The 487,587-nt window shown below is 42.7% G+C and overlaps 1 protein-coding gene and 2 long non-coding RNA genes across 11 annotated transcripts; 2 read left to right on the top strand and 1 right to left on the bottom strand.

Annotated features, from left to right (window-relative positions):
• Positions 1-9,874: 9,874 nt before the first annotated feature.
• Positions 9,875-452,771, bottom strand: STARD13 (StAR related lipid transfer domain containing 13). Of its 8 annotated transcripts, none has more exons than XM_054015313.1 (20): positions 452,740-452,757; positions 435,376-435,467; positions 398,852-399,022; positions 361,999-362,912; positions 321,814-321,960; positions 311,754-311,891; positions 258,993-259,026; positions 58,926-58,997; positions 56,983-57,064; positions 46,678-46,741; positions 38,150-39,531; positions 36,144-36,317; positions 32,523-32,682; positions 28,297-28,495; positions 23,986-24,193; positions 22,722-22,836; positions 21,732-21,953; positions 17,224-17,441; positions 14,184-14,360; positions 9,875-12,572 (listed from the first exon to the last, which is right to left on the bottom strand). In XM_054015313.1, the coding sequence occupies exons 4-20, from the start codon at positions 362,749-362,751 to the stop codon at positions 12,455-12,457; spliced, it is 4,263 nt and encodes a 1,420-aa protein (XP_053871288.1). In that variant the 5' UTR covers positions 362,752-362,912; positions 398,852-399,022; positions 435,376-435,467; positions 452,740-452,757; the 3' UTR covers positions 9,875-12,454. The 8 variants fall into 8 exon arrangements, with proteins under 8 accessions (XP_053871288.1, XP_053871287.1, XP_053871289.1 ...); XM_054015312.1 differs by lacking the exon at positions 452,740-452,757 and adding an exon at positions 450,161-450,178; XM_054015314.1 differs by lacking the exon at positions 435,376-435,467 and having other exon boundaries at positions 452,740-452,771.
• Positions 161,348-198,426, top strand: LOC128829876 (uncharacterized). Its single transcript, XR_008443498.1, has 3 exons — positions 161,348-161,436; positions 175,796-175,951; positions 197,652-198,426. It is a non-coding gene; the product is annotated as an uncharacterized LOC128829876 (long non-coding RNA).
• Positions 332,666-424,280, top strand: LOC128829877 (uncharacterized). 2 transcript variants are annotated; one of them, XR_008443500.1, is made up of 4 exons: positions 332,666-332,740; positions 349,336-349,385; positions 397,037-397,160; positions 424,196-424,280. It is a non-coding gene; the product is annotated as an uncharacterized LOC128829877 (long non-coding RNA). The 2 variants fall into 2 exon arrangements; XR_008443499.1 differs by lacking the exon at positions 424,196-424,280 and having other exon boundaries at positions 397,037-397,306.
• Positions 452,772-487,587: the final 34,816 nt, after the last annotated feature.

Raw genomic sequence — 487,587 nt, 5'->3', positions numbered from 1 at the left:
TAGAAGTTAAAGTGCTAGCTACAGAAAGTGTGAGTAGTTGTTGATAGTTAATCTCTCAGGGTATCCTCTCTCCCTTTCTCCTCCCTCCCCCACAATAATTCTCCCAGTTGGGAGTGAATGTTTCTTATTTCTGAACGCTAAGAAACTAAATATCCATGAAGTAAGCTGCCAGTGTTGTGATCCCCTACAGGACTAACTGAGCCTTTAAATCTATTCCTAATGGAGGTTTGTGAATTTTTTACACACTTGTAACTCATTTATCGGTCACATTGCTGCAGGATATGTGACCGGATATTGCCTTCCCTTGATTTTAATACAGTAAGCTAGATGGATCTTGCACTGCTCAGCATACATTTGATTCTGTTTGCTATTCACATGCACATTCCTCTGTCGACATATTATTATGGGATAGGAAGAAAAAATACAACCTAGCTTTTATTATTTTCTCCTTGTATCTGCTTGCTCATATTAATGTTGCATAATCATTATATAAATGCACAGGTGACACTGTCAAGGACACGCTTAGTTTAAAAGTACTACAGTGCTCCTGCACCTCTGCTATTCATCTCCTATCTCTAATTACATGGACCGATTTATGAGGCATTGAAAAGATTAAATTGCATTTGTTTTTCAAAAAATTGAGTAATTTGTATTTCTATTCTGATCAATGGAGCAATTGCTGAAAAAGATTCAGGCAAAACTTACAGTGATGGCAGGGGGAGGTATTTTAAAGTTTGTTTATTTTATCCCAGTGTTGTCTGTTTAATTTTCTTTTAGTTATAAGAATGGCCATACGGAGTCAGACCAATAGTCCATCTAACCCAATGTCTTCTGATAGTGGCCGGTGCCGGAAGCTTCAGAGGGAATGAATAGAACAGGGCAATTATTGAGTGATTCCTCCCCTATTGTCTAGTCCCAGCTTCTGGTAGTCAGAGGTTTAAGGTTTCACCCCTCACTATCTTGGCTAATAGCCCTTGGTGGACCTATCCTCCATGAACTTATCTAATACTTTTTTGAACTCAGTAATACTTTTGGCCTTCACAACATCCCCTGGCACCAAGTTCCACGGTTGACTGTGCACTGTGTGAAGAAATACTTCCTCATCTTTGTTTTAAACCTGCTGCCTATTTGCAATCATTATTTACATTGGTAACAGCAGCGAACACTTGCAATAGCGCTTTTCAGCTGTTAGAAATGATCTAACAAGTAGGACGTGTCATTTATCCAACCTGTTACGGATGGGATAAATACAGTGCAGAAAGTCTGTGACTTGTCCAAGGGTACATGGAGAACCAAGGATGGAGCTGAAAACAGCACCTATGGCTGCTGACTGCTCTCCCTGTTCCCTAGCCATGGCATAATCTTGTCCCCAGACAGCCCAAAGTGCTCAGGGAGCCATACACTACACTAGAATAACATGAATCCCAAAACATAAAATCATTACAAACGAATATAGGCCCACAAGCTGTGCAATTCCTCAGGCACGAAAGTGGCCATGGAAAAAACTCTTTGCAGCTTTCCTGTTCAGGGAGATGGGGAGGGACTGATTAAAACAAAACACCGGTGGTGGCTCATTCCACCCTCTTGTGGCCACCACTGTAAATACAGGCTTGTCCAAGGGAAGCTGATTGTATCTCCAAGGAGTACCAGCAGATCCATCCAGAACAGGCCCCTGTGGTAGCTAGGTCTCCGTCTGTTTAAGGCTCAGGGACCACATTTTCAAAAGGGGCCTCTACACTTGTGCTCTTGTTGTTTTCATAAGAATCTAAAAGCTTTTTCTGGTCTCCGTGGAAATACTGCACTGGCAGAGGGAATCTGGCCTTATTTCTTTAGAAACTACTGCAGAGGAAGCAGATCCCAGTTCTGTCGTCTGACTGAAGAGCTAGCACCTTTGTGACTATACGCTGAGATTTAGCGCTGCTGTGGATTAACCTTGGCGGCAATTGTGTAGTTTGTGTAGAGCTTTCTGTGAGGATTTGTTCCATGTGCCATGAATTGATAGAAATTCTGTTGCAGCGGATGCTGCTGGAGGCAATAATCTACCTCAGTTATCTCAGGCAGCAGCAATCTCTTCTGAAGTCTTTGAGTAGCTGTTTTCCAAACAGTAAACCTGGTCATTATATGAGCGACCTTTTCCATCGGGCTATGTTATTGTTTCTCTGTCTTCTGATGCCTTAACATTCCAGACATTTAGCAAACAAGATTCTTCATTCTGTTTCATGGTGATGGGGTTTCCATACTAGACAAATTTAGCTGTTATCATTCTCTAGGAACAGCTCTGATTCAGTTATATTTGTGTGCCCGGGACGCTACGCGGGAAGAAAGTATCATACACATTTCTTCATTTTCCTAGATAGCCAGTCTGCTGCTTTCAGCCACTTCAAGCTAGGGCTTTTTGTGAGTGAAGCTCATGTTCCTGAAACAAAAGGGTAAACCTCCTACTGCTAACAGCAATCATGCCAACCATACTTAGCCTTCTGGCTACAGCTAGATTATTAATAAAACAAACACACTCTCCTGAGCAGGCTTTGTCTCCCTATCTCAGAGAGAATGGTGAGCATGCAGCTCCACCCCAGCAGCTATTGCTAACAGGAAATTGCTCTGGGTTCCATGACAGTTTTTCCTAGTCACTGTTGCTAAGCAAGCTGCCTGCTTCCTGGGATGTGATTTGGAAACACAGGGAGGTGGCTCACAGTGAGAGCAAACCAGGGAAAGGGAGGGCAGGTGGGGACTCACTTTGGCTGTGAACCACAATGGCTATGCTGTGGGCATTGCATGTGGTGTAGAGACACTCGGGTACCACCAGTGTGCGCGTGAGATAAGGGCCAGCGTAGATGAGTGGCTCACTCCCTGCTGAGCTGGGAAGCTGCGGTGCAGTCAGAGCAGCAGAATAAGGTCCCGGTTGCTGGTCCATGGGTAGGGTTGCCAACTTCCTAATCACAGAAAACCAAACACCCTTGTCCTGCTCCCCACTCACTCCATTTCCCCCCTCCCTCCATCGCTGGCTCGCCCCCACCATCACTCACTTTCACCAGGCTGGGGCAGAGGGTTGGGGTGTGGGAGGGGGTGAGGGCTCCAGCTAGGGGTGGGGCCAGGAAGGAGGGGTTCAGGCTGTGGGAGGGGGTTGGGGTGTGGGCTGGGGCTCAGGGCTGGGGCAGGGGGGTTGAAGGGTGTGGAAGGGGATGAGGGCTGCAGGCTCTGGGCGGCGCTTACCTCAGGCGGCTACCAGGAAGTGGTGACACATCCCTCTGGCTACAAGGCAGAGGGGCGGCCAGGGAGCTCTGTGTGCTGCCCCCGCCCACAGGCACCGCCCCCGCAGCTCCCATAGGCCTCCACGTGGCTTGCCAAAGGGCAGTGTGGCTACTGGAGAAAAGGAAGGAGCTATTGGAACTGCAAATTGTCCTCTTCTCTGCCCAAGTTTGGCTCCCACCTGGAGCAGCAGCTTAGGTGTAATGAGCAGAATGATTTCGGTTCAGTTCCTGGGCCAGGGACCAGTTGTGCTGTTGGTGGGCAGTGGCCCAGGGAAGGGGTCTGACCAAACTGTTCTATTTCCCTGTACCTGGGAAGCTGATCCTTAAGGAGTCAGGGAAGCCGGAAAGCCAAGCTAAAGGGACAAAAAAACCTTCTACTTTGGTTATGGACCAATGCTGCAGTGATATTGCAGGTGGAGCAGCTGCGGAACTGGGGTCCTTAACGAGTAAGAGGATAGTGCAGCAAGCAATACAGGTAGGGTGGCCAGACAACAAGTGTGAAAAATTGGGACAGGGGGTGGGGGGTAATAGGAGCCTATATAAGAAAAAGCCCCAAAAATCGGGACTGTCCCTATAAAATCAGGACATCTGGTCACCCTAAATACAGGGCAGAGAGGGTCCGGGGGCCCAGACTTGTGCATTGTTCCAGTGGGCTGGCTGGCTTTGCATATTCATACTGTTACGGTGACATGCTAACAGTGTAAGATGGACATATTCTATTTTATATAAAAACTGACTTTCAGCTGCTCCCCATTGGCAAAAGAAAGTCCCTTCAGGCCCTGATTTTTAGTTTTTGGCAAGCCAGCCAAACTTTGGTGTGTATGTTTCTGAGTCACACTAGTGCAATAATGAAGCATAGCTGAAGGCTGGGGAAGGGCAGCTAATCAGAGCTGCTCCAAGTTCTGCATGCTATCCTGGTCCCTTAGCACAAGGAGCAGCTCATGCACTCTCCACGGCCCCCTGATCATGAGCTGGAAGCTCTTCTTGGTGGTGCAGCTGGCTGAGGTGCAGCTGTTTTTGCTGGGTCTGAAGCTCCTGGTTTGGCTCCCAGCAGGGCCCTCTCTCCCAGCCTGAGGGGTGAAGGAAGAGGCTGCCCCGGCTGGCTCGCTGCTTCTCTCAAATCTGAAGAGTGCAGTGAAGATTTTGGCACTGGACTGGGGAAGAAAAGCCATTACCAGAAACCCCCCAGCCATGCAAGGAGTCAAGTAGGAGCCTTCTAAGTGTGTGTGAGTCTGAGAATTAACGCAAGGGGCATGAGGTGGCAAATTAAATGCTGGGGAAGGGTCAGGATGAGAAATGGTGGCTGAGGACGGGAACATGGAAGAGGATGAGAAAGGGGAAGGTTTGGAAGAAGAGCGAGCTGAAAACTAAATTGTCTGAGCTGGAATGGGGTGAGGGGCAAGAACTGTTGAAGTGGCGGGGCAGGAGAGGAAGGCAGAAAATTAATATGCAGATGCTATAGGCTTGTGCCTTGCATTCCAGCCCCTGCAGTAATGTGATAAGCACAGTAGCTCAGTTTCCATTTTTAAAAAGTTAGTTTCTAGCCCCCCAGGGTTGCAGCGAGAAGCTTGGGAATGTAAAGCAATGTAAAGCACGGCTTTGATGTCTGCCTGAGCCTGTAGAGAGCCTGAAACACTAGTGCGGGCAGGTGTGAGCTGCCCCATGCATCGCAATGGTGTGTTAACATCTAGCCCCATCGTGCAGGGTGAGGAAACCCCACTAACCCTACCCAAACAGAGAGCTGTGTGGTGGCGGGAGGGAGTGCAGTGGGCTCAGCCCAACTACCTAAACAGCGACCCTCCAGCTGTGGGCTGCCCCTGCCTCGCTTGGAAGGGAGGCAAGCCATCGGCCATCACCACGTCAGGTAGGGTTGCCAACTTTCTAATCACCCAAAACTGAACACCCTAGCCTGCCCCCTTCCCCAAGGCCCAGTCCCCTTCCCTGCCCCCACTCAGTACATTCCCTCTCCCCCACCATCATTCACTTTCACTGGGCTGGGGCAGAGGGATGGGATGTGGGAGGGGGGTGAGAGCTGTAACTGGGTGTGTGGGCTCTGGGGTGGGGCCAGCAATGAGGGCTTCAGGGGGCAGGAGCAGTACTCTGGGCTGGGGAAGGGAGTTGAGGTTCAGGAGGGGGCCACAGGCTCTGGGGATGAGGGGTTTGGGGTGCAGGAGGGGGCTCCAGGCTGGTGGGGTGGAGCCAAGGGATTCGGATTGCGGGCAGGGGATGAAGTGTGGGGGGGTACAGGCTCTGGGGTGAAGCCAGAGATGAGGAGTATGGGGTGCCGGGGGGAGGGGGGGGCTCCAGGTTAGGGCTTGTGGTTGGGGGATGGACTTACCTCAGGCGGCTCCCAGTCTGTGGCACAGCGGGTCTAAAGCAGGCTCCCTGCCTGTCCTGGCTCTGCGCTGCGCCCTGGAAGCGGCCAGCAGGTCTGGCTTCTAGGGGTGGGGGGGGCTAGGAGGCTTTGCGCTGTGCTCTTGCCCACAGGCATCGCGCCTTCCCCCCCCCCCCCCCGTTCCCATTGGCCACGGTTTCTGGTGCTCGGGGAGGGGGACAGTGCGTGGAGCCCCGTGTCCCCCCCCCCCTCCAGCCTAGGAGCCAGAGCTGCTGGCTGCTTCTGGGCGCAGCGTAGTGTCAGGACAGGCAGGGACTAGCCTGCCTTAGACCTGCAGCGCCGCCGACTGGGCTTTTAACGGCCCGGTAGGCGGTGCTGACTGGAGCCGCCAGGGTCCCTTTTCATCGGGGGGTTCCGGTCGAAAACCGGACGCCTGACAACCATAACGTCAGGCAGGGTTGAGGCAAGGGGTTGAGAGGGACCACGTGGAGGCCCATGTCCTGGTGGGTCTGTGGCCCTATTTTGCCTTACTTTGGCCCTGAATGAGGAGCATTACCATATGTCCGGGTTTTCCCAGACACAGCCTCTTTTTCTGAGCTGCCTTTCTCTGTCCGAGTGGCTTTTTCAAATAACAGGCAATATCCAGGATTTTTGTAGACCAGACAAGCTGCAGCTCAGAAAGAGCCCGGATTGGTCTGCTTCCTGATTGGTCCCGACCCTGCATCCACAACTGATTGGTCCATTCCTCTGCAAGACACAGCTGCGGGATCCTGCCCACCCAGGCCCAGGCTCTCAGCCCTGCGGAGGGGGATTCCATAGGGAAGCGCTGACCAACAGCTGGTGCTGTGTCCTGGGCTTGTGCCATCTGCCCTGCCACTGTGACGGGGAGTGACAGTGCCCCCCCCACCTCGAGTGAGTAACCCCTGCCACAGGTACCCACTCTAGCACTCCCAACTTTACCCCCTCCCCAGCTCTTCTCCTCCCCTTTTGGGGAATCTGAAATATAGTAACTCTATGAATGGGTGGCGGGGGGAAGCTGAGACTTTTTTTTTTACCCCTCCAACACCTTAACCACAGGGTGCTGTCTGCTTTGTACTCGCCTCCCCTCCCATTCCGTTCCCATTTCATGTAGCGAGAGCTCACTCCCTGCTGATCCTGCTTGCTTCTGACATCTTTGCTGTGCCTCCCTCTCCCTGGTCATTGTAGCTTGGTCTTGCTGTCTAGGTCAGTAGCAGGGGAGCTATGTAGAGCGTCTCTCTCTCCCCACTCCCCTCCTCCCCCCCCGCCCGGCAACAACAGTTCAGATCTGTCCAAGAAGCTGTGCAAATGTGTTTAAAAACACTCTGCCTGTCTGGAGTCACTTTATTTGCCAAGTCAAAGGTTGTGGTCGGGTTTTCAGAAGTGTTCAGCTGTTGCCTAATTCTACCCCCGCTGCAGTCACTGGTCAAACTCCCATCTGCTCACTGGGAACTTTCTTTCAGAATAGCAAAGTGGGTATAAAATTAGGTTCATTGCCTGCGACAGTCTACTCCACCTATACTACACAAGCGATATAGGGAAAAGGCCCAATTTTGTATCAGTATGATTGTTTAGGCTTGTTCGGTGTAAAGTTGTAAGCAAGCACCTAGCCAGTTCTTGTTCTGCATGCCCAGTGGGATGAGCAGATGCTGCTGATAGGGTGACTGGTCTATGGTTCCCCCTTTTAAAATTGATAACACTGATTTGGCATGCAGCCTCTTAAGGAAAGGGAGTCATTCTTACCATGCTCGAGGAAAGAGAAGGAATTGCTTGAGGAGGGATAGATGGCCATTCAGCCACTTTACTCCCATAACTTGCAAGGGGTCAGGCAAGTGATAGCAAATTGTCACTTGTGACTATTGTGTGAGCTGTATTTTAGCGTTTGGCTTTGAGAGGCTGTGAAGAAGATGCAAAAGGCACCGCAGTGTCTGCAATTGCAGGGTTTTCTGATTGTCGTCGTTGTGCTTCTGCAGAACCTCATGTTTTGTTTAAAAAAATGAACACTGGCTGGCGTCTGCTGCTGTGAAGATAACATGGTGAGGCTTTACATATTGTGGCGCCGAGGAAGGAGATTTTGGGGGCTTGTTAGATTGGTTCCCTGCTTGGAGCAGAAATTGGTAATACAGAATCAGGTATATTCTTAATGACATTTGTTATTTACAAATTGTACACAAGGCCTGTTTTCTTAAATAGAGGTGGCAACAAACCACACAGGCAACGTCCTTTAGCAAAAATCTCAGGTACGTCACTGTTTCTGTGTTCCAAGCTGCAGCTGTCTTTGGCATCTGACCCCTCCAGGACTCACCCAAAACTCAGGAAGATCAAAGACCAGCTCCTCAAATGTATTTAAGTGCCTAAGTACCTTGGAGGAGCTGTGCCAAAGTGCTTAAGCACATCCTAAGCCTCTTTTCCTCCCTCAGCCCCTGAACTTTATACCTGGGAAATCTCTAGACTACATCGTCTGAGAATGTGTCCTGGCCATCAACCTGCCTTGTGTGGAGCAGCTCTAAAATAAAAAGGAAGCTGAGGGCAGGTCTACACTAGAAAAGCTACATTGGTGCTGCTGCTTGCACCAATGCAGCTGCACCGCTGTAGCAGGTCTGGTGAAGACGCTCTAGGCCGACGGGAGAGTGCTCTCCCATCGGCGTAATTACTCCACCTCCGTAAGAGGCGGAAGCTATGTTGGCGGGAGAGCGTCTCATGCTGACATAGCATTGGTGTGGACAGTGCTTAGGTCGTGTCGCTCAGGGGGGTGGCCTTTTCACATCCCTGAGCGACATAAGTTAGATCAACTTAAGCGGTAGTGTAGCCCTGCCATGAGAAATCTCTAAAGGTTGAGACAGGACAGTTTTAACTCCTACAAATCCTTAATGACTCCCTGCATGACATTTTAAATTGTTCCCATGGAGTGTTTAATCCTGGATGCTTCTACATCAGTCACCTCATTAGCACCTTTGCTATACCAGTCTCCTGTGAAAACAAGGGCATTTGTGAGGGAGGAAGCAGGTGTGAGCACAACAATTAGTAGCAACATTAACTAATCCCACATGTTTCTTGGTGAAGTCAAAGAGTGCAGCCAACAACCTGCAGCCCGGGCAAGCAGGGGCTGTGCTGCCCTCATGCATGGGGTGGTGAAAAAAGGGAAGCCAGAGTGGGGCCCTAATCCAGCATCTTAAGCAGGAGAGGTGAGACGTCTGTGTCAGGCCAACCTCTGTGGGGCTTGGAACTTTGTTTCTATGCAGCCCTGTCTTTCCAGTGCTTTCCTTGGCTCCATTCCTGCCCTCCCTAGGTCTTTGACAGCCCTGCTGGGTGGAGGGAGCACATCTTAGCAAGAGGAGCTATTTCATTACTTGCAAGGTTGGAGTATTGTATTTTAAAGAACAGATGCAGCCTAAGATTCCTCGGACTGGATCCACAAGGGGGACTTAGCCTCATTGTTGCAACACTTAACATGTAGGTGCCCTGCCACATAGTGGAATATGGAGCCCCAAGTGTAGGCACCCAGGCTCCTGCTACATTGCAGGGGAGAGTTACACGCCTAAGAATGGGATCCACAAAAGCCAGCATGCTGCGCAGAAGGCTGCCTAAACTGGCCAACAGGAAACGTGGAGGTGAGGGGATGAGGCAAAAACCCTGCCCCTTAAAGGGATTTATGCTCCACCAGCGCTGTGTACCCTGCCACTTAGTGAAATCTAGAGCCCTGCGGTAGGCTGGAGGGAAGCGCTTCCCTCTGGTTGGGATTCACACCCGTCAGCCTTCTGCTGGAGTTACGGGCCTGTGTGCTTTCTCACAATAAAATGAGAAGGAGGTGGTGGTGGTTGGGTCCTCCTTATAACCTTTAGCCCAGCAGTTAGCGCTTTGACTGCTAGGGCTCCCACATCCTGGGCGAATCTCACCTGTTGGAGCTGTGCAACTTTGTATAAGTAATTACATACTCATGGTCCCACAGTGAGAGTAAGAATGATGCTGTAGCCCAGTGGGTTAGGGCACTCATCCTCCACATCAGGGAAGGTGGGGACTCTAACCACTGGGTTAATAGTTAAGGAGAGGAGAGGAGGGGGCGGGACAACCACTATAATTTTGTGTAAGGGCTGAGAAACCTGGAAACCTAAGAAGTTAGACTCACTGGTATTGAAGCCCTCTGGGCATTCCACTAGCAAAACTCACATCACTGTAGCCTTCATGGTATGTGAGCACTGGCAGGGAGGGAGCCGCTCCACACTCCAGGTTTGTTTCCAGTTCCAGCATAGAAGAAATGAACACATAGAGGTAAAGGAACTCTGAAGCTTTAATGTATGCACATTTATTCACCTCTGCCATTACTTATCTACAATTGATGACTGATACTAAAAAATGAGGTAAAAATATGAGGTATTAATATGAGTATAACATTTCAAAATGTGGTTGTCATATTGTATTCCAAATGGCAGCATAACACTTAATACAAAATACTGTAGTGTCTGACTGGTAGATATGTGCCTTAATACACATTTTAAAAGAAAATGTATTTAATCGATACATGGCTTTGTACAGCTACAAAGCTTCTGTCCCCCTGCTAACCATGAGGGGTCCTCTGCCATTTTTGTAATTATAATAGGGGGCTTTTGGCAACTCCTCCAACTGATTATCTCAGGATAAGACAACCCGTCCTGGTTTGCTACATTTTTCTTCTAGAAATTGTTTGCAGTGCCTGGATAATTCTGGGTTGATTAGTACACAGGCAGTGTTGTATTCACTTATGTAAGCTCATGTACGATAAGGGCATTGAACTCTCATGCTTCAGGGAATAGGCTGTGCCAGAGGTTGGGGGCAGCAAAAATGTCCTTCTCCATGTAAAATACTGCTCAGGTGGCTATGTGCCTTATGAAAGGGCATGCCCTCTTACAGTAGTGATAACGGCTGACAGTAGGAAACTGATCTTGATTCACCAGTGATCTACTCCAGGATGGAAAATCATATGTTCTTGAACCACCATCACTGGAAAATGACAAGCCAGAATGGCAAGATTGGTTACTGTGGCATATAGCTGTCTTATGATATTTGGAGGCATATGAAGGTATCTCAGTCCTCATCTCTCTCTAATACTTCTTAATATAATTGCACATTGCTGACAACAAACACAACACAAAAGATGTAATCTAAGCACATTCAAAGTACAGAGGCAGAGTCACTCTGTGAAGCCATTACTCCAGCACCACTGAATCATGATATAAATCTCAGTAGCTACTAGTAGGATGATAAATCTCATAGATTAAAACTCACAATAAATGTAGGTAGAATTCATTTAAAGAAGTGAACTAAAACACTGGTTATGAATGACCAAACTGGCTAATGCAGCAATAAATAAAGTCAAGGTGAACAAATATCTGAGTAATGAAGGAGTGTTGTATTAATAGACCTGTGTTTTTTTTTAAACTGATTCATGTATATAATTACATTTTTGATCTTATGTTAGTTTAAAAAAACAACAACAAACAAAAACCCTGTCTCATAGCTAACAAACATTTTTAAAGCATTCTTCCATTTAGCAAAATGTTAAGTCCCTGAAAATGAAATGGTCCAGTAGATTTGATCCTGCTCCCATTGTTGTTAACAGAAGCAGAATGGGTGCCATAGCTAAGATCAGTGCAGTGCATAAAATGAAAATGTTCGCTCTTACCCAAAAAGCTCTTTTCCCAAGATTTGTTACTTTTTATAGTGAAATATATAAAAAGGTATATTTAGCTGCACATCTGGGTCCATCTAGGGTGGAAACACTGCTTTGGACTTTGGTTAACAATTAAATATCTTGACAGAAGAAGGAAAGAACAGTTCCCTAAGTACATACTTAGCCAGAAATCTAAAAGAAAGGCTTCAGAGTGGAGCCCTTAATAACTTGCCAATTTGACTCCAGATGAACAGTTACGGTTACCTCAGTATCTGCAACATTCCTTTGAACTGCTCTAGACTTAATATAGGAAGGAGCTTTACAACTGTAGATGGTGAGGTCCTCTAACTGCAACTACTTAGTTGTTTAAGGCAACAGGCAAGTTTTCAAGAGCTATCATGGAATAGTCATAAACTTCCTACAGCTCATTGTAAAGGGTCTTCAAAATGTGCATACCAGTTACAATGTCCATGTTAGCGTTTTTTGGTGACTGTGAACTGCTGTTCATTATTTTTAAACATACAAATTATCCCCTCTAAACTCCCTACATCTATTTCTATGTACCTTCTTGTAGTTTACACCCCAAACACATGTAACAAAAATGAGAACAGCCAGTCATCCATTTTTCTGTTAGATATCACATAGATTATGTCACGTAGCCTTGCGATAATAACAAACACAGCTTATGTAGCTGTGAAACACTGAGAAACAAGCAACAAGAATAGGTCCATATAAGGTCAAAAATGATGCAGATGATTTCTCCTAGAAAGCACTAAATTATATACAAAATAATTACTTTACATATACATATATAGATATATATATAATATACATAGATAAGTATATACATACTGTACATGGTTTATTTACAATTAAAATATGCTTCTTAGAAGCTTTTAAATATCAGAATTATGCAACACACAAGTAATGGTAATAGTCTCATTTTAAAGTAACAATGATAAAAGCTTTTAAAAAAAGGTTTACTTCAGTAATCGAAATTAACATACAAGGGATGGGGCAATAGGTGGGCGAAGTCTCTGGATTGAGCAGGCCTTCCTGTGAAATCCCTGTTTCGCCACTGTACAGACATCAGGTCATACTTCTATGGCAGATAATGCTAAAACCTTACTCAAACCTTTGCGCTGGGTCTTTCTGCTGTCTACCATACACTGCTTTAGGCTCACACATTCCTGGAATATTTCCTCAGATTTTGGTTTCTGGTCCCTCAGCGAGGAGAGGTTGAAATGAGTTTCTGATCCTGGCAACTTCTGCTGCACACAAATGTCCAAAGACTTTGTTGTACCACTCTGGGGAATGGCCTCTGAGGAAATGAAAGAAAACAAAATTACTGAAAAACTGCTTCACAGGAGTGGGATTGCCATGTAATACCCCACAGTGCTGTCGAAGAACCTGATATGCTTTATCATCATCACCACCATCACCGCCACCATAACGAGTGTACTTTGAAGACTCTTCTGTGCTATATTCAAATTTACATTTCACTCTTACGGTAATGTCAGCTGTACAGTGGTGTCCATGGGGTGGAGAGCTGAGCTTGGCAGCTACCATTTCTTCCCCTCAGCAGTGCTGGCTGCTATGAATACATCAAGCCTGTCCTCTGCTCTTTACACTGGCTTCCCATGGATTATCGAATTAAGGTCTCAGGCCTTATCTTCAAGATGCACAATGGCCCAGGGTATCTAAGAGATCACCTAAAACTCCATAATGGAGAGTGTCATTGACAGCTTTGCTCCTCTGGGAATATGGAACTCTCCACAATAAGGGTAAAGCTTGACTGTATGGTAGACAGAACTTTCTTAGGGACAGGTCCAAGAAATGGAATGAATACCTCCAGGAATTAAGGACCATCACAAACCTCACCCCCTTACACTCCAAGTGCAACATTTCTTTTTCTTTGCCTTTGCCTTATCTAAAAATATATTGCGATATATTAAAAATAATCCAAAACCATAAACATGCCACTGCGCACAATTCGTGAGGGAACAAATAGATGACAGATGTTAGTCACGTTGCTTAATGCACTACTGGAATGTGCTCAGATACTATGGTGATAAGCCCATTATAAGAACCTATATAGAATACAATTTGTGCTCCATTATTACCATACCTGCAGTAAATAAACCCTGCATTGAACACTGAACTATGATGGAGCTACCATAGACTTTTCTGGTATGTTAAAAGAGCAATTCTGCATAAAATGTGATTCTGCAGAAATGCATACTGGAATTCTCTGTTTGCCTCTCAATTATTTCTATTGTGTTGGGCTTAGAAATTTTTTTTCTTGTAACGGCCATCCTTGCAAATTCAACCTGGTTCTTTCATTTTTATACATCATAACCAATAACAGTTCTCCAGGCCAAGTTAGGCCCCCATTTGCTCGTGGGCAGCCCCATGATCTTCAAACTAAGTCCTCAGTGCAAACCCACATGTCCTTCAGTAGTTTTGCATAAACATAACTGAGTAGAACTTAGTAAACAATGCTGCTAATGAACCATACTAAGAAACAGAATCTGTCTCTCACTGTCTTAGCTGTGTTGGCGTTACAGGTCTAACAGGAGTAAACAGAAGTAAAGCCATATTTTTGTCACTAATCTGAGCAGCTCTGACCCTGAATATGCAACGAGAGCAGACCAGTTCAGGAAGAAGGTGCCATTTTCAGTCATTTTTTGGACGAGAACAGCACTTTAGTTCTTATCTTGCTTCATTCATCTTTTAAAAGTAACATTATTTCAGAAAATGCATTAAATCCCTATAAACTACTGACACTGACTGCATACAGGAAATAGTGCAGCTCTTGTATTACTACTAGGAACACACAACTGCCCTTTCTTGGCTAACGCTGCTGATCTAAGCTTAGAGATTTTTGGTTTACTGAGGGGATGTCACTGATCTGCTCTCTGCAGGTACTTACTTCAGATCAATTCTACAGACATGCGTCAGCCTGGATTTTCCTGAGCCACAAGGCTCTATTAAATACTGAGAATCCATCACAATTGCTCGTACACCTCCTATCAGAGGAGCTTCTTCATGTTCCACAGAGACGGCCACTAGTGTGCACACTCCCTTTGGCAAATCTGTCCTCCATGTCCTGTCACAAGACATTTAAGAAAGGAAGTATCACGTTTAGAGAAAGAACGAAAGCTCTGAGCAGTGCAGAAAGCAAGAGCTAGACTCCGAAAGTTTGGTTGATTCACAGATTCATGGTTTTAAGTAGGACTGTCAAACAATTAAAAAAAATAATTGCAATTTATCGTGGGATTAAAAATAGTCGCGATTAATCAATAATAGAATACCCATTTAAATTTATTATAAATATTTTTGGATGTTTTTCTACACATTCAAATATATTAATTTCAATTACATCACAGAATACAAAGTGTGCACTGCTCACTTATTATTTTTTATTACAAATATTTGCACTGTAAATAAGATAAACAAAAGAAATATTATTTTTCAGTTCACATCATACAAGTACTGTAGTGCAATCTCTTCATTGTGAAAGTGCACCATACAAATGTAGAATTTTTTGTGTGTTACATAACTGCACTCAAAACCAAAACAATGTAAAACTCTAACGCCTGCAAATTGAAGCATGAAGGGACATACGAATGTTTAGCATATCTGGCATGTAAATACCTTGCAATGCCGGCTACAACAGTGCCATGCAAATGCCTGTTCTCATTTTCAGGTGACATTGTAAATAAGATGCAGGCAGCATGATTTCCCCTAAATGTAAACAAACTTGTTTGTCTTAGCGATTGGCTGAACAAGAAGTAGGACTGAGTGGACTTGTAGGCTCTAAAGTTTTAAATTGTTTTGGTATTGAGTGCACTTATGTAAAAAAAATTCTGCACTCCCACAATAAAGAGATTGCACTACAGCACGTGTGAGGATCAATTAATGTTGAGCCTTTTGAGATCCTCTGATGAAAGGTATTATACAAGTGCAAAGTACTGTATATCAATATTTCCCCCCCTCTAAGGCTCACATTCATTCCAAAATGTAAAGTCAGACATATGCATTCTTCCACAGATCCCAATTATCATTTTTAGAAACATTTTGATACCTTTCAATAATAGCCCTGAATTTAAAAAGTATAAAACGAACATTTGAAGGCGAGATGGAAGTTAGCGGTCCTGTAAAGTGAATAACTCACTTCTCTAGAGGTTAATAATTTCACTGAACTCAGTTGCTGCCAATCAAGGTGCATTCATTAGGACAGGCAATCTGATTGGTTAACATAGCTCCAGCCTCAACACAAATCAAAGGATGTAAACAACAAGCCTACTGCTTGGTCTCTCCTACCTGTTTTCAGCGCATCATAAACCAGCCAGGATTCCCTTTTATGATATATATATTTCATTCAGTGATATACAGTGGTGTTGCTGAGCCATCCTGGCTAGGTTAATGATGAGAATGAAAACTTGTTCTCAAGATTTTGTTTGATGAATGTGACTGCACTGTGGGTTTTTCAGGAACATAAAACACTGTGACGTATGGTGAACTGAAAGGAAAATAATATGACCCAGAATAAAGGTGGTTAAAAACCTCACTGACTGCTGCTACACAATCTTCTTGGGGAAAGGAGGGAATGCCACAGTGGACCAAATTAATCTCTGGTGTAAATGAAATGAGGTTCATAGAGTTATACCAGGGAGGAATTTAGCCCAGTCAGTAAATCTTGGACAGGCAAAGGAAAATGTGTAATGTAAGGTCTAATATTTTCTGATCAGAAAGAAATTACAGAAAGTATTTTTAAACTTCTCTTAGGAATTCCAGTAGTGCTTTCCTTTATACCAATAATGTCTGCAAGTTGTTATTCTCTGACAGAATACAAAAGTTAACAATAAAAGGGATATAGTGATATAATTATATTTCATTGGGCTCTTCTATTACCTTACATCATTTTTCTCCCTAATGCAATTCTGATTTGCTGGATCATTTCCTTTGTCAAAACTGCATATCATTTCAGTGGCATATCATTCCAATAAGAGAAAGCAGAGGCCCAGAACAATAATGCACACAATCAATCAGAAGGAAACATTCAACAGCTGATGGCTGAGTTAGGGACAGCTCTTCTGTAGCTAAAATCTTTCTACACACCATTCCAGTTTTTTGCCCTGATGGGTGGGCCAAGAACCAACCATTAAGGTTTCAAAGGGGCAGGTGCATTTAAGAGGGTTTCTTGTTTATAGGTTGTGTGTGAGCAGAGTTAAGGCTGTTTTTGGGATGTCCAATGAGCTAATTTACACATACACATTTATTTGAGTATCAGAGGGGTAGCCATGTTAGTCTGAATCTGTAAAAAGCAACAGTACTTCTGTTAGTCTCAAAGGTGCCACAGGACCCTCTGTTGCTTTTTACATTTATTTGAGACACTGCATGAACATAGAGGATATATGAATACGGATCTACCTTCCACTGATAGTTCATTTCCATACTTTTAAATATTTAGCTTTTTAAAAAAATGGTAGCATTTCTTGGTCTACAAATGTTCCAACTTTAAATGTTATCTAGTAACCTTAACTTAAATGTATTAGCATTTTTTTCTACTAAACAGCTGGCTCGTCAAACTCAAGCAAAATGAGAGATCCACCATTCTCCAAACAGCATGGCAAAAGCAGGAGAAAAAACAGTTGGGTTATATCTGCATTATTTTGAGAGCAGCTATTATCAGGCATCTGTCCTAAGGAATGAATAATATTTATGTTCTGATACATGGGTTTTGCAAGACTGTTGCTCAAATGTCATTGAGGAAAAGATCAGTATGCTCTAAGTGCATAGTTTTAAATTCACTTTGAGAAATAAAATATTACAGCCTATATGTAGATGACATAGTATATTTAGTGTATAAATGTTAAGGAGAAAGCTATATAAGACCAGTTCTTTCTAATAACAGAAACTCCTGGTGGAGAAGTAAGAGGCTAGAAGGTTGCCTTTAGAAAGTTTACCTTAGAACTACAAAGTCTCTGCCAGGATGGGGTGCCATGCTGTTCAATACATACTGGTAGATTTCTGTTTGCTTATCCAGAGTTTCTACGACCTTCCATTGCAAGAAGTCCTCATCCCAAAGGTGACGTTCTCTTACAACTCGATTCAATACAACTGATGGGGGTGCTTCAACTTCCACTGAAGCTTTCCAAAGCCTGAGTGGGTTGCCATCCCCAACCTTGAGTAAACAATAAAGAAAAAATGGAAATGCTGGAACTATGAATATGTTCTCGGTGTGGAATGATTAAAGAATTTCTGGCGAGGACTCAGAGCTCAAGTTTAAGATGAAGTTTCACAGCATTTATATTTACAGGCATGTTCAATATTATTTGTTTATATAGAAATATACATGTGCTGACACTTAGAAAAATGAGACAGTAGGTTAAATTCTGTTCTCGCACCAATGTAAATCTGGATTAGATCCTTCAATGGCACTGGCATTGCTCTATTTATATTGGTGGGACTGAGATGCCAATTTGGCCCAAAGTTCCTACCTCAAAAACAACAAGGAGTCCGGTTGTCTGTAAGCGAGGACTGGCCTGCCTCCCAAGGGCTCACAAAGAGACAGGCAGGCCAGTCCTCGCTTACAGACACCATCAGAGGACCCAACCACATCAGCCACACCGTCAAGGGCTCATTCGCCTGCATGTCTAGTAATGTTATATATGCCATCATGTGCCAGCTATGCCCCTCTGCCACGTACTTTGGCCAAACTGGACAGTCCCTACGTAAAAGAATAAATGGACACAAATCAGACCTCAGGAATGGTAACATACAAAAGCCAGTAGGTGAACACTTCAATCTCCCTGGACATTCTATAACAGATTTAAAAGTCACTATTCTTGAACAAAAAACTTCAGAAACAGACTTCAAAGAGAAACAGCAGAACTAAAATTAATTTGCAAATTTAACACCATTAATTTGGGCTTGAATAGGGACTGGGAGTGGCTGGCTCATTGCAAAAGCAGCTTTGCCTCTCCTGGAATTGACACCTCCTCATCTATTATTGGGAGTGGACTACATCCACCCTGATCAAATTGGCCCTGTCAACACTGGTTCTTCACTTGTGAGGTACTCCCTTCTCTTCATGTGTCATCATGGCCGGCTCTAGGCACCAGCGCTCCAAGCATGTAGTTGGGGTGGCACTTTCCAAGGAGCGGCACTCTGGCTCCTTTTTTTTTGATTATTTTTTTTGCTTGGGGCGCAAAAAGCCAGGAGCCGGCCCTGAGCGGAGGTGAGCTACAGCGGTGGGTGGCGCGGGGAGGGCCTCAGGAATAATCCTCAGTGGGGGGGGGGGGGCAGAGGAACCACTCCCCCACAGCTCACCTCCGCTCCACTGCCGCCTGCTCCCCTGAGTGCACTGCCGCTCCAATTCTCCCCCCTTCCTCCCAGGCTTGCCGCACGAATCAGCTGTTTTGCGGCAAGCCGGGAGGGAGGGGGAGAAGCAGAGCGGTGGTGGCGGTCTCAGGGGAGCAGGTGGAGTGGAAGAGAGCTGCAGCAGTGGGGGGCGCGGGGAAGGCTGCAGGAAGTAACCCTGGGGGGGCAGAGGAACCACTCCCCCCCAGCTCATCTCCATCTCCTCCCCCGAGCGCGCCGCCACTCCACTTCTGCGTTGCGCTTGGGGGAGGAGGCGGGGCCAGGGATTTGGGGAAGGGATTGGAATGGGGTGGGGAAGGGGCGGAGTTGGGGCAGGGCCGGGGGGGCGTAGGAAAATTTTGTTGCTTGGTGTGGCAAAAAACTTGGAGCCGGCCCTGTGTGTCATTATATAATGCCTGCATTTGTAACTTTCACTCCATGCATCTGAAGAAATGAGTTTTTTTTACCCACGAAAGCTTATGCCCAAATAAATTGGTTAGTCTTTAAGGTGCCACAGGACTTCTTGTTGTTTTTGTGGATACAGACTAACACAGCTACCCCCTGATACCTCAAAGATATTAAGTAGAACGTGGGATTCTCCCTGAAGAGGTCATAGAATGTTTGAAAAATAGCTGGTAAGAGGGACTGAAGAAAGGGTAGGTGATATACATTATGATTAGAATAAGACTGATTTCTTGGCCCAGCACCCAAAAATCTGATTGCCCTGAAAGCATCCCATGTTCAATCTGAAACACTTGGGCAATCTGAGGTGATGCTGTGTACAGAGGATTAACCCTTTTGGCTAATCAGTGGAGTTGCATTAACCACAGTTTTCAAGAGTAATTGACGTGGTGACTCATTCTAGTGTCTGGATGGATAAAGGTTCCTCTTTCTAGGGCCCCAAAAGTAGGAAAATAGCTTTTATAGCAAAAATTCTGCTCACTAGCCCTTGGGTTCTGTTACTTGATACAGCACCATAGTGGGGAGAAAACCACAGAGAGTCCAAGATCATAGAAAGGTAGGGATGGAAAGGATAGCCCCCATGCTGTGGCAGGATCAAATAAACCTAGACCATCCCTGACAGGTGTTTATCCAACCTGTTTTAAAAATCTCCAGTGATGCGGATTCCACAATTTGCCTTGGAAGCCTATTCCAAAGCTTAACTACCCTTATATTTAGAAAGGTTTTCCTAATATCTAACTTAAATCTCTCTTACTGCAGATTAAGCCCATTACTTTTTTTTCTACCTTCAGTGAAATGGAGAACAATTGATCACAGTCCTTTTTATAACAGCCCTTAGCACAGCTAAACATGCACTCTTTTAACTTTTCCTCATAGGTCAGGTTTTTTCAACTATTTATCATTTTGGTTGCTCTCCTCAGGATTCTCTCCAATTTGTTGACATACTTCCTAAAGTGTGGTACCCAGTATTGGACACACTACTCCAGATAAGGCCTCACCAGTGCCAAGTAAAGTGGGACAATTACCTTCCGTATCTTACATACAACACTCATTTTAATATAGCTCAGAATGATATTAACCTTTTTTGAAGCTGCATCATATTGTTGATTTATATTGAATTTGTGATCTTCTATAACCCCAGGCCCTTTTCAGCAGTACTACCACCTAGTCAGTCATTCCCCATTTTGTAGTTGTGCATTTGTCTTTACTGAATTTCATTTTGTTGATTTCAGACCAATTCTCCTATTTGTCAAGGTAATCTTGAATTCTAATTCTGTCCTTCAAAAGTTCTTGCAACCCCTCCCAGCTTGGTGTCATCTGCAGATTTTAAAAGCATACTCTCCACTCCACTATCCAAGTAATTAATGAAACTACTAAATAGTACTAGACCTAGGACTGACCTTGGTAGGATATGCCCTCCCAGTCTGACAGCAAACTGTTGTTAACTACTCTGAGTACAGTCTTTCAACCCGTTGTGCACCCACCTTATAGTAATTTCAGCTAGACCACATTTCCCTAGTTTGCTTATGAGACCATCACATGGGACTGCATCAACAGCCTCACTAAAATCAAGATATACTATGTCATGCTTCCCCCCAATGCACTAGGCCGGTAACCCTGTCAAAGAAGGAAATTAAGTTGGTTTGGTATGATTTGATCTTGACAAATCCATGCTGGGTATTCCTGATAACCCTATTTTCCTTAGGGTGCATACAAACTGATTGTTAGGCTGACTGGTCTATAATTCTCTGGGTCCTCTTTGTTCCCCCTTTTAGAGACAGGTACTATGTTTATCCTTCTCAAGTCTTTTGGGACTTTACCCCCCAGGAGTTCTCAAAGATAATTGCTAATGATTCCAAGATTGTTTCAGCTCGTTTCTGAAGTGTCCTATAATGAATTTCATCAGGTCCTGCTAACTTGAATATGTCTATCTTATCTAAATATTCTTTAACCTGTTTTTCCCTATTTTGGCTTGCATTCTTCCCCTCTGTTAATATTAACTTCCCCCATGTTGTAATGGGGAAAGCCTCCATCTGAATAGAGTGGTGACAAAATTATCCTAAAATCATAGATCTAACATTTTCACAACAACTGTGCAGGACTACCCTGGTAGAACAGGCAGAAAGCTATACTGTATCTACATTAACAAAGTTTTCTGCCCCCCCCCCCCCACCTTCCAAATCTCCTCAAGCTTTAGAAAACTTTCTCTACTGTGTTCCAGTAACCTGTTTGCAGGAGAAGCAGAAGGCCAGGAAAGTTACCCATCCCATTCTCAAACAACTCACTCAAGTAATACTATCTATTTTTCCTCTTTTCTTCTTTCTATCTTTTCATGGTTTGCTTTATCACTTCCTCTGACTGTTAGTTTGAGACCTTACTACAGTTTCTGTGTGCCCACTTCCAGGAATATCATACATAGATCACTGCCATGTTACATTTCTATTCACTATTTATTTATATAGGAAGTTTTAACAGGATTCCCCCCCACCCAAAAGAATATTGTTTACCTGCCTGTAGAAGACTTAAAAATAGTAAAGGCATTTATTCTGCCATGTAAAGAACCAATGGGCCCTATGGGTAGAAATGGGTAGATTAGATTTTTTTTTTAATTTGTTTTGTTTTTTACTTCTTCCACATCTCTTGAAATTACCTTTTTGTAGGCGAGGTCTGTGTTCTCTATGCTAGAACAGGTGATCCAGCCTTTGAATTTCTCTTTTGCGTCTTTCTGAAGGTTCTGCATCAGACTTTCAAGGTACATTTGGTAATTTCCTCCTTCTTCATCCATTTGCTTTCCTAGTTCCTCCACTGTTGGACAATGCACTTCAGCCTCCACATAGGAGTTCCGAGATTGGGTTGCCATCTCATGGGGGACCTGCTCCAAAGAAAGCAGGTAAAACTTAGAGGTAGAGGCTTATTTTGAGAACTGCCCTTTAAGAGAAGCATTCTCTAGCATGATGTATTATCCTGCACACAAGCACAATGAATCTATGAAAGCAGATACCCACTGCTATCTTTGCCTACTGTTAATCATGAGATATCAAGATATGATAATGAAATAGCCACAGCTCTCTACTCGATGGAATCAGACTGTTCAACTGTATGTCAAAGGCCCTTTAGTGCTAATAGAGATTCTCCTTTAGCTCAAAGAAGACTAGCATGTACTTTTGGAGCAGGAGGATACAAGTTCTATCACTGAAATGGTAAGTGCCAGTTCATATAGTTCAGTAATTACTGTGTAGTCCTAGGCAACTACAGCTTTGTTACACTACATACAGAACAAAGTATGTAAGCTCCCTTTTGGATTTTTTTAAAAGTAAGATACTAAAACATATAACTAATTAAATGTTAAAACAACAGATTTTACTATAAAGTAAAATTTGTTAACCCAGAATTTTGGGCTGCAAACTTCCCAAGGATAATAAACCAATGTTGCTAATATCTGCATCTCTGAAAAGTAGAAGGAGACGGTCAAAAAGAAATGAGAAATAAACTTCAGATGGAACAAGCTTATAAATAAGTTAGGAACCATTGCTCTCTAAGCTAAAACGAGAGAGGAAATGTAAGTCTAAATTGTAAATATTTCAAAGGCTGCTCTACTATGTACTGTGGTCTCCATGAATAATACTGAATTTCCACTCACCTCAAAAAGTTTGTTGCATTCTATTATCATGTGTGCAAGTCCCTGAGTAGCTGCCAGGTTTTCACTGAGATCCTTCTGATCTGGCTTTCCTGTTGCATATTTTTTCTGTATTACTCTGTAATTGAATTCAGTGTCTCAGGTAAGAGGAGCTGGATCTTTTTAATATGAAAGTAAACGTAATGGCACAATGTTCTCATAGCCACAGAGAAAATCTTCTTAAATTTAAAATTCAAAGAGATCATTCAGACCACACAAAACCTTTTTTTGATTCCAAAGGAAAAGTATTTACCTAAAATATTCTCAAGCCAAAGTTAAAAGCAGGAACATTTAAAGAGGTTGTACATTGCATATCATACATTTTGCAACAGACCGTTAACAAATATGCCCAGTATTCTACCCTGTCGTCATTTAAAATGCTTGGCAAGGCACTGGCTACAAGGAGACTTTTCCAGACCCATATATCTGAACAGATTCCAAATATGCTCATAGTAATATCTTTGGCAGGGATGGGAAGGGAATGCAGTGGGGACATTTAGATGGGCCACCAATGTTTGGATGGATCTAAGCCCTATTTAATCTATATTCACCATATTATGAACCACAGGAACAAGATCTGAAATGAGCTCAATTTTCCAGTTAGCAGAATGCTACTCAAATATACACAAAGCGAGTCATTGGCAGAGCTGGGATTAGAACACAAGCGTTCCGTGCTTACCCCTCCTTCCCATGATGCCTCTTTAATAATGATGTGATGAAGTTTTGGGTTGCACAGGATTTAAGCCAGAACACACCCATTGACTTTGACAGGAATTGTGTGCCTGCAACATTGTACTATGCACTGAAAATATGCTTGTTAAAAACCATGCCCACAAAACTGTGGACCTATCTTCTCCACACTGAAGTCAATGGCAAAAGTCCCATTGACTCCAATGGCAGCAGAATCAGGCTCAGTGCCTTCAAAAGCCAAAACTACCCCTACAAAACATACTCACACACCCACTGATTTTAGAGATGAAAATGGGCATTTACTTGTGCAAGAATTAAATGACTTTCTCTGTGTGTAAATGCCCTTTTGGCTCTGTAATGCCTTCTCAAAGAATGCATGCCCAAATCTTGGGGTGCGACAGTCAACAGTCGCCTTTGAAAATCTGATCCCAAATATTGGTCTAAACATCAAAAGTATCATGCTAATACAATATTATCTAAGTTTTAAACTCCAGCCCTTTCTGTAAAAGATAAGGGGACAACCAAGACAATTACTTACCTTGGTGAGCTTTCCTTCTTTAATATATTAAGGTGGAAAAGGGAAGGGGCCAGACACACAGCTACATTCATCGGAGTCATTTGATTCTCTTCTACAGAGGCAACGTCACTCAGGAAACACAGCAGAGTCTGCAAAACCTCCCTGTTTTCGTCTGACATCAACATGATGGCTGCCTGCAAGGCCTGAAGTCTCTGCTCTTTGGGAACATCTGAGGAAAAGCAAGTGTCATTCAATGGGGTTAATGATAACATCATGTAAAGACACTGGAACATGATAAAGTGAACACAGAAAATCACACTGTGGTGACTACTTTTTTTGGAGGGGGAAAACACTTGTAAATGTCAGACTATGAAAACCTGAGCTTTTCTTTCTTACATATTCCGAGCTTGCTCACTCCTACTCTTCCATGTTTTGAAAAGTGAATACCTACCTGTACTAAAGAGGACTGAGTCCGAACTTTTAAGTGCTATTATATTTTTTATCTTTCCATAGTGCATAGCCTGTCTAGCCTATTTTACTACTCTTCTCTGTCCCTGAGGAGGTGGGTCTCTAAGAAGGAGACCGTACTTCATTTAGAGTTTATGATGTGAGAACAGTACTTAGTGCCATAGCATTAAATGCTATTTTCTATGCTTTTTTCTGCCCTTGGGAGAGCAGTTCAAAAAGCATTAGGAATGCTTGGGGAAATGCTTGCACTTATGTCCTGACCTTAGGAAGAATTTAATGAAAGTAGTAATGGATATGCTTGAATAGCATCTTGGACAGAATTATTTCTAAAGCTACCATAAGTTTCCTTAGGTTGGATTAAGAGAACTCCTCAGGGTGTTTAATACATTATATATAACCCTACAAAAGAAGAGCAAAGCCTGAGTTACCACTGATGTAACAGCAAGCTATTAAGTTCTGTCTCTTGGAAAGCTCATGCAACTACTTTATTTTAAAAGGTTTCAGACAAAAAAATGGCAAATTGATATAGTACAACCCTGACTTGCTAGAAGTGGCAAGGGACCACAGGAAACCTTCAGAAAACTCAGAGGAATCTTTGGTAAGTCTGTGCAATGTGTCCCTCATCCCTCCCGCCACTGGATTCTGGCACATAAGGAAGAATACAATACAACCTTGAGGGACGCCACTTCAGTTAACTGGGCGTTTTGGTTAAGCAGAGTAACATAAACCACTGCTATGCCAAGTGTAGGGTAACTGAGCACAATCTGAACTGTGATATTCCCATCCCCCAACAATCACAGAAATCAACCATTCTGGATATATCAGCAGTGTCCCGGCTCCTCAAGTTCTTGCCAGTATGTCATGGGGAAAAGAATCCTTCCCAACCCCAATTTTGGTGATTAAGTAAACTACATGCATATGAACAAAAATTCCCAAAGTTAAGTATCTATCTAACCCAGGGGTGGGCAAACTTTTTGGCCTGAGGGCCACATCTGGGTATGGAAATTGTATGGTGGGCCATGAATGGTCACAAAATTGGGGGTTGGGGTGCGGGAAGGGATGAGGGCTCCGGCTAGGGGTGCAGGCTCTGTGGTGGGGCCAGAAATGAGGTGTTCAGGGTGCTGGAGGGGGCTCCGGGCTCGGGGTTGGGATGTGGGAAGGATGAAGGCTCTGGCTGGAGGTGTGGGCTCTGGGGTGGGGCCAGGGATGAGGGGTTTTGGGTGCAAGAGGAGGCTGGGGGGTGGTGGTGGAGCAGAGGGGTTTGACGTATGGGAAGGGGCTCTGGGCTGAGGCAGGGGGTTATGGTGTGGGAGGGGGTATGGACTCTGGGCTGGGGTGCAGGTTTCAGGATGGGACTGGGGATGAGGAGTTTGGGGTGCAGGAGGGGGGTCCAGGCTGGGGCAGGGGGGTTGGGGTGTGGGGGAGGAGGCTCCGGCCTGGGGGGTTCAGAGTACAGGAGGTGGCTCTGGGCTGGGGCAAGGGGTTGGGATGCGGGGTGGTGGTGATGAGGGCTCCAGCTGGGGGTGCAGACTCTGAGATGGGGATGAGGGGGTTGGGGTGCAGGAGGGTTTTCCAGGCTGGGATTGAGGGGTTCGGAGGGCGGGAGGAGAATCAGGGCTGGGGCAGAGGGTTGGGGTGCAGGAGGGTGGCAGGGGGACAGGCTCCGGACGGCACTTACCTCAAGCAGCTCCTGGAAGCAGTGGTATGTCTCCCCTCCGGCTCCTACATGGAGGTGTGGCCAGGTAGCTCTGCATGCTGCCCCGTCTGCAGGCACCGCCCCTGCAGATCCCATTGGTCACAGTTCCCGGCCAATGGGAGTTGTGGAGCTGGCGCTTGGGGTAGGGGCAGCACACGGAGCCCCCTGGCTGCCCCTACGTGTAGGAGACAGAGTGGGACATGCCACTGCTTCTGGGAGCCACGCAGAGCTATGGCATGTGCAGAGCGGGGCAAGCCCCCGATCCCACTCCCCAGTGGGAGCTCAAGGGCCAGTTTAAAAGGTCTGATAGGCCAGACACAGCCCGTGGACCGTAGTTTGCCTACCCTGATTTAACCCCACACTTTATGAGATACCACAGGTAACTCAAGTAACTGTTCATTTTTATTTATTTTTTTGATCCGGAAAGAGTAATTTTTCCAGTACTACCTGAAGCAGAGAAATATAAATGTTGTTGAATGTATGGAGGAAAAAATCCTACATGTTTTTAATCTAAACTTTGTTTCTCAATATGTAGGAAAGCCCACCTGTTTCCCTGTTACTGCTTTATTTTAAGCAGATCCATACTGAAGTCCTTAAAGTTACTCACACAGTGCAAAGAAATCCTTCCTAGAGCCATTTCTTCTTCTCCCAGCAGTACAGGCTTAATCTCTTTAGCCTTACTATGCCTGGAATTTATTCCTTATATATACTGTACATGGAGGTTTTACTATCATTTTCATAAATGACATTTTCCTAACCAAAAGAATATGGTAAAAGGCTGATCCATAAAGCGGAATATCACAATTTCCTTCTTTAAATCTTTTCTCTACGTGCTGTACTAGAGTATTACGGGGCCAGCTTTAGTTATAAATAAAATACATCTGACTTCCCCAAAACAGAAGCTCCTACAAGGCCTAGCAACATCCTAAAAGGAGATTTTTTTAAATTGGTTTTGTAATTTTATATGAGCTTCCACACTCTGAAACCATATGTGCTTTTTAGAGACGTGGGCATTTAGATGTGACAGTTGGCTGGCCTTCTCTCCTGTGTTAACACAGGAGCATTCCCAGTTTTCATCAAACAATGGCTAGAACACATACTTTTATTAGAGTCATGTGAGAACATAAAATATGGCCCTGGAATTAGATATATCCTCTACTTAGCCTGCTATTTTGGTGATGAAGTAATTATGGGAGCAATTTTATTGGTGCAAATAATTACAGGTGCTTTTTATAAAGTGCTATGAAATGTGCCTGAAGTTCAGTGTGACCCTGCAGCTTCTGGGAATGAAAGCAGAAAAAGGAAGTATCGGTCAACAATTAGGTCACTAGTCTAGGGTCATATGGTATTTTAAAATGGTTTCTCTCTTATCAGTATCGCCTGAAATTCCTACAACAGAACATTTTAAGTTGTTAATTTACTTTTCACTATTTCCATTGTTTACTTTTGGCTCCTCCCCTAATTTGGACAATTAGACTAGAATTGTCAGTTTCACTTTCTGGCTCACATGCACTGACATCTTTCTGATGTGTTGGAGGTTCAGACATTGCTGAGGAATGAAATTAAAAGAAAAAACCCTTAAGCTTTTCTTCCCCTATTAGATCTCTTAACAGGACTTAAGTTTGTGATCTAAACTATGATACTAGAGTACATATAAATGTTAGTAGATATAATGAAAATGCAAACCCTCAAAAGCTATATCCTCATGAAAAGTAATTTCATGTTAATATTCTCATTTTGAAGGCCAAGCCGCCATCCTCTCCACATTCAAAAGACTTTAACCAAGATGAAGTGAGTCAATAATTTTTTTAAAAAAATATGACATTATAATATAAACTGTTTCAGGTTATTTCCTCCTTTGGCTTTCCCTGTGCATCTTATCTTCTCTGTGTGCTTCTTTTTGATTGGAAGGGTGAGATTTTCAAAGCTGCAGGTGGGATTTGGACACCCAATTTTCATGACAGTTAAGGGAGCTGCATGCCCAAATCCCATTAGGTAGCTTTGAAAATCTCAGCCAAAGCCTCTAGTAGCAGGGACAGTCTTTATTTTGTGCTGTGTACAGCACCAATCATATTTTGCCTGAGCCAAAGCCCTTTGAAGTTAGTTGAATGAATCAGGCCCATGGCTGACACTTCAGTAACATTCAGAATAACCACCATTTTACTTACGTTGATAGATATGGAGGAAGGTTTCTCCTAGCTTACTGGTGAGAAGAGGTTCTGGCAAGTCCCTGAAAAACTGCTTTACCATATCTGCCACGTCGTAGGCTGATTGGTCTTCATAGCTGACGTTCTCAGGGGAGCTCTCGTTCATCTGACGGAGGGCCTGGATTCGGGACTTCACTCCTGATTTTCGAAACAGACCCACCTAAACCAGGAGCCACATTGGGTTGGTTAAACAGCCATTTCTTTCAAGTATTTCTTACAAGAGGCTTTGCTTACTGAGGAAGTTGTGTTACTTGTTTTACTATTGTAGATAACAACAAGATCTCATGCAACTGCAAGATTCTTACATTATTGGAAATGCCAGTAGACTTGTTCACAAGAGAAATCATAAACAGCTACATACTCTTGCTGTAGGACTATAACACCTAATAATTCTTCCCTATTATACCAAATCGCACACCAAAAGGTCAGAAGGTATGTGAGTATGACATTGCCTAAAAATTATGACACAGTTCCTTAGCTGGCGTAAATCGGCATAACTAGTTGAGTTTAATGGAGATACACTGATTTACCCCTGCTGAGAATCTGGCTTGTCATGTCTATCTATTTTGAAGATTAACAAGACAACAGGATCCTCAGCTAAGTAATATACTACGTGTCAAGAGACTGGGACATCCTGGAAGGATTAACACCAAGATGCTAAATCTATTTTTCCCCTTCCTGTTCTCTGCTCCCTGAAGTTTCCTCAAATTCCACTGAAAAACCTAGTAGTTACAAAGCAGCAGAGCCGACGAGAGGTGGGGGGGGGAAGCCAGTACACATTACCGGGGCCCGGCGGTCCGGAAGGGGGCCCAGGGCCCGGCTTCCCCCCATCTCATCGGCCCTGTTTAGCCAGTCCGCCCTTGCTGGGGAGCCTGAAAATTTTTTTTCACCGGGGCCCGAACCCGCTCTCAGCAGCCCTGCAAAGCAGAAGCCGCAGAGGGATTATTTGTGTAGAGACACTAAGATACATTTTTATCTTGTTTGTTTTCTATTCTGAAGGAAGTGGTAATTCTTAAAATGAGCGCTGTTAGTGCCTTCACAGCAGTGCTGTCCTTTTATAGTAGTTCTCGGAAGTGGAATTCCCCTGCGGTGAATTCCTGAGCATGAACCACATATTTATTCCCAAGTGAATTTCTGTTGTTCCATTTGGGAAGTATTCCTGTTGTTTTTCTTCAGTGTATAGGAGAAGAGGTGAAATCCTGAGAAAATATATAAAAAGAATAAAGTGGGCATATTTTGGGCTTTAAATTATAAAGCTTGCTTCCTCTTTGCCTGTTGTGTATAGGTAGTTATTTGTCTTGTTAACTTGGAGTCAAGGTTACTGGACTGCATATCCCACCAACTCCAACCATGAAAGGAACTAAATATGCAGTTCAGTCATGCAACATCCTATGCTCAACTTTGCAGCCTCCATTCCAAGGCCCATGGAGCTCCATCCTCATCCTGAACAAATAATGGATGCTCTTGAAGTCCTTCCATGTTCAATGGTCATATACTGAAATGTTTTGATGATTAATATAGAGATGATGTGGCTTTCATAAATTAAACTGTACGTAGTTCTGAGCATGCTGTGTATTAGTTTGCTAGTGGAATACAGTATCAGATTGCAAATAGCGGCTTTGAGATTTTTCTGTTATGTCTAGGACAAGTTATATAAGTGAGTTATGTCTGTGATGTTTGCAATCTAGAGTAATATGTAGAAATTACAGAACTGAAATCTACATTGTGTGCACATTGGTGGATTATGTTTATATTCAGAGGTAAGGCTGCCCTTAGATCTGACAATGAAATACAAGGAAGCGTCTGGCTCTTTTCATCTGGATTGTCCATCATTTCTTTTCTCCCTTTTGAATTCTCCCCCAGCCTGGTATATTGAATACACTAGACTCATGGCCACAATTGTTTCTGTTCAAAGTATAAAACTCTGGAGCGTGCTGGACAAATGCGAAGCAAAACATCTGTGTTTGGGGCAAAGGATCCTTGCTGGCATAAACAACCTTTAAAAATTCACAGACTCATTACGCTAGAATCAGAGGTCAGACATCAAATTTCATCAAAACAATCTCCTGGTGCCTGACATCCAGTTACTGCTAATCTCTACTATTGTGTAATGATGTTATTCCTATTTCCCTTTCTTTGGAAAAATGCTCAATTCATCAAGAGGGGGTAGTTCTTGGTTTCATAAAAGCAGGTGTTTCAGGATCTCTTCCACAGTATTAGAGATGTGTCCTATAACTACAAGAGATCCATAAACACACAGACACCACCGGATTTACACCAGAGATTAATTTATCCCACTCTCTTTATTTTCTTTGTGTGCTGTGGATAGTCTATTCTGCAAGTGCACAGTTGATGTAGGATAGAAATAAAAGCTCAGCCAACAAAGAAAGATACAGAGACTTCTCTTTGTCAGGGTTGTATGTGAATAATCATGTTCAATCCTTAATGGCCTGAATTTCCTTACTTCATCTCAGAACAGTCATAACTATCTCAAGTGCCCATGGCCATACTTTACAATTTATATATATATATAAACAACTGCAACTCTGTTAAGTACGTACAGTGGCAGACCCAGAAGTGCAGGGCTCTAGGCTAGCTCCCTACATGCATTGTACAGGGAGGCGCTGGAAGCTGCTTAGGTCTCTAACGAAGCCAATGGCCAGGCATTAGCTGATTCTGAATTAGATGGGATAAGGAGAGGAGGTGTCAAGTGCAGAAGCTGAATTAACTAAACATTTTAAATCCTATACCTGGGTTTGGGTGAAAGTCTCTGCACAAATATGTTTTTAAATGTTCACAGTCTGGAAGCACTTTGACATTAAACCCTTCCCTCTACCTTTACCTTTTATTTAATATTTCCTCAATTCTACCATTAGGAGAGCAGAACTGGCTTTCTCCTATTGCTCTGACACCTTCCAGTGGCCTCTTGAAGCAGAGACTTGTCCGTGTCACAAGAGATGCTGTTCCTGGCTGGCTGGATTCTCTCTGTTGCTTTTGCTTTTTCTGGTGTCTGCCCTGTTTTTCTTTGTTTTCTACTTTCTTCCCCCATTACTTCTCATTTCTCCCTGTTGTCTCTGTTCTATTTTGTTCTCTGTTCCCTTTCCTTTCCCTTCCATCTGTTCTCCTTTTTGCTCTCCTATACACATTTCCATTCCTCCAACTCCACTACTTAATCCACCTGCTTCACCTCCTTGCTCTCTGCTTCCCAATTCTTTCACTCTCACTATACAAGCCCAGATACCATGGTGATGGGCGCTGAATGAGAACTTAGCTACACTGAGTTGTGGAATGATTTCCTCCCTGCCCCTACTTATCTTCCCATTTCTGCCCACAGTGCTGAAACTCTCATTAGGCCATTCCCACAGCATCAGATCCACTCCTGCAGCGAGCACAATGTCACAAGCAGAGCAAGGAGCAGAAACTCTGGAAAATTCAGAAGTGGGCCTTGGGGCATGTGGGAAACATACTGCTCCAATGTTAAAATTGGGCAAGCATTGTTGCAATGCAGAACAAAATGTCAACTTGCTGTCTGAGCTCTCTGGCCACAATATATGCTGTAAGCATGTATCATAGAATCATAGAAGATTAGGGTTGGAAGAGACCTCAGAAGGCATCTAGTCCAACCCCCTGCTATGTATATACATATACATAGAGCTCTATCTTTGGGGGAGGAACAATAAAGATATAATAGCTATGTCCCTTGCTCAGTGAATTAATACAGCAACAAAAGGGGTGTTAGTATTATATGTCAGTCATTGTCCAGTGCTACCCTGTTTCCCCGAAAATAAGACAGTGTCTTATATTAATTTTTGCTCCCAAAGATGCGCTAGGTCTTATTTTCAGGGGATGTCTTATTTTTCAGAAATGAAAAATGCCTTATTATCGGTGGATGCCTTATTATCGGGGAGGTCTTATTATCGGGGGGATGCCTTATATTACAACGAGAGGCAAAACTGTAAGTAGGCCTTATTTTCGGAGGATGTCTTATTTTCGGGGAAACAGGGTACCATAACCTGCATAGTGCTCTAGAATGGTGTGACGTTGATGTGAGCTGGCAAAGTAAAATGTTTAGACACTAAAACCATTTCAACTGGCTTGATACATTTTCCAGCCAGTCGGGCTATGCAAGTCACTAGACTGTGGTTTAAAAACCCTTTGAAATTTAGCGAGGAATGTAAAGTCCATACCTGATCTAGACAATTGCTGCGTAAGTAGCGCAGTGCTTGTTGCATGCTCTGTGGAAGGGGTTGCCCCGTCCTCTGGACATGAACTATCAAAGGCACACCAAAGACATTCTTGTCCTTGTAGTCAGGAACTTTCATCCTCTTCATGAACTTTGGCACAGACCTGAAATTCACACCGTTAGCATTAAACTGTGAGAGTACTTACATGATCCTACTGGCTAACATTACTGAGGGAAGCCAGTAACTCTGAAGGCAGCCTCTTTGATAAAGACAGCTAAATAAAAGTTTCCTTTCTACTACATGATATATGAATCCTTTAAAGTCTACACATTTTATGGACTTCTTGAGAGCCTTTACCAGCAGATTGCCTGTGGCTGTATTCTTGCCTTCAAAATGTCTGGCATGGATGGGCATGAGAAGCACAACAAAACAAAGTGGAAGATGTATCTAAAAGAGCGCAAGTTCATTTCTTTAATGGGTCCAATGATTTCTATGATATCAGCTTTGTGATTTAGCATTTCTGCTGTCCAGTAATTTACAGCAATGAATTACATTGAGAAACCATTATGTGGCAAATGCATCCTTGATGTAACTCAATTGATTTCTGGTCAAGCAGATTAACTAAACTTGGTGAACTTTCTTTCTCCCATTAATGATGGTGGAAAAGAGACCAAGAGGCCAGATTCCCTTTTGTGGGAATCTTGGCTTCAGCAGTTTTAAAACATGGATGGAACATGGCCGGAGATTTCGTAGTTTGTGTGAGAAGGAGTTAACATTTGAATCTAAATGACCCACTGGAGGAGTATGGAAAACAACACCACAACTACTTGTAATTCCAGTTGTCTATAATGCTGAGCATGAAAACTTAGGCCCAGATCCACAAAGGAACTTAGGTGTTGTGATGCTCAGCAACCCAACGCCTAACTTTTAGCCACCTAGAAAATCACACAAACACCAATGAGATCCAAAGCCTAAGGCAGGTGCCTAGGCTCCCTATGCAATGAATGGGGAGAGAGAAGTGCCTAACAATGCAATCCACAAAAGCCAGCATGTTAGGTGGGGTGCCACTTGATGCCAACCACAGGGGAGTGTTTTAAGCCCCCTCCCCCATAGATAGATGCCTAACTCTGGGTTGCAGGGAGACTCTGATCTCTGCTTGCGATAGCCAGGAACGCTTCTCCTGGAGTCAGGAGGCTTAGGCACCTAAGTCATTCCTTGTGAAAATGAGCGAGGCAGGTGCCTAACTTCACACAAAATGGCTGGAGGAGGAGGTGCCAAGTGATTAGAGCACTCCTGGGATGTGGGAGACCCCTGCCCAAATCTTTTCTCCCTGTCAGAAAGAGGTGGGAATTGAACCTGGGTGAGTGCTTTAACCACTGGGCTAAAGATTATAAGGTGGGTGCTACCAGCACCACATTCTCATCCTTCTCCAGACAGATTTGGAATGGGAGCTGATCCAGTAGATGGCCTCTACTGCATTGGGCTCCATGAGTGAGATAGACACTCCTTGCCATATCTTTGTGGATTGCTCTGAGGCTTAGGTGGGAGACAGGTATACGGTGCCTAGAGTGAGGTAGCAACATGCATGCTCTGAAGCTGAAACTTAGGATTCTAGGGAGCCTTTGCAGCAAAAATTTAGGCACTGAGTAAGTTTACGCATCTACTGGGTTAAGCAGCAGCTGAGCAGGATTTTTGTGAATTGCAGCGAGGCCTAAAAATGGGACTTAGGTGCCTAAGTCTGGGTTTTAAACAGCTGAGTATCTTTGTGGATCTGGGCCTTACAGATCAACTATGTGATCACTGAAAATATTTGTCAGGAGAGAGAGCTACTTTGCGCAAATCAGCAAGTTCCGGAAACTGCCGAGTTCTAATCTCAGCTCTGACACCGAGTCTCCTTCTGTGGCCCTGAGTAAGTCCCTTAGGGCTAGATTCCCAAAGGAGAATTAGCCGTTGCAATACCAAGCGTTTCAGTGCCTAACTTTTAGGTACCCTGCCACCTTGTGGAATTCACAGCTGAGTTAGGTGTCACGGCTCCTTATACAAGGCATGGGGAGAGTTAGGATCCTAAGAATGGGATTCGCAAAAGCCAGCATGCTCAACAGGGAATTCCCTAAACCAACCAATAGCAGGTGCTGACCAGAGGGGTATGTCCTAAACCCCATGCCTCTCAGAGAGTTAGTGTCTAACTCTGGGCTGGAGGGAGGCAGCCATAAAGCCTCCCCTGGAAGGTTCTTTCAAGAAAGATGCCTAACTCACCACAAAATGGCTGGAGGAAGAGCCCTTAACCTTTAACTCATTAGGGCACTTAGCTGGGATGTGGGAGACTCCTCCCTCTGCCTGAGGGAATGAGATTTGAACAGGGGTTTTTCACCTCTCAGTGGATCCCCTAACCATTGGACTACAGAATCATTCACTCACCCACTGGCCCACTGAATATTTATGTATTTGTACACAGTGGAACAGCTTCAACAGGAGAGATTGAGAAAGAGCCCTACATCAGGATCCCCCAGAGCCCACTGGCTAGCACACTTACCGGAGAGGCAGGAGAACCAAGTGCACCTCTCTTCTTCCCATCATGCAGAGGGGGGAATAGAAACAGGGTCTCCCAAATCTCAGCTGAGTTCCCTGACCAGTGGGATACATTTTATAAAAGAGGCTGCCGCCTCCCTGCCTCGTGCTGTCTGTTTTGTGTGACATTAGACAGACCTTGAGAACAGCTACTGGATTGGGCCCCACAGCTGAGCTAGGCCAAGAAATGCCTAGTTGCAGCATCCCACTAGGATTTAGGCATCTAGACTAAGGCAGCTGTGTGCATGCCCAGAACCAGAAACTTAGGCAGCTAGGGGACTTTTAATGGTGGAAATTGAGATGCCAATGACCTTTAGGCTCTTCCAGGGTTAGCCAGCAGTTGAGCAGGGGTTTTGTGAATGCCAGTGGTGCCGACATTTTGGTGTTAGGCACCTAATGTGGGAGGTAAGTCCTTTTGTGACTCTAGCTCCTCACCTCTCATCTCTCTTTCTCCATGTGTACCTTTGGAGATACCTTAATTATTTTGCCAAGCTCAGAGAGAGAGTTTGTGAGGATTAGTTAATATTTGTAAAATGCTTTGAAGGTGCAAAGCACTGTCTCACTGTGAAGTATTATTATTATCATTATTGGACTAATGTTTCTGCATATACGGGAGAATAATATTTTCTAGATGACTTCCACCTACCTACTGCTAATCACTCCTTTTTAATATAAAAAACAACAATAAAACAAACTTGTATACTTGATGTACGACCAACAGCTGCTCCTTTCAAACCATAACTTTAGTTTTAGAGAATCTTATTTTAAAATTTCCTCTTTGTAATTATTCACTCCTACTCTTCTTGTTTATTTTTCTGGTACTTAGCTGCTATTAGAGAGAGGGTGGGTTGTCTAGTGGTTAAAGCAGGGAGGTGAATCAGACCTCTTGGGTTCTATTTCTGGCTTTGCCACTGACTCACTATATAACTACGGACTAAAATGCACTTTCTGATTCTCAGATGAAAGGGGCTCAGTTAGTGGAATGATAATAATATAATTGGGAGAAACAATTTCCTTCTAAATATATCTGTTTTGTGAGACACATAATGCACTTACCATGTCCAGCCATGTTTGTTTGACATGCAGTATTTTTCCATGATGGCCGTAAGGCGAAGTAAGGAAAATTTTTGCAGTAGATTCAGTTGAGCTGCTGATTGATTACTGAGCTGTAGTGATGCTGAGGAGTGGCTCGGGCCGTGAGAGATCTGGAAACTATGCCAGCGTAATCGCCTTCAGCAAAAGAAAGGAGAAAAGGAAAATGAGATTATACGGTGCCACAATTGGGAAAAATGTGTATTTGTCAAAAAATTTGTGAAAAAAATACAGTATTTGTCAATGTCAAATCAGTGATTTCTTGTGAAAAGGACTGTTCTTGGGGACAGAGAATGCAGTGCCTTGCTTCTGTGAGGCTCTAGGAAGCCTGATCCAAGGCCCACTGAAGTTAATGGAAAGAATCCAATTGATTTTAACAAGCTTTGAATCTAACCCAAGATTTCTTTATATACTGACTCATTTTATATACTGACTATTAAAGATAACATTTGCATTTCCTTTGCATTTCTTCTTCAAGATATGAACTTTGGCCCAAATTCTGCAAACATTTAGGCATGCGCTTAATATATGAGTAGTCTCCTTGATTTCTGTGGAATTCAACACAGTAGTAAGCAATATGGCTGGTTGTAAGTAATTGCAGTTTAAGCCCTTTGAATGCACGTCTGGATCTGTGTGCGTTTTTACCCATAGATCAAAATACATAGGGCAAATTCTGCTATTGGCTACAGCAGCGTAAATCCAGAGTAATTCAAACAACAGATACCAGAATTTAAGTGATAGCATAAGAGTCCCTCAGAATAGTCAAAGCGCCAAGTTTCTTTCCGTTTGTGAGCAGTTCCCAGGTATACATTCCATAGTTTATAGGGAGTGTGTGGGTATCTTTCCTTTTAAATTCACTTTCCTGCCTCCTGGAGCCTCTCCCACATGATATGTTTTAGTTAGTAACTGTATCCCCTGCTTTGTGCATTGGACAAAGGCTGCCTAACTGAAGCCATCTTTAACAAAACCTCATGTGCTTGTGGGGTAACCAATGATGCTTTCATGGGCCATGTACAGTGTCACTTGAGTGAGTTTTCAGTGCTAAGAGAACTATACAGAAATGAAAGCAAAGGTAGGTGTGAGAGGGTGCTGTTTGGGTATAAATAAAACTCAAGTATCTCAAAGCTTGATTTTTTGTGTGGTGTCCAGGGCTGCAAAGAACAAACAGGAGATTTCAAAGATTTCTCATGTTAATTGTTGAAAACAAAATAAAAACAATGGAACCTTTGTGGGTGAGCACATGGAAGCAGTTGGCCGCGGAGCGGAGAGTGCACAGCACCATGCCTGGCAGCCACACTCCCATTGCACATTCAGATACCCCCACCCCCGGCAGTGCAGCTTCACAAAGTCCCTTATTCAGGCCTGTGTCTTCAGGGCACAACTGAGCCTCTTCTCTCAAATTCACAAAATTCATTAATAATGCAGAATGGGTTTCCAAACACTCAGTGTCACTTAGGGAGTTCCAACCTAACATTTCCATTAACAAATACACTGGGTGTTAACCAACTATGGGGGGCTTTGGGGAAACATTGTAAATTCTACATAACAGCACAGGGCCACTTTTTCAAAGCAGACTCTAATCTTGTGCTTGAAAATTTGGTGCCTGCCTGTTTGCACAAACTGATGGGCACATTTTAGAGGCCAGTTTGAATATACATCCCATTGTGAATATGACACCATGTTTTTTAACTAAAATACTTTGTGGAAGAAAGCGTGCACTGTAGTTTGCTCTATTATGATGACTCCCCACCTTTTTCATACCAGGGCCCTCTTCTCCTAGCAGTCGCCATTCCATCTAGCTGGGTCCCCCCTCCCAATTTAGCAATATGGGCAAGGCAGGGTGATCATGACCCTTTGAAAACTGTTCACAATGCTCAGATAATGTGCCCCTGCTTTATTATCATTTTTCACAACCTACCCCATTAATAATGAAAAATAGAAGGAATAATTTAAGGAATTATGCTACCAACCTGTTTGGCCTGGTGAGAGATGCCCCTACACCAGAGTCTCTCCTGTCCCTAATACCAGTGGTTTCTGATTCATTGAGGGATGTTCCATCTCTGTCCATATCACTGGGTGTAGTACGACCATCAGAAACAGAGTTCCCTTCAAAGTCTAATGTGATTTGGGTGGGCGACTGGAATGGCAACGATGCAGATTCTCCAACCAATAAATCATTGCTTTGCAGCTCTGGCTGTAAATCCTTTGACCAGTGGTTTACAACCTCTTTAAGTCCATTGACATGCTGCAAAATGTCATCTAAATGAGGGAAAAGGTCATCTTTTTCCAAGTCCAAAAGGTCTCCAGTGCTGGCGTACAAGTGGGAACCTGGCACATTGTCATAAATACTAACTCTACTCTCTTTAGGACAGCAAGCCATGAGTCTGGGCTCTTTAGGAGTAGAGCACTTCTGTTTGCCCAAAGAGATGCTGCCTGTCCTCCAGTTTACACTATTATTGTTGTCAGTCGGTGAGAGACTTTCAATGGAAAGTGCCTTTGGAAAAGTTCCAGGTTTGTGGTCCTTGGGAATATGCACAACCAGGTTCTCTTGGGAGTGAAATTCATTTTTACGGTTTTCGTCTACCACTTGTCTCAGGGCTGTTCCAGCAAGAACGTCCAGGTCCTCCAGGTACATACCACCTCGCTTGTTTGTTTCATAACACCTGCGTTCCTTAAAACATGGTGTGCTCATGCCACTGCTGCTGTTTTCTGACTGACTACTGTCGCTGCTGGATTTGGCAGAAAAGGAAAGTCCTCTTTTGGCTGCATCTCCATTCACTATCTGCATGCAGTGCATGTCCTTTAAGGATTTTGGCTCATGTTGAAGAACAGGTCCGCTTATCTCTAAGACACCAGGCCTTCCCAAGCCCTTTAGTTTTCCATGTGCACCTCTAGGCTTTAGCGTCTCCATGCGCTTTAGAAAGGTCTTGGCTCTCGTTCGTGTTGGTTTCTCATTCTTAAGGTTACAGGAGTAATTTGTGGTCTCCTTTGGAACCTGGGAGCGGGTACAGCTGACAGGAGTGGTGTAACGTGTAAGTGTGTTTTCTATACTATGCTGTCCTGAGCAGTCACATATCTCCCTGATAGTGCTGTTGATACCAGACTGATGCCGACTGTCACTTCCTCCACTGCTCTCGCTGTGAATAGACGAGACTTCAGGCTCACTCAGATCAGTAAGGACACTTTCACTGCTAGGCGTGTTTTTCATTTTAATGTCCCCTGAAGTCCCATGTCTATCTGATCGGTGAAGCAAAGTGTCAATGTCGTCCACCCGAGACCATCTTCTGCTCGTCCTTTGGAAAGTCCATTTATTACTGATGGCACAGAAGTCTTCTTCATCTGAGTCTTCACTCTGGAAAACAGCATGTTACACTTTGTTCAACAGAGAACTTTTCTTTCTTTTTCTGATTACATTGTAACAAACATGAACCCTCTGCTCAGACAGTGAAAGCTATAGATGGCAACGTGGCTCTAGAAGACTAGTCTGTTCTTAGCATAATGGATATCAGCTCTTTTACTGCAGCCTTTCTCATTCCAGAGCAAAGACTCTGCAATTAACATGCTACCATAGAAGGAATAAGGCCCTGTTCCTGCCTTGTGGCGCTCACGAGTAGACTATGTGCCCATGCAGGGCCTGTTAACTTCAGCAGGGCTTTGAGCAGGCACAAGCAATCTGCCTGTATGCTGCACAATGCAGGATTGTAGCCAAAGGCAGTTCTTTAAGAATATGGGGGGGGGGGAGGGAGGGAGGGGAGGACGGGAGGCAGGGGAGATTTTCAAGGGCACAAATGGCAGACACCAAACTTTCCCTTTCTCACAGCAGTGTTGGATGGATAAATACATTAAAGATTATGAGGTTATGAGATGCTACGGTAATGGGGCAACTCAAGCAAACTATCCCCCATTATATTTCGTTTTGCTGTGAGAAGTAAACAGACATTTGCAATCGCAGCCGGAAAACCTAGTTAATCATCTGAATTAACCTGTAGGAAGATTAAGTCTTCAGTTAGATTTGTTCATTTATACACACATACCCCCCAGACAAATATAAACATTTAGAGATAAAATACCAAGCGCCATAAGCTATGGTAACAATGTAGTAATTGAGTAAAACAAAATAGAAAAATCATTAAAATAAAAAGATCCAAAGGTCAATATGAGATTCTGCTACTCAGTTGTCCCAGACAAAACTGATAAATTGTCAGCTTGCGCCATGCAGTTTTTGTTTAGCTCACTACTCACTAACGAGCTGATCCGAAGCCCACTGAAGTCAATTAGAGTCTTTCCATTGACTTTGAACCAGTTCCGTACCAAGCTATTCCTGTACAGTTGTTTTAAAGTAGAACAAACTAACTTCACCTATATGACATCGAAACAGTCGTCTTATCCTCCCTCATTCCTGAAAGCAACAGTAAGGCAGTAAAATATGACAGGCTGTCAGACTAAAACAAGGCGTAAACTAAAAAGGCTATTTTGGGACTGGAAAATTCTCATTTTAAAAATCTATTCTTAGCAGTATTTTTATACGCCGTTCTGATGGTAAAGTTGTATTATCTCCCACCAGTCTAGAACCTGGCTGCTTAATCTTACTGGAAAATATAAAATAATTTGTAAAATACATCTTAAATAAAACTGAAGTTTGAAAGATGTACATTGTGATGTAATCAATAAGTGGCAGATCCCCCTAAAGCCATATTGTCATTGTAAGCTTTTGCTAGGTCATTACTTAAAGCTTGACACATCAATTTTAGATCTTGTCCAAACTGTAAAATAAAATAAAGCTGCTGAACTAGAAAAGCTGTTTTGATTCATTTCTGCATTATGAATAATGAGTAGCACACACACATTTCTTCTACAGCTGACCCGAGTTCACAGAGTAACCTCAGTTCCTGCAGCTAGGGGCAGCAAACAATGAAGCAGCTAGAGAAGCAGCAGAAAAAGAGCTCGAGACAGCTGGTCCTGCTTTGGTAATCTTTTCTGCAGGGAAAGGGATGGGCTGTTCGATCATTGTGCCGTCTGGTTCTGTGTGACAGCTTGTTATTGAAGGGGGAATTCATGGGCAGGAGGACTGAAAAAAAGTGAGGCACTTATAAAATCAACCTGTTATAGTCTTACTAGTGCCACAACAGGAATATTTAAAAAAACCATTAGGGTAGAATTTTTAAATATTTTAACCATTATTTTATAAGAACATAAGAACGGCCATACTGGGTCAGACCAAAGGTCCATCCAGTCTAGTATCCTGACTTCCAACAGTGGCCAATGCCAGATGCCCCAGTAGGAATGAACAGAACAGGTAATCATCAAGTGATCCATCCCCTGTCGCCTATTCCCAGTGTAACGCAGACAGACCCCGGTTGTCGGCATTGAACCTGGGACCTCTGGAGCTAAATGCATGAGCCTCTACTGCATGAGCTAAAAGCCATATGCCTCTTAGCTAAGGCTATAGCAGACTCATTAATCTCTAAGTGGTCTTGGTGCCACTAGAGGGGAAAGAACACCACATCCAGGAGGTGTATGGGTTACACTAGCTTCTGGCAAACAGAGGCTAGAGACACCATCCCTGCCCATCCTGGCTAATAGCCATTCATGGACCTATCCTTCATGAATTTATCTAGTTCTTTTCTGAACCCTGTTATAGTCTTGACCTTCACAACATCCTCTGGCAAAGAGTTTTCCATGGGTTGACTGCATTGTGTGAAGAAATACTTCCTTTTGTTTATTTTAAACCTGCTGCCTATTAATTTCAATTGGTGACCCCTAGTTCTTGTGTTACGAGAAGGAGTAAATAACACTTCCTTATTTACTTTCTCCACACCAGTCATGATTTTATAGACCTCTATCATATCATATCCCCCCTTAGTTGTCTCTTTTCCAAGCTGAAAAGTCCCAATCTTATTAATCTCTCCTCATATGGAAGCCGTTCCATATTCCTCATCATTTTTGTTGCCCTTTTCTGAACCTTTCCCAATTCCAATAGATCTTTTTTGAGATGGGGCGACCACATCTGCACGCGGTATTCAAGATGTGGGTGTACCATGGATTTATAAAAAGGCAATATGATATTTTCTGTCTTATCTATCCCTTTCTTAATGATTCCCAAAATTCTGTTTGCTTTTTTGACTGCCGCTGTGCATTGAGTGATGTTTTCAGAGAACTATCCACTATGACTCCAAGATCTCTTGCTTGAGTGGTAACAGCTAATTTAGACCCCATCATTTTATATGTATAGTTGGGATTATGTTTTCCAATGTGCATTACTTTGCATTTATCAACATTGAATTTCATCTGCCATTATAAAGCAGTCCACTGCGTAGGTGCTGAGGGCCTGTACCACACAACAATAAAATGGTAAGCTACACTGCAAACATAATACAAGACATTGGGGCAGATCCTCAGCTGGTATAAATTGTGAGAACTCCATTGAAATAATTGGAGCTATGACAATTTACACGAGATGAGGATCTAGTCCCTTTGTCTTAAAACCCAAAGAAATAAAGCTAAAGTGGTGGAAACAATGTGCAAGAAAAGTCAGGGAGAGGGGGAGTGTGACGGGAAAGGACAGTAAATATGAAGCCAACAGTGTTTCTACTTAAAATACCCTTTGGAGGACAAAAGGCTTAAAGATACTTTTAAACAGTGGCTAGAGATGAACATGAACAGTGGTGGGGAATGAGTTCTACATCCCAGCACAACACAGCCAGGATTACTTGCTGACTAGAGCTGGCTGGAAAATGATGTATTTCCCCCCCTCCCCACTCCCCCCCCGGAACTTTGCAGTGAAAATGAGAAAAAGTTTTATCGTGTTGAAATTTTCCATGGAAAATCAAAAACACAAAAATTTTGATTCTGTAATGTCACCTTGGTTCCTCATGAGAGGTGCCTGATACTGTCATTCCCTCCTATAGACTGGGCTCCATGGTTGGATTACATCTCCCACTATGCACCTGCTGAGGGGAAAATGGTGCATCACCACAGTCACATAAGTTGTTTGGCAGTTGTTGTGCCAAACCCCCTCACACTGTATCAAAAAGACATTCTCTGCGATAATATTTGGAAGGCTCCAAAAGGGATGTTGGAACCCATGAACAGCCTGAATCCCCTAGTGCTCTTGTTAGATATCAGATTGCCTTGATAACATAGAGATAATCCTCCAAAATGTAATGATGAGTCTCCCAATGAAGATGGCAATTACTGCCAGTTACGATGATATTTATATTTGCCCACTAAGAACAGATTTGAGTTCAACAATCTCTACTGACCTAGGGTGAATTCAAATACTGCAATTTTGCAATGAAAGGCTCTGGATCTATTCCCCCTGCCTCAAGTGTATAATTTAAAAAGAAATCAGTTTGAAATACTGTAGCATCCTGCCTTTCTAAAAGTTTACCGCATGTCATGGATTTTTCCAAATAAGATTTCTCATTGTTGTTTACAATGGGGAATAGGAAAGAATTTCTCCCTTCAAAGTTAACTGTCACCATCCCACCAACTTCAGCAATATATGTGGAATTGCCCCAGTGTCGGGACAGAGGGGCATTCTGGGCATTCTCACATATTTTCCTTCTTTTGTTCTATAACATTCATTTGGATTCTCAGCTTCCATTCTGCTGTGGTACCCCATCATGCAATATACTAGTGATGTCCAAGGAGCCTAGAAAGGAGGCGGGTAAATGTCACTTTTACATTCTTGCCTTGTTTTCCAAGATTTTTGAAAAGTATTATTTTATACCCTCTGGAGCCATCTGTGGCTCAGCATCTATTGAGTGTGATCCCCACTGCTGACTCAAACAGGTCTTCTCAAGGCCTCAGAACATTGCTTCTGACCCAATGATCTTCCTCCTCTCACCCAACTTCCGTTCCCACCTCTCAGCATCTGTCTATGTAAACAGTAACAAAGAGCCCGAGGACTCCAACAGGCATGTGCAGGGAGCCCTCTAATATCATTATGCATGGGAAGGAGAGGAGGGGCAGGTTTCATTAAGAGTGACTGGCAGCGTTTGCCAGAGACTCAGGGAGAGCTTTTGATACATAATTAATTCAAATTGGTTAAAAATAGAAAAACCCTGATTAAGGGCATATTTTCCTCAAACCCGAGATAGACACCAACAAAATGCAATAGAGCCGGTTTATTTTGAATGGAATTTTGCCAAATTTTTCTAGCTAGGGTGGGAATCCACATGAATCCACAGCTGCAGCAGGCAGCTAATCCAAAGGCTAATTTTTGTCTGTCCAAATCACTTAAGGGAATATTTTCAGCACTATATATGAAGATTTAGCTGTGCAAATCTCATTGAAGTTAATGGAAACGGAATGACTAAATCCCCCACATGGCAAATGTATCTCTTCGAGTGATGTGTGGTTGGGTAGGTGGAGGTGGGGAGAGTGAGTGGAACAGGCTTTCACCCAGATTAGCCTTCCCGATAATGCTGTTTGGCAGCTTGCTTAGCTGTGTTTTCATGAATCAGTCAAGCAGGTGCAGACTAGAACTGTGCAAAACATTTATGTTGAACCTCTGAACCAAGTAATAGTAGGCTACTTTTGTGTTCCAGTAAGACAGCTTATTGTAAAGGCAATTTGTACAGACAGCATTTAGACCACAGGAACATTTCCCAGATCTATCGTTGTTGAGTGGAGACACAATTGCAAGCTCTTCCATGCATTCTTTTACTGTCCAGTCTCCCTGTCCCCAGTCTCCCACCCAGACCCCAATATTTCTTTGATTCCTAGTCCTCCTCCCCACCCCTCACATTTCTTTGCCCCCACAATTTCCTCTGCTCCAGTCATCCTCCATGCCTGCTGGCCCAACTCTCATTCCTGCCCCTGCACATTCTCCTGTTCCCTCATCCTCTCTTGCCTCATACACCTATGGGGGCAAGAGTTTACACTGAGCGTTGGTTGTCCAGCTTCTGTTGCGCTGAAATGGCGGCTAAATTTACTAGGGCATTTCCACTTGTCAAGGCTGTAGGGAAATAGTGGCCATGCTAAATAAGGGAAGCCTGTGAGTTCAGGTCTATTCAGAACAATGGGAGATGGTGGCTATCTTTAGTAACAGCAAAGATAGTGAGAAAATCCTTGTCTCTTCCTGACATAAAGAGCAGCTTTAAAAAAAAGGCCACCCCCCCAAACCACCCACCTAAAATCATGAGGTTTGTAATAATATCACATGAGTGGGGGGTCTCTGCCTCTGAAGAGGCAAGGTTGTGGGGGTGGGGAAGGAGAAGGGCCAGTTGTCAAGAAGTGATAGGTGTCAGTTGGCCATTCCTTGAATGTTTTAGGATGAGAGGAGAGAGGTGGGGATTTTAAGTTTACTAAAAAATGAGGACAGAAGGCATCTGCACTGAAACTGGCAGATTTGGCACAGCCATGAACTGCATCTACACAGATTTTGGTGGTGCAGAAAACCCTACACTGTGACTAGAACCCTAAATTGTCAATCTCCATTTTCCCTTTTGCTGATCTGGAATGGATGCAGGGAAGAAGGGCAGGAAGTAACATTTCAACAATTTTTAAATAGCATAGCCAATGTTCATCCATGTTTTGCTTTTTCTATTCTCTCTCTTGTTTAAGCTATAATGTCTTTGATAAAAATAAGAAAAATGAAACCACCTAAAGCAGCTAAATGGTGCAGTGGGCTTAGTGCATTAGGCTTTCACCAATGAGACTTGGGTGTATATTTCAACACTGAAATGAATTTGGATGAGCTGAGTCTCTTCCTATAGCACTCATTTGTTCACATCATAAAGCCACCACACGGTTTGGTGGATTGGCACTCTGTTCTTGAGAGGCCAGAACAGGGATTTAACATGAAGGTTACATGCACTTATCAAAGGCAGGAAAACCCCCGCAAGTCTGAAGTTGGAAAAAAGGATGGGATTTCCATAAGATGGTGTTGCTTATAAAGTGCCCTTGGGCCAATGTCACGAGTAAACTAAAAAGCTCAACTGTTATGCTGGATCCATTACAATATCTTTAAATCAATAAATATTTTCTGCATTCCTTATTGAAACCCTTTAAGCCTTAAATATTGCCTGTGTTATACAAGGAGGTTGTAAGTACGGCATGGTTTATTTTCATATTGTTAACTGGTAGTAAGTCAGCACGAGAAAGAAGGAAAGCTATTGTTTATACAGAAACTTCCATTTTTTTCCTGGAAGGATTTTCCATTATGTGATCACATGGTCTGGGGAAATGTGACAATACACTATAATACCAAGGCATGATACCCTTTTCCCCTTGACTGGAACTGAACATATATAACATTTAAATTACTGCATGTGTCTATGTAAGTCTTTTAACACTGACTCTGCTGTACTATTCACAGCTATTTATCTTTATTTCACATTTAAAGGCCCTGATCAGGAAACCATCCCTATTCAGGATAGCACTTAAATACATGCTTAGAGTTAAACACACTTAGCTTAAACTTAAGTGCTTTCCTGATCTGGGGCCTGATTGCAGGAGCTCTCATTACAATGGTAAGAACAAAGATACTTGCCTTTTTCCTTTGGAAGTTCACATCGAGTTTCATTGAGGCACACTTGTTCAATGTGTTCAGTCGTCTAGAGGTAAAGCAAAATCCAAAGATTAGCATCCCACTAATTCAAGGGCATGACTTCTCATGATTTCAAAAGTTATCCTCTCATCTGCTTGTGGGGTTGTAACTTTACACAGCAGGATTCACTACACTTCATTTTGTTCCATGCTACAGACTTGTGCATCAGAAGGGCATGTCACCGCTGTCACTACCTGATGCCTAGCTTTTCATCCACACATCACAAAGCACTTTATAAAGGCTATAAAGATCATTAAACCCATTTTATAGCTGGCTTAAATGAGGCACAAAGTGAAAATGTGACTTGCCCACTGTGTGTATAATGTTATCATTCTAAAACCCCTAACAAATGTTATGAGATCCCAAAGGATTTATTAGAACCACAAAAAGTGCATTTAAGATTTGATTCCTCACTTTAGGCATTTAGGGCTAGATCAACAAAGCCTAACTTCTAGGCACTGTGCCACCTAGGAGAATCCTCAGTCCTGAGTTAGGCACTCAGGCTCCCTATACACTGCATGGGGACAGTTAGTTGCTTAAGAATGGGATTCACAACAGCCAGTACGCTGAGTGGGAGCCACCTAACGTAGCCAATAGGAAATGTCAAGAAGACGGGTTTGTCATAAGCCCTGTCCCTCAAAGGATGTTCGGCACATAAAAGGAGGTGCCTCCCTCTGCTTGGGATTCACAGCTGTGAACCCTGTCCTGGAGTTAAGCACCTACACCCAGTCAGTCCTTTCTTGGAAAAATTGAGGGAGGAGGAGGAGCTGTCACCATGCCCCACTTATACTCACTAGCCTAGCACTTAGAGCCTATCTAAATAAAGTTGCTATGGTGTTATTGTCACTTCAAAATGGAATAAGCCAATACACTACTGCAAAATCAGCTCATCTCTCTGTGTGGCTGTACCAGGTAGCTAACTGATAGACTCAAGTTTTTAGAGGTGATTTCCTGACCTGATATTCAGCGCTACTGAGAATCTGCAATTCTCTCTGAAATTGCTCAGCACCTCAATCAGGTCATCAATCTTTAACTTCAGAAGTCAGCAAGAGAATGGGCACTGGAGAGGTATCTGCTGAAAAGCCGAGGGACAGTGTAAGCTTTGTGTCTCCACACACTTCAAGAGGTGATTTCGCCAGCAGCTTTCTAAATAGTTTAAAAAGGAGCCCTATGTTCATCGCCTATCTGTAACTGATGAAGAGGAGAAAATGAAGTAGAAAGAGGAAACATTCCAGATTCAAGGGGCAAAGTCTCTCGTTGCCATCAGTACAATGTGATATGCACTTGAAGAACAAATGAGCAAATAATTATTCATGGGAGAAGGGGAAGTAGGATCCTACAGACAATGGCTTAAATTTTGCCCTCATTTATATTCAGGTTCCCCATTGAATTCTATGGTGTTGCTCAAGTCTAACCAAAGGCACAATTTGTCTCAATATTTTAAAAGAGGCCTCCAGCTCCCTTGTGGAAAGATACTGAAATCATTTGGCCAAACAAACAATGAAAACAAAAGCAATTCGTTTTTCACTGACCCTATCAGAACGCAAGGATTATTTCAGTACTGAAGCGGAAGAGTTGATCTCATTACTTAGCTGGATTGCAGACAGAGAAAGCTACAGTATTATCATGACTGCTTTCTGAACCCACTCCATCAAAACACAGAACTATCTTCTAATAGGAACCAGGAACTCAACCCCTGCTTTTAGATGTAGCCATCTATAAAATAATGGCATGCTTTCTGGGGTTCTTCCAATATTGTGAAAAGATTCTGCTGGTGAAATTAGAGGACCAATGATCAGATTTATTAGCTTTCCTGTTACCGGCATCAGAAATTAAATCCAGTCTGTTTGAACTTCTCACACGCTGTTGATGTGCCAATGGCAGCACACCACTTTCCCCATCTGCTTATATCTGTTACGTGAATGATAGACAAATCCTCACAGAAACAAAAGGCTCTGACGGCAAAAAGACTGTCACTGATGTTCTGATCAAAGAAAGAGAGGCCACTGAGATGCTACCTACACTTTCACGTCACTGCCTCAAGTCATGGGAGAGGGCTGTATATTTAGAACTTTAACAAAACATGACATCTGAGCTTGAAGGAAAGACAGTAAAATCCATGCCAAATAAACAATCCAGAGTTTAGCTCAGGAGGGTTGGGCTTTTAAAAATATTTATGGATGTACCAAAACACTTGTCAGGAAAGCTGCACAAAATTTGGGGAAAGCTTGCAAATCATAAAATAAAAACTGCAATACTGATGTCAATTTAATGTGTCCCCCACAGCACAATGGCAGTGCAATTTGAATAATCAATGTCATATGTCTCTAATATACTACCTAGGCATTCAATTTTTGTTGTTCCTGTCTTTTATACTGTAAGCTCTTCAGACTCAGAAACTGTCTTCCTTTTGTGACATACACAGCATCAAACAGTGATTAACAAATAAACAAACAAATAAATAATATAGTACAGCAGAAGCTGTGTAATTGGGCAGCCCAGTGGGTGGCCTATTGTCCCACTTAAACAGCCTTCCAGATTATCCTCAGACATCCTTAAAGTGGCTTGGAACTGTACTAACTCCATTTGGGTCTGGATTGCAGCTGCTCAGTAGCAGCTGCAGGGGAACCCAGCCAATGGCATGCCGAGGTCACGCAGAAGCTAGGCTGCCAGGAGGGACTAAGTGCAATTGCATAGAATGGAGGGGTCAGCCACCTAGGCCCCTGCTGATCTGGGGCACCCTTTACTGTAACACCTTTATCTCCAAGATACGTGGGTTTGAGAGAACTCAGCCCCCCAAACTCTGTGGCTTCTCAGGGGGACGATCTGCAGGAAACTTTGCCAGCAGCCTAGCCTCCTATTATGAGTTAGTCTATGGGAGGGGGACATCTGATCCTGTGTTAGGAGACTCTGCATAGGAGCCAAGGACTGAACAGAGGACACTGTGCTGCTGTAGCGCGTTTGGTGAAAATGCGCTATGCCGATCGGAGAGTGCTCTCCTGTCCGGGGCCGGCTCTAGTTTTTTGCTGCCCCAAGCAAAACAATTTTTGGCTGCCCCCCCCCCACCCCTGGGCTCTCACCCGCACCCCCTGCTGCCCCAGTGCTGGGCTCTCTCCCCCACCCCACCCACACCCCGTGCCACCCCAGCCCTGGGCTCTCCCACACCAGTGCTGACTCCACCCGCTCCCCCCTCACCTCCAGCCGGTCCAGCACTGGCAGGGTCGGGGTAAGTAGTGGGTCTCCCGGGCCACGCCTCAGCCCAGGGTCCCTCCATCCAAGGCTTCCGCCTCCAGGACCAGCTGGGACCCGAGAGGGCAGAGCCGGGTGACCGCCCTGGCAGGGGGATGAGGGGCCGGGGCAGGGTAGCCCCAGAGGCAGCGGAGCCCCGGAGAGCAGGACGCAGGCCCCGCACGACAGCGCCCCACCCTCTATGGCCCTGCTGCTGCTGCTGCTTCTGGCTGCCCTGCCACAGTCCCTGGGCGGCTCGGGCCGCTTCGCCCAGCCCCAGCTGTGGTCCTGGGGTGGGGGTGGCCGCCCTGCGGCATCCGCAGGCAGCTCCGTGTGCCGCGAGGGGCGGCCCCCAGCCCAAGTGTCCTGCACTAAGAGCCTGCCCGGCCCAGCCACCAGGTGCAGCGCTGCTCCCCCTCAGTGCGAACCACAGCGGCCTCAGGGCACCCCCCGCACACAATGCGCTGCTGCTGCCAGGGCTGGCTCTTGGCTTTTGCTGCCCCAAGAAAAAAAAACAAAAAAAGACGGCCAAAATGCCGCCCTTGAAAATGTGCTGCCCCAAGCACGTGCTTGGTTTGCTGGTGCCTAGAGCTGGCCCTGCTCCTGTTGCCATAATTACTCCACCTCCATGAGAGGCGGAAGCTATACTGGCCGGAGAGCTGTGTGGATGGTGCTTAGGTCAATGTAACTTGCGTCGCTCAGGGGGGTGGCTTTTTCACATCTCTGAGCAACTTAAGTTACATCAACTTAAGCAGTGGTACAGACCTTCCCTGAGTGAGGTTCTCCCTAGAGGTGGTGCAGGAAAGCTTGAACTGCCAAAGACGCTGCTGTACCTGCTCAATGGCTAAACACAAGATTTAGTTTTCCAGTGCTATCAATCCAGCACTTTCTAGGAGCTCTAAAATAAAAGACTGGAGAAAGGGGTTAACAGTGAGGTGGCAAAGTTTGCAGATGACACTAAACTGCTCAAGATAGTTAAGACCAAAGCAGACGGTGAAGAACTTCAAAAAGATCTCCCAAAACTAAGTGATTGGGCAACAAAATGGCAAATGAAATTTAATGTGGATAAATGTAAAGTAATGCACATTGGAAAAAATAACCCCAACTATACATACAATATGATAGGGGCTAATTTAGTTACAACTAATCAGGAAAGAGATCTTGGAGTCATCCTGGATAGTTCTCTGAAGACGTCCACGCAGTGTACAGCGGCAGTCAAAAAAGCAAACAGGATGTTAGGAATCATTCAAAAAGGGATAGAGAATAAGACAGAGAATATCTTATTGCCCTTATATAAATCCACGGTAGGGCCAACTTCTTACAGATGTGGTCTCCTCATCTCAAAAAAGATATACTGGCATAAGAAAAGGTTCAGAGAAGGGCAACTAAAATGATTAGGGGTTTGGAACGGGTCCCATACAAGGAGAGATTAAAAAGCCTAGGACTTTTCAGCTTGGAAAAGAGGAGACTTGGGGGGGATATGATAAAGGTATATAAAATCATGAGTGGTGTGGAGAAAGTGAATAAGGAAAAGTTATTTACTTGTTCCCATAATATAAGAACTAGGGGCCACCAAATGAAATTAATGGGCAGCAGGATTAAAACAAATAAAGGAAGTTCTTCTTCATACAGCGCGCAGTCAACCTGTGGAACTCCTTGCCTGAAGAGATTGTGAAGGCTAGGACTATAACAGGGTTTAAAAGAGAATTAGATAAACTCATGGAGGTTAAGTCCATTAATGGCTATTAGCCAGGATGGGTAAGGAATGGTGTCCCTAGCCTCCGTTTGTCACAGGGTGGAGATGGATGGCAGGAGAGAGATCACTTGATCATTACCTGTTAGGGTCACTCCCTCTAGGACACCTGGCATTGGTCACTGTCGGTAAACAGGATACTGGGCTGGATGGACATTTGGTCTGACCCAGTATGGCCGTTCTTATGTTCTTAGACTTTACAATATGCTGTATATGCCTTGGGGCTTGATTCAACCCTCAATGAAATTATTAGGAGCCTGTCTATTGCCTTTAATAGAACTGGATTGGGCTTTTACTGTGCCTTGATCTTCTAATGGCACCTTGAACAATTTTTTTTTCAAAACCCAAGTTTTAAAAAATCTGGAATTCTGTAACAACACTGTAGAGTATTGAGTATATAATATACATTTAAACAATCCTTACCAGTATAATAATCTATACAGAATATTGTGCCCCTTGGAGCAATTACAAGCTATGAAATAGAGAATAACTATGTAAAGAATGAATGGCCACAGTTTAAAAATATTGAATTCAATAGGGGCTGGTGAGTGCTTCGCACTTTTGAAAATAAGGGCACTTATTTAGGGGCCTAAACAGTGGTTTAAGACTCAAAAATTACACACATGTTAAAAAACTTGGTCAATATATTTACATGAAAAACAGTATGTTAAAAGAATGCTATTCAGGTTGCAAAGTCAAGCATTTAAGTGCTAGATTGTGCAACCTAAATAATGTTCTTTTAAAGCAGTTTATTTGCACATTATTTCCTAGAGTTTTTTTTTTTTAAGGAAAAAGGTAAAAATAGACTATTACACACAGCTGTAACAGCCTCCACCATGCCTCACAAGCAGGGTTTGAATGCTGAATTTTCACCAGTGAAGTATATGCTTATGCCACTTGAGCTATAGGACTAATTTCAGATGGCAATAGCAGGAAAGAAGCTGTTATCTCTCAGTGAGGGACTGTCCACTGGAGCCAGGTGGTGGGTCCAGGAATTGCTTGGGGAGAGCCAGGCCCAGAACAAACCAGTTGAGAGAGATCCTGCTCCACCGCTGGGCCACTGGGGCCATGTGATGAGTTAGGGAGAAGGCAGGTGGAACTTGGCCTGGCTCTTTCCCTCCAACAGTTGTGCTGAAAGTTCACACATCTTCCCAAATCAGTGTCCATTGTTGCTGCTTTGGAAGTAGGCCCAGCCACAGAATGTTAATGTTCAATTTCTATTTTCGCTATCTGACAAATCTTGCCTCAGGAATGCAAATGAGAGAAAGGAAACAACGATTTCCTACCAGTTATATCTCAATAAAACCGGAATAAAATCTCATGGGACAAAGAAAAGGTACTTCTCTAAACTGAGGGCTTTCCCCCTGCAAAATTTAAAAGGCCTGTTGCAAACAATGGAGGTATTAGACTAGCTCAAAAAGAAAATCACTAGAATTTATAACATGGGAAGTGTTAGGCTTTCTGAATAGAGATTGCTACTAGCTACACTATAAGAGAAGTGCTTTCTTTGTGATGTTGCTCATATTCTCTTTTACACTACATTATAACACAAAAAACATTGTTGAAATAAAGTTAAAGGGCTGACTTCTGTCCACAAAAGCTGAGAAATTCAGAGCCTAAGCTCTAGCGGTAAAAGTCTGTGTGAGAGGGTCCAGAGTTCAAACTCTGCTCAGTCTAAAGAGCTGCTCTGATAGTTCAGCTTCAAAGTTACGCTGCAAATGAAAAATCTACGTAGTTGAGCTGAATGTCTCACTAATCAGTCTAAAGGCTTGGTCATGCATTCTTTTGAAGTCAGTGGGAGTTTTAGATTGGGCCCTATGAGGGACATTCAGCACACACAAATAATAGTTGACTTTTTTTGTTTTCCATTTTACAAGTGGACATCCTGGCCAGCTGTTTCCTACATGACACCCCAGCAAGCATCTTGTAGTAATGCCCCAGCTATCACAGAGCACTGGGAGGGCCTGGAGCTTGCCTATGGTGGTCAGATAAGCTATGGGGGGGTTAAAGTATATTGCATGGTTTTGAAAAATGTGATAGCTAATAAAATACAGACGCTTGTAAGTGTGTGACTGGCCAGCACAATTCGTTGTTCCTGTTGAAATAGAATCTTGAAATTGAGCAAACTCATTCATATGGGCCACCAAATACAGGGAAATAAAAACTGACCCTTCCCCTGTCCCTCAGAGGTCTCACTAGGTCAGGATAACAATTAAAATATTGACAATAATGATTTCTGAGAGGCTCTCTTGTTGGGTTTGAGGCCTCTCCATTTGGAGAAATTAAGTACAGCTGTGGGCCTGCAAGGTTCCGTTTGCCCCAATTTAACACAGAAACTTGTAAGAAAGGCGTGTCTATGTATAGACCTTGGGACCCAAATATCGACAGCCAGCTACACCCAATGGCTCTCAACTAAGAGTTGATCATATTACAATGAAAATCTGGGATCTGAAAAGATATCCTTCCAAACAATTTAACACCTGGCAGAATAATGGTTCTGCCCTTGCCTGTATGGTAGATACAGTCTTACTCTCCCCATACAGCTATGGATTAGACTAGTGGTGCCCAAATTTTTCCTGTCACTCCCCCCCACCCTTACCAGTAATGGAATATGTCTGCCCCTCCCCCCCCATTACTCACAGCCAAGGCTTCCTCAGCAGAGGAGCTTGGGCTGAAGGTGGAGCTGGGGGCAGAACTGGGGATGGGGAAGGAGTTGAGGCTAGAGGTGGAGCTGGCCTGGGGATGGAGAGAGAATGAGGGCGGAGCTGGGCTAGGGCGGAGCAGGGGGTGGAGTGGAGCTGGGGTTGGAGTTGTTCTGGGAGCGGAGCAGGGGGCATAGGGGAGCTGGGGCTGGAGGCAGAGCTGGGCTGGGGGCAGAGTGGAGCTGCGGCTGGACGCAGATCTGGCTGGGGACGGAGTAGGGGGCGGAGTGGAGCTGCGGCTGAAGGCAGATCTGGCTGGGGATAGAGCAGGGGGTGGAGTGGAGCTGCGTCTGGGGGTGAGTTGGTCTGGGGGCATAGTGGGGCTGGGTGGTGCTCCCACCCCGTCTCCCCATGGGGGCTGGCCTGGGCCCCACCTCTCACCCACCGGCAGCCCCGCCGATCAGCGCCTCCCGTTCCCAACCCGCACCTCCTGATCAGCTGTTTCGTGGGGTGCAGGAGGCTCGTGGGGGGGGGAGAGCGAGGGCATGGCAGGCTCAGGGGAGGGGTGGGAAGAGGTGGAGTGGGGGCAGGGCCTGAGCAGTGAGCACCCCCTCAACACACTGGAAAGTTGGTACCTGTAGCTCCAGCCCCAGGGTCCGTGCCTATACAAGGAGCCGCATATTAACTTCTGAAGAGCCACATGTGGCTCTGGAGCCACAGGTTGGCCGCCCCTGCCCTAGACTATACCAGAGCCTAGAACACAGCCCAGCGTTATGGTGGATCAACGACACACCTCTCCAGCTGCTACCTTGTTCTCCAGAATCTCATCTTCCATTTAAAAAAAGGTCTCTAACTGTTCCGGTTGCAAACAAATCCTCAAAAATGTGAGCCGGGTGTGACCGCTGCATGGATGTTTTTGTGTGTTTGCACAGAGCTCGGAACAGCAGCTCTGCGAATGTGAACTGCCCCACTAATCTCAGTGAGGTGTTAACTCAGATGCCCAATGATCATAATTTAAATGTCAGCACTGTTAACTATTTAATTCCTCATGTAAGAAAGGAGAGGCAGGATCATATACCTGCATAATTTACTGTGAGTGAGGCCATGTTTTCGTGCCACAAGTAGGTGGCATTTGGGTCATACCACCACCACTTTGTTTCCCCCATCAATCAAAAATTAACCTAGACCTAGGAGCCTGGCAGACTCCACCGGCACATTCAAGCCCCTCTGAAGGAGAGCCAAGGTCAAGGAGCCCAATGGAGCTCAGAGAGCAGCACAGTCATAGTCTGAACATCTGTGCAATCTACTGCAGTTACACTTCTATTTCTAGCATGCCAGTGCCTGTACATCTACCCGAGTTGGATATGACATCCCCAGCTCGAGTGTAGATGTATCCTGAGGGACCTTTTCCACTGGCTTCTCCCAAACGCCGCTCTGAAGTCCCCTGCCTCAGGCTCATCACTCCTTGCATGCATATCACCCCATATGCAGTGGGTCTAAGATGTTTAGAACCAATAATCACTTCCAGGCTTAATGTTTTATTGACATTGTGAAAGCTGCAGTTTCATGTAGTGGACCCTGCCTTATTATGGGCCTGATGCTCCCTTGTACTCACTCAGGTGGAGAGGAGCAGAATCCAGCCCAAGTGGAGCACAGGAGAAGGAAAAGGGGAGCAGTCAGTGCCTTTGCACTGTCATTTTCCCTCCCCACCCAAAGTCCTTTTCCAGGACTACCACAAGGTAGATGCTCCACAGCTGGTGAGGGGTTAGGGTGGGGCAAAGCAGAAGTTGTGTATGGCACACTCCCATCAGGCAAAGAACAAAAAGCAACACAAACAGAAACACATTAATTCTCTGGCAAGGGTGGAGCTATGAGCATCTGCAACTGGGTGTTTATACACCTCCCAGGTGTGGTGTTCTGTCCCAGATTGTAGCATGGAGACCACTTAGAGAGAAAGAGAGATTAATGAAATTCTACAGCCTTAGCTAACAGGCATATGGCTTTTAGCTCATGTGGCAGAGGCTCATGCATTTAGCTCCAGACAGAGGTCCCAGATTTGATCCTGCCCGCTGATGATGGGGGTCTGTTGGTGTTCCACTAGCACAATGGGGTCCTGGTCACTGACTAGGGCTCCTAAGGGCTGCGGTACTACAATTAAATAGCAACAACAACTGGGAGCCAATGGCAGCATAGTAGCACGCGAGCCATCCTTGCTGTCAGAGGGAAGAAGGTTCTGGGCAATGGGGTTTCTTCTTGTTTGTGGTAGTCAGGGGCAGAGTTACCAATGTGTTACCCACACACAGATCCCTAATTTATGCTGGGTTTGCTGGCACTGTTCTTTCCAAAAGGTAGCCAGCCTCACTCCATTGATGAGATGGGCTGATAGATTTGGACCCTTTTTAAATCTTGTGAATTTTCAGAGAGCAAATTGGCCCCTGCTGTAGGATTTTTGGGAGAGAAATGAATCCAGGTTTCTAGCATTTATTCTGAAAAAAAAACTACAGATTACACCCACTTAATTGACAAGGACAAACAAACATCTCTTAGGCTGGGCCACTACTTTCAAAACAAAAATCCACCAAGGTTCTTAAGATACCAAAAAAAGAAACAGTGGATGTCATTTACCTGCAAAGGGGTTCTACAAGGTCCTTGTCGAGAAAGTCATGATCTTTCTTTACAGCTACAATGTCAATAGGAAACTGGGAATCTGTAAAAAGGAAACGTAGTATTAAACCAACTACTTTTTATTCAAATGGAAACAGTTTATTTCAAAGATGCACTGCATGTGTTTTATCAGCAGAAATGGTGTATGACTTATTTAACTTGGCCTTAGTTGTTTCCCTGTATGGCATCCAGGACTTGTTTGGTCACTTCACATAATTTTATTTTTTATATTAAAAGGGGAGTTGACAGTCCTGTGAACCAAAGAGATAGCAACATGTTTGGCTCTGGCTATAAGAAGATATTAGATGCTTAGCATTGCTACCTGATCACTATCCCCAAAAAATGAGATCTAAGAATTACCTGAATTACAGTAAGGCCATCCACTCCTGTCCTACCGAGTCAGTGAAATATTTGCTAGACAGACTTTACCATGCAGTAGAAATGGTTTGACTATTTTGTTAGCACAACACACAATAACAAAGAGTTTAAACAAAGGGTAACTCAAGCAATAGATGAGAAGTGAGCTGACCATACTAGTCACCCCAAATATTAGTCTGAAATTTAAAAACAAGATGGAAATGCTGGAAACTGACAATTATAATGAAAAGTGACTTGGGTGCACACAGATTATTGTGTTTCTGTAACAGTTGGATGGATCCCAGTATCATGACTATACTCCAGCAGATTTTATTAGATGTTGAGTACCTTTGACTCCTATTGACTTTAAGGGAATTGTGGATGTTCATCACAGACCAGTTACTGGGGCAGAGGGGGCGGGGTGAGGGGAACATTCTTCTGCTCTCTCCCCAACCTTCAAGTCGTGGTAACAGCAATAATTTTGCCCCAATTTTGAGCTATGAGGGAGGGAAACAAGAGGAAGCCAATCCCGGCCCCCATTGTGCTGTTTGTTGTGTGCAGCAGCAAGACTAAACTCTTCCACTTCCGTCTGGAGAAGCTGCCAAACAGCAGCTGAGAAGAGAGAAAGCCTCCAATCACCAGCTCAGGATGCAACCAGCAGGAGAAGCCACGGGGAAGAGTCCCAACTTCCCACTGCTGGCTACACTAACTTCACCCAGTTCTGGGGTAGTGGTTCAGCACACCTTGGATCTGAATTATCACTGAGCTGGCTGCTGTCCTTGCCTTCCATTGAGAGTCACACAAATGTGGGAAGATCAGGTTAGAAGATTTACAACCAGCTTGACAGAGAGTTTGCATTTTCAGATTCATTTTCTATATATTTTATGTTTTCTTTTCCATAACAATTATTTTTCTTTCTCTGATTTCTGAGTGTCCCATCTCCCATCAGTGTGTTACTGAGATCTGAGAACTGAGCTATTAATCTTCATCCTTCTTGCCTCTCCTTTCCTTCCTTGTTCCTCCCAATTCACTCATTATGACAAGTCTAACTAGAAGTTATGTCTAAACTTAGGCTGTGATCTGCAAGCAGCTCTGTGCACGTGGAGGGATTTATCTGGCAGAGTAATCTGTAGAAGCAGGACATTAGATACAGTATTGCGAACCCCAAGCATTCAACAGCATGAGTCAGGCCCCCAAAATCATCAGCTGGTCTTAAAATTAATGACAGTAAAAAAAAATACATTTTGTTTTCTTTTTATTTGCAGCCTGGTTTTTGAACTTTGGGGCTCATTCGGGCCACATTTTCAAGCTTTTCTCTGCAAACACGAGGGCTAGAAATGTACTTTTTAAAAAAATGAAAGCTGAGATTTTCACATATTCACGAGTCCAGGAGCTGGTGCTCTAAGAAAAATCATGAAATATTGCAAGATTCAGGATAAAAATCACAACAGTTGGCAACACTATATATTGTAAATATTTTAGACCAGGTCTGTGTCTGCTGAGATGTTCAGTACACTTTAGGAGTAATAGAAATAATAACAACGTACCCTCATAGAGCTGAGCATATTGTGGAAATCCAGCAGCTCGTAACCAGTCACACGCTTCCTTTGCTTCGATTTCTGAAGAGTAAGAGAAAAGAGAATAGGTTCATCCTAGGTCCACAGTGTGCTGTTTTGCATCAGGAGTTATTTTAATTACAAGGAAGAAACGAGAGGATTTAATGTTCGTTTTGAGTGCCTATAACACTTTTAAATGTAACCGTTATTATTATGTGGCATCAAACAAACATGTCTAGGAAACATACCCACCTGCCTCACAGCGCTATTGGGGTTTGCACAACACTTTGGAGATTTCAAGCACGATGGGCCAAATCGTCACCCTTAGATCAATACTAGAGACGACTGTCTCCACACACAGGGCTGATGAGCCAGCTCTGTGGCATTGTTTCCGGTTCTCCACTGACACCCTACAGAGGGCACTTTGCATGGTCTAGTTGGGGGGGTGGGGGGAAAGGAAATCGGGCAGGCTGGAAGTTGGGCCAAAGGGAACGCACAGCATCCCTCCTCCAGCCGCACATACCTTACCAAGGAAAGGCAACGCATACCCGGGAGTATTTCCTTTTCCACTGAACTCTCCAGGAGTCCTGAGAGCCACTGCAGGCTCTGCCAGCACAGCTCCAATATAGACATGCTGTCAGGGAGCCAGAGGGAGCCACACCAGGGACCAGAGCCTGAGCAGAGGAACAGGGCCTTCACAGGGATGGCCCTCATACCCAGGGGATAATCTGCCAGGTTTGTGGGCAGGTCCTACACTCTTGGGGGGAGGGGGGAGAGGAAGCAGAACCCTGCCCACCTGGTCAGACAACACGGACTCCCTCCCAGAGCATTTACTGTGGGAGGGGCTGATCTGCTGTATATGAGTGCTAAGTAGTAATACAAAATTATAATATCAACTATAGGACCCTCTTTTCAGGCCTGGGCATCTCCAAAGAACCAATAAAGGCTTTGTACCTGCAGCCATACGATGCAAATACTCCCACTGAGCCAGGGGGGACTACCCATGTGTGGAAGTATTTACAGGATAAGGGCCCCAAGGGACAGGCAAGCACATCCAGTGCTTTTGCAAAATCTGGATGCATGTTGGCTCCAGGGAGTAGATTTCTATGCCTGTCGCCATCTAACCTGAGAATGCAAACACCAGGGTTTGGCACATGCAGATTTTGTAGATGCAAGTTAAGCAGCCATGTTAGAAAATCTGGCCCACACAATGTCTATTAAAGACAGCAGAGGTGGTTGGACTGGAAAAAGAAAAAAAAAATCAAACTCTGCTACTCTTCTGAATGTCCTACCATGAATGCTAAAACCAGGTGTAAATCTGTTTCGTACTGAAGTGCATAGTTTCCATGTGCAGACAGTGGGCCAAATTCACCCCTGGCTTAACTCTGGTAAAAGCAATTGAATCTGGCCCACTGAAGCTCATTGAACAGCCTGCTTGGGAAAATGTGTGTTCCTTTGAATATACAGTACAGTATGAGACCCAGACACCTTTTTGCTCCTCTGAATATTGACTCACACCAGTAGTTGTTACGGAAATATCAATTCAGGATAAAAGGCCTGCTTGTTGAAAGCACAATTTCCCAAAGATAATTAGATGGTCAATAACAGATCTGCAATGTACGGGATCATCAGCAGTGCTGCAACTGATTCTCTGCTTGGTCATTTTCCTTCATTTGCTTTGACATTAATTCATGTCACAGCCTCCCACCCCCAAAAAGCATTTGCGAGTACACTGAGTTCATACAACTGTGCAAAAGAACATAAAACAAGGCTCTTTTTGCTGTACATCTGCATGCTGAAAGTGCACTCTCTCTATTATGTTCCAGTGTGACAGAATATTTTCGTTCAGTGTTTGGAAAAAAGACAAGGGCTGTTACTTTCTTGGTCTGTTTGTTTGTTAAATACAGTCTCATGAAACACAAATTAATTGATCCTCTTGGAAAATATATTTCACAACTCACAACAGCTGCATAGTCAAGTTTCATCTGCACTGGAAGAACAACAAGAAAAACTGTGTGTAATGGAGAAATCTGCAGCTAATGTCCCTATGGGCTTCTCAGATTTCAATGTGTTTTTGAGTTTCTACTCCAAGTGTGGCCTGCCAGGAATTTTCTTGTGGCCCAAGGGAAGGCCACGTGGTCTTAAGTGGAGATGGATGAATATCTGCAAGGAATAACTAATATAGTGAATTTTGCCTTTCTTTCTCTTTGCAAATTGTTCACGTGCAGGTTGCAATTTTCTTGAATGCATTCATTACCCAGAAAGATTAGCAGAACCATTTCTTGGTCTCTTGCTCCTTTGGGAGCAGTTTGGTGCAAGTATTCAAAATACAGTCTGCGTGGATGATCATCTAGAACACAAGGGGCTGTGAATTTAGATGCAGCCCTGAAGAAGGGTTGCATAAACCGCACCACCTCAGGAGCGGCCCTGGGAAGAAACTAGAACTCAGACACCTTCTGCAATTCTTCCGCTGCTTTTCTCTTGCTCTGGGCAGGGAAGAGGTGATAATTTGGTGGTGGCCAGACCCAGCCCAGCAGCAAATTATGACACTGCTCGTACCGGTTCATTTGCACTGGCCAGTGGAGCTGAGGATCCACCATTCCCTGTGCCTCCTAGCCACCCCCCATTACTGGCTCCAGGGATATGTAAGCAGGCATGCAGCACCTGGTTATTCCTCTGCAGGGGCCGAGTGAGACTCCTTATTCACCTCCCTCCTCTGGATGGATATGTAGTCCAATACATCATCTAGCCCCTGGTACAGCCCAGTTCCCCCATTGGATGAATATAACGGTTAGAATAAGCTCCCTTGTGAAAATTCTCTGAGACAGCAGATTTAACATTCATTTTCCATGAATATTCTTTAATATTTGCTTAAATTTTGCTGGTTCTGTTAATTTACTGGCTCTGATATTAGTGAAGACTCCTCTGGGAAGGGGCGAGCAGAGAGCTACAATGAATTCCTTAAAAATGTCAACGGAAATTTATAGAAACAATGTTTTGCAGCATTGGCCCAGCTCTATTCCCACATCCAGCCTCTCATCTATTGACTAGCGCAGGTGTGACACCCAGGCTGCAGCAGCTGTGCTATATTCAAAAGGCAGAGAGGATCAAAGCCAGACAGGAAAAAGACAAAGGAACCGTGGGACCTTGCATAGCAGTAAGAATAAATCGGCTACCCAACAGAAATTAAAAGCTGGATGTAGGTTGGTGTGTTGCCTTAGAAACAAAGGCAGAAGTTTCCCTGTTTTTTGTCATCAAGAGGAATTTTTTCCAGAATGTACATTTCTCTGTAAGAAAACCTACTTGTAAGAGGCTGGTAGGTGCTATGAGGGAGAGACAGGGCAATTCTGCTGAGTTATGTGAGGCCAGAGGAGTTTCATTAGCTCGAGTGCCCAGTATAAAAGGGTTTGCACATCCCTTTCTTGGGAAGGAAGAACTAAGGCAGGAGGGCTTGCAAGGGACACGCTTAGAAACAGCCAGCCAGCCAAGAGGAAATTTAGGCTATGGTTTACATTTGGTTATTCCCAGATTGAGAATAAAGGGAACCCCAGCAGTTTTGAATGCGTGCACGTATGTGTGCTATGATGGGGGAGGGGGACGACGACCCTGCCCATTTACTCTACTCTATATTCTACAGAGAATCCATTAATAACATGCTTTGCAGCTGTCCACACAAGCGTGTCTTTGACCAGGCACTGAGTAAGTGAAATAGTTAATAACAATGAATGATATAATAAATTAGCCACAAACAGTGACTAATGTAAATACGTAGCTAACATTATTTTTCAAAAGAACCAAACTTGAAATAATCATGCAAATTGACAGGAAACAAGTTTTGCTAAGTTTGTATGTTGATAGAAAAGGGAATTCTGTCACTAAGTGTTCAGCCCTGGGAATTAAACTCCTCTGTTATTCCACAGAACAGGTATCTCTCCAGCTACGACAGTGAAAGCTTCTTCGTGCTGTCCCACGAGTATGCCTCCGTTCTGCTCTAGGGGGTCTAACTCTAGGAAGAGAGCACAGATCAGTCTTCAAGTCCATCAATCCTAGGTTTCTTTATTGAGTGCCATCAATCAAAAAGACCACCAAACAGCTATTCGATGGGAACTACTTTGGGTCACTATCAACCAGTGCTACAAGGAACAGCTGACATACAGGTGAAAGACTTCTCCTATCACAACCCTCCATGACACCTAGTCACCGGTCATTACATTTGAATTTGTCTGCTCTTTAAAACAAACAAAACTAACCCCCCCAGACTACTCTTCCTTTGAGTGAAAGGGAGCAGGAGAGCTCCTGAATCCCTCTCCTGGAGAACACTACCCTCTCATGAGAAGATAACCCGAATGAATTCATTTTTCTGCGCGGGACTTCTGAACAGTGCCGCATCATAGACCATGAATATTGCTTACCAAGGCCTCGCTACTTCAATCCCTTCTCTCAACAACATTTCTTATCCACTCTCCTCTTTTCTATCCTCCATCTGTCTCTTTCTCTCTTCCGCTTCTCCACTTTCTCCTCGATTCCAACAACAACTTTTATTTAACCTTACGGTACTCATTGAAGCAACCCACCAAATCGCAGTAATGAACAGGAGCAATAATGTGGTACATAATCACCTTGCCTCGTGTGTTACTGACACACTTTTGCTTATGTGTTTGATAAAATTTATCCTTCCAGTAGGCTGAATTAATTTTCATTTCTTTGCCATTACTTATCACTCATGCTCATTTACTTTCTTAACATATTTTTTTAAACAAAAACATATCGTACCCATTATATTTGACCTCATTTAAATATAATTTTAATAGCTGTAAAGTATGTTCTTTAGCAACTTTAATTAAAATTTTTAATCAAGTTTTCAGACAGCAGCCCGTTTTTCTGTGAATAACTGTAAGAGAATCCTTCTGGCAGTTACACACAAGTTTTGTGGAAAGAACAGGCTTCCCCTCAACATCCCAAACTTGGAAATAAAGTAGTAAGTTAGTTACAGCTCATAGATATTTCTGCTTGCTAAGTTTGATGCAATGTCATGCATTCAACACATATTTAATTCTTGGTCCTGAGTTCTCATGCCTTTGGCTGAGAAACAACTGGGGCACTGCAGAAACAATTTGTTTAATAGCGACTCCTCCAGCTTATTCAGGAGTAGCAACTGATATGTTTAAAATGGAGGCCCCTCAATTGTCTAAGGAACTCTCCTGAGATGTGGGAGACCTCTATTGAGATCCTGTCTTCTCCTCAAGCAGAGGTGGGAATTGAGTACTCTAACCACCGGGCTAACAGTTATAAGGTGGGTGCCCTTCTCGCCCAGATTTTGAACGGGACCTGACCAGGTATGCAGCCTCTGCGCTCATCTACTTGATTGGGCCTCACACCTGTGTTAGGGAGAGGAGCGCTTATCTTCCCTGGTTTGTGATTTGCTCTGGGCCTATGGTGGGAGATAGGCATCCGGATGCCCAGAGGGAGGCAGCAGAGCTCATGCTCAGAGGCAAAAATTTAGGTGCTGAGAGAAATTTTACCCTGAAAATTTAGGCACCAAGTGAGTTGAGCTGCCTACGGGGTTCTGTGGGAGTTTTGTGAATCTCAGTGGAGCCAAAACTAGGATTTAATCACCTAAACACAGATTTAGGCACTTAAGTACCTTGTGAATCCAGGCCTCAGTTCCTCACAATCTTAATTTTTTTTTTTTTTTTTTTTAGAATATCAGGTTGGAAGGGACCTCAGGAGGTCATCTAGTCCAACCCCCTGCTCAAAGCAGGACCATTCCCCAATTAATGTATTTATCGTAATTAAAATGTATTAACTTAATGCATTTATCCTCCCAACATGGCTGTGAAGTAGAGAAATACTATTATCCCTATTTTACAGGAAAAATGGGGCACAGAGGGCTAGATTTTCAGTTATTGAGGTGCCTAAAGATTCACATAGATGCTTAGAGGGATTTTAATAGCACCTAAACAGGTTAGGTACCTATCTGCCATTTAAATCAATTGGGGTTGAGCACCCAGGCCCCTATTCTCAAAGGTAGTTAGGTGCCTAACTCCAATTTAACTCAAGTGCCATCTGAGCCAAATTACTTGCCCCAGGTCATGCAGGATGTCTGGCACAACACAATCTTGAACCCAGGTCTACCCTCTAGCCCATCCTCCTTCCCATCACATAGGTGTTGATTGTGGAAAAATAAAAAGATCCTCAGTATTCCCTTATAGGAAAGCCCCATACAACTTAATAAAGAATGTTACATTTTCTATGGAATGTTTAAACTATGGTATAGAATTCTATAACAGGGATATATTTCTTTAAATTCTATCTATAGGATGGCTTTTAATTCTACACAAAGGATATAATTCGCTATTAAATTACTTACGTTTTTACAGTCATTTCCATAGAAACCTAATGGTTTTATTAAATTTGATTCTATAAGGCTTTTCCATAAGGCTTCCAACAATAATCCAGTGGTAACTGGACAATGAACCTGTAAAATTACCATTTACAGTAAAATTCTAGCACAAATAAAACAAAACGTAAGTATAGATTGAAATTTATATGGTTTTACTACACTGTAGTGCCCACTCTTCCTTAAATCCAGATAAGAAGGTTTTCAAAGGCAGAATTGCATTCAATTGATTTTATATCCTGTTGTATAATTACTGTTAGAACCAAGGTTATGTTTTGCAAGTGGGGAACAAATAAAGCTGTCAAAGCATGATTTTAATAGACAAAGCTTTCTGCAGAATATTGTGCTGCCAGTAATAGTACAATAGTATAAGGATTTTTAAATTACTGATGCTGAAAATAATTTAAATGTCACCATCAAAATCATTTCAAGCTTAAGAGCAATGTCAACAATTCTTTGTTTTGTAGGCCTTTACATTTGTCAGAAATGAGCACAAGAATGATTATGGATATGGAAAAAAACTCTCATATTATGTGACATTGAAAAAACCTGAGGCTGTTTACATTAGAGAAGAGACAAAAAAGAGAGGACCATGATACAAGTAGGCAAAATAATGAATGATATAGAGAAGTACAGTGGGAACTTCTGTTCACTCTGCCTCATAACACAAGGACAAGGAGCTATTAAGTGAAAGTGAAAAGTGTCAAAGTCAAACTGATAAAAGGAAAAACTTTTTCACATAGTGCATAATTAGCCTGTAGAACTTATTGCCACAGAACAGATTCATGGATTCCAAGGCCAGAAGGGACCATTGTGATCATCATTGAGCTGAAGAGCTGAGTGAGGTTTAAAAAAAAGAAAAGTTGGATATTTATATGGATAAGAAAACTGTCCAGAATTAATAGGGAATGTAGAAAAAAACATCAAGCATTTTGGAAGGGATATAAACTCATGCTTCAGGGTATAAGAAAACCTCTAGTAATTGGAGGGGGGATATGACGATTTGGGAATCTATACACGTTTATTAATTCTGGTTGATCTTGTGAAGTGGGTATTATGAAATGGCTGTATCACTGAATGCCTCTGTAAATGTGGAATCTTTTGCTGACTAGGCCTGCAGCAAGTACACACCAAACTGCAGATAATGGGATGTACTTATCTATGGACTAGTTGTTTATTGTTATGCTCAGTGGGTTTGCTCAGCAGGGAGAAGGTACTTCTGCCCCTTACTTGAAGAAAGGGGGAAGAAGAGAGAGTGGGAAATTATCCAAACACAGAACAAGAGAAACCAGGTGTCATAAACATACAGCTAAGGGTGGCATAAAATCCCTCCTTACCTGTGAAGGGTTAAGAAGCTCAGATAACCTGGTTGGCACCTGACCAGAAGGACCAATGGGGAAAGAAGATACTTTCAAATCTGGGGGGAGGAGGGGAGCTTTGTTTTGTGCTGTGTGGGTGTTCTCCCCGGAGACAAAGGGAGAGACCAAGCAAGTAATCCAGCTCCACTGAAATGATACATCTAATATTACAAAAACAGTAAGTAATAGCAAGGAAATGCATTAGAGTATCTTTTGTTTTAGCTTGTGAATTTTCCCTGGGCTAAGAAGAAGGTTTATTCCTGTTTTTTTTTTTTTTTTTGTAACTTTAAAGTTTTGCCTAGAGGGGACAGCCTCTGTGTTTTGAATCTTTTGTTACCCTGTAAGATTATCTTCCATCCTGATTTTACAGGGATGATTCTTTTATCTTTAAATAAATTCTTCTTTTAAGAACCTCATTGATTTTTCATTGTTCTTAAGATTCAAGGGTTTGGGTCTGTGTTCACCTATACCAATTGGTGAGGATATTATTCTCAAGCCTTCCCCAAGAAAGGGGGTGTAGGGCTTGAGGGAATATTTTGGGGGAATAGGACTCCAAGTGGTCCTTTCCCTGATTCTTTGTCTAAATCACTTGGTGGTGGCAGCATACCGTTCAAGGACAAGGTGGAATTTGTGCCTTGGAAAGGTTTTTAACTGAAGCTGATAAAAATAAGCATAGGGGGGCTTTCATGCAGGTCCCCACATCTGTACCCGAGAATTCAGAGTGGGGAAGGAACCCTGACACCAGGTGACCACCCCCAGGGTTACATAAGGATTCTCAGAGGGGACTTAGTGAGTGACACCCAGGAAGTTATGGGCAGGAGCAGGAAGTAAGATGGCATGAGCTGGGGGAGGAGACACCATTTTTTTAGCACATGAAACGAAACATGCACTGGAACAGTAGGTACTAACTCCAGCCCAAGGAATGCTCTGAAATGGTGAGGAAAGTGAGGCAGGGAGATAGATGTTATTTTGTATGAAATGTACTTTCTTGTGCTTTATCTGTTAAGTATAGAACAGCAATTGTGTAAGACTTCTGAGCAAAGTGCCTCTGCATGTTATACGGTTCACAACTGCCACATGCCTCCTGAAAGAGTAAAACTGTAGCCCAGAAGCTTATACCTTTGGTAGGATTCTGGGAGAGGTTGTATTTAAGAAATGTGGGAGTCTGAAGGGCCAGCACTGATCCCAGAGGCTAGGCAGCTGGACAGCAGGTTCCAGCACTCAGGAAGGGGCTGTTATATGGAAGGTCTGCATCCCAAGAGTGTTCCTAGAGATACCAAGATTGGGGCAGTGACTGGATTCTGTTCAGGTTCATGGAAGCTTAAAACATCCTGGGATCCAGAAGATTGGCCTCTCCTCACAGTAATTTGGTGGGCAGCCAAGAGGGGGCACTCAGCTAGGAGCTGTAATGGGACTGGGGGAAATTTTTTCCAGGCAGGTTATCCTATATCAAGTTGTGCAATTAATGGATTTTTCAGATCACTAGCAAGACAAAAAAAATTGTTTTGGGTCAAACTGAAAACAAATTTAAAAAAATATTTTAGCAATTTGAAAAGTAACAAATAAATTTGGTTTCGAACAAAGCATTTAGTTTCAACAAAATTGAAATGTTTCATTTTTGATTTTGACCATTTAAGATATTTTCATTGTTTTTAAACTAAAATTAAAATAGACATTTTGAAAGAAAGAGTAGTTTCAAACCAAAAATATAAAAAAGTTTTGATTTTTTTCATATTTGTTTTTACCAAAACAATTTGGTGAAATTGACAAGAATGTGCTAAAAGTTTCGGTGTCACCAAATCTGCATTTTCCTGCAAAAATGTTTCACACAACAAAATTTCCCCAGCTCTAACTATATCTATCTATATACACACACACACATATATATATAGATAGAGATATACACACACTCAAGCTGATACTTCCCACTATTGGAGACAGGCCTCCATGGTCCATTCGTCTGACCCAGTGTGGCACTTCTTTTGTTTCCCACAATAGGTCATGCAGAATTTGCTTAAAGGGGACACACTTGTGTCCAGCATTTTTTTAAAATTTGTTTTTACCATGATCTCATCTAGACCTTCTGGGACCTAGATCACGGTTAATGATTGTAAAAAATGCCTGTATGGGATCTACCCTATTGTTGTTACTATTGCTAAAACGGCTGGTGCTTCATGAATGAATGGTAATGCAAGAGTGGGAGAACTGCTAACAATCCTGTAGGAAAGGCCTTTGTGTGCTTTACTACGCTGCACTCTGAGACGGCTGGCTAAGGAGGGACTGAAAGGAGCTGTTAGAAGAACAAGCAGACAGAAGCAGTATGGGAGTGAGACACATTCAAAGACCTCAACAACACTAAATTACCTGAAGGCCTCCCAACTAAGTGGGAATATCACTCCCATCAAGCATCAGTCATTGCCCTCAATTATTTTTAGGCCTAAATTGGTTGACTAGGAGCCTTCCTGATTATGCAGATTCCCCAGCTAGATGAAAAAACCCAGTGTTGAGATATATAGTAAATGGATATGGGAGGGGATTTTCAAAGGAATCTAAAGGAATTAGGCACTTAAATCCCACTGAAATTGAACAGGATTTTGGCAATGAACTCTGCTAGGTTTCTTTGAAAGTCTCATCCATAATATGCAGTGATAAGAAAACAGTTTACAAAGCACACTGATATCCAAAATCAGGTCAGATAGCTCTGTTTTATCTAAATGATGTGGTTTAGTTAGAGGTTAGAAACAAGGGGATTCAGATCCGCTTTTATACATCCCTCATCTTAGATATATTGGAATTGGAAAGGTTCAGAATAGGGCAACAAAAATGATTAGGGGTTTGGAACGGCATCCGTATGAAGAGAGACTAATAAGACTGGGACTTTTCAGCTTGGAAAAGAGACGACTAAGGGGGGAGATGATAGAGGTCTATAAAATCATGACTGGTATGGAGAAAGTAAATAAGGAAGTATTATTTACTCCTCATAACACAAGAATTAGGAGTCACCAAATGAAATTACTAGGCAGCAGGTTTAAAACAAACAAAAAGAAGTATTTTTTCACACAACGCACAGTCAACTATGCAACTCTTTGCCAGAGTATGTTGTGAAGGCCAAGACTATAAAAGGGTTTAAAAAAAAACTAGATAAATTCATGAAGGATAGGTCCATGAATGGCTATTAGCTAAGATGGGCAGGGATGGTGTCTCTAGCCTCTGTTTGCCAGAAACTAGTGTAACCCACACACCTCCTGGGTGTGGTGTTCTGTACCCTCTAGTGGCACCAAGATTAGTCCATCAATGGCTATTAATCAATATGGGCATGGTGTCCCTAGCCTGTTTGCCAGAAGCTGGGAATGGGCAACAGGGAATGGATCACTTGATGATTACATGTTCTGTTCATTCCCTCTGTGGCACCTGTCATTGGCCACTGTCGGAAGACAGGATACTGGGCTAGAGGGACCTTTGGTCTGACACAGTATGGCCATTCTTATGTTCTTAATTTTTGAATTACCCAAGGAAGAAGTGTGTAATTTAAATCCTTATCACCATATTAATTACTGCCTGATTATACACTTCATGGTCTGTAGACATGCAAATTACTTGTAGGCAATCAGATATATGACAGAGAAATGCTTTATCCATCTGAGGTGGTCTTCACACTGTGAATTTATATTAAACATTAAGAACTCAGATAATATTTTGGATTAGGGATTCTGTCTGAGGGATTCATAAACAAAATCAGTTGTTTATCATAAATTAATATTCAATTAATTAATGTTGTCTAGTGCCAAGTAAGATGGAAGGTACTTTACGAAAAAGATATACTATACAGCACTTAAGGAAGAACTGTAATATGTAAGCCAGAGGGACAGATCCTCAGCTGGTGTGAATTTAATAGGTGGTGCTGAGTCCTCAACTGGTGTTAATCAGCATCACTCCACTGAAGTTGATGGAACTCTGCCGATGAACACCAGCTGAGTATCTGGCATTGTATATTAGGATTCAGTATTCCTTTATTAGGTATTATTTTTAAAAAGCCTATTTGAACAGACTGTAGAATGTCAGTAATTTATTCTTGCATGACTTGGAAGAGCTGTCATCAATATGCAATCCAGTCACCTTAGTGTCCACATTATTCTGAAAGACATCACTTGTACTAAAGCAGCCATATGATTTCTCTCTGGTTCAGACTCACCATACTGACTACAGGAGCTGTAATTATCACCATTAAATTATATCTACAGTATTAACATTTCATCATGCCCCAAGACTGTTAGTGGAGAATAATTTATAAAATCTAAGTTAACATAATTAGGGAACATCTACTTAATTTAAATGACTGCCTTTTTCTTAGTTTCTGAGAGGATTAAACATCAAACACACATCACTGTTTAACAGTTTTGATTCAGCTGCTATTTACTGCCCTTGTATTACTAATCAGAACTGCCAGAATATCTTCTCATCAGTACATAAAGAAATGAAAAACCAGTAACACTGAGATTAAACTTAAATATTAAATGGAAAAAACACCCAGCAAAACTATAAGCCTGCTCCAACACCCATAGAAGTTATGGGAGTTCTTTTATGAGCGTCAGATCCCATGTTAATGTAACATTAAGGGGTTGGCTCCACTATTGGTGCTACAGTGGCGTAGCTGTGGCACTGTGGCTGTGCCGCTGTGGCGCCATAGTGTGGACATTTGCTACAGAGACAGAAGGGTTTTTTCCATCGCTGTAGTAAATCCCCCTATCTGAGAGGTGGTAGCTAGGTTGATGGAAGTGGTGTCTGCACCATGGCTTAGGTTGGTTTAACTTCGTCTCTCAGGGGTGTCAATTTTTCACACCTATGTGCAAAATAGCTAGGTCAAGCTAAGTTTTAGGTATAGACTAGGCCTAAAGCTACACAGTTAAGCCCTACAAAGTCAAGAAATGCCTAAGTTACAATTGAGCACCCAACCTTGACTGTCCTTGTGTGTATAAGATACAGAACCATTATGTTTTTGCCTGGGATTGTATTATTGGAGATATAGTGTGTAGTCGTGTAATTAATGGCTGTGGACTAAATTCTGCCCTCTTTTATGTTTGTGCAACCCTATTCTAGTCAGTGAAGTCACACTAGAGTAAGTTTGAGAATAATTTAGTCCACAGCCTTTAATTACGTGACCCTATTTCATTACTAATATAATTCCAGGCAAAATCTTAGATGCCTTTCATTTTAATTTGAGGTTAACTATCACGTATACCAAAAAATTCTCCCAACCTTAAGAGAGTGTTGTTCAAGATGTTGGAAAGCTTGGAAAAATCCAAATTGAGGTTGTTTTATTAACCCTTCCAAAATAACACTTTAAGTTACCAAAGGAACCTTAACACTGACCTGATACAACTATACTGTGAACTAGAAACTCAGAGACAACCTTAGCCATCCACCACATCACTTCATCTCAGTATTCATCTCACCTTACTCTTAATTACGAGTAGATTTTAAAAACTACCTATTAAGATAAAAAAGATGAGCTTTTGGGCCAGATTTTTTAAGTTATTTAGGTGCCTATCAAACTAGGTGCCTATCTGTGCCTGTGTGTGCCTAAATACCATTAAAAATCTGGCCCTTGGACTCTAACATAGGATAACGAAGGGAACTCAGAGTTGGGCTACAAGATTTGGAGTACTAGATGTATTCTACACTGTTCTGAAACTATATATCTAAATGCTGACCCAACAAGTGAGAACTAAGACTAGGGTACAAAACAGAACACTTTCATTAGTCAATTGAAACTCGGGAGCTAGCAGTTTAAATTAGAAGATTTCTAGAATTTGTCTTCACATAAATCAGTTTAGTTTGCTCAGTTGTTTTTGTCATGGAAGTTGAAGTATTGATACAACAGCTGCTTACACAGAAATACATATGAACAGTGAATACTCAGACTAATATGATTGCCACACACAGGCTGTGCATAAACTTTCACCCATCCATGCTATTTGTGAATGGGGAACAGACTAGTTGGCTACCATAGTTAGAGCTATTATGGTTTTAGCATTTTGGCTAAAGATTCTAGTCTCCTTTCCATACTCATATGCAGCTACTTTTAAAGGCAACTAGTGGGGGTTATAGGCTCCTATAAAGATGAGAACAGACTCCTAAATCTCTAACTTTAATATAAATTCAAGCTTTCACGCTTGTACCTCATTTAGATCCATTCATAGCCACTAAAACAGCAACAGAGTAACTATGCCCTGTATGCCTTTGCTGAATTCAGAAAAAAATGTTGAGTATCTGTTACACTGACACTTCTCATTCCTCAGCCTTGTTACACCAAGGCAACACATGGAAGCCAGATTCATAGGAACTCTTTAATTACTTGCCAGTAATCACTGCCAGCAATAAAGCAGAATTACCAAAGAACTAATGATCTCCCCACCCACCCAGGAATAGAACACTTGGTAACTGTTATTTTTTAACTATGAGCAGAAAAGAAATAAATTGCTTTTGTGCCGAAATACCACGGACAAGCTCACTTTAAGTTAGATGTTGCAATCACCGCTCCATAAAGCTGGATCCTCCCCTTCAGCTATGTGCATGTATTACCACAGGGGAAGACATCATGAAGGATGGAGATCTGCCAATGGCTGCCTCCTGAAGGCGCAGGAAACTGATTCTGTGGGCTCGACAGGAGGGGAAGTAGAACTAGGAAGGCACAAAGATCCTATTTTCATGCAAGTGTCTCTAGCAGTATAATGGTTTCAGAGTGGTAGCCGTGTTAGTCTGTATCAGCAAAAAGAACAAGGAGTACTTGTGGCACCTTACAGACTAACAAATTTATTTGAGCATACGTACTCCTCGTTCTTTTAGCAGTATAATGTGAGGGGAAAAGATACAGACCCTGGTATGTTTAGTTTGCTAGCTCAAATCCAAATATAATCTCATGGCCTGTTAGTGAATGATGGGAAATCAGTTTCATAGTCTCAGTCCTGATCCCAAAGGACAGATGTCTCAGTCATGGGCAGTGCCAGTATAATGGGCATCTTTGGGGTAGTCCCAACAGAGGTGAAGCACCGAATAGACTTTCTCTTGCCTAAGTGTTCCCTGCATGTAAAGGTTGAGGTATGTTGGCAGAACAGCCAGCAGAAGCTTGCACTGATACTGCCCATGCAAGTACCAGTGTTGTGTATAATTAGAGCATTTACATTTCCAGGGCTGCCCACATCTTAAACAATCAGAAATTCCCCATAAAATATTTTTAAAACAATTAAAAAGCAATAAAAATGAGAGATGAATCAAACTGAAAATATTCCACTCTGAGCAAAGTGTCCCTATGGGAGCTCACGGACTGAACCGTCAGGAAAAAGAGATGGATGGTCGATTGATTAGGGTGCTAGCATGGGACTCAGGAGATCAAGAGTCAATTCCCTGCTCCACCACAGGCTTGCTGTGGGAACCTGGGCAACTCACTTATTCTCTCTATGCCTTAGCTCCCCATAGTTAATGGGGGGGGGGGGGGAGGCGTAACAGTCCATCCCTACTTCACAGGGAAGGGAATAAATGCATTAAAGCGTGGAAGGTGCTCAGCTACTATGGTAACAGGGGGCCATACAGCTACCTAAGATGGATGGACAGAGAAGTTGGCATGGTCACTTAATACCTTTCTGGGCACCTCAGAGACAAGTTCCTCTGCATTTGTCTTCCATGGCTGTAGTCGCAGTGTGCTGCAGACCTCTTGAGAGCTCCATGCCACTGAGGCATTTGGTCCATAATTAACCTAGTGCTGCAGTACTTGAAAAACAAAAACAAAAAACAAAAAAACCCCTTAAAGTTTACTCCCCATGACAGATGTTTTGTACATGGAACTATTTAACCTTTTTTACTGGTACAAGTTTAATGACTCATTCTGAACTACATTCTGCCTTCTGATAATTTAGTAATTAGTCACTAACGGATTTTTTAAAAAGTCACTACATGTTCAAGAGTTTTAGCGTTGGTTTAGTTTAATCCAAGATAAAGGCTAGTTGAGTAAAAAAATAAATAAAGATTATGAGCTTTTATAAATATTGACACGAGTGCCCAAGGGCATGCTTGAAATATTTCCTCCAGACTTTACAGCGCTTTTGGAACTCAGACATTTTAACACTTGTTGCTTGTTCAACGTGTGCTACGTGGTTACACAGAGATCAGTATAAATATTTTCCAGCTTTGGGAACATCCATCATCCCTCCCAGCAGAGTCACAGAAGTTATGCGCCTAATTCAGAAAAATGAAGTGTTTACGGTCTACTCAGTTTCAGAATATGTTTCACAATTTTCTCCGGCGCTCACAGTATGTCGCTGATGGGTTTGCAATGTACTCCCGCTAAACAGAAGCTGCTTTGTGCTCCCCACTGAAGGAACGCATGCAATTATAATGCCATACTATATTTTGGCAGTAGAAGTTGGAAATAAATTTACAATGGATTGGAGGGATGAAAGACAATCCGCCTGGTAGTATAATTCTGCCGAGTTTTAAAATGGTATGATTAAAGAGGAGAAGATAAATGGTTTTGTGGTTAAGGCAGTGTACTGGGACTCAGAAGTTTGGGATCCAGTTCCCATCTCTGCCGCTGATTTCTTGTGCAACATTGGGGAAAATGTTTAATTTCTTTTTCACTTAGGAAAAATAAAAATGGGAACAATAGCTGTTTATGCCATGAGGATATTGTGAGGATACATTTTTTAGATTGAATCTGCAGCTGTGCCAAGCACGAGCTCCTAGCCATCTTTTCATATTCTCCAATCCATGGGGCTGCTCTAACTTAAACTGGCCGGAGCAGTCCCCAAGGACTGTTCTGCTGCCCCCCCTCCCCCACCCGAATCACTGGAGTGCTCCCTTCTCCCCCCACACTGCTCCCTACATGGACCAGGGTGGCTGTGGGGGTTCTGCTGGCTTTATGAAAAGTAAATTGCATATTCCAACTCCTTGTTTCTTTGGCAGATTTTTACTTTTGGAACATAAGAACAGCCATACTAAGTCAGACCATCTAGTCCAGTATCTTGTCTTCCAGCAGTGGACAATGGCAGGTGCTTCAGAGGAAATGAACAAAAAAGGCAATCATTGTCCCATTGTCCACTTCCAGCTTCCGCCAGTCAGGGGATATGGATACTCAGAGCATGGGATTCCATCCATGACCATCTTGGCTAATAGCCACTGATGGATCTATTCTCCATGAATTTATCTAGCTTTTTTTAAACCCTATTATAGTCTTGGACTTCACAACATCCCCTGGCAACAAATTCCACAAGTTGACTGTGCATTGTGTGAAGAAATACTTCCTTTTGTTTGTTTTAAACCTGCTGCCTATTAATTTCATCTGGTGACCCCTAGTTCTTATGTTATGTGAAGTAAACAACACTTCCTTATTCGCTTTCTCCACATTAGTCACAATTTTATAGACCCCTATCATATCCCCCTCATAGTCATTTCTTTTCCAAGATGAAAAGTCCCAGTCTTTTTAATCTCTCCTCATATGGCAGCTGTTCCATATCGCTAATCATTTTGGTTTCCCTTTTCTGTGCCTTTTTCAATTCTAAAATACCTTTTTTGAGATGGATGGCCAGATCTGCATGCAGTAATCAAGGTGTGGGCGTACTGTGGATTTACATAGTGGCATTATGATATTTTCTGTCTTATTATCTACCCATTTCCTAATGGTTCCTAACATTCTGTTCGCTTTTTTGACTGCCGCTGCACACTGGGTGGATGTTTTCAGAGAACTATTCACAATCACTCCAAGTTCTCTTTCTTGAGGGTAACAACTAATTTGGACCCCATTGTTCTGTATGTATAGTTGGGATTATGTTTTGCAATGTGCATTGCTTTGCATTTAAAAAAAACCGAATTTCATCTGCCATTTTGTTGCCTAATCAGCCAGTTTTGTAACTTTGTGCAGTTTGCATTGGACTTAGCTATTTTGAGTAATTTTGTATCATCTGCAAATTTTGCTATCTCACTGTTTATCCTTTTTTCCAGATCATTTATGAATATGTTGAACAGCACTGGTCCCAGTATAGGTACCCGGGGAACCCTGTTATTTAACTCTCTCAATTGTGAAATTGGACCCATTTATTCCTAGCCTTTGTTTCCTGTCTCTGCACCAGTTACTGATCCTTGAGAGGACCTTTCCTCTTATCACATAACTGCTTGCTTTTAAGAGCCTTTGGTGAGGGATCTTGTCAAAGGCTTTCTGAAAGTCTAAGTACACTATATCCATTGGATCACCCTTGTTCATATGTTTGTTGACCCCTCAAAGAATTCTAATAGATTGGTGAGGCATGATTTCCCTTTACAAAAGCCATGTTGACTCTTCCCCAACAAATCGTGTTCATCTCCATGTCTGATCATTCTGTTCTTTACTATAGTCTCAACTGATTTGCCTGGTACTGAAATTAGGTTTAGTGGCCTGTAATTGCCAGGATCACCTCTGCAGCCTTTTTTAAAAAATTGGTGTCACATTAGCTATCCTCCAGTCATCTGGAGATAAGCTATCACCAAAACATCATAATATGTACAAGTTCTCCATCTATTTACAGGCACGACAGAATGTGTGGGGACATGCGCCTCTTCCAGAAGTACCCACATTGTCCAAAGGGTAACATTCCAGATATGATGTTCCATTGATTGACTGACCCTGACTTCGGCATGTCTTTCCTGGATTTATTGATTTTAAGGGTGGTAGAGAGGAGGCTCTCCCCTTATGCCTCCTCGGGCCACAAATCAAGGCCAGTTGCTAAAAGAAGATTAAAAATTGACTCTATGAAAAAACAATAGCCTAAGGGTATGTCTACACTGCAATATAAGCCCAGGATTACCAGACCCTGGGTTTGTTAACCTAGGGCTTGAGCATCTACTTTCATTTGTAACCTCAGTTTAGGAATTATTGAACCCTGGGTCCCAACCTGGGGCTCCAGCATTATGCGGGTCCAAGTCCAACCACCCATATTCCAGACTTCCTAGTGCCCTTGCAAAATATGGCCATTCTAGCCCTTTGCTTGTGGTGCAGTGTGGGAAAACATGACTGTCCACCAAACTTGACTGTCCAGAAAACAAAGAAAGTTAGCCCATGACACAGAGATATTTTTGGCGGACTCTCAGAGCATGAGTCCAGAGTTGCTATGTCTATATTGCAAAGCAACAGGGCTTGAACTCTGGGTCCTGGATTGACTGAGTCTTGGACTGTCCACCCCAAGGGATCCTGGGACCCTGTGTGTGAGCCTGAGTTAGCATGATTTGTTTGTACATGGAAAGGGGGTTAAACTTGAGCCTGAGTTCAAACCTTGGGCTTACACAGTAGTGCAGGCATACCCTGAGACCAGTGTGTGTTTAATATATATCAGAACACTTCCTCCAATCACTATTTGCTTCAGATTCTTAAACCTTGGCTTGAGTACAGTAGCTATCTTTAGAAATCTCACATTGGTACCTTCTGTTGTCAAATCTGCAGTGAAAATGTTCTTAAAATGGACAACATGTGCTGGGTCATCATCCGAGACTGCTATAACATGAAATATATGGCAGAATGTGGGTAAAAGAGAGCAGGAGAAATTCTCCCCCAAGGAGTTCAGTCACAAATTTAATTAATGCTTTTTTTTTAAATGAGCGTCATCAGAATGGAAGCATGTCCTCTGGAATGGTGGTCGAAGCATGAAGGGGCATACGAATGTGAGCATATCTGGCACAGAATACCTTGCAACGCCAGCTACAAAAGTGCCATGTGAACACCTGTTCTCACTTTCAGGTTTTCATTGTAAATAAGAAGAGGGCAGCATTAGCTCTTGTAAATGTAAACAAACTTGTTTGTCTGAGCAATTATCTGAACAAGAAGTAGGACTGAGTGGACTTGTAGGCTCTAAAGTTTTACATTGTTTTGTTTTTGAATGCAGTTATGTAACAAAAACAAAAATCTACATTTGTAAGTTGCACTTTCATGATAAGGAGATTGCACTAGAGTATTTGTATAAGGTGAATTGAAAAATACTATTTATTTTGTTTATTATTTTTACAGTGCCAGTATTTGTAATAAAAAATAATATGAAGTGAGCAGTGTACACTTTGTATTCTGTGTTGTACGTGAAATAAATATATTTTAAAATGTAGAAAAACATCCACAAATATTTAATTCATTTCAATTGGTATCCTATTATTTAAAAGTGTGATTAATCACGATTAATTTTTTAAATCACAATTAATTTTTTGAGTTAATTGCATGAGTTAACTGCAATTAATTGACTGCCCTAATAATATGATGATGAAATCTAGAAGTAGTAGGCTTAACTACTGAAGTTACTATCAACTGTATCCAGGAAGAACTTTATCTAAAAGTATAACCAATATAAGTGTCCAAATATCTAAAAGTATAACCAATAACCAATAGTAACTATCGCTCTTTTGCTGATAAGCAGAAATAAAATCAAGTTTACTGCTCACAAGTATGTATCTCCAAGCAGCAAATATGTCCTGTATAGTACACTTCTGCTGCAGTACCATGCTTTATAGCCACAACACCATCTCTAGTTCAAGACTTCATAAGATAGGAGGAATCTGATTTGGAAATGATATCTCACTTCTTTTACAGTCTGTCACTTTCTATTATGCTGTTACCAGGGCCAGTGTTAGACCCACTGGGGCCCCGGGCAGAAACTATGGAGTTGACCCCCACCTCACCTCCTACCACCTGGGGCTGAACCCAAAGTCCGAGCCCGCTGCCTGGGGCTGAAGCCCAAGTGGCCCCTGGCATTGCTGCTCATCCCCACCCCAAAATGTTCCTCTGTACCCCCCTCCCCAGAGGACATGCCCCACAACTTAGAAACTTCTGCTTTAGTGTGATTTAGTTCCACTTTTCGAGATTAAATTACTGTAATATTCACATTACATTTTCCCTCAGTGACTCTGTAGATAAGATGTAATTTAGCTCCACGGAGACCCCTGTGGCATGGGACCCCGGGAAACTGCCCTGCTTGCTACCACCTAACACCAGCCCTGGTTGTTACCTTCACACAGCTCTGTCCCTCATTTTGGGACATCATTTGCAGCCAGAATGATGAGATAATTTAGCAGGATGTGGTAAGAGCCATAAATGTAAATCTGAAATGCACCATCTACTAAAATTAGGATGGGGAATTTATTGTTTTAATTTAGTTTATGAGATTGTCAGCAGTTAAAACAAGTAGATGTTAATATTTCCATGCACAAGTTAATAATCTATTTTAGCCATTTTAAATGTGCACATCATTACAGAGCCTCAGTGCCAGCATGAATAAATGCTACAACTTGTAATACAGTTAGCTGAAAAAGCAGTTGTGAACTCTCTCCTAACAAAACATAAGGACAAACAAATGTCCAACTTCTAGGCCTCTCCAGAGGAAATGCCTTAAGATGTTCTTAGGAGATGCTGAGGAAATACTTAACTTAAGCAATGGTGACGGAAGCATAGTGCATATCCTAGGGATTAATGAGCAGCTTGGAGGAGTTGATGGCCTGAATCACAACCTCAGGTCGTTAACCCTCAAATGGTTATTAATCCCCAGGAAATGCTTCATATAAAGGACATTAGTGCTCTTATAAACTGAAAGGTGGGGGCAGGGGGGAGAAATAGGTTTGCATTCTATTTATGGGATGCATTTTCAAAAAGTACAGACAGATCATTTTTAGGAAGTTGATGCTGTGCACATTAACCAGCCAGATTGCTTGAATTTTCTCTTAACCTTCTGTTCCATTTCTAACGTAGGTTGCCCCTCTGCAGGGCCTCAGAATATTAGCAAGAGGGACTTGCATCGAACAGTTAAATCAGGGACTGAGCTGGAGTCCAAATAGTAAGATTAATAGAAATGTACACTATTAAAAAGGTAGTTATAACTTTTTGTTCTGACCTGTGTACACCTGAATCATCATTGCTTCATTTCAGAATAAAAATAGAAACTTTACTGCAACTGATTCATATGTTATTTCATGGTGAAGGTAACTTTGGATTGAAGGGCAAAGCAGGACAGGTAAACATTTCAGATAGTTAACCTTTGTCTTATTACAGATTTCTAGGATCCAGTTCTCTCATTAAAGTTAATGGTAAAACCTCCATTGACATCAATGGGAGAAATACTGGGTACTAGTAAGAACAAAATCTTCTGGTTCTGGTAGTCTGTACTGATGGCATAAGCAGAGACAATGCACTCCTCCATTCTAGGCTTGCTGGGGACTTGGGCTAGTCCCCTGCATAAATAAGAGTGGCAGGTCAAGGCAGCTGGGGATCAGTCAGCCACAGCAACTTCCCAGCCAGGCCCCCTTTTTCCTGGCTACTTTCCCTGTGTTGGGCACCCAGAGGGTTACAGCACTGGGGCTATGAGGAGGGCAATATGCTCCGATGCTATCCTTCTATGCAGGGTGGAGTTGTCCAGTGCTTGGAACTACCTTGTCTATGGCTGCTTTACAATGAGTCTGGATCTGGGTGGATACATTTCCCTTATATTTTCTGTGGTTAGTTAGTTGTCAGGCCTGGAAATCAGAATTCTTGAGGCATTTTCCAGGTTCTGCAAATGATTTACTCTGCAACTGTGGGCGAATCACTAAGTGTCTCTCTCTATAAAAGGGGCATAATAACACCTACAAGGGACATTTTGAGTCTTAATTAATTAATAATGTTTGCAAAGAGTTTGGAGATATATACTATAAGAGTCTTAAGATTCCTGCTCATTTTTTATTGTGATAACAAAGACTGTGACCACATGAAATTGTTCCCTCTGCCCTAAACTGAAGGTAGAAGGTAGAACATTGTTGCATAGTAGAATCATTCTGATTGCATTCTTGTGGCTGATCTCGCACCCCAATTATGCAGCTGTCCAAATTAAGAGACGAAATTAAAAATATCTTCAAATATTTATAATGCAATAATATATGATACTGAATAAAAAGCAAGAGTAAAAGGATATTCACTGCATGTCATATTTTTCTTCTTTTGACAACTTCTGCATTGAAAGGCCAATGCTTAGAATTTCACCAATATTTATTGTTTGGTTAAATTCCATGTAACCTGTTGGCACTAGCCAAATGCATCCTTATTAAATGGAATTTATGTAAATATTATCCCAATTAAAAGTCTCTACCTAGTTATCTGTAACATACCCATCACTATGATATCTAAAAGGCAAATTCATTGTTATTTTCCGACTAAATTAGTTCCCTGGGAGAAATCTATGAAATGAAATTCTCAAATAAGTGGAGTATAGAAAATTATACATACAAATACAACATTATGAAAAAAGCATTATACATTCTGAATACATCTAAATCTTATACAACATATATGTCCTAATTTAGTGGCACATTCAGTACTTACATTTATGTAGCTATACTATGAAAAATGAGTTACACATTGTACATTGAAATATGTCTAAATCTTTCTGGAATTAAATATTCCTGGTTTATACATCATTCTAAACAGTGACTACCCAGAGATGCATTGCATACAAATAATTCTAAAGATGATGTTATTTAGCATTACTGCTTTAAACATGGCTGGTAAGCCATAAATCAGATAAATACAGCATCTAGGCACTAAATTGTCCTCTCCGCTTGTAGCTTCTACCTCACTTATTCAAAGCAATAAAGTTATAATATTTTACAAAATTTTTTATAACAGTCTGGCCCTCACCCTCAGCGCCAATTCAGGAATGCAGTTAAGTACGCAGTTAAATCCATCCTTGTTTCTTCAGGACACGTTAGATCCCATTGACTTAAATAGAGGTTAAGCACATATTTAAATGATGTCCTGAAAAGAGATGCTTTCCTGAACCTGGTCTTAAGCACAGGCTTAAGTCCTATTGAAATCAATGGAATTTAAGTATAAGTACATGCTTAACTTTAAGCATAAGTATTTGTTGAACTTAGGCCACAAGGAGGGCACCATGTCATAGACAAAAGAGATGCATTTTCCAAACAACATCCCCCTCTTCTTCCCTCCTGCTTTCCAAACAATGTATCACTCCCTATTTCTTGGTTCTTCTCCTGTCTTTCCAACTGCATTTTCATGGTCTCCATATCCACATCTCTCCCACTAATGATTTGTACTCCTCAACTGGGGCCACAGAACAAGACATGGGCAGTCAGAGGCAAGGGTCAGAGCTAGACCTGGGAACCAAGCACGGAACATGACTAGGTCAGGACAGACGCAGGAGCAATCACAGCTGCACTTGTGTCAAGCAACTAGCAATTTGCCACTGCTGCTGAACTTAAATGGAGACTTGCAGGCTCCTTGCAGCCAATTCGGTAGTCCAACCAATCTAGTGATTCTGCCTCAGCCCAGCTGGGCTCATTAGTTGTCCTATGGGCTCAGCCAGCTAACCCCAGACTTAGGTGAGGGAACTCAGGTCCATAGTTCCTGACAACTGGTCATTCTCCAACTTCTTTTCTTCATCTACACTAGTGACTGGCTTCTGAGTTTGGGGCATCTGAGACTATCAAGACATTAGAACCTTCTTTCCTTGGTTGGTTACCTGGATCTTAGACATATACACTTATCATACATGAAAATCTGTTACACTCATCTGACTCAGAGAGTTTGGGCTGACATTACTTCTATTAATTTCCCATAATGCTACTAATTCAAAAAGTGGGGTGGACCCTTAGCCCTCCCCAAAATTGAGATCCTTCATTTTATTTAGCAAAACAATTGTCTTTATCCAAGAGCTCTGAAATAATCACCCTGTATTAATATTTATTCTTAGACCTTGGACTCTAAAACAACCCTGAAAAAATACATTAGTAGGCTATACCTGACTAAACTAGGTTATCTGGTTTAAAACCAGCCAGGCGGCAAATTTACTGCTCTATACAAAAGTAGACATTTTTATGATATAGTTCCAGCTCTGTTCTGAGATAGACCTTTCAAGCTGAACAGTCTTCCATAGCTGCTGCTGGACTATATTGCTTACTTTTCCAATTCTTGTGTTTATCTACCTCTGGATTTCCCCATCTGTGTCCATTCAGCAGACATTTAGTAAAATACTCACCTACTTTTTCTGTAAACATTACCCTGCATTCCTTCTCCCTTCCTATAACTAACAAATTCTGATTTAGCAACATTTACATTGATACTGATGGAAATGGCCACATTTTACCCAACATCGCACTCCACATTTTGAAAGGGTTTGCTGGAGGGTAACATCATCTGCAGAGTCAAGGTAGTTAACTGTCACTTAATCTAATGCATAGGAAAATCATAGGAAAGTTCTGCCTACTCCAAATGATTGTGAGTTTGTATGGATGAGAGATTTGCATAATTCTGAGTTTCTGGAGCCAGAAGAGTATGTTCTGGGCCAAGAAAACTACTGGTAAATAAAAAGATGAGAATATACTTTTAAGTTAAATTTAGAAGAGAACTTTTCCCATTCATCAAATGATTTAATGTTTATTAAACAGTTTCCTTCTCTGTGAGACTGCTGTGATTCTGTGTAAACCATGACCTCAATTAAGTCATGATGATGCACTGGATTAGGTCTGCTGCAAAAGAGGCAAAAGTTGTGACGGGCATATATCGCAATTCTAAATAGTTAACCTATGATTATACCAAAGATCAGAGAACAAGATGATAATCATCCCTCAAAAACTGCACTATGAACAATAGGCATTTTTTGCCTGATACTGGGCAGTGCATTAGTCAATGAGACAACTAAAAGAGTAAGTTGCTACATAACATGAGTAATAATGTCTGAATTTAGCCTTAAATAGGGTATTTATATTAATATATTTAAAAACAAGTTAAATATATAAAGAACTACAGATAGTTCATGGATAATAATGATTGCCTTTTAATCTTGCCTTTTAATCTACTTTTTGCAAAGAAAAATCCTTCACAAACTGTATATTTACAAACAATTCATAGAATCATAGAAGATTAGGGTTGGAAGAGACCTCAGGAGGTCATCTAGTCCAACCCTCTGCTCAAAGCAGGACCAACCCCAACTAAATCATCCCTGCCAGGGCTTTGTCAAGCCGGGCCTTAAAAACCTCTAAGGTTGGAGATTCCACCACCTCCCTAGGTAACCCATTCCAGTGTTTCATCACTCTCCTAGTGAAATAGTTTTTCCTAATATCCAACCTAGACCTCCCCCACTGCAACTTGAGACCATTACTCCTTGTTCTATCATCTGCCACCCCTGAGAACAGCCTAGCTCCATCCTCTTTGGGACCCCCCTTCATGTAGTTGAAGGCTGCTATCAAATCCCCCCTCACTCTTCTTTTCTGCCAATTAAATAAGCCCAATTCCCTCAGCCTCTCCTCGTAAGTCATATGCCCCAGCCCCCTAATAATTTTCATTGCCTTTCGCTGGACTCTCTCCAATTTGTCCACATCTGTTCTGTAATGGGGGGCCCAAAACTGGATGCAATATTCCAGATGTGGCCTCACCAGTCCTGAATAGAGGGGAATAATCACTTCCCTCAATCTGCTGGCAATGCTTCTACTAATGCATCCCAATATGCCATTAGCCTTTTTGGCAACAAGGGCACACTGTTGACTCATATCCAGCTTCTTGTCCACTGTAATCCCCAGGCCCTTTTCTGTAGAACTGCTGCTTAGCCAGTCGGTCTCCAGCCTGTAGCAGTGCATGGGATTCTACCTTCCTACGTGCAGGACTCTGCACTTGTCCTTGTTGAACCTCATCAGATTTCTTTTGGCCCAATCCTCCAATTTGTCTAGGTCACTCTGGACCCTATCCCTACCCTCCAGACCCTCTTCCCCCCTCCCACTTAGTGTCATCAGAAAACTTGCTGAGGGTGCAATCCATCCCATCATCCAGATCATTAATAAAGATGTTGAACAAAACCAGACCCAGGACCGACCCCTGGGGCACTCTGCTTGATACCGGCCCCCAACTAGACATCAAGCTGTTGATTACTACCCGTTGAGCCCGATGATCTAGCCAGCTTTCTATCCACTAATGGTGGGTGACACAGTTTTTGGGTCCCCTAGTTGAGATTCTTAAGGGCTGATTTTCAGAAGAGCAAAGAACCTGCAGTTCCAAAGAGTTACATTTGAGTGGTTGGCAGTCAGCACCTCTAAAAGACAGGCATCCAAAATGGATACAATGTTTTGATGATTTGGACCCATACAATTTACAGACCCTTTGACAATTTCATAACTTCATTAATGGAAAAACTGGTATTTTTCAAAATTAAACTGTGTCTTTACAGTGTGAAAAAATCTAGGCCCAAGTTATGATTTTTGTTTTATTTTTGTATCTATATAACGGGGGTGGAGAGATGAAGAAGCTGAGCACAACATTCTCTCTGACTTTATCATTCAACTTAACGTATGGGTCATTCCTTATTATTAAATACTAGTTTTGCTTGCAAGAGGGGTAATAGCAAAAGATAGATCAAGGTTGCAACAGCTCAGGTTGAATGTATGCAGTGGTATGAAGTAATATATAAAGCCAAGAGACAGTTCAGGGTCTAAAAGCTTTCATTGGTTTTATACACATTTTAATGTATTTTAAAATGTTACATAAACATATACATTTATAATTCTTTTTGTAAATGAGCTATAAGGGTATATAGCATTAATAAAAATGTTAAAATATATCAATGAAACAGTCTAAACTAAAACAAATGTTATTTTATCAGAGTAATGTATTAGTGTAACATTTACCATTGTACGGTGGTGTAGTTATTCACTGTGCTTGATCAACTCAGACCAAATTCACCCCCGGCGACTCCTCTACCAGTGCTCACGTATCATGGTGCCAGGCATTTGGAAACTAGGAGGCCAGCATAAGGCTATGCATAACACAGACCATAGAACCTCATCCATTCATTTCTACATCAAGCCCATGACTTCTGATGGAGCTCTAGCATATCTGTTAGAGATATCCAGTCTTGGTTTAAAGATTGCAAGTCCCATGAAGGAAAACCTCAGCTTTCATTAATTTAAAACAAACAAACAAACAAACTTCTAGGCCTTTTCCTTGCACAGCCAGCCTTGAAAATGTAAATATATCTAACCCAGTTGTGGGTTCCATTTCTGTAAGAGGATGGAAAGAACCTTCAGATCCTTCCCATCAACTCATACACTTTTTAAAGTAAAAGGAGTCAATTAAGCTTGGCACAGATTGCAAAGAGTCGGTTCACTGACCCCCAAATCCCTAGGCCAACCCTTTGCACAGGACTGTGATCATGGAGGAGAAGAGCTGGTGACATTTGGTGGATGGGTGAATTGTTTTGGAAGACTGCCAAAAAATGCTAGCATCAGCTCAGATTGTTGACTTCTCAGTCCTCTCTAAGGCTGGAACTAGACCAGCTGCTACCCACGCATGCAGCTGCTGAGCTGTAGATTGGTCCTGCTTTCGCTGCACCAAGAGCAGCTGCTCCTAGGAGCACACTACTGCATCCCCCAGCAGTGCTGCTGGGTTGGCTGTGGGATGTACCATGCTGTCCTCACACTTCTACCCACACACTGCTGGCCACTCTAGATGCACACAAAGAGGAGGTGGAGCTGAACAGCAGTTGCCCTGAATGGGAGTCCTGCAGCCCACCTCTTCTCCTTCCCCTCCCCCTGTGCTCACCTGCCCAGCCCCAGCCAAGAGTTTAAAGAGCCAGTTATTGGAAGGACCCTGGAGCCCGATCCTCAACACTCAGAAGGGGTACTGCTACCTGCTTCCGCCCCAACCCAGCTAAAGAAGACCACCAGCAGTCAGGGGAGACCCACATAAAGAACTAAAGGAGACCCTTTCCCCACTCAACATCCTAGCAGAGGGGACTCTCTCCCCACCCTACCAACCACCCCACAGCGCAAGGCTGCAGAACACACATCTGTCACTGATAGCAGGTGAAAAGTATACAAAACAACTAGTGAAACACAAAAAGAATGCGGAGTATTTGTGGCACCTTAGAGACTAACAAATTTATTTGGGCATAAGCTTTCATGGGCTAAAACCCACTTCATCGGATGCATGCAGTGGAAAATACAGTAGGAAGATATATAAACACAGTTACCGCTGAAATTTTGTGTTTTTGTGGGGTGAGGGGAGAAATATGCTCAAATATTATTACTTGTATTCCAATAGTACCCAGCGGCCTCAACTGGGATCAGGGCCCCATTATGCTGATGCTGTACTAATAGTGGGGGACAGTCCTTGCCCTGAAGAGGTTACAATCTTAATAGGCAAGGCAGACAAAGGATGGGAGGGAGAACAAAGGTGCGGAGACTTATCAAAGGCAGAAAAAGAAGCCTGATCTCCTAGTTCCAATCCAGTCCCTTAGCCCCCACTGCCTCTCCAATACAATCCCATCTTTAATTTAGGTGACTTTTCAAACACTTGGAACAATAATGCTAATTACAATGGGCCTGAGCTTCAACTGCACAGAAGCCAATGGAGCTGTGTCAATTTACCCCAGTTGAGGAGTTGTCCCAACAAGTAGGTGTAAAATCTGCAACTGCCTTGCAGAAAAATGAAGATCTATGCTGTGCAGAACCCTGTTGCTAGGAAAGCCTATTGCTGACCCCATTTAAGCCAAAATATTTAAAATATGATTTCATATTGTGGTCTCTGACTTAGCATGGCAAACAGCCTTTAAAAACCACAGTCTCAGTCCCAGTGTCTTTGTCACTGCTTGCCATCAATCCCAGTCTTTCGTCTCTCTTTTTTTCCAGTGTTATCCACGAAAACAAAATACAGAATAAAACCAGAAACCAAGTATTTGGCTGAGCACAATTCCATCTTTAAGGCATACAGTAAAAAGCATGTGGGTTTTCTCTCTGACTGTGCACTTCTTGTAATTTAGCTGAAGATAAATATTTAGATAACAACTAATAGGATATGTAATTGCCAGGAACTATTATATTTAAAGAAAGTGCTAGAGATGTTCAGCCTTGCTTTTTCTGCTGCATATTGACAACCAGTTCTCACCAGATGCACTCTTGGATAGCATGTAAATAAAACCATTGTAATAATTTGTAAATTGTTAATATTAAGATTGTACATATGATTATGCTTTCTTTGTTGCCAATTCCTTTACCACATTTAGTTTTCAATAGAAATAAAAATTTCTTTTTGGCTAAACATTTACTTTTACATTTATTATACCTCTTTCACAACCAACATTGACAGGTTTCAGAGTAGCAGCCATGTTAGTCTGTATCTGCAAAAAGAACAGGAGTACTTGTGGCACCTAAATTTGTTAGTCTCTAAGGTGGCACAAGTACAACCAACATTGTGATTTTTTCCATGCTGCCTCCTATGCATGGGGCACCCTCTCTAAATTAGTCTGTAAAGTCATTATACTCTCCTTCCTAAAAGCTGAAGCTAGAGAAATTCAGACTGGAAATAAGATGCAAATTTTTAACAGTGAGGGTAATTAACCATTGGAACAATTTACCAGGGTTGCTGTGAATTCTTCACCACTGACAACTTTTAAATCAAGATTGGAAGCTTTCCTAAAAGATACGCTCTAGTTCAACCAGGAACTAGATAATTGTCTGTATTTAACAGGAGGTCAGACTATACCACAGTGGTCCCTTCTGGCCTTATAATCTATGAATCTCCCATTCCCTTCTGCTGTGATGCCTACAGGAAATCGACTGTCTAACGGTGGCTGGGCCAGGGCAGAAGGCAAATAAAGAAAAAATAAATAAATAAAACCAAAAACAACAAGAAAAAAAATGTTAAAAGCAAACCAAAATAACCAAAAGGTATTTTACACAAATTGGAACCACCAAGTTGTGCACATAACTGGCCTGTGTACTTATGTAAACCTATTACTGTTACGCATGTCCTCCCCCTTCCTCCCTTTTGTTTATCACACTTACTTATGCTCCATGTAAACTCTTCAAGACAGTACCAAGTCCTCCTACATGTTTGTACAGCACCAATGGGACCTTGATCCTAACTGGGACTTTTGCACACCATAATAATAATAAATAAATAATAGGTATGATACACCTCTAGGCATAAGTGGAAAGAATGAGTCTTGTGGTTAGACAGACAAGGAGGGTGAGGTAATATCTTTTATTGGATCATCTTCTGTTGGAGAGAGAGAGAGAGAAGTTTTTGAGCTTACATAGAGTTCTTCAGGTCTGGGAAACATACACTGAATGTCACAGCTAAATACAAGGTAGAACAGATTGTTGAGCATAGGTAGTTAACTTCAAGGGACCATTCAAGATGAGATGGCCCATTGTGGTTAGAGCAGGGAGCTGGGATTCAGGTCACCTAAAACTCGCTGTATTCACAACTCTACCAGTCTCACTCTGTAACCTGAGGACATGTTTAAACCTTTCTAAACCTCAGCTTATCCATCTGTAAAATGAATAATATTTTAAAATACCTACTTCACAGGGGTTCTGTGAAGTATTAAAAGAGCTTTAAAATCTTTGGATGAAAGACCGTATAAAGTATAGAAGTAGAATTATAATAAGAAATCAGTATATAAATATATTTTTCATTATATACGCATACTTTTGAGACATTAGGCTCTTTGTCAGATTCATAAAATACCACAAAAAGCAACTCCAAAGGACTCAGTGTTAAAAGAATGATATTTTTCTACCTCAGAGGAATGATCTTATTCAGAGTCCAGTAAAGACAAAAGCATTTCTCCAAAAGAAGAATATGTAAGGTGCTGCAATGCTGAAGTAGATTGTATATTCTGCTGATCAATAAGTGTGATAAATGAAGGGGGAGGTAGCTCCCTTCTATGGACACCCAGCCAGCCAGTTAGCTATAAAATCCCTTTTAGTAGATGTTCTCTACTTGATTTACCTGTAAAGGGTTAAAAAAGTCCATAGGTAAAAGGAAGGGAGTGAGTACCTCACCAAAAGAGCCAATGGGGAAGGCTAGAACTTTTTAAAATTGGGAAAAAACTTCCCCTTTGTCTGTCTGTTGTTCTCCAGAGAGAGGGGACAGAGCAGAGACAGGGCTGGAACTATGCTGTAAAAAGCTGTGGGCCAGGTATGAAAATTACCAGATCATACCTAGAAACTACTCATTTGAAACCCCAGATATGTAAGTAGATCAGAAAATGTCTAGGAAGACGCAATTAGGTTTATCTCTTTTTGGCTTGTGGACTCCTCTATGCTAACCCCAGGTGCTTTTATTTTGCTTGTAACCTTTAAGCTGGACGTTAAGAAAGTTATTTTAATGCTTAATCCTTATAAGTGGTTCTTTTTAAAATCTAGCAATTGTCTGAGGTTTTAGATGTTTGTTTTTAATAAAATTTATCTTTTTTAAGGACAGGTTTGGATTTTTGTGTCCTAAGAGATCTGTGCACATCTTGTTTAATTAGCTGGTGGCAACAGTGGATTTTCTTTGTTTTTCTTCTCAGCTCTTCCCCAGGGGAGGGTGAAGGGGCTGGAGGGTACCCCACAGGAAGGAATTCCCAAGTGTGCCTTCCTGGGTTCTAAAAGAGTTTTTTTTTTGCACTTGGGTGGTGGCAGCATCTACCCATCCAAGGTCAGAGATAAGCTGTGACCTTGGGATTTTAATACAAGCCTGGGAGTGGCCAGTATTAGTTTTTAAAATCCTTGCGGGCCCCCATCTTCTGTACTCAAAGTGCCAGAGTGGGGAATCAGCCTTGACAATAAGAAAATAATTGCCATGGTGACTCTGACATCACACACTTCCAATTAGATGAAAAGCTCCATCTTATATAAAAAAAACACACACATACTGATATGCTATGTCACCTATTGCAACTAGCAGTGACATCAAGGGAAAATATGTTTTTACAAAAGAACACATTTTCCCAGGCTTGATATATTCTTGTGTAAGAACGTTTTATGAGATTTTAGACAAGTTATACTTTGTTCTCATTCCTTTTTTTACTGGAAATGAAGCAATGTTGGGAAATAATTGCTTTCAGTGAAAATTAATGCCCTCTTTTAAAATGATTTCAAACAGTGGACAGCTGAAAAAAAAAAACAATATTAAAGCACCAGAGGCTAAACCAAGAATATGGATAGGATTTGAAAGTTTGGATTTTTATATTCTGTTAAACATATTAGAGAGAGAGAGAGAGAGAGAGAGAGAGAGAGAGAGATTAGGGTTTTCAAGTTTCAGAGTAGCAGCCGTGTTAGTCTGTATCCGCAAAAAGAACAGGAGTACTTGTGGCACCTTAGAGACTAACAAATTTATTAGAGCATAAGCTTTCGTGGACTGAAGCCCACTTCTTCGGATTCAAGTGATTAAAAAAATTAATCGTGATTAATGAACAATTAAAAAAAATCAATAATAGAATATCATTTATTTAAATATTTTTGGGTGTTTTCTACATTTTCAAATATATTGATTTCAATTACAACACAGAATACAAAGTGTACAGTGCTCACTTTATATTTATTTTTTATTACAAGTATTTTCACTGTAAAAAAACAAAATAAATAGTATTTTACAAGTTCTATACTGCAATCTTTTAATCATGAAAGTTGAACTTACAAATGTTGAATTATGTACAAAAAACTGCATTCAAAAGTAAAACAATGTAAAATTGTAGAGCCTGCAAGTTCACTCAGTCCTACTTCTTGTTCAGCCAATCGCTCAGACAAACAGGTTTGTTTACATTTGCAGGAGACAATGCTGCCCATTTCTTGTTTACAATGTCACCTGAAAGTGAGAACAGGCATTCGCATGGCACTGTTGTAGCCAGCGTCACAAGATATTTATGTGCCAGATGCGCTAAAGAATTCATATGCCCCTTCATGCTTCGACCACCATTACAGGGGACATGCATCCATGCTGATGACAGGTTCTGCTTGATAACAATCCAAAGCAATGCAGACCAACGCATGTTCATTTCCATGATCTGAGTCAGATGCCACCAGCAGAAGGTTGATTTTCTTTTTTGGTGGTTCGGGTTCTGTATTTTCCACACTGTAGTGTTGCTCTTTTAAGACATCTGAAAGCATGCTCCACACCTCATCCCTCTCAGATTTTGGAAGGCACTTCCGATTCTTAAACCTTGGGTCGACTGCTGTAGCTATCTTTAGAAATCTCACATTGGTACCTTCTTTGCATTTTGTTAAATCTGCAGTGAAAGACTTCTTAAAATGAACGACATGTGCTGGATCATCATCCGAGACTGCTATAACATGAAATATAGCAGAAAATGGGTAAAAAAACAGGGGACATACAATTCTCCCCCCAAGGAGTTCAGTCACAAATTTAATTAACACATCATTTTTTTAACGAGCATCATCAGCATGTCCCCTGGAATGGTGGCTGAAGCATGAAGGGGCATACGGAGGTTAAGCATATCTGGCACGTAAATACCTTGCAATGCAAGCTACAAAAGTGCCAAGCAAATGCCTGTTCTCACTTTCTGGTAACACTGTAAATAAGAAGAGGGCAGCATTATCTCCTGTAAACGTAAACAAACTTGTTTGTCTTAGCAATTGGCTGAACAAGAAGTAGGACTGAGTGGATTTGTAGGCTCTGAAGTTTTACATTGTTTTGTTTTTGAGTGGTTATGTAACCAAAAAAATTTACATTTGTAAGTTGCACTTTCACAAGAAAGAGATTGCACTACAGTACTTGAATGAGGTGAATTGAAATATACTATTTCTATTGTTTATCATTTTAGTGCAAATATTTCTAATAAAAAATAATATACACTTTGATTTCAATTACAACACAGATTACAATATATGTGAAAAACATCCAAAATATTTAATAAATTTCAATTGGTATTCTATAGTTTAACAGTGCAATTAAAACTGTGATTAATTGTGATTAATGTTTTTAATCGCGATGAATTTTTTTGAGTTAGTTGCACGAGTTAACTGCGATTAATTGACAGCCCTAATATATAGGTATGTGTGTGTGTGTGTAATATATGTATGGACAAATTCTGCTTTTGTTTGCACTGGTGTGAATGAGAACAGAATTTGGCCAACAATACTTATATTCGGCACATTATTTTGATTTTAATTAAAGGCTAAATTCTACCACTCTATTAAAGATTAAAACCTTATACCAGGAACAATCTCATTGAAATCAAAGGGGCCACTCACAGAGTAAGGTACTATTCATGGTGAGTAAATATGACACAATCTGGCCCACAGTGTGTTTTTAATCACTAGTCTTGAGTTTAGTTTAGAATTTTTTGCAAAATATATTTCACACGTCACTATGTGCATCTTTCAGCAGAAGTGGAGATTTCTGATTTAGACATACAGAATTCCACTCTCAACACAACTAAATAAAGTCCAGGTTTTCCAGCCATGTAAACCCAATAATGTTGCAAATTCCTTACCCACTTAAGCAAAAAACCATGGAGAATATTTTTACTCTTAGATACCTCCTCATGATTCCCTAAATTACTCCTCATGTTCACCCAACTAAAGCCCAGTCTGTGCTCAGCCACCTGGAGCTGACAGATATTTTTCTAACTTTGATGTCATAGCAACCAGGCCTGTGGAATTAAGACAGCACTATAGCTGTCTGCTGAATCTGAGTCAAGAAGCTAGGATGAATAATATAAATGTACTACAGCGATGGGGTTTCTACTGCTGCATTAAAGGTCTGGCAGTGTTGTAATTTTCAGGACCCTATTTTTGATTTTTTGAAGGATGATGATTTTTAACAGATTTTTTTAAATAAATCAGTTTAGCTCTTTTTAGGGCCTGATACAAATCCCATGGACGTACTACCATTGACTTCAATTGGCTTTGGTTCAGGCCCTTAATTTTCAGAAGGGTAAAAAGATTAAGTTAACTAGTTCTGGTACTTTTTAATGTAGTCTCTGAATTTCAGAATGGCTGTATTTCCCCAAATGATTAGCTTAGGATATGGAATAGTAGCTTTGGGTATATAAATGACAACAACAAACTAAAAAAAATAGTGACTTTCTTCTTCAAAGGTTTCAGTAATGAAAAGATTGGCAATTGTGTCTGATTACTAACCATATGCTAATATGGATATATGGACTAATTAGTCAAGATCTACAGTCCTTTGAAGATGTAAAGCACTATATAAGTGCTAAACATTATGATGTGCCTATATTCTGAGCTCATTGGCTGAGAAAAACAGGGAAAATACACATCATAACTTTAATTTAAGTTTTGTAATTCTCACTCCTTGTTAAGAGATAGCATATTCTGACAAAGCTCAGATTTCTTCATAATTTAAAGGACAAAGCTGCATAAATATCTCTTTCATTTCTGCTATTCTACACAGCATACTCTCATCTGAAAACTGCTTGAGTTCACATGCTGCTGGGGGGAGCTTACACATCTACAGCAAGCAAAGACATGTCCATCTTTTCCAAACAAGCAAATTATCATCCTTTTCCTCTCAAAGGAAAAAGGGCCCCATGCTCCCCTCTGCCTCCATGACCAGCCCTATGAATCCCAGCAGGGGGCAGACACAGAAGGAAGGAGTAATGGCTCCATGACATGCTCAACTGGGTTGGGTGAAGAGGCAAAGCCCTTTCCTGGGGTCTGAGCATAGTGGGCAGGGAGAGAGTGTAAAGGGAAGGTGTTGGGAGGACAGGGGACTCAGGAGGAGGTAGCAAGGGGAGAGAAGGAGTAGTGGTTAGAGGAATGGAGGAGTACTGAATGGGAGAGGATTGAAGGGGGGCACTGACCTATCTAGCCTGCAGCTGCTGTATGGAAGGGAGAGTTGCTGCTAAAGGCAGCTCTCAGGGAGAAGCTACTGGCTGAGGGGAGTGGGAGGAGTTTTTGGAGGTATGGTGGGTTAGGGCTGTGCTGGTGGCCGAGGAGCACTGGGGGGAGTTCCAGTCCCAGTGGGCGGGAGGGGGGGAGGTTTGGCTGCTGGTTGAGCTGGGATTACTGAGCTGTCAGGCAGCACTGCTGGGAGGTTCACAGAAGCAGCTGCTGGCTCAGCCATCTCAGTGGGGAGGTGGGGAGAGGAAATTGGGGTTGTGGTGCCTCCAAACACCCCCCTGAACGTAGGCCTCATGTGACAATTGTGTGACACTTTTTACTGTTCTAATTTAGTGCTCGTGGAAGGCAATGGATTGGCAGCCTCCATCCTCTACTTATTCACAGAGCAAGTATAGCAGGCAGCAGCACATGCCGCTCACACTCTGTTACAAATGTACTCCAAGCCTGGCATGAAGAACCATCTCTAATAGCGAAAGGTTAATTCAGTCTTCCTCACCATTCACTGTTAGGCCTTTCTGCCAACACTGCTAACAAGGCTGCTCATGTGATGGTGGATTTAGTGATTTGGAGCCCCCATCCATAAGGGGCTAGACTGAAACCATGAACTCATTTCTCATAAACCACTCAACAGCTGTCAACCAGTAATCCCTTCCAGCTCCACTGACCTGGGGAAATTTTTACCTGTAGGTGAAATGCTGTATCTCATTAGCAATGCCTTCAGCCATTGCATACACAGATTTAATAGAAGCTGTTACAACATTAAAGATTTGATTTAAACAGACAAAAGCTAGAAAATTCAGGACTCCTAACCTCAATCCATCCCTGTTTATGCCTCACCATAAAACAGTTATTCAAACAATGGATGCTTTTAACTTGTCTTAATGTGTTGCAACGGATGGAAACTGAGCCTTAATACTAACTCTCCTGGCTTTTTCCTGTGTAAGTCAGAATCCCATTTTGTTTTAACTTTTTGGTTGTTTAATTAAAGCAACGCACTAGCAAAAACCAATTGCTTGGGTGGCTTGAATATTATACCAATGCACTTTTCATGAGATGACCTTACTTTTGAGTTTAGGAAACCTTGGGTTATCATTGGGTTTGGTTGGAAGTCTTGCTTGTGAAGATTACGATCACATAATATACAAAGCCTACTTGATCTATGCATACATTTTAACTAAATGTTCAGATGAAGGGTTGTCAATTCTCCAGGACTGTCCTGGAGTCTCCACGAATTTAATCTTTAATTGAAGATGACGTCATGTGATGAAACCTCCAGGAATATGTCCAACCAAAACTGGCAACCCTAGTTCAGACTGAGTGGTAATCAACTTAACACCATTAAATTAGCTACACTTGTTAGATTGTGGAAACTTGTAAAGGTTTACTGGAGCTTTTAAAAGATCACAAACAGTCATAAGAAAATGTCATGATTCTTGGTAACACTTATAAAAGCACAATTAAGGCCAGCATGTACTTTATTCTGAAAAATTAAACAAACAAACCACCACATAGAGAGATTTCCTTTCTGAAATGACTTTGCTGTGGCCATATATTTCATACACAAAGAGATTCAATGGCATATTACATAAGATCTCACAGTTTACATAGGTTTCAGCCCAGTCATGTTTTACAAGTATACTCAAGTTGTCTGTTTTTAACAATTCTTTGCCTTAGTCTGATAAGAAAACAAGAGAAAGCTGTAACTCTTACCCCTTGGCATATCCTTTCCCCACACTATGTCATGAAACACAAAAGGATGAACTTTAACTAGTCAAGTAATGGTTAAGATAAAGTGATGACGTGCCCAAAGTACAGGTACAATACGTTCCAAAACATTTCATTTGTAAAGAGTAGCCATCTTAGATGTTGGCAGAAGAATACTTTATTTTGGGGGAGTGGGTGTCTTGCTCTATAAACAAACTGTTTTAAGGGAGCTATCCAGATAAGAATGATTAGATTTAAAGCGGCTTTAGCTCAGTGGTGGGTAACCTGCCGCCCGTCAGGGTAATCCGCTGGCGGGCCGTGAGACAGTTTGTTTACATTGACCGTCCACAGGCATGGCCATCTGCAGCTCCCAGTGGCCATGGTTTGCTGTTTCCGGCCAGTAGGAACTGCGGGGGGTAGGGGGGGCAGTGCCTGTGGGCGAGAGTGGCATGCAGAGCTGGCTGCGTGCCTCCGCCTAGGAGCCGGACCTGCTGCTGGCTGCTTCCAGGGCGCAGCGTGGTCTGTGGTGCCAGGACAGGCAGGAAGCCTGCCTTAGCACTCCCACTGTGCCACTTATAGGGAGCAACCGCAGGTAAGACCGCGCCCCAATCCCCTGCCCTAGCCCTGTGTCCCCACAACCTGGAGCCCCATCTTGCACCCCAAAACCCTCATCACCAGCCCCACCCCAGAGCCAGCACTCCCACCCCTGAGCCCTCACCTGCTCCCACACCTCAACACTATGCCTCAACCCGCAGCACTCTCCTGCACTCCAAATCCCTCGGCCCCATTCTCCAGCCTAGAGCCCCCTCCTACACCCAAAACCCCTCATTCCCAGCCCCACCCCAGAGCTCACACCCCCAGCCCAGAGCCCGTACCCTCTCCTGCACCACAACTCCCTGCCCCAGCCCAGAGCCCCATCCTGCACCCTGAACCCCTAATTTCTGGCCCCACCCTGGAGCCCACACCCCCAGTTAGAGCCCTCACACTCTCCCGCATCCCAAGTGAAAGTGAGCGAGGCTGAGGGAGAGCGAGCCACTGAGGGAGGGGGAATGTAGTGAACGGGGAGTAGGGCCTCAGGAAGGGTGGGGTTGGGGAAGGGGATGGGGCTAGGGTGTTCAGTTTTTGGTGATTAGAAAGTTGGCAACCCTAAAAGAGATATAGGGACATCTCAGCAGCCCCAATGAGGCTGTTTTGGGCCCAAACAACCTTAAAATTGGTCTTAATGGTCAACCAGAGATTCCTTTGGTAGAGGGCAACCCCTGGCTGGGGTGTATATCTGACATAGAGCTTTTTAGGGAGTATATTGGCGGAAGGAGGAAGTGTAGCCTGAGCACACTGTGCTCCATTGATGCCCAGCCAACATAATGGCCCCCTCATGGGCTATTACTTCCCTGAGATGCTCTAATTTACTCTGGAGGGAATTGTGAGCCAGGGATCAGGGGAGCATGAAGGTTTGGCGGCTTTGCTCTCTCTTAGGTTCTGTGTCAATTCAGAATTAAAGAAAGATAGTTACAGGTTACATATCAGATGTGGCTTTTTCTCCCCGAGTATCATTAGAATGAGAAACATGCTGGTAAACAAAGTAGAGGGAACAGTTATGTTACTGAATGTAAAGACATCATGACCATTTATCTAGATTCTAATAACATGATACACTTATATTGAACTTTTCATCTCGGGGTCTTAAAGCATTTTACAAACACTCAGACTCAATCCCATGAAAAAAAATATTGGTAGGTATTTCCCCATTGCATAGGTGCTGGCTTCCTCCGGGCCCGGGGGGGGGGGTGTTCAACCCCCACTCCACACCAGGCCCCGCCCCTACCCCCTTGCCCTAAGTCCTCACCCCATCCGGCCTCTTCCTGCCTCCGCCCCCACCCCATCCCTTTCCCCAAAGCACCCACAGAGTCAGCACCTATGTAAACAAGTACACAGAGGCACAGAAGGATGGGATTTGCTCAGTGTCACATAGCAACTGAGGCCTGCTCGACACTAAAAAGATAGGTCAAACCAACTACATTGCTCTGGGGCAGTGCTTAATTTGTGCCTCGACTTGCCAGGGCTGAGCCCTAGCACCTCTCGACTTGGCAGTTTATAGCCCCGGCACCTCTGGGCTTGTCACATCAGTTATGAAATTAAATAAATTGCTTGAGCCCTGGCATCTAATTGCTTGAGCCCCGGCACCTCTTTCATTACAATTAAGCACAGCTCCGGGGTGTGAAAAAACCACACCCCTGAATAATGTAAAACCAACCTAACCCATGGTGTAGACAGTGCTAGTTCGGCAGGAGAATTCTTCCATCAACCTAGCTACTGCCTCTCAGGGAGGTGTATTCCTATACTGATGGGAGAACCCCTCCCGTCAGCGTAGATAGCTGAAGTGCTTCCATGACACAATTGCACCATTGCAGCTGTACTGTTGTGGTGTTTCAAGTGTAGACAAGCCCTAAGTGGTAGAGCTGAGAAAGGAAAGTAGTGCCTTGACCCACAGTCCACTGTTTTAATCACTAGACTATTTTCCTCTTTGGGTAGATCTGCCAAGAGGCAGGAGAAGGACTATATCCATTAGCTTAAAAAGTGAAAGTGACAGAGTTGCTAAAAGGTGTCCCAACACAGTCATCAGTCAGGAGCACAGTAACTATGGGTCTGTCTACATTCAAGCTGGAAGGTGTACATACCAATGCTAGCTCTGGGCAGACTACCATGCTAAAAAACAAAGCGTAGCCATGACGGTGCAAGCAGCAGGAGGGGCTAGCCACCCTACCATCACATCTGAGACCATTGGCACATACTGCTATTTTTAGTGTGCTAGTTTGATGGGAGCTAGCATGTGTATATTTACTAGAGCTGGAAATTACCCCTTCCAGCTTCAATGTAGACATACCCACTGATACAGGGAGTTAGGAGTTTAAAGCTAGGAAAGTGGAAGTGGTAGTGAAGTAGTGTTGTGATAATAGGGCCTACAAATTTACCCAATTATGAGCTCAGTTGTGAAAAGTGAATGGGAGTTCATAAAATATCACAATAGCTTATAACTACATATGTTGATGGGGAAAAGTGCAAAATGGAGATAGACAGACTGTATTAATCCATACAAAAAGGCCTACTGGTATAATTCAAGGACTGTGTTATCATCATGCCTGGTAAACAAGAGAAGTGTAGGACCGGCAATTAATGGACCACATTGCATGGGCTGGAAATTAGGCCTACTTGGTGAACAAAATAATGAAGGGATGGGCTATTCCACCCATTTTGGGATCCTTATAAGAAAATACTGGGGAAAAATATCCAGAAGAAGAAGCTGTTTGCCAGCAGCCATTGCACTGAGTTTTACCATCCTGGATGCCACCCCCACTATCTTCTGGGACCCTGAGATCTACTTTAACACTGTTGGGCCTTCATCATTCTGATCCTGAGAGATGGTCTAACCAAAAAGAGAGACCCACATGACATCACCATCTCTAACTCCAAAGGCTCTGGCTAAATCCAGCTACCACCTGGGATGTGAGAATTTGTTTCCTCCTCCTTCCCTGCCATATTTCTTCTCTTTCCTACCCCTCTCTTCTTTCCTCTAAGAAAAGTCTGGCTTAGCCAGCTAAGACTGTATATTTGGCAACATTGCTGTAAGCCTGTGACCAGAAAGAGGCAACTAAATGCAATGCTCTAAGCAACCTGACACTGGTACAAGTTTGTCAGGCCTCAGAGTGGCTATTAAGACTGTGTGCCATACATTTGTTTTTCCAGCAGTGAGGTTGCACGTGAGAGTCAACACTAGAGACAGAAGCTTCATTTTCTGTTTTTGCTGTTCTTTTCTCTCCTCTTTTTTGTGTGTTTGTCTTGTTTTGTCTTCTAGGAAACGGGATCAAACTTTAACAATAACCTCCACCATCTTAACTAACTTTTTTTCTTTTCCTCCAACAGGGAAAGTGGTTCCCATCTAAGAGACTATTGACAAAGAGTTTTTTCTTTCTAAAGACTCTCCACATTAAAGGGAAACAAGGGATGCTGTTAAAATGAAAGCCTTACTTAACAATTTACATGTCAAATGCTTTAATCTTTTCCTCCCTTCTTTTTCTGTATCTTCAATAAAAAGGTTTAAAAGATTTTTAGTTGTGTGTCTGCCATGGTACTAAGCATGCTGATGTCTCTGTATACCAAAACCTGAACCTGGTTTAAAACTTTTAATGTTGGACAGTTACTCTCTTATGCTTCTCTTTTCCATGTGGAACATAGGGCCTTCTCCACCACTTGCCATATTTGCTGGTCTCCTGTTGCTGTCTTAGCTTCTTCCCATGTCATTTTGATAGCTTTCAGTTCTGCTTCTATTGTGTGTTTCCATGTTTTCCTTGGTCTACTTTGTCACTTCATGCCCTCGGGGATCCAGTCAAACACCTATCTTGTTATGTTATTCTTATCTTGTCTCTGTGTATGTCCTAGCCATTTTCGTTCCATAATTTCCTGTACTATTGGTTTCTGTTTCATCCTCTTCCGGAGTTCTTTGTTTGTTTGTTTGTTTTCTGGCCATCTGATATGGAAGATTTCTATATGCAGCATTTATGAAAACTTGGAGTTTAGATAGTAAGGATCTAATAAGACTCCAAATTTCAGTGCCATATAGTAAGACCAACTTTACAACGGTGTTAAATATTCAAAGTTTAATTTGAAAGGCAAGTTTTCTGTTTCTCCAGATCGGCTTTAGAGTTACGAAGGCATGTCTGGCTTTCACTGTTCTGGCTTTAATGTCTTTGTCTGTTCCACCTGTTGTACTTATAATGAGGCCAATATGTGAAATATTGGACCTCTTCTATGTTAATCCTAGAAAGTATTATCTGTGTTCCTTATTGGGTGTTCATTCTCATGGTTTTAGTTTTCTCTGTGTTGATTTTCAACCCTACTAATTGTGCACAGGCCTGGAAATCACTTGTTTTGGCTCTTGTATAAGATTACAAGTTGATGTCATCTCTTAAATCAAGGTTGGATAGTTACAGGGTCATTTTAACACCTGTCTCTCGCTGGGCCTATATATTCCATCAGAATTAATACAACAGTAGATGGGGTGAAGATGAAGCCAAACTCCTAAGGGAAAAAACTATCAATGTAGGTATACTTAACTCTCCCTCAGCATGGGGAATGGACTACATGACCTCTTGAGGTCCCTTCCAGCTTCTGTGATTCTATTTACACACTATGGGACAAATCCTCTGCTTGTGTAAACTATCATCACTCCATGGAAGTCAGTACTGAAAATCTGGTTGTATATATTAAACCAGGGCTGGAAAATAATGACCAGAGACCTACTATCCAAAGAAATCAACTTACTATCCAGAGGTCAATACATAAAATGATATTAGCAAACAAAAGAGACAAACTGATAATAAGCATGTTACAAATGTTTAGATAGACAGAGGGGGTAAGTTACCCCCAAGGCATCTGGATAAAGAACCTCCCAGGCACCTGGATAGCAGTGACAGAATCTAGACGAGAGAAAGAGGACCAGGGCCAAAACTCTGGGATCCTGAGATTCCTATCAGAGTACAGTTTCTGGGCACTGCTTAGGAGTCCCACCTCTAGCTAGTAGGTTCCTGATAAATATATGAAGCCCCCTATTCCTCTCTGGGGTAGGAAGAGGGAGGGAGCTTTTCCTCTCTCTCTCTCTCCCCCTTCCCCATCCCCAAGCCTGAGCCTCCTGAATGTTTTGAATGTGTATGTGTGGGGACTGAGTATATGTGGGGAGATCCACTACTTCACCCTTTCCCCAGCCTTCTGTTTTGCTACTTCCGCCCTACCAGGTATACTGTAGCCTTTAGCAGAGGACCTTGTGGTGAAATTACTGGGAACAAAATAAAATAGCACTGACATTTAAAAAGTCCAATTTTGCTTTTTTACTTTTGTTAATCTTTGAAAATAGCAGCACTCTATTTGATAGTAAGTGCATGTGCATATACCACTCAGCTCCTATTCTCGTTTAATTATACAAAAATGTTTGTATTGGATTCCTGTGATATTAGAGCAAGTTTGTATTGGATCTGGCTGATATATAATCAGAACTGTGACTGTATAGCAGGGACAGAGCCAAGTGAGGAGACTATGAAGTGGGAACAATTGACTTAAATGCAAATACCAGGAAGGCAGGCAGACAGCAACATATATAAAAAAAATACATTAATATGAGGCGAAGAAATGATGTTAAGGCGAATCTGAGTTGTTTCTAGGATGCTTGTCAAAGTCTAAAATGAATAAAGAAAAACCAGGAATTATGGCTATTTTAACAACAAATGTCAATATTGGCCTATATTTTCATCTCAGTGCATAGGATTGCCACTGTAATGCAGCTATTTAAGAAATCCTTGCATACTGAAAACAGACTTTGTTCCATGGATAGGAAATCAGACCACCTATCTCAAAGTATTTCACGCCTATCTCTCCAAACAGCTGTGCATACTGAATGCGGCACTCCCACAATAGGTTATATAGAATGTTATCAATTTCCATTTCTTCTCTTTCCTCCAGACTTCTGCAATAATTTCCAAAATGTATCCCATGCACTGCTGGAGAAAGGCTAAGCTAGTGAAAGAGATGGCAAGCAGAACCCACAACTTTTTGGCTTGAGACCCAAAATGAAGAGGAGAAAGATGACATTTTATTAAGAAGCCAGAAGAAAGATCCACATGATTGTCAGGGATGGTAAGATCATCACATTTAAAAGTGCCAAAAATCTAACCAGAACAGGATGTCAGGGTTACTGTAAAGGATTCACTTTTTTTCCATTTGTCCCGATAATCAGTCTCTGTGCCCCCTCCCCCTAAGTAAATGAAATCAATCAGCAGGGATTTCTGTAAAATACATAAAACAGTCATCTTCCAGACTCTACTAGAAGATAAATGATTCCAGACATTGGACTGCAGCCATTTTCCCACACATGCTACAATGTTTTGTCATCCATATTGGGCCATAATGTTGAGTGTTTTTTTTTCTTTTAAGTCTACAGCCAATGCTTCCACTACTGGCATGGAGCAGACAGTACATTAGAACTATTGCAACAAGTTATTTTTCTGTACAAATTGTAATAGAATTGTCGAATTCCAAATAAAGCAGCCTCCTAGGGTCTTGCTTGGAACTATCATGCACCTCTGCTATTGCTAATGTAACCTTATTATTCCAAATTGGAGCCTCAAAAACCTTTTGAAATTAGGCAGAGTACAACAAAACAGAAACCACCAAATTGAATGGAACACATACCTATAAATAGTGCAAGCCTTATTTGAAAGCATGTCAACATCAAACAATAGAATGGCTTACAACATCATATACAATGCTTCATATCAAGGATGGAAGCTCTCAGAAACATATGACAAAAGGTGCTATGTAATGTGCATTTTAAAAAATATTCTAATTATTGTTTTTAAGCAAGTCCTCTGTAAACAGTAAAATATATTTTGTGAAGCACTATAGGATTTCTTCTGCTTTAAGAAATGTGGAACAACATTCTACTATCCTGAGTTAAATCAGGAATAATTTTCTGTGGACTTACTCCTGATTTTGCACCAATATAAATAAGGGCAGAATTTAGCTTAAGATGTTTATACATTGTAGTTCTAGTTAGTCTATAATTATTTGGGTGGGAACTCTCACCTCCTCTCCAACAATACTATTCTTACCTACCCCCTTCAGCTCACATCTGGGACCAAGCAAGCTTTTCATCAAAGATGTCTTTCAGAAAAATTACAAAATAATTCTTGTTCACTACAGGAGGTGCCCTTAAGTTAATTAAACAAAATCACTCTTCTGAAGTGGAGGATACTAGCAATTTGAAAGTTTGTTTGCAAGTTTTTTTTAAACAAGCCATCTCAAACAGATAAGCCTCTTAACATCTTTAAAGTAATTCAAACCTTTTAAGTAAAAGATAGGCTACAAAGGAGACAGGACTGTTTTCAAAGCTGAAAAGCTCCTCAAAACAGTGTTAACTGTTGTACTAAACACCCTTACTACAATATTTAAACTTACTGTCTACAAATATCCTTAGGCTTCACTGTACCTTTGAACCAAAATCATTTTCTTCTGTATTTCATTTTCTGGTTTCTTGAAACCTGCTTCTCAGATTCTGACAGATGGCTTCTCTGTCACTAAGTGCAGCTTCCTCCTCGTTATTTTGCCAGCTAATCCACGATGCTTAGCTGTTGTCTGTGGGGCTGTGCTCTACATCATTTCTCGTCTGCTCTGCTTGGTTTTAGGTTGGTTTCTAGTCCCGCCTCCTGCTCTTGAAGAAATGAAAACTCACAGCTGGATTTTCTATAAATCATCCCTTTTACAACTGGCTGTGCAACTATGGCAAATACTACAGGAAAAACCTGCTGCTCCATCTCAAACTTGAAAAACAATTCTTCATTTTAATGGTGTACACATGAAAGTCAATCATGTATTAAAATCACTAATACTGGAAAATAGTGGCCAGATCATTGTGACCTTCAAGGCTTAGGAACTAATTAATGTAGCACAGCACTCTGCTCTATTCCAGTGGGAGGATATGGCAAAATACACTGCTTCAGTGAATTGTATTATATAATGATCTTCTCAGAATCAGAGGCTGCCATTCTTAAGAGATAAATTTACACCTACAATGCAAAGTATTTTTGACAGCCATTATATTGGATATGCTCTTATTCCCTGCCACTAACATGATAGATTAAACAAGACGATATACTGTATATGCTGGCAGCTCCAGCTGCAAGGAACCCTTACTATCATATTGACTCAGTGTGGGCAGAGACTCTCTTTACTTTTCTTGTGCAGCACTGAACACATTATCAGTGCTTAACAAATAAGAATACAGTATGTGCTAGCACTTAATTAGCACTACAGCCTATATAGGACAAAATAAATCAGTTCATATAGATACTTTAAAATGTCCCGCCAACTCCTGTCAAGAGACAGTGCTACTGAAACTAAAAATTACTGCAGAGACCTATGTTAGCCACCAGGCATAGTCTGCATCAGGAACTGCAGCAATTGTTTATGTAACCCACTGTCTGATGTACACTATTTGCCCCCCACTCAGTTGGGATCAATGGTAGGTGAATTATCCACAAACAGCTATAGGTAGCCCTTTATCTCAAGTAGTAGCTGTCTATATATTACAATGTTGAAGGTTTGGCATTCAACCCTGCTTCTGGCCCATGATGGATATTGCCACATTTCTATAGGTATTTTTAGTCTCTTTGAACATGATTGCACAGATGGAAAATGAGGTCAGCCAGCACACTGGGATCAGTAAGCTCTCCACGAACCACCAGTAAGTGCTTCACATATCACAGTTTGGAAACCATTAAGCCTAGCACATACTGATCTTCTGGGAAGGCTTGGTAGAAAATGGGGAGACGACCCATGCCTGCCAATAGTGGGGGGGAGGAGTGAGGGCAGCAGGCTTCAGCAGTGTTACTCCATGTGAGCATGCTCAGTACAAGCCAAGCAGCAAATCTGGGGGGGCACATGACCCTGCATGCCCCCCCATGCATCTTCTGATAGAGCTACTGCTTTGTCAATAGGCAGCCATAAGACAAGTGCTGAGGGCACCGGTCCAAGCAGCTGTGATTTAGATTTGAACTGCTGCAGCTATAGGACTCTCCTGTGGATGGACTGGCTGATCCATTCCAGTAACTTGATGGAGCAGTAGCTGCTCTGCATATATAGAAGAGAGGCAACACCATCCCTACCCCTCATTCACAGCTGTAAGGAAAAACCTTTTTAATCAACTTTCTAGGGCCATTGTATGTGCAATAATTATCTGTCAAAACACATGGGACTCTGATTAAAATTACTTGCTTGACCTTTAAAATGTACTTGAAGTTACATAAATGAGACCAATCAGTAGTAAATACCCATTTGAATAATATTTACAGAATTAAAAAACTAATGTTAATACAGAGCAGATTAAAGGCTTGTTCCCATACAAGCAGATTAAAGGCTTGTTCCCTCTGTATATACCCAGGACTGGGTACTAACCTTCAATTGAGAATGTTCTGAGCTTGCCTCCTCACCCACCAGTTCAAATCTGGCCTCTGTAAACCACATCATCTACTCAATGTAGTTGTCGTGATTAGGTGCAGAGTGAGAGGTGGCCTCTGAAATCCTGTTCTTCAGTAATTTATAATTCTAGAAAATGAGGACCCCAGGATTTTAAATGAAACTGGAACTTAACAGAGCAGGACACTGGTATAATGTGCTTTGTTGGTCTGTTCTACCTAAAAGGCCAGCTGTGGTTTACGGGCTGTCCTCAGGATCAGTCCAAGGTAAAGCTCATGGCAATAGTTCAGGCTTGAGGTGATGAAGATGTGGCTCACTGAGACCAGGGCAGCAGCTAAGAAGGAAGAGGGCATCGCTTGCCAGCTGAAGATGAAACTCATTCCTGGCCACTGGAGTCCAGGAGAAGATATAAGTCCAGTAGGAAATAGAGGTTCTGTACCACCTTTACAGTACAAGGCAGATACTAGAGCTGGTTGAAATTTATCAATCAAAAAATTTAGTGGTGGAAAAATGGGATTTCATTGAAAATGAAATTCTCCACAACAAGAGGTAATTTTGGATTACATTTTGACTAGAAATTTTGAAAGAAAACAAAACCTTTCATTTCAGTTTGCAAAAAACAAATTTTTTCAAAATTTCAAATTTTTGTTGTTTCTTTTTGCCACTGAATGCAAAGAAATGAAAAATGTCTATGGTTTGGGGTCCTCCTCCTACATACACACAATTTACCCTTTCTTTTTTACCTTTTTCCACTCTGTAACTTTTCCAAATTTGGAGAAGTTTTGAAAAGTTAGAGTTGAAGAAGGGGGCAAAAAGGGGAGTTGGGAAATGGAGGCATCTTTCAGTCATTCTGTCGCATTCACGGGCAAAGAAGAAAAAAAGGGAAGAAAGTAGGAGACAAAATCTGAAATTTCGAAAAAGTGTTTTGTTTTTTGAAAACTAGGGTCAAAATGAAAATTTCGATTAAAATCAAACCAACATGTTTCAATATTTCAAATTTTACAGTCACAAGTAGAGATTATTGACTGAACATTGCTGAAAAATTTCACAGGAAAAAATGGGGTCTTTGGTAGGGTTACCATATTTTAATTTTTAAAAAGGAGGACTCTCCATGGGGCCCCGGCCACACCCAAACTCTGCCCCTTCCCCAACCCAACTCTGCCCCCTCCCCTGAAAGCTCCGCCCCCTGCTCCTCCCCCTCCCCCTCCCCTGCTTCCCGCGAATCAAATGTTCGCGGGAAGCCTGAAAGAGGGAGGCAGCAGGTAAGCTGGGGCTGGGGCGGGGTGCGGCGCGGCCCAGTCCGGCCTCCCTGGCTGAGCGGCTCCCTCCGGCGGCCAGCCGGCCCAGGCCAAGAGGCTCTGGCCCTGGCGTCTCCCGCTCGCCCGGCTCGTCTCGGGCCCTGGGGCACCGCGCCCCCGGCCCTGGCCCAGCACCACGCCATCCCCGGCCCGGGCCTGGGCCCCGGCCGAGCACCGTGCCCCCGGCCCCGGCCAAGCCAGCCCCCGGCCTAGCACCGCACCGCCGCCCCCTGGCCCCGGCCCAGCACCGCGCCAGCCCCCGGCCTGGCCCCGGGCCCAGCACCGCGCCGGCCCCCAGCCCAGCACCCCCAGCCCCTGCCGAGCACCGCCGGGCCCTCCCTCCCTATTTTCCCAGACATGTCCGGCTTTTTGGGATTTCCCCCCGGACGGGGATTTGAAAATCCGGACGTATGGTAACCCTAGTCTTTGGCTACCAGTCATAACAGACCTCCCTCCCCTTTACTGAGGGTAAAGGCTCCATCTCCCTGCCCACATCAACTAACAGCACTGTTGTGCCAGAAGGCTCTTGCAGGAGCTAGCTAGATTTTTTTTTTTAGTCACTCACAGTCTCAATGTCTGTGTAAAGTAGAACAACAGTACTATCTACATTAGATAAGGAGATATAAACTGGGATGCATTTGCATTTTTGATATTATAAAATTTGTGAAGGATTAAAGTATGCACAACACATCCTTTGCCAAAATTCCACATTTTTTCAAGAAGACCTCTGTCGTTTTTGATTTCTTGTATTAATTTGTGCCTTTTAATTATTTGTCCTGGTGGAAAAAAAGAACCCATGTGGTTTTTTTTTTTTTTTTTTTGGCATATCTGTATGTCACATATTACCAGCCAATATAAATGTTTTCTAACTCTAAATTCAGCAGCTTGAATCTGGCATATGAAAGTTAAACGGCCTCTCTCTGCTTTACACACCATCCTTCAGAGCCACTGCTGCGAAGCCTGCATGATTGCTATAATACAAGAGACAAGACTGCAGGATTTGCAAACCCCTTCCATCAGAGACATCCAATACACAAAATGAGTCACTAAAACTGCAGAAAGCAGTAAAACTGTAAGTAAACTCTATGGTAGCAAGGAGTCTGGTGGCACCTTAAAGACTAACAGATTTATTTGGGCATAAGCTTTCGTGAGTAAAAACCTCACTTCTTCGGTGCATCCGAAGAAGTGAGGTTTTTACTCACGAAAGCTTATGCCCAAATAAATCTGTTAGTCTTTAAGGTGCCACCAGACTCCTTGTTGTTTTTGTAGATACAGACTAACACGGCTACCCCCTGATCTATGGCAGCGTTTCTCAAATGTGGCCACCGTGGCCGCATGCGGCCACCAGGGGGCTTTTCTTGTGGCTACAGCCTTCTGGGTGGTTATTGGTGGGGGGGAGGAGGGGCGCAAAGCAGTGGAGACAAAACCTGGAGGAGCAGGCAGCCAGTGAGTTCCCCACCTTTCCTGGGGTGGCAGGCTCCAGCTATGGGCTCTGTTCCCCAAGCTCACTATCCCTTCCTCCCCCTGCTGCCTTCCCTACTGCCCCATTGCCCCTGGCTCCTGCTGCCTCCATTCCCACCTCCTCATCCAGGGCTCAATTTGTCCTCAGGATTGCCACTGCTGAGTAAGTCTGCTGTGAAAAGTGATATTTGTGTTCGTTTAAAAAAAAAAAAAGCAACCGAAGAAGCAAAAGAAACAATAAGAAAAAAGACAAGAATGTGCAAAGCACCTTATTTGTGTTTCTATTCTGTTTAGGCCCAGTAAAGAATAGAGACAACTGTACATTATTTTTATTATTGAGTGTGCAAAAAAAAGTCCTACATAAATACATTATAATGACTTGGGCAGTTATATGTGCATATTTACTTGTTTTTCCTAAAGTTAATTACGTATTTTAGGAAAAATGGTCAAGAGTTGGTGGCCGCACTCTGAGGCCACCAAAACATTTGTTGTGAGAACACCTGCTCTAGGGCCTAAAATATCACTTAAGGTATTTAAATGACATGAGCCTAGTTTAACATCAAGTTCAACTTGTAAATGTCAGAACATAATAATTTGTGTAAGCCAATTCAAATGCTCTACAGAGCTCAGGGACAAGAACTCTTGGAAGTGTTGTATGATTCAAACATTTTTTAAAAGTACATATTCAAATGTTAATTTCTGGTTTGCTTAAGGGGATAAAAATGTCTTGCTCACAGCAAAATGTTAATTGGGTGTCATGAAAATCAGTAATTAAAAACACCACAAACAATAATGGTCTGGAGTGCTAATTCCCTTCTGTACATAAAAGGCTTAAAAAGGATGTAATAAGGGAGAGAAGGAATTAAAAGTTCAGCATCAGCATCTGTCCTCAAGACACAATGCACTAAGGAGCTGGCATGGTATTGCAGTTGCCAAGAAACTGCATCTAGTAAAGTTATCTTTTCTATTGTGAGGAAAGTTGGAATTCAAGAGCCATATACAAATGAAATGTATGATGACACCAATCATAAACCTAACTATGGCTTAAAACTTAAGCCTGATATATTATCATCATCAGTCATCCTAAAGCAATTAACAAACGATATGCAATTCTCTTCTTCTACCACTGAAGCACAGCTGCCTCTGGTGTGAAACATTTACCACGTGCAGTAATGCTGCACAGCAGTGTAGGACAAGAAGTTAAAAATAAGGTATCCAAATTAAACTGCAAGGGAAATACAGGTAGTCAGAATGTAATTACCCCTACTCCTGCACAAAGTGCTATGGGACCTTTAATAGCCTGAAGTGGCTGTCCAGTTGCAACACCTGTAGGAGCACAATACTCCCTAAACACCCCACTGGGCACTAGTTCAGAGCTACCTAGAAAAGTAGGTAGCCACCTAGGGAATTAGCAACAGCAGCACTTCATGTTTTCTTTGAGGTGCTTGCACCAAGTACTGCTATAGCCTGCTCTTGCAAAATCTGAGAAGATCATAGCCCAGGGTGATATTTCCTCATTCTCCACCCTCAGGAGAACTACAGTTAAGGATACATCATTGATTGTGCAATATCCCTAAACACCGATGTTTAACAGTAGCTTCTTGCTGCCTCAGGCTGTAATTATTTGATATTATTTATCTAATGAGTCTACTCTATTCCGGAGTATTTTGTACTAATAAATATATAAATAAATATGGCATTGCCTTATTTAGTCAAGAGCTCCAGAACTTATGGTATATTAAAACAAACATTTAAATGTTTTTGTCATATATTTCCTTAAAAAGTGATCAAAATGTATTTCCAAAGCATAAATAAGAAGCAGCATTCAAATGCAGAAAGGTTTTTATTATGGCTAGTAACTATTCTAGACTGCTAAACCCCTTGCAGGGAGAGCTCAGCACTTCAGGATTCAGATCTGAAGTATGCATGGCCATAAATACCCCATGGCAACTCTAACGCTGTGTTGTCCTTGCTTTTAAAAGTTCTTAATCTTAGTGAGACTGGAAACAATACTGCTTGCTTAAGATCAGCTACTCAGTTGCACTGTTTCTAGTAATCCTAATAGAGAAGTTGTTGAACCTATATGACATCAACATTTTCCGGTTCTTCCCCTCTCACTACTTGATAATCCTATTAAAATCTCAGTTTTCACAATACTGCCACACACGTAGGACCTACCACCCTCTGCTATGACAAAAGCAACCCTGAGGTAGGCTAACAATTTACAGGACCTCTTTAAGAACTCTCACCAACTGGAAGCTATCATGTGCCCTTGAGAGATTTCAACATGGATTTTCATGGAAACAAGTTAGGTGCTATTAATCACATTCAGAGATTATATATAAAAACAGGAAAATACTTGCTCTTTGAGAACATGGTCCTACTTCAGTCTTTAAAAATATTGCCGACAGAGTAATCACATAATAAATATTCATTCTAACAAATTGCTTTTACTGTAACTTAACGATGATGTAATAACGATCCCATCATGGTTTTATTTTAAACAAGCATTTGTAAGAGGAGAACAAATGTCAGGGTTACTGGTAGTACTAGTTAGAAATTTTCTGACAAAACATTTCTCTGTAAAAAAATATCGATTAGCTAAAACAGAAACTTTTTGTGGAAATGTTCCAGTTTCAACTAAGCTTTCATTGGAAAGGTTTCTGAAATCCAGGATGGAATTTCTAATCAAAACCATAGAAGGAGACCAAGACCCCATAGTAACCCACTAGTGAAGGCACTCTGCTGGGATGTGGGAGACCTTGCTTCCAGTCCCTGCTCTGAATCAGGCTGAGCAGGGACTCCAACCTGGATCTCCCCCATCCCAGTTGAGTTATTCTGGGCTGGGTCTTGCTCTTTTTTGTGTATGTGTGCAGACATATGTGGAAAAACTTTGAAAGGTCTTAGTTTCATCCCAATGTGGAACAGGAAAATATTTGAAATCTTGAAAATTTTCACAGGATGGAAAAACCATTTCCTGCCCCGCTCTAATTGTCAGTGAATGAGTGATGCCTCCAAACTCATGTTGACTAAAGACATAGGAAAGGAATTTGGCATGTGCTTATTTCATAACTTACAATCTTTTATTTAAAACAAAGTATTTCATTACTTGCAGACCCGCTGCGTTTTGTTGGAGGTAGACAAAGTTTCCTATGCCTGTGATATGACATGTTGTCTCCCTGACCTTTCACAAACTAATAGAATTAATATTTGGTTTTGTTTGGTAATCTATATTATTGACATATTTGTTTTCTTCCATCACAAACATGCATGCAGACACCCACTCCCCCCCCCAAAGCTTTACTAATTATATTTCTTTCTCAATGATTTTTCAGTTTTCCTTTCAATCTGCTTTACAGAGAAAAACAAAAAACTGACAGAGCTCTAGCACCAGAAAAGTATTGATTTTCACCAAGATGTTTCATCTAAAATAAGTCTTGATTTAAGAAACTTAATTACATACTTTAGAACTAAGGCTGGGTCTACACTACCCGCCTGAATCGGCGGGTAGAAATCGACCTCTCGGGGATCGATTTATCGCGTCCCGACAATCGATCCCTGAATCGACACTCTTACTCCACCAGCGGAGGTGGGAGTAAGCGCCGTCGACGGGAAGCCGCAGAGGTCAATTTTGCCGCCGTCCTCACAGCGGGGTAAGTCGGCTGCGATACGTCGAATTCAGCTACGCTATTCACGTAGCTGAATTTGAGTATCTTAAATCGACCCCCCCCGTAGTGTAGATGTAGCCTAAGAAGTAGGTGTCACGCCAACTTAGAAGGCCTCCCTGTAATCTAAACATTAAGAGACTGAAAGAACCTTTGGGGAAAGAGTTTGGAGAGCTATCTGAACTGTTAGGCGCAGGGAGATTTGACTTCATTTATATCACTCTCCTACCTTAGATTTTCACAAACAGGAGTGATGTCCATGAGAATGTCAGATCACATTAGCCTTGTCCTGCTCATGTCACCTTTCTCTCTTGGAAAAGTCACCAAGTTTTATTTCAGTGTAGTTGTAGCCATGTTGTCCAAAGATATTAGATATTAAAGAGATAAAAATGGATGAGGGATCTTTTATTATAACATGGCCTTTTAATGCCATAAAACTTTTTAGAAAGACAAGGTGGGTGAGGTAATATCTTTTTTTGGACCAACTTCCTGTTAAGTTTGACTTCCTCTTTCTTCATTTTGTTGAGTTTCCATTTCAGACTGCAAAATTCTATTGTTACCATTGTTATTTGGAACACTGCAAACAACAATGGAACAGAGAATTTTGCAGTTTGAAATGGAAACTCCATGACATGAAGAAAAAAGGAAGTCAAACAATGGGAAGTTGGTCCAATAAAAGATATTACCTCACCCACCTTGTCTCTCTAAAAAGTTTTATGGCATTAAAAACTCACACTGTAGCTTTACTTTCAAAAAATAGTCTTTAGAAAAAAAATTAAAACTACCAAATATTCCACACCCAATGGAGAGAGGAAGGATAGTCCAGGAATTAGGATACAAGCTAGGATGTGGGAGACCTGGACTCATTACCCCGCTCCACTATAGACTTCCTGTGTGTAGGCAAGTCAACCTGTTGGTGCCTCAGCTCCCCCTCTGCAAAATGAGGATAATACTTCCCTACCTGACAGAGATGTTGTGATAAATTCATTAAAGGTTATGAAGTGTTCAGATACCCGGATGATGGGGGTCATATAGGTACCTAATATAGACAGCTGAGCCACAATCCATAAACATGGTACCCAATGCTACAGTCCATAAGAGACTTTATTGGTGAACACTCCATTTTAAGCTTTAGGAAATAGAAATGCATTTGAATCTGAGAATAATATTCTAATAATTTCAGGGGCACCTAGTGTTCCTCTTTATAGAAAACCTGAGCAACTATGCTGAAGCCAAACTACTGTCATATAGGGGATCTTATTTGACTTTATAAGTTAAACAGGGGCAGTCAGGGGCAGACTTAGACACAAGACCTCCAATGGAAAAGCCAAGTATTGCAGAAAGTGGGATGGATGAACTAGTAGGTGGCACTCATTCCTCTAATTTTCATTAAACCAATGCCTCAGCACTATGATAATGGATATTGATACTGAAATTGATATGTGTGAAGAGAAGGAATAACTTCGAACTCCAATGCCTCTTGTATGATCCAGTTAGAAATATAGCGATCCTATAGTGTATAAAACACTAATTTTAAACACAGCTTCCTTAGCCTTAGTGCATTTACCATTAACTTGTACCTAAATTACACTGAAGCTACACTCTTCACTGTGACAAAATGACAAGTCTAAGCATTTCTAGTATCTCTCCTTGGATGTATTGCTAAAAGATATGATCTATCTTAACTAGAAGTTATGGGCTTGATGAAGGAACCACTTGGTAAAATTCAATGTCCTTTTTAATTCAAGAGTACAGATAGGGTGCTCATAATGGTCCCTTCTGCCCTCAAAATCTATAAATTCTTCTCCAAGAGTCTTGTATACATGTAAATATGGGTAGACAGGATAATGATAATGACTTAAATTTAGAATGCGTTCTTCTCCCTGTATCAGACCATTGTTCAATTTATGGCTCTAACAAACATAAATTAACCACAACTTTCGCTTTCTGCCCTTATCTTTGCCTACTTTTTTGGATTCTCCCAAGGAAAGACTTACAGGCTAATCACACCTTTTCTCTTATTTTACCATAGACAACCAAAAACAAAGACGAGAACAGGTGCCATCATGTTAACTGGCTTAATCCCACATCAGTTCTTCAGGTACAGTCTTTGTTCCATATAGAGTAACCTAATGGGCTTATCCAATATAACACTATTAATGATGAGAATGAATGCTAAACCAAGGTGTTTTCAATGACATGCAGAGACAGCTTCTCCTTCCTCTCATGAAACATTTGTCAATAAGCCTCGTTTATACTCTGTTGTGTTTGTAATCACTGCTATTATAAACTGTGGACAATCTAAAAATGAAAAGGCAAAATAAGCCTTGTTATGTGCTATGTATTGAAAACTTAGAAGTTGAACTGCACATTGCCATATTGCCAGTGTTCTGTTTATAGCACTGATCTTCACCTGGCAGTTGAAGGACAATAATCGAAAGGAAATCAAGACTTCACTCTCAGCATCCCTTCAGGTTTGTAAGTGGTGACAAAGAATTCTCTTGTAATGATATAAATTATACTAGCAACCCAAAATGACCTTCACTTCTCCCCCCGCCCCCCCCCCCCCCGACACACACCATACGTTTATCTTCCGGTGTTATTTGAGAGACCTACATTCTTGGGAGTCTATATCAATCCTCTATAACAATGACCAAAGAATATTAAGAAAAAATGTGTACTGGTAACACCCAGTTTTCCCTCAGATCCATTTACAGGTTAAAATATACCTGCAGTTCTAGCTGTTGTCCACTAGAGGCCGTGAAGAGCTTATATTCTTTCATAACCAGGATTCTCAGAACCAAAGAAACAGGAAGAGACAAGAAATGTTCTCTCCAAGCACTAAACATTTCCATACTAACAGCATGACACATTGTTGGCAGCCACCTACTCTCATATGTGCAGGAAAGTTCAAGGGTGCTCTGGGTGAGACTATAACGGTATGGTGCAGCTGGTTTTAAAGAAGCTCCCCTTTATAGACAACACACGTTTTAAGGAATGAGCAGCCATGTCTAACTGGCCACTTTTAAAATAAATGACTCCTTTTGAACTAATTACATAAGTCTACTGCAGTCATCAAGGAGGGTGTAAAATAGTTAGGATTTAACAAGAGCAGGTTGAGCCAGCTTCAGTAGAACACTATAGTAACAAAGATATATATATATGCATAATAATTGAAGTGAGCGTTGACCTCCTGGGAAGATACCCGAGGATGTTTTTTTGGTATCCAATGGCAAGAGAATATGTGCATTGGGGAAAGAATGGGTACCAATGAATCAGAAGAATATAAACAAGATATTCAAAGATAGTCTCAGATGGACTGCTAAAAAAGCGGGTATCACCTTAAGAGAGGCTGCAAAGGCAAACAAGAAGGAAGCAGATGAGAACCCTCGGGCAATGGGAGAGAACTAGAAGAGCTAGAGGATGTAGAAGGAGGTCAGATGCTGCACACATGACTGACTGAGGGCAAAAACTTGAGGGCAAAAATGACAAGTTGCAAAAATTAAAACAATAATAGGTTGAACATGATACACTCTTCCTGATGAAAAAAACAGCAAATAAACAGGGCATGTGAAGGTGGGTGGCTGGAGGAAACAGAATAATTGAAACAAGATCCCCAAATAATAAAAGCTTATCATATCAAGCCATTAGCAACAAAACAGGCCACTCCCCATGCCCAGAAAACTGGAACATCAAGTTGTTATATCTGCACAGAGTTGTGTGTGTGCATGGTGCTGTAAAGACAAATGGACACCAACCCAAGGAGTTTATGATCTATGGGCGCAATCCCGCAGTATGCTAAATGCCTCCTGGGAGAACTGGGTGCCCTCAATTCCTTTTGAAGACAATGAGAAAAACAACAACAAAATCTGTGGCTTATTCCAGCCCCTCAAATGAAATAAGCTATACTGGCAAACATGCAGTTTTGCTGGGATAACGGTTTCAACATGCTTTTGCCAGCATAGCTACATGGATCAGGGATCACACCTCATCACACCCCTGACCAACAGAGCTATGCCAGCAAATGTTTGGAGAGAGACCTGGCAGCTGATCATCTGAGGTCATTTCCAGGGATCAGGCCTTTATTAGGATATGTTATTAAGAGATATTATTACAAACTGACTTCACAAGGAGTTGGAGGAACACAGCACCTGGCAAGCTTGGAGGATACAATCTATGTTGATGTATTTTCAGAAACTCTGTTACAGATAAATTAGAAATGATTTGGTATAAAAGATTATTCCTTTCAAATGTGCATTAACTAGCATTTCTAAACATTTGATTTGATCTGCCATTCTGTTGCCCACTCTCCTAGCTTGGTTAGGTCCCAGTGAAGTTCCTCAGTTTTTGCTGGTCTTGAGCCATCTAATAATTTGGTGTCATCTGCACACATTGTCATCTCGCTGCTCACTCTTTCTCCAGATCATTCATAAATATACTAAACGACATTAGTGCTAACATAGAATGTTGGGGCACTCTGCTAATAGCTATTGGCCATGATGAAAACTTCATTTATTCCTAGTCTTTGTTTTCTGTCTCTTAGAAAGTTTCATTTCCATGACAATATTTTGTCTCTTAGACCATGACTAATAAATTCTCTTAGTAGTCTTTCATAAGAGACTTCGTCAAAAGTTCTAAAAGTCCAAATAAATATAATACACCTCTACCCCGATATAACACGACCCAATATAACATGAATTCAGATATAACGCGGTAAAGCAGCGCTCCACGGGGGCGGGGCTGCGCAGTCCGGCAGATCAAAGCAAGTTCAATATAACGCGGTTTCACCTATAACGCAGTAAGATTTTTTGGCTCCTGAGGACAGCATTACATCGGGGTAGAGGTGTACTGTCTTAACTCCATCTGTGAAGATGGTCAATTTTTATTTGCTAGATTTGATTAATTTGCTAGCAGAATAAAGATGTAGGAAGTTGCATGAACATTCTTTGCATTTAGAAAAGGGTCTAAAAATACTGAGACAGAGTCTCAGCTCATGCTAACTGCTGATTTACACCAGATGAGGATCTGGGTCATTATTTCTTATTGACTTATAGGTACTTCAAAACTATGGCCTGGGCCCTGAGAATGAGCACAGGTGTTCAGGTACTATGTAATCCAATTAAGGCACTTTGAAAGAAAGTTATTTTTCTGATGTCACCGAAGTTACACTTAATGGGTTTACAGTTATTAGGCAGTGTGGAAAGTTGTTTGCACTTAGCAGCTTGCTTCCAGAAATGTAGCATAAGACAAGCACTGAAGTCCTTGTGAATCCCACAGCTGTTGTGATTTTTCCATATGAGGGAGAAACAGTTGCCTAAGGCATTTCAGAGACATGCAAGAACACAGAAAGAGTTTATTAATACTGGAAGTGAATTTGCAATTATTGAGCGCAGATGGTCAGTCTACATGGTGAACGAGCCTTAAACCATCCCTACTTAAGACTATGACAAAATCATAAAACAAGCCCAATTCACAAAAATAAACCCTTTATGTTAATAGGGTATAATTAAACATACCTATTTTCATTCTGTGCTAAAGAGGTCAAACCAGATCCTACTCTTAGTTACACTTGCATACATCCAGATCAACTGATAAACTGTTAATATTGACTTGAAACAATCTGTATGACTGAATTAAGAATCTAGCTCTTCTTTCTGTCCCCAACAAAAAAAGTCTACAAATTAACGTTAACCTGGCTGAAGTAAGTAATATGGACCTTAAACAAAATACATAACTATTGTATTATCATTAACAAATGTTAGGATCAATTTCTGCCCTCAGTTATACCCATCCAATCTCACTGAAATCCATCAGTTGCACATGTGTAAGTGATGGCAGCAGAACTTTTTTTTTTTTTTTAAACACATCCATCATGAATACAGCAGTATCTGGGACTTTGTACAATATTGCTAAGTAGTGATGTAAGAATCTGTAAGTGTGGCTTGTGAATCAGAGTTATGGTCATTACTATTATAGACATCTATATGATGTCCTTTACCATAGTAGGGCTCCTTTATAAGCTTTAAACTGAGACTTTAACAAAGTGTCATGTTCACTTTCTACCTGCGGCTTTTCATCTGACAAGTCATCTAGAAGTTTAATCATTTTGGAAGGCTTAAGCAAAGATGTTTGTTATGCGGCTCTTTCTATAAGTGCACAGGGAGTGAACTCCTGAGGCATAGGACTGCCAATGAGAATGCCACGTGTCCGGCATTCAAAAGCTTCATTCCTGGGTCACTGAGTGCATATCTACAATGCCCTAAAATTGAGGCCACAGGGTGTGTGAATAGCAGTACGCATCAAAGTGCTGCACCGCAACTCCCATGTGGATGCTGTGGGTGCGAACTTAAAAGTCCCTCGTTTGCAATAACGTAGTCCTGTTTGAAGAAGACTACATTAGTGAGAACGGGGGACCTTTAAGTTTGCACTTGCAGTGTCTACATGGACGAGTTACAGAGCAGCACTTTGGTGCGTTCTAATATTCATTCTCCCGTAGTCCGAACTGTGGGGCAGTGTAGACGTGCTCTGAGTTTCAGCATTCTGGTTAAGAATAGAGAATTTGCAGATGGTAAGGTGGTGCCATCCTGGGCCCAGACCATTTAGGGCCTTGTATATGGTAACCAGTGCCTTGAATTTCAGATGGCAGACAAATGTGTACCACATGAATTATGTGCTCTTGTTGGCCCACCCGATTCAACAGGTGATGGTTGCATGTTGGAACAGATTGAGGTTCTGAAGGCCAGCCAAGAGGTTATGATGGCATAAATGATGGAGACAAGATCCACATCTGACAGAGGAAAGTGCAGAGCACTTGCTTTCCCATAGGTGAAACAATGCTAGTCTGGTGCTCAATACAACTTACAAGTCTAGGAATAACGATGAGTCTAATAAGACCCCTAGACTCCAGACCAGCTGATGATGAAGCAGTTGTATATTTTGCCAGGTCCCTGGAGTGCTTTCCTTTTCTGATCAGTATCACCTCAGTCTCCTCTGGTTTGAAGTTCCAGCCAGCAGGCTTTCATCCCTACCCCAATTTAGCCATGATGATTTTGAATCTTCATTATGTTGATATTGTTGTTAACCAAACATACCAACTTCAAGTTTAAATTAGTACATACATTGACTTACTTTTTGATTTTGAATACTTAGGATTTTTTAATATTGATACTGCAGTTGTGCATTATGCATACAGGTTATATTTCTATCTCGGGTATTCTATGGTCTCAATTATCACAGTAACTGAGCACCTCAGGATGTATTTATCTTCACAACACCCTTTTCAGGTAGGAAAGTGTTCTTATCCCCATTTTACAGATGAGGAACTGAGGTACAGAGAGATGAAGTGACTTGCCCTTCAAGGTTGCACCATAAGTCTGGGATGGAGCAGGGAACTGAGCCTGGTTCTCCCGAGTCCCTGCCTTTGCCCTAACTGCTAGATCATCCTTCCTTCTGGATACTTCAGTATCCTTAATGGTGTGCGCATGCATGTGCATGCTTTTTTCTTTTTAAAAAGGAAAATGTCAGAAGCCATGTGAGTTTGAAATCAGGTCAGCACAGGAAACATGCTGCACTGGACACACAAAATCTTCTGAAGTGCCAGATTCCTAAAGATAGACCCTCTTATGCGCTGGATGTTCTCCTGTTAAGGTAGGCAGCACAGGGGTGGGGGCGGGGAGCTCCATTACTATGTGCCTTCCATTACTGCATTACTATGTAGCTCCTCTCCTGCAGGCCTTAGGACACGTTCTGCAATGGGGCTGACCTCCTGAATGATATGGGGGGATGGCTTTTCTGTGAGAATAGCTGAAGTTCCTGCCCTGATCCTTTCATATAACAATGGAAGAGGATCCTTGTACTTACTCCCCCACTAAGGCATCCACATAACAGAGCAGAATATAGCTGAAATATTGAAAGATTTGTTTAAAGCAAAAAATCTCAGTGTTTTATACTGTACAATCAACCTTACTCTCCTTTTAACTCAGAAAACTAAATAGCAGGACATTCAGTTTCAGATCACTATATTATTCAGCAATTTCATGGCCCAGATGGAATTTCAGCACATGCTACAGATGATAGGCTACCACAAGCTACAGGCTTTAACATCCAAAAGTCCATTCCAGTATCTGAAAATGAAGGTTTGCAGTGTTGCAGCCATTTTCACACTCCTCTCCTTAATCCCTTCTCTTTTAGCATTCAAAGCTGGAACTCTTGCAATGCCAACTACTATACTATTAAGTGATTGGTATGCAGGCTCGATAGCTCAAAATTATGTTAATGTTTTCCACTCCTTTAAGAAAGCAAAGAGTTTATAAAGCAATGCTAGAGTGGCCTGACCCAATCCAAGATTCTTGACAGCAGTGTGATTTACACATGAATTCACTTAATATGTTGAAATATTGTACTGGAATAATTGTTGACTATAAAAGTGTATTTCTTAATTACTATGTCTAAATAGCTCTGATGATTCTTTCTTGGAATTACTTTGAGTTTCACTGCAATTTCTGGGATCAAACAACAGTTTTAATACTGTATCACTGTATTTTACTCCACTACAACACAATTCAGCATTGTACATACAGAGTTTGCAATCTGATGAAGTCTCTGGGCTCAATTTTACAGCCCTTTTTTTGCATGGAACTCCCATTGAATTAAATTGAAGTTCTATTCATAGAGCAAATGAAGCATCATGCTCTGAAAGCAGAATTATTTAATAGCGGATTAGGTGCTTTACAAACAAATCTGAGGGTCCCCACCCCCACTTATACAATACATGGGGTCCTGTCAATAACTGGGTCTCTTAGGTACTACAGTAATACAAACAAACAACATATACAGGTAAACCATGAGTTTACAAACTTTGATCGTAGAACACTCCTTATAGCAAATTCTTTTGCATTCCGCAACGTATAAACAGATTATTTTTAGGGGTGTAAAGTGATTAAAAAAATTAAATGCGATTAAAAAAATTAATTGAGATTAATCATGCGATTAATTGTGCTGTTAAACAATAATAGAATACCATTTATTTAAATATTTTGGATGTTTTCTACATTTTCAAATATATTGATTTCAATTACAACACAGAATACAAAATGTACAGTGCTCACTTTATATTTATTTTTGATTACAAGTATTTGCACTGTAAAAAAACAAAATAAATAGTATTTTTCAATTCCCCCATTACAAGTACTGTAGTGCAATCTCTTTATCATGAAAGTGCAACTTACAAATGTAGAATTATGTATAAAAAAACCTGCATTCAAAAATAAAACAATGTAAGACAACTAGGGATAGCTCAGTGGTTTGAGCATTGGCCTGCTAAACCCAGGGTTGTGAGTTCAATCCTTGAGGGGGCCATTTAGGGATCTGGGGCAAAATCAGTACTTGGTCCTGCTAGTGAAGGCAGGGGGCTAGACTCAATGACCTTTCAAGGTCCCTTCCAGTTCTATGAGATAGGTATATCTTCATATATTATTATAAAACTTTAGCGCCTACAAGTCCAATCAGTCCTACTTCTTGTTCAGCCAATCGCTCAAACAAGTTTGTTTACATTTGCAGGAGATAATGCTGCCCGCTTCTTGTTTATGTCACCTGAAAGTGAGAACAGGCGTTCGTGTGGCACTATTGTAGCCGGCGTCATAAGATATTTACGTGCCAGATGTGCTAAAGATTCATATGTCCCTTCATGCTTCAACCACCATTCCAGAGGACATGTGTCCATGCTGATGACAGGTTCTGCTCGACAACAATTCAAAACAGTGCGGACCAATGCATGTTTATTTTCATCATCTGAATCAGATGCCACGAGCAGAAGATTGATTTTCTTTTTTGGTGGTTCGGTTCTGTAGTTTCCGCATCGGAATGTTGCTCTTTTAAGACATCTAAAAGCATGCTCCGCACCTCGTCCCTCTCAGATTTTGGAAGACACTTCAGATTCTTAAACCTTGAGTCGAGTGCTATATCTATCCTTAGAAATCTCACATTGGTACCTTCTTTGTGTTTTGTGAAATCTGCAGTGAAAGTGTTCTTAAAATGACCAACATGTGCTGGGTCATCATCCAAGACTGCTATAAAATGAAATATGTGGCATTTTTTAAAAAAAATTAGTGTCATCAGCATGGAAGCATGTCCTCTGGAATGGTGGCCGAAGCATGAAGGGGCATACAAATGTTTAGCATATCTGGCATGTAAATACCTTACAATGCCAGCTACAAAAGTGCCATGTGAACTCCTGTTCTCACTTTCAGATGACATTGTAACTAATAAGCGGGTCCCATTATCTCCTGTAAATGTAAACAAACTTTTTTATCTTAGCAATTGGCTGAACAAGAATTAGGACCGAGTGGACTTGTAGGTGCTAAAGTTTTACAGTTTTGTTTTTGAATGCAGTTTTTTTACACATAATTCTACATTTGTAAGTTGCACTTTCATGATAAAGAGATTGCACTACAGTACCTGTAAGGGGGGGGATTTGAAAAATACTATTTCTTTTGTTTTTTACAGTACAAATACTTGTAATAAAAAATAAATATAAAGTGAGCACTGTACACTTTGTATTCTGTGTTGTAATTGAAGTCAATATATTTGAAAATGTAGAAAAATCTACAAATATTTAATAAATTTCAACTGGGATTCTATTGTTTAAGAGTGCAATTAAAACTGCGATTATTTTTTTAATCATGATTAATTTTTTGAGTCAATCATGTGAATTAACTGTGATTAATCAACAGCCCAAATTATTTTATTTCCCTTGTGTGACGTTATCTGATTACAATATGACCAAATAGAACATTGTTGCAACCACTGTTATATATTTGCAGCAAATCTTATACAAAAGTTATCAAGTGAGGTGTCTATGAGAAGGTTATGATTTGCTGGTTATGATTATGCCAGGGGTTCTCAAACTGGGGGTCGGTACCCCTCAGGGGGTCGTGAGGTCATTACATGGGGGGTTGCGAGCTGTCAATCTCCACCCCAAACCCTGCTTGCCTCCAGCATTTATAATGGTGTTAAATACAGTAACTCCTCGCTTAATGTTGTAGTTATGTTCCTGAAAAATGCCACTTTAAGCTAAACGATGTTAAGTGAATCCAATTTCCCCATAAGAATTAATGTAAATAGGGGGGGTTCCAGGAAAAAACTTTTCACAACACAAAAAACTATATATTATATAGATATACACACAGTATATGTTTTAAACAAACAATTTAATACTGTTCACAGCTATGATGATTGTGAGGCTTGGTTGAGGTGATGAAGTTAGAGCGTGGAAGAGGGTGGGATATTTCCCAGGGAATGCCTTACTGCTAAATGATGAACTAGCACTCGACTGAGCCCTCAATGGTTAACACATTGTTGTTAATGTAGCCTCTCATCAAGGCAGCACGAACAGGAGGGAGGGGAGACAGCATAGTAGACAGAGACAGACACACACCTTATGTGTGGGAGAGAGAGAGAGAGAGAGAGAGATACACACTGCCCCTTTAAGTAAGCTGACCCACTCTTAAGTGCATTGCCTTTTTAAGTGGATCAGGAAGTTGAGACAGCAGCTGCTGCCCCAAGCTCTCTCCGTCTGTGTCCCCTCCCTGCTCTATATGGAGAAGGGGTAAGTGGGGTGCAGGAGCAGGGGGGAGGGGGACACCCTGACATTAGCTCCCCCCCGTTCCCCCTCTGCACAGCAAGCAGGAGTCTCTGGGAGCAGCTCCAAGGCAGAGGGCAGGAGCAGCACATGGCAGTGGGGGGAGGGAAAGCTGAACTGCTGATTGATAGCCTGCTGGGCAGCTGCAGCACAGGGAATTTAGGGAGCGGGGAGCTGATAGGGTGGCTGCCGGTCCACCTTGGTTCCAAGCCCCCACCAGTTAGCTGCAACAGGCTGCTCTTCCTGCAAGCAGTGGACAAAGCAGGCGGCTGCCAAACAACGTTAGAAGGGAGCATTGCACAACTTTAAACGAGCATGTTCCCTAATTGATCAGCAATGTAACAACGAAACAACATTAACCGAGACGACTTTAAGTGAGGAGTTACTGTATATTAAAAAGGGTGTTAAATGTATATGGTGGGGGGGTTGCACTCAGAGGCTTGCGAAAAATGTGAAAGAGGTCACCAGTAAAAATGTTTGAGACCCACTGGATTATGCTATGTGTATGCATGTATCAATTTTTGTATGTGAAGTTATAAGCATTGGTTCTATACTTGGATTTCAAATGTTTGCTCCTGGGGTAACTCCCACCAGGTAAGGCCCAGCACATCTTGGAGGGACTGTTCAAATTAAGTGGCTCATCAAGAAACACTTAGTTGACAATGGATCATGGGAAACGCCCATCTACACTGAGTGGACTGTCATGTAAACATGCTGTCTGAAGTGTAGGTAATGGCTACCTTGCAATGACTGAGGGAAATTGGGCATGAACCTGTGACTTGCCCATGTGATTGCAAACTCCATCTTGTGCTGTAATTTTCCACAGTAAGAACAATGGGATGCCCTCCACATGGCAAAAACTATAAGAGGCCCTGGAAACACCTCCATCTTGTCTTCAATCCTGCTTCTTACCTCTGGAAGAAACTTGCTACAAACTGAAGTTCTGAACAAAGGACTGAATGCCCCATCCAAGCTGTGGATGTACTCCAGAGACTTGACTTAAGCCAGCAGTTTATTTCATCACTGCTACAGGCCTGAACCAAGAACTTTGCCATTACTGTATGTAATTGATTCCTTTAACCAATTTTAACTCTCGCCTTTCTTTCTTTCTTTTTATAAATAAACCTTCAGATTTTAGATACTAAAGGATTGGTATATATTATAAAAGAATAACCACCAGTTTTGGGTTGTGTTTGCCCTATTTCTCAGCAGTTGTTCCTGAATTTGGCATCCTCAGCTGTGACTCACTAAGGGCTTGTCTATACTTACGCGCTGGTTCGGCGGCAGGCAATCGAACTTCTGGGTTCGATTTATCGAACCCAGAAGTGCTCCCCGTCAACTCCGGTAATCCTGCTCGCCGCGAGGAGTACGCGGAGTCGACGGGGGAGCCTGCATGCCGCGTCTGGACCACGGTAAGTTCGAACTAAGGTACGTCGACTTCAGCTACGTTATTCACGTAGCTGAAGTTGCGTACCTTAGTTCGAATTGGGGGGTTAGTGTAGACCAGGCCTAAGGCACGGTTACACCTTGATTTTATGAAACCCTGATTTTAAAAGACTGAATCCCTTTGGGAGCTTGGCCAATCTGTGGTGTCAGTGTGGACAAACAAATTGGATGACTGGGTAGGGATTTTTAGCACGTGCCTTGATAATGCCATGATTTTTGTTTGACATTTTTATGTTGCCATCATCCATTTAATTAACACGCTCTCGCAGGAGCATGAGCAGGCCCTGGTAAACAAGTATACAAAACAATAAAATAATAGGAGTTGGCTGTTACAGCATCTGACACGATTAAGTAGTTCTGAAGGAGCATACAACAGGTTTCTGCTATGATTAACCCCTTGATATTCTTCATTTTGATCTCACATTAGGATTTCTGTCCATTACCACAGGGAGATTTGGATCAGCACCAGCTTGTGCACTCCTCAACTCTCAAGTGACCCTCATTTTCTAGGCATGTCCCTAATTTTGCATAAACCTTTCTTTTTGTCCCTTCTAAATCTGATATCGTCCCCCATTAAGGGCTAGGATGCGAAAAGCAGAAAATCCGGTAGGATTTAAAACAACAGATGCTGTCTGTTTTAAGCTTCCTTTATTCCAAATAATCAGCTCTTCAATGACCTGAAAATCAAAAAGGAATCCTACAAAAAGTGGAAACATGGACGAATTGCTAAGGAACAGTATGAAAGAATAGCACAAATATGTAGGGATAAAATTATAAAGGCTAAAGCACGAAATGAATTACACTTAACAAGGTATATAAAAGGCAATAATAAGGTTCTTTTAATGCATTAGGAGCAAAAGAAAGATGAAGGAAAGTGCTTAGCAGAGAAGGAGAGCTAATAACTAATGACATTAAGAAGGCTGAGGTGTTTAATGCCTATATTGCTTCAATCTTCACTAAAAGAGGCTAATGGTGACCAGATACTCAACAAAATTAATATTAACAACATTGGGGAAGGAACACAAACCCAAACAGGGAAAGAACAGGTTAAAGAATATTTAGATAAGTTAGATGTATTCAAGTTGGCAAGGCCTGGTGAAATTCATCTGAGGGTACTTAAGGAACTAGCTGAAGCAATTATGGACCAATAGCAATTATCTTTGAGAACTCATGGAAGACGGGTGAGGTCTCAAAGGACTGGAGAAGGGCAAACATAATATTTATCTTTAAAAAGGAGAACACAGAGGACCCGGGGAATTTTAGACCAGTTAGTCTAACTTCGATACCTGGACAGATACCGGAACAATGATTAAACAATCAATTTGTAACCACCTATAGGATAATAGGGTTCTGTGTTGTCTATTCCTTAATTTGCCAAGAACAAATCATGCCAAACAAACCTAATTTCCTTCTTTGTCAATGTTGCTTCCCTCCATCCACTAGGCCAGCATGACATGATGTTCTTGATTTTCGTAAGGCTTCTGGCACAGTCCCACATGACATTCTCATAAGCAAACTGGGGAAATATGGTCTAGCTGAAATTACTATAAGGTGGGTACACAACTGGTTGAAAGTTCATACTCAAAGAGTAGTTAACAATAGTTTGCTGTCAAACTGGGAGGTTGTATCTAGTGGGGTCCTGCAGGGAGTCAGTCTTGAGTCCTGTACTAATCAATATTTTAATTAATGACTTGGATAAAGGTGCATAGAGTACGCTTATAAAATTTGGGGATGATAGCAAGCTGTGAGGGGTTGCAAGCACTTTGGAGGACAGGATTAGAATTCAGCACAACCTTGATCAATAGGAGAATTGGGCTGATGTCAGCAAGAGGAAATTCAATAAAGACAAGCACAAAGTACTTCCTGTAGGAAGGAATAATCCAATATCACTGCAAGATTGCAAAAGCAACTGCTCTCCAGGCAGGGAGTCCTGGGAGAGACCCTTAGCAAATTGGGGAAAGACTGAAGAACTCTCCATGGAGTGGAGAAGCCTGAGGCCTTACTGCAGAAGGAGCTGCGGCTGGAACCTAGAGACTTTTGTTTTGGGACTTCTAAGTATTATCTGGCCTCTGAGGTAAGGCCTTTAAACTGCTGTACAAGAACTCTTTTCAGAAAGCTTTACTAAAGGGACATATAGTACTGTAAAGCTGAGTGTTTGACTTCTCCTTGACTGGCTAAGTGACCTCACTGTTACCTCATTGAGGGTGGAAACTGAGGCAGACCTCAGCAGAGCCACTCTCTGCTGCAAGAGGGTGCTTAAGAGGTGACAGTGCCCCTTCTACAGGGTTGGATTGAGCTGGGATGACTGAGAAGGTTGAGGTGTTAGCCTGGTGGTGGTAAAGGGAAATAATTAGTGAGCTTGGTAGCTGTCGGGGGGCAGGAAGGGGGCTCAGAAATGTTGTGGATGAGTTCCTTTTGGTTAGCCAGCCAGGAGAGGTTTAGATCCAAGAGTCTCTTGGCATAGTTCTGGTGATGGGGTTATGCAGTTCAAGAGTGGTGGTCGGGGGGGAAGGGAAAACTGGTCATGTTACTTCCTTGGGAGAGGAGGTTTATAATACCAGGAATTCCCACCTATTAGTGCCTTAATCTGCAAATTTCAAGATTTTGACTAATGGCTAAGGTAAGTTCTTAATTACAGGACAATTAAACAGCACAGCAGATGGTGCTATTTTGACTAGAAAATGCCTGCTAAAATTGGGATATCATGTACATGGAAATTTGGAAACCTGCACAACATCAAATATTAAACACCTGCTAAGATATTCGACTCCAGAGGCATTTCAGGAAGCATATGCCATGGATCTCTTCTCCCTTTCAACCTTCAGTTCTCAAATATCATAGTCTTGCACACCAACTGGCAACTTTCATTTGTAAACTGTAGCCTGCTGCAGCCACTCTGGAATTCTTGGGTTTACACCTCCTCTTTTAGACTGTTTTGTGTCACAAGGAATAAGTGAAGAGTAGTTGGAGGGAAAGCAAAGCTGTGAAGGTGATGGACTCATATATCTGTCTCCAACAAAGCTTTGTGAAGACTGTATTTCTGTCCTACAATCCTTGTGGACAGGACTCATGCCCTGTAATTGCTGCAAGCTTGCTTTATAGAAAGTATGCAGAGATTTAACAAGGGGAAAAGATATTTGCAAAGAAATTAAATTAAAAAGATGGCCAGCAGCCTAAACGTACTCATCTGGAGAAGTAGATTACTGCGAAAAGGGGCAAACATGTTTTTAAAAAAGTAGCTGCAAATTCTATCTTTCCCAGGAGCGTTTATGGGAAAACCTGATGAGTGAAAAGAGAACAATTGGGAACAATTAAACATGCTGTTAATGTGCGAAGCCCTATGTTCTGGGAAGGGACTGACATTCAGCAATAATTGAATCACTCAGAGTTGTACTCGGTTAATACCCTAAGGTGATTATGTTCAGAATAGAAGCTTTCAGAATGTCATTTAGTAAATGAAAACAGAGTGGGATACTAGTAATAAACCAGTGCCCTCAAGCTACTCATTTTTATCGCAACTTAGTAACAAAACTGTTTAATGCTTCATGTCTAGGCGAGGGGGCAGCACTGAGACACAAATATTGATTCTGAAATCAAGCCAACAAAAATGGAATTTAGATTCTACCAGACAGCAATTCACTGGCTTCGTTTTCTTACATCCAAAACAAGTGAGACTGTCAATCTGCCTACGTAGAAGTAGATTCTCTGGGCCAAGTTCTGCTCTTGGTGTAAATCTGGAGTAACTCTGTTGTCTTCATCAAAGTTACTCCAGATTTACACTGGAGAATTGGACCTGCAGTCTTCCATGTGGGACAAGAAAAGTGTGTTGACTCATATTTGCTCTCCAATCACAGGAATTCTATTAGCTAATTTACAGAGAATACTTTTGTATATTTAAATGATAGTATTATGAGAATACTTTATCATTTACATGATTTGTAATAATTGCATTCTGGATTCTTGCTTCTCATGTATCTATCTATATCTATAGATATATGGTGGTTTTCCAATAGAATTCAAAGAAAACGCCAGCAAGATGTATACAGCATTTTTCAAGCTAGTAGCTATTCCTTTTAGACCAATGTCACCAATGTGCTCATTGTATTTAACTGTACGCTATAGGAACGATGTTAGCTTTGGAAATAAGATTATTTTCTGAGAGCGGCACTTCAAAAATATGCCTTTTTTTTGCACATAACACTAAATTACTTGTGCGTGCTAAATAGGGAAGTGGTCTCCCTCTCTCTCTCTTTTTTTTGGGGGGGAGGGCGGGAAGAGAGAACACATCTTCCATCTTTCAGCACAGACAATCCTGCTTTACAAATGTACACACTATCCATGTATACAGGAACAGCTTCACCACCGCTCTAGTGCGGCCAACTCGGAAGAGCAAGTGAGAAAGGAGTGGTCTGAGGCCCAGGCACTCCTGAGTTCTAACACTGGCTCGGACACTGACTCCCTTTGTGGCTTCGGACAATTCTCTCTCTGCACTTAGCCTAAGATAAAGGGCTTTGTGAGGGGTATATTCTGCAGTGGTCCGGAAACAGTATTCTCTCCTTTCAAAGGTTAAGGAGCTACCCCCTGTCTGCTAATGGAGCTCCCTGGCTAGAGTAGCCTCTTTTACCATACCATCTTGCCTCATAAGAGGCATTTGGCAGGTGGATTTGCAGAACGTCAGAGCCACACTCAGGCTATAGCTACACTACAGAGCTTACAGCGGTGCAGCTGTGCCACTGTAGTGCTGCAAGTGCAGACACTCTAAGCCGATGGGAGAGAGCTCTCCCGTCAACTTAAGTTCTCTGGCCGCCACAATTCCGCGAGCGGAGGTAGCTATGTTGGTGGGAGAAGCTCTCCCGCTGACAGCGCTCTCCACACCGGCACTCAGGTTGATGTAACTTACGTCATTTAGGGGTGGTTTATTCACACCCCTGAGCAACGTAACTTATACCAATGTAAGCTAGTGTGTACATAGCCTCAATATCCCTGCCTCTATTCTTATCTATCCCAAGGCCCCTCTTCATATTACTGCAGATGGATCACCCCACAAAACACATCTCTGTGGCACAAAGGACCTTGCCTGCATGAGTTCTTTGCAGCCTGACCCCCCTCACAGACAGAATTGCACTGATGTGTGGTGTGAGGATTAGTTATTATCCGTAAAAAGCTTTGAAGATAATTTGGAACTCAGTATCAAGCAGTTAAGTGCTTAACCCTCTTTTACAGTTGCTGGAAACCCTGTCAGATTAATTCCTTTGGGGTTGAAGCTTTGCCTACTTAATCTCAGCCCAGAGGAGATATTTGTGCATATATGTGAAAACTAGAACAATTAATCTGTTCTTGAACTATGCATGGAAAAATAAAAGACAGTTTTACTCAAAAGCTGCACACAAAACACTCAATAACAGCTGAAGATAATTTTTTTTAATAGTTTTCACTGAGATCTAAGGAATAAGCCAAGTTTGAAGAAAATCCAGTTTTAAAGTTGAGGATCTGAAGTTGGAAATTTAATGCAGAGTAACTTTTGCTATCTGCTAGCTACAGTGACACAGGATATTAGGGACAATTAACCATTTTAAGATATGAGATGCCCAGTTCAGTCCTTGTCCTTTCTAGTGGGACTATCAACAACTCCATTCTACTCAGCACTGTGATATCTGAATACCTATAATATTCATAGCCTTACAATGGCTTGAGCTAAGTGTGATCCTCATGTCTCCTGCACCCAAACTGAGAATCATATGGGTGGGTTTAGTGCCAGCTGTGATGATTTTTGTGATGTGGACACCTGCCCGCTAGGTATTGGAGTGAGACCACAAAACTCATTTCACACAAGTCACCAAACAGCCATTAAAATGGTAAGTTTTCTATCACTGCCTCCCTGGTTGGATCTGAATTAATGATTTAGCGGTAAAATATTCTTTTCTTTCCTTGAGAACTACTGTAGTACTGTGGAAGCTGGAATATCAAATATTCATTCACAATTTAAAAAGTCAATACATGGTATATGATTTTTATTTATATATCAAAGATAGGAGAGGGGACCCTCAATTTAATTGTGGTGACTGGTAAGATAGAATGAATGATCAGCAAAAATCATATAATGTAAATCGATACTTTTGTCTCTTTCCTATGTAGTTATTTATAGTTATATTACATATTTCTTTCATCCCGTGAATATTAATAAGATGGCAAAGATAGGATATACTACCAAGGACTTGGAAATGAGGATTTCACAATGAATCTTTCTGCAGCATCTGAAGAGTGAAAGCTTGTAGAAAGCTAACACCCAAATAATTTGTGGGATGTTAAACAATGTGTTTGGTCTAATTCAATCCTTTGTCTTCTCCTCCGATTTTTGTTTACTTCTGTCACTATTTATTAAAAAACTGTTCTGACGTAATTAAAAATGACACAGCAACAATAACCTTTGGCATCTAGTTTCCATGATAAATGAGTGACTTCAACTAGAGCTTAACCATTTGACAGCTAAGTAAAAATGATGCTAAATTAACTCTGATTAGCTACGTAATGGATACTCACACAAGTGAGAAACAATGGAAAAGCAGGTCATTCATTGCTACCCCTGCTATGGGATGACTGGCACATACAGCTTTTGCAATCCCATTATGTTGACTACACAGAATCAAAGGCCCTGCTGATTAACACATGGTTAGTGGAAAGGCTGTATGTTTATAGACAACTCTTTGGGCGTAGGACTGCCTGTTCAGCTAAATATGTACAGTACATAGCACAATGGGGCGCTGATTTTCATTGCAGCCTCTGGGGCTATTTATTAAAGAGAGGGGTACAGATTTACTTAGTACAGACATTAATTTTCAGGGTGGGGGCAGAATATAATAAGATGGTGTTAAGGTTAAGATTATATATCGTTAATGGTGTAACTGTTACAAACTCAATCATATTAGAAACTTTGAAAAGTCAGAGTTAAAGTTACATTTAAAAGAAATCCAAACATGCTGAAGTAAGAAATGCCCAGTTAAGGCATTTAACCAGCCTTAACTCTGCCCTGTTGTGACACTACGCAATAACTATACAATTATGATTAAGATACTTCAGTGCCTGTAGTTGATTTTTAAAGACACATTAGATTGTTTTCATATTATCTCCCTCATGGTATCACTACAGGGTGGAGTTAAGGTTATTTGGCTGCCTACATTTACTATTCATTCACACAACCATTCAGTACAGTTTCTTACATAAGAAACGTATTTCCTACCTGATTGCTAAATACTTCAACAAAGGTAAAAATTAACTAAGAAGGGACACATTATATGTACCTATCATAAGCCCTGCTATAGGAAACAGACTGCTTTTACTTGCTGATGATACACATTTCATTGTCATGCTGGGCTCCTCCTATGTGTTGGTTGTATCCACCTACTGACTTGGAATACTCTAAGAATGATTTTGGGGAACTTCTGGTGTGTGCTATACAGGAGGTCTGAATAGATTATTACAATGGTCCCTTCTGGCCTTGGAATCCATGACTGACTCTAATCTTATACTTAGGCCCAGATCCTGCAAAGACTTATGCATGTGCTTAACTTTACGCACTGTGAGTAGCCCCTTTTGGCTTCAATGGAACTACACACACTGCATAAAATTAAGGATGAGGGCCTTACTTTGTAATCTTTTTAAGGCAGGGACCATATTTTGCAATACATGTGTATAGTGTCTAATACAGTGCGGTTGGGGCCCCCAGGGACTATTATAATACAAATGCTTTAAATTGAACCATGGAAGGCTGGATTGTGATGCCCTGGCTCACATTGAGTTGTATGTAACTCAACAAGTATATCCTTTGCAGTAAATGGAACACTGAGTTGGTAAAATGTTAGCCAACATGAATAATGGTATCACAATCTGACTCTAAACTTGTAGACCAGACAGCCATGTAAACTGAATACAAGTTCTGAAGCAGATCCCACTTCTGCACGTTCATTGTTTCTCTTTAAAGACTATTCCTCTTGAATAAACACTTCATCTGTGTTTCAGATCACTATGCCTTGGCTTTTCTTCATGCTTCACTTGAGAAGGAGGAGAAAGTTGTCACTTGTCTGGGCTAAAACATCCTTTTAATGAGTTAGAAAGAAAAGAAAGAAAGAAAGAAAACCTGCTCTGATTTTCAAGCAAAACTTGTAGAGAATCATATTAAAGAGGTCTAGTCCACAATTCTTCCAAGGAGTGGTTTGTGTACAGTGTCTCTTGTATTAACACTTACTATGGAAACTTGATCATTGTCAAGGCTGGATCCCCACTTTGAACTTTAGGGTACAAATGTAGGGGCCTGCATGAAAACTTCTAAGCTTAACTACCAGCTTAGCTCTGGTTCTGCTGCCACCATTTCAATGGATTCCATTCCTGGGAAACCTTGAAAAACCTTCACCAATTCCCTGGTGAATACAGATCCAAACCCCTTGGATTTTAAAACAAGGAGAAATTAACCATCCCCCCCCCTTCCTCCCACCAACTCCTGGTGAATCAAGATCCAAACCCCTTGGATCTTAAAACAAGGAAAAATCAATCAGGTTCTAAAAAGAAAGCTTTTAATTAAAGAAAAAAAGGTAAAAATCATCTCTGTAAAATCAGTATGGAAATTAACCTTACAGGGTAACCAAACTTAAAGAGCTCAGAGGACTCCCCTCTAGTCTCAGGTTCAAAGTACAGCAAACAAAGATAAACACTCTAGTAAAAGGTACATTTACAAGTTGAGAAAACAAAGGAAAACTAACACGCCTTGCCTGGCTATTTACTTACAAGTTTGAAATAGGAGAGACTTGTTTAGAAAGATGTGGAGAACCTGGATTGATGTCTGGTCCCTCTCAGTCCCGAGAACGAACACCTCCCAAACAAAGAACACAAACAAAAGCCTTCCCCCCCCCCCAGATTTGAAAGTATCTTGTCCCCTTATTGGTCCTTTAGGTCAGATGCCAGCCAGGTTACCTGAGCTTCTTAACCCTTTACAGGGAAAAGGATTTTGGAGTTTCTGGCCAGGAGGGATTTTATAGTACTGTACACAGGACAGCTGTTACCCTTCCCTTTATAGTTATGACAATCATGTTTACAACTGAAATATGAAGCTGAATTTTTAACAAGGACAGCACTGGGAGAGTGAATATGCAATGCAGTGATAGTCACTAGTATAACAGAAAGAAGAACAGGAGTACTTGTGGCACCTTAGAGACTAACAAATTTATTAGAGCATAAGCTTTCGTGGACTACAGCCCACTTCTTCGGATGCATATAGAGTGGAACATATATTGAGGAGATATATATACACACATACAGAGAGCATAAACAGGTGGGAGTTGTCTTACCAACTCTGAGAGGCCAATTAATTAAGAGGAAAAAAAACTTTTGAAGTGATAATCAAGCTAGCCCAGTACAGACAGTTTGATAAGAAGTGTGAGAATACTTACAAGGGGAGATAGATAGAGGAAAACTGTTGTGATGGCTTCCCATGCATTGTTTGTGTCTTGGGTTTGCATAGCCGAGTGGTATCATCTGTGCAGAGGTATCCATTCACCGACAGTCTTGCTTTATTGGGGCTGTGCCTTGGAGTGCTACAATCATGGGCCTGTAGCTGGACAATGCTGTCCTGCAGTCTGCCCTATCTGTTTCAGTACCACATCCATCCTATGTGAGTACCTCCATTATGACAGGCTGTTCTCAGGGACTTCAGAATTGGTAGCACCTGAATCACAAGCAGGGGGAGTTTACCATTCCCCTTTGGGAGCATCTTTTCCTGACTTGCCTCACCCACCTCCTTCTCCAGCTACATGCAAGCCTGCATAATGACCTGGTTGCAACAACAGCACTGATTCTGGAGTAGCATTTATGGTACCGTGCCTGCAACCATGCTGGTCTGATTTGTGCTTTTGTATCACAGTGCCCTTTCTGTTAATAAATTAAAATTTTTAATAGTTATGGTAGACTTGTGACAGAAAAAAAAAACATGGAATTTAAAAAAAGTTTAGACAGCTTTAAGGTACATTTCCATCTCCCGGGTATGGGGTGGTGGCAGGAGAACGTAAAGGAGGAGGCATACAAGGGATTTACACAAGATCCCTGAACAACCAATTAAAATATAGGTATTCTATAAACAGCTCAAACAACACATATATAGTTAAATGAAAATAATGCTTCCTATGTGATGCTTATGTCTAAATGGCATTTTATTCCTAGATCAGTGATCTTATGCATTCACAATTCTATTTCAGACAACTACAAAACAATTTGTTAGCATACTTTGTAAGGAGATTTGGAAGAGGTAGCATAAATGTAGAGTGATAAGGATGGGAATAAATATCTCCAATGTGGAAAATGGCAATCATAGAAAGTTATCTCTATAGACAGATGTAAAATATAAGGCCAAAAATCAGTGTTATTCTTTCTTGTGGGAGGGTGTGATAAGGCAAGGATATAAAGCAAACTGACAGGAGAAAAAAAATCAGACTAGTAGAGAGGTACGCAATTAAAACAAGAGGCGTAAACTTGTTTTTCCCCCATGTATTATAAAAGCCTCTACAATGCTAAGTTATTGGCATATTGCAACCCTATACCTTCTAATGTATTTCTTTAAGAAGAAAGCCAAAGAGAATTTGGCTTTCCTCTGCCTGACCACAATATGTTTCACTTCCAGTGATCTGTCTTGAAATGTCAACTTTACAGCTTCAATATCCATGAAGAAATTCTTAATAAAAAGATATGATCTGCATTTCAGAATGAACCATCTAATCCTTTAACAATGCCAGTTTCTAGGGAACCGTTGATAAGAATGATGGACTTTGCCTTACAAAAGACAGTTTTCTAACACTAATGAACTGTATTTTTTCAGTCACCAATGTATTACAAATGCATCAAGGCAAGATAAACACGCTGAACTGGTGATCTGAGAATGGCTCAATGGTGAAAACAAGATGACTGGATTGGATTTTTGTACAAGAAAACAGAGCAGAAGTTTGAAATTTGTTACATGAATAATCTTGCTGCATTTGTAATTTAATTTAGTCAGTTTTTAAACACAAATCTTTTAAGTCCTCCATTTAAATGAATTCTGTTTTATGAAAAATGGATACAGCAATGTGTGAGATGGATAAGATAAATACAGTAGCCTTATTTTTCTATGCACAGCACCTTTGGTGGCTATTTATATCTAAGCAAAGTGCAGTGTAGTGGAAAAATCAGAGCCACTGAGCATAGATCCCTGGGTAGCATGGTGGTCTCTTCTCTAAACAGTCATGAGTTCCTGTCCCACACCAACACTTGGATCAGCTCCTCAGCTCATGTAAAGTGGCAACACTACATTGACTTCAGTAGATTTACACTGACTTAAACCGCCTAAATGGGCTGGTCCTTCAACTCTAAGCCATTGCTAATACTGCAATCAGCGCAAGAGGGAGCTGCATTACAGATGCTGCTTCAGATGAGATGTTTAACTGAGCTCCTTTCAGCTCATCTCTGGTTTCTGTTCAGGTGAAAGCCCTAGCTGTTATGGAACTTTTCAAAAAGTACCATAAGTACCAGAGCCCCAAAAATACCAAAGTACCAAGTGCAAAAAATACCAAAGTCCCAGGGTCCTTCAGGCCTGTCTCAATCAACCAGGTTCTAATGCAGGGTGGCCAACTTGAGCCTGAGAAGGAGCCAGAATTTACCAATGTACATTGCCAAAGAACCACAGTAATACATCAGCAGCCCCCCATCAGCTCCCACACCCCGCTCCCAGTGCCTCCAACCCACTGGCACCCCTGCCGATCAGCACCTCCCGCTCCCTCCCCGCACCCCCCGATCAGCTGGGTCGTGGAGTGCAGGAGGCTTGGGGGGGAGGGGGGAGGAGCGAGGGCACGGCAGGCTCAGGGGAGGGTGCGGGAAGGGGTGGAGTGGGGGAAGGGCCTGTGGTAGAGCCAGGGGTTGAGCAGTGAGCACCCCCTGGCACATTGGAAAGTTGGCACCTGTAGCTCCAGCCCCAGAGTCGGTGCCTATACAAGGAGCTGCATATTAACTTCTGAAGAGACACATGTTGGCCACCCCTGTTCTAATGTATGAATGTAGGCTATTACTGAGTGTATAACAGCTGCCATATTTGTCACACTGTTATTGCATTACCTTAACTAATTACTTTGTAAAGAGTTGCAAGTTACCTTACAAATGACAGGCACTGTATAAGCAGGTTATGTTCTATTCTTTCTTTTATTCCTTTTGGTCAGTTATCTGGTCTAGAATAGCAATGTGGTCTACTGCACTGGGCAGAGAACTAGGAAGTCCTGAGTGCAAATTCTCACTTTCATGGTCAATTATCATATCTCCTTGGTCAAGTCTCTTAACCTCTCTTTAAAGTGGGGTAATACAGTAACTATCTCATATGGCTACTGTGAAAATAAATTTGTAAGGACATGATTTTCTGAGGTGCAGAGCACCTATTGCTCCCATTGACTTCAAGGGGAGTTGTGGGTGTCCAGCACCTATGGAAAATCAGGCCTTCAAAGTAGTACAGGGCTTTCAAAATATAAAGCACTGTACATTGTAAGTGCAAAGCATTGTTATTACTGCATTTCTACTTTGGTAAATTACCATTTCTGCTAGCGAGTGGGAAGTACTTCTAGTTTTATATATGGTAAGAAACGTCCAAAGTTAATCAGGCTTTAATAAGTATTTCTAGATGCACAAAATTGCAATGGAATACCTTTATCTTAGCCAATATTTCAGTGGGGTTTTTATTGAATGACTCAAGTTATGAAAAGCAACAGTGGCAAACAGTAAAAATTATTTATCTAGTCAGGATAATTCATGCAAACCAACTATACTGGTCACAAATAAGCAGTGTGCTACAGTATTTTAAGTGTTCTCTAGAAAAAGTCAATAATTATTTCTAGGTATTTGTTGTTTGTGTTAATTTTTGTCCCAAAGACAGGAACTGTGGCAGAAGCATGTGAAAAGAAGAGTAGAGAGCAATAATTAGATGCATATTTTTATCTCCAAACTTTCCTGTTTTCACAGAAAAAACAAACATCCAGGCTCACTTTATTATTTGTGTACTCTCCAAGCATCATGGTAGACCTGCGTGTACTTGTCTTTATTTAAACTATGAGACCTATTTGTATTGTTGGCTAGGTAGTAGCAGTTTAAGCGTGACTTCCCATTGCTACTGGCAAAAGAATAATGGTCAGATGTTTCGGTCATTAACAATGTCTAATTCAGCAGTTCCCTATTTTCTGATGGAATGCCTGATCCTTCTGCAGTGGTGTGGCAGATGGGCACCCATCCATAGTGCCTTACTTCCTTCCCCAGAATTGTTGCCTTAGTCTTCCCTTCTTATGGTTATTCCCTTTTTTGGGGTCTCTTTTCCCATGTCTCTTTTTCCTATCTGTATATTTTTCCATTGCTATCTTGTTTTTCATTTTCTCTCTATGGTGCCACCCTCTTCCTTTTCTCTTATCTTGATGCTCTGGACCCCGGGGCTTTTCCTCCCTCCTCCTTACTCTCTAGGTGACATGCTGATCAGGGCAGTGAGCTTGAAGGTAGCGGTGGTGGCTGGGGAAAGTAAATTAATCTCTCAGTGGTTGGTGGACCTGGGCCACACATACTTTCCCAGCTGAACTGAAATTCAGTTGATAGTTATTGTTTCATCATGTAGGCATATGCATTAATTGCTCCCATAGCCTTCGTTGTGGCCAAAGGATAAGGGAGGGAAGAGCACTGCAGGGCAGGCCCCTTTAAGTAAGTTTGCTGAGTAGGGTACGGCAGATGTGGCATCATACAGCCTTCCTCCTTCCCCACCCTTCCTGTATTGCTCCTTTGCCCTGGACTAGTCTGCTATTCCTCAGGCTGGGATACACTGCTATAATTCAAACTCTGTCAATACACTGCACTCATTTGTATTGACTTATGGGGCCTATAAACAGCTTACAGAGACAAATGTATCTGAACAACGTTACAAAGTCAATATAATTTCCTCTGTTTTCATCATATTTTCCTACGTAGAAATGACCACAGAGGAATTATTCCAAGTGTTCCTATAAAGTGATGTTCCAAATCCAATTTATACCCCTTTCCGCAGCAATTGTATCACCTCACACTAACAGCTCTATTTCTGTGCAACATCCCAGATGTATAACAAATAGCAAGAGTTGTGTTTTAAGTCATAGAAATTAAGAGATGGAGACACTGATGTCAGTTTGAGCCACTGCCAGAGCAGAATATACTCTCTATATAATGCTTTAAGATTTTAAATTGATAAGTTTAGCCTAAAGACCAAAAAGAAGTGAAAGTGAAAACTACCCTATAACTATATATTCAACAGAAGTAAGTTTTTTAAAAATATTTTGCATCCTGACTGCAAATTAAACTTTATCCTTGTGTGACACTATTAGGGTGGCATTTCACTAGCCTTTAAGACAGTCTAACTAATGTGGAATCACTCTTATACATACACACATGGTCAGACCTAGGCTAGGTCTACACTACCCGCCTGAATCGGCGGATAGAAATCGACCTCTCGGGGATCGATTTATCGCGTCCCGTTGGGACGTGACAATCGATCCCCGAATCGACGCTCTTACTCCACCAGCAAAGGTGGGAGTAAGCGCCGTCAACAGAAAGCCGCAGAAGTCGACTTTGCTGCTGTCCTCACAGCGGGGTAAGTCGGCTGCGATACGTCGAATTCAGCTACGCTATTCACGTAGCTGAATTTGCGTATCTTAAATCGACTCCCCCCTGTAGTGTAGATGTACCCCTAGTCTACACTAGACTTTTTGTCTTGCAATTTCCCACCATCATTACCAGCAGCGCAACTATGTTGGTGGCAGGAATGCCATGAGCCTCAGTGCAGACCAGCCACTGGTCACCACCGAAGCATTAAGTGCTATGTTGGCAAGACCTGTTTTAAGTAGCATTCAGCAATGGCACAGCAGTTAAAACTCCAGGGGCTGGGCTGGTCCACACTAGTGTTCCTCCATTGCTTCTACTGGCACTGCTGCTGGAGTGGAACCAGCGGTAGCAACAGTGAGAAATGTTAAGAAAAATGTCGGTTGTAGACACAGCCCCCTCCATACACCTGTGATACTAATTACATCTCCAGCCTTGCTGGCTTTGTGTGAAACATCCTGCTGTAGGTTAAGCATACAGGTTGAAGTTGAGAGTGGCGAGTGTGGCGGGGTGGGGCTATGGCCCTAGCTTCTCCCTCTTTGGGGTGATTTGCATCCCTTGAGTTCATGCAGAGAGCTGTCCCCTGCATGTACACAGGGAGTGGGGTTGTGTTCGCCTTTTTGCAGGGTGCATGAAAGACAGGGAGGAACCTAGGGCCAGATTTTCAAAGGTCTTTAGGAGCTTAAAGATGCAGATATCAATGGGTATTTGGTGTCTTACCTGCTCTGGTACTTTTATAAATCCCACTAGGTGAATATCTGCATTGTTAGGACCTAAATTCCTTTGAAAATCTGGCCCTTTATACCCACCCTGTATGAGTTAGGCTAAGGACAATCTTGTCCTCAGTGAAGAAGCTGGAAAAATATATGCTGTTCCACTGAAGTCACTGCATACATTGCTGCACAGTAGATTTCTGCCCTGCAGGTTTTATTCAGTTTTCTACCTCAGGTTGGTATAAACTCTAACCAGAGATTAGTAAGTAAAGTGCAGTTTTTTCCAGGTTCTGAGTTTTACAATCTTGGTATCTTAGTAGTCTTTAGAGTAGTCTTTAGAGATGGTGACAGTTTCATATGAAACCAATCCTCCATTAGTTAATAGGACAAGACTAAATTCAACTTCACCTGCCTCTAACTTAAAATCAAGGTTTGAACCATGTCTCTATAGGCTGTGTTTTTTGAGTTCATAATTAGATAGATTGATTCACTTTTGTCATTGGTTTTTGACCCTATCAGTAAACAAATCATAGGTATGTAGAGGATTTTTTTTTTTTTAAAATTCAGTTCTGTGGAAACCTCTGGAATATCAAGAGTCCAGCCCTCAGGCTGTATTACATTCCTCTAGTCCCAGAGTGCAACAGATCACTCACTGAGGGTCTGAACCAACTAAGAGTGAAGTGAATTGATTTTCCCATCTTTACACTTATGCAAAGTGAATGCAAAAAATACTACCAAATGTGCGTGGTAACATTTTACAACTATATTGCACTGGAAGTTGAGAATCAGGTTTACAGGAAATCTTTCCATTAACTTTGTTGGGAGTTGGATCACACAATAAGTATGTTGACAAGTGTTCTATTAAACCTACATTATTTTTATAGTACACCCAGTCGAAGTTTGAAGGTGTTGCTGATTTTGAAGTGCATATAAATCTGATAAAGAATTTTTCAACCTCTTCTTTAATTGTGAAACAAAAACCTAGCATCTCATTTAGAAATATCCATGGTCATAAACAATTTTATAGAATCATAGAACCATAGGGTTAGAAGGGATCTCAAGGGTCATCTAGTCTAGCTCCCTGCCAAGATGCAGGATTTGTGAATTTAAACCATCCAAGACAGATGGCTATCCAGTCTCTCTTTGAAAACCTCCAGTGAAGGAGCTTCCATGACCTCCCTAAGCAATCTGTTCCATTGTCCTACTGTTCTTACAGTTAAGAAGTTTTTACTGAGATTTAATCTAAACCCATTGCCTCTTGTCCTGCCCTTTGTGGCAAAAGAGAACAACTTTTCTCCATCTTTTTTATGGTAGCTTTTCATGTATTAGAAGACTGCTATCATATCTCTCCTTAATATCTTCTTTTCCAAACTAATCATACCCACTTCCTTCAGCCTTTGCTCATCTGGATTGCATTCCATCCCTTTGAACATCTCTGTCACTCGCCTTTGGATCCTTTCCCGTTTCTCCACATCCTTTCTATACAGCAGTGACCAAAATTGGACACAGTACTCCAGCTGAGGCCTAACCAGCACCGGATCCAGCAGTACTATCACCTCCCATGACTTTCATGCTATGCCTCTATTAATACAATCTAAAATTGCATTTGCTTTTTTTGCAACACCATCACATTGTGTTGAGGCTGTGATCTACCACAACTCCCAGATCCTTCTCAGCAGTGCTGCTGACAAGTCAGTTTTCCCCCATTCTATATTTGTGCATTTGGTTTTTCTTTAAGTGTTACACCTGACTTTTGTCTTTGTTGAATTTCATTTTGTTGACTATAGCCCAGTTCTCCAATTTAATCAAGATCCCTTTGAATTTTATTTCTATTTTCCAAAGTATTGGCAACTGCCCCTAGCTCTGAGTCATCTGTAAACTCAATCAGTGTGCTATCTATTCCTACATCCACGTCATTAATAAAAATGTTAAACAACACTGGACTCAGAACAGATCCCTGTGGAACCTCAATTGAGACCTCCTTCCAAACTGACATCATTCCATTAATAGTTACTCTTTGTTTGTTAAATCAATTATGTATCCACTTAATGGTAGTTCTGCTGAGCCTGCATTTCTCCAGTTTACTTATGAGAATATCATGTGCGACTGTGTCAAAAACCTTGCTGAAGTCCAGGTATGTCATGTCCACCGCATTTCCCCTCTCCACCAAACCAGTTACCTTGTCAAAGAAGGAAATCAAGTTGGTTTGGCATGATTTGTTCTTGGTAAATTCATGCTGGCTGCTAGCGATCATCCCTTCATCCTCCAGGTATTCATAAACTGAATATTTTATACATTGCTCTAGTAGCTTCCCAGGTATCGAGGTCAGGCTGAAATCTTTTGAAATCTACTACTACAAGGATCATTTATGAGAGTTAAAGAATTCTGTCCATCTGACCACAGTGAAAATGGTGTTTTGCTTGCCAGTTATATGAAGCTGTGTAAAGAGTCACAAAATAGTATTTTCATATAGGGTCTGTTCCCCACCATTTTGTACCTGTTATCACAGAAACATTAATCATTATTTTGTATGACTTAATTATAGCTGAAACAAAGATGTGAAATCAAATTCAGTACGAGTGACATTAGCAGTTAAGCATCTAACAAGAAATGATCATTGCTGTAAATATAGTCTTCATTTTACAATAGTTGTCTAAGACAGCTGAGCCTCATGTGAGCTGAAAGTGTATGTCAGCATATGACAGCTGTGTGATAATAACCAGCTTGTTGGCAAGAGGGTTTTGTTTTCTGAAGCTAATTAAAATTTGCTATAATTTTCCAGCTGCTACATATAGTCAATAATAAATACTTATCTTTAAAATGTATGCATTGTAGTTTTGATTCACTTTAAATGGATGATGCAAACTTCTACAAAACACTTGTTTAAAGGTACATGCTCTGTGATTTTGCTATTTCATATTGTTTCAATAAAATAATCTGAGAGACAACTTTTACCAAGCAATTGTCAATGATCAGCTTCATTTGTGCTGGAGGAAGAATGACAACATTTACTTTAGTACCATTTTTGTTGTGCTTTATACACAACATATATCTACACATATACACACACACACCCCCCTATAGACAGACTAATATATATATATTTTACATACACACCACACACATCTATATCTATACACAGTTTACATATACACATATAGTTTAAAATCGTTAAAGTGCTGCATCTTTGTCCTTTAAAAATCTGTATTCAGACTGACATTTTGAAAATTTCCATAGGTGATTCACTGTATTTCCCTCTCCTCCTTTACTGTGTGCAGTTTTTCTGAAGCCTGTTATTTCTGCTCTGAGTGTCAGCCAGAGTAACACAGAGTAATATAAAGTCCTGCCAGACCAAGTGGTTAAGAGTCTGTAGATCTACATTTTGAAATGTAAGTAATTTTTCAATGGTACTCAGTTCTAGCAAATGGGATGGTCTCAGCCAATTGAAGCATAGTGTCCTCTAGTTATTTCTCACTTATGCAATTTCATACATTGTGATTGACTGAAGATGTCTTATTTGTATAATGTGTTATTTGTGCAGTATGCAAATCCCTGGGCTCTGTAGTCCATTAGCAACAAGTGAGAGTACAAATCCTCATACAAAAGTACTCCAGCTTTCTACAGCTGTGGTGCAAAACACTACTGCTTACATAGTGCTATTTCAGAGCTCTGGGCTATTTCTGATTAATATGGTACCCTGTTTCCCCGAAAATAAGACAGTGTCTTATATTAATTTTTGCTCCCAAAGATGCGCTAGGTCTGATTTTCAGGGGATGTCTTATTTTTCAGAAATGAAAAATGCCGCCTTATCGGTGGATGCCTTATTATCGGGGAGGTCTTATTATCGGGGGGATGCCTTATATTACAACGAGAGGCAAAACTGTAAGTAGGCCTTATTTTCGGAGGATGTCTTATTTTCGGGGAAACAGGGTAGTATTGCTTTTTAAAAAGGGATGACTGAATGGTTATTTAAATAACTTCAAAGAATCATAGAATTGAAGGGACCTCGAGAGGTCATCTAGTCCAGTCACCGGCACTCATGGCAGGACTAAGTATTATCTAGACCATCCCTGACAGGAGTTTGTCTCACCTGCTCTTAAAAATCTCCAATGATGGAGACCCAACAACCTCCTTAGGCAATTTATTCCAGTGCTTAACTACTCTGACAGTTAGGAAGTTTTTCCTAATGTCCAACCTAAACCTCCCTTGCAGCAATTTAAACCCATTGCTTCTTGTCCTATCCTCAGAGGTTAAGGAGAACCATTTTTCTCCCTCCTCCTTGTAACAACCTTGATGATTCTTACTTGTGAAGAAATAACTGCATTTTGGACTGAAAGGTCTGATGTCAAAGACTATGACATCTGCTCCCTCAAAGTCCCATGATTGCCAAGTGCACAAGAAACACCTTCAGAAGTTATTATAAAGGCAGTCCTAACATTTTCTGAAAGCAGTGTGTGAGACTCCACCATGGTATTCTTCTCCATACACATCACACACTTGGCAGGCTGGTATCTGTGTAGCTGGCAGACCTCAAAGGCACTGGGAGTCATTTGCCAGTACCATTCAAGGGGCTTCCTTTCCAGCTGCCACTGGTGGGTGAATGAGAAAAGCTTTACAGCAACCAGTTTACCCAGGTGCCAGCAAAGTGAAGGCAGGAGTTCTGTCAGAACAAGACAAAGCAGATCCCCTCTGTTCTCTGTCCTCTTACTCTTGCACTCTGCTTGGATACTATAAATACTGCAGGGTGGTTTAAAATACTATTAAAATGATAGAATTCTGAATTAAATGCTATACTTCATACAAATACTAATGCTTATGGAAATCAGTTTAATTCCTGTGCTGTCATATTGGCTCTATCCCTGTTAAATTCAGTAAGATATTTCTGTAAACGAACTACATAAATGGGAAACAGTGCTGGGTCAAGTATCAGGGGGTAGCCGTGTTAGTCTGTATCTACAAAAACAACAAAGAGTCTGGTGGCACCTTAAAGACTAACAGATTTATTTGGGCATAAGCTTTCGTGAGTATAAACCTCACTTTTACTGTACAGCAGCCCTGAACCCTGCTGGCTGAGAGAATTCCAATTCATTGCAAATCCAAACAACTGTGCAATAGGCAAGTCTCTGCACTCTGAATAGCTAGTGCCCTCAGAAACCCCATCCTGATACCCACACCAAATGCAGCTGCCTCAGCTTCTAAACCCTGCCCCTATCTGCCCATGGGACCCCACTTTACTCTCACACACAAACACATATCACTCCTCTTATCACTCCTCTTTAGGCAGACAGAGCCAACCCAGACACACACACTCCGTGTGCAATTTCTTTTAACATTGTATTTATTTCCCCCTCTACAACACCAGCAGCAGCACTGCTGGGGGGGGGGGCTTAGGAGGGGGTCCAGATCCCCATTTCCCCCTTCAGGTTTTAAATAATCTCGAATGAGACAAGCACACTTTTTGAGAAGAAGAGATAAAGAGTAGAGAAAGTTGGGGTGGGGGGGGAGGCTTAATGCCTCTGCACAATCCCTGATCCCATTGGTGGTCTTGGAGTAGCAGAGACCCAAACTGGGAGCCGAACTAATCACTAAAGAGCCACATACCTATTAAGAGAATGGAGAAGAGATCTATGTTATTCATTCATTTTCATATTTTACAAAATCCATCCTCGAAACAGGAAATGAAAACTCTGAGGTGTCAGGCACTTCCAGAGAAGTTCTGGTTGTCCTCAGCTCCCATGGAGCACACAAGAGGTGCTCAGCAGTTTGAATCACTAGGCCCTAAAATATAATTCACATGACGGAACAGGCTCAATTTCCTCAGCAATAATCCAGTTCCCTTATCACGATAAACAACTCCGCCGTTGATGTCAGGAAGCAGATTATTGCCTTCAAATATGGGGCACCTGCTTTTATTATTCCTAAAAAAGCCTTTAGTAGAAGACCATTTCACAGGAAATTAATATTATGAGCTATAATTTTCATTTAAAAATATGTCATTTGTTTTACAGGCTTACAGTAATTGAAAGAGTTTTTCTTTTCCTTCAGAGGACAGCACTGATGAACTGACCATCAAATCCCAGAACAACAGAGATAATAAGACATTCAGTAAATAATGCTGCCATTATTTGAGAGTATGTTGAGCTCATAATATGCAATTCAGCTCAAACTGAAAGATACAAAGCGTTTGACATGAGTGGCAGCAGAAAAATCTAAAAATGGTTCCGTACAAAAGAGAATTAAAATGTCACAGGAAATTTTTTTCTTCAAAATGGAGCATCTTATGAATGGATCATTCTTCCTTGAACAGGCAGAACCCTGTGCACTAGCTGTGCAAGTGCAATGCAGGCCTGTTTCCCCTTTTGTTCAATTCATTTGCACTCAGAATTCTTTCACTGATAAGTTGGGACTGTAAGCTACTGACAGGCAGGGTAGAAAAATCCTTTTCTAAGAGAATAAGCTGCTTCCCATTTGGAAAAGGAGAGGAATGGCCCTAAATAACTCCTGGATAAATAAAAAGCACAAAATGCAAAGACACTACATTCTGAAGTGCTTGGCTAACATTCACATAACATTTTAACTGTCACCACTTACCAGAGCTTCATTTGTTCTGGGCAGAAGAAAGAAGACAGTTTTGGACTGTGACATGAAACAGAGAGTGAAGAATGGCTCCATCAGAGGGGATGATGACTCACAACTAGAGTCACTAGATGCATGATACATTAATCAGGCAGTGATGTGGAATACAGCCTGGCCTGCAAGGGCTCTGCTTTTTGCCAGGCTGTATAATTTTCACTGTAGTACAGGCTTAAAGTGGCCTCTTCCTTATGTACATGGGGCCTGATTTTGCACTCTTAATTTCTCACAGAGGGCCTGACCCAAAGCCTATTAAATGTAATGGGAAAATTCCTTTGGACTGCAATGAACTGTTGATCAGGCCTACAGCAATACTACTGTCCATGACTGAGCGAGGGTGGTAGAATTAGACTTAGATTTTTCTAAAACTGTCCAAGACCCCGGGCAGATTTCATAAATCTAAAACCAGCCATAAAGAGATTTTGAAAACAATGTAACTGATGACACGCTCTCATTAGCTGTGGCCAAGCACTGACTTTTGGATTTCAAATTATTTCCCTTCTAAAAATATTTTCAGGAAGAGAAAAACATTATCATTGAAGTTACAGATAATTACATATTCAGCTGTTACCGTCAGTTGCAATTTAAAAAAAAAAAAACAACAACAGGCTGTTCCCCAAAAACACTCAGGTTTGCCAAATACATTATAAATAAGCCATTGTTTGCTGCTAGATGAATCCTGTTCTCGTGTCTGCCACTTTCCTACCTACCAGAAGTCCAGAAAAAACTAAGGGTTAGCTCCACAAAAGGATTTAGGTGCTAAACAGCCACTCTGGAATGGTGGTTGAAGCATGAAGGGACATATGCATCTTTCGCGTATCTGGTATGTAAGTATCTTGTGACGCTGGCTACAACAGTGCCATGCGAACGCCTGTTTTCACTTTCAGGTGACATTGTAAACAAGAAGCAGGCAGCATTATCTCCTGCAAATGTAAACAAACTTGTTTATCATAGCGACTGGCTGAACAAGAAGTAGGACTGAGTAGACTTGCAGGCTCTGAAGTTTTACATTGTTTTATTTTTGAATGCAGTTATTTTGTACATAATTCTACATTTGTAAATTCAACTTTCACAATAAAGAGATTGCATTGCAGTTCTCGTATTATGTGAATCGAAAAATACTATTTCTTTTGGGCTTTATTTTTTTTTATAGTGCAAATACTTGTAATCAAAAATAAGTATAAAGTGAGCACTGTACACTTCGTATTCTGTGTTGTAATTGAAATCAATATATCTGAAAATGTAGAAAACATACAAAAATATTTAAATAAATGGTATTCTATTATTGTTTAATAGTGCAATTAATCGCTTGACAGCCCTACTTTGGAGTCTCAAATTTCATGCCTAAATTCAGCCTCTCTTTTAGATCTTGTGATTTTCACTTCGAAGTTTGCTGATATGAATTTTTAGTGTAACCTCTTCCTTGTTGGCTTCTGTCTTCCATCTCTTACCACCCCCGTACATCCAAAATCCAGCTGCCAAGATTAGCTCTTCTTTTTCCTCCTCTCTGGCCTTGTCTCTCCCTTCCTGAAGCTCTGCCCTCCTTGCTTCCTAAAACCGGCCTAGCTCCCTGCATCATACCCATGTCTCTCTTTTTTCTGCCCATTCCAGACTTTTGTCATATATCTGCAATGGCTTCCCAAGAAAAGCACCAAGCTGCCAAGTTCTCCTTGAAAAGACTCCTAAAATCTCATCTATTCCATGAAGTGTTTCAGCTATAATGGCCAGTCAACATTCTGCATTTGTTAATGACTGCACTCATTGTATCTCTAGAAGCCGACAGACTGATGAAAAGGTGGGTTTCCACCTGGTATGGGCAACATCCCCAGGAGACAGCTTGCGTAAGGCAACATTAATCTGATTTTAATAGGGCTACTTTGATTTTCACCAGCTGAAGATCTGGCCCAAAGTGTAAGGTGATGAGTCACTCCTGTGCTAGGCTCCAACCAATCCACAAGCTAGGAACTCGTCACGTGACTCCCAGACCAAGGCATACAAGGCGCACAGTTCAGTCTGTGGTTCAGTCTGCTCAGTGTCACTCCAGGGATTGGAACTCTCTCCTGCCTGACTGGCAACAGTCTCCCCGGGTCTTAACCTGCTCCAGCTCTGCTCCCAGTCCTGCTCCAGCCTCACTCCAACCCCGCCCTGGACACTTTATTCCTACTCTGACCACTGACTGACTGCTTCAGCTACAACCACTAGGCCTAACCATCTCCATCCCAGTTTCTGTCACAAAGTGCATATGTGGATGGCAGGGGTGGAAGGAAAGTTGCTGGAGGCCTGGAGAGAAACCCTCGGACTCAGAAGAGACAAGGAGTTCCACAGAGTTGGCAATCCCAGTATGTAAAGAGGGACAGACAAGTGCAGCCTAACTGCACCATTCTCCAAGCCCCCCATGTTTTGGACAGTAAAAGCAGCACCACCGCCTCCAAGGAGACTTCCTGCCTTTGAGGGGAGAGCGCAACATTCTATTGTAAGGATAACTTCACTAAAAAAGGAAAAGAGAGACAAACACACAAAGATGAAGACATCAACAGGTCCTGGGCTAAACTCAAGGATCCCCACTTCTGTCACCCCTTCTTTCAAACTCCTAAGCCACTCTCTAATACGGTGATTTAGAAATGGACATAACAAATGAAATAAAATAACAAGTAGCATGTTTCTGTAAATTCAAAATATATTATGGAGCCAAAAAATCATACATCTTTTGGGACAATGGTGCTCAGTGTGATGATGAGTCATATACAGATCTTCCTCCCACAAAATGTTCCATTGAAACAGAGAGCAGCTAGCCCCAAAGATATGTAATTTCTAGCTCTTTAAATTAGGACTAATGGACATGATTATGATTTATTCCTTTATTTTATTTAATTATAGAAGAAGATTCAAGTAAGTTACAGGACTGAATCCTTCTTTCGCAGAGGGCTTAAACAGAGTGGATGGCAAAATGCTATTTTTCAAACTGTCAGTCTTCACACGGGGCACACGATAATGATTTTGACATACTGAACTGTATATATGTAAAACTAAGCTTTCCCCCTAAATGCTCCTAAATTCTCTGAATCATGCTGCCCCTTCTTCAGTAGTTTCAAGACATTCTAGCTCAACGTGGTTGTAAAAAAACCAAGACTAATATTGTAGCACATATATTAGCGACGCTGGCTGTGATGATTCACTCTGCGCTGTAGGCAAGTACAACTGACCTGGGATCAGAGGGGGAGAGGGAAGGGAGGAAAATGCAACAGTTCCTTTGAACAGAAATGTACCAGTCTACAAATTTTTATAAAACAAAACAAAACAATGAGGTTTCATTGAACAGGAAAGGGCCTTGAACTGCCCATATTCACTTATTTGTAGGTGTGTAAATTAGAAATGTAGCAATTGCTACACATTGTATCAGACCCCTGGTCCATCTAGCCCAGTATCCTGTCTCTGACAGTGATCGGTACCAGATGCTTCAGAGAAAGGTGCAACAAACACCACAATGGACATTTATAGAACAACCTGCCCATAGAAGAAGTTTCTTTCTACCACTTTTAGTTACTAGCCGGCCTATGCTCTATGGCATGAGGATTTATATCCCTTCTAAAAATTATTTTATACTATCTGATGTAACTGTGGTGCCTTCTTCATTAGCTGTATAACTGCCTTTGTGAATCTAAAAATCTAAGAACTAATATTACACAACTGAAGTAAGATAAAAGACTTACTGCAGCAAAGATGCTATCAACAACATTCAGAGATTAGATGTAGAGCCAAACTTAACCCCTTCTGCCCCCAAAAGAACTAAGGATCTATTGCCCAGAATGGAAAATGATATCTCACTGCAACATAAAACTGCAGGGTTTTTTAATCATCATTTATGGTGCTCAGGGTACAAATACTGCACTTCATTTCCAAGGATTTATGTACAAATAAGGATGAAATTAGCTTGAGCTTATTAGACTAAAACATTAAAGTGTCTCTTGGTAACAAAAATGACAGTTTCTCTTAATTAATGATGGTATCCTTGAGTGCAATTTCTAATTTTACTTCTATTCCATAGAATTTTATATGCCCCAATGACTTATAACTTGCTTTAAATTTTAATCTTAAAATAATAATAAAAAAAATAATTATCAGAATGATTCACTTATTCAGCATACTTATTGGACCATATATTGCTTTTAATAATGGTGGCTCAAAGAATAACAGTAGTGTGAATTTAAAAATTAAGAATCTTCGTAATGACTCATCGAGATATAGAACAGAGACATAGAACAGCTCAGTACTAATGTGGACACTAGAACGAATGGATATAAACTGGCCGTCGGGAAGTTTAGGCTTGAAATTGGACCCAGGTTTCTAACCATCAGAGGGGTGAAGTTTTGGAACTGCCTTCCGAGGGAAACAGTGGGGGCGAAGGACCTCTCTGGCTTTAAGATCAAGCTTGATAAGTTTATGGAGGGGATGGTTTGATGGGATACAGTGATTTTAGTCACTAGGTCGATAACAATGGTCAATGATGGGATATTAAAAGTTACTACAGAGAACTTTTCCAGAAGGTCTGGCTAGAGAATCTTGCCTGCATGCTTGGGGTTCAGCTGATCGCCATATTTGGGGTCGGGAAGGAATTTTCCTCCAGGGTAGATTGGCAGAGGCCCTGGAGGTTTTTCACCCTCCTCCACAGCATGGGGCAGGGGTCGCTTGCTGGAGGATTCTGAGCGACTTGAAGTCTTTAAATAATGATTTGGGGAGTTCAACAGCTAAGTCAAGGGAGAGAATTCTTCCAGGAGTGGGTGGGTAAGGTTTTGTGGCCCGCATCATGTGGAAGGTCAGACTAGATGATCATAATGATCCCTTCTGACCTTAGAGTCTATGAGATAACTGCTACTATACATATCATAAATTTTTTCAAAATAAAAATGTCTTACGTTAGTCAGTCAGACCTCGAGTAAAATCCTGGCTCTGTTAAAGTTATTGGCAAACTTCCATTGAGTTCAATAAGGCTAAGATTTCATCTCCTATTTTAATCTGAATCTAACTGCAAAACTAAAGACTGACACTTGATGTATGGTTATAGATTCCAATGCCAAAAGAGACCATTGTGATCATCTAGTCTGATCTCCTGCACAACATAGGCCATAGAATTTTAATTTCCACATCAAGCCTATAACATCTGGGTGAGATGGGGCATATCTTGTAGACAGTCTGCTAATTATTTTCTATCTTGGGTATTTCATGGCAATTTGACAATTCTAACTATTCACATTACTATATGCGGTGCAGGTAGTGACACCAGTTAAGGTTTCTCAACACTTCGTACTGTATGGCCTTATTTTCAATTGCTTATAATTTTGGGTGGAATTCCATGTCAGATGTCTCTCAAAAAGATTCAGTCTGCAGCAAAGTTTCAGCTAAAGTGGTTCAGCCATTTCCGAGAACACATTTAGGTAACAATGTTTTGCGGTGTTAAAAAAATTCTTACAATCGTTTCATTGAGACGTTCTATTGCCTCCATCCTTTGGAGATGGGACTGGAAATTTGGCAGGAGATACTCTGGTGTCAGGATGTGAAATCCACCCGAACTAGTTCATGTTTTAAGCCTCTAAAAGTTCTCAGTTTGCACATGCTCAGTAGACACTTGGTGTTTGGCAGCTAAATATTTCAAAGATTCCATCTACACTGAGCATTCTCCAGCCCCTCATAGCTTCTAGACATGCTCCAGCCTGGGACTAGAGGGGCTGAGCAGAACTTCTCCTGTAAGTGCTCCTCCCACTAACTGAGGGCTGCTGTGGGTATGTCTACATTGTACTGAAAACCCAGGCTCAGACTCAAGTTTAAGCCCAACCCTACCCTCCCACACCATCCACACACAAGTCTTTCTGACTCAGATCAGCAAGCCCTAAGGACCCAGGCCCGTGGATCTACCTAGGGGGTTGAGCTCAAGTCTCGCTGTGGCTCAGGTCCAAGCCCTGTCATTTTGCAGTGCAGGTGCAGCACAAGCCATAAACCAGAGTAAGAAGGTCTGCACAGTGCAGTGTGGATGCATTAGCATGGCTGTCAGAGCTGGGTCCAGCAATTGTAATCTCAGATTTACAATGCAGTGGGGTTGCACAAGCACAGGCTTGGAAACACCAACTCCACAAGCACGAGTCCCATAGACCCAGGTTTACAGTGCACTGTTGACACAAAGTATGGTGCCAAGCACTGGAACTGAGAGCAGGGAGACTCTCTCTCCCATGCTTTCAATGCTCCTGCTGCAGGCACCCAGATAGCGAGGAGGAGGAGAAAGCAGCCAGACTAGAATTCATAAGGGTGACAGAAAGGGTGGGTGAAGGGGAAGAGAAGTTGCAGGAACCAGAGGAGGTGCAGAGAGGGAGGCGAACATGAGCTGAGGGGGTTGGGACTGGACAGGAGCAGAAGGAGTGGGGTGAGGAGTGTGCGTGTGTGTGTGTGGGGGGGATTGGATGAGAGCAGAGAAGGAAAGGGCAGAGGCCAGGGTGGGAGAAGAGGAGGAGGAGAAAGGATGGCAATGGGTGGTTGAACAAGAGCAGAGTGGGACAGAGAACGGCTTGTGACAAAGAGGCAGAAGGGTCTATCACTCCTAGAGCATACTCCCCTACAGAACCTGGAATTCAACCCACAAGTCCTCAGTCTTACCATTCTTCCGCTGTCAGCAAATACCTGCTAAACCTATTGGCAAAGTGTGTCTCATCCTCCCCCTAGTTACTGGGCCACATAGATGACAATACCCTAACACTGCTACCAGTTACTCCATTAGTTCAAGTGCTGGAGGTCTATGCTGTGGATCGAAAGGTCTGAATCCCAACAGTGACCCAAACTGGGGGTAAATATGGCTCCACGTAACGGATTTTCTGTTTTCAATTAAAAAAAAAAAAGGAAATGACACTGAAACAAGTTAAAAGAATGCTAAGGTGCAAAGTTAAGCATTCAAAAGTTAGGAAATGTTAGAATTGCCTGTAAAGCCTTAATTTGGCTCCCTTGTACATACGGATTATAATACATATTTTCCACAGGATCACAACTTCATTCAGTTATTCAATATTTCTTTTTATTGCCCACATTCAGTGTGTGGCCCGAGGCCTTATTTTATGCATACTATCCAAACCCTGAAGTGAATACAAAACACAGCGCAAGGGGGTGAATCAAGGCTACACAGGCAGCCTTAATTCTGGCATTTCCTAATTTTTCAGCGCTTGACTTTGCAACTTTAACATTCTTTTAGCATAGTTTTTTTGATTAATTATATTGTGCTGTGGCAGTTCAAGATAATGAATCCTTCCCTGTATGTCAACACTACCAATACCACAAAAATGAAGTGTAGCCGCAGAGTACAGGGAGGAGCTGGAGAAGAGCAAAACATTGTGTTAACCTTACCTAGAATAACAAGATTTCAGACAGGAAACCTGGAGTCGTTAATCCTACTCCTGTTCCCACAAAGCGGACAAACACAAGTGTATTTAGACAACACTGACAATTTGTTAAAGTTTCATATGGAGCCTTACAGTGTATGACATTTTATAATCATTTGCAGAGTGTTGCACTGTAATGTTGCTTTCAAAATGTACATATGAAATCACTCTTATGAAGGATTTTCTTATGCCACCCCAGGCCATTGAAACCATTAGAACTACTCATGGAGTAAGGTATTACTCATTGTAGGTAAAAGTATTATTACTCTTTATATTGCCCTAAACGTGTAGTCCAAGGTCCAGATTCAATCTGCAGAAACATGTGGACAGATTTCACTGACAGGAGAGCATGGATGCTTGAGGGCAGAATTTGGCCCTAAATTTCTAACTCAACCTATATTATCTCTGACCATTCAATCTCTGGCCATATCTCTGACTTCATATTTCCAGTGTATGACCTTAATTTTACTCATTCTGTTTGACATATTGTTCTGTTTTTTACTTTCTATTGTGCAGTGGCTTTAGTGAAAGGCTCTGAAATCATGACAATTTTCTGACTCTCCTCATTTGAGTTACTGACAGCCACCACCTTATTTACTTTAAAGAGAACATGAGTAATCATTAAAGAATTCTCACACAGTTATGCCATACTCAGTTTGAATAAATACTCCAAACCAAACATGCTATACCCTGTTGCTTTATGCCAAAGCATGCTTCCCCTTCAGCATGGAAAGTAACAGAGTTATATGGGAAAATAAATCATCAAAAGATTACACTTTGAAAAAGCCGACTTAATATCAGGTAGATCAGGGGTAGGCAACCTATGGCACGCGTGCTGAAGGCAGCACACGAGCTGATTTTCAGTGGCACTCACACTGCCCAGATCCTGACCACCGGTTCGGGGGGCTCTGCATTTTAATTTAATTTTAAATGAAGCTTCTTAAACATTTTAAAAACCTTATTTACTTGACATACAACAATAGTTTAGTTATATATTATAGACATATAGAAAGAGACCTTCTAAAAACTTTAAAATGCATTACTGGCACACGAAACCTTAAATTAGAGTGAATAAATGAAGACTCGGCACACCACTTCTGAAAGTTTGCTGACCCCGAGGTAGATCATCACTACTCACACTCTCAGGCCACTACCACAATCTGTCTCAAGGAGTTGGTGGTGAAAACAAACCAGATATCTGGGACTTGTAAAGTATAATCTAATTAAAATGACACTCCAGTTTGTTTGATTTCCCTTGTGGTAGAATTATTAAGTGGGTTAATTCTTGGGAATAATTCATGTTGTTTATTTTAAACTAACACCTTAAAGAAAATACAAAGAAATGCTTCTGCAGCCGACTTGTCTTTAAAAGGTGAAGAAAAACTGCACCACGCAATGTCATGGCAGCAAGGATGTAGTAACGTAATGTGGACTTCTCCAAACAGTAATTCAGCATCATTTGCAAAAGTGCATGTTATTAATGAGAGACAGATCAAGTATATGAAATTATTATTACACTACATTAGTGCTTAGGTTCATATCCTGTAATGAGAGCTCTGAGTGCTCCCTATACTGCTCTATAAATAACTTCTTGGACTACTGAAAACTTGGGCCTTAAGAAACATCCTAGATCTGAAATGCACAGTGTTTACTAATGCAAGGTCAAGCTTTGTTTATCATCCAAGAACTGAAAGATATATAAGCAAGAACTAGAGAGTATATACTCAAAGAGGCCCCAGTGCAGCATACTACTTACACCCGTGCTTAAGTCCATCTTTATTCAGCAAAGCATGTAAGCAAAAAGTCTGAAATCAATGGCATTAAAGCACATGTTTAAGTGCTTTGCTGAACTGGGGCCACAGTAAGCAACCTATGACTAGGGCCGGTGCAAGGAAGTTTCACGCCCTAGGCGAAACTTCCACCTTGCGCCACTCCCCACCCTCTTCCACCCTGAGGCTCCCCACCCCCGCGGCAACTCCCCGCCCTGCCCTGAGGCACCCCCCCACAACCCGGCCCGGGGAGCTGTGTGGCAGCTCCCCCCCCCCGCGGCAGCTCCCCACCCCCTGGTCCAGGGATTCGTGCGGCAGCTCTGACCCAGGGGAACCCCTGGGCTGCCGGCGGCGCGCTGACCCGGGGTTCCCCTGGGCTGCCTGCCGGCAGCTCAGACTCCCTCTCCCTCCCAGCACAGCAGCCGCTGTAAAAAAAATTGGGGGCGCCGCTTTTTGGCACCCCCAAATCTTGGCGCCCTAGGCAACCACCTAGTTTGCCTAAATGGTAGCACTGGCCCTGCCTATGACTTCCATTTTGCATCGTCATCTCCTGATCTGCTTTCAGATACTCTCTCGTTAAACTGTCCTGTGGAACTTCATTATTTAATCATCATCAATAGGGTGAAATTCTACAGCAAAAGGCCTCAAAATAGGACTTAAGTGGTGCACAGTCCTTTTGCAGGATCGCCACACAGCAGTGAATCTCATCCTTAATTATTTGTGAGCAAGAAGAATGACCACAGTGCTGGACAATGCAAAAAAAATCCAGACAATCCTGGCTTCCAGCTGCTTACCGTCTAAACAAAATAGACAGAGAGAGAGTGAAATCTTGACCCCCACTAAAGTCAATGGATCTTTTACCATTGATTTTAATGGAGCAAGATTTCACATAAAATGTATACAGAAACCTAAAAGAGGGAGAGGTGTAATAGCTAGACTTGGTTTTGTTCACTTTACTAATAAAATGATTTGTACTGATATGATTGTCTCACTTCTTGAGGGCACTGCAGAAGAAGTGAGTCTGTAGGAGGGACTGAACTGAAGAGAAATCACTTGCGGTAAGAACGTATTTGAGTTTCAAAGTGGTTAACCTCCCACTCTTGGATTCTCTACGGAGTGAATAGCTGGCCTGCAGTTTGGATAGTCAGCTTGGCTATAGTGACATGTCTGGCCAATAGAAGCATATGTCTCGAGATCCCTCCAGACATGTAAATATGCTCCTAATCATTGAAACCATAGAGACTAAATGATTTTTAGGGAATATGATGATGATAAGGTATTTGCATGCATATAACCCAGTGTACACATAGCAGCCTATTCTTACCTCTACATGTGCACATAAATTCATTATTGCTAATGAGAGTTATACTTATCTAACCAAAGGAATATATACTCTGAATCCTAGTCATAAAAGACTGGAGGTGAGAAGTAATAAATTCCTAGTAATCCAATATGTAGATCTGACTCTCTAATAATATATGTATAAATTAGTAGTTAATTGTAACATTTAACATCAAAACATGGTAGAAAAATGAATTCTCACAGCTCGCTCTGAAGAAGATAAGTAGTTAAATGTTATCCCCATTTTATAGATGGTGAAAATGAGGCAGAGTGGTTAAATGAATTGTCCAGTGTCACCCAGTGAGTAAATTGTAGATACAGGATTTAACTACTAGACATGCTGCCTCTCTGTCTATATAGATATTTATGGCCTAAATTTTCAAAAGTGAGGAGTGATTTGGGGTGCCTCAGTTTTTGGGTGGCCAACTTGAGACTGACTCCTTAAAAGGACCTCATTTCAGAGGGTGGGTGCTCAGCACTTCCTATAAATCAGGTGCTTAGTTAAGTGTCCCATGTTAGCTGCCCGAAAACGGAGGCACCCAAAATCACGTGTTACTTTTGAAAAGGTAGACCATTATTATATTTATTTATTAGGCACACATTGCTATCTAGGCACATACTCTGGCACATATGTAGGTTTAGAGGAGAAAAGTCATACAGCCAGAGAAGCAGATAAGAGTGTCTTGTTAAATAATTTTGTCTGTATCCCAGGGGTGCTGGAACAATTTGTATAGTGGAGGTACTGAGAGCCACTGAACCAAACTGTAAACCCTGTATATGATGCAAACCACTTCAAGCCAGGGGGTGCAGAAGCACCCCCAGTATCAGCACTTATGCTGTAGTCCCTTCCTGAAAATTAAGCTGTGTCTAATACTGTGCAACATGTATTCTCAAATAAACCCAAAAGAAGAAAAATTGCCTTTTCTTTGCGTTCAATCAAGATCGAGGGTATATGGAATGACATAATATCCTTCCTGATATCAGAGCTGCAGTTAGGGCCAATATCCTTCAAACATCACCAAGTCCAGAAACTCTGTTGCAAACAACAGAGTTTCCTAATTGCCACAGAAACAATCTTTCATCGAACCCTGGGCAATGAAATATGTATTGTTCCTTTATAAATACAATACGAGTTTCATAATTGTATCCTTGACCTTTTTCCAGAGTTCCACAGCCACTGATATGGAAAACATTTGAAAGCAACAAATTAAATTGGCCACTCCATTTAACTGCTCATATGCAGAAACTCACATCAACTTTTACATTATATTCTTGGGATTGAGAGTAAGTAATGTTAGAGTAATACAGAGTAGCTAACACTACTCTGTCTGTTTTTAGTTAAGGGCGTGCAATACTTTGAGTGTAAGCTAGCAGGAACTAGACAGGAATTGTATAAGAAAATGTTATCTTCCAGATTTTTTCACCCAGGTGAAAGATACATGGCATTCTCTTTCTGTATGAATGTAGGTCCACATTTGATTTGGGAAATGAAAAGCTTCAGTGATATATTATATATTGATCTTCCGTTTAACCTAGAAAAATTAACACAGGTGGCTTTTAAATTTATGTTTTTCACATCTGTTCTAGGGAGCTTTGGAAGAGGATTTCTTTTAAAATGCACACAGGCCAAAGAATTTGTTTTGAAGCTGATATGTATATATTTAGCCCTAACACTGTACATTCTAAGGAAGGTGTAGTGTTTGCTGGATATATATGTGACAAAAAGACAAGTCAGCAATTATCTTCAAGGACATGTGACAGAAGTTCTATAATTCTTTGACAATCACACATGAGATTTTCCTAGAGTCTTATCAGAGCAGCCCTTTTCCAACCCTCTTGCAGTCTTAAGTAGTTTTGTAAAATTGATCATTTGCACAATACATAATATGTTTTACATGTATAGATTTTACATCTAGCAGAATTATATGCAGCCTGGTGTCATGACATTCAAGCAATCAGAAAGAGGAATTTCAGTCCCTTGCCCACATTTAAGTTACCTAGAAGTTTATGATTAAAAGGCAATATAGTTAAGTCACTGATCACGCGCTGTTGTGAATCTTTATGTTCTTTGTATGTGAATATAAAAAAAATTACCTAGCAGTAGAATGCTGTCACTGACTGTTTTAAATGGAGTCTGTTAGACTCAGTTCAGAGTACAGAAAGGTAAACTCTGAAATTTCAAATATTAACTAAAGTTTTTAGTATGCAGAAGCTGACCTGCAGACATTATACTAACAGTTAGAAGCCAGTTAGAGCCAGTAACTCACCTTGCTGAATTTTAGTTAGTAGCTGATGGCGTGCAAGAATCCTACTCATCCTGTATGGAGAGCGTCTCGTAGTCTGATCAAATCGTAAGTACATCTCTTTGCCCTCAGGTGACATGGAATTTAGATAGTAACAGCCTGAGCCTGAAGTCCTGGACACCTGCCTAAACATCTCTGCCCCTTTAAAATCACTGCTTCAGTCCCCTGTATAGTTATTCCAGATTCTAATGAGTGTAACGAAAAAAGAGAGGCAATAAGCCCAAGGAAGCTGGAAAGAGCAAGTGCTTTAAAAAAGAAAAAGGAGTGGCAAAAGCTACAACTCTAGATTCCAGCTCCCCTCACATGATCTAAAAGGGCCAATCAACCAAAGTAAAGAATGTGAAAGTACACAGTCTGCCTTACAGAGGAAAGTGAAGTCTGTTCAGGCATTTCCAAACCCACACAAGGTTGAAGGCAAATAGAAATGGCATGCTTCTGAGCTGACTAAGCATTGAAGAGCTGTGATAGGAGAGTTTGAAAAAACAAAACACGCCATCTAGGAATACCTATTTTAGGCTGCAAAATTCCTTAGCATGCAGAGCTGTGGAAAACTGCATCCTCCTCCACTCTCTGCCACAAAGCTGCCTACTCATTTCTTCAGAAGATGCACATGCTAATTTTCTTAACATCATACCACACAGTTTGCCTAGAAAAAGAAGTTTAGGATGGGCTGTCTAATCCAAACAACCACCTAGTACAGCCAGCACCAGAGCAAATGAAATCCTTCCAACGAAAACATCATTTAGCAGCAATCACACAGCAGAAGTTAATAGAAATGTAATAATCCCTAAAATTAATGTTACTGAGAAGTGGCTACCAAGTGAGGAGAAATGTTTCATCCTTTTGGTTCCCCAAACAAGTACTTGTTTGTTTGATGCATACATGGGCGCACTGTTTTTCAGATATTCTTAAAAAACAGCCATTTGCTTTTGCAAAGCATCACATTCCCTCTGTGTTTAATCACATGGAAGCAGAGTGCTGTCATTTGTTGTTAGCATCTGGAGAACAAGTGAGTAATTCAAAAAACGATATGCCATGTGGTGTATGGAATGGGTTAGCCTGTGTGCCAGTTAATTTTTATAACATCTGTAAATATCAATGATATGGTTCCCTATCTACCATAAGGGATAGTTCATTTCTAAAGGAGCAGAATCATTAACATGGATTTTTGTGATCATCACAGTTTCCAGCATGTGCACTGCTAATGCACAGGGAGCAGCTTCACAGAATTTGAGAGCAAGTTCACTGAACCGCAGAAATTAGAAAAGGAAAAAGGCCTATAAACAGCTCATTTTGTCCATACCTCTAAATTTGTTCATGGAGGTTGCAATTCACCTAACAGCAGGAGGGCTGTGGAAAGCCCTAGATGCAATAGAACTATTATATTTACACAGCATGAAGTGAAGGCATCTCTGATGTCAGCATGCAGGTGGGCTCTGCATTACCTGCGCATCACACAGTTGATTCTGTACCAGTTTTAAATAGGCACTATGGAGGCTGTATCTGCACTTACACGGTCTGAGTGGCCAGGACCCAAAAGTATGAGGGGCTCACAGAGGTTAGCTCTCATTCCAGCTCCTGTGGATTCTATTGCCCCAACCCCTACATAGTTACTCCCCCCATAATAGTTACTGAGATTTTCGGGGCAGGGGTAGCATGTGTTGCCACTGAATGAATGTCAGCCCAAATTATTCACTAATTCTCATCCTGTACAATAGATTCTAGAGGAGTGTTTTTGGCATGTTATAATTTATTGATATTTTGTATTTTATTAATGACCTAGGGTTACCATGCAGGGATAGGAGTTTGAGCAGCTGGGTCCTTGGATTGCCTGGAGCTAGGAACACTTCGGACATTCAAACCAGTGTCTTAGAAGTGAAAGACCCCAAGACCCATTACCAATATGTGGAGCTGTCTGTACAGTCCCATATTTGCTGCATTCCTTCTCTGTTTTCATGAAGGACCAAGGAATCTCTGGAGTGTCACAGAAAAGCCTTGACATTCAATTAGAAAAAAAATAGCATTTGGGAAATAGGCCTGGGTAGATTTTACTCTTTCACATCCAGAGAAAAGGAACCACTTTTCCTTGTCGTGTGGAGTTCAGAGGAGCAAGAAAGGCTCAGCTGCAGCTGGGTGAGATGGCAATGCTTAGCTCTCCTTTAACTCGGCCAGTTTCCCTAGCTAGGTAGAGTTATGGGCCCAGTCAGTCTTCTATCTTTTCTCAGCAGAAAACCCTGGATAATAAATTTTCTGAATACTCCTGAATGTCAGCAATTTTCATGCTATTTACCCAAAGTGATATCACTGCTCACTGGAAGAGTTATTATTTGATTAGTCCATCCCTGCTGTATAGTCTAGTTTGTATTTGTTTTCCCTTTTTATTCTCAGTATGTTTATGTTGCATTTATTAAAAAAATATGAGTTCTTTCTTTTAGCCATATATTACTTATGCAACTTTATAGATGCTAATCACAGAGCCTTATGAAGCCTATTGGATAAAATTGCTATATATTTCAAAACACGCAGTTCAAATCCCACAGGGATTTTCGATTTTCATTAAAATGTGGAGAAACTTTTTCCATCAGTGTGATTATAACTCATTTCTCATGAATTGTCCAAGGGCAAAAAAAGAGTAACAAAAAATGTAAACCATAAAAAAATAAAAATAAAAACCCACAACAGTTCAGCCCTGTGCCAACATGTAACAACCTCACTTAGGACTTTGTGATGATAAGCCCAGCTGCGCACCTACACAGGGGAGTAAGGAGATATAACAAGCCCCTGTCCTTCCCTGTAGGCTACCCACAGCACCAGAAGGGATAGCAGGGAGAGCAGCTGCAGTCAGGCTGCTGCTTCCCACCTAGGGTTGCCAACTTTCTAATAGCACAAAACCAAACACTCCTGCCCCATCCCCTTCTTCAAGGCCCCACTCCCTCCATACCCCCTCTCTCTGTCACTCGCTCTCCTCCACCCTCACTCGCTGGGGCAGGGGATTGGGTGCGGGGAGGGGTGAGGGCTCTGGTTGGAGGTGCAGGCTCCGGGGTGCAGGACAGGGATTCAGGCTGGGGCAGGGGGTTGGGGTCCAGGGAAGGTATGGGCTCTGGACTGGGGGTGCAGGCTCTGGGTGGTGCCAGAAATGAGGGGTTCAGGGTGCGCAAGAGGGCTCCGGGCTGGGGGTATGGGTTCTGGAGTGGGGCCAGGGATGAGGGGTCTGGGGCGTAGGAGGGGGCTCAGGACCAGGGCAGGGGTGTGTGTGTGGGGGGGTGCGGGCAGCACTTACCATGGCTCCCAGAAAGTGGCCACCAGGTCCCTGCAGCACCTAAGCACATGGGCGGCCAAGGAGGCTCCACACACTGCCCTCACACCCGCAGGCTCTGTCCTGCAGTTCCCACTGGTTGTGGCTCCCAGCCAATGGGAGCTGCAGAGCTGGTACTCGGGGCAGGGGCAGCACAGATCCTCCATGCACATAGGGGCCTCAAGGACCTGGCGGCCAATTCCGGGAGCTGCACAGAGCTAGGGCAGGCAGGAACCCTGCCTTAGCCCCCACTGCGCCGCCGACCGGACTTTTAATGGCCCAGTCGGCGGTGCTGACCGAAGCTGCCAGGGTCCCTTTTCGACTGGGCATTCCGGTCAAAAACCAGACACTTGGCAACCTTACTCAAACTACATCGTATGGTTACAATCCAGTCCTTAAACAGTGGTCCCACTAAAGAAGAAACAATCAGAGTTAGTTGCCCCTCCAGTGTTCTGTTTAGAGTGTTTCCATTTATGAGCACTAGAAGAGCAAAACTTGTTCTGTGTGCCATTTAATGGGACTGTCAGCTCATGTGTTTATTTTTGTATAAATGCAAAGAGCACCCTGAACCACAGATCCTCTAGACCAGGGGTGGGCAAACTATGGCCCCTCAGGGATTTGGATCCAGCCCACGGGATTGCCACCCCCGTGGCGCCGCAGGCCCTGCCCTGCTCCGCTCCAGGAACTGCAGCCAATGGGAGCATCGGGGGAGGTACCCACAGGCGAGGGCAGTGGGTGGAGCCCTCTGCTCCCCCTCCCCCAGGGGCTGCAGGGACGTGGTGCTGGCCACTTCCCGGAGTGGGGCCGAGGACAGGGCAGGCAGGTAGCCTGTCCTGGCCCTGGTGCACGCTGCTGCCACCTCAGAGCTGCTCCAGGTAAGCCCGCACCCTGAACCCCTCCTACACCACAACTCCCTGCCCTGAGCCCTCTGCCTGCACCCCAACCCCCTGCCACACCCCAACCCTGCCCTGAACCCCCTCCCGCACTCCGCACCCCTCCCTGCACCACTGCCCTGACCCCCCTCCCACACTGTGCACCCCCTCCTGCACCCCAACCCCCTTCCCTGAGCCCCCTCATAAACCCTACACCCCTCTTCTGCCCCAACCCCTTGCCCTGAGCACCTTCCTGCACACTGCACCCCCTCCCACACCCTGTACCCCAACCCCCTGCCCCAGCCCTACATTCATGGCCCTGCATGCAATTTCCCCATCCAGATGTGACCCTCGGGCCAAAAAGTTTTCCCACCTCTGCTCTAGATGAAAGCTGCTACATACTAACAATTATATTTCAATGTTAATTAACACCCCAGAGCAAATTCTGTAGACTGATTCTTAAATACATAGTTTAATGAGGTTGGACATTTGGTCACAAGTTGAAAACTTCCCCCTGTACTATACAAAGGTTGCATAGTAACCTACAGAACTTCTGCACAGGTATAAAACATACAGATTTTTGGAAGGCAGCATGATCCAGGGGCTGGGGAACCAGACCTGACCTCTGTTCTATTCCCAGCTCTGCCGCTGGGTCATAAGATGGGTTTCTGAGCTCTTTTTGTCTCAGTTTTCCCATCTGTACAATGGGGATTTTTTCATAGAAAAACTGAAAATGCAAAACTGAAAAATTTCAGCCAAAACCCAACATATTTCAGCCAAAACCTGAAATATTTTAATTTGGAAATGCCATGACAGGGCCTTGTGGGAACTGTCATTTGGTTGCTCATGTCCCAGTTCTCCTTATGTGATGAGCTGGACTACATCTCCCATGATGAATACTTGGGTTTGACAATACTGTAGTTCTTTGGAAGATCACAAGGGAGACTCACTTAAATATCTATCTAAGGACAGCATGGTGTTTCTAATGTGCTTATCACAGTATCTAAGCACTGATGAAACTGACAAAGCCACATTATGGTTTGCCCCATACTGAAAGATGGGTGTTCTTTGCATTTGTGAATGCATAACTAAGAGCAGTCATCAACAGCATTGGAAATCTGCCTCCATTTTGTTCAGCACAGGATTCTGTAATGGGGTGAAGAGCCTATCACACAATATACTGTAGAAACTCTAAAGTCTCCACTTACAATCAGCCTTTCTGAGCATACTGTTAGTGTAAGATTATAAATCAGTTTCTGTTCTGTAGCTCCCGCTGCCCTTAGAATGCTGGTGCTTAACGTGAGACAAGATTATAGTATTCCCAGTCTTTCCAACATGAGATAGGAGTATGGTGCCATTGGTGGCAGAAGTTCTTTTAGCATGGAATTTAATTTGTGGTTCTCACACAATAAATGAATAACCATGTGATCTTACTGCTGCAACCCCTTTTCCCCTCAATTATTACTTACATTAAGATGTTATGTCACATCTAAAATTAAATCATAACTATGGTTTCTCTTAATTTTAAGCACTAATACCATGAGAACGACATTGTTTCCTTGTCAAATTACCCACACAGATGTTATTGACATGCAATCATAAGCTGGAAACTCCAGAACTCCACTTTCAAGTCACTGAAGACATGCACACTTTTGCTGTTAGTTTATTACTCTTTGTATAGTTCTAGGGTTACCATATTTTGTGCCTCCCAAAGGAGGAAACTCCACGGGGCCCCGGCCCCGCCCCCCGCCCCAACTCCGCCCCCTCCCCAAAGTCTCCGCCCCCTCCCCTGCTTCCCGCGAACATTTGAGTCACAGGAAGCCTGAAGCAGGTAAGGGGGAGTGTGGGGGCAGGAGGCGCGGCCCAGGCTAGCCCCGACCCCCGGCCGACCACCCCCGGCCGAGCACCCCCGGCCCGGCCCCCGAGCCCCCGGCCCAGCCTGGCACCGCCGGCCCGGCCCCCGAGCCCCCGGCCCCGCGGAGCCCCCGAGCCCGCCGCTCCGGCCCCGCCGGCCCAGCCCCCGAGCCCCGGCGACCCGGCCCCGCCCCACCGGAGCCCCCAAGCCCCGCCGGAGCCCCCAAGCCCCGCCGGCCCGGCCCTGGAGCCCCCGGCCAGGCACCGCACCGCCGGCCCGGCCCCGCTCCGCCGGCCCGGCTCCCAAGCCCCCGGCCCGGCATGTCCCGATTTTCCCGGACATGTCCGGCTTTTGGGGCTTTCCCCCCCCAGACGGGGATTTGGAGCCCAAAAAGCCGGACATGTCCGGGAAAATCCGGACGTATGGTAACCCTATATAGTTCTATTTGTAGTAGGACATTTGAGTTGAGAGATTTTGGTCATATCTAGTACCTGGCACACATCTTATAAGCATCTCTTTTTTAATAAAGCTACGAGCTAGTTTATGAAGCACCAGCAAGGAGCAACCTTTTTGAAATTCAGATCACATTTTTGTGGGAGATAAATGAACCCCTAAAGCATAGCTGCATTTGTGACTAGTGCCCCCACTTTGATAACCTAGCAGGGCCGGCTCCAGGGTTTTTGCCGCCTCAAGTGGCAAAAAAAAAAAAAAAAAAAAAAAAAAAAAGCCGTGATCGAGATCTGTGGCGGCAATTCAGCGGAAGGTCCTTCGCTCCAAGTGGGAGTGAGGGACCGTTCGCCGAATAGCTGGACGTGCCGCCCCTCTCCAGAGTGGCCACCCCAAGCACCTGCTTGGCAAGCTGGTGCCTGGAGCCAGCCCTGTAACCTAGGTAGCTACCTGTTTAAACCTTGCCCATGTAAATACTGCATTTACAATCAGAAGCAATTCATTGCTTAATGTTTAGTGTTTGAACAGTAGAGTTCTTTTGAGAGCCGAGCTAGGATTAATGCAGGCTGGAAGCTAGTTTATACATGGCGAAAAGCAGTGGGAACCCTGCAGCAGCCAGAAACTTTTCACTCTGTCTGACTGCAGCTTCCAACCTCTTCATAAGGCTGTGTTCTCCCCCCGCTTTTCTGTGAGCTGATTTTTATTGAGGGAGAGGGGCAGGAGATGACAGGAATAATTTATTAAGGATTTCAATACAGCTGAGAGGTAAAGAAGTCACATCTGCATAGCATTGCAACAGAGTACTGTCTAACTGGAAAGCACAATACTGATGTGTTTTGGAGGCAAGGCAACTGCTGTGTAAACTGTCTGATCGTGAGTTTGTAAAATGAATACTGCTGTGCAAGGCCCTTTTTCTCTGCATGAAAATGAGGCTCAGACACGATTAAGTAACCTCAAATCAGCCAAGGAGACTTCTGAATTGTACAGTACTTCTCCTCTCCCCTCCAATCCTAACATCAGAGGATTATCCATATGTATTTTAAGAACTTCACGTATAAAGGCTAATACTGCTATAAAACATATGCCCTGATTAGAAGAACATTAATGCCCTGGCCACATCACAGAAAGGAGCTCTAATGCAAGCAGGGAATTTAAGTGAGATGAGGACTCGGCCTACGGGTGATGTGTTTATAGATTCAACAGGTAGTGGGGGGAGGGAAGAATGGCAACCGCACGATTTGACTCATTTCATCAGCTCCCTGTCACATGCCCTAAAGCCCACAAGAGAACAAAAGAAGTAACTCAGCTTATACCAATAAGGGGACATGGAAAGTAACAAGCTTACCAGCCCATACATGCCAAAACCACCACCTAGAAATGAGTATATTGCTAGGCCATAAAAGATAATCACTCTGGGCCCCATTGTGGTTTGCAGCCATACCCCATAGCAAGGGGTGTGTGCAGAGGGAACACTGGCCAACTCCCAACCATGCAGTCTCACAACCACACCCTCCTTGTAGTACCCCTAGCATCGCCAGTTAGCTCTGCTGGCCGCTGCATGGGGGTGTGGATTTGCTAGTCCCTGTGTACTCCCAGGGGAACTGGAAGCGAGCAATCCCTGCAGTCTAGTGCTTAAAGTTACACAAGTGTTTAAGTGCTTTGCTGAATCAGGGTCTAACTACTGAATTAGACATTTTGGGCTGATCCTGTTAAGTGCTGAACACTCTGGCCCTGATAAGGATATATGTGACAAAGTAGATATACATGGAGCCCTGAACATTTTGTCTGAAAACCATTAAAGCTCATATTGCTATAATACTGCTTTTAAAATAAACCTATTGCCACTTACTAGCAAAAGTTCACATGGTGAGAAGTAATTTTTGCCATGAAACCTGGGAACAATTTGGAAATAGCCTTTTAAAACAACGTTAGTGATTTTAGGGATTAGATGGTTCCAATAGACTATAAATGGGATACAGCCCTTTTCAGTTGCCACCCCAGCTCAAAGGAGGCCCCACTTGGAAGTGAATGGGGATTCACATCATAAATCCCATCATCACATTGTCCCTAATTGGCACCCTTGTTAACAATATCAGAGAGGTCCAGGATTGAACAGTATGAAGACAGAGATAACCTCTGTCTCCTAGACTTGATTACTCCAGGGCGAGGTTTAGCAGAAGTGATGAATAGTACAAAAGCTATTCATTAATATTTGTTTTGACTTACAAGCAAATCCCAATATAAATTTTTGCATCTCTTGCAAATTCACTTTCCACAAACATTCAAGTGCTCAGCTTTAGTAGTAAATGCTTGTGAGAAATGAACTGTTAGCTCCAATATTGGCAGAAAGTAAACTTCAAATAGACTAACAACTAACCAACAGTGTGAACTGTGAATCTTGACATTTACATTACAATATTTAGTACAAAATCTTTATTGCTCTTCTGTTTGTTGCATAAGCAATCCAGAGAACCAAAACAATACCAGGTGACTTAGATGACTACAAATAGAGAGTGAATTGTGAATTCCATGGAATTCACAAACAATCTACAGACCATAATTACTTCCTGAGGAAAAAGAAGAGCAAATAACTCTGAATGAATAAACATTTTGCAAATGGAAAAAGAAGCAAAATAAATACATTATTGGTGCAAGGTTTAAACATATTGTGCGGGTGGTATTGGGAAGCTTACCTTTAAGCATGTGTTTAAGTTCTGTTGGAGTCAGTGTCAGTTAGACATATGCTTAAATGCTTAGTTGAATATGGTCCTTAAACAGTACTAAGACGGAATGAAATAAATGGGTACGATCCCGGATATTAAAGTGTGGGTCTACCCTGACAAATGACTTTGTAAATATGGTACCAGAGGGTTTTGTATTCATTGTGTCTCGCTGATTTCTGTACGAAATGTGTTCAGTTTGTCAGTAAAAAGATGCTTCTCCCCCCCCCTCCACCTGTACAGCTTCATCTGCACGTTAAATTGGTTTTGAACCACGCCCTCATGAACACCTGTGCCAACCCACTTACAGCTAACAGGTGGCACTAGACTCATAGACTTTAAGGTCAGAAGGGACCATTATGATCATCTGGTCTGACCCCCTGCATGCTGCAGGCCACAAAACCATCCCTACCCCTTCCCTTGACTCTGCTGTTGAAGTCCCCAAATCCTGTGTTTTAGTGACTTCAATTGGCAGAGAACCCTCCTGCTAGCGATCCCTGCCCCATGCTGCGGAGGAAGGCGAAAAAACCTCCAGGGCCTCAGCCAATCTACCCTGGAGGAAAATTCCTTCCCGACCCCAAATCTGGCGATCAGTAAGACCCCCAGCATGTAGGCAAGAGTCTCTAACCTGACCCCGGTTAGCCATTATACTATTTACCTGCCATTGCTTGGTATTCCTTGGCTAATATGTTTTACCATTAAACCATTCCCTCCATAAACTTATCTAACTTAATCTTAAAACCAGACAGGTCCCTCGCCCCCACCGTTTCCCTCGGAAGGCCGTTCCAATATTTCACCCCTCTGACGGTCAGAAACCTTCGTCTAATTTCAAGCCTGAACTTCCCCACGGCCAGTTTATATCCATTCGTTCTCGTGTCCACATTAGTACTAAGCTGGAATAATTCCTCTCCCTCCCTTGTATTTATCCCTCTGATATATTTAAAGAGAGCAATCATATCCCCCCTCAGCCTTCGTTTTGTCAGACTAAACAACCCGAGCTCCTCTAGTCTCCTTTCATACGACAGGTTTTCCATTCCTCTGATCATTCTAGTGGCCCTTCTCTGCACCCGTTCCAGTTTGAGTTCATCTTTTTTAAACATGGGAGACCAGAACTGCACACAGTACTCCAAATGAGGTCTCACCAGCGCCTTATACAACGGAAGTAGCACCTCCTTATCCCTACTAGATATACCTCGCCTAATGCATCCCAAGACCGCATTGGTTTTTTTCACCGCCACGTCACATTGTCGATTCATAGTCATTCTGCGCATCCTCCAGAAGCGTAATCTGGAGCCAGTAGGTAGCAGAGGTGTTGATGAGGGCACATTTGGCCTGTAGGAACTCTGGCCCACATGCACAAAGGTACATACGCACCTAAGCCCCAAATTCAGTACTGGGTTTACAATGGCGCCAATGGTGCTGTGGCACCAGGCCCACACTCAGAAGGGGCCCCGGCACCCAGATGATGGCCCCACTCCCAACTCTACCCATACTCCGCCCCGAGGCCCCACCCCTGCTCAGCCTCTTCCCCCTGAGACCTGCACTTTGCCCCAAGGCCCTATCTGCTGCCTGCTTCTCTCTGCCTCCTTCCCCCATGTGAGTGGCGGGCAGGGTCTCAGGGGGAAGAGGCTGAACAAGGGTGGGGCCTCGGCACGGAGCACAGATGGAGCGGAGGGCAGAGCCGCGATCCAGATGCTGGGGCACACAAAATATGAACCTGGTTCTGCCCAGATTTAGGTGCCTAAATCCAGTTTTTAGGCCCCTCTGTGAGCCACAAGACTCCTGCTCAGCTGCTACCTATTCCTGTAGTCACCTAAATTCACTCGGTGCCTAAGTTTGTGCAATAAAAGTTCCCTAGGTGCCTATGTTACTGCCTCTGGGCATATGCACATCTGGCTCCCTCTAGGTTCCTGGGCACCTATCTCCCTAAATCCCAGAGTGATCCACAAAACAGGGGATGACAGACATTCTTCCATCTAACTTGCATGTGGACCGGATCCAGTAAGCATGCTCAGAGGCCACCTAACTCCACACAAAACAGCCAGTCTATAATATCAACACTATTACCGTTAGCATCCAAACTTATAATCTCATAAAAAAAAAATCAAGTTAGCTTGATAGAAACTACTTTCCATAAAGACATATCGATAGGCATTAATTATGTTACCTGCCATTAATTCTTTATTGAGCTCCATATCAGCCACTTCATTATCTTGCCTGGAATCAAGGTCAGACTGACAGGCCTATAATTCCCAGGGTCATCCTGTTTACCCTTTTTAAAACATTGGCACAACATTAGCTTTTTTCCAGTCTTCTGGAACTTCCCGTTTTCCCTTCTTGAAAATCAACATTAATGTCCAATGAGCTCCTCAGACAACTCATTTAAAACTCTTGGATGCAAGTTATCTGGACCTGATGATTTAAAAACGTGTAACTTTGGTAGCTGCTGTTTAACATCCTCCTGAGATTACTAGTGGAATGAAAAGAATATTATTGTGTGATATGACACATCATCTGTTTCCCCCCAAAATACATACAGAAATAAATATTGAACACTCCCACCTTTTCTGCATGAATATAAACAAACAATTCCACATTTTCATCTTGTAGTAGATCAATACCATTGTTAGGAGAGTGACAACGACTACATAGCCTAGTCATTGGAGCACTCACCTGAGAGGTGGCAGATCTCATCAGGCAGAGGAGGGACTTGAACAAGGAGTCTCCCAGAGCCTGGGTCAGTACCCCAATCACTCGGTAAAGGTTATAAAGGAGGGCTTTCTCTTGCCCCACCATGGCTGTTTTGTGTGGAGTTAGGTAGCCTCTGAGTATGCCTACTGGATTGGGCCCCAAATGCAATTTAGGCAGAGGAGTACCTATCTTCTCCCACTTTGGGCTGGTCTACACTGGGGGGGGGGGGGAATCAATCTAAGATACGCAACTTCAGCTACGCGAATAGCGTAGCTGAAGTCGAAGTATCTTGGATCGAATTACCTGGGGTCCACACGGCGCGGGATCAACGGCTGCGGCTCCCCCGTCGACTGCGCTACCGCCGCTCGCTCTGGTGGAGTTCCAGAGTTGACGGTGAGCGCGTTCGGGGATCGATATATCGCGTCTTAATGAGATGCGATATATCGATCCCGGATAAATAGATTGCTACCCGCCAATACGGCGAGTAGTGAAGACGTACCCTTAGTTGATCACAAGCAAAGATAGGTGCCTATGTCCAGGCTGCAGTGAGCCACCTATCTCTGTAAGAGGGGCAGGGCTTAGGTCATCTCCTCTCGTTGGTATCTCCCATTGGCTAGCTTAAGTGGCTCCCCGCCTAGGGTGCTGCATTTTGTGGATCGCATTCTAAGGAATCTCTCTCTACCCATTCATTGTGGAGGGAGCGTAGGTGCCCAGCTCAAATAGAGAATCACAAGAACACCACTGTGATCTATGCCCTTTAAAGTTAGGCTTTGCAACGCTCAATGTTACGATGTCTAAGTCCCTTTGTGGATCTGGTCCTCTGTTACTGATGACACAGATGCCCAGAGTACGTTGGAAGAAGTGGCATTTGGAAAAAAAAAATTCCTTACAAATTAATCACAGTTGATATGGAATTTATTGAGACACAATGAATATTGTGCCCCATAGACTTACTTTCCAACTAGAACTACACTTTATCTCCTGTAGCCCAATTCAGGACTGCCTGGACAGAGAACAGAGCATGCCTACATTTCCTGGGACTGAGTGGAGCCCAAATTGGAGGAACATGGAGGCTTCCTTTCTGATGTCTCTCTACTATTCTGCATGAAGTGTGAATAGCTTAGCTGACTCTGCTGCCAAACTCCCACCTTGGCCCCAACCTGCACTTGAGGAGCCGAGGCTGGGGAAGTGGTGGGCTGAAGGCACAGAGAGGGCTCAGAAAGGGCTTGGAGTCAGGCTGGGGGGTGCATATCATCCCTTCCCAAGAGCCTCAGAAAAGACACTGAAATGTTGATGTGGGTGGCATTGCTGTTTTGTGGCCCATGCTGAGAAGCCAATTCATCTTTTTCAGGCCGCTGTCCCAGGGCTCAATGTCTTCAGCTTTCTTATTACACTAGCATGATTTGGATAGGGAAAAAATGCCAACACTGTTGTGAGAGGACTTGGGAGGAATAATGAAATATGCTAGCTTTAAGGGTAATCATTGTCTCCCAAAACTTTCCTCATTTACAATTAAAGGGAGTTTGATCTACAAGCTATTTTCCACTCAGCTCTTATTGCTGATTATTTTTGTAGTTAAACTGTGTTGATTTACAAATTTTACATATGCAGCTATGGCAAAAAAAATAATCAAGAGAGAAGAGTTCCATTATAAAACAATGAACTACCACTATATTAAAGCAATGATGTCACTAAATCAAAACATCCATAAATAGAAATTGTAGTAAAACACCACAAGTAGGGGAAAGAATCTGGCATGCTGCATCTTTGCACTATTTGCAGTAGCTGAATCTGGACCCAATTAATGACCTGTGTATTTTCCAAACTTTCAATAAAATGCCTTGACAAAAAGTTAATCTGTCTCAGGAGAATGTCATATTTCCTCCCATATGTTGCCTGACCCGGCCCAGCAATAAACCTCTCCCCAGTCTTAAGGAACTTAACAACTGCACCAACTGATCCTTTCCATAAAAGGGGAGATAATTGTTCCAAACCTCTGAGTCACGAGGCTTGCTAAAGAGAAAGCAATACAAAGAGTGTTATGGCAAGAGCTCTTCATACTAGGCACTTTGGTGACCTAGAATCCAGAGATTTAAAACAGTGGATTTCAGTATCTTATCTAGAATTCACTCCAGCCGTTTTATAATCCCTCTCAGTTTGGTACCTTCTGTGCAACACTACCACACCAGGATTAATGTACTCTCTTCTGCTTGGTAACACTTGCCCTGCTATCTTTGCTGTTTAGGATTCTTATGAAAAACACAGCTTAGGCCCCCCATTTTGTAATTATACATTTTACATATTTCTATAAAACAAAATGGATGCCCCAGACACAATTTTACTTAGTGTTAAATTTCTAACTAGATTCCAACATTCCTTTGCTTTCTATTTAAATCAAATCAGAATGCTGAAATCCAGGGGGATCTGAGACAGGGCCTCCTACCCCCCAGGTGGGTGCCCTAACCACTAGACTACAAAAATCATTCTCTCACACACATGCCCAATTGCTCTTTATTTATTTATCCAGAGTGCAACAGTTTTGACAGGAGAGACTGAAGGAGTTCCCCAGCTATCCCACAGCTCAGTGATTGGTGCACGCTTCTGAGGATTTGAACAGGGGTCTCCTCCTTTCTCCCCAGGAAGCAGAAAGGAGGGAATTGAATGTGCATTTCCTACATCCCTGGTGAGTACTTATAACTTTCAGCCCAGTGGGGTAAAGATAGGCTTCTCCTCCACCACCCACTGTGTGTGGAGTGAGGCAGGCTTCTAACTCATTCCTTCAAGAAACTACATAGGCACCTACGCCAGGAGAGGGGTTCCTCTTAATAGATCACTATCAGAGCTAGCTGCCTATCTCTGAGAACAGGGTGGATTTAGCACAACAGCATCTCCCATTGGCTAGCTTAGGCAGGGCGCTGCCTAGCATGCTGGCTTTTGTGGATCACATTCTAAGGAGCCAGGTTTCAGAGTGGTAGCCATGTTAGTCTGTATCAGCAAAAACAAGTACTCCTCATTGTTTATTCTAAGGAGCCTATCTCTCCCCATTCATTGTATAGGACCCGAGGTGCCTGTCTTAGGCTTTGTGGATCACGGTGTTGTTCCTGTGATTTACTAGGCACCTAAAAATTAAGTGCCGCGACACTCAGCCCTGGTCTACACTACAGGGTTAGGTCGAATTTAGCAGCATTAGGTCGATTTTATAATGAATGCGTCTACACAAGCAACCCCGTTCCATTGGCCTAAAGGGCTCTTACAATCGAGTTCTGTACTTCGCCCTGGCGAGGGGTGTAGCGCTAAAATTGACCTTGCTGGGTCGAATTTGGGGCTGTGCGGATGCAAATCGACGTTATTGGCCTCCGGAAGCTATCCCAGAGTGCTCCAATGTGACCGTTCTGGACAGTACTTTCAACTCCGATGCACAAGCCAGGTACACAGGAAAAGCCCCAGGAACTTCTGAATTTCATTTCCTGTTTGGTCAGCGTTGTGAGCTCAGCAGCACAGGTGACCATGCAGTCCCCCCAGAACCGCAAACAAGCTCCAGCATGGAGCGAACGGGAGATACTGGATCTGATTGCTGTATGGGGAGAAGAATCTGTGCAGGAAGAACTCCGATCAAAAAGAAGAAATGCTAATATATATGCCAAAATCGCACAGGGCATGATGGACAGAGGCTACAACAGGGACACACAGCAGTGCCGCATGAAAGTCAAGGAGCTTAGGCAAGCCTATCAAAAGACAAAGGAGGCAAATGGTCACTCTGGGTCAGAGCCCCATACATGCTGCTTCTATGATCAGCTGCATCGCATTCTAGGGAGGGACCCTACCACTACTCCACCACTGTCTGTGGACACCTGCAAGGCGGGAATCTCACACAACATGGAGGAGGAGGAGAATGTGCAGCAGGCAAGAGGTGAATCCATTCTTCCCGGCAGCCAGGACCTTTTCAGCATCCTGGAGCCAATACCCTCCCAAGGCAGGATCCCCGACCCTGAAGCCAGAGAAGGCACCTCTGGTGAGTGCACATTTGTAACTACAGTACAGGGTTTAAAAGCAATAGTGTTTAATGTTTGATTTGCCCTGAAGACTTGGGATGCATTCATAGCCAGTACAGCTAGTAGAAAAATCTGTTAACGTGTCCGGGGATGGAGTGGGAATCCTCCAGGGACATCTCCATGAAGCTCTCCTGGAGGTACGCTGAAAGCCTTTGCTGAAGGTTTCTGGGGAGGGCTGCCTTATTTCGTCCTCCACGGTAGGACACTTTACCACGCCAAGCCAGTAGCAAGTATTCTGGAATCATTGCAGCACAAAGCATGACAGCGAATGGTCCTGGGTTTTGGTCACATTCAAGCAACATTCGGTCTATATCTTTCTGTGTCAGCCTCAGGAGAGTGATATCATCCATGCTCACCTGATTAAATAGGGGAATTTTTGTAAGGGAACAGTAAAAGGACTCCGTTCATGTTGGGCTGTTTATGCTTGGCTAAAAGGGATCATCCCTGAGAATAGCCATGTGGTGGGGGGAGGGGTGAAGGGATCATCCCAAATAGCCATGAGAAGGAGTGGGGGGGAGGTGTGTGCTGCACATCCATCCAAAAACCGCAGTCCCTCCTTTTAAATGGCAAACCCAGCCAGCATTGCTTGCTATGGGAAAGGAGGGCGCTGCAGTTTGAAAACTTTCCCACATGTTATGAAGGCATTAGAAGCCAAACCCATATACCCTTTGGCTTACCATGGCTGCCTGGAAACCGAATTCTGTTGCCCAGCCATGCGTGATGTGTCACCATACCAGCAGGTGCTCAATATAAAAGGCAAAATGCGACCTTGTACCTAAAGCACATGTGCTGTCTGCTGTGAATTGCTTGATTCACTGTGAAAGAGTCTCCCTTTTGTTCTCAGAAATGTATCTTCTTAAATTTTACTCTCCCTTTTTATCCCCCCGCAGGTGCAAGTGTTTCTATGCTCCCCCTATCATCTCCGTTCCTGAGGGTTTTGCAGATTAGAAGGCGAAAAAAAACGCACTCATGATGACATGTTTTCCAAGCTCATGCAGTCCTCCCACACTGATAGGGCACAGCTGAATGCATGGAGGCATTCAGTGGCAGAGTCCAGGAAAGCATTGAGTGAGCGCAATGAGAAGAGGCAGGATGCAATGCTGAGGCTAATGGGGAAGCAAACAGACCTGCTCAGGCATCTGGTGGAGCTGAAGGAAAGCCAACAAGAGCACAGACTGCTGCTGCATCCACTGTACAACCGCCTGCCCTCCTCCCCAAGTTCCATATCCTCCTCACCCAGATGCCCAAGAACGCGGATGGGAAGGCTCCGGGCACCCAGCCACTCCACTCCAGAGGATGCCCCAAGCAACAGAAGGCTGTCATTCAAACAGTTTTGATTTGTAGTGTGGCTACAATAAGCAATGTGGCCTTGTCCTTCCCTCCTCCCCTACCCCACCCAGGCTACCTTATCAGTTATCTCCCTTTTTTAAAATTAATAAAGAAAGAATGTACAGGGAATTTAAATGAACAAAGGGGGTGGGTTTGCATCAAGGAGAAACATACAACTGTCACACCGTAGCCTGGCCAGTCATGAAACTGGTTTTCAAGGCCTCTCTGATGCACAGCGCGCCTACCTGTACTCTTCTAATCACCCTGGTGTCTGGCTGTTCAAAATTGGCAACCAGGCAATTTGCCTCAACCTCCCACCCAGCTATAAAAGTCCCCCCCCTTACTCTCACAGATATTATGAAGCACACAGCAAGCAGTAATAACAATGGGAATATTGGTTGCGCTGAGGTCTAGCCTAGTCAACAAACAGCGCCAGCGAGCTTTTAAACGTCCAAAGGCACATTCTACCACCATTCTGCACTTGCTCAGCCTATAGTTGAGCTGCTCCTTACTACAGTCCAGGTTGCCTGCATATGGCTTCATGAGCCATGGGAGCAAGGGGGTAGGCTGGGTCTCCAAGGATAACTATTGGCATTTCAACATCCCCAACAGTAATTTTCTGGTCTGGGAAGTGCCGTATATACTCGATCATAAGCCGGTTTGTTTATAAGCCGACCCCCAACCCCAAGATGGATAAGTAAAAATGGAAACTTTTTTATAACCCGTTCATAAGCCAACCCTATAATTCAGGGGTCAGCAAACTTTTGATCCCGGGCCATCAGGATAAGCTGCTGGTGGATGAGATGGTTTGTTTACCTTGAGCGTCCGCAGGCACGGAGGTAAACTTAGGTAAACAAAGTGTCCCAGTGCGCCAGCTGCTGACCCTGACGGGCCGGGACAGCAACTGGTGAGGAAATTTTTGGGGGGGGAGGGAGAGGGAGAAACTGGGAGTCAGAGGAGTAACCCCTGTGACCACCCCTCATGGGACCCCACCTCTAGCCCAGGACCCCCATCCCATCCCTTCCCACCTTATCTGGGGAGGGCCAGGGGAGGATGTCTCTGACCTGGCTGGAGCTGCTCTGGCAGGCTGGGCAGCGTGGCTGCAGCATGCTCCGGCGGGCCAGACCAGGCGGCGCAGCCGCAGCATGTTCCAGCGGGCTGGGCCGGGTGGCACGGCCGCAGCATGCTCCGGCAGTGTGGCCACAGCCTGCTCTGGGGTGGTGGGGCCGAGCAGCACAACTGCAGCCTGCCAACCCCAGAGCTGCAGCTGCTTTGGAGGCTGGGGGGGGAAAGCAGCGTGGCCAGAAGCGGAGAGATTCTGTCCCCGCCTCTTCCCTTCTGGCTGTGCTGCCTCTCCTTGCTCCCTCTGTTGGGAGGAGGGATTGTGTCCCACCTCTCCCTCTCTATACCTGTTCATAAGCCGACCCCCTTCTCTGGTGCTTCCCTTTTTTACTAAAAAAATTTGGCTTATGAACGAGTATATATGGTAAGTCCCTTCTTGCAGCTGCTCAAACAGCCCGGAGTTCCTAAACATGCGAGCGTCATACACCTTTCCCAGCCATCCCACGTTGATGTCGGTGAAACGTCCCTTGTGATCCACTAGTGCTTGCAGCACCATTGAGAAGTATCCCTTGCAGTTTATGTACTGGTTGGCAAGGTGGTCCGGTGCCAAGATAGGGATATGCGTTCCGTCTATCGCCCCACCAGTTAGGGAAACCATTGCAGCAAAGCCATCCACTATGACCTGCACGTTTCCCAGAGTCATTACCCTTGATAGCAGAATGTCAGTGATTGAATTGGCTACTTGAATCACAGCAGTCCCCACAGTAGATTTGCCCACTCCAAATTGATTCCTGACTGATCGGTAGCAGTCAGACATTGCCAGCTTCCACAGGGTTATCGCCACTCGCTTCTCAACTGTCAGGGCAGCTCTCATCTTGGTATTCCTGTGCTTCAGGGCGGGGGAAAGCAACACACAGAGTTCCAGGAAAGTGGCTTTATGCATGCAAACGTTTCACAGCCACTGGGAATCATCCCAGACCTGCAACTCTACGCGGTACCACCCGTCTGTGCTTGTTTGCCGGGCCCAGAATCAGCGTTCCACTGTATCAACCAGCCCCACTGCCGCCATGATGTCCCAATTGCCACATCCCGTGCTTTCAGGAACGTCTGTGTCCATGTCCTCCTCACAATCATCCTCGTGCTGCCATCTCTTAGCCAGGTTCTGCACATACTGCAGTATAATGTGCGAGGTGTTTACAATGCTCGCAACAGCAGCGGTGAGCTGAGGCAGGCTCCATGCTTGCCATGCTATGGCATCTGCATGGGTAACTCAGGAAAAGAGGCGCAAAATGATTATCTGAAGTTGCTTTCATGGAGGGAGGGAGGGAGAGGAGACTGATGACGTATACCCAAAACCACCCGCGACAATGTTTTTGCCCCATCAGGGATTGGGAGCTTAACCCAGAATTCCAATGGGCAGCAGAGACTGTGGGAACTGTGGGATAGCTTCCCAAAGTGCACTGCTCCGTGAGTCAATGCTAGCCATGGTAGTGAGGACGCACTCCACTGACTTAATGCGCTTAGTGGGGACATACACAATCGACTGTATAAAATCGATTTCTAAAAAGCAACTTCTATAAAAATCGACCTAATTTTGTAGTGTAGACATACCCTCAGTGTTGCAATGCCTAAGTCCTTCATGGAATCCCTTAGGCACATGTTTAAACAAGCATTTAAGTGCTTTGCTTAACTGGGGCCATAATCAAGTTATCAACTTTGTATTGAAATAAAAGCATTTGCCCGCACTAGTGAGCCAGTAATTATGGGGAGGGACAGTAGCTACCAAAATATTAATTTGAAAAATTAAAGCAAAACTATTTGTTTCTGTTCTTTTATGAAACCAAAGCTTCCTTACCTTCAGAAGTGATACTGCGAAGCAAGCCAGGCAGATAAAGCGCCATTCTTCTATCAGAATCCAGAATATCTGTACTAACTTCAAGCGACAGAGTCCTGTGGTACCTTATAGACTAACAGATGTATTAGAGCATTCCTCAGATTAAGTTTCTCTCCATCAGCTGAGCTCCTCCACCAGCTGCTACTCTTCCCATCCTCCCAGTGGTGAAGGCCGATTGCGGTTACTGTGGTAACCAGATTTTGGGGTCCAGTCAGCAGTACTGACTGGAGACTGCACAGCTTTTTGACCAGACTTTCCAGTCATAAACTGGACACCTAGCACCCCTAATGGCAATGCCAAAGCCAACATGTAGCAGAAACAGAAAAGCTTCAGAGAAGGACATCACAAATGATCAGAGACATGGAAAGACTTCTGTCTGAAGAGAGAGAAAAGATGAACTTTGTACTTAGAGAGGAGTTTTAAGATTTTCAAAGCCGACTACAGGCTTTGGTCATACAAATCCCTTTAATTCCAAAGGGAGCTGGGAGGTTTGATCCCTTGCATGGCTTTGGCAATCTCAACTGAGACAAATAAGAGAGGATTTAATAGAGGGAGATAAAATAATGAAGTATTTAGAGAAGAAAAATTGGGTGCTCCCATTTACCTCATGATAGAAGAAAAAGGTGGCATTCAATTAATTTGAAAGACTACACATTTAAGCCAGATAAAAGGAAGTAATTTGTGCCTCCCATTGGTTTTGCCATAGGAAGACATAGCCCAACCCATGAATTCTATAATCACAAAACAGCCCTTTTCCCATCAGTTGTCTCATCATTCCCATGATCTCCTCTAGCACCTTCCATTATTGTACTATTTTATTCTGTCAACTGCTTTATACAGTTATTCTGAGCCTGTCTACTCACTTTCTCTAAACAGTGATTTCTACAGATGGAGATTATTTAGTGTCCTGAGGAAAAAGGTGAAATCAGCTGTTGTGGAAAGTGCTCACTTCATTCCATCTACAAACACCCTCTGTTGCTTTCCTCAATTCAAAAACGTTATTGTGAAAAGCAGGCCTGAGAAGTGTATAATCAGGGCATTGCTTCTTGAGCTGTGAATAGATATCATCATCTGCTTCAACTCAGATTATTTAAAAGTCACACTTTCATGCTTTGTACCCTGATGAAGGAAATTCCATGTTTATTTCTGAAGTAGCATTTGCAATTTAGGATTGCTGCAAAACATTTGCTAAAAATGGTGTGAATAGTTCACAGACCTGTCAGCATCCATCTGTTTGAGTCTATTAACGGTGCATTCCCAGCTGTGGCCTTTCTAAAGTCCGAAATTACACAAGCTTCTGATTTATTAAAAATACGATAGCTGAAATCTCACTCTAGAACTGGTTTATTTATGTAAGACTGTAAAATCTGTTTTACTATTAATTAAAGAAAACATTTAAGATTAACAAATCAGTGAGGCATAGATTACATATTCTGAACCATATGCTCCTCTTTAGTAGTAAAATGGTGCAGAGAAGTCTGAGAGCCTCAAAGAATTTACTACACAGTTATTTTGGAGAAGTTAATATATATCATGCTATCTAGACTGCGAGGGGCAGCAGTAAGTGTAGTAATCAGTGGGCATGTGATTCACATTGAAAGGATAGATTTAAAAAAAAAAAAATCAGCTGTAACGACTATGTAGGAAAGAAGTGGAGCTCCATGCTCCAGCATATAGTAGACTCTACAGTAAAGGGCCATAGACTTTTCTGAGTCCCTGGCAACCTAAGATGAAGCTTTCAGAACCCCGCCATTTGCCCTGGATGCTTAGGCATCCTCTGAAACTTGTATTTTGCTATACTGAAGTGTGATTTCTGTCAACAAGAAGTTTATAATACTCAGGGCCACATTAACTTGCTGTCATTTTTCTAGAGTAATGTAGGGATTACTTACTCAAAACTCCCACTGAATTAATTAAATATTGAAGTAAGTGGGAGTTTTAATTGAGTAAGAGTGGCAGACCTGGGGCCTTGCTTTGGTATCCCATAGTAGCATTCATAACAATCCAGTTTTGCCTGGACTCTTCCAGCTGCACCATTGTGGAGCTGGCAGAACTTTTGTGCGATATCTTTTTTTTTTTTGGTCCTAAATTGCTGCGGCAGCAGGCTAAGTACAAACCCATAATATCCAGATAACTCCAAGCATAGACTCAACTAAAGCGGACTATAGTTCCAAGACGTATCACACATTTGAGTTCAGTTCCATTGCTGAACAAGGCTAATCATCCAGGCCTGAGTAGGTGGTAATACGCTTTATGTGCTACCCAGGCAGGGGTGAGTTTGATTTCTGTTTATATCCTTCATAGATCTATGATAACTTTATACACTGTTATATATACACTGCAGGCATATTTGGTTCTAGAGTACCTTTTCCTTGACGGAAAACAGAGTATGAGGCTCTCAGAGGGTGGCTGACTGCAGTAAATGAAGCCAGTGCAGCATCCCTGTGCCAGAACAGGCGTTCCCAGTTTGGCCAGTTAAGAAGATGGGGCAGTGACTGGTGCTATAAAGGACCAGAGAGATACTAAAAGAGAGAAACACACAGACACTGAAACCCATGGAGAACTGGTGAATTGGAGAAACCAAGTGAGTCAGGGTAGTGGGTGAAAGTCAGTTAGTAACGGAGCAGGGGAGAGTGGCCGGGTAGTCAGGGGATTGGGGATGATCTTCAGGGAAAGCTGCACAGAGTAGAAAGCTCTCTGCAGGCCCTCCCTGGAAAGAGGGAGGAATTATCAGGAAGCCAGAGCAGGGACTGTCCTGCTGACTTTCAAGAACCAAAGTTAGTACTGGGAGGGAGGTTGAAAAAGGCAAAGGGCTAGGAAGCCCAGAGAAGGGGCTAGCCAGCTATCCTTCCTGAGCCAGGAGCCATTACCAGAGAAGACTGGAGAGGGTTGCAGGCTGAGAGCAGCAGAGGGAGATGCCTGCTGGCTCTTTCAGTGGAAAGCAGAATCCAGAGGGTCAGAGAAAACTGACGTCTGGGAGTGCAACGTAGGGAAAGTCATGGGAGTTGTACTGGAGAGGTGGGGTTGAACTTCTTGGGAAAGGAAAAGCCTATAACCTAAACCAAAATGGAAACAGACTGCGTGCATGTAAACTTAAAAATGTCGTACAGGAGTTTTTACACTAAGGGCTGTGGGAAAACCGACAGCTGTGGAGGAGCACAAGGTTCAGACAGACATCGTTAGGGGAGGATTTATTAAAGGGGATACTCTATATCCCAGTAAAGAGGATAGAAGTTGATAAAGTACAGGTAGCACTGAAAAGAAACGGTCAAACAAATAAAAACAAAACAAAAAGAGAGTCCCATTCAATCATATCACAAGAAGGCAGACAACTAAATATTGACAAATTTTGTAAGTGCTTGTATAAAAATGTAAGAAGCCAAAATACTAAGATGGGTGAACTTGAGTGCCTGGTATTAAATGAGGATATTGATATAATAGGCATCACAGAAACTTGGTGGAACAATGATAATCAATGGTACACAGTAATAGCAGGGTACAAAATATATAGGAATGACAGAGTGGGTCATGCTGGTGTGAGTCACATGATATATGAAAGACAGCATAAAGTTAAATATAGTAAAAATCTTAAATGAATCTAACAGTACTATAGAATCTCTATGGACAGAAATTCCATGCTTGATTAATGAGTCCAGCACTGGGGTGGGCAAACTACGGCCCACCAGCCATTTTAATCTGGCCCTCGAGCTCCCCTGGGGAGCAGGGTCTGGGGCTTGCCCCGCACTGGCACTCCAGCCAGGGAGCAGGGTCAGGGGCCACTCCACACGGCTCCCGGAAGCATGGCCCCGCCCTGGCTCCTACTAGTAGGGGCAGCCAGGGGGCTCCGCACGCTGCCCCCCTCCCCCAAGCAATGCTCCTACAGCTCCCATTGGCCAGGAACCCGTGCCCCAACCCCCTGCCCCAGCCCTGATCCCCCTTCCGCCCTCTGAACCCCTCAATCCCAGCCCGTAGCACCTTCCTGCACATCAAACCTCTCATCCCCAGCCCCAACCCAGAGCCTGCACCCCAGCCAGAGCCCTCACCCCCAATTTTGTGAGCATTCCTGGCCTGCCATACAATTTCTATTCCCAGATGTGGCCCTCAGGCCAAAATGTTTGCCCACCCCTGGTCTAGCAGTAGGAATAGACTACCGACCATTTGCCAGGATGGTTACAATGATTGTGAAATGTGAGGTAGATAAGAGAGGCTACAAAACAAACAAACAAAAAAATCCGGTATTAATGGGGGATTTCAACTACCACCATATTGACTGGGAACACATCACCTCAACATGGGATGCAGAGATAACATTTCTAGACACCATTAATGACTGCTTCTTGGAGCAGCTAGTTTTGTAATACATCAAGGGAGAAGCAATTCTTGATTTAGTCCCAAGAGGCACCCAGGATCTGGTCCAAAAGGTGACTGTAGCTGAACCACTTGGTAACAGCAACCATAATGTAATTAAATTTAACAACCTTGTAGGGGAAAAAATACAGAAGAAACCCACCACAGTAATATTTAACTTCAAAAAGGGGAACAATACAAAAATGAGGAAGCTAATTAAATGGAAATTAAAAGGAACAGTCACAGAAGTGAAATGCCTGCAAGCTGCATGAAAGCTTTTTAAAAAACACCATAATAGGGATACCGCAAATTTAAAAAACACACACAGTAAGAAGACCAAAACAATGCCACCATGGCTAACCAATAGAATAAATGAGATCGTCAGAGACAAAAAGAAATCCTTTAAAAATAATAAAATCCTATTGAGGAATATAAAAGGAACATAAACTCTAACAAGTCAACTGTAAAAGTATAATTAGGGAGGCCAAAAAAGAATTTGGAGAGCAACTAGCAAAAGACAACTATCAGCACAAAAAAAAAAAAAAAAAAAAAAATGTAAGTGCATCAGAAGCAGGAAGCCTGCCAAGCAATCAGTGGGTCCACAGGATGATTGAGATGCTAAAGCAGCACTCAAGGAAGACAAGGCCATTGCAGAGAAGCAAAATGAATTCTTTGCATCATTCTTTACTGTAAAGGATGTGAGGGAGAATCTCTCTTTTTCTTTTTAAGTGGCAAATTGGAAGAACTGTCCCAGATTGAGGTGTCAGAGGAGGTTTTAGAACAAGTTGATCAATTAAACAGTACTAAGTCACTAGGATGAGATGGTATTCACCCAAGAGTGCTGAAGGAACTCAAATATGAAATTGCAAACTACTAACTGTTTTATGTAACCAATTCCTTAAATCAGTCTCTGTACCAGATAACTGGTGGATAGCTAATGTGACGATTTTTTTAAAAGGCTCCAGAGGTGATCCTGGTAATTATAGGCCAGTAAGCCTACCTTCAATACTAGGCAAATTGGTTTAAACTATAAATGGTCAGTTTTCATAATGAAGAGAGGTAAATATCAGCGTCCCCCCAAGGATCTGTACTGAGAACAGTGCTGTTCAACATATTCATATATATTTGGGTTAGAGGGGTCAACCGTGAGGTGGCAAAGTTTGCAGACTACACAAAATTACTAAAGAGATAGTGAAGATCAAAGCAGACAGCAAAGAGTTTCAAAGGGATCTCACAAAACTGGGTGACTGGGCAACAAAATGGCAGATGAAATTCAATGTTGATAAATGCAAAGTAATGCACATTGACAAACAATCTCAACTATGCATACAAAATGATTAGGTCTAAATTAGCTGATACAACTCAAGTAAGAGATCTTGGAGTCATCATGGATATTCTCCAAAAACCATCCACTTAGGGGGCAGTGGCAGTCAAAAAGGCTAATAGAATATTAGGAACCCTTAGGAAGGGATACAGAATCAGATAGTACATATAATAATGTCACTATATAAATTCATAGTGACGGCTTGGATCACAGAACCCCCTTTGGGAGCTGCCACCTGATGTGCCAAGACTACCTCTGCCCCTGTCTTCCTGCCCTGTCAGCTTAGGACTTCAGTGCCCTGCCTGGTTTGAGCCAGACTCGCTAGCCTGCTGCAAACCCAGACCCAGGTCTGAATCACGTCCCCTAACAGCTGTATGCTTACCTGAAAGCAGCTAACAGAAGTGTTCTTGTCTTTAACACTCAGATGCCCAACTCCCAATGGGGTCTAAATCCAAATAAATCCATTTTACCCTGTACAAAGCTTATACAAGGTAAACTCATGAATTGTTCGTCCTCTATAACACTGATAGAGGGATATGCACAGCTGTTTGCCCACCCAGGTATTAACACATACTTTGAGTTAATTAATAAGTAAAAAGTGATTTTATTAAATACAGAAAGTAGGATTTAAGTGGTTCCAAGTAATAACAGACAGAACAAAGTGAATTACCAAGCAAAATAAAATAACACACACAACTCTATGTCTAATCAAACTGAATACAGATAATCTCACCCTTAGAGATGCTTCAGTAAGTTTTTTCCTCAGACTGGACACCTTCCAGGCCTGGGCACAATTCTTTCCCCTGGTACAGCTCTTGTTCCAGCTCAGGTGGTAGCTAGGGGATTCTTCATGATGGCTCCTCTTTGTTCTGTTCCACCCACTTAGATATCTTTTGCATAAAGGTGGGAATCCTTTGCCCCTCTGAGTTCCCACCCCTCCTCACTGGAAAAGCACTAGGTTAAAGATGGATTCCAGTTCAGGTGACATGATCACATGTCACTGTAAAACCCCAAGCCTTCATTCCTCCCAGCCTGACTCACAGGAAGGCTTGCCTGCAAACAGAGCCATTCATAGTCAATTGTCCTGGTTGATGGGAGTCATCAAGATTCCAAACCACTATTAATTGCCCACACTTTTCATAATTACAGTAGGCCCTCAGAGTTATATTTCATATTTCTAGTTTTAGATACAAGAGTGATACATTTATACAGATAGGATGAACACAATCAGTAGATTATAAGCTTTGTAATGATACTTTACAAGAGACCTTTTGAACAAAGCATATTCCAGTTACATTATATTCACTCATTAGCATATTTTTATAAAATCATATGGACTGTAACATCACACATAGTATCCCCACACATTGAATATTACATGCAGATCTGGTTGGCCCATGTCGAAAAAGGTTTATTAGAATTAGAAAAAGTACAGAGAAGGGAAACAAAAATTATTAGGAGTATAGAACATTTTCCATATGAGGAGGGATTAAAAAGATTGGGACTGTTCAGTTTGGGAAATAAGACAATTCAGGGGGATATGCTAGAGGTCTATACAATCATGAGTAGTGTGGAAAAAGTAAGTGTTACTTAGCTCTTCACATAACCCAAGAACTTGGGATCACCCAATGAAAACAACAGGCAGTAGGTTTAAAACAAACATAAGGAAATATTTTTTCACACAATGCAGTCAACCTTTGGAACTCATTGCTAAGGGATGTTGTGAAGGCCAAAAGTATAATTGGGTTCAAAAAAGAATTGAGTAAGTTCCTGAAGGTTAGGTTCATCGATGGTTATTTGCCAAGATGGTCAGGATGCAACCCAGTGCTCTGGGTGTCCCTAAATCTCTGACTGTCAGAAGCTGGGACTGGAAGACATGGAGTGGACCACTCAATTGCCTTGTTTTGTTCATTCCCTCTGAAGCATCTGGCACCAGACACTGTCAGAAGACAGGATACTGGGCTAGAAGAACTAGTGGTTTGACTCAGTATGCTATTCTTATGTTCTGATTAGAGTTGCTGGAGCTCTACTTGGTGTGTTACATATACTGTTTGGACTATGCTGGTGAATTCTGGACTATGTTTGTGGGACTTATGTCTATGGGGCTCATGTAATAAATTAACCCCACAGGGGATATAGATAGTCAGAAATGACTGTTTGGATGATTTCTGGGGAATCTAAAGAGGGAACCGAGGCAGACGCAGTTGTCATGTTGTGACCTCTAGAGGGCATTCCTATGACAGGTGTGAAACTAGGGAAGTGTTCTGGATCTCTGCCAATTACATCAGATAGTAAATCACTCAATGTATGCAGAATGACACACAATAAGACCAGGTAGAATAAATGGTCTCAATTCCAAAATACATGTAAGATATCACCAAAATGAAGTGGAAGAAATGCAGATTCTTTTATTAGAAAGATGGATTAAAACCTCCAGACCTAAAACCAGCTAACATACCAGTGAACATATGATATTCAACAGCTGTAAAAATAGCTTGACTGAAAACTAAAATTCAGTCCTGGACCAGTGTTTAAAAAGCACTGCTATACCAAATAGCTAGTGATAGGGTTAAAGTCTGCTATCTTGTCACTGGGCCTAGAAATAAAAACCTCTACTCCATTGGAAAGCTTGGTCTCTAGGTTTCCAGTAGAGATGGTGGTGTAATATATTCATTCTAATAATAGGAGACAATGAAAATATTTTAAATTTGTGTCAGCAGATAACATCATCAAAAACACTTAAGACCTATTTTCAAAAGCGATTTGGATTCTTTGGCTTCTAAGGGTATGTCTACACTACAAAATTAGGTCAATTTTATAAATGTCGATTTTATACAAAATTAGGTCAATTTTTTAGAAATCGATTTTTTATACAGTCGACTGCGTATGTCCACACTAAGCGCATTACATCAGTGAAGTGCGTCCTCACTACCATGGGTAGCTATCCCACAGTTCCCGCAGTCTCCGCCACCCATTGGAATTCTGGGTTAAGCTCCCAATGCCTGATGGGGCAAAAACATTGTCGCAGGTGGTTTTGGGTACACGTCGTCAGTCGCCCCTCCCTCCGTGAAAGCAACGGCAGACAATCGTTTCACGCTTTTTTTCCGCGCAGACGCCATACCACGGCAAGAGTGCAGCCCACTCAGCTCAGCTCACCAAACACCACCGCTGTTGTATCCTGGGTGCTGCTGGCAGCAGACGGTACAATAGGACTGCAAACCATCGTCATACACTGCTTCCACTACAACTCTGCTTTCCTGCTCTCCTTCAGACGCCATACCACAGCAAGCGTGCAGCCCGCTCAGCTCACCGACACTACTGCTGTTGTGTCCTGGGTGCTGCTGGCAGCAGATGGTGCAGTAGGCCTGCAAACCATCATGATGCACCGCTTCCGCTGCAACTCTGCTCTGCTGATATTGCCTCGACAGCAAATTTCTTCATGTTGTCTGTCATGGGCTCCCGGGTACTCCCAAGGCAATAACATCATTATTGTTTCAAAATCATGCAATCTTTATTAATTCATCACACAAATAGGGGGATAACTGTCAAGGTAGCCTGGGAGGGATGGGTGAGGAGGGACGCACCAGGTGGGGTGGTGGATGAGGGTAGGAGGGAAGGACAAGGCCACACTTCACTTCAAAACTTCTTTTGCTTGGGCAGTCCTCTGGGGTGGAGTGATTGGGTGCCCAGAGCCTCCTCCCCACATTCTTGGGCGTCTGGGTGAGGAGGCTATGGAACTTGGGGAGGAGAGGAGGTGGTTACACAGGGGCTGCAGCGGCGGTCTGTGCTCCTGCTGCATTTCCTGCAGCTCCACCAGACGCCGGAGCATATCGGTTTGATCCCCCAGTAGCCTCAGCATTGCATCCTGTCTCCTCTCATCGCTCTGCCGCCTCCTCTCCTCTTGCTCCCGCCACCTCTCATCTCGCTCGCCCCTCCTGTCCTTGCGTTCATTTTCTGCTTTCCTGGACTCTGACATTGTTTGCCTCCTTGCATCCATGCGTTCTGCTGAGCTCTTTCAGTGCAGGAGGACTGCATGAGCTCAGAGAACATTTCATTGCAAGTGCGTTTTTTTCACCTTCTTAGCTGCGCTAGCCTCTGGGACGGAGAGGATAGGGGAAGTGTTGAAACATTTGCAGCTGTGGGAGGGAAAAAAAAAGGAGAGTAGTATTTAAAAAAAGACACATTTTAGAGAACAATGGGTAGACTTTTTCATGGCGAACCAAACTGTTACATTACATAGCACATGTGCTTTCGGTATAAGGTCACATTTTGCCTCTTATATTGAGGACCTGCTGGTTTGGTGTGAGAGATCACACACGCAGGGCCGGGCAACAGAATTTGGCTTGCAGGCAGCCATGGTAAGCCACAGTCTTTCGGCTTCTTCAGCCTTCATAACATGTGGGAATGGTTTCAAACAGCAGCGCCCTCCTTTCCCATACCAAGCACCCGTTGAGTTGGCCATTTAAAAGGCGGGGCTGTACTGGCCGCGAATGCATCCCAAGTCTTCAGGGCAAATTAATCATTAAACACACTTGCTTCTAAACCATGCATTATATTTACAAAGGTACACTCACCAGAGGTGCCTTCTCCAGCTTCATGGTCCGTGAGCCCAGGTTGGGAGGGTATTGGCTCCAGGGTGATAAACAGTTCCTCGCTGTCAGGGAGAATGGTTTCTCCACTTGCGTGCTGTGCAATATCCTCCTCTTCCTCATCCCCAAAATCCTCATCCCTGTTGCGTGAGACTCCCCCCTTGCAGGTGTCCACGGACAGGGGTGGGGTAGTTGTGGCCCCCCCACTAGAATTGCATGCATGTCTCGGGCTCTGACCCGGAGCAGCTGTTTGCCTCTTTGGCAGGCTTGCCTGAGCGCCTTAATTTTCATGCGGTACTGCTGCAGGTCCCTTTTGTAGCCTCTGTCCGTCATGCCCTTAGAGATTTTTTTTCAAATATTTTGGCATTTTGTCTTTTGGAATGGAGTTCTGATAGCACGGATTCATCTCCCCAAACAGAGATCAGATCCAGTACCTTCCGTTCGGTCCATGCTGGAGCTCTTTTGTGATTCAGGGACTGCATGGTCACCTGTGCTGATGAGCGCTGCATCGTCACCTGTGCTGATGAGCTTGCCACGCTGGCCAAACAGGAAATGAAATTCAAAAGTTTGCGGGGCTTTTCCTGTCTACCTGGCCAGTGCATCTGAGTTGAGAGTGCTGTCCAGAGCGGTCACAATGGAGCACTCTGCAATAGCTCCCGGAGGCCAATACCATTGAATTGTGTCCACACTACCCCAAATATGACCCAGCGATGTCAATTTCAGCGCTAATCCTCTCGTCGGGGAGGAGTACAGAAATCGATTTTAAGAGCCCTTTAAGTCAACAAAAATGGCTTTGTCGTATGGATGGGTCCAGGATTAAATTGATCTAATGCTGCTAAATTTGACCTAAACTCGTAGTGTAGACCAGGGCTAAGTCTCATTGAAAGTCAATAGTGCCTAAGTAACTTTTGAAAGGGGAACTTAGATTCCTAAGTCACTCAGGTCCAGATTTTTAAATGTATTTAGATGCTAAAGGATGAAAAGAGGCACTTAGTGGGATTTTCAAAATCACTTAACTATCTAATTGTACTGATTTAAATCACTTTACAAATCTGGCCCTGTGGCACTTTTGAAAATTTTACCCGGCATCTTCAGACAAGAGTTTAGCAGTTACTGTCTTAAAAACTGCTTGAAAATACCATATTTAGAATCATAGACTATTAGGGTTGGAAGAGACCTCAGTAGGTCATGTAGCCCAATCCCCTGCTCAAAGCAGGACCAACACCAATTAAATCATCCCAGCCAGGGCTTTGTCAAGCCGGGCCTTAAAAACCTCTAAGGATGGAGATTCCACTACCTCCCAAGGTAACCCATTCCAGTGCTTCACCGCTCTCCTAGTGAAATAGTGTTTCCTAATATCCAACCTAGACCTCCCCCACTGTAACTTGAAACCATTGCTTCTTGTTCTGTCATCTGCCACCACTGAGAATAGCCTAGCTCCATCCTCTTTGGAATCCCCCTTCAGGTATTTAGACCATTTGAAGGAAGAGTTCCATTTCCATCCTTCAAATGTGGCTATAAGGTATGCTACAGAAGTGCCTCTGGTGTAAAGATTTTTTTTTAAATGGAAGCATTAATCTCCAACGCTAGAAGCTGGAGAGAGATTAGCTGTCAAAATAATCTCAGACTTGAAAGAATAAAAACATCTGACTGAGAGAATGATGTGACTTTAAGGTCCAATGTCTCAAATTCTGTCACGTTAGGGACACTTTGTTGGATGAACAGAAATGTTTTTAGAACTTTTCTAAGTACTAATCCTAGACCAGCCATCTGAAAGAAAAATGTTCTTTCTTGAGTGATATAAATGGTTTGCAGGAAAATACAGGCCTCTTGACTAGTTTATAACAGAGGGGAGAGAGGGCACACTTTGTGTGTGTGTGTGTGTGTGCGCGCGCGCACCTACATGCAACCTGTTTGTTTTTACCTTGTGATGATTAGAGTGGCACAGGCCAGTGACAGATATGTGCAGGAATATGACAAATTCCAAACCCTACTGCTGTGTGCTAACAAATGGATTAAGAAGCTCAATGGCAATTACCAACTTTCAATCATAAACAATTACATTCTTGCTGTGACTTGTTTTTTTTTGGGCCTTCTAACATCATTTTTGTAATTCCCTATGCAGAAATATAGCTAAGTGCGTATATAACCTCTGGAAAAAAAAAATCAGGAGATATCAGCACCTCTGAAATGTTGGTCCCATGACAATCAAAGCTACACTAAAGCATAGATTTTTAGCTTAGTGCACTGGGAATTACATGCATAAATCTCAGTGCAATGAAATGTTCTAACTTGTACTTACAGAATCAGAGAAGTTCAGAGTTATGGATGTCACTCTGTACCTGTCTCCATCAGCTATGCCTCTTGTACTGCAAAACCTCAGTGCAATGGGCAATCCAGAACACTGTATTGTGATGCATAGTGTGTTATGGATATTCATGTGTATTATTGCCCTCTGCTGGAAGGCATGTCAGAGTAACTCATGTAAAAGTGTTTACTGCTTAAATTAGCTGAATTGCTCTTTCAGCTGACCTAGTGAAGGTCTCTTGGAGCCAACAATCATGAGTTTTACATGATCCTGATTGCTGCATGTATAATGTTACTTAGGATAGTGGTTTTATTATTACAATATATGCTGCACTTCCAAGGCATAATGGGATAAGGTGAAGGCAGTTTCAAATCTAAGCTGTAAGGAGGACAGGCAAAAGAGCCACTGAAGTGCAGTGCTCTTGCTGATGCTCTGAGCCAAGCTGAAGAGCCTCTAATACTAACATCTTTTTCAGGCCTGTAACTATTGCGGGAGAGAGACCACTACTAGTGCTATATTAGTTTTAGGAGGGCAATATTGCCAAACCCAAGCATTCCAAAAACATGACTGGAACTCCAAAACTCATGAGATGGGCTTAAAAATCATGAGATGATATAAAATAAATGTTGGGTTATTTTTATTTGCCTTGTGTGTTTTTTGAACACATTTTCCATTTTTTCTTTGCAGCCACGATGGCTAGAAACTTTTTTTTAGATGAAATCTGAGACTCACATAATCACATGACTCCAATAGCTGAGGCTTTAAGGGAAACACATATCACAAAAATTGGCAACAATAGGTAGAAAAATAAGAAAAGTAAGATAAATAGCAAGAAACGCATAGGTGATAAAAATACATAGAGGGCTTAGGAAGACATGTGTATCTCAAACATTCACCTCTTCAGTAAAACCATTCTGGTCTCTCTGGCAAATAACACATAATATAAGTATTCAGAAACTTTATCAATGGCTTCTTTTTTAAAATGAGAAATACTGTAAAGAGTTCATTTACCTTTTAACCCAAAGTGAGAAGAGACAGAATTCACTTCAAAACTAAGATTCACTCAGTCCTTCAATTTGAGATCAGATTCTACTGTACTGTGGAAAACAAGGGAGTGGGAAGACAATGGAGGACACGTAACCTCCCCACCTGTCTCCTCCCTGCCCTGCCCCGAGCCTGTGGCCCCCTTGCTCTCCCTGCCCCATATTACTTGGGGCCCTGTTCTCCTACTGCACTGCCTATTTACCGTATTTCCACAAGCAAAAGGGTTACCGTATTTCCACAAGCAAAAAAGAGGACACAGGGGGGAGGAGCCCTGCTCTAGCCCCACCCCTGCCCCGCCCCATCCACTCCCTCCCACTTCCCACCCTCTGATTGCCTCCCTCAGAACCCCCCCCCCGCTCCTTGTCCCCTGACTGCCCCCTCCTGAGAACCCCCCACCCTCACTGCCCCCCTACAACCCTACCTGTCCCCTGACTGCCCCGACCCTTATCCACACCCCCACCCCATATTCACACCCCCGCCCCCAGACAGACCCCCAGCACTCCCGTGCCCTATCCAACTGCTTCCTGCCCCCTGACAGGACTCCCAGAACTCCCGACCCATCCAACTCCCTCTGCTCCCTGCCTGCCTTGATCCCTCTCCACACCCCTGCCCCCCTGACTACCCCCCCAGAACCCCATACTCATCTAACCCCCCCTGCTCCCTGTCCCTGACTGTTCCAACCCTTCTCCACACCCCTGCCCCTCGACAGCCCCCCCTCCGAACTCCCGACCCATCCAACCCCCCCTCCCTGTCCCCTGACCAGGGCCGGCTTTAAAAAGCCCAGGAATCGGGCTGTGCTCCGGCCGGGGCTGCAGGGCTTGGGGCCGAGCCGAAGATGCTTGGCCAGAACTGGGGCCGGTGCTGCTGGGGCCCGAGCCGGGCCGGAACTGGGGTCGGCGCTGCTGGGGCCCGGGCCGGCGCTGCTGGGGCCCAAGCCGGCACAGCTGGGGCCCAAGCCGGGCCAGGCCGGGGGTGCTTGGCCAGCGCCGGGCTGGCGCACTCGGCTGGAGCTGGGGCCGCTGCCCTGAGGCCCGAGCTGGGCCGGAGACGCTGGGGCCGCTGGGCGCCACTCGGCCCGGGCCCGAGGGAGCCGCTCGGCCAGGGCCGCGCCTCCCTGGAGCTCTCCTCCTCATGCCCTCCCCCCGCTCCAGCTTACTTGCTGCTGCCTCCCACCTGAAAAGAAGCAGGGGCAGACTTCCCGCAAAGATCTGATTCGCGGGAAGCAGGGGAGAGGGAGGAGCAGGTGGGCGGAGCATTCAGGGGAGAGGAGGAGGGGGAAGACAGCTGCAGGGCCGGACAGCGTGGTAAGGCTGCAGGGGATGGGGGGAGCTTTTCTGTCTATAAATAGCCGACCAGGGGGAAATCCCGGACATTTTTAGATTTTTAAAAATCCCCCCGACGGCTATTTATAGACCGAAAAGCCGGACATGTCTGGGGAAATCCAGACACATAGTAGGCCTAGCTACTAGCCCTAGCCCCCCCCAGGCACAGTCAGCTGCTCTTCCTGGTGGCCAGAGCTGGGCAGGGAGCAGGACAGAGCACTCCTGGACGCTGCCTGGTGCAGCGCAGCAGCTGCCTGGGAGAGTGCCTGACTGCGGCAGCAGCAGGCTGCCTCCCCTACCGGGCTTGGTTTCCGGGATAGCTAGCTGCGAGAGAGCCTGTGGCCTGGCTGGGAGAGGCAGCAACGGCAGTCCGCTCCCTGTCCAGGCTCAGCTTCTGGGGAAGAGGAGCCAAATCTGAGCATGCCAGAGGGGGTGGGGAGCAGGGCCAGATTAATGCAGGGGGGTTAGGGGCTGCAGCAGGTCTCAGGCAGGCTGCTTGCATGGCCCCACACTGCTCCTGGAAGCGGCCAGCTACTAGCATGTCTCTGCAGCTTGGGGGGGGGGGGGGGAAAAAGAGAAGAGAGGTGGCTCAGTGCGCTGCCCCCCACCCCCAGCACCATTCCTGCAGTTCCCATTGGCCAGGAACCAGCCAATGGGAGCTGCAGAGGCAGCGCTTGCCGGCAGCGCATGGAAACATGCGGTCCCCCTCCCCTCAGGGGCCTGCAGAGATGTGCCAGCAGCCGGCTGTTTCTGGGAGCAGCGTAGGGCTATGGAAGGCAGACAGCCTGCTGAGACCTGCTGCTCCACCAGCCGGAAGCCACCTGTAGTAAGCACCTCCCAGCCAGAGCCTCCACCTCGCACCCCCTCCGGCACCCTAACTTCCTCCCCCAGGTCAGAACCTCCTCCTGCACCAAATTCCCTCCCAGAAAGAAACTAATATAACAGCTGTTCTAAGGTAAGAAGTCGGCTATTTTGAATTAACTTAACTATATTCTACACGTTTTAAGACTGAAATGTAGCCACAGAACAGCTTTATGTTAATTAAAAGGCAAGTTTAGTATAGCATTAATAGCTTTGATGCCATAATTGTGATCATTTTGTTTTAAAATTAGGAAAAGACTTGTGTGACTAGTTCGGTCACAGAGACCCCCTTGGGACTGCCACCTGATGTGCTGAGACGATCTCTGAGCCTGTTTTCCCTGCCAGCTTGGGACTTCAGAAGCCTGCCTTGTTGAACCAGACATGCCTGCTGCAAACATAGACCCAGGTCTGAACCACATCCCAAAACCTGCAGACTTAACTAAAAACAGCTTAAGAAATGCTCCTGTCTCCAGCACCCAGATACCCAGTTCCCAATGGGATCCAAACCCCAAATAAATCCATTTTACTCCATGTAAAATTTATACAGGATAAACGCATAAATTATCCATCCTCTATAACACTGATAGAGAGATGCACAGCTCTTTGCTCCCCCAGGTATCAATTAAGAACATAAGAACGGCCATACTGGGTCAAACCAAAGGTCCATCAAGCCCAGTATCCTGTCCTCTGACAGTGGCCAATGACAGGTGCCCCAAAGGGAATGAACAGACAGGTTATCATCAAGTGATCCATGCCCTGTCACCCAATCCCAGCTTCTGGCAAACAGAGGCTAGGAACACCATTCCTGCCCATCCTGGCTAATAGATTCATGGAAGATAGCCATTGATGGGCCTATCTAGCTCCCTTTTGAACCCCATTATAGTATTGGCCTTCACAACACCCTCTGGCAAGGGGTTCCAGAGGTTGACAGTGCATTGAGTGAAAAAATACTTTCTTGTGTTTGTTTTAAACCTGCTACCTATTAATTTCATTTGGTGGCCCCTTGTTCTTGTATTATGAGAAAGAGTAAATAACACTTCCTTATTTATTTTGTCTATACGACTCATGATTTTATAGACCTTGATCACATCCCCTCTTAGTCGCCTCTTTTCCAAGCTGAAAAGTCCCAGTCTTACTAATCTCTCCTCATACGGAAGCCTTTCTATACCCCTAATCATTTCTGTTGCCTTTCTGAATCTTTTCCAATTCCAATACATCTTTTGAGATGGGGCGACCACATCTGCATGCAGTATTCAAGGTATGGGCGTACCATGGATTATATAAAGGCAATATGATATTTCTGTCTTATTATCTATCCCTTTCTTGAGGATTCCCAACATTTGGTTAGGTTTTTTTGACTGCCGTTGCACATTGAGTGAATGTTTTCAGAGAACTATCCACAATGACTCCAAGATCTCTTTCTTGAGTGGTAACAGCGAATTTAGACCCCATCATTGTATATGTATAGTTAGGATTATGTTTTTCAATGTGCATTACTTTGCAGTTATCAACATGAAATTTCATCTGCCATTTTGTTGCCCAGTCACCCAGTCTTGTGAGATCCTTTTATAACTCTTCGTAGTCTGCCTGGGACTTAACTATCTTGAGGAGTTTTGTATAATCTGCAAATTTTGCCACCTCACTGTTTACCCCTTTTTCAGATTGTTTATGAATATGTTAAATAGGACTGCACCCCATACAGATCCCTGGGGGACACCACTATTTACCTCTCTCCATTCTGAAAATGGACCATTTATTCTTACCTTTTGTTTCCTATCTTTTAACCAGTTACCAATCCATGAGAGAACCTTCCCTTTTATCCCATGACTGCTTATTTTGCTTAAGAGCCTTTGGTGAAGGACCTTGTCAAAGGCTTTCTGAAAATCTAAATATACTATATTGACTGGATCGCTGTTGTCCGCATGCTTGTTGACCCCCTCAAAGAATTCTAGTAGATTGGTGAGGCATGACTTCCCTTTACAAAAACCATGTTGACTATTTTCCAACAAATTATGTGCATCTATGTGTCTGACAATTTTGTTCTTTACAATAGTTTCAGCCTGGTACAGTTCTAGTTAGCTCCAGCTCAGGTGGGAACTAGGGGATTTCTCATAACTGGAACCTCCCTTGTTCTGTTCCACCCCCTTATATAGCTTTGGAACAAGGCAGGAATCCTTTGTCTCTCTGGGTCCCCACCCCTGCTTCTAAATGGAAAAACACCAGGTTCAAGATGGATTCCAGTACCAAATGACATGGTCACATGTCCTGTGAGACCCCAAGCCTTCATTCTTCCTGGCCTGACTCACAGGAAGGCTTGCAAGTAAACAGAGCCATTTACAACCAATTGTCCTAGTTGATGGGAGCCATCAAGATTCCAAACCACCATTAATGGCCCACACTTTGCATAATTACAATAGATGTAATCAGAGTTATATTTCATATTTCCAGTTTCAGATTCAAGAATGATACATTTATACAAATAGGATGACCACACTTGGTAGAGTATACGTTTTGTAATGATACCTTACAAGAGACTTTTTGCAGGAAGCATATTCCAGCTACATTATATTCACATTCAATAGCATATTTTCATAAAATCATATGGAGTGAAACATCACAACTTGTATACAGGGACCCCACAAAATCTAATACCCCCGGGCCCACAGGAGAGTTAATCTGGCCTTCTTGGGAGTTCCGGCTCACTCGTCGCAGGCCCCAGAAGCTGAGCTTGGGCAGGGGCGCAGCCTGCTGCTGCCGCAGCCAGGCACTCTCCCTGTCAGCCGCTGCACTGCACCGGGCAGCGTCCCAGGAAGCTTGGCTGGAAGAGGTTCTGGCCCCAGCCCCTCATTTGTGGCTCTGGCCCCTGTCCCTTCCTCTTCCTGTACAGGCTGGCTGCTGGGGGGGGGGGGTACTTGACCCTTCGTGACCCTCCTACGTCACCTATTTATTTATATTGGGTATTTGCCTCAATTTCAGCCACTGGTGGAGCTCCATTGGTGCAAACCCTCAATGTAGCTGCTATAAAACAAGATTTGCACTGACTTGCAGAAGAGGTCAATTGTACCATTGTAAGTTGTGGGTTACTGTGTACTCTAGGGGCTTTCAGTGGTGCAGCTTATACTGGTGACTAGTCACACATGACTGAAAATTTCCAACGTAGAGAAGGCTGGTTTGCTACAGGCAGTTAGCATGGACTGTCTATTGCTGTAGCTACGCTAGGTCTACACTTGTAGACCTAGAATTCTCCAAAAGTGTAGTTTCCACTTTGTCATCTAATGCCTGAGCCTTGTCTTCCACTGGTGCTACAACTGGTGGAGCTGCACAGAATGTGAATTGTCAGTTCAAAAAAATCCCTGATTAGACAAGGCCTCTGTCTCTATTTCCCCTGTCTGTGAAGTAGTAACATCTAGCAATCTCACTCAGGTGAGAAAGCTGTAGATTTTGACTGCCAGTGCCAATATTAGGAAGGAGTCTGAATTAAAAAGATTGCCATTGTTTAATACCAGACAACCACAATACTCAAAGATGTACATTCCCACCAATCTATTTTTAGCGCCTATATATCATGGAAAAATATTTGAGTGACAGTATAGAAATCAATATGTGCGCTTATTTTTTTTTCCTGGAAAAAGATAGTATAAACTTTAGTGTTCAGATACACTGGAGCTAATAAGTTTTTATTTTTATTTTTTAAACAGTATGCCTTCCATACAGCCTCCATCAATATACCTCTTACCTTAGTCAATATGCTAAGTATCAACTTTTACACATTGGCCCAGAATGTCCCCTCACTAGGAGGGCTGGGAGAGTGGGGGGAGATTTATTTACTGGGAAATGAGATGTGGTTCCATCCCAGAACCCAGTGGATTTTGGGATAACTACAGGAAGTCAGTGGCAAAAATACCAAAATAGGTTTCACCCTTGAGAGAACCAGTTATAAATGGCTATTCATACTATCTGCCAGAAATGCTTATGGGTAAATGCTACAGCTTAGCAAGTTAACTATCAACCTCTGGAATTAACTGACATTTATCAAAGAAGTTCTATAAATAACGATTGGGTAGAATTTGATTGTGATTTAAAATATCCCAGTCTTACAATCCTGGCCAACTTGCCATCTTATCAGCATAGCTTCTTGTAATGTTTGTGTCTCAATATGTGCAATTTGTTTGGGTAATAAACATTCAATTTTGCTGGGGAAGTAGGCTCATGAAGATATGAAAATAAAATTACCTTCTCTGTCAACTTCAGAGCTCCTGCTGACTCTCCAGAGCCAGTCCAAACCCCACAAGTGGGAGCAACAAGGGAGCCCACAGTGCAGGGGTAGGTATGTAGAAGTTAGAATGGTACTGTGAATTTTGGGATGGTTAGGAATCATGTCGTCTGTAAAATCCCACGCTGGTACAGAAATACTCAAGCAGATTGGCTTCTATGTCATTTTATTTCTGTAATTAAATATTTGTTTTCCTGTGTCTTTAAGTGATGCTAGCAAATTTAGCAGTGGAGTGGGACGGATAAGAGGGGACAGGAGCAAGTGAGAACCTGGGAAAGGAAGCAGAAGTCAGAGTGTGGAAAATCTGACAGAATCAGACCTACTAGGGTCATGAGAAGACAGTAGCATCAGGAGTGGGAAGGCAGAGGTATCCTTAGAATGGCTGATGCAATGATACTGTACCTTCTCTCTCTCTCTCTCTCTCATATCACAGTGAGTTAGCACCAATGGGTAGCAGCCTGAGTCTGAAAAGGGGGAGATGATGGTAGTTTGGGGAAAGTGAATTGTTGTGGGGTACTGGAAGGGACAGCCACTCTATCTTTGGGCAGTTTGCCCATCACTACTTAATACAGTATTGGCATTACATACAAGATATAAAGGATATCTATACTTTTAAAATTATTTTTCACCACCTAAAGAAACTCCTAGCATTAACATTCAATCATGTCAAAATTGAATTGTGACTCCCACAGAAATTTTCTGGCAGGCCTCAAAGGATTAATCATAAACGTAATTTCTTTTCTTCCCAGAAACACCTCAGACTGAATAATAAGCATCTTTCAGAGCTTTCGTCTTTAACAATGGAATCTTTTCCCACTGCAATCTGGGGGATTTAAACATGTAAATCCCATTAACATTAATGGGAGTTTGTACTCTCTCTCAGTGGAGATACAGTGACTTTAGCTTGTTTTCTTAGCATGTGGGTATCATTTCAACATTGGACATAGGAGGGTACATACACAAAATCCATCGTGATAAACAGGGCCGGCGCAACCCATTAGGCGACCTAGGCTGTCACCTAGGGCGCTACAATTTGGGGGGCAGTGACCGCGGCGGTATTTCGGCAACGGGACTTTCCGCCGCCTCTGTGGGGGGCGGTATTTTAGGGCGGGACCTTCTGCCGCCTAATGTGGCAGAAAAGCTGGTGGTGCTCCTGGTGATAAATAACAGGTTTTGTGTACACATCTCCAAGGCTCCTTTTGAAAACTGACCCTGCAATGAAATAGTCTTTCAAAATAATTTCAGTGGTTTTATTGAGCTACTTTAATTAGGTTAATCTGTTTCATTTGCACTGCACACAAAGGTCTTAATTTTAATTTTTTTCTTCTTAATTATTAGAATATAAAGACTAGCTCAGATGGAAACCAATGCAAATTCATTTAAGGTCATCATTCTGCTATGAATGCTCCCTTTGCACTTAGGTTACAGGTTTTTGATATATTTATTTCCTTTGAATAAAAATGATATACATGTTAATATATGTTTTGCTTTTAGAATTCTGAACATGATTCATTCACACTGATGTATTTATTAGCCAGAAATAATGCAAATATGGAAGTACTGACTTCATAACAACACTTCTGGAAAGATAATGTTCTTTAAAAAGAGCTTGCAGGGAAAAACAATGCTCAGACATTACCATTGCCATTGCATGGTACTTGCAGCTTCACCAAATCACCATCAATGAAATGAGATATTTATACATTTCTACCTTGATTAGGAGACATTCAGTCATATTTTTCATGGTACATTGGCAATGGAAGTTATGATTCATGTTACAATGACAATTAGTTTGCACAAGATATGTCCAAAGACATTGTATCAAGTCCCAACTTAGAATCCCTAGGCAATGTTAACATAACCACTGTTGTTCAGGGCCTTTGAAAATCAGGCCATTTACAACTAAACACTGAAGTCAATGTAGGTTCTTGGAAAAAAGTCAGACCATATGTGCTTACTGTAACGGCATACTGGAAAATCTATCTTTGCATGGTCTGTCTATAGGCACAAGGACCAGATCTCACTAATTTTACACAGGAGAGTGCCCAGATTTTAATTTGTGAGACTTGGATGTGATTTTTATTTTATTATATATATATATATATATATATATATATATATATAAAAAAATCACAAGTTTTGTTTGCTATATTGGAAACACCTACGGAAAAATGCCAGAAAGAATGTTCAATGTATCATGGTATTAATCAGTAAGTCAAAATGAATTCGAAAACAATTTTCTACAAAGAAATTAGAAGGTTCATTCTCTTGTTGTTAAAACAAGTCTTTAAAGGAAAACACTGTGTTATGCACCACTATATTCTTTAACAGATGTTAAATATAAACATTGACCATGAATCATGTCCTCAGCTAGCGTAAACCCATGTAGCTCTGTTGAAGTCAATGGATTTACTATAGCAATTTACACTTGCTCATGTGGTGCCCGATCAGCAGCAACTTCTTCTGGGCTGCCATAACATTCCTACATCGCAGGTATGCTGCACTCGCATTGTAGGAGAGCTGTATTTCAAGGAGACACATGACCTAGAAGTAAATTCCTTCAAAGTTCATAACTGCTTAATTTTAATTGATAAGTAACAGTTATAAGGCACCCTTAATACCTCAATGTGGCTGGGCCTGCTCCATAGATGGATGAGACTTCCAGATAAACTGCCAACATAACTTCCTGAATTAAGAGGCATTCTATCCTTTGAGTTGGTACAGAATCAGCACCCCAACTTGGTGCTAGAAACCACTGCTGCCAGAGATGCTATCTGCATTCAAAACCAAGGCCCTGGTCACTTGCAGTAATCAGAACAAACCAACCACAAGGGACATTGCCTTGATGGCCTTGCCAAATTCCAAAGAGGGTAATTACTTTCTGCCTTCCTAACAGGGCCGGCTCTAGGTTTTTTGCTGCCCCAAGCAAAAGAAATTTTGGCTGCCGCCCCCCCGCCACCCCTGGGCTCTTACCCCCACCCCACCTGCACCCCCTGCCGCCCCAGCGCTGGGCTCTCTCCCCCACTCCACCCATACTCTATGCCGCCCCAGCCCTGGGCTCTCACCCACCAGTGCTGACTCCACCCACTTCCCCCCTCACCTCCAGCTGGTCCAGCGCTGGCAGGGTTGGGGCTCTCGGGCCACGCCTCAGCCCAGGGTCCCTCCATCCAGGGCTTCCGCCTCCAGGACTGGCCGGGATCCAAGAGGGCAGAGCCGGGTGACCACCCTGGCAGGGGGATGAGGAGCCGGGGCAGGGTAGCCCCAGAGGCAGCGGAGCCCCGGAGAGCAGGACGCAGGCCCCGCACGACAGCGCCCCGCCCTCTATGGCCCTGCTGCTGCTTCTGGCTGCCCTGCCGCAGTCCCTGGGCGGCTCGGGCCGCTTCGCCCAGCCCCAGCTGTGGTCCTGGGGGGGACGGGCGCCCTGCGGCATCTGCAGGCAGCTCTGTGTGCCGTAAGGAGCGGCCCCCAGTCCCTGCTAGGAGCCTGCCCGGCCCAGCCACAAAGTGCAGCGCTGCTCCCCCGCGGCGCGAACCGCAGCGGCCTCAGGGCACCCCCCGCGCACAACGCGCTGCTGCTGCTGCCAGGGCTGGCTCTTGGCTTTTGCTGCCCGAAAAAAGAAAAAAAAAAAAAAAAAAAAAAAAAAAAAAAAAAGATGGCCAGAATGCCGCCCTTGAAAATGTGCCGCCCCAAGCACGTGCTTGGTTTGCTGGTGCCTAGAGCCGGCCCTGCTTCCTAAGCAGAGCTGGCTGGAAAATGGAAGCCCCTTGCCATGAAAACTCTCATTTAACAAAAATAAATAAAAAACACCGTAAGTCAGGACAAAATGTGTTTTTTAAAAATAAAACTCTCCGTGAGATGGGATTTCCAGAAAACTTGCACTTCAAGAGAACCAAAACCAATTTTTTCAGCTTGCCAGCTGTCCACCTGGAAGGCTCTTGTCAACATCATTTTCCTCCTGCAGGCAGAAAATGAAAATGACAAGAGCCATCCAGGCCAACAGCTGTAGATTGAGTGCCAAGGCTCACTGTATTTCCCCTTCCCACCGCTACTACTGGAGTGCCAGGGTGCAGGGCAGGCAGCCAACCAGGGCACTCAGCCTGACCCACATCCCCCCAGCCAGGCAACAGCTGTCTGCCTGGAAGACTCTTTTCAGTTTTGCTTTCGCCACGCAGACAAAATGTGAAATTGATAAGATCCTTCCTGGTGAGCAGCCGGGGAGCTGTCACTTTGATTTTCCTGACAGAAAATAGAAATTTTCCAATGGAACTTTCTGATTTTGTGAAAAGGGCATTTTCCATTGGAATACTGTTCTGATGCAAAATTCCCCACTCAGCTCTATTCCTAAACCTTTTCTGGAGATTCAATTGGACAAATTATGCTTCCTGTCCTAAGCTATCCCATCCCTGAGGTAGTTGCATTTCAGTGGTGATTGAAGTGATCCATATAGTTGCAAATCAGAGTCTAAAGTGTTTTTGGATTATTGTAGGTGGAGCTGATAATGATGCTTATAGTCAAACTTGCCTGATATCTCTGTTTTCAGTTACTTATAACTTGGTGTAGCCCATAGGATTATTTTGCTAGTTATTATATCCTACTAATTCAGCCAGCAGTATTAATTAATACGTTTCTTTTTCTAATATTAATCCATTTTATTCTTATATTTTATCAGTATTAATTCCTTGGAATTTAGGATGTGTTGAGACATGTATTTCCTAATAATAATTTTTGCTGAAATGCAAGAAGTCTACCAGCTTGTAAGATCCAGTAAGATCGGCCATATAGCAAAAAGTATAATCAGTTATACATATGTTAGCATAAAAGCTGGCAACCTTTGGCACCGTTAAGAATGGTCCCTGAACTTTGGGAAACTAAAGGGAGGAACTATCCACAGCACAGGTTTATCCAGCTCCTACAACCAGTTGGTAACTGTAGGGTACACCACAACTCTAGGTCATCAAGAGAGCCTAGGTTAGCAGTTTTGGAGTGAGAATTCTTATTAATATATTTAGAAAGTAAGTGTCATAATCCACTAACCTACAGGAGAAGGGTACCCATAAATTTCTTAGGGTATGGAAACAAGATTTGGGTATAGTAGGTTGGGCCTGGATTACATAGATCAGGCTCCTATAAAATACCTTGTAAGGGTTGGTTAGTCAGTCTGTCTTTTAGGATAGTTTTAGGGATAGGCTCTCGCTCCTCTAAATTCTGGTTGTAAGCTCTATACTCTAACTCCCGAAGCTTCGGTTTCTTGGAGTACTTTACTCTAGAGACTATCTTCTATCACGCTATCAGATCACTTCATGCAGTATAGTACAACTACTCAACATTCCTAACCATCGGGGAAGCCAGCACCATTGCGTAATTGGGCATGCCAGGAGTGAGGCTGGTCCTTCACTTCCTATTACCGGGCTCCCAAGGAAGGGTGTGAGTATGTTAGGTTAAGGTACTTATAATAGAAATGTTACCAGCAGGAGTTTTGAATCCTTTTACTGTTTTGCAGTTATAAGTTTCATTGCATTCCTTGTTTTTATGTTAATGGCAATAAATATTTTATCAATTTGGTATTGTCCTCAGTGTATGCGTTCTTGCCAAGCACTCTGAGAATCCTCTCCCTATATAGAACTCTGAGTTCTTAAACTCTGTAGTCTGAATTGGATAAGAACCTATAAATCTTCTGGTCAGATGCGATCAATGGCGAGTCATAAAAATTCACCCATCAAATTCAAATCAACATTGGCTAAACTTTTCTGTGACAGGTGACTGCCTCAGGCTGATTTAATTTTTTTGGTTTCAGCAAAAACAGTTCAGCCATTTTCAAGAGAAAAGTTAGAAAAAAAATGTTTTGCCCATGTTAAAAGTATTCTTACAGCTGTTTCACTGAGAACCTCTTGTGCCTTCATGCTTTGAAATAGGGACTTGAAATTCGGCATCAAGGAAGCGCCTTTTGCTGTTCCCGTGAGAAGCTTCCCAAATTTGACCAAGTTGAGCGGTTGAAAAATTGCAGCAGCCACGGACTCACTAAGGACTTGTTGCAGTTTGGCAGCTAAATTATCCAAAGATTTCATCTGCACTGAGCATTCACCAGCCCAGGGCAGGACAGCTGAGCAGGATTCTCCCTGTGATTACTGCTTTGGGCTGCTGTACCAAGGGGCACTGGAAGTGAGAGCAGGGAGACTCTCTCTCCTGTGCTCTCAGTGCTCTACCTACTGGTGCCCAGGCAGTGGAGGAGGAAGCAGCCTGACTCAAATAGGAACAAGAGCTGGACCTGAAGGGGGAAGGCAGCAGAGGGAATAGGTTGGGTTAATGAGCCTGAAGGGGGCAAGATTAGGACAGGCGTGGCAAGGAAACTGGGGCTGAGAAGATGAGCATCGGGTGGGGAGGACTGGGACAGGGTAGGTAAGAAAACAAAGAGACAGGTATTTGGCTGCCTACTTTGCCCAACTGGTCTGATCTGAACACATAAATAATGAAAGAGTGATCGGAGCAGGGGGACTTGACCAAGGGTCTTCTGCCCCCCAAGTGGGTGCCCTTATCAGTCATTAGGTGATTCTCTCTCGCCCAATCACTCTCTCATTATTTATCCACAGGGAAACAGCTTCAGCAGGAGTTCCCATGGCTCAGTAGCTTGAGCAGTCTCCTGAGAAGTGGGCAAGCCCTGTTCAAATCCTTTCTCCCGCTTTGCCAGGGAGGGGGAATTGAACCTTGGTCTCCCACATCTTAGGTGAGTGCACTAACTGCGGAGCTAAAAGTTAGAAGGCAGGGGACACCTCCCCTCCAGCCTGTCCGTGTGGAGACAGACAGTTAGCACATTGGCTGGGTTAAGCAGCTACCTGCCTAGTTTGTCGATTTTTGTGGGTCACATTCTTAAGTGCCTATCTGTCCCCATTCTCTGTACAGGGACCTAACTCAGCTTTGTGGGTTGCAGCAGTGTTGTTGTCATGATTTTCCAGGCACCAAAAAATTAGGCACCGTGATGTTCAGCGTTGCAATGCCTAAGTGCCTTTGTAGGATTCATCCCAAATTGTGTGCTCCTCATATTCTGGGTGACCAATTTCAGATCCTGGAGTATAATTTGAAAAAGTGCTGAGTGCTCAGCAGCTGCACCTGAAGTCAATCAGGGCTCTGCTTTGAACATATAAAGTGCTATATAAAACTAAATACTCTGAAATATTAGGGGTTTTGAATCTGGCATCCAAAATTAGTGGCCACTTTTGACCTTAATCTTTCTGTGACTCAGTTCCTATCAGTACAAAGAGGGTAATAATACACCCCCCCCCCCGCCCCCAACACACACAGGGATATTGTGAAACTGAATACATGAATGTTTGTGAAGCACTCAGATACAATGGGGATGAGCACCACAGAAAAACCCAGGAGGAAATTAATAATTCTGTATTCAAAGCAGGGTTTGAATAGCATGCAGTAAATAACATCTATGAACATGAGGAGAAAACAAAATATTGAATAGCTGCTCATTCAGCAAGCACTGTCTGTCCTGTGCACTGACAGAGGCAAAGGGGTCTGTGGGGAAAATATAGTATGGGATGATGTAACTAAAGACTGCATCATAATACATATGCACCAGGGGGACAAATTAAGGTTGCACAGGCAACCTTAATTTTTGGCATTTCCTAAATTTTGAGTGTTTAACTTTGCAACATTAACAATCTTTCTGTATAGTTTTTTGGATGTAATTATTTATAGCATGCCAGAGTGTGCATAGCACTTTTCAACTGCATACAAGTTATCCTTCTGAAACAAGAGAGACAAGGTAGGTGTAGTAATATCTTTTATTGGACCAGCTTCTGTTGGTGAGAGAGACTGTGTGCAAGCAGGAAAACTTGTCTCTCACCAACAGAAGCTGGTCCAATAAAAGATATTACCACACCCACCCTGTCTCTCCAATATCCTAGGACCAACATGGCTACAACAACAATGCATAAATAAATATAAGCCATTATTTACAATGGTAGATCATGATTTGAGTCAGGATTTCAGTATGCACTGTAGGATCATTGTTTTAAACTAACAATATAACAGTTTCAAGATGTGAAGAAAAACACTCAAATCCATAAAGCAATGAATTTCAGTCATTCTTCAAATGTGGTAGTCTGATGGTCCAGATTTATGGCCAGGTTAAAAACTATCCAAGGTCTTTCTATATATGGTCTTTTGGACAACCTGATCATCAAGGCCCCAATCCAGCAAAGCACTTAAACATGTGGTTAAATTTAGTGATCACTGACTTCAATTGGACTTAAAACAGGTAGCTATATCAGGGCCTAAACTTCTCCACTAAATTGTCTTCAGAGTAAATTCCAGTGTACTAGATAGTCTTTAAAAATTAGGTCATCTAATCAATAGTGTATTTGATAAATCTCTCAAAAGTAATGACTGAATTTATTTTTCCAGTCTTGAACTGACACTGACAATAACAAAGTCACACCAGAGAAGGAACCTGTTAGTGAATTCTAAACAGTCAAATGAAAATGTTAGTGTAACAAGAATCTTACCTGAACACGACCTGCCTAGGTAAGAAAAAAAAAAAAAAAAAAAAAAAAAAAAAGCACAAACTACTAAAAGCACCACTTAGGTCATTATATTAAGTATACCCACTAATTTAATAAACAAGTCGAGGTCAGTGGAACAGAAGAAAAGAGTATTTTGCACCTTGCAATCCAGCCTGAATAAGGGGCACCGCATAATTGCCTAGTACTACCAGAAGCAGAATAGGAACCAGAGTGTTACTCTTAGTCACACACTGCTTCCTAATCACCCTTGCTCAAAGGTGTGTGTGTGTGGGGGGGGGGGGGAAGTAACACTCCACAAGCCCTTTCCTAGCATAGCTTCCTTCCCCCTCCACTGCAGCCTAGCTGTGCTGCCTGGAGCAGTGAAGGGAGTAGAGCTAAGGTTCTGTCCACTCCCTGCTCTTGCTCATCCACTCCTTGGCCAACTGCATGGGAGGGGGAGTAGCAGCTGTTTTCCCTTACAACACATGTTAATGCAAATAGCCCATTCAGTGGATGAAAGGGTCTCCTCCCCTGTGAGGCCCACATTTGAGCCTTAAATACAGAGGTGAAAAGGTAGAGGAAGACAAAGAAATAAATACATAAGAGCCCCCAAACCTCTTCTACTTTCACTCATAATAATAATGATGATGATGATTTGCTATATAACTGTTTCCTGAACCTTCATTTGGCTGGAAGTCAGGGAAAAAAAAAAAAAAAAAAAAAAAAACTCAGCAAGCTAAGGGTTAAAGTATTCTTCCCACCTCGGTCATTCTTCTGAAGCCCTAGTTAACTTTCAAGGACTGCTGGTGTGATTGTCATTCAGGGCTGCAGCATAAATATCAGCTTTGGGGAGAAGGAAAGTGGGACAACTGTTCACCTCAGTGCGATCTTATTTATTACTACGGATGAGCAGCTGATCAGCCAGCCAATAATGACGTATTTAGACCAGCCTAAATTCCATGCCTTTCATTAATGAAAAGTGGAAGAAAGGCCACAGGGATATTTACTGAGGCCACAGAGGCCAAGACTAAGATAAACACAAAGACAAATAAATACAAATGCAAGGGCAGAAAGCCAAGAGACATAAAACCATCTGAGGAACAGGGTATATTTGGAATCTGTTAGCTGCACAGATATTATTTGTACACATTTTGTTATCTTGTCAAATGAACCATGTAATCAGATAAAGGGCACCTTTACCACAAACTCACCAGCATATTATAATGGAATTAATAACATAAATTATGGCAGTGCATTAAGTCAGGACTTGAGTGTTACAGCCACTTTAGCTAAAAAGCCTGACTCCATCAATTTTAATCCAAGTTCCTTTAAAAAGTTGGCTGCTGCTCTGTGGCAGTCTGCCCAGGCCTTCTGCTCACTCAAGCAGTAGTTGAGGTCTGTTTGACAGAAGATGGCTAATCCAGTGTCCCAGCTGAATGCCCTGCTGGCATGTGCTTTTAACAAAGCGCTAACCAGATTACATGTAAGGAGATATTAATATTCTTTATTTTTATGCTTTCTCGGAACTATCAAGTTTAGAAATAAACAAGTAGGATTCGGGGCTCTGTGTACCTACCCCACAACCAGACACTACTCCACAAATACAAGTTCTTTGCCAGAGCCAAATAGTCTGTACTAAGTCTTCAAAAACAAGCATGTAATTTGTATCCATTATTTTAACTATTTGAATCTGTGGACATTTTGTGGGCACAATTTAGATGCCTACATTAGAAAAATGTGCCCTATATACTCCAATACCAGCATGTTGCAAAGTCCTAGATGGTGTCCTTAAACGATCTACAAGACAATAGAATGTAGTTGAAGAATCCATGTTTTGCAAATTAATCTTCATGACATGTGACACATTTGCCTTGCATCTTGGTGCCATCTAGATCTTTTCATCTTCAAGGTGTTTTATAAACATTAACTAATCATCTGTTTACATGTGTAAAATCAACATGCTACTGCCATCTTGTTCTCAGAATGACCTGAGTCACTCCTGAAGGGGGTGATTTATTGAGTCTCCTCTGACTTGATTTGAGAGGATTAAGATTCTAGGGGCCAGATTTTCAAAGGTATCTTGGTCCCAAATGTTGCAGACAGATTGCAAAGTGAGTCAGGCACCTAACCTGCTTAGGCACTTTTGAACATCCCATTAGGAGCTTATTTACATCATTAGGTGCCTAAATACATTTGAAAATCTGGCCCCAGACCCCCACACCTTCCAGTAATTAGAAATATAATGGGTAGATGTTGGGATGTAATTGGGCAGTTTATTTCTTAATTTGGCTCTGGTAATTTTGAAGTCTCCTCTTGCAGGGAATGTCTTCACTGCAGAGTTAAACAGGGCTTTTTCCCAGGTTTTAACCCTAACCCCCTACCATCCACCAGGGCTGCCCAGAGGATTCAGGAGGGCTGGGGCAAAGCAATTTCAGGGGCCCCTTCTATTAAAAAAGAAGTTGCAATACCATAGAATACTATTTTCTCGTGGGGCCCAGGGCCTGGGGCAAATTGCCCCACTTGCTGCCAACCCCCCCCACCCCCCGCAGCCCTGCCATCCACACACAAAAACCTTTCCCTCAGTTTCCACCTGCTTTAAATCCCACCTGCTTAGCCAGCTGAGGGCAGAGCTCACAATGTTCTACATGACTGGGATACCCAGGTGAGGAAGGGCATGGGAGCAGATTGCCCTCCCCATGACCTGCTCTGGCTCTGTAACATCCAGGGGACGGATCTCCCAGCCTCCTCCATAGGGGGATCTGTCCCACTTCTTACTGCTGGGTTCGCTAATAGTACCTGAAAGAGCCATCAATAATTGAGGAGCTGTTACATACGGGAACTCTTAGAAGTTACAAAAACAAAGCAAGAGCACTTTGGTACTTGAGCTGTAGAGGATGTGCACACACACAGCGCTATAGGGAGGAGACACAGACCAAAACTGGACAGACCCAACTGTCCAGGAGGCACGCAAAGCGCTGTCCAGAGTACACAACTAGTTAACACAACACAACACCTGCACATCTACCAATGTGATATATGCCATCATGTGCCAGCAGTGCCCCTCTGCCATGTACATTGGCCAAACCGGACAGTCTCTACGCAAAAGAATTAATGGACACAAATCTGACATCAGGAATCAAAATACTCAAAAACCAGTGGGAGAACACTTTAACCTGTCTGGTCATTCAGTGACAGACCTGCGGGTGGCTATATTACAACAGAAAAACTTCAAAAACAGACTCCAACGAGAGACTGCTGAGCTAGAATTGATATGCAAACTAGACACAATCAACTCTGGTTTGAATAAGGACTGGGAATGGCTGAGCCATTACAAACATTGAATCTATCTCCCCTTGTAAGTATTCTCACACTTATTATCAAACTGTCTGTACTGGGCTAGCTTGATTATCACTTCAAAAGTTTTTTTTCTCTTAATTACTTGGCCTCTCAGAGTTGGTAAGACAACTCCCACCTGTTCATGCTCTCTGTATGTGTGTATATATATCTCCTCAATATATGTTCCATTCTATATGCATCCGAAGAAGTGGGCTGTAGTCCACGAAAGCTTATGCTCTAATAAATTTGTTAGTCTCTAAGGTGCCACAAGTACTCCTGTTCTTCTTTTTGCGGATACAGACTAACACGGCTGTTACTCTGAAACAACACAACACACACTCACAGCTGTATTAGGCACTAATACACACCCACTCCGCTCCCACAGCTGCAGCCCGCACTAATGCCCCGCGGAGCAGGGCACACACGGCGCTGTACGAGGCCGGTGCAGAGCGAGTGGAGTTGCTGTTGCACAGCGCGAGCCGCCAGACAGGTGACTGCCTGAGCAGGGCCGGGACAGGACCCCACTGGCAGCGGGCACTGCTCCGGCAGGAGCGCCGGAGGGGAGCCAGGGCAGGCTCCCTCACTCCCAGCCGGGGCAGAGCGCGCGGGGCGGCGGCGCGGGAGGCAGTGCGCTCGCGGGACTGACCTGCCAGCCGTCTCTCGCGGACGTTTCTCCACAGTAAATCCCAGGCTTTGGCGGTGGAGTCCCGCAGCTGCTCGCTGAACGACCGCCGGAGCTGGGGCTTGGCAGACCCGCGCTTGCCGCTCATCATCGAGCCCCCCGCATCACCGCGGGCTCCCCGCGGCAGGTCCCGCTCCGCGCGCGCTGCGGCTCAGGCGTCCCGGGACGCGCGGCGGCGGCAGCAGCGGGGCAGCCAGGCACCGGCAGGCGGGGTGTGTGTCAGACCCGCCGCACGAGGCGTCCCCCCGCGTCACGGCAGCTCCGAGAGGCTCGGCTAACCTGTGCGCTTCTCCCCGCGGCTCGCCCCGCTCCCGCTCCCCCTCCCTGCGGGCGCCGAGCCGAGCCTGGCTCCTTGCGGCCCCGTTCGCGGAGCGCCCAGAGCACGGGCCAGATGGACAGCAACTTACCCCCCGCCCAACTCCCCTCCCAGCGCACCAGGGGCTCTGCGCTCGTCTTCCTCTCGCTGCCTTCCCGCCGGGCTGTCCCCGCCGCCACTTGTCGCCAGCCTCGGAGGCGAAGGGCAGATCGCTCCCGAAGCTTTGCACGCAGGTTTGCCCCGTCGGTGCGGGCCATCCCTGAGCCTGGCTGCTGCACGGCCACGCAGGGAGCCTTGCCCGGGCCGAAGCCTGGCAGAGACTTCCAAGCACCAGTCCCCATCCGGCTCCCATGGTCCCAGTAAGAGCTGCAGGAACCGGCCCCAGCTGAGAGCAGTTTTGGTCTTTACTATCGGAATTGATCAGCTGAAACACCCTTCAGGATGTTCTGTTAATCAGTTACACACCCCGCCTAGGCCCTGAGCTCCCTCCCAGCATGGCCCCGCAGCTCTCTGCACTGCCTCAGCCCCACCACCGGAGCCCCCACCTGCTGGGATGCTAGTGTCAGGGAAACCCCCGCAACCATGTAATGGGGACCTGCCACCACTCCTTGCCACAGCAAGCTAACAGAAGGGAGGGCTCCCCTGCTATCTGCCAGGATTCAGCGTGGGGGGATCCCCACTTCCACCCCCAACAGAGGTGCCCGTTGTATGTGGGAGGGGGCTTCAGACAACCCCAGAGGAGAACTCACCCACCAACACCCCCACATAGCCATGATGGGATGGCACCAGCAAGGCATACCCCCCTTCATAAAGTGTCCTCTATTCCTTTCCTCCGGGGACCCCTCTATGCAGGAAATCATGCTCTAAGGCCCTTCCCCTACTCCCTAGGACCCATGCACCAAGGGGATGGGAGTGTCAGCCCTTCCCCCACTTTCCTAGACCCCTGCTTCAAAGAAAGGTTGGCAACAACTGTTCCCTTCTAGTCTGTGAGTGTAACAACTGCCTGGCATAGCTCAAATTTATTCCCCCCCCCCACCCTAGTGCCTTTTCCCTTCCCTTCTTCCCCATTCCCTTTCCTCCCCTCCTTCCACACCCCACTTTCAGGATCACCTCCTCCACAACCCTCACTCTGGCAGTCAATCCTTTGGCACACAGGGTGAGAGGGGGCTCACCTCCCTTGTCCCGGAGCAGTTTCAGGTCCTGGACCCCCTCAGACCCAACAGCCAGAAAATCAAGTGGCTGGGGGTTCCCCTGCCTCACAACACTGGCCAATGCTGCAGTCCCTTTCCTTCTCTGGCCCCTAGCAGAGAACCAGTGGCTGCCCATCTCCCAACTTCACTGGGAGCAGGGACAAAGCCCGAGGGAGATGGGCAGAAGGGGGTACCCATTAGGCTTTCTGAACCAATGTAAGTAGTTCTTTTAGTTGCAACCTTTGTTAATTATGACTGTGTTGGAGAGTCTGAAGGAACTCAAATGTGAAATTGAAGAACTACTAACTGTGGTCATGTAACCTATCATTTAAATCAGCTTTTGAGGAAATGACTTGAGGATAGCTAATATGATACCAATTTGTAAAAAAGGCTCCAGAGGCGATCCTGGCAATTACAGGCCAGGATGGCTACCTTCAGTACTGGGCAAATTAAAGAACAGAATTTGTTGAGGAAGAGTCAACAAGGTTTTTGTAAAGAAAAATCATGCCTCACCCATCTACTAGAATTCTTTGGGGGGGTCAACAAGCATGTGAACCAGGGAGATCCAGTGGATAGTGTACTTAGATTTTCAGAAAGCCTTTGACAAGGTCCCTCATCAAAGGCTTTTAAGCAAAGTAAGATGTCATGGGATAAGAGGGAAGGTCCTCTCATGGTTAAAAGATAGGAAACAAAGGGTAGGAATAAATGGACAGTTTTCAGAATGGAGAGAGGTAAATAGTGGTGTCCCCTAGGGGTCTGTACTGGGACCAGTACTATTCAACATATTCATAAATGATCTGGAAAAGGGGGTAAACAGTAGGAGGGCAAAAATTGCAGATGATTAGGGTGACCAGATGTTCCGATTTTATAGGGACAGTCCTGATTTTGGGGGCTTTTTCTTATATAGGCACCCCACACCCCCTACCTGGTCACCCTAAAGATGATACAAAACTACCTAAGATAGTTAAGGCCAAAGCAGACTGCAAAGAGTTACAAAGGGATCTCACAAAACTAAATGACTGGGCAACAAAATGGCAGATGAAATTCAATGTTGATAAATGCAAAGTAATGCACATTGGCAAAGATAATCCGAACTATACATATAAAATAATGTGGTCTAAATTTTACCACTCAAGAAAGAGATCTGGGAGTCATTGTGGATAGTTCTCTGAAAACATCTACTCTATGTGCAGTGGCAGTAAAAAAAGCTAACAGAATATTGGAAATCATTAAGAAAGTGATAGCTAATAAGAGAAAATATATTACCTTTATATAAATCTCTGGTACACCCACATTTTGAATACTGCATGCAGATCTGGCTGTCAATCTCAAAAAAAATATATTGGAATTGGAAAAGGTACAGAAAAGGGCAACAAAAATGATGAGGTATGGAACAGCTTCCGTACAGGAGAGATTAATAAGACAGACTTTTCAGCTTGGAAAAGAGACGACTAAAGGGGCTTATGATAGAGGTGTATAAAATCATGAATGGTGTGGAGAAAGTAAATAATGAAGTGTTATTTACTCCTCATAACACAAGAACTAGGGGGTCACCAAATTAAATTAATAGGCAGCAGGTTTAAAACAAACAAAAGGAAGAATTTTTTCCCACAACGCACAGTCAACCTGTGGAACTCTTTGCCAGAGGAGGTTGTGAAGGCCAAGGCTATAACAGGGTTCAAAAAAGAGCTAGATACATTCATGGAGGATAAGTTCATCAATGGCTATTAGCTAGGATGAACATTGATGCAAAACCATGTTATGATGTGTCCCTAGCCTCTGTTTGCTAGAAGCTGGGAATGGGTGATAGGGGATGGATCACTTGATGATTACCTGTTCTGTTCATTCCCTCTGAAGCACCTGGCATTGGCTACTGTCGAAAGACAGGATACTGGGCTAGATTGATCATTGGTTTGACCCAGTATGGCCATTCTTAAATTCTTATGTCTGTGTGTCAGTGCCAGCGCTTGAGTTAAAGTGAATGCCCTGCACTAGGAGCAGTGAAAGCTCACTAAAAGTGGGGTGGCACCGGTGTCCGAGCCATGGCACTACCCCCACCACTCCTTGCCCCTGCAGCCCTGCCTCCCTTTCCCCCCGAGGCCCTGCTCTTGCGCCACCTCTTCCCTCCTCCCCCATCGCTCGCCTTTATGGCCGGTATAAAGTGATGGGGCCCTGCCTGTTCCGGCACCCCTGCCTTGCACTGTACCAGGTACCTAGCTTGGTAAAAAGCTGTCACATTGAACATTAACAGAGATCCCTATGTAGCTTAAATCAAAATAGAACGTATTATATCAGCCTTACCCAGAGACTGGGGGCTAAAAGCAACAAACAGATGGAACCAGTGTTACTGCTCAATTAGTTTTAACAATCCAAGCATGATCTGTGCAGAAGCTTTTGCATAAGGTTGTTGTCTCAAAAAATAGTTGAGATTTGCCTGAATTCCTATCTGAGCTTTACAGTTTAATACATTATTGCTCTGAAATAGTTTTTCCGTATTTTCCCCTATAATCCTGAGAGAACACAGTGTTTGTATAAGGTCCTACTGCAGGGCCGGCTCCAGACACCAGCGAAGGAAGCAGGTGCCTGGGGAGGCCAATAGAAAGGGGCGGCACTCCATCCGTTATTGGGGCGGCACGTCCGGGTCTTCGGCGGCGAGTCCTTCACTCTCTCTCTTCTTCTTCAGTGGCACTTCGGCGGCAGCTCAAATGTTTTATGTTTTTGTTTTTTTTTCCCTTTGCCGCTTGGGGTGGCAAAAAAGCTGGAGCCGGCCCTGCTCTACTGTCAAGTCCCAAATTCATCAACAGTAATGGTAGAGCAGAGACAGAAGCCATACAGATTTTTGCAACTCCAAGCTCCCATGTGCCTCAACCTTGATTGGGAGACAGAAAGCCTCTAGGGAAGATGGATGCTTCTGCCTCTCTACCCATTTAATTTGTTTTCCTACTGATACTGCCAATAAGTGTGTGCTGTGTGTGATGTTTGCTTTGTGACCAGGGGTTCCTGTTCAGCAGGAACTAGACTGATATCAGCAATTCATTCCCCACAGAATACTGAACAGCCCTTCACAGGTCACTACGGACATGGGCTGGATTTGAAACCATAACCTTGATATGAAATGTTCTGTATCACTTTACCAATTTGTTGCTCCAAATACCCATTCAAGGCCCCCAAATATTGTTAATGGTTTTCCTCCCACATCGTTTACATCTCATATCCTTTTATGTCCAGATGTCTTGTCTGTTACCAGTCCTCATTTCTTCAGCTTCTCTCTAAGGTGACCAAAAGGGGAGTATAGAGATGTTTGTATCCCATACCTTCACCACAATCTAGTCCTTGTTCTTTCAGCAGCTCCTCATAAATAAACTTGTGGGTTGTTTTACTGTTCAAAAAGCTAAATCAGGAGTTTATTGTAGTTCCACTTTAACCTTCTGACCAACAAAGCAAGCCTCAAACCCCAGCCCTTAATGAAGAGCTGTAAAAGAAATGGGGGGCCAGCACTCTGTGGAGGAGTTAGAGGGGGACAACAGGACACAAAAGGAGATTGTACGTAAGGGAAGGAAAGTGTTAAAATTCAGGGTTTGAAAAACCACTACGTCTTGGTGAGTCAGAAACTTTCCTGGAAGGAGAACAGGGCTTAATCAATCAGTTTCAGAAATATTTCAACTGTCCTTTTAAAATGTCAAATTAATCCGTCCAAAATGTTTCTAGCCCTTATGGTGTTAATGAAAACATCTTTATAAATGTTAATCAGAATTAAACCAATGCAGTGCTGTCTTCCTGGAGTTGTACTCCACCTTATAGCCTTCCATGAGCAGCAGCAGAATTAAACTAACAAGACTATTCCCAACTGTGTAGGGTGCAGGGAATCTAACAAGAATCACATCAGTTTCATGCTCCTGTGGCTGATGGGGGAGTGGAGAAGGAGGGAGATCAGCAGCAAAAGCAGATACCAGGCTTGTATCAGGAGGGGGAAAAAAATGTGGATGAACTCTCCCATTCATTAGCCAGCATATTTAGATATTACCCTTTCAACGACCTAAAGAAGAGCTCTGTGGAGCTGGAAATCTTGTCTCTTTCTGTTTATTGGTCCAATAAAAGATATTACTTCACCCACCTTGTCCCTTTAATGAAAGTAGGCTGTCCAGTAATCTGATTGTCAAAAAGGGATTAATTTTGATAAATTTCACCTATATCAACAATTACTGTAAGGGCATGCTCCAAGAAGTGCATTTGTAACTGACAATTCATATGTCTATGTTTTTTCATTTCCTGTTATGATTTTAGTAAACATGAGTAGGAGGTAAAGTTTTGGTTAACCACCTTCTTAATTTTCAGCAGTAGACATTAGAATGAATGAGTAGACAACAGATCGATGCTAGTGCGTCTACAGCATAAAACACTTTTCATTATCCAAAACAAGACAGATAACCTAGCCAGAGAAAAAGGGGCACATTTTCCACTGAATCAGCATTTAAGCTGCTTGGTACTAGTCATTCCAAAATGGTTTAATTTGTGGTTATTCAATAAAAGTATGTGATGGGCAGAAAAGGAGAAAATCCCCAGCTTTCCCTAGAGTAGATTGAACTAGAACACAGTGATTTGGATTTGCTTATTGCTAATGAAACATACACAGGAATGAAACCTATTTCATTTTTTTTTTAACTTCCAGTCAGTCTTCACCCATGGCATGTAAAAGGTTGGGAGCAGAACCATGCTATAACTGCAACTCTGTTCTGCTGTGATTGTGGCACAAAAGACCTAATTTATGTATATAGCTATTTATAGTACCCCCAATCACCATGGTAATTAGATGCCAGGTAAATTAGCATGAGATGATAATCTGCCCTCAAACTAATAGTATTCTTTAAAAAAAAAATGGTTACAGTTTCTGTTATGGAGCCTAAAGTCATTGAAGTCAGTTGCAAAACTCCCTTTGACAGCAAGTTCAGGCCCAATGAGTGGAAAATATGATAAAACTTTGGCTTGCTATTTGCAAGTTGCTGATAGAATAAAACAAAAGTAAAGCAGCTTTTTCTCTTTCATCTACTGTTTTGTTACTGTCACAGTCAAGCTGGAAGGGCATATTGAGTGGGGTCCCGCAGGGATTGGTTCTGTTCAACACCTTCATCAATAATTTAGATAATGGCATACAGAGTACACTTATAAAGTCTGTGGACATTTCCAAGATGGGAGGGGTTGCAAGTGCTTTGGAGGATAGGATTAAAATTCAAAATGATCTGGACAAACTGGAAAGATGGTCTGAAGTAAATAGGACGGTATTCAATAAAGACAAATGCAATGTACTCCACTTAGGAAGGAACAATCAGTTGCACACATCAAAATGGGAAATGACTGCTTAGGAAGGAGTACTGCAGAAAGGGGGTCATAGTAGATCACAAGCTACATATGAGTCAACAATGTTGCAAAAAAAAAAAAAAAAGTAAACATCATTCTGGGATGTATTAGAAGGAGTGTTGTAAGTAAGGCACAAAAAGTAATTCTTCCACTCTATTCCGAGCTGATTAAGTATCAACTGAAGTATTGTGTCCAGTTCTGGGTGCTACATTTCAGGAAAGATGTGGACAAATTGGAGAAAGTCCAGAGAAGAGCAAAAAAAAAAAAATATTAAAGGTCTAGAAAACATGACCTCTGAGGGAAGATTGAAGAATTTGAGTTTGTTTAGTCAGAGAAGAGAAGACTGAGATGAGACATGATAACAGTTTTCAAATACATAAAAGGTTGTTACAGTAAGGAGGGGAAAACATGTTCTCCTTAACCTCTGAGGATAGAAGATTGCCTAAATTGCAGCAAGGGAAGTTTAGTTTGGACATTAGGAAAAACTTCCTAACTATCAGGGTGGTTAAGCAGTGGAATAAATTGCCTAGGGCAGTTGTGGAATCTCCATCATTGGAGATTTTTAAGAGTAGGTTAGACAAACACCTGTCAGGGATGGTCTAGATAATACTTAGTCCTGCCATGAGTGCAGGGGACTGGACTAGATGACCTCTTGAAGTCTCTTCCAGTCCATCGATTCTATGATTCAAGTTCTGCCAACAGCTGAATAAAGAATTAAATCTCATTCTACACATTGCCTCTTTGAGATAAAGGGGACTACTTGCGAAGTAAAGCACTATTCAACTTGAGTAAGGTAGAATAATCTGGTTCTAAATTTGTTCAGAAGTGGAGCACACCAACTCTTTTGCAAGGCTCCATCTCCCTCACTCCAACTCTTTTTTCCCTCTGGGAAATAAAGATATTCTTCTGTATATGGCATGAAACTGTGGCTCTCAGCCTTTCCAGACTACTGTACCCCTTTCAGGAGTCTGATTTGTCTTGCGTACCCCCAAGTTTCACCTCACTTAACAATTACTTGCTTACAAAATCAGACATAAAAATACAAAAGTGTCACAGCCCACTATTACTGAAAAAATGCTTACTTTCTCATTTTTACCATAGTTATAAAATAAATCAATTGGAATATAAATATTGTACTTACATTTCAATGTATAGTATATAGAGCAGTATAAACAAGTCATATGAAATGTTAGTTTGTACTGACTTTGCTATTGCTTTTTATGTAACCTGCTGTAAAACTAGACAAATATCTAGATGAGTTGATGTACCCCTGGAAGACCTCTGATTGCCCCTAGGGGTATGTGTATCACTGGCATAAAAGAACGGTCCAGGATCCTCCTTGAGAATGACCACATTGTAAGTGCAGGTCTAGAATCCAGTTACTATTATTAATTTGTATTACCATAGTGCCTTGGAGCCCTCATCATGGACTATAACTCCACTGTGCTAGGTGCTGTACAAACACAGAACAAAAAGATGGTCCCTGTCCCAAAGACCATACAATCTAAGTGCCAGAGAAGAGACAACAGATAGATACAGACATATAAGACACCAGTGGTGGCTCATGTATACAGGTTGTTGGGGCACCACCCTTCCAAAGTAAAATCGACACTTATTTTAAATTTTTCTATCCACTCATCAACTTATTCCATTTGCATTCTCCCTCCTTCACCAGGCTACTCTTGCCCACCCAAAACCTTCCTACTTTCTACTGCTTGCCCCCCACGTGTGTGTGTGTGTGTGTGACTAAATACTGATCACAAACACAGTAAATTTGCTTTGTTTGTGATTTGTATTTAGTGGCAGGGTGTTTCTCTCCACCACCCCTGTGGCAAATGCAGTTCTGATTTCCAAGATCACAGGAGGTGATTTTAAGTGGGGTTTTGGCTTCACTGCCCAAGCCCCACGCTGCAGTATCTGCAGAGCCGCTAGGACTGGCTGGGGTGGCAGACTCTCTCCCCTTCTCTTGGGCTCTGCTGTCTGAGACTATGCGACTCAGTGCTGCAGTGAAGGCAGAGTAGTTGCTGGAGGAGGCCTTGCCAGGCAGGGCAAGAGGAGGAGGTGGTGGTGGTAAGAGAAAACACAACAGAAGGAGAAGAGGATGAGGATCAGAGTAAGGAGGTCCAGGCTGGCCCAGGACTGGCTGCCAATGTAATTAAAGGCCCTTGGCAGCATAGGAGGACAACTTTCCTAGGGCTGATCCTCCCCTTCTCCATGTTTGGACATGTGGGTGGTGCCCTGGGAGCAAGTGGGCATAATTTTTTCTGCTATGCCCCAAAATTCACCAGTTGCCACTACAAGGGAGCACTAGGAAACAATAAGACAATACTGGTCAGCATGACAGGCAGTGGTCTCAACACCCCAGTCAAACCACGGTCAAATTTCTTGTAGGCATGGCAACAAAGAAGAGTTGTAAGGAGGGATCTGAAGGAGCATGATGAGGTGGCTTTGTGGATGTTCACAGGGAGCACCTTCCACATATGAAAGCAGTATGGGGAAGAAAATTTCAGACAAGCACCTTCATTCTAATGACTGGGTGATAGAGGCTGGGATCAGGGGCTGACTGGAGGTGGGAGCTTCACAGATTCCAAGTCCAGAGCCACTGTGACCATCTAGTTTGATCTCCTGTGTACACTGGCCCTAGAACTTCCCCAAAATATTTCCTAGAGCAGATCTTTTAGACAAACATCCAGTCTTGATTGAAAAATTGTCTGTGATGGTGAATCCACCACGCCCCTGGGTAAATTGTTCCAATGGTTAATTACCCTCACTATTAAAAATGTACACCTTATTTCTAGTCTGAATTTGTCTAGCTTCAGCTTCCAGCCGTTGGATCATGTTATACCTTTCTTTGCTAGATTGATGAGCCCATTATTAAATATTTGTTCCCCATGTAGGCACTTACAGACTGTAATCAAGTCATTCTTAACCTTATCTTTAAGCTAAATAAATTGAGCTCCTTGTGTCTATCAGTATAAGGGATGTTTTTTAATCCTTTCATCATTCTCATGGCTCTTCTCTGAACCCTCTACAATTTATCAATATCCTTCTTGAACTGTGAGCACACAAACAGAACACAATATTGCAGCAGCAATTGCACCAGTGCCAAATACAGAGGTAAAATAATCTCGCTATTCCTCCTTGAGATTCTCACTTTTATGTATTTCAGGATCTCATTAGCTGTTTTGGCCACAGTGTCCCACTGAGAGCTCAAGTTCAGCTGATTATACACTATGACCCCCAAATCTTTTTTCATAGTTACTGCGTTCCAGGATGGAATCCCCTATCCTGCAAGTCTGTCCTACATTCTTTGTCCCTATACATATACCTTTAAATTTAATAGTATTAAAACCCATTCTGTTTGCTTGCATCCAAATTGCTTGGAATCAGTGACCTGTCCTCTTCATTATTTACCACTCCTCCAATTTATCAGTGATGGTTTTATGTTTTCTTTGAGGTCATTGATAATAATGTTAAACAGCACAGGGCCAAAAAACAAATCTTGCAGGACTCTATTGGAAGCACACCCACTTGATGAAAATTCCCTGTTTATAATTACATTTTGAGATCTTTTAGATAGCCAGTTTTTAATCCACTTAATGCATGCTATGTTAACTTTATATCATCCTTTTAAAATAAAAATATCATGGGTTATCAAGTTTAACGTCTTAGAGAAGTCTAAGTATATTACATCCACACTATTACCTTTATCAACCAAACTCATAATCTCAAAAAAAAAAAAAATCAAATTAATTGACAGGATTTGTTTTCATAAACCCATGTTGATTTTCATTAATTACATTACCCTCTTTTAGTTCATTATTGAGTCCTGTATCAGCTGCTGCATTATCTTGCCTGGGATCAACGTCAGGCAATAGGCGTATAATTATTCAGGCAATCCCATATACCCTTTTTAAAAATTCTGACAGCATTAGCCTTTTTCCAGTCTACTGGAACTTCCCCAGTGCTGCAAGATCTATTGAAAATCAACATTAATGGTCTAATGAGCGCCTTGGCTAGCTAGTTTAAAACTCTTGAATGCAAATTATCTGGACCTTCTGATTTAAAAATGTCTAACTTTAGTAGCTTCTGTTTAACATCCTCCGGAGAGACTAGTGGAATGGAAAGAATGTTATAACCATATGATGAGACTATATCATCTGTTTTTCTCCCCAAATATAGAATAGAAATATTTATTTAACACTTCTGCCTTCTCTGCATTATTATTAATAATTCTAACATTTCTATCTAGTAATGGACCAATACCATTGTCAGGATTCTTTTTGTTACTGATATATTAAAAAACCTCGTTATTGTCCTTTACTGGGCTGGCCATGGATTTCTCCTTGTGTACCTTTGCTTCCCGTATCAATTTTCTGCAATTCCTACTTCTGATTTATATTCATTACTATCAACTTCTCCTTTATTCCACTTGTTATATATTTTTATAGTTGTCTTCACTTCCCCTCTAAATCAAGTAGCTTTTTAAATTAGTACACCCTTCTTCCTTGATTGTGGCTTTTGAAGCATCCAGTAAGATGTTCTTAAATGATTCCCAATTATCATTCATATTTTTCTGTTTAAATTCTTCCTCCAGATGATTTGGATCATAATTGTTTTCATCTTTTTGAAACTGTCCTTTTAAATCACCGTGTGTATATTGTTTTATATATTAGTGGTCTGGACTTTATTCTGCTTCCACATTATAAATGTGATCAAGTCATGACCACCTGTACCTAAGCTATCATTAAATTTTAGTTTTGTGATCTGTTCCTTTTTTTCTGTGAGGACAAGGTCTAATAAAGAATTCCTCCATGTTCGCTGCAACACTTTCTGAGTTAGGAATAAGGTGACCAGACAGCAAATGTGAAAAATCGGGACAGGGGGTGGAGGGTAATAGGAGCCTATATAAGAAAAAGACCCAAAAATTGTAACTGTCCCTATAAAATCGGGACATCTGGTCACCCTAGTTAGGAAATTGTCATCCATAATGTTTAGACATTCTAAGGATGTTTTAGTACAGGCAGCATAAGATGTCCATCGTATGTCACTCAAATTGAACGGTTTCAGAGTAGCAGCCGTGTTAGTCTGAAGTCTCCCATGATTATACAGCTTTTTTTCCTACAGATTATAAAGAGGTGTGTAAGGAGGGGGTCATCCTGTTCCCTAGTGTTATTTGGTGGTCTGTAGCAGACACCAGCTAATATCCCATCTTGTGATTTAATCTGTTAGGACATTGATCCATAAGCATTCAAGGTCATTTTCTTCCAAGTTATCAATGACTCGGAAACAAGTAATGCCATTTTTGACAGTGTCACTTCCCACCCCTTTTGCACATTCAATCATTCCTAAATAGGTTAGAACCATTGATTTTAACATGCCAGTTGTGCAAACCATCCCATCAGGTTTCAGTAAAACCAACTAGATCAAATTTATGCTCATAAATGAGCAATTCCAATTCCTTGTTTGTTACCGAAGCTCCTAGCATTAGTGTATAAGCAATTCAAGCATTTCTTTTCTTCATCTCTATATTAAATGAGATCGTAAATGAGGGACGGTAAGTAGGGTGAGGATAAGACATGAAGGGTCTTAAAAGTGAAGAAGTAGCTTGTGTTTGATGTGACAGAGAAGGGGAAGACAGTAGAGGGATGCGAAGAGAGGGGTGACAGGGTCAAAGTGACAGGCTCAGAAAATGATTTTTGCAGCAGCATTCTGAATGGATATGAGCAGGACAAGATTGGAATGATTTTCTGACAGAAAAGTCACTTCTTGCAAAATGAAAATTGTCCATGGAAAAATTTCAATTTTTCTGGAAAACTGTTCCCAGCTCCCTGGTTCTCTCTAGCTTTTAGGCTTCCCAGAAGCCTCACTTCCCAAGCTCTCAGGCTTCCCAGCTCAGTAACTTTTCAAACAGGTTGGAACAAAATGTCATTTTGACTTTTTCTAAACAAAACTTCAGAATTCCCATTCTGTGGGAAATAGAATGATAAACACAATTTAGCTGTTTCAGAACTTTTTTTGTTTTCCCTCCTGAATTTCCCACAGAACAGGAATTGCAGCTTCTGGCCAGTTGTAGTTTTAGTTATGTGAATGGATGAGAAGGGCTGTATCTTAGGGTATGTCTACACTACGGGATTAATCCAAATTTATATAATTTGAATTTTGGAAACAGATTGTATAAAGTTGAATGTATGCGGCCACACTAAGCACATTAATTCGGCGGTGTGCGTCCATGTACCGAGGCTAGCGTCAATTTCCGGAGCGTTGCACTGTGGGTAGCTATCCCATAGTTCCCGCAGTCTCCTCCGCCCATTGGAATTCTGGGTTGAGATCCCAATGCCTGATGGAGCCAAAAACATTGTCACGGGTGGTTCTGGGTACATCCTCCCCCCTCTCCAGGGAAGCAACGGCAGACAACCGTTTTGCGCCTTTTTCCTGGGTGAACAGTGCAAACGCCATACCACAGCAAGCATGGAGCCTACTCAGCTCAAGACGGCAGTCATGAGCATTGTAAACACCTCGCGCGTTATCGTGCAGTTTATGCTGAACCAGAACCTGCAAAACCAGGCGGCGAGGAGTAGGCTATGGTAGCGCGGCGGTGAGAGTGATGAGGACATGGACATGGAATTCTATCAAACCGCAGGCCCCGGTGCTTTGGAAATCATGCTGTTAATGGGGCAGGTTATAGCTGTGGAACGCTGATTCTAGGCCCGGGAAACAAGCACAGACTGGTGGGACCGCATAGTGTTGCAGTTGTGGGACAATTACCAGTTCCTGCGAAACTTTTGCATGCGTAAGGGCACTTTCTTGGCACTTTGTGACTTGCTTTCCCCTGCCCTGAAGCGCCAGAATACCAAGATGAGAGCAGCCCTCACAGTTGAGAAGCAAGTGGCGATAGCCCTGTGGAAGCTTGCAACGCCAGACAGCTACCGGTCAGTCGGGAATCAATTTGGAGTGGGCAAATCTACTGTGGGGGCTGCTGTGATGCAAGTAGCCAAAGCAATTACTGAGCTGCTGCTACGAAAGGTAGTGACTCTGGGAAATGTGCAGGTCATAGTGGATGGCTTTGCTGCAATGGGATTCCCTAACTGTGGTGGGGCGATAGATGGAACCCATATCCTATCTTGGCACCGGAGCACCAGGGTACCCAGTACATAAACCGCAAGGGGTACTTTTCAATGGTGCTGCAAGCACTTGTGGATCACAAGGGACGTTTCACCAACATCAACATGGGCTGGCCGGGAAGGGTTCATGACACTCGCGTCTTCAGGAACACTAATCTGTTTAAATGGCTGCAGCAAGGGACTTACTTCCCGGACCAGAAAATAACCGTTGGGGATGTTGAAATGCCTATAGTTATCCTTGGGGACCCAGCCTACCCCTTAATGCCATGGCTCATGAAGCCATACACAGGCAGCCTGGACAGAAGTCAGGAGCTGTTCAACTACAGGGTGAGCAAGTGCAGAATGGTGGTAGAATGTGCATTTGGCCGTTTAAAAGGTCGCTGGCGTTCATTATTGACTCGCTCTGACCTCAGCCAAAGAAATCTCCCCATTGTTATTTCTGCTTGCTGTGTGCTCCACAATCTCTGTGAGAGTAAGGGGGAGACCTTTATGGCGGGATGGGAGGCTGAGGCAAATCGCCTGGCTGCTGATTATGCGCAGCCAGACACCAGGGCGATTAGAAGATCACACCAGGAAGCACTGAGCATCAGAGAAGCTTTGAAAACCAGTTTCATGACTGGCCAGGCTATGGTGTGAATGTTGTGTTTGTTGAAAACCCGCCCCCTTGATTGACTCATTCCCTGTAAGCAAACCACCCTCCCCCCTTAAATCACAGCTTGCTTTTAAAGGAAATAAAGTCACTATCATTTAAAAATTATGTATTCTTTATTAATTGATTATAAACATAGGGAGAGAACCGACAAGGGTAACCTGGGTGAGGTTTGGGAGGAGGATAGGAGGGAAGTAAAAGGCCACTGAAAAAATTCAATATAATGACAGCCTTTTGGTTGGGCTGTCCACTGGGGTGGAGTGGGAGGGTGCACGGAGCCTCCCCCCCCCCCCGCGTTCTTAGACGTCTGAGTGAAGAGGATATGGAACATGGTGAGCGGGGAGGGAGGTTATACAGCGGCTGCAGTGGCAGTCTGTTATCCTGCTACCGTTCCTGAAGCCCCACCAGACACCGGAGCATGTCCGTTTGATCACGCAGCAGCCCCAGCGTTGCAGCCTGCCACCTCTCATCTCGAGCGTTCCTCATGACCTCACGTTCACTGGCATCTTTCTTGTATTTAGATACCGTGTCCTTCCACTCATTCAAATGAGCTCTTTCATTGCAGGTGCATTCCATTATTTCCGAGAACATCTCGTCTCGCATCCTCTTTCTCCGCCGCCATATCTGAGATAGCCTTCGGGATGGAGGAGGGAAGCTTGAAAAATTTGCAGCTGCTGGAGGGAGGGATGAAAAAAAGGAGAGAAGTTTTTAAAATGATACATTTTACAGAACAATGCTTATACTCTTTCATGGTGAACAACACTATTCACATTACATAGCACATGTGATTTCAGTACAAGGTCGCATTTTCCATCTTAATATTGAGTGCCTGTGGCTTTGGTGTTAGAGATTACAGACGCAGGTCCGGGCAACAGAATTCAGCTTGCATGCGACGATGGTAAGCCATTGTCTTTCGGCTTCTGCGCCCTCCTTTCCCACATACTAAGCAAAGCCCGTTGACTGCTGCGGTTTTCCTGTTAACCTTCAGCAGCAGAAAACAAACTAAACCCCACCCCCATCCAATTCTCTGGGATGATCGCTTTATCCCTCCCCCCACCGCGTGGCTGGTATCAGGGAAGATCCCTGCAGAAACCAAACTAACCCTCCGTCCCTGCCACCCCGGCCATGAATTATCTGGGATGATCGCTGTACCCCTCCCCCCACCACGTGGCTGGTATCAGGGAAGATCCCTGCTAGCCAAACGTGAAAAGCTCAGGGCCAATTCCCCTCCTCCCCTGCGCTTGGCTAACTGCAGGGAAGGATTTCTTTTCAGCCACAGGCAAACAGCCCAGTAGGAATGGCCACCTCTGTCCCCTTAATTAAATTCCCGTATTTCAACTAGGTTACCATAAGCGATATCACTCTCCTGAGGATTACACAGCGAGATAAAGAACGGATGTTGCTTGAATGCCAGCAAACACCGGGACCATACGCTGCCAGGCTTTGTCATGCAATGATATCAGATTACTTGCTACTAGCATGGCGCGGTCAAGTGTCCTACCATGGAGGACGGAATAAGGCTGCACTGCCCAGAAACCTTGTGGCAAGGCTTTTGGAGTACCTCCAGGAGAGCTTCACGGAGATGTCCCTGGAGGATTTCCGCTCCATCCCCAGACACGTTAACAGACTTTTCCAGTAGCTGTACTGGCCACGAATGCATCCCAAGTCCTCAGGTCAAAGTAATAATTGAAAAACGCTTGCTTTTAAAACAAGTTTTATATTTTAAAAGGTAAACTCACCTGAGGTTCCTTCCACTGGGTCATGGTCTTGGATAATGGCTTGGGAGGGTATTTCAGTCAGGCTGAGAAAAAGATCCTGGCTGTTGGGGAGAACGGAGTGCTGTGTGTTCTCCGCAAGCTCGTCCTCCTCCTCCTCCTCCTCCTCCTCCTCCTCCTCCTCCCCGTCCGCAGAATCCTCAGGTGTAACTGATAAGATTACCCCCACCTTGGAATCCACGGTCAGAGGTGGGGTAGTGGTGGCGGCCCCCCCTAGAACTGCATGCAGCTCGGCATAGAAGCGGCATGTCTGCGGCTCTGACCTGGAGCGACCGTTTGCCTCCTTTGTTTTTTGATAGGCTTGTCTGAGCTCCTTGACTTTCACGCGGCACTGATCTGAGTCCCTATTGTGGCCTCTCTCCATCATGCCCTTGGAGATTTTTTCAAAAGTTTTGGCATTTTGTCTTCTAGAACGAAGTTCTGCTAGCACTGAATCCTCTCCTCATGTAGCGATCAGATCCAGTACCTCCTGTACGGTCCATGCTGGTGCTCTTTTTTGATTATCAGCCTGCATGGTTACCTGTGCTGATGAGCCATCTGTGATCACCTGTGCTCTCCACGCTGGGCAAACAGGAAATGAAATTCAAATGTTCGCGGGGCTTTTCCTGTCTACCTGGGCAGTGGATCCGAGTTCAGATTGCTGTCCAGAGCGGTCACAATGGTGCACTGTGAGATAGCTCCCAGAGGCCAATACCATCGAATTGCGGCCACACTAACCCTAATTCGAAATGACAATATCAATTTTGGCACTACTCCGCTCGTCGGGGTGGAGTACAGAAATCGATTTTAAGAGCCCTTTATTTTGAAATAAATGGTTTCGTTGTGAGGACGGGTGCAGGGTTAATTCGATTTAATGCTGCTAAATCCGAATGAAAGTCATAGTGTAGACCAGGCCTTAGAGATGTTAGGCAAAAAGAACTGGCAAGATTTAGATGCAGTCTGGATATTAGGACCTAGAGAAAGGTGTGAGGTGAAGGTGATACCCAGGTTATGGGCTGGAGTGTTGTTCACAATGACTGAGAAAAGAGGTAGGATGGCGGACTACAGAGGAAGATTATTGGATGGATAATATTTTAACCATATAAAACAATGTGAATGGACACTGGAAAGCAAGCCTGACACTTCAAGGTAAATTGAAATTTTCTCTGAACATCCTCAGCACAGCAATCATTGTACACCTGTCAGTCCCCATCAGTTATTAGAGGAAAAGGAACAGAAAAAATAAACGATTTTTTGAAAACCTCTCAACTTCCTAAAACGTGTCTCACTTTCTTTGTTAAAATGCCCTCTGCACCTCTCTTGTATGCTGTACTGTGCAGCTATAAAAAGCCTGGGGATGGGGAAGGAAGAATCCATCCTTCAGTGACTTGGCAATTGTCTAGAAAAGTTAAATATATTTAACGTGTGCACATGTGTTTGTCACTGTAGTGGAGTTTTTATATATGGGTGAGACAGTGATACTTGTGCTTTGGTTACGGGGATTGGTATCCTTGAAAAATGCATTAAGTAGTTTGCAAATTTGATGTGCTTAATGTTCTTGAAAAAATGAGCAGTTATCTTGAAATGAGAAATGTGTCAGCATGGAAAGTTGTCTGCCGCTCATACCTGACTCTCTTCCTTTTCATTCTGGCTTCTTGACTTTCATTTATTCTCTATTAGTTATCTAACAAAAACAAGCTATATTAAATTACATCTCCCTTTTTTTGCAACTTTATTAATAACACATTGGGGCTTTGTCTAAACTGGGATTTTTCACCCCAATGCCACTGGCATTTTAACAATCAGTTGTCTGGACACTAGTTCAGAGTCATCAGGAGTTTGTTTGTCACCAGGAGCTTTTTTGATAACCCTCATGTATCCTGGTCTACTCTACAATACATATCCATTGCCAACAACAGGTTCCAACAGTGTAGTTCAACTGCAGCCCAACTTGGTTTAACTGCAAATGTAAGAACTTATCTCAGACACACACACTCTTTTCTAGTAATCAGAGTATTGCTTGATGGAAATGTCTGCCAAATAATGACATATTACAAATTATGGACATTTACAGAGTATGTTTCATCCCAAAGTACACATTGCACAGGGATCACTTCAACCAACACTCAAATGCAGCCATGTCTGTGGTGGAGAGTGGCAGAAGTTTTAACAGTTCAAAGCAACACTACATAACATTTTAGGATGGGAAGTGAGGAACCCAAATGCAAGCAGAGGGAATTTTACGTAGGCAGAATATAATTACCAGAGTTGGAATTTGGCCAAGACCTAAGCTAACATCCCTACTAATATAAAGTACTATAGCTCCTTACTGACCACATTAAAAATGTTTTATGTTTCATCTGTGCTCCAGCTGTACAGAAACCCCTATCAGCAAGTTACACATTGATTGAATAGAGATTCAAAGTGAAGACTGGCACCTACTGAATTACCAACATAATGTCCTGCAAGCACTTCATGTAGGTTTCCCAGGCAAGTTCTGAACCAGCTTCATCTGTGAGATCTGAGATCACAGCACAACATGGTTTAGCAGGCTAAGTGTTACAGCAGTTCCTGCTAGCATGATGAATGCTCATTTGGTGACATTTAACATATCCGTCTAGTCCCACTGAGAAGCAGGATATTCATGCTGTGAAGAAGGGGTTGGATAAGGTTGATCTACAATTCTTTCTGTCCAAAAATATGTCTGTTTCTGTGAGAACATTTTGGTAGTGTCAAACAACACCTGTAGTCCATTAACTCCAAAAGCATTTCACTGTTTACAGTAACCAGGAAATGTCGATGTCTGTGTTATATTAACAAGTCAGCAATAACAACTGCAGTCTTATTTTTTAAGGTTTAGTGGAGAATGGTTTACTGTGACTCATGCTGCATGTTTAACTTTTTTGCTGAATGACGTACAAACATACAAGCCTGTCCTTGAGACCATGACAGAAGAATTAAGAAAAAAAAAGTTTGCTAGGAGAAGTCAGATATTGGTCCAGAAATCGCTATCTTGGTCCAGCAATTGCTATCTATCAACATATGAGGTGAAAGCCAATAAAAGCAAAAATAATTGCGAACTGAAACATTAAACATGTTTGTGATAGTAAAACTCATACTTCATCTTTTTTTATAAATGTTTTCTTTACCTTGTGCATGTGTGTTCAGGGAATGGGACACACACACACATACACACACAGTCTCATTCAAGGTTGAATTTATGGGAAACAGGTATATATTACATAGATATCGGCAGAGTGTTAGGCTGTGGGGTATATTAGAGGCAAGTATGATAATACATTTTATAAATTCATGGACATGTTACTGTGTAACCACATTAAATATAAAATGATTTCAATGTTAGAAATGTGAAATCATTCAGGCAGATCATAATTATGCTGTAGGCTCATAAATATAATCTGAAATTTTGGGTGTGCGGTGCAGTGGGTGAGGAGGAATGTAGGCCGCAAAAAATGGCCATTTTCCTTTTGCCGTGTTTTGACTCCGGTGCCAGCAGTGCCAGAGGCAGCTTGTCCAAGGCAGCCAGAGAAGACTGGTGGGAATATCGGACCTGCATTACGGGCATGCCCCACGGGTTCCAGTATGGCCCTTGAGCAGGCCACAGTCCCTGCTGCCATGCCGCCGCTGCAGATACCACACAAGTCTTGTGGGTCGGTGGCAAATCACCCCTCCTTGGCGAGGGGCTGAAATCCCAGTCTGACTCTGACCATTGCCCTTCCGGTGACCCAGGTGGAGCCATTGAGGCCTGAGTTTGCCTACTGACCCTGGTCGGCGACCAGTGAGATAAGGGCGAGGATTGGTGTCTGCCTGACGAGCGGTACCCGGGAGGAGGAGACTGGTGCCGTGATGGGGAGCGAGCCCACCCCGTGGGGACTGACATCTGGGAGACCATCTTGGCCAGGGGTGGGCAAATTGTATGCAGGGCTAGGGCAGGGGGTTGGGGTGAGGGAGGGAGTGTGGGAGTGGGTGCGGTGTGCAGGAAGGGGCTCAGGGCAAGAGATTGGGGCAGAGGAGGGGTGCGGGGTGTATGGGGGAGCTAAGGGAAGGGGGTTGATGTACAGGATGGGTGTGGAGTGCAGGATGGGTGCAGACTGTGGGAGGAGGCTCAGGGCAGGGGGTTGGGGTGCAGGAGAGGTGCGGGGTGTGGCAGGAGGCTCAGGGCAGGGGGTTGGGGTGCACGGGGTGCAGAGTGCAGCATGGGCTCAGGGAAAGGGATTGGGGCAGAGGAGAGGTATGGTGTGTATGAGGGGGCTCAGGGCAGGCTCAGGGGTGTACGGGGGGTGCGGGGTATACAAGGGGTCTCAGGGCAGGGAGTTGGGATGCAGGAGGGTGCAAGGTGCAGGCAGAGGGTTTAGGACAGGGAATTGGGGGGCGAGGTGCAGGCGGGGTTCGGGCACCAGCTCGGCGCCACTTACCTAAAGTGGCTCCAGGGTGGCAGTGGCGTGCACCAGGCCTGCCCTGGCCCCACGCCGTGTCGCTCCAGGAAGCACTGCGGCCCCTGGGGGGGCGGAGGGCTCCACATGCGCTGCCCTTGCCATGTCTCCAGGTACCTCCCCTGAAGCTCCCATTGGCCGTGGTTCCCTGTTCACGGCCAATGGGAGCTGCGGGGGGTGGTGCTTGGAGACAAGTGCAATGCACCGAGCCCTCTGCTCCTCCACACCCGGGGTCCACAGCACCACGCGGGGCAATCCCGTGGGTTGGATCCAAAGCCCTGAGGGGCCGAATCCAGCCTGCAGGCTGTAGTTTGCCCCTGGTCTAGGCAAAGGTGACCTGCGCCGTGGCGATCTTTGGTGGGAAGCTCGCCAGTACCAGGAGTACAGGGACCAGGGCCTCAACTCCGGTGTCCCATGCCTTGTAGGGGGAGCGCGTGGCATCGGGGACCTGGGCCTTCTGACTGGAGACCGAGGGTGCAGTCCCGGGGTCCTAGGCCGCAGAGATGGGGATCTATGCCTGCAGTCCAGGGCCTGAGGATTCTCCACTGCCCTATGGGCAGTCCCATGACCGGCTTGCCCTTAGGTGTTGGGGTCTTAGCAGAGTCTGGCGTCTGGCGCAGTGACTGCGGTGCCGGTCGGACTGCTTGTTCCTTAGCCGCTGGGGCTGCTTTGGGCAACAAGGGCTCTAGGAGAACCCAGGATCCCCTGCCGCTCCCGGGAGTCGGATCCCTGGCTGGGCTGTGGGGTCCGACTGCAGCAACACCCCCGTGAAGCCCCAGGGCAGGCACATGGCCTGACATAGGTCCTTTGACCAAAGCCCCTTTCCCCTCTGGTGCCGCTTCTTAGGCACTGGCCAGGGGCAATGGTGCCAGGGGGAGCCCGGTGCCGGTGGCGTGCTCTGCACCAATGCCGAGGTGCTCAGCGTGGGGTCCAAGTGGGAGGGCTCCAACGCAGGATGAAGCACAGCCTCCATGAGGAGGGCCCGCAAGTGGATATCCCGCTCCTCCTGGGTTCTAGGGCAAAAGTTTTTACAGATTCTGCACTTGTCCTTTCTATGGGACTCCCCTAAGCACTTCAAACAGCTGTCGTGAGGGTCACTAATAGGCATCAGCCTGTTGAATGACAAGCATGGTTTGAAGCGGGAGAATGGGCCATGCCCTGCTCTGGGGCAAAGTCCCAGACGGGACTAACTACCAAACTAACCTAACACTTAACTTAATGGTTAACTGCCTACAAACTGTTTACAAAGAAGATAGACAATGGCTGTAAAGAACTGCTAACGTTCTTGCAATGCAAGATAAGGTACTCTGACCAACCATCATGGGTGGTAAGAAGGAACTGAGAGGACATAGGGTCAGCCACACCTAATATACCAACATATGAGCACGGCACTCCAGGGGGCACCACAGCTGACCCTATGGATACAGCTAAGGCAAAAAACTTGGACGACTGTGCACATGGGCGCACACACACCTAGAATAGAATCGACATGAGCAAGCACTCGAAGAAGAAACCCAAGCTCACTGCCTTCCTGATGATTATCAGGAGCATACATCCTGCTCCAAAGCTTTGCATTTCCCCTCAAGCCAGAATTTTTCTAATTATATTAGTTATTAACATTTTTTTCTCTTCCCCTTCCCAAGACTGGTCAAGGTATAATGGCTCAGCACATTGCATTTGAACCAGGAGGAGGAGAGAGCTGCTGCTAAGGACTTCAGGCTACTGACCCATTACATTTGTGGTCCAAAGAAAGCAGTTGTTTGATAACTCCCTATAAAAGGAAGAATGGTCTTTGAATCCAGCTAAAATGCACATGGTATGCAAGGAAAAGAATCCACAATGTTTAATTGTTGAGGTAAATTTGAAACTCACCTCCGGAGTAACTGGAAGGAAAAAGAGCCAGCCATTACCTCAGAGAAGGGGGATGAGGCTGAAGGGTTTAAATAAAGGAAACCATATGTTCTTTCTCCCACCCACAAACCTGCAGACTCCATGGTCTCTGATTCAGAGGCCTATAGCAGATCTCAAACAGAACAGGTCACAAATATATGTATTTACTTATTGCTTGTAACCAAGTTTCCTGCCTATATCACTGAACATTTTTAGTTAACTTTCAGTACTTTTTCTTCAAAATATGAAAATAAGGGGTTGAATACATGTTGGCCCTATAAACAGTGCAAACACTAACGCTCTTAGCATTGGCCTAACTCTGCTGCCATTGATTTCAATGAGAGAAGAGCTGGTGAAATGCTGGGCACTTTTGAAAATCCCATCTTTTGGGTGAAGTCAATGGCAAAAGTCCCATTGACTTCATTAGGGTCAGGATTTCACTCCTTATGTACAAACAATATTGCCTTTGACTGGACTGATCTCTCTCAGGGTGTCTCTTGAAGGCATGTAGCAAAGCCTCCAAGTCCAGACTGATCTGTCAGTCTTTATTAGATGGAGAAACAGGAATGAGTGCAAACTGCAGCCCCACAACCTGAGAGTTCCTCTTGTCTCAAACGTTCGGCCTCTTCATTTCCTTGGATGGCCCCTTGAGCATCCTATCACATCACTTCTGATTCATTCTTTCTTTTAACTGAAGTAATTCTAACCTTTCCATGCATCTCATTTTCTCTGACCTTCTCTGACCATTTTATATTCCTAGATCATTTTGAGATGAGATGACTAAATGGAATACAGTACTGAAAGGCAGAGGGGCATAGTTCCATTGGTTTATATAATGGCCTTATAATATTCTCCACATTATTTTCTAGTATTTATGTAACTTGCCATTTTATTTGCTTTCTTGACTAGGCAAATTGAGCAGATGATTTCACTGAGCTGTTTTAATTAAGCTTTCCAAAATGATGCCTACATTTTTTTCCTAAATGGCAGCACTTCATTAAGAAATTAGTTTATGAATAGTTCAGATGTTTCCTGTACATTACCTCACACTTATTAATTGAAATTTCATTTGCTTTCATGTTGTCCAATCACCTAGCTTTGTTAGGTTCTTCTGAAGCTTTTCACAAGCCTCCCTAGCCTTGAGTATGCGAAGAAATCTTGTGTTTGCCACAAATTTTGCCATCTGTTCACTCCTTTTTCAAGGTGATGTATTATTTAAATAATACTTGTTCTAGTAAAGGTCTTTTGTGCAACCTACTATTAAACATTTTGTATGCTGAAAACTTATTTATTTATACTTTGGTTTCTATTCCATGATCAAACCTTCCCTTCTCACCTTGTGACTTCTTAGTTTCCTTCATAGCTTCTTGGGAGGGCTTTTAGAAGACGTTTTTGTAAAGTCTAAGTAAACTATATCTATTGTTTATTCTTATGAAAGAAATGTTCTTCTTTTTTCAGAGCCATGCTGATTTGTCCCAAGCTATCACCCTGATTTAGGTGTTTGATAGCTCTCTTTAATTGTTTCAGCAAATGTACCTGATAATGAATAGAAGGTTCTTTGGTCTGCAATTCCTGAATCATCTTGTGACAGAACGTACGCGTGTCCAAACTCTACACACTATTTTAATAATATTTGTACAAAGTATGCCTTGTGAGGTATCACTTGAAAACTCATAATTTGATGGTCATTATGGTCCTGATAAAATGTGTGTGGCAACATTGTATGTGAAGTTATAAGATTCCACTCTATGATGTTCTTAACATGTTCCAAACTGAGGTTGGCAAACAGGCCTGCCTCAAACAAAAGAATGTGTGTTCTGCTTAATTTGCATTTAAGCAGTAAACAAAGTCATCAAGCAGGAGGGGAAACAAAAGAAGCTCCAACATGTGAGGAAAAAAGCAGCAGGGAACATCCTTCCCTGTACACTCTCTGTCTCCCAAATCTCAGCTGGAAATGTTTTCCAAGAGGGGGAGTGACACTATAAAAAGAAGGGACAAATACCCCAAGGCAGCCCTCCTCTCTCTCTGTCTCTCTGTCCATCAATTCACTGCACCCGAATAGACAAGGAAGCACCCGTTGAACTGGAGAAGGGGTCCAGGTCCTGACCTAAGAAGTTTGGTCAGTAAGACTACTGAGAACATGTGGTGAGAAAACTTTGCTTTGAGTTTAGCATAGTTTGTTAAGTTAGGCACCTGTTGTGTTTTATCTTTATTTTTCTTGTATCCATTTTTGGTTTTTATGCCTCATTACTTGTACTTGCTTAAAATCTCTCTGTAATTAATAAACTTGTTATTAAACCCCTAATCCAGTGGATTTAAATGGAAATGTCTGAGAAACTCCATTTGGGGTGGCAACTATGTGCATATTATTTCTATTAAAGCAATAACTGACTTCAAATAAACTTGTACTGTCCAGGAGAGGGTTGGGTAGTACAGGACATACATTTCTGGGGGGAAATCTAAGACTTGGAGTGAACTGGGGTCATCCTGCAGTATAACCAAGGCTGGTAAGAGCAAAGGTGTGGATGGCTGGCTGCAGCACACACATAGACATAGCTTCCAATGACTTGCATGCTGGAGGCTGTTTGAGAGCAGTCCAGACTAGAGGTTATAGCAGCAAGGCATTGTAAAGGACATCTCAGGTTAGAGAGCAGGGGTGACACAGCTTCTCATTAGTCTGGGTTGTACCCTGGTATGTTACACACCTACAACATTTCTTTTTGAAAAATAGATACAACAGTCGCTGGCCCATATAGTACTGAAGTCTAATTCTACTGTATATTTTTGCTTAGCACCACAACCATTTAACTCTTAACATCTTTGAACTCTTAGAGGAAGGGCATCTAGTTTTGATGATTAATTGTAATTAAAGTGTTCAGTTTGTTTCAACATTTCCTCTTGTGATACCTCAGTTTCTGACAGTGCTTCATCTTTTACTTGCAAAGAGTGACTCCAGAATGTCACCACCTCTGTATACCAGGTCTGAAAATACCTCAGCCAGGCACGTGGGCCAAGATTTTCAAAAATGGGTGCCCAACATTCAGCTCCTAAGTTCATATTAGGGCACTTCAATTAGTACCTCATTTGCAAAAGTGCTTAATGCCCATCAACTCCTGTTGAAGTCCCTTTTGAGAATCAGGTCACTTATTTAGGAGCAGAAATAGGAACTTTGGAGTCCAACTTTAGGCACTCCTTTTTGAAAATCTGTCATGTAATCCTCAGTCAGTCAATACAAAGAGCTATCACCCACATGGACACTGGACCGCTGTATTAACTAGCTGAGAGTAGATAGGGAAGTTATTTTGATGGAAAAACAGGATGGGAATGTGATATATTGCCTTAGGGAACACTTGTGGAAATGGAGCTCTTGAGGGGACATAATTAGGAATTGAAAGTGACAGTGGAGTTCTGAAGGGCACAGAGATGTAGGATGGAAGCAGGAGATGACAAGGAAAATGAGGATGGATCAAAAGGAAGAAAGATGGTAGAATGACACCATCAGACTGAGGGAGAAATGAGAGAGCAAGAAGGCTGGGAGGTGACAGTGGAAAGTGGGGGGAGAGGAAAGTGAAGAGTGGGTTGGAATGGTAGCTGAAGATTGGAGTTGGAGGATAGATAGGGAACGAGGGTAAGTAGAAGGAAGACATGTAGCCTAGAAGAAAACAGAAAACAAGGATGAATACTACAATGGGAAACGTGAAGAATCCAGAGATTTTTGCACACAAGACTAAGGCTGCTTTGGGTACATTTCTGGATATTTACAGCTGTTAACCTTTGAAATGTTTGATTTTACATTTCGTAGATTTTTTTAAGTGTATCTGTTAATCAGAAATATTAAGGCTGCACTTTTCAAAGGCATGTAAGGGAGTTAGGTGCCCAAATCACATTTAACTTCAATAGAATTAGAGTACTTAACTCCGTTAGGCTCATTTGAAAATCCCAGCCTGTGTGTGTTTGGTTTTGCATCATGGGGGAGATTTTCAAAAGCCTCTAAGGGATCTGAAAGCACAAGTCCTAATAATTTTCAATGGAATTTGTGCTCTGAAATCCTTTAGGCATGTTTGAAAACCTCCTCCTGTGCCTTTACTAAGTAGGGTACTTTTAAAAACCCTGGACATTGGACTTTTTTTTTCTTTTAAATAAGAACAATTTTTCTTATGCAACACTAGCTGCAAACGCTAAACTCCATAATGCAGCAGCACACTCCAGAACTCTGAAATATGAACCCTGCCACAGCTCTTAGCTTCCTATTCGATTTCTGTGTCTGCACTACTCTTGGTTTTGTTACTAGCACATTCTTACCACTTGTGTCTCTCAGCCACCTTGGGCCAAACCCACCCAGGGCCAAACCCACCCAGGGCATAATGTCACTGAAATCAATTGAGCTAGCACAGGGGTGAATTTGGCCCTGTACGCCTGTAAATTAACCACAGTCACTTAAGTTAGAGAGTGTCATTGATAAGCAATAATAGCACAAGAGTGATGAAAGGAACATATCTCCTAGTTAGTTTTGGACAGTTGACACTAATTCCATTGTCAGATAAGTCTTGCTGACTGTGGGAAAAGCTGAGTGGAGGGGGGAAAAAATCACACTAGCAGACTCCTAACCTTAGGAGGAAAACAGATCTGGAACGCAGTGGAAATCTTGACCGTATCTGTTCCCCCTACCCCACAACGAAGAGGCAATCAAAAATAACTAGCTGAATATCAGTTGCCTCAGTTCCTAGTCCAAACATACATTTTTCCCTGAGAGAGCTTTTTGTCTGCTTTTAGCAGCAAGGGAGGAGGGAAAGAGAAGAAAGGCATCCAAAGTAGATGTGTGTTTCCTGCCAAAGAACAGGAGTCGCTTTTCTGGCTCACCTAAAAGAATAATCATTAGAGAAACCCAGTAACTCAAACAGAACTGACTCTGTATTTTTAAAAGGATAGCAATATGTAGACCACACCCTGTATATATGTGGTAATGTAACCCCACTTAGAAGAGTAGCTGTTAGTGGCTTGATCTGGCACCCGCTGATGTCAATAAGAGTTTTGCCATTGACTTTAGCAGGAGCAGGATCAAGCCCAAGGGAAGGAAACAGCTGGAAAAGAAAACATTTTCCCTGAACCAGACCAAACCATTCTGTGTACACAAATAAAGTGCAGCCCTTTCAAGTGAATACCTGAAGGCTGAGCACATTTTCTCCACAGCATTCCAGGGGCCTAATTAAGAGCTGAGTCTAACTAAGTCTATGCTAATATAACATATACTTCTGGGCCCTACACATGTACATCACACCAGCAAAAACTCCACCCCACCCCACCCCACCCCACTCCTCTGCATGTGGTCCACAAGTTGGTGGTGAGTCTAAGCTGGTGCAACACACATACTGCAGGGCCAAATGAGACAAATGTTGCAAAATAGCGACTAGACGGAGGGCGCAAGTTAAACTAAGTCACCCCTTACTTTAGCTTATAACCTTCCAACCCCTTGTTAGGCTCCTCAGCATGTAACTTAGACTCCATTGTCTCATTCATCAGTAAATAGGGCAGAGGGAAATGAATTTAAGGCTGTCTAGCTTACAGTGCTTCACATCATCTCCCAGTTTGCCCTGGAATAGCTTGCTTACTATTTAATGAGGTAGCACCTAAGGACACCAACCAGGGAGCAGGGTCCCATTGTGCTAGGCACAGTACCAATAACAGTCACAAGCACAGTCCTTGCCCCAGAGAGCTCACAGTGGACAATTTAGACAATACGCAACAGGGCAATAAACACCAGGGGAAGAGTGTGAGAGGACGGCAGAACAGTTGAGAAAGTTAGCTCTTCCCGGGGTCTCAGTACTCAGAGGAGGTTGCCAGCATGATCAATACCAGCTTAGTTCCCCATCCTGCAATGAGCTCTGTGTGCGTACAGGTCTCCAAGCGGGGAACATATTGTAGGACAGAGGCCTTATTCTGCCATTTAAATGTCCTCTGTAAACCAGCGTGTCCTTTGCTACAGGCTCCGAAAGAGGTATTTTACAGATAATTTAAGTGTTGAAATTAGAAACAAATGTCAATACTTTAGGGTTCACCCTTGTTGGAGCAAAAAGACAGTAATGAATTAATGGTTACTTAACCTGTCAGCTCTTCAGGGTAGGGCCTGTCTCTCACTATGTTAGTATAGCACCTAGCACAATAGGGCCCTGATCCAGGACTGGGACCTGTAGTCATCACAATAATAAATAATAATAAATCATTAAACTAACAGTCTAATTTCAATTTTTCATTAAAAAGCTTGTTAAAATAACTTTGCTTATCAGAAGAAATAAAAAGTTCCTAAGCTTCACATTCTCCTTTAGATAAATAGAGTAGTTACTCCATTCTCAACTGCGGTGAACTCATGGAAGATTTTATTTTAATATCTCTACAGATCTACCAGTAAATGAATTCTACTTTATCGTTAAGAGGCTAATCCAACTGCCACCTAATTCTGTGGGAGTCTTTCCAGTGACTGTAATGGGCACTGAATCAGGCTGTTAGATGAAAGGAACCTGTGGTTTTCACTCTCCTTACTGCTGCAGATGATAAATTGGTTTGCAGAATTAAAGCAGATATTTTTAAAAATTAATAATCAAATGTCTTACAAACAGCTCACCCAATCTAATTAACTGCAGTGATACTTGCACTTTTGTATTTTCATATCTTCTAAAAGACAAGCACTATATCACTGGGAAGTGTTATCCCAGTGTTAAGACTCTTAATTGCACATCACTTGTAATCATATATTAGCAGTAAGTATTGCCTTTCATGTTAGCAGAAATCCTTACACTTATTACCATCTAAACATTTTAGCAAGTGACAATAAAATTACAGCCAGTGAACGGACTGTCACCTTATACAGTCTTATAATTTGGAGACATATCAGTCAGTGTCACTCTAGCTTGTGGGAAAATTCCTGATAGTCTGATAAATTTTAACATGTTTGAAATTTAGCAGATACAAGTTTAATTCTAAATGGAAACTAAAAAGGAAGCATGAATTTATTGTTAAGAAAAGCTGATTAAAAATGTAGAATGAGTAGGGTTCCCAACTTTCTAATCACAAAAACCCAAACACCCTTGCCCCGTCCCCTGCCCCACCCCTTCCCCAAGGCCACACCCCTACCCTGACACTTCTCTGAGGCCCCGCCCCCTGCTCACTCCATCCCCCCTCCTTCCGTCGCTCACTCTCCCCCATCCTCCCTCACTTTTACTGGGCTAGGGCAGGAGGTAGGGGTGTGTGTGTGTGGGGGTGAAGGCTCTAGGATGGGGCCAGAAATGAGGGGTTCAGGGTGCAGGAGGGGGCTCAGGGCTGGGGCAGAGGGTTGGAGTGTGGGAGGGGGTGAGGGCTCCAGCTGGGGGTGCAGGTTCTGGGGTGGGGCCGGGGATGAGGGGTTTGGTGTCGAGGGGGCTCTGGGCTGGGCCAAGGGGTTCGGAGTGCAGGAGGGGGCTCAAGGCTGGGGCAGGGGGTCGGGGTGTGGGAAGGGGGCTGTGGGCTGGAGCAGGGGGTTGGGGTCTGGGTCTGGGAGGGAGTTTGGGTGCAGGAGGGGGCTCAGGGCTGGGGCAGGATATTGGGGTGCGAGAGGGGGCGTTTACCTCGGGCAGCTCCTGGAAGCAGCCGGCATGTCCAGTTCCTAGGCGAAGAGACGGGGCTCTATGCGCTGCCCCTGCCTGAAGACAGTGCCCCCGCAGCTCCCATTGGCTGTGGTTCCTGGACGATGGGAGCTGCGGAGTCGGCGCCCGGGGGCAGCACGCAGAGACCCCTTGGCCGCCCCTGCGCTGAGGAAGCGGACATGCCAACCGATTCCGGGAGCCACAGAGAGCCAGGGCAGGTAGGGAGCCTGCCTTAGCCCTGCTGCGCCACTGACCGGACTTTTGGCCTATTAAAATCACCCAGATTGTTTTTAATAGTCACCGGGAGATTGAGGCCGATTCCAGTAGACTCTCAGCCAAGCGGATTGGCTACCCTAAGAATGGAACCAACTGTAAAATATATTTACAATTAATTAAGACCCCAATTCTGCAAACAATTAAGCATGTGCTTAACTTTACACATGAAATAGTCCCATTGAAATCAAAGGGACTGATCACATGAGCAAAGTTAAGCATGTATGTTACTAGTGGGAGGATCAGAGTCTAAATCCCAAATACAGTGAAGTCCCAGACTCATATTAGGGATTAGAAGACATATTGAAAGGAATCATTTAAATAGTGCATTTAACGAATTCACGCATAATTCACAATTCAGTGAAACAAAGGCGAGAGGATCGTATGAAAAATAGCTTAATGACATTACATAAGTCAATAGGCCCCAACATGAACACTGCATTCGTGCATGGCATGAACAGAAGAGGAGTGACTGCATTTTGCTCTTGGCGGTAGGGAGAAGCTAGAAAACTAGGCCTCCTGAATATGGCCCAGGGTTTTGGAAAGGGGTGATGGTGTGATGGAGGTAGGGTGACCAGATAGCAAGTGTGAAAAATCAGGACGGGGGTGGGGGGGTAATAGGAGCCTATATAAGAAAAAGCCCCAAATATCAGGACTGTCCCTATAAAATCGGGACATCTGGTTACCCTAGATGGAGGCAGCTGGTGAAAGCCTTCCCCTTTTACATAAGAAGGGCCAGATCCATTTGTGGAAGCTCCCTTGGGGCGGGATCACGAGGGTGGGGACAAAGTGATCAGGCCCTGTGATCTGATTTTTATAAGAGAAAACAATTAACCCAGCAGAAGCTGATGTGTGCAAATTACCTAATATAAAACCACCTAACATATAAAATTTTCATTGGTACTGAAAGGTTATAATGGCAACCAAGCTTAGCTAGGTTTTGTACAGTGTACGCTTGACAGCTTGAGCAAAAATCTTAAAATGTTTAATCATATTGCTTAACTTTAAATCAAGATTAAAATTGAGCCAAATTCATCCCTGGTGTAAATCCATTGGCTTTTGTGCAGTTATACCGGCGCGGATGCAGCTTTGTGCTTTAAAATAAACTCTCCTGACATACACATTGGCCTTATATAACAGAGTCCTTGGGAACCAAGAAATATTTGAGGTAGGTATGCACCTAGTATAAACATATTTCAAATAAAAGCCTGAAGCCATTTATGTTCTTTCCTCCCACACTGAAAAGCTGACACCTCACCAAGAATGGAGTGAACGATTTCAGATCCCTGCTGGATTATTCAGATACATGCCCACCATTTTGTCTGCAGTTTTCCTGAACTTGCCCTTCTTTATTGCTCTCTCTTCATAAACACACAGGGCTACATTCATAGCTGGCGAAACTCCATTCCCCAGCGTACAAGCCCATTGAAGTGATGAATTTCTATTTTGTATGCAGCTGCAGCACCTCTGTACTGCTGCCTTCAGCTGTGCTTTGACAGCACTGAGGTGATTACTAATTTGTTCCTGCTTCTGCTGCAGAGTGCTCAATAAACATCAGTAACTGTTTGTGCATCTCTATCAGAGTTGCATGCTAGCCTGGACAGAATCTACATAACAACAGGAAGGGCAGAGAACATATAATTTTCTAGGTAAAAACCTACTAAAAAAAAATTTCCCATTGCTTTTTTTAGAAGCAGTACTTCTTTGGCTGAAGCTTGTGTAACCCATGTTAATACTTTGCAGCTCTTTGTCCCCTTCTAGTGGCTACACTGTATAGAGAGGTTATTGAGTCTACTTCTGCTCTTGAGCTACAGGACTTAGTTTTCTACCTCAAGCAATGGAGGCTCATGCTTTTAGATCAAGAGGCTCTGGGCTCCCATTCACAACACGGCCTACGGTTTTGTTACCCTAGCATTACACTGTGACAAGCCAGGCACAGCCGGACAGGTATTGTGTCTGCTTCATCCTGCCTGGGCGGTGGAACTGGGGAGACAATTGGGGCTAGCGCCCCACAATGGAAATATTGTGAGGGCTGTTCCATGCTTCTGCTCCAGCGCATTGTTGTTAAGCAAGTTGCTTTGCACACTCAGGTTGGGCGGGCTCTGTGGCTCCTGGGGATGGAGACGACGGCAGAACCTAGAGGGGCTGGAGCATGCTGCTGTGATGCCTGTGATCGAGCTGGGGTAGCCTGTAGGAAATGGAGTGATGGGCAGAGACTGGGAGCAGCTACCCTCAGTAAGAGAGATGTGAATGGCTGGGACCCCCTCCCAGCCTGGAGCCAGCTGCCCAACACCCCCCACAAGACCCAGTAGTTCCCCTTCCTCCCCATGCAACGCATCCATCCCACTCTCCCTCCTATCCCTCACACCCCAACCTCTCCATGCTGTGCTGCTGCCCAGGGCTCCTGCATACCTGAACTCCCTATGCAGAGCACCAACCTTGCCACACCCAACACCCCAACTTCCCTCCTCTGCCCTGACTCTTCCCGCTCTCCATATGGGGCAGTATTCCTGACTTCCCCCCAAAGATCCAACTTCCTCCCACTCCCCCGACTCTCCTCAAACTCTCCCCCCCCCCATGCTTAGTACATTTAGGTTTCACTATGCACCTCCGCCCTCCTCATTCAAAGTGAGTTTCCACAACTTCTGGCACCTGTGACACCTTTCATAAGCTTCTGAGCAGAGCTGCCAATTGTGCCATATTGCTTGGTGGGGTATGATGGGAGAATCCCCATTCTGTTCCGACAAGGTCACACCCTTTGTATAAGGTCGAAAGTTACCTACTTCCTGGGGTTTATTACCAAAAGTAACTTGAACTAAACATGAACTCCAGACTAAGTCATCTTCCCAGGTCTCCCAGGTTTGGTTGCCCTAAGGCCTGTACTTTTGCATCCAACTGTCTTAGACCCTAATGTCCTTTCCGAAAGCTACCCCCTACCTCCATTATATTCAGGATGGAACTTGACATCTCAAACCTGCTTCAAGTAGTTAGCAGAAATTAACTAGACGGAGCAAAAGAAGAACCCTGCCAACCTGTTAGAGATGGGAACAGTCATCCAGTGTGGATCACCAAATTTATTTGAACTATGACTTTCATGAACTGCAGGAAGCAGTGGCCAGCACATCCCTCAGCCCACGCCACTTCCCGCAGCCCCCATTGGCCTGAAACGGCAAACCGCGGGCAGTGGGAGCTGCGATCGACCGAACCTGCGGACACTGCAGGTAAATAAACTATCCCGGCCCGCCAGCGGATTTCCCCGACGGGCTGTATGCCAAAGGTTGCCGATCCCCATCTTAAGGAATAGAATATATTAATTGCCAAATTCTGCTCCCTTCATTTACACCCGGGAAAAGAGAGATGCAGAAGAACTGGTTGCTCAGGTATAAATAAGGGCAGAATATGGCTCTATGTTGAAAATCCTTGTTAACTGTTCAGACATCACAATAAAATCACGCTGCAGCCCAACTTTGATGTCAGAAGCTGCTTGCTGTAAGACAACACCCTCTAATTCCAACAGAGGTAAACTTCAGAGCAGTTTATCAACCTACATTAGATCATCATTTACAGCAAGGTTCTTGTCAGGTTTTTTTTTTTTTTTAAGTCTCCAGAGAAGTAGCGGATCCCTCTCTCATTCATCAGCTGTTAAGCATCAAAGTCTCTTTGGCAGCTTTAGGCAAAAATGATTTAAAGTAGAAAAAATGTTTACAATACCTTAATTTCAAGTTGCCTAATATATACTGTTTTTCAATATTAGTCTTCCAAATATTTTCCTTTTTAATTGAAAATGTGCTGACTGATCTATAGAAATGAACTATGGTTATAATTTATTTTCAGCTTAGTGAAAAGGAGACAGTCATTTGCTAAGACACTGAGTTTTAGTAAGTAAGTAGGACATATTGAAATTTTACTGTTTTACTGCTGGAGAAGGTTTTGTATCTTAAGTAATATTTAGAGTATTCCATCATAGACTACTTGATCAGGTTATTTTGTGTTCTTCCATGGAAACAAGAACAATTCCCAAATTAAAATTGAGGCAATAAAAATTCATGTTTATAACCTGCTCCATCTTTTTTCCATTAACTACAATATCCTAGGATACCACATTCTTCAGCGGTTTCCATTTTGTTTTTTAAGAGTCAATGGACTGTATTTTGGCCTCAGTCCAGTACATCAACAAGAGCAGAATTTTGCACAGGCTTATTTGGATGAGCAGAGAGGTCACTGGGGTGATGTCATAGGGTACACCTCCTAGGGTGCCCCCTAGGGGCAGGAGAGGGCCCTACACTCCAGTGGTATAGTCCTAAATTTGTACACCATTACAATATTGATTTTCTTAAACAAGAAATGTTGTTCTTTGATTTGTATACTGAACTTCTAGTACAGTAATCCTTGGCTAAACTGGGCATGTCTGCAGACAGGTAGGTTGTCTGAAATAACTAGGTGTCTGATTAAAAAAAAAATTACACACACACACACACACACACAGACACAGACTTACAGGAGGTGAGCCACCCATGTGGATCAGAGGGAAACAAAATGAAAGCTGTCCCAGGAGCTTTGGAAAGCTCTGGCTGCCTATCCTGACTGCTCTAGAGTTACCGCTTGTGTCCCTCCCAAAAAGATTTCCTGCCAACCTCTTCACTGCAGCTTGCCCTGCCATCCCAGTCCAATGCTCAGTAAAAAGCTGCGGCCTCAGCAGCCTTTTGTCTCTGACTCTAATGCGATCCCCAATGGACTGACCCACACCTATTTCTGCCCGCTCCAGGGTGCACGGACCCCCCCACACACAGCCCCAGAGCTGAGTTGCCCTGATGTGGCGGCTCATGTGATCTGGTCAGAGGAAGAGCCAGAGTCGGCAAGTGACTCCCCCTTGCTGGCGGCTGCCCCTACAGGAAGGATCCGCTGAGCCCCTCCCCTGCTTAGAAGGCCCAGTGCCCTGGATGAGGTGGGACTGCCATGTACCTATGCTGGCTGTGCTGGGCCCCGCTACTAGCTCTGAAGCTTTGTGGAGCGAAACAGGGCCGAGCCCACAATGTGCAGCTCATCCTGGGTGAGTGCTTCCCTTCAGCACCCAGGGCGGCTTAGGAACTACAGGGTAGGGGGACCAGGCTCCCTTCTGGCTCAACTACAATATTGCTGGTGCTTAATAGTACCAGCCCGGCACTCGGACATGTTCCCACTTGACTACACTGCTGTGCACTCACCTGGCCTTTGGTCTTCGATCTCTGGGCAGCCCCCATCATGGTCTGGTTGCAGGAGACTCAGGCCACTGGAGAGTGCCATGGGAGTCTGCCCCTTTGGAGTTCTCGAAGGTCCAAAAGAAAATGGCCACAAGCCCACAGCAGCACTCCCCTCCTTCAAGGATTCTCCAGTGGGCCATAGCTCTGTTTGGCACCTACAGGTGAGTCACTGGTAACAGTTCTAAAGGCCGCGTTATTCAGCATGAGGCCCATCTCCCTTAAGGGGGCTCCAAAAGGCAGCAGTCATATGAGCAGTCACTGCTCTCAGCTGAGCTGCTCTCCAGGAGCCGAGGGCTGAAGGTCTGCTCTCCTCCCAGCTCTGCAGCTGGACTTCTCCCTTTTACATCTTCCTGCCAGGTTCCATGCCTTGCAGTTGTGATGGGGTGGGGGTGCTCATGCCCCGAGTGGGTCATTAACCCCCGCCCGGCTGGTGTGAGGTTTATACACCCCATCACAGGTGGGGAGCAAAGCTGAACAAATAATTGAGTTTTCGTTCCAGGTTGACCCTAAGTGGAAACTTTTCAGATTTTCTCACCAAAATGAACAACCAAAAAAATTTCATTTGGGTCAAACAAAACATTTTGTTCCAGCTAAAATACACCCCCTCCCAGTTCTTCATTTTATTTTGTTTGGGGGTGTTTTTACTCCCTTTTTTATGATGATGATGTGGTTGTTTACAATAAAACTGCATTTTTCCTTGAATAAACTATTTCTGTGAGCAATGTGACCTAGCGCTAGTGGGGTCTGAACTCGGTGTTGGTTCTGGTTACAGAACACACACAGTATCTCCCCATCCTGAGCTCTATAAAATGTGCTGGTAGAATGTTTTTTCTCACAAATAACTTAGGGCCAGATGCTGACCCTAGAGACCCTCCTGTGCAGGGCACTAAGGGGTGGCAGTACCTGTATTATGCGTTACAGAATGGAGAGGTAAGAAGTCTACGGGGGCTGCTACTCTCTCTCCCGTACAGGTGAGTGGATGGGCACTGGGCAGAGCCTTGGCTCCACCCTCCCCAGCACACCAGCCAGGCAGGAAAGGTAATCTGCACCAGGTATAGGGCTTGTTCCCCCAACTGGAGTGAGGGAGAAATCGCGGAATAGATTGTGGCTCTGAGTCACCGTCTTATTCCTGGCCTGCCCTTGGGGCAGTGCAGTTATGTTGTGCCCCTGGTGCAGGGACCGCAGTAAAGCCACAGCATATTCGGTAAGCATGAAGCTTTGTACCACTGAAAAGGCGTAAGGTGAATGTAGTCAGAATGACCTGATGAAAAGAATAGGCCTGATCTTGAGATGAGGCAAGCATCTGCAGTTTCCATTAAGGGCTGATAAGCGTTGCAGCTGCTCAGTACCTCCCAGAATAAGGCCCATTTTTTGCAGCAGGTCCCTTTTACAGCATGACATATATAGCTGCTGATATGCCATATGGTCTCAGTTTCTTCAGTGAGAGTTATCCTGGAAGTCAATGAGGAGTTTTGCCTGGAAAAGCAGGATCAGGCCATTTGTTAAAGCCGTAAGGCCACATCTGCTTCTCTTTGTATCTCGTAATGTATCAGTCAAGGGCACACGTCTATCCACAGAGCATCTCACAAATGGCCAAGGTCATGTAAGGATTTCATTGTATTACTGCAGTGCACCATCTTCTCTGCCAGTTCCTTGCTGCTAGAGACTACATTACCGTGCATCAGCAAATATGACTATATGCTGCTATATTTAGTTTTTCAGACATCGTTAAAATAGGAGATCTGTCAGCTCTTAAGATGACTTCATTATTTTGTCAGTAGAGTAAACTCACTTCCTTTATCCACAGTCTAGAGTGCTTCGAGTTAACTGTTGTCTTGTGCTGTTTAGTGATAACTTTAAAATACATTAAGGAACCAAAATGCTCAACTGAGTAGAATAATCGCTGCTAGGAGATATACTGGGAGAAATTAGCTTGCTTAGTTTCATCCAGTGATGATTATGCTTTGGCTGGGGACGAGAAGCATCCCTCTCCTTCACTCAGACACACACATCTATACGTGATTATCCTCCACAGAACAGGTGCTCTGACTTGCCCAGAGGAGTAACACAGATGCAGTCAGGAAGGTCGGAACAAAGTCACAGGGATTTCAGTAGGCTGCCTGTTCCTTTGAAAATTTCTTTCAAGTGATTCCACCCTCTCCTTTTTCTTTCTGCTATGATCTCTACCTCATACCGCACAGGTTTCTAAACTCAGCATTTCTAAAGGCAAGAGCCACATCTTTTTCATCCTGGACCTCTGATAAGGGAATGGATTGCCTTTAGTGGTGTTAGAGCGGGGCTGTTTTAGAGGAGACTATTTTAGTTTAGACCTAGTGTATGGAGAGGGACCTTATGCCTTGAAAAATTAAATGATAAGTACATTATATTTAGCACAGCAAATACTGGTGTAACACCAACAGACCCCGGTCGCTGGCAGGCAGGATTGATCCTGGGACCTCTGGAGCTTAGTGCATGAGCCTCTACTGCATGAGTTAAAAGGCAACTGGCCCTTATCTAAGGCTGTAGCAGACTCATTAATCTCTAAGTGGTCTCGGTGCCACTAGAGGGACAAAACACCACACCCAGGAGGTGTGTGGGTTACACTGGCTCATAGACAGATCCAGGGGATATGAACATTACTGGGCAGGGCACCAGTTTTGTTGCTGAGGTTTGTTGTCACCCCAATCCTCCTCCTCCCCCACACACTTTTTCAAACTCTGAAAAAGTAATTGCTAATTATTTAAGAAAATATTTTACTTTTTTTTTTAACCTGCACTTTATGTTCTTTAGGACAGGGACTGTCTTTTTGATAAATGTTTCTACATATCTAGCGTAGCAGGGCCCTGATCTTTGGCTGAGCCCCTTAGGCACTGCTATACTGAAAATGGTAAGTAATAATAATGCGAACTGCACTGATGCTAGGGACCTCAGAGTTTCCTGGGGTTCCAGTTCTGGGGCAGCTCACCATGCTGACTGTCTGAGTCCAAGACCCAAGAACTTTGTGTTTTGCAGAGAATTTCAAAATTTGAGGCTTTTGTTCTGCATCAGAATCAAATGAAATTTCAAAATATTAGAATCCTCTGTGAAATGGAATTACCTCTCTCTGGAGAACTCTACCCAGGACCTTTGATTTCCCCAGCACAGACCTCTTGTACTTGAGTTAGAAGAACGTCATCTTCTACATGGTGTTTACTAGAGGGGCATTTACTAGTGGATTACATATTATTATTTATGTCACTCTTCTTAAGCAGCATTCAACACTACTCAAACCTCAGTTATAAATAGTTTTCTTAAGAAGTACTGTTAAGAACAATCAAAGTGCAATTTGCTACCGTATGGAATAATGATGGGTCTGTCAAAATGGATATTAATTTTTCTCCCCATAATATATTTTCTCTTTTGTTATTGTTGGCTATTTTATTACGGTAATTATATCCCAGCAGGGCAGACAAGCAGCTCCCCTATAAAATGACAGCAACAATATGGTTGACAGAAGATTTCAGGAAGCAACTGATTTTCTCATTATATAACATTTGTAGCATGGTTACAACTTTTAATAAGAAGTCATTAATTTAGCGCCACAAAATTATACAGGCCAAATTTTCAAATTTGGCATCCTTAATAAGTGGCCTGGTTTTTCAGGAGTGCTGATCTCCTATTAGTCAATGGGAATGGCAGTTACTCAATACCTCTGACAATCTGGGCCCTTACTTGGGTGCCTAAGTATGGTAAGTTTGAACATTTTGGCCACAGTACTTTACTAAATGATTAAGAGCTGCCTGGCCGCAAACGCAAGTTTAATTATTGTAGCTAACTGTGGTATAGGAACATGCACTAACAACTGTACAGAAATGTGAACTTCAAACCTGGAGAAAACTCGTCTTCTCCTTTGGAAATGAGTATCCTCTAATTTTCAGTTTCAATTATTTGAAAATCATTGTGATGGGTTTGGTTCAAAAGTTTAGATTTGTTGTTTAGAAGTGGAAACTCTTATAGCACAGCATACAGTATCAGGGAAATAAATCAGAAAGTAGAACAGGAATACCAAGTCATCCCTTTACTAACTCACCTCTTGCCAGTGTTTAATATTTTCTCCTAATGTACATCATCTTTAATTGCAGAATGTTATTTACAATATTCATACTCAAAAATATTGCCATATTCTTGAGGGTTGAACATGTCACTACATTTCTAACAATGCTGGTATGCCCCAAAAGGTTTCCCGGGGGGCCCAAGTGACTCTGTGCAGTTGCAGCTTTTCTTAGAAAACATTTTAAGTATTCTGATAAACATATTATGAAGAACTCACTCTGAAACTCCAGGAAATGGCATCCCAAACATCTTTTATTTATTTTTAAAAGCTAAAAAAATACAAAAGAAAAGAAAGAAAAACAGTAAAAGAAAAGTATTCCCCCCCCCCCCAGAGAAATGTGGTTTTGTGGAGATATTACTAGAGGCCAGGAAAACAACATATGTATGCTCCTGACCTGACCAGAGGAACACTGGTGCCAACCAATGACAGGGAAAGAGGCTCGAAACTCCTACTGTCCAGTATTCTAGTAGCACTGTCGCTGATCACTAGCTCCTTCCTTATTCAAGGCTGGAAGTGAGGACTCTCTGTAAACAACTGGTAGCTTCATAATAGGTGGGGAAGAAGATGATGAACCCCTGAGCAATTCTAGCATTACCTGGAATTCATTCTTTAGGCCATGACAACCCAAGAGGGAGAGAAAATGGAGGGTGGGACACTGAAGTTGAAAAAAGAGGGAAGGAATTTATAAGGAGGAAAGGGCCAAGGAAAGAGAAAGAAAGGACAAAGGGAAAAGGAGAGGAATGTGGAAGTGGTGACCAAGGAAAAAGAATGAGGAGGAACGCCAAGGAGAGAGAGAGGAGTGCAGAGAAATAAAGCATGAGAGGTAAAGTTTGGGGACTTTCTTCTCTGCTTTTGTTCTTCTTTTATTAAGAGAGCTTTAACACACTAAAGAAATTGAATGCACAAATTACATTATTGCATCTTTAAGATTTTGAAGTTAAACACAAAACAGTCACGAAATGCAAAATTAAGTGGCTGATTGCACATAGCTGTTTGGTATTTTTGAAGACTATTTCATAAGAACATAAGAATGGCCACACTGGGTCAGACCAATGGTCCATCTAATGCATTATCCTGTCTTCTGACAGTGGCCAGTGCCAGATGCTTTAGAGGGAATGAACAGAACCGGGCAATTATTGAGTGATCTATCCCGTCATCCCGTCCTACCTCCTCGCTTCAGAGGGTTAGGGACACCCACAGCATGGGGTTGCATCTCTGATCATCGTGTCTAATCGTCATTGATGGACCTATCCTCCATGAACTTATCTAATTCTTTTTTGAGCCCAGTTATACTTTTGGCCTTCACAACAACAACAAGTTCTGGCAACAAGTTCCACGGGTTGACAATGCATTATATGAAGAAGTACTTCCTTTTGTTTGTTTTAAACCTAACACCTATTAATTTCATTGGGTGACCCTGGTGTGTATGTGATGTGAAGGGGTAAAAAAAACTTTCTTACTCGCTTTTTCCACACCATTCGTGATTTCATAAACTGATCATATCTCCCCCTAGTCATCTTTTTTCTAAGCTGAACTGTCCCAGTCTTTTTAAATCTCTCTTCATATGAAAGCTGTTCCATACCTCTCATCATTTTTGTTGCCCTTCTCTGCACTTTTCTAACATGTCTTTTTTGAGATGGGGTAATCAGAACTGCATGCAATATTCAAGGCATGGGAATACCAATGATTTCTATAGTAGCATTATGATTTTTTTTTATTATTATCTATCCCTTTCCTAAGGGTTCCTTACATTCCGTTAGCTTTTTTGACATTGATATTGAGCAGATGTTTTCAGAGAACTATCCACAATGACTCCAAGATCTCTTTCTTGAGGGTAACAGCTAATTTGGCCCCGATTGTTTTGTATGTATAGTTAGGATTTATGTTTGCCAATGTGCATTAGTTTGCATTTATCAACACTGAATTTCATCTGCCATTTTGTTGCCCAGTCACCCAGTTTTGTAAGAACCCTTTGTATCGCTTTGCAGTCAGCTTGGACTTCACTATCTTCAATAATTATGTATCATCTGCAAACTTTGCCACCTCACTGTTTACTCCTTTTTCCAGATCACTTATTAATATGTTGAACAGCACTGGTCCCAGTACAGATCCCTGGGGGACCCCGCTACATCACTCCACTGTAAAAACTGACCATTTATTCCTACCCCTTGTTTTCTATTTCACCTGCTAAAGATACACCTTAATATGTAGCATGCCTATTATGGGCAAGTTAATTTTGCAACACAAACCTTAAATTCCTGAGTTTATTATGCTTAAATTCACAACCTTGATATTGCATTAATATAGGTTTTTGCAAATTCTGTTTGCCGTTAAAAATATTCCACTTTAAAAAACAACAACAACAAAGTATTGCCTATAATGGATAATGATAAGGAAACTTACAATGGTAGGGAAACTCCAGTGTTTGTGTTTTGATAAGATGCATATCAAACAAAGAGTACTGTATTGCAGTACATAACAGAGCAGGGTAGGAAACTGGTTTCCCATCTGGACAGAATTTTTCAGATTTCAACATTTTTTCCCATCCTGAATTGGGACAAAATGTCAAAATCTTGAAAATGTTTGTGAACTAAAACATTTGAAAAAAATTCAACTCAGGTCAATTGAAATGCTTTGTTTCGGTCATTTCAAAATGTTTCATTTTGATTTTGACTTTTTACATTTTGTTTTACTATAATGTAACTTATATTTCAAAACAAAGTCAACAACACTTTTCCTTTTGAAAATATCAAAACATGATATTTCAATTATATATAATTTTTTTCCAAAAAAAATTTAAAATGGGAAATTTGTCGAAACAGATCTTCTGTCAAAAGTTTTGGTTTTGATGAATTGCAATTTTTGGATGAAAAATTGTTTCACTGAAAATTTCCTGACCAGCTCTATTACATAAGGACATGCCATGGTTAAACTTCAGTGAGCAAATCATGTCATGAAATCACTTGTAACAAAGCCTATTGGTATCCAATTTGCAGCAAGCATTCCCCGACTGTAAGATGTGTGATAAATCTTATTTCTCTTGCAGAGACAAAGGATATATTATCGTAAAAGAAAAGCAATTAAGAAATTTATCATAGTCAAAATACTGGAAATGCTGTTTAAATACTCCATTTTGTTTAAAATTCACATGCTTGTAAATCCTTTAAGATTCCAGTCTTCAGTGCAACATATAGATTTTGATTCAAGTAGATATTTCAATAAAGAACTGAAGAAAATATTTCATTACTAAATCAATACCAGCATCTGATGGAAGCTGTTCACCTTTAGAATAAAGTAGACTTATTTTTCATAGGTAAGTATTGACATTGTTTACTCAAAAATACAACTGATCCAGTAGATAAAGTTAATGTGCACAGAAACATAATAGAACTATACTATAATTAACAACCATCACATTTCATTGACACAATGGTAAAGCAGATGGGCTCAGAACTGCCAATTAAGACCTCCGTTTTCTAGGCCAGATTCCAACCATTGTGCTAAATCAGCACCTTTGCCAGCTGATCCGTTGAACCGGTGACATTGGCTGTAAAAATGATTCCCTCATCTATTTCTACCAGAGTTAAGATAGCCCTTGGAAAGACAGAAGATGCAATTTGGGAACAGAAGGAATGGGGGCAGATGATAATTTAAACTAGAAGAGATCACAGGGTTAGAGGACATGTTCAAACCAGTCCCGCAGCCAGATAAAGAGGAGAAGTAGGGTAATATGGAGACAAAATCATTAAAACAAAGATCCACAATTGCTTTATGTTTAATCAGCGTGCGTTGCATATTCACTGTACTTTGCACTGTAAAGGAAATTATTTTTTTTTCTGATTTGTGCAGATCCAGAAATCCCATACTTCATGATTTTTAAAAGGGTTCTAATGGACATAGGGTTATGTGACAATAAGGATTCACCAAGTCATTCTTTGGGCTTCTTTGCAAAATTCTGTTACTGTTATTAAATACCAATATCACTTTTGAAAACACCTGCCATTTTCTACATTTCTTCATTGCTCTCAGTTACAATATATTAAAGAACTCTGGACTTAGTTCAGCAAAGCACTCATGCATAGGCTTACATCTCACTGAAATCAATTGGACTCATGAAGTCAATGGGATTTAAGCATATGTTTAAGTGTCATGCTGAATGAGGACCTCTGTGCACACAGATGCATATCCAAACCTTTCTTTAAGCTCCTAGCAGTCACACTGAGTGAGTTTGGATTTCTAGGTATTTATTTCCACAAGTGTAATGACTATTGCGATGAACTTGGGTGCCTCACATAAAATTAATTACAAGAGAAATAATTTCCCATGTACAAATCAAATAAGCGGGTATCATTAATACTTAATGGCCACATCAGTCTGACAGTGATCCCTCCTTAATGTCCCATAAATGATTTTCCAAAGTCCTAGCTAAATAAATACACTTTAAATAATGGCAAGAAAGAGGCCAGATTCTGGCATACTGTCAAATTCCACATCACTAACACTGACTCTCCAGAAATATTTTATTTTCTCATATTATTTCAGAAACCACTTTACAAGCTGTAAATCCAAAGTAGCAGAATTTGCAACTTCCCTATGGCCTAACAGTGGCTAGAGAAAATATATACACCATGTTCATGGACAATAGTACAAACCTGTCCAAAACAACAGCACTGAAAAACATACAGAACCCGAGTCTAGTATAAACCTCAGATAGTCCCACAGATGTTCCATCAAGATGTATATTCTTTTAACATGTCTATCTTGTTTCTCAAGAAACTTTCAATAGGGTATAACTTGTAAGTAGCAAAATGTCTTTTGCAGAAGACTATGGACTTACCTGCTTTCTCTTTGCTCAGCTTCTGAGACAACACCTGTAAGAAATAATTCTTTTTTAGTTTAGCAAGAACACATTTTCCCAAAAGGCTCAGGATATAGTTTTATGACAAAAGTAAGAACGGACTTTAAACTTGAAAACATCACCATCTTGTTTGGGTCAGTACAACCCATAACTTTTAAAGGCCCTGGGTACAAGATAAGGTTAATTTTCACCCAATTTATGTAAAACCAAAAGACTGAACTGATTCTTCTGGATACCAAGAAGATTCTAGATGAGAACCTCACAGAATCTGCAGTTTGCTTGAGATGCAGCCACTCCCATATCTTGCTATTGTGCATTCTTTGGTCCTGCTAAATGCTAATCATCTGCACCTCTATCTCAGAAGCACTAAACTGCTACATTGCCTCAACCGTTAAATGCTGCCTCTCCAGCATACAAACTTAACTTTAAAAAATGTATCCTCAGCTCTTAATTTGTATACAAGTTTTACTGAAACATCAGAAAGCTCCTCCCTTAAATACAAAATGTAATCAAATTTTCGACTTTCATACTAGAAAAAAAAAATCACTCTTTCTAGGTGAGGCAGCATGGAGTTGTTTTCCCATCCTAGGAAATACTGCAAGACAATTTTACTTTGTAAAAGCCCCATTATGATCACAGTTTAGGTTTTGTCTAGCAAAAGTGGTCAAGGCTAGGTTGGGTTTAGCTTAGCATGGGAGTGAGATTTAACAACATTTAGTTAATGTATTAGCTAACTCTGACCTAACCCCAACCACTTTTCAACCACATGGACAGAGTTGGGTTCTAATTAACTATGTTTACTAACTACATACAAACATACCCGGCCTAGCTACATATATACACTGATACTCTGTTATTTGAGCATAAGCTTTCGTGGGCTACAGCCCACTTCATCGGATGCATAGAATGGAACACACAGAAAGAAGATATTTATACATACAGAGAACATGAAAAGGTGGGAGTAGCCATACCAACTGTAAGAGGCCAATCAATTGAGATGAGCTATCATCAGCAGGAGAGAGAAAAAAACCTTTGAAGTGATAATTATAATTGAGATGATCCATAGAAGGTGTGAGGATATTTTAACCTGGGGAAAAGGATACTACCCAATTCCTATGCAGTACAGGCAGAAGAACTAGCTGGCTGTAAGCTCAATCCAGTGATTTAGGTGATGGTGCTCAATTGGAGACAGCAATTGGAAGCAATGTTGAGATAATATCATTATCACTTATATATGCAATGTAGGGATTCTTGTTAGATCCCCAAAAGCTGTTGGATAATAAGATTCAAGCAGTTGCCTGAACTCTTTTCCATTTACATTTGGTTAGAAGGTTGCAACCTCTTCTGGAGCTGAAACTCATTCCCATTATCTAGGATTTTGTCATCTCAGGATCAGACTATAGCAATGGAACGAAAGCTTAAGTCTGTGCAGAAATGGAAGCTGGTGCAGTATGTGGCTTTTGGAGCACTGTGTCTCACTAGGAGCATGGGAGCAGGGTCTGGTCTAGGCACGAGCAAACCAAGCACGTGCTTGGGGCGGCACATTTTCAAGGGCGGCATTTTGGCCGTCTTTTTTTGTTTTTTTTTCTTCAGGCAGCAAAAGCCAAGAGCCAGCCCTGGCAGCAGCAGCGCATTGTGAGCGGGGGGTGCCCCGAGGCCGCTGCGGTTCGCACCCCAGGGGAGCAGCGCCGCACCTTGTGGCTGGGCCGGGCAGACTCCTAGTGCGGGACACTTGGGCTGGGGGCTGCCCCTTGCGGCACATGGAGCCGCCTGCAGATGCCGCAGGGTGGCCGCCCCCCCAGGGCCACAGTTAGGGCTGGGCGAAGCGGCCCGAGCCACCCAGGGACTGTGGCAGGGCGGCCAGAAGCAGCAGCAGGGCCATAGAGGGCGGGGCGCTGTCGTGCGGGGCCTGCGTCCCCCTCTCCGGGGCTCCGCTGCCTCTGGGGCTACCCTGCCCCGGCTCCTCATCCCCCTGCCAGGGCGGTCACCTGGCTCTGCCCTCTCGGGTCCCGGCCGGTCCTGGAGGCGGAAGCCCTGAATGGAGGGACCCTGGGCTGAGGTGCGGCCCGGGAGCCCTGCTGCTTACCCCAACCCTGCCAGCGCCGGACCGGCTGGAGGTGAGGGGGGAGCAGATGGAGTCAGCACTGGTGGAGGAGAGCCCAGGGCTGGGGCAGCACGGGGTGTGGGTGGGGTAGGGGTGAGATCCCAGGGGTGGGGTGAGGGGGGGGCAGCCAAAATTTTTTTTGCTTGGGACAGCAAAAAACCTAGAGCCAGCCCTGCATGGGAGCACATTATACCAGCGCTTCATGATCTGCAATGAGCTTTTAGATGAAATCTGAGGTGTTTATGTCAGCCTATAAAACCCCTACATGGCCTTAGACTTGCCTGCTTGACAGAGCACTGCTCTCCCTGAGCCATACACCTCACAGAAGCAATCAGCAGAGGTGGTCAAGCTAGAGACTTCCTCAGTTTCAAAGGGTCAGCACTGGTGGTATTCTCCATAAAGAGCCCTCAACTTTGTAATTCTCGCCTACCTCTGGACAAGGTCTGAATTAGGGCAAGGTCTATCTATGTTTCAAAGCTATTGGAGAAAGTTGAGATGTATTTGGGACTGAGGTCAACTATCTAATACCTGGTTAACTTTGTTGTTTAAATTGGGGATAAACTGCTAGATTTTATTTGTTTTGTTTAGTTCGTGCTTTTAAATTAGTCAGAGCACCTAAGTCCAGGAATAAGTACTTTCTCAGTGTGCATAAATCATCCTCAGTTTTAGTGTTCTAGCATAGCCCAAGGGGCACCAGTTATTTTACAATCAAGGTCAGGCTACAACAACTTCCAATGTCTTTTTAGAACAGCATACAACAAAAGATGCAAATTGTAGTTGGAGCAAACCCAGATGGCAACAGAAATCTGCCAGATTAAAAGTGATTTATGGAAATAGTAATAGTAAGCCACTATATAACAAAATACATTTGTTGGCGCACTAGCATCCCATCTGAACTGCATGTCAATACCCAATCAAATCCACAGAAAGCATGGATTAGGCTAGTTCAAGGTTCCAGCACCTGCTGTTCTGAATAATAAAGAAATAATTCATTTACAACTCCAGCTGTAGTAATTTTGCAAGTGGAAGTGTTAAATAGAATCCAAAGACAAATATCTTGCATTGATAAAACCATTTACTTGAGCTATAAAAAACAGAATACAGAAATCGGGAGTTTACAGATAGACATTGGCCTCAATCCTCCTCTCGTACCACTTTTACACCAGTGACCTCAATGGATTCACTCCTAATTCACCTCTATGAGAGGAGATTCAGACCCACTTTGTTTTATGAGCACAGCACATTGTTAAAGTCTGGTTTATGGAATCTGAGAAATGTATGATCAAGGGTGGGGCCCCAAGTTCATTTGGGGCCACTGTGGAATTAAGTTAAACTCAGAGTTCTTGGTCTTCTAGTTCCTAGAAAAGAAAAGGATGTGTAGTATGGGAAACTTGAGTGGGAGGTCATTCTCTAGCTCTATCTTAAAGCACTTGGCATATTTGTGTCCGTTATCTCTCTGCTCTCAGAACAGCCAACAATTTAGTAGATAGCTCCTCACCTGTTGGGTCTACTGTCTGAGAACATTGATCCCTGCTCCACTGGCAGCTGTGTCTAGTATGATCTCTGCTAGCTCACTCTGGGCAAAGTCCTGGCTGCCAGGCCTTTCTCAAACCATGCTAAGCAGGAGATAGAAAAGTCTTGGTTCAGCAAGATACTTTAAAACAGGCATAACTTTAAGCACGTGATTGGTCCCATTGAAGCCACCTTTCTGAATCAGCGAAAGAATATTGGGGTGTTCGGTAAAAGAGAGAAGGAAAGATGAATATTCATAGTGTGTGGGGAGGTAAAGAAAAGGAGATTGTGTAGATCAGGGTTCGGCAACCTTTCAGAAGTGGTTTGCCGAGTCTTCATTTATTCACTCTAATTTAAGGGTTTGCGTGCCAGTAATACATTTTAACGTTTTTAGAAGATCTCTTTCTATAAGTCAAATATATAACTAAACTATTGTTGTATGTAAAATAAATAAGGTTTTTAAAATGTTTAAGAAGCTTCATTTAAAATTAAATTAAAATGCAAAGCCCTCCGGACAGGTGGCCAGGACCCGGGCAGTGTGAGTGCCACTGAAAATCAGCTCACGTGCTGCATTCGGCACGCGTGCCATAGGTTGTCTACTCCTAGTGTAGATGCACCCCCCACCCCAAGAATAATCCAAAATCCTAAAGATAGCCCTGAAAGCAATTTCACATATATAGATTATGCAAACAAACAATTAAAATTATGTGGAAATGTGGATAGGAGGAAATATAAATCCATCAATGAAAACAGATCAACATGCTCATCAACATTTTTTTTCCTCAAATATACACATGATCTCTGACATGCATAAATAGTGTGGGCATGAAACCTACACGGTATAACTGGATTAGATGATTTAATAATGTAAGATTTTGTCATAGTAAGCTTCCTGTCACATAAAAGCTTTTTTTGACAATGAAAATGACTACGAAATGGGAACTCTAATGGACTCAGGATTATTGTAATCTGCAACAGCACAATGATTCTGCAATGCTAGCCAGTCCTGTAACTTCATCTGCCACTTTCACAGAAATAAAAATGACAGTTGTGTCCAAGAATTTTACTTCCCTCTTCCCGCATCAAATTTCATTAGTTATTAGCCATTTTAAACTCAAATTGCAAACATTTCAAATCTGACGGTGGTATTTGAGAACATCTGTCAAACTCCAATCACTGAGTCCAAGCAAATCGCTCCCTCAAAAGAAGAAGAAAAATAAGTAGGTTATTTGTACAACATGAAAGTGACTCTTTCAACATTTAATGAAAAGCCAAGAAGTTCATTCAACATAGAAAGGGACTCAAAAATATCATTGTTATCTAATAAACCCTGGCATTTTGACAGCCCACTTGACATCTGATGCTAATAAAAAACAGGGTTTTCTATTCTATGGGTTTACATTCTATGGAAAAAAATTGCAGCACCGTTATGAAGCATAACGTTGTCTGAAGATGGCATATGATACAGCTGGATGACTTTTTTTGTTTATTAATAATTATGGAAGGACATCACTTTTAACTTTGCTTGGAATAGAGACTGGAAATCATGCTTGTTAATATTATTGATTAAATAGTTGGCTAGACATTAATTTAAAACTATACAATATATACTCAGTTCTAAAGGAGCAATCTAGAAATTCACATACAAAACTGAGTCACCAGATCAGCATTTTTGCTAGACATTTTTACAAGATTGATATAAGAAGAAAAAAAGAAAACTCAACAGATATTAGGACTATGTAATTGCGCAAAATAAGGGACTTTTGCCCAGATCCTCAAACTCCTAAATACCTTTGAGGATCTGTGCCTTTGTGTCTTAATATCTTCTGACACTTATAAGACAAGTCAGTCACTCAGGATTCCATCCTGCCCTCCAATGAGTGATATAAACAGCATCAGGCAGTTTTTCAATACACATGCTGATCTGCACCACACAAAGAGTTGAAGCTACTAATGGATGGTAGAAACAAGCCCTAAGTAATAAGGAACAGTGTGTAACACATTACTGTACTCAAGATTTTTTCAAAATAAAGTTTTTAAATAATGTGGCATTAAGAGCATACTCTACACTGGTCAGGGAAACCATCTAGAAGGTAACACTACCATAGGACCAAATCCTGGTCCCCTTCCTTCCGTGAATAATTGACTTCAGTGGAACTATTTATGGCAGGACTGGGCCCACGGTGTCCCTAGACCAGCCTCAGACAAAACGGATCATGAACCGTATGGCCTTCATTATAATAACCACAACCACTGGCTCCTAAATAAACCCCTCCCTTAAAAATAATCAGTGGAGTTCATGTGCATTTCCAGCTGTAGGCAAAATCAGGTGCTGTTCACTGGAGACTCTGTTGCATGGCCCCATGTTAAACAAAAATCCTGAACAAGCACTAAAAATGTTTTCTCCATATCAGCTTTTGACACAGCTATCACAGTGACAGATGGTTACCTTAGGACCCTAGACATAAGCACCTAGCACACTGTTGATATTGTACAAATAATAAAAATAATTAATACTACTCTGGCTGCTGTGGAAAAGTCACATGACCTGAATTTTTAACTGTCTAAAAGTCAAATCTAGATCAGTACACTTGAGTTCAATGGGTGTACTCACTAGAGTAAGGCATATAGGATTTGATCCATTGTCATAGGTGAGCCATAAAAATATTTTAAAAAACCCACCGTAGACATCTTTAATGGATGACCCTAAAGACACTTTTATTGCTTTCAAAAAAGAACTAATTGAGATGTGTGCTTCTATCCTGATGGATCTAACCTGTATTCTACAATGTTATCAAAACAGAAACCTTTCATCAATTCTTATACAAAATTGAATATATTTAAATGACAGTGTTTTAACTGAAGTCACAAACATTTTAAAACTCCACCACTTTATATTGTTTCCCCTATACCCAGGAAAAGTTTCCAGTAGCTGTCAGAGTAAGAATGTACATAAAAACAAGTGGGTTTCTTTTTTGGTGTCTTGATAAAGGGTTTAATTTAAAGACCATAAATTATTTCTTATCATTATACTGGCAAAGTGACACAAATTGCATTGCCCTTCCTGGTTTCTGTCTCACAGAATCCAGATATCTGCAGCATGCAGAATTTTTTACCTTGTGCAACAACAGAAAATGGAATTGAAGTTAATATTTTAGGCTGGGATTTTAAAGGCGCCTAGGGAAGTTAAACGCCCAACTCCCATTGAAATTCAAAGTTCATTGAAACTCCCTGGAAAATTCAAAGTTCAGTTCTAAAAATCCAGAAAATTGTAAATTTTGCCTGCAAGTACAAAAGTAGAATTAGTCACTGTATGTAATTTCAAGGCTTCAGGGTAATTTCACCATTAAAGAATGGATTAAAAATAATTTGTTCCTTATTAGTAAAGATCTAAATACAGTTTTCTTTAGTATAATATTTTAATTAGTAAGGTGAAGGACAAATCCTAAATATAAATCCTTGTACTAAATTACCCTTGTCTCTTAAAACTTGAACATAGCCTCCACTGTTATGACCTTTTTTCCACTACAAATGTTTTCTTCAAGTTCTTCCCCTAGATTTTCTCCAAGTCCAGATCAACTGTCAGAGAAGACCAGATTTATATGGTTCTTTATCCTCTACCTACTACTACTTTGTATATATTCTGATGCACTGAATCATGCAGATATGTAATAGAATGTTTTTAATAAGCCATGTTCTGGGGACACTGGGCCAGCTAGTGTATTCATCATTGACATGAGGCAGAGATGTGGGAGCTAAGGCAACGTTTAGTGCTGGTGTAGTGTTTGAAGTGTTGATCAAATAGAAATGTAGCTGAAAAGGACTTAAAATTGTCACTCTGAAATAACCTGTTAATTAGAGGGAAAAAAGATTTACAATAATTGAAGCAGAGTAACAATAAAGTCTATAATGATGAAAACCACTTTTAACAATATTAAAACTGCCATCAAAAGAAAACAAAGCAAATGTAGTTTATACTAAAAGAGCAGCCATTTTACTAACAAAGTTCTCTGATTAATTTACAGATAATCTGGCTCATAAACTTCCAAAAATTATAACAACATAGGCTAGATCCAAGTTTTAAGAGCCAAGGCCCATTTAGTACAAGGATTTACTTTTAGTGCATCAGGAACACCTACTTGCTATCAGTATAAAAAGCATAAGCAGAAAGTACTCCAAAAAAGGGGTTTCATTAATCCCTTCCATCGTATCTGTCACAACTGACTTGATTCTTTCTGTTACTTGCTGCTCTAATATTGTATTTGATTTGGTGGTTTTGTCTTATTTAGAAAACCTGATCAATGAGGACAGGTTTAAAAAAAAAACGGAGCGTGTTTAGCCTGCAGAAAAGAAGACAAGGGGGGGAACCTGATAACAGTCTTCAAATACGTTAATGATGGCTATAAAGAGGATGGTGAACAACTGTTCTTCATGTACTTGGGGTACATCTACACTACAGCGGGGAGTCGATTTAAGATACGCAAATTCAGCTACGTGAATAGCGTAGCTGAATTCGACATATTGCAGCCGACTTACCCCGTTGTGAGGACGGCGGCAAAATCGACTTCTGCCGCTTTTTGTCGGCGGCGCTTACTACCACCTCTGCTGGTGGAGTTAGAGCGCCGATTCGGGGATCGATTGTCGCGTCCCGACGGGACGCGATAAATCGATCCCCGAGAGGTCGATTTCTACCCGCCGATTCAGGCGGGTAGTATAGACCAGACCTTGGACTTTCAGAAAGCCTTTGACAAGGTCCTCACCAACGGCTCTTAAGCAAAGTAAGCTGTCATGGGATAAGAAGGAAGCTCCTCTCATGCATTGGTAATTAGTTAAAAAACAGGAAACAAAGGTTAGGAACAGGGGCAGCTCCAGGCACCAGCGCATCAAGCGTGTGCCTGGGGCGGCAAGCCGTGGGGGGTGGCCTGCCGGTCGCCAGGAGGACCGCAGTCAGGCAGCCTTCGGCAGCATGCCTGCGGGAGGTCCGCCGGTCCCGCGGTTTTGGTGGCAATTCGGCGGGGGTATGCCGAAGGCGCAGGACTGGCGGACCTCCTGCAGGCATGCCGCCAAATCCGCGTTACCAGCGGACTTCCCGCAGGCATGCCGCTGAAGGCTGCCTGACTGCCGTGCTTGGGGCGGCGAAATACATAGAGTCGCCCCTGGGTAGGAATAAATGGTCAGTTTTCAGAATGGAAAGACGTAAATAGTGGTGTTTCCTGGGGGCCTGCACTGGGACCTGTGCTGTTTAAAATATTAATACATGATCTGAAAAAAGGGGTAAATAGTGAAGTGGCAAAATTTGCCGATAATACAAAATTACTCAAGATAGTGAAGTCCAAAGCACATTGCGAAGAGTTATAAGGGATCTCAATAAACCTGGTGATGGGGCAATAAAATGGCAGATGAAATTCAAAGTTGATAAATGCAAAGTAATGCACATTGGAAAACATAATCCCAATTATACATACAAAATGATGGGGTCTAAATTAGCTATTACCACTCAAGAAAGAGATCTTGGAGCCATTGTGGATAGTTCTCTGAAAACAACTTCTCAATGTGCAGCAGCAGTCAAAAAAGCTAACAGAATGTAAGGAACCATTAGGAAATGGATAGACCATAAAACAGAAAATATCATCATGTTACTATATAAATCTGTCGTATGCCCACACCTTGAATACTGTGTGCAGTTCTGGTTACCCCATCTCAAAAAAAGATTTATTAGTATTGGAAAAGGTACAGAGAAGGGCAACAAAAATGAATAGGGGTATGGAACAGCTTCCATATGAGAGATTAAAAAGACTGTCTTTTTCAGCTTGGAAAAGAGACTACTAAGAGGGGATGTGATGAAGGTCTATACAATTGTGAATGGTGTGGAGAAACTGAATAAGGAAGTGTTGTTTACTCCTTCACATAACACAAAAATCTGGGGTCACCCAATGAAATTAATAGGCAGCATGTTTAAAACAAATGAAAGGAAGTACTTCTTCAGACAACACACGGTCAACCTGTGGAACTCATTGCCGGGGATGTTATAAAGTCCAAAATTATAATGGGGTTCAAAAAAAGAACTAGATAAGTTCATGGAGGATTAGTCCATCAATAGCTATTAACCAAGATGGCCAGGGATACAACCTCATGCTTTGGTTGTCCCTAGCATTTGATTGCCAGAAGCTGGGAGTGGATGACAGGGGATGGACCACTGGATGATTGCTTGCTCTGTTCATTCTCTTTGAAGCACCTTACATTGCCCACTGTTGGAAGACAGGATACTGGTCTAGATGGACCATTGGTCTCACCCAGTATGGGCATTCTTATGTTCATTGAAGGTAGGATAATAAGTAATGGGCTTAATTTGCAACAATGGAGATTTAGGTTTATATATTGGGAAAATCTTTCTAACAATACAGCTATTTAAATTCTGGAGTAAATTACCAATAGAGATCATGGAATCCCTGTCACTGGACATTTTTAAGAATAGATTGGACACACACCTGTCAGGGATGGTCTAGGTATACTTTGTCTTGTCTCAGTGCAGGAGCTGGACTTGATGACCTCTCAAGGTCCCTTCTAGTCCTAGATTTCTATAGTTTTATCAATGTGCTTGCACACAGTTTTGTGAGAAGGAGGGAACAAGAGGAATCTAGTCAAATCCAAATCCTAGGCCAAAGGGACACCTTGAGAGCAGAGAGACAAAAATGACAGTTTGGTCTGAGAGAGGTCTTGAATTTTCAGTTAGCCCTCCATCCTGAACAACCGTTTCCTTACAATTAAGTCCTTAATTCTACCTCCTTTCAGCATGTCTGGTCTTGATGGCCACTGAGAGGTTCTCTTTACAAAAGTAACTAAGCAAGCTGACAGCCTATGGAGACTGAAAACATCTTGTTTATGATGCCATATCTCTTTCACATCCCAGGAAATTGAAGTCTTATAGTGATCCGACATGGCAGTGTGTTACATTATTAGTGAAAATCATTGTTCTGGGCTCTTGGCTCTGCAGCAGAATTAAAGATTAATAGGCTCCGAGCTGTGTTAATATCAGTTATGCTCAGAGCTGTGCTAGTATAATCAGTTATACTGTTGTATAAAAACGGACAGGAATAAAAACAGAAGTTAATTTCACTACCCTCCGTAATGTATGTGTGTAGGAGAGAAAAGGAGGGGTTGCAGAGTCAGGAAGGGATGTTAATGGCTGCCCAATGCAAATGGACAAAAATTAGAAGGAAAAGAAATCATTGTCTTACCCAATATTGGAAACAACAGAGCTGGTAAGTGAGCAAGGTGGAAGGATGCCAAACACCTCATCAAGAACCCCCCAAAAAGAAACCACTGGCTTTTCACTTCTATGTAAAACATGGTCCACTTTGAACCACATCTGCACATCCAACAACAGATGCACCTACTCCATAAATGAGACTGAGACACAATCCTATTTGTGACTGCAGAAATGGGCTTCAAACTATGGAACACCTGGTCAACTAGTGTTCCAAGCCATCACATCCCAGTGGTATCTCTGCCATCCACTCCATGTCACCTGAAGCAATCAGTTGGATTGCTAACCTGGACTTGGACATCTAACATTCTGGTTTTTAAGCCACACGAAAGCAGCAGCAGCTTGAACCACAGAAGTACTCTGCTGGTTGGAGATCAGACTGTGGGCTTGTCTTCACTGCAGGTTAGCAAGGCCCTGCATCAATAGAAATGCCTGCAGATCATTAGCTTTACATCACAAGCTTTAAAGAGTGTCCAGCTTTTTACTGCAAGCTTGTGATGGGGTTTTATACCTCAGGCACCCAATAAATATAGAAGGAGATAATGCAGGTTCTGGGAAGCACTTCAGCTGCTTACAGTTACTATAAAGACTGGTGAAGGACCAGATGTTGCCCCTAGGAAGGGAGACTGAGCCAAGGAGTCAGATGGGCTTTGTGTAGAGTTGGTCGAAAGTTTTTCATTGAAACATGTCTGCAGTGTATATTAGATGGAAAAGGGTCCAGTGTAGAAAATCAGTTACACTTTAACAGGCTGTATCCTGCCCTCTGCTGTGCCAGTACATAAGTGGGGGAGGCAAGGGTAAGGAAGCCTCTTCCCCTTGTGCATGAACAGGCAGGATCCCTCCAGAGAGGAGGACTGTCAGACTAGCACACGCCCACATCCCTGGCAGCTGGACTGTGAATTAAGGAACTAAGCTGACCAGTACAAATGCAAGTGCTTGCTGGCAGCAGGCAGAGGCACACTCTTTCTACACTGAAGAGCAGCAATCTCTGTTCCCCAAGCATCGCTCAAGACACCCTGGATGGCAGAAGTCCTTTTGTAAGGGGATGTATTAGGCAGCATCACCGCTTCTCCCAATGTACCAACAAAAGCAGAATTTGTGGGTGGCTGTATGAATGTTAAGGCCAGTGTAAAATTTCTTTACTAGAGACCTATTTTACATCACTTTCAATTTGTATTCAGTTTTCTCTGATTGCCTATGTAGTTTCCTGTTTGTTTAGCAGTCGGCAATAATGCCAGATTTTAAAAGAAACAATTTTTTTTGCAAATGACATGTTGTCTCTTTTGTAGGTTTCATGGCTCTGCCTTCCTCCTGAAGAATTTAATGTATTCCAGCAATAGAGGCATCAAGTATCTAAAATGGAACTATCTTTCTAGTTCATAAATTCAAAGTGAACTCCTTATAAACCAAGTCCAGAAACTGCCACACAATTGGAAGTACCTTCTTTGCTCCAGGCCAAAAGAGAGTAAGCACAGAAGTCAATTTTCTTGTGATGTACAGTATACAGTATTTAATAGTGGTTGTTTTACAAATAATCCTCTCTGCCTCTGTTCAAGGACACTGAACTTTTGTGATAATTGAAAATTAATATTTTCACAGTGAAAGTGCAAATTTCACAGTGCAACAACATCCATTGTCAGTAATGGATGCAGTTAAGTCTGAAGTGCTTCAGGCAGCAGACCAGGTGCAGTTTAGATAGCTGCAATTTTTATCTCCAAGCAATACTTTGGATAGCTGTGATTCTTAGGTTAGGCAAGGGGGCGCATGCTGCAAAATCTTGATAACTCAGTATGGCAACTTTAAGGAGGTGAGACTAGCTGTGTAATTTTATGCCAGACTGGGTAATGAGAATTCTTGCACCCAATATTATTACCATATTATTGTCCTGATTCAGCAAAGCACTTAAACACATGCATAACTGTCAGCGCGTGAGTAGTCCAACTGAAGTCAATGGGGCTATTCACATGCTTCATGTTAAGCATGTGCTTAAGTACCAACTATATTTGTATCCAATACTATAAACGAAAGAGCTAAAAGCTGCATGCTTTAGGGAACAGCTGAATTGAGTCAGTGCATCTGTACATAGTATGTACAAACCAATTCTCATCTTTATATCTCTAATACTGTTCAGATACACATTTAATAAGCGTTTAGAACATATGCTAAGGCCAACTCAAATCAATGTCAATACTGTTATTTCATCTAATAATAGGCAAAAATCTTTCATGGCATGATTTGGATGAATATCTCTAAAAAGTACAGAGTAAATTACAGTATTTTGAGAACTGCTTAATTTATGATAAAAGACTTTAAAGATCTAATTATGCAATAAAGCACAAATTCAAGGGTGCTAAAATGATGGAAAGAAAAAATATACTGTCCATTTCAGTGTATAATCTGAAGACCTGAAGAAGAGCTTGTGATCTTATTGACATAATCTGGGACCATATAGAACATGGTTGCAACCAAAGTCCTGTAGTGGCACCAAATCTTGTATAAAGGGGGTCAAATGAGGTGTCTAAGACAAGGTTATGGTTTGCTGGTTATGATTTTGCTGTCTATATGTGTGTATCAATTTTGTAGTTTAAGTTATGAATATTGGCTCTATACTGTCCGTATTTCAAATTTATGCTATGCTTCTGGGAGACATCCCAGACAAGATGGTATTAGCTCTGCCTAGCCTGCTTGATGGCCAATTAAGGACCATCAGCTATACAATTGACCCATTGAGAGAAGGCAGATACGCCTTGCAACTCAGCAAAGTAAGCAGGGCCTGGCCCATGTGACTTCAGACTCCATTTTGCTGTAATTTTCCACAGTAAGGACAAAGAGATGTTCTTACACCTGGAAAAGACTATAAAAGGCTGATGCCTCATCTCCATCTTGTCTTCAATCTTGCTTCTTACCTCTGGAGGGACTTTGCTACAAATGGAAGCTCTACACAAAGGACTGAATAACCCATCCCAGCTGGGGATGTACTCCAGAGACTTGATTTAAACCTGCAGTTTATTCTATCACTGCTACAAGCCTGAACCAAAAACTTTGCCATTACTGTGTGTAATTGATTCCATTTAACCAATTCTAGCTCTCATCTATATCTTTTTCCTTTTATGAATAAACCTTTAGATTTTAGATTCTAAATGATTGGCAACAGCATGATTTGTGGGTAAGATCTGATTTGTATATTGACCTGGGTCTGGGGCTTGATTCTTTGGGATCTAGAGGACCTTTTTTTCTTTTATTGGGGTTTGGTTTTCATAACCATTCATCCCCACAACGAGTGGCACTGGTGGTGATACTGGGAAACTGGAGTGTCTAAGGGAATTGCTTGTGTGACTTGTGGTTAAGCCAGTGGGGTGAGACCAAAGTCCTCTTTGGCTGGCTGGTTTGGTTTGCTTTAGAGGTGGAAAAACCCCAGCCTTGGGCTGTAACTGCCCTGTTTTAAGCAATTTGTCCTGAATTGGCACTCTCACTTGGGTCCTGCCAGAACCAGCACCGTTACAGAGCTCTGTGTAGCTCAAGAGCGTGTGTCTTTCACCAACAGAAGTTGGTTCAATAAATGACATTCCCTCACCCACCTGGTCTCTCTAATATCCGGAGACCAACATGACTACAACAATACTGTTTATAATCTGATATCTGGGTGGCAGCACAGCCTTCTGCTGTGGTTACTGCAGGGGTCTCAGAGTCGGGAGACTTGGAATGAAATTTCCAACCTTCCTAAGAGATTTGGGCATAATGGGAATTGGGCATCCAAATCCCATAGGCATCTTTGAAAATTTCAGCCTTGGTTTCTATTCCTGGATCTGCTGCTGGCTTGCTACGTGGCCTTTGGCAAGTCAACTAGGGCCTGATGCAATTCCCACTGAAATGAATGGTAGTCTTTCAACTGAAGTTAAAGGGAGTTGGATTAGGCTTTAGAGTGCCAAGCACCTCAGCTCCCACTGAGACACTTGTGACTAACTCCCTTTGTGAATCTAGCCCCAATGCCTAACTTTGAGGCGTCTAGAAAACCACTGGGATTTACGAAGACTGAGCCAAGCACTCAAGCACCATATACAATGAATGGAGGGAGACAGGTGCCCAAGAATGGGATTCACAAAACCCAGCATGGTAGGTGGCTTCCCACCTAAGATAGCCATTGGGAGAGACCAAAGAGAGGGAGTATGTCCTAATCCCTGCTCTCCCTGCTCAGAAAGTTTGGTGTCTAAATCTGAGCTGCAGGGAGGCACTGTTCTCTGCTGGGATTCTCAGTTGTGAACCCTAACTCCTCTGGGAGTTAGGTGCCTAAGGCATTTCTTGAAAGAAGCAAAGAGGAGGAGCTCCCCTCATAACTTTTAGCTCAGTGGTTAGGGTACTTGCCTTCGGGAGACATCCAAGTCAAGTTCCTCCTCCACCTGAGGAGAGGGGATTAGAACAGTGATCTGCCACCTCACAGGTGAGTGCTTTAACCACAGGGCTATGGGGTATTCTCATGTAGGGCTCCCTCATTCTCTCTTGTTGAAGCTGTTCCACTGCTAACTAATCATTGAAGCAGTGTGACTGGATGCTGGGTCTCCCGCGTTCTGGGTGAGTGCTCTAACCACTAAGTTACCAAGTCATCCTCATGCTATCTCTCTGTCTCAGTGACTCTGAGCATGACTACCGGATCAGGCCCCGCAGGGAAGTTAGGCAGAGGAAAGCCTATCTTCCTCCTATTCATACATTGCACTGGGACTTTGGCATCCAGAGGTCCTACAGTGAGGCAGTTGTGTGCATGCCCAGAGGCAGAAACATAGACACCTAGGGTACTATTACTCGGCTAAAACTTTGGTGACAAGTGAGTTTAGGCACCTACAAGTTTAGGCAGAAGCTGAGCAGGAGTTTTGTGAATACCAGGAGTGCTTGATTGTAGGACTTAGGTGCCTAAAGTGGCAGTTGAGCACCTACATCCCCTTTGTGACTCTAGCCCTTGGTACATTGAAAGACTGAGCCTTGATCTCTTTGAATCCCAGTTTCCACATGTGTAGACTGGGAATAACAATACTTGCCCATCTTTGAAAAGTCCTCTGAGAGCCTCAGCTGAAAGATGCCACACATGTCAAAGCATGATCTTGGTTTTGTTATAATTTCTTTAGATTTAAATTACAATTAAAAAGCCCACACCAAAAGCTCTAAGCACCTTAACAACTATTTAGACTTACAGTTGTAAAGCAGGTTCACCCAGCAGCAAAATGTAATCATATATAATCAATTAACTTAGCCAGACAATAAATCAAAGTAGCCCCTTTAGCCCTTCTAACAACATACCTCAACCTGCCCCAAAATCTGATCAAATAAATGGCTTTTGGAGAATACTCAGGTCACTAGGTTTGGCTGGTCTGGTCCCAGGCAGCAGCAAATTCCCAAGTCCCAAGCTCTCACAGAGATCACTTAGCAGGTTGCCCCCTCTCTATTAATGAGGATCCAGCTTGAGCACCTCCACTGACCACAGCTTTTACGATATGTCAAGGGGAAAGAGACATTATCTTAGGTAGGCAAGTCCTGTGCTTTATGGGTCATAACCAACATCTTAAATTTATTTTAAGTATTTGTGATGAACTCTCTAATTGCCTGTGCTCCCCACTCCTCCCCAAACAAGCAAAGGTTGAGCTTATTCATCAGATTGTACATAAACTGTCTGGATCTCTCTCTCTCACACACACATGCCATTGTAAGCTACTTGAGACCTATTTATATGCATGAACTATTCATATTCATTCTTCTTTTTCTCTCTCTCTCTCTTTTTTTTTTAAGGCGTATGGGACGATCTTTACTTCTCAAATCAGAAGAACAAACTAATGCTCCCTTAGAGTGCTTTAAAAAAAATTGGCATGTGTTACATCTCAGAAATAGAGGCTTGCCAAGCCAATGTATTCATAACACAGTCATATTATTGCCGTACCTTTTGCTCCTTGGAGATGAAGCCATGTGATCAGCTGATTTTATACCTCTCTGCAATGCAGATAAACATCTCTCTCTCTTTCTCTCTCTCTCTCTTTTTTTTTTAAGCTGAGCAAAATGACCTTCCTGAGAAAGATTCAAGGATCCTCTAGAGAAACACACCACAACCCTCCTGCAGTGTTACTATTCCTGGCAACCACAGGACATTTCTGAACTGAATTTAGGTTATATAATTCCAAGTAACTGATTAGGGTAAGTTTAAAATAGAATATAAGAAAAATACGTCATTTTGGATGAACTGCATAACATCTGACATGGTTGATACTGTATGTATATTAGTGATTACATCAGAAATGCTATCAGAAAGAAATGATGAAGAGTTTTATCATCTGATATAGCTCATAGTCTTTAATCAAATTATGAGACAAACATCCCCCTTCTTTGTTTTCCATCTCATAATTCAACTCAATGGCCAGTACCTGACTTAAGCCACAATTAGCAGCCAGATTTAAGCCACGATTCCTCTATAACTTGTATGAGAAGCAGTTATTAGACAAAAGGACCAGAGCCTCAGCTGGGGTGAATCGGTGTTGCTCTGATTTATGGCAGCTTAAGATAAGGTCCAAAGAGCACACATTTTTAAAGCAAAAACTTTGTTGCTGTCAATTTCTCACCCATATATGTTCCACAATAAATGATTGTATAATTTGTTTTCCCTCCATCTAGTATCACTGAGCAATCCACAATGGATAAAAAAAATCCTAATATGGTATAGGAACTCAGCAAATACCTATTGTTATTCAATTTTAATACTATTTCCTGACAGCTGTATTCTGATGTTCCAGGAACAACTAGCATATGTGAAACATTGTTAAAGGGCATTAATGTAAATACAACTTGAATCCCATCTTGTTATTCTGGCTTGCAACTGGCAAAAATTGCTAATTAAACTTAGAAATTTGTTTATATTTATGGAAGTTCTGTGATGGCAACATTTGCTGCTGCTAGCACAGAACCCCAGACATGCTCAGTGGCCTGCTGTGATAGCAGCCCTACCATCTTAGGCTTGAAAAGACCTATACTACATCTCCATTAGCCCAATTAGTAGGCACCAAAAGGATGAGTATACATCACAGCACACATGTTTGTGGGCCAGATCCTCAGTTATGTATGAAGAAATCTATGGAGTGATGCTGATTTACAGCAGATGAAGTTCTGGCCTTGAGTCTCCAGAACCACAGTAAAGAATTGGGGAGGCCTGAACCTCCTTTGCCACTGGCAACTTGTCTTTGAGAAGGAAAGTCTGAGAGTACCTGTTATTAAGGTCTGGTATCCAGAAAGCCATATTTGAACCTAGGGCCCAGCACCTTTTAGAACCTCTTCGCAAATACCCACGGCTATTGAACTCAAAATTCACACACTCTGAGGCTTTTCCAGAGCATATTGCATATCCTAGAACACACAATGTTTTGATTAAACAGTGGTTGTGATCCTGCACGTTTTCTAAGAATTAAAAGAGATTTGGTATAAATTGAATTTGAAGAATATGCAGAGGCTTATTATCTGAACTGAACTGTAAAACCCATCTGTCACTGGGAGCACCCCATTCAAATTCTGCAACCGATGAAAAGGAATGACATTACATTAAAATATTCATTGAAACAACATTAAATGTTTACACTGGACAAGGTTCAACAGTAAGAAAAAAGGGTCAAGGACGCACTTTATGCCTCCATGTTTCTGATCAAGTGTAAATGATCACCAACTGTTTCAAGACTCCTTCTCATTCAAATGATTAAAAGAATGGGAAAATGTAGAGCATGGCCACGTGATTTAAGAATGGAGAAGCACTCTTAGCTATGAATGTATTTGATTTGTGAGTTTAAGAAATCACCATTATTTAACTCACTTTTTTCATTTATATTTTTTATTTTTCATTTACTCTCCATACATAGTTGTGCAGCCCGCTATGCTATTCAGGAACTGAAGTTTGATTACAGAAGAGAATATTTAATACTATAGTATTCAAGTAACCATCCTAACAATTACTATGAGGAATTAGTCCAGTTTACATTGATCTTAAATAAACCTAAGAGGGTTTTTTTTATAATGGAGTCTGTCTTGTTTAAATATTTTATCTCTGGACAAACTTTTTTAAATTTTTCTTCTGGTGTTTCAAAAGAGATGAATCATTTCAGCCTTCTTTGATAATTACATTAATACCTAAGGAAGATGTGCAGCTTTGGTGAGGAATATACACCTATTAAGTGATCCAAGTGCCCAGTGTTGCTGCTGCAATCCTTATTTAGGATATGTCTGCACTACAGACAGATAGTTAAGTGGGTGTGAGGAGGGGAGATCCCTGACTGACATAGCTGTGCTGGCAAAATATATACCAGCAAAACTGGGCTTTTACCAGTATGGCTTAGACAAAGGGTCACAGTGTCCAAGGCCTGTGACCTCTTGTGTAACACAGGCCATAGAATTCCCCTAAAATAAGTCCTAGACCACATCCTTTAGAAAACCATCCAGTCTTGATTTAAAAATGTAATCAATGGAGAATCCACCACAACCCTTGGCAAATTGTTCCACTGGTTAATTACTCTCGCCATTAAACATTTTCACCTTATTTCCAGTCTGAATTTGTCTAGCTTCAACTTCCAGCAATTGGCTTATGTTATACCTTTCTCTGCTATATTGAAGAGTCCATTGTTAAATATTTGTTCCCCAGGTAGATACTTAGGCTGTAATCAAGTCATCCCTTAACTTTCCCTTTCTTAAACTAAACAGATTGAGCTCTGTGAGTTTATCACTATAAGGCAGGTTTTCTAATCCTTTAATCATTCTCTTGGCTCTTCTTTGAACCTTCTCCAATTTATCACCATCCTTCTTGAATTATGGACACAAGAACTTAACACAGTATTCCAGCAGCGGATGCACCAGTGCCAAATATAGAGGTAAAAAAACCTTCTCTACTCCTACTTGAGATCCCCCTGTTTATTCATCCAAGAACTGCATTAGCTCTTTTGGCCACAGCATCACACTAGGAGCTCATGTTCAGCTGATTATCCACCATGACCTCCAAATATTTTTTCAGAGTCACTGCTTCCCAAGATAGTGTCCCCCATCCTGTGAGCATGGCCTACATCCTTTGTTCCTATATGTATACGTTTACATTTAGTCATATTAAAAATACATATTGTTGGCTTGTGCCCTGTTTCAGAGCAATCTGGATCACTCTGAATCAATGACCTGTCCTCTGTTATTTATCACTCCCCCAATTTTTGTGTCATCTGCAAACTTTATCAGTGATGATTTTGTATTTTCTTCAAGATCATTGATAAAAGTATTAAATAGCATAGGGTCAGGAAGTGATCCCCGAGGGACTCCATGGGAAATACATCCACTCAGTAACGACTCTCTGTTTACAGTTAAATTTTGAGACCTATCAGTTAGCCAGTTTTTAATGCACTTAATATGTGCCTCTGAAGCTGCAGCTGCCTGTGGAAGGTTTGTGGGCTTGTTGCATCTCAGAGGGAGATGGGGAAGTTGTGTACGAGTCCTGCCTAGAGCAACGTGGGGGGTGGGTGGGCAGGGCATGTGTGTGTTTCTCACTGAGGGCCAGTCTGGAGCAGATATGGGGGCCCAGTTCGCTCTGTGCTCAGTTTTAAGCTAGGCTGCTGCTGCCACTGCTGACAGAGAGGGGACAGTGCTGACAATGCAGCAATTAGGAGCCTCAGGCTCGCCCACCCCACCGTGGCTCCTGCAGGCCCAGGGGAGAAACCACTGTGACAGCTGGCCAGGAGCTATGAAACGTCTGATCTGGGAGGAGGCAAATCAAGGTCTTGGGGGGCAACTGCTCCCTCCAACGCATAGCAAATGACACCCCTGCTCTACAGTAACCCATGTCAAAAAGGACATGGTTTAGCAACTTTGTAACCTTCATTTCACTGAGAACAATAATAGTAGGAAAATATCTTCATGATAATAATGTTCTTCACTGAAAGATTTAGGGGTAAAATGTATACTTTCATCTTAATGTTTAGCCAGGGAGTTGCTGACATAAATACTAGACATTGAGATAAGACTATACCACACATTTTTCAGTACTAGATGCTATTAAGAGCTTGTCTACATGAACACTTAGTTTATGGTGAGCTGGGGCGTAAATCTACCCTGCACAAATCTGCCATGCACTAAGTGTCCTGGTGGACCCTGCTGTGTGCTAGAAGTTCCCTAGTGCATTTTGATCTACCCCAGATCAAAAAGCACTGAGGAACCCACAGTGAGGCACCTAAGTCCATATTTAAGCGCATAAATAAATGGCTTGATTTTCAAAGGTGTTGAGCACCCAGAAACTCCTTTTGACTTTAATGGGAGCTTTTGGGGGTGCTGATAAATTTTTAAAATGAAGCCACTTATTCAGACCTATTTTTGAAAGTCTTGCATCTAAACTAAAATGGTTCTGAGTTTCTAACAGGAAGCCCATAATATTTGAAAGTGGCCAATTATAAAAGTAAATAGTTACATCAGTTATATACAGTACAAGGATTGGCTTAACCTTAAAAGGTTCTGAAGAGATGACAATGAAAATCTTCCTACCTTTATCCAAAGGACTTTCATTGCAAATAATCATGCCCCACAGTTGATAACAGAACCTGCCCATCTCTACGATTTCCACTACTTGCTCCTGCCTTGATCCTATGCTGTGATTTTGCACTCTTGCACCTGTAGTTTCTCTGAGGTGCACAATCCATTCCAGGGCACTTTGTGGAAGCCCTCTATGTGTAAGACCAAAGCACAGGTCCAAGGTAGCGACAGTAGAATGAAGCATCTGGCACCAGGGTATTATTATTAATATTAATCATAAATTGTACTGTACCAGTGCCTGGAGTCCCCAATCAAGGATCACATCCCTATTGACTGGAAACAGATGATGAAAAAAACCCAAGTGTACATACATATAATGAAAAGATGGTCCCTTTGCCAAAGAGCTTACAGTCTAGAGAGACTTTCATTAAAGTTACTGCAGTAGAGGTTACATCAGAGGATGTGAGCGAGTGGGAAGACAAGGGCAGCTGGCTGAGGGAACAGAGGAGAACTGTCTTTGTCAAGGGATCTGGTGTATGAGAATGATATGGACAGATGGATCGAGGTGGGGACTGTTATGGAAAGGGAGCTCTGTGAAGTGTATTAGAAGAGATAAGTGGTAAAAATGTATTCAGTGTATAAGAAAATTTTATTTTAATCTTAATCCAAAAACCACTCAAACAGGTTTATCCACCCAGCCCAGGAGCTGCAGAAAGAAGCCCAGGAAATTGTCAGAAGCCTCTTCTACCTGCCATCCATGGGGTCCAGAAGTGGCTGTGAGCTGCAGGACAGGAGACCTTGGGACAGGAGTGGGAGAGGAGACCCTCAGGAGTGGCTGCTGCACAAGGGCTTCCTCCATTTTTTTATTCTATCTGGTTTAGGACAGAAGTAGTGTTGGCCAGACAAGCTCAAGTATTGACAGGATGTGCATGCATTTGGTTAATGTCTGTACCCCATGGGTACACGGCACAGCCATTGAATGGCTGTAGGTTCGTTGTGTTGTTGGGAAAGTGGCAGTTGGGAAGGGAAAAAAAGAGGAGTTTGAGGTTTTATTGGTCAGAACGTACTGATACCAATAATGCCATTTACTCCTCTTCCATAGTCATGTCATTTCCAGGGGAGGCTCTGATCTCTCCAACACTCAGCTATAACAGAGCCTGATCCAAAGCCTTTTAAGGACCACAGAAAGACTTCCATTGCCTTCAGTGAGCTTTGTATCACATCCTTAGTATTTTGTTTTCACAGCACAACAGCCAGGGTCGGCTCCAGGCACCAGCCAACCAAGCATATGCTTGGGGCGGCACCTTGGGGTGGGGCGGCGCTCCGGTTTTTATTTAATTTTTTTGTGGTTCGGCGGCGTGGCGCTCAGAGGGGGCGGGGCGGGGCTTCGGGCGGCGCGGTGTTCGGATGGGAGGGCGGGGGCTTCGGGCAGCGTGGCGCTGGGGGTGGGGGCAGGGATTTTGGCAGGGCGGCGCTCTTCTTTTTTGCCTGGGGAGGCAAAAAAGTTAGAGCTGGCCCTGACAACAGCTTACCTCAATAAATATTTTCAATTACTATAGATAAGGATAAGAGCACGCTCCTGGGGATTTCTGGAGCAAGACAGAAAGGAACTTTCAACATCCATATAGTCTATGTCTTAATAGACCTCTGCTCCCCCTCTCATTACTTCTCCAAATGTTTGGTAACTATATGCTGCCTAGATTTCAATAATTTACAGTGTCCAAACCTTAGTGTTAACACTCAATTATGGCTGATTCATGTAACATTAATTATGAACAACCTCAAAGTGTAAGACTTTTTATTCACTTGGAAAAATCTAACAGATTATATTACTCTAATTCAAGAAATGTATCTCAAACTCTGACCATTACAAATTTGAGAGAGAAAACTTTCTCTGGTCTTCACAAAAGAATCAGAGCTGGGGAAGAGCTATTTTGGGACATGAAAGCATCCCCCTTCAGGTTACTGCAATGATATTCTGATAGTCAGGACAGGTAGTTGGCAATACTGGGGATGAAGTCCTAACTAGAATTGGAAAAGAAATTCAGATAAAGCTTTTTTTTCCTGCCAAAATTTTGTCAAACTTGCTGAATTGTTTCGGTGGAAAAAAAATTCAGAAAAAAATAAAATGTTTCATTTCAACATTTTCAAAATGAAATGTTTCAATAGTTTGATTCAAAATGACTTTTAGGTTAGAAGTTTATTTCAAAGTATTTTAAAAAGTTAAAAACAAAAACAAAACGAAATTTTATTTTGGGTTGAAAGAAATATTTTGTTCAACCCAAAATGAATTTTTTTTCAACATTCTTGTTCAGACAGTGAATCAAAAAATCAGTTAGTCACACAGCTCTAAGAAATGCCAAGGTCTGGGCCTGACATTTTTTTTCAATGAAATATTCAACACTAAATATGGAAGCAGATGGAAACAGGAGTAATTGGAGGTGATTTCAATATGGCATCAACTTCCCAATATCATTCAGTTCCAGTCCATAGGAATGAATAGGGACATGAAGCACCCAAACTACTATTCCCTTGAGTCTCCACGGTACCTTAGGCAGATGTAGTTTAATGTTGAACTGACTCAAAATTAAATGTTTCAGTTCAGTTCAACAAACCAAAATCTTTCATTTAGATTTTCCCCAACAGAAAAATTTTGATTTTGCAAAAACTGCATTCCCCATCAAAATATCATTTCAATGGAAAATTCCCAGCCATCTCTACAAAAATTGTGTTCTTTTTTATTATCCCTCAGGTGTTTTTCTTATCTTTGTAAGATTTAGCCTTGAGCTATTCATGGGAGTGGGGAACAATGCAAGGTAAAAGACAAATAAAACTTTAGGTTTGAATAAGTAAAATGTCAAGCCAATCTGGATTCATTCCAATCCTGTTGCCCTATACAGTACATCTTTTGTGTGTACTGCTCTGCCATGAAAATGATGCTGTACTCATCAGATAATAGCAGCAACTTTCAAACACTGGAATTATTTTAGTAGAGCTGCTATTAGAGACAAGGTGGTTGATTCCAAATTGAAATCTAAATACATCTCAATTAAAAACATACATTTGGTATCAAAGCTGCTTCCAAGCAGACAGTAGATGTTTGTGTAAGTATTTCAAAACACTGATGCTTCCAACAGGTTGAAAACTTAGAATTTGATGTATGCACTACAACTAGAACGTACAGATATTTACTATGGTCTTACACTGGTGAGTTCCTGAGACACAGACAGAAGAAATGTCAACAAATGCACAGCAATGCACATTGGAGGAAAAAATTAAACCGCTTTAGCCCCGGACAGGGTTCTAAATTAACTGTATCAACTCAAGAAACATCACTGTAGGCAGCTCATTGAAAATCATTGCTCTATGTGCAGCTACAGTCCAAAAAGCTAACAAGATGTTAGGATGCATAAGGAATGGGACAGAAAATACCACCGAAAACATTATAATGCTTTTATATAAATCAGTGGTGCAGCCTGACCTGGAATACTGTGTGCAGTGCTGGTGCACCATCTCAAAAAGGATATTGCAGAACTGGAGGAGGTTCAAAGAAAAGTGATAAGAATGATCATGGGCCTGGAAACACTCTAATATGAAGAGGAATTGAAAAAAATTGATATGTTTACCTTAGGGCATGTCTACACTGCAGTTAGGAGGTGTGATTGCAGCACGTGTAGACTACCACGGCTTCACTCCTATTGTTACTGGATCCAGCTTTGATTGGGAGTTTCGGTTTTGTCTCATAACACAAGAACAAGGGGACCGTCAATGAAATAAAAAGGCAGGAAATTAAAAACTGAGAAAAGAAATACTTTCCCATACAATGTGTAATTAAGCTGTGGGACTCATTGCCACAGAAAGTCATTGAGACCAAGAACTTAGCAAGATTCAAAAAGGGATTGGACATTTAGAGGATATCAAGAATATTAATGATGTTATTAATAACAGTTACTAATGATACAAATTTTGAGAGGGGTATTAAACCTTGTGCTTCAGGATTTAAGCCAATCTCTGACAATTAGAGATAAGGATGAGACCCGGGTAAAGGGGCAGTTTATTCCACGTTTGCCTATTGCAGGGTTCTTATGTCATCTGTGATGCATATGGGACTGGCCACCACTGAAAAATGGATATTGGACTAGATGATCTACTGGTTTGATCCAGTATGGCAATTCTTACATTCTTAAGAATGCCTGACACATTCCAGCAAAAGCAGAATATATCACTAGAAGATACATAAACTGGTACAAATAAGGGTTATCATTAACTATTAATATTTGTATTATAGTAGCATCTTAGGATATGTCTACACTATGAAATTAGGTCGATTTTATAGAAGTCGATTTTTAGAAATTGATTTATACAGTCGATTGCGTATGTCCCCACTAAGCGCATTAAGTCGGCGGAGTGTGTCCTCACTACCGTGGCTAGCATCGACTTAAGGAGCGGTGCACTGTGGGTAGTTATCCCACAGTTCCCGCAGTCTCCGCTGCCCATTGGAATTCTGGGTTGCGCTCCCAGTGCCTGATGGGGCAAAAACATTGTCACGGGTGGTTTTGGGTACGTCATCAGTCGCCCCTCCCTCTGTGTAAGCAATGGCATACAATCGTTTTGCGCCTTTTTTCCTGGGTTACCCGTGCAGATGCCATACCACGGCAAGCATGGAGCCTGCTCAGCTCACCATCACCGCTGCTGTTGTGGGCAAGTCTACTGTGGGGGCTGCTGTGATCCAAGTAGCCAATGCAATCAGTGACATTCTGTTATCAAAGGTAGTGACTCTGGGAAATGTGTGGGCCTTTTTAGATTTTAAGGGCATCATATTCCTGTCCTTTGTCATGGGTGAAGAAGTCTTGCAACTGTACATTCCAGTCCGGTCAGCGCTGTAACACCCCATAGCACTTCTGTGGTTGACACATGTAACAGCCTGAGGGCTCTTGCTCTTTTGACTTGGCCGAGGTACCTTGCCCTACCAGGACCTCCAAGCATTCGACACAGAAGCACCTGCAGCAGCTGGCATTGCTACACAGCAGCAGCTCCTTGCCTTCGCAGTAGACGGTGCAGTAGGACTGGTACCCGTCCTTGTCATACATATAGAAGAGCTCCAGGAATCGATCCCTGCAAGTCTGGCAAAGGCCCCCTTCAAACAGCGGGTGGAATGTGGCTGGGTTTTTTCTCCCGCACGATAAACAACTGTCTTCAAGGATCCTGTTGTTGTTTGTGACTTCGGAAACCATTTGCTCTCTGCTCTGGTCCTCCTCCACCCGCTCCTTGCTGTTGTTGCAGAAGTTAGTCTTTAGCTGCTTGGCAGGGGGTTCTGGGAACATCTTCAATGCCCAGCTCCTAGCAACCTCCAGGGCATGGTGTATGGCTCGTTGATAGGAGACCAGCTTATTAAACGTGGAGTGGTTGAAATGCTGCCTAAAAACCATCAGACCCACCAGCTTGTCTGCTGAAACTTTGGAGAACTTCCCGTCCCCAAACCATTGCACCCAGCGCATTCTGGAGATTGCCTGACGTTTGGACGTGACTCTGTAGGAGACAATGATTGCAGGCCACCAGAAGAAGCCCTTGAGCTTCTCCCACATGAGCTCCCCAATTCTAAAAGCTTTCCTATCCTGGTATTCCACCACTTCCCCTGCAACTCTGCTCTCCTGCTCCCCAGCAACGAGCTCAGGAGATCTGTTCTGGTCTTCCTGGGTGCTTCTGGCAGACGTGGTACTGCTGCTCTGGGAAGACTCCTTGGAATCCTCCTCAGTGAGGTCGATCAGGGACGCCTGGACAGACATGGCCATCCTCCTCTGAGAGCACAAAATGGGAGCCAGAGATTTCAGGTCATTCTCTTCTTTAAGTTTCGTCTCATTGAGATTCAGTCCTGCCTGGAATATCATGCAAGCTGGAGCCTTCTGCCTCAGGCTGCTCTCCCAGCCAGCAGCATTGTGCAGTCACACCTACCCCAGCCTACCCCTTGCTCCCATGGTTCATGAAGCCTGGACAGTAGTAAGGAGAAGTTCAACTATAGGCTGAGCAAATGCAGAATGGTGCTAGAATGTACCTTTGGATGTTTAAAAGCTCGCTGGCACTGTTTGCTGACTAGGTCAGACCTCAGCGCAACCAACCTTTCCACTATTATTGCTGCTTGCTGTGTGCTCCATAATATCTGTGAGAGTAAGGGGGAGACGTTTATGGTGGGGTGGGAGGTTGAGGCAAATCGCCTGGCATCCGATTTTGAGCAGCCAGACACCAGGGCGATTAGAAGAGCACAGCAAGGCATGCTGTGCATCAGAGAGGCTTTGAAAACCAGTTTCATGACTGGCCAGGCTTCAGTGTGACAGCTGTGTGTTTCTCCTTGATGCAAACCCGCCCCCTTTGTTTTTTAATTCCCTGTAAGCCAACCATCCTCCTCCCTTCGAAATAAAGTAACTATTGATTGAAACCATGCATTCTTTCTTTATTAATTAAAAAAAAAAAAACAAAGAGATAACGGACAAGGTAGCCCGGGTGGGGTGGGGGAGGAGGGAAGGACAAGGCCACATTGATTATTGTAGCCACACTACAAATCAAACTATTTGAATGACAGCCTTCTGTTGCTTGGGCCTCAACTTTTCATTTTAATTTCTTTGCTTGTAACTACTCTCCTTAGTAAAATACTTTAGATGGTCCGGGCTGTTCAGTCTTTGTTGCATCTGCCTAAGTTAAATTACCGTACAGACTTCAATTTGCTTAACTGAGCTTTATCTGGAAACTTCTACTGGAAAACCTTTTCCAACATAATGAAAACTTTCCTTTGTATAAATCATTTTAAAGCATTTAACAATGGGATAATTTTATTGAAATTTCGCATTTAAAGAGATGAAAAATAAGCTAACCTGTTATTAAGTAGATCAATGTTCAATTGTTCATATGCCATTTTTAACAAAAACCCAAGAGAGGGAGCTATATTTTTTCTTAGTCAATCCTACGGCTACATTTTAAAATATTATTCTTCATTTTGTGTGTCGTTACTATGAGCACATCAATATGCAAAAAACAGAAGATAAGTACAACAAATCATTTGCAAACTTAAAGCTTACACCTTCAATTTGGTTTTTAACGTTTAAATAGTGTAGTGTTGCAGCACTACATAAATTAATTAATTCAAACCTCTTTTTGAATATAAATTGAATATGTTAATTTTATTCATCAGAAACAATGGCACAATGCGCACAAAAACCTCAAGAAACAAGGAAGGGTCACCAGGCTAATCACTTTGGCTCATTTTCCTTTTCTCTACTCCCATATGCCTATTTCCTCTGCTCTGTTTGCATTTAAAAGGGGCAATTTGAAAGTAGGTAAGCTTAAAATTTGACCTACATTTTATAATTAATTTTTTTTGCAAGATATATGTAATTTCTATACATTTCCCTTCAAACAAGTTTCTCTCTTCTTTTTCTAAAAATAAATAAATAATGCCAGCATCCTGCTGCTTCTGAGAAATCCTATAATAATAAACGAGTGAATCACGATGGAGGAAAACTAAGGCCTCTACCCCGCAGGCTGGTCTCAATAGGCAGATGGTGCTCACTGCAGGATTGAAATCTAACTCTATAAAGAAATAGATTATAATGTTAAGCTTGCAAGCAGTTATCATTAATAAGAGTGCAGAGTACAGGACATCGGTAGTATATTTAATAAACATGGTTATTTGGGTCCCAATAGTGCCCATGCAGTTTCTTCATGTTATTTTGCTGGGTAAAGAGCAAAAGAGACAACAAATATAAAGTCATAAAAACTACTTTGACAGTGTCCTTAAAAAAAAACAAAAACACCCCTTCTCTCCATGTTTGTGGAGCTCATTAAAGCGAATTGTTTTAAGTCTTTTCAAATATTCTTTTCCATATGTTCACTTTCGTTTGTGTGAAACAGCTTCCTCTGAATAAGTTGCCTTGCAGCACTACATAGCCAACGTTACTCATTAATCAAAGACTGCATAAAAGGAATTTTATCAGAAGTTGAATACATCTGTACGGGGGGAAGGAATAACTCAGTACAGAAATCAAATCAAGTGCTGCAAAAAACGCTTTGTTTAAGTGTTGGTGATGAAGAGCTCTGAAAATAAATATTTAAAGCCATGAGACAAACCAAGCCAGCACAGACTGAAGAAATAGACAGACCTGCCAGCTGCTTTGCTCATACCTAAAGGCTTAATAATCCACTGTGTTCACAACATGCCGCAATTAGATCCATCATATTCCAGTTCTCTGATCTTCTCAGGATACACATGAGCTTCTGCAGTCACAGACCTCCATGGATTGCACAGCTCTAGCAGGCTCTGCATCATGGAAGCAGGAATTGCCCACTGATGTGGAAGTGGGAAAGCCAGCGTAGTGAATGAAATGGGTGAGATGCAGAGGGTGATTGTAATTTTCTCCATACTGGGGAAAAAAACCCACAGCTTTATTGCCTGGGATGGACAGAGCAGAAAAACCCCATGGAGGTTTTATGAAATGAACACCAAAGATACAGAAAGAGATTTGTTCTGTAGGGAGATTTAATCAGGCAGGACTTTGCTAAGGCAAGGAAAAGGACAAAAATTAAGGCTTGAAGTGAAATGAATTTCTAAGCTCAGGGAACTCAGCCATATCAACCTTTCAGATATGTAATATTCTGTTTATAGAAAAGGCAAGAAGACCTTAAGGAAGCTGTAGCAGTTACTTTTCCTGCATTCCCCACAGCAGCAGTGTCCCAATTTTACATTATAAACCATCACCTCATCACTAGGCATGTTCAGGATTTTCCTACCAGCCTGAGGCACTCTGAGGACCAGATCCTGCTCTCTTTGAATTCAACAGAAAAACTCACTGGCAGCAGGCCCAAACTAATCTATAAACATCTTTTCCTTCAAGTCACTCCTTAAGACCCACTTCCGCCATGATGCTTACAGGACAGTGCCCAAAGGTAATGGCTAGATAGGGCACCAGTGAGGATTGTGGAGGTATGTTTACCATTGAATATATGTATAAAAAATGTAAATGTCTCCTGACCATCAGGTTCTGAAATTGTCAATATATGTAACCATCTTTGTGCCTGCTATCCTCATCCTTCCACCTCTACTTCATCTACTGTTTGCTGCATCTTATCTTAAATTAGACTGTAAAAAATGTTTAGGGTGTGGAGGGGTGTCCTGGTACAGCACCTAGCACAATGGGGCCCTAAGAATAATTTGTAAAGAATGTTTTATGCAGCTCTGATAGTGCAGGTCATTTCTGATGAGATGATAAGGGAAGTCAGCCTTCCCTCCAGTTGGAATGTTTCACTGGAGCAATTCCACTAGGAATGCCCAGTGTTTTTGGTTTTTCCCCCCAGAAATATGCACTATAAACTAGCTGGAAATATTAGCTTTGCAAAATAACTATATCATGGAACAACTGAATGATACACTATCATAAATGAATATGCGACTGATCTCTTTTAAGAGTGTGATGTCTTTTAAACTGTCAGTGTCCCCAATGGTATGTATTAATTTATAGAAGAGACATGAATACTCACATGATTTCCAGCTGTTGCTCACATTCACGTCTTCTGCCAAAGTAATCTTTCATAATGTTTTCTACAACTGGTCACTTCATGGAAAACACTAAACTACAGTAGAGCCTCACTAATGACTGGTGCTCATTTTGCTCTCTTGTGGGAATACCCTTGGGTGTAGTTCTAGGGTTAGAAAAGCCCCATGATCTCCTAGGAAGTTTCCCTGAAACATTCTGGCTGAGGAGTTTGCCCCCTCATAAAATGGGCAACAGCATCTTCATAAAGCTACATGTCTCTGCACTGACTTTCAGACCTTGCCACTCTTCCTCACAATGAGCCAGACTTTGGACCTCTTACTCACACTGATGAACAGCTACTCACCTAAGCAGTTCCACTGAAGTGAATGGGGCTGCTTCTGTGAGAAACTGCACACCAGCATGATAAAGAGATTCCCAATCTGCCCAGCATGATTCCATCGGAACCACCCTGCCAGGAAATCCTCAGCCAGTGACTGCTTCCTTACACCCTTCCTTACGTGAGAGCTCCCCTGTGGCGTGGGGAACACAGATGAGTCGGGTCAGTTGGTTGCTTATAACTATCCATAACACACCTTTCATGTCTATAACCTGCTTACAAGATCTATTAACCATTTTGTAAATGATATATAAATGGGACCCTTACTATAAACCATGACCACTGTTACAATGTGCCTCAGGACTTGATAAATGAAATAGGACATTTATATTATTTTTGTCAGAGTTTGTCAACTACAACCTCCCTGAAAGTAGTGTTTCATTAACCTGAGAGTACGTATAAAACCCTGGTAAAAATAAGCTAAAAATTAGAAGGCATCTCAGTCGTGTTTGCCACAGCTAGTTGCACAGTACTGTATATAGGATCCATAGTTTCCAACTACAGATGAGATACAGTCTGCCCTGGATACATGCAGGCAGCTCCCACTGACTGCAGTGGGAGCCACAGCAAGTTATCTGAGACCTGAATTTGGTCCTTAGTCTTCAAGTACAGTTTGCAACCAAGATCATTACTCCAGCACAACAGCATGGGGGCACACATCCTCTTGGTAGGAAACAATAAAGGTGTAGTTATTGTAACTACAACTGCCAAGGATAGGGATGGGCAAGGACAGTTAAAATCCAAAAAGACAATTAGCTTCCACATCTTGGGGACACCTATGTCAACAATAAGCATATTCATAACCTGGAAACATGATTTTTACGGATCATATGACAATGTGACTTGACATCTCAATTTCGCTAGCACTGTGAATTAAAGAAACTTAAAATAAAGTTTCCTGGATAGTGGAGTGTTGGAAGCAGATAGCCTTTGTATTACTTTGAGATTCTAGTGACGCTGAGAAAGTAGAAGGAGCAGATGCCAAAGCAGTAAAATCTGGGGAACACTAGTTGCATTCATGTAATCACACTCACTACAGACACTTGAAACACAGTGATTAAAAATAGTTAAGACTGTGTGTCAAGCTGCAAGGATTCCCAGAAGATCACCACACAGATGTCTAAGCTCACACAGCAGAAATTACAAAGCAGGCTGCCTGGCACAAAAGGGAAATTTCCCTTTCACACAGAAAACTGGAGAAAGTCTCCTGAAAAATGCTGATGCATTATAGTACCTATGGCTCCTAGTTCTATTAAGAGCTGCTAAATAAATAAGAACAAAATTTTTGGAAAAATAAATACAAACAAAATGCCGAAGAGGTCAGGATTCTAATTCTAGTTCCCAGACCAAATCTTCCAAAATCAACAGTGTGGTTTGGCTGAATGTTATCAATAATTGCTTGCCATGCATTCACATGACATGACTCACCCACACTGGACTTCCTGCCCATACTTCCTTTGGCTCCCAAACCTAGCTCTGTGCTCAGATTTAATTAATAATAATGTCACACGTATTCAGCTCAAACTAGAGTAGAATCCAGGCCTTCAATAAATCATGTATAATAAGGCCTGCAAATAGACAAGCTTATTTGATTTTTTAATGGGATTGCTATTTGAAAGTTTGCCAATGAAAGACAGAAATGCTGGGATGCATTAAGCTGTTACTACAAGAGTTAGGTTTTCTGAAATAATTTTTAATGCCGCATAGCCATTTCAAAAGCACCTATGTGATCTAAGAGCCTAAGGGCTTGTTTATATGAGCATTTAATTTGTGGCAAGCTGGGAATCAACACCACACTAGCCTGTCACACACTAACTGTCTGTGTGGACCTTGCAGGCATGTTCCTTAGTGTGCTTGGCTCGACTCCCTTTTCAAATTGGGGTAGATCAAAGCGCACTACGGAACTGTTAGTGCATCAGCATGGTGCATGCAGTGCATGGCAGGCTAGTGCAGAGTACATCTGCATCCCAGCTTGCCCTGAACTAAATGTTTGTGTAGACAAGCCCTAAGTGCCATTTTCAAAGGACCTAAGTGACTTAGCATCCTAGGTCAATAGGCTCCTAAGTGACATAGGCACTTGCAAAGGTGTTGAGCATTGACAACTCCCATTACCTTCAGCTGGAAGCTCCCAATAACTTCAGCTGAGAGTGTTCAGCACTTCTGAAAAATCAGGGCTTAGGTGTCTAGAACTGGGCACCCAAAAACTGACACTCCCCGATATGAAGGGACACTTGAAAATTTGTGCTTTAACCTTTGTGTAAGGACTATGCCAGCGCAGTAGGGGGAAATGAAGCCATGGCCCTGCTCCTTCCACTTTGGGGTTTCTCATTTGCCTGGCCAATACTTTCTTACCTCACTGGGGTAAGGTTATTAAAGCTGGTTGGGAATTTGTCAACAAACTGGTTTTTCACCCCAAAATGCCAATTCATTGAAACCAAAACTGTTCCTGAAACAGGGTCAATTTTGACAAATCTCAACATGACAAATTTGGGGGGCTTTTTTTTAAATTGTTGAAACATCCCACTTCAACATTTTTGAAACAGAAAGCTTCAGTTTTGAATCAAAACAACTTTTAGTTTGAAAATTTTAGTAAAATTAGACTTTAAAGAAGCTTTAAAAAAAAAGGTTGAAAACAAAACGAAATGTTTCAGAATTATTGAAATGAAACATTTTGATTGACCCAAAATGGAAATCAGAAAAATTTAAGATGTGAAATTTTTTCAAAAACTCAAAAATTCTTGCAGGATGGGAAAATCATTTCCTACCCAACCGTAGTGGTAATACTACATTATTTTTTTAAAGTTACTTAAGATCCCCAGATTAAAAAAATTATATAGGTGCCATTTATTATTACAGAGCTTTGAAACCTGAAACAAAATATTTACAGGTATATTTACAGGTATATAGAACTGCAGCCACTTCTGGGGTGGACACAGCAACCGTTTATCACTGTATAACACAACAGTTCCAGTCAGTAAGTGGAGGGGGGTGGGAACGAGGAGGAGAAGTAGTGAAAAAGAAGAATACTCTATCCATCTGAAACCATGGTAGACTGTAGGAAGATGGAATAGGTAAAATTAGTAAAGCACTCAAATTCAAAAGTGACCTAAGCCCTAGACCTTTTTAAAGGTATTTAGACATTACTATGCTCAGCATTGCAAGGCTTAAGTAATTTAGATGGCTAAAGTACCATTTTCAAAGGTGACTTAGGGTATATATCTACACAGGGATTAAAAAACCCGCGGATGGGGCTGGCCCAGCTCAGCTGACTTGGGCTCATAGTGTGGTTTGGGCTGCAGGGCTAAAAATTGCTGTGTAGATGGTCAGGCTCAGGCTCCAGCCCAAACCGTGGGATCCCCCACCCTCGCAGGGTCCCAGAACTCAGGCTCCAGCCCAAGCCTGAACAGCTACACAGCAATTTTTCAGCCTGGAACCTCAGCCCTGCAAGCCCGAGCCAGCTGAGCTGGGCCAGCCGTGGGTTTTTTAATCACTGTGTAGATGTACCCTTATGCACCTAAGAGTGCAAGTCTCATTGAAAGTCAATGAGGCTTAGGGCAGATCTACACTACCGCTTAAGTTGATCAACTTATATTGCTCAGGGGTGTGAACATCCCCTCCCCTGGAGCACACAGGCACTACCTGCCAACATAGCTTCCGCTTCTCACTGAGGTGAAGTAATGATGCTGACTGGAGAGTCCTCTCCCAATGGCCTAGCACATCTCACCAGATGCACTACAGCAGCGCAGCTGCGCTGATGTAGTGCTTTAGTGTAGACTTGTCCTTAGGCTCCCAAGTGCCTGAATCACGTCTGAAAATGGGATTTTACTGTTGAAATCACTTAGGCCTTGCAACGCTGAGCAGAGCAATGCCTAAAAATCTGGACCTGAGTCACTATAAGGCAGGTCTTGATTAACATCCTGCTTTTTTAAAAAAAGCCATGGGATTTTTCATGACCTCAGATGTTCAAGACCTCAGTTTTGAGTCTCATGTACCATACTAGATGTAGCAAAGATATTTTCCACTCTTTTCTAGAATCCCAGAATATGCTAGAAATGGTCGTTCTGCATCCGAATGAAGATAAAACATATCTTAACAGGGAAAATAAATAAATAAATAAATAAAAGCAGAGATCTAGGAAAGCTTTTTAGAGCAAACTAAAAGAATAACCCAAACCTGTGGGTATTTACCAGTCATCAGAACTCATGGTTTGCAGCGTGTCAGAGATATTAAGTTGGCATAGTTTGGAAAAACAAGTATGTTACTGTAGAACATGGACGTGTAAGAGATTCAGCTACTAGAGCTGATATACAACCTGCCCTAAGTACCCAGGTGTGCTGATATTTCATAATACAAACATCCATGCTATTTTGAAATTTACTGTGTGAGGATTCTTTTGTTTTGAACGGCTATTTATTGTAAAGGTGATAGAAGCTTAGCAAAGTATCATTTAACACATCTAATAAAAGAAGAGCTGTGTCACAATTTGTATTTCTGGAAATGGCTTTCAACTGACTTTGCTATCCTTAAATGTTTTAAACCAAAAGATTTTTTAGGCACATGGTTTTTCATAAGCACAGAATAAAAATAGATATCTGCCCTTGAGCCTTAAGCCAACATAAAATATTTACAAGGATAGCATGACAACAAATGTGCTTCAGTCAGTGTAAGAATTTGGAATTCCCCTGATAAGCTGAGGCTCTGTGAAGTGTTATCACACTAGTTATACCAAGTGTTATAAGGCAAATTCTTACACTGGGGTAAATGCATCCAAAGAAAATTCAACCTACTTTAAATAATACTTTCACTATAAATCCTCAAGCAGAGAGGGATAAAAATCCTTTTATTTCACCTGTCAGCAGATTCTTTGTTATTGCTCTGATCTACTTAATTTTCTTAAATACCGTATGGGATACACAGAAATAAATCATTTTCCACTGTGGGTAAGTTGAATCCATGTCTTTAAAATTTGTTGAAATTAAGTTAAAAAAAATCACACCATATGCCAAAGAAAAAACATATCTGTAAACAAAAGAATATTGTGATTTTTAAAAAATGCTTATTTTAATTCTAAATGTATTTTTTTAAGCTCTGTGCTGTAGTTCTGTTTTCTCTGCCCTGGCCTACTATCTAAGGGCTGTTTTGTGCTTTTAAGATAACAGGATGAAAGCATAGCGTCTCTCCTCCCTGGACCAACTCAGCCAGTGGAGTAGGGAAAAATGAGGACATGGCCTACTTCTTCATTTGAGGTTTCTAGGGCTGCTGGCCATGCAGGACTCCACAGGGCCTTGTGCCCTAAAGGTCCTGATCCAACTCACTGAAATCATTGGAAAGATTGCACAACACGATGACTGGAATTGTGGCTTTCCCATGAGTAGCATCTTCTTGTAGCCTGTCCCTACATTGCACTCCCACAGGTGCTACTAGTCACAAGCTACCCCTGCATTTCCACAGTGAGCAAACTGCATGTTTTGTGTGTGTGTGATAAAGGGGGGGTTCTATTTTATATGATCAAGGGGAATGATTTAGCACTTTTATGAAGTCACTGCACTGGATGCATATGAAGAGCAAACAACTAGTAATTGATAAATTAAGTATCCTCATGCTAACTAGGATTGCCAGGCATCCAGTTTTCGACCAGAATGCCTGGTCAAAAAGGCATGCTGGTGGCTGCTGACCAGGCTGTTAAAAGTCCGGTCGGTGGCACAGCATGGTAAGACAGGCTCCCTGCCTGCCCTGGCTCTGCGCACCTTCTGGAAGCAACCGGCATGTCCCTGCGGCACCTAGGCCAATGGGTAGGGTTGGGGCTGTGGCCAATGGGTAGGGTTGGGGCAACGCTTGCGGGCACAGGCAGTGCCGTGGTGCACAGGCAGCATGCACCATGTAGAGCTGTCTGGCCTAGGGGTCGGACATGCTGGCCGCTTCCAGGAGCAGCGCAGAGCCAGGGCAGGCAGGGACCCTGCCTTAGCCCCACTGCGCCACCGACCGGGAGCTGCCTTAGGTAAGTGCCACCTGGCTTTAGCCCGCACCCTGAAGCCCCTCCCCCAGGTTGGAACCCCCTCCTGCACCCTAACTCCCTCCCAGACCCTGAGCCCCCTCCCACACTCCAACCCCCTGCCCCAGCCCTGAGCCCCCTCTCATCCCCAAACTCCCCCCCGGAGCCTGCACCTGCTCCTACACCCCAACTCCCCGCCCCGAGCCTCCTCCCTCACTCCAAAACCCTTGGCCCCAGCCCCACCCCAGAGCCTGCACCCCCAGTGGGAGCCCTCAGCTCCTCCGGCATACCAACCCCCAGCCCAGAGCCCCCTCCCTCACCCTGAACCCCTAATTTCCATCCCCCTCCTGGAGCCCCCCTCACCTCCCCGCTGGAGCCCTCACTCCCTCCTGCACCCCAACCCCTGGCCCCAGCCTAGTGAAAGTGAGTGAGGGTGAGAGAGTGAGCAACGGAGGGAGGGGGGGCTGGAGTGAGTGGGGGTGGGGCAAGGGTGATTAGTTTTGTGCAATTAGAAAGTTGGCAACCCTAACTGTATAATGAAGTGTGGCAGTACTGAATGCACAGCAGGTGGATAATCTGTATAACTAAAATATATAGTTCCCAGTAGCCTCATTTTGGGAGGTGCCACTTTGTCAGCTCTAAGAAAAGAAGATTGTTTGGTTTCTCAAGAGGGAAGGAAAAAGAAAAAGGAAAGAACAAGTGGTTCTGACACATCACCTGAATGCTTTGTGCAGCAGGATTTGCCTCACAGTAGCTTGCTTAAAATAGGAAATGGCATTACAAAGAATTAAACACATTTGGTATTTTGTATATTCTGAACTAATTGCAAAGGAGTGCAGCAAGCAGCACTGCTGCAATAGCCCATTGCATGAAGGAGCCCTTCAAAAAGAAGGGAGGGATGACCATGTGCTTAAGTGTCAGACATAGGTGCTGGAACTAGGGGTGCTGCTGCACTCCCTGACTTGAAGTGGTTGTATCCAGGGTTTACAGTTTGGTTCCATGGCTCTCAGCACCCCACTATAAAAATTGTTCCAGCACCGCTGGACTCAGAACTGAAGGTCAAGAGACCTAGGTTCTATTCTTAGCACTGCCATAGCTTTCCTGTGTGACCCTGGACAGTAATTTACACACTGTGCTTTTGCTTCCCCACATGGGCCGGATTTACTTCATTGGTTCCTTTGATCAGGAAGGAAAAAGTATCAGGATTGACTGATGTAATTATGATTTAAATCAGAAAGAACAAAACCTTGATTTAAATAATCAGTTTTAATCATGCATTTGAATTTGTAATTTTTAGTTATTTTCCAAAAGAAAAGTTGATTCTCATTGATTGGTAACCATTCAAACTTACTGATTTACAACTAAATATAGCCTTTACACTAAATGTGGTACTTCTTTTTGCTAACGGGGACAATACACAGGATCTATACACATCTATTTCCAACTCAAGACTGAAATAAATGGTGGAAACTGGTGTCTGCCCTATGTACCTAATGGTGAGGGAGGAGAAAGAAAGAAAGACATACATTTATTTAAGTAATTATACAGCTTAAACATAAAATTAAAAATCTGGATAATGTAACATTTTATATTATGTTTGAAAATAGTGAATTATGCATTTCTTATTTACTAGATTATTTTCTACTTTTGATTTGTGTCAAGTTCTATTTGGAAGGAAATTGCAGTTCAATTAAAATGCACAAATGCTTATGTGTAAGATCATAAGAGAAAAAGTTTATCAAAACATGCTTTCTATTTAAAACTAACTGATTTATTAACACAGGGAGTATTATCTGTAGTTAGTAAATTGCAGAGATTGTTTCTGGTCACCATGTCCTTCATGGTTTTATTTAGAACTAGTAGATCTCATCCACTCACACCTAGTTTTTATTCATAGATTGGAGGAGGAAAACAAGCTTTCCTCTTTTTCCTACTCGCAATTGTTTGTTTTTTTAAACTTTGAATGAAGTAGTCGTTGAACTGTACAAGTTGAATAGACTGAAATGAAGAAAATATTCTCTCTCTGCACCTGCAGTAGAGGAGACTGCTGTCAAAAGCTGGTTTAGCACTTCAACAAACTCTGGATCCAGGTGCTCAGCCAGTGCCTTTCACCAGATCAGTGGTCTTACTTTCTTTAAAACGTTGGAAGTAAATATGTACTGCTAATGTTAATTGTTTTATTTAATTTAAAATTATTTTAATAGATTATAGTATGTTTAGCCTTTACATTTAGTGTTTACATTTTTAAACAAATTTATTCTTAAAAACAAAAAAGTGTTTAATTTAAAAATTTGTTAATCTAATTTTTAGTTTTTTTTTTTAATCAATTTTTACCCATCCTAAAAAATATTGCAACCACGCTCCTTGCAGATAACCCCCTCTTCTGCAAGCACATAGTGGGTGAGAAGCGAAATGCCAGTTTTTTGTCCATTGTGGTGAATACAGTCCGGTATTACCAATATACTAACAGAGATGTTTTGAGTCTAAATCCATTAATGTTTGCGAAGTGCTTGCAGATCTTCACATGGATGGTACTATACAAATGCCAAATTATTATTAGAGTCTGTAGTTTCAAAAGTTCTGACAGTTGCTTCTGTACAATGCAAAACAAACAAAAAAAAACCAACACCACACCACTCATGCTCAGTTTGACAAAATTTTCATTTAAGAGGAAGCAGTGCACATAATATATTGTAATCCCCTGTCCTCGTCTCCTATCCAAAATGACTTTGTAAGCCCTGAAAGATTTACAGCCTGGTTAATCTATAACATTTGTTTTCTCTAAACACTACTTTAAACTTCTTCAAAATACTGTACAGAGTTGCCATATGATGCATAATATTTACTCCCATATTATGTCTCATATGTCCCTAGGGTGCAGAATTTATGTTAACATTTGATGCCACTAAAACATTCCAGACCTAGGGAAATATTTTTTTTCATTTAATCATTAATGTTTTAGTGCAATAACTGACCAAAGGGAAAATATGGTAACATAATATTACAGAACTGTTTAAGAGTTGAAAATATGATTCAAGTTAGGAAAAATATTTTCATTTACTGTTTAGAGTGATTTCATTGCCAGAAAGATAGGATATATTTATACCCTTTGTAGATTTTAGAACGATCAAGAACTCAAAAACAAAAAAAATACACAAATATCTTAGTTGCTGTTAGGTTTTAAAACCGCCAAACAAAAATAATAATAAAAACAAGAAAAATAAAACAAATTCATTGGGATTTTTTAAATCAAAATTAAGGCAAAAAACTCTGACTAGGCAATTTAAGTTTACTTAATGAATGATTATTACCTGAGATCTTCAACCAATGTCAAAAAACAGCTTATAGTTTGTACAGGACCTTGTATCTGAAAACACTCAACACACTGTATATAAAGAATCATTTTACCCACCATGGAAATACAATCATTTCTGAGATCAAAGCACAACCACTATGGGACAACAGTTTTAGAACAAGATATGAAGAATAACTTAATTGAAGCTACAGGGAGAATTATAGTTAGGCAGATTATTGGAGCTGAAATTTGGCAAGGGACCTAGGGTTAACTACTCTTAAATGTGAATCAAGGCCAACTCTTGACAAATTAATAATCAAGCGATCAAGGCCTTGATTTCACATCTTATCCAGAAGTAAGCACTTCAAGCTGCACAGTGTTGCTTAATGTTTTTCTGGAACATTGGTTCACCACTGATTCAGAGGGAAGAGTGCCACCTACTGAGTTATCAGTTATACTTCCTGTAGCTTGCGGGTGGTTTTCCTTGGTGATCTACAACCCAACTAGCCATTCTTAAACCTATGCCTCTTACAGATTATTTTATATGCTCACAGAGGCATAGCTACAGATACCAATGTACTTGCAATCAATAAACCTTACCCACTGTACTATATCTATACAGAATGCAACATAGTCAATCACCCTTTTATTTGTCTATCATCACTTACATGAGTGTAAAACTGGCACAAGATCTGAATCAGGCCTCAGATCTCAGGGATATCTCTGTCCACAAATAACTGTTTTGCCGAATTTCATATTTACATAAACAATTGGATATCATGCCATATTATTCAACCTTTGCATAAGCAGGTGCAACCACACTGGTTAAATTTGGTCAACCAAGGACAAACAAATTACATTTCTTAGGACATTAATGGGATAAGCTAATGACACACAGGATGTTAGAGTCCACAATACTATTTGCCATTAATGGGGAGTTTGCTGCTATTACAGCCATAAACATGGAGAAGCTGAGAATATACCCATAAATTTGAACATCATCTCATAAGAAAAAAAACAAACCCCAGGGTTCTCTGGTTTTGTGCCAGCCTAGTTATTTTAACCCCTCCTCTGTTCTTCCTCTCTGTTTCAACATCAGTGTTGTATTTATTTTTCTTAAAGAAAGACTTCACTTCTGTCTATATACTGAACAAAAAGTGATTATTTTAATGAAAGAAGGTTACACAGAAAACATCTAACAGCAAAGCTTGCTAGACTCATCCTAAATGCCATGTATGGAATGCTGAGCTCCACATTACACCTAGTGGTTGAATGTTGACCTTTCCACCCAGACTCTACATTCCACTTCTGATATTTTACAGTTCTAGTTACCTAAAAGAAACAGTGACTATGTCCACCCTTGGAAAAAACAAACAAACATGGCAGTGAGTCTCAGAGCTCAGGTACACAGACTTGGGCTCATGCTAAAAATAGCCATGTAGAAGTTCTCACTTGGACTGGAGCTTGGGCTCTGAAACCCAAGGAGGGGGATGGATACTCCAGCTCCCAGAGAAGAGTAAGGTTAGTCGACTGGAGAGTGTCTCCCATGACGCAGTGCACTGAAGACTCCAGGATAAGTAGACCTAAGCTATGTTGACTCCAGCTACGTTATTCATGTAACTTAGGTTGACTTACCTCGGTAGTGAAGACAAGCCCTAAGAGGTAACTGGGGTAATTAAAATTTGCATAGTGGTTTCCAAATAAGATTTCATAGTAATTTCTGCTCTTCACCTCTGAGGTATGTGTGGCACTTGCTTTTTCTTTTGTAGGAGTGTCAATAATGCATTGAAAGATATTGAAAGTGCACAGAAGTGTGTACAACTATACAATTGTGTATGCAGGTAACCCACTGGTCAGTGTGTATTACACCACCCTGCTCTGTGCCCAGTGGACAGAGGATGTGATCTGGTTACAGCCCCTAGCTACAGAGCCTGCTCTTTTGCTTAACCTGTTGGAGACACTTGAGCATTTAAGTCTGGAAGTGCCTAGTTCAATCCCTGGTGTGCTGGCCAAGATGACAGCCATCAGAGACAATGCTGATGCTCTACTTCAGAGGCTAGTTTGTGGCCTCTTTAACAATTTGAACCAGTATGTCTTTCAGTTCAGGAGGCTAGGACTTCTGTATTTACCAGATACTTTTTGCTGTATATCAGATGAGTAATTGCTGTAACACGGAAATTGCTGATGTAAAGAAGTTTGCAATTTTGACATTTGGTTGCTTCAAACAAATTAAAGCTTCTGCCAGGCATGGTCCACAGCATCAAGGGCCAGGTTCAAATGTCTACAGGTTCTTTTTACAATTAACAAAGACCACCAGCTTGAATGCCCACCCAGAAACATGGGAAAAAAATAAATATCTTCCTTGAGTGCCCGTCACAGCCATACTTCCCCTCTTGCAAGAACTGAGTCTGAGTATAAAACAAGGAAATACTTTATTAAGGGAACATCAACTTAGGAAAATGCAACAACAATATATGAATAATAAGTAAAGTGCCCATAACAAGAATATCCTTAGCTATAGTCCTTTATCTTAATTCGCCACCCAGGGGTATGAACGTTCAATACACAAATATCCCTTTAACACATCACTTTCCCCCTTTTCCCTCTGCTTCACTCCACTTACAGCTAGGGGTCAGTAGTTAGTGTAGCCCCAGAGTCTAGGAATGTACTCAGCCAGGCCGGTCTCTAGCCCCTATAGGAAATGCTGTCTAATCTGGTCCTCTCAGTTCAGTCTCAATAGCCCAATTCGGAGTTTGGGTAAGTTTCAGTTGGAGGCTTTCTGGGTAGAAAGCTTATGAAAATGCACTCTCTGTAGTCATACTTTCCCCTGTTCACCAACAGATAGTGGCAGAGAGCTCCTGCCCCCATGGAGTTCTGTTCACTCTTTCCCCTGATCATCTACAGTTAGCTCCCTATCCTGTACAGCCATGGATGGCAGGTTTGTAGAAATTTTGGTGGTGTCCAGAACCCGCCCCCCCCCAACTCCACCCCCCACCTGAGTAAGGCTCTGGGAGGGAGTTTGGGTGGGGGGAGGAGGTCTGGGGTGCAGGCTCTGGGGTGCAGTTTGGGTGCTGGGTGCAGGCTCTGGGCTGAGGCAAGGGCTGGGGGTGCAGGCTCTGGGAGGGAGTTTGGGTGCAGGCTCTGGGCTGGGGCAGGGGGTGGGTGTGCAGGAGTGGGTGTGGGGTGCAGGCTCTGGGAGGGAGTTTGGGGGCAGGAGGTGTGTGGGAAGGGGGAGGGGGTGCACACTCTGGGAGGGAGTTTGGGAATAGGAGGGGGTGCAGGGCTGGGGCAGAGGATTAGGGTGCGGGGGGGATGAGGGCTCTGGCTGGGGATGAGGGGTTCATGATGCAGGAGGGGGCTCAGGGCTAGGGCAGAGGATTAGGGTGCAGGGAGATGAGGGCTGGGGATGAGGGGCTTGGGGCATTGCAGAGGCTCAGGGCTAGGGTGGAAGGGCAGGGTAAGGGCAGCCTGCCCTGCCATTAGTGGATGGGGGGCACTAGGACCCTGGGGCAGCAGACAGCAGTTGATGCCGGGAGCCCGTGTAGTGTAGGATACCGCTCCGCATAGGAATGTGCTACATGGGCAGCACAAGCAGGCACAGGAGAGGCGGGCGCCACTTTCTTTCAGGCAGGGACGCTGCGGGGCAGGGGGGAGATGCCTGGGGGGGGGGGGTGGCAGGCGGGGACGGGGCCCTCTCCAGGCAGGGATGGGGGAGAGACCCAGCTCTAAATATTAGTGGAGCAGGGCCCCCAGCCCTGAATATTCCTGGAGCCCGGGCACCACAAAAGAATATAACTTGCCGCCCCTGTGTACAGCTTCAGGCTACATGGCTTATACAGACAAAGAAAATATCTAGAAAAATATCTAACTTTGCAATGAGTAATAATGCAAGCTCTGAATACTGGTAGGAATAATTGAGAAATATTGTAGGATACCATATTTTGCTGCAAGATACCATATATGTATGGTTTGGGTTGGGTTGTGGCCCTTATGCAGGGCTGAACCTCTGCAAGAGGAGCACAAGAGAGACTGTGCTTCAGCTAGGAGCAATCTCTATTAAAGAGCTACTCCACAGGCAGTGAGGTGTGCAATCTGCTCTAACCCTTAGTGGAACATTTTCTCCCTCCACTCTGTGTGCTGGCCTATCTCTCTGGTGTGGAGAGGAGTCTCTGCTTGTTTCAAAGGCTACATCTACCACTACTCATTGGATTGGCAGATAGCGATCGATCTATCGGGGATCGATTTATCGCGTGTAGTGTAGACGCAATAAGTCAATCCCTGATCGCTCTCCCGTCGACTGCTGAACTCCAGCTCGGCAAGAGGTGGAAGCAAAGTCGATGGGGGAGCCGCGGCAATTGACCCCGCACTGTGAGGATGTGAGGTAAGTCGAACTAAGATATGACGACTTCAGCTACACTAGTCTCATAGCTGAAGTTGTGTATCATAGGTCGATCCTCCCGCCCCCAGTGTAGACCAGGCCTTAGGGTGGGCAGCAGAAGCTAGTAGTCCTTACTCTCCCCAGAGTGCAGGGAGCATCAGGACTGCTATTAGGAGAGGTCCTGGCACAGATGCACAGCTTCTTGCACACCCCAACGTCCTGTGCAGCCCGGCAAGGACCACTGCAATTGCCTCAGATCATTTTGTCTAAACAATCCCTGTAGTAACTTTAAAATCTCTCCTCTTTTCTCTTCCTCTAAATAACTATTGTTGAAGATAAAGGGTCCAACCCTTACTCATGCAGCAGTCCCATTGAAGTCTCATGCAAACAAGGGAACTCCTTGCATTAATAAGGATGACAAGATTGGGCCCTGTAGCGGGGCAGGCACCCCATTCTGGTGTGGAAGGAGTTAAAAACAGCCCTGGGAAAGGGCTGCCCCGGGGAGCCAATCAGGAGCGGGCTGGTAGCAGCCAATCAGGGCCCAGCTGGGCCAGTATAAGAAGGGCTAAGGGAGGAGCTGGGTCAGAGTCTCTCTCTAGCTTTGGAGAGAGATGGGCCTAGCTGTCTGAAGGAGCAAAGGGTATCTTGGACAGAGCAATGCTGGGGAAGGGGCAGGCTGAACTGGGGAACTCCAGCCTGGCAACTCCCCAGGCTGAGGCCGGGATAAAGGCCTACGCAGGTACTGGGGCTGGGAGGTACAGCCCGGGAATAGGCAGAGGCAGCTAGTCCAACTCCCTAGCCAATGATGAGTGGCCATTGCTGACTGCAGTTTGCCCCAGTGAGAGGGGGCTGGATGATGACTGGCAGTAGCCACTGAGGCAAGGTGGGTATAGAGGGTTGGGGGTTCCCCTGGGAGGGGAGACCCAGAATGTGGGCAGAACCCTGAGGTAAAGGGGCACCGGGGTCTGAGGCAGGTGAGCCACCAGCCCGCAGAGGGTGCTCCAAGGCTGTAAAAGAGTTAATTCTCAGGATGACCAGTAGGAGGTGCCGCACCAGTGAGTCTCAACCTTGTTACAGGCCTCCAAATAGGGACCACTGCAGTAAAAAGGCACGATGGTTACACTGATGAGGAAATGTCTTTGATTAAATTATATTAAACAGATAGAACATTCTGACTCCATTTTCTCACACTGGGGCAAGAAATGCATTACGGGGCAGACCAATAATAAGTAGAATATTGATAGCTAGCTATATAAGACACAGACTGTGGTAATACCTTCCTCCCAGAAGTATGCACAGCAGTCATCTTCAGATCCAACTAACAAGGGCAGTGTTTACAGGATCTTTTAGGGCCCAATCTTGTGAGCATCTTCATGTCTCACCAGTAGGAGCTGAATGTGCTCCGCACCTCACAGGATAAGCAGTCTATTCTTTATTTGTGGCTGCTACAAAACAGCTGAGAATTGCCTTCGTCACCCAGTCAAAAATCTGATGCGCTGAATCTAAAGACACACGAGTTCAGCTGCTTATGTACAGTGCCTGAATAAATTAAAAGGGAAATAAATTTCTTCCTTTGCTCACTTGATTGAGTATATAGTCATCTGTAGGGGAAATGAAGTTAATTTTATTTATTTGCATACATACACAATATTATCTCAGTACAGTTCCTGTTTTCCTCTTGCTCTGGATTTATAAAAGAAATTAGTCTGACAACTTATACCCCAAGTCTTTTGATACTGAGTCTGAAAATTGCCTTTGAAAATTAACATTGTATTTCTAAGACTGCATGCAGTAAGGCTGTAGCACAGCACAGCAACTTTAATGTGTCTCATTTACAGTACCTGACATAATATTCTTGTGAAAAAAAACTATGTCATGAAAAATCCATCTACAAAAACTGCAGAACACACACTTTATTTACTTGGAACTAACAATTATTCAAGATTCTAACTAATAATGAAGCCACATGATTTCTTCAGTACAGAGGGGGTCTAAAGTTACCACCACTAAAGACCAAAACAAACACTTCCTAATCCAGCCATGTGTGTGCAATGTAGCTAAATTATGGTGTTAGATGGTGCTGAGACCTCCCTACTAAGTAAGAGTATTTCGATGAGGATAGATGGGTGAGAGAAAGAGAAAGATTTTGGCTCTTTACCCATTACAAATAGACTCAAACAGAAAAGACCTCTTAGGTCATCCAGTGCCTCTCCCTACCAGAGCTGGCATTGTTCCCTGCACTACATTTACTGGTGTTGTGTCCAATCCAGTTTTAAAAGTGCCAAAATCATGTAATGTCCCTTTGGACTCACCTCCTGGTCACTCAACTTTGGCCTGTTTGGAAAGACTGAAAAACTTGCAGGGAGCAACTTTCCTATACAGAATATTTCGTTTTATTAATTAAAATAATGACAAACTTGAAGCAAAACAACTTCTACTCAATGCCAATAAAAATGTAACCCTGTAGCCTGAGGCGTGGAGTTCAGAGCTTGAGTTCCAACTTCAAAGCCCTGTCTATACTGATATTTTTAGAGTGCTAACATGAGCCCCGCTAGCCCAAGTTTGTCTACTTGCGCTGAATGGTTTGCTGCCCTGACCAACAGAGCTATCCCAGCAAAAACCTTTAGTGTAGACACAGTTTTTCTGGCAAAGCTGTGCTCTCACCACCATAACTTGTTTTGTTCAACGTTGGAGGGCGGGGGAGGAGGGTGAGACATGCTGGAATAAGCTATGCCAGTGAAAGTGTAGTTTTGCCAGTATAAGCCACATCCACCCTAGGAGCGCTTTGCCAGTATAATATATCACTATAACTATACTGCCAAGCATCCCTGTTATAGACCTGGCCTAAGTGACATTTCCTATGCCAGAATAGCTGTAGAACATTAAATGCAATGTGGTCTGTTTTGCAGAGAAAATTGTGCATGAAGGAACAGAAAGAACGCGGATGCTGAATGTGTGGAGCATGTGGAGACAAGTGAACAGAGAGAATGGGCCTGCAGTCCTTAATCCTGCAAAAATCTTACTGAGTGCAACAAGATTTTTACAGAAGCAATGCAGGCACATGCTGGATACAGTGTGTATGAGAGAGCCAAGAATGGTGGAGCTCTTAGGTTGTACAGCTCCCTGGATACCACTGTGTTAAAAGTGGAAATTTTATACTGTAAGCAAGTCATTTTGTCCTAGCATTCCTTGACACTCTCTCAGTGAAGCAGATGTATGATTTTTCCTGGACATAGCACCGGCTTTAACTGGGACATTCCCCTTCTTGATCAAAATCCAGGACTGCTTCCCCAAGAGAATCAAATTCCTTTATGGCCAAGGTGCTGGCTTGCTCCTGAGGCGGTCAACGAAGTAGAGTTTAGCTGGAAGGAGAGAGAGCGCAAAGTTTTTGCTTGACTCTGCTGTCCTCAGTCCTAGCACCTCCCAAAGGGGCATTACCCCCCAGAACCTGACTGAGGTGGGGTGGGAGGGTGTCTTGATCTGGGTCTCTGGCTAGGCATGTCGATAACAAGGATTGCTGATGTTGTTTAATCATTTCAAAACTTAGTTTTACAGTTACATGATCTTATTTTTCAAAATGATTTTTCCTTCCTTGTTACTGTGAGAAAGACCCACACAAGCAGCAGGGGGAACTGACTGACTGCACAGGGGAGAGATGAGAAAGTGACCATATACAAAGCATTCTCAGATACTCAAAGTCAACAAACTGAACTAACAGGGGGACATACTTGCCCTTTCATCTCTTTCCATTTATATTACTGGTGCCTTCATTGCAAGGCCTGTTAGAAAGCATCTACTTAACATTCTCACATTGTTTTATATTTAGACTGCAAACTCTTCAGGCCAGGTACCATGCCTACAGCACTTGGCATGCTCGAACCCTGACGCTGACTATAAAGGTTAGTGCAATATTAGCGTTAAATAACAAATAAAAATAAATGTTATAGGCATTTAGATATTACCTTTAACAATAGCAAGTAACATACTTTCAGACAAGTATGAGTTTTTAAATGAAAGCTAATTCCTTTAAAATAACTGGTAAAATTAGCAAGTTTAGTTCTGCCATAAAATAGCAACATTGGGAGATTAACCAGCTTAACAATTGTTAGTCTTGTTTGATTTACAAGTTCTGCCATAGAGTTCACTGAGGCTGGCTATTTCCAAGTTAACTATGTTGTAATTTTCAGCAAAACTTCACATACTTATAAATTGAAATGAATTTACTTTTGAGCATGCTGAGGAGAAAAAAATTATGTCAAACTCCACCACTGAAATGTGATAACAAGGATTGCTGATGTTGTTTTGCTAACTAATTTAATGGCACAATGACTCAAAGACAGACATGAAAGCAAACCATATGACTGATGATACTCACAGGTGGCTTGAGATTTCCATTGGAAGAGTCTGCAATTATCCAATTATCTGTATTATCCAATTTTTTTTTTTTTTTAAATGAGGAAGGATGGTCTTGTGGCGAATGCACTGGACTGGGCGTTGAAGTTTGGGTTCGAGTCTCAGCTTTGCCACAGACTTCCTTTGTTACTCCCCAAATATCACCTAGGGCCTGATTTCTGCATAGATATTTGCATGCCTGATCTGCACATGCTCTGTTACATGCATGCGTAAGCAAGTCAGGGATTTGGACATGCCCATAGCTAGCTAGGTGTTCTTCTGGCCATGTAATACACAAATCCCCAGCCTCTGCAAAAAGAAGTAGGCATGCATGAAAACATCTGCTCAATGTGTGGTGGCAGTCACGGATGTTTTCATGCAAAGTGGCTGGAAAATAGCCATAAGGAAGCAGCCAAATTTCCTCTGGGTAAGGGAACCATTCCAGGATGCATAAATTTGATGTAGCTGATGCTACACCACTAACTTTCTCTATCTGCATAGGGACAGAACAGGGGCAGGATCAGAGCAAACCATGCTCAGGCCAATTCTCAGCCAGTGGAGTGGTTCTTATTAGTTAATGGACATAACTTAGAGCAACCTTTCGGCTATTCTAAGTGAAACGGGGGACTGGTTCAACCCTTTACAATCCCCAAGATTCGTGGGTGGAAAGGTGGCTTTCCTGCCCCCAGCTGAGGGTTCAATCTCCTCCCAATACTAAAATGAAAAATAATACTTACCTACCTCATAGAAATGTGATGAGGATCAACTGAGTATTAGTAAGCATTTTGAGATCCTCAGATTCTGGTAGAAGGCTTTATGTAAATAAATTATCACATATCAATTGTCTCATTATGTTTACCTTAGCAAATATTGTGTTGGCCAATAAGGGGCCTGTAACACACACTGACCAGTGGGTTACAATATCATTAGTTATACATATCTAAACAATGGTAGATGATATCAGCCATCTCTACACTCCTTGTGGACATCTCTGAAACACCGATTTTTTTTTATTGATTTTTTTTTTAAAACACAGCATCTAACTAGCATCTTCCAGAGAAGGAATTAATACAGATATTTGCTATAGAAAAAAGTCAGTGAACTTCGTAGTCATAACAGACCTAGCTTGTGTCAGGTATTTTACAAGAATGCCCTTGCAGAGCTCTGCCAATGCATTTCATTCCTGACTTGCAATTTCCAACATCGGTCTCTTGAGCTGAACTCAAGACAAATTATTTCAGGTTTGGGGTAGTGCAGGGGGGTTATGTGGGAATATATAGGGAGAAGGCTGAAAAAGCTAAACTCTTTTTGACTCATGACTCATTCCAAGATTTGAACTCCAATCTCGAGAGATAAAAGACTAGTGCACTAAAACATGTTGGGTCTGACTTACACAGGCAGAAAACTGGACTAATCAGTGGTAACTCCATTGAGATCAGTGGAGTTACATAGGGGTAAAACTGGAGAAATACGACAACGACCCAGGCTCATTCCCATTTGGCCACTAACCCCTCTTTTTTAATGTAAATAGTGTTGCTGTGTCCATTTAAAAATACATTATTTTTATACATTTTAACCCTAATAGAAAAAAATGTTTAGAAACAGCCTTTTAACAGATGTACAGTCTCTAAAACTAGCATTATTTTTATTCTTCCCTCTTGGCCTGAAAAAGGACCAATTGAACTAAAATCTAATTTTGAAAGAAAAAGTAAGATGTTTTGTCCTCCAGACAAAATTAGCAAAGTCAAATTTCATTATTTATGTCCAAATTACAGCAGTGGCTAATAGTATTGTTACTAAAAAGACCACTAGCATTTTGCAGAAATCATGTCGTAAGCTTCTATGCAGCAAAATGGTTGGGACTTTGATCAAGTGCTAAAAAGTGTACTGTATGGAAGAGTCCTACTTGGACCTCGGGGGATGGATTGCATCATCTAATAAGTCTTTTCAATTTCTAAACTGTATGATTCTAGGGACTCCATTGTAAACAACGATAAGTACATTCTAATTTACATTATTGTTATCACTGAAACTGTATGTATGACCTGTATCAGTGAAGTTTTCTGAGTTTGGTATTTATTATGCCAACATTCCTTGAAGTACAATACTAGGAGGGATTGCAGAGATCAGGAAAGAAGAATAAGATGATAAGTTCACACTTATTCCTTCTCTTCCAGCACCTCCCACTGCAAACACAAAGACACTTGTAGACCAAAAACCAAAATTACTGTAACATCACTTCAAAGTTATTTAGATTGTATTGGTAGGGAGGAAGCATAAGCAAAGATATCAGTGCTTTCTTGAACATCTGACTTAAAAAAAATTAAGTAAAGTGCAGTCAAATATCTCATTTTCTTTAGTGATTTCTGAGATCTAATGTAACTTGAGCAAACTAAAGTAGTTGGGCAGTTGCAAAAGAGAAGCAGAAAGCTATTTAACTAGGGAAAAAATCTTTCCTGAGAGTACATTAGTGTATTTCAATCAACAAACAGGCGGGCCCCAATGTTTCAAACTTCAGTCTGAATGACAGTGGCAGACCTTCAACCTGTAATGGAATATAGAATTTACAGAGTACTATGCAACTTCACTCTATGAAGAAAGGGGCATATTATAGTTATTATCTTTCCTTTAAGAAGATATACCTTTACTTGAATCAAAACACCTTAGACAATGTGTAATGTATCTTACATGCATATATTTTACTTGACATTAGCAAAAAGAGAATATCTTAACCATTGCAGGCACCAAAGCAATTTACAAGCGACAGATAAAACAATTTGCTATTTTGTAGCTAGGAGCATGATCTTAGAATCACTTTACTTCCATAGTTCTACATAAATATCACTATCTACTTGCTTATTACGGGCCTGTTCCAAAGTCTGTTGAAGGCAATTGGTGTCTCTTTGGTCAGGGCTTATACCATCTCACAGGCAAAGAAACAAAGTGAAATTAATGCTACTGATTAGAAAAGGGCCCAGACTAAAACTCCAGATCTGAACAGTCCTGAAATTTGGGGACATTCAGATGTGGATTCAAATTTTAGCCCTGATCTACAACTAGTTAAATTCAATGGAAAGACTCCCAAGGGACTTCAGCTCTTCTTAAACAGTGAATGAACAAAATAATGCAGATAACATGCTAGTAGAAAATAGTGATGGGACTCCGATTCTTGACCTTGAATACTCAGTCATATTGTATTGGGAACACTTGCCAGTCTTATTGTAAAAGATTTACAGTTGTGATGCATTATATTTATAGACTGTATTTAATTTAAAATAAAAATACAATGAAGATTTTAATGATAAATAGTAAGCCTTGTGGTAAAGAATTGAAGCCAGAATATGCTGTAATATAAACAATAGCTACTTACTTCAGTTTTGGGTCGTGCTCCAGTTGACACTGAGCTTGGCAAACCATCTAAATCTTGGTAGCCTGCCCTCTTATTCCCACAGATTCCCTTTCTCTGATGATCTCTGTGAAGAAGGCCTGCCTCCACCTTAACAGGGCACTGTAAGGGGATAAATGAGTCCTTTAATAAAAAAAAGTAATAAATCTTTTAAAAATGCAAACAAAGACAAAAATACAATTGAGATTGTGTCCATTAAGTTTATATGATGTACAGTGTAAGTCAGGCCTGAAAGGTTATTTTTTTTATTTTCATTTTTTGCAGCTGTTTATATTTTATTATATTAGGAATTCAGATCTTGTCTGCACTGTTTTTTCTGGAAGCCTCTGTGGAGAGCTAGTAGGATTACATATGACATCATAAACACTAAGCAAATGAAACCTGATATTTTGAGAGGGGAAAGTTACTTTTATTCAAATTGTTTAAAATTGTTTCCCCCCCCCCCATCCACTTACTGTAACTCAAACATCCTACGAACAGTTAGTAGAAAATCTCTTTTTGTTAAAGAATCATCATCCATGCTACTTCAAATTAGAGACTTAGGCCTGGTCCCCACTAAGCCCCCACTTCGGACTAAGGTACGCAAATTCAGCTACGTTAATAACGTAGCTGAATTCGAAGTACCTTAGTCTGAACTTACCGCGGGTCCAGACGCGGCAGGAAGGCTCCCCTGTCGATGCCGTGTACTCCTCTCAGCGAGCTGGAGTACCGGCGTCGACGGCGAGCACTTCCGGGATCGATCCGGGATCGATTTATCGCGTCTTAACCAGACGCGATAAATCGATCCCAGAACATCGATTGCCTGCCGCCGGACCCTCTGGTAAGTGAAGACGTACCCTAAGAATGCTCCTAATCCACTTCTTTAGCTCCTTTGAGGACTAAGAAACCTACATCAAAACCACAACAGGCCAGATTTGACACTCTTGGCAATTCTGAAGTACAAAAACAGCTTGTAATTCCCAGCTGCCACAGGACATAGCTCCTCTCCTGCCTTCTCCCTGCAGAAACTGCACGGATTCCACTGGTTGTGCATTCACTGTGCCCTTTTAAGTTACCTCCACCTTTTCCATAACAGCCTATTTACAGCACCAACAACACTTTCTGACCATCTCCCAGGACCTGAGGAGGCTCCAGAGGCTTTTTCTGGAAGCCTCTGTGGAGAGCTAGTAGGATTACATATGACATCATAAACACTAAGCAAATGAAATCTGATATTTTGAGAGGGGAAAGTTACTTTTATTCAAATTGTTTAAAATTGTTTGAGAGGTAGGTAGGTTGATCGATCGGTCTGTCTCAAGGCCTCTGAGCTCAACTAGCCCTGGTCCCCTCTCTTTCTGACACTTCCTTCCTTTCCCTTTATCAGCCCTGGGCTGATAGGTTAATTGGCTCCTTAGCCCATCCATCCAGCCAACCTGATTCTCTATATAGGTTTCACTCTATATGCATCCGAAGAAGTGGGTTGTAGCCCACGAAAGCTTATGCTCTAATAAATTTGTTAGTCTCTAAGGTGCCACAAGTACTCCTGTTTTTTTTTTTTCCTGATTCTCTAATTACCTCCATCAGATTTCTCAAGGGGAACATAATTAACATCTTAGAGATCAGAGTGCAGGCTCATCTGTTCGTTCTCTGCACTCTGTCACAACAGCCCCCACACACATTTAAAAAAACTTTTCTAGTTGTCTTCTTGTTACAACATAGAAAAATAAATACAAATCTATCTGGAACATTAAGGGTTTAAAATAAAAAAATTAAAGAAATGCAACAATTTATGTTTCAATAACAATGTTAACTTAGCCACACACCACATATATAGTATGTTCTGTTCCAGATTTTCTCGTTATGTGTATGCTGAAAAATGTCTACCTTAAATAATACAAAATGGGCTAATATGAATTGCTATAATCTAAAGATTTCCATTTCCTGATTTATTATTTTAACTCTGCATCTTCAATACTGCAGCAACAATTGTATTTTTGCAATGAAAATAAAGTTATTTGTGTTTATAAATAATTAATATACAATCCACATTTGGTTGATTTTGATAGTTTTAAAACTATATGTGAAATACATATATATTTTTATTTAAAATGCTATTTGCTATAGTTATTCATTAAGGGCCAGATAGAGAGTTTACTTTCAGCTTATAAGTAGGGGTAGCACGTAGCTATACTGCACCAAGAACAAAGTTAGGAGAGAACTGAGTCTTAAAATCAGCTCATTCTCTGGCTCCCCACTGGCTTTAGGGGGCAGTAACCTACTGCTAGTCTAAGCCAGTAATGGATTATTTCCTCTGGTACATTTGTGGGGCTGGAGGGTGGTGTGTTGTAGGGTTGGAGCAATGAAAGCCAACAACGGACCAGAATTTAGTGTTTAATGCATTGTCATTTTGAGAGAATTAAGAAAAATATGTAATTTGAAGGCAGAGTTTTGTTTTATTGAAAATTCTATCTGTGAAATTAAAATCAGACAGTATTATTTATATATTTTTTCTGTTTCTCCTATATCAGTACTATATTCATGACTGATATGAGTCTATACAAACTCACAGATGGGATTCACAGTTCTCAAATCTGGTGTTTTTTTCTACTAAAACACAAGATATTGGAAATAACATGGAAACTAGACAAATTGTTTCAGCAGTAGTGGAAGATACTGTGCACAGCAAAACTTCTTTGCTGCTGTTTTGTTATCCACAGTATCTTCCACTAATGTTATACTTCATGTACAAATGTAGGAAATGCTGAAAAATATTTTCCAGGGGGAATATGTACAAGTTTTAGAGCAGCTGTACTACTAATTGCAGTTTTCCAAAACTAGTGAACTTTCAGCTGAAAGCTAGACCATTTTTGAGTGGTGGTACTTGCAGCATGTAAAAAATAAAAGGGTCTGAGAGAAAATTTTTCAGCAAAGAATGTGATGCCTGGTGAACTTTTTTCCCTCCCCTCATACTTCTATTGATCAGACTCTGAGTCCTATTCCCTGTGCCATTTCCCCATGTGAAACTGACTAACAGCAACTTGCAGCTTGCACAGATGCAAAACAGGGCATGACAAATGAAAAATTGTTAACATTTTCTTTTTTAAAATAATTTTAAATTTTTAGAACATAGTTTACATATAAATCCTCATGTAAATATGGTCAGCGCTGAAAAATGCTGCTAACCATTTCATCCCCCGTGATCCTACATATAATTCATTAGCAGTGTGTATTGTTTTCTATATATGGTAAGATTTACTTCTCCCACACAAAAATTCGATGTAACAGAGTATTATTCATGAAATATATATGTGAGAAAGGAAGACCTAGAGAATCACAAACAATCACAGAGTTCTTCAATTAACAGATAAATACACTTCACAAAACAGTGGCCTGATTCAACTACATGATCATATCATGAACTATACTCCTGAGACAACATCTGCTGTGCAAAATAAATGTTCTGTCATTTGTTAAAAATGTTCCACTTCTTCAAGAGAGCAAACTTCAGACTAGCCGCTCCAACAAATATGCTGTTATGTATACAGTATAGTCACCTGCCTCTGAGATCTTGTATTTGTGATTTGCCCCATTAAGTAAGTAAAATCAGTTTATTTATGTCTGAATATTTGTAACATCATAGTGGAATTTTCAGAAGCTTTCTCAATCCATCACTAGCTTCAAGCTCTCAGCAGCTGCCCTCCCAGGGATCTGCTGCACACCATCTATCCATCTCCTCGCTGGTCGTCGCCCCCACTACGATGACCCACCACCATTCCTTCCATGATAATTTTCTCACCCTCTATGCCTGATGTGACCAACGAACATAAGTTTGCACCTGTTGATTTCAGACACCAGGGTCTGTTTCTCTATAGTAATATTTCTAACACAAGCATTTGTCTTTTTTTTTCAGTCCAAGAGATATGCAAGCATCTTTGTCAACACCACATCTCAAAGGCTTCGATTTTCTCTTGTCAGCACCATAAATTCCCCACGATCCACATGCATAAGTTGCAATGGAAAAAATTAAAGTTTTTACCAATTAAACCTTTGTACATTTCAAGATGCCATGGTTTTCCCAAACTTTCACAAGGGAGGCCAAATCATTCCTAGATTTCTGCCAATTTCTTCGGAACAGGCTCTTTGTTGGATAGGATCTCAGGTAACTGAATTCATCTACTGCCTCTACTACCTGACCATTAATTGTGATGTCCATTTGCTTCTTGTTTTTGTTAATTGTGTCAACATGCATGCATTTCATTTCTGCCTGATTCAGGGATAGTCCATAATCCTCACCCGTTTTTACACACTCCAACTTTTGTTGAACTGCATCAGTCATAGCAAAGAGTGTCACATCATTGGCATAGCTGACATTGGTTAAGAGGTGTCCACCAACAGAAATTTCAGCTCCTACCATTTGTCATAAACTTCTAGGTCTTGTCTCATAATAATTTCTGTGTACATGTTGAAAAGGCTGGGGACAGAAAACACGCTTGTCTCACACCCTGCTCAGTGAAAAATCACTTGCTGTCACCTGCGTTGCAGATGCTAGAGACTTGCGAATGAGTTCAATGAGAATCCCCACGTCTGCCAATATTCAGCATGTGACATGAGCAGGCCAGATGCCAGCTCTTGCCCAGGCTGCAGGCATTAGCTAAGAACTGACAACCTCATAGCTGGAGACCAGACCAGTTTACCTGTGTGTTAGTTTTGCTCAAAATAGGTATTATTCTTATAAACATGTACTTAGTATTTAGACTCCATGAAATGCTTTTAAGTTGCTGCATGCATTAATCTCACTTGTAATGGCAATATTCCATGCTATAAGAAAATATGTAAGTTTTGCTTTATAACTTTAAAAATGTTTGCTGTGAATTTATGAACACAGGCAAGGAAATTGTTGTCTCCACCCCCGACCCAGAAGGACTATCAAAATCACACGGGCCATCAAGGAACATTGCAACACAAAGGCCTTGATAATGGCCCTATTGCACCTTGGAAATGCTACCAGTGCAAGGAAGCTCGTCCTGTGGACTTGGAAGCTGAATGAAGGAAATAAAACAAAATCACAGGAAAACTTTCCATCTCTTTACTGTTTGAACTCTCACAAGGCCAGAGACACCAAACTGAAGCCAGAGATCCCCAGGGGTTATCTCCTGGGTCTGCCCTGAAAGACACTTTGAACTGACAGTTCACTACAACTCTATCACTCTCAGGATTTAGGTTTCAGAGTAACAGCCAATAACTCATTTGTGTGTATATGTTTGTTTGCTTTAACCTGTAAATAACTCATCTCTTTTTCCTAGCTAATAACCCTTTAGATAGTTTATTACAGGATTGACTATTGCATTGCTTTGGTGTAAGATCTAGGGTATCGGTTGACCTGGGGTAAATGACTAGTCTCTGGGGATTGGAAGCAACCTGAATATTGTGTGATTATTTTGGTGTAAGTGACTGTAGTGGGGTAGTCACCCCGCTCCTGCCCTGAAGGGCTTAAAACAGCCCTGGGAGAGGGCTGTGGCGGGGGGAAGCTAGGCTTACTGGGGGAAGCAGCCACAGGTGGTGCCATGCCCCAATCAGGCCATAGCTGGCCCTATAAGAGGGCGGAGGGGAAGCTGCACAGTGATCTCCCATCTCTGTGCAACCAGTGGCCTGTGCTCCCCAATGCCATGCAGGAGCCTCCATATTTATTTGACAAATAAAATGTGCAGAATTGTAAAATATTGTGCACAGAATTTTTAAATTTTTGGCGCAGAATGCCCTCAGGAATAATGTGAGATCAATACCACAGTCACCAAATCACTTAACAATTCTGCTGGTACGCTGTCTACCCCTGCTGTTTTCACAGGCTTCATTTTCATAACAGCATGCACCACTTTCTCTTGCAGGATTGATGGCTCCTGTTTCATACTCTCCTTTCCATATTCTCTCCTCTCGTGCTGTATTGCAAATGGCTTTGATTGGCACAGTAATCTCTTCACCAGCATTTGATTACATCATCTTCAGTGAGGACTTTGCCATCATGATCTTTTATGTTTGATTGCAGAGAACTTTTCGGAAAGAACTCTGACCACTGTGAACATACCTTTTGTATTATTTGTCTTTAATTCTCAAGTTCTGTGCATTTTGCCCTTATGTATTCACTTTTGTCTTGTCTAGTCTAACTTTGGATCTGTCTGTTCAGTTCCTTCTGCTCTCCCCTACATTTTTCAGTGTCCAAGCCATTCTCTTTCACTCTGCGTCATTTTTTCACCAGCCAACACTGACCTTTTGGATTGGGTGCTTTGGTGCCTTCAAGCATGATAGTTTCCATTTTGTCTCTAAGTTTATTCAGGGTGTTGCATGTTTTCACTGATGACAATGCAGGTTGTTCAGGTTTCCTTTGAGGGGGAGTACTGAAATGTCAGGTATGGAGTGATCATTTTGTGTAAAGTGTTTGTCCATGGATGATATCATAGAAAAATGATAAAAGACAAACACCTGATCACTAGAGACCCAAGTGGATACAAAATTTGTATCCACATCTGATCCGCAAACATGATCCGTGGATAAAAAGGGGATATCTACTGATTTGCAGGGCTCTAGATATAAAATTTGGATCCGCATCCATCCCTGATCTGCAAACGTGGTCCACGGACATCCGCAAATTTGCAATGCTCTACATATCACCCAAGGGCAAACCCTTTTCACAAAACAATCATTCCATATCTGACCTCTGAGTCCTTGTCTTCAAGGAAACCATCACAACACCATCAACAGATGAGCTTGGGAGCTTAAATTCATAACTTTGCTGGACACTAAAAATCATGGTCTAAACAAAGACACTGGATTTATGGCTTATTACAACAATCTGTAACCTATTAATCCACCTCTTTTGTGTTATGACTGCATAGGTGTTAACTGGCCACTTCACTTTAAAAGGTCTCTTATGTGTTAACTATTTATACTAAACAATCTGTTCCACCTTTTATTTAGCTGTGAGATTATGACCAGGTCTACACTATAGACTTATATCAGTTAACTACAAAAATCCATAGCCCTTAGCAACATAGTTATACCGACCTAACCCCCAGTGTGGACAGCGCTATGTCAGTTGGGATAGCTTCTCCCGTTTACATAGCTGGCCCATTGCCAGGGTATCTACTTCATCCTTATACTCTATCTCTCAATGGCTTGAAGACTGTTGAAGAGACTGGGCAAGTACAATGGGAGATGGGAGTATGGGAGCTGGAGGTAACCAGCAAAAAGGGTGAGGGAAATATGATTTTATGTGTTCCTTTAAATCTGGGCAGGAGAGATGGGGGGGAGGGCAGCTGGGGAAAGGCTCTACAGCGAAGTAAAGAGAAACAGATTACCTTTAGAGATAATATTGTTTTCCTTATTCTAGTAAAACTCCTTGTTCAGTTTCCCTGATATTTTTAGCATTGTCACATCAGAAAATAGACACATCCAAAGAGGGGAAAGGTAGAAAGATTGGGAGGGACACAGGAAAAACAAGAGAAAAAGATAGGAACATGCAGATCAAAATGATGAGGAGAAAGAAATGAAGATACAAAAGGAAAAACTTAATGATGAAAAAACTGTAAGAACTTTAAAATTAGAGCTGGTTAAGAATTTTTCAATGAATGGAGGTGGATTAACTATGCCGACAGGAGCAGCTCTCCCATCGGCATAGGAGAGTCTTCGCTTAAGCGCTACAGCAGCATAGCTGTGCTGATGCAGCATTTTAATCGTAGACCTGTCATATGAGTATCTTTCCCAGACCTGAAGAAGAGCCGTGCATAGCTCGAAAGCTTGTTTCCTTCACCAGCCGAAGTTGGTCCAACAAAAGATCTTTCCTGACTCACCTTGTCTTTGTTTTATTACATAGTTGATTTGGTGATCTCGATGTGTGTAAATGTCTACAATGTTGGGAGAAAATGGTGTTTGTAATGACAAACTAATTAGAGCAGCAAAATTCCACTAAACACCTTCCTCTCTCATTTTGTAAACAAGACCACTGTTTCCCTTTACTTCTTTATTAGAAGTGTAAGTTCTCATTGTCTCGTTCAGGTCCCCAATTACAAGGATATCTTTGTTTACTTAGTATTTCAATGAATGTCTCTTCAAGCCATTAATAAAACTAATCAAGTGTGCAGTCATCCGCTGCTGTAGCAGGAGTGTAAACCTGTATAGCTGACATATTGACTGGCTTTGCTCAAAGGCAAATTGTAATGATTCTATTGCTGACTGAGTTATATCCAAGCACACACACTCATGTCTCCTTGGATAGGGTAAATGCAATCCTATTTTCTCTCATTTTCTCAGCTCCTGAACAGTATACTGCATATCCATCCATCATCATCAAATGACCCCGTCCCAACCATCACAGCTCTGAGATGCCTCATTGTCTGCATTCACTTACTTACTTTTCTCAAAACATTTCTTTACTAGCATCATTCCAGCTACTTGCCTCTCACAGAATTTATGCAATCAAAAGAAGAGTGAAATACATGAAGTATCCACAATCGATCTGCCACACAGTTTCCATTACAGAAGCAAAAGATTACACAACTAGCAGAAATAATTAAATTAGCATTAAGACATAAATGTAGATGAGAAGAATAACATATTTAATGGATATAGAACAAATTACTGCCTATATTAAATTAACAGATCTCTTTGAAGAAACAGGGACCAAGTGGGATGAACAGTTAAGGATAAATTACATATGCAACTTAAAATAACAGCATGTTTCCTTACTGTAACACAGGGTATGTCTACATTTTGAGCTTGGGTTGTGATTCCCAGCTCAAGGAGAAATACTTGTGCTAGCTCTCATCTAGCTAGTAAATGAAAAATAGAATGTAGCTGAGGAAGTGTGAGTTGTGGGATGGGCTAGCTGCCTGAGTATCTGCCTATCCAAGACCCTAGGCATGTACTCAGGACAGCTAGCCCATCCCGCCACTCACACTCCTGTGGCTACACTCTATTTTTCACCTGCTAGCTAGAGGAGAGCTAGCACGAGTATGTCACCTTGAGCTGAGAAGCATATCATCAGCTCACTGTGTAGATATCAACACCTACTGTACACTGCTTTGATTCTACTGCATTCTCTTATGTTTGTACATCTGACACCCTCTTTTTTATTGTTTACATAAGAAAACTTGTACTGTCAACCACCAAATCATCTAGTCTGATGTCCTGTATATCACAGGCTACCAATGCCACCCAGCACCCGGACACTAAACCCAACAAACAAAATTAGACCAAAATATTACAGCTCCCAGGGAGACTAAACTATCATAGGCCACGGGCAGAGAATAGGAGGCATGGTTACAAAGAGCATGCAGTCAAACCCTTCAGGCATCTCAGCCCAACACCAATGCCCAGATCCCACAGACCAATTCTGCCTCAAGAATTGACTCTAATCAGATCAGACTCTCCTGCTACTTCCTCAGCTCCCTCTCCAATGACCTGCCTCTATGCAGAATCTTCCCTAACTAAGAAACAATACAGCATGTCTTCCAAAGACTGAACATATGCTCACACACTAAGAAAAAACTTGGGAAACTATGTGTAACAGCACCACATAATGACACCTGCCATAACAATATTCATACAGATATTAACAAAATACTACTCAAGTCAAATAAAAACCAAAGACTAATTCTACCCCTAATAAAGATAGATATTATCTCCCTTGCTGTTAGATCTGTACAAAAACTATTACAAGTGCAGGAGGGCTTGAATCAAAACCTCAGATTCAAACCCCTTAATTAGGGAAGTGTGTCCATATTGATACATCTGACTCTGAACCCACCTCTATAGAGGGGACTGGAATGATTAATCCAGCCCATGAAAGCAGAAAGAATAGGGATCACATGAGATTTCTGCCAATTTGGGCTGCAATAGCCTGAGAACTTGAGCTGTAGCCTGAATCATCCTTGAACCTAATATCCAAAACAGCCTAAATTTGGTCTGGATCTGAACACCCCTCCTTGACTAAAAGCTAATTACAAGGTTTTAAAAATCTGTCACATTCTGTAAATGGGGAGTGCATTCTTACCGACTGTTTGCGCTTTTTGGTAGAAGGAGTGCTGGAAGGAGAAGAGCCAGCACTGAGAGCCTCTTCAATATCTAAATTCAATTGTTCCAGTTTCTTCATGAGAGATGACATAGAGTCTGACCACTCAGATCCTTTTTCTGGTTGGGTCTAAAAGAAAACCAAACACGCATGAAGTCTGAAAACATTAAAGCTCTTCATGATTTGTAGATTTGTTTTTAAACTACACTCCAAAAAAACCCAACAAAGTCTGGATGATCAACTCTCTACCTATCCTGGGTTGACCTCATCTACTTAGAAGGCTTCAACTATCTTTTCTATCCTGTTGACACACGTTAGATGCTCTTTATATCTGACCAGTCACACTCCATCCAGTTGTGCACATCCAAATGTGTCTCTGACATATCATCCGGGATGATCCATTGTCAGTTCAAGCTCAGAATGCCCCAGAAGAACCTTATTATTTCTAAAACCTTTTCTATTTCCAACGTTCTCCATCAGAGTGGACAACATCCCCATTCTCTTCGTCACTTAGACTCATAACTTTGAGGGTCATCCTGAATTCCTTACTTTCCCTCCTACTATACATCCAGGCTATCATCAAATCTTGCTGCTTTTTCCTTCAGATCAATTTGAAATTCTGTCTGGTCAAAACACTACTCTACTTCCTGTTGATTTTCTGCCTTGATTATTGCAACCTCCTCCCTGATATATATATTGTTTCTTTCCATGTGGGAGTCTTTAATCCATCAAAGCACAGCTGATAAAATTGTTATCTTTGGACATCTATTGAACCACATCATCCCCATTCAAACCCCTCTGCTTATTCCTCTTCAGCCATCTTCCTATACATGCAATGACTCTAAATCCCAAGAGCACCATGTCTCCCTCCCTCCCTCTCATTCAAATCACTCCTAAAGGCCCACTTCTTCCCAGATGCCTATAAAAAGTAACTCACACCATCAAACACTAGCATTATAACTCACACAAGTGAAGGGGGCATGGCTAGAGGGCTATTGCACTTCACTGAATGCCAAATGCCAGAATGACCTTTAGGGAGAATATGAAACTGAGCACAAATTAGACCTGCTCTGAGGTTACTCTTAATTGGGGGGGGGGGAAGGGGGCAAATTGGGCTCTTGGCCACCAGATTAGGAAGCTGCGGCAATGCAAAAGTGATGGATTTTAGACCCGAGGAACTAGCTCCTGTTCTTCTATGTTCAAATTGTTAGTTATGTGAAACATTTCTAAATATGAGGCCACAAGAATCACAGCAATTGCAGCTGAAGGATTCCCTCGTCATCAAAGCCAGCCCTTTCTGGATAGTGCAACTATTCCCTATCTTGAGCTGCTTTGGTTTATTCTTCTTTCACCCAGGTTACTTTGGCTATATATATTTTCATATAAAAATAATTTCACAAATCAATTTTAATAGACTTTGCACACTAATATTAACATTACTAACATTACTTTGCAACAAAATAGCACTGTCCTTCCAAAGAGCTCAAAGTACCTTACAAACATTAAAGTTCCAAGCCACATAACATCCCTGTGTGCTAGGTAAGTATTATTATTCCCATTTTATATATCCTCTTGCTGAATCATTTCCTTTGTGGGGGCTGGAAATTGGGACACAGAGAGGACAGTAACTTGCTCACAATCACACAAGACAGGCAGAAATAGAATCTAGGAGAATAATTCTCATCTTACACCAGTATTACACCACTGTAACTACCTTGTCCCTAATGGAGTTACTCCTGATTTGCCCCAGAATAAGGGATAGAAGAATAATGCCTCAGCTCTTCAGACTCCCAGTCGTGTGTCTGAACAAGAAAACCATGCTTCCTTACTTAGGGAGATAGTTTTGGCTTTATTTGTATTTATTTAGCATTGGCTTCAGAGAACAGAAAATTGGACATAATGTCACTATTTTTTCCAAACATAGTATTTTTATTATTCATAACAGTGAATGTTTTTTCCAGGAGTGCTGTCAAAAGTCCTAAACTGTAGTGAAGATCAGATTTGTATCTATTCAAAATTACATTACTTGGATATATGCCTATATTATTCTTTATTGTATTTTACAAAACTTTTTATATTGTTTTTAGGGACAAGCACAATAAATATACATTACGCAGAAAGAGACGCTACAAAAAAGAAATTGTCATGCCACGTTCTGTTTGAGTGAGGCGGTCTTATACAAGATATAGTGTCAATATTTGGTACTTCTGTAATGTCAATTTCTAAATCAAAGTAAAGGTCTTGCATTTTACTGAATTTTTGCATCTTGATAACTTTATCTTTACAAAACTAAGGAAAGGGTGAATATTTTCTTCAAAATGCCTCGAACAAGTAAAAACAAAAAACACATTTAGTCTACCAAAATCTAATGGAAAAATCCAATCTGAAGTTTCTAGACATCATTATTGAGATATAACTTGACAAAACAATTTTATAAAAATTTTCTTCCTCCAATGTAGGTGGTAATCAAATATGGGACAATGCTAATGAGTCAGTTTACATACAGGAATGAGTAAATTGTGTCTGACCTCAATGAGTTCTATGAAGACTATATTGACCATCCAGGTGACAAACATGCAAAGATTCAATTAGAAATCCAGAAAAAATATTACTTACCTCTTAAGAATAAAATGTTTTTTTTCTGGGACTCTAATCTCTCTTTTGGAAAGTTAGTGAGAGAGAAAAAAAAGTGCTCTACTTTTGAGGTTCCGGTCCATAAAAGAGAGCGAGTAAGATTTTACAGATATTTCTTATTAAGATATTCTAAATGTATGTCACAATAGCCAATATATTAATTAATGTGGCAGAAAACAAGATTTATTGTCCTGGGAGGAAAGTATCAACCTTGCCTTTGTCTTGGTAAGTATTTACCTCTTGAATCAATACGTCTTTGTATTTATTCAACAATTACCAATAGCTGATTAACATAAAACCATAATCAGAGAACAGAAGACTACCAATTTATTATTATGCTTCAGGAAGTTACAGTTACTACATATGTAGAATTAACCTGACTGCACCAAATTTAGTGAGACATATTGGATAATCAACCAAACATAAAACATAGTTACAGCCTGTTGTCTCCTAACAGAGATCAACGCCGGTTTGAGGTCTTTTTTTGAACAGTAAGTGAATCTAATCTAGGAAACATTAAACATATAAGACTACATTCTGTGCTCACTTGCACACATAGAACGCTATTGCAATCTGTGAGAATGCACAGGTGGAAATGAAGGCACAAGCATTTTTCCCATAATCTACAAAACAATTTGTTCTTTTCTCAGAATGAGAAGTAAATACATTCCAGACATTCAGTATGTCAGTTTATGCCTCTGGGACAGAAAAGGTTCTGCACCCTGTTTTGCGGCTTCTTAGTTTTCTTCAGTAATCCTATTCAGCAAAAACATCTGTGATAAAAGGCACATTTGTTTCAATATTTTGCATGCGAAGCTTGTTGCAATAGGCATGATGGCTGCCAGCAAATCTAAACTTAAACTGAAGGAATGTGGCAGAAATGAGTAAGTTCTTATAGAATATGCCAAGGTCAGGGTTACCCTTGCAGCCAGATCTCATCACATACTCAAATTAGAAAGCCTTTCAATTTGAGCCATACATGCATTGGGGTTATGGGAAGGTTGCACAATTCTAGATTTTATTGCTGTCTCGTGTTTTTCAGTTCAGACAATTTCAATAAGCCAATTGTTTTAATGTAATTGTAATGTATAACTATGTAGTCATTCACTAATAAAATAAATTACTGAACCCTAGATCAAAACCACCAATGCCATATTCTATGTGTGTGTGTGTGTCTTGTATTTTTACATATACATATATATAAACATACATTCAAGGACAAATTCTCTCTGATCTATGGAGAAAATCCCAAATAAATGACTTACTGAAAGTATTCCACTGACTCAATACCACATTTGCCTCTTGTTTCACTCACGCATTCCCCAGATTCTCAAAGGGAGTTTTGTATAAAGATACAATCCAACCCTGCAATCAGTAGCAGCAGTTTTGCCCGCAAGAAGACAGCAGGACCAGACCCAGAGAGGATGTTTTATGACCATTTTCTGAGTAATTGGGGCTACAATGCATTCTCTTATGCTCAAAATAGTTGTATATTTACACCTGCCATATAGGACTGTCAAATAATCGCAGTTAATTCACGTGATTAACTCAAAAAAGTTAATTGCAATTAATCACACTGTTAAACAATAGAATACCAATTTAAATTTATTAAATATTTTGGATGTTTTTCTACATTTTCAAATATATCAATTTCTATTACAACACAGAATACAAAATGCACAGTGCTCACTTTATATTATTTTTTATTACAAATATTTGCACTGTAAAAATGATAAACAAAAGAAATGGCATTTTTCAATTCACCTCATTTAAGTACTGTAGTGCAATCTCTTTATCATGAAAGTGTAATTTACAAATATAGTTTTTTTTGTTACACAACTGCACTCAAAAACAAAACAACGTAAAACTTTAGAAACTACAAGTCCACTCAGTCCTACTTTTTGTTGAGCCAATCGCTAAGACAAACAAATTTGTTTATATTTATGGGAGATACTGCTGCTTGCTTCTTATTTACAATGTAACCTGAAAGTGAGAACAGGAGTCTGCAAGGCACTTTTGTAGCCGGTGTTGCAAGGTATTTACGTGCCAGATATGCTAAACATCTTTAATGCATCAGGCACATAAATATCTTGCGATGCCAGCTACAACTGTGCCATGCAAACACCTGTTCTGACTTTCAGGTGACATTGTAAACAAGAAGCGGGCAGCATTATCTCCTGCAAATTGCAACCAAACTTGTTTGTCTGAGCAATTGGCTGAAGTAGGACTGAGTGGACTTGTAGGGTCTAATGTTTTACATTGTTTAATTTTTGAATGCTGTTTTTTTGTAATTCTACATTTGTAAGTTCAACTTTCATGATAAAGAGATTGCTTTGTACTTGTATTAGGTGAATTGAAAAATACTATTTTTTTTGTTTTTTTACAGTGCAAATATTTGTAATAAAAAATAAATATAAAGTGAGCACTGTAGACGTAGTCTGTATTGTAATTGAAATCAGTATTTTAAAATGTAGAAAACATCCAAAAATATTTAAATAAATGGTATTCTATTATTGTTTAACAGTGTGATTAATCGTGTGATTAATCACGATTAATTTTTTTAATCACTTGACAGCCCTACTTCCATATTGAGCATAACAGATTTCTAAAGGGAACTTTTATGCATAACACACAATTACATTAGTTATTTACATTTAAGAGTAGTAACTAATGTGTAGCATTCTCCTCCAAAAAGGATTACTATACACATATTATGCCAAAATAATATTAAGGTACATTTCTCTGTTATGGTCTTAACTGCAGCCTTAACCATGACTTTTCAGTTTTGTATACCATATCTGTAAATATTCCTTGATATTTTTTGCTACCCTTCTAAAATTATCAGATTAGAAATGTGCATACAAAGAAGGTAAGAAGGTGTGTACGGGAGTGCAAGGATGTGAGAAAGAGAAAGCTCAGCACAGATGTTTGATTCTAAATTTAAGGTGAACCGTCCAAGCCCATTTGAAAATACCAAAGTACAAATTTCAGCATTTTCTCTGATTATAAAATGCTTTGTTTGTTATATCTCCATAAGAGATTTACTAACTTCAAATCATGATTGTTCATTAGATTTCAGCAATCACTGGTGACTGGAATTTTGAAGAGAGCACCATATTTTGGAAGTTATTCAATTCTGAACATCAGGCTACTCAGTCAGCATGTGGTGAACATTTGGGCTTGATCCTGCATAACATAGGTGTGCAGTACTTAAACATAAGGCAAAAAGTTATGAGGACAAGAGAATCCAATCCTGCACTAGTGAGAGTACTGTTCAGCAGCCACCACATTATTCCTGCCTGATAGCAAGAGTAAGGCCAAATAGGGGAGTACATAGGTAGGTGACTCATTTACATTAAGAAGATTCCACTTAGCCCAATCTCACCTACCCCCTACCAATTTTTTTAACTTTTATATATGGAGATATACCTATCTCATAGAACTGGAATGGACCTAAAAAGGTCATTGAGTTGAGTCCAGCCCCCTGCCTTCACTAGAAGGACCAAGTACTGATTTTTGCCCCAGATCCCTAAGTGGCCCCCTCAAGGATTGAGCTCACAACCCTGGGTTTAGCAGGCTAATGCTCAAACCACTGAGCTATTCCTCCCCCTTTTTGCTCTTTGACATGCACACTATAAAATGCTGCAACCTCTATTGCTTTTTCTGACATGTATATCTTCCAGTGACCATAAATACAGCTTAATGGAGGGCCAAGCATAGAAATTAAAAAACATATTCTTTGGCTCTTCTGTGATTCAGTATGTGAGGTCTGAGATAACAGATTTTTGCCAAATCTTCCACAACAAACATAAGCATGATTTGGATACTATTAGCCCCAAATACAGGGGGGGAAAGTGGAGAGGGGGAAAGTATTTGTACCAGTAGTGCTGCTGCAATCCTAGCCCTTTCCCCAATATAAAAATACTAAGGATTTATCCTGATTTTTTTAACAATCAGATGTTGACTTAAGAGTTTTAAAATCCCCATATTATCAAATGAAAATATTAACACAATGTATCATTGAACTCTGTGCAGCAATATTATAGATGTTCACTATATTTACTATTTATGAATGCTTTACTCATGCAACTAAATGACAAATTTGGAGCTCACAAGGTTACCTCCAGTTTTATTGCTTTGCTGCCTATGCAGGTCAGCAAAAACAACCAGAGTGAACTTGGAACAATCCATTAGCCATGATTTTCTATTTTTACCTGATGATAAGCATCAAGGGACTGAGTCTTCATTCGGTTACACCATTTTTTCATAGGTGTACCTCAGTGGACCATTTGGTCCTCTGCCTCCAATGAGCACTAGCAATGGAAGAGATATACTGACAAGGAAACGAACCTGAACATTTTTCTTGGTAATCTCTGCTCCAAACAGTGATCAGCGAACCATGCATAACTTGTAAGAGCTAATGACTCCACAAGCTGAGACGTTATAGCTTCATGCTATATACAGTTCCTTCTGGTGTAAAACTGGTAAAATGGTACAAACAGGTTATGCAGTAAAGTGTCTCACATTTTGGTTTCTGGTTAGGTTAGTAAATAGGAAGTGCCATGTTTCCTATCTTCATGATGTGTCTTTCTAGATGTAAAGACAAGATTTCCCTTGTACTAAAGATAGAAATTGAAGAACCAACATATCAGCAAATAGCTTTGTATTCCACGCCCTAGAAAAAAAATCAGAGAAAACGAATACAAACAAATCAGGCAGAAGCAAAGTTTTGCCATTTTCCCAAAAATATCCCTGAAGGGTCAACACTTCAATCAAAATACTCCAGGTCAGATTTTTAAAGGTATTTAGGCACTGACAATCAGAGTTAAGTGCCTAAGCACTTTTTAATATCCCACTATTTGTATCTTCAGCTGCCTAAATACCTTTAAAGACTGCCCCCCACACTCCTTGTAAGGAACTGTATTATTAGATTTTTGTTCTGAAAATATTGCTCTTATATACATCTATATAACTGTCTCAGTTGCATAAAAAAATCTTATATAAGTATGAAATAGTGCAGATTGCAAGAAAATTGGAATAGCAATTATTTCAATTATTGACCGTTTCTTGGAATACAACTAATATTGCATTTATGTGCTGTCTACAACATTTATAAAAATGTAATTTACAAAATACTACATATAAATAGAAAATAAGTAAAGAGATGCCAATACTGTTGTTGGGCCTTCTTCATGCTATGAAGAAAGATAAGACACTATAAGTTACAAGATGAAAAGAGGAAAGCCTATTCTGAGGTTTATATTTGATTAAAGTACTTTACAGACAAATCCTAGTTTGAAAAGGTCTGTGGTAGTTTACTGATGGTTTCCTAATAATCGTTAGTGCTTTAGAATCTATTTCTTACTAAGTATATATTATAATATTTGCAGCATACAAATTATTCTTAATATTTCTATAGGATCACAAATATTCACAGTGCCCTACCAAATACATTCCTTACCCTCAAGATCTTGCAATCTAAAATTTAGAAGAAAATATAAAGGTAAACAAATCAGTAAAGAGGCAGCATGCAAAGTTTAATAGTGAGAAAACAAGTGAAGGAAAAATTCTTGAGGTTGAGGGCTATGAATAGGGTGACCATATTTCACAAAAGGAAAATGAGACACTCCTAGCCACTCACCTGAGCTCGCCCCCTGCGCGAGGCTGTTGCAGGTCACTGGAACCCTGCATGGGGCTGGCATCTCCGATTGCCTCCCCTGCATGCTCTTCTGCACCACACGCCAAGTCGGCAAGAGCAAACAGGACAATGTCCATTTTTTTTTTTGCAAAAAAGTTGGGATGTCCGGGAAAGGGCTTAAAAAAGGGACTGTCCCCGCCAAAACAGAACCTATGGTCACCCTAGATATGAAGGAGAAGAGAATGTTTGACAGAAAAGAAGTCTGACACTGTCTGCAGTGCGAAGGAGAAGATGTAAGGGAAGAGTACTGGGAGACCTAAAGGGGTTAAAGGGAGCAAGACAGAGAGAAAAAGAAGATGTTGGTGAGATCATGTAAGGCTTTGACGTTGTCAGAGTCTGAATTTTATGCAGTTAACATCTAAGAAAGGACTTAAGGGATTCAGGACTGTTCAAATATACATTGAAATAGATCTACATATCTGCTTTGAATTAACTATCTACTGATATCTTTCAATTCACATGAAAAAAAGATAAACAATACATTACATATGCTTAAAAGTCTCTTGAAGTTTTTACAGAAACAAAAGTACCACAATGATAGAGCTCAGAGTTAATAATGAATAAAACGTAATTACTTTGCATACCAATTCATATAATTACACAAGGTTCTCACAATGTTCTTAAATATATATAACTGTAATCGTTAACACATCTCTGATTTATTTCACATTATTGAACTCTATGTCACAGTCCTGTTCCAATTTAATAAAGTACTAACAAAGATATAAAAAAATACTGTTAAAAAGGTCTAGGAGAAGAGAGGGGTCAGGTTGATCTTACATACTGTGGGCTGAATTCTCCTCTGTTACACACCAGTATAACTCCACTGAAGTCAGTGAGGTTGACCTACTGTAACAGAGGCCCAACGCTGTCTTGTAACACCTAAGTATAACTGCTGCAAAAAAGGTGCCGAATCCACTAATTTATATGCATTTATTACACACCCATAACATTATTTAACAACTAAATACCAAGTAATGGCTTTCAAATGACAATTACTTTTATTAGAGACAAGGTGGGTGAACCTGAGGCAGTATCTTTTATTGGACCAACTTCTGTTGGTGAAAGAGACAAGCTTTCAGGGTACACAGAGCTCTTCTGTATAGGTTAAAAGCTTCTCTCTCTCACCAACAGAAGTTGGTCCAGTAAAATATTAGATAATGTTTTCTTTATCTTTCTAGTATCCTGAGATCAATATGCCTACAACACTGCAAACAATTACTTTTATTGCAATAAGTTGTCTTGCAGATAAATAGCAGCCCATTGAAAATTAATGTTGTTAAAAAAAACAGGACTTAGACCTAGCAGAACTATTTGTTTATTATATTAATTTATGTCCACTGAAAACATTTTTCCTATAAAAATCTTATCAAAGATAAGCAGGAAAGGCATTTATATGTATGTATTATAATGATACATCACACTTCTAGAGTACTTTGTGTTTGAGAACCTCCAAGACCTTTACCAACATAGTTTAATGAAGGCTCACAGGTGGGTATTATTATTTCCATGTCACAGATCTGAGGTTTAGCGGTGGTGAGATCATGTCCATGGTCAAATACTGAGTCCCTGTCACTGCCAGTTTGTGCTCTGAGTTCATCACTCCCTGTGCAATGGACACAGGAGCTTGTGCTGGAAATTAGCCTGACATTCAAACGTGAAAGCCGCCGGAGAGGATGTGGTTTTGCAGGAGTACTTTTGTCTATCGATGGGGGGTTGCGCATGAACATAAAGGGAGCCCGTTCCTCACCACGTGAAACCCACAACGGAGACCTGCCAGGAGGCTGTTGCGAAATGTCATCTGAAAACAGGGCGGTCCCAGCCCACAGAATGGCTGGCGCACAGGGTGAAACACGTTGGAAGGACTTGTGTGTGCTGCCTGGTTACAGGCCTCTGAACAGCACGCGGCTAGAGGCGAAAGCAAGGCGGGAACATTAACACAGGCCTGGGCAGCCAGGTCCCCCCCGCTTTACCACAGGCCGGGGCGGCTCCAGTCCGCCATTAGCACGGGCCGCCCCCCCTTACGGTTCCTCCCCCGTGACCAGATTCCCCCAAAGCTGGCGGAGGGAGAGCCCTGGCGACCGGTGCCTGCAACGCAACACGGACGCGGGAGGGCGGGACAGCCTGTAACTGCCACTCCCCGTGAGCTCTGGGCAAGTAAGGCGGGAGCCCAGCACAGCCCCGCCCCTCCGTTTCCACATGAGCGCCTTAGTTCGACAGTGTCTGTAACGGATCCCCTCCCCCGCGCGCGCATCTCCTTCAAACAATAACAGTAATTTCCCAGACTGTAGCGCGCGTGCGCGGCCAGAAAGCTCCGGCTCGAGCCAGCCCTGTAAAATAATTTTGAATACAATCCCTCCGATTGCAGGGCGGGACCGCCCTTCTTCGGGTGCGCGCGCACTTCCTAGGGTTTCTGGTTCCTCTTCCCATCGTATCAGTGTTTGCGCGCGCGCGCATCGTGGTGACGTCATGGGATAGGAGTGGCTATAGGCCGCTGTCTCGCGGGGATGTAGCGCCACCGGGTGGTCGGTCTCGTGAGACAGCGGCTGCAACCTTAGAGCGCGATCTAACGTTCCGGTAAAGAACCGCCGCGCCGCGGAGACAGGGCGGAGTCCCCAGCCCGGGGGGCGGGAAGGGCGCGGCCGGAAGAAGCCCCCAGCCGGGGGGAAGGGAGAACGGAGCGGGCACAGCGGGGGGGGGGCAGCTCTGTGTCGTGTGTGTGGGCGCGGGGGGGGGTTGAGGAGGAAACAGGGAGGCGCCACCCCAGATACATGAACCAGTGAGGCTTCCTTGCAGTGAAGTAGCAGCAAGGATCCCCGCTGTGTATTGGGGGCGGAGGATGTGAAAGTAAGAAACTGCCAACACCTTTACCCTTCTCAAAGGGAGCAGGAGTAGCAGCAGCGACCATATTGTTCTTAGGGCCTGTGACATAAAGACTCATTTGTGGTTCACTACTCCGGGTCATCAACTCCTCAGGCCTGGCATACTGCACCTCACACAGGTCTCCTGATATTTATTTAAAAGATGATGTCATAAATACATTGTTTGAAATCTAATAAGATACTAGTTATTAGGGTGACCAGACAGCAAGTGTGAAAAAGCGGGATGGGGGTTGGGGGTAATAGGAGTCTATGTAAGAAAAAGCCCCAAATATCGGGACTGTCCCTATAAAATTAGGACATCTGGTCACCCTACTAGTTATTAACATCACTGCAAAATGTTTGTAACAACTCAGAGAAAATATGGCTATGCTGTGATATTATCTCTGGGAGACTGTAAACTAGGGTTACCATATTCTGTACCTCCAAATGGAGGACACTCCACGGCCCCCGCCCCCGCCCCCAGCCCCGCCCATACCCCCTCCCCAACCCCGCCCCCTCCCCAAAGTCTCCGCCCCCTCCCCTGCTTCCCGCGAACATTTGATTCGCGGGAAGCCTGAAGCAGGTAAGGAGGGTGTGGGGGGGAGGAGGCGCAGCCCAGGCTAGCCCCCCCGGCGGCTCCAGCCTGGGTCGGCTCGGGCCCTGGGGTGCCGGCCCCGGCCCACCACCCCCGGCCCGCCCAGCACTGCCGGACCCCGGCTCCCCGGCGGCCCGGCTCCCCGCGGGCCCGGCCGACCCGGCTCCCCGCCGGCCCGGCCCCCCGCGGGCCCGGCCGACCCGGCCCCCCGCCGGCCCGGCCCCCCGCCGGCCCGGCCCCCCGCGGGCCCGGCCGACCCGGCCCCCCGCCGGCCCGGCCAACCCGGCTCCCCGCCGGCCCGGCTCCCCGCGCGCCCGGCCGACCCGGCTCCCCGCCGGCCCGGCTCCCCGCGGGCCCGGCCGACCCGGCTCCCCGCCGGCCCGGCTCCCCGCCGGCCCGGCCGACCCGGCTCCCAGCCCGGACCCCGGCCCGGCACCATGCCCCCGGCCCCGCACCGCCGGCCCCGGCCGAGCACCACCCAGCCCTCCCGATTTTCCCGGACATGCCCGGCTTTTGGGGATTTCCCCCCGGACGGGGATTTGAGCCCCCAAAAGCCGGACATGTCCGGGAAAATCCGGACGTATGGTAACCCTATGTAAACAGACAAAGGTGGCAAAACAAGTTTCTTTATAAAGGGAAAGAAAATATGGTGGGAGGGGCCCTGCCTAGGAAAGAGGGCTATGACTGCTCCCTCTGGGTCAGCTAGTGGCTAACCCTCCTGCAGCTTTGTAAGGGGGGAGGTGTGACCCTAAGAGCATCCCAGTGCCAGAGGCCAAGGAGCTTACTAGTATCAGGTAGTGAGGTTTGGCTGGCGTGTGGGTGCCCCGTAGCTGGGCTCAGGGCAGAAGGGGGTGTGGGTGTCTGGGCTTGGGGGTGCCCTGCAGATGGGCTCTGGGGGGATGGGAGTGCAGGTGTCTGGGTGCCCCACAAAGCCTGCTGCAGCATCCCCCAACCTCCAGCACCCCTAACTGGAACTGGGTTGTTGTAGGGGTTTATTTAACTCTCTACTCCTGGGGGAATCTTTTTTGCTGTTGTCTGTATTGTTGACAGGTGTTTTGAAATAAATTACCAAAATAATTGAAACTGGAGTGATTATATTGTGTTGTTTTGACAAATATGCAGAATTTTAAAATATGGTGTGCAGATTTTTTTAATTTTTTGTCACTGAAACTTTAATTTTTCACACACAATTTCCCCAGGACTAGTAAGGTGAAGAATAGTTTTAGTTGTACTGTACAACTGTAATACTATACTGTAATAATTTCAGATGGAAAGCACTATAGATGATAATTGTATTAACATTCTTAGATACTTCATGTTCATGGCTGCTAGAAAAGCAGAGCTTGGAAAGATTTAGAGGTAATTTAAAGACAGGACCAGATTTTCAAAAGTGTATGTGCAATTGCACATCCAAGTACACGATGAGCAACTTGGAGCCTAGTGTCCATATATTAAAAAATTACAAACCAATGCTCTCAGATAAGCATGATAGTTGCTCACAGAAATGACAACTTATATGTCTGAGTGGTCTTTTGCTTACACACACATTTCTGAAAATCAAAGCTATAATATCTTGAATGGGCAAACTGTCCTCATGGCACTGAAGAGAGATGTCAGAACAAATACTATGGCTACTGTCATAACTATAAGGGAAAGGGTAACAGCCCTCCTGTGTACAATACTATAAAATCCCTCCTGGCCAGAGACTCCAAAATCCTTTTACCTGTAAAGGGTTAAGAAGCTCAGGTAACCTGGCTGACACCTGACCCAAAGGACCAATAAGGGGACAATATACTTTCAAATCTTGGTGGGGGGAAGGTTTTTGTTTGTGCTCTTTGTTTTTGGGGGTTGTTCGCTCTTGGGACTGAGAGGGACCAGACATCAATCCATGCTCTCCAAATCTTTCTGAACAAGTCTCTCATATTTCAAACTTGTAAGTAAACAGCCAGGCAAGGCGTGTTAGTTTTATCTTTGTTTTCTCAACTTGTAAATGTACCTTTTACTAGGGTATTTACCTCTGTTTGCTGTAACTTTGAACCTAAGGCTAGAGGGGATTCCTCTGGGTTCTTTAAGTTTGATTACCCTGTAAAGTTATTTTCCATCCTGATTTTACAGAGATAATTTTTACCTTTTTCTTTAATTAAAAGCCTTCTTTTTAAGAACCTGATTGATTTTCCTTGTTTTTAGATCCAAAGGGGTTGGATCTTGATCCACCGGGAGTTGGTTGGGAAAAAGGAGGGGGGATGGTTAATTTCTCCTTGTTTTCAGATCCCAGGGGTTTGGATCTGTATTCACCAGGGAATTGGTGAAGAGTCTCTCAAGGCTACCCAGGGAAGGGAATTAGCACATTGGGAGTGGTGGCAGCGGACCAGATCTAAGCTGGTAGTTAAGCTTAGAAGTTTTCATGCAGGCCCCCACATCTGTACCCTAAAGTTCAAAGTGGGAAAGAAGCCTTAACAGCTACAGAGATTGATTCTGCTCAGTTTCAGGGCTAAACTCTCAAATCCCTATGGTAATTTGATTCAGCTATTCTGCCATTTCCATGTGTGCAATACTTAAGGATCTGAATGGATAATTTAGACCATATTTTTACATATCAATGTCAAATTTACCCAAACTCTGAGATCGGTGCCACACTGGCTATCGTAGCTGGTATCTGTCCTGTGAGAGAAAAATAACCATTTACCTCTGTTATAGAATATACCTTGCCCCTATGAATAGTGAGATTGAGTTGAGCTGTCATGTGGGTGCAAGAAGACTCTTTAGCCAAAAGCACAATTAACCCCAACTCCCTATGAGTTCTGCACACATAGGCAGAGCAGAATATGTAAGTTGTACGTTCCTTGAAGGATCTGAGACCACTTTTTTGTTCTGACATATTAAACTATAAGTTATAGGGCCATAGTCTCTCTTAGTGATCTGGCCCCTTTAGGGTGCAAAGGGCCAGAAAACAGGCTGATCTGCCTAGTGGGTCTACACAAGGTGTGTGTCAGGAGACAGAAGGGGGCCTGGCTGGAGGCCCTGGCCCCTTTAGAAGCCATAGTCAGCCATTGAAGAGTAGCCTGAGAGTTATACAAGGGGAGGGACTGGTATAGAACTAGCCCCAGAATCAGGCAGTCCCAAATCCCTTGCAGCTCATCTCACACACTGCTTAGGAGAAACTGGCAGTAGCAAATCTAGCCCATGTTATTTAAATTAGATTGTAAACTCTTCAGGGCGGGAACCCCTGTATTGTACAGCACCTAGCACAACTGATCTTAACTGTATACTTTGGCCACTACTGCAATACAGATAATGCCCCAAATAAAACCCAAATCCCTATTCTTTCCTCTTGTAGTAAAAATCAAATTTATGTGATTGCATGTCAAACATAATTAAAATAGTTTTTAAAAAATCAAGCCACCCAATGTTTGTTTCAAGATGTTCAGCTGTATATCCACTTTTTGTAAGAGGTTTCTCATTTTCATTAGTTGAGATCTACATCTTGTAATTAAAGTGATAGAAAACAACTTAGAATGTATATTTTTCATTAAATTTATTTGTACGTAAGGTAAGCATGACTTTTAATAATTCTTTCCGAATTTCCAGGTCAGTTCTGCATTTTTGTAGTGTAAAATTTGTACAAATGCTCTTTGAATAAACCTGCAATCTTGGCTTGTCCAATAAGATCATCATGAGCTGGAAATACTCAGGGAAATCCTGTAGAAACAGGAAGAAAGTAGTTTTTCACTTCCTAATTTCAGACATTTGATTCTGAGTAGGTTTTAGGACAATTAATTCTTGGTCAAGAGATTGGGGAAAAATACAGTTGCAGAGACCTCTTGAGTGGTTTAATCCCAAACAATCATTTTATAGGATTTCTTTCACTCCTTCAGTACTATTATATTGTTCCATAATAAGGAGGATATTGGTTTCTTAGCAGCTTTCCCTAGTCAGGCACTGATCCTGCCATTTTTTTGATTCAAGTGGCTGGGTTGTGGCCTTAGTTCCTTTCTAACTCCGTATTTTGCAACTGTTTTCTTCACCAACGTATGAAAAAAACAGTCTGAATAAACAGCTACATTTCTAAATAGAGTGAAATGGATCAAGGATAACTACGCTCAGCTGGGTAAGACACTTGAAGTGGAAGCTCAGGTGATTTTCAGCAGAATACTTCTGGTCCTTATGGAAGGAGAGCGCAGCTGTGTCTAGACAATGAAGATCAACAGATGGCTCAATGACAGGTGCTGTAAGGAATGGTTTGGGATGATCGATCTTTGAGAGGCATTCATAGAAAGAAGACTCTTCTTGACTGATGGACTCTACTTGAGTATCTGGGGTATTAATCTGGCACAACTGATAAGGGCTTTAAAATAGGAGGTGAGGGAAGAAGGCTTGTAGAGACTAGTGAAATCTCCATGGATGGCTTCAGTACAAAGGAAGAGGAAAATCAGCTGAATGAAGATATAGAAGGGATAATGGAACATTACAAGGCAAGAGTATGGACAGCAAGAAGGAAAATACAAATATTGCTTGGCGTAGTAAGGTAGGTGTTAGTGAAAGGACCATATCAAATCCATCTAGAAAACGGAGTGAGGTCTGAAGGAAAAAAATGAAATGCTTGTACAGTAACTCCACGCTTAACGTTGTAGTTATGTTCCTGAAAAATTTGACTTTAAGCGAAACGATGTTAAGCAAATCCAATTTCCCCATAAGAATTAATGTAAATAGTGGGGGTTAGGTTCCAGGGAAATTTTTTTCACCAGACAAAAGACACATATATATATATACACACACACAGTATAAATGTTAAACAATTTAATACTGCACACAGCAATGATGATTGTGTAGCTTGGTTGAGGTGGTGGAGTCAGAACGTGGAAGAGGATGGGATATTTCTCAGGGAATGCCTTACTGCTAAATGATTAACTAGCACTCAGCTGAGCCCTCAAGCGTTAACACGTTGTTAATGTAGCCTCACACTCTACAAGGCAGCACGAACGGAGGGAGTGGAGACAGCATGGCAGAGAGAGACAGACACATACACAGTGTGTGTGAGAGAGAGACTGCATTGCCCCTTTAAGTATGCTGATTCCACTCTAAGCACACTGCCTTTTTAAGTTGATCAGCAAGTTGAGACAGGAGCTGCTGCCAGCAAGCTCTCTCTGTCCTGAGCCCTGTCCTGTCCCCGCTGCTCTGTGGAGATGGCCGGATGGGGTAAAGGAGCAGGGGGAAGGGAGCACCCACCACTCTTTCCCCCTCCCCCCTGCAACAGTCTGCTCTTTCTGCGGCTGCCAAACATCATTATAAGGGAGCATTGCGCAACTTTAAACGAGCATGTTCCCTCATTGATCAGCAACGTAACAATGAAACAACGTTAACTGGGACAACTTTAAGTGAGGAGTTACTGTACATGAATGCAAGAAGTCTGGCCAATAGAGGAACTGGAACTAGTGATGGAGATCAAAAATATATGAATTATAAATTACATATATAACTAGATATATGGATTACAGAAACATCCTGGAATAGCACTTGGGATAGTTTTAGGAGTCTATTATAGACCACCCCCACCCCAGGCAGACTCAAGTATGGATAGGTTTCGGAGTAGCAGCCGTATTAGTCTGTATCTGCAAAAGAACAGGAGTACTTGTGGCACCTTAGAGACTAACACATTTATTTGAGCATAAGCTTTTGTGGGCTACACCTTACTTCATCGGATGCATGTAGTGGAAAATACAGTAGGAAGATATATTTACACACAGACACACACAGAGAGAGAGAACATGAAACAATAGGTGTTACTATACATACTATAAGGAGAATGATCAGTTCAGGTGAGCTTTTACCAGCAGGAGAGAAAAAGAATCATTGTAGTGGTAATGAAAATGGCCCATTTTCAGCAATTGACAAGGAGATATGAGGAACTATGGGGGGGGGGGAGAATAAGCATGGGGAAAGTAAAACTAGCTACCACCTGAGCTGGAACAAGGGCTGTACCAGGGGACAGGATTGTGCCCAGACTAGGAAGGCGTCCAGTCTCTGAAAGAAACTTATTGAAACATCTCTGAGGGTGAGATTTTATCTGTATTCAGTTTTATTACTGTATTAGGCATAGATTTGCATGTTTTATTTTGTTTTACTTAGTAATTCACTTTATTCTGTCTGTTACTACTTAGAACCACTTAAATCCTACTTTCTGTATTTAATAAAATCACTTTTTACTTATTAATTAACCCAGCATATGTATTAATACTTGGGGGGGGGGCAAACAGCTGTACATATCTCTCTATCAGTGCTACAGAGGGCGAACAACTTGAGTTTACCCTGTATAAGCTTTATACAGGGTAAAACAGATTTATTTAGGGTTTAGACCCCATTGGGAGTTGGGCATCTGAGTATTAAAGACAGGAACACTTCTGTTAGTTGCTTTCAGTTAAGTCTGCAGCTTCGGGGCAAGTGGTTCAGACCCTGGGTCTGTGTTGGAGCAGACTGGCGTGTCTGGCTCACCAAGACAGGGTGCTGGATGCCCAGGCTGGCAGGGAAAGTAGGGGCAGTAGTAGTCTTGGCACATCGGTTGGCAGTTCCCAAGGGGGTTTCTGTGATTCAACCCGTCACAATTTGGTCACCCTAGTTTACCAAAGGTAGATTATGACAGACTAACTTGATTTCCTTCAAGAAAATAACTTTTTTTTTTTTTTTAGCTAAGGGAAGAGCAATAGATTTAATATACTTGGACTTCAGTAAAACATTTGACACAGTAACACATAGGAAATTAGTTAAATTAGGGAAGATGGGGATCAGTAAAAGCATCACAAGGTGGATAAGGAATTAGCTAAAGGAGAAGAGACAATAGGTTTTGCTGAAAGGTTAATTATTGGACTGGATAGAGGGTACTAGTGGAGTTCCTCAAGAATCAGTCTTGGAATCGATCTTATTCAACATTTTTATTAATGACCTTGGCACAAAAGTCAGTGTGTGCTAATGAAATTTGCTGATGATACAAAGTTGGGAGGCATCGTCAATACAGAAGAGGATCCGAATATTATACAGGAAGACCTGGATGACCTTGAAGGATGGAGTGACAGAAGTGGGATGAAATTCAACAGTACAAAGTGCAAGGTCATAATAAGAATTTCTGCTACAGACAGGGAGTTTATCAACTGGAAGCAACAAAGGAGGAGAGAGACCATGGCGTGTGGGTTGATCACAGAACGACTGATCCACTAATGTGGTGTGGCTGTGAAAAAGGCAAATGCGATCCTAGGGTGCATCAGATGAGGCATTTCCGATAGAGCGAAAGAAGTATTCATGCCATTGTACAAGACACTGGTCAGACCTCATTTGGAATATTATGTACAGTTGGAATAATGTTCAGAAACAATTCATTTAAACTGGAACAGATGCAGAGAAGAGCGACAAGGATGAGCAGAATAATGGCAGGCCTATCTTATGCAAGGAGCTTGGAAGAGCTTGCCTTGTTTAGTCTAGCAAAAAGAAGGTTGAGAGGAGATATGATTGTGCTCTTTAAATATGTTAAGCGGGTAAATACCAGGGAGAACTGCTGTTTAAGCTAAAGAACAATGTTGGCATTGGCACGAGAACAAATAGATCTAAACTGGCCATGAACACATTAAGGCTAGAAATTAGAAGGTTTCTAGCCATCAGAAAGGTGAGGTTTTGGAACCGCCTCCCGATAGGAGTTGTGGTAGAAAACAACGTAATTAGTTTTGAGAGAGAACTGGACAATTTTATTTATGCAATTGTATGATGCGGTTGCTTGTCATGGTAGGGAGCAGGGCTCAGCTGCTCTGTGGCTCACTTCTGGTTTATGTCTTATGTTTCTAAAAGCTCATGCTTCAGGGTTTCAACCAGCTACTGCAGCAGTCAGGGATTCTTCCGTCACCCCACAGTTTATTCTGGGTTGTTTGTTTATTTCTTCCTCCTGCCTCTGAAGCATCATGGATGGTCACAGCTGGAGATGGGACATTGGATGGGGAGGGTCAGGGCTCTGAGATGGCACCAAGCATCCTCTCAGGTGCATGGCTGACTGGCTTGTGATAACATGCGCAGGGTCTAACTGATTGCCATATGTGGGGTTGTAAAGGAATTTCCCCCCAGGTCAGATTGGAAGTGACCTTGGGGTATTTTCACCCTGCTCAGCAGCTTGTGGATGCAGGTCACTTGCCAGATTATTGAGGTATATTTCATGTAATAATTTCCCTGCCTTTTTTTGGAGGCCTTCGGCACTGGTGCCCCTTGGTCCCTCCTAGTTTCTGCTCATGGCATGTAATATTTCAATCTCCTGTGGGTGTAGTACTTTGGTCTAAATTCGATTGTTAGGGAGTGGCAGTTGCAGCCTGTGATATTGTGTGTGTCAGACTAAATGATCTGGTGGTGATCTTTAGACTTTTGAACCTTTTTTTATTAATTTAGCTGCAATGTTCCTATATTCTATTCAGCCAGACTATCTGGACAGTCTCTTCTGCACCTCTCCACTAGATTATGGTAGTTTAGAAAGTCACGTGAGAATATGGGGTGACTATTGTGTGTGGCAGAATTGCAGCAAATAGAAAAACACATTATGTAACAAAGCACCTCAAAGTCTCTTGGAAGAGTTTGTATTAGGATAGGGAAGCAAACTGAAGATGATTATTCAATGCAGAAACTTTAAAGAAGCTTTTAAGAAGTCAGAGGATTGTTTACCTAAGATAAAAACTAAATTGAAATAGATTATAATCCTGAAGTCACAAATAATGTTACACTTTGGCAAAACTGTAATGAGGCCCCAAAGTGATGACTTTAATCAAAATCCTTAAATCTAAATGTCATTTATAATTTACAAATTACAGGTGTCACATTTTAATTTTCTTCTATTTTGAGAGGGATTATTGGTTCCAGCAATAGTGTTCCACTGTAATTATAAGAATTCTGTCAAAAAATGGGCAGGTGGTGTAAGTGTGACTATTGGCCATAGCAACAAATGATTTTATTTTGTAAACTTTTTGAGTGAGCAAAATAGGTACAATTTTCTTTGTCTAAATCAGTAATAAAGACTGTAAACTGTACGTTACTGCTAAACTGTGGTCATAACATACAATATTAAAGGGGAATTTTAACTCCTGTTTGTTCAGAAATCAAATGCTTACAAAACAACTGAGGGCAAAATAATATGTAAACATGAAAAAGATTTAAAAACATTTTTTCAGAACTTCACATGGAGAATGACATAGTTAATATTCACAGTTTTGATACAGGAGACACGGTATTTCTTGATTCAAAGACACCATTTTAGATAAGGAAAGAAAGAACTTCATTCTGATTTCTTTCAGCGCTCATATGGAGGAATTAAACCAAACCTTGTTTATGTAAATTTATCCTAAATAATCTTGAGAAAAGTACTCAGATGGTGCCACCAACCTACATTTTTATGAAATTCAAGATCCACTAAGGGACCAAGTCAGCAGTCCTTGCTGGGGCAAAATTCCTGTTCAGTGAGCATGGGGTCATCCCTTAACTAGGCTACCTTAAAACAAAGCCAATAAATTAAAATTTTGTTTTTAAGTAGTGTAGTAAAAGGACAGTTACCTTATCCATAACTGGTGTTTTTCGAGATGTGTTGCTCCTGTCTATTCCACAGTAGGTGTGCCTTCTCACCACGTGCACCAGTGCCGGAAGTTTTTCCCTTAGCCGTACCCATACTGGGGGAGCACTGTGGCGACCCCTGGAGTGGTGCCTGTATATCGCGCTATAAGGGGAGCCACGGGCTCCCCCCACCCTCAGTTTCTTCTTGCCGGACAACTCTGACAGAGGGGAAGGCGGGCAGGGTGTGGAATAGACATGAGCAACACATCTTGAAGAACGCCAGTTATGGAACAGGTAACTGTCCTTTCTTTTTTGAGTGATTGCTCATGTGTATTCCACAGTAGGTGATTCCAAGCAATATCTGCTGGAGGTGGGTAGGAGTTCATGATGGTTCGGGACCAAGTACTGCCCTGCTGAACCCAGCGTCATCCCTAGACTGGGAGACGATCGCATAATGCGAAGTAAATGTGTGAACTGAGGCCCAACTGGCCGCCCTACAAATGTCCTGGATGGGGACATGGGCTACGTAGGCAGCTGATGAGGCCTGAGCCCTCGTAGAGTGTGCCCTGATGATCGGTGGCGGGGGAATCCCTGCCAGATCATAGCATGTGCGTATACACGAGGTGATCCAGCGGGAAAGCCGCTGGGTGGAGATAGGCTGCCCTTTTGCCTGCTCGGCCGAGGCAATAAAGGGTTGTGAGGATTTCCGGAACAGCTTGGTCCGATCCAGATAAAAAGCCAATGCCCTATGCACATCGAGCGTGTGGAGGTGGCGTTCCTCGTTAGAAGAATGAGGCTTAGGACAGAGCACGGGGAGAAAGATGCTCTGCTCCATATGGAAGGCGGAGACCACCTTCGGGAGGAATGCCGGGTGTGGGCGGAGCTGGACTTTATCCCTATGGAAAACCATATGGGGGGGTTCTGAGGTTAAGGCCCTGAGTTCCTAGACACATCGGGCTGACATGATTGCCATGAGGAAGGCCACCTTCCATGAGAGGTGCGACCAGGAACACGTGGCCAGGGGCTCAAAGGGGGGCCCCGCCATTGCGGCACAGGGGGCCTAGCATACGGGAATGAACGGTCAAGGCCCTTCAGGTAGCAGGAGGTCATTGAGTGGGAGAAGACCAAGTGCCCTTGCACTGGGCAATACGCAAGCGGACCGCCTCAGCAGGGTCTTTTCCCCCCCCCCAGTACGAGTGGTCGCTCCACTTGGAGGTCGCTCACCGGCTCTTCCGAGAGTGGGGAGTTCCCCAGATCGACCTGTTTGCAACCCGGGTGGAAGGGCGATATGGCCGCCAGGTGCACCCTGACTGAGGAAGGTGCCAGTCCCTGGGCCCTAAGGGATAAGAGGTAGTCCAGGATAAGCTGGAGGGGTGCGGCGGAGGGGAAGGCACCCTGGTCTCTTGCCCACCTGGCGAACCTGGACCATTTCACCACGTACATCCAACGTGTGCAGCGGCAGTTAAAAAAGCAAACAGGATGTTAGGAATCATTAAAAAAAAGGATAGGGAATAAGACGGCAGGTGAAAACAAATAAAAGGAAGTTCTTCTTCACACAGCGCACAGTCAACCTGTGGAACTCCTTGCCTGAGGAGATTGTGAAGGCTAGGACTATAACAGGGTTTAAAAGAGAACTAGATAAATTCATGGAGGTTAAGTCCATTAATGGCTATTAGCCAGGTTGGGTAAGGAATGGTGTCCCTAGCCTCTGTTTGTCAGAGGGTTGAGATGGATGGCAGGAGAGAGATCACTTGATCATTAATTGTTAGGTTCACTCCCTCTGGGGCACTTGGCATTGGCCACTGTTGGCAGACAGGATACTGGGCTGGATGGACCTTTGGTCTGACCCAGGATAGCCATTTTTATATTCACCCAAGTTCTAGTTTGGACTCTATCACTGGTCTACAACAGTCCACTTCTCTGTGCCTTTGTTTCCTTTCTCACCATTTGTCTGTCTTGTCTATTTAAATTTACAAGCATTATAAGGGATACACTCTTTTACTTTGTACAATGGGGCCATAATCTCAATTGTGGCCTCTAGATGCTACTGTGATACAAATAAGAAACTGGTGGAATTCATGAATAGCATTTTCTGTACTCTGTACTTCCCTTTCCCTTGAAAATAGTGGAAATACCTACACCAAAATTTTATCCAAGGAATTAAGAAGCAGTAGAGATTGAAGACTAGATCCCGTGAGGTTCTGAGCTCAATGGGTGAGAGCTTTCAGTGCCGTCAGGAAGTGCTCAGCACCTCAGAAAATCTACCCCTAGGAACATAGGATTTCCCATCTCAGATCTGATCAATGCTTCATCAAGTTTGGCTACCTGCCTCCAACAGTGGCTTATTAGTGATGCTTCCAAGTAAGGCTAAAACATCCCACAGTGCACTTGACCAGTTGTGCAGAACTATACCTGTGGAAGATGGAAAATTCCTTTCTGACCCCTGCACAATCCTATTTTAGCACATTATTGGTTATAAAATTATCAAACCTTTAAATCTAGCTGCTGTATTTAGCTGTATGAATTCCTGCAGTACTGAATTCTACAGGCTGATGACTCCCTACAGAAAAAAATACTTTTCTTTTAAATTTACTAGCCATTAACTTAATCAAATAACCCCTTTCTCTCTTATGGCTTTTTACTAGAGGTTCTGATCCATGCCCCCTGGGAGTCTTTCCTCTGATTTCAATGGGCATTGGATCGTGTCCCAAAATTATTAATGTACCACATTGCCACCCCACCCTGTAGCAAGACAACTGCTTAAATGCAGAATTTAAGATAATTCATATTAAATGCAGGTATAGTTATCCACCTCTATGTGGATATGGCCCTTAGCCCATTGTTACCACATACAAAATGCACTTTGTATGGCTTACACTTTTAAGTTGTTTCTGTAGTAGTATATCCAAACTTTTGTAATCTTAACTGTGTTTCTTTCAGAAGTTACAAATACCATGTTTCATGTTAGTTTTAAACAAGAGAAGTCTCCTATTGATAAAATTATAGGCAACAGTGAAGGGTGAAGTAATATTCCAGGATGTGTACACTTTGCTGAATTGTTTATTTTACTCAGTAGGATATCCTATTTTCCGGAGGGTTTTTATATTTGCTTTTCAAATGATAAACAGAGAAACACAACACTGATCACACTTTTTTTTTTTTAAACTGTAAAAACGGAGAGCTAAAAAGTACCAACATTTTCCTTGATGGAAAAAAGTATTTCGGTTTGATTTCATTTCTGGTGAATGGTTGTTCTGATTGTTCCGATAGGGTGCCTCCTTTATTACTGTTTCAGGAAAAGAAAGATTTCTGAATTCCCAGAGCATGCACACATACTGTATTGTTCAAAAATATCTGTACTGTATAAGCCAGAGCTGCAGAATCAGCCCACCGTTGAATAAATCTGTTACAGTCTCGCTATTGTATTAATTTTGTTTTGTTTTAAAGACCCTGGGCATAAAACAGTTGCTATTTTTACAAGGTCACTTTCAAAATAGAAGAGCACTTTAAATTGTTCAGAAATTGACAGGGCTACCAGAGTATGACTGGCACAGTGTACCATGAAGTACAGGCTCAATCCAACCCTTGATTTCTGTCAACAGTAGTTCTGTATATCGGGAAATAAACTACATTTTGAATATGTAAAATTTGCATTTTGATGCCTTTTTTTAAGACAAATATAACAACAATTTTGTTTATCCAGAGTAGAATAGATGATATAGCAGTCAACTATTTTTTGTCAAGGTCCAAATTTCTTGGTCAAGGTATAGTCAAAGTCCAGACTCCAGAGAAAATAATTTAAAAAATGATAATTCAATAAAAAGATTTTGGGGTCCATTCAGAAGCATCGGATGGTCCAGATTTGGTCTGCAATTTATCTGTTGACTACCTCTGGGATACAGTGTGACATTTATTTTGAAGGACAATAGTCATACCAAAACAAATAGATAAATACCATGATTTAAAAATACTAAGAGGATTTACTGTGTGCAAATATTCAGCGACTTGATTATAAAGTCAATACTGATCAATCTTTATGGAATTGGACATATATTTCACTATATGTCATAAGAAAGATTTCAGCCTATCATAGCCTTTTCCCCGAATTAAAAACATACAACCACACCAAAACCCTTATGCACCTTTTAAGCTAAATTCTGGCAGGAATCTAGAAACTGACACAGATATCTAGAATCTGACTTTAGTGGGGCCAGGATTTCACCCAACATCCTCCAAATGTGTGCATATACATTGCAAAAATCATATTGTAGAGCAGGGGTCAGCAACCTTTCAGAAGTGGTGTGCCGAGTCTTCATTTATTCACTCTAATTTAAGGTTTCGCGTGCCCGTAATACATTTTAAAGTTTTTAGAAGGTCTCTGTCTAGATGTCTATAATATATAACTAAACTATTGTTGTATGTAAAGTAAATAAGGTTTTTAAAATGTTTAAGAAGCTTCATTTAAAATTAAAATGCAAAGCCCCCCGGACCGGTGGCCAGGACCTGGGCAGTGTGAGTGCCACTGAAAATTAGCTCGTGTGCTGCCTTCGGCATGCGTGCCATAGGTTGCCTACCCCTGGTGTAGGGGGTAGGAGAGCCAGACACAGCACCAGTGATCAATATATTTCTATAAATAGGAAGAATAAGCTAGAATTATACAATTTACAGATGCAAGAGACCTATTTGAATATCTAGTCCATCCTGCAGGATCATTCAACATTGTACTATCAGCAGTGTTGTGTCCACGGTTAAAATGCCTCAAGTGATGGTGCTTCTGCCAGCTCCTTTAGGAGTAGAGTTGGTTGGAAAATTCCAACTAAACAGTTTTTTTCATTGGAATTTGTCAAAAATCAAAATGTTCTGTGGAGACAGTTCAATTTCTACAAAGTTCCTCCAGAAACCAAGCAGGGTTCCAACAGAAACCTGCTTGGTTTCTTGCCAGCTCACCTGCCCAGCTCCTCAGCAGCTGGCCTGGTGGGCTGCTTGAGAACTCCAGCGCTCCCAGGGTTTGTGTCTCCAAGGCAGCCTGCCAGGAATCAGGCCTACCTAGAATCATAAAAATGTAGGGGTGGAAGGGACCTAGAGAGGTCACCTAGTCCAGCCCCCTATACTGTGGCAGGATTAAGTCTACCTAGACCTCCTTGACAAGTGATTGTCTAAACTGCTTTTAAAAACCTCTGGTGATGGTGATTCCACAACTGCTCTAAGTAATCTATTCCAGTACTTAACTATCTTATAGTTTTGAAAGGTTTTCTAAATATATAATCTAAATCTTGCTGCAGATTAGGCTAGTTCTTGTCCTATCTTCAGTGGACATGGAGAACAATTGCTCACCACCCTCTTTTAACATCCCTTAACATATTTGAAAACTATCAGGCTCCACACCCCCACACCCCACCCCAAGCCTTCTTTTCTCCAGACTAGACATGTCCAGTGTTTTTAAACCTTTCCTCATAGGTCAGGTTTTCTAAACCTTTTATCATTTATGTTGCTCTCCTTTGAACTCTTTCCAGTTTATCCACATTTTTTTAGTGTGTGGTGCCCAGAACTGGACACAGTACTCCAGCTGAGTAGAATGGACCAGTTACTTCCTGTGTTTTACATATGACATTTCTGTTAATTAACAACCCAGAATGAGGTTTGCCTTTTTTGTAACTGCATCACATTGTTGACTCATGTTCAATTTATGATCCACTATACCCCCCTGTTCTATCACTTTTTTGAAGTATTACTGCTTAGCCAGTAATTCCCCATGTTGTAGTTGTGCATCTGATTTAGCCTAAGTGTAGTACTTTGCACTTGTCTTTATTGAATTTCATCTTGTTGATTTCAGACCAATTCTCCAATTTACCCCAAAGTGATTTGAATTCTTATCCTGTCCTCCAAAGTTCTTGCAGCCCCTCCCAGATTGATGTCATCCACAAATTTTATAAGTATACTTCCCACCCCCCTTCGAGGAGAATTTTAAAATTTTTGGTTTTCATTCCAAATAGGAATGAAATCAAATTTTAGAATTACAAAATCCTAATGAAATGGAATCCCCTTTTCTGCTCAGCTCTGCTTAGGAGACTATTGCCCAACCTTATATATTTGTACTGTCAGGAGGCTTTTCCCTGATAGCTTAATTTTACCCTACCCTTATTCCATTTTAGATATGATCCTGCCAGCTGCTGAGTTCCCTTGTGGGGTCCCATTAGAGGTGGTAAGTGCTGAGCAACATCAGCTCTTTCTCTGATCAAGCCTTTATTCGTAAGACAAAGCAAGCGTCCAGGCACAATTACTGAATAAGAAGATGGGAATTTGCTTGGGAATATCAGAAACTCTAATGTCTTTTTTTGCTAGCTCAGACATCTGCATTCCGCCTAATGTGATTTAAGCTCATCCTTTTAATTGGAACTTTGTGCAAAATTGCAAATCACTGCACGTAAAATAATGTAATTAATGTAAATTAAAACTATACAATGTTGTATATATTTATATCAAGCATTATACAGCATTGATTGTTTTTATTAAAACATCCCTATAGAATTTGCAGTAATTTTTTATTCATGTAAATAAAACAGAGGGCTCCAACCTATATTAAAGCATAACAGTAGCAGTTTTAATTAAAGCTGTACTATTGCCTCCCTCCTCCCCTCCCCCATATGTGAAATGCATGCTTTGACTTGTTTGAAGACATTTGGTTTTGAAATAGTTTTCAGTGTATGTATAATGCATTTTTCCCTTATCTTCAAAAGGAACCATGAACCTCAGAGTTTGTACTGTCATGGTTAGAGTATGGGGTATTTCCCAGTTTGTTTTGTCTTCTCGGTCTTTTTACCTCAATGGTATTATTATTAGTGCGAGTATTCATGCTCCCCAAGGTAAGACTTTCATAGTTGGACCCTTACATTGTGTCTTTTGTACAGGACCAAGGACATTGCTAGTGCTTTACAAGTAAGAACTTTTACTCAAGGTAACTGTGTATGCTTTACACTTTTCTGTTTCTGCAGTTAGCCTTTTCACTTTTCAGTTTACCGCCTCTGCAGTAATTTATATTTTAACAAGTTCAGGTAATATTGCAGATGTATGTACAATCTGAGGTAAATAAATCTTGAGTCACAGTTGCAATCAAAGAGAAGTAATCTCTTATAGCAGCTCCAAATTTGCTCCGCTGCAAAGCCCCACTGATACTCCTCTTTCACACACTAAGCCTCTATTCGGGGTCAGGTACATTGCTGACAAACAGCACATCTCAGTTTTGCTTGCTATCTTTATACTGCCACCTAATACAGCATTGTACACTTCCAATCCCTGATAAAGGTAATGCACGTTTTGCCTTTAGTTATAATACAATGAATGAAAATCTTTTTAAAAAGACCAATACAATTTAGTTTTTAGTGACAGCTCTGGCAGTATTTTAAAAGTTAATTTAAATCTTTCAGTCATTTGCAGAAGCCTTGGTTCCTTAGTCTGTAGTGGTAAATCCCTTTGCAAACCTTTGACATTTAACTTATATTATTTGAACAGAAATAGAAAATTATACACCTTTATAAAGGGGCCTGTCTCCATGGTATCTGGGTACACTTTAGATCGGGGTCGGTAACCTTTCAGAAGTAGTGTGCCGAGTCTTCATTTATTCACTCTAATTTAAGGTTTCACGTGCCAGTAATACATTTTAACGTTTTTAGAAGATCTCTTTCTATAAGTCTATAATATATAACTAAACTATTGTTGTATATAAAGTAAATAAGGTTTTTAAAATGTTTAGAAAACTTCATTTAAAATTAAATTAAAATGCAGAGCCTCCCATCCAGTGGCCAGGACCCGGGCAGTGTGAGTGCCACTGAAAATCAGCTCGTGTGCCGCCTTCGGCACCCGTGCCATAGGTTGCCTACCCCTGCTTTAGATTAAGGCCACGCAACATTTCTCCAAAAATACAGAATATACGCTCCTAGACCTTCTCCAGAACTGAAACAAATACTCTGCCTAGATCAAGGGTTCTCAAACTGGGGATCGGGACCCCTCAGGGGGTCATGAGGTTATTACATGGGGGGGTCGCAAGCTGCCAATCTCCACCTCAAACCGCGCTTTGCCTCCAGCATTTATAATGGTGTTAAATATATATATAAAGGTGTTTTTAATTTATAAGTGGGGGGGGGGTCACACTTAGTCTTGCTATGTGAAAGAGGCCACCAGTAAAAAAGTTTGAGAGCCACTGGCATATTAGCCAGAACACTAAATGCCAGGGAATTTCAAGATCTGAAGAAAGTATGAACAAAGAGGGGTCTGATAACACAATCTAAAAACCTGGCCACTTATGGCTTACATGTATTTCTGGAGGGAATATATGCCAAAGGCAGGTGCTTGCCGCTCAGAATTTTCTGTCCTGTGTTCCTATCTCTGGAAGTCTCCAGAATAACCCAGAGGAGGGTTTCCCTTACCTTGAGCCTAAAAGTCTTAGTTTTAATCTATTTGAAATCTGGGCAAGGCTTTTAACTTGGACAGTGTATAAGACAACCGTTTTCAGCCCAAAAATAGGGGCAGCATAGCAGCAATCAATACACTGCAGGTAAACAAGCCGTCCCAGCCCACCAGCGGATTTCCCTGATGGGCCGTGTGCCAAAGGTTGCTGATACCTGCATAGAGGCCAACTTTCCCCGGCGCCAGTGACTTCCCTTGGATCCCTCTAGAGGAGATTACACATTCTCCACTTTGGAAGTTTATCTTTTGCATATTTCTCTCTGCTGGTAGATCTTGGAGCTGGAATTCTCTCTCTCACACACATACACCTGGCTTCCATGCTATGTTGAGCGTGTCTCTTCCTGATTTACTTAGTCCACCACAAAGTCATGACTTGAGAAGGATTTTATTTTTCTGTTGAATCTTGGCCACTGATCCAGGTATTAACTTAACAATCAAACAGAGGCTTGTAGACAAAAAATTGATCCTACTGGGGTTATTCGCCTAAGTTAAAATCTTTGACAAACAGCTCAGCTGTAGCAATAAATGAATTACTTGAACAGGTCTTCTACTGCACAGTTTACAACTATTTCCATCAAACACTTATAAAGGACATGCTTTATCGCTAATTCCATGATTTTACCATGCTGACAAGTACTTCACATTCTGAATGTTTTCTGTGAATACAGTAATGCCATCATTTGCCTATAGTGTTACTGCTCCTCTATGTTCCAGTAACATCACTGTGCGTATGAAATGTAGAGCTTTTAAAAGGCAGCACCACTTTCAGAAGCTGGATTTCCAAGAGCTGTAGCAACATGATTCTGAAACATTCCAATACAAATCAAATGTAAATGTCTTAATATTCTAAACCTCTAAAATGCTCACTCCTCTTATATGCTAAATCTTAAAAAAATTACACCTGTAACTATATTACCTAATCCTCCTGCAGCTCAAAGACGTAAACTTAAACACAGTAATACCTTATGAACAATCTAAAGGTAATTCCTAGTGTTATTGAAACAACTCTGAGGGCTATGGTTCTTACACATTAACCCCAGCCTGGGGCTACATATTGTGCTACATAACTCATCAAGATCCCACCTCCTGTCATTCCTTACTACTTAATTGCAATACCAAGTTGAAAAATAACTCTTTTTACACTTCAGTCTTCTTGGGCAGTTTGAAAATCTATAGATATGTTTTTCTGTTGCTACATGTTACATTTTCTTGGTTTTCTTTCCTACATTTCTTTGGTATTTTAATTTTGTTAAAAATCTCATAGTTTAGATAACTGATTACTGATACTTGCAAAATGATGGTGATTTGTAGACTCAAGTGACTCACATTGTCCTGAAAAGCTAACAGCACGAAAGCACCTATTTCAACTAAAACTGCTGAGAGCTGTTCCAAAATAAAAATATTACATTGACTTGTTAGATGAGTGGTACTCGTAGTGCTGACCTGGGCCCCATTTCAGAAAAGAAATGAAATGTGCTTAAATGCTTTGCTAAACCAGGACTACATAGGGACATATTCTACTACCCTTACTATTATTGGGTTACGGTGACCAGACAGCAAGTGTGAAAAATTGGGATGGGGGGTAATAAGAGCCTATACAAGAAAAAGACCCAAAAATTGGGACTGTCCCTATAAAATCTGAACATCTGGTCACCCTATGTAGTATCTTATCCCATTTTCTTCACTGAGACCGCTTGCAGAGTGAGGTACTATTAAGCATAAGGGCAGCAGACTCTAGCCCATAAGGCATTTACTCAACTATGGCAAGTGAATGACCGAACTCTGTTCTTTTTCCAATTCTTCTCCAGGGGTTCTGAAAGATAGTCATGTGATTTGTCTTCTTAAGATCTTGGGGTACAGGTTTCTGCCACTTTCCAGAAAAGTGTATCTTTTTTGTTTGTTTGACGCATACACATTTTATAAATCATTAGTTCCTCTGCACGTGTTGTACCTTGTGTGGCAGTTGTCATACAGCAGCTGCAGTAGGTACCATACATGTTTATTGAGAAGAGAGACACAATATTTGTAGTATGCACATCCTCTCCTACACAACCACAGTATGTCTTTGCACCTCCATCATGACAAACTCTTAATATTACGATGCTGGGTTGCCCCAAGAAATACTGCTACCAACTGTATCAATATTTTCCTAACTGCATGTGATTTTTGTGATGAAAAGTTTACTAAGTACAACATCCATCATGCTGATCTCTTCTGCAATAAGACGCAAATTTGAACCCACACCTCTGTATGACCACAGTAAGCAGCACATCACAAGATAAGCCATATCCTGTTGTGGAACAGTTACATTATTGAGGATAGCAGGATTGCACCAAAAGGGGAAAATGTTCCTTGCATACAATCATGTTCCACACTAGATGTGTGGAATTCTGAAACTTGTAAAACTTTAATTTTTCAATTCATATTAAAGTTTCCGCCATTTCTGGAACAGAATGTGTCTGGTGTCTATTTCTACTAAAAGTCACATGCTTTTGATGTTAGTGATCAAGTCCAGTGAGCTAATCCAGAGTGTCTTCCTCCAAGTCCTTCCTCATGTGAGGGGAAAACATATCTAGGAGCTATGAATGCCACAAATTTCAGCTCAGAAAGTTTCCTTCTATCCATTCCAAAGGAGAAGGGGCTGAGGTTTGTCTACCCGTGGAGTGGGTGGGGGGAGGGAGACCCACTAATCCCATAAATCTAAAAAGGAGAGAAGAACTCAAATTGGTCCAACACCTCCAAACCATCCTACAACTGCGCCACCCCTTCCAGATCTTGCTGCCATGTTTTCCATGACAATTACTATTCCAATACTCATCCACTCACCATGCACAGGAGGAACCCCAGGGAGGATAACAAAGTCAGCGTTATTTCCCATAAGGCAGTCCCTAGAGCCTTGCAGCCATTCTCCCTCAACAACTGTGGAGTTTTAACTTGATGGGTTGGTGGGAGGAGGCGGAGCTCCCATGGGATTGGAGAAAATGATGGAACAGGACATGGAACCTGTGCCTCCCCGGTCCTCTGGCCAAGCTCCACTGGTTTTGCCTCTTGCATAACTGAATTAGAGGAGGAAAGCTTTTGGCAATAAAACTCTTAACTGGCAGCCCTATGATAAGCATAGGTCTGTTTGCTGCCCTATTTTGATAATTTACACTTAATTAGTTATTCCCATGCTGATGCTTTTTTCCCCTTTAATGGTTCCTCTGTGTTCACTTGCTGTCAAAGGCCCAACTCTGTAAGTGAAAACTAACTTGTTTTTAATCGGAGATGTTTAATTGATTAACATATCAAAAAGTTACACAAATAAATGCATTTCTTTTGGAGAATCATTAATCAAATTTCAAAGGATATGGATTTAGAATCATGGGCTTTTGTGGAATTTATTTTTCTTATCTACATACTTTCTTTCCCTTCATTTGTTGAGTTTTTAGTGTTTGTGAAATAGAAACATGAAAACAGAGGCAAAATGTAGGACAATGCCACGAAAACCTTCTCATAAGATCCTGACCAATTTGATCAGCCTTAATCTGAACTACCCTTACCATCATGGTCTAATCCTAAAAATGATGTATCATGCTATAATGCTTACTAGTCTGTCACCCAATAGTGATTATATAATGAAGACAGTTTTCTACTAAATATAGTATCAGGATGGAAGCAGAAAATGAACAGACCTCAGATAATCAAGACCAAGAGAGAGATCATACAGTTCATCTGCCTGCCAATGAAGGATAGTGCTTTATTGCACATTTTCCAGGGTTGTTCCCAATCTAGTTTTAAATGTCCCAAGTGATGGGTTTTCGCTACCTCCCTTTGAAGACTGTTCCAACAGAACACTTTCATTTTAAATTACTTTACAGTAGAACCTCAGAGTTACGAGCACCTCAGGAATGGAGGATGTTCATAACTCTGAACAAAACATTATGGCTGTTCTTTTAAAATTTTACAACTGAACATTGACTTAATACAGCGTTGAAACTTTACCATGCAGAAGAAAAATGCTGCTTTTAATCATCTTAATTTAAATGAAACAAATACTCCTGTTCTAATCACAGAAAGTTTCCTTACTTTGTCAAATTTTTTTTAACTTTCCCTTTATTTTTTAGTAGTTTATGTTTAACACAGTACTGTACTGTCTTTGCTTTTGTTGTTGTTGTTGTCTCTGCTGCTGCCTGTGTACTTCCAGCTCCAAGTGAGGTGTATGATTGACTGGTCAGTTTGTAACTCTGGTGTTCGTAACTCTGACTCGTAACTACTGTACTTATAACCTAATTCAGATTTAGACTTTTCATGAGTCATTCAGAGTTGGAGTTTACACTTTAAGGGTCCAATTTTGTCCACTTCACTCACCCTGAGTACTTCATACTGGGCCAGATTCCACCACCCTTATTTGAATGGAGTAGTACCTTACTCTATGAGTGGTCCCACTGAAGTCTGTGACAGAGCACGATACTACTCCACGTAAATAAGAGCATTGGAATCTGGCACTGTGAGAGTAATCCCATTGTTCTGGATCACAGCACAGCCTACATTCTAAAACAGGGCCATAAAGAGAATTAAGGTTAGCTCCCACTCCAGTCTCTGCATGGCCTCCCCATAGCTTGAGTCTAGCCACGTAGAGGTTAGTTATTCATTTTGGTTCCAGTCCACCCAATGCTCTGACCAGAACATCTGAGATGGAACAGAGGGAGAAGGGGTAATGGGCTATTGGCATAGGCCAGTAACAGATTACTACTCACCCCAGAGCAGGGCAGCAATAGTATTTGAGACATACAGGGCACAATTGTATAGGTATGAGCTAGCCCATTGTGACTAGTGGGATTATTGAGATAACACACCACTCCGAGTAAGGATGGCAGAACCAAGCCTAAATGAAAATGAATGGGATTGGTTTGTCACAAGCACTGTTTTGCAGAAGCTCTACATAGCAGTAGTAGAAAGAAATTAAGTGACTTGCCCAAAGCTCCACAGTAAGTCAGTTGCAGAACTGGGAATAGAACCCAGAATCTCCAGATAGATGTCCAGTCCACTAGACCATGCTGCCTTCCTACCGCAGACAAGTCCACAGGCAGGGTTTCTATGCCATAACTGCAGTGAGAGCCAACACCTTTAAAGCCTACCCTGAGAAAGGCCGTTAACACTCACTTCACCTTATACCCTGTCAAATGTCTTGATATCTTTTCATGACTGTGAAATGCTACCCTTCAGAATGACCCAAATTGTTCTGTCAATAAATGGGGATCAGAGAGACTGCTACAGTAGCTATTGGGTAAAGGTTTAATAGACTTCGGGCAGCAGAGATGTGCATGGTGGACAGAAGTGGAGCACCTCTGTAATACTGTATGAATACTATACATTGACCTGGTTACTGGGATGTGTACTGTATGAATATATTGGCTTAGTTTAGTAGGGGGCTGTAAGGAAAAACACACAGGAAGGGAAGAAGAATGGCGCAAGATAAGCCATTTCTCAGCAAACCGTTTAAGAGGGTTGTTAAGAGACCATGCCTGGGCAGGAAAAGGCCTAGAGACCAAAAGATCAAAAGGACTGCAGCTGTTTAAAGGGTCTCTCTCACACATACTCTTTCAAGAGAAGGGGGCGGAGAGAGTTGTTCAGGACAGCTAAACAAAGAAGCAGACAGTTGCTGGTATCTGAAGAAGTTAGTCCTGCCTAGATTACCATCAAGGAATGGTAGGTAAGTCTTAGGGTAAGATAAGACTTTTTAAATCCTTTGTTCCTACTGTTAAAACAAACAATACTTTGACTTTAATAAAGCTGTATGGTCACTACCAATACAACTGGTCACAGACTCCCAAAGAAAAGAACCCTGGGGCTGGGTAAACATGCTTGAGACACAGGGTACCATAGCCCAGGGCTTGGTCTAAGAGTGGGAGAAGTGCAGCATCCCATCTCAGGATAGATAAAGGCGCCAGGGGTGATATCTGAGGAGGTACACTCAGACCACAAAGGGAACAGAGGTGTGGTTAGCTGTGGAACCATGACACTTGGGCATTAGGAATTCTGTTTATTTTTTGAGGGAGGAGTGGGAAGGGAAGAGAGGGAAAACCTTTTTTTTTTTTTTTTTAAGTCTATACAGTACAAATTGTTTACAGTGTTTATTTCATTTACAAAAGAACTGATATGCAGTTTTAGCAATTTGCTGTATTTACAGTGATTTTCCTCTGCTTAACATTAATTAGGCCAAAACCATTTGAGGCCAAGTACAAAGGCATGTATTGTTTTATTTAATTTTAGAAAATAGTATGCACTGTATATAGCTAAAAACTCAACATTCATCACCCCAGATACCTGCAGCAAATACGGTACTTAAGGCTGGATTCTGCCCCTTTACTCACTCTGAGTAGTACCTCCCTATTTGATTATTTTAATGGAACTATTTGCATAGCAAGGTGCTACTCAGTGTCAATAAGGTGACAGAATCTGTTCCTGGGTATGCTTATTAGGGGTTACCACCACAGTTCTACCAACACTATGCAGTGGAGCCCACTGTAAAGAAAGCAAAGCAGCACCCAATATTTTGTTACCGTGATAAGAAATAAATAGTAAATCTTTGAGTATTAAGAACCTTTAGTTTAGTTTTTTCCCTTAGCAACTAAGCTGTGTCTTATCCCTGTTTGGATCAGTATTGACATCTAATGCTGGGTAGTTCAATCACAAGTACATATTACTTAGGAATGCCCCGTAGGATAGAGCTCAATCACTATTTCATAGCCAACTTTGGTAGTGTGAGGTTAGTCAGGATATCAGTCACACTATTATGTTTGGCAGCCATGTATCTATATGGTAAAGGTGATTTGTTTGTTACATTATTTTTAAGTTTCAGGGCTATTGATAGTGGTTGTACTCCTACACCCTCTTTACTTTGTTAACCCTTTTCCACTAGAAAGACATCACTACATAGCCTTATCCCAAAATAATGGGAATAACTAGATAACAACATATTGGACTGGGGCTAACCTAGAGTCATGATGAAAGCATCTAGTATGAATAGAATGTGTCACCATTGCTAAAATTGCACAAACTTTACTGGAACCTTTCTTACGGTGATTTCTGCCTATTTAAATGGAGCAAGAGTCAGAAACAAGCCCTGCGTCATTAAATCTGCACAGTTTTTTAAATGTTCAGACATGTTCTCGGAGATTTACTATGTTATTCCACCATCTTGTCTGGAAATATACAATCCATTATTTTCTACTATGAACTGCATCCTTTTTTATTTTATGGCCTGAAAATAAAAAACTAAATGACAACAACGCCTGGCTATTTCCTTTTATCTAAAGGAATGTCCTTGAGTATATAAATTCCGGGGATGTCACTCTTGCATTTCGATATATGTTTAGATTAGCTGGAATGTAGGCAGTATTGTTCTTGACTGAATGAGGAAGCAAGCCTTGGATTAGACGACTAGGGTGGCAACATAACAATTTAATAAACTGAACTGAGGGTCACTGGATCTTACTGGGCAGCTTTCAGAAAAAGCTCAGTTCTTGGGCTTTCTAATAGCAGAGGCTGAGAACAGTTCTTAATCATTTAGTTTTTCCTCTGTGAGTGGATGGGGGTATCTCAATACAGTTAAGAAAAATGAAACAATGGTTATAATGATGACAGGAGAATTTCAGAAGTTTATGAAGCCAAAGCATCCATTTAGATGGACCGGGGAAGAGTTCAGATACTGAACTCAAACTATTATTACTCCAAGATAAGACAATTACTTCAGCTGAATTATAAAATAAATTTGCTGATACATCAGTAGCTATGGGTAGAAGGATGCATTTCCCTCTAGCATTGGGGGTTGGGTGAAGTATTAGAGTGAACGGGTTAGTTAATTCTTTCCCCCTTTTTTCCCCCCCAGTAATTGCCCATCAAGTTAAGACTATTATCATCTAGATTACATAAAATTACTAGAAACCCATGTGATGAGTACAGTATTTGACAGAGATCAAAAGGCCAGGAGATGAGCAGTGCCAAATATGGAAAAGTATTACGTCACTCAAAATGAATACTGGATTGGTTTTGAATCAAAGGCAATTCTATAGATAAAAATCTAACATGTTGTGTCTCCCAACATCTGTAACTGCTGTTCCAGTTTATTTTATTAATGTTGCAAATATATAAATATGACCACACAAATGCCTTCATAACCTTACTTTAGAGGAATGGAAACAAATGCTGGGTCTGATCCTTCTCCCTGAAAGTCAACAGCAGAACTCCTATTGACTTCAATGGGTGCAGAATTGTACCCCAAGAAACAAGATGAGATTCAAGGTGCATTGGAATAGAATTCAAACAGAACATATTTTTGATGTAGAGAGGCTAAAATCATATGCACACTTCCAGACTCAAAATAATTTAGCAAGAGTATTTTTAAAATGTCTTTAAAACAGTATGGTCTCAGTCTCCTCTCACTTACACTGGTGTAAATCAGAAGTCAATAGAGCTATACTGATGTAAAGTTGGTGTAAGTGAGAGGAGAATCAAACACACTGAGAAAAAGGGAGAAATAGAAGTGGGAAATGCTGTGGCCATCAGTAGGTCACACATCTTTGTACAAGAGGCTATACCGTGATTTCAAAGGCACTGATCTAATAACAAAAAGGGGAGGGGGGAATGAGATATAAGAGTATGGTTGAACAGGCAGTTTCAGATTAACTTGTGCCACAAAGTTCAGGAGTATTGGAATTTGTGGGTTTGGTTTCTCCCATTAAAAAGAGAGAGCTATGCATTTCTGATTCAGATAGAACTTCTCCAAAATTCAGCGTGTTTGGATCCACGTGCCTGGTCTGTGACCAACTATAATAGAAATAGCTTTGTTTGCTAATTCTCCAGACTAGTGAGAGTTCACTTGGAAAGCATCTATGAAATTCTTTTGTACTCCAGCAGTTCCAGAGAAGCTGGGTAATTACTCTCTGCTGGAAAGAATATAGTTAGGTGGTTCTCATTACTGTATGTTTTTGGAGTTGTCCTAAACCTCTCTAGGTTTTTTAAAAATAATTTTAAAAATCCATGGCACAATTTTTGCTTTAATTTAATTATATTATGGGCCAGCAAAGGGGAGTAAAAGGATAAGATATTGACTACGTACATGGGAAGTGGGAAGCAGCTTCCATAGAGCCACTACTCTTACTTCCTTTTAGGAAACCGTTGGGAAAAAAAAATCAGGAAAACAAAAGTTACAGTATACTCCATCCCCACAAGGCAAACTCAACTCTGCCCCTAGAGCTGGCAATACTCACTGGGAATGTTTTCCATTGCTGGCTAGCACAGCCACAACAGGGCACAGTGAGATATATTTTGCACCAGGTATAGAGCTGGTGCAGGGTATGGCCTTACCACATCAGGGAAAATGAGCAAGCCAATTTCCCCACCTTAGAAGGAAACAAGAAAAATGACACTAGTTGAAAGCTCAGATTAATGGAAATGTAGGAAGCATAGATGCTGAAGCTAGAGGCGTGAGGGGTTCTGTAGCATTCCCTGGCTTGAAGTGGTTTCCATTATATACAGGGTTTACAGTTTAGTTCAATAGCTCTCAGCACCCCCGCTATACAAATTGTTCCAGCACCTCTGGTAGGAAGGAAGTTTGAAGAAATAGAATTGGTTGGTTCAAAAGCTTTGCTGACTTATTACTCTCAATGTAGGATATAATGTTTTACGCTGGCCTTATGCCATTTATGTTATGTTATTTTGAGAAATTGTGAAAGGAAACTCTTATATGTAGCACGGTATGCACTACAGGTGTAATTACCATATTTCCAATTAGAAATATGAATGTTTCTTAGGATCAAAAATATATTTATAGAATGTTTATGTGCCAACTTGAGGAAGTTTTATTTTTGACCGTTTTTAATATAAAAAATATTGGGCCAATTTCATTGGTACTTTCCAGCTGCTTTGTGCCACTCTGACAGTGATAAGCAACTGCAAAACTCTCTTAACTAGCCAGTTAAAATGGGTTTACAGCTGCTTTGTGTCAACCAAAGCAGCATAAATCAGCCAGAGCATAATAAATGAATTAATCTGTCCCATAACTTTTTCTGTTAAAGATTTAGTACTAATCTGTAAAATATAGGCCTGATCCATTTATACAGAGAGGGATGGAGGCCCAACTTTTGAATATTCTCTACGGTGAGTTTCCAGAAAAATATGTTTAAAGGCATTCCTCAAGTGAACTATAACCATTCTTTGCTTTAAACTACCCAGTTGGTTGATTGACTCTGTACTAATGAAAGCAATATAGTCCATTAGTAAATATATAATAAAATAGCCAATCCCCCATTAACCAAGCTGCTAAAGTACAGCTTGCCTGTTTGGAACAAGAAATCAGTTCATCTTACCACCATGTCCATCTGTTTTTCTTCCTTTTCATGGTCATTCAATTTCTTTCCAGTGTGATCATTGCAGCCATCTAAATGACAGATATCCTGGCTTCTCGTATGCTCACATTTATCTTGTTTCCCAAGGAGAATAGTCCTTTTATAAAGACCATTGTAAAATGCCCCATACAGTGGCAGCTCTGTAAAAACGTCATCCTCATCATCTTCTTCCTCCTCCTCTTCAGATGAAGACGCCTCTGTGTCTGTGACCTCACAGATATGGAGTTTAGCGTTAGCGCTATGTGATAAAAATTCAAAATCAGAAAAAGTGATCGCACTTGGTTTGTGTGTTATTACTCTGATCTCTTGAACCCTCTCTGATTTCTCAGCTGAGCTTTCTCTTGGAAGGAGCAGTGAGGAACATGCCTCATGTGAGGGCAGGTGTGTAAGACTGTCCTTAGGTTTGTGCCCTGAAGAATACAGTAATTTTCCACAAAGATGCTTTACCTCAGACTCAGCAGCAGCAGCAACATGGCCTGTAACCCTGCTTGGTTCCAAGGATGTCTCAGGGTAGCTTACTAACCGTGACATAGAACTCCATTCGGATTCAAGCAGAACATTATGGAACTCAAGTTGGCAATCACATTCTTCTACCTTTGTTTCATATTTTGCGTTTTTTGACTCCTCTGAAGTCCCCAGACATGTGGCATATATAAAATACGGTGACACCTGCTCCTCTTCAGAGAGCTTAGCTTCCATTCCGGCAGATTTCATCCATCAGAGGTCAAACTCCACTTCATTGCTGGATGTCTTGAGAGCCTCTATTCTCCATGCTGAGTCAGAAAATGTCCTTGTATTATTCCTTCAAGACCATGGTCAGAGCACCATTATTAATGGTTGGAGATTGATGCAAATGTTCCGAATCTTTTCCGTTCCTGAAATACAAAAAGGTAGGTTTTATTGATGCTACTACATTTGCATTTTGAGTGCAACAGTGGAAGCAATCTGAACATTTAAAACTCCATATAAAACCTAGGGCAAGATCATCCCATAACATTTTTGCTGCAAACAGATTAATTTAAATTGAAAACTTGAGCAGCTTTAGCCTATTTACATAACTGATTATTAAGAAAGATGAGGTAAATACAGAAATGTTTTTCAAATATTGGCTCTAAATATGCACACAATAGACCAAAATAGTTCTGACTGACCTAATGCATTTATTGGGTAAACACAATGTATTTTAAAACTTATCTACATAGAATTTTCTGTGATAAATTTTTTTTTGGTCTGTCAAATCCCTAAGGGCTTTGAGATTTTTTAGTTGAAGCTACTATAATGTGGAGGGGAAAACAAAGGTTACTGACAGAAGATATTACATTAAAATAGACTCATGGGTTTGCTTTAAATTATAATGTAGAGTTAAAACTGAAATTCTGTCCCTCATCTGCTCTGAGCTGTCTCAATATTATAGCACTTGTGAACAATTCAATTAACCATTTTCAGATGCAATGCAAAAAGGGAAGGCTGACTATAGAATTTCAGCTGTAACTCTAAGTTGGCTCGTTTAAGTCACTCTTAGGGCTATCTTCTCTGCTCAGATCCAGTCTGTGGATTCCTGAAGCACCAAATGAGATGAAGATCTGACTTTGGGTCCAGAAATCAACGATTCACTTATACTGGCTCATTTATGTAATTTGTCTTTTGTTACAGATCAAATATTGATAATCCTCATTTTAATGTGTGTGACAGGATGTCAAACAAAACAGAACAGAACCTATTCAAAATGTTAATGGATGCTTCAGCCTTTGATGGCATGTGGCAAGCCAAAGAGAAAAGGCGTATTAGAAGCCAGCATTATGACTGTCAAAGTGAAAAGCAGACAAAATACAAAACTGGCACATGATATGCTTTTCACTGCATATATAAAAAATGACCAATGGACATTGGCGAAGCATATTTTATTCCTGGGCTATATATATTGTTATTGTAACAATCATGATTAGGATATGAAAAATAGAGAAAATGTATTTTATATATGCACAACATCTTCATTATGAGCTTTATTATACAAGCTTCAACTGTAGAGGTTACACACATACACTTCATTTCTTGGTTAGACAGGATGAATAGGCCAACATTTGCAAATGTTGGTGGCTAACCTTAGGCATCTGCAGTGCCGGTGCTAGCCCATTGGAGACCCTGAGCAGGAATATTCCTCCCACCATCCCACATACTAATAATTAACTGGGGGGTGGGAGGAGGGCATAGAGCTGCTTGGGGCCCTAAGCAATTGCTTAGTCTGCTTATGCCCAGCACTGGCACTAGGCATTTGAAGCCTAAAGAGAGGCCCCTCAATAAAAAGCAGCCGCCTTTCAGAAGTGCTGTGTACCCACTTGTCTCCTTAACATCTCTGTGAGCTGCAGGGGCACAGCATCTCTGAAAATCAGGTCACTTATTTAAATGCCTAAATACTGAGCTAGGTGCCTAACTTTGGCCACCCAAGTTTGTAAAGTTTAGCAATAATGAATAAGGCCCCTGCCAGTTCATGTGAATATTGTTTATTCCTCATTTGAAGGTGTATCTTTGCCCTCCACTCCCCTGGCACCCTATATCCTGATGAAGGGCATACCCCTATCAGCCACTCTCCTACCCTACCGTACGTGTCACCTAAGGATTACTATAATGGTACCAACCCAAGGTCTGTCTAATCCTGCAGCCTGTCTCTGATAGTTGCCAGTACCAGATGCTTCAGAGGAATGTATAAGAACCCTGCAGTAGGCACATATGGGATTAGCTTCAGTCTTGAAGCATGACATGTAATATCTCTTTCACATTTTTAAATCAATTATAACAGCTCTGGCTATTCTTGCTAGCCATATACATATCCGATCCCTTTTTGAATCTTGCTAGTCTTGGCCTCAGTGACAGTGATGCTACAGTCTATTTATACATTGGGTGGGAACATATTTCCTTGTCTCAGTTCTGAATTTCCCGCCTTTTATTTCCATTGAATGTCTCCTTGTTCTTGTGTCATCAGACTGGGAGAACAGAAGAACCTAGGGCTTGGCTTTTTCTGTGCTGCGATGGAGGGTACTTCAGGGACAAGGAGTGGGGAGAGGAGAGGATGTGGTTCTCCAAGCTTCATAGTTCACCCCTCTCCCTTTCCCGTGGGTGAGTGAATGCAATGACACCCCCCCCACACAAAAAAAAAAAAAAGGATATAGGAGACCAAAATACAGTAAAACCTGCCAAGAGTGACCACTCATGGGAGTTAGCAGAAGGTTTGTAACAGGTGGTCTCTCTTCAAAGGTTTGCACACCAGAGAGCGGTGGTATTCCAAGGCCTCTGCAAGTAGTCATTTATGACAGGTGGTTCCTCTTCAGAGATGGTCTCCAAGGCAGGTTTTGTTGTACAAGTAGGGACTGACATATAGACATTTATAGGTTAAACATTGATCATATTTGGCAGAAGTGTGGATTTAGAAGGCCCCACCCACTGCAGGATCTTAATGCACAGATCTCTGGAAATTCAGAGGTGAGTCAATGTAAGTTCTGTTGCTTTAGTCACTCACATAAAAAGGTCTGCAACGCGGATCTGCAAGACCGCAGAATTAGTAATACAGATACGAATATCTGAACTTACAGGTTCTAAAATGTAATAGTAAACTTGCTGGAAAAGGTCTTTAAACCTTGATGAATGGAGACATTAACTTGATCATATTTGGGTGAGCCCAAGTCTGTATTCTAATGCTAGTTACTACCAGGCACTAATGTAGGTAAATTTTTTGTAGAGAAATAGAAATCTTTAGGACATGTTTGTTTTCTTTTAATCCAGGAGAGAACAAAACAGATGCTACCTCAAAGTTTCTCAGCTAGCCTACTTTGAATTGACTGGTTTCAGAGTAGCAGCCGTGTTAGTCTGTATCCGCAAAAAGAACAGGAGCACTTGTGGCACCTTAGAGACTAACAAATGTATTTGAACATAAGCTTTCGTGGGTTACAGCTCACTTCATTGGGCTGTAGCCCACAAAAGCTTATGCTCAAATACATTTGTTAGTCTCTAAGGTGCCACAAGTACTCCTGTTCTTTTTGAATTGATGGGAATCAAACTAAGATTGCCCCCAAAGCAGCTTAAGGAAAATCACAAAAGAAGCTGCACAGAAACATTACAAGAGGTAAAAAGTGCAATACAATAAGCATAGGAACATATACCACTCATTACATAATAAGAAATGTATACTGGCAGCCTCAATTTTATTTTCTAAAGAAAGCTTCATACAAATCTACATTACATTCAGTAGAGATTTTTAATAGCGCTATTAAAATGCTAGAGAATATTAAATGTCTTGCAATCTGATGCCTGGAAATGTGTATGTACATGCATACACACAGTCACAATCATCATGATATATTGGTCTGATCCTGTTTTTCTTGCACATCCAAAACTCTCATTCAAGTCCATCAAATTTTGGATGGAGACCATAACCAGTGTACATATTAGTTTTAACCATAAGCTGGGGAAAATGGACAAAAACGTCTAATACACACATCCTTAACTGCATTTTCTTTATTTAATAAAGAGAATTATTTTCTGTGGCAAATGCTGCATTGCAAATGAGCATACTTTTTCATATGGTAATTATAATAAGATAACTTATGTTATCTCTGCAGGCATTGGTTCAATTGGTACAATTTTAGTATTTTCATATTCAGTAAAGTTGGCATGTTAGAAAGTTGCCATTAGAGTATATCAATGTGTGGAATTTCTTTACTTTTCATTAAACCACCTTAGACTTGAACTGACAAACTAAAGTAATGAAACAAGCACTGACCTAGGCTGCAATAGCACACATCTCATTTTAAATAACTGGCTTTAACCCCCAAACTGCCTTATACGTTTGTCTCTGTTTTACGGTAACTTTGTTTAAGGACTACTGTTCACTTAGAAACTATCTTTCCTTACAAATGAAGCAAAAATATTTGAGAAACACAGACCAATACAAACTAGGCGATCAGGAATACTTCTGTTATGGAGGATATTTTTACCTGTTTTGTAAGATAACCCCATATTTTTCAAGTCAGTTAATTTCCATAAGTGTAACAACAGGAATTCAGGAGACAAAACGATCCTCCAAGTCTTGGGGCAGGACAGAAAAAGAAGTGAATAGATCCTTAACAAAAGGCATTTCAGCTAGCTTGCTGCACAAGGACTCTGTCAATAGAAGTATGTGTGAGAATCCCTGGGGCTAGAACAGCCTTCTGCAAGCACTGGCCAAATTATTCAGAGAAAGAGACAGACAGGAAAAAAAGGGGGAGAAAGAGAGGGAGGGAGCATGCTTGGTAGGAACACCAGGCACTTCTAAAAATACAGTCTGACCTCATTCTTCACACTATGCCAGACCCTAACACTGCCTTTATCACCTGGAGCACCTGGAGTCAGTTTCATGTTGACTGCGGGATGGTTTTGTTGCTGTCAGTTTTTGAAAGATCAGGCTGAGAAACTCCTTTGGAAGCTCTTTTGAGCCAGCATGAAGGAAACCAAAAGCAGCTTCCCATATTACTTCCAAATTACTTCCATTACTACTTTGTTTGTGACTTTAAGAGCTGCATTTACAGCCCAAATTTCAGTATCCCTCCCTTTTTGCAGTCATAGTTTTACAGATAATTTTGCACGCACTATTAAGTGTGCACACAATTTAGGTCACTGGGACATCCAAGTCCCTAACTGTATTTACAAATCAGATATTTGAAAATCTAGTCTGAAAAGTGTAACCATGAAGAGAACACAGAAAATTATGTGGGAGAATTCTAATGAATTAGAGCTTATTATAAAAGAATTTTCTGTGTTGCTTTTGATCAGAACAGATAGTACAAATGGAAAAGCTGCAATACTAGTCCTTTTGTAAGGAATTTTAGATCAGAATAACTAAGAAAAAGTTATATAACATCTTTCATCCTTAAATATCCAAAAGCACGTTACAGACTGTGGCAAATTATACAACCCCACCGACTCATTTCACCAAGTCAGAATAGATCTATAGAGGTCTAGATGGAGAGCTCTAAATTTTGGGCGTATTTATGCCTGAGTCAGCTGGATTGACTTGATTAGGGCTACACAGGGTGTCAATCACCACAGAACTTGGCATATATATGAATGAGTCACTCAGCAAAATGCAGCCGTCTCTTGAGTAGAACAAAGCAGCCATTCTTCAACAATTATACTACACAACAATTTTAGTTGTCAGCAGAGGAAGTAAAGAATCTATTTTCACTTTAAACTATAAGGGAAATTTTTGATAGGCTGAACATACATTAGACATGTTTGAAGTTAATTTGGTCAGGGATGTTAACACCCTTGCTGCTGTGAAATCTGCCTTGGATTTGTGTCTCAGTCTAACATCATCCTCAACAGCACTGCCAATGCGAGGATTGTGGGGAGTCAGTCTGTATAATTTATTAATACTGGCTGATATTATAAAGTTATGACACTTCTGTATCATGGATGGCCTCTCTGTCTATCCACCATTGCTAACAAACCTTGAAGCATCTACCTCCCAAACCAGTGACAAAAGTGAATAATTGAGGACTAGCCAAACTTCAGTGAGAACAAAATAGTAACTGTCCCCTATGGGAACCCAGTTCTCTCCAACTTTCCTCAACAGAGGACTGGAGGTTTGGAGAGTAGAAATTCCCCAAGAAGAACAAAGAGCCAGGGGTGACAAAGCAGGAGGTTGTAAAAGGACTAACAGGTGGAAGACTCAAGAGACACACACAAGAAGTTTTGGTCAGGAAATGGATTGGCCAAGGTCAAAAAGTCTCCATGTTTCAGAACCCAGGCCATGTACTGCAACAGAATGACCCTGGATGACTCTGACCCCAGCCTAAAGAATGCTCTGGAGTGGTCAGGAAACTGAAGCAGGGAAATGCATTTAGGGTTTATTATTTTTGTAACAGAGCTTAGACATTTTGACTGCAAAGGTCTCCGCTCTCAAGAGGGGGAGCCAGAAAAAAGATCTGCACCCGGAGAGTGTGCTTAAGGACCCCAAGATAGGGACAGTGCCTGGACTCTGTTGAAGCTCTGGAGGCTTAAAACTAATGGGATTCAGCAGCTGGATCCTCTCACAGCAGTCTGGTAGTGGCCAAGGGGGAAGCTCAACTGGAGCTATACCAGCCCCCTAACACCATGTTGGAGCAATGGTTTAGTTGTGACTTGGAGGGAAGAACGCCACCTACACAATCACTGACAGTACTCGGAGAACCTAAATATTTACTGGATGAAGTCTTTTCCTTGTTAGTTTATGTAATCTTGGTCTTGACCTTACAAGTCTTTATGCTAAGTGCAGCCAGGAGACCAAGGTTGTTGCGAAGTAGAGCAAAGGAAGCAGCAGCTTTGCAGGGGCACAAGTAAAGTTAAGCACTAGACATAGTGCTTTGCACTTAGCAGATGTCTGTCTCAAGCCCCTTGCCTACCTGATCCCTTACTCTCAAGATGGCAAGAAAGCGGCAGGGTGTAAAGGAGAGAATTGGCTCCTAAGGATACATGGTTTTCAATATGATCCTCAGCATGTGACTAGAGCACTTAGCTATTCAGGTCCTTCTCTGCCCGCCACTTGGCAGGAGTACGTTAGTGGCCACGCAGCACTATACTTGTTAATCCAATATAGTACACTCCCTGTCCTATTCAGCATATTTTATCTTGCACTTATGACTAAGGCTAACATTTTGTCATAGATATTTTTGTAAAAGGCACGGACAGGTCATGGGCAAAAAAGAAAAATTCACAGTAGCCATGACCTGTCCATGAGTTTTACTAAAAATATCCGGGACAAAACGGGGATCTGCGGGTCCCCACACTGTCTGAAGCAGGGCAGCTGCGCAGGGGATAGGAGCCGCCTGCAGAAGCTGAGGGCTGTGGGATATCCTTGCCACTTGCAGCTCCGGGGGCCCCTCTACCCATGGGGGCCGGGAGCTGCGGGGTACCCCTGCCGCCTGCAGCTCTGGGGGCTCGTATTGGCTGGGAGCTTAAGGTTTCTCCACCACCACCGCCCACGAGGTCGGTGGTTCCCCTGCCACCCGCTGCCCCTGCGAGCTCAGGAGTTCCCCTGCTACCCCAGGTGATCAGGAGGTTGGGAGTTCCCCCACCACTGGCAGCTCCGGGGGCCCCCCTGCCCGTGGCAGATGGGAACCCTGGGGTACCTCACTGCCCGTGGCAGTTTGGAGCTCCAGGGGCTGCTAGAGATGGGAGGGTACCCCACAGCTCCCTCCCCCCATGTGTGTGTGGGGGTCCCTGTAGCTCCTGAGCACTGCAGGCTGAAGTCACGGATTCCATGACTTTCATGACCTCCGTGACTAAATTGTAGCCTTACTTATGATGTACAGGATCAAACTCTTGATAAGATTTTGGCTTGAGTGGTATAGCTACAGGCACTTTCCAGTGGGTTAGACTTAAAATCTGAGGTACCTTAAAACTATAATCTCGTGGAATCATTGTTAAAATTCCTAATACTTTGGGGAAAGAAAATTAGTGTAAAATCTCTCATTTTGTCTTTAAACAAGTAAAATGGTAGACACTTATTCATGGCCCTATAATATCTTTGCTTTGTTTTTGTACAACCAACAACTTTTCCCAGAGTCAAACACTATCAATATATAGATGCCCCAAAATGAACCAATTGTACCTTATAATTTAAAATGAACCCTGTGTGAACTATGCAGGAAAATATCTATCTCCCTCCAGAATGATAACCATACCATTATTAAAATCCTAGCTCTTCATCTGGAATATTAATCAAAACAATTCCAGGGCACAGAGTTTGTTACAACTAGTAATGTGTGCATGTGAATCTGCTGTCCCTCTACTCTATATACTGTCTCTCTTCTTGACACTCTTAAGAGAATTTCACTAAGTTTGTTTCTTGGTTGCCCAGCAGATGTGCTGGGATCTGACCACTTTGGTTAGAAATTGGAATAGATTTTTCCTGTATTGAAAAATGCTTTTATATAAAGTGGGATAATTTAGGGTCATGTTGCTCTTGACAGAGTATCTTTAAGATGCTCTTAGGACTGATGAAACAGACATGAAATAAGACAGCCACCTCTTACTCTGAATTATCAGACACATAGATGAACATGATATGCTGTGGAAGAGTCGACACTGCTTTTGTAAAGGGAAATCATACCTCACCAATCTATTAGAATTCTTTTTTTTTGGGGGGGGGGAGGGGGTCAACAAACATGTTGACGATGATCCAGTGGATATACTGTACTTAGATTTCAGAAAACCTTTGTCAAGGTCCCTTACCAAAGGCTCTTAAGCAAAGTAAGCTGTCATGCACAAGAGGGAAGGTTCACTCTTGAATCAGTAACCAGTTAAAAGATAGGAAATAAGTGGTAGGAATAAGTGTTCGGTTTTCACAGTGGAGAGAGGTAAATAGCAGAGTCCCCAAAGGATCTGTACTGGGACCAGAGCTTCTTCAACATATTCATAAATGATCTGGAAAAAGGGTAAACAGTGAGGTGGCAAACTTTGCAAAAAATACAAAATGACTCAGGATAGTTTAAGTCTAAAGCAGACAGTGAAGATTTTACTAAACTGGGTGACTGGGCAAGAAAATGACAGATGAAATTCAAAGTTGATAAATGCAAAGTAATGCACTTTGGAAAACATAATCCCAACTACTGTATACATACAAAATGATGGGATCTAAATTATCTGTTGCCACGCAAGAAAAATTTTGGAGTTATTGTCGATAGTTCTTTGAAATCATCCATTCTTCATGCAGTGGTAGTCAGAAAAAGCTAACAATGTTAGGAACCATTTAGAAAGGGATAGATAAGACAGAAAATATTGTAATGTCATTATATAAATCAATGGTACGGTCACACCTTGAATACTATATGCAGTTCTGGACACCCCATCTAAAAAAATATATTAGAATTGGAAAAAGTAAAGTACAATAAAAAGGGGCAACGAAAAAGATTAGGGGTATCAAACAGTTTCCATATGAGGAGACTGGAACTGTTCATCTTGGAAAAGAGACAACTGGTGAGGGGGGGAGGGGATATGCTAGAGGTCTATAAAATCATGAATGGTGTTGAGAAAATGAATAGGGATATGTTATTTACCCCTTCGCAGAACCAAGGATCACCCTATGAAATTAATAGGCAGCAGGTTTAAAACAAACATAGGGAAGTATTTTTTCACACAACTCACAGTCAACCTGTGGAGCTTGTTCCCAGGGGATGTTGTGTAGTCCAAAAGTACAACTAGATTAAAAAAAAATAGGCAAGTTCATGGAGGATAGGTCCATGAATGGCTATTAGCCAAGTTAGTCAGAGATGCTCTGGGCGTCCTTAAACCTCTGACCGCTAGAAGCTGGGACTGGCTGATGGGATGGATCACTCAATAAATTACTCTGTTCTAGTTACTCCCTCTGAAGCATCTGGCACCTGCTATTGTGGGAAGACAGGATACTGGGTAGATGGACCAATGGTCTGACCCAGTTTGGCCATTCTTATGTTCTTATAAATTACTGTAATTTGCTGTTTATAAGGATGAGGACATTGACCTTAAAAATCTTCACTTGGTCCAGGATGCATCAGCCCCCCAGTGCAACACTACCAGCCTCCAAAAACACATCCCTCCAGTGCTCTGCTCACTATTTTGGCTCCCCATAAGGCATCAGGTTAAATTCAAAGTGTCTATCGATTAATCTTCAAAGTCCTCCATGGAATTGGCTCAAGCTACTTAGGAGATCACCTTGCTCTTTACTATGATGATTTTTCTCAACATTTGTGCTCCTTGGGACTAGGGAAATGTCAAACTTCAAAGGTAAAACCCATAAGAAAATGGGAAGAGAGATTTGTCAGCCCTGGCCCAAAGCTATGGAATTCAGTTCTGAAAGAAATTGGAAAAAAGATAAATCTCACTTCCTGCCTTCAGAGCAAAGCATAAAATTTGATTCTTCAGTTTAGCTTTCCCACAGTTACACAGAAGGGGGCAAGGGGTGGGAGGAATGAAGAAAGGATATGATGGAAGAGGAGGAGATAAAAGGAAAAAGAAAATATAGAAATCTTAGCTGCCTATGGGGAAATAAAAGAGAATGTAGACCACTGACCTTATATGATTGTAATAGTCCTTGTAAGGTACTCAGATATTATGGTATATGGTAATATCTGACAAGATATCTAAGGATCAGCTAGATAGATAACGAGAATCTTAGTAAGAATCAATATTTTTTGATGTCAAAGAAGTGTAAATTAGGGCCACAGACTTGGAAAAAAGAAGAGAGCTGAAAGAAGAGAGCACTTGCTTTAGTGTGCCAGATAGATCAACAGGTAAAAAAACAAAACAAAACTCTCATTGGCAGTATTCTGCTGTGTAGAAACCTGTATCCACGCCACAGCATTACTATTACTGTGGAAAATGTTAGGGCTAAAGAGGAATAAAATAAAAAGTCAGAGAGAACAAGACCATTAGTACTATATGTATTAAATTCGTTCATGATAGCCAGGGCCGGCTCTAGCAGGGCTGCCCCCCCCCCCCCCGAGGCTCCCCGCCGAGCGCCGTGCCGCCCCCCGCCGAGCACCGCTGGAACACCCCCCCCGAGCACCGCCCCCCCGCTGAGCGCCGGAACCCCCCCCCCGAGCGCCGAGCCCCGTGCTGCCCCCCCCGCCGAGCTCCGCACCGCCGGAACCCCCCCGAGTGCTGAGCCCCATGCTGCCCCCCCCACGCCGAGCTCCGCGCCGCCGGAACCCCCCCGAGCGCCGAGCCCCGTGCTGCCCCCCCACCCGCCGAGCTCCACGCCGCCGGAACCCCCCCCCCGCGCCGGGCCGCGCCGTGCTCTCCCCCGCCGCCCCTTATCAGGTGCCGCCCCAAGCATGTGCTTGGGTGCCTGGTGCCGGCCCTGATGATAGCGCAGCTTTCCAGGTTTATACACTATTGGTCTTTTAAAACCTCTGCAGTTTTTGTGGCACCACATTACATTTCTCAAATGAAGTATACTGTTTAATACAAGATTTGTAACAAAGCTTGAATAAGCGGAGCTTTGATTTATGAAATGCATCAATATGATAATGAGAATTTTGGCTGGGCAATTAGTTTTAAATTGTATAAGCCCACACTAGCTCGTTATTATGAATGCAAAGGTTTATCAGGACATTTCTGAGTTCAGTATTTAAGAATTCTTTATTTCCCTTGTAGCTGTTAATTCAGAACTCGTAACAAATTAAAGTCTTGATGATACTTTTCAAATCCAACAGCACACAAATACGGCAAAACAGATTCTGATAGGTGTTTACATTAAAATATCTGCAGGTGCTTACACAATATTCAATTAAAGTGCTATTTCAGGTAACAAATTTTCCCCACTTCCAAACTGATTCCAGACTCCGGTAGTGTCTCTCTCCTCCTCTCCAATCAGTGATACTGGATTCTATAAAGTGGTGACCGTAGAAATAAATGCCTACTAGTACAATGATTCAAGCCTAAGGGCAAGCTCCTTCTCTGAGATCTGCTTGATGGATCTGAGATAACTCAGCTTGTATCAGCTGCAATGAAAATGCCTGGACCCCCCTGTGTCCCACTTGTCCTTCATTTACCTCCTCTTTTTCCCCAGTTAACAGTCTTTGGGGGTGGGGGAAATCTCTCTGTGGCTCTTGTTCCTCCTTCCCCTTTGCAAGAGAGGAAAGATCTGGCTGGAACAAGGACCAGTCTTTCAGGCAGCCCCTAGAGAGTCAGCTCTAACGGCTTAGTCTGACAGAGTCTATTGCCCCTTCATGGGGGGGGTGTGTTATTTTACTGTCAGTCAGGATGGCTTCAGGCGCGGCATGCCTCCCAGCTGTCTCCTCCTTGGCTGGACTCACTCTGTTCCCAGCAGTCCCTGGGCAATGTTCTTGTTTATTGACCCTTCCTGTGGGGCGTTTTCCCCTTTTAAACTCCTTTCCATCCAGGCTGAGCAAGCCTTGCAGATGTGCCTCCTTAGCCTGGAACAGGCCCAGAGGAGCTTGTTAGCCTCCTTCATACCAACGTGAGGGCATGTCCTTTCACATACCCCACCCCTCAAGACGGGAAGACTGTCCGGGGTTGGGTTGTCTTCCACAAAAAGAGGTCTGCATTAGGTGTAAAACTTTTCCCTAGGGAATAGTTTTCTACTTAGATAAAGGACCAGGTGTTCTTCCCCTTCGAAGTCTTGTGAAAGAACAGTGCTGAACCCGACATCCGAGTGCAAGAGTGCAATATGAATTCCAGAGAGAAATCGGGGCTGAATAGCATGGTTGCCAGGCATAGTCATGCTTTCAGTTCTCTGAATGCTTTCTTGCACTTCCTATCTCAATGGATCTTCTTAGGACTGTTGACTTAGGTCCATAATTGGGACTGCGATTGAGGCGAAGCCAGAGATTAAACCACCGGTAATATCCTGCCAGACCAAGAAAACATCTGACTTGCCTCTTCGACTGGGGGATGCAACACAACATGCTGTGAGGGCCTGAACCTTATTGACCACTGCCTTCACAAGACCACCTCCTACACAGTACCCCAAGTAGGTCACTTCACTCAGAGCCACCTTACACTTCGCCAGGTTGGCTGTAAGTCCGGTCTCCTGTAGGGCTTTTAACACCTCCCTTAAATACTGTAAGTGGTCTTCCCAGGTGGGACTGTAGATGATGTCGTCGATGTAGGCCATAGCATATGGGGGGTTCAGGATCTTATTCATAAGTCATTGGGTGGTAGCGTCAGCTCCATGGAGAAGAAAGGCAGGTCTTAAATTGGAAGTGCCCAAAAGGAGTGGAGAAAGCAGTTTTCTCTTGCGTGGAAGGGGAAAAGGGAATCTGCCAATAACCTTTTGTCAGGTCAATAGTGCTTAAGTATTTTGCTGGCCCCAGTCATTCTAACAACTTCTCCACCCTTGGCATTGGGTAGAGGTCGAATTTTGTGATGACATTGACCTTCCTGAAGTTGATGCAGAACGGATCTGTACCGTCTGGTTTGGGAATGAGAAGTATGGGCCTCTTCCATTCGCTTTTGGATTCTATAATCAAGCCCCCATCTCCAGCATCGTTCGGGGTAAGGTCTAGGGATCTCTTGGACTACTTGGCCAGGGGTAGTCTCTAGGTGATGTTGGACCAACTGCACCCTCCCCAGGAAGTTGGAGAACACCATTGCAAAGTCCCCAATTACTTGGAGGAGTTATTTCTTTTGTGCAGGGGAGAGTCCTTCGCCCCCGGTACTGTTGCTGGGGCCTTGCCGCTAGGCACCTGGGGCCCCAGTTTGGGTTCTTCCGAAATAGGAGTTATCAGCAGGACCTTTCATGCCCTCCCAGATTTTGAAGGTTCATGTGGTAGACTTTGGTTTCCTTCCTTCTCCCGAGTAATATGATTTCATAGTCCACAGGCCCTACCTACCGCACCACTTCAAATGGACCCTGCTATCAGACCATTAATTTAGACTCGGCTGAGGTCATTAGTAGAAGAACATGGTGACCTAGCTGTAAAGTTTGTAGCCATGCTCCCTTATTGTAGTTCTGTTCCTGGGTGAGTTTGGCCTTCTTCAAATTCTCCCTGGTGGATACCCCCATGTTTTTGAGTTACTCCCTTAACTGCAGGATATATTGGGTTGCGCTTAAGCCCCCCCCCCACATCTTGCTCTTCCCACCCTTCTCGCAGCAGGTTCAAGATGCCCTGCGGTTGGTGACTGTAGAACAACTTAAATGGGGAGAATCCCGTATAGTCTTGTAAGACCTCCCTTGTGGCAAATATGAGTGGTGGGAGTAGCCAGTCCCACTGCTTAGGGTTGTCACTAACAAAGCACTTCAACATCCCTTCAGAGTCTTGTTAAACCATTCTTCTAGACTGTTGGTGGTACACCAACGTCTTCGGAGACTTGACCTTCAGAAGAGAGCATAATTCCTGCATCAGCTAGAAAGTGAAGTTAGTCCTTTGGTCCATCAATATTTCATGGGGAAATCCTATGTGTGAGAAGAGCTTTAAGAGTACTGGAGATATAGCTGTCGCTTTTGGGGAGCAGAGAGGAACAGCCTCTGGATACCTGGCTGCGTAGTCTACAATCACTAATATATACTGGTGCCCCGTTGCATTTTTTTCCTAGAGGTCCAATCATGTCCAACTCAATTTTTTCTAAGGGGGTCTCGATCAAGGGCAGGGGGACCAAGGGTACCTTAATATCCCTCTTCTGCTAGAGAGTTGACATTCTGGACAGGAGGAACTATATTCTCTCACTTCACGGTGTATGCCTGGCTAGTAGAATCAGGCTAATATCCGAGCCAACGTCTTTTGACATCCCCAGCGGGATACCTGGGGAGAGAACGCAGCTCAGCAGTAGCAGCGCAGAACTAGCAGCTGGTTCCACATCACCCCCATATGATGATGATTCTTGATATGATACAAGTGCTCCTTCTTGAGTGCAAAGTGTGGGTACAGATCGCCTTCCTGACACACTCTCACTTTTCCGTCTACGGGGTCCAGTTGCTCTTATGCATGGCTTAATGTAGGGTCACTCCTTTGTTCTACAACAAAATTTCTGTCCCAAAGGAGGGCTTCCTGGTCCCGATGGTCTGCCTCTTCCTCCCCAAGGGGGTCTGTGTCTGCGTTGCTCAGGACATCCCTTCCCCGGGGTCATCGGCTTCTCCAAGGTTTACCAAGCTCCAGGGAGCTGGGTTCACCACGTGGACCCTGTTCTTGTTTGCAGTCTCAATCTGGCCATTAATGACCTGCCAGAAAAAAGGCCAGTCTCAGCCTACAATCACAGTATGGGCTCCCACCAACAGCTGTAACTGCTGGCTAGGGTAGGTCTTGACACCGCCATGGATACACTGAAGCTGGATTTTGTTCTTGGGCATGGCATCATTTCCTACCATGGAGGCCTGGACCACCACCTGGATGCACCCAGAGTCCAAAAATCCCAGAACCAGCTTCCCCTGGACTGTCACCAGTATGATCAACTTAGGGGGAGGTTTTTTCCAGGCCCGGTTTTCCACTGTCCAGCCCTGGGCATACCCACATTCCATCAGCGGGCATTCTCTCTTATGTGCCCTGTCAGCCCACAAGACTAGCATGTTAGTGGATTGGGGGTCACCAGCCTGTTGCCTAGGTATAGGGAGGCCCAAGGGCAGAATACTGGCCTGACCTCCATCTGTGATCCCTGCCTCCATCGTTTGGGGTGACGGGCAATTCCATGGGCTGCGTGACCCCCATGCTCAGCCTCCTTGTCCTCCTAGGCCTGTCTCAGTCTTAAAGGCCAGTCTGCCTGCCTGGGAGGACCCATTTTGGACCGGTCCCTTGTGGGGGTCTGCTATAGGTGCTAGCTTACACCCCTTCCCCCCCAGATCCTTTGCCCTGCTGATGTTCAGAGTGACTCTGCCTTGAGTGACCCTTCAGCTTCTACAAAGTCCTCCATTAATCTGACTGCTTCTGATAGTGTCACTGAGCAATGCTGTAGTACCCATTCCCAGCTTTCCACAGGCAATATCTTTATAAATTACTCTGTAACAATGGTCTCAGCCACTTGGGTTCCTGAGTGTTCTTCTGTGTGGAACCACTTCTAGCAGTGCTCCTTCAACTGCTGTGCTACCATGCGGGATTATGCCCCCTTGGGGTATCTCTCGGGCCTAAACCATTGGTGGTAGATCTCATCTGAAATATCCAGACAGTCTAAGATGGCAGACTTAACTTCTTTTTAATCCTTCACTCATTCCAAGTCTCGATCACGGTAGGTGGTCTGTATCAGACCTGTTAGGCACAGGGCTAGGATTAAGGCCCATTGTTCCAGGGGGGGCCTCTGGGCGGCATGCCAGTTCTATTTCTCAAATGTGACTAAAAGGCTTCATGGTCATCCTCCAGTCCCGTCTTGGTGAGCTTCACTGGTATATACAGAGGTCCCCCCCCGAGTGTAAGCGTGATCCTCTGGCACTCCCTGCAGGCATATGGCCAGTACAATTTGCTGGAGCATTTTTTTTCAGGACTCTTGCTGCTGGGTCATCAGCTCCCTCAGCAGCTGTTGCCGTTGGCTGATCTGAACCCACTGCTGCAGGAACTGCTGTTGAAATTGCTGCTGCTGTTGCATAGCTTGTTGTTGCCTCCTGCATCTCCACAACCTACAACTGCTCTGGCTCCATCTTGGAGGTAACAGAACTCAGCTGCTCCATACAAGTCTTTTGTGTTTTGTTTTTAGACCCCTTGTATCAGACAGAACACTGCCTGCATTCTCCACCAATTTGTAGGAGGGGACGGGCTCCCTGGATCCCCCTGGGTCCCATGGTCCTTCCTTTACCCCTTCTTCTCCCCAGTTGACAGTCTTTGGGGGGATCTCTCTGAAATGCTTAAATACAGCTCCTAGTAAGTGGATAACTGTTGCTTAACTCTGATCCTATGTCTTCTACCAACTTTTCCCGGAGATCGCCCCCACACACATTGGTGACATGTAACCCTACTTTACTGAGAGATGATTTAGTATGTGTCTAGTTCTTGAGCCCTCATTTTCAAAGTGTCTGCTGACTTGTAGGGCCAAGTTTTCAAATGGGCTTCTGTCAGGAGGCCAGCGGTTGTCCAAGGTGCTGCTTTGCTTAAGGGCAGTAGTGCCCAGCGGTAAGAGTCTAAGAGGGTGCTTCCTCTGGCAGGAGTAAGTAGCTAAAGTACAAGGCGCCGCTCTCTCTAGTGGCAGTATTGCCTGATGGCAGAAGTCCACTGGGGTCTGCTCTCTCTAGTGGCTGTAGCACCCAGTGGTGAGAGTCCAACAGGGGCTGCTCTCTCTAGCAGCTGGAGTGCCCAGTAGCAAGTGCAGGGAGAGTAGGAGAACCCAGGCTCACCCTACTTCACTGGGTTCTGACCCAGGGCCCTTCAAAACCTGTTACCTTACTACAGGGCTCAGATCTCCCTATCCCCAATCACATCCGCTGCGTCGCTTCCTACCCTTCGTTCCATCTCGGATAGCTCCTTCGCTGGTTGCAGCACATTGTCCCCTTCACTCCCTTTGGTTGCCTGGCTTCCCGTGGCATAGTCAGGGTGCTCGGCCTCAGTGGTTTGGAGTTCTGACAGCTCCTTGGCAGGAGCCTGCTGCACATAACCACTGTCCTTCTCAGCCAACCCAGACTGAGCCGAGCTGCTTCCTTTTGTATGCTCCCTCCACTGGAGCAAGGGCATGCCTCTAGGGCCCAAAGCACTTTGTTCACCACTGCATTGCCAGTGTGGGGTTGATATACCTTATCACAGCCTCATCTTGGCTTCCATCTGTGCATATGCAACCCCCACATGTAAACCAGCTGCATGCACAATATTTTGTATATTTTAAGGCCAGAAGAGTCTATTATGATCATCCAGTCTGATCTCCTTGCTCAACACAGGCCACAGTCATTCTTGAGTTATTCAGAGCCTGTCTTTTAGAAAAATATTCAAATTTAATTCTTTAATTTTTATTCCTTCAAGTGATGGAGAATTTATTTCAACCCTTACTAGCTGTTCCAATGATTAATCACCCTCAGTGTTAAACTCTGGTATCTTATTTCCAGTTTGAATTTTTTAGCTTTAACTTTCAGTCATTGGAACTTGTTATGCCTTTGGTTTGCTAGATTAAAGAGCCTCGTGGTATCAAATTTATTTCTCTGGAGGGAGCACTTAGACTATTATCAATTCACCCTTTAACTTTCTCTTTGATAAACAAAAGAGATCTAGCTCTTTAAGTCTCTCAATGTAAGGCATGTTTTCTAGACCTCAAATAATTTTTGGAGCTCTTCTCTGAACCCCTTCCTACTGTTCAACATCACTGACCCCCCACCCCACCCCATGATTCTTCCTGGCCTCCTCCTGACCCCTGGCAGCATGACTCCATGCAGAGCAACATTACCTTTGGCTTCTCGACATGTTCACTAGGATATGGAGCAGGAAGCACTTAGGCAAGTGGGCCTAATCCTCAAAAGGTATTTAGGTGTCTAACTCCATCAACATGACAGTCATGTACACCAAACCCCATGGACATACAGATTTTGGTACGCATTTAATTATTGACACCAATTATGAGAGTCCTGGAAAGAAAAAAATGGTTGTTCCCGTAAGTACAGCCTATCCACCATCATTAAATATAAAGGCCACCATTCTTCTTTCACAAGCCAACTGCTTTGGCAGCTCTATCTAACTGTATGAAATTACCACTGAGAAAAATGATTCCCTTCATCTTTCTATTGCAACTACACAGTGTGCTGTACTAGCATTAGAGATATTCCTTACATCAGAGCCCTGCAGTTGAGAGTCATTAATCCTGTGTTGACATCAGAGCAGGGCAAAACATTAATTAATTTCTTCCCTGGAGACTTTAAAAAAAAAAAAAAAAAAAGGATTAGCTGAATGGTTTCGAGTCCTGACCCAGCCTGAGAAGTGTCAAGAATCCAGATGCAGTCTACATTCATTAAAAATCCTAGTGTGTTCATCTGATATTTTACAGGCTTATTATATGCACATGCTCTTCTAGGATAACATGCCCACCAGCACCACCACACTGAGTTAACAATTTGCAAGTAAACCAGTTTTTTTAATGGATGTATAACTTAGCTATTGTAAATCAGATCAGGCTGAAACCTTTGCATGTATTTGTCATCCTATATACAGACTTTTTTTTAAACCAAAAGGAATAAAGATCACTTAAGTCATTTTTAGTTAAAAAGCAACTAAATGGGTCAATTTTTGACATTTTCATTAGCTTTCGGGCCAAACAAATGGGAAAAAATTCTCAGATTACAACTTTGTTTGTTTGTTTGTTTTTGGTTTGCTAGTAGCTTTGCACAAATAAAGGCCAAATTTTTCAAAAGCAACTTGTTGGGTCCTCAACTTGAGATACCTTAAAGGAGCCTGATAAGAAAGTGCTGAGGACCCACAATTTGAAAAATCAGACCTCTTTAAGGCATCTCATGCTGGGCACCAAAAATCACTAATCACTTTTGAAATTCTTGACCTGATCGGAGTTGAAAAAAATATCACTGAGCATTCAACAACATGTATTTTTTTAAGATTGCATCAATGTGTACTATGTCCAAGTAGCATACTACTGTATTTCTAATCCACTAAATCTTCAATAGAAGTTTATTTATTAAAAATGCATTTTGAAGCTAAATTACAAAGGATTTGCTGATCATAGGGAAGCTGTAGAAAGATCAAAATAGTAATGAAGGATTGTATAGCCGTGGGAAATTGGCTGTATCCCTTAATTGTTCATTTCCGGACTTTGTAGGGCTTTTTGTTTTGGGTATTTTTTTGATGTGTTGAACGTTTATCAATAAAGTGTAATAGTGTTGTTTGGGTGATAGCTGGGGTCTCTTGGAGCCCCACTTTCAACCTCAACTTTTTTCTATCAAAGTTTTTTGTTTATAAATTTCCCTTTTTAAAAAAATGAGCTCCCAAATGCAAGAAGAGCTGCCACAGAAGGTCTGCAGAAGTGGACCAACATATGTTATGATGCCATCAAAGCAAGACTCCCCTCATCCAGGCATTGTTTAATCTAATGTGGTATGCAGTGGCAGGGGCTATACCTGCATGGGATATGGTGACAGTGGATGGTTGATGGGAATAAAGTAGGAAATGGAAACTTTTATCCACATGGAAATCCTTTAAGCCTTTTCTTGTCTTCTTCTATATCAGGGGTAGGCAACCTATGGCACGCGTGCCAAAGGTAGCACGCAAGCTGATTTTCAGTGGCACTCACACTGCCCGGGTCCTGGCCACCGATCCGGGGGGCTCTGCATTTAATTTTAAATGAAGCTTCTTAAACATTTTAAAAACCTTATTTACTTTACATACAACAATAGTTTAGTTATATATTGTAGACTTATAGAAAGAGACCTTCTAAAAACGTTAAAATGTATTACTGGTATGTGAAACCTTAAATTAGAGTGAATAAATGAAGACTCGGCACACCACTTCTGAAAGGTTGCCGACCCCTGTTCTATATCTCCCTAGGTCCCCTCTATATTTACCCTAGTTTTTTGCAACTACTTTCCATGCCCGCCTTCTTTATGCTGCTGGGGTCACCTGTACCCTCCCTTCATGCCCATTCAGTGTTCTGCCCTCTTCTCCACACATGCCCCAACCATTCTGAGACTGGAAGGCATGATTTTATGCCACTCTTCCCTGGACCTAACCATCCATGCCCCTTTCAGTCCCCTGCCCCCATCTCCAGGCCACTACTCCATCCCCCTTCCCAGGCTTCTGCTATGTTTCCCCCCTGTCTCCTACCCATTCCCTACCCCACCAATCATCTCTGGATCAGGTCAGTAGCTGAAGTCAGATATTCAGTTTACACATATTGACATTTATATACTTTAAAACAACTCTTTAGATTTTTAAAGCCTCCCTATTCCCCCTCCCCAAAAGACTAGAAAGGCCCATCTCAGCATTGCCTACAGAACCAAATCATATTTAAGATTTCTAGGCCCAGCCATTTATGAGATATGATGAGCCCAAACAACATTAGAATCATTTCTAAAAGCAAAGTACAGCTAAATATTCACAACACCTTAACTTTAGCACTTTGTCAGAATTTTACTACATTTCTAAAAAAACCCAAACACCTCATATCTTAGGATGAGATGCAGCATGTAACATTTCAGGAGAATTGGATTCTTTTTGGAGAAATTAGGGAGAAGGGGGCTGTTTGAAAATCAGGCTTTTAAAAGAGAGCTAGCTTCAGCCTTAAATATGGAGCTTTTCATACCAACGTATAATATATTCTAGAGGTGGTAGAGAGAATGCATCATAGGAGCATGGCTTTAGGAAAAGGAAGTAAAGGCAAATGTTGGAGGGAGAGGAAGAGAAGATAAAGGGAGTGGTGGCATCTGGAGAGGATTTTGGAGGGTGGGGGCAGTAGGGGAGGGATTACGAGTGAGAGAAGCAGAAGAAAGTCTCAACAAATAGCCAGTCAACAGAGAGGAAAGGTTACTGGTTTAATTCTACCCCAGGTTAGTAGTGAGCTAGAGATGAAGTTACTGCCAGTTGGTAGTCTTTGTAAAATGTGATGGTGGTTTCAGTCCATTTCCCAATGCATTAGCATCACAAAACCACCATCAGTCTCAAGAGGTATCCTTCTCTCAGCCCAGGGAGAGAAGGAATGCACATGGGAATTTAACTCTCCTTCCTGCAAACAGTCCCCTGAAAGCCAGGCTTCCTGATGGAGCAGCGTGGGGAAGCTCTGTTTTAACCCATGCTGTTTTTGGTTTGTGGAATAGGGACTTACATTTCTATTTCTTTGACTTTATACAGAGTAACACCAGGGGAGCAAAGAATGGGTAATTGAAGTGCTGAGAAGAACAGAGCAACACTTTCAGGCAGCTGAAAGAATCAAGAGGAGAGAGAACGGTGGGACTCTATTGTGCTTATTCCATTACTGTCTGAAAGCACATATTTTTAGTTAGCCAAGCTCCTTTTGATTGCTAAGCACCGCGCACATTTGTGAGCTGAAATGCAGAGAATCAGAAGGGCAGGGAGAGGGATAGCTCAGTGGTTTGAGCATTGGCCTGCTAAATTCAGGGTTGTGAGTTCAATCCTTGAGGGGGGCATTTAGGGATCTGGGGCAAAAATCTGATCTGTCTGGGGATTGGTCCTGGTTTGAGCAGCAGGTTGGACTAGATGATCTCCCAAGGCCAGGTCCCTTCCAACCTTGATATATTCTATGAATCATGCTAACAGAGGGCTCACGGCACACACTGTGCTAGGACATGTTTGTAGTTTAGTAACTCCCTTTTAAATGAAAATTTCCAGATGAAGATTTTTTAACCTTTCAACGCACAGGACACTGAAATAGCTGCTACAGGGGAACAGCAAGAGCATAACATTCTGGAGACTTCCACCTGTGTTTCTTTAGTGGGGCTCTGGATAAAAAGCGAGAGCCCTTCCAAGGTTTTACACTGAGCCCACTGCATGATGGGACAGGATTCTATGAATACGGTGAGGGTGAAATTCAGAGAATCACAGAAGTTTAGACTGGAAGGGACCCCAATAGGTCATCTAGTCCAGTCCCCTGCACTCAAGGCAGGACTAAATAATAACTAAACCATTCCTGACAGGTGTTTGTCTCACCTGTTCTGAAATACCTCCAATGATGGAGATTCCACAACTTCCCTAGGCAATTTCTTAGAGTGCTTAACTACCCTGTCAGTTAGGAAGATTTTCCTAATTTCAACCGCTTTCTAAGTGGAGTACTTTGCATTTGTCCTTATTAAAATTCATTCTATTTACTTCAGACCATTTCTCCAGATCATTTTGAATGTTAATCCTATCCTCCAAAGCACTTGCAACCCTTCCTAGCTTGGTATAGTCCACAAACTTTATAAGTGTACTCTCTATGCCATTATCTCAACAATGTATGAAGATATTGAAGAGAGCTAGACCCAGGACTGACCCCTCCAGGATCTCACTTGTTAAGCCCTTCCAGCTTGACTGTGAACCACTGATAACTACTCCCTGGGAATGGTTTGCTAACCAGTTATGCACCCACCTCAGGGGTCGGTCCTGGGGCCAGTTTTGTTCAACATCTTCATTAACGATCCGGATGATGGGATGGATTGCACCCTCAGCAAGTTCGCCGAGGACACTAAATGGGGGAGAGGTAGATATGCTGGAGGGTAGGGATAGGGTCCAGGGTGACCTAGATGAATTGGAGGATTGGGCCAAAAGAAATCTGATGAGGTTTAACAAGGACAAGTGCAGAGTCCTGCACTTAGGACAGAAAAATCCCATGCACTGTTACAGCTGGGGACCGACTGGCTAAGCAGCAGTTCTGCAGAAAAGGACCTGGGGATTACAGTGGACGAGAATCTAGATGACAGTCAACAGTGTGGCCTTGTTGCCAAGAAGGCTAACAGCATACTGGGCTGCATTAGTAGGAGCATTGTCAGCAGATTGAGGAAAGTGATTATTCCCCTCTATTCGGCAGTGGTGAGGCCACATCTGGAGTATTGTGTCCAGTTTTGGGCCCTCCACTACAGAAAGGGTGTGGACAAATTGGAGAGAGTCCAGCGGAGGGCAACGAAAATGATCAGGGGGCTGGGGCACATGACTTACGAGGAGAGGATGAGGGAAGTGGGCTTATTTAGCCTGCAGAAGAGAAGAGTGAGGGGGGATTTGATAGCAGCCTTCAACTACCTGAAGGGGGGTTCCAAAGAGGATGGAGCTCGGCTGTTCTCAGTGGTGGCAGATGACAGAACAAGGAGCAATGGTCTCAAGTTGCAGTGGGGGAGGTTTAGGTTGGATATTAGGAAACACTATTTCACTTGAAGGGTGGTAAAGCACTGGAATGGGTTACCTAGGGAAGTGGTGGAATCTCCATCTTTAGAGGTTTTTAAGGCTCGGCTCGACAAAACCTTGGCTGGGATGATTTATTTGGGGTTGGTCCTGCTTTGAGCAGTAGGTTGGACTAGATGACGTCCTGAGGTCTCTTCCAACCCTAATCTTCTATGATTCTATGAACACTGTTGCTCCTAAGGGGAGACAAGCTCCACTTGACAGCTTGGGGGGAGAGGGGAGCATATCACTGCCCCATCTCTCTGCTAGCACCACTTCAAGTGTGTGTGTGGGGGGGGAGGGGGGAGCATAACACTGGAATAGAATCACAGGAGGCCTTATGTCATGATTTGAATAGAGCCCCAAATTGCATGACTCCAACCCTGATCTGCAGGATGGCAAGGCCCTAGGAAGTGAAAAATGCGGTTACTCTCAGGGCTCTCTGAGGAACACTAGGGACCCATGTAGGAAACATGAACAAGAGTGTTGTAAGCAGAGAATAAGCTGTGCAGCGTCCCCAAAATATGAACTCTTACAGCTCAGTCACTCAAACAACAAGATTCTGAACTCATTATGTTGCAGCTAAGTAAAGAAATAAATGTATTGTGCTATCAAGTAGCCTGTACACAGAACAGAGGCCTGAAAAATCCTGGGCATAAGGGGGATGAGTTAATTAACATTTCTGTTGCAGTAGCACCAAAACGCCAACCAAGTTATGGCTCCATTGTGCTAGGCTCTGTACACACATACAGGAAATGACAATCCCTGCCCCCACTGCTTACAGGTCAATAGGAATTAAGGACTTGCATTTATGATTTAAAACAAAAATGTTAGCAAGTCTCCCCAACTCTATTTTAACACCTTCCTTTCCTTTTTGATTGTTTTTTAAAATAGGAACTATAGATAGGACACAGTATTAGCAAACAGATAAAAACTCCTTTAGAAACTGTTATTATGAAATCTAGGTTTACAGTACATCTGCCAGTCTGGTGTAATGCATTATTTTCATCACCCACCTAAATTATTCGGGAGCTAGTAGCAACCCCTATATTTAGGTTACCTAAAATGTTCCACTATAAAGGATTCTTACAAAATGGCAGATCTATGGTTGTTCATGCAACCTTTATTTGGCCCCCTTGTATATATACACATTATGATACAGTCTATAGTTACATGATCACATTCTATGCATGAGTGAGGGAGAATTAAGAGTACAGGGCAACTGGAAATCTATCTAGTTCCTAAATTTGAGTGCTGGACTGTGCAACTTAGGTTCCTTTAACACAGATATATCTCACACCAAAACTATCTATCTATAAAACTATGTAATAGTGCCAATGTCAGAGACATTTTAGTGATGTTAATACTACAATTGTTGGTGTCATATTTCTAATGAGTTTTTAACCTGGGTAACCTGAATTTCGGTCTAAGTGCAGAATTTTATGAGAAAGTATTGGAACTATAACTTCAGTAAAGAACTGTTAACACATAGAAACGATATCAAAGATATAGGAGAAGATCCTATGCAAATACCAGCACCACCATCAATTTCCATACCCAAAGAGAAAACATGTAGAACACTGCCCATAAGCCATTAATATGAACCAACATTGAAGTGATGATAAGAACAAAGGACTAGAAGGGACATCCTGGATCACTGAGTCCAGTCCCCTGCTATCAAAGGCAACCGCATCATATAATCCCTTTTGTAAATGTATGAAGCTCCATCTTAAAATTAGTTAGGTTGTTTTCCCCCACTGTTCCAGAATCTCCTCCTCTGCCCCCCAAAGGTTAGAAACTTCCTAATTTCCAGCCTAAATATATTCATGGCCAGCTTATACCCATTTTTTCTTGTGCCAACATTCTCCTTTAGCTTAAACAGCTCTTCTCCTCCCTGGTATAAATACATCAGGGGGTAAATAGAGAGCAATCACATCCCCTCTCAGGCTAAACAAATCAAGCTCTCTTAATCTAAACTTATAAGAAAGACTCTCCAGTCCCCTGATCATCCTAGTAGCTCTTCTCTGCACCTGTTCTGGTTTGAATTCATCTTTCTTGAACATGGGTGACCAGAATTGTACATAGTATTCCAGATGAGGTCTCACCAGTACATTGTACAATGGTATTAGTACTTCCCTATGGCTAGTGGAAATACTTGCTTCATACATCCTAAGATCTCATTTGCCTTTTTCACAGTTTTGGAGCTAACGATCATGGAGTCAGAGCTAGCTTTAGCATTTTGGGTCTGCAAAACAATTCTCCCATGCAACATTAACTGGCTCCAGTTTATGAATCTATTTCCCAGAAATTTGGGAACTATTAGACTATTGGTGAATATTTTATTGGTTCATAGTAGAAAGCTTTAGTATAGTTTGCTTTTTTCACTGTTACTCCAGGATATAGTGGAAAGGAGTCTAAAATTATTTATTTTCACTTGATATTACTTTTAGAATGTAAATCCAGTCTTTTTTCAAAGACACATATTGTGATTTAATTGAATATAAGAAATTTTGAACACAATTAAAAAGGCTGGGGACTGTAACTGAGATGGAAGGTTTTAGTTATTCATATAGTTTTTCCAGGATTTGTAAATGCTCCTTTGCAAAGCCTCCAGTTGGCCAAAACACCATATCTATCTTTTTTCATTCCTCCTTAAGAATATCAGGTCAGACTATATTTTTCAGTAAAATTTAATTGAGTGCTCCGGCTAATTTTCTTTATTAACTTTTAACATATTTGCTCTTTGATGTTACTCAGATCAATTACCCAGATTTCAATTTGTATATTTTGTTAGCAAGAGGTTTTGAATGTCCTTACCTTTTAATAGGACAAAAGGTTAGGTGATCCATGTGACAGGGGGAATCAGAGAAAGTATCAGAAAGCAGGAGTATCTTAATCTGCCCATTATTCCTCCAATAGTGGCCAGGAGGTCAAACGGGGCTCTCAGCAGAGGAAGTAATTCAGGCTGTCTATACTACAGAGGCACAGCTATAACGCTGTAGTATGGACAACTGCTACAAAGATGGAAGGGTGTTCCCATTGCTGTAATTAATTCCCACTTCTGAGAGGCGGCTTCCATCAACCTAGCAGTGTCTATACTGGAGCTTAGGTTGGCTTAACTTTGACTCTCAGGATTGTGAATTTTTCACACCCCTGAGCAACGTTGATCTAAGTTTTAGGTGTAGACCAGGCCTGTCTCAGGCAGTCGTCTGGGGTTAGGGAGGGAGATTCCAACTAGCACCAGCAGCCCAAACGACCCCCTGGCCATCTGTTAATTGGTCTGATTCCCCACCAGAAATGAGTTTTATGGGACTTTTAGGAAAAGTGACCATGTTACACTTTTAGCCCTAGTAATTGGCTTACATTTTCAAGGCTACCTGCACAATGAAAATAGCTACAAAATAAATGAAAGCTGAGATTAGCATGAAGAGAGTTTCAAAAATCAGCAGGTGGGTTGGTGGGAGGAAGGTATTTAGAGACAGAGTGCCTCTGGTCTTGAGTTTCATAGGGCTCAGACTGGCATGGCCTACCATACATGCAAACCAGTACATTGTACTAAGTATTTTTATGTAACTCTGTCATGATCTGAGAGCTGATGAAATGAAACTTTTTATTTTCAAGTCATAATGTTCTTAATCAGCAGATAATTTGAGCAATTTCAAAAAGTGATTATACACAAGAGAACCTTTAAATTCTACTCAAAAGAGATACATTTAGAAGCCCTGTGGGTGTAATAAAGAAAACTTAATGTCTAAAATGACGTTTCTTTTAATTTCAATTAGATTCTGGATCTTTCTAATTTTTAATACAGACCATAAATCCAATAAATCAAATGAGCATACATAGATTAGTTCCCATTTAAATGAGCTAACGATGTGTCATATAAAGTACTCATTCATTAATGACATTTTCTACTCAGGCAAAAAGTTCCATTCGCCCAGATTCTCATCTCCATAACAGTGGTGTAAATCCAGAATAACGACACTTACTGAATTTACACCTATGTAACTAAGGTAATAGGCTGGCCAACTTACTTCCAGGATTTGGCGCACCGTAAGTCAGCGTTAGGATTTCATTGTAGGATAATAAGCATTATTTTACAATTGTTTGTGCATTCTTCATTTTCAGGGAATATAATAGCAATAATAATACCTAGCTTTTATAAAGTACTTTTTATTAGAAAATATTCATAGTGCTTTACAAAGGAGGCCACTATCTTTATTGCCATTTTCCAGGTGGGGAAACTGAGGCACAGTGAGGTTAAAGTGACTTGCTTAAAGTCACCCAGCAGGCCAGTGGCAGAGCCAGAACTGAACCCACATCTTCTGAGTCCCATCTCAGTGCCCTATCCATTAGGCAACGCTGAACATAAGAAGTGCCCTACTGGGTCAGACCAATATCCAACTAGCCCAGTACCCAGTCTCTGTCAGTGGTCAGTCCCAGAGCTTTAGGGGGAGTGTACAGAACAGGGCAATTCTGGAGAAATCCACCCATCTTCCCCCTTCCAGCTTCTGGTAGTCAGAAGTTTAGGGTCACTCCAAGCATGGGGTTGCATCTCTGACCTCTTGGCTAATAGCCATTGATGGACCTATCCTCCATAAACTTATCTAGTTCTTTATTTGACTCAGTTTTAATTTGGGCTTTTACAACTTCCCATGGCAACAAGTTCCACAGGTTAATTGTACCTTGTGTAAAAAAGTACTTCCTCTTGTTTGTGTTAAACCTGTTGCCTATTAATTTAATTGGGTGATGCATGGTTTTTGTATTGTGGAAGAACGTAAATAACACTTCTCTATTTACTTCTTCCACACCATTCGTGATTTTATTGTCCTCTATCATATCTCCCCTTAATCATCTCTTTTCTAAGCTGAACAGCTCTTACCTTTTTAGCCTCTCCTCCTCTTGTTAGGGTCGAGGGACGTGAACATTCCCCTCTATTCGGCATTGGTGAGGCCTCATCTGGAGTACTGTGTCCAGTTTCAGGCCCCACACTACAAGGAGGATGTGGAAAAATTGGAAAGAGTCCAGCAGAGGGCAACAAAAATTATTAGGGGGATAGAGCACATGACTTATGAGGAGAGGCTGAGGGAACTGGGATTATTTAGTCTGCAGAAGAGAAGAATGAGGGGGGATTTGATAGCTGCTTTCAACTACCTGAAAGGGGGTTCCAAAGAGGATGGATCTAGACTGATCTCAGTGGTACCAAATGACAGAACAAGGAGTAATGGTCTCAAATGGCAGTGGGGGAAGTTTAGGTTGGATATTAAGAAAAACTTTTTCACTAGGAGGGTGGTGAAGCACTGGAATGGGTTACCTAGGGAGGTGGTGGAATCTCCTTCCTTAGAGGTTTTTCAGGTCAGGTTTGACAAAACCCGGGCTGGGATGATTTAGTTAGGGACTGGTCCTGCTTTGTGCAGGAGGTTGGACTAGATGACCTCCTGAGGTCCCTTCCAACCCTGATATTCTATGATTCTATGTGTACAGGTTATGTCAGTCAAAGCAGCACTCCAAGTGTTCTTTAAATTTTTTTAGGGTGAAATTGTAGGTTTGGGGAAATACCTGACCAAGTCTGCCAACTGTCTGCAGACTCTGCTCACATCTGGCAGTGGCAATCAAAAAAAGTGATGTCCAATCTGCAATGCAGATTTTTCTGTGTCAGCATCACTGTGACAGGGGTTTCTACATCAGCACCGCTACAACACATGGTCATTATGTAACCAAGAGCTTGCCTTAGAGCTGGGGCTAGATTTAAACATATGTTTTTGCCTTGTTCTAGATGTGAAGCACAAAAGAGTCTCTTTATTTCTTCTCTTACTGGAAAATATACAGATGATCATAACCATCATGAGTAGTGATATTTGAAGGACTTTTATGCTTGTGGTGAAACAACTATATGCTATCTTCCCAATAGCAACATATCTAAGGAGGCTGCTGCCTGTCAGTTTTTCCACATACAGGCTGCAATAATTCCTTTGAACTGGCCTTCAATCAAACCTGTGTCTGGACAGAAAAATCTGTTTTACTAGGGCATCATGCTAACCCCCTCTGCTTTTTGGCCTATCTACTCTGCTCTACCATGGAAGACTCCATGTCTATCCAGCAGCAGTACTAAATATACTAATTATAAAGCCAAACACTTTGATTCAACCTCTTATCTGAAACCTACCATTAATATCTAAAAGTGGAATTTAATTCATAGTCCGAATGGACTGATTCTTCTTCAATGCATCACAAAAACCCATATAATACTCAAGATCCATGCTTAGATGCATCATACTGGAAGACTGAGGGCCTGACCCTACATTCCTTGCACACTCAAGCTCCCACTGACTTATCACAAGTATTTAAATATGTATATGGCATTTTACAGACAAATCATGTGACCAGTCCCTCAGGGAGTTTAAAATTCGACATTAGTCATAAAACAGAGCAAGTGCTGACAAAGAACAAAGAGGTATTGGATCAGGCCTACAACAATAAGAGATCATGAGCCATGTGCATCTTGCAGATTCCGATTTTTCTCTCTGCTTCTCCTGAAATACTTTCTGCTAAATAGAATATGAGCCCAAAATAATATTAAACTTCTATACAAATTTTCAAACCTACACAGTGTTAGAGGAGGTTCAAAATTAGGCAAAATAAAAATGTCAGTGTCCCCCATGCCTTCCATCCCCTCTCGACTGGCAGAGGAAAGGTATGTGTGATGACAGGGCATATTGAGACATTGCTGAAAGAGGGCAGAGTTAAGGTTGCATAGGCAACCTTAATTATGCATTTCCTGGTTTTTCAGAAGTTGAAGTTTTGCTCAACTCAGCACTCTGAAAAGGGACAACATACCATCAATCAACCTTAATTCTGTACTAACATAAAGAACTGCGAAATCAAATGGCAAAAAAAAAATATTTTTTTAAAAGGAACAGAGATGTTGTTAGTAGGATTTAGTAGTCATTTAGGCAGTTGTACATCTCATGTCCTGCAATTAGCATACTGAGCTATCCAGCCAACTCCCTCACTCCCTCTTTCCCCCCGCCCCCAGACATCAGCTGTGCCCCACCAGCCCTGTTTTGGCACACCTCTCCAGCCATGGCCCTGATCCATATAATGTGTTCCCTCCTCCAACCTGGGCTCTCCCCACTACTCCACCCAGACTTGCCTCCCACAAGCAGGGAACACATCTCTGAAGTCTTCATTTATTGCCATTTCTATTGCTGTTACTTCCCCCTTCCTATAACCCGAATCACTTGTAGCACCTGGAGTGAAGGACAACTATGTCACAGTGGAATGGTGTTCCTGGTTGTGTTTCACAATGGTTGGAGTGTGGAGTATGTGGAAGGGCCGGCAAAAGAAATCAAAGACAGGGTTTCTGTTCCAAAATACTGACTGTTTTACGTCAGAGAAAGATCCTCTGACCTCGGTCCAATAGATATACCCCATCTCCAAGAAACACTGAGTTGTCAGAGCTTTTAATGCCACATTGTACTTTTTCCATCAGCCACGAACCCTCCAATTTCGCAATTAATGTTCTTCCAACACTTATTAAATAGCTTTTATGCAGTGTTAGGGTGCATTGGCAGAGGTATGCAGTGCCAGAAGGGTGGGGTGCAGGGTAGTTGGGATGCACTGGCAGAGATGGAGCATGCAGGGAGTTGGGGTTCAGGGTTGGAGTGTATTGGCAGAGCTGAGGTAAAGGGTGGTTGGAGTACACTGGCAGAGTGAGGCATGCATGCAGGATGGGGTGCAGGCAGGTTGGGGTGCACTGGTAGAGGTGGGATGTACAGGAGGTTGCGGTACAGGGTAGTTGTGATCCATGGGCAGAACTGGGGGTTTGGAGTACAGAATGGTTGGGGTGTACCAGCAGAGATGGGAGGTGGAGTTTGAGGTGCACTGGACGAGCTGTGGAGTGCAGGGGGTTGGGGACGAGAGAGTTGGAGTGAACTGGGAGAACTGGGCTTGCATGGGGGTTGGGGCGCAGGAAGGTTGGGGTGTACTGGCAGAACCGGGGGTGCACAGAGGTTGAGATGCAGGGGAGTTGGGGTGCACTGACAGAGCTGAAGGGTGCAGGGGGGTTGGGATGTACTGGCAGAGCTGGGGGGTGCCACACCTCCCTCACCTAAGCCCCCAACCTCTCTCACATCCCCACTACCCATTCCTATTTAACGCTCTCGCCCTCCCCTCCCCAGAAGCACTCACATCTCCTTTTTTCTCCCCAAATACTTTGATTACATTCCTTCCAAAATGAAATTGCCATCCATGACTCTCAAACTGCAGCAACCTCCAGCCATTCAGTTCAACGCTCCTTTTGTCTTAGGTGAGCAGTTGTGATCAAGTAATTTTAGCTATGTTAACAGAAGGGTGTGTTCACAGCCAGCCAGAGGTCTGTGATTCATCCAGTCACTGGTATCTCTCAGTTTAACCGTACAAGCCAGCAGAAGGAAATCAGTTTTTTGGGGAGGTTGTTAGAGGGCTTATCCCTTCACCCTCCCATTCCTTCTCGTGTGAACAGAAAGCAGCAATACCCGAAGTCTGAAGGTGCAAACAATTCGATGTTTATTATGGTTAAGGTTACCATACATCCGGTTTTTCCCGGACATGTCCAGCTTTTTGGTAATCAAACCCCCGTCCAGGGGGAATTGCCAAAAAGCCGAACATGTCTGGGAAAATACCGGCTGGGCACTTCCCCTCCCGCGGCTGCTCTGCTCCTCCCCTGACTCTTCAGCTCTGGTTAAGAGCAGAGCTGCCCGAGCGCTACCGGCAGCCTCCGGACCCGAGCCGCTGGCTGGGCACTTCCCCTCCCGGGCTCCAGCTGCTCTGCTCCGGCGGCTGGGGTTCGGAGGCAAGGGGGCTGCCCGAAGCCGGAGCGCTCGGGCAGCTCGGCTCTTAAACAGAGCCGAAGAGTCAGGGGAGGAGCACAGCAGCCGGAGCTAGGGAGGGGAAGTGCCCGGCCGGGGGCACAGGGTCGGGAGGCATGGGGGCTGCCCGAAGCCTGAACACTACCAGCTTCACGGTTTGCCAGGCAGCCTCCAGACCCTACGCCCCCGGCTCCAGCTGTGCTGGGGAAGCGCCAGCCAGGGGCGCAGGGTCTAGAGGCTGCCCGGCAAACCGTGAAGCCGGTAGCACTGGGGCAGCCCTTTTCGCGTGGCTGGGAGGGAGGAGGGGGAGTTAGGGCGGGGACTTTGGGGAAGGGGCGGAGTTGGGGCGGGGCCGGGGGTGGGAAAGGGGCGGGGGCAGGGCCCCGTGGAGTGTTCTCTTTTTTTATTTTTTAAATATGGTAACCCTAATAGCAAGCAATGATTCCAATTTCCTTCCTCAGTGTCCCCCTTCCCAGCAATGTCACAGAGCCTTACCTGTGTTCCTGTTCCTGTTCCCATTCCCCCCCTTAGCAAAACATGATTCCAATTCCCCCCCCCCTTACTTCCTGATTGACTGCAGACTATATAGTAAAACTTGAGTTCTGCTTAGCTATACCTTAACCAATCATTTTACTGAAATTTAACTAAACAATCTTAGCATATTGTAACATGATTATCTAACCAATTATATCCTACCACTGTAATTGGTTTACACCCAACAAAATTAATTATACAGCAGACAGAAACAATCACAGAATGAGACAGATTATACAGACAAACAATAGGGAAGTGGGGACTACAGTGATAGAACAAAGATATGAGGATTTCACACCCCACCTATTGATAAGTGAGTTCTTGCCAGACAGGATGCTATCAAACTAAATTTTCTTTAAATCTTCTAGGCCAGTGGCTCTCAAAGCCAGTCCACTGCTTGTTCAGGGAAAGCCCCTGCCGGGCCGGGCCAGTTTATCTGCTGCGTCCGCAGGTTCAGCCGATCGCGGCTCCCACTGGCCGCAGTTCGCCGCTCCAGGCCAATGGGGGCTGCAGGAAGCAGCGCGGGCCAAGGGATGTGCTGGCCACCCTTCCTGCAGCCCCCATTGGCCTGGAGCGGCGAACCGCGGCCAGAGGGAGCTGCGATCGGCTGAACCTGCGGACGCGGCAGATAAACAAACCGGCCTGGCCTGCCAGGGGTTTTCCCTGAACAAGCAGCGGCCCTAGTTTGAGAACCACCTTTTTAACAGCCCAAAACTGCCTTATTTCAGTGTGACTGGTAAGGACATAACCGTTCGCTTCCCAGCTTATGGCTGCCCCTGCTGTTTAGCCAAAGGCCTTAGCCTAAGAACAAGGCCTCAGACTATCCTAGTGGGAGAAGGCCTATAAACAGGCAGACTGATTTTGATTCTTGTTTTGTACCTCTATTGTGACAGTACCTCCCATAAGGCTTTATGGAAATATGCTTAGAATGTGTTTTATGCTACATATGCCATGTAACATATCTCCGTAAAGATTATGATCAACTGAATGTATTAATCCTATTTGTATGCATGTATCATTTTGTATTCAAAGTTATTAATGTTATGAATGTTGGCTGTGTACTGGCTTGATTTCTAAATAACCTTAGTAGAGCATTTGGTCAGTTCCTGGAGAAAGGAATGTTGAAATTAAGTACCTAATCAAGAAACAATTAGAGGACAATGGATCTTGGAAGACTCCAATCCACATAAGAAGTTTATTTGAGGACGTTCAAGGTAGCATGTAAACAATGGATGCTACCTGTAAAAACTGTGAGTCATGCATGGACATGTGACTTGCCCAGGTGACTCCTAAACTCCATCTTGGAGCTGGACTTTGCATAGGAGTGAGGAGGGGGGTCTCCACCCACAAGAGAAAGTCTATTTAAACCCCTGGGAGACCTCTCCATTTGTTTTTCAGCTGGTAAAAGAGAGATCTTCTCCACACACCACAGGATACCTGAAAGAAATTGGAACAAAGGACAGTGACTGCAAGAGGCCTGGTGATTGCTGGACTCACACTAAAAGGAAGCATTCTGGAACTGGTGAGGATATTATCTGTATTCAGTTTGATTAGATATAGATTTGTGGATTTTATTTTATTTTGCTTGGTGACTTACTTTGTTCTGTCTGTTATTACTTGGAACCACTTAAATCCTACTTTCTGTATTTAATAAAATCACTTTTTACTTATTAACTAACTCAGAGTGTGTATTAATACCTGGGGGAGCAAACAACTGTGCATATCTCTCTCTCTCTCTGTGTTATAGAGGGTGAACAATTTATGAGTTTACCCTGCATAAGCTTTATACAGGGTAAAACGGATTTATTTGGGTTTAGACTCCATTGGGAGTTGGGCATCTGAGTGTTAAAGACAGGAACACTTCCGTTAACTGTTTTCAGGTAAACCTGCAGCTTTGGGGCAAGTAATTCAGACCCTGGGTCTTTGTTGGAGTAGACGGGAGTGTCTGGCTCAGCAAGACAGGGTGCTGGAGTCCTGAGCTGGCAGGGAAATCAGGGGTAGAAGTAGTCTTGACACATCAGGTGGCAGCTCCCAAGAGGGTTTCTGTGATTCAACCCGTCACATCTATAACTAGCTAAGTGAGAAGAATACACCTAAATTCTTAAAGTATAGGCCTTTGCAGACAGGCCTGAATATCTATATCCTAACAGAGGTGATTGTTGCTCATCATTTATTTCTGCTGTATTAAACTGGGTTGTGATACAGTGCAGGGAGTTAAGAGTAAGCCTGCACTCTGATCACCCATGAGTTTCCACGAGAGGGTTGATTGGGGTAATTGAAGTTAATTATCTAATCAGATGGTGAGGCTGGGTGAGCTAAAGAGCCAATTAGCCCATCAGCTCTAATAAAACACTAATAAAAAAGGGGCGAAGGAAGTAGGGGTGCAGGGAAGGAGTGAGCTAGTGGCACAGAGGAGACTACAAGGAAGGGAGATCTCTTGGGTCCTGGGAAAAGGGCTGAGGATACAAAAGACAATGTACATAATATTGTTGTACAACACTGTAAAGGCATTGGTGGAGGGATCTGAAATAAACGGCTCAGTGTGGCTATCCACCCAATGAAGTCTGAGCCGGTTGCTGTGATACGAGACAGCCGGGGCTGAGTGCCACTCTGCCATGTGGGTGCAAAGCTCAGCTTCCGCAGACTTTAAAAAGTTTGGATTCTCTAATATGCAATAAACCCAACCTCATCTTTGGTCTCTGTATCACCCTCCTCCTACCAGTGCTAAACCCCTCAAGTCTAAAAGCTTGTTTCTAGATACCCAGAACATTCAAAATACAACATTGATCTCTGAAGCAAAAGTTAAAAATTCTGGCTTCCGCACCTGACCCAAAATGTTTTGTTTTAGAACTTAATTTGTGTTGTCATTTTCTGTGATCTCTGCCAAGCCTAAAAACCTTCTGTTCTTTGCAATGCATTTATCTAAGTAAGTTATAACACTGCAGCCTTTTCTATTACACTTCAAAAGATATGTATAATGCAAAGCACCTCTGATCTATTAATCTTAATGGGCTGCAGAGACTGCAGTGCAGTACCTGGCACAGTCAGTAGAAGTGGGAATTGTAACTATCTTATAGTTCGCAATGTAATTTAAGATCCTGACGATAAGAAAGTTACTTCTAAAGAAAGTGATTGGGAAGGAAGAGAATAAATCAGACAGTTATTTAAATGCATATTCTGTACACATTATCATTTGTTACTAGAAATGTTTACCTGTATAATAGGTTAGGAGGAGATCTTGAACTGCAGATTATGTGTACAATGAATGCAAAATCATAATAGACAGATGTTTCTTCTGAAGCCTTCAGAAAGTGCTTTTCTTTTCTTATTATTGTTGTTCAGCATGATTAACAATAATGGTATCTGCTTCAGAGAAGATCATGTCTACAACAACAGGATGGTCAGAGGTTACAACAACTGATTACATTATTAAGAAATGTATTAAAATGCATGTCAGATGAAAATATGAAGTTAATATCAACAGGAATTACTGGCTTGGTTATAGTATGTTGACAACATATTAATGTTTAGTACAGGGATCGGCAACCTGGCGGGCCGGGCCAGTTTGTTTACCTGACACATCCACAGGTTCGGCCGCTCCAGGCCAATGTGGGCTGCAGGAAGCAGCGTGGGCTGAGGAACATGCTGGCCACCCTTCCTGCAGCCCCCATTGTCCTGGAGCGGCGAACCGCAGCCAGTGGGAGCCACGATCGGCTGAACCTCTGGATGTGGCAGGTAAACAAACCAGCCCAGCCCGCTAGGGGTTTTCCCTGAACAAGCGGTGGCCCTAGTTTGAAAACCACTGCTGTATAACAGAAGATAGTGTTCTTCAGTCCCTTTTTGACCACATAAAAATAGAATATTTTGGGAATATTCTTTATATTCTCCTATAGCACCAGCATGTGCAAGGATTAAGGCCACTCTGCAAAGTTTAAAATATTGCATACACTAAGCTTCAAAGAACTGTACAAAAACTACATAACCCTTACAGTGCTCTTTACATATTAATATTAGAGTTGGCTGAAATGCAGAATTTCCAGTTTGTGGGAAATGTTGACGTTTCAAAATTTGTTTTTTATCCAATTCAGAACCAAATCTAGTTTTTGGAAATTTCCTGCAAACCAAAAATTCTGAAAATGTTTGTTTTGGAAACACCAAACATGGTATTTTTGGAAGGAACTGTGCTCCCCAAAGGGAACTGATTGAAATGGATATGCGTTGTGTTAATTGCCACTGCAGTAGAACTGACAAGAATCAGGCCCATCAGTAGCAGCCAAGACTCTCAGGGCTTCCAGGCTCCCTGCGATGGAGCCAAGAGGCTGGAAATCCTGGGATGGTCTTCCAGCTTCTGCTGCTCTGGAGCAGCCCCACCATATGGACTGCCCCATTGTAGGGGGGCCAGGAGTCCAGACTCCTGCACCAGCTCGGCCCCATTGGGTAGCGGGAGGCGGCAGCTAGCCTGGGAGTTTGGAAACCCTGGGGTCGCCATTCACCAGAGCAGTCTGCATCATTTTCTGATATATTAGCAGGAGTGTTGTAAGCAAGACAGAAGAAGTAATTCTTCCGCTCTGTTCCACGCTGACTAGGCCTCGACTGGAGAATTGTATCCAGTTCTGTGCACCACATTTCAGGAAAGGCGCGGGCCCATTGGCCTGGAGTGGCGAACCGTGGGCAGTGGGAGCTGCGATTGGCCAAACCTGCGGGCACAGCAGGTAAACAAACTGGCCCGGCCCACCGGAGGCTCACCCTGGCAGGCCAAGTGCCAAACGTTGCCAATCCCTGGTTTAGTATGTTGTATTATGTCACGTGTGGGTGTATATTCATCTGTCCGGTACTAAGGGTACCAAGAAAAAATTATATTAGAGGCAGAATTAGAGATGAGTGAACTTGTTCAAAAAATACAAGAACTAGCTCCAAATTTCACCCAGAACTAGCTCCAAATTTCACCTAGACCATAAACAGGCCAAAGTCTAGCTTCTCAGATCCATTAGAATAGTTCCCCTCTCTCACTAAATCAAATCTTCTCTGGTTCTTCCCTCTTTCAATCCCCAACATCCCATCCTCACTTCTGCTTCTCTCACCTCCCCTGCGATCCCCCGTGTTCTACAGGTCTCAGATTTGCTCGGTCTCTAGAGCTTCCCCTTATAACTACATTCTGGGGCACAAGGGAGTGAGGAAACCATATAGTGCTGGGAAATTGGCAGTGTATGGTACACTGTGGCCTGGGAAGGCTACTAGATCCATTGTTTCCCCATCTTAATATGCAGATGAAAGGAAAGATAAAGGAGAAAGGGAAGAGGTTCAGGAGTAGAATTTGGAGGGAAATAAGCAGGGAGGGGTTTTTGGGAAGGGTCATACAGGCCTAATGTGAGAGGTGACCTCCAGCGACTAGGAAGGTTGGTGAAGATTTTGGGTAATCATTCACATTTTTGAATATATAAAACACCATGTACCTGGCATTTGAGGACCACAATGCCATTAACATACAAAGTAAGGGCCAGATTTTTCCCCCTTACATACTCTAATACCTTACTTTGGTAGCCTGAAACCAGTCTCTCAGGAGTGATCCCTTAGTGTGCCAGGCCGCAAGGACTCACACAGTTCTGCAGGAGCAGTCACGTGGCCTTTAAGACTGGGCTTTTGGCACCAGCAAACCCTGTCTGACTCCATGGCTCGCTTCAGCGAATCCAACTAAGCCAGAGTTCTGTGGGAGGCTTGTACTGTACCCTTCGGGGCATAATGCTCTCAGGGAATATTTGCAGTAACACAGGTAGCCTTTTCAGAACAAGGTAGCCATTCATAGTCACTTGGTTCACAGAATCTTATAGTGCTTAGGTTAGCAAAGTGAGGCAGAAGTTAGTAGATAATGTTTTCACCCCTCAGCTCATAGAGAGCCGAGAAGCTCCCTCCTAGCCAAGCGTACACTCAATGAGCCAGCCAAGCTGCTGGCTCTCTAGCCCTGTCCCTCTTTGTCTCCAGATGCCTGAGTCCCTCCAAAAGGAAGCTCTTCCACCCCCGTCAACTAACACTTGTCCCCCTTTGTTCTCCAGTTCAGTTCACATGTCCCATCTGCCAGGTTTCCTGCTGCTATGTGTGGATTGTTCAGTCACTGGGGGCAGAATGTCTTTGTCTTGTTGGATCCGCTGTTGATTTGTGTCGTTTTCAGCCTGTTCTTTAACAACCCAGGCAGCTGGGTGACACATGCCCATCTATGTTTCCTGCTCAGCCTCAGAGCAGACTTAATCATTTTCCCCGCTGGGTAGTCATGCATGGTATAGGTGTAAGAGGAAACTGAGGCACACATAGGAATTAAAAAAAAATTACAAAAAATTCCCACTTTGTCACAGTTTATCAAGAAATTTCATGTGGGTCTCCAAACTAAACACAATAGAAAATACATGGTCTATGAATAAACTGTAAATTAAACCATATCTTCTTTCACAGGTCTGCTCTAGGTAGGGGACTATCTTTAGATTAGTAGTGGAGAAGCTACAAGTCATATTCCTGGGAGAATTCTGCACCACTGTGCACATGCAGAATTCATGTCCTGCGCAGAATTTTTTTTCCTCAGCAGAAAATACATTCTCCTGGAAAAGTGCTGCAGTTACGTCTTTTGCCCACCAGGGGCTGCTGTGGCACCAGAACAGAGAGCAGCCACTCCCAGGTTAGAGCAGCCCCAGCTGTGGATAGGGAAGAGAAGAGGCCCCCACATGGCCAGGTCAAGAGGCATAGAATATGGGGGATTGGATAATGTGAGGCACATGGGGCTGCTAGGGAAATCACAGACTGGGGTTCAGAAGGGCTAGTTGGAGGGGGGAGAACAGACTGGGGCAGTAGCTGAATGGGAGTGGGGGTGCAGGGACACATGGGGATGGGGAGGCTGAGTGAGGGTGCAGGGACACATGGGGAGGGGGAAGGAGTGGCTAAGTGGGGGTACAGAGCCACATGGGGACAGGGAATAGAGGGGATGCTGAGTGGGGGGTGCAGGGACAGGGCAGATGTGCCTGACTGAATGAGAGAGACTAGGGGTTAGCCAGGTTCTGCATGGGGGAGGCTTCCTAACAATCCCTCCCTCCCTGCAAAAACAAAACAAACTTCCTGTTCCATACTTTCCCCACCCACACCCAAGCAACTCTCCAAGTTCATGTCCAGGCTCCTTTCCAGCAATTACTTCCCTCTCCCTCAGCTCCTCCGTTACCCGTGACTCCCCCAAGCCTTTGCACTGCTTCTGAGAGGCACAGGAAATATTATTACTCAATCTTCTTATTAATATGCCTAGTAAGGAATGTGTTTGTCAAAAAACATTTCATGAATTTTTGTTGTTGTCTGTATTGTTATAGACATACTTGCTGACAGGTATTTTGAAATAAATTACCAAAATAAAATAACATATAATCACACCAGTTTCAATTAACAAATAAAATGTGCAGAATTTTAAAATATTGTGCACAGAATTTTTAATTTTTTGGTGCAGAATTCCCTCAGGAGGGAAAGTCAACTGTATGATTACTCTATAGTGAGATAGATGGTAACTTCCAACATGAGAAATCAGTCTCGTGGTAGTAGTAATACTTCTTAGGAACCACATTTGTCAAGAAGGTGAAAATTTCACAGTTACAGGGTTAGCAGCTCCTCTGACCCTCTCTGAATGCACCCCCACAGGTGTCAGACTCATGCTTTCACCTCTCTTGGGGTGGAACCAGATGACTCTCCCACACTTAGGGTACCATAAGCCAGGACCCAGTCTATGTGTCGGCTACATTTACCCAGAAGATCCAAATGGGATCAGTACCTGCAGTTCTTCCTTTCAGGAGCCTATAAGCACTGAATTACAGTGACCCAAAACAAAACAACCTTCTTCAACCCAGTGTAATGTTTAATTAACCACAGGAACGATGCACTTCTTTTGTTGTTTTAAATTCGTATTCTCAGGTCTACATGCATGTTTATCTAGCACATAACTATCCTGAAGGGGATGCTGGCAGGGCTAACTTCTGCTAAACCCCTGCCCAGCAGGCTCTGGGTTCTCAGTTTCAAACAACTCTCCTTCATTTGTATCTCTAACTCTCCTGAGCCTTTTGACCACTCCCCTGTCCCCACAGGGACCAAGTCATTCCTGGGAAAACCTGTCTCAGTTTCAGTAGGGGGTTGTACCAGAGCATCACAGCAAAGGGCTCTTCTATTGTCTTGAGAGCTTGCTGAAAAGCTAAGCTGCATCCACCTTCCCGGGTCTGGGTGCATTTCCTGATAACGCTTCTGTTAAATTAACTCACTATATGTGTACTAGTAAACATCACAATAACCTGGTTAAGATACAGTATTCATAAATTATCATGGGTAAATCCAATTTTGTCCCCAGAGGATAATGAGAGCACAGGTCACACTATTACAGGCTCCTATGGTCAGGGCCGGCTCTAGGTTTTTTGCCGCCCCAAGTAAAAAAATTTTTGGCTGCCCCCCCCTCCCCCAGTCCTGAGCTTCCCCCCCCCCGCCCACCAGTGCCCCCCCACACGCACCCCCTGCCGCCCCAGCACTGGGCTCTCTCTTCCCCCCCTGCACTCCCTGCCACCCCAGCACCGGGCTCCCCGCCAAACGTGGGATCCGCTACCAGCACACGGTGGCCAAGCCCTGGCCCAGCCGTGACTCTGTCCCTATGCGGGTGAAGCTGCTGGGCGGCGCGGAGTGGGAGTACTTCCAGGTGGCGGTGCAGAGTACATAGCCCCCTCCCTGGGCTTTGCGGCGCTGCTAGTGGCCAAGGTGGATCAGTTTGTGCTCACCACCCTCACCCCTGACATGCTGGCAGCTGAGGACCTGGAGAGCCCCCCGGACCTGCTGCTCTTCAGCCTCCCACGCCCTGGCCCAGCCCCGGCGGGCGGGAAGGCGAAGATCTCCGGCTGTGGGGCTACCTGCTCAGCACCGACGAGCCCAGCTGGACGCTCACCTCTTCACACACTCCGGGAGCCCCTCTTGCCGCCGCCGCAGCCCGGGCTTGGCTCCAGGAGACCCCGCTTCTCTCCCTCCCCAGCTCCTCACACACTCTGGGCAGGGCTGCCCAGAAAATTCAGGGGGCCTGGGGCAAAGCAATTTCGGGGGCCCCTTCCATATAAAAAGTTGCAATACTATAGTAACATGTATTTGGAAATGTAAAAAATAACTAGTGAAATACATTCAAAAATTAATTTGTAATAATTTGAAAATACACTAAATACATTATTTAAAAACATTAAATGCTTTAATGGTATGTATACATTTGCAATTACATAATGGGCTGTTGCTGGGCGATGGTGATTGATGGTTGGTGCCAATGGGCTGTCGCTGCCTGGGGGTGGTGCTGCTGTTGCCCAGGGCTGGGTTGGGAGGTACCCAGCTCAGAGGGGCTGGGCTCAGGGCTGTGGGGAGATGGGGGTCGGGGGGTGCCCGGCTCAGAGGGGCTGGGGTCGGAGCTGGGGGTCAGGGCTGTGGGGGATGGGGTCGGGGGTGCCCCGGCCCCTTACCACGCCGCTTACCCCTCTCCCAAACATCGCTGCAGCCGCCTGGTGTCTCCAGCGGGGCCTGAGTTCCCGCCGCTCGGCCGCAGCTTGCAGCCCTGCTCCCTTACTGGCTGAGATGCCGGGGAATGGGGGAAGGCTGAGGCGGGGGGAGCCTTGGACATACTCATGGGGGCCTGGGACAAATTGCCCCACTTTCCCCCCCCCGGGCAGCCCTGACTCTGGGAGCCCCTCTAGCCACCGCTGCAGCCAGTGCTGCAGTGGCCGCGAGAGGGGCTCCCGGAGTGTGTGAGGAGGGGGGGGGGGGGAAGAAGGGAAGCAGGGAGGGAGATGGGGTTCTGCTGCTGCTGCCCCAAGCAAAAAAATAAAAAATAAAAATAAAAAAGGGGGGCCGGAGTGCCGCCTCTTAGAAAGTGCCACCCCAAGCACATGCTTGGAGGGCTGATGCCTAGAGCTGGCCCTGCCTATGGTAGAAAGAACAGACTCAACTAAACAAATGCCCATATTAGTTAGATTATTCACCCACAAAGCATTAACAAAATAAAACACTTCCAGCTACCCCACACAACCCTTCAACAACCCTTTCCCCTAAAACCAGGGGAAAAATATGACTCTTATCTCTGTTGTACACTCCTGTAAATGTTATAACCAACAGACACACTTTGAAAAAAAGCAAGTTTTGCTTCTGGAAAAGAGAGAAGATGAGAGTGAGGAACAAGAAAAAGAATGTAACATACCGGAAATAAGCCCATTTGTCTTTGAGACAGTAAAATGGTTGAAATCGCATTTCAGGGTTAGTGACTTGAATGTAGTGAGAAGACCAATCCAAATATACAAATTGTATTAAACCAAAAGATTCTGGAAATGCAGAACTGAAGATGATGTGATGTGAAGATGACTCACATACTGTGCTTTAGCCTTAGCTGACACAGATAAGTAGCATCCATTCTAAAGGGGGGTGAAGATTTGTCAGTGCCAGAGGGCTATAACAACTGTATAATTGCTTTAGCCCCACATGCTCTACACTAACAATTCTGCACTACTGATAAGGGAGCACCAGGGTAAATCAGAGAAGACCTGGGATTCTGCCCAGAGGAATAAAATGAGTCATTTAAGCCACTCTTATAACATCCTCAGTCAATGTACTAAAAGCATCAGATTTACTGTTTCCGTCTGTGGTTTAGGAAAAAGGTGGCCGGAGGCGTATTTTTGCTATCATATCAATCCATAAAAAGGATCAAAATGCACTTAATTCTAGCTGGGTGGAGGTTTAAACAGTGTTGCTAGCATTTTCAAAAGAAACTTCCTGAGATTTGCTACCCCTCTAGAAAAACAAACCCACCTCATAGAATGATGTGTTACAGTACTACGATTGCTAGGGGCCTAAGGGGATGTCTACTCTTAAAACGCTGCAGTGATACAGCTGTACTGTTGGAGTACTTCAGTGTAGACACTCACTGCAGCGATGAGAGGGGTCTCCTGCCACTGAACTTAATCTACTTCCCTGAGAGGTGGTAGCTAGGTCAATGGAAGAATTCTTCTGTCGAACTAGCACTGTCTACACCAGAGGTTAGGTTGGCTTAACTATGTCTCTCAGGAGTGTGACAAAATTATGCCAATGTAAGTTTTCAGTATAGACCAGCCCAAATTCTCCACGCGTGCACACATACACTCCACCTTTCTACTACTCCTTCAATTCAGTTTAAAAAAATGCATTAGGCTGTTCTGGTTTCCCCCCACAACTTAAACTCCTGTAGAATCAAGATCTATAAGCAGAAAAATAGGAGCATACAGAGCAGAACATTTCTAGTAATAAAACTGGAAGACTGATTGGTTGGCTGATTGAAAATAGTGAAGCTATGACAAACAGGTCTGTCTCAATGAGGGTTTGGGTTGTCTAATTTATCTGAATTAGTTTTCCCATCCCAAATAAGTATTTGCAAACTGCTGATGGGTTAATACAACCCCACTGTGTTCTATTGTGTCTTTGGTATCTCATCATTTCTTTTTCTGTCTGACATAACCAGAGTTCTCAGTCTGACATGTTTAAGATTAATGAACAATTGAGCCTCAGGCAAGAAATTAGTTAAAATTCATTCCTTTTGATAATGTAAGTTCAGACTACTCCAGACCATTTTCAAGATTTGTGCCTCTTTTTCCTGCAGCTCCATAAAGTACAAGGAGAATAAATATTGTATGCACACTCTTGGGGCAAAGGGCTCCTAGGAAAGCAAGAACATGGAGATTTATACAGTGTTCAGGACAGTTTGGCATCTTCCTCCCAGCTTGGCACTAATTACAAAAAGCTGCTGGAATTAAATTTTACATCAGTCTTAAGGCACAAATCCTTAGAGTTAGACTCTTCATTTCATAAACATGATTTTTTAATTATTAAGAGCAAACTTCCCCACAAGTACTGAATTTGTGCAATTGCTAAGTAATGGCGATGGCATCCCAAATTAACATGTGCTTTCCTAATATTAAATGCTGAAATGTCTGTTGTCCAAGTTGGATTGTAAATACATAGTCTCAGTCTGCCAACGTAGAGTTATTTATGGATTTTGCAAAATAAAGATATGCAAAATCATAAACCAGGCATCAATGGAGTTACAGCAGGGCTGAACTTTACCCATATAGTATATCAAGTAGTATTTTCAGAGACTACATCCTGTTCTAATTTGTCTTGTTCAAAAAAAGAAAAAGGCTAAATCCAACAGATAATTTGTTCACAATAAATAAATGAATCAGAGCCATCAGAAAGTTGGTTGCAGATGTTTGCCTTCTGTTTAGGTTTGTAGATCTTGGTTTGGCACTTGTACAGCTGTGCCTTCAAGATTTGTTTTGCCCAGGTCTACTAATTTATCTAGATCTTAATTAGCAGGACTTTCAGATTCTAACATTTATATTTCAGCTAGTAAGGAATTCCACAGCCAAAACGTTTAACACGTTCTAAGAAAGTTTATCATTACTTTACTCATGGCATTGACTTCCAAGTCACTACATTAATAACTATGAAGCAAAAATCAAAAATATATGTATTTATATCATAGTACTATCTAGAGGCCCCAAATGATATCAGGACTCCTGTGAAGGGCAGAGAAGCCCCACACCAGCAGAGATGGGGTTAAGGAGAGACTATGGCCCCAGCTAGCCCTGCCCCATTATACCTGCAGCCAGTGCCAAGCCTGGAGGGGGAATAAAAGGAGGGTGCCTGGCTCAGTTCAGGACTGACTGGCCATGAAGGAGGATGGAGCTCTGCCCCTTTGACAGATGGGAGTTTTGCCTGCAGAGTTGTGGAATGATGGACCTGCTAGCCAGAGCAGCCACTGGGGAGGAACAGTTAGACCCCAAGTAGCAAGTGATGCACAAATCAGAGACTGTTTGGAAACTGTGCCTGAAGGAAAGGGCAGGAACGGCCCCCTGGCAGGCTGGGGGATGGCCCACTATTGAGTTAGGTTTGCTTTTTGTCATAGAACATTTTGGGGCTGAGCCCCTCAACCCCATGCAGAAGGGGATGAAACTGAAAAGATAATTAGCCAGTGGGCTGGAGCTTGTCTCAATGGACACCTGAGATAGACACGTCCCTGTCACAGGGGAGATCTGTGGCTGTGTACGGGAGCCTGGAAGTGCTGCAAGGGGGCACTGCTCCAGCCATGCCACTACAGCATTATTTTGCTTGGCACTGTACATACATGTAGTAGGAGACAGTCCCCACCCCAGAAAGCTTACATTCTAAATGGACAAAACCGATAAAGGTTGGGATAAAAGCAATGTCATGATCCCCATTCAAGAGGTGAAGAACTGAAACCCAGAGGCTGGCCAAAAGACACACACACAGTCTGTGACAGAGCAAGGAATCTCAGCCCAGTGACTTAACAAGACCAGCCAGATTGTTTGTGCTCTTTACTGTTCCTTTACTATGTATAAAAACAGCCTTAAGCTTTATTTATGTAGAACGTTTTTATACTTGTCTTTAACATTTGAAAGCCCAGGTTCTCTCCGCCCTGGAAACCACTGACAAGATCCTTGGAGACCCTGAATAGAAACTTCACACATGCTTGCACATCCCTGCAGCATGGGCTATGCCAGGGGTAGGCAACCTATGGCACTTGTGCCAAAGGCGGCACACGAGCTGATTTTCAGCGGCACTCACACTGCCCAGGTCCTGGCCACTGCTCTGGGGGGTTCTGCATTTTAATTTAATTTTAAATGAAGCTTCTTAAGCATTTTAAAAACCTTATTTACTTTACACACAACAATAGGTTAGTTATATATTATAGACTTATAGAAAGAGACCTTCTAAAAACGTTAAAATGTATTACTGGCACACGAAACCTTAAATCAGAGTGAATAATTGAAGACTCGGCACACCACTTCTGAAAGGTTGCCGACCCCTGGGCTATGCAGTGGGGAGGGATGAAGTGCAGTATATACTAAAATATTGGGCTGTAACTGCCCAATGTAGACCTTGGTAGCATGAACTAAAAAGGTACCTCGTTTGTGTTAACATAATCCTGTTTCAAACTGTTTTGAAGGCAGGACTGTGCAGACAGCCCTAAGCTGCACCCTCTCCCTTTTCCCCTAACAGGAGAAAGGGGATGCTGAGTCTTAGCTTAAGACTGGAACAAGAGGATCAAATACTCCCAAGCCCTTCTCTGATTTCCCCAACACCTCAGTGTAATCACCCTTTTGGCGCTGGCCTAGTACCCGTGTGATGTGCAAACTGCAGAAAGGTACCTCACAGTTTCTGGACAGTTCCAGTCACCCAAGGTCATTTCATGGTGCTGCTGGTAGATGCCCAACTCTTCCTCCTGGTGTACTAAAGCAGAAGTTCTCAAACTTTTTTTTTTTTGGTGACGGACCCTTTTGCAAATTCAATGTTAATCACAGACCCCCAACTGAGAAACTGATTGACAAAAGTATGTGTGTACTTCATATAAACATGTACTGTTAGTAATACTTTAAGAAAAAGAGAAGAGTACTCCTAGATATCAGTGACATGGGTGTGCCTGCTTCTTATTGCAGAGTCTATCTATCCTTGGTGTGATGTTTGACAAGCAAACTTGTAAATCATTCACCACTTCCAGTCAGGACCTGAACTTTGTCTTCATAGCTGTCAAGGCAGAGAATGATGCTTCACATATATATGTTGTTGGGAAAGGTAGCAACACTTTCACTGCTTCTGTAACTAAAACTGGGTACTCCCTAGGATCAGTTGGCCAAAATTGGTAAGGTGCCTGTTCCTGAAACTTAATTTTCAGTGTGCAGTCACAGCATAGTTCGAGCAGCTCCTGTTCTGCAAGATGACAAAGTTGAGAATGGATCCGGAACCCAATCATAATCTTCCATGTTTATATTTTTAAAGTAAACACTGAAGTAAGTCACAGCTGCATTTAGAGTCATAGACTTTAAGGTCAGAATGGACCATTATGATCATCTAGTCTGACTTTCTGCACAATGCAGGTCACAGAATCTCACCCACCCACTCCTATTATAAACCCCTAACCTATGTCTGAGCTATTGAAGTCCTCAAATCATGGTTTAAAGGTTTCAAGGTGCAGAGAATCCTCCAGCAAGTAACCCATGCCCAACACTGCAGAGGAAGGCGAAAAACCCCCAGGGCCTCTGCCAATCTGCCCTGGAGGAAGATTCTTTCTGGACACCAAATATGGCGATCAGCTAAACCCTGAGCAGGTGAGCAAGACTCACCAGCCAGACACCCAGGAAAGAATTCTCTGTAGTAACTCAGATCCCATCCCATCACAGGCCATTGGGCATATTTACCGCTAATAGTCAAAGATCAATTAATTGCCAAAATTAGGCTATCCCATCATACCATCCCCTCCATAAACGTATCAAGCTTAGTCTTGAAGCCAGATATGTCTTTTTCCCTCAGTGCTCCCCTTGGAAGGCTGTTCCAGAACTTCACTCCTCTGACAGTTAGAAACCTTCATCTAATTTCAAGTCTAAACTTCCTGATGGCCAGTTTATATCCATTTGTTCTTGTGTCCACATTGGTACTGAGCTTAAATAATTCCTCTCCCTCCCTGGTATTTATCCCTCGGATATACTTATAGAGAGCAAACATATCTCCCCTCAGCCTTCTTTTGGTTAGGCTAAACAAGCCAAGCGCTTTGAGTCTCCTTTCATATGACAGGTTTTCCATTCCTCAGATCATCCTAGTAGCCCTTCTCTGTACCTGTCCCAGTTTGAATTCATCCTTCTTAAACACGGGATACCAGAACTGCACACGGTATTCCAGATGAGGTCTCACCAATGCCTTGTATAACGGTACTAACACCTCCTTATCTCTACTGGAAATACCTCGCCTGATGCATCCCAAGACCGCATTAGCTTTTTTCACGGCCATATCACATTGGCGGCTCACAGTCATCCTGTGATCAACCAATACTCCGAGGTCCTTCTCCTCCTCTGTTACTTCCAACTGATGAGTCCCCAGCTTATAACAAAAATTCTTGTTATTAATCCCTAAATGCATGACCTTGCACTTTTAACTATTAAATTTCATCCTATTACTATTACTCCAGTTTACAAGGTCATGCAGATCTTCCTGTATGATATCGCGGTCCTCCTCTGTATTGGCAATACCTCCCAGCTTTGTATCATCCGCAAACTTTATTAGCACACTCCCACTTTTTGTGCCAAGGTCAGTAATAAAAAGATTAAATAAGATTGGTCCCAAAACTGATCCCTGAGGAACTCCACTAGTAACCTCCCTGCAGCCTGACAGCTCACATCATGATACTCGGGTTCCATTTTCTTTGATGCAAGGGCCTGGCAATGCAACATACAGTGTGTTACAATTACCTGCAGGTTTATGGCTCATATTCTGGCTACAACAACACTCCTATTGCCCATCATAGCGGCAGCACCATTCATGCAAACGGCAACACACTTCAAAGCAACTCAGCTTTCATGAAATCATCCAGTAATTTGAATATTTTCTGACCTGTTTTCTGTTCTGATAACTCTTGACAAAAAAAGAATCTTACAAAACTTACCCCAGCCAAATGTAATGAACAAAATCTAATCATTGTGCTGCATTACCAACAACAGTTGTCTCATCAAGATGAAATGCAAACTATTCACATGCATGTAGGCTTTCAGTTAGTTGGCATTTTACGTTGTTTGAAAGCTCTTAAATTCTCCTGCTGTGTCATCAGAAAGTGGTATGGCCTTACTATCTTCACTTAACATCACTTCACACATTTCTATAGCAGCTGGAAAAATCAGTTCTTCTCTAATGGTATGGGATTTTTTATTCTATAACTATAAACTTCCTGTATGGATTTGACTAGAGAAATATATGACCAGAAAAAACAGTACATGATTATTGATATAGCTAATCATGTTAATGCTTTTTAATTGCTAAAGGCTATGCTGGTAAGCATACTAGGTCACGTGACCACACACTTCCCCAGTGTTTCTAAATACAAGTGTCTCCCTGCTCAGTTCTGTCTGTCCCCTATGTCTGAGCTACCCAGGTGATACATGTGGGGACAGGTTGCAGGCCTATCAGGAGATGCTATTAGAAAAACACTATTATACTGGGAATTGGCAGTGCTGGTCTTGATGCTCCAGGTAGATGAAAGCCCTTTTACAGGTGCAATGTGCCTTAACAGTGCAAAATTAATCCCTAACTACCTACCTAACTATAATACAGGGTACTAATTCAGGTACCTTTTCTAGAAGAGCTGTCAGGAGACTGATGCAGGCAAGCAGATCCTCCCTGGGGACGGCTCGGAGGGACTAACCACCCACTCCCTCCTGGAACGGCACTGGCGGTCTGTAAAGCTTGGAACCCACAGGTTCGGGTGTAAGCAGGTCAGGTCTCTGGATCCAAAATCCCAGATCTGCTGTTGGCTGGCCGCGGGGCAGGCAGGCTGCAGGCAGTGAGGGGCTGGAGAGATGGCCCATCTCTTCCTGTTGCTAGCAGGCTGGGGGCAGGAGCAGTGAATTGTCCCCTCCTGAGGCTTTTCTGCAAGCTGAGGTTACAGGCAGGCCAGTTGCTAGCAGGCTGTAACGCTGGCAGGCTGCAGGGAGACCTCTCCCCTCCACGCCTCAGCTGGTCTCTGCCACATGAAGGTAGGGTGACCAGATGTCCCAATTTTATAGGGACAGTCCTGATATTTGGGGCTTTTTCTTATATAGGCACCTATTACCCCCCACACCATCCCGATTTTTCACACTTGCTATCTGGTCACCCTACGTGGAGGGAGTGTGGCGCTATTCCTAGTCTCCTCCTTGCTTTCCCATGCAACTGGGACTCTGCACAGGCCAGAGACTGCTTGCAGTCTGCCTGGCTGTCTCCTGCCCTCTAATTGGCTGCTAGGGACTGCTGTGGTCTCCCCTCATCCCACTGGCTGATGGAGAAGGGTTGCTGGGGTGATGGGGGGGGGTGTCGCATCCCCCACCCCTCCTGCTGCAGGGGAAGTCAACAGTGCAGGAGGACTCTGTCGTGGACCCCACAGGGGCCCAAAAGTTGTGTCTCTTCTCTTGGGGCACAGCCGCATTGGTAAAGAGGAGTAGGGGGCTACATCAAGTTCACACCCCCTCACAAAGTGAGCCCGCCACAACCCCAAACCACAAGGCAACTCCACAACAACAGCCACTTATAGTATCTGGAGAGAGAACACATATAGATAAGATTGATAACATTTTCTTACATTGGTTGTGTTTCTCCGAGCTGCTTTGTTTGTGTCAGTCTTCACTGAGATTATTTTTTCCCCAAACTGCATTGATTCTATATTTTAACTATATACTTGAATGTGGACACTTTAGAACTTTATACATAGAGAAAAATCTATTGAGTCTATTTCTTGAATTTGTATTTGCTGTTTGATTTTGCTGTTTCTAGCAATTTATTATTTTTAAAGACAACATTGTAGAATTCCAGACTGGAATAGCTGAGGTTGCATCTAATGCAAAGCTCACTTTTGACCACTTCAACACCTAGGCAATTTCCTCTCATCAGTCCAAAGGCTTGGTGGTGGGCAGACAGCTGCTGTATTTTCAACAGTTTTGATCTATTATCGCTTAAACTTCAGCATCTTTAGCTGGACACAGAAACTTTTAACATTAGATATCCCAGTGTTTTGTGATAATGCAAATCCGTAGAACCACGTAAAAAAAAAAACTTGGCAGACTAAATTATTTTTCTGGCAACTGGCAACTCCATAGAAAACCCAGCCCAAGCTGGTCAAATAATGGCCAGGTGGTAACCCTATCTAAAACCCTAGAGAAGCAATGAAGAATAACAATGAGGTAGCATTGGCATAAACAGTCAGTAGGTATTACTCATGTTTTTTCCTGTATTTGCAATGGAGTAATAAATCCATTGTGAGAGCTGCTTAGGGTACACACAGCATGAATTTAGATTGTCCTAATGAATAAATCAGTTTACCATTATTGATTCACAATGCTTTTGATTTAAATCTTTGCCTAACCTTTTACCTGAACAATTTTTTCATTAATATATTATTTAGAATGGGCGGAAGGAAAGTGGAAATAGTTACTCAGCCTGCTGGTAGGCAGCCAAACATCCAAGTTGTCCCCATGTATCTGATATTTTTCAGAGCCATTGCACTCAGATATAATAAGTTCCACCAGAAATTGTACATACCTTTGCATAAAAGTACTCAAAGATTTAAATAAAAAGGCATGGCAAATTAATGAAAGTAAACAGGTATATTTCCTAAGACAGTCTAAATTCATACTGTGTGTGACCTATACAGCCCTTCAGAAAGCATTTATTTGGTCTGCTGCAAATACAGAAAAAGAATGAATAATCTGTAATGATGGTTTATGCCAATATTACATTATTCTGTTCTGTATAACAGTGGTTCTCAAACTAGGGCCGCCGCTTGTTCAGGGAAAACCCCTGGTGCGCCAAGCCGGGCTGGACTGTTTATTTGCTGCGTCCGCAGGTTTGGCTGATCGTGGCTCCCACTGGCCGTGGTTCGCCACTCCAGGCCAATGCGGGCTGCAGGAAGCAGCGCGGGCCGAGGAACCTGCTGGCCACCCTTCCTGCAGCCCCCATTGGCCTGGGAGCGGCGAACCGCGGCCAGTGGGAGCCACGATCGGCTGAACCTGCGGATGCGGCAGGTAAACAAACCAGCCCGGCCCGCTAGGGGTTTTCCTTGAACAAGCGGCAGTCCTAGTTTGAAAACCACTGCTGTATAACAGAAGATAGTGTTCTTCAGTCCCTTTTTGATCACATAAAAATAGAATATTTTGGGAATATTCTTTATATTCTCCTATAGCACCAGCATATGCAAGGATTAAGGCCACTCTGCAAAGTTTAAAATATTGCATACACAAAGCTTTAAAGAACTGTACAAAAAACTACATAACCCTTACAGTGCTCTTTACATATTAATATTAGAGTTGGCTGAAATGCAGAATTTCCAGTTTGTGGGAAATGTTGACGTTTCAAAATTTGTTTTTTATCCAATTCAGAACCAAATCTAGTTTTTGGAAATTTCCTGCAAACCAAAAATTCTGAAAATGTTTGTTTTGGAAACACCAAACATGGTATTTTTGGAAGGAACTGTGCTCCCAAAAAGGAACTGATTGAAATGGATATGCGTTGTGTTAATTGCTACTGCAGTAGAACTGACAAGAATCAGGCCCATCAGTAGCAGCCAGGACTCTCAGGGCTTCCAGGCTCCCTGCGATGGAGCCAAGAGGCTGGAAATCCTGGGATGGTCTTCCAGCTTCTGCTGCTCTGGAGCAGCCCCACCATATGGACTGCCCCATTGTAGGGGGACCAGGGGTCCAGACTCCTGCTCCAGCTCGTCCCCATTGGGTAGCAGGAGGAAGCAGCTAGCCTGGGAGTTTGGAAACCCTGGGGTCGCCATTCACCAAAGCAGTCTGCATCATTTTCTGATGCATTAGCAGGAGTGTTGTAAGCAAGACAGAAGAAGTAATTCTTCTGCTCTATTCCACGCTGATTAGACCTCGACTGGAATATTGTGTCCAGTTCTGGGCGCCACATTTCAGGAAAGATGTGAACAAAGTGGATAAAGTCCAGAAAAGAGCAACAAAAATTATTAAAGGTCTAGAAAACATGACCTATGAGGGAAGTTTGAAAAAAAATGGGTTTATTTAGTCTGGAGAAGAAAAGACTGAAATAGGACATGATAACAGTTTTCAAGTACATAAAAGCTTGTTACAAAGAGGAGGGAGAAAAATCTTTCTCCTTAACCTCTGAGGGTAGGACAAGAAACAATGGGTTTAAATTGCAGCAAGGGTGGTTTAGGTTGGACATTAGGATAAACTTCCTGTCAGGGTGGTCAAGCACTGGAATAAATTGCCTAGGGAGGTTGTGGAATCTCCATCACTGGAGTTTTTTTAAGAGCAGGTCAGACAAACACCTGTCAGGGATGGGCTAGATAATACTTTGTCCTGCCATGAGTGCAGGAGACTGGAATAGAAGACCTCTTGAGGTTCCTTCCAGTCCTATGATTCTCTGGCAGAGATGCCCTGGAGCTGCAGGACTTCCATGGATACATGGTAGGGAGGCTGGAAGCCCTGAGAGCCCTGTCTCAAGTTAGGGTTTTCTCACTTTCCAGGCTCCCCACTGCAGAGGCAGGAGTTGTGCCCTGGTTAGAGCTGGGGCTCCCAGCTCCAATGCAGGTAGCCTGGCAGCCCTGGCATGGTGATGCTGCCCTGGAGCTGAGGACTCCAAGTCCTGGCTCTCCAGCCCAGAGCAGTCCACATGGCAAGGCTCCCTCAGAGCCATGTAACCTGGTAGACCAGTCTTGAGAAAAGGAAACTGAGGGGGGACCCAATAACTGTCTTCAAAGATGTTAAAGGTTGTTATAACATGGTGATCAATTGTTCTCCATGTCCTCTGAAGGTAAGACAAGAAGCAATTGTCAATGTAGCAAGGAAGATTTAGTTTAGATATAGGGAAAAATTTCTAACTGTAAGTATAGTTAAGTTCTGGGATAGATTTCCAAGGGAGACTGAGGGATCTTCATCACTGGAGGTTTTTGAAACCAGGTTGCACAAACACCTGTTAGGAATGGTCTAGGCATACTTGGCCCTGCCTCAGCACAGAGGGCTGGAGTGGATGACCTCTTGAGGTCCCTTCCAGCCCGACATTTCTACGATTCTGTGTTTTACTCTTATCCTGTAGATTCACACCCAACTTTTTGTTTCTCCCCACCGGTACTTGTATACCATAATTAGATCTCATTTCAGCTACTGCTTTTTCATAGTTCAACATGTTAAGCTCCCAAAACCATCTCTTCAGAAACATACGCTCCATCTCTTAAATTAGTCTCATTCTCTGGACCCATTCCAAAACTTGGGAATGAACCAAATTACACATCTCTTGAAATATCTAAGTTTGATCCTTAGGTCCAGCAGAGTTCCACCTGGTGCACAACTCAAAGAGTGCCTGGGCAGTAACACTGGCTTTATGTGATACTGACAAGCAGGTTGAAGTCAATGGGAATTCAACTTGAGAAGACTGCAGGATCAGGGCCAAAGACCCAGATTCACAGAGGTATTTAGGCACCTAATCTCCAAATGTAGGCACTTAAGTCCCAGGTTTAGATACAACTGCGATCCACAAAGCCCCTGCCTGGCTGCTGCAGAACCCTGTAGATGCCTAAACTCACTCAGCACCTACATTTTCACTGTAAAAGTTCCCTAGATGCCTACATTTCTGCCTGTGGGAATGTGCACTGAAGTCTTTAAGTGCAGAACATTCCTTAAAGACTTTACCATGGAAAGTTGTGTGCATTCAAAATCCTAAGCTTAGTGTTATTTTAATGTAGGGTTTTGTATTTTAATATCCCATGGACCAAATCTTCAGCTGTTGTAAGTCGTTGTAGCGCCACAGCAGACAATGGAGCTATTTCAATTTACACTAGCTAAGATTTTGGCCCAGCATGCCCAGGTGTCCCTTGCCTCTGTTTGCCAAAATGGGCAACAGGGGATGGATCACTTGATTACCTGTTCTGTTCATTCCCTCTGGGGCACCTGGCATTGGCTACTGTCGGAAGACAGGATACTGGGCTAGATGGACCTTTGACTGACCCAGTATGGCCATTCTTATGGGTGTGCGTGTATTTAATGTGAAATACTTAACTGGGATAAAAAATGCAAATAGTGAAGCAAACAACTATAGTTATATAAAGCAAAGTTTGTTCAGAAGCAAAATAAATGTACTGCTAGTGTTTAACCACATCAGGCTATTCAGCTATTACAGTGATCATGTGATTTGTTCAGCCACATTTAATAGGATATAGTGTGCTGGTCTTGAACATTCTCCAAAAATTGTTAAACTTATTAATGGTTAATAGCTGTGAGCTGAATTGTAAATACATGATATAATGGTGCTTGATACTGGCAGCTTTACTACACCAATTTCTCTAGTTTTATAATATTTAGCTCCTCAAGACGGTTGTAGAGTGCTGGTCTACTTTGTATAAATAGAAAATTATCTGTGTGCTGTTTGTCAAAGGAGATTAAGCTTTGTTCTTCTTATAACTATAATACTATTTCCTATGAGGTAGGACAGTCTAACTCCAACATGAATTTATTTTTTCTGCAACTGTGTTTTCCCTTAGTGCGTTATCAGTTTACTCTCCTGCAAATCACCCTGTAAAACAAAAGTTATTTTATAGAAACAAATCACACAATCACAATATGGAGGAGAATTTTTAATTGTAGGACTCAGTAGCCTTGTCTATAATGAGGACTAGCTCACAAAGCTAGACAGCACAGTGATAAAAATGCCTACACCTGGTCTATACTAGCTCTTTCAGTATTGCTAGCAACTGTGGAGTATTTCTGAAAATCCTTATTGTATGTGCAGCCAGTAAGACCTATAAAATATATCTTGGGTTCAATATTGGTCATATCAGTCAGATCTCCACCATGCATGCAGTCTGGACATGGGTCAGCTGGCCTTAATTTCATCTTTAGTCAAACATTATATCCTCAAATTCTTGGAGTAACTTTTTCCTCCTAGCTTTTATCTTATTTCTTTCTGCATTTTCTGCCATCATTTTCTTTTGTATTGAGATCCCTTCATTCCACAGCCCTCCCCGATAAGTCAGTATTTAAAGAGATGTTTCCTGCGACACCACCCTGAAATAGTACAATATTAAATTTGCAATTGTGGTATATAGTTGTCCTTTACTGGTATAATTCACCTATACTTGACCAGTGACAAATTATTAAAATTTTAGTTTAAAAAAAGCTAAGCAAAAAACCTAAAACATTTAATGAAAGAACTTCCATAAATATTTAGGATTGCCACCTTTGTAAAGTGTTAACATTTTCATCTCATAGACTCATAGACTTTAAGGTCAGAAGGGACCATTATGATCATCGGGTCTGACCCCCTGCATACTGCAGGCCACAAAACCGTCCCTATCCTTCCCTTGACTCTGCTGATGAAGTCTCCAAATCCTGTGTTTTAGTGACTTCAATTGGCAGAGAACCCTCCTGCTAGCGATCCCTGCCCCATGCTGCGGAGGAAGGCGAAAAACCTCCAGGGCCTCAGCCAATCTACCCTGGAGGAAAATTCCTTCCCGACCCCAAATATGGCGATCAGTAAGACCCCGAGCATGTAGGCAAGAGTCTCCAGCCTGACCCTTGTTAGCCATTATACTATTTACCTGCCTTTGCTCGGTATTCCTCAGCTAATATGCTTTACCATTAAACCATTCCCTCCATAAACTTATCTAACTTAATCTTAAAACCAGACAGGTCCCTCGCCCCCACCGTTTCCCTCGGAAGGCCGTTCCAATATTTCACCCCTCTGACGGTCAGAAACCTTCGTCTAATTTCAAGCCTAAACTTCCCCACGGCCAGTTTATATCCATTCGTTCTCGTGTCCACATTAGTACTAAGCTGGAATAATTCCTCTCCCTCCCTTGTATTTATCCCTCTGATATATTTAAAGAGAGCAATCATATCACCCCCTCAGCCTTCGTTTTGTCAGACTAAACAACCCGAGCTCCTCTAGTCTCTTTTCATACGGTAGGTTTTCCATTCCTCTGATCATCCTAGTGGCCCTTCTCTGCACCCGTTCCAATTTGAGTTCATCTTTTTTAAACATGGGAGACCAGAACTGCACACAGTACTCCAAATGAGTACATCGTATAACTCCTCTTTGGTATTGCTTCTTGGGCTGAATGCACTCCAGACTCAAAACTGGCTTTATTTATAGATTGCTATAAAAGTACTTCTAGAACTGTTTAAATTAAAACATATCTTACATTTACTTGTATTGATTAACATAACATAAGAACGGCCATACTGGATCAGACCAAAGGTCCATCTAGCCCAGTATCCTGTATTCCGACAGTGACCAATGCCAGATGCCCCAGAGGGAACGGAACAGGTAATCATCAAGTGATCCATCCCCGTCACCCATTCCCAGCTTCTGTCAAACAGAAGTTAGGGACACCATCCCTGCCTATCCTGGCTAATAGTCATTGATGGGCCGATCCTCCATGAACTTATCTAGTTCTTTTGTGAAGCCTGAGATCTTTTTTGAACCCTGATTATTTGTCTCACAGTAGCACCTACAGACCCCCAATAAGGTGAGGTCCCGTTGTGCTAGACACTGTACAACCACAGAGTGAGGAAACAGTCCCTGCCCCAAAGAGTTTACAATCTACATAGACATGACAAAAGGGTTGGAAGAGAAACAGAAACATGCAGAGGTAAAGTTGCTTGCCCCATGTTACACAGTAGCTCAGTGGTGGTGGCAGGCATTGCATACGCTCATATACCAATATGCTTTCAGCAAAGGGTTGCAAACCTTAGTTAATTCTCACAGGACCTATATGGTGTAAGTAAAATTGGTAAATTAAGGCAAACAGATTAATCAGGGCTATAATCTAAAGCCTACCAAAGTCAAAAAAGAGAAGACTCAGAATGATTTCAGTGGGTTTTGGATTAGGCCCTAAGTGAATTGCCTATGGTCATATAGCAAGTCAGTGGCAAAACCAGGAATATAACCTAAAAAAATCTTGTCATCCAGTCCACTGCATTTACCACTAGTTTACATACTAACAGTGTGTGCGTTCTTATTTCAGCTCTCTTCACCATAGTCTTTTAGTGCTCCCCCTTAGCTCTGCATGTAGGGTTCTAAAGGGCACGGCAACAATAGTAGCTTACATTTATGCAGTACCTTTCATCTAGATAAATTCCTCTAGTTTTCTAAAAACATTTTCACTGTTGTTTGCTAAAAGAAAAAGGCTTTATGATTAAATAATCTTTTAACAGACTGGAAAATTTCAGTTAAAAAATTCCTATGATGTATACACATATTGTTTAGATAATCTTTTTCCCCGTCTTCCATGCAATCAGAGGGTTTGAATTCTAATGCAACACAATCATGCTAGAACCTGATTATATCCCAGAGCTAAAATTCTGAGTAGCATCAGTCCATGGTATCTAAAGGTATTTGCCAAAAACATGTCAGGACTCCCCTACAGTACAAATCGCCCCATAAATTCTATGCTTACACAACACTGCTGACCTCATAGTAAAAGCATGCCTTAATGATCAAGCAAGTGGAAACGTTTGGTAAATACACTGAATGTTTTACATTGTTATCAGTGGGTGTTCCCTAGATCTCTTGAGAAAAAGGCCTTCCTTAATCTTGGGTCAAGTAGTGTCAGCCAAATGAAACCTTTACAAGTTATTTATGAAATGTAAATAGACAACAACTTTTTCTTTGTTAAGATTCAGCTAAATATTTCTTAACGTACAATCAAAACAAAAATATAATTCTGTGAAGTGTGAATCATTTTTCAGTGTTTTTAGTCAGTGCATTTTAAGTTACTTATTTTATGTTAAATAAGAGGGGAAGAAATATACAATGGGGAAAATACTCTAAGCAAAAAAATAGTTCAGTACAAACTTCCAGAGATCCTGCACATTCAGAATCTGACCATCTTTAGGAAATTCTGCAGAATCCTCGTCTTCGAAAAAGCTTTTCCATCATAAGAATGATACTCAGAATGGCACTCTCTTCTACCTTACCAACCAACCCAGCCCCTCAAAATAACGCTACCCCAAGCAGTGTGTAACCTCCAGAGACTCCATGAAATCCACTACAGACTTCATTATTGCTGTTTTACACAGAAGACACTCGGATACAGACATGATGGGCAGCAGTATAAAACCATCGGACCAATGGGCAAACAGAATACCTGTGATATATTTCGCCTGTCCTTCTCTTTTTCTTCCCTCTAGTTAGAATTTTTTGTGTATGCCGATACATACATACTCTTCCACTTAAAGTACAATCTGAGGCACCTGATCCTGCCATTGGATCTGTGTGGCAGACCCTTGTGCCCACAGTGAGCCCCAATGAAGTCAATGGGGTCTGCCCACATTAATCCAGTGGCATGACTGCTGCCTAAAAGAGGAAACATTTGACATATCAAAGTCACAAGTTTCATCACTAGCATTGCCTGCATTTACACCCCTATTTTCAGTTAGGCCCTGATTTTCAAACCCTTATACATATGTTTGACCATAAGCACACAATCAGCTCCACTGAAGTTAGTAGGACTCAGCTGCTTAAAGTTAAGCATGTGCTTTCTAGTTTTCAGGATCGGGGGCTTAGTTTGGAAACTCCACTTCAGGCTCTCAAGGCAAAAGGCTTAACACCTTCCTTAACAAAGCCTATCAGCCCGTGAGAAATGCAAAACTATGTTCCCTTTGACATTGATTTCCTGCTGTGTTTGGCTTGGCATTGATCCAAAAGCATTGACTGGTTATCTACACACTGGAAAAACCTTGTTCCAGATGACTCTCTGTTATAAACCAGAGAACAGACAAACAGCAGAACAACCACAAATGAAAGATTTGCTATTGGACTGCACTGAAAAGAACTTGCGGCTTTGGAACACAGATGTCTGCACAGCCCTCCGGGTTGGCTGCAATTCTATTTATTTCAAGGGGTAGTAAAAATTGTGCATTGCAATCACATGTATATCTGCTACAGTACTAAGCAATGAGCTGCATTGTCCTATATGTTCTGCCACTGGTAAAATCTACTTATGTCACACTTCGCGTTTTCTTTTCTGTAGCACATCACCTTGATTTGCTACATCTCAACCAATCAGTAAGACAATTTAATAGGTAAAATCCAAATGTGCAGGCACCAGAAATGCAGATACTCTAAGTTTCAGTTGGGTGCTGTATTCTGCAGCATCTTCTGTCTCTAATATCATATAAAACATATTTAAATCATTGATTCTACAGCCTATAAAAATGAAACAACAGCAACCACCAGCGCCAGTTCCCCATTTCCCTTTCTGAGAGGTTATATTCAAAGTCTAGCTGTGATAACAACAGTATTTACTATTGACCAGTTAAGACTAGATTCTCTACACAATGCAGTACCCAGCAGCTCCTATTGTTCTCAAAAGGAACTGCTGGGTACAGAGCTTTTGAATATACAGCCATTAGGGGCCAAACCTGTCACCCTGATGTTGAGTAGTACTAAACTACATGAATAGTTACAGGGATTACTCAAGTAGTAAGTTACTATTCAACATGAGCCAGGGTGGCAGAATCTGGCACTTCATTTTTAGTTGCCAGTTCCTGGTAGAATGGTATTAGACTGCTCACACCTTAACATTTCTTAAACATACATGGCCCAATAGAACCTCAGAGTTACTAAAACCCGAGTTACGAAATGACCGATCAACCACATTATCAAGCAGTAGCAGAGACAAAAACAAAAACCCACAGTCCAGTACTGTGTTAAATGTAAACTAATAAAAAAAAATAAAGGAAAAGTTTAAAAAAGATTTGACAAGTTAAGGAAACTGTTTCTGTGCTCGTTTCATTTAAATTAAGATGGTTAAAAGCAGCATTTTTCTTCGGCGTAGTACAGTTTCAAAGCTGTGTTAAGTGAATGTTCAGTTTTTTGAAAGAATTGTTTTGTTCAGAGTTACGAACAACCTCCATTCCCAAGGTATCCGTAACTCTGAGGTTCTACTGTAGTTTGTTATAAAATAACATTTATGGCACTAAGCCTCCTCACCTTTCGTTTCAGACTCTTTCCTCCTGTAGATGCACTCTCCCTGCAACTGTTCTTCCATAGCATGCATGCAAGAGTGCTACCCTACATGAGACACTGGCATCAGAGTGGCTGCATAAGAATGTTACTAACTTCCATATAAAGTTCATCAGTGTTGTTAAGCTATACATTATTTACATCAGCTGTTTGAAACTGTTATTTAAAAGAAATCATGGGATACATCTTGCTGTGTCTTGCCATGTGGGATTCATAAATACCAGGCATTCAGATAATGGATTGTATGTCTCTTGTTTTGCCCTGCATTGATGTTGTTTTACAGCACATGGAGACCCACTGAGAATGAAATGAAATAAATAAAATCATGCATGAACATCTCTGAAAGAGGACTTGTATGGTTCTTGTTTTATGCACTCTTTCCCACATTTTTATTATATCATTGGAAATTGCTCATTTTGGAGAGTGGATGGAATTATGCAAAAAAAAACACCACCCCACACCCAGGATCCAATGCAATTATTCACTGATGGAGTATTGGATAAAATTGACAAAATGGAGACTGCATCTGGGGATGTGCATGTCTGGTTTGCATATGTGTGGAATCACAGGGGATTTTATCCTTGGGAGAACACACACAGGGAAAATTATTCCTTTCGTTCACAAAGGTGCAGCTGAGAAGATTTTAGCCCATTGTGTCTGGGGAGGTATAAGGAGACATTGTCTATATGGGGGTGGGGGGAAGCAATCTAGCAGGATTTAATTATTCATTGCTGGAGAAGAGAGAACAGGCTTCCAGCGGTCTGTCCTCCCCACCTTGTCCCTACAATGCTTCTGTCTGGAGGGAGGGAGAGGTATTTTAGCAGCCTCTCTGGAAATATCTCCTACTATAAAGGCTGAGCATACACTATGCAACTATTTCTTCCTGGTTACCATCATCCATGGATTGGTGACTCCATCTGCCGGGAGAAAAAAAGAGAAGAAAAATCCTTGTCTTTGGGCGGATGGAGAGGCGGGGATAGAAGCTGTAGATGAAAATGCCAGGAGTCCTCTCTTCCAAAGGCATAAATCAGTCCTTTAAATTCACAGCCTCAAGGGAACTACATATGCTATCCATAAAGTCAGATTGTTTATGAAATTGTATGGTTGTTTAATTCATCAGTGAGCATATGCCTCACTTACTATAAATCTTAAATGTATAAATCACGAAGGTACATAGATTTCATCATGTTTAGAATTAGAGCGGATTGCCAAAAAGATGGCATTAGAGAATTCCCAATTTAGTCATGAATACTTCATCTTAAATGTGTGTTTATAGATTCAGAAATGTGTTTCAGCTCCTTGCATTCTGCCAATGGCAGGTTGTGGGTGCATAAAGCACACAGAATGAGGCCCTCTACAGTTTGGCCCAGAATCAGGCCCTGGGCCCAGATTTTTAGAGTTGTGTGCATGTGGTTGCCAAGACTACCTTCGTAAAAGATGGCTAACTTGATTGTACATGTTTACTGCTAAGAATTTTAATCATAATACACCAGCATAAGAGTCAGAGCTATACTAAATTCAAAGACTAGTTTTTAATCAAATGACCCGTAGCCCCAGAGGAAAGGCCTTCTCTAGACCCTACAAACTTTTGCAAAAAGCCTGGTTGCCCTTCACTACAAGACTAAATGGGTGCATTAAGAGTCAATTTGTTAACCACACAGCTGGTGGCCTCAGATTAAGCGGATAAATGATTCACAACCCATTTAACACCATAATGTTTTCCAGGAATCAAATTATTTCTCTTATGCAAATACTAACTAGCAATTCTTGAAATGTGAGAAATATATATGTGGCTATGGTATGGTAATGTTTCCTTCTAACTCAGCTTGATCTCCGCCTCCCCAAATACAAGATATGTATTGCTATGTATCAAGGCTTTTCTTGTAATTTTATTTTGTAACTTACATGGGTATCCCTGTCCCTCACAAGATATTTAGCTCAACAGTCTGCATCCAGTATCTTACAAGGAACAGGGTCTTTATGATCCAATACTGCTGCTATTGAAATCAATGGGAGTTTTACCATTAACTTTAATATGATCATGAGCAGTTCCCTTGTTCTTAAATGGATGTCTACAAAATCTGATATTTATACTGTTAGTTTAGGTGTCTTTAAAAATCTCAATGTCAGGATTCTGATGAGCTCATTCGTCTTTTGGAATGCAGCAGCAGCAGAACTGATCATAAGAGGCAGCAACCGACAAGAAAGCAGTTGTGAAATTAATTTCAAAAACAAAGCTAAACATCTGCTCCGAGAATCAGCTTTCCAACATGTGTATGGGAGCATTAAACTTTGAAGTGTTATAGAGAGTGTTTAACCAGTACTACACCAGCTGTTAGAAATTTTTGGCTATGGTGCAAATATTATCTGGCAAGTCTGCATGAGCAGCTGACAAGGATGAAGAATGACAGTTATGAGAAACAGAAAAACCAACCATATGGCACCAATATTAAGCTAATACTTTGAGTGTTGTGCGAGATTTGGTTATGCTTGATTTGAGTGCTCACAATTTATAGACAATTTAATTATTGTGCAATTTTATACACAATTACATTTAACGCTCCATAGCGTTACAACTGTAATCTTGCCATATAAATGTAATGCAGACTGCACAAAGCCTTATTCTGCATCTCTGCCACATGTGAGTAATCTTTATCCACATGGTAGTGCCACTAAAGTCATCTGAACTACTTGTATAAATGAGAAAGATTTGTGTGAGACAAAGTCAGGCAGCTGGGTTCCCTGAGTTATGCTAAAGATTGGTATATTGGAGCTGGTCAGAACACAAAAATTCTATTTTATGGAAAACTTTGAGGTTTCACAATTTGTTTTTGTTCTGCACTAAAACCAAAATGAGACCTTTTGAAGTTTATCATGAAAAAACATGAGTAAGCAAATGACCCTCCAGAGAACAGCCAATAGCCCAGGGGTTAGGGCATGCATCTGGTATGTGAGAGACCCAGGGTCAAGTCCTTGCAACTGGCTGACTAGGAGCAGTAATTTGAACCTCCATCTCCCATGTTCCAGGTGAGTGCCCTAATAACCAGGCTATAGTCAGTCTTTCCCAGTGGTGCTTTGTATAAATAATTAAATAAGCACTGGGCCAGAGAGAGAGAGAGACTGACTGTATGGCCTGCTGGCCAATGCACCTAGCATCAAGTTTTTGGCCTGAATCAGGCAAAGCAGGGATTTGAACTTGGTCTCCTACATCTCAGGTGAGTGCCCTAATCACTGGGCTATTAGATATTCTGGCAGCCTCCCTCTCTCTAACCAGAAATTCCATCCTGGATCTTTGAAGCCTTCCTATCAAAACCGATACAGTGCTGTGATGGTCGGATTTTAACAAATCAGCATTTTCCACCCCCCACCCGCCAAAAAAAAAGTTGCAGCAAAAAATTCCTGTTCAACTCCACTGTATATTACTAGTAAGTCACAGTAAGCCAGCTTCAGTCATGGTGTAAATGGGGACATCTCCATTGAAGTCAATAAAGCCAGTTTTAGTCCCAAACCCTTCGCTGTTCCTATTTTGGTTTTATCTCCTGTGTATTTGCAAAGAAGGGCTCCTCTGTGGAGCAAATGTGTTGATGCTGCAATTGTTTGGCAGGAGACACGTGGGGAAGACCCTGGGCAAGAAAAGATACCATGGAATATTTGAGGGACCTACTTCTGGGCAAGGGAGAACAGGAGCCCTGAAAGTTTGCACTGGAAAATTTGCCCACAATTGCCTCCATCGGGTAACTCACACACCCAACTGGTCCTGCACTGACTCATTGCCAAGCCAATTTATAACAGCAAGCCATAAAGGGGGGGGGGGGGGAATAGCAGACACTCAGCAGCAGTTTGTGTCTGCTTGATAATACAGCAGTGACCTGCTCCAACCTCATGCTGTGGCCATGCTTGGAAATGTAAGAGGAAGAGCCCCTGGGATTGTGCAAAGCCTGTGAGTCATGGGTTTGATTCCTCCATTTATCTGATAAAGATTTGTCCTAAAGGCATGCACACATTATCTTGAACCATAGTGAGAAATTACAGTGGGATCACAGGAATCAGGCTACATGGTGGTTAAAGACATACCTCTCTGGAAGTAGGTGACAACAGGATTCTGTCAGAAAACTATCAGGGACACCACTAGTATTGCAAGCCAGTCTGCAGACAGAAGTGATGGGGTGTCACTGTCAAGTAGATTAGTCACTACATTAACTTACTACATGGCAAGCTGCTCTGTTGAGAAACTACAAGAGCATTCCCGTTGGCAGACCAAAGCTCCCATCTTCCCTGGATGTTATTCACTCTGTTCATGTTCCGCTCCAAGCAACCTCTTTTGTTTCCTCTGTCAAGTCTCCAGTGTCTGCTCCTGAGCACTGGAGAGCCTCCTGTGACCTGGCACTGCTAACCTGTACTAAGACTCCTAATTCCACACAATCAGACTATTCCTATTGCCTGTACATTTCTGTCCATTCTACTATTGCCATCCATTACTAATGCAACTCAAATGCTGAGTAGTAGAGTTCTGTGCATTACCTTTTGCACCCATCCCTTGTGCTTACACCTGTGTTTCTGGAGGGCAAAACAAAGTAGTGCCCCAGAATTTCTCTCTTTTAAAGTCCATGGTCCTACTATGCATCACCTTTTCTCCCCCCTCTGTACTCTCAGTTTTGCACTTTGTTGTTCAAAACCTTCAGGTGAACCTTTCTATAATCAATTTGTAGTTCAAAGTTACACATGCTTGGTGCAGCAACCTTCAGAGCAAGCTCCAAAAAAGAGATTTTTCATATTCTTATGGACCCCAGTCAGGCCACCAAGCATAATACTTAGAAGGAAAAAAATGCAACCCAATTGCCCTGTATGCACGGCAAAGACAACCTACCAGAGCAGTGGTGTGCGAAACCAGAACTGAACTGTAAACCCCAATAAATGGTGGGCTAAAGTGCAGCTGTACCTTAGAGTTGAACAGTTGGTCAAGGGAAGCAATGCAAGCGCCCATGTCCGTAAAAAAGAGTGGACTAACAGAAGGTAGCATAGTCAAATGGCTGGAGCACTGGACTGAGATCTATGCTTTCTTCCTGGACTGTGTTTCTCCACCCACCTTTAGTTGATTTAGACTGCAAGCTCTTAAGGGCAGGGACTATTTTTTACTAGATATTTACACAGTGACGAGCATGATGCAGCCCTGATCTCACTTGGAGCCTCTAGGCCCTACTATAATACAAATAATAATAATTAGTAAGAGAGAACCCAGACTAATATCTTTTATCATAACTCACCGTCGGTTATGCAGCAATGACAGCAGCTCAGAGCTGGCAGGAACACACAGAAAAAAGAAGCCCGGCCAAAGGGAATGTGGTAATATGGAGGACAAGGGACAATATTGAGTCCCATTAAAAATATTTTAAGAGATCTATCATGGTAGTATCTCAGTACCAAATCACAGCTTATTTCCCATGCCGGTACCACCCCCTGACACTACAGGCATGGACCGCAAAGTAATCTAGCTACACATCACAGCAGGAAGCAGTAGTGGGCACAGTGAATGATTTCCACAACCCTGTGAACACAGAAGGGGCATGGATTTGTTGACAGCTGCTGCAGCTCACCGGCTGCCCATGATTTTCCCACTGTGACCCTCTAACCATACTGACTCCCTTGTGGGAATTAATGCCAATAACTGCAGCAATATCTTAGTCATGGTAGTTTCTTTGCCTTTCTGCTATTTAATCATTGAATGGCATAGTGTAATGTCCCTCTCTGCCCACTCCTCTCCCCCCCCCCCCCATAGCAGATGGCTGTGTGGCCTTCTTGTGCAAGGAACTTCATATAGGATGGGAGACTCATTCAGTGAGTAAGACCAAAATTATACAATAAAGTTCTTCCATTTGGAACCGCTTACATACTTGGGCATACTGGTAAACTTCTATACAAACCAACCATCACTGGGCATCAGTGCTAGTCAGTTGCAAAAGCGGTCATCACAGTGACAGAGCTGCACATTCTTCAATGTCCCCTAATCTGCAGAGGCAAGGAGTTTGGGGGCATAATAGAAGAGAGAAACCTGCAGGGATGTAAGGAGCTGACAGTACAAAAGAGCAGTTATGTCCATTCAAAGCAAGTCCAGTAAGCATACAAATATTTTTAAAATAACTTTTTCTGGAAGGAAGCCACGCTGTGTTTTCAGCAGGGGTGCTACGTGGAGAAAAAGTTTATCTTTAGTAACCCAAGCTCACTCCAGCAGCTGAATTTCAGGTGAAACTGAAGCACCATGCAAGGTACAACCTGTGGGGCTCATCACATAACGGAAAATAAATATTTTGATCTCGATTACTTAAAGGCTTGGATCAGTACCCCTGTAGCTTCACCTCTTCTTCCAGATAACAGGGGTCTCAGCCTCCATTACATTCCTGAGATAAATTTAAACAATACTTTTTGAAAAACTGAGGTGGCTGACAGGGCTCCAGAGGAAATCAGATACAATCTGCACGAGTCAATTGCTAGGTCTTCATTGTATATGTGCTTCTCCAGCCTACCCCAGACCCCATTTAAAAAGTTAGTGTATTGAATAGTAAAGATCTCTCATCTAACTTCTAATTGTCAATGTCCTGTCAGAAATCATTTAACTGCTCCTGCTTGACAACTGGTGTAGGTTGGTAGCTGTATTATCACTGATAAGATACTTTTCAGGATCGGCATCACTTCTGCAGATTTTAAATTTAATGTTAAACTCTCTAAATGAAGCAGATTTGATATTGTTAATTGCCATAAAACACATTTATGTGTAACCCTTGTGCAAGGTGGAGCTAGCAGCAACAAGGGCCGGGTTCAGTATCTAGGGGTTCCTTTTCAACAATACAACACAAAACCAGCTTGAGCCCCCACCCAGTGACCTGGGACAATTACACACCGCTCCCTGGGCATCTCTAGGAGGCAATACTTCCCCTCTCATAAGCCCAGAGTCTGAGTATAGCAAAAACTTTTATTAAAAGGAGGGAATTAACTCAGCATTCATGTGGGAAAACACCACAACTAGGGTTCATAAACAGAAACCATGAGCAAAAGACCCATCCCCCAAGTAAGTTGGGCAGTATCCTTTTCCCCTCAGGTTCTTAAGTCCAGCAACCCAAAAGTCCCTTTAACATGCCCATCCCTCCTCTGTACCCTACTCACAGTTGCTGTCCTTGGCCAGGGCAGCCACAGAGTTCAGAGGTTCATCTGGAGAGTTCACCTCCCACCCTGTGTGGGGGTGAGGGGGTAAGGAGGCACCTTACACACTGCACTGCTTAGGCACTCACTCATTGCCCCACTTGTCATGCCTCTGTGGGGCTCTGCTCTGGCCCTCTCCACCAGCTTCTCTGCTAGCTGCTTGTCACACCTCTCCACCAGCCGCCTGCTCACCAAGATGTCTTCAGGCCCCACCCCACTGAACACAGCTCTCAGTGATTTCAGCTGTTAGTGGGGAAGCCTCACTGCTGGTACGCACTGGGCAGTCACTTGCAATAAAAAGAACAGGAGTACTTGTGGCACCTTAGAGACTAACAAATTTATTAGAGCATAAGCTTTCATGGACTGCAGCCCACTTCTTCAGATGCATACTTTTGCAGATACAGACTAACACAGCTGCTACTCTGAAACCTGTCATCTTGCAATAAAGACAGTATCCCAAAGTAGATCTAATACTTAAACCTACAAATCAGTGATTTCAGCTCTGCAGTGAGTAACTAGACTCTCAACTGAGTCTAAAGTAGCTCTATTATACCATGGAGCAAGGCAGTCAAATGGCAGCTCAACCCCACCAATGGCTAGCAGAATCCCTCCCAACTCACTGACCTTTGGAACCCATGTCCCCTGCCTAGCAAGTGCCATTCAGTTGAGAGTGAGTCCCTCCATTGGGGTATGCCGGGTACAGTTCTGCTGCCCTGGGTTCACACAACAAGGGTAAACAACCCTTTATTACTCCTTCCCCAATAACAAGGAGACTGGAGATCTAACACCAGCCACAAGTGAACATTTGGGCAAGCAGTCCCATCATGCTGAGCACCTAGGCGGGGTGGGTGTGTCCATGCAAACGAGATCAGTTTCTGAAGTCTTTTTCCACAGCTCAGCACTAGATGTCAGGGGAGAGCTCATCCAGACTCTGCTTACATATGTATTTACAGAAAGAAAAAAAATGTCTAAACTCTGCCTCTGGTTACATCAAGATAACTCCAGAGTAACTCCTTTGACTTTTATGAAGTTACTCCAATGTAGTCAGGATGAGAATCTGCCCATGCTTCTTGCCCTGGGGAGTTTACAGTGTACATTAGACAAACAGAGGGAGTTAAAAGAACAGAGCAGGAAGAGAAATGAAAGAGATAACATCAAATAAAGAGATGTGAAACAGCTGTCTTTGAACCTTTAAAGAACAGATTTAGGAAGCAGATGATAGCACTAGAGCAGAGGTACTTTTCCAGGGACAAGGTAACAGTAGGGGGGTTTAAGGAGGCATTAGAATGTAGGGAATATACCACAGTCCATATGATGGCGTATGCTTTGCACCCCCAAAGAGGGAGGTTGCTTTAGGCACATAGAGAAAGGGACAAGGGGAGAAGACAAAGGGAGTTTTTAAAATGAGGTGAGCTGGCAGTATGTAGGTCACAAGGTGGAGGCTAGGTAGAAATCAGATACATATGGAGCAAAGTTGTACAGCACCTTGGAAGGGAGCAGGAATTCAGTCATAATGTACAAAGTCATTCAAGTAATTTGGGTCCCAATTCAGCAAGGCACTGAAGCATGGTGTAAATGGGGCTACTCTTGTGCTCAAAGTTAGACAAAGGTTCAACATGGCTAAAACCAAGCTTTCCCCTCTCAATTTTTTAGCCATCCCCTCAGTCTGTAAACACCATAATGAGTGTCATCTTTGAAACAGCCCTTTCTCTAGACCCACACATCCAGGCAGTGTCCAAGGCTTGACACTTCTACCTGTATAACATTTCTATTGGTCTTTTCTGTCTGTCCAGACTTCCACAGCTCTCATTCAGGCCCTAGTCATCTCATGCCAGCCCTCAACTACTGTAATCTCCTTCTCTCTGGCTGCATTACCCCCTTGTGACACTCTGGAACCCCTATATTCACCACTGTCATAATTATGATATGTTTTGTACAAAGTATGCCTTGTGAGGTATCATTTTAAAAGTCTTGATCTGTTGAACATCAATATCCTCTTGGACTATATGTGCTATCATTTTATGAGAAGTTATGAAGTTTTGCAGTGTGTGTTATTGAAATATGTTGTGAGATTAGGAACACACAACCAGCCTTTCAGGTACAACAGTGGAATAGCCAGACATGATGGTGGCCCATTAAAGGGAATCCACACTCCCAACTATTATCCCAGGAACTGTATACGGTGAAGATGTCTCAGAGAAACCACACATACAATGGAGGCTGCTTGATCCATGTCATAGCAAAAGATCTTTCCAGCAAGCTGGAAGAAACTATAAAGGGGGAGTGACATCATGCCATGATCTCACTCTCCCCACAACTCAACACCTGGAAACACATCTGGAGGTCAAAGACTTTGAACTGGGAAGGAGGTCCCGGGCTGAAGGAGAGTTCCAACCTGAGTATTGAAGATCTGTGACCTGTTTGTACTATCAGGGTGAGACACTGCTTGATTCAAATCCGCTTATAGAACTTCACATTGTGAATTTAATTTTATTTCTTAGGTAACCAACTTTGATCTCTGTTATTATTTATCACTTTTCAGTAGTTAATAAATATGTTTTATATTTTATCTAAAACAATGTGGTTCGGTAGAAGAGTCCGGGAAATCTCAGCTCAGGTTATAAAGGCTAGTGTGTCCCCTCTTCACATCAAGGGAGAGTCAAACTGAGTAATGAACTTACACTGGTCAGGCTTCTAACCATTGCAAGATGGTACAGTTCTGGGGTACCAGGCTGGGGAGCTGGGGGGAATTGGCTGGAGCCTCCCTATTGTTGGTTCATGAGTGGCTGGGAGAAGCATTTATGTAACCAGGGCTGCCTCCAGCATTTTTACCGCCCCAAGCAGCGGGGGGAGGGGGAAAAGACGATCGGCTGCACTTCGGCGGCAGCTTTACCGCCGCCGCTTCATTCTTCGGCGGCAGGTCCTCCCTCTGAGAGGGACCAAGGGACCCGCCGCCAAAGACCCGGATGTGCCACCCCTTTCCGTTGGCCGCCCCAAGCACCTGCTTGCTGCGCTGGTGCCTGGAGCCAGCTCTGTATGTAACTCAGTTGGGTGTGTCCCTCCCTGTGGATGTCTGTAAGTGGTTTGTAGCTTGTCACAGCATCACACAGTGTGAGAGGGATACCCCAAGTTGGCAAGACAGAGGGCTCAGTGGTCCCACAATTCAGGTTTCACCCTGGGAAAACCCTTCAAAACCCTCAAGTCAAAAACACAGCTGTTAGGATCACCTCTGAGTCAGGGCTTTGATCACTTGGCCCCATGCTGCAGCCTTCCACAAGCTCCCCCGACTCAACCACACACAAGCTCCTTGTCTTTGCCATTATGCCCCTTCACCATTTAACCCACATATCAAATCTTTTAGTTTATTGAGCCATCTACTCCCACCTTCATTCAGAAGCTAGGGCTTTAAGAAAAAAAGCCCACCAAATACAGGGAATCTCACAATAAAAATCAAAGAGTGGGAGACATACTGTTGATTATCTGGGCTGTAAACTCTTAAGGTTTACAGTGACCATCTTCATTACTGGTCTGTCCAGTGCTTCACGCAAAGCGGTCCTGATTGGGGTTTCTAGGTACTATCATAATGTGAATAATAATGAATATGGTTGGAAACACTGACTATAGAGAGAAATTATTTCGTGTGACTCATGGGTAGTCTGTACTAACTCTTAAGCAGATGTCCCACACAGCCAGGGACTGGATGAAATGCCATTGTCCCTCACCCTGGCTTCACATACCAATTCCTGGACCCACACAGAGGTCTTGGCAGGACCAGGAGAAGGTAGAGGACTGATGCTCACCACCATCACCATGCAGCCTGGGGCAGTTCTGAAGGATTCCCTCCAAGCATGGATCTAAGGCAGAGTTTTTAAGCTTTTTTTGGGGGGGGCGGGGAAGAGTCCCACTTCGGAGATATATGTTCCAGGTGCTCCCCCGAGTACCCATGGGGGCTGAGGAGTACTCACCATGTGGCAGGTGAGGAAGCCTTCTGCTCCTTGCAGCAGTGGTGTGGTCTTAGCTGCTGGGATTTGGCTCCCTGCTCATCTCACTCCCCACCCTGCACAGGGAAAACAAATGAGGCCACAATAAAGGGCTGGGGTCAGGCCAGAACTCCAGCACGGCCCTGTCTGTTGGGAGAGGGGGTAAAGCGATCAATCCTCCCAGGGTGCAGTCTTTGTGTCCCCACTTGCAGAGTCCTCACTGGCCTTGCCAGCCTAGGAGGATAACTGCTGCAACAGTGGGGGGAGCAAGACAGCTAGGTACCCTGGTCCTGGCAGCCAAGACTGCCTGCACAGAGCTCCGTCCACTTCCCCTGCTGGACAAAACATGGCCCCCTTCAGGTCCTTGCACACTCCTGATAACCTCATCATGCCCCCAGGGGGTGTGTGTGCCCCACAATTCGTGCTGCTACATCAAAAGTTCCCAATCTGATTATTTGTTTTCATTACAGTGGCCTCCAGGAGGGCTGCAAACATTACTAATGAACCAATTAAAAGACAGTCCTCCATTTGCCCTCCACCTTCCCAGCTGCAGAACCCCACCCTGTTCCCTCATGAACAGTTTAAACATAAAAATATTGTTCCCTTTCCCCACCTCCAACCAGCTGGAAAAGCTTCCCTAATCGACCATGAATCAGGCCTACTGACCCCGGAGTCCCAACATGTGGGAACTACACTGACTATTCTTTTCCAATCTGTTGAGTTTAACAGCTTCCCTAACACTCCTCCCCTTTGAATAACTGAATTCTGGGTTAATTTAACCTAAGCTCAACAATTGGGTTATATAATTCAGGTTGAACGCCTGACAGGACTGTAACATGCTGCTGGGGATACCCACAGCTATGAGCCACTGTACTATTGCTCCACCTCTCATGAGTTTTGCTGGTGATTAGACTGTGTCAGCTCCCTCCCACACCAGTCTGTTTTCCTCACCAGCAAACTACTCAAGGCTCTCCCAGTCCAAACCTCACCTAGTATGTAACAGTGAGCTTCGGCTCCCAAGATCTTCAGAGATGTCTCTCTGCAATGCACAGCCCTTACCACTGTGCATTCACAGAACACATTAAGTTTGCTGCTCTGTTAAAGAGTCAGTATATCACAGCTTATCAATTTAACTGGGGTAAATACACCTTTCCCTTCAAACACAGCATTGAATTGGTTTACAGTACAAGTAAAACAGGTTAATTAAAAGAGTGGGGATTAAGTGATACCAAGTAGAAGAGATAAAGGTAGAGTTGGTTACAAGCAAATAAGAGTGAAAACATGCATCTGAAGTCTAAAACTTAATCTAGCAAGATAAAGTCTTTGTTCAGGATGATTTCTTTTACCTTTCCAACTTTCTACCGGCCAGGACCCATCACTGAGATCAAATTGTTTGGTTTCTTCATCTCCTGAGGTGAAGGACAAGGATAGAGTCTCCATGTGCCTTATGTCCCCAAAGGGGGATTCAGGCTCCAGTATCTCTCTGGGGTGCATGGACCATGCTAATTCTCCATCTCTTGAGTTCAGAATCAGGATAATCTCCACTTGTTCAGCTTGATAGCTTTCTTTAGAGCTAATATACAAGTTGAGGTAAACCCACATTGCTTGGTCTAAGACAGACCTGTTTATCACCTTTGCCTAGGCTGTCTTGTCTTAAACATGTCCTAGAAACATGACAGAGGGAATTCATAAACTTCACATATTACATTAACACCTGCATTGTACAATTATATTAATAATCAGCATGTTATGCCTTGTGAGATATCAAATGAAACTAATATTTTATACAAACACCATTGCAGTAGAGTGCAAATATGGGGGTGATTAGAGTCACAGGAAATATCCTGCATTGGTAGAGAGATGGATTGAATGTCTCAAGATTTCTCATTTCTATAGGATTGTGCTTTAAATAAAGACAAGCATTAAGCTTATCCTTCCCCTCCAAATTTAGATATTTCTGTTGCTCTATTACAATTTAGTTTTCCAGCTGAACTGCACAGCCTGGATCCAGGAGAAAGTATCCTTGGCCTTTAGAGCTATGGGAGCCCCTGAAGCTGGCTCAGCAGCAGGCCAGTTATTTTACAGCTGTCAGCCCAAGAGCGCACTTAAAGCAAAGTGGGCCTCTGAATTTCCTGTTCCCCCAGAAGATTCCAGGCAATAAATTAAGCCTGTAGTCATTAATTGCATATAGAAAAGAGAGAAGGAAAAGAAAGCAGCATGCAGTATTGTAAATTAGAGGCCTATATATGTCTTTCAGAGTTTAATAAGCGCACTACTTTTTTTTTTTTCAAATCTCTGAATCGTTTGTTAATTTTATTGCACCATGAGATCTATTCAAGCATAGCAAGGCAACGTCTCAGACAGGGATGAACCACCTTCAGATCAACAGGGGGGGGAAGTGGGTTTTACTGGAATGCCCACTGAAGTCAAGAGAAACAGGATTGGACCTTAAAAGTACAACTTTTATTTTGGATGAACACAAACTGCTTTGTCTCTGAGCTGTAGACTTTGAGGCTGTAGACTAGATCTCAGGTGTAGACAAAGGATCAATGATGTTAATTTCAAAGAAATGTTTAGTTTGGCCACATTAATTAAGAGGAGAAAAACATTTGACTAGTAATTTCTACAGGGACTAAAATATGACAGGTTATTAAATACACAAAGAAACAGCTGAATGCTCTGACACACATTGGTCTCATAATGCATTTGGTAATAGGGGATTTCAAATGATTAAATAGCTAATAAAGTCTGAGCTCTTTGTAAGGATGGCGGGTGGGTGGATAAAAAGTATAACAGCAATGATTGAAAAGAAATGACTAAGGCAGCACTGATTATAAACTCCTACCACAAGGACTTTAACTTGACCCAAAATACTTCTTCTGAGTTCAAATTCGGCATGCTTGGTCTCAGAGAAAATATTCTGGCCACCTTCAAAAGAGATTTCCAAATTTGCCTGATTTTTTTTGGTTTTAAGTCTTTACCTTAAGTTCCCATTAACTTTGTATTGGACTAAATATCCCTTTTGTTCAAGTTAATGGTCCTCTGAGACTATTTCTTCCATGAAATTCCTTTAATCACCATCTGTTGCTTCCTGGGTGTCTGAGAATATATGGAATCAGGATGTTTCTGTTACTCGTTCTAGTTCATGGACACTGCTACAAATCACCTTATCTAAAGCTGCAGTGCAGTAGAAATAGGTCTAAAGCAGTGAGACTCATGAGCCGCAAGTGGCTCTTTAATGGGTCTCCCGTGGCTCTTTGCAGCCCCTGATATTAAAACACTGATTTAATTATTAACCAATCAGGATGCTTTTACTGTTGGTTATAACCAATTGCAGTTGGTAAAATACTTGGTGAGTCATTTTGCTGTGAGAATAATAGACAACTAAACGAAACAATGAATTCACACTACTGTGGCTCTTTTGGATAATGTAAATTGCTAATTCTGCTCCTGAACCACTGAGGTCTGAGTATCACTGGTCTAAAGCAAGGCAAAGGATCAAAATTAGGGACAAAAGCAGGGATCTTATAAAGCAACACAGCATGCACAAAACACAGCTTTCTGTTTTGTTGTGAATTCAATCAGTAATTTTGCTGCTGCTCTTTAGATACATGACCTTTTCCCCTCCCCCGAGGATCATTAGGAAAACACAGTTCTCATTTATATCCCCCTTGCATTATGATATCCCCTAGTTCACAGACTGCAGTGAAAACGTTTACACTGGGAAAGTGTCTCGGTACCAGAAATCACATATAGCAGAGCTTATATTTGCACTGAAGCTGGTTTGCCTCTATTTAGAATGATCTTTACAATTTAAAGTACCACATTTGCTCAATTGAGTTAACAAACTACCCAAACATCTTTTTTACACTGCCTACATCTCCTCTGCATTTCCTGATGCCAACCTCTCGGTTTGTCTGCTTCTCCCACAAGCACCTTCATTCTCTCCTCTCCTTACTCTCTCAGCGCCCGCTTCTACCGTAACAAGAAGTCAATCTAGCCATTATTGTTCAACTTTGGAGGAATCAGGGATATTTTTAACGAATGTATATAAATGTGTGCCTTTTGATTGCATTCCTCTGTCCTACCTATGGCATGGTGGTTGGTTTCTGAGCCTGAGCTCCTCAAAGCAAAGACTGTTTTTGTGTGTGGGCGTGCATACATTATGGGTGACACCAGAATACGTATTTAGAATAACTAATCTATTTTCCCCCTCTCATTCCCTAAATACAATACTGGTGTTAGGTCCAGAGATGGGCCTGAGCAAAAAAGTTGGATCCAGATCAGGATTTTGAACACCTTGGCCTATTACAGAAATAGGTTCAACTTGTGAAATATGGATTCTGGGATTTTGAACCATCATCACTTTTGAGGTTGTCTAGGTTTGGTTCATGCCCATATCTAGTGAAGTCTGAGAATACGAAGAACATTTTGACCTTTATTTAGTGCACTAAGCAACACCATGTTATTAAAAAATAAACAACCCTCAATCTTTTGTTCCTGTTGTCAATTACAACAAACCAGTGAAGAAAAGGAATGTCGTCCTAGCTGCAGTGTTATTTATAATCACCTAGATGCAGAAAAGTGTAATTTATATTTCATGGTGAATAATAGTCAGACCTGGAGCTCCCGAATACACAATTTATAGTTTTTTAAATTGAAGTCATTACTCTTATACTGAAAAACTGTTTGTCATGATAAAGGAAATTACTTTTCTATCAATTACTCCTGGAAGATTAGTTAATTTACATTTGTAAGGCATAACAGCATCTCACCTCCCAAAGAGGATGCTTCTCACAAGCATGAGGTAGTTTAGGAATTTTCAAAAAAGCTAATGGAAGACAACTTGAGAATAAAAACAAGTGGACCCAACTACAGAGTATAAACTCTTCTTGAGCTACATGCACTACTTCATGACTTTCCATTTTGTGCTATGACCTTGTCAGGACTTACTAGTGGGACAAAGTCAGCATATTGATGGAAGATTTCCATTAAACAGGTGCTGCAGGAAATTGTATTGGTGATTCTGTAAGAGGCATGCTTCCCTTGGAACTAACACTAAACCAACAAGGTGTAATTAGACTCAGATTTAAGGTCATAAAGGGACCATCATGATCATCTAGTCTGACTTCCTGCACATTGCAGGCCACAGAATCTCACCCACCCACTCCCACCTCTGGCTGAGTTGCTGATGTCCTCAAATCATTTATAGGCTTCAAGTTAGATTCCACCATTTACACTAGTTTAAACTGCAAGCTACCCATGCTGCAGAGGAAGGCAAAAAACCTCAGGATCCAACCTCACCCGGGGAAAATTCCTCCTTGATCCCAAATATGGCAATCAGTTGGAACCTGATCATGTGGGCAAGATTGTCTATGAATTGTTCACATGACTAGTCTATGCTAAAATGTCCTGTTATCCCATCCTCCCTCCCCACCCCCCTTGCCTGCAGGTTTGTTTCATCCACCTGTTATGTTTGGTCTTTGAGATTAAGTTCTTTAGGGCAGGGTCTCCTCATTTACTATATGTTTGTACTATAAGTAGGACAACAGGGGCCTAAGCTGGTTGAGACCTCTAGGTGTTACCACAATATAGATGATAAAACAACAAGAACAGTCCAATATGGTGTTCATTTGACAGTGATGCCATTTTTAGAGTAAAATAATCCTAGGGTCCTGATCACATGTGGACACTAAAGATTCCAAGGCACTTTATGAAACATGAGATGCTAACTCCTGTCCAAACTAACACTAGCATTTACAGTTTCCACTGAATAATGTAGAAGGCTACCTTAGGTAGAAAGAAAGTAACTCCTAATCCTCCCCCCCCCCCCAAAAAAAAATCGCTGTGCAGAGTTCATTGCAGAAATAGTTGCCTTTCATAGGTGGACAAGTGGTGGCCTATGTATAGTTTGTAAAGTGCTTAAGGATGGAAGAGGCTACCTCAATTATACATTGTTACAGGTCCACCTTTGGTGTTATTTATATTTGCCTTCTGTTATCTGAGCTTTTAGGGTGCATTCAAGTCACATTTTCAAGCGTTTCTCCACAGCCATAAAGGTTAGAATCTTACCTAAAAAAAAAAAGTCTCAAAATTGTATGTCTCCTGGATCTGGGGCTTTAACTAAAACTAAAAGATAAGCTGGACTGTATCCTGGGTGAAACCGGTCTCTCAATACTTTTTTCACTCTACTCTACATAATGTCAATCTTCTTTGTGCATGTGCTGTTTGCTACACAGAGACATTTCAGATTTCTAATAAAACATTTTGATCACTGAAATGTTAGGGGAAGAATTATGAAGAACTTCACATTTTAAAATTCTGGAATTTTCAGACTGGCTGTCAAACTCAGGGGGAAATTCTCTCCTGTTCCCCACTGTGAAACACTCAACATTTTTCGAACAGTTGTCATACACACACACACTTACTTTTATAGTGCCTTACCTAAAAAACTCAAAGCTCTTTAGAAACATGAATGAATGAATACCCACAACACCCCTGTGTGACAGATGTGTTTCCTATCTTAGAAATGGGGATACTGAAGCACAGAAGTTACTGGTTTGCCCACACAAGAAAGCTGTAGGAAAGCCAGGAAAAGAACCCAGATCAGCTGACTAGTCCTGTGCATTAACCACTACAACAGTGCTTTTCTCCTAATTTTAAATACAACATCCAATATCTAAGAAACCATTCATTTTAAATCCTAAAAAAATTAAAGTCTTGGAAATACAATATATTGCTATATTAACAGGCGAATGTTTGTATGACTCTGAAGATACTGAAGTGCTAAATGTTAAAGCTTCTTCTAGACAAGTATGTGTGCACATGCACATTGAAGGGGGAGGAGAGGAGTTTGGTGTGACACTAGAAGGGAGCTGGTTAACTGAAGTGACAATAACCTCAATAAAAATCCCATCATTCAAAGCTGTGTGCCTAAAACTTTCTCTAGGGGGTGGAAACTGAATAGTTGCTGGTTCTAAGCAAGCAAGTCAGTGTAAGGGATGCCATTATTTTGTTAACAGCGATCAAGAGATGAGGGGGGTGAGGAGGACTATTTTTTATTTATGTCCAATAAATTCATACATTTCTATTTATTTGAATTAAAATAGTTTCAGCTCAGATCACTACAGACAATGCGTGAAATGTTTTCTAGATTCACTTTGATTAATTAAAGTAAATCTGTCCCATAACTGGAAATAAACCATCTGGACTTTACCTCATCATCCCATGACAACCGATATGCAGTTATAGAACTTAGGCTGTGCAATAGGTGCTGATAAAGATGGAGCAAAGTCTTTAAAAAATTATGTTAAATGTTAACAGATCACAAGAAAACACCCAAAAGGCCCCCACACAATCAGGTAAGTCCATTAGCAAAATCAGAGCTCACTAATTAGAGATGTCATCTATCACAGGTGTGCAAGTGTGTGCACGTACCGTCACTGTACTCTACTGTAGCACTTTGTAGACTGGTGCTTGAGAGGGCAAGTTTGACATGTGAGCAAAGCATTAGAAGGTATTGTCCTGGAGTACTCTACTATAGTGTTGGTAGGGGAGAGGAACTGAGTGCCTCACTATGGCGGTGATTGAGAGCGTTGTTGGACGTCTCCAGTTTGGTAGCAAACACATGGGACTGGCTCCTTTTTCCAGGGCCATTCTGCTTCTGCATCTTTCTTTCCCCTTTTCTGTTTCTCTCTCCTCCCCAGGGCCGTAACCATCCCAGGGCAAGCAGGGCAACTACCCAGGGCACAAAGCTGCAGGACAGAAAAATGGGGTGTTTGGGGGGGGGGATACACGTGGTCATTTCCCCTCCCCCCAATTTCAGCCTTCCATTTAGCAGAGGTTTTCAAGTTGTGGGGGTAGGCATGCCCCACAGTCTGAAAACCATCACTTCCTTCCAGGAGCCAGTGGATCAGAAGCTGGTGGGAGCGGCCCGGCCCACTTGAGCCCTTGGCTCTCCATGCTGTGGGAGTTGGAGTGCTGGCTGGCTGCCCAGCAGCCCTCCCTGCCCTGCTCCCGGAGCCGGGCCACCTTTGCTCTGCCAGGAGAACATGGGGCAAAGCTCTGAGCTGTGCCCTGATGTGCTCCTGCCTCTCCTCTGACGAAGCCTAGCACCAGCTGGCAATGCCCCCTGAAGCTGGCCTCTGCCCACAGAGCTCAGAGGCCATAAGATGCTCCCTGAGGTGCTCACTTGCCACCACCCTGGCACTCCCGGCTCCGCTGCTGGCAGCCAGGCTCAATGGGCAGGGACTGGCTCCAGGGGTTATCACCAACCAGTGCCAGGCTCTTTTGAAGGAGAGTCAAGAGCATGCCAGGGACGCAGCTCAGAGCTGCGCCGCCCGCCCTGCTTAGGGAGCACTCAGCCATGAAAAGGCATTGCCTCTATGGGGGACACAAATTTGCTTGCTTGCTCTGGGTGCTAACATGCCTTGCTATGGCTCTGTTCCTCCCCTCTGTGCTGCTCTTTTGCTTCTCTCCTTAACTCCCTTGATCTTCAACAGTTGCGCCACATGAGCAACTTTTTGTTGTCATCCACTACCTCCTGCAAAGGTTCACAAGAACTTCTTGTGAGTTCTCTCCTGCCCTTGCACAGACTGCCAACAGCTTCAGAGAGCAGCATGCCTCTCTTCCTTGCATTTGTCTGCAAGGAGGGCTCTGTACATGCATCTTGTGATTCTTACACCTTACCAACACCATCCACTAGGTTAGTGCCTGGCACATCCCCCTCATCCTTGTTTTTTCTGCTCACAGACGGTGCTGTCTCAGCAAATCAAGCCAAGCCACATACTTAAAAAAAAAAAAAAAAAAAAAAAAAGTAAGTTTGTTGCAATCCTTGAAGCGAGACTCGTATTGCTATTGGTTCAGGACACCACTTATGACAGACATATTTAAGTTTCAGATTATGTTGAAAACCCTATTCTAACAGTTTATTTCAAGGTACACCTGAAAATTATTAGTTCACTCCAATCACATAATTCAGATACGAGCATAATGACATACACACATTATAAACAAACATGTAGGCACTCACTTCAGTTATCTCTGTGGTTATTTTGTAATTACGGAGCATTTGTTACATGCATGCTGTGTGTGGCTGGCAAGCCAGCAGGGTGAGCAGAAGGCCTACCCAGTTAGCTGTATGTGAGGCACACAGATAAGTATCCAGGAGTTAATCTACAGACAGGCAGGCAGATGAAAAAGTTGATCAGCACCAAAACATTATACATTCTTGCAGTGTTTTGACTAAGAGTTCCACCAAGATAACAGATAAATAAATTGGCCTGAAATGTTAAGTACATTGGGATAGGTGGGACTAGAACACTATCATTTAACCTGGTTCAGACAATTTTCAAGTGATCTGCGGTTATTGGCAAGAGACGCATATGAAAACTTACTTCAGCTGCTGGGCCTAACTGAGACTAGGGCTTTGAATAGCACTAACTGGCTATAATGATGACATCCCAATACCAGCAATCCAATTCTCTCAGTGAACAGACCTGTGGCATGAGACAGCACCTCCTTCTGGCCGCCCTGAGGATTAGCTTTTTCCAGGTCCAGCCCCCCATTCTACTGCTTGTTCACACACCCTGCCACATTCTCTCTCTACACCTCAGAGTTCCTCCCTTCATGGACTTGGCCCTCCAGCCAAGTCACTATAGTCCTCCCCTGCTGCAGTATCAAAGTCTCTCCATATAAACTGTGTCAGGCAGTCTTCCCATTCACTGCCCAGACTGTACCACTTCCCCTGTGTCTGGTAGGGGAACCTGGGCCCATCCTGTACTCCAAATTCCAGTCCAGAGACCCTATGTCTAGCAACTGTGGTCTGTTTCCTCCCAGACTCTGTTGCTATTTCCCTAGACGCTTTCCTACAGCTTCTAGCTCCCCCCTCTCTCACTTTACCAGCTTAAATGCCCTCCTCCTATGGAATAAGTGCACACTACTTAATTCCATGGCCACCACCCCCCAACACTCCTTCCTTCTCCCATGGAGTGTCTACAGACTACTTCCCCCCTGCTAATTTCCAGGCTTTATACCAGCCTCACCTGTGCCCTCTCAGCTGGGTTCCACCATCAATCATCTTTTCAAGCCCTGGCTCACCCTCAGGTGCAGTCTAACAGACTAATTAACCTAATTTAACCTGATGTGCCTTGTGTGGGGGTGCACACCCCATCATTTCTCAATATATTGATTCACTTTCATTCTGGTTTTGGTGTTTCGAAACTAGTGATACCTGAACATTATTTTGGAAATAGGAGTCAGTGGTTTGTGGTAGTCCAGGGCATGGCACAATGCTTCTGTCCAAACTGCTGGTTGGTAACAAAAGGCAATAGTGGACTCCAGAAATGTCTGTTTGATGGAATGATGGAAAATTTGGTCTTGACATAACACCACAGATACACAGGTAGCAGCAGGCCTGGCTGGAGAGGGGGTGGGGTGGGGATATCAGCAGATTTCCACTTTCCCCAGCAGCTGGTTCTGTTATTAAATTAACAATGTGGACTGGGACACTTTCACACAGGAGCATCCTCCTGTGTTAATACTGGTTCTGCCAGGCTCTTCCGTAAACCACACTGACACACCCTCTAAACAAAAGAACTAGTAAATACCTGCAAAGTGCACTGGTATCGTCTCATCATCATGACCATACTGAAAACCAACTCTTCATTTCGGTTGCCACCTTGGAGATGCAGAAAAAACAGCCACTGCTCACCTCTTATCTGCCTGCTCCTAATCAAATGGGTCCTGGTGCAGACTATAGCTAATTGTTAGTTAAGTGTGGCTGAGGGGTGTGCAAGAGGTTCTGTGTAGGACCCAAGGTTATGGGTGGTGCCATGAACTCTGTAAAGGGCTGTGGGTAATCAATACATGAGGAGAGCTGATGGGTGCTGGGTGTCTGAGGGATGCAGGAGACTAAGGGGAGAGGGATGCTGGGTGTCTGGGGGTAGTGGATGCAAACACATGCAACTCTCCAAGGAAGGCTGCCCAGCAGCCTGACTGACCATCTGGAACTCAAGATGCCCCCTGTGAAAGTGGAAGAGGGGGGAACACCAGTTACTGGGCTTCCATATCTCTCTCCAGAGCAGGGAGCTCACTTGTGCTTAACTGTCCAATGGAAAAAAATAAAAGGCTTCTGGCACATATTCACCAGCAACTGCCAAGGCAGTACAAAGAACAGCCCGATGGCAACTCTACTTCTCACTGTCTCCAAGAGGCACATAACTCCCCAATATATTGACACAATGAGTGTTAGGAACTGGGACGTAGGTGGTATGGCCTAGTGGGCAGAGCAGGCATCAGTCTAGTGGTGGAGCAGGAATCCAGCTCAGGGAATGGAAATGAGGATCAGAACCAAAGTCAGCTACCAAACAGCAGAGCCTGGGGTACAGCCAGCATCAGAATTGGAAATGAAAGCTGAGGATCAGAGCTGTGATCAATTACCAAATGCCAGAACCAAGGGTTAAGCCAAAGTAGAAGTCAGAGGTCTGCGTTGGGGGTTAGAGCCAGAAATGGTAGCTGATGGTCAGGAGCAAGGCATAAAGGCAGGAACCAGAGGGACAGCAAGGTGGGAGCTAGGAGCAAAGGCAGAAGTGAGGCAGGAACAGGGCTAAATGCAGATTGCAATAGTAAGTCTGCTCAATTTCTCAGACAGCCCACCCAGCTCATTTCCTGGCTTATGCAGCAGGAGCAAGCCAATCAGGTGGCTGCAGACCTTGGGTACTCTGATAGGGCTGCCTGTAGGGCATGACCTTCCAGGATTGGTGAGATGGCATTTTATCTATCTGCCTTGGGGGTGACAAGGGCATGGCAGTGATCTAGAGTACCTCCAGCCCCAGGGTCCAGATCTGCTTCTTCAGATCCTTATGCCACTGGGACTAGTTAATCAGGATGATGCTGATGAAACTTTTTCACTAGCTCAGGGGGGTGAACATGGGTTGCAGTCTCCCCGAATCATTCCCAGTTACCTTCCCAGTGTGAGGTATTGGCGGCAACCTTGCCACAAACAGGAGTCAAGGATCGCATGCACTATATATTCTTTTTGTCCTTGAATCCCAACTGGTAGAGGGGTTGAGACCCATCTGGTAAGGGACTCTCTATGTTGGGCTTGAGGAGTGACACATGGAATACTGGATGTATGTGGAGGGACTGGGGAAGTTGCAACTTAAACTCAACTGGACTGACCTGTTTGCATATTTGGAAGGGACCAAGGAACTGGTGGTTTAACTTCTGGGACGGCTGATTTTTCCTAAGCTGTTTTGCAGTGAGCCAGACCTCCTAGCCCCCAGCAAATGCTGCACACTCTTGGCATCAACAGTCTGCAAACCATTTGTAGGCTTCTTTAGCCTCCTCTTGGAAATGGTGAATTTGCTGGACCCAGCTGATGGCTCCCAGGTTTGGGGAGTCTGTGGCATTGATGCTGGAATAGGGTAAGCCAGGGGGCCAATGCCCTCCCACTTTTTGAAAGTGGATGGGCCTGGCACAGTCCCATGGTGAAGCTGAATTGGGAGAAGAATAGTGCCCACCTGAGCTGTCTTTGGTTTAGGGCCCAAGACCTCCAAAGATACTTAAGATTTTTTTTTAATTAATCTTTTCAGGTGAAATGGATGCAGGGGTGATTTTTATGCAGGGGCGGCACCAGGCACCAGCGCGCCAAGCGTGTGCCTGGGGCGGCAAGCCGCGGGGGGCGGGGAGGGCATCCTCAGGCTGCCTTCGGGGGGGGAGGTCCGCCTGTCACGCGGCTTCTGCGGCAATTTGGCAGCGGGTACACCGAAGCCGTGGGACCGGCGGACCTCCCGCAGGCATGCCGCCGAAGGCAGCCTGCCTGCCGTGCTTGGGGCGGCAAAATACGTAGAGCTGCCCCTGTTTCTATGACCAGCAATAGAAAAAATAAATTCCCTCCCTCACCTGAAACATAGTCAGCATATCCCTACGGGATGGATTGCGTGCCCAGATATGCACATAGACTGTCCCTGAAAATTGTGGAGCAATGCACTTTGGGATATCATAGGTTTCAGAGTAACAGCCGTGTTAGTCTGTATCCGCAAAAAGAAGAACAGGAGTACTTGTGGCACCTTAGAGACTAACAAATTTATTAGAGCATAAGCTTTCGTGGACTACAGCCCACTTCTTCGGATGCATATAGAATGGAACATATAATGAGGAGATATATATACACACATACAGAGAGCATAAACAGGTGGGAGTTGTCTTACCAACTCTGAGAGGCCAATTAATTAAGAGAAAAAAAACCTTTTGAAGTGATAATCAAGCTAGCCCAGTACAGACAGTTTGATAATAAGTGTGAGAGTACTTACAAGGGGAGATAGAGTCAGTGTTTGTAATGGCTCAGCCATTCCCAGTCCTTATTCAAACCGGAGTTGATTGTGTCTAGTTTGCATATCAATTCTAGCTCAGCAGTCTCTGTTTTTGAAGTTTTTCTGTTGTAATATAGCCACCCGCAGGTCTGTCACTGAATGACCAGACAGGTTAAAGTGTTCTCCCACTGGGACTGGGACTGGCTGAGCCATTACAAACATTGACTCTATCTCCCCTTGTAAGTATTCTCACACTTATTATCAAACTGTCTGTACTGGGCTAGCTTGATTATCACTTCAAAAGGTTTTTTTTCTCTTAATTAATTGGCCTCTCAGAGTTGGTAAGACAACTCCCACCTGTTTATGCTCTCTGTATGTGTGTATATATATCTCCTCAATATATGTTCCATTCTATATGCATCCGAAGAAGTGGGCTGTAGTCCACGAAAGCTTATGCTCTAATAAATTTGTTAGTCTCTAAGGTGCCACAAGTACTCCTGTTCTTCTTTTTGGGATATCATACTGCACAGAAAACTGAGAAGTCAAAGTCACAGTTAGGATGCTGCAAAATAATCATGTTAGGATTTTCTAGCACAAATATCTCACATGATTATCTTGCAGTGTGGATGGCCACTGAAACAACGCAATTATCACCTTCAAGAATGAGACTTCTGTGGGTAGGTAACAGAGCTTTCCTTGTGATTGGCCCATGAATTTGGAAATTGTTTCCAGAAGGCACTAGGAAATCATGAACCTCAGCACTTACAGAGAAAAACCCAGAATTCACTCTCTAGCTTTCTTATAATAATATCACCAACAAAATAAAGAGAAAAAACCCCTCCCAAAGTCAGTCCCTGCAAACTGGAAGAGAGAAAGAAATATAACCATGTGCACATTTTATAATTTGTGAGGGACACATACCATGGTGATGAACATGGTGTAAAACCATAATTAAATATGATTTTGCAGAGTGCTGTTAACAATAAATGAAATTCCCAGGAAAAGAATTGAGAGAACACTATCTTATGCTCCCCACGCCCCCACCCCCGCCCTGAGGCACACCCTCCGTGGCAGCTCCCCACCCCCCCACGGCCCGGGGAGTCGTGCGGCAGCTCTCCACCCCAGCTCACCTCTGCTCCACCCCCTCCCCGAGCCCTGCAGCAGCTCCCCCCCCACCCTGAGGCACCTCCCTGCGGCAGCTCCCTCCCACCCTCCGCCCTGAGGCGCCTCCCCCATGGCAGCTCCCCGCCCAGGGAGCCGTACAGCAGCTCCCCATCCCAGCTCACCTCTGCTCCGCCCCCTCCCCAAGCCCTGCAGCAGCTCCCCACCAACCCCTCCGCCCTGAGGCATCCCCCCCCTGCGGCAGCTCCCCACCCACCTCCACCCTGAGGTGCCGCCCCCCGTGGCAGCTCCCCTCCGCCCTGGGAGCTGTGCGGCAGCTCCCCACCCCAGCTCACCTCTGCTCCACCTTCTCCCCGAGCATGCCGTCGCTGCTCCACTTCTCCCACCTCCCAGGCTTCTGGCGCCAATCAGCTGTTTGGCGCCGCAAACCTGGAGGGAGAGAAGCAGAGCAGGGCAGCGTGCTCAGGGGAGGAGGCGGAGCAGAGATGAGCTGGGGTGAGGAGTTCCCCTGCGTGACGCCCCCGCCCCCCCTACTTGCTGCAGGTTGCCCTCCCCGCGCCCCTCTGCCCCAGCTTCCTCTGCCTAAATGCCGGTGGCGACCGGGGCGGCCGAAGATCCAGCCGCTGTGGTCGCCGCCGAAGAAAATGCCACCCCTCAAATGCTAGTGCCCTAGGCGACTGCCTAGGTTGCCTAATAGGTTGCACTGGCCCTGGTTACACTGAAACAAATCAAGGGTAATTCCACTGACTTCAGGGGAGTTCTTGTTTATTTATATTTGTGTAACCAAGAATCTGGTTCACTGTTTGTATATATCAATAGCCAACAGAGAAATCACTGTCAAATTCATTGAATAAAAGAACCCAACTGAGCACTCACATAAAGAGGAAACACTCTGTAACATAAGGCTTATAGAAGCCCTTCAATTTGGGGATTTGTTTATTAACATTTAAAAGCTATATAACTTAAAGCATATCAACATATATTCTATTATTTATACATCTGTTTACATTAATTTACTAGTGGAGAAAAGGGAAAGAAAATGGCTGAAAAGACATTTGATTTTAACATTATTAAAATGTAGTGTGGTTTGTGTGATACACAGGGTTAAAATAATTCTAAATATTTACCCCTAAGTAGATGTTTGTTCTGGTGGATTTTAGAATAAGAAACTTCTTCCAATAAAAGTGCCTCTTGATGTCAGAACAGCAGCACATTGCACTGAGGCATTTCTCTGTTTGGAAAATATGTGTTGCTTTTATTGTTCTTCAGCACCTCCTGCTGGAATGTCTTCACATAAATACCAACTTCAGCTTAATGGAAAACCACTATTTTTTTCCCCTTTTGACCAAAGTTTAAATGTTCATGCTGTAGTGGTCAGCGGAAGGTGGAGAATAAATGGGAGGGAAACACTTCGGGCCAAAGTCAAAGATGAGTTAAAGTAGATTCTAAGGCATAAATCCCACCTTTATCTAGCCATCTTAGCTTGGAACTTACACCGGCTTAGATTCAGAATCACTTAGACTCACACCCACTTTTCAATAAGATGCTCCTTATTCCCATGTATGTGTCTCTTCTGATTTTGGATTGCTAAATATGCTGGAATTTAAGAGAGTCTAAACTGGTGTAATGCACATGTCAAGGGGCAGAAGGGAAGGGTGAAGTTGGAAAAGCAACTTACTTGAGGAAAAATTGAAAACAGCCTTGTTTAATAATATAAATTTCAGCTTTTATCAAGGACCTAGTAAACCAAAAAAAAAAAAAAAAAAAAAATCCAACATAGTAGCTTTAACTACATAAGAGAAAGTATAAAGTAACATTTTAGGACTAAATTGCCCCCTGTGCAGGTTATTCTCTAGTACCCTGTTTCCCCGAAAATAAGACAGTGTCTTATATTAATTTTTGCTCCCAAAGATGCACTAGGTCTTATTTTCAGGGGATGTCTTATTTTTCAGAAATGAAAAATGCCTTATTATTGGTGGATGCCTTATTATCGGGGAGGTCTTATTATCGGGGGGATGCCTTATATTACAACGAGAGGCAAAACTGTAAGTAGGCCTTATTTTCGGAGGATGTCTTATTTTCGGGGAAACAGGGTAGGAAACTGACACTCCTCAAGTTTGAACTCAGAATTTTTGCCCAGTCCTGCAGATCCTGTATCCTGCAGAACTGGTGATCAGTCCCAAAAGCTCTACTGAGGAAAAACGTTTAACAGTTCCTATTTATTTAAAAACATAAATAGAAAGGGATTTGGGGGGGGGGGGGCAGTAATTTGTTTTTAACTGCCATGGATAATTCTCTCACACATTAGTAAACATTCTGTATCGTTTTGTCACAAAAATGTGACTCTGTAAATCTACATCATAATGAGCTATAATCTCTCAACCTAATTTGCCACAATCATTATTAATTGGCCGGCTTGCCAACACCTGATACCAACAGATTTTTCATCTAAGTGAATGCAGTGCCACACAATTGTGACAGCAGGATTTAAACTAATCCCTCTTCACACACAAGCAAGCACCAAATGACACTCATGACAAAGACACACACAGACCAGTCTGACATTTGCTGACAACTCCCATGGGATTCCCCCTCTCAGCACATAAACCCATTTTCAAATGGCATAGATAATCAAAGCCATTTCAATCTAGACTGGTTACATTCACTGAAAGAAACCCCTTCTTCCTACTACACATTTATTATCACAACAAACACAGCTAACCTTTTGTGGAGTTTTTCAAAGCAAGAACTGTTATCAGGTGAAGAATCACAGTAGTTTGTCAGGGAAATGTTATTATACAGACAAGTTATCATATACACGTCATGTAAAGTTGCACATTAAACAACAAAGTGTTTAAAGGCTGACATGCTAATTACACTCCCAGTTTTAAAGTTCAGGCATGAGACTTCTTACCTTGCAGTTGCAGCTCCAAGCTGTCCTTAAAGATAAAGCAGCCCATAAGACATCCTGGTTTTGTTTTCTTGCTTAAAAATATAATCTGTCAGAGGCACACAAGATGACTTGCAAGGGGCCAGCCCCTTCTTGCTGAACACACCAATGGGAAGATCGGGGCAGCACATGTGGGAAGCTATCTCCCTGAGAGCCTGTCACAATCAGCATATGCTCTTTGTGACTGAGGTGCCAAATTAACCTTGCTGTTAGTGTCACAAAGCACTTCACCGTGGGTGCCCCATGCAACCATAGCGCACGGCTCATCATCCTAGCCATACAAGAGCAGAGAGTGACAAAAATAAGGCCTCCCCCATGTTTCATTACTCATGTCAAGACAGGCCTACAGGGGAAAGCTGAAGGGTTATGCCGTCTTTAACAGTGGAAGCAAAATAGTGCTTCTTTTCATAAACTAAATCACTATAATTACTTTCAATAAAGTAAGTTTTAGTAAAGCCACACCATGGCTCCTGGGGCTTTGCTTCATTTCTGTCGTTTTTCATACATTTTTTATGAAATCTTTAAAGATCTTTTTCACCTTCTTTCTGCTGCATTGTATCTTCCTTTTCAGTATTTTTCTTTAGATTTTTTGTTTTTTTTCCTGTTTATATTTTCTGTCCTTAATTTTATGCCCTGATCCTGCAAAATCAGGTGGGGCAGACCCCTGTTCTGCATGGAGCTCTGCTGAACTAAATGGAGGTCTTCCTGTGCATATGGACTTAGAGTTTTGGGCCTTACTTTGTTTCTTCTCCCTCAGTATGCTCACTCTCGCTCTCCTCCTCTGTTCCCTTCCCTGTTAGCTCTCCATCATGCTCTGTCCCTTTTAGGTTTTCCCTCCACCAGAAGAAGGTTCTTCATCTTCCCCCTTTTCTTCCTAACTGCAACAGCAGAGGCTAAATTCCCCCAGACCTCCGACCATGCCCTCCACAGAGAACTTTACTCTATGTTCATTAGTAAAGGGTAATGTTTGTTTCTGCATCTGTTTACTCTGACAATATTTAGATCAACAGTTTCTCAAATAACTTGCAAAAATGTATATAGTGACAGACATTCGCAAGTTTCAGACTAGCTGCTTGCCAAGCCTTCCCACATATCCAGGGATTGGAAAGATATGAACACACTTATGTAGATTTAAAGTGTAATAATAATACAGTACAATAAATTAGTCATATGAAATCAGGCTGTAAAACTTTTAGTGTGATGAACAAGTATCTGCACATTGTTTACATCTGTAAATTTATTTACATGTGTCAACATGCTGAGAGGGAAAGAGACTAAACACATCTCAATGTTAACATCATCCAAGCAAAAATACAGGACCTACGAACCTTAGTAGTCACCTTATTCTTAATCCATCCTCAGTGTTATCTTTACTGATCCACTATGTTGGTTTTATTTGATCAGATATTCCTACTTGTATGTAGAGGATCTAGGTCATGGACTGGCTCTCAGAATGCCTAGCAACCAAAAGTCAAGGTCATGGCTTGAGGAGAACACTGCCCCTAAATAAACCTAATCTTTTAAATCAAGAAAGTTGTACATTCAATATAGGAACATCGTATTATCCTCACAGTAGATTGTGATTGTAATTTATTAGTAAATATATTAGTGAATTCTAGTAATGCAGGAACAAATCAATTAGGCTGTAGTCACGGTAACAAGTAATTCTAAAGTGACTTTCCCATAGCACTCATAGTAAAGAATTGATCCAAAAAAATCATCTCAAAATCTTAGCAGTTAAAGATAAAGCAAGCCTGGTGGCTTAACCAGCTCATCCATCCTGAACTGGCAGGTAGTCACCATAGGACATTTGTTCCACCCATCCTAGCCACCATTTCCCTAACATAATGCCTCTTATGGCATTTTTTTAATGCCACAAAAAACAGGCAGTTTTTCTTAATACTCAGCATATGTCTTTCCCTCTGCCATTAACCCTAGTTATGCTCTCATGTATCATACTAAATTCCTCTCCTTCCTTGGTGTTTATAGCCTGCAAATATTTGTAGATTTACCACATCTCCTGTTAGCCAAGCTTTACATATTTAGTTGTCAATCTTTCCTCATTAGTCAATACCGCCAACTCTTTTATCTTTGTTACTCTTTTGTGAACTTGCTGCAATTTTTTTTTTTTAATGGAAATAGGCAGAGGGAGGTTTTACAAAAAATGGAATGAGGCAGAGCTTTTTTTTGTAAAGAAAGGCAGTAGTTGGGTGCAGGTAAAGGCAGAGGTGTATTAAAACAGAAAGAGAGTTTAAGATAAAGTTGTGCACCAGCCAACCTATGTAACTGTCAACTTACTACTGTTCCCTTCAAGATTGTTGCAGTCATTAGTTGTCTAATATCAATCCCAAAATACCTACACATGCACAACTTTAGCCCCATGAGAAATCCATTGTCTTCAGAGAGACTACTCACACAAGTAAAGTTAAACGTGCATAAATGTTTGCTCAGTCAAAGTTTGAGAATCTAAGCTTTTCAGGGTGGGGACCATGTCTCCCTATATGTTTGCATAGCTCCTAGCACAGCAAGGCTTCTGACCTCCTTGTACTGAAATACAAATAAATAGTAAGTAATTTAGCACCAAATTCCAATGTCATTACTCAGGTTGAGCAGTGCAGTACATTCAATAATGTTTTTCTGCCTCTAGGTTTCCAGTACTTTGTCCTCTGGCCTTTTACCGATAAAATAAAATGGCTTCTGAGTAAATAGAATGCATGTGGCAACACTTCCAGTGTTGTCTCCATTATTTGTCTTTCCCCAACCTTTGCAATCAGGCATGGCTTAGCTGCTTACACCACATAGTACTTTACCCTGTAAGTGTCCCATTGAAATCCCATCACACCTGGTAAGCTTGAGAGGGCAGCTGAATTTAAAAAAAATAATCAAACAAATATTGACTGAGTCTGTGGGCAATAGAGGAATATTAATTCCTCCTGGGTTTGCAGGGGGCTGCTGCTAGTAAACATGGTCACAGTCTCTTCCCACTCAGTCACGTTCCCTTAAAGCCAAAAAAAGTTCAAATTTTCAGAGTTGACACAAAGGGACATCTAAAGGGCCAGGGCCAGGGGAAGGAGAGGCAGCTGCATTTGTGGTTTTCTGCTATATCTAGTCCCTCCATGGCAAAAATCAGAAGGGATGAATTTACACTCACACCCTACACTTCCTTGCCCCATCAGGGATTATTCGCATTGGGGCACAGTTTGTCAGCATTATGTAGAAGCTGGCAAAAACCTAGAGTGAATGTGACCAATGGTTTAATACTGGCCATATTAGGCCCAAATTTTATTTTAATGAATTACAACAACCTGTAATGCTCTACTGTTGTCACTTTAGCTGCCTGAGTAAATTGAGCCAGATGCAATGTTAGCGGAAAGCTTTTAATTAGGCTTGCATTATCAGTTTAAAAACACAAAAGAGAACCTAAACAATAACTTGTTGAAACAAACCTACAGAACAAATGTATGAACGTAGATGACTTAGCAGTCATTTCACATTGTTTGGCATTTTTGCAGTAGGCTATTAATTCATAGACTCCATTAAAGTAGGAATGATTTATAATCCCTATGATTTCATAAGGTGTGTGATTCATACTTTCATAAGGTGTGTGATGCATACTTTCAATGGTTCATAGAATCATAGAATCATAGAATATCAGAGTTGGAAGGGACCTCAAGAGGTCATCTAGTCCAACCCCCTGCTCAAAGCAGGACCAATTCCCAGCTAAATCATCCCAGCCAGGGCTTTGTCAAGCCGGGCCTTAAAAACCTCCAAGGAAGGAGACTCCACCACCTCCCTAGGTAACGCATTCCAGTGTTTCACCACCCTCCTAGTGAAATAGTTTTTCCTGATATCCAACCTGGACCTCCCCCACTGCAACTTGAGACCATTGCTCCTTGTTCTGTCGTCTGCCACCACTGAGAACAGCCGAGCTCCATCCTCTTTGGAACCCCCCTTCAGGTAGTTGAAGGCTGCTATCAAATCCCCCCTCATTCTTCTCTTCTGGAGACTAAACAATCCCAGTTCCCTCAGCCTCTCCTCATAAGTCATGTGCTCCAGACCCCTAATCATTTTTGTTGCCCTCCGCTGGACTCTTTCCAATTTTTCCACATCCTTCTTGTAGTGTGGGGCCCAAAACTGGACATAGTACTCCAGATGAGGCCTCACCAATGTCGAATAAAGTAGGAATGAATAAAGTTCCTCCAATTCTTAAAGAAAGTGAATATAACTATGAAAGACATATACAGTACTCCCTCTAAAAACCATCATAATAAATCTTCTCAAAAACATAGTTAACTGCTAAAAATAATAACCAACAAGTTTCAGTTACCACCTTGTTCTATTACACTTTCTAAATAGACTTTGAATGTGGACAAGCATTCTCCTGTCTGTCTAAAATTCACCCAAATTCATACTACCAAGAAGCCAAAACACCATTTAAGTGATTTGATTTCTAGTTACCACTTTATACACCACTGCCAACATTACACACAAGTGTTATGTTGCATTTCCCCCCAGATATTTGCAGTTATTAACTAGGAATTGCACCAAACTCAGCCTAGAAAAGAAACTTAATTCTAGCAGTTACACAGGGACTGTGTTTGTTTTTTGTTCTGCAAGTAAACTCAATTATAAAGTTATAATTTTTTTCAGGAACTAAGGACCAAATGCAGTTGACGTCACACACAACAATACTTTCTGAGAGACTACTGGAGTGAGCGATTAAAGTGAGCAGGATGTGGTCCCACGATTAGTATTCTGTTGGACATTAAATATTTTTAGAGAGGATTGCTGGCTGTAGTCAGTTACATAAAACAGAAAATATGAGGTTAGTTGAACAATGTCCTTCCTTCAGTTCAGCAACATTTTAAACATGATAGTGTCTTTCAGTTTCTTTCAACAGCCAGCTATCAGTTTGTGACTCACATTATAAAGCATTTAACAACTGTGCTCATAAATACCATATGCCACCTGTTAACTGAATCAAAAGCATGTGTGCCAAAATCATTTCTGGACTGAAGAGCTATCTCTTTTTAAAATTACTTGCATGGTCTCAAAACAAGTAGATCTTATAACATAAACGAGTATTGAAACATATAATTCCATATAATTCCTAAAGGGTAGAGGTGAGTAAAATTCTGAATTTCTGTCCCATGGGAAATTCCAACATTTCAACATTTGTTTTCATCCCCAATCAGGACTGAAAAGTTGAAGTCTTTCGTTGATGGAAATACTACAAAATTTCAATTTGGAAGTGTCAAAACATTTTGTTTCAGCCATTTCACTTTATTGAATTGACCTGAAACAAAATGTTCTGACTGGGTCAGTTCAATATTAAACTGCATTTTTCCTTTATAAGCACATTGCTTTATGGGAGGTTTCCTGGGTGGACTACATCTCCCATAATGCATCTTGTTATGCAACTTCCATGTTGCACCAGCAGCTCAGTCAGAGGGAATTCATATTGCATTGTGGGAGATGTAGTCCTCTGGAGAGCATGGTCCAGAGGAGAGAATAGAAACCCAAATTACATCTCCCATAAGGCAATGCATCATAGCGAAATGCCATTTATGTTTTGTTAAACTGATTAAAAATGAAATGTTTTGGGTCAGTTCAAAAATTGGAAATTTTTGATTTTCTGGAAACCGTATTTTCTATCAGAAAATCATTCCAACAGAAAATTCCCGACCAGCTCTAGTGAAGAGTAGGCTTTATAACGTTTTTATTGAAGAAAGAATTATGTAACTTTTAGAACAAGAACTAATTTTTAAGAAAATTCAAACATTAGTTATTCAGGATACTTTAGGATTTACTGTTCTTAGATTACACTACTGCATATCTCCTTTCACCAAATGAAAATAAAGACGGGGATACAGAACCAGAGCTGTTAAACATATTCATAAATTATCTGGAAAAAGAGGTATCAGTGAGGTGGCAAAGTTTGCAGACGATACAAAATTAGTCAAGATAGTTAACTCCAAAGCAGACTGCAAAGAGTTACAAAGGGATCTCACAAAACTGGGAGACTGGGCAACTCAATGGCAGATGAAATTCAATGCTGATAAATGCAACGTAATTCACATTGGAAAACATAATCCCAACTACACATACAAAATGATACGGTCTAAATTAACTCCTACTACTCAAGAAAGAGATCTTGGAGTCATTGTGGATAATTCTCTGAAAACATCCACTCAACGTGCAGCAGCAGTCAAAAAAGCTAACAGACTGTTAGACACCATTAGGAAAGGGATAGATAATAAAACAGTAAATATCGTAATGCCATTATAGAAATCCATGGTACACCCACACCTTGGATATTATGTGCAGTTCTGGTCGCCCAATCTCAAAAAAGATATATTATAATTGGAAAAGGTACAGACAGAGAAGGGCAACAAAATGATTAGGGGTATGGAAAAACTTCCATATGAGAAGAGATTAAAAAGACTGGGACTGTTCAGACTGTAAAAGAGACAATTCAGGGGGATATGCTAGAGGTCATAAAATCATGAATGGTGTTGAGACAACAAACAGAGAAGTGTTATTTGCGACTTCACATAACACAAGAACCTAGGGTCACCCAATGAAATTAATAGACAGCAGGTTTAAAACAAAAAGAAGTACTTCTTCACATAATGCAGTCAACCTGTGAAACTCATTGCCAGGGGATATTGTGAAAGCTAAAAGTATAACTGGGTTCAAAGAAAAATTATCCAAGTTCATGCAGAATAGGTCTGTCAATGGCTATTTGTCAAGATTGTCAGGGGCACAACCCCAAGATCTGGGTGTCCCTAAGCCTCTTACAGCCAGACATGGGGAGTGGACAACAGGGGATGGATCACTCGATCTGTTCATTCCCTCTGAAGCATCTGTCATTGGCCACTATCAGCAGACAGTGGGCTAGATGGACCATTGTTCTGACCCAGTATGGTCATTCTTATGTTCTTATGTTTTTTTTTTCTCTCCAGAAATCTGTACAGAAGACAGAGTCCTCTGAAATTAAAAAGGTTCAGTACACAGAAAACAAAACTATCCTATTTCTTAGCTGTTCTAGCATGATGGCCATATTCTAAACATGTGCAAGAGGAAAGGTTGCCTTATAGTTAGGTTACTAACTATACTGGGACTTGGGAGATGTGGGTTTAGTTCCTGGCTCTGCCACATACTCTTTCAGTGATGTTGAGTAAATCACTTAATCTCTCTGAGCCTCATTTCTCCAGCTGTTAAAGTGGAAATAATATTTCCATTCTCCCACCCTTTATCTGTCTTGCCTATATAGGCTGTAAGCTCTTCAGGCCAGGAACTAAGCACAATCAGGCTCCACCCTCTGTTATGTGCTAACATAATAAAAAAATTATTAATAATGATAAAAATTTTATTAATTTGCAACATTGTAACTTTATTTTATTAATTTTATTCATTGACGAATTTTAGACTTTTGTCCCATTATTGCCTCCCTTTCAGAGTCGTCACACAAGCGCTCAGAACAATGCTAGCTCTAGATATAATAGTTTACTTTTAACAGCACTTTAAATAGGGGCTCTCATTTTCCTTCTAACATACACTGGCTTCAGTTTTCATCTTCCAAGGAGTGATCTGGTAAAAATTCACTGGGTGTGTTCATTTTAGGATAAAAGTCAGCGAGGATTGGAGAACAAATTTGAAATTTCAAACTTCCGAGTTCAAAATGTGGTCATAGAACTGAAAACTTTGAAAGGTCCCTGTTCTACGAATGCAACTGTTTTAAATATCACAGCAGCACTGGGGCAGCTTCATCACATCATCTTCTAGGATGGGTGCCAGTGAAAATAATCTGCACTTCCTGGCCAGGAAAGCATCATCAGCAATGGGAATTGCATTTAGGGAAGGAGAGAGGGCATAAGTCATGAGTCCTGGCTCTTAGTTCCAGCTCTGATCCATTTGCTGTATGACCTTGGATAAACTTCTTAGAGCCTCATTTTCAGAGGTGCTGAGCACCTGCAGCTGTCCCCTGACTTCAAGTGGACTAGTAAGGGCTCAGAACCTCTAAATAACCAGATCTTTAACTCTTCTCTGCTAAAAGAACAGGAGTACTTGTGGCACCTTAGAGACTAACAAATTTATTAGAGCATAAGCTTTCGTGGACTACAGCCCACTTCTTCAGATGCATACAGAGTGGAATAAATATTGAGGAGATATATATATACACACATACAGAGAGCATAAACAGGTGGGAGTTGTCTTACCAACTCTGAGAGGCCAATTAGTCTCTAAGGTGCCACAAGTACTCCTGTTCTTTTTGCGGATACAGACTAACACGGCTGCTACTCTGAAACCTATCTTCTCTGCTAAACTACCCTGCTGATAAGCACAGCATAAATACTCAGATCTGTAAAATAGGGATAATTATGTGAGCTGGATGAGGTTTTCTAAATTTCAATGATTACACAAAATTGTTTTCAAAATTTCAACAAAAAACAGGGTGACTTTTTTTGGGGAAAAAAATAATCCTATTATTGAACTCAGTATAGAGCTGGGCAAAATACTGACCCCTTGACAAATAGGTAACATTTTAAATTTAGATAAAACTGATCATATATGTTTTGTGAACAATTTCCCATTTTCAACCAGTTCTTATAGTTATATGCACCCATCTCTGTAAAGTGTTTCAGGATCTACAGATGAAATCTATATATTGGTATGATGGACACCCTTAAGTTCTCTTACCTTTTTTCCCATAAGGTAAGGTTTTGCCAATCTGAACAGTGTTCCCTATACTTAGTATGGGGAATCCTGGTAAAATCATTCCTAATAGTAAAGATGTGAAAGGAAACTCTTAAGGTGCTCACTCTAAGTGCAAGTTATTAGTGGGGCATCAGTGTTGGGAATTACAGGCAGTGAAGCTAACAATGCATGACTAGGTGTGGAAGACATGGAGGTAGGAAAGAGGGTTTTAGAGAGTGGAGGGAGTGATGGAAGAAGACAGGAAAGGTGGTATCAGAAGAGAGAGATAACTAATGATAGAGACAGCCCGGGAAGTAAACAGGCCTGAAAGAACAAGGCAACACAGAATGAGATGGCTGAAGCTCTAGGAAAGCTGGTATGGGAATATAAACTGGAGTCTATTTGTAGTTCAGCACTGTAAAGGCTCCTTCCCCACTCTGAACTTTTGGGTACAGATGTGGGGGCCTGCATGAAAACTTCTAAGCTTAACTACCAGCTTAGATCTGGTCGGCTGCCACCACTCCCAATGTGCTAATTCCCTTCCATGGGTAGCCTTGAGACACTCTTCACCAATTCCCTGGTGAATACAGATCCAAACCCCTGGGATCTTAAAACAAGGAGAAATTAACCATCCCCCCTCCTTTCTCCCACCAACTCCTGGTGGATCAAGATCAAACCCCCTTGGATCTAAAAACAAGGAAAATCAATCAGGTTCTTAAAAAGAAGGCTTTCAATTAAAGAAAAAGGTGAAAATCATCTCTGTAAAATCAGGATGGAAAATAACTTTACAGGGTAATCAGACTTAAAGAGCCCAGAGGAATCCCCTCTAGCCTTAGGTTCAAACTTACAGCAAACAGAGGTAAACACCCTAGCAAAAGGTACATTTACAAATTGAGAAAACAAAGATAAAACTAACACGCCTTGCCTGGCTGTTTACTTACAAGTTTGAAATATGAGAGACTTGTTCAGAAAGATTTGGAGAGCATGGATTGATGTCTGGTCCCTCTCAGTCCCAAGAGCGAACTACCACCAAAAACAAAGAGCACAAACAAAAACCTTCCCCGCACCAAGTTTTGAAAGTATCTTGTCCCCTTATTAGTCCTTTGGGTCAGTTGTCAGCCAGGTTACCTGAGCTTCTTAAGCCCTTACAGGTAAAAGGATTTTGGAGTCTCTGGCCAGGAGGGATTTTATAGTATTGTACACAGGAGGGCTGTTACCCTTCCCTTGATAGTTATGACAAGCACTGTGGCAGGTTTAGGAGTGAACTTGGAGCAATCATGATTTATGTCATTGTGCCAAAAGCTCTTGCAGCTGCTCCAATAAGCCACAGACACCCAGCTCAGAGAAGCACGTCTGCCCTCTGAGAACCATAATTGCAGAAGTCTGGTAGATATAAGATCAATCACAAAAGAATGGGGAACTCTCAAGTCTGTGTCAGTATCATCCTTCAATGAAGGCCACATGCATTTATTCAAATGTTGGGGACCAGGGAGGTAAAACCTTCCCCAAATAGGATTATATTTTTGGGGACTAATTTTCCAGAAAACTGCTTACAGTTTTTTATACTGAAAGGAAAATGAAAAGATCCAGATGTGATATCAGCATCGTCCTGAATTTAAGGCAGCTTAATACAACAAATGGCCACCGCCAAGGATAAAAAAATAAAAACAGCTAGTCCCTTCTTAACATGTCTTCTTTTCTCTACCACTTGAAAAGGATCTGACAATTCTGTCAGAAAGGACAAATGAAATCCTGCCAAAACCAACTGGAGTGAATCTGGCCATCACATCTCCCCTTTCAATCTCTCTCATTCTTTGGCCTTTCCTTTCGCAAAGGGACTAAAAGATGTACACCAAACCTCTCAGGTGCCAGTAGCATGCCACCTGTACCACAGCTTGGAGGCAAGCACGGTAGGTGCTTCAGCAGCTAGTCTTGTAGGTGCTAGCTCTGGCGGATACCAATAACCACCCAGACACATGGCCAAATGAAAGGGCATTTTACTATGGCTGACCGGAAAGGGATGGGGGTGCAAATACCCTAGGTACACAGGTTGCCTAGGCAACATGTGGGGGGGGCATGTGGGATCAAGTGCCCCCCCTCAGATTTCTGTGTGGCCTTCCAGGGGGGGAGGGACTGATTTTAAAATTGTCAGTGATGAAAAATCCACCACAATACTTGGTCAGTTGTTTCAGTGATTAATTACTCTCACTGTTAAAAATGTATGCCTTATTTCCAGTCTGAATTTGTCTAGCTTCAACTTTCAGGTGTTATACCTTTCTCTGCTAGACTGAAGAGTCCATTATTAAATATTTGTTCCCCATATAGGTACTTATCGACAGTAATCAAGTCACCCCTTACCTTCTCTTTGTGACGCTAAATAGATGGAGCTCCTTGAGTCTTATCATTATAAGGCAGATTTTCTAATCCTTTAATCATTCTCATGGCTTTTCTCTAAACCCACTCAAATTATCAACATCCTTCATGAACTGTAGGCATCAGAACTGGACACAGTATTCTAGTAGTGGTGGCACCAGTTCCAAATATAGAGGTAAAATAACCTCTTTACTCCTATTCAAGATTACCCTGTTTATGCATGCCAGGATCACGTTAGCTCTTTTGGCCACACTGCCTACAGAGTTTGGCAGCAGATGAGTGGGAATTTGGAGTATATCAGTGATGTCTAAATGTTGGACTTTGGTGCCTAAGATGGGCATCTAAGTCCTTTTGTGAATCTAGCCATTTGTTCTCACAGTTAGAATATCTTCCCAAATCTTCCTTTGCTGTATTTCATCCCATTTCTGCTAGTTATCCAAGGTTCCCAAATTTCTCTTCCTCCTTGGTATTCAGATCTTGTCAGTACTTGGAGCAAGTTATATTCCCCTCAGTAATTTGCTAGCCAAGCTATACAGATACAAGTTTTAATCTTTTTATTTAATGACTTGTTCTCTCCAGTACCTTACTCTCCATAGGCTTGGTGCCCAGCTGATACAGAAAAGAAATGTCCCCATGCTGCAAAATTTAGATCTACATCTGGATCAATATTTTGAACCCACCAAAATGTGGTGTTTTCAGAATCAGGATTTTGGCTCAGTTCATTAGAATGAGGGGGAGCAGCTGCAAAATTCAGAGCCAGATCCTGGTTCAGACGTTCTATTAAATTCCTTTTCATTCATATAATATCCAGCCAGAGTTTTAACTTTTTCATACTGAGATTTCAGGAATTACCTATAGAATACCATGTGCGGTCTCTCGGGAACCATCCAAAGAGGAACAATCACCTCCCTTGTCCTTGAGGTGATGCCTCTGAGCATGTAACCCAAAATTATCTTCGCTTTTTTGGGCCACCTTACTGCATTTCAAGCTTATGTACAACTTGCTGTCTACTCTCACCCCTAGATCTTTTTCAGCATATGACACTGCTGGTTATTATATAACCTTCTCTCAATGTTTTGGATTATTTTGTCCTGTGTAAAATAAATCCAGGTTTAAACACAGGAATAATCCAGCACTATTCTGTTTGCAGAGCTCCAGCGGTTGCCCACTTCACCCTTGAAACAGCTCATATACTAATGACTTATCCTACCAGTAGTACTAGTGTTCTCAGGTTACTGTTGTAAGATAGCCTTAAAAAGACACCTTTACAAGCGTGGATATAGAGGCCCTAAATGTAAGCCGGTGGAATTCAGTTAAGATCTACTGTGCCCACTGAACTTGGCGCTCAGTAAGGCATCCAATGTATACTATAAATATTATGCTGATCATAACTCTGTGGGTTTCCATGTTTCCACTGCCCTTACTATTATCATAAATATTTAAGCAAGACAAGGTGAGTGAGATAATATCTTTTCTTGGACCAACTTCTGTTGATGGAAGGGACAAGCTTTCAAGCTTCACAGAGCTCTTCTTCAGGTCTGGAGAATGAAACTAGGGTGGCCATACTAAATGCAAGATGTTCAAAAGCTTGTCTCTTCCACCAACATAAGTTGGTCAAATAAAAAATTTTACCTCACCCACCTTGTTTCTCTCATATTCTGGGACCAACATGGCTACAACAACATAAATATTGCAAAGATAAATACACCTCTACCCTGATATAACGCTGTCCTCGGGAGCCAAAAAATCTTACCGTGTTATAGGTGAAACTGAGTTATATTGAACTTGCTTTGATCTGCCGGAGCGTGCAGCCTCCGGAGCGCTGCTTTACCGCTTACATCCCAATTCGTGTTATATCAGGTTGCATTATATCAGGGTAGAGATGTATATAAAACATTATGAACCAATCAGAAATTTCAGTTCAATCGATGAAGTAAAAATCTATATGAACTGTTCAATGTAAATTATATTTCAACCTCATTAAAGCAAACAAAGAAAGCCCTCCAAAATGTTCAGGGGGCGGAGGGCATGCTGGAAAAAGATGTGATTTTATAATATAGCACAGATGTAACTAAATATTTATTCATTTCCTAGTTTGACATTTTCCAGGTCCTTTTTCCTGTTCTTTGGGTCATATCTTGATATTCAGTAAATTCCAATGTGATGTCAATCAGTATTGTATACATGGATCAAGGGAAGCAAACGGTGCTGACAATCAGGTGAAATCCACTTGACTGAATTACACAATCTCTTGTACTTCATAAGGTTAGCTTTGACAATGATAGTAAGGCAGCTGCAGTGAGATCAGGATATTTTGTTTCCAACATTCGGTGTCATTCACATTTTTGAAATAAGTCTGTGATACTAAACATCTGTGGTTAGCCTGACAACTCTCATATTAATTTTTTCCCCTCCTTTAACTGTTGGTGCTACATTCCTCTTCTATCATTAGCAGAGAATGAAATCACTAGCTAGGAAATGTTAGCATTTGGACTATCTAAATGGCCACTCTCAGTCTGCCAAGACTTTAACAGATGTACAATACACAAACTGAAGCTATATGATATAACAGCTCAACTATTTATTGAACTGATGAAGCAAAGTCCTGTTAGTAACAATAGCCTATTCAGGCCAACCTTTATTTTCGGAGAAAAAACAACTGAAATTTCCATTCTTGGAAATAAAGATGAACTCATTTTGATTCTTATTGTAGATTGAGAAAATGTTTGCTGCTTTCTTCAAAGCATTTTGAGCTTAATATTTAACTTTTAAAATGAGTCCACAGATCATTTCCTTAGTGAAAGAAATGTAGGCACTCAGGGTACAGAAAAATCTTTAAATTAATTTTGCTGTGCCTGTTCATGTTCTATTTTCAAGATTACAAGTGCAGTCCATCTAGGAAGCCAGAAAATGTAAAATTATGCCAATAATTCTTATTCCAGTACATGTCCGAATTTGTAATGTATAGAAAAGTTCATTGCAATATAACTCACGGTAACTCGTATTAAATTGGCTGTTGCAAGCCTTTGATTCATCAGATTGAAAACAAGAAGAATGGAACAAAACTTCTGGGATTTGTTAAGAGAGAATCAAATTTAACACATTGTCACATTTTAAAGAATGTTTGAGCATTTTAAATGATAAACAGAAACAACAAATAATGTAGTTAATTGTCTTAATGGTGTAAATCAATTTTATATTGTAGTCTATGTGAAATTCTCAGTGATGCTAGAAAGGTCTGTGCCTTCAACGTTTCTGAGAAATATAGAAGTTAGAAAGGTGATATTGTAGAAATAATAGAAGCATCTGTCAAGATTTCTAGATTTCACCCACTGATCACTCTAATAAAACCAGAAAATTTACTATCGCCATTGAATTAGAAAAGAACAAACTGAGTTTACCATTCTAAATGGTTTAGTATTGTCCACGCATTTAACTTCTTTGTGCAAAGTGCACATTCAACTTTTTTGTGTCATTTCTAAGGGGCTTCTTGTAGAGGATGCAGCTGTATAAACAATCAAAATTCAGCCAAATGACTTAGGGGTTCATCAACATAAAAGTACATTTTTCCATCTTGTAAGAAATCACTAAATACAAAAGAGAGCATAATTAGAAAGGAAAATGTACAGCAGACAGGAAAAAGCAGAATAGCAAGAAATATGACGTCGTGATATAATATAATAGCTCTTTTATATGAGACATTCATGATAACACATGGTCACACTGTCTTTGTTTGGACACATAATAAAAAGTATTTAAAATAAATACATTAAATTATAGAATCATAGAAATGTAGGGCTAGAAGAACCTTGAGAGGTCATTAAGTCCAGCCCCCTCGGCTGCAGCAGGACCAAGAATACCTAGACCATCCCTGACAGGTGTTGGTCCAACCTGTTTTAAAAACCTTCAATGATGGGTATTCCACAACCTCCCTTGGAAGCCTGGTCCAGAATTTAACTTATAGTTAGAATTTTTTTCCTAATATCTAACCTAAAATCTTCTTTGCTGCAGAATAGGGCAATCACTTCTTGTCCTACCTTCAGAGGACATGGAAAACAATTGATCAGAGTCCTCCATATAACAGCCCTTAACATATCTGAAGACTTATCAGGTCCCCCCTCGGTTTCCTTTTCTCAAGACTAAACATGCCCTGTTCTTTTAACCTTTCCTCATAGGTCAGGTTTTCTAAACCCTATGTCATTTTTGTTGCTCTCCTCTGGAGTCTCTCCAGTTTGTCCACATCTTTCCAAAACTGTGGCACTCAGAACTGGGCACAGTACTCCAACTGAGGCCTTACCAGTGCCAAATAGAGAACGACAATTACCTACCATGTCTTAGATATGACAATCACATTAATACAGTTCAGAATGATGTTTTCTCAAATGCATCACATTGTTGGCTCATCTTCAATTTATGATCCACTTTAACACCCCTCAATCCTTTTCTGCAGTACTATTGTTTAGCCAGTTATTGTTTAACCAGTTATTCCCCATTTTGTAGTTGTGCATTTGATTTTTTTGCTTCCTAAGTGTAGTACTTTGCACTTTTCTTTATTGAATTTAATCTTGTTTATTTCAGATCAATTCTCCAACTTGTTAAGGTTGTTTTGCATTCTAATTCTGTCCTCCGAAGTGCTTGAAACCCCTCCCAGCTTGGTGTCATCTGCAAATTTTATAAGTGTACTCTCCACACCATTTTCCAAGTCATTAATGAAAATATTGACTTGTACCGGGCCCAGGACTGATCCCTGTGGAATGCCACTAGATACACCCTCCCAGTCTGACAGCAAACCACTGATAACCACTCTTTGAGTATGGTCTTTCAACCAGTTGTGCACCCCTTATAGTAATTTCATTGAGACTACATTTCCCTAGTTTGTTTATAAGAATATAATGTGGGACTGTGTTAAAAACCTTACTAAAAAGCAAGATATATTGCATCTACAGCTTCCAATCTATCCACTAGACCTATAACTCTGTCAAAGAAAGAAATTAGGTTTGTTTGGCATGATTTATTCTTGACAAATCCATGCTGGCTATTCCTTATAACCTTATCCTCTAAGTGCTCACAAATTCATTGTTTAATAATTTGTCCCAGTATCTTTCCAGGTATCCAAGTTAGGCTGATGGTCTATAATTGCACGGGTCTTATTTGTGCCCCTTTTTAAAGATAGGTATTACGTTTGCCCTTCCCCTTCTTTGGGACCTCATTCATCCTCCATGAGTTCTCAAAGATGATTACTAAGGGCACTGAGATTGCTTCAGCTAGTTCCTTAAGTACCCTAGGATGAGTTCAACCTGCATGGGTTCTGGACTTGGTTTACAGACTTTGGCATAGGTCTGCCTCTTCTTTCCTCCTTCACTTCTGCAACAAAGAGTTCATGCGCAGGGTGAGATCAATAAAGGCCTCTAGGGTTTTCAATGTGGGCTAGCTCATCTTTTCCTCCTCACTGAATTGATGTATTGAGCTGCCTCATTCCATTCAACATCAGCCACAAATTGGTGGAAGCAAGCAGCAGAGGAGGTGGCTGGTCCTTACCTCTGCAGAGCCGATGCAATGTGGGTACTCAAAGATGGTCTAGAAGGCTTACAGGAAGGCATCTCAGTCAGAGAGCACTGGGCTGTTCTGGTCCAATGGGGAGAAGCCCAATAGAACACTTAGCTAATGAGAAAGCTGACTATGAGTCCCACCTTTGTATGGTCTGTGGGGTATATTCTGGGGCAGAGCAGGAACTTGCAGAATTTCCGATGGTTCCCATCAACCATTTGGGTAGCTGTTCGGGCATTGGATGGTCTGCTCCAGCACACAGTATAGCTGCTTCTGTCTGTGAGGGGGCTAGCTGCTCATGTAGGGTCTGTGCTTTGGTTGAAAACTATGTAGCTTGGGTTTGTAGTGTAAGGTTCTCCAGCTGCAGATGGGTAACAGCCAGCCTCTTCCATCTTCTGTGAAGGGGTTGGTTTGGGGGAGGTGGGTGCGAAGGGAGCCTGAGCAAACTGTCAGGGCTGAGCCATGGGTGACCCGCGTGCACAGGTCAGTTACGAAGCTTCAGTCAAAACACAAGTAGCGGGGTCAGGATCAGGCACCAAAATGCAGACAGGAGACAAGTAGCAGGGTCGGGATGAACCAGAGTCTGGGGTTCACAGCAAGGCAAAGTCTGAAGTGGAAGCAAGCAGGCTGAATGCATCATTGCTCAGGCAGCTCTTGGTGATGATGGCTTCCTGGTTTATATATTGGCATGGGCCGTTAAGTGGGCTGGGGGGGATTTCCACTAGGGGCCTGCTGGGCAGTATGCCCTACAGTATCTGGCTTCATAGGGTTCCCCCAGCAGAAACCTAGTGTAAGGTTCCAATGGTTATGTGGATGTATTGGTCACCTAGCACATTCTCCCCCTCCCCCCCGCCCCCCGTAGTCCCAGGTTCTAGTTCTATAGGTTCTTATATCTACGGTGCATAGATATTATTCTTGAGTGGCTCTCCTCTTCCTTTCTGAGAAATCATTAAGGGTGTTTCAAGCAATTGCTCATCTGACCCAAGAGCTCTTTTGTGTGGGATTCTGCAAGGTTGTATTCTGTCACCTCTTCTCTCCAACATATATGTGAGGCCAATGGGGAGAAACAGTATCTATTAGGTTTACATTCTATAGGGTACCAAGATGGTGGCATGTATGGTTTCTCAGTCCTCAAATAGAAACAGGCTAGACGAAGCTCAATTCAGACAAGCCGGAGGTGATGTTAGTGATCTGGGGAAAGGACCTGGAAAGTATGGTGAGGGTGAGGCCTGAAGTAGTTTTTCCATCCTTTGTCCACGGGGTTCACAATTTGTGTGTTTTGGACCCTTGACTGCTTCTGGAGTTCCAGGTGCCATTAATGGCCAAAAGCACCTTTTCTAATCTACATCTGGTGGGGCCATGGTAAGTGGTGACCATTCTCTCAGAGGACCATGCAAAAGCTAGCTAGATGGACCAAAATGCACTGCCAGCCTGTTGGGCTGAAATTGCAACAGCTGTCTGAAGACTGCATTGCCTTCCCTGTTACCTATGGGTGCTGTTCAAGGTGCTGACTGATTTATAAGGCCTTATACAGTCTCTAAGCCCAGGCTATTTAAGAGATTGCCCTGCTCCCTAAGTGCTGCTCTGACAGCTGAGGTGAGATAGGGAGCTCTCACTAATAGTCCCTAGATTTGAACATCAAGAGGTTGGAGGCACAATTTTTTCATTAGATTCTGGGATTAATTTTTGTATTGATCCAAAAGAGACCAACTCTGTTGACTATCTCCCCTGTTGCTCTTGCCTGAGGGTTTAGGTGTGGGGTCAGTATATATTTTGTACAGGGGAGATTTTATTGTTCACTTAACCACTATGATACAGTACATGAACACTGGGACTTTGTACTGGGGAACATTTTATATAGTTAAAGTGCAAGAAAGTTTTTAGTTTTGTCAAAGTTAGACTCAGGACTCAGTTTGTCAGACCACTCTGTTTTATTAGCACAACGCTCTGCTAATAACACTCAGATAATGTGAGCACCATGCAAGATTCAAACAGTCTTATTTATACAGATAAAAGGGTGCAAACTAAACAAAGGGACAGAGAGAGCAAAACTGTAAAATTTGCGTGGGGCACAATATGCATATCTTGCTTCCTTATTAACTTTTATCAATCTAAGGCTAATGCTTCACCAATCGCCCTTAAGTGGACAGGGCCAGCTCTGGCTTTTTTGCCGCCCTAGGCAAAAAAGCCACCCGCTGCCCCCCCGCCCAGCGCGGCAGGGGAGGGCGCCGAGCCCAGCCGCGGGGCTGCAATCCCCGACCGGCCGGAGAGCCGGGGGGAGGGCGGCGAGCCCACCGCGGCCGCCGCTCTCCCCAGCGGCCAGAGCGCCGGGGGGAGGGCGGAGAGACCCCGGCGGCCAGAGCGCCAGGAGCAGGGTGGAGAGCCCGGCCTGGGCTCTCTGCTCTCCCTGGCGGCCAGAGTGCCGGGAGCAGGGTGGAGAACCCGCTGCAGCTCCCCGCTCTCCCCGGCGGCCAGAGCGCGGGAGCAGGGCAGCGAGCCCGGCCGCGGCTCCCTGCTCTCCCCAGCAGCCAGAGCGCCGGGAGGAGGGCGGAGAGCGCGGCCGGGGCTCTCCGCTCTCCCCGGCGGCCAGAGCGCGGGAGCAGGGCAGCGAGCCCGGCCGCGGCTCCCTGCTCTCCCCAGCAGCTAGAGCGCGGGAGCAGGGCAGCGAGCCCGGCCGGGGCTCTCTGCTCTCCCCGGCGGCCAGAGCGCCGGTGGGAGGGCGGCGAGCCCGGCCGGGGCCCCGCTCTCCTCGACCGTCCAGAGCACTGGCGGGAGGGCGGCAAGCCTGCTGCGGCTGTGCTCTTCCCGGCGGTGGGAATGCCGCGGGGAGGGCGGCGAGCCCAGTCGCGGCCCCGCTCTCGGGCTGGAGCGCCCCACAGCACTGCCCCCTTCCAGGCGCCGCCCCAAGCAGATGCTTTGTGGGCTGGTGCCTGGAGCCGGCCCTGTAAGTGGAACAATTGATTAACAGTTAATGTCTGGTTTCCTGACACCTGGATTGCAGCATTTCTCATTTCTACTTAAAGGTACATACAGCATTCTTTAATTCATTCTATTTCTTTAATATAATTAATTTCATTTTCACAATCCCTCCTTTTGGTCAAGCTTACGCAAAGCCCAACAATTACTGGGTTCCACATATTAATCATTCTTTATCTCTTTGTTCATCGGTGATATTTAACATCATCATATTAGCTCTCTGTTTTGAGGCAGTCACCTGGGTGGCATACCTTACACAATTCTGGACACAACAGGAGATTAACTGAAAACATACAAAAATCATTAGGATTCCAAACAGGATAGTCAAGGCTCCCTGAAACAACCAGTTTCCTATGCCAGAGAAATTGAACAGGTTACTTAGCCACTTCCATAAAGAACTTGGCTCTTCATGGGGAAGATATGCGATTTGTTCTAAGTGGCTAGCGCGATCTATTACCTCATTGGTGTCGTCAGGTATAAACACACAACATTCTTTTCCAATGAGAGCACAGGTCCCTCTGTTGGCTGTCAGCACGATGTCCAATGCCTGACGGTTTTGAAGGGCTTTTAAACTCTCTCCGGTTTCATTTGCCGTTGTTTTAACTACTGCTTGTAACCTCAGGAGCCTTTTTTTTTTTTTTTTTTTGGCGTGGTGTATTACTCCCCCAAGTGGGATAAGGGAACCGCCAATGGCCTTCACACCTTATCTTTTCCTGATGCATACATTCCTCATTCACACAAACAGAGAGAGAATACAAACAGTGGTATTTGTATCGAGCAAAAAGGCATTGCAAATTGAACCTTGCTAAGTTTTACAATCAATAACCAAGACAATCAAATCATACATTAATTCTTATGGGACATTATAAAATCCTGCTCCTATATATCCCCCTTTTTGGCACTAAGATTATTAATCGCCAGTGTCACTTCTTATTTAGTCCATGAAATAGAAAATACTGGGAGGTGATTTGGGCCTGTGGCTCTAGCTTTGCATACATTTGTTTTATCCAACAGCATATCTCAAACATTCCAATTAAACACATACAATTTAAAACCAAAAGCAATTAGGGTTAGTAATATTAGTATGCCAGTAGTTGTGGGAGACCATTCAGAAAATATGTTGTACCAATGGTAAGCTGTTATGTCTTTCTGCAGTGGCAATTCTTAACATGTTGCCATTTGCATGTATAATATGAATGGTTTGGTTTCCCACATTGCCTTTTTGTTTGTTTTAGTAACTATGTTACCTTTTTACCTTTTGTAAACACAGTACTTACATTACATTTACATTTGTCTATTGGAAGGTTGCTAACACTTCCATTCTTTTAAAACACTTGTCCCCAAGAATTAACACATAGACATAGCCCATTATACAGTACTTTGGTCTCATTATTCATTTTATCCCACATACAGGATCCTAGTGAGATGTCTTTACTACAGGGCTTTGGAGCAACAGGCATGGATAAGCATACCTTTATTTGCAGTTTCTTTGTGCTGGCAGTTCTCTCCTTCCTTTATCAGTTAGGTAATTTGCATCAACACAGGCTTGGCTTTTGGATTCAAAGACATCAGCAGAGCTCAGAGACTCTGTCTTAAAAGGAACACAATTAACTTTTACCAGAGTTTTAATTACTTTTAACTTTTGCTTCCAAAACACACAGAGATCTGAAAAAGAAAACACAATCTATTGTGGCTTCTTTGGCGCCCAATAGGATTTTAATTAAGTAGCATGTTTCCTTTGCATTTCTTTTACCCCCCTCTATAATATACACTGCACATGTCTGCACATTCCTTCTATACTTTAACTTTTAAAACATTAGCCATATTAATTTTTACATAAGGTGTAACTGTTTCTTTTGTTCTTACAGAGTTTTTATGTACCCTTATCAAAGTGACTGTCTGATTACACAGAGCCATTTTAAGGCTCAGTGTTTCTAACTTTGCTTCTTTTTGTTTTGTGCACCTCACCCCTGCTGTTGCTTCAGAGGGTCACTGTCTTTATTCTTTTACTACAGCTTTCATCTGCTATTTTGTTACAAAAACAAACAAAAAGAATCCAGAATCTCTCCCTATTCTTCTGATTTTGACTGCCCTTCAGCAGCCATGACTTGGTCTTTATTTAAAAACATTTTACATTTTGTAAAGAATCAAGTTACCCCTTAAGGGTTAAATACCAAATCCCAAAGCCAGCCAACACTGATTACCTGTGTCTGGCAAAAAGGTCTGTCAGTTTTGCAACTTTGAATTAAAGAATCAAATGGATTTTTAGTGGCATTATAAACAAAACAAAACCAATTTATCTTAAACCTACAAAACAGGAGTTTTACAAACCTCACATATTTCCACAGACAGACAGATACATACACATTTTCTTTTCCTTAACATCCCTTCTATATTGCTTTGTTTTTAAGTAGCTGTACAGAGATTACATTACCTTTATACATTTGGGGCAGTTAAGTTCCAGTAGACCCCCCCCTATGTTTTTTTAGCAAATTTGACTCAATTGTCCATAGTCAAATGATTTCAATAAGATTGTCGCTTTAGTTGGATTGTTTACAGACATTCCTTTGGAAAAAGGGCCCATTTTTCCTTCAGAATGGCTGCAAAGAAACCAAGAATTCTTTTTCTCGTTAACATGGTCCTTTTTAACATTTTCACAAAGTTTAACTGCTTAATTCTCTCCAGCCTCTGTAGAGTTAACTTTTCACTCTCTTTCCTTTAATCGCTTGTTTATCTCCCAAAATGACACCTTTATCAACTCAGATTTCACCATTTTAAGTATTGTTCCAGGGGTTCATGCTTGCACTTACTGCTTCTTTTATTCCTGACACTATGCTCTTAGGGCTTCCAACCTGTTTTTCAGTTTCTTTATCTGTTGCTTGCCTGCTTGTCTGGGCCCGATCCTGCTTTTTCTAATGAACCATTTTTGTGAGTGATATTGTAGTTATTTCACAATTTTGAAAGAAATGTTTAAGGAAAGGGATCAGGAAGGGTGGGGGCTAGTTGAGGAACCCTTTTGTAAACACAGTACTTACATTTACATTTGTCTATTGGAAGGTTGTTAACACTTCCATTCTTTTAAAACACTTTTCCCCAAGAATTAACACATACACATAGCCCATTATACAGTACTTTGGTCTCATTATTCATTTTATCCCACATACAGGATCCTAGTGAGATGTCTTTACTACAGGGCTAGTTGAGGACCCCACCCTCCTTGCTGAATTGGTAGTGGAACACTAAAGAATCAGTTTCTGAGGTAGACAATGAAGGGGAACAGAACAAGGGGCTTTTTGTCCTTTTTACAATGAGATGAGAGTATGGAGGGGGTTGGGATCGATCCGTGGGGTTTTTTTCGGAGAACGGGGTAAAGGGGAGCGCTTGGTCTGGTGGTGGGAGAGGAGGCTTTTAATAAAGCTTTTAACTTATTATTTGAATATTTGAGAGAGGCGAGTTTTGATTTTGTCCACCCACGATTTGCCTCTTACCATCATTGCATGGAACAATTAGCCTCTCCTTTGGCCAATTTAGTTTTAGGTTGGCCGAGTTTGTCTTTTAAGACGTCCACTCTGTCCTTGTCTCAAGATCCTAACAGTGGCCACTGAGTTTTGGGATCTCCCTGAATTAGCCTAGACCATTTTTCCAGAAATTTACAAGAGTCCGGACCCTTCCTAAAATACATAAAATGAGCTGGCGTTCCTTTAGGGAACTGTCCCGACTTAGACATCTGGTTACCAATACAGGAGGACTTTACACCAGGGCCAGCTCCAGCATTTCTGCTGCCCCAAACAAAACAAAAAAAAGTTGCAATCGGCGGCAGCAGTTCAGCGGCAGGTCCTTCGCTCCTAGAGGGGGTGAGATACCTGCCGCCCCTGAATTGCCGCAGGTGCCGCCCCTCTCCCTTGGCCGCCCCAAGCACCTGCTTGTTAAGCTGGTGCCTGGAGCCGGCCCTGCTTTACACACACCAATCACACAAGAAGGAAATTCGGGTTCGTCAGAACGATGCCCGGTGCAACAAAAAGGAGCCCACAGGCTACTGCCTTAATTGCCCTTGCTTTCATACCAAGGGTTTTGCCCAAGGTGCAGTGCGACTGCGATTGTGCAGATTTCACTCACTCAGACCACAGGGACAGGAACCCCTTGGTCGGCCGATCCCCGGACGGAGACGGCACCCAGACTCAAACACTCCACAGGAAGACAGATAGACACAGAGACAGGACAGTCCTCAGTCCAGACAAAACACAGAAATAATTACCTGACCAGATTCCTGATGTCAGATCCCGGGATCCCTACCAGAACAGAGTGGGAACCAACAGGTTCGATGGCGTAGACCTCACTGTGGTCGTGAACCCTTCCATTCAGGAGGAGGACCACTCGGGCCAAATGCCCAGGTGCCGGCTGCCATGGTTGTCCTACAAAAACAGTCAGGAATCACACGGCCACAGTGAAGACGGTTGCCATCTCGGTGGGACCTCCAAATTGTCAAAGTTAGACTCAGGACTCAGTTTGTCAGACCACTCTGTTTTATTAGCACAGCGCTCTGCTAATAACACTCAGATAATGTGAGCACCATGCAAGATTCAAACAGTCTTATTTATACAGATAAAAGGGTGCAAACTAAACAAAGGGACAGAGAGAGCAAAATTGTAAAATTTGCCTGGGGCACAATATGCATATCCTGCTTTCTTATTAACTTTTATCAATCTAAGGCTAATGCTTCACCAATCGCCCTTAAGTGGAGCAACTGATTAACAGTTAATGTCTGGTTTCCTGACACCTGGATTGCAGCATTTCTCATTTCTACTTAAAGGTACATACAGCATTCTTTAATTCATTCTATTTCTTTAATATAATTGATTTCACTTTCACAGTTTATAAGGTGATACTGCAAGAAATAACTAGCTACTGAGAAATAGCAGCTCTTGCTCCAACTCTGGCATCCCCATGAAATGCTTTAGAAGCAGTTCTCAAATTATTATTGTGTCCTGCTTTGCTCAGTTTGAAAGAGGTCAAAGGAGGAAACTAGATTTCTTTTGAAAGAAGTCACAAATTCTTAAGAATCAATAAATAAAACAGCAGGACTTTTTAAAGTGTGCAAGACAAGAACGAAGATGCATTTCCTGAAAACTTAGAAGAAAAGACAGCTCATAGACTAGAATTTAATTACTAAGATATAAAAAAACAGCTGGGGAAGTTGCTGGATAGCAGCTGTTGAAGAAGTATATAAAGTGATTTTACAGCAAAAATGATTTATTTTTATTTATTTATGTCTAGACCAGAGTTTCTCAAATGTGTCCACTGTGGTGGCACACATGGCCACCAGGGGCTTTTCTTGCGGCCACAGCCTCCTGGGCTGTGATTTGGAGGGGGGCAAAAAAGCGGCCCCTCCCCTTCCCCAGTGTTCCTGGATGCACCGCCTTGATGTTGGTTGCTGGGGCTCCCAGCAGAGATTGGGCCCCGCCCCCCTCTGGAGACACCTGGGCACAATGCTGGAGGACCAGGCAGCCGGTGAGTTCTCCACCTTCCCAGATTCAGCCCTGGGGTGGCAGGACAGAAGGCTCTGGCCGCGCAGCTTGGGGCTCCGTCCCCCGGCCATGGGCTTCAAGCTCCACATCCCCGCTGCCTCCCCCAGCCACCTGCCCAACCCCATCACCCCTGGCTCCTGCTGCCTCCCCTGACCACAGACTTGCTGGGACTGAGTAAGTCTGCTGTGAAAAGTGATACTTGTATGCTTGTTAATATCACTTTTCACAACAGACTTACTAGCAAGCCATACATAAATTATAATGATTTAGACATGTATATGTGCATATTTAGTTGTTTTTCCTAAAGCTAATTAAGTATTTTAGGGAAAAGTGTGACCACTCTGTGGCCACCAAATAATTTGTTCTGAGAATCCCTGGTCCAGACCATGGTCTAGATTTCCCTTCTAGCTATATCTTTATAGGGAAATCAGTTTGACAATATTTTTGGATGTGAAATTAATAAACTAAAAATTAAGGCACAGATCCTCAACTAATGGAGCTATACCAATTTATATCAGCTGAGAATCCATCCCGTGGGTCTATTCTTTCTTTTTGGAATTATCAAATGAGTTAATAAAGGTCTAGGGAAATGGTCTTCAGTTGACATGATGAACTTTGCTAATAGTAGAAATTATCACTCTTTAAGCTTTTAAAAAAATCACTGAGGAACTGACCTATGAGCTGTAATATCTTTCTATAAAAAGCCTTAGTGACTTTTCTAATCTAATGCAGCTGGATGTACTGTTTAACAGATATCTTTGTTGCTGAAGCAGTTCATTAAAAAACAAACAAAGAAACCCTTGATCTAATTTCTCCCTCTCCATTCATAATCACGGGTTTTTCAGTTATGACCTTTGTTCACCACTGTATTATTCCTGTTTTATGCTGTTGTAACTCCATTGATTTTAATGTGGGTTATTCTGGTATAAAACAGTGTAATAGAATGGAGAATCAGGCCATATATATTAGGCTTTTCTTTTATCATCTCAGATATGTGTATAAAAAACTAACTTATTTTGATGTTTAAAAGCCTCTCTAGTTGCTTATCCAATGATAAGGCATTTATTTCATAAATGTGAAATACATAATATAAATAATACAATTCAAAGGACTATTCATCCCACTTGGACAGACGAATAAATATTCATTAGCAAATATGTAAAAGAAACCTAACTTCTTCAAGCCTAAACACAACCCCATCTCCAAAACCTTTGGGAAATTATGGGCTTTATAGCATGCCCAGAAGGCATACCCTGCCTGTTTCCTGATGTTCAATTCTTTGTTTGGACAATGACCTCCTGGTATCTGACCCAGCCTGACTCCTGCTTTGACCACTATGTCAGATTGCCCATGTCCTGGTCCTGACAATATTTTAAGAACATAGTTTTCAATATAGATATTCAACTCCTGAAATATCACCTGTACACACAAAGGTCCATCTAGCCCAGTATCCTGTCTTCTGATACTCGGCTAGATGGACCTTTGGTCTGACCCGGTATGGCTGTTCTTGTGTTCTCCACAATTCACCAAGGACACCCCCTATCAGTTTGCTCCTTTCATCGGACAGAACAACACAGCCCAACCTGGCTGGAACAGGCTGCAAAGACTTTGGAAAGCTGGCCTGCAGCAGACACAGACAAGATTTCCTCAGGATAAGGGCAGGTAGTAATAACGTGCCTCACAGCCTTGGGTATCCTGACCGTAGCTAACCTGTAAAGAGAGGGCAGGGCCTGCTTAGGCCTCGAGGGGAGTGCCTGTGTTGCCTGTGGCCAGTGGGGTTGGGACACTTACCCCTGGAAGGCACAGACGAGGCCTCCTTACACTCTGGGCAGGTAGTAGTGACATGCATCACACCCCAGGTATCCCCAGGAAGTGTCACAGAAGTCAATTCCAAAACTGAGGATTGCTCACAAGTAAGACCCTGCCAGCAGCTTCCTTCTGTTCGTAACAAGAAAACTGTAGCTCAAGTACCCCATGTGGCCATGTGACAGGGAGGGAGAGGTGATTTCTCAAGGAAGCCAGTCCCAAAACATATAGGGCTTTATAGATTAAAACCAGCACCCTGAATTCCACCCAGAAGTGTACGGGCATTCAATACAGTTCTTAGAGGCACTTGTGTAAAGTGTTCCATTCTGTGCTAGCTTATGTGTCTGAGTGGGCTTCAGGTGAGGCCCCTACTGCTCTTCTTACAGTGATGAGGTCTGTTTAAGAATCTGGACCGAATATGCTCACTGCAGCTTGATGTGGTGGGTCCTTGCCAGCTGACAGAAGACAAGGGTTGTTGCCCTTTTAAGGACTCCCACCTACAAAGAATAGCAGAGGATGAGAAAGTTTACAGAGACAGAGCAGGAAGAAGCTGGCCAGGTCAGGGAAGGGAAACTGCCGTTCCTGACTGGAAGAGTGTGCGTGTGTGCAGCGCCAAAGCAGCCCTCTTTTACCTGGACCATGCTGGCAGCACCCATTTACCCATGAAATGAGCAAAAGGACAGGATTTCTTCAGGACCTGCTGCAGGCATTATGCTAGTTCCCCCTTTTTTTCCTTGGGTGCTGGGAACAAATTTTTACCTCATTGCAGATTGGCCTAGGCAGTGTGGGGTTTTCTGCCTTCCCCACAGCTGGTCTGGGACCTGGTCTTGGGAGTTGGGTTATAATGTGGCAACTCTGTGGTATCCAATGCAGGAATTCATTATGGGAGGGTACAGTAATTGGATAAAATGGATGGGGAAAGGATTTGAAGGAAAGCAACCCTTAAGGGAACTGAGGAAGGGGTCTTGGGGCTGCCATGTCTAGTACAGTGGGGAGCTAACCCCACTCCTTTTATAGTCCCCTTTTACCCTATGAGGGGAGGGAGGCAGGGTCCCTGCCATGGGATGGCTGGGACCAGGTTGGGGATTATGTGGAAATTATTAAGGAAATGATTATGACCTGCACTGTACAATTTATTGCCAGGTGCTCCCAGATCTTTTAAGTGAGTAATGATGTAGCCTAATTAAACCACATCAGTTGCTTCCTATCTTTTATCCACATGTCTGGACAATAGAATGTTTCCATGTAAAATACTTTACAATAATCCATGTTTGGGGTGACAAAATAGAGGATGATTGTGGCAAGGCCCAAACTGGAGAGAAAGTGTCACACATCTGCACACAAGGTACAGATAAAAAAAAAAAAGCGTCGTTGGCCACAGCTGGCACCTGAGCGTCCAAGAGCAGCCCAGGATCTCATAACACCTAGATTGTGCACCCCTGTATAGATGGTGGTTACTCTAAGAGAAACCAGTACAAATTTCACCAACTCCCCCAGCTGCTTGCCCAAGCCACCAACATTATTTCAGTCTTGTCTGCATTAAGTCACAGACTAACCCTCATCCAAATCCCAAATGCACTGGCTTCTTTGTTCCATTACTCTGACACAATCAGCATATTGAACACACCGCATCCCATGTTGTCTCACTAGCCACCCACCACAGTAGCCTCAGATAATCATTGAATGGCACGAGAGAACCCTTGGAGCAAAGAAACAATTATGCCCCACAAGCCATCTGGATTATGTCAGAAAGGTAAGGGTGGAGCCACTCAAGAACAATTTTACCCACCCTGCTAGAGTCTTACTAAAAATCAACCAAACTTCTGTATCAATGGTATCAGAAAGAATCAGCCTGGGACACTGTGGGCACAACTGCTGGATACAGCCATTTTTGTGCTTAGCACAGGACTTGATTTAGGAAATGGCTTTTCACCACCTTTGCAGTTTCTTGAATCTGGGTCAGTGAGGTCTGAGCTAGAGCTGGGCTATGCCCTGTGACAACTTAGAGCAGCGTGAGGCTATGCTTGGCTTTTTTCCACCAGTGAATTCCCCTTACAGAAGTAGAAACTCCAGTAGCCACTCAAAACAGTTTTCAGGCGGCTATGTGCTACCAGAGAAGCCCAAAGCAACAGGAATGCACAGCAGAATCCGGGACTGTACCTTTTTGCCTCCCTCTGATATAATTTTGAAATAACCTTATAAAGTCATTACTTGGTATGCATTACTCAGAGTACAACATTGAAGCAATTTGCATTAGCACAATTGTATGTCCTGTACTGACACTTTAATAGACATAATGTTAATAAATCATATTTGCCAAGTGTTTGTCTTACTCGGTGACAATATCACCATTAAAAGCTAGGTCTGCTAGATTAATCTCTTTTGCTTGTTCCTTTGGGTTGGCAATTCATTTCCTTTCTGTAAAAAGGTAACTGGCCCCTTAAAGGAACTCGGGCTCAGCGCTCCAGTTCCAGTCCAGGTGTGCCCGAGTTTGGTGTAATGAGGGGAGTGGGGCTGTCCCTGAGAGTTATAAATGAGAGTCCAGAAGAGGGGAATTTAGAACTTCCACTGCATTATTATTACTTATCATGGATAAAGGGACAGTGTGCCTGGAATTATACAAACAAATGAGGAGAGACTTGCCCTAAAGAGACTGTAATCTATTTCAGATACAGACAAAATAACTCATCTTGGATCTTTTTTTTCTCCTTTCACTCTTATTGGATTATACCATACTGGATCCTTATTAACTTTTGCTAGATCTCATTCTACTGGGATTTTTTATTTCTTCCCCTCTTACTTTTGCTGAATCCTGTCCTGAAATAAACCTTCTCTTTCAATTTCCACCTCATCAGATCAGTTGTCTGGTTGCTTCCAGAGGGTGATGTTAAAGCCATAATCAAGCCGTTTCACTCTCATTTTGGATTCACTGTTTAATTTCTAGTCTTGATTCTAGTAAGCTCCACTCCTGAAACCTACTCTTATTTAATGCCTTCACCATAAAGTAAAATTATTTCCTTGGCCTCCAGAACACTGTAGGATCTGTCGGGCTTTAAGATTAAGCTAGATAAGTTTATGGAGGGAATGGTTTAATGGGATAACGTGATTTTAGTCAAATCAACAGCGTGCCATCGCTGGTAAATAGTATCAATGGCCAATGAGGGTCTGGCTGGAGAGTCTTGCCTACATGCTCGGAGTTCTACTGATCGCCATATTTGGGGTCGGGAAGGAATTTTCCTCCAGGATAGATTGGCAGAGGCCCTGGAGGTTTTTCGCCTTCCTCCGCAGCATGGGGCAGGGGTCACTAGCTGGAGGATTCTCTGCAACTTGAAGTCTTTAAATCACAGAATTTGGGGACTTCAACAGCAGAGTCAAGGGAAAGGGGTTGGGTCAGCTTTTGTGGCCTGCATCATGCGGGAGGTCAGACTAGATGATCATAATGGTCCCTTCTGACCTTGAAGTCTATGAGTCTATGAGTGTCTTAGAACCTGATCTTGCTAGCTTGATATGACCTTCCTGCAAGGTGCAAAGCATCCTTAACTGACATAGACTTCAGAGGGAGGGTCGCATTTGCAGTATAATTCTTTGTACCTGTAAACTGGTGGGCAAAGACATTGGCTGGGGAAAGTTAGAATAAAGCCCCCAACAACCATTCAATGCAAGACTCTTTCCTAGGACTGGCTTTATTTTCAAACAAGAACTCCAAAACAAGAGCAAATAAACTCAAAACACTGGATGCTAACAGCCCAAGACATTTCCAGTTTCCACCATACCATCTATCCCTTCTAAGCTACAGTGAATACATCCACCTTAGGGCTAACCTGACACCTGAACCCAAGTTTCTCCTGTCTGCTACCTAGGAAGCTCCATATCTGACTTCCTTAACGTCACATTCTTGCTCCTAGTCATCTGTTCTACAACTACAGCTCCCAGTTTTAAAGCACTCAGGGCAGTAACAAGACCAGCGTCCTGTTACAGTACCTTGACCCATTATGTTATACTGATGTTTATTCTGTCTGCCCTGGCTAATCTATCTACTTGTAACAATCGTTCACTTATAATAATCAGTTCCTCTTATATGTTCATTAACTGTAACTTTATCCTATTTGTTTTTTCCTGCCTATCTGTGACAGGCTAAAATAAAATTGTATTTCAAAAACGGTCAGCCCATCCTCATCCCAGCCTCAGTTTGTATATATACACGTATACATTTGTTTTTGCATCTAGCTTATGCAAACTCTTGCTACAGTTTCTAACACAGCATGCACCCTTAACATTCTTAGACCTGTTATTACACAAATATTGGCATGGTTTTGCAATTGCAAATGCTTGTGCTGGTTCAGATGTTTGATTATGGCGTGTGCAAGTGTTGGTGGACCTGCAGGCATTTACATCTGCAAAATGCAGGTGCAAGTATGTGCAATTGCAATTTTATGCATGCATCAAGTAGAGGCCAGTTTTTGAAAGAACCAGTCCCACTTCTTACATCAGTTGTTTCATTTGCATATTCTGACAGGCTGGTGGAACTAGGCAGCCAAAAGTGATGAGCTGTCTCAACAGATTAAAATGTAAAGTCTACAGAAGAAAACAACATACAAAGTTATGCTTCTGTGTGATTAAATGTTACTTGTTTCTAAACTAATGTTTCTGTCACGTTCAATTACAGCTTTTGGAGGCTTTGTTCCACATCATTTAACCTCTCTAAATAACTCTCCTGTTCAGGCTTCTTATAGGGATCTATAGACTTAGCATGTATATTGCACTCCTACTACAATAACACTCTTTGACTTTAATTTAGAATTATTTTAGTCAAATCTGTAAACTGATATCCCATAATGCCTCTAAGTTGTAAAAACAGAAAGGAACACTCAAATTCAGTCACATTCAGTTACCTTTGTATTGCTCAAATTAGATAAACTAATCCACAGATACAGCCTTTGCATGGGGAGCAGAGGAAAATACAATAATATCTAAATGACAAATAGTTCTACTTCGTAAAATGTTTCCAGAAAACCACTGTATGTATTCTAAAGCTGAACAATTTGACAATTTTTGCATTTATTAATGCTATTGGGACTGAACAGGTTTCAGGCAAATGTTAAATGGGGCTAAACAAATTCCAGTTTGTTTAACTAGTTTGAAAATATGATGAGGTAAACACTGAAAATTATGCACAAGTCCTATTTTGTTTAAAGAAAAATCTGAGTCAGAGGCTGTATCAAAACATGTCCCCACCCCTATATTTGTCCAAATATTTTTCCATTGTTAGTTTAAGGAAACTATTAGTTATGTGCAAAAGAGGAAGCTACACTTTTTAATTAATCTTTAACCGGAAGACTTAGGAGGAAGGTAACTCTGTGCTTGCTAAACAGTAATTTTGCAGCAAGACAGATACACGATGATGAACTATGCCACCTTGTGGTCAGCTGCCTTCTTGCAGATGAGAATTTAGGAATGGATATGGTAGGAAGAACAAAGAAAATTAAAAAAGGAGAAGTTAGGGTTACCATACGTCCGGTTTTTCCTGGACATGTCCGGCTTTTCGGCAATCAAACCCCCATCCGGGGGGAATTGCCAAAAAGCCGAATATGTCCGGGAAAAATACCGGCCGGGCACTTCCTCTCCCGCGGCTGCTCTGCTCCTCTCTGGACTCAGACTTCGGCTCTGTTTAAGAGCCAAGCTGCCTGAGCCAGTGCTACCGGCTTCGGGCAGCCCCCCTTGCCTCCGGACCCCAGCCGCCGGAGCAGAGCAGCTGGAGCCGGGGAGGAGAAGTGCCTGGCCGGCGGCTGGGGTCCGGAGGCAAGGGGGCTGCCCGAAGCTGGTAGCGCTGGCTCAGGCAGCTTGGCTCTTAAACAGAGCCGAAGTCTGAGTCCGGGGAGGAGCAGAGCAGCTGGAGCCGGGGAGGAGAAGTGCCCGGCCAGGGGCGCAGGGTTCGGAGGCATAGGGGCTGCCCGAAGCCCGAGTGCTACCGGCTTCATGGTTTGCCGGGCAGCCTCCAGACCCTGCGCCCCTGGCTGGGCACTTCCCCTCCCGGGCTCCAGCTGCGCTGGGGAAGCGCCGGCCGGGGGCGCAGGGTCTAGAGGCTGCCCGGCAAACCCTAAAGCCAATAGCGCTCGGGCAGCCCTTTTCGCGTGGCTGGGAGGGAGGAGGGGGAGTTAGGGCGGGGACTTTGGGGAAGGGGCGGGGAAAGGGCGGAGTTGGGGCGGGGCCAGGGGGTGGGAAAGGGGTGGGGCCGGGTGGGAAAGGGGCGGGGCTAGGGCCCGTGGAGTGTCCTCTTTTTTTATTTTTTAAATATGGTAACCCTAGAGAAGTAAAAATCAATAAAACTGACGTCATAAATGTTAGAGCCCTTGTACATCTACAGAAGCATTTTATTTAACATAATCATGTTGAACCACAGATCTTAAATATAGTTGGAATTTTGTGTCAGTACCACTATTGCTACTGTAGTAAAAATAGGTATATTAGAAGCTGTGATATTTCCAATTGAAATGTGCAGCATATACCTAACTACCACTCATCTTCCCCTCCCATACCAAAATTAAATGTAGTAAATACAACTCCCTTTGTCACAAAGGAAACAAGCAATACAATCATTCCTGCCTCTTGCAAAAGCAACTTATACACAGGCATATATATATATGCTCCCAAAGAACTGACAGTCTACAAAGACAAGTGGCATACAGTCCTCTAAAGCAGGGATTGTCTCTTTTCTGTGTTTGGGCTCAGCACAATGGGAAAGGCTGAAAGTACAAGCACCAAGAAGGAGACCAGGGGAACTTCTGGATCAAGGGATGGACTCTTGCTTGGACTATCCCACAGGCCCTGGGAAACAGCCCTTTGTCTCACTGGATCAGGAGTCCTACAGGCCTCTTTCCCAGGGCCTGCAGGATAGTCCAAGGCAAGCAATATTCCATTCCTTGACACGAGTCCCCCTGCCCTCCTTCCTGGTGCTTGTACTTTCAGCCTTTCCCAGACTCTTTTCATCCTCTTCCCATCAGCCCCTCTGGGCTTCTTTGGGGTCCTGAGCAGCAACTCCCAGAGCTTCTTTCTCTGGAATCTTTCCTTCTCTCTCCTGCTATCCAGGCTTCTTCCTTAGTTAACCCAAAGGCCATTTTCCCTACCAGTTAATTGTGTGATAGGTAGGGCTAAAACCTCTCTCCTTACAGGGCTAGAAACACACATCTCATAATATATTTTAATGTACCAGGAACAAGGATGTGTATTTTTGTAAAAGGAATGATTTCAGAGGATAACTTAATCACATCTACTGAAAAGGGAGACGTGCCAGAGATTCTGGGAGTCCACCAGGGACTTTGCTATTACTATTGATTTTATGTAGAAGATGCTCAGATAACTACAGTTAATGGGCAGCAGTATAAGTCCCTAAGAGAGATAGGTAGGTAAAACAAATGTAATTCTAATTTGTCTGTCGTCCAAAAATTGATGTAATTATATGCTGTTCTCTCACCTCTTGTAATAACGTGTCCCTGCAGAGATCAACAATCTCCATTCGCTGTAACTGAGGAGGTTTTTTGCTAAACCAGCACATCCTCTGAGGAGTGTGTTAACTTGCAGTTTTTCTGACAAGGGCCAGAGGCCAGACGGATTTCTGTATCTAGATAAAACTAGGTAATCTTGCATTTGTGTGTAATTTAAAGCTTAGAATAATTCTAAAGATACTGTAGGCCCCTGTTCAATAAAACACTTAAGCACATGCTTAGCTTCAAGCACATAGTAAAACATGCACAAGTGCTTTGCTGAATAGTGATGGACTTAAGCATGGGCTAAAGTGGTTTGCTGAATCAGAGCCTAAATTTCTATCTGCTTTCTGTTCTGTAAAAATGCCACCATATTACTCTGCTTAAGTTGAATTGAATTGGTT

This window comes from Malaclemys terrapin, chromosome 1 (genome assembly GCF_027887155.1).
Source record: "Malaclemys terrapin pileata isolate rMalTer1 chromosome 1, rMalTer1.hap1, whole genome shotgun sequence".
Lineage (NCBI taxonomy): Eukaryota > Metazoa > Chordata > Testudines > Emydidae > Malaclemys > Malaclemys terrapin.
Note: the sequence above shows the minus strand (reverse complement) of the source record. Positions and strands in the feature narration are given on the sequence as shown.

What these genes read in the sequence shown, in the direction of transcription:
- STARD13 (XM_054015314.1), bottom strand. Translation starts at nt 362,751, where the DNA reads ATGAAATCTGCCGGAATGGAAGCTAAGCTCTCTGAAGAGGAGCAGGTG. An exon ending in GAGCACGACCCAAAACTGAA is followed by an intron (nt 259,027 to 311,753) that starts GTAAGTAGCTAT and finishes TATTTCTTACAG; the next exon opens with GTGTTGTCTCAGAAGCTGAG. An exon ending in CTTCCTCCATATCTATCAAC is followed by an intron (nt 24,194 to 28,296) that starts GTAAGTAAAATG and finishes GCTTTTCCTCAG; the next exon opens with ATGTTCCCAAAGAGCAGAGA.